The sequence below is a fragment of the Phyllopteryx taeniolatus genome, chromosome 17 (genome assembly GCF_024500385.1).
Source record: "Phyllopteryx taeniolatus isolate TA_2022b chromosome 17, UOR_Ptae_1.2, whole genome shotgun sequence".
Taxonomy (NCBI): Eukaryota; Metazoa; Chordata; class Actinopteri; order Syngnathiformes; family Syngnathidae; genus Phyllopteryx; species Phyllopteryx taeniolatus.
Genome location: NC_084518.1, coordinates 14,826,767 through 15,392,346, shown reverse-complemented (window position 1 = coordinate 15,392,346; position 565,580 = coordinate 14,826,767). Strand labels below are relative to the sequence as shown.

The 565,580-nt window shown below is 40.7% G+C and overlaps 46 protein-coding genes, 3 long non-coding RNA genes and 2 other non-coding genes across 95 annotated transcripts in view; 26 read left to right on the top strand and 25 right to left on the bottom strand.

Moving 5' to 3' along the window:
- Window positions 1-1,505, top strand: part of cct8 (chaperonin containing TCP1, subunit 8 (theta)) — a 9,204-nt gene extending 7,699 nt beyond the window's left edge. Inside the window, exons 14-16 of one of the 2 annotated variants that reach the window (XM_061752410.1) lie at window positions 159-278; window positions 376-495; window positions 1,260-1,505. In XM_061752410.1, coding sequence (XP_061608394.1) covers window positions 159-278; window positions 376-483 — 228 coding nt within the window. In that variant the 3' untranslated portion in view covers window positions 484-495; window positions 1,260-1,505. The remainder of the gene's footprint in view (window positions 1-158; window positions 279-375; window positions 496-1,259) is intronic. The other variant, XM_061752411.1, reaches the window with a different exon arrangement.
- A 277-nt stretch (window positions 1,506-1,782) lies between these two features.
- rskrb (ribosomal protein S6 kinase related b) lies at window positions 1,783-10,984 on the top strand. The gene is made up of 13 exons (XM_061751618.1): window positions 1,783-1,995; window positions 4,358-4,648; window positions 4,727-4,810; window positions 5,085-5,153; window positions 5,271-5,340; window positions 7,147-7,254; window positions 7,380-7,420; window positions 7,918-7,945; window positions 8,129-8,218; window positions 8,305-8,393; window positions 8,511-8,621; window positions 8,698-8,811; window positions 9,576-10,984. The coding sequence occupies exons 1-13, from the start codon at window positions 1,972-1,974 to the stop codon at window positions 9,744-9,746; spliced, it is 1,290 nt and encodes a 429-aa protein (XP_061607602.1). The 5' UTR covers window positions 1,783-1,971; the 3' UTR covers window positions 9,747-10,984.
- A 1,482-nt stretch (window positions 10,985-12,466) lies between these two features.
- aldocb (aldolase C, fructose-bisphosphate, b) lies at window positions 12,467-22,345 on the top strand. Its single transcript, XM_061751619.1, has 9 exons — window positions 12,467-12,627; window positions 17,520-17,636; window positions 17,970-18,181; window positions 19,474-19,528; window positions 19,614-19,774; window positions 20,590-20,673; window positions 20,757-20,931; window positions 21,005-21,204; window positions 21,626-22,345. The coding sequence occupies exons 2-9, from the start codon at window positions 17,525-17,527 to the stop codon at window positions 21,716-21,718; spliced, it is 1,092 nt and encodes a 363-aa protein (XP_061607603.1). The 5' UTR covers window positions 12,467-12,627; window positions 17,520-17,524; the 3' UTR covers window positions 21,719-22,345.
- A 720-nt stretch (window positions 22,346-23,065) lies between these two features.
- pigs (phosphatidylinositol glycan anchor biosynthesis, class S) lies at window positions 23,066-34,433 on the top strand. The gene is made up of 12 exons (XM_061752313.1): window positions 23,066-23,120; window positions 24,975-25,114; window positions 25,206-25,317; window positions 26,509-26,598; window positions 26,735-26,826; window positions 27,541-27,781; window positions 27,922-28,064; window positions 30,492-30,606; window positions 30,690-30,835; window positions 32,442-32,542; window positions 32,616-32,826; window positions 33,869-34,433. The coding sequence occupies exons 1-12, from the start codon at window positions 23,102-23,104 to the stop codon at window positions 34,145-34,147; spliced, it is 1,689 nt and encodes a 562-aa protein (XP_061608297.1). The 5' UTR covers window positions 23,066-23,101; the 3' UTR covers window positions 34,148-34,433.
- Window positions 34,434-34,461: 28 nt separating this feature from the next.
- tlcd5b (TLC domain containing 5b) lies at window positions 34,462-37,391 on the bottom strand. The gene is made up of 3 exons (XM_061752314.1): window positions 37,104-37,391; window positions 36,098-36,303; window positions 34,462-35,739 (listed from the first exon to the last, which is right to left on the bottom strand). The coding sequence occupies exons 2-3, from the start codon at window positions 36,291-36,293 to the stop codon at window positions 35,195-35,197; spliced, it is 741 nt and encodes a 246-aa protein (XP_061608298.1). The 5' UTR covers window positions 36,294-36,303; window positions 37,104-37,391; the 3' UTR covers window positions 34,462-35,194.
- Window positions 37,392-38,424: 1,033 nt separating this feature from the next.
- Window positions 38,425-43,927, top strand: rcc1l (RCC1 like). The gene is made up of 11 exons (XM_061752442.1): window positions 38,425-38,564; window positions 39,216-39,505; window positions 39,572-39,701; window positions 40,794-40,922; window positions 41,360-41,426; window positions 41,510-41,646; window positions 41,720-41,901; window positions 42,529-42,616; window positions 42,873-43,046; window positions 43,122-43,207; window positions 43,638-43,927. The coding sequence occupies exons 2-11, from the start codon at window positions 39,221-39,223 to the stop codon at window positions 43,713-43,715; spliced, it is 1,356 nt and encodes a 451-aa protein (XP_061608426.1). The 5' UTR covers window positions 38,425-38,564; window positions 39,216-39,220; the 3' UTR covers window positions 43,716-43,927.
- A 127-nt stretch (window positions 43,928-44,054) lies between these two features.
- Window positions 44,055-63,816, top strand: pou2f3 (POU class 2 homeobox 3). 8 transcript variants are annotated; one of them, XM_061752447.1, is made up of 14 exons: window positions 44,055-45,891; window positions 46,107-46,164; window positions 48,082-48,256; window positions 53,296-53,324; window positions 54,768-54,869; window positions 56,126-56,234; window positions 56,315-56,403; window positions 57,242-57,418; window positions 57,495-57,636; window positions 58,283-58,416; window positions 59,392-59,556; window positions 60,655-60,700; window positions 60,776-60,890; window positions 62,659-63,816. In XM_061752447.1, the coding sequence occupies exons 3-14, from the start codon at window positions 48,199-48,201 to the stop codon at window positions 62,699-62,701; spliced, it is 1,209 nt and encodes a 402-aa protein (XP_061608431.1). In that variant the 5' UTR covers window positions 44,055-45,891; window positions 46,107-46,164; window positions 48,082-48,198; the 3' UTR covers window positions 62,702-63,816. The 8 variants fall into 8 exon arrangements, with proteins under 8 accessions (XP_061608431.1, XP_061608434.1, XP_061608432.1 ...); XM_061752450.1 differs by having other exon boundaries at window positions 54,768-54,886; XM_061752448.1 differs by lacking the exon at window positions 48,082-48,256.
- Window positions 63,817-64,701: 885 nt separating this feature from the next.
- On the bottom strand, window positions 64,702-77,869 carry slc37a2 (solute carrier family 37 member 2). Of its 5 annotated transcripts, none has more exons than XM_061752438.1 (18): window positions 77,244-77,865; window positions 75,773-75,854; window positions 75,579-75,669; window positions 73,272-73,350; window positions 73,049-73,184; window positions 71,653-71,729; window positions 69,986-70,152; window positions 69,869-69,906; window positions 69,655-69,756; window positions 68,455-68,545; window positions 68,317-68,379; window positions 68,131-68,216; window positions 67,264-67,312; window positions 67,102-67,175; window positions 66,692-66,770; window positions 66,514-66,611; window positions 66,096-66,160; window positions 64,702-64,967 (listed from the first exon to the last, which is right to left on the bottom strand). In XM_061752438.1, exons 1-18 carry the CDS (start codon window positions 77,300-77,302, stop codon window positions 64,952-64,954), a joined length of 1,452 nt encoding a protein of 483 aa, XP_061608422.1. In that variant the 5' UTR covers window positions 77,303-77,865; the 3' UTR covers window positions 64,702-64,951. The 5 variants fall into 5 exon arrangements, 4 of the variants coding, with proteins under 4 accessions (XP_061608422.1, XP_061608421.1, XP_061608424.1 ...); XM_061752437.1 differs by having other exon boundaries at window positions 69,655-69,795; window positions 77,244-77,864; XR_009785236.1 differs by lacking the exons at window positions 64,702-64,967; window positions 66,096-66,160; window positions 68,317-68,379 and having other exon boundaries at window positions 68,131-68,272; window positions 69,655-69,795; window positions 77,244-77,869.
- A 513-nt stretch (window positions 77,870-78,382) lies between these two features.
- On the bottom strand, window positions 78,383-85,746 carry ccdc15 (coiled-coil domain containing 15). 3 transcript variants are annotated; one of them, XM_061752444.1, is made up of 10 exons: window positions 85,369-85,746; window positions 85,090-85,224; window positions 84,930-84,995; window positions 84,654-84,770; window positions 84,434-84,565; window positions 83,486-83,584; window positions 83,309-83,412; window positions 80,506-80,703; window positions 79,749-79,897; window positions 78,383-79,666 (listed from the first exon to the last, which is right to left on the bottom strand). In XM_061752444.1, the coding sequence occupies exons 1-10, from the start codon at window positions 85,531-85,533 to the stop codon at window positions 79,617-79,619; spliced, it is 1,215 nt and encodes a 404-aa protein (XP_061608428.1). In that variant the 5' UTR covers window positions 85,534-85,746; the 3' UTR covers window positions 78,383-79,616. The 3 variants fall into 3 exon arrangements, with proteins under 3 accessions (XP_061608428.1, XP_061608427.1, XP_061608430.1); XM_061752443.1 differs by having other exon boundaries at window positions 85,087-85,224; window positions 85,369-85,745; XM_061752446.1 differs by having other exon boundaries at window positions 84,479-84,565; window positions 85,087-85,224; window positions 85,369-85,744.
- A 101-nt stretch (window positions 85,747-85,847) lies between these two features.
- On the bottom strand, window positions 85,848-89,946 carry psmg1 (proteasome (prosome, macropain) assembly chaperone 1). Its single transcript, XM_061752455.1, has 7 exons — window positions 89,725-89,946; window positions 88,796-88,899; window positions 88,563-88,699; window positions 88,290-88,352; window positions 87,508-87,706; window positions 87,247-87,377; window positions 85,848-86,003 (listed from the first exon to the last, which is right to left on the bottom strand). Exons 1-7 carry the CDS (start codon window positions 89,844-89,846, stop codon window positions 85,926-85,928), a joined length of 834 nt encoding a protein of 277 aa, XP_061608439.1. The 5' UTR covers window positions 89,847-89,946; the 3' UTR covers window positions 85,848-85,925.
- Window positions 89,947-90,234: 288 nt separating this feature from the next.
- Window positions 90,235-93,366, bottom strand: nhp2 (NHP2 ribonucleoprotein homolog (yeast)). Its single transcript, XM_061752460.1, has 4 exons — window positions 93,019-93,366; window positions 92,729-92,798; window positions 91,214-91,319; window positions 90,235-91,102 (listed from the first exon to the last, which is right to left on the bottom strand). Exons 1-4 carry the CDS (start codon window positions 93,182-93,184, stop codon window positions 90,977-90,979), a joined length of 468 nt encoding a protein of 155 aa, XP_061608444.1. The 5' UTR covers window positions 93,185-93,366; the 3' UTR covers window positions 90,235-90,976.
- A 741-nt stretch (window positions 93,367-94,107) lies between these two features.
- On the bottom strand, window positions 94,108-102,297 carry LOC133467515 (T-cell immunoglobulin and mucin domain-containing protein 4-like). Of its 2 annotated transcripts, none has more exons than XM_061752457.1 (7): window positions 101,340-102,297; window positions 99,952-100,290; window positions 98,929-98,994; window positions 98,664-98,680; window positions 97,569-97,659; window positions 96,385-96,412; window positions 94,108-94,465 (listed from the first exon to the last, which is right to left on the bottom strand). In XM_061752457.1, exons 1-7 carry the CDS (start codon window positions 101,392-101,394, stop codon window positions 94,333-94,335), a joined length of 729 nt encoding a protein of 242 aa, XP_061608441.1. In that variant the 5' UTR covers window positions 101,395-102,297; the 3' UTR covers window positions 94,108-94,332. The 2 variants fall into 2 exon arrangements, with proteins under 2 accessions (XP_061608441.1, XP_061608440.1); XM_061752456.1 differs by having other exon boundaries at window positions 98,616-98,680; window positions 101,340-102,093.
- A 368-nt stretch (window positions 102,298-102,665) lies between these two features.
- On the bottom strand, window positions 102,666-106,125 carry LOC133467196 (hepatitis A virus cellular receptor 1 homolog). Its single transcript, XM_061751783.1, has 6 exons — window positions 105,992-106,125; window positions 104,945-105,134; window positions 104,028-104,176; window positions 103,786-103,925; window positions 103,607-103,715; window positions 102,666-103,009 (listed from the first exon to the last, which is right to left on the bottom strand). The coding sequence occupies exons 1-6, from the start codon at window positions 106,041-106,043 to the stop codon at window positions 102,927-102,929; spliced, it is 723 nt and encodes a 240-aa protein (XP_061607767.1). The 5' UTR covers window positions 106,044-106,125; the 3' UTR covers window positions 102,666-102,926.
- A 17,960-nt stretch (window positions 106,126-124,085) lies between these two features.
- adra1ba (adrenoceptor alpha 1Ba) lies at window positions 124,086-136,691 on the top strand. Its single transcript, XM_061752441.1, has 5 exons — window positions 124,086-124,723; window positions 127,819-128,070; window positions 129,349-129,745; window positions 134,104-134,225; window positions 135,026-136,691. The coding sequence occupies exons 1-5, from the start codon at window positions 124,421-124,423 to the stop codon at window positions 135,329-135,331; spliced, it is 1,380 nt and encodes a 459-aa protein (XP_061608425.1). The 5' UTR covers window positions 124,086-124,420; the 3' UTR covers window positions 135,332-136,691.
- Window positions 136,692-136,798: 107 nt separating this feature from the next.
- Window positions 136,799-138,124, top strand: LOC133467516 (histone H1-like). The gene has a single exon (XM_061752458.1). It carries the CDS (start codon window positions 137,484-137,486, stop codon window positions 138,114-138,116), a length of 633 nt encoding a protein of 210 aa, XP_061608442.1. The 5' UTR covers window positions 136,799-137,483; the 3' UTR covers window positions 138,117-138,124.
- A 930-nt stretch (window positions 138,125-139,054) lies between these two features.
- On the top strand, window positions 139,055-139,838 carry LOC133467518 (histone H3-like). Its single transcript, XM_061752461.1, has one exon. The coding sequence runs from the start codon at window positions 139,055-139,057 to the stop codon at window positions 139,463-139,465; it is 411 nt and encodes a 136-aa protein (XP_061608445.1). The 3' UTR covers window positions 139,466-139,838.
- Window positions 139,839-140,630: 792 nt separating this feature from the next.
- On the top strand, window positions 140,631-140,703 carry trnav-aac (transfer RNA valine (anticodon AAC)). Its single transcript has one exon. It is a non-coding gene; the product is annotated as a tRNA-Val (tRNA).
- Window positions 140,704-140,909: 206 nt separating this feature from the next.
- Window positions 140,910-141,568, bottom strand: LOC133467486 (histone H3-like). Its single transcript, XM_061752409.1, has one exon. The coding sequence runs from the start codon at window positions 141,549-141,551 to the stop codon at window positions 141,141-141,143; it is 411 nt and encodes a 136-aa protein (XP_061608393.1). The 5' UTR covers window positions 141,552-141,568; the 3' UTR covers window positions 140,910-141,140.
- A 49-nt stretch (window positions 141,569-141,617) lies between these two features.
- On the bottom strand, window positions 141,618-142,912 carry LOC133467485 (histone H1-like). The gene has a single exon (XM_061752408.1). It carries the CDS (start codon window positions 142,891-142,893, stop codon window positions 142,282-142,284), a length of 612 nt encoding a protein of 203 aa, XP_061608392.1. The 5' UTR covers window positions 142,894-142,912; the 3' UTR covers window positions 141,618-142,281.
- Window positions 142,913-144,471: 1,559 nt separating this feature from the next.
- On the bottom strand, window positions 144,472-144,971 carry LOC133467258 (histone H4). The gene has a single exon (XM_061751925.1). The coding sequence runs from the start codon at window positions 144,875-144,877 to the stop codon at window positions 144,566-144,568; it is 312 nt and encodes a 103-aa protein (XP_061607909.1). The 5' UTR covers window positions 144,878-144,971; the 3' UTR covers window positions 144,472-144,565.
- Window positions 144,972-147,064: 2,093 nt separating this feature from the next.
- On the top strand, window positions 147,065-152,826 carry ncf1 (neutrophil cytosolic factor 1). The gene is made up of 11 exons (XM_061751541.1): window positions 147,065-147,215; window positions 147,323-147,403; window positions 147,499-147,574; window positions 148,641-148,806; window positions 149,245-149,297; window positions 149,808-149,930; window positions 150,211-150,318; window positions 150,385-150,502; window positions 150,591-150,704; window positions 151,198-151,373; window positions 152,289-152,826. The coding sequence occupies exons 1-11, from the start codon at window positions 147,144-147,146 to the stop codon at window positions 152,435-152,437; spliced, it is 1,236 nt and encodes a 411-aa protein (XP_061607525.1). The 5' UTR covers window positions 147,065-147,143; the 3' UTR covers window positions 152,438-152,826.
- Window positions 152,827-153,238: 412 nt separating this feature from the next.
- Window positions 153,239-153,310, bottom strand: trnaw-cca (transfer RNA tryptophan (anticodon CCA)). Its single transcript has one exon. It is a non-coding gene; the product is annotated as a tRNA-Trp (tRNA).
- A 647-nt stretch (window positions 153,311-153,957) lies between these two features.
- On the top strand, window positions 153,958-172,278 carry st6gal1 (ST6 beta-galactosamide alpha-2,6-sialyltranferase 1). Of its 2 annotated transcripts, none has more exons than XM_061751539.1 (9): window positions 153,958-154,192; window positions 157,192-157,263; window positions 163,690-163,896; window positions 164,077-164,433; window positions 164,830-165,094; window positions 165,925-166,022; window positions 166,091-166,192; window positions 166,279-166,453; window positions 167,767-172,278. In XM_061751539.1, exons 2-9 carry the CDS (start codon window positions 157,252-157,254, stop codon window positions 168,024-168,026), a joined length of 1,476 nt encoding a protein of 491 aa, XP_061607523.1. In that variant the 5' UTR covers window positions 153,958-154,192; window positions 157,192-157,251; the 3' UTR covers window positions 168,027-172,278. The 2 variants fall into 2 exon arrangements, with proteins under 2 accessions (XP_061607523.1, XP_061607524.1); XM_061751540.1 differs by lacking the exon at window positions 153,958-154,192 and adding an exon at window positions 163,311-163,461.
- A 6,622-nt stretch (window positions 172,279-178,900) lies between these two features.
- timd4 (T cell immunoglobulin and mucin domain containing 4) lies at window positions 178,901-183,469 on the bottom strand. Its single transcript, XM_061752187.1, has 8 exons — window positions 183,160-183,469; window positions 182,551-182,726; window positions 181,572-181,734; window positions 181,390-181,476; window positions 180,311-180,384; window positions 179,559-179,670; window positions 179,440-179,473; window positions 178,901-179,147 (listed from the first exon to the last, which is right to left on the bottom strand). The coding sequence occupies exons 1-8, from the start codon at window positions 183,230-183,232 to the stop codon at window positions 179,063-179,065; spliced, it is 804 nt and encodes a 267-aa protein (XP_061608171.1). The 5' UTR covers window positions 183,233-183,469; the 3' UTR covers window positions 178,901-179,062.
- A 2,880-nt stretch (window positions 183,470-186,349) lies between these two features.
- Window positions 186,350-191,644, top strand: pgap2 (post-GPI attachment to proteins 2). Its single transcript, XM_061751242.1, has 6 exons — window positions 186,350-186,643; window positions 188,265-188,445; window positions 188,739-188,988; window positions 189,131-189,237; window positions 189,379-189,487; window positions 190,629-191,644. Exons 2-6 carry the CDS (start codon window positions 188,278-188,280, stop codon window positions 190,757-190,759), a joined length of 765 nt encoding a protein of 254 aa, XP_061607226.1. The 5' UTR covers window positions 186,350-186,643; window positions 188,265-188,277; the 3' UTR covers window positions 190,760-191,644.
- Window positions 191,645-191,646: 2 nt separating this feature from the next.
- On the bottom strand, window positions 191,647-211,064 carry rhogb (ras homolog family member Gb). 2 transcript variants are annotated; one of them, XM_061751244.1, is made up of 5 exons: window positions 210,924-211,046; window positions 206,187-206,248; window positions 204,748-204,888; window positions 192,890-193,060; window positions 191,647-192,799 (listed from the first exon to the last, which is right to left on the bottom strand). In XM_061751244.1, exons 3-5 carry the CDS (start codon window positions 204,874-204,876, stop codon window positions 192,524-192,526), a joined length of 576 nt encoding a protein of 191 aa, XP_061607228.1. In that variant the 5' UTR covers window positions 204,877-204,888; window positions 206,187-206,248; window positions 210,924-211,046; the 3' UTR covers window positions 191,647-192,523. The 2 variants fall into 2 exon arrangements, with proteins under 2 accessions (XP_061607228.1, XP_061607227.1); XM_061751243.1 differs by lacking the exon at window positions 206,187-206,248 and having other exon boundaries at window positions 210,924-211,064.
- A 2,406-nt stretch (window positions 211,065-213,470) lies between these two features.
- Window positions 213,471-229,267, top strand: stim1b (stromal interaction molecule 1b). 3 transcript variants are annotated; one of them, XM_061751628.1, is made up of 14 exons: window positions 213,471-213,607; window positions 213,940-214,047; window positions 219,900-220,030; window positions 220,117-220,231; window positions 220,446-220,557; window positions 220,663-220,778; window positions 221,577-221,751; window positions 222,886-223,063; window positions 223,148-223,315; window positions 224,131-224,231; window positions 224,341-224,576; window positions 225,431-225,517; window positions 226,305-226,368; window positions 228,373-229,267. In XM_061751628.1, the coding sequence occupies exons 2-14, from the start codon at window positions 213,942-213,944 to the stop codon at window positions 228,764-228,766; spliced, it is 1,983 nt and encodes a 660-aa protein (XP_061607612.1). In that variant the 5' UTR covers window positions 213,471-213,607; window positions 213,940-213,941; the 3' UTR covers window positions 228,767-229,267. The 3 variants fall into 3 exon arrangements, with proteins under 3 accessions (XP_061607612.1, XP_061607613.1, XP_061607614.1); XM_061751629.1 differs by lacking the exons at window positions 225,431-225,517; window positions 226,305-226,368; window positions 228,373-229,267 and adding an exon at window positions 224,705-224,874; XM_061751630.1 differs by lacking the exons at window positions 225,431-225,517; window positions 226,305-226,368; window positions 228,373-229,267 and having other exon boundaries at window positions 224,328-224,488.
- Window positions 229,268-231,235: 1,968 nt separating this feature from the next.
- Window positions 231,236-236,195, top strand: dub (duboraya). Its single transcript, XM_061750964.1, has 8 exons — window positions 231,236-231,297; window positions 232,588-232,691; window positions 233,710-233,790; window positions 234,687-234,755; window positions 234,987-235,052; window positions 235,127-235,354; window positions 235,472-235,849; window positions 235,932-236,195. The coding sequence occupies exons 2-8, from the start codon at window positions 232,662-232,664 to the stop codon at window positions 235,950-235,952; spliced, it is 873 nt and encodes a 290-aa protein (XP_061606948.1). The 5' UTR covers window positions 231,236-231,297; window positions 232,588-232,661; the 3' UTR covers window positions 235,953-236,195.
- A 138-nt stretch (window positions 236,196-236,333) lies between these two features.
- guca1d (guanylate cyclase activator 1d) lies at window positions 236,334-242,439 on the top strand. The gene is made up of 5 exons (XM_061750968.1): window positions 236,334-237,684; window positions 237,797-238,264; window positions 238,676-238,825; window positions 239,582-239,669; window positions 239,757-242,439. The coding sequence occupies exons 2-5, from the start codon at window positions 238,067-238,069 to the stop codon at window positions 239,876-239,878; spliced, it is 558 nt and encodes a 185-aa protein (XP_061606952.1). The 5' UTR covers window positions 236,334-237,684; window positions 237,797-238,066; the 3' UTR covers window positions 239,879-242,439.
- An 884-nt stretch (window positions 242,440-243,323) lies between these two features.
- alg8 (ALG8 alpha-1,3-glucosyltransferase) lies at window positions 243,324-254,109 on the bottom strand. 2 transcript variants are annotated; one of them, XM_061750961.1, is made up of 13 exons: window positions 254,001-254,109; window positions 253,211-253,289; window positions 252,910-253,103; window positions 252,707-252,816; window positions 248,580-248,647; window positions 248,379-248,505; window positions 247,728-247,831; window positions 247,525-247,645; window positions 246,901-247,040; window positions 245,910-246,049; window positions 245,723-245,820; window positions 244,744-244,816; window positions 243,324-243,788 (listed from the first exon to the last, which is right to left on the bottom strand). In XM_061750961.1, exons 1-13 carry the CDS (start codon window positions 254,087-254,089, stop codon window positions 243,557-243,559), a joined length of 1,575 nt encoding a protein of 524 aa, XP_061606945.1. In that variant the 5' UTR covers window positions 254,090-254,109; the 3' UTR covers window positions 243,324-243,556. The 2 variants fall into 2 exon arrangements, with proteins under 2 accessions (XP_061606945.1, XP_061606947.1); XM_061750963.1 differs by having other exon boundaries at window positions 253,986-254,083.
- A 419-nt stretch (window positions 254,110-254,528) lies between these two features.
- On the top strand, window positions 254,529-257,630 carry ccdc90b (coiled-coil domain containing 90B). Of its 3 annotated transcripts, none has more exons than XM_061750967.1 (9): window positions 254,529-254,669; window positions 254,760-254,905; window positions 256,160-256,263; window positions 256,371-256,472; window positions 256,546-256,587; window positions 256,741-256,812; window positions 256,872-256,925; window positions 257,071-257,185; window positions 257,323-257,630. In XM_061750967.1, the coding sequence occupies exons 2-9, from the start codon at window positions 254,881-254,883 to the stop codon at window positions 257,376-257,378; spliced, it is 570 nt and encodes a 189-aa protein (XP_061606951.1). In that variant the 5' UTR covers window positions 254,529-254,669; window positions 254,760-254,880; the 3' UTR covers window positions 257,379-257,630. The 3 variants fall into 3 exon arrangements, with proteins under 3 accessions (XP_061606951.1, XP_061606950.1, XP_061606949.1); XM_061750966.1 differs by having other exon boundaries at window positions 254,533-254,669; window positions 254,786-254,905; window positions 256,549-256,587; XM_061750965.1 differs by having other exon boundaries at window positions 254,533-254,669; window positions 254,786-254,905.
- A 1,427-nt stretch (window positions 257,631-259,057) lies between these two features.
- Window positions 259,058-271,300, bottom strand: pcf11 (PCF11 cleavage and polyadenylation factor subunit). Its single transcript, XM_061750960.1, has 17 exons — window positions 270,931-271,300; window positions 268,362-268,487; window positions 267,940-268,122; window positions 267,634-267,810; window positions 266,291-267,231; window positions 265,979-266,150; window positions 265,486-265,795; window positions 265,259-265,402; window positions 263,243-264,414; window positions 262,251-262,314; window positions 262,020-262,142; window positions 261,817-261,928; window positions 260,829-261,012; window positions 260,580-260,735; window positions 260,168-260,260; window positions 259,767-259,802; window positions 259,058-259,678 (listed from the first exon to the last, which is right to left on the bottom strand). Exons 1-17 carry the CDS (start codon window positions 271,162-271,164, stop codon window positions 259,451-259,453), a joined length of 4,455 nt encoding a protein of 1,484 aa, XP_061606944.1. The 5' UTR covers window positions 271,165-271,300; the 3' UTR covers window positions 259,058-259,450.
- A 1,097-nt stretch (window positions 271,301-272,397) lies between these two features.
- ncbp3 (nuclear cap binding subunit 3) lies at window positions 272,398-286,779 on the bottom strand. The gene is made up of 13 exons (XM_061751963.1): window positions 286,513-286,779; window positions 285,048-285,113; window positions 284,847-284,952; window positions 283,404-283,529; window positions 283,122-283,247; window positions 282,907-283,052; window positions 278,649-278,757; window positions 278,460-278,559; window positions 277,355-277,461; window positions 276,917-277,232; window positions 276,400-276,569; window positions 273,628-273,810; window positions 272,398-273,235 (listed from the first exon to the last, which is right to left on the bottom strand). Exons 1-13 carry the CDS (start codon window positions 286,690-286,692, stop codon window positions 272,931-272,933), a joined length of 2,040 nt encoding a protein of 679 aa, XP_061607947.1. The 5' UTR covers window positions 286,693-286,779; the 3' UTR covers window positions 272,398-272,930.
- A 2,076-nt stretch (window positions 286,780-288,855) lies between these two features.
- Window positions 288,856-323,064, bottom strand: LOC133467436 (rap1 GTPase-activating protein 2-like). 7 transcript variants are annotated; one of them, XM_061752298.1, is made up of 25 exons: window positions 322,834-323,064; window positions 315,777-315,812; window positions 305,294-305,378; window positions 305,068-305,103; window positions 303,506-303,553; window positions 302,720-302,752; window positions 301,150-301,377; window positions 299,508-299,611; window positions 299,054-299,132; window positions 298,883-298,936; window positions 298,718-298,801; window positions 298,383-298,483; window positions 297,304-297,433; window positions 296,171-296,326; window positions 296,003-296,074; window positions 295,448-295,534; window positions 295,165-295,311; window positions 294,568-294,672; window positions 294,357-294,448; window positions 294,169-294,273; window positions 293,479-293,566; window positions 293,159-293,225; window positions 292,943-293,013; window positions 292,831-292,862; window positions 288,856-290,704 (listed from the first exon to the last, which is right to left on the bottom strand). In XM_061752298.1, exons 1-24 carry the CDS (start codon window positions 322,875-322,877, stop codon window positions 292,851-292,853), a joined length of 2,064 nt encoding a protein of 687 aa, XP_061608282.1. In that variant the 5' UTR covers window positions 322,878-323,064; the 3' UTR covers window positions 288,856-290,704; window positions 292,831-292,850. The 7 variants fall into 7 exon arrangements, with proteins under 7 accessions (XP_061608282.1, XP_061608283.1, XP_061608284.1 ...); XM_061752299.1 differs by having other exon boundaries at window positions 288,856-289,580; XM_061752300.1 differs by lacking the exon at window positions 303,506-303,553.
- Window positions 323,065-326,520: 3,456 nt separating this feature from the next.
- dpp3 (dipeptidyl-peptidase 3) lies at window positions 326,521-340,445 on the top strand. Its single transcript, XM_061751916.1, has 19 exons — window positions 326,521-326,593; window positions 327,309-327,474; window positions 327,729-327,873; window positions 327,957-328,046; window positions 329,271-329,408; window positions 329,522-329,596; window positions 329,906-329,996; window positions 330,098-330,228; window positions 330,313-330,443; window positions 333,487-333,545; window positions 333,626-333,820; window positions 333,903-334,015; window positions 334,118-334,210; window positions 335,947-336,009; window positions 336,524-336,648; window positions 336,724-336,844; window positions 338,537-338,716; window positions 338,916-339,078; window positions 339,893-340,445. Exons 2-19 carry the CDS (start codon window positions 327,350-327,352, stop codon window positions 340,030-340,032), a joined length of 2,178 nt encoding a protein of 725 aa, XP_061607900.1. The 5' UTR covers window positions 326,521-326,593; window positions 327,309-327,349; the 3' UTR covers window positions 340,033-340,445.
- Window positions 340,446-341,675: 1,230 nt separating this feature from the next.
- LOC133467254 (ras and Rab interactor 1-like) lies at window positions 341,676-345,837 on the bottom strand. Its single transcript, XM_061751918.1, has 7 exons — window positions 345,652-345,837; window positions 345,381-345,476; window positions 344,913-345,116; window positions 344,700-344,814; window positions 344,173-344,245; window positions 343,958-344,049; window positions 341,676-342,889 (listed from the first exon to the last, which is right to left on the bottom strand). The coding sequence occupies exons 3-7, from the start codon at window positions 345,114-345,116 to the stop codon at window positions 341,829-341,831; spliced, it is 1,545 nt and encodes a 514-aa protein (XP_061607902.1). The 5' UTR covers window positions 345,381-345,476; window positions 345,652-345,837; the 3' UTR covers window positions 341,676-341,828.
- Window positions 345,838-346,181: 344 nt separating this feature from the next.
- On the top strand, window positions 346,182-357,592 carry LOC133466945 (RNA-binding protein 4-like). Of its 4 annotated transcripts, none has more exons than XR_009785081.1 (9): window positions 346,182-346,267; window positions 347,577-347,756; window positions 347,982-348,166; window positions 348,464-348,637; window positions 348,751-348,860; window positions 349,791-350,069; window positions 350,149-350,408; window positions 354,835-356,966; window positions 357,076-357,592. XR_009785081.1 is itself a non-coding variant. In XM_061751198.1 (9 exons), exons 1-9 carry the CDS (start codon window positions 346,230-346,232, stop codon window positions 356,827-356,829), a joined length of 1,605 nt encoding a protein of 534 aa, XP_061607182.1. In that variant the 5' UTR covers window positions 346,182-346,229; the 3' UTR covers window positions 356,830-357,592. The 4 variants fall into 4 exon arrangements, 2 of the variants coding, with proteins under 2 accessions (XP_061607182.1, XP_061607180.1); XR_009785080.1 differs by having other exon boundaries at window positions 354,835-357,250; window positions 357,332-357,592; XM_061751198.1 differs by having other exon boundaries at window positions 354,835-355,209; window positions 356,826-357,592.
- A 735-nt stretch (window positions 357,593-358,327) lies between these two features.
- Window positions 358,328-400,557, top strand: LOC133466948 (uncharacterized). Its single transcript, XR_009785082.1, has 5 exons — window positions 358,328-358,376; window positions 372,162-372,254; window positions 388,221-388,386; window positions 390,203-390,376; window positions 399,669-400,557. It is a non-coding gene; the product is annotated as an uncharacterized LOC133466948 (long non-coding RNA).
- Window positions 358,818-389,027, bottom strand: LOC133466946 (phosphatidylinositol-binding clathrin assembly protein-like). Its single transcript, XM_061751199.1, has 18 exons — window positions 388,219-389,027; window positions 377,768-377,910; window positions 376,095-376,170; window positions 375,130-375,232; window positions 374,529-374,622; window positions 374,316-374,427; window positions 373,963-374,069; window positions 370,203-370,288; window positions 368,092-368,194; window positions 367,876-368,009; window positions 367,372-367,466; window positions 367,188-367,301; window positions 367,089-367,119; window positions 366,867-367,008; window positions 366,354-366,377; window positions 366,155-366,211; window positions 365,945-366,064; window positions 358,818-364,430 (listed from the first exon to the last, which is right to left on the bottom strand). Exons 1-18 carry the CDS (start codon window positions 388,346-388,348, stop codon window positions 364,416-364,418), a joined length of 1,686 nt encoding a protein of 561 aa, XP_061607183.1. The 5' UTR covers window positions 388,349-389,027; the 3' UTR covers window positions 358,818-364,415.
- rab38c (RAB38c, member of RAS oncogene family) lies at window positions 390,144-399,847 on the bottom strand. The gene is made up of 4 exons (XM_061751200.1): window positions 399,655-399,847; window positions 394,330-394,460; window positions 392,849-392,986; window positions 390,144-390,371 (listed from the first exon to the last, which is right to left on the bottom strand). Exons 1-4 carry the CDS (start codon window positions 399,845-399,847, stop codon window positions 390,213-390,215), a joined length of 621 nt encoding a protein of 206 aa, XP_061607184.1. The 3' UTR covers window positions 390,144-390,212.
- A 546-nt stretch (window positions 400,558-401,103) lies between the features above and the next one.
- On the top strand, window positions 401,104-409,407 carry LOC133466919 (ras-related protein Rab-39B-like). Of its 2 annotated transcripts, XM_061751107.1 has the most exons (4): window positions 401,104-401,771; window positions 403,996-404,217; window positions 405,217-405,487; window positions 406,858-409,407. In XM_061751107.1, the coding sequence occupies exons 2-4, from the start codon at window positions 404,003-404,005 to the stop codon at window positions 407,011-407,013; spliced, it is 642 nt and encodes a 213-aa protein (XP_061607091.1). In that variant the 5' UTR covers window positions 401,104-401,771; window positions 403,996-404,002; the 3' UTR covers window positions 407,014-409,407. The 2 variants fall into 2 exon arrangements, with proteins under 2 accessions (XP_061607091.1, XP_061607090.1); XM_061751106.1 differs by lacking the exon at window positions 401,104-401,771 and having other exon boundaries at window positions 402,812-404,217.
- Window positions 409,408-410,329: 922 nt separating this feature from the next.
- slc7a3a (solute carrier family 7 member 3a) lies at window positions 410,330-434,366 on the bottom strand. 4 transcript variants are annotated; one of them, XM_061751105.1, is made up of 12 exons: window positions 432,906-433,879; window positions 421,657-422,217; window positions 421,331-421,492; window positions 419,430-419,604; window positions 419,233-419,348; window positions 417,666-417,888; window positions 417,444-417,583; window positions 417,247-417,349; window positions 416,021-416,247; window positions 415,766-415,932; window positions 414,595-414,703; window positions 410,330-413,911 (listed from the first exon to the last, which is right to left on the bottom strand). In XM_061751105.1, exons 2-12 carry the CDS (start codon window positions 422,021-422,023, stop codon window positions 413,763-413,765), a joined length of 1,938 nt encoding a protein of 645 aa, XP_061607089.1. In that variant the 5' UTR covers window positions 422,024-422,217; window positions 432,906-433,879; the 3' UTR covers window positions 410,330-413,762. The 4 variants fall into 4 exon arrangements, with proteins under 4 accessions (XP_061607089.1, XP_061607087.1, XP_061607085.1 ...); XM_061751103.1 differs by lacking the exon at window positions 432,906-433,879 and adding an exon at window positions 434,257-434,366 and having other exon boundaries at window positions 419,233-419,604; XM_061751101.1 differs by having other exon boundaries at window positions 419,233-419,604; window positions 432,906-434,205.
- A 12,679-nt stretch (window positions 434,367-447,045) lies between these two features.
- snx12 (sorting nexin 12) lies at window positions 447,046-453,540 on the bottom strand. Its single transcript, XM_061751596.1, has 5 exons — window positions 453,181-453,540; window positions 452,290-452,385; window positions 452,078-452,202; window positions 450,560-451,029; window positions 447,046-447,682 (listed from the first exon to the last, which is right to left on the bottom strand). Exons 1-4 carry the CDS (start codon window positions 453,343-453,345, stop codon window positions 450,927-450,929), a joined length of 489 nt encoding a protein of 162 aa, XP_061607580.1. The 5' UTR covers window positions 453,346-453,540; the 3' UTR covers window positions 447,046-447,682; window positions 450,560-450,926.
- LOC133467111 (uncharacterized) lies at window positions 453,521-458,836 on the top strand. The gene is made up of 4 exons (XR_009785141.1): window positions 453,521-453,661; window positions 457,379-457,543; window positions 457,622-457,794; window positions 458,307-458,836. It is a non-coding gene; the product is annotated as an uncharacterized LOC133467111 (long non-coding RNA).
- LOC133467109 (cytokine receptor common subunit gamma-like) lies at window positions 454,995-465,628 on the bottom strand. The gene is given in 9 exon segments (XM_061751595.1): window positions 454,995-455,470; window positions 455,472-455,567; window positions 455,681-455,744; window positions 457,423-457,522; window positions 457,599-457,761; window positions 457,855-457,988; window positions 459,744-459,913; window positions 460,083-460,173; window positions 465,248-465,628. Coding segments are annotated over 9 exon segments (1,086 nt in total). The 5' UTR covers window positions 465,312-465,628; the 3' UTR covers window positions 454,995-455,266.
- A 1,925-nt stretch (window positions 465,629-467,553) lies between these two features.
- LOC133467211 (sodium/hydrogen exchanger 6-like) lies at window positions 467,554-483,186 on the top strand. Of its 2 annotated transcripts, XM_061751817.1 has the most exons (17): window positions 467,554-467,911; window positions 468,655-468,854; window positions 469,354-469,431; window positions 469,849-469,925; window positions 470,005-470,117; window positions 470,791-470,896; window positions 471,066-471,167; window positions 472,537-472,678; window positions 473,806-473,911; window positions 473,995-474,083; window positions 474,229-474,342; window positions 474,889-475,000; window positions 475,960-476,113; window positions 476,209-476,239; window positions 476,323-476,411; window positions 477,100-477,205; window positions 478,509-483,186. In XM_061751817.1, exons 1-17 carry the CDS (start codon window positions 467,632-467,634, stop codon window positions 478,803-478,805), a joined length of 2,196 nt encoding a protein of 731 aa, XP_061607801.1. In that variant the 5' UTR covers window positions 467,554-467,631; the 3' UTR covers window positions 478,806-483,186. The 2 variants fall into 2 exon arrangements, with proteins under 2 accessions (XP_061607801.1, XP_061607802.1); XM_061751818.1 differs by lacking the exon at window positions 471,066-471,167.
- Window positions 483,187-484,120: 934 nt separating this feature from the next.
- On the top strand, window positions 484,121-496,184 carry LOC133467083 (four and a half LIM domains protein 1-like). Of its 2 annotated transcripts, XM_061751561.1 has the most exons (7): window positions 484,121-484,250; window positions 484,529-484,604; window positions 491,457-491,621; window positions 491,689-491,863; window positions 493,052-493,221; window positions 493,287-493,473; window positions 494,664-496,184. In XM_061751561.1, the coding sequence occupies exons 3-7, from the start codon at window positions 491,466-491,468 to the stop codon at window positions 494,813-494,815; spliced, it is 840 nt and encodes a 279-aa protein (XP_061607545.1). In that variant the 5' UTR covers window positions 484,121-484,250; window positions 484,529-484,604; window positions 491,457-491,465; the 3' UTR covers window positions 494,816-496,184. The 2 variants fall into 2 exon arrangements, with proteins under 2 accessions (XP_061607545.1, XP_061607546.1); XM_061751562.1 differs by lacking the exon at window positions 484,529-484,604 and having other exon boundaries at window positions 484,130-484,250.
- Window positions 496,185-496,589: 405 nt separating this feature from the next.
- LOC133467081 (adhesion G-protein coupled receptor G4) lies at window positions 496,590-512,235 on the top strand. 2 transcript variants are annotated; one of them, XM_061751555.1, is made up of 32 exons: window positions 496,608-496,721; window positions 496,899-496,984; window positions 498,005-498,132; window positions 498,525-498,762; window positions 499,296-499,583; window positions 500,539-500,636; window positions 500,831-500,892; window positions 500,974-501,025; window positions 501,180-501,208; window positions 501,282-501,436; window positions 501,507-501,593; window positions 502,337-502,410; window positions 502,506-502,573; window positions 502,646-502,688; window positions 503,136-503,158; window positions 503,792-503,937; window positions 504,020-504,149; window positions 505,878-505,978; window positions 506,058-506,262; window positions 506,330-506,495; window positions 506,787-506,924; window positions 507,163-507,288; window positions 507,357-507,402; window positions 507,467-507,570; window positions 508,306-508,427; window positions 508,503-508,771; window positions 509,916-510,030; window positions 510,099-510,177; window positions 510,327-510,528; window positions 510,991-511,092; window positions 511,164-511,331; window positions 511,800-512,235. In XM_061751555.1, the coding sequence occupies exons 2-32, from the start codon at window positions 496,906-496,908 to the stop codon at window positions 511,946-511,948; spliced, it is 3,792 nt and encodes a 1,263-aa protein (XP_061607539.1). In that variant the 5' UTR covers window positions 496,608-496,721; window positions 496,899-496,905; the 3' UTR covers window positions 511,949-512,235. The 2 variants fall into 2 exon arrangements, 1 of the variants encoding a protein (XP_061607539.1); XR_009785132.1 differs by lacking the exons at window positions 510,327-510,528; window positions 510,991-511,092; window positions 511,164-511,331; window positions 511,800-512,235 and having other exon boundaries at window positions 496,590-496,721; window positions 508,503-508,716.
- LOC133467084 (uncharacterized) lies at window positions 507,577-510,982 on the bottom strand. The gene is made up of 5 exons (XR_009785135.1): window positions 510,317-510,982; window positions 510,076-510,175; window positions 508,748-508,783; window positions 508,492-508,670; window positions 507,577-507,713 (listed from the first exon to the last, which is right to left on the bottom strand). It is a non-coding gene; the product is annotated as an uncharacterized LOC133467084 (long non-coding RNA).
- Window positions 512,200-538,010, bottom strand: adad2 (adenosine deaminase domain containing 2). 5 transcript variants are annotated; one of them, XM_061751556.1, is made up of 14 exons: window positions 537,576-538,010; window positions 535,687-535,854; window positions 517,891-517,937; window positions 517,471-517,557; window positions 517,016-517,121; window positions 516,808-516,919; window positions 516,595-516,675; window positions 515,851-515,979; window positions 515,562-515,712; window positions 515,310-515,480; window positions 513,988-514,202; window positions 513,676-513,910; window positions 512,908-513,040; window positions 512,201-512,844 (listed from the first exon to the last, which is right to left on the bottom strand). In XM_061751556.1, the coding sequence occupies exons 4-14, from the start codon at window positions 517,551-517,553 to the stop codon at window positions 512,734-512,736; spliced, it is 1,527 nt and encodes a 508-aa protein (XP_061607540.1). In that variant the 5' UTR covers window positions 517,554-517,557; window positions 517,891-517,937; window positions 535,687-535,854; window positions 537,576-538,010; the 3' UTR covers window positions 512,201-512,733. The 5 variants fall into 5 exon arrangements, with proteins under 5 accessions (XP_061607544.1, XP_061607540.1, XP_061607542.1 ...); XM_061751558.1 differs by lacking the exons at window positions 535,687-535,854; window positions 537,576-538,010 and adding an exon at window positions 521,214-521,353; XM_061751557.1 differs by lacking the exons at window positions 535,687-535,854; window positions 537,576-538,010 and adding an exon at window positions 521,047-521,160.
- A 19,102-nt stretch (window positions 538,011-557,112) lies between these two features.
- Window positions 557,113-565,580, top strand: part of cpeb4b (cytoplasmic polyadenylation element binding protein 4b) — a 45,166-nt gene continuing 36,698 nt past the window's right edge. For all 3 annotated transcript variants that reach the window (XM_061751325.1, XM_061751322.1, XM_061751321.1), the window contains exons 1-2: window positions 557,113-557,549; window positions 558,371-559,601. In XM_061751325.1, coding sequence (XP_061607309.1) covers window positions 558,420-559,601 — 1,182 coding nt within the window. In that variant the 5' untranslated portion in view covers window positions 557,113-557,549; window positions 558,371-558,419. The remainder of the gene's footprint in view (window positions 557,550-558,370; window positions 559,602-565,580) is intronic.

The window sequence follows — 565,580 nt, the reverse complement described above, 5'->3', positions numbered from 1 at the left end:
CTTCCAACACTTTTTTTTATTTTGTATTATTATTATTAATTTAAAGACAACAATAAAAAAGTCTGAAATGTTCCTGCATGCTTTGATTTGGGGTGTGGGGTGGTAAAGCCATCTGACTACTGCTCCTGACTGTACATACATAATGTGTCATTTTCCAGGGAGACGGCCCCTCAGTGAAGGACGTGGCCGAGGCCGGCATCCTGGATCCTTACCTGGTCAAATACTGGGGCATCAAACTGGCCACCAACGCCGCCATCACAGTACTGCGAGTGGATCAGGTACGACAAAGGACACAGACGTTGGTCACTTGCGTCAGGTCCACAGGGTTTTTGTTTAGCAGGTTAGCTTAGATGTGTGTGTACATGTGCGACCCAGATCATCATGGCTAAGGCCGCAGGGGGACCCAAGGCTCCCAAGCAGAGGGGCCACTGGGACAAGGACGACTGGGACGAGGAGCCCGATAAATTTGAAACTCGCCACTAAAGCGCGTAGTCAGTAGGTCCTGGAACGTGTTTGTGGTTTCATTTTGTTGCTCACGGGTGAAATGTTTCCCGTCTCTACTAACTTTTGTAAATGTGTTTAAAAAAAATAATAATTAAATAAATAAAAAACAGGCAAGTCACAGGTTTGTTGCGGAATGGATTCACTCAAAACAAATGCGATGGTGTGATTGCATGCGCATGTTTCTTTTAAGGTTACCTCGTTTGTTCAAATTGTGTTCAATAACGTTTGTTGCACATCACCAGCAAGTTTCGTTCTTTTTATGCCATACTTTGATGAATCCTCCTTAATTAACATCTGTGAATTTATCTACGCTACATGGTAACGTTTACAGGCACTGTGTGTGTGTGTGTGTGTGTATTTCCTCAAGTAGTAGTGGCCTCCACTGTAATAGATCCCTTCACCCAATCAAATATTTCCTTGATTCATGAAATGTCTCCTTTTCTGCCTCAAAAGGGATTCACAATGACACCCCTGACACAGATGACGTTTACAGGTGGCTGTCAAAGGGAAACTGCTGCCGTCAAATGTTCAACCTAAGAATTTTTTTTTTTTTTAAAAGCGTGATTTATATTTGTCTAAGCACTTGGCACTCTTTGCAGTTGAGTAAATTACCATTTCTGCTTAATATTTCACAAATTGTCTTGGCAAGAGTGAGCAAAGCAATACGTCAAACGAATCATCAGACTTCCTTCAAGGCACTTCCTCTTGGCCCATTCGTCGCTGATTTGTGGTTCTGTTTGCTTTCCTTTTCCCAGATCATCATGGCCAAACCAGCGGGGGGGCCCAAACCTCCACAGGGCAAGAAGGACTTTGACGAGGATGACTGATCTAGCCAGCTCCCACTTTTTTTTTCCTTTTTTTTTATTTTTTAAAACGTGTTTATTTAAGCTAGGCAGTTTGGTTTATTTTGTAGAAAGTCCTTATAACAACAGTCGACAATGTGGAGGGATGGCAGTGTTTTATGTTCTTCCTTGCAAATAAAAGGCACTTGCGCTGTCAAATCTGGCTATATTGTGACTTTATTACACGCTGTTCGTGTACTGGGATATTTTTAGAACGGCACATAATGCATTATTTGTCGTTTCTTTTGAATAATGTATCCCTTCCGGCATTCAAAATCGACGATAATCGAAATTGACTTTGCCTCGACATCCAATGCCCTGATTTGGTAGGCGGTGCTTAAAACCAGTTTTACGGTTTCCGCGCTCCCAATGGCTAACGAGCTTGTAGGCGGATGTAGCGCACAGGATTAACCCCCCCCCCCCCCCCCCCGTTTTATTTTTAATGTGGTGTCATTACGGCGGTTCGCTCCATTTTTATTTTTTTTCCCCCGAGTAGATTATCGAGACAAAGTGACGTTTGTTCCCCAACCTCGCGAGGTTTACGGAAACTGTTTGGTTCGAGAAGGTTCCGGAGGCGGGCGACGGTCGGCACCGATGAGGCGCGTGCGCGCGTCCTGTCACGCAGATGGGGGCCGACGGCAGCAAGAAGGTAAGCGGAGGGTGTGTGAGGGTGGGTGGTTGGGGGGGTCGGGGGGCATTTCGGTACGGGGGTATGACGCTGGTGATTTGAGTGGCTTCCCGTTTCCATGGTGATCATTCGGCCCGCGAATACTTGTTTTCGACGGTAGTTTGCGGTACTTTCCTCATTGGAAAGGCGATAGTTTGTGATATGTGACTACAGGAGGCACGATAATGTCATCCTACACGCTCCGTTACACGCACACACACAGCCGCACGTCTGTATGGCCCAAAGGCATGTAGCAGTCACGTGACAAACCACTTGATTAGTTCTTTCGAATCTTCTTACCCCTCAACCAGTTCTCACTATGATGTGTGATAGTGATCAAAACCTTGTCATATCGTAAGTGAGCCTTAGTGTCGTTGTAAAGGCAGTTTTTATGCAACTGTAGCATTGGAGAAGTACCAGCATCATGAAAGTAGAGTAGCGTAGTAAGGGCTGTTATGTGTTCCTCAAAAATGAAACCGATTTTATTCCTGAAAAGTATATCACAGCTCAACTTTATTATAACAAAAAAAAACAAAAAACGGCGGCACGGTGGCCGACTGGTTAGAGCGTCAGCCTCACAGCTCTGAGGTGCGGGGTTCAATCCCCGTCCCCGCCTGTGTGGAGTTTGCATGTTCTCCCCGTGCCTGCGTGGGTTTTCTCCGGGCACTCCGGTTTCCTCCCACATCCCAAAAACATGCATTAATTGGAGACTCTAAATTGCCCGTAGGCATGACTGTGAGTGCGAATGGTTGTTAGTTTCTATGTGCCCTGCGATTGGCTGGCAACCAGTTCAGGGTGTACCCCGCCTCCTGCCCGATGACAGCTGGGATAGGCTCCAGCACGCCCGCAACCCTAGTGAGGAGAAGCGGCTCAGAAAATGGATGGATGGAAAAACAAAAAACGTTTTTCTCACTTTTTTTCTGTTTTTCTGACTATTTTTTTCGGAGTTATCGGGACACATTGAACTCACGCGAGAACCTGCGAACTGCAAGTGACTGTGCGGACTCCGTAGTAAGAAACATGACCGGCTTAATTAGTTTGATCAAGTTTTATTTTTGATATGGGTTTAAGACACTGGGAGACACTCCTGTCTTTGAGTCCCATAGATGGTATTGTTATTAGTCATTAGAAAAAAAAACTAGTCAGAAAAACGGGGGGAATTACTCAGAAAAAAATTGCTCAGAACAACAGGAGTTTTTTTTTTTAATCCAAGTGAATACAATACACTTCCGCAGCGTTGCACTAAAAAGTTAAATACAACTGAACTATACTTCTTAGGCAGTGACTCTTTCACATACCACTAGAGGGAGCCCATGTATCACTAGTGCAGTGGTCTGCCTGCCACCTGCGGCTCCAAAGCCACGTCTTCTGCCGTGGTTCTGTGAAACTTATTCATTTTTAAAATGTAATTATAAATTACTATCAATCTAAATTTTAAGATTATGGCTCTCTTGTAACATTAAACGAAACGTTTTTTTTGGTCGCTCAAAATATCCATTACAACAGCCGATGTGCACCACCTGGCACTGAGATTTTATTGAGCTATTCGACCCTCAGTAGGTAAACCATGGATAATTCCAAGAAAAGAACAGAACATTCAATGCTATGCATGCTTCATAAACCATATTAAAAACAAACATTGCTCATATAGCCTTACAGATAAAAGCATTCGATTGTGCGTTAAAATGAAGGGGGCGTGTACAGCCCTAATGTGTCGATTTAAAATGGTAGTTTCATTTAAATTCGCCCAAATTTTTGTGCAGTCACAATGTTTGTATATACATAGCTGGGGCCATCAAGTGTGAATTCAAACAACCAAGTAAATCTGGAATTGTCTGAATAATTCTGAAAATGTGTCTGTGAACGAGCCCTCCACTGTTATAGTTGGGCTAATTTACATAATCCAGCCCCCACACTGAGTTTCTCCACCAAGGTTGCAATGTGATGCACTATTATGTTAAAACCAAAAGGCAAGCAGAGCTGCAGTGTTCACACAGATAAGCATCATCATTATTGTTAGCTATGTTGTCGATGTGGGGATGGGCAGATATTTGTGTATGCAGATTCATCTGCCACACTGCTACATTAATTGACAGTGTAATTCTGTGGCTTGGTGATGAAATACTGCATCCACCAGTGATGATGCAATGTGCTTGGTGCACTACATGAGACAGATTGGCCCCTAAAATGAGTCAATTTTAAGAAATATGATGTAAAATATGTCTGTAATTCTTAATCCATGTGGTATTTTGATGTAAGCATGTCACAGACATGCTGGGAACTGTTGATAATTGTGGGGAAAACGACATAAGTCTTCCTTTAATGACTTCCCAAACTCCACCAGAGGCCGGTTGATGGGCGGAAGGATCAGCCCCTGTCGTCAGGCTGGCGTGGCTTCTTGTCCAGCATGAGCCTGTCACTGCCAGCCACCCTGTGCCGCCTGGCGCCGCCCGCCCTGCGTCTGGGTCGGCAGCGCATGCTGCAAGGGAGGGCGCCTGACATCCCCGAGCACGTCCTGAGGCTGGCGGGCGTGGGCCCCGACAAGCTGAGATCCGAGTGGAGTCTGCCCGGCTTCGTCACCATGTTCCTACCAGAGTTCCCTCACAGGACCGTGCCGGGACAAGAACACTTTCAGGTAAATACCTTTTTCAACTCGGACCTCTGCCTGATGTGTGCTTGTGTTGATGTTTCTGATGGTGTCTTGCTATGTCAGGTGTTAGGTTACATTGCCAAAGGCTCTTTTGGACCCATCCTGAAAGTGAAGGACAAGACCAAACAGAGAACATACGCCGTCAAGGTGGGTCTCACAATAATAGGGCTGCAACAATTGTTTGAATAACTGAAATAATTCTTTTACAGAAATAGGTCAAAGCAAAATCTCTGCCTCAAAGCTTCGCAGAAATAAATTTTACACACACGCATGTTAACTTTCTAAGCTGTCACACAAGTCAAACGTCAAAACAGAAGAATCTTGCTCAACTTTAATATAACAAAAAAAGCAAGATACACTTAAAATCAAATGATGTAACATGATGATCAATGTTTTGTGACAACATTGTGCTGGTCCCTAGGTGATACCCAAGTCTGAGATCCTCCGACTGGGCGTCCTGGAGCAATCTAAAGAAGAGGTTATAGTTCAGGTTTGTACTTCTCTAGTGAGTACTCATTGCAGAAAAACGTTTGAATTTCCCGCCACTTTTCGCGTCTACTCCACCTGGAGCCAATCCGTGGCACAACTCTTTGAATTTTGCCCGCAGCGTCAGATTCGCCACCCGTTTGTCCATGACCTGCAGGACTGTTGGCAGACGCAACGTCACCTCTACATTAGTGAGTCAACCACAGAGCAGTGAACCCCCTGAGCCCACACCCAAAGACCCCCACTCCAACCTCACTGAACACATCCTCTCCTCTAAACCGAAAATCCCCCCCCAATCCCGAGGCTCAGAAAATTGTGCTGTGTTGCCTCCTCTTCTTCCGGTTATACCCTTTTTACCCTCCTATCCAATCATTCAGTTACTCAGAAAGTGTGACCTACTTTGTTTTGCTGCCTGCCCCAGTCTGTGAAAAAGAGCACACACTAGCCCTCTGGACTTCAGAGAACCCCCCTACCCCCCACTCCACTCTCCTACTCCCTACACTTTTGTGCTTGACATCACATCCATAATGCACACACGAGCTGAGTGTATGCAGCTGATCACGATAATGTGCCAGTTATTCATGATAACTGGCACCTTGCACAACAGAAATGAGTACAAATCGAACTAAAGTAGAGAAAAGTCTGCGTCACGCTCTGTCATACATGGGGTATGATGTAGGTGGTCCCATATTTTGGCTATTTAGACCTCCATAGAGTGACTCTCTAACATGGACTTGGTATGAAAGTGTCAATTTCATTGAAAAAACTTGTCATACGAGTTTCCAAAAAAGGCCCCTCTGACAGCTACTTCTGTTTGACCCAGTTTTGTATCCGCTTTGTCCATATTTGGCTAAGACCGCCCCCTTTGCTCTGATTGGTTGCCTCCGTCTAGAAGACCCACTTGTGAGAGCACACATGAATGTTATGTTGACAGCTCTGGAGTGGAGAGGTAGGCGGAACCATATAGCCAATATAACATCCCAAATAGCAGAAAAAGTTGAATTGGTAAAATACGGGACCTTTATAAACACGAGTTAGATATGATAACCACCACCTTTATTTATTTTTTTTTATTTGCTTTGACTTGCGAGCAAAAATTTTAGATACGGGCGCTGTATGGTGGCAATGATCAACTCAACTCACTTTATAAGAAGCAATAGTTTGGTAGACAGTGAACAATTCTTCCAAAAAAGAAGCTTTTAAGCTGTTTATTGCCACTTTCTGTTGAAGTTTACTGTCAAACTAAACCTAAAACAAAGACAATTGTACGTTGTGTATTCAAAAACTTTAACTTTGCCTTAAAATAACAATGCTAACACATAATCAGAAAGCCCATAGATGGGCTAATGAATAGCATCAGTGTCACAGTGTTATAACCCTTCAAGGGTTAAAGTTTAAGCAACGGGTATTTGAACACAAATGGCAACACATAGACAGATAATATAACAATAGTCAAAGGGCATATTATCTTTATCCTCTGCGAAGAATGACTAATATTCTTGGGGCTTACTTTGTGAAGTGACCGTCTCCATGGTTATGTCTGTCTTTATTATGCTGCCCCTAGGTGGCCAAGGCGCGCACACCAGAACGGGCAGCAAAATGTCCATTGAATTAAAGCAAAAAAATGTGGCAAAAACGGTTTAATTTTTAACATTCTATTTAATTATGTCACAGCTGTATATTTTTATACAGTAAAATATTTTTGAGTACAATTTTCCTTGGTAAACAACACTTGCTAAAAAATATATATATATTTTTTTAACGGATTAAAGGCATTTCAATAAGGAAAGATCATTTGAGTTATGAGTGTAGTTACGGAATGAATTTAAACTTAACATAACTTAAATCTATAGAGTCACAAAAAAAGTTTTGTCAAACTTTATTCAAGTAAGAGGATGATCAGTGTTGCGAAGGCTGGCTGGTATTTCACCCAGTGCATCATAAAGTAGCGACATTTAACGTGTGCGTCTACTGACTGTACGTCTTTTCCCTTGTAGTGTGCGACTACTGCGGCACCGGCGACCTGTACACCTACTGGCAGATGATCGGACTCTTCTCAGAGGACACGGTGCGGGTGTTTGCCGCCGAGCTGGGCTGCGCGCTGGGTGAGCTCACGAGTCACGTTTGCAATAATTAAAGACACGAGTCTAATTACGATAAAGGGCAGTTCCCATGGCGAGATAGCAAATCTGGAGCAAGTTTGTTCATATGTGCTCTTTTTTCCCTGTAGGATTTCTTCACGACTTTGGTATCATCCACAGAGATGTGAAGGTACGAAAGGGAGATGGTTTGTTCTGTTCTTTTTGCCGCATTTGTAGTGCTATCGTCCAGTTTCACGTCACAATCACGAAGTTAGTGGCGTAACTTGGTGTCCACACATAAGGATTTGCGAGCGTCAATATCAAGCAAGTTTACGATTGTCGGCTCTGACCATTTTCCGAGCAGATCTGGGAGAAAAATCACACTCAGCACACCACAGGATAATCGATTAGGATAATATTTTAGAGAAATCAGAGAATCTGGCTTTAGCTGACTTTGGAGGGAAAAATGCTTAAAATTTGGCCTGATTGTCGGTTTGTGTGTATCTGCCTTCCTTGCAGCGGTGTACAGCTGTGTCATATTGAGAGCTGTTTGTAATGTTTTGACCACCTCGTTTAGTTGCAATAATGGGCAAAAATATTAGAAATGTCTCTCAGCATGCTACAGTTCAGACTATAAGATTAATAGTTAAATACTGTGCGTTATAGAGAAGTCTTATTTCGTTCCAGATGGAGAACATCCTGCTGACAGACAACGGTGAGTCAACACGTTTGTCCAGCAGAGGGCAGAAAAGTGCCAATTTGTACAGTTCCAGAACCTTCCAGAGGACATCCTGACATTCCCGCAATACTCGTCGTCAATACAAATGACAGCGATGGAGCGTGAAAAAAATATTTTTGTATGCTTAAATGATTCATAAGAATTAATGGTGCGTTCCAGGACACCTCCGCCTGGCCGACTTTGGTTTGTCCCGCCGCCTGGAGCGAGGAGGGCGGGCTTTTACCATCTGCGGTACTATCCAGTACATGGGTGAGGAACATTCCAGCGCATCATATAACCACATGAATTACGAATTTAAGGGCATTGTTGTGACCACACTCTGTCCGCCCCCGCAGCCCCCGAGGTGCTGAGCGGTGGTCCCTACAACCACTCTGCTGATTGGTGGTCACTGGGAATCCTGCTCTTCTCATTGGCTACCGGCAAGGTGACGTTGTCATGGAAACTCCCAACTAGAGAATGAGTTTCCATGCTGGACATCACATACTGTAAAGTTATTCAGCATGGCGCTGACGCTTGACGCACAGTATGAATTTCTCCTCAGTTTCCCCTGCCTCCAGAGCCGGACCACTGCGGCATGCTGAGGAGGGTGCGGTCTTTCCCCTACGAAATGCCCCTCAGCCTGAGCCCCCCTCTGGCTATGCTCATCACAGAGGTGAGCGCACCGTGACAGTTAAAGCACAGTGCCTCCTTGTGGATAATTTGCACAATAATGTAATTTGTCTGTCCAGCTGCTGTGCAAAATGCCTGCCCGCCGACTTCGCACCCTGGATCGCTTCCAACGCCAGACCTTCTTCCGTGGGCTCAGTTTTGACCAAAACCTGCTGCAGCGCCACCCTGTGGAGGTAAATAAACCAGAGACACAGGATTTAAGTGTCTCACTGCACAGTTGGGGTGGGGATCGCTCATGGGATTATCGCAATATTTTGCCCAGGATCATGTTGCGCGACAGTTGATATATTGCGGGAAAAAAATCATCAGCGATAGCCTATGTCATATCATTTTGGCTTAATGATCGTATCGCGATTGTGTGGTAATTGAAATACTGGAGTAAAAACATGTATGATGTCAGAATATCAATGTCGGCAAATAGTCGTGTCACACACAGATTTCGTGATACGAGATATATTGTAAGAAAAGCATCTAAGCTACATGGTGATATCAGTGTCAACATGTGACATGCGCAAACAAAAGCACTTTACACAAACTGTATAAATCAGTAAACTTAGCTTTTGGCATTTTCACACAATAATAAATGGTAGAGAAATTAGGCACAATGACTCAACAAAACAGGACATCTCAAACATGGACAAAAAAACAAACACACAACATCAGTGAATGAAACCGGACAACACCACCAAGATTTCACCAAATGGCGCCCAAGTAATACCTTAATTGCTTTGGCCTGAGCACAAAAACGGTGAACGGCAGAGATTTTCACCGAATCACGGAGGCTAGGTAGAAAAAAAATTGTGAATGTGCAAATTTGTGAATGCTGAACAGTGAATATCACGATACACGTATATATTGTGACAACAATATTTTAAGCTTCTTTATGGATTTTGCAAAGTGTTCCAATACATTGCGATTTGGCCTCTCTTTTCCGTAGGTGATTCTGGAGCTAAGGGAGCGACCCGACCGCGCCGCCAAAGCCCGCCGAGGCCTCACACTGTCACTGCAGCCGCTCAAAGGCTTTGAATACGACTCATTACTTAGCCCGCCATACACACCCGACGTGCAGCAGCAGGAAGCGGGCCCACGCAGGGAGGTGTTTGTTTAACGTCTAAACGCCACCAAACAGGACAGCTTGTGTCAGTACGGTACAGATTTTCCAAAGTTTCCATTGACTAAATGGCTGGTCCACACCTAAAATAGCCACATGTCAAGAAGAAACATGTTGTTGTTTACTGTGGCCTTACACTACACACACTGTCAGGTTTACCCTTTCACACTGTACTGTGCTGAATGGGATCGAGGACCTGATCACCAAAAAAAATCATAAGGACCTCCAGGACTCATGCCTAAAATTGAACAGTTAGTTGGACATTTTGGAGTAAATTCCAAGGCTCTTATTTTGATAAACCCTAGTAGGGAATTGGCCCAAATGAGCCGTAAATTAATCTTCTTTTTGGAGGCCTCAACATGCCTGAAAACTTACAAATTCTTGCAAATGCGTGAATCCTTGTGAAAAAAATATATTGGGGGTTCCGAATACAAAACGCGGAAAGTCACTCAGTGTTGCACTAGTGGAACCAATCAACATGCACGTATACAGTCGTTGCGCTATTGTAACAGGACACACGAAAAGATTAACTAGGAATTTAACAATTTTGGTCAGAAAACTCCATTTTTGTGTGAATTTAAGGGTCATGCTTTGACGAAATGTTGCTTGGGAATTCGCCTAATTGATCTTAACACGGAAGTACATACCCTTGATGAACGGGCAACACTAAATTGTGAAGTTTTCCATCTACGCCATCAAGTATGGCTGAAGTGTGGACTGACAGATATATTTTATAGTCTTTCTATACCGTATGTACTGAGCACTACATTTTTTACCCCGAAAGAGCACCATTCTACACCTTTTGTGTTTGCATACCAAGAAATGTTATCATTTATGGACTTGAACATTGCCTGCCAATCTGCCACAACTGTTATCGTGCACAGAAAGGTCAATCTAGCTAAAGACAATGCGCCCTGTTCCATTTTTTTGTGTAATCGCTTGTGCAAAGAAACCCTTTTTCCTGAATGACATTGACTTTACATGTACTGGTACCACTGTAGAAACATTACAACTTCAACTCAGCGTTTTGATGGATACAGAGCTTTTTCTATTGTCGCCATACAGTATGTTCCAATGTACCCAAATGCCTCACGAGTGATCCTGACTTTTGTCGTTAGTTATGGGAATGCTTATTTATACATATATTTATATATATGTAAATCCTATTTATACAATTTATAAGAATGATTTGGATGTTTACATGTCTTTTTGAATATTAAATGGTCTTAATGTGCTGCTTTGGTCACGTTGGCGCACATTTCAACACGCAGGTTGACTCACCAAAACAGTCATTGCCTAATTCGGTAACAGTTATGACACATTGGCTGAGAGATTACATACAGTTCTGCACAATGACATCCAATACAAACATTCTGTCTCTTACAAACAAAATAATGCTATTTTTCGTCCTTTTGTACCTTATGCATCAATTCAGTTTTATTTATATACAGTATTGCCAGTTCACAAGTTATCTCAAGGCACCTTTCATATGGAGCAGGTTCAGATTGGAAGCATGCTCCTCACACATTGAGACCAACTGAACCACACGTGAGCAAGATGTTAAACGTTAAGTACATGCGATATATGTAAATATGAACAAAGCCGAAACATCGGATATTGTCATGTTTGGTAGCGCCTGAAGAGCTTACTTAAACTTACTGTATGTAGCGCTAAAGCGCTTTAAGATCACATACACCCGTTCAGCCCCACATTCATACACTAATGGGCGGCCGCTGCCATCCAAGGCGCTGCCAGGCCCACTGGCAGCAATTTGGGGCTCAGTGTTCACAGCTACCATACTGTTTATGACTAAAGATGGTGCTTCGACCTGTTTTGTCGCATGTGGAAGTTGGTTGTGCCTGTGCATAACCCCTATTATCTTCAATCAGAATCATCTTTATTTACCAAGTATGTCCAAAACACACAAGGAATTTGTCTCCGGTAGTGCCGCTCTAGTACAACAGACAGTCAATTTACAGAACACTTTGGAGACATAAAGACATTGACAAAAAACAATTGTGCAAAAAGATGCAGAGTCCTCTAGCACTTAGAGCAGTTCGAATGACTAATATTGCAATAGTCCGGTGCAATGACCATTGTGCAAAGGGAGCGGAGACTTCAAGGAGAGTGTGCGGTTTGGGACAATGTTGGTTGTGCAAAAGTTACAGATACTCCTCAATCAGTGTGCAAATGGAGCAGATGCTCCTCTGGCATGAGTGGCCATGTATAAACAAACAAACATGTATGAGGCATTTAGAAACGCATCTCTGAATTTACTTTACAGGGGTTTTTAATTGTATTGGCAATAATAATGCTATGGCAAAGATAAGCAATATTAATGTTATTAGTATGACTAAATGAATTGTTGCAAATGTAAAAAAGTGTTGTACTGCTGCAAGTACAGGCAACAACTCGACTCATGAGCCAAATAATTAGGAAGGAATAGTTTTCCGTGCGGATTAAGCGATGCAGTTCTACGCCACTAACCATAACACACGTCTACACGTTTTGAGTGTCAGTAAAACCTGCGCATTGTTTTGACAAAACTTTAATTTTTCAGGTGTACATAATGAATTGGTCTGAAGATCATTTCAATTATAATTTTTGTTCCATTATTTGAAAAGGTCTAATTTCCACAGCTTCCACAACTCCACCTCTCGCCTCTATTGATTGACGATGCTGTAGTGCGCATGCGCAATGTACCCTGCCTCCCGCCGGTATGACTCAATGCTCTCTCAATGCCCCTCCTCTCCTCGGCTCCCTGAGGGTTTTGTAAAGCGTCACGTTGCTCTGCAGCACACTCGGTCTCTCCACTGAAGCTCGGGATCCTGCTCCTTCGACTTCCTCTCTTCTATTCGCACGTCCTCACCCAAGACAGGTAAGGAGACGACATTTTTTCTCAGAGCACAGCTTTCACCGCCATTTTGTTCCCCTCCCGCCGTGATGCTGCGCCTTCATCTTGCCTAGCTTAGTTTTTTAACCGTGAGCTAACCGTGAATTCTCCCCTGACAGATTCCGAGAAAAAATGTCTTGCCCGTATGTCAATACAATTCAATACATGATTATAAAGCATACGGTGTGGTATACGCCATCGAACTAGGGCGAAAATGGGACGACCTTCAAGGATGACAAGGTAGTCTGTTGCGTCGTCGTAAATAAGCGGCGGCGCGTGTTGTTCAAGCTTGACGAACGCTAAGTGTATACGTGCGCGTACACGCGTAATGCATATGACGGATGAGAAGGGCTGGTGTGCGCGTGAGCGAGTAGCTGTTCCCGAGCACGTAGACGTCCTCGGTGAAAGGGGGCGGGGCCAACTCTACATCCTGTATTTCCCCACACTGAGGATCAGCGCGACAGAAAATGGATGGGAAAAAGGGCATTTCATGATTAATAATGGGCATGAGATACATAATTGTCAAATAGGTTACAAATAATTATATTTGCCGTTTAATTTAGGTTAGAAAATGTAGTTTTTTTTCACCTTTTGATTTTTAAGTTCTTCAAATGTTTTTCCTTGTCAATTTTTGGCGCAGACGGCCATTTTGAAACATTTGCTCGCTTTTTTAGTGTGGCTTTGCTTCTGAAAACAAGGCCCCAAAACACAATTGAACAACACTTCCATGTTCAGCTTCTTTAGGCAGCAAACAAGTGGATTGGTGACTCAGCAAAACCTCCCTTGGTCGTGACCAAGCATTGCACTACATTTTGCCTCAATTGCTCTAAAATATGATGAATCAATTGTCACAAAATCAATAAATTCTGAACAATGAATCCACCATTCCATGTGAATGGTACATCTACCTCTTTGTTGGCTTGATTTTTAACATTTTCCTTCATTTCTAAGCAAATAATACATCTTAAAAGGCATATTGATAAAGTGTGCATGATTGTTGAGTCTTGGCGGAGATTTTCTAGTTATTGCAAGTATTACTGACTGTTAAGATGATGTCACAGAGGGGGGAGGGGGTGGACCACTCTCAATGTCGCACTGCAGAAATGGCGACTGAGCCAGGGATGCCCCCCCCCCTGCGCTCGACTTGTATTATCATCAGGTTGCTTGATAATATCATGACAGTGATCCGTTTGCTGAAGGTCTTTAGGGGACCTCTCAACATGCCTGGAAACGCATACATTCTTGGAATTTGTGTATCCCGGTGGAAAATGTACATATATACGAAGTGTAAGCATTTCAGGTGTCCCTTTTTAAAAGTTAAAAAAAAAAAAAAAAAAAAAAAAAAAAAAAAGAGCCCCAGACACCAGTTTTCACCTCTCAACTTGAAATTGGGTGCATGAGTCTATCATTACTGGATGCGCGGACCAATGCCTGAAATTGAACAGGAAGTCAGCCGTTTGGTTGTGAGGCAGCCATTTTGGACAAATTCCAAGGTTTGTTCTTGAATGAACTTCATCTAAGGAATTGAGCCAAATGAGCCCCAATAATAACACTGCAAAAACTCAAATCTTACTCATTTCCAGTGAAAACATCTTGCCGCACTTATTTTAAGACTGATTTGACTTCAAAATTTTCAGCAAGCTGTTTTGTCCCTAAAATAGGTGAAAAAAGCTCCCAGTGGAACTGGTATGGATTGACTTGATAATATTTTCAAAATAAGATTTATCTTAAAACAAGCCTGACTGAAAAGTTTGTTTAAAAAAAAAAAAAAAAAAGTCAAAACTGTGTGTAGCTCTTAAATAAAGGAAGATGTTTTCACTAAAATAAGAAATTTACTAGGTAAGATTTTGTTTTTGCAGTGAATAGAATAGAAAGCCTTTACTGTCATTGTCAACGAAATCTGAGTATACTAAACAGATGAGTAAGCATAATTGCCAAAGTCAGTTTTGAACGTTCTCTGAAAACAAGAAAAAACCCACTACAAATTCAACAAACAAGAAAAGCCCCATTGCCTCGGTTCAACCTTTCAGATTACGGTGACCTGAATGACTGACAGCTACACAGACATAAAGAAAAAACAAAAAATTTTTTGAGCAAACACATTGGTATTTTGTATTGATATTGTAACAGTAATTTAAAAATGACCTAGCTTAATGATTTTGAGCAAAATTGAAAATATCATATTAGCCTTCTATTTTTAGTTATGTTAATTTATATCGTGCAAAGTTGTCTTATTGATTTCTAACATGCAAGGTGCGCACCATTTAAATAATTGTTTTTTGGTCATTTTCAGCAAATTCGTCACTACCGCGATAGCACTGCTGACTGATACTGGCCGCTGTAGTCGTGATGTGAAATGTTCACACAGTTAACATTGTCTCAATTGTATTTGGAATTGCAGAACATCTTCGTAACATTTTTGAGCCTGTACATTAGTCTGTGCCTGACAAAAGATGGCTGCTATTTGCTGAGCGTGCTTTTCCTCCAGGCAAACGCTGTCTTTTGTCAGCCTTTTATCGAGTGTAAACACACGGTCCGACCTCTTCACATTCACCTGCATGTGTTGTTACCTCACAACACTCCCTAAGCTTAGGATTAGCACGTAGAACGCGCAGGGCCTGTTGGCTGGCCTCCAGACCCAACTCCTTTTGTCTGCGCGTACAATTCTTTTTGTGTGGCCCGGCCTTGTTGTCTTCACATGAATGCACCCCACAGTGTGGAACTGTGTGGAAGTTTCCGGGACAGCAAGATAATCCAAACTGGAACACAAATGTTAGCATTGTTACCAGTCAGGCAAGCGTAAAGAGAAGTTAACTACTGTATAATAAATTCAATAGAATAAATTAAAACTACTCATCCTTTGAAGATTCCTGGCAGAGATGAAATAATAGTAAAAAGCAAACAAAATAGAGTTTTAAAATGGACTTTTACTCTGTGGACTGTTTTTGGGTGTTCTATTTCTATTGTGCCAGGATAACTGACAAGAGGCACACTCAATTGCATTAATTATAGGACACATGGATCATGTAGCCCACAGCGGACTTATTCTACAGTGGTACCTTGACTTACGACTTTAATTTGTTCTGTCACCACACTCGTATTTCAAGTCAACTTTCCCCATTGAAATTAATTGAAATGTCATTAATCCGTTTCAGCCCCCTTAAAAAACACCCTCCAAGTTTTGTGTTTTTCAATAAGAAAAATAGCAGTCTACAGTATTGTAGTTTATAAAAACATAAAGCACTAACAAAATTAAATACAATGTAAAAACTAAACCGTTTCTGCATCATGATTTCATGCTTCAATTCAGTGGGCATTGCGCCGCTCCTTGATGTGCGTGCCTTCACCAATATGGGGCAGTATAATGCAAATATACATATATACAGGTGCATCTCAATAAATTAGAATACTGTCGGAGAGTTCATTTAGGTCAGTATTGCAATTCCAGATATAATACTGTAAATTAGACAGATTCATGCAACACAAGAAAATAATTTCCAGAAGGCTAATTCCAACCTCATTTCATTATTAAAATCTTTTTGAGTGTTTCTTATTTTTTTGTAGGTGGTAAAATGTGAGTTTTCATCAGCTGTAAGCTGAAATCATCAAAATAATACCAAATAAAATCATAAAATAGTTTACTCTGTGTAGTGAATCTGTTTTTGAATTGAACTACAGAAATTAATGAATTTTTCTAATTCTAATTTATTGAAATGCACCAGTAGTACTGTACTCTAAGATTAGATGATGAAGCGTGAGGACTCTTGCAACTAAACTGCAGTAATACTAGTCATTTTTGGTATCTCATAAACGTATGCCTGTGGTTATGTGCTCTGTATGTGTTGATGCACCATTTGTGTTCAAATATAATTATTTTTTTTTTTTATACAACGTTGCGATATCAATGCTGGTTTTGTTAGCCTGTCTGTGGCGTTTCACATTGTGTTTTAGCATTAAGCTAATAAACTTTCGTCAGACAGTTATTTGGTTTAATTGTTTTACGTTAAATTTTTAAATAAACTTTAACTGGGAGTGATAAACAGCAGTAATTTCGAGGTGGAGTGCCAGAAGTTAAATTTTACGTAAAATTTTTGATCGCATGACAAAGCAAAAAATATCTGCGCAACAGCTTGTCACTAAAAAAAACTCCTCGTAAGTCAAAGCACCACAGTACTTTATTTTGAGTGGTTAAATAAAATTTCTGCTTTGTCATCAATAGTTTCCTCCTGTGGTGGTGTCGCAAAAAAGGCAAAGAATAAGCGCCTGAAAGAAAGAAAGAGAGCAACTCAAGACTGAATGAATGGGGGTGTAAAAACGACATAGTCAATTGCGTTGCTGAGGATAGCGCGGCGAGCCCAGCAAGCATCTCGTTACATAATGGCTCCACCTCTGTCTGCTTGTGCAGCAGAGCGCTTACGTAATCAATTATTTACGGCGGAGAAAGCGGTGGGAGGGAGGGAGGGTTGAAGGGATGGAAAGCGTGCTCGCCAGCACGTCCTGACTGCTTGCCGGTTCCCTTCATTCTCTGACCGGACGATGTGTCAGTTGCATTTTAAGGAACATTCAATCCCACATAAAGTGAAATGTGTCTTAAATGGCTTCATTTGGATGCCAGAACATTCCATTCAATCTACTTGAACAACAAAGCCCCTGCTGCTTTTCTGTTAATCTCTATTGTGCAATGTGGCAGTCAAGTTGTTTAACTTGGAGTTGTTGATTCAATTTCTATTGTGCAAGTTGCCAGTTATCACAAATATATGCTGTAGTGTGAGTACGCCGGTAGAGCATCAGCTGGGATTGCCATGTTGGAGCAGTTAGATAAAGCTGTTGTGGATGAAGCAGAACATGACCTCCCCCTGTGTCTGTGTGTTTTTCAGCCACCATGACTCACCAATTCCCTGCGCTGACTCCAGCCCAGAAGAAGGAGCTGCAGGACATCGCCCTGAGGATCGTAGCCCCCGGCAAGGGCATCCTCGCCGCTGATGAGTCCACCGGTATGCTTCGGTTAGTTTATGTTGTCATAATACCAAAATTATGACAACATGACTATACCTACATAGATACTGAAAAGATACCATGGCCAAAATCTTTTTCCCACTGACTTTTTGTTTGGACAGTTCATATGTGCTTAAACAAAAGAGAATACTGTACTGAGTCATTTTTATGAAGTCTACTTTAGTGCGCTGTAGTGCAATAATGAGCATCCTCAATTTAGGATCTTAATTCGATTAAGTGCATCACATTTGCTAATGTGCTCCTCTTTGAAGTGTCAGAAGTGTTCCCTCCTCTGGTCTGTGCGGTTTAATAACAGTGTGTGCTGCTTCTAGGCAGCATGGCGAAGCGCTTCACCCCCATCGGCGTGGACAACACAGAGGAGAACCGTCGGCGCTACCGCCAGCTGCTGTTCACGGCCGACCAGCGCATCGACAGCTGCATCGGTGGTGTCATCTTTTTTCACGAGACGCTGTACCAGAGCACAGACGACGGCACACCCTTCTCTAAGCTCATCAAGGACCGCGGCATTGTCGTTGGCATTAAGGTGCATGTTCAAACAACCAGCACTATTTTTGTCCAGTTTGTGTTTCTGTGGGTCGATTCTGTTAAGAAAAAACTTACACTCATGATGGGGGACACACCCGGAGCCTTCCACAGTGTTGTGTAAACACAAGATCAGATTTCGATAGCAGTCAGGTCATTACATCGATCTAAAACAATATGGCCTGCTCTGTTATTTAAGCCAGGCCACCAAACATTTCCATTATCAAATTATTAAGCGTCCTGTAATATTTGGTGCATTAATTTAACTTTATCATATTTAATAATTAAAGGTACCCTTCCATTAATTTTTTTTCCATAATATTTGATATCCTTTTATCGGGTTTGCAAGGTAATTTGGGTTGGAAATGCCCAGAATGTCCTTTTTCAAGCTTTTCTGGTTGGTCTTTTACGCCTGGCAGTTGAAACGAGCAAATTTCTCATTAATATGTGAGATCTAAATACGGTTTGCTCTGATTGGATTGCTCATCTTCCCCAATTTAAATATGGAAAGCAGCTTGGCTCTGGATTGGTCTATATTACGGCATTGACTAACATAGAGAATAATGGAGCAGCCAAGAATTCATAGCGACGCCATGTTCTTCGATTTAGGTTTATTTATTTATGAGTTGAGTGAGTGGGTATCAGTAACAAAGTGAGCAAGTACTTGAATATTAATTTACTAAACTATGCAAGCCATATGCCGTTTATTACCTTTTGCATTCAATTAACAAACCGCATCGATGTCAAACTTAAACCTCGTTTTGAACTATTTTATGCATAAAACAGTAGGAAAGAAAAGGATTTTGATGTAAGAGGACAATTTCAGTTTTTTTCAAAATGGTATTTATTAACCCTATTTGGTGAAAGAAAATTGGTGCGGAGGAACGGAAGATGAATGAATATATGAATTTGTTTTATTTGACTGCTGTTCTTTATTTGATTAAAATAAATCAGCTATCCAGATAATTATTGAGGAATGTAAAAATATTCATGAAATAAATAAAAACGACAATGACAACGATTGAATATATAAAATAAGTGAAATTAACAAATAACTAAGTTATTAATTTAACAAATTCATTAACATAATAAAAAATAATTAATGCAACAGCTAATATGCATTAATTCTAAATAACACATTTAAATTTTATTATTATTAAAAAAATAAACGGTTTTACATACATATTTGAACTTTTTTTTCCCCCCAATGCTGTCCATTTTGAAAAATCGAATGTGGCCCGAGAATACAACAAAGTTTGCCCACCCCTGACCTAAACTGACTTTTTGTTGCAGGTGGACAAAGGTGTTGTGTCCCTGGCTGGAACCAATGGAGAGACTACCACTCAAGGTAACACACAGCACATAAAACCGAGCAGACTGTGATATCAAGCGTCATCCGGTCCTTGACTTCCGGATGCTTCTCTGCACCGCAGGTCTGGATGGACTGTCTGAGCGCTGTGCCCAATACAAGAAGGATGGTGCTGACTTCGCCAAGTGGCGCTGCGTACTTAAGATTAGCGAGACCACGCCCTCCGAACTGGCCATTTTTGAGAACGCCAATGTGCTAGCTCGCTACGCTAGCATTTGCCAGCAGGTTAGTTTTTATTTATTTATTTTCTATTTTTTATTTTTAAACCAACACCCCAATGTGCTAGCGTGGTATGCAATATGCAATCACCAGTATTTTGGTGCTTTTTTAAAATTATTTTTATTTTTTTATTTTTTACATTTATGCACCTGTGCCTTTCAGAACTTCCTAGCAAGTAAATTTTAAATGTTTTAGGGAAAACAAAGGAAAAGTAATTCAACAAACAAGAGTCCAGTTGCCTTGATACAACCTTTGTAGATTGCTTAGAATCTACACAGATATAAAGAAAAAAAAACTTTTAGCAAGCACATTGTTTTTTTTAAAATAAATATTGTGAAGGCGGACGACTGGTTAGCACATCTGCCTCACAGTTCTGAGGACCGAGGTTCAAATCCCGGCTCCGCCTGTGTGGAGTTTGAATGTTCTCCCGTGCCTGCGTGGGTTTTCCCCGGGCACTCCGGTTTCCTCCCACATCCCAAAAACATGCATGGTAGCTTGATTGAAGACTCTAAATTGTCTTAGGTGTGAATGTGTGCGCGAATGGTTGTTTGTTTATATGTGCCCTGCGATTGGCTGGCGACCAGTTCAGGGCGTACCCGGCCTCTCGCCCGAAGATTGCTGGGTTAGGCTCTGCACGCCAGCGACCCTAATGAGGATAAGGGGAACGGAAGATGAATGAATGAATGAAATTGTGACAATAAGTTAAAATGACTTTGGCAATTATGCTATTAGGCTAATCATCTGCGTGGTATCTGGTATTTGATGACTTCATCTCTCTGTATTTGTAGTTGCAATTTCCAGTAACGTGCTTTTAATTTCAGAACGGCATTGTTCCCATTGTGGAGCCAGAAATCCTCCCTGATGGAGACCATGACCTGAAGCGCTGTCAGTATGTCACAGAGAAGGTAATCTAAAAAAATATATATTTTTTTAAAAAGTATCAATAATTTTGATTTGCGTTAACAAATGGATACCTGTTGGACACTAGGTCCTCGCCGCAGTGTACAAGGCTCTGTCAGACCACCACGTCTATCTGGAAGGCACCCTGCTCAAGCCTAACATGGTGACCGCCGGACATGCCTGCCCCAGCAAGTACAGCAACGAGGAGATCGCCATGGCGACCGTCACTGCCCTGCGTCGCACCGTGCCTCCCGCCGTCACAGGTGAGAAAGCCAATGTTATAATCATCCCAGCATGCAGCCCTCGCTGATAACTATTATTTGTCGTCCATTTTAGGCGTCACCTTCCTGTCGGGCGGCCAGTCCGAGGAGGAGGCCAGCGTCAACCTCAATGCCATTAACACCTGCTCCCTGGCCAAGCCCTGGGCGCTCACCTTCTCCTATGGCCGCGCCCTGCAGGCCTCTGCCCTGCAGGCGTGGCAAGGGGAACTGAGCAACGAGAAGGCCGCCACTGAGGAGTTCATCAAGCGCGCTGAGGTCAGTCACAGGCCTACAAAATACAATTACAGCGTTTCGATAGTCTCTTTTGGAACATATTTTCCGAAATTGGCGTAAAACATTTACTTGGTTGTTTAACCATCAAGGCTGTATGCTGGCTGTAAATTTCAATCCCGCTTCCTCTTTTTACTCATTTTAGCTGTGTTAATGCAAATGTAATGAAACTTCCCAAGGGTGTTGATTTTTGTCCTTTCCACGCTGCGACAACGAGTCGCTGTAAAGCTTCATGCCAGCGCGAAATCCCTGTCAACAAGCTGGCTGGCTGGCAGGCAGTTTTTAAATTTATCTGCGCGCGCACCCACGCCCGACATCGAGGCGCTCTAAACCTGGTCTGCAATTTGGAGTATTTGTGTATTCACTTTCCGGGTTCTTTAAACGTGTTTTATTTCTTGTTTTTCAGGCAAACGGCTTGGCAGCCCTGGGCAAGTATGAGTCCTCTGGCAGTGCCGGCGCGACAGGACAGTCCCTCTATGTGGCCAATCATGCCTACTAAAAGCAACCATGTGACCGAGTTAGTCTTCTATCTGCTCTGCTATTAAACCTTAACCCATTCCTCCCCACACACTTCCTCCATCCATGCATCACTGGCCTGCGCTGTCTAGTGAACTTAGAGTGATTAGAACATTAGGTGTTTAAAAGCAGAAAGGAGCACACTGAAAGGGAACATCTATATTTTTCTGATCGAACAAATTAACAGTTTAAAACTATTTTGGAGGTAGGACCCAAAAAAAGAAATAGGCTTCTTGTCTCCTAGTTTAGCATGTGTGTGGGACCAAGCAGTCATTATGGTGACATCGAGGAGTTTGGGAGGTGACGGTTCGTCGGAAAAGACCCAAGAGACTCAACTTCCAAGCTGCCACTAATCAATCAACTTTGTGTGCGTGTGTCCACGTTAGCTTTAAATTGCACAGTTTTAATGTATACGGTTGTGTGAAGCTGTCAATATTGTGTCATTTCCCTCCCCCCAAAGGAAGTAGAAAGAAGATGAGGATGATTGGTTTGCGGGGAGTCACTCACTGCTGTATCGGATCAACTGTGACGTATGTGTTGTTAATATTGTTCTTGAAGCACTCGCTGTGTCAAATAGTGAAGACAAATAAACTATATTAAAACAATGAAAGTTTGTGTGCTTGCATGTTTACAATGTATTCATTTTTTAAAATTGTTTATGCATTTTCTCTACATTATACGCTAAAAGACACTATCTGGCTGACTAAAGTACATTGCTATTTTTTTAGTAAAATGGGGGCAAGCATTGCAGTACTTACAAATTTAGATGTTGTAGTGCAAAAGATGAAGCAAATATTTTACTATCTGGAATTAAATGTGTAATTTTTGCAAGTAAAATTGCTGAATAGGCAAAAATCGATGAAGGGTTAATCATTAAAAAGTACTCTGACTTAATTTTTTTACTGTGAAATAAAAGTGTATTTCTCACAAATACTGAAAATGCTCAATAGTAAATAGTATATTTTATCCTTTTTTAAATTTTGAAGTATTACCATGTACAATTAAAATGTGTAGTAGTAGTTATTAAACCAACTGTTTATTATAATTTCGTAACTGAAAATGCCAATTTAAATTAAAAGATCACAAATTATAGGATAATAATGAGTAAACAAAAAATGCTTAATTTTATTTGTTCAAATACATAGGAGGTAAATGCAGGGATTGCAAAATCTAATGAAAACATTTCCAAATAAAAAAATAATAGCACAAAAATGAGAGGTTAAAAAAAACTGAAGAAAATAATGCCGATTTCTGCTTTTTGTCGGCGGAGCATTTTGTTTTCTGCTGAAAAGTGTGGCGTGAGTAGGCGGTGACATCACATATTTGGTCATGTGACCTGTGACGTCGCGCTCATTGCGTTGCAGAAATGGCTATCGCGGAAGTGGGTGAGTAGTAATACAAGCAGAGCAGTGCGTTTTTCGCTTTCATATTATTCTTCCATGTTCAGACGACATTGCCACTTTGTGACATTTTAATAGTTTATTTTATTTTTAATTGAATGTGCTGCCGGTGATTTTAAACGCTTTGTTTGGCGGTCGCACTATGGAGACACTCTGCTTGGCTACCGTTAGCTATAGCTCGCCGAAGACCTCCTCCGCTTTAATAACACAAAAACTGGCTTTTTATGTCATATGCCACAATGAATAAATCATTGACAATAGGGCTGTGCAACGTAACCTTAAAATAAAAGCACCGGTTGCTTTCACAAAAATTTGGTTCTCAATTTTAACGGCTTTCCCCTCTTTTCAATAAACTATAAAGCAACTCACAATATCATCATTCAAAGCATCCCATCCTTTCTGGAATTTCTTATTAACTTGTATCAACTTCCACGTAATTTTTTAGGTTTTTTTTGGTTTTGTTTTTAAACAGATATGAAAATAAGTGTTTCCTCTTGGAAAATGGAAAATGTTTACACTTTGGTCAAAACATGTAAACAAGATCTTTAGTAAATTAAAATTTTGCTAACTGGCCACGTGATTGCCTTCCTTCCACCAGGCTTGTTTCTCCATCCATCTTCTCCTCACGAGTGTTACGGGCGTGCTGGAGCCTTTCCCAGCTATCATCGGGCAGGAGGCGGGGTACACCCTGAACTGGTTGCCAGCCAATCGCAGGGCACATACAAACAAACAACCATTCGCACTCACAGTCACACCTACGGGCAATTTAGAGTCTTCAATTAACCTACCATGCATGTTTTTGGGATGTGGGAGGAAACCAGAGTGCCTGGAGAAAACCCACGCAGGCACAGGGAGAACATGCAAACTCCACACAGGCGGGGCCGGGGATTGAACCCTGCTCCTCAGAACTGTGAGGCTGACGCTCTAACCAGTCGTCCACCGTGCCGCCAGGCTTGTTTCTCGTCATACGCAAAACAAAGTGAAAATGATTCCACTCATAAAGCGGATTAAACCTGCTCATCTGAAAAGTCTCTAAATGTAGGAACAAAGTCACAAATTTTAACACTGACTAGCTTTTATCAACTAGCTCCACTAGTTTATGTTGTGAGTGCAAGCAGGGCATCAAATTTGATTTATGGAAGCCGCTTAAAAAAAATAAATTAAATCTTCCTGGTAAATTAATTCAAATAATAATAAACTCTAGAGTGAACCCCTGCATATTAACGGTTCAGCATTAACGAATGTGCATATTTGCAGATTATTTTTGTTGTCTGCTGAAATCTCATTTTATTTGCTGTTTTTCTGCTCAGGCCATAAATTATATCTGGTGGAATCTTGGTGTGGTTGTAATGTTTAATTCATTGATCGTGTGTGTCCCCCCCCCCCATCTGCGCTTGATACTTTGTTTTGTTGGCAGTCCCTGAATGCACCTCGTGCACTGAAAAAAGTGAAAGTATGTTTCTGCTTCTGCCCATGTAGTATACTTTGCCGTTGCTTAGATTACCTAGCATTTATTATTGTGTGAAAATGCCAAAAGGTGAGTTTAATGACTTAATACCATTTGCTAGCCAATACTGTTGATCTTGTGGCTTCTATACACAATTACAACTTTTTAGCAGGGGCCTTAATTAGCAGATTTTTGCTATTCACAGAGGGGCTTGGTCCCTATCCTTCACAAATAGCGGGAGCTCACCGTAATAGCCCAGCCCTAATTGAACTTTAGAAATGTCAGCATTTGTTAGTTAATAGTTGGGCTTGTTACATCCAATTAGCTTTCTTTCAACCATCCCTGAAAAGTAGTCTTAAAACTATGTACACATATTTTTGTCAATTTTTCAGAGAAAAGGCGCGCCCAGCATGCCGTCCTGTCCATCGCGGCTGTGGTTATCCTTCTGGGAATCCCCATGTGGTGGCGGACCACCGCCACATACCGTGCCTGGTTGCCTGTGGCTCAGATTCAAGAGCTGGCTAAGCTGCAGGTCGGCCTTTGTGGTTCAATTCTTCCTCTTCCTATGCTTCATTTACACCTTTAAAAACATCCCTTCTTCTTCTCCTCCGGCATGGTCGCAGCTCCTTCTGAGCGCTGACATCGAGGTGGTGTTTGCACGTGGGACGCTGACGCCGGAACAGCAGAAGAAGATCCCTGTGACGCACACACGTGATGAGGAGCATGCTATTGACGGTGAGTTGTTAATGCATCTTTACCACTTATCCTTCAACAGCAATAATAATGCCTTTGATTTAAAAATGGCTCTTTTATTATCCATCATGATAATGATCAGTTTATTCATATCCCACCAGTCTTAAAAATATTTAAATATTTATTCCATTAAAATGCAATTAATTGCAAAGCCTCTAATATTTTCCAACACATAAAAATATTTTAAAAGTATGTTTTACTCTTTTTATTTATTTATTTATTTATTTTTTCCCCACCCTAACAAATGTTGAGTTAATATTATATTAATTCTTTGCAGTTGATTAATTACTGTACCTCTTATTACATTTTGTAATCAACACTAGGTAAAACAGTTTATCATTTGTTCTATTTTTTTAGTTCATTGTGTTAAATATGTGATTGCCCCACCACTAGTTCATGTTCGTTTTCTCCCCTTTTTTTACTTAAATTTTAAATATTGTATATTTTTTTTTCAAATGTAAATTTTTCTCAAAATAATTAGAAAAAAAGTAACACAAAAAACCCAAAACTAATATAGTCGTGATTTGACTTAAGAGTTTGCTTTGTGCCATGACCACTACCGTAACACAAAGCATCTTTCCCCATTGAAATGAATGGAAATGGCATTATTTCATTCCAGCCCCGAAAAAACACCAACAATAAATTTTGTATCATGTTTTTAATAATAAAATTAGCACTTTGCAGTATTGTACTTTATAAAACATACAGCAATAATATAATGTATAGAATTAAACAGTCTGGTCATCATGATTTCGTGCTTTAATTGAATGGGCCTCCTGGTGTGCGCACGGACGTAGTTATAATACACTTTGATTGGATGATGTAACACCACGAAGACTGCAGTTTATTAGTTGTTTTTTTGCAGAGGATGAAGAATACATTGTCTGTCTAGATATTTTGCGGCACTGTTAAGTGTTTAAATAAATTGTTGAAATGATTATAACTACTGGAACATCGGTGCTAGTTTTGTTAGCCCATGTACGCTGTTTTGCATTGCTTGTGGTAAAGTGCACTGCTATCATCTAGCGATGGCAACGCAAATCTCTGCTCACAATTCAAGACAAAGAATCGGAAAACTCAAGTTGGTTCACTCGTAAGTCGAGGTGTCAATGTGTTTAAAAATGTTGACAGTCAAATTTTTTTTATAATCTTTTTTTTTTCACGATTTCCCAGGAGGCACTTCTTTGACATACAGATATGAGACGCGTTACCGCACAGCGACCATCATGGAGGAGGACGCCATGAACCAGCCCACTGCTGCTGGTCCGTCTCACAGTTTGGTTGCCTCGCCCGCTCACATCAGTTTTGATGCCTCTGCGACCCGACCTCGGATAAGTGAAAGAAAATGAATGGATTTTTTTCTAATGTTGTCTTTTCTTTTCATCTCCACTCCTTTTAGCGACCGATCTTTCCTTGAACACACTCAGCGAGAGTCCGTGTGGTTCTTTGGTGGTCTATGTGATCCCAAAATCCTCTTCGCTGCTGCCTCAGGTAGTGTTCATGTTAAATGCGTTAAGTAAACAATTTAAAAAAAAAAAATGCAATTAGTTACATTGACTTTGTCGTTAATGTCAGTCAGAAAGTTGTCTTTTTCTTGATTTGTTTTGACAGTCAGCAAAAAAGGGAAGTGTTGAAAAAAATGTTTTTCAAATAAAGTCATACATTTTCTAGAAAAAAAAAATTTTTGAGGAAAAAGTTGCACATGTTCAAGAAAAAAATGTTATATTCTTCGGGCAATATTTTTATACTTGGGAGGAAAAAAAGCCATATATTTGAACAAATGTTTTCTTCAGAGGAAATTTGTTTTATATTTTTGCAAAAAAAAAGCTTATATTTTGGGCCCCCCAAAAATATTTCTGGAGTCACATTAAAAAAAAAAAAAAAAAAAAAGTTGTACATATTTCGAAAAATGTTGTATATTTTAGACAAAAACATGATACATTTTGGAGAAATCGTATCTTCCAGAGAAAAATGTTGTACATGTTCAAGAAAAAAAAAAGTTTAATACTATTGTGAAAAGCCATTTTCTTTTTGAAGAAGTATATTTTTGACCAAAAAGTATTTTGGGGGGAAAAGTCAAGAGAAGTCAAGAGTTTTTGAGAGAAAAGAAATTCTTGAGAAAATAGTTGTTTACGTTCAAGAAAAAAAATCATATATATTAAAGAAAAAAACATGACAAATGGGGCTAATCTCATCTGCTAACAGGATGTGGACGTCTACGTGGGTCGACGGCGGACGGCCTTGCTGCGAGTGGACGTTGAAACGAAGGCGGGCAAGACACTGGATCAAGTGCTGGCTGGCGTGGAATCGCGGGTGAAGAAGGTACTGCAGGTGATGTCGTTCAACCACGGCGACATCATGGCCGCCCTCAGCGACAGAGTGCGACTGAGCCCGGGAAGCACACAGATCAAAACTGACAGCGTGAGAGCCTTCAAGTCCAGCCCGGGTTTGTAGCACGGCACGCTTTGTACACATGACACATACAATTATAAAATACCGATAGAATTCCCTGGTCACGTGATGTTTGCCATCACTTGTTGCAAGGCAGAATTAATGGGACTCATTCCTGTTTGCCTCCTACTGTAGGTTACGAGATCACCTTCAGCCTGCTGAATCCTGACCCAAAGTCACACCGCCTGTACTGGGACATAGAGGGCGCCGTGCGCACCTACATCCAGCCCCTGCTCTCCAAACTGAGCCCCGTGGCCAACTTTAGCGTCGACTCTCAGGTACCTAATTAAAACAATTTAATGTAATACAATGTAAAACATTCAGGATTTAATTTCCTTTTATATATATATATATATATGATAGATGTACATTACTAATCCAGTGAGAGGAAAGTAAGAATTGTATTTGGTTAAATTAACTTAATTAATTATCTCTTAAAATGCTACTAAGCAGCCCCAAAAAATGGCATGTAAATTCAACACACCACAGAGAAGAGTAATGTTAACAAGCCTGCCAAATGTGAATGAATAAAAAAAAAATTGCTACATATATAAAATCAGGTTTTAAAACTTGAATAATAAGGGCCACCTCACAGCTCTCAGACACGATGGGTGTGTTGAATGGATGGGCCAAAAGGAATCAAATGTACTGAGAGGGTGATAGCTTTATACAATGTAAAAACATGTTAGGAGATCTCAACTTCAAAACTGAATGGTTATTGTGGACTATAAAGATAAATATTAGCAGACAAGTCAACTTACCCTCGTCGGTGACATAATGTCACAGCTGAACCCGGCACCTGACAACAGCGGGACGGTAGGAGGAAGCCCAGGTAGTTAAGACAGTCGGCGCTCCCCCATTCACGAGTATCAAGTTACCCACGAAGCCATGTAGCCAACAGTCGATTCGTGGGTTGATGTTCAGCTCGCCATCCGCGTCTGTCTTTAAGGAGTCAATCCATTGCTTTTTTAATTTCCTCATTTTTTGGGAAGCTGAGAAAAATGTCACCGAGCTTTTCTGTAAATTGAGGCATCCAGCGAAGATGCATTTTTGGAATGTAGCCATCGTTGGTTTGCTCACTGCACGCTGGAGTGGTAAATGGGGCTTGTTATCGAAGCTCAGCACAGCTAACACTCAACTGAGCAGCCAAATGAAATTACATCACTTTATCCTTATATAGTGGGGGAGGGAACTCCGCCTCGAAAGCATACGCTGGGGCTGTGTTTTAGCCCCGCCCACAAAATCAGGAAAATTCGAACGGTAAAAAAAATCCTTAAGCTATATCTCAACAATTTAGCACTCTATTGTTATATGTTTGCATATGTTTTCAGCACTTCTCTTCAAACATATTTAATGCATTTAGAAACAAAAGACTAATATCTGCTTAGAGCCTCTTTAAACTTTATTGTATTTGATTTCGATAGATGTAAAGGACATTATTATTACTGTGAAAGAAATTGAGGATTTGATTTCATTCAATTTTATTAATAGGTTTATTCAGTTTGATTGATAATAATTATGTTTTCATTTTATTAGGTTTTATTTAATCCAGTTATATTTATATAGTAATTTAATATTCTTTTATTTCACAATATATTATTTTGATAGATACTTTATTTTTCCCATGAGGGAAATTAAGGATTTTATTTAAATGTATTTATTTCTATTTAAATATTTTGTTCTATGTATCATTCTTTTTATTTATGTTTTGATAGATAAACTTATATATATATATATATATACACACATATATATATATATATATATATATACACACACATATATATATGTATATACATATATATATACATATATACATATATATATATATATATATATATGTGTATATATATGTATATATGTATATATATATATATATATATATATATATATATATACACACATATATATCCATCCATCCATTTTCTGAGCCGCTTCTCCTCACTAGGGTCGCGGGCGTGCTGGAGCCTATCCCAGCTGTCATCGGGCAGGAGGCGGGGTACACCCTGAACTGGTTGCCAGCCAATCGCAGGGCACATAGGAACAAACAACCATTCGCACTCACAGTCATGCCTACGGGCAATTTAGAGTCTCCAATTCATGCATGTTTTTGGGATGTGGGAGGAAACCGGAGTACCCGGAGAAAACCCACGCAGGCACGGGGAGAACATGCAAACTCCACACAGGTGGGGCCGGGGATTGAACCCGGGTCCTCAGAACTGTGAGGCTGACGCTCTAACCAGTCGGCCACCGTGCCGCCCACACATATATATATATATATATATATATATATATGTGTGTGTGTGTATATATATATATATATATATATATATGTGTGTATATATATATATATATATATATATATGTGTGTATATATATATATATGTGTGTGTGTGTATGTAAATTTTTTGTTCTTTTTTTGATAGCTAAATGTACTTAATCCTGTGATTAAATATTATTCATTTACTTTAGTGGTAGTTTTAGATTTTATTATTACAATAATACATTATTATATATTTAATAACGCCGTGCGATTATTACCAGTTCCGGGTGTACCCCGCCTCCTGCCCGATGATAGCTGGGATCGGCTCCAGCACTCCCGCGACCCTTGTGAGGATAAGCGGCTCAGAAAATGGATGGATGGATATATTTAATAATAACTTGTTTGTCAGTACAAATGTATAAGAAATTTGTTGTGTTGGCAGATACTGCACTACGCCATGCTGGGTGTCACCTCGCACTTCGACGGCGGCTACGGTGCCTACACGCTGAGCGCCGACAGCCTGACGCACGTCATCAACCTCGTGGAGGCTCGACTGGGTAACTCAACCACTGGTCGGTTGCAATATTTCCTTCGGGGTGCGTCCTAATGAGCGTTTTGGGTTGTTTTGTTTGGTGTCCAGTCTCCAATGCCGCCTCATCCAACCCGCTACTCAACTTCCTGCTCTACGTGCCCGACGCGCAACACTCGCCGCTGCGTATCCTCGATCACCAGAAGCGACAGGTTGCCTCCAACGCCTTTCACTCACCGCGCTGGGGCGGAATCATGGTGAGAGAGGGTCTGGGATGTCAAAGTCTACACCCGTTGCTCAGTAAAACAGATACGGGATTAATTTGTTGCGTCCAGTCTGCCTAGCTGCTTTCGTTTTGGAGGTTTTCTCCAAAATAGTCAATTACCTGAATAGTTTCTTGAAAATACTGTCTACAACTTTAAATATACCAGACTTTTCCCCCCCCTTAAACTATGCAACCTTTTTAACTTTGAAGTGTCAGACATTTTACCTTTAACGTATACCCGTTTTCTGGATATATTTCAGACTTTTTAACCTCGAAAATACACAATGTTTTACAAACTTTTTTTCTCAAATTATCCAATGTTTTAACCTCAGAATTTACAACTTTATTCTTTGAAGTATATTCCCTTCTCCTCAAAATGTACAACTTTTTATCTTGAAAAGTTTTTTTACTCAAAAGCAGCCTTTTTTCCTCTAAATTGTAAAATGTTTAATCTAAAAAATTACACATTATCTCTAATTTCTGGCCTTTTTCTCGACTATATTGTATATATATATATATATATATATATATATTTTTTTTTAGAAATGACTTTTTTTTCCCGCTATATCCGAAGTATACAATCTTTTTAACTTTATATCAGACTTTTTACCTTTAACATACAACTTTCTTTCTCAAAACAATACTTTATAGGACCTTGAAAATATACCTTTTTACAAAGAAATTTTTTTTCCTTGAAATTGTGCAACTTTTGTCTCGAAAATATAATTCTTTTGACTTCTTTTGACTCTTTTCCCCAAAATATACAACGGTTTATATTGAAAATGTACTGTTTTTACTCAAATGTGCAACTTTTTTCTCTTTTGCAGGTTTTTATCTTGAAAATATTTGAGTTGTCTTTTCAAATATCAAAATCTTTTCTCCAAAATATTCAGTTTTTCTCAAGAAATATATGACTGTTTTCTTTGTAATAGTAAGCAACCTTTTTTGTTTTCTTCATAATTTCAGACTTTTCACCTTGGAAATATATATTGTATTTCTCGAAAAATTTTATCAAAAAAAAAGTGATCTGAGTTTTATATAAAATATTCAGAGCTTTATTCTTATTGTATGCCCTTGTCCTCCAAATATATCAGTGAGATAATATATACCTTTTTTTTTTGCTCAAATAGACACAAAATATCAAATACATTTCCTCTGAAAAATGACTTGTTTAACTTTTATCAAGAAAAGTGTCACACTTTCTAACTTGAAAATTTACAACTTTATTGTAATTGTATGCCCTTTCCCCCCTAATGTACAACTTCTTAGATCAAAACTATGCAGCTTTTTATCTCGAAAATGTATGTTTTTTTTTTTTTTTTTTTTTTCAAATATCCCAGTTTTTACTCTAAAATACTATTTATTGAGAAATACATGGCTTTTTTTCTCTCCATATTCTTACAATATGCAAACTTTTAAATTGTAAAGTATTAGACTTTTTACCTTAAACTTTTTTCAAGATAAAAAAAATATTAGTTTTTTGAGAAATACCTATATGGCCTTTTTTTCCTCCAAAAAGGACTTTTTAATGCCTGTAGAATCTGACATGTGGTCACCCTACAGTGTTGTGTGCGGTGATAAATATCGTGTTTTCTTAGGTGTACAATGTAAATGGCTTCTATGGACCGCATGCTACGTTCCCTGTTGACGTTGACATCAACATGGCCGAAGTGATGGGCGTCTTCCTCGCACAGCTACGGTAACATCTGGCGTCTTAAAAAGAATGACTCCGCATGTGTGTGACATCATCAAATAATCCCCGCCCACCGCAGTCTGTTGCTGGGCGTGCAGCCCTCTGCGCCTCCTGAGGGCTTCCTGATGGCGCCGCCCGGCAGCTCGGGGCTGTCCGACTGGGAGCTGGACCGCCTCATGTGGAGTCGCAGTGTGGAGAACATCGCCACGGCGACCACCTCCATCACGTCGCTGGCGCAGTTGCTGGACCAGATTGACAACATTGTGATCAACGATAATATCGCCCAGCAGGTAAGGCCATGGGAGTAGTGCCTGCGTGTGTTTGTGTGCGTGGCAAGTGCCATATTTATGAGAAAAAAAGTTTCATATTTTCAGGAAAAGCCTAATATTTTTTTATTTATGAAAAAAAATTATAGTTTTGATCAAATGTGAATATTCCTCCCCTAAAAAAAAATTGTTTTGGGGAGAAAATAGGGTATTATTAGGAAAACTATAGGATATTTTAATGAGGAAAAACAATTATATATTTTTGAGGGTAAGAGTTGTATATATTTTTTTTAAATAACGGAGAAAGACATATAATATACGTATTTCCATATATAGAACAAGTTTGATCTCTTTCAAGAAAAAGTGGGATATTTTCTAGAGTAAAAATCTTTGACAAAATATTTTTTGATGAAAAAGTCATTTAAAAAAATTTAAAACAGATTTGAGAAAGTTGTGTATTCAGAAAAAAAGTTGGATATTTTTGGAGAAAGATCTGATATATTTTTAGAAGTTATAGATATGGATATATATTTGATTAATTTTATTTAAGTCAGATATTTTTGAGGAAAAAATATACTTTGTGTATATTCCAGAAAAAAAGTTTTTTTGCAAAGAAAATCTGATCTTTATGAGAAAATGTATTTGTAAGAACAGTTCAAGAAAAAACGTCAGATATTTATGATTTTTTTTTTTCGGGAGTAGGATATTTTAAAAAAAGTTATTTATTTTCCAGAATAAAGTACTGTTAATATGTTTTCAAGTAAAAAAAAATCGATATAATTGAGAAAAGCCTCAGATTTTTTTTTTAATAAGAAAATTGTGTTTTTGAGAAAAGGCAAACCTTTTCTAGTAGACTGTCAAGAAAAGTTGCATGTTTTCGAGGAAAATGTTTTTTATGTTAACATTCTTTCCTTACTTAAGTATCCAACTATTTTTCCTCAAATTTAAGCAACTTTATTCTCATAAGATTACAACTTTTTCCCAAAATATCTTGACTTTTTTTCCCCCTCTAAAGTAGACACCTCTTTTCTAACAGTTATCTACCTTTCTGTGGTGTCCCGGGCAGGTGTCGAGCGCCGTGGCGTCGCTGCAGCTGGCAGCGGCCGAGCTGGAGTCGGGCAACCTGGCCTTCGCCCTGCAGTACAGCAAGGAGGCCATCCTGGCGTCGGAGCAAGCCTTCTTCGACCCTTCGCTGCTGCACCTTCTCTACTTCCCCAATGACCAGAAGTTCGCCATCTACATCCCACTCTTCGTGCCCATCACCATGCCCATCCTGCTGTCGCTGCTCAAAATAGCATCAGATGCGAGGCAGAGACGCAGAGACAAGCAGGCCAAGAAGGACTAAAGCGGTGAGAATTTTTTTTTTTTTTTTACTTTCATCCCCACCAAAACAAGCAAAAATCACTTTCTTTGTTCTTTAGATTTTAAGAAAAATTATGGATGGACTGTACATGCTTTTTATTGGACAGCAAAGCATTGCTATTTTGTGTGTCTGGGATTTTAAAATGATTTTAATGGGTGCCCACTGTGACTGTTCAACACTACTACTGGAAGCTTGTTAATAATGCCGTTTTTTAATATTTGAATTTGTCCTGTAAGTTATTGAAAAATAAAAAAAAAAGCTACTTTCACGTCCTTATTTTATTTGTATTTAATAAATATATATATATATATATATATATATATATATAGAGAGCAGTGCCTTTAGATTGCGAGCTCAATTCATTCCGTGACTACGCTCGTAACTCAAAACACTCTTTCAAATCATCTTTCCCCCATGAATGAATGAAAATGCAATTAATCCAAAAATCTTGAAATTCCATAGTTTTGAATATTCTGCCCCCAATTTTTCTCAACAACATGAAATTTGGTAGGCATGCCAATCATGAGTCGACCCACAAAAATGTCTCAAGAAGCTATGCCTGAAAGGACTCAGGATCTTGGCCATTTTGTTATGAAGTAGCCATTTTAGGGTCATTGGCAGGGGTTGTTTAAAAACGCAAGGTTCTGCCCCACAATTTTGAAAATTCGGCCCGCAAAGCCAGGTCTTCTCAGGAACATTAAATTTAGCCGGCATGTCAATAAGGAGTAGACACAGAAAAGTCTGAAGAAGCCATGCCAGAAAAGTCACAGGGAGTCAGCCATTTTGCTATGAAGCAGACATTTTAGGGACATTTCCAGGGGTTCTTTAAAATCCACAATTTGGAAATGTCAACCCGTGTAGCTGGTTTTACTAAGTAACATGTAAGTTGGCAGGCATGTTTGCCATGAGTAGACCTACAAAAAAGTCTCAAGAAACCATGCTGTAAAACAAACATTTTGGTTTGAAGTGGCCATGTTCAGGTCATTTTGTCCATTTCCAGGGCTCCTTCAAAGGGGAAACCCTGAGAAGTCAACTTCGTTGATCTTTACTGTCTAAATGATATCCGTCCACTTTGGAATTTTTGCGCTTCTCTTGCCACTGTCTGTAGCGCATCTGACTTTTCTTGTACCCGAACCTGCCGATGTCCACCATGAACACCCACGCCAGCCCGTACATGACCACGCCGCCCAGCTTCATCACCAGACTGGTCCTGGGCGAGGTCAGCTCGCAATAGAACATGGCGGCGCCTACGCCCACCCGCACAGTGGCGAAGAGGAAGATGAAGAGCAGGTCGACGGCGTCGCCCAGCGGGCTGTCGTAGCGGCCCAGCCGACGCAGGAACCAGCGGGCCTGCAGCAGAGGGTTGGTGAGCTCGCTGCCGAAGATGACGGCGCACGTCTCGCATGCCGACACGCCCGTCAGCAGCGGGAGCAGGATGCCGACGATGCTGGCGGCGTGGTGGCCCAGCATGACGGCGCCCTCGCTGCCGAAGCGTACGCACCAGGCCATGTCGAACAGGAAGTAGCCCAGGCAGACACAGAGCGCAGAGGTCTGCAGAGCCGTGTTCTCGCTACCTGGGAATGACAACCACCCATGACTGTTTAATGTGGCTTAGTTACTCCCATTTATATACAGAGTAGCGATTCAGCTCAATGAATGAAGTCTCATTCATTCATTCATTTTGTTGATTTAAAAAAAAATATATATATATATTTTTTTAACTGCTTACTGGTATGCTAAATTAAAAAAAGTAAAATTTCGATTACTTTGCATGCATATCTGCCTTTATTAAATGCAAAATAATTTATGTTTACTTTCTTACAGATTGTCAATGACTCCAAATTTCCATTTCATATATAAAACAGAATGTACACCAATATTTCCCATTAATGACCATGGACAATTTGAATAAAAATGTCAACCCAGACTAACCTGCATGTGTGAGGGGCCAGGGTCCGTCCACGAAGACCACGTACGCCGTCAGCATCACCATAGCGAAGCCGTGTGTTAGCGTGACCAGTCGACAGTTCCACTCGGGCCCGCGCTGAGGCGAGACCCGGCACAGCAACTTGTACATAGCGAACCAGCCCGCCAGGCTGCACAGAACCTCCAGCAGTGCCGGCGCCATCTTATACTCGCTGTAATGTATTTTCATGTTAACTTTTGAAATTTCTTCTCAACATAGAGCAATCTCCTGACTGTGAATCTCAGTGTGGTACAAGTACCACATGTATGTAGGTGAACAAAATCACTACCCACGTACAGTTCAATTGTATTTAACTTTTAAGGTCGTTACATTTGCATTTAATCTATAAGAACTGTTTGATAGGCAACATTTATTCAGCTACAATTGTCATTTAACTTTTGTGTGTAATACATTTTAACTGAATAAAATAGATTTTTAGTTTTCCTATATTTAAGTGCAGTGTTAATGTTCAAACTGTATGTTCAGTGACTTAAAATAATATTTAATATACTTTTTAGAAATAAAACCTTTATCTTAATGTTGGTCATTATGCTGGTACTAGTGTAAAAATTACCCCTAGTGGCCTGGATGACATTGGAGCAATCTGATTGGATGGTAAGCTGTCTGTGTTGCAAGCCATTGTATATATAAAAAATCTAAATAAATATTTTACCAAAATAACAGTTAAAAGATACAGTTCTTAAAGGTTAAATAAATGCTCATGTATTGAACTTAAAAGTTAAATACAACGGAACTGTACTTGGGCAGTGATTCATTCGAATACCACTAGAGGGAAATAAATCACCTAGTGGTACTCGTACCACACTTGGAGAATCACTGTACTAGTGCATTTTAGTCTCATCCTGGAATTTCAGCTGAAAGCCCACTATCCCTAACTTTCTGTGAGCCGTGTGTAATTTGGAAGCAGAATAACATTGAAGGTTGTCACATTCGTGTCAAAAGACATCTTACCTTAACTCCCTCTCTTACGTTCCATCATAAAGTTGCATGAAGAACTAAAGGTTCTAAACTAAAGGTGATTATATATTTGACAGGAAGGACCTTGTACTCCTCTTGTGTTCCATGCATCTCCTTGTTCACCTTCTTCTTTCAAAGGTGATCCTCTTAAAGGATTACTGTCTCTGCTTGTCTGCTTGCAGACACACACAGTGCATGGAGCCCAGCTCAGACCACCTGACAACGTACGACCTCCCACCTTGACCCCCTCATGGGCTGTGCCCCTGATTATAGTTCAAAATATCCCTTATGTCAAAGCATTAAGCGGGTCCTATCCTTCAAAAGTGCACCTAAAGTTGCATTAAGGCTGTAGCTTCATAGACTTTTTAAACAGTCAAAATAAAGCATGCATATTCACTCAAACACTTCATTGGTAAAGAATATTTAACGATTACATTAACATTGTTTAATTTTAAGTTTTTTTCCCCCACTATTCTCTGCTTTTAAATAAAATAAAAATTAAAAGGTTTTAAAATTGAATTAATGCTGTACATTGTTTTTCTTAAATATGAGATAACTCCTATATGTTAAAATATTTCATAAATTAATATTTCAATGTTTGTCTTTTTTATCTATTTAATATTTTTTATCTATTTTTAATTGAAATCAAACTTGAACTATTTCTATCAAATACAAAATGAAGCGAAAACAATAAATACTCTACCTTATTTTAAATGGTTTCTCTGTATAAAATGTAAACTTGAATAATTCAATAAATATATATATTTTCCTTTTTACTTTGTATTTAAAATAGAAAATTAAAGATATAAATACTATCCTTTTTCATGTATTTCTTGTTATAGAATAAAGAAATCTTTAAAAAAAATTCTAATTATTTGAATTTGAATAAATGTAATGTTAAACTACGAGGATAAAAATAGAGAAATAAATCTTACATTTGACCCCAAGCAGTCCAAACTAAAAAAATGGTATAATGCTAATATCATAATATTTGATTGACTAATATGTAGCGCTATTCCCTTGACATAATTCCGTATTAATAGTTTTTTTTTCATGAAAAATTAATATATTAGGCTATTTTGTAACAGTACCTTATTGAACTACAGTACTGTTTGCATAAAAATATTTGAATGTACACTATGATACTTTGACAATATAAACTATGTTCAACTACTAGAGAAAATAAAACGAATGGAAAAAATAATAAAGGCTACCATTTATGTGAATCTGATATGACAGGGAATGGTTTGTGTAATTACGTTATACTGCGTAAGATGGCGCACAAGTGTTCTATCCTGAAGCTTTCAAAATGAGAACAAAGAAGAAGCACAAAAGTGGAAGTAAAAATATTTCATTTCCGGGTTGGAAATGTCCTGCATGTAAATAAACACGCAAGAATGACATTGGGACCTTTTACTTTTTACGTTTATTCGCCCTAAAACACACAAAACAAAGGTAAGTTTATCGCGTTACTAGTGCATACTTGTGTGTCAAAGAAACTCAATAAGTTGAAGCTTAGCTGAACACATACCAGGTGGGACAACAGCAGCATCTAATTTAAAGCAATGAAGACCTAAAAAAGATTTACTAGCCCCTCACCGGGTCAATTCAAACACTACAGCAATAAAGAGACATGAGAAGTCTGTCTTTCTATTAAGCTTTAGTGTGTGCATATGGGCTCTTAGTGTATGTCTGTGTGTGGCCTGTGTCTTGAGTGTATAAATGTATTTTTACATTGCGTACACGCGTGTGATTTTGTATGTGACTCCTCAGTGTGTCTGTGTGAGAGTCTTTAATGCACGTGTATTGTGTGAGTCGTTGTTGTGTACCTGGGTTCTTAGTGTTACTGTTTATGAGTGTGGGCCCTTATTGTGTATTTTGTGTATGTGTGTGTCGTTAGTGTGTGTTCTTGTGAGTGTATATGGCTTTATTGTGTATGTATGTGTGTTTAAATGTGTTATCAAATAGATTTATTAGGATTTCTTCTATTTATTTTTCCTTGGAAAAATAATTTCAAAAAAGGATATTCTTTTTTTCTTTAATTCTGATTAAATGTCAAGCATATCAGATTGCTCCGTAAATGTTAATAAATGTTTTGTCGTTTAGGCATCATGTCTCTTCCATGCGCTCGACGGCGCCTCCTCTCTATGCTCAAAGTCCACTGCTGCGGCCACCTGAAGTTCAGCAGCGCCTCGAACCCGTGGGAGAAACCCGACGGCGGTGCGCCGGTGTTCCAGTACCTGGGCCGGCACAAGAAGCCCAGCCAGAAAGTGTTCGTGTGGGGCTTCAGCTTCACGGGAGCGCTGGGCATTCCCAGCTTCGTGGTGCCCGACAGCGGCAGGAAGAAGCCCCGCAAGTACCAAGTCACGCCTTACCGGCTGGAGACGGAGGATCAGGTAGGAAGCATCGCATGCCTCCCGCCCCATCTGCGGTTAAGTAAATCATGGCCCCGTATGCGTTAGATCTCGTCGGCCGCCTGCGGTTACGGCTTTACCCTCCTCGCCTCCTCCACCAGAGACGTGACCAAGCTGTGGGGCGCCGGCCTCAACAAAGACTCGCAGCTTGGGTTTCAGCGCACGCAGCGCAGCCGACGTAAGATTATAAATGATTAATTTTAATAATTAATAAATAAATAATCATTTCACACTCCAACAAAAATGTATTTTGTTGATTTGCCAGCATAGAAAATCTTAATTTTAGTGGTATTTGTAGTACTAGTAATAAGCTTTTTTTGTATTGTTAGTAGTATTATTAATTTGTGTATTGTTAAGTTATTAATTTTTTTTAAATATAACATAAAAAATATGCAACATTTTTTTCTTTAATAATACAGAAATAATGATGGTATAATGATTTTTTAAAAATCCCAAATAAAAATATGTAATATTGCTATTTTTCATTTTGTGTATACTATAAAGATTTCTTTGTTGTATTATGTATTTTTAAATGACCATTTAATTATGTATATTTCATTGAATGTATTTTTGATTCATTATAAAATTATATTTGTTTTTATTTATTTTTAATTGCTGTATAATAGTTATTTCTGGTTTTAGATTTATTTAATTTTAGATTTTAAAATATTTGATAATGTTTTGTTAATATTAAACGAATTGTAATTTGAACACTATTTCTACAGCAGCCCGTTTAGGAGGTATCATGATTAGGCAGATTAATTATCTATTAATTCTTGTATTTTTGATTTTTAAATTAATTAGAATTAAAAAAAATAATAGTTCTAAATTGAAAAGGTACCGGTAGATACAAAAATAAATAATTACTCCTATATTTGTAGCATATTATTTTGTAATATTAATTCATTTTTAAAATTATTAATCTATCGTAATTCTGTATTTTTTTAATTTATAAATGTTTCTGTAACGATCGCAATTTTCTTGGGCCTGAAGTATTTCTCCCTCTGCTGGCCCATGGGAGGCGCTGTTGATTCACGCTCACTGAGTTTGCTATTTAAAGAAGTACAACAGCATGAATGAAGTGGGCAATGATAAGTTAGTCTGCTCAGTACATCTGTGGCATGGATACAGGAGTTCAAAACATTCAGTTAGAGCGATTCTCCCCAGTCCATGAACATTTTACATTAAAAAAAACAAATAAATTGATGATTGTTCAAAATCCCTCAAATTGTGCAGCTGATTGACAGCGGTGTCCACTTTAAATGTCCAGTTCACAGTTACGATTACGTGCTGGAGCCGTCACCTGTAGCGCTGCCTCTCCGGGAACCGCAGAAAACACGTGTGACACAGGTGTCGTGTGGACGAGCGCACGCACTCGTGCTCACTGATCGCGAGGGAGGTCAGTCACGACCACCTGTGTGTGTGCGAGTCATCAAAGTGTATGTGCGTAGGTGTGTGTGAGTGAGTCTTTGGACTGTGTGTGTGTCTGTGTGTGTGTGTGTACGTGTAGTGTTAGATATTACCGCGTAGAGCCATTAGTGTGTATGTGAGTCCTTGGTTTGTGCACGTGTATGTGAGCGTGTGTGTGCATTTGTCCTCTCCGTGTCTGCGTGTATCTGCCCTGTCTTTGTGTGTATGTGCCTGTGTGAGTACTCAGTGTGTGTCTATGTTTTTGTGGGTGTTTGAGTTCATGGTTTTTGTGTGTGTATAATATCAAATGACTATTACACTCGAAATAAAATGAGTTTTTTACTAAAAGAGAATAAGGACATTTAAAGAATCTCTTATAGGTTTAAATTGTCCTCGTTGTCTTAAATGTGACGTGTCGCTCTCAAGTGTTCAGCATGGGCAACAACGCGTACGGCCAGTGCGGACGACGCATTGTGGAAGATGAAGTGTACAGGTGTGTACTCGTTCACGTAGGACGTTCAACACCCGATAACAACGTAGCTATGTTTCGAAGCTGACGTTTAGTCGATTTAATAGTGGCAGTCACGTGGTTCACAAAATGGAGGGCCTGGATGGACGCGTGGTGCAGGTGGCGTGCGGGCAGGACCACAGCCTCTTCCTGACGGAGGCGGGCCGGGTGTACGCCTGTGGATGGGGAGCGGACGGACAGACGGGTCAGTTTGTCTTAAATATATATTATTGCGCATTGTCTCATATTGAAGATGATGAAGAGGTTGCTGCTTGCAGGTCTGGGGCACCACAAGGTGTGCCCCACACCCACCCAGGTCCTCGGGGAGTTGTCAGGCGTGAAAGTCCAGCAGGTCAGCTCGTATGCAGACTGCAGCCTGGCCGTGTCCGCGGACGGACAGCTGTACGGATGGGGAAACTCTGAATACCTCCAGCTGGCCTCCGTCACAGACACCACTCAGGTGACGACAACCGTATTGCAGGAAGTATTTCATATCATATTGTGTTATGATCATATATTACATTTATTACACAGGTATATTAGCAGTATTTATTTATTTTTTCCTGCTCACAGCACACTTTTGTCACTTTTTGCTAGGCAAAATTTTTCTGCCTCATTTCATGCTAGCCTCAAACCAGATTAAATTTGTAAAAAGGATGAACAAAAGGATCCACCGCTATATATAATCACATTCACTTTGTTGCTATCACTTGTTGCTAGGTAGAATTCATGGGGCACATAAAATCTTTGTCAAGACCTAATTTATTCTCTTATTTCTGTTTCTCTGCGCATGTCACACTTTTGTCACTTGTTGCTAGGCAGAATTTGTGTGGCACATAGGTTCTGCCCTCAAACCCGATAAAATAAATATCCACCACTATTTGATGTTGCACTCACTTTGAGCTGTCACTTGTTGCTAGGCAGAATTCATGGAGCACAATTAGTTCTGCCCTGAAACCCCCTTTTTTTATGGTAATTCGACAAAGATCAGCGCTATCCATTTTTACAATTCTGTGCCATCACGGGCTGTATCAAGCGTGGCACTATGCCACCTGCCACTCACGCTTGCTTCTCTTGTGGATTCCAGATCAACTCCCCTCGTCAGCTGCCTCTGCCAGGCTGCGGTATGGTAGTGCAGGCAGCATGTGGGGGCACGCAGGTCGCCGTCCTCAATGGTCAGTCAGTCCACACAGTAAAAAAAAAAAAAAAAAATCACTTTCATTTTTCATTTATACTTTTTTGACGCACTACATTTCTCGGCTGATTTAAACTATTACAACTTTGACGCTTACATTTCTGCATTTCATCGAATTGAATTAATCTACACAACTTTTCAGTTCTTTGTCAGCTCTTCACAAATAGCATTCCCTCGTTTTTTTTTTTTTTTTTGTCATTTTGGTGACTACTAACCGCGCAAGGCGCTTTTTCCAGAGCAAGGCGAGGTGTTTGTTTGGGGCTACGGGATTCTGGGAAAAGGCCCCTCGCTGTCGGAGTCCTGCTCCCCCGAGAAGATCCCCCCGTCCCTGTTCGGACGTTCCGACTTTAATCCCTCCGTTTCCGTCACCAAGATCCGATGCGGCCTCGCTCACTTTGCGGCTATCACGGGTAAATCGTAGTCCCCTTACGAATTGACGCTTCACCCAGGATAAACGCCTTACTGTATGTTTTTGGTCCTGGCAGATCGTGGCGAGCTCTTTGTGTGGGGGAAGAACATCCGAGGGTGTTTGGGTATCGGGAAGCGGGACGACCAGTTCTTCCCGTGGCGAGTAAGGAGTGGGTGTGGGAGATATTGCTGAGTTGGTTGAGTCCTTTGGTGGGAAATGTGGGGGTATGATATGTGTGACACAGGTGTCATCCCCGCCTGTGTGCAGTTTGCATGTTCTCCCCTTGCCCGTGTGGGTTTTCTCCGGGCACTCCGATTTCCTCCCACATCCAAAAACATGCATGGTAGGTTAATTGAAGACTCTAAATTGCCCGTAGGTGTGAATGTGAGTGCGAATGGTTGTTTGTTTATGTGCCCTGCGATTGGCTGGCAACCAGTTCAGGGTGTACCCCGCCTCCTGCCCGATGATAGCTGGGATAGGCTTATCCCTTGTGAGGATAAGCGGCTCAGAAAATGGATGGATGGATGGAATTTTAAGGGGGAAACCCCCCACAAAATAGTATGTTTAATATAAGTATATATGTTATGTTCAGGTGACTGTCCCTGGTCAAGTGGTGGACGTAGCGTGTGGCGTAGACCACATGGTGGCGCTGGTCAAGTCCCTTCTGTGAGTTTGGATGAACTGTCTTTGAGCTCCAAAGGGGACAAAAGCAGCCAAGCCAGCTGCTCTCCACCGGATGGGAGCCTTTGGTCACCCCACCCAGCAGCATGTGGAGCTTGAAAGTGGAAAGGATGTATATGAACACTCAATATGTCTTCGGACATTTTACATGTAACATATGTAAACCAAAAACATATTTTTAATAAATCATGTGGCTCATGATTAGTTTTGTCCTCATACCCGATTTATTCACTTTGTCGCTAGGCGGAATTCATGAGTGCAAATGGTTCTGCCCTCACAAAGCAGATTATTATTATTATTTAAAAAAAAAAAGGTATCATAATTCAAAATAATGCAACATAAATACATACAGTAGTTCAAAAAGTAATGGAGGAAAAGCAACTAAAAAAAACTAACAAGAAATTGTGCAGGAAATAATAAAATAGTTAAAATAAAATAAAGGATAACTAAAAAGTATAGTAAAAGAAATAATGGAATAAAGGAGACAACCAAAAATTATGAAAAAAACAAATGAAAAAAGTGACAAAAATAAGGAAAAATAGTTCAAAATAAAAAGAACAAAAAAATTAAGTAGTAAAAAGTTTTGCCGAAAGTATCCCAAAAATGTGAAAAAATACAAAAAGAGAAAACAATTACAACAGAAATTTCAAAAAAAAAGAACGAACCAATCACAAATATGAAAGCACCAACAAGAAACAGTGATGAAAATAAAAAAGAAATAACATAAAAAATAAAGAGTCAAAAAATAATTGTGAAAAAGAAATACCCAATCCACAGTAGTTCACTGATTGCCTATTAGCAGTTTTTGGATATTCTAAAAGGAATTCAACACTGTAGTTTTCCTGAGTTTCAAAGTGGCTATGATAGAGCCAAAGGGTACAATTTGATGTAAACAGTATACAATTCATGGTTATAAAGAGCTGAAGTTGGAAATGACAAAAATTACCCACCCTTGGGTCGTTCCATTACATTTGTATTAACACAGTAAACTGGTTAAAAAAAAATAATAATAAGGAAGCGAGGTGGACACAAATGGCCATCCTAGAGGTCAGAGGGTTTAAATACTTACACATTAAGGAACAATCCAAAAATATTTGAGAAAAAATGTACAAGTGTTTTAAAACAGGGAGTTACTTTTTAATCACCTTGTAGAATTAATTCAACTGTCACCAGTAGTGGGAGGTTAATGAGATATGAATAAAAGCTCAAAGTCAGTTGGGATAGGTGCTAGCTCACCTGCGACCCAAATGAGGACAAGCGGTATAGAAAATGGATGGCTGGATGGATGGTATTGTAGATACTTGAGTCACTGAAAATTAGTGTGGGACATCTCCGTTTCGGTCATTTTTAAGTTTATGGTGTAAAAGAATAGGAAAAAACGAATATGTTTCAAATGAATGCTGGGTTACATCAAGTTTATTTCCAATGTTGGTATAGGGGGCAGTCCATTATTGCATTCAGCACTTATCCTGATTCATTAGCGCAACAGTGAGCCAGCATCCCAGAAAGAGATGTTCAGAGATTGAGAGAAGACACTAAAAGTAAGTAGTGCTTTAGCTTGGGTGCCAGTGTATGTTATGTATAATCTTTCATGAAAGATGCAATATATTTGATGGATGTCTGGACTTAAACCGCTATCACACTAAGCAGCACTTTGTTTCTTTTTTTCTAATCCCACTTTGATGACCGAGACCGCCATTGCACTTCATTAATTTATTTCAATCCCAGTTTGTTACTTTTGTGTGTTTGTATCAGTGAAAGTTCCGTGTTATCTTTAATGAAATCTGAATAGTTTTGACAGATGTTTGGACTCAGACCACTATTGCACTAAACTTGTTTTACAGTCCAACCTATGAAATGAATTCTCCAGGATGCTAAGTAATGTGTTATACACAATTCATTGTCTTATTTTCCCCGCACAGAAGACGCTTGGAGTGAGACTTTCAATGTGTGCTTTCGCAGTAGGCCTCATTGTTGTCTTATGCAAAGCGTGCGGAGCGGGATAGGGTGCGCAGCGATGTATGCAAATGAGCCTCTCGGGCTGCCGGAGTACAGCGCTGCACAGGTGAGCCTTCCTCCACTCTGGAAAATGCCAAAGTAAGTCATACAAGTAGCAGTGGTAGTGACGGATTCATCATTCTTTCATCACAAAACATCCACTTGAGGTAAGTTTACCCCCCCCCCCCCAAAAAAAACCCAAAAAAAACTCCCTACTATTGTGCTTTGCTGGGAGTCTCATTCTATGAATATTATAACCAGCACATTATGTGGTGGTGGTGGTGGTGAGGGCTCATTAGAATAAAGTGGAGGTGATTTTCCTGAGCGTTGTCCTGCTTAAATGGTGTAGGAAAATCAGCTGAACTGTGTTTTATCATCACAGGTCAGGAAGATGAGCGCAGACACTCTGGAGCAGTCGGACACTCAGGCGGAGCAGACAAGTGAGGTCATGTTATACTCTCGATGCTAACCACCTTGTTTGTTATTTATCTGCATGATTCATGAGGTGAATTAGCACTTGGTTATTTATCCAGATGAATCATGAGATTAATTAAGTCTTGGTTATTTATCTGCCTGATTCATCCATTCTGGGTTGTGTAAAACTGACTTAAATGACACCAGAGATTCCATTAGACTCCTTTATAGGTAAGGAAAAAAGAAATGACAAGAACCTTTTGTGAACAGTTGTGCATTACATTATTATAAATTATAATACATTTATTAAACAGAATACAAAGAGTAGATCACCTAAAATGGTAGCTCACGCCATGCAGGAAATGAACCGTGCTGTTGTGGAAACTGTGATTTATTTTAATGGTCATTTTTGCATGCTGTTTAACAGTTTTATTTATTAGGGCAATTTTCATTTTAAATAGGTTGGGAAGGTGTTGGTTTGTAGACACCTCACAGGCACGTTCAATTAAAAGTAATGCTATTATAATGAGGATTTATGGAAGGAAAGGTTGTTAGTCGTTCATTGGTGTGTCTAATAAAATGATACAAGTGTTTATCGGGAGGAGTTATATTCTCCGTACCCACCCACGGTAAGTGAAAATCCGTAACATAGAGAGACCATATAACAACTTTATTTTTTAATTTTTTTCATTTTTTTTTTTTTTTTTTTTTAGTATACTTGTACCTTCCCCACACACTTTAAACACCTTTAAACATATTCAAATATTCTCCTTTTAAAGTGTTCCTTAGTGCCTGTTTTTGCTGTCAAGAAATGAATGATTATCGCATAACATCACTTCGCCAAAACGAAAAGAAGAATTTTCAAATAGGAGGCAAACCACGCTTGCTTCAAATTATTTATTTGGCACGCCTGGTTAAAGTTTACTGTAAAACTGAAACAAAAACAAACAAAAAAAATAATGCTAACCTATAGTTCGAAATGCCATTGACTGACAGGCTAATGGAAATGAGGAAGAAGTTTTAATATTTCAGGAATAGTCGTAATTTTAATAGTTAATAGTTGAACTATTATGACAATAAAGGCATAATTTTAGTAAAACTAAACAAATAATAGTTTTACGACAATTTTTTTGAATTATTAGGAAAATTAAATAAAATCGTATCATAAGATGGAATTTTAGTAGAAAAAAGTAGTTGCTTTGCAATACTAAAAAAGTTTAATTATAATGAAAAATGAAGTCGTAATATCATGTGAGAAGTTGTAATTTTCCCCAAAAAATGTTTTTAATTATGAGAATAATGGTGTATTTTTCTCAGTTTTTTATTTTTTTATGACAGTCAGTATAGCTTAAGACTAACTTCTAATGTGTAATACCATGCAAATTAGTGTAGAAGTTACTCCCAGTCACCCCCAGTTGAAGTTTACTGTTAACTATCACATCAAACAAAATTAAACAGTATATATTTCAGCACCAAAATGTTCAACCAAACCATATCATTTCATTTAATGAAATTCAGTTAGCTTAATGCTAACTTATTATGAGAAATAGACGGGCTAAAGATATTAGCATCGATATTGCGGTAATTAAAAACCTTCAAACGACTGCTACTTTAATACACAGAGCAGCAACGCATACAAAGAGAGCAGACAACAAAAGATAATTGAACATTGTCTCTTTTCATATCAAAATATTCAACCAAACTGTGTCACATTTGCTAATGAGTCTGCTAGCTTAATGAGAACATGCAATGCTAAACATTATAGTGGAAATTAGCCTTCCTGCATGTTGCCGCACTACATTGAATGCGTGGAACACTAAATTCTTACTTTCCTGTATACTTTAAAAATTAAATTTTGCATTTCATTGATTAAGTCGAGCTTTATTGGGAAAGTAAGTAACCATGCGTTTGTGTGTGTGTGTGCGTGCGTTGTATGTGTACAGTGGCAGTTGGCCGCCATGCCAGGATGGCCCTGGGGCTTATTTGCTGAGAAATGCTGGCGGCCCCGCGGCTGAGGACGGCAACAAAAACAAAACAATAAATGGGAACTGTCAACAGAAATGCAGAACTTCCTTTCAAACAATGGCCTAGTGTGTGTGCGCGCGCATGTGTGCCTGCGTGAGCAAAAACATTGTTTTATTTATTACGTTAAAGTGAGTAAACTTGCAGCTCCGTCTGACAAAGAGAGTAGATGTGGAATCAACACATTAATATACTTTGAATACATATTGCATATCTATATATTGTATGGGCGAGGTCATTTGTAGTGTAGTGGTTCACGTAGTTGACTTTCATGCAGCTGCCATGGGATCCATTTCCAATCAGTGCTTCATTTCCAGTCACTCTGTTATTGTCTGGCCACCAATCCACTTGCTCTATGGAAACCCCCTTTGAGCATGTATCCTCCATCCTTGAACACCAGCTTAATGTCCATGTACTAGTACGTCCTTTGTCCTCACTTGTAAGACAGTACGAGGCACTAGTAGAACGACAACTACATGTTACCACTGAGGCAACTGTGCTGTAATTGACATCTGTGCGCTAATTGTATTACTAGTGAATTGCGAGATGTTACTGGTAGAATTTTTATTATGTCACGAGTAGTACTAGTGCAGAGTTTTGCCTCACTAGTAAGATGTAGTTATCCTATTAGTTTGCCAAAGTTTCCTACTAGTGTGCAGATACGTCATACAGTAGTGGCAAAAACTTTACCAGTAAGACTCAGTTGTTCTAGTAGTTCTACCAGAGCCCTAGAAGGATATCACTCAACTTGTTTCAAATTACTATGAAAAGTCGTGTGAGCATTTATTTGATGTCAAGGATATTTCAGCTGTTTAAGCATTTATTTGATATCCTCGATATGAAAAAACGATTTGAGCAGTTTTATTTTTGTATTTATTTTTATTTTTTTAGATACTCTTGACATCAAAGCAATTTCAGCATTTCCTCGATATCCTTGATATGGAAGGCCGTTGGAGCATTTATTTGAGATCAAGGATATCTAAACCGTTTGAGCACGTATTCAGTGTCGAAGATTTTGAAGCCATTTGAACGTTTATTCGATATCAAGGATGTCAAAGCCATTCGAGAATTAATTCAATATCCTTGATATTGAAGCGATTTCAGCATTTATTCCATATCCTTGGTATGGAAAGCCGTTTGAGCATTTATTTGTTATGAAGAATATAAAACTGTTAGCGTTTAGGTTCGATATCAAGGATACGAAAGCCATTCGAACATTTATTTTTTCTCGATATCTAAGGTGCTTAAGCAGTTATTTGATATCCTTGATAAGGAAAGCCGTTTGAGCATTTATTCAGTATCAAAGATAAAAATCTGTTTGAGCATTTATTGATGTGAAGGATATTCAGCATTTGTTGATATCAAGGATTTCAAATCCATTTGAGCATTTACTTCATATCAAGGATATCAAAGTTGTTTGAGTATTTATTCCATACCTTAGATATCCATCTTAAGGTTGTACTAGTATCCTAAATCTGGCAGTATGTACTGAATGGTCTTACTAGTGAGTAGACAAGATGAGTACATGGATCTTAAACTTGATATCGAGGATTGAATAAATGCTCGAACGGCTTGTTTTAGTAGGTTGATTAGGGGGCTTCATACAAACTGTGTCAAATTGTGGCAGTGTCGTCCTCTGGTCTTTTGGAGGACCCACTGACCCCATTGGAGGGCCTGACCGAGGTGCGAGTAGAGCGCTCCCCTCCTAAAGCTGTTTGGAAGAACAAATATGTAATCTTCTTCTCCCCACTTGGTATAATTACAGAATACCAAAGAGGTGCCAGCCCTCGCCTGGAGTGAAGGCTGCATTTGATTGATGTTTTTCAAATATTTTCTTTTCAGGGTAATTTAGTTCTCGTCTTTGATCCGAATGTTTGCGTTTTTTTTTAAATATTTTATCTTAGTTGGAGCCCTCCCAGCGTAGGCGGGTTGTTATTCAGAGAGATATATACATGGATAAATACATATTTAGATATACCGCCGCACCCAATGGGAGCTGAAGCTTTAAAATCTTTAAAATAAGCAGTAGTTGAATGTAGTCTTTTACGTGCGTTTCAGTGGAAATAAATAATTAGAATAATAAATAATTGGAAATATTTCACTTTACCAATATTTAATATCAAATTAGGAATGTCCATCCATCCATCCATTTTCTTTACCGCTTCTCCTCACTAGGGTCACGGGCTGCTGTAGCCTATCCCAGCTATCTTCGGGCGGGAGGCTGGGTACACCCTGAACCGGTCGCCAGCCAATCGCAGGGCAGATAGAAACAAACAACCATTCTCACTCACATTCACAACTACGGGCAATTTAGAGTCTTCACTCAACCTACCACGCATGTTTTGGGGATGTGGGAGGAAACCGGAGTACCCGGAGAAAACCCACGCAGGCACGGGGAGAACATGCAAACTCCACACAGGCGGGGCCGGGATTTGAACCCCGGTCACCAGAACTGTGAGGCAGATGTGCTAACCAGTCGGCCAGTCAGTGTGCCGGCCAAATTAGGAATATTTAAAAAAGAAAAAAAATGTTTTTAAACATTTTTATTGCCATTGTGTCATTTGTTGTGTGTGTAGGAAATGTCACATGAATACATATTTTAGACTCACCCACAGCAGTATTCATATTTATGTCATTTATTATACTAATTTAAATGTGGTTCTTCCTTGTAACCCAAACATTAAAATATGTCATGCCTCTACAAGCAATAAATACAAGTATTTTTCTTTCTGGTTTTTATAACCAAATCATTTAAAAGGCTCATCATAAGTGTATTTTAAAAATAGTTATCTAAAATTATTTAACATATTTTTTCCCTGTCCTTTTTTTTTTTTTTTTTTTTTTTTTTTTTTTATTATTATAAGTTTTATGGAATTGAAATTTATTTTATGTAATTTATTGGACTGATTTTAAATGTGTTTCTTCCTCTATCATACTAAATTACAATCAATAAAATAATAGCATTTTCCTGTCATGTTTTTATAAGTCCTTCAAGGACCATAATGAATTCATTATAAAAAGTAATAAAAATATTTTTCAAATTGTAGTTTTGTAAAGTTACCATTTACTATATCCTTATGCCCTTATCCTTTATTAATAAGAGTTTCATGAAAGTTAAATTTATTTTATGTAATTTATTATACTGATTTAACTCCTTTAAAGTTCTTCCTCAGGACCCAATCATAATGAATAAAATAATAATGAAATCAATAAAATAATAGCATATTCCTGTTCATTTTAATTATGTATTAAAAATGTATTTAAAAGAAATAATGAAATTTAACAAAATTCGATCTAAATAAAATGCATTTATTTTTCATTATATTATTCTCTTCCCCACATTTGTGAAACTCGTGGAACCCACAAAGGAATATGATACATTTTTCAAAAACTTTTTCCCAAATCGTTGCATCATATTTTTAAAAATACATTTAGTGAGGCCCTTAGATGACCCTATTGAAAAATGAATGGGAAAATTCTATGATTTTATTGATATTTTACCATACTTGTGTCCTGAGGAAGAGCCACATTTAAATGAGTACAATAAATGACAAATTAAAAGAAATATATATTAAGATGAGTTTGGGAAATGCTGATTTGAATAAATATATACTTTCACAATATATGTAATTGTACTTTGTAAATAGTTTTTGCAGGCCTGCTTTAAATGACTCGGGACTCTTGATGTAAATGAATGAGACTTGCCAGGCGAAGTATACTAACAAGAGTCTAGTATATTTGTGTTTTGATCTTAGTTCTGCTCAGAGCTAAATTTGCATGTCACGGTCATTTTCATACTGGAACTTTGCCACTCAGGCTGCTTGTCCTCGGGGTGGGTGGGGGCGTAAGAGAGAGGGTGGGGGCCCGTGGTCGGGTGTTTGGGTTGCAAGTGGATTTGCATGATCTCTCTCTTTCTCTCTCTCTCTCTCTCTCTCTCTCTGTCTCTCTCTCTCTCTCTCTCTCTCTCTCTCTCTCTCTCTCTCTCTCTCCCTCACACACACACACACACGCATGCACGCACACATATACAGAGCCCCATTTGATATTCAAATGGCGACACACCCTTGAACTCTTCTCCTCTGTCGGCGTCCTCACACACTGTGTACTGTGTAAAACGTCCATGTATTTACACTTGTGTGTGTGTGTGAGGTCAAGTTTGCCTTATAATTATGCAAAATCAGTCTTTACTCAGTTGTATTTCAAGCAATGGTCACAGCATCGGGTTCAACTGTACAATCCCATCGGGATCCAATAGAGTCAAACCCTGTGAAAAGCCACGATATTGAGAGACCACGTGAATAACTTGTAGTTTTACCAATCCCACATGCTTTAACTTATTAAAACACCCTTTTTAAAGTATCCCTTATTGCCTGTTGACGCTCTTCAGAAATGGGAGACTATCGTATGACAACACTTTGAGTTGACGAAAAGAAGACTCTCTCGTTCGCACCGTTCTCCGAACCACCTACAAGCTGTTTATTTGTCACTCACTCCCCGCTGAAGTTTAGTGTAAAACTAACACAAAAAAAACAAGAAAATTAAACATTGTACTGTGTATCTAAACATCAAAATGTTTAACCAAGCCAATGAAAGTCCGCTATCTTAATCCTAACATATAATACAAAATGCCATTGAGGCGCAAACACTAATTACCATTGATATTATGGTAGGTAATTAGATATATATATTTCATATATATATATATATATATACAATTAAGTAATGTATCTATCAGATATTTTTGTATTATTATATATTTGATATTTACTAAACAAAAGGCCACTACCTTAATGTTAACATATAATGCAAACCGCAGTAGATGTTATGGTCATAACAAACTTTCAAACAACTGCTGCTTTAACACACATGGAGCAACAACACATACAAACAGAGCATACGATACAACAGTACTCAGGGGCATATATTCTCTCTGCTATGTGGGAACAAAAGCTATTACTGCAACTTAGTAGGGGACCTTCTTTGCCTCTTCTGTTGGCCAGTGTCAATCAAAGTTGTTGTCTTTTGTAAAGGCACCATTTATTTCTCGTATGAGCTAATGTTTTGGTTAAAAGTTGAAAGTTTGCAGTGAGATTAAATACATTTTAATCATCTTTACTCTCTTTTTGTCCTTTTAGAGCAAAAAGGAATTGTATTCCATCGACAAGTAAGTGGTTGATATTTCATATGTATTCTTTTATACGGCTTTTGACGATCTGGCAAAAAAATGATAATAATAAATGACTATCTTAATGTCGAGATTTTTTTTAACTATATTGCAACATGCGCACTGGTTTGTACTGGTGATTATTTAGTTAAGCTTTTGTCATTTACAACCAAATATAATTAAAATTAAAATGATTACAGTTAATAATATTAATTAAAATAAAGCAATGCTAACACAAGCCAATAGACGGGCTAACCAAACCAGCATTGATGTTGCGGCAGCTGTAACCCTTTAAGCGACAAATATTTAAGCGCAAACGGTGCAGCAACACATGTAGACTGACAATATATCAATCACAGGAATGCATTCTTTATCCTATGCGAAAAACAACATTACTGCACCTTCGTCACTTAGTTGTGGAACACTTCTTATTGTATTATGTACAGTAGGGCTGTATTACACTGCCCTCTGGTGGCCAAACATGGAGCTCAATGTTAATGGGCATTGAAGCATGAAATGATGATGCACAACACTGTTAAACTCTTTACATTGTTTTAAATTATGTTAATACTGTATAGTTTTATAAAGTATAACACTGTAGTATGCTATTCATCTTATTTGAAAAACATCTTCTGAAATATTTTGGGGGGTGCTTTTATTTTGGTTTTGTTTTTTTTAAGGCTGGAGCATATGGACGGTATATGCATTCATTTCAATAGGGAAAGATGATTTGAGTTGCGAGCGTGGTCAAGGAATGAATTAAACTCGTGATTCGAGGCACCACTGTGTAAGGATACGCAATCACTTCTCCAAGCGAGCTTTTGGTGAAACGGCGTATTGAAATTCAACCTTAACTTTACTGTACAGTCTCAGACAATCATGCAAGCCAAGCTTCCATTTGATTGACTGCGCCTCCGACCAATAGTTCTTCTAAAATAGACTTCTTTGGACAGCTAACATCCTCAGGACAAACCCCCCTCTCCCACCCCTAAAACATCATCACTATAACCCGCCAACCACACCTCCCATGTCAATAATGACTCTCTCTTCCTCTTCTCAGCACTCCTGAATCACCTCAAATAGTTTGCAGCTATTTGGATACTTCACCAAACACTTTTTTTTTTTTTTTTTTTTTTTTGGCAGCGGGGACTTTTTGTTCCCATGAGTTTTTTTGTTTTTTTTTTTTTCCAGGAAGTGCCACGGCTTTCTGAGGGTGTTTTGGGTTGTGAGCGGCGGTGGAGGTGGGGATGTTTTTTTTTTTTTTTTTGGGAGGGGGGGGGGGGGGGTGTATTTGCATAGTTGCCAGCCCAAGGGGAGGGAGTCTATCTCTCGTTTTATCTTGTTTAGCGACCAAACTGGTCCTGGAGCGAGCGAGTACACACACATACACGTACCCAAACACACTTCTTCTTCTTTTTTTTCCTTTTTTTGGCGTCGCTGCAGATAAAGACTGAGGACATCATCGACTCTTCCCACCTGAGCGCCTCGCTGAAGACATGTCACATGACGCAGAGCCCTCCCATGCACAGCGCTCACATGCCTGGGGTAAAAGGAAACAAAATGTATTCAAAATAACAAAACGTCCAAACAGCTAAACTTGATGGATGGATGTATGTCTGAAAAGCGATGATACCTAGTTGAATGTATAATTTATGGGCAGTGAATGAATGTGTATGGATATATTGTGTGTGTGTGTGTGTGTTTATACTGGGAAGGGTGGCAGTGAATGAGTTAACTTTGTTTTACAAAAGTTCACTGGCTTAATTCTTTTCGATAATGCAAAGTGCCATAGACCAGCTAGCGAAATTAGCATAGATGTTACGGTAATTGTGAACCTTTGAACAACTTATATTTGAGCACAAGCAGTAGCAACACATGCAGACAGACAATACTCACAGGCATATATTCCTTATCTGCTGCAAAAACAAAAAAACGATGAATGTTATTGTAGCTTAGTTGCGACGGTCTTCTGTGTTTCATCATCGAATCTACTTGTAGTATGTATATGTATTATACTGCCCCCCTGGTGGCCAAAGAAAACACACCAGAAGGAACAGCACAATGTCCATTGGATTATCACGATGCACAAACTGTTTAATTCTTTACAATGTATTTAATTTAGCTATTTCTGTATGTTTTTATAAAGTTCAATACTGTAGAGTTCTATTTTTCTTATTTAAAAAGACCAAAAATGTTCGGTGTTTTTTTTTTTTTTTTTTTAGTGGTATTTCCATTCATTTCAATGGGGAAATGAGCGCAGTCACGGAACAAATTAAACTCTTAAGTCAAGGCACCACTCTACGAACTATTTAGACGAGTGAGTGCATTTCGATCTGTCGCCCTTCACACAAACATGTCACACTGCGGTCTGCCATGACGTCGCCGTCTTCTTCAGGTGCTTCCTGTGCTGGTTGTTCTCTTTGACGCGCTGCTGCTCGTCTCATCTGCAAACTACAGGAAACATTTGGGGTTATTGCTGCCCAAGGAGTTTCTACTTGTTATTAAATCCAAGGGTTTACTTACTTTTTTCCTCCCTGTCCTGTGAATGTTTACATGTTATGATAAAACAAAAAAATAGGAAAACATACAATTGTTTGTGTGGTGTTAGTTGAAGCAGACTCTGCTGGTTTATTCCTGTGATTAAGATGAAGATGAGACTACATTATATGACCTATCTATGTAGAAATTTAAGAAATTCCAAAGTGTTCACATACTTTTTCCTCCAACTGTACAGTATATACTGTATGTATGGATTGTCGCCTAGCCACTTCCCAAGTCCTGACTGTTTCTGTGCTCCTCAGGACCTGACGTCCCTGCACAGCATGCAGCAGTTGGTCCTGATGCCGCCGTCTCACCTGTCGTCTTCGTCCCCCTTCCTGCTCTCCCAGAACCCCCCCAGCCACCACCAAGGTGACCACCATCACTGTAAATGTCGCCACATGCGAAGTTCATCCGACTCACCGAAATGTGGTGCTTGTGTTCCGCTGCAGCTCTTCTGCAACAGAACCTGATGTCACTACCCGGGCAGAATCAGAGCGGTCTCATGCAACATCAGCCCGGCCTGGCTTTGACCCCGCAGGTAAATCAGCCTCTCTATGTCATATGTACATCTGTACAAATAAAGCTCGACATACAGTGCATAGATCTCGGTCTATGAAAAGCTGGTGGTGACTACCAATTAACAAATACGATGAGCATTTGTGTAATCAAATATGACTAAGGTATGGATCCAGCAGCGTTTGGTGAGCGCAGATTGAGGCAGCTTTAAGGCTTGGTGCAGCACGCTCAACATCAGATTGAGGAAGGTTTCTGACAGGAATTCCGAGCAAAACGCTGCAGTGAAAGCAGTGGTGGGCGCATCGATCCAGATATCGAGAATAACCATACCAACGTTGGCATTTTTCATCTCTGTTGTTTTCGGGTTGTTTAGTTATTCGCACTTTTTAATTTTATTTTGACAATTTTTTTTCCAAAGACAGGTATTGTATTGTATTTCCTAATAACACCCCCAAAAAATGTTGTAATGTTTTTATATTTGTTGTGGGGTTATTGTTGTGTACAAATTATAATTATTATTATTGTTATTATTATTATTATTATTAACAAAGCACTACTTCTGTCTAAATGAAGTGCTTCAACTTAACTACAGCATAGTTCCTTGGCAACAAGTTGCCACAAAATCCATAAATTGCGAATATGTGGGGGCACACTGTACAGCCTGGCTCTGTGAACGACTAGCTACCGGTTCATGGTGTACATCAATTCTCTCACACAAAAACAGTTCTGCCCTGCAATTGACTAGCAAACCAGTCCAAGGTGTACCCCGCTCCTCTCACCAAAAGTCAGCTAATTCATGGAAAAACTGAGCACTATCATACAGTATATGGAAATCTGACCCTATTGTGTTTGCAATCCAGGGGATGAGTCGCTCCGGCCTGGTGGGCCCGTCGATGGACAACCACATGGACATGTCTCACCCGCAGTTGCTCAAACACATGGCGGTGCCACCCCAAGAAGAACCCAGCGACCTGGAGGAGCTGGAGCAGTTTGCCAAAGCCTTCAAACAAAGACGCATCAAACTGGGCTTCACACAGGTGCCCAATGCTGCCCTTCACCAAAAAATGCGGAGCCGCTTCTTCAGCTCTGACACACACGTGTGATCGGTTCCAGGGCGACGTGGGCATGGCCATGGGCAAACTGTACGGCAACGACTTCAGCCAAACCACCATCTCTCGCTTCGAGGCTCTCAACTTGAGCTTCAAGAACATGTGCAAGCTCAAACCCCTGCTTGAGAAGTGGCTGAGTGACGCAGGTAGAGCATACGCAGTAGCCATTCACCGACAGTGATCATATATATAAAAGGTCCACACACCCCTCTTCAAATGCTGGGTTTTTGTGATATACATAAAAAATTAGACCAAAAATAAATAATTTCAAAACTTTTTCCACCATTAATTTGACCTGTAACCTTAATTTAAATGAAAAACTAACATCTTTTCGAGACGGGAATGAAAAAATATGGCTGGGGATGTGGCTGTGTTCAACATTAACCAAGATTAACCTCAAATAAAGTTGAGTTGTTCTAGTGGATTTTTTTTCTGACATTTTTTACTTACTTTATATTTGCTTTATTAAGTTAGTCAGTTCCACTTCCTTACTAACTGTAATGTTACTTAGTTACAATAATTGTTGATTCTGATTCTGAAATGTTGCTGTATTCGGAATTAACCAATCACATTCAAACTCATGTTAAATGAGTCAACACACACCGGCTACCATTTAAAGTGCCTCTGATTAACCCTAAATAAAGTTCAGATGTTCTAGTTGGCTTTTCCTGACGTTTTTGTACTCACACCAGATTATAGGTCACATTAATGGTGGGAAAAGTGTCGAACTGATTTATCTTTGTGCCATTTGTTCATATCCCAAAAATTTTGCATGTCCATTTGAACGTGCAGAAAACTCCCCTTCGGACTGCATGAGCAGCGCGGGCTCCCTGCCGCCGCTGATGGAGGGCTATGGACGCAAGCGCAAAAAGAGGACCAGCATTGAGACCAACATCAAGCTCACGCTGGAGAAGCGCTTCCTCGACGTGAGTCGGGCCATCTTTAAAGCTGACGCACAGTGTCTATAGTATATAGGACACTGTATATATATATATATATAAAACTCATGAATATGCAAATCGTCCTGTAGACTTACAATTTACATAATGAATGCCACCATACTTCAGTTGTACAGTCGGGTTCACGACCCTTGTCCTGCATGCGTCTTCTCCTGTCCTTAACCTGTTCTATCTTGTCCTGTCCTTCCCTCACTGGGTGTAGCACTACACCCCCACGCAACACTCATATTTAATGTTTCATTGTTGTAGATAATGTAATGATTTACTTCTCTCGTCCTGTTTACAATTAGTGCTTTGTCTTGTGTCTTTGTTTCTCTCTCCCTTCTAGAAACTTTGTTCTGTTTGACTGATCAAGTCTGATTCTCAATAACAGCGGAAGCTTAAAAACTCCACTGGAAGCTTACAAACTCCACTGTGACACAGTAAAACTGTTCCGGCATAAAAGGGATACAGATTTTCCATTCTGCTTGACCTAACAGCCGAACAGGACAAAAAAAAAAAAAAAAAAAAGATTGGCATCAGCGCGCACCTGCCACCATTTACAGGGCCTCTGATTAACCCTAAATGAAGTTTTGATGTTCCAATAGGCTTTCCCTGACATTCTTTTTTGCTGGGATTACTTTGCTTTGGTCACTTAGTTACAGTTACTTAGTTAAAATTAATTAGTTAGTAACCGAGTTACCATTAGCGGCACTTTTACGTGATATAAATTGTAAAATGCTGTGAAAACTGTTTCGTATTATTACTAAATGCTGCCTCCATTTGCAGTTGAGTATTTCATACTTAACTCATTCACTGACAGTCTTCCCAGTTAACATGGATATTTGACTTCTAAAGCCGTCAATGGCAGTGAATGTGTTAATATTGTTAAGAGATCTACAAACGTGCCTTAACTTGTTCCCATGAAGGCAACTAAATTGTAAGATGATTGTGACTTTCCAGAACCCCAAACCCAACTCGGAGGAAATCACGCTGATCTCGGAGCAGCTGGCCATGGAGAAGGAGGTGGTCCGGGTTTGGTTCTGCAATCGGCGCCAGAAGGAGAAGAGGATCTACTGCCCGGTGACTAGTTTGCCTGTCAAGACGCAGAGCTACAACTCTAGAATGGTCAGTCATGACCAGTGTCACATTTGGTGCATTTATTTAGGCCTTTTTGGCTTCATTCATCCACTATTTCATTGAGTTATTGTAAATAAATATTAGCCAAATAAACAATTTTAGATTTTCATTAAATAATTGGTTCATTAAATAAAATCAAGTGAATTATGAATAATAAAATATAAAATGAGCTTGAATTATTACTGTGGTATTAAAAGAAATTCATATATTCATGTTTATATTCATATTCATACAGTATTTAAATCATTTGTGAATTACAATTAAAGTAAAACAAAAAATATGAAATAACATTTTTATTAAATTGGTTCATTTATTATAATTAAAGGTACTATAAATAAAATGAAGAAATTATAATTTATTATCTTATTGAACTAAAATTTTAACATTATTAACATTATTAACTAATTGGTCAATTAATTAAAATTGATTAATTTTGAATAATGAAAGATAATGAATATTTATTGTACTATTAGAATAAACTATTTTTAGTTAAACAATTGTTTATCCATTTGTAATTAAATTGACTATAAAGAAAAAAAAGGAAAATGAATGAATGAAAATTTTGAATTAAAAATGAGAATTATTAAAATATTAAGTCATTTTCATACACATTTAATTCCTTTAACCTACTTTATGAAACAGTTTTTTAAGCAAAGCAACTGATTTGTCAAATAATAATAGTTAAGTAAAATAATTAAATTAATTCTGATGAATAGAAATGATGGATTTTTATTCCATGATTTCGGTAAAACATTTTATAATTCTGTAAATAAACATTTGTATAATTAAAATAATTTAAAGAATGTGATTTATAGAATTACATTTATTCTAAATGTAACTTTAATGTATTGTAATTAATGTAATTAATTTATGTCAAAATGACATTAATTATAACATAAGAGCATTTTTAAAATGACACTGAATTATTTTTTGAAATATTTTATTCATTTATTTTTTTTGTACGTAATCTACAAATCGCCATCTGTCTGTTTTAAAACTCAAGATGTGGCCCAACCGTGGTCTAAAATGTTCATATTTGACAGGTTGTCACTATACTAATGAATTATTATTTTTTTGCTGGTCTAGGCCGCCGCAGTGTCCAGATCATACAGTCCGCTGGCTTCAGGAGGAGGTGAGGACTTACAGTCTGTGTTACATTATTGTTGTATGTTCACATTCTCTGAGGATGTTTTTATTTCCTCACCAGTTTTATCAAGTTCGTCTCCAAACTGCGTGAGTCGGGAAGTTTCACCCGACAGCATGTCCATGTCCGCGGCATCTTTAACGTCTCTGGTCAACCCAGCGTCTTACAGCAGTCCAGGGTGAGGAAAACTGCAAACATCTTACATCATAGTGTGTTACAGTTTCCGTTCATTTTGCCAACCAAGTGTATTATTTGCTGAACACATATTTACGACTAAACAAAAGCAGAACGAAAAGGAGTAAGAGATGAGTTTGTTAGTAAAGATTTGTTGAACAAGTTACCTGCTGCTCTGTGTGAATTGTAAGACTTTTATACATTTTTTATAATTTATATATTTTTTTATAAATTATGAATTATAAGACTTTTATAAATGCATTTTTACTTAGCAGTGAAATGATTTGACATTTCTTTGTCCCATGTGTGTCTGATTGGGCTAGTGCGTTTTTCAGCCTTGCATGCGAACGAGTAATATTGATGCGCCTTATGTGAAGGTGGTTTGTTTGTCTAGAATACATTTTTAGCGAACGCAGTGGTTTATGTAACATCGGTTCAATGATTGTGTGCATGCTAAATGCATGGTGTTGGTGCTTTATGATCCTCCATGTTTAAAGAGGAGGCCATTGACCAGGCCGCCACAAACCAAGAGCATGTTTGTCGCCATCTTGTGGCACCTATACAGAGTAACAAACCACATTTGGGTTGTTTGTGTGTTTTCGCTATATGCAGCAGGAGTTGGTCAAATGAGAAAGTAAGCATAACAGTGCCACCTGGTGACACTCAATCTTTATGATGTATAATAATAATATTGAATGTCTTTTTATCTTAACAATAACAATATTATTTCATTACATTATTTAGTATTAGTTATCTCTTTATTTAGTCACTCATATTTATGGATATTCTTTTTAAAATGATTTGTAATAGTCAGTCATAATGACTGACTTAAGAATATCAATGATTGCGTTTCCAACTGCTTTTTATGTTATTAAATATTAATAATATAATAAAGAAGATATTTCATTCATTTAATCATTTCATTCAAAAAATATGAATGATTAATGAGTTAATAATACAAATATAATTGACTGTTTACTGCTTTTTAAAATCATAATTAAATATTAATAATTATACATAAATATAACCAATAAACAAAAATTGCTTGTTTATTACTTTTTATTGTAAAAAAAATGCAAATTTAAAATTTAAAAGAATCAATAAAATACAGCATAAGTGATTATGTTTACTGCTGCTTTTTTATTACAGTAGAAATTTGAAATAATTCTATAAAATAAATAAATAAATAAAATGACTTCACTAATGCTTTTAATATAATAAAATAAGATGAATACATCAGTTCATGTTTTGCTATTATTTTTTAAAGGATTTTAAATACTGAGTCAAATGACCGATTTAATACTATAATTAACTATGATCTACTGCTGCTTTTATATCTTAACAAGAAAAGGGTAAGTTATAACAAATACAATTATTAAATACAATTCAAATGACTTTTACGACAGTTTTTATTATATAATTATTTTTTAATAATAATATCAATCAATAAGATTTACTGTATTGACTCCTTGTTTTTGTTTTGTATGATAAAATACATTTAAACAATGATAAAATGAATAAATCAAATATAAAACTGTCTACTTAATGACTGATTTGTTTTAAATCAACACATTTTTATCTTGATCTGATTAAATTAAATATGACAAATCATCATGCTAATCTACTTCCCAGTAATCAAATCACCCAATCACAAAATTCAGTCAATGAGTGAATGCAGTAATTGGATTATTTGAATTAACACAGTGTTCTTTGTGTGTGTGTGTGTGTGTGTGTGTGTGTGTGTATGCGTGCGTGTTTGTGGTGTGTTTCAGGTCCTGGTACCGTACTTGGAATTCTAGCGTGTATCCCCACTGAAGCACTGCTACACCCACTTTTTAAAAAAATGTCGTTTATTTTAGAAGGATGTACGATGAAGATCTCGCGAAGAAGATGAACTTCGACATTGAAACGTATACGGAGGAAACATCGGGCGATGAAGATGAAGTCCCCTTTGACTGCTGTTAAGGAAATTTTTACAGTCCAGCCTATAAACTTATAGATGTGAGACTGTTGGGGGGAAAAAAAAGTCCAAATATTTCAGTTAGTAGGAATGTACATATTGAGTAAGAAGTAAGAAAATTTAGTTTCCCCCCCACATTTGAGCATTTTGCCAAATCTGACTCTGGACTTGGATTATATTGGATATTCATATTTGATCATATTGCTTTCACTTTTATCTACAACTGAGATACTGTCATCATCTACAATATCATCTAGGTAGCATGAAAGAAAAGAAACAAACCAGGATTACAAAATGCAATAGTGGTCTACATCCAAACATCCATCAAATGTTTCAAGAAGGATGATATATACCATTCACTTATACTAACATACAAAAGAAACAAACTGGGATTAGAGAAACATCAATAGGAGTTGGCACAGTGTTGCACTGATGAATTAGGAACATTGCAGTAAAGGACTACCCCCTATATGTCAAAATTGGAACGAAACTTTGATTTCGACCAGTATTTGTCTGAAACATGCCTTCTCTTTAGTCCTTTTTCCACTGCAAAATGACAACAATGGAGTTTGCTCGCTCTATTTCTAAGTGGCTCATTTCAGACAGTCAGGTTCAAATGTGTCTTTTCCCCTCTGTTTTAAAATCTTTGGGATTTTTTTTTTTTTTTTAATTTACAGCGGTGGGGAACCTACAGTTTGTGGGCCATCTAAAAAAAAACAAAACACGTTTACCCACTAATGCTCATAATATGTAAAAATAGATATTTTCCTAAATTTAGGGAGGACTTTATTTCCTTTGTTTCCCCCAACCACTGTTGTATACTTTGTGCACACAATTGTAATAATAAGCATTTGTAAATCATGCAAGTGAAAATAAAAGTCAAAAACTAGATGTCACTGACAAGGGACTAATCACAAACTGTACATGTAAACACATTGAGATCCAATAAAAGAGTTGTATTAAAAATGTTGCTCTGCCCTGCGATTGGCTCAGGATGTACCCCGCCTCCCGCCCGAAGATAGCTGGGATAGGCTCCACCAGCCCGCGACCCTAATGAGGATAACCGGTAAAGAAAATGAATGGATGGTGGTTGCAGTTTGCTGAATTTTACTTTTTTTTTTTTTTTTGCTTAACCATTTAGCTTTGTGGAAGGGGCAAAACGTTAGAAACATGATTGATTGCAATTCAACACAGTGCAAATTATATAACAAGGTATGGAAAATGTTTTCACGCGTACTAAACAGAGTTTAGCTTGCCAGAGTTTCCTGGAGGTCCTTCAATGTTGCTGTCAGCCTCTATGACCAGTTTTCTTCACGTCTTTTTCATTAGTTTTGTAAAATTATTTATTGCCTTAGAAATTCTTTTGCACCTGTCTCCTGACTGACACATCTGATGGGGTGGAAGCTCGTTGCGGACCATGACTTGTGCTCTATGATGTGATCACAAAAATCTCAGGAAAAGCCTTCTAGAACAGAAGTAGTTTATTTGGGGCTCATCAGAGCCAGTTTAAATGGTAGCAGATGTGTCTGACTCGCATTTAACATGAGATTAAATGTGAGTGGTGAATTCTGAACACAGCCATGTACATCCCCAGTTACAAGAGGGTGTGTACACTTGTGCAACCACATTTATTTTTACTTTACCTCTGGAAAATGTATTTTTTTCCCCAGTTGAGTTGAACAGGTTACAGGTCACATTAATAGTTGAAAAAGTTTTGAAATTATTGAGCTTGCTCTCATTTTTTCATGTCACAAAAACCTGACATTTGACAGGGGTGTGTAGACATTTTATTCCCACTGTATTATTGGCTGGCAATCCCCAGATAGCATTCAATAGAGACGACAGTGCACCCAAATGTAATGTATGTACACTTTAATGATAAAAGGATATTCAAATAAGCACGGCAGAGTGTGTCGTTGGTCATTTAAAAAGAGAAGCGTCTCGACAGAGACGCTGCAGTTCTCCGCTTTACGATAAATCGAAAGGCTCGGGTGATCACTTGAGTGCTTCGATTGCGCTGCAGTCAGTCAAAGATGGTGAAGGTGTCACGTGTTGAGGCGTGGTGGCGGTTGTCTTCATCGTCGTCATCATCGCGGTGCCTCCTTTCAAGTTTCCTTGTACCTGCGACACAATTAGCAGCCGTGAGCAGTTAGAATTCCAACAATGTCGTGATGATAATATTTAATGAGGAAAGGCTTTACTTTACGTGCATTTTTTAAAGTATTTTTTAATAATCAGCATTTTTTTTGAAAATGTGCTATTTTTATATTAATATTTAAGACTAATTATTATTGCATTTTAATGATATCAATGTCAAAATAACTGTCACGGTACTAATATGCAGTAATGTTTCTAATTGATGTATAAACTAATATATAATTATGATATATCAAAGATTTATATTCATTTTATATACGGGTAATTTATACATTACATTCATTTTAGATAATACATATTTAAAAAGTTATTGTTTCAGTTAATCCCAATATTTAGTTTAAAAAGAATAAAGTAAAATGAATTAAAGATTTTTAATACTGAGTCAAATGAGTGATTTAATAATATAATTGACTGTGTTAACGTTACTAGTTTTTATTATAGTAACAAAATTTAATTGTGAAAAAAATAAAACCAACAAATGACTGTTTATGACAGTTTTTATTAAAATAACACTATTTGAAAAATAAATATATAAAATGCAATTGACTATTTAATATTACTTTTTATTATTTAAGTATAATAACAAACTTAATAAATGACTAACACAAAAAATAGGGCCTTTTTAATTACTGAGTCAATGGAGTGATTTAATAATAATTGTGTGTAAACGTCACTACTGCTTTTTATTATAGTAAAAAAAACAGGAGATAAAAAATCAAATGAATAAATAAAATATAAAAGACAGTTTACTTCAGTTTTTATTACAGTACAATAAAGGTATTTTGAAAATAAATATATAAAATTCAATTCTGTCAAATACTACTTTCTATTACAACAAATCTTTAAAAAACATTGACATTAAAATGTATAAATAAAATAAAAACAATAAAATTGTAATAACAAATAAAATAAAAAATCAAAAGCTAAATAATACAATTTTCCAAGATCCATTAAGTAATTCCCTTTGAATGAATCGGAAAGGTGTTTCATTTCAGTATTTGACCCAACTATAGTATTGTACCATACATTAATAATAATTTGTGGCCTCCCTACAAAAACCTTCCGGCTTCTTGACGGTTTGGCGATGCTCACCCTCTGACTCGGGGGATTCGTCCACACCAACCTTGAGCTTCCTTGTAAACCAGCCTGGACAAAAACTGCAGAAAACAAACAAACATGAAGTCATTGAAGGACACATACCATCATCAACCAAAACTGTTGTACGCCACGCTGTTTGGTTGCTGCTCCGTGTGTGTCAAAGTAGCAATTTGAAGCTTTGTAATTACCTTTTGTATAAGACGAAATGGGTTGGTTAAACATTTTGCTGTTTAAATATACAATTTCAGTTTTTGTTTCATGCTCTGTATGTGTGAAAATGGGCTTTTACTTGTAATGCGCTTTTTGTGATTTTTATATGGTATGTCTAAATTGTAGATGTTTACCTATTGCGAACGGGTCTGGAACGTAATCCCGCGCACTCAACAGGGGTTGACTGTATGTTGTTCCTTACCAGACAGGCAAGCACGTCGGCAGAGATGAGCATGTAGAAGACGTTGTTCCAGCCCGATGGCGAAATCACCCCGGCGAAGAGAGGGCCCAACGCAGCCCCTACACACGGCCCCAACTCCCAAGTTAGCAACAATTTGATGCCAAGACGCTAACATGGGGGGAAGACGCCGACCTCTTACCCACTGATCCTGTCCCGTCGATGATGGCCGTCACTGTGGACAACGCCCTGGAGTTTCCTCTCAGACTCTCGTGTGTGCCCTTAACAAAAAAAAAAAAAAGACGTTTATTTATGTGCATTGTATCATATTGTTTCTAATATTTTTTGATTGATAGTTGATGTCGAACATGCAGTACAAAATGCCCTGAGATGCCACGAGATGCCGCCAAAGCTCTGTCTAAATAGGAATTGATTGCAAGTTGGTTCCTTGACATACAAGTGTCCCAACTTGTGAGTTTTTTCAAGTTACAAGTCGTCGCTTAGTCGATTTTTTTGCTTTGTATTGCGAGCTAAAATGTATAGATAGGTATCTATACATTTTAGTTATTAGTTATTCAGCAACACGAGAAGGTGGAAATATGAGACACTTACCAGGTCGGCAGAAACTGCAGTGGTGATGAGGGCGTAGGGCCCATTGACCAGGCCGCCACAAACCAAGAGCATGCCTAGGACAATACCAATTTACTTAATATACATGTATTTATGAACTGATATTAGAGGTGAGGCATAGAAATGTATCGAATATGATCTTACCAATTGTTGTGCCAATGCTGCGTTGTCCGATGTGGTTGTAGAGGAAAAGCTGCAGCAGGACAAAAAAATAAAAATTTAATAAAATCTCAGACATTTAACTTTATGTTCCCGTGGAGGACAAACTTGGGAAGGCGCGACATACAGTGAACCCTCGCTATATCGCGGATTTTTAAGCGATAGTACCACAACATCCCAAGCAGCACTGAGCTCTACTGGAAGATGCAGCGTAATGAAGAACACGAAGAAGAGGCAGAGAAGGTCATCTACTATGCGCCAGTACGAGTTGTCATTCCCATTGAGCAGAGAAAATATACATACATGCCCTTGAGTTTTGTTGTATGCTCTGTTTGTATGTGCTGCTCCTCCGAGTGTGTTAAAGTCGCAGTTTTTTGAAGGTCTATGATCACTGTAACATTTATGCTAATTTCCATCAGCGTCTATGTCATTTTAAATTAAATGTTAGCATTACGCTAGCGGACATTTGTTAGTTTGGTTGAACATTTTGATGATTAATTACACATTTTATTCTTTTTTTGCTTTTCTGTTCATTTTAAAGTAAACTTTAACTGGGAGTGACAAATAAACAGCGTGAAGCAAGCACGCTGTGCCTCTTTTTAGAGATTCTTCTTTTCTTATCGTCAAAGGGATTTTATATGATAGTCTCCCATTTATTGCCATACAGAGAGTGAGAACTGGTGCCAAGGAATACTGTAAAAAGTTTAATTGTGTTTGAAGCCGTATAAACGTGTTAAAATTGTGCGAGAGGGGTAAAGCTATTTAACATTTTTTTTTACTCTGGTCCCTTTTTATCACGGATTTTCATTTATCGTAGGTGGCTCTGGATCCTATCTCCCCGGCAACACTCACCATGGGCGCGGCGGCGAGCAGCATGACACAACACGTGGTGGCTCTCCCACCCGTGTAGTCGGACACGAGGCCCGCCATGATGCCGCCTGATGTAGGTCAAACACACACAATACGATGGCTGACATGCTGCAACACTGTAACCCTAAAATTAGGGATTAAAAAAGCAAACAAAAAAACACATCTTACCCACAATTCCCCCCACATCAAAAAGCGTGGATATATCACCGGCTTCTTTGGCCTCAAAATGTGCTGAAAGATGAACACGCATATTGATCATCATACGAGAGTACTTTTAAGCATTTAAACGTGAGCGTCGACACTGACCGACGTTGGAGATGTAGAGCGGAAGCCAGTAGAGGAACGTGTAGCTGACCAGCTTGGCAAAGAGCAAACACAGCGAAAACTCCACCACTCCCTGTGGGACACCGGCATACTGTGTATCTCACACTGATGACTTGTCACTTTGAATCTGACATTTTCATCACCTTAGGATGCAGATTTTTCCCAAAATTGGTATTGAATTTTGTTAGAAAAACATGTGCCTTTCCACTTAACCTCGTTTAATCTTTTCTTTTAGTGGACCTTGCTCCTCTCTCTCGGTCAGATATTGTATTATCACTCACATGAGGCAAACGATAACCGCCCGATCATGTGTGCATACTGTATGACCTCTCCTCAGGCGAAACAGGCGGACACTTCTTAGAAAGCAGCCATCAGGTTGAATTTGAACTGTCCTCCTAGTTTAGTATAATTAGAATTTAAAAAAAAAAGCAGATACATTTAACAGTATTTTATTTATTCGAATAAATTATTGTTGAATTATAATGTATTTACAAATATGACATTAACATGAGTTGAATTAATGAATTATTTCATTAGCAATATAATTCATATTTTACACATTTTACATGATTTATTAATTTTATTTAGTTTTTATTCATTTATCGAATTAAAATGACTGGTTAATTGATTTATCATATATAATAAATAATGTATAATAATAAAATCCTTTTACATGTACCATTTAGGTTTTAAAAATAAAAAAATAGCTTAATTAAAACTAAATACATTTTCAATATTGTCATACAAAATGAGAATAAACAATAAATACATAATTTTATTATTAAAATAAATTGAACAAATGTTATTTTACATCAAGTAGTTTTAAAAATCCAATGTGGCACAAAAACTAATGAGCTCATCAGTGATGCTCAAATTGGAGTGTGCGGGGTCCCTCTAGAAATACCACTAAATACAATTCAGTTGTATTTAACATTTAAGTTAAATAAATTAGCATTTCATTTGTAAGTACTGTTTGTTTTTAAACATTTATTTGTGTATTTTTAAGAAAATTTCATCTTAACAGAATCATTATTTGAGTACAGGTTTTTTACAATAATATTAAATAAACTTCACTGTAAATAATGATATGAAAAATATCAGTAAAAGAAACAATTTTACATTTGCATTTTTTAAAATGTGAAATTAAATAGAAGAAGAAAATAAAAGGTAAAAAGCACTCACGGGTATACTGAGCGCTCCCCAGAAGCTGATGGCCTCCGAGTGCCCAGCGGCGATCTCCGGCGTCTCGGCGTCGATGGAACCGTTGACCACATGGGAAGGACTCTGCAGGAGAGGCTCTGTCTCACCACTTTCCAAGTCATTCTAATACACAACACACGCTCATACGGTTGTTCTCGTGCATGCCGGCAGTGAAAGTAGCTAGGTGCATTCTCACATGATGCTGAGGAGGACTGCAGTTGACGTCTTCGGGTTCTGAACACAGTGGAACACGCAACGAGGTGTCAGACGCGAGTGGCACGACGCCACCCCGGTTAGCAACTCAAAAACTCACTCTCGACCAGGAAGAAGAAGCACAGGACGCCCGTGGCGGCGATGATGAGGCCCGGCACGATGAAGGACAGGCCCCACGCCGACGAGACGAACACGCCGGCGATGAGCGAGCCCAGGATGTTGCCAACCGACGTGTGTGAGTTCCACACGCCCATGATGAAGCCGCGCCTGGCGACAGCGACAATATATCTGTCAAGTATGTTTTCAACGGGTAGGTGTGGAAGAGCGTCTCGCTCAGCTTGTCTGTGAAATTCAAGCTTCCACGTAACTGTAATGATAAACAGATGCCAGTAGATGGCGACATTGGTTTGGATTTGAGATCAGCACAGCTTTTGAGTTGAAGATAACGATTAAGTGGTGAATCTCGGCCTGTCATGTCGATTATGAGGAAAGTTAATTCCAATACATTGGAATTTGAACAGGTTTTGGCACCTCACACACGAACAGAGTACGTATATGTATGGTATAAACAGGGTATGTGTGTGTGTCACAATTGTGGGGAAAAAATGTTTATGGAGTGAAAGCTACAATGAAGTCATGTACGTAATTGGTAATTACAAAAAATGCAATCAGTGAAATTGGTGCAAAGGAAACAATTTGAGGTGGGTTGAGGAGCCTCACGGAGACGAATCTAGTCCTTTGCCGCCATTTTGCGGCAGCTACAGGCAATTACAAACTCTTTTACAGGGGGCGTCAATGACTCACAGATGTTCGCCGTTTGGCAGCAGAGCTTGAGGGCTAGTCGACAGGAACGCCAGCGGTTCACTCTGCTCCGTCAACATCGCAGCCATGCGGCAACACACTCATGGTCGCAAACGTGGTCGACGTGCGGTAACGCACTCGACAAACACGCTGCAACACATCCCGCAAACAAGGCTAGCATGCGGCAACACAATTATTTTTAAATGAATGATGTATTTGTAATTATTAATTAATGCAACTAATTAGTGAGCATTATCATCTTTGTAAAGGCACAATCGTTGCGCTTGCTGGTGTACCTAATAATGTGACCGCTGATGTGTCTTCTTTCAGTATTGTGTCTGTAACATTTTTTAAAAAAAATATTTATATTATATTTTTAGGATGAAATATGAGCAGAGTGAGCTCAAATAGTGTACTTTCATTAGCGGTGTGAATGCGCTTTGTCTTAGCTGAGCATAAATAAAGTTACGTTTGGGACTCTTTAGCCTTAAAGTTTGACTTTGGGGCCACAAAAACAAACAAACAAATAAATTATAATAATGTGCTCCAATCCAACTGTCGCCAGAGCGATTCAATTAAAAATCAACGCCTTGAGGGTGTGTGCCTTTTGGACGTTTGGACAGACTTGGACTTCCTCTCTGGCTTTGAGCCACCAGAACGCTGACTAAGTTGAACATTAACTTCCCCACCCAGTTTACATCTTGTGAGGTTGATATTTCCACTAATTCGAGCAAGGTGTTCCCTCAAGGTGACCACGAATAAGTGTGTGTTGACTGACGAGAAAACGAAGTGTGTTCCTTCTGATGCGCAGTGTGGCGTGACCCTGCGTTTGCTCGGCTGCACTTCTGAGAAGAAGCGCTTTTGCATTCGGGGTGGGAATTTGTCAAGTACGGTCGCACCGATGTGTCGTAATGCGACCCACGAGAAGGAGACAATGCGGAGTCATCAGAACGGGGGGGTACTCACTTCCCTTTTCCGAACCAGTTGCCGACGCAGGCCACCACTGCGGGCCAGCCGGTGGTCTGCATCAACCCGTTGAACACCTGCGGAGGATGGGGGGGGGGGGGGGGGGGGGCATAAGTGGACACATAAAAAACAGCCTCGTGACACAGAGCCAGCCGTGGCCTGTGCGTGTGTATCAGTGGAATCCCTGACTTGTGACTGCAGTCATGTGACTCAGCAGCCACAAGTCAGCTGATAAAGAGCTCCTTGACTGAGCCATCTTACAGAGTGAATAATGTTTCCCTTATCAGTAGTGGTTAAAGGGGGGAAGCGATGCGGCTGTTATTGATTACGTACAGGATGTATGTAGCATCTACATGCTAATATGATGGGAAACTAGTACTGCGGTCCTTCGGCTTACGAGTGACCCGACTTACGGGTTTTTCAAGATTCAAGTTGCTGCTCGGCCTTTTCAGTCTCGAGCAAAAATTTGAGTTATGAGCACCAGCTGCGGTGACAGCGGACTTCACAACAAGCAGCAGTTTAGCAGATCAATTCTTCGAAAAAGATGCCAAGTGCTTGCTTCAAGCTGTTTTTTTGCCACTTCCACTTGAAGTTTACTTTAAAACTAAACATAAAGCATCAAATAATTACACAACGTGTATTTGACCAAACCTCATAACTTTGTCTTACGGAAGTCCACTTGCGTAATGCTAATACACAATGCAAAACTCCATAGACATGCTAACAAATTAGCATCAATGTCGCAGTAACGATAAAGCTTTAAAAAAATACTATATTTGAACACAAGCAGTAGCAAAACATGTAGACAGAGCATACAACACCTCAAGGCATATATTCTTTATCCTCTGTGAAAAATGACTAACAATGCACCTTACCTTACCTTATCCATGGCATTCTTGGTGTTTCATCATCAAATCTACAGTACGTGTAGTATGTGTCTGTATGCATTACACTGCATCTGGTGGCCAAGGCGCGCACACCAGAAGGAGCAGCACAAAGCCCATTGAATTATCATGATGCACCATTTAATGTTTTACATTCAATTTGATGACCTGAATGCTGTATGTTTTTATATATAATGTACAATACTGTAGAGTGACATTTTTCATATTAAAAAACATATTACAAACATTTTTTGCTGGTGTTTTTTTTTTGGGGGGGGGGGGGGGGCACGCACTGGAACTGATTAATAGCATTTCCATTCATTGAAATGCGTTGCAGCCTATCCCAGCTGACTTTAGGTGAAAGGCAGACCACACCCTGCCCCCGTCGCCAGCCAATCCCAGAGCACGTGTAGACAGACGACCATTTACATTCACACAGAGCCTGAGTGGGAGCTCATTCAGAAGTGTACCTAAAGTTACGGTGCCAACTGGTTGTGTGTGTGCGTGCGTACCTGGATGACGGCGTAGTACCCCAACGAGTGGATCTTCCAGTAGAACCCTAAGCCGAACAGACAGGTGAACAATCCGCTCATCAGCATGCCAAAACTCAGGTAGTAACGTAGCGGCAGGCGCTCTCCGAATATCCCACTGCGGACACAAGTGACACATATTTGTAGTTCACATGGTTCCCACTCGGATGGAATCGACCGTAAGCTGAAAGCGCCGGCTACGCACCTGAAAAACATGCCGATTGCGTAGGCCACCAGGAAGGAGTTGTCCAACACCCCGAAGAGCGTCTTGTAGTTGTCCTGGTCTGAACAGAGAACACATTTATTCATTGAACGTTTCTATCCAGTGCAGCGATTCACAACCACTGTGTTGTGACATGATAATATTTCACTTAATTGGTCAGAAAATTATTATTTATTCACGGCAAATAATGTATATTTGTTCATCTATCTGTGTCAGTGATGTACAGTACAGTGAGTGACAGTTAGAACAATTGTGTGCTCTTCCACTCGATGGGAGAAGGTACATAGTTAACTTCAATTACTAAGCAAATTGAGACGAGCTCATCATTATTTCAGTATACCGTAATCCCGCTATATCGTGATTCTCCTGTCGAGATCCCACTATGTGGTGGATAAAAAAACTCGGCTTTACACGATCAGGATTTCTGGGGCCGATCACCGATCAGCGGGTTTAAAAAAAACGATAACCGATCACAAGATGGAGGAATGTCTCTATTTAAATGACCTGTTCATTTACTGTATATACTTGTGTACTTAATTGCTCAAAAAATGATATTTACAATAAATAACGTATCTTTGTTCCTCTATTTATGCCAGTGAGGCATAGTGACAGACAGAACAAATGAATGGTCTTCTATTAATTAGATGGTGGGAAGTACATACAGTAATTATATATCCACTTTTTGTGACATTTTTATTTGTTTGTGTTCCGTGAGATTTTTCAATTGTAAAATATGTTCCTTGCCTCCATAAAGTTCGGAAAGCACTGCTCTAGTCAGATCGTGGATTCTAATCAGTCAGGTCAAACCAGCATTACAACATGACAGAAATAATGGGTGCTAACTTACTCTAATTCAATTACTTTATTTGTAATTAAATTACTTCACCCACACCGAATCTTTAGAGCATGATTCGACAGAACGGCGGCATGTTTACGTCCAACCGTTCGTGCTAGCAGTAGCTTGCTAGGCTACATAACGTTTTTGTTGCCTGCTTGCGAGCCGTATTAAAAGTATGTGAACATACCTCAAGCAAGCCATAAACGAACGTCCTCCCCTGTCCTGAGCACCGGTGACAACCAACACACGTTTTCCCCCATGTTGTCCTTATAGTACCATCGGCGCGCTCCATTCGTGTTGTCGTCACCATGGTAACGAGTGTATCCGGTCGCATTTGAGTTGACAAGATAAAGCCCAATGATCGTAAAAAAACGGGATGCGGTGGTATCGGAGTACAAGATTTTATTGCAGTTGTCTGACAGTGCAATCGTGAAAGAGCAAATTTGTCTTGTAGTCTGATCTGGGCATTACGTGTTGTCTGTCTCCAACATGTTGTCTGTCTCACACTGCTGACTTTTTTTTTTTTTTTTTTAAATAACTTTATTGGCCGTCAGATATTACCAATACTACGTCAAAAGACACGCGACAAGGTTAAAAATAAACTAGCGTTTGGATTCAAATATACTGTGCAAGCGGCGACGCGGAGTAAATGTCTTTTGCGGAGCCGATCAATGACGTCGTTGATCGGATCGGCGAATTATGACATTAACGCCGATCAGCATAAAATGCTAAATATCGGCCGATACCGATCAACCCGATAAAATCGGTCTAAATTCTAAAAAAATAAACGTGTTGAAATATGTTTACATTGTTTTAAAATAAGTTTCAATGTTACTATAGCGTAAATAACACTCGTATACAAATGCCCGAGTATTGTTGTCTGCTCTGTTTGTAGCTGTTGCTGCTCTGTTTGTGTTAAAGAAGTAGCTGTTTGAAAGTTTATGATTACTGCAACATCTATGCCAATCTCACTCAGCAATTAAATGGGGTTTCGCATTATATGTTAGAATTAAGATAACTCGTTAGACCAAATTCCATAGTTTGGACAAACATTTTGGTGTTTGAATATCCAATTTTTACTTACCTCTTTTGTTTTATGAGTCAGTCTTACAGTAAACTTCAACTGGGAGCGTCAAACAAACAGTTGCAATCAAGCACGCTGTGCCTCTTATTTGGAGAACGAAGTGAGCGAGTGAGAACAGGTGCTAAGGAATACTTAAAAAAATTTTTTTGTAACTAAGTGTGTTTGAATGAGTTTAAATGTGTTTAAAGGGTGTCATGTGGTCTTGCTATATTGCAGATTTTCATCTATTGCGGGTGGGTCCGGAATGTATCCCCCGCGATAAACAGGAGTTCACTGTATATACTTTTTCTGACATTTTCGTTTGGTGGTAAAATATGTGCCTTGGCGCAATAAAAGGGGGAAAAGTCTAATTGAGTGGAGCACTTACCAAAGGGAGACCAGTCACACCACGTGACATTGTTGGTGATGTTCAAGTCGGCCGGGCGGATGACGCCGCTGCAGTTTCGGTGGAGTTCGCTCTGGGAAAACACGGAGGGGCGGAACGTTTGTCCACAAACGAGGCCGGCGCGCAGCAACGCGCTTCGCAAACGTGGCCCGCGTGTGATCGGTTGTCATAGCTACCTTCACGATGCTGATGGGCTTCCGGGACAGGTGGTAGGCCGTGTAGAAGAGGAAAGTCAGCAGCAGAATGAAACCGCGATACCTGCGGAGGAAACGTGGATTGAATTAGGTGGCAAAAGTACTCACCCTCTGTACATAAATTGAACTACAGGCACTTGTGATTGTTTTTTTCTTTTGCATGAAATTCAATAGGATTTCTTGCAGAAATGTTTTTTTTTTTTAGCACTTTTTTTGTTCCGCAGGCTCAAAGTATCTCAATTAACGCGAGTTGTTTATCACTAACATGAAGGAACTGTTCGCTGAACGAGTGACAGCTCCATATTTTACGAACGCCTTCGACAGAAACTGCCTTGTTCCCATTTTTCTTTCATTTCTACTGTCCTGTGTTCAAAACAACGAGACAATGCACTTAGTGGGCCGATTTGTGCAGCCTCTCATATGACACATCAATCGTCTCTTCATGAATCATTATGCTATAAACAGAACATGATTGTTAGAATGTCACTTGCTACAAGAGCTGTGGTTACACGACGAATACATCTAAATTTAGAAAATGCTTATTATAGTCAGCTGTAAGGTAATTATGTTGTTATTTATGGTTCAATATGCACAAAATATTCACAAAAATGCTTCCAGCGCTGCAGTAAAATGCTAAAAAAAAAATTTAAATGCTTATTACATTTAACTGTATAACTATGCAATTATATAGTGCTTAATGATAATAACACATTAAACGACGACTTAATTTGAGGGACATTGCTCCCACAGTTGCAAAACCCTGCCAAATAAGGCCAACTTAACTGCTGAAACGCTTAATAATAAAATATTCTCCTGTATGGTGACTAAGTTGTTACACAGGTTGAATTGTCACAAGACAGCAACTAAATTCAAGAAGCGAAATAGGGGGGGATGAACGCTCCAATTGTCTCCGGTCCTGGCTTAAAATGAAACTGCATTACAAAAAGTGATGCTTTATCAGAGTTTTGTCATTCATTAACGCACCGGGCTACCGCGCAAGTAGGGTAAAACGAGATGTTTTTCGTGCTATTAAAGCCACCGGTCGCGGCCGGATTCTTTAAACACCACATATCTCGCGTGCTATCTGAGCGTATCGATTCGGTAAAGGTCAAATCTGAGCCAGTAAGGGAGGAAGATGTAAAATGGGCAATTTCTTAAGGGAGTCTGGTGCGGTGGCGTTCTCGCGACGGCAAGAGGCAACAACCCCGTTGGCGAGCACGAGGTATGAGTTTATTAATTAAATAGAAATGACGCATTGTGTTTACCGGCGTGTGTTGATTGACTATATTGATGTGGTTAGGCAAATCATTCAGCGCCCCCGGGGGACAGTCGCTGATAAGCAACAAGGCCAACTCGCCTTTTCCGCTCAACACGGTGGCAGCGAGTGCGACGTTCACCGACACCCTGAAAAAGTGCGGAAAACCATGTCATGCGTCATTGTTTTGGAACTCACCAGCTATCCCGAGAGAAGGACGTGATGAGCCGAATACCGGGGGCCAGGGACGCCTTCATGGTCGATGAAAAATGTCGTCGGACGTAGGAAAAGAAACACTCAAATGCTTCTTCCAGTCATTGTGAAAAGCGTAGATGCGACGGCGAAGGCACCACCGTGGTCGATGGGCTGCTTATTAGCGTGTAGTGACGGCGATTTTTACGCTCATAAAAGATGAAGTATTTGGTAAAATATATTTTACGCTCATAAAAGATGAATTATTCGGTAAAAATTAAGAAACGTGCTTACTTGTTGAGCTATCCTGTAAAAAAAAACGACATTTAAAGTACTGGTTTAAGAGGAAAATAGATGCTAACTGCTGCCGGACGACAGCAGCGGCCACTGGGTTTCCTGGTGGGATTCAAGGTCCGTAAACATCCAGCCGTCCTCCATAGTGGCTGATCTTAAATACGAGTCAGCCCGACCTCCAGAAGACCTCGAACGGGTGCGGGGGGAAAAAACTCAAAAGCCCCGAATGGATGTACAGTAGGGAAGAGTAGTTATTAATAGCGACAACTGGGTAATTATTCCACCAGATTTTCCAGGCGGAACGTCCCGGAGGACACGTGTTCAGAAGGCGGTGACGTCACGACCAAGGCAGGAAGTAGCAGTAAGAAATGCAAAAAAATAAAAATCTTCAAAAACACTTAACAGTTAAAAAGTGATTATTAAAAACAAAGAAAGCCCATTTCTAATTAATAATAACAACAAATCCTACATTTTACATAAGATGTTTATATGGAAATTTTACCTTTTTTTAACAGGCGTACTTCAACTTACTTTTGCCATCTCTTGATCATTTTATTTAGCTCAATATTAAAACAAGAGGAAAGCTTATTTGTAATGATTAATAACTGATAAAAGACAACACACATCTCCATATAGTGCATCCACGAATGTATTCACAATGCTTCACTATTTCCACATTTTGTAATAGTATAGCCTTAGTACAAATTTCTTTCCCCCTCAAAATTCTACACACAAGACCCGGTAATAAATTGTTTTTTTTGGTTGCTATTTTTTTTTGATAAGGCTGTAACATAATATGAAAATGCTGAGAATAATTTCCAGATGTACTGTAAAGGACTATAACAGCAATATGTAAGGAATATTTTAATCAAGAAGTGGGTTTTAATAAGAGTGTAATAACATTATTTTATAATTACACACACAAAGATATGAACATGAAAAAATAAACAATCACAAAATGCAAGCCACTGTTTAAAACACATTAAAACGATTACACAGGTAACTTCTCCTCTGTAGATTATTCAAGTATTGTATTGTACTGTTTATCAATTTTATACTTCAAGTAAATGTCACTGGTCAGACTTCTTATCCTGGTGTCGCCCCCTATTGACCATTACACAAAATGCGGGTTAAAAGCCCATGGTCACCTTCACATAAGTTATTTCGATCAAGGGTGGGAAAAACATGGCCCAGGGACCACTTCTGATAATAGCTTAGCAGTGATGGGACATTGTGATTTTCTTGGAATGCTGTAGAAATGTCATCATTTAAAAAATAAAAAAAATCCGTGCATATTGATATTTTTTTTCTACCTTGTTAAATCATTGCTTACAATTATTGTGAAAAATCGATAGCATGATCTGTGTTTTGAGATAGATGAATATCATCTATTATTAATAACATAATGTAAGGTAATTTGAGAACATTTCTAATTTGAAAAGTGTGTATCAAACTGGTACTTCACATTAGTCACTCCCAAGTCATCAGGAATCTAGTAATATTTGTTGCATTATTGCATATTCTTGCTGTTCCCCCCCATAATTGGTTACTTAAAAGTGATTCATGATTTTTTTCCCATCTCATATTGTAATTGATGATGAAATAAAATACAATAGTAAAATTTTACATAAAGATTTTTTATTGTATTACGGTAGAACTATAAATTGTAAGTACAATTCAAAATGTGAATTACTGTACTATTTTATGATTAAAATCACTTCATTGTTGCATTTAGCCATTTTTTCAATAAATATGAAATTTTTTTTTCTTAATTACGTTTCCAAATTGATACAAAAATGAGAAAATAAAAATTTCAAAAACGCATTGAACATTTCTATTTACATTATTAATCAAATTAGTTAATTTGACTGAATTAACTATAATTCATTTTTAAAATGAAACTGAATTATCGTTATTAAAATGATTTTTTTTAATGTATTTTATAAACACTTAAAAGAAAAATCGAATCTTCGAGTGACCTGTACCAAATTCCCACGTGGCCATTGAGCCCCAAAGTTTTCCCACCCCTGGTTTAGATGTATTTGATGTCCATTTGATTGTTGGTCAGCATCTCCTCAACATCCTTTACTTTAAATCCAAACTTAGCACGGCTGCATGTAGTGCCTGCGCGTACTCTGCGAAGAGAGAAATGTCTGTTATCAGAGTTTTGTTTCTTTACCACCAAGTTGGGTTAGTGACGCAGGCGGCCGGAATTACCTTTCGGATTGTTGTGGAAGACGCAGTTGTTGGCGCAAGTGTCGGGGTGCGACTCCCAGAAGGACGAAGCACAGCAGCACATCGGTGGGAGGTCCAACTTCTTGTTGGCCATTCGGTCCCTCACCTGGGATCTCAGAGCGTCGATGTACCTGTATACAATTTAACGGAGATCACACTTCTGAAAAATCTTCATGTTGTGAGATATTGGGAAGCTTTTCTATTAGGCTTTTCCTGACATTTTTGTTGAATGAACAGTTCCACAAAACCTCCAGTCTTCTGCGAGAACGCAAAAAAAATGTGAAGTCGAATAGAACATCTGAACTATATTTGGGTTACTCCAAGGCAGTTTAAATGGTGGCAGGTGTATGCTGACTCCAAGTTAGCATGAATTTGAATGTGCTGTGTTTTCTGAACACAGTCAAATCCAGTTATTAAGAGGGTGTGCACACTTTGTAACCATATCTGAGTTGTATATTTTTACTTCAGGTACAGGTTACAGGTCACAAATGGTAGAATGAAATTTGAAATGATTGCTTGACCAAATTTTTTTAATACTGCAAAATAACTAGCATTTGAACAGGGATGTGTAGACTTTTAATATCCAGTGTAGCTACACCTTTTGTATCGTTCCATTAATCCCTCACTGAAAGGGTCAATCAATAAAGGGAGCATTATCATCTTTCAAAATGCAGATTATGTGTATTGGATCGCATTCGACTGTAAACGTGATGGGCCACATTGCCGCCTCTTTAACTACCTGGTCGCCACAATCCCTTTTTCGGTTTCACGTCTCCTCCTCTCCAGCTCGGCCGCTTTCTCCTCCCCCTCCAGTTTGAGGCGCTCCAGGACGAGCATCTCCCGCTCCTCCAGTCGCTGCCGGACGTGCGTGAGCTGCCGTGCTCGCTCCAGCTGCCGCTCCTCCTCCAGGCGAGCCTTTTCCTTGTCCGCTTTGATCCTTCGAGGTGCGGAGAAAGAGGCAAAGGGCCAAAAACTAATCAACAATAGGGACATTTAAGTAATAATATGATTGGTTTATTTGGTTTCACAGTTACAACCAGCCCCTCTATTGGTCTCTGGTTTATTACATAGGGCTTACACTCCGCAGAGACTCCATTAGGTATACCTGCAGTCTAATCAGTGCCAGCAGCAGCTTGGCAGAGTGAACAGCTCTTAAAAAATAAATAAAATAAAAATTAGGTTAAGTACTTGCTTCAAGCTGTTTATTGCCACTTCCAGCTGAAGTTGACTGTAGAACTTGAAATAAGGCAAAGAGAATTACACGTTGTCTATTTAATCAAACCACAATTACTTTTGTCACACGGAAGTCCGCTAGCTTAATGTTAACACACAACGCAAACCGCCGTAGACGGGCATACAAAACTAGCACCCATGTTGTGGTAATTATCAACCTTACTGATAATTGAAGACAAAATAGTGGCAACACATGCAGACATACAACACAATACTCTGAGGCATATATTCTTTTGCCCCTGCCAAAATGACAAATATTGCAGCTCAGTTGCAACTAGACTTTACACCGATTTGATCGGGCTGATCGGTATCGGCCGATATTTAGCATTTTATGCTGATCGGCTTTAATGTCATAATTCGCCGAGCCGATCAATGCTCCGCAAAATACATTAACTCCGCGTCGCTGCGTGCACAGTATATTTGAATGCAAAAGCTAGTTTATTTTTAGCCTTGTTGCGTGTCTTTTGATGTAGTACTGTAAATATCTGACGGCCAATTAAGTTATTTATAAAAAAAAACACGTCGGCGGTGTGAGACAGACAACACATCGGAGACAGGCAACACGTAATGCCCGGCCGGATCAGACTACAAGAAAAATTTGCTCTTTCACGATTGCAGTTCAGACTACTGCAATAAAATCTTGTATTCCGATACCACCGCATCCCGTTTTGTTACGATCTTTGGGCTTTATCGTGTCAACTCAAATGCGACCGGATACACTTGTCGTGACGACGACAAGAGTGGAGCGAGCTGATGGTATTATAAGGACAAAATGGGGAAAAACGTGTTTTGGTGGTCACCGGTGCTCAGGACAGGAGAGGACGTTCGTTTAAGGCTTGCTTGAGGTATGTTCACGTACTTTTAATACGATACGGCTCGCAAGCAGGCAACAAAAACGTTATGTGGCCTAGCAAGCTAGCGGTAGCACGAACGGTTTGACGTAAACATGCCGCCGTTCTGTCGAATCATGCTATAAGGTTTCGGTGTGGGTGAAGTAATTTAATTAAAAATAAAGTAATTTAATTACAGTAAGTTAGCACCCATTATTTCTGTCATGTTGTAATGTTGGTTTGACCTGACTGATTAGAATACACGATCTGACCAGAGCAGTGATTTCCAACCTTTATGGAGCCAAGGAACATATTTTACAATTGAAAAATCTCACGGCACACCAACAAACAAAAATGTCACAAAAAGTGGATACATTAATGACTGTATTTACTTCCTGCCATCTATTGGAAGACCATTCATTTGTTCTGTCTGTCACTATGCCTCACTGGCATAAATAAAAAGAGGAACATAAATAAATAAAAAGACATAAATAAAATAAATGGCATAAAATAAATGGCATAAATAAAAAGAGGAACAAAGATACGTTATTTATTGTAAATATCATTTTTTGAGCAATTAAGTACACAAGTATATACAGTAAATGAACAGGTCATTTAAATAGATTCCTCCATCTTGTGATCAGATCGGTAATCGGTTATCGTTTTTTTAAACTCGCTGATTGGCCCCAAAAATCGTGTTCGTGTAAAGCGTAGTTGCAACAGTCTTATTCCGTTTTATCATATTTGTACTATCCATCCATTTTCTGAGCCGCTTCTCCTCACTAGGGTCGCGAGAGTGCTGGAGCCTATCCCAGCTGTCATCGGGCAGGAGGCGGGGTACACCCTGAACTGGTTGCCAGCCAATCGCAGAGCACATACAAACAAACAGCCATTCGCACTCACAGTCACACCTACGGGCAATTTAGAGTCTCCAATTTATGCATGTTTTTGGGATGTGGGAGGAAACCGGAGTGCCCGGAGAAAACCCACGCAGGCACGGGGAGAACATGCAAACTCCACACAGTCGGGGCCGGGGATTGAACCCTGGTCCTCAGAACTGTGAGGCTGACGCTCTAACCAGTCGGCCACCGTGCCGCCCTATTTGTACTATGTTGAGGTATTATACTGTCGCCTGATGCCCAAGGCGCACACCAGAAGGAGCAGCACAGTGCCCATTGAATTATCATGATGTACAAACTGTTCAATTCTTTACATTATATTTATTTATTTATGTTTTTTTTTTTTTTAATAAAGTAAAACACTGGTGCTATTTTTCCTTTTAAAAATAAATTTCAAAAATGTTGGTTTTTTAAATTTTATTTATGTTTTAAGACATTTCCATTGATTTGATCGCAGTCCCGGAACAAATTCAACAAACTCATTAGTTAAGCCACCACTGTACAAACTTATTTAGACGAGTGAATGTATTACGAGCTGTCGTGCTGCACACAAGCTTGTCACATTGCGGTCTGTCATCACCTCGCCGTCTTCTTCAGGTGCTTCCTGTGCTGGTTGTTCTCTTTCACGCGCTGCCGCTCCACGCTCATGAAGTGGCGGCGGTGCATCAGGAACTGCAACTGGCGCTGTAAAGGAGACGCACCCTGTTACTTCTATGTTTTTGTTTGTTTAATGAGATGAGTCACTATTGACTGATACCTGTCTTTTTAACTCCTCCTTGTCCTGTATAGGCCAAAGGACCTTCGGGATTCTCAGCTCAGACCTGGAAATGTCTACTCCCCACCCACGAACACTTGTCTGAAACATGTAAACATGCGATTGGAATCCTGGACTGTGAGGCAGACGAACCACTAGTCAACCATGCTCAGCTAGAGGGTTAGCGATGACTATTTTTCCACCCGTCACATCTATTACTCACAGCTTGTCATTGCCTTTGAATAACTTTGCTCTTCCACCATATCGCAGCTTGTTAGAAAATTATATGCCTATGCACATCTGAAAAGTTTTCTGTTAAACTGCATTACAAAAACATACAATCTTTACTGCAAAGAAAAAGTAGACCTTGTTGAGGGGGCACCAGTTGCATGAGGAAGATGATAACTGCCTGATCATGTGTGTTTATACAGTATATGACCTCACCTAAGGAGAAACAAACACTTATTTAAAAGCAACCATCGGGTTTTATTTTTAACTCTCTCCTTGCTTTCAAGTTTTTAGCTCTCCTTTCAGGGTTAACATTTTTCCCTTGACACGTTGGTGTTGATCTCAGGCAACTGTTAAAATGGTGGACAGTGGGCCACGGGAAACTTTTAGCTCCTGGAACTTCAAGCACAGCAAGAACTAGAACCCTTAGGCGGAAATGCAACATAAGACTTCTGCACAGTACTTTGAAAACAAATAAATTGCTATAATGGGAACTTCCTTAAAAAGTGGGTGTAGAATAAACGGGGATAAACACGACAGTCTCTTCGCCTGACCTGATTGGAGTTATTTAAGGAAAAGTGAAGTTACAGGGTGATATTTAATGCTGTCATAAGTCTCGAGATAAAGCGGAAATGTTTGTGTCACAAAGACTATATTTTGTGATCATGTGATTAATGGCAGCCATTTCGATGTTAAAATTGGGGTTTTAATGACGTTGCACACCAAAACATGTTGTGTGGGTCTAATACTGCTTGCCGGGTGTCTAACCAGGTGGCATCTGTGTTCATCTTCCTCTTCCTCTTCCTCCTCCTCCTCCTCCTCCTCCTCCTCCCTCAAGACGTCACATTCAGTCATCTATTGAGGACAATGACCACCTTAGACATCACATGATTACCATTTAAAAGGAAGTGCTGGAAGTGCGGTGGCAACACTTAACGCTCACATGTCTGGTGAGCGATATCTTCCAGTTGTCTGCAGAAGGCTCTGACGTCTCGTCGACGGACAGGGTGGTCTGGCACGCCGCCAGTTTGAGTCGGACTTGCCTGGTGCTGTCACGGAGCTGGGAAGGAAAAGAAAAGAACAAAAGAAACGATAAAGAGCCCCATTCTAATGCTATTCCAATGCAAAAATGCAGGCAACATAACGATGGTGTCTTTATGTATTTGTATGTATGTTTTTTGATAGATATTATGCAAAAAAAAAAAAACTCTTGCTGTACCTCATTGATGTTTGTCTTTTCTGGCACACTTTGATGCTGTTTTGGGATTCTTCCGTCAACATTCAGCTGTACGGTTTTAGAAGATCCCGTTAGTGCTGAAGGTGTACAGACACCGCATTTCTTACCACTTCCAAATAATGTCACGGTGCGGTATTACCACTGAATGCGCTTCCTGAAGCCTCCTCTTGCTCATGACAGCCACACGATGACGCACTTGCGCTTGGAATCTTCGCAGGCTCTCTTCATTCTCCCTTCGCTTCTCTGCTTGAAGCTCATCAGTGAAAGAAGCCACGTCCTAACAACGTTATAAGGTCATATATATATATATATGCTGTGTTTTAATTCAGTCTACCATCACAAAAATGTAAAACGAATAAAAGAAAGAAAGCACGGCTAAGTAAAGCCCGAACTTGACAACAAGCTAGCTTTAGGCACTCACACACGGATGCTCCTCGAATTCTTGGCCGTCCTCCACCCAGGCTCCCACGGCCACCACCGCCTGGTTCCTCTCGGCCAACACTTTGTTGGACCGGTGCTCCTTTCCCCGCTTGTTGGGAACTTTCCCCCGGGTCTCTTTTGCCGTCGTCGCCCGCTTAGCGAGCATGGTTGCTAAGAGGTCGATAACGCACGCTCGGGGAACTCCCGGGTTTCGAGTTAAGTTTTAGTTCAGCTTGCGCGAACGTCGTTTTGTTAGTCACAGGGTAAACATTTGTTTTATCTGTAAACTTAAATTTGTATTATATTCATGTTAGCGACGTTAAAGAAATGTTTCGCTTGCCTGTCGGTTCGTCTGTTAATTATGGCCCCGGTTCACTGCTGCCCCCTAAAGCACTGGAAGTGCAATTTATTTTCCACCCTCTCCTACGACTACAATCATATAGCGAGGTTACATATCGCTTTATGACGGAAATGGCGACACACACAAACAATCAAAGGCGTTTTGTTCACGTTTTTTATTTATTTAAAAAATAGGCCAGTATTTTGGCACAAAATCTTTCAGATGTAAAGGTTACTCTGAGGGTCTCTGGTTCTGCCAATCTTGCGGAGGGCGTCTGAGCTTGGGCATGGATCCAACTGAGGGGAGAAAGAAGATTATCCATTATCCATCCATTTTCTGTACCGCTTATCCTCACTAGGGTTGCGAGTATGCTGCAACCTATCCCAGCTAATTGCGGGCGAGAGGCCGGGTACACCCTGAAGTGGTCGCCAGCCAATCGCAGGGCACATATAAACAAACAAACATTCGTGCACACATTCGCACCTTCAATCAACCTACCATGCATGTTTTGGGGAATTGGGAGGAAACCAGAGTACCCGGAGAAAACCCACCCAGGCACGGGGAGAACATGCAGACTCCACACAGGCGAGGCCGGGATTTGAACCCGGGTCCTCAGAACTGTGAGGCGGACGTGCTAACCACTCGAGGTTTTCTCCTTAAAAATTACATATACTATTCTAAAAAGCCTTTCAATATTCTTTTAAGCCACTTCCACCATTTACACAGTTTGAACGATAACACTCTTTTTAACTGTAGGGAAATTGAACATTTTTAACTGTAGGGAAATTGAACATTTAGTTAAGTGATTCTTTCATGTACTATGAGTGGAAGCCCACGTACCACTAATAGTACACGTATCACACTTGGAGAATAACTGACGTAGCTTGAAAAAATACCTCTCACAAATCTTTGCACCATAAAGTAAAAAAAGGGAGTAACGCCAGTGTAATTAAACGCTGCAAGCAGCAACAAACGGGGTAATCACGCCCCTCTTTTAACAAAACTCAAAATGATAAACTTTGATGCCATCCTCCACCAACATAAGACAGCATAGGAAATAAAAAATAATTTTTGCATCGCCCATCTGTGTAGTATACGTGGAACTCATTTGGGCCAATTCCCCAGGAGGATTGCGTCGAAGTACGAATACTGGAGTTCGCCCGAAATGGCCGCTTCAAACAAAATGCTGAAATGTTTTCCCCCTTTCCACAGGTCAGTACTGAGCAAATTTGCACAAAATGGATGCTTCAAACCAAAATTGCGGACTTCCTGTTTCATTTCGCAAATGGGTCCCTTGAGTCTTGTTATTATAGACATGTATATCCAATTTTGTGTATGCTTTTTTTGTTTCAACTTTCTAAGAGAAGTTACCAAGAGTGCCACAAAAATGCATACATTTTCACCAGGATACACATGCTTGCAAAATGTGGTGCTTTTTCGGGGATTTTGAGACCCCCAAAAGGCGATAAATTCGGCAAAATCGTTAACTGTGAGCAGCATCAAAGGCTTGTAAACCATAAACATAAAAGCACAACTAACCTTTATGGACTTTCCAAGCTTGGCGAGTGCCGGCTTGTAGGCCTCCATGGTGACCGAGTCGGCGCCAATGACGTCGCTGAAGCACTGGTAGACGACGGCGGATATGCGGTGGACTTGGCAGTGGTTCAGCACTAATTAAAGAGCCAGGAGGACATACTGTAAAGCAGTCATTCCCAACCACTTGGCCGTGGCTCAATAAAGGTTGAGGAAACACTGCCAGGAGCATCACTATGAGAAGGTATGGTTGTTTGATGGTAATACCTGCAGCTGGAAGTCCAGTGAGTATGTTAGGCTGCTCCAGAGCCGGGCACACAGACGGCCCGCTGAAGGTGCCGGTGTGGAGGGAGCGCAAGAAGGGCGCTGAGCTGCCGCAAAGGTAGTCGGCGCTCTTGTAGTCGGCCACGGAGCTGTCAGACAGGACTGTCACGTCCAGGTCTCTGTGCTGCAGGCAGTCCAACACCTGCAAGGGGTCAGACACCACACAAAAATTCAAGCTTTTCCACCGTGCGACAATGAGGCGCGCTAAAGCGGCCACACCAGCGCGAAGCCCGTGTTCACACACTGGCCGTCACATTGAACTTTTTTTTTTTTTTTTAACCTCGCTCCTTCGCCTTCTCTTGGTGACGTGCAAACACTCACGGACAACAACGAGGCGCTCTAAAGTGGCCAAGCCAACCCGAAGCCCTGGTCCACATGCTGGCTGTAGGTCAGACTTAAAGAAAAAAAAAAAAAAAAACATTACGCGCTCCTTGCTCTTTTGCCTTTCTCTGCGTGATGTGAGCACACACACAGCCGACAATGAGGCACTCTAACGTCCACGCCAGACAGCTAGCTAGCTTTTGTAGGCTTCTGATTTCAAAACTGGCTATTCATCAATGTGTTGTGTATACTGTATGTAATTACAGTATATGAGGTAATCTTTCATTTATATGGGTTCACAGTTGTAGCGGCCCTCCGAGGGAAGTCATAACTATGGTGTACCCCGTGACAAAAATGAGTTTGACACGCCCGAGTTAGACTATTGTAAAAATAAATAAAAATACCTTTTCTGCCCACTGGAACTGCTGATCTTCTGCGACGTAGCATGTCAACTGGCAGATTAGAACCTAGAGAAGGAATGACACCCTAAATGTGATACCACTTTGCTAATCTGAAGTGTGAAAAACCTCATCCATCCATTGATTTTTATTTTTTTGTATATCATCTGTAGGAAATATGTGAAAATGTAGATTTTATTTATTTATTTTTTTGCAAAGGAAAGTCCAACAAGCATAGAAGATATTACGTCACGGTCATACTTTGGATTTTAAACTTACAGACGGCTCGTCCCTGTTTCGGTAGAAGAGGCACGCCGACTGCTCACCGCGTCCCGCCCTGCTCCTCTCGTTCCACACGGACGCGCGTCCCACGGCGTCCCACTTTTCCGAGGAGAGAACGTACACGGACAGAAACCCTGGCGGAGACGAGACGTCAGTGTTCAAGTCTGCGTGGAAGGGGTGTGTGTGTGGGGGGGGGGGTTCTTCTTTGTGTTGTTCGTGGTTTTGCTTACGGGAAGCGTTGTGTCCCACAGCGAGGATGAAAAGAGAGCACGGCAGCTTGTCTCCAGACTTGAGGTCATCACACACCTCAGGACCCCAATGGAGATGAACCTTCCTGATTAAAAAAAGGAATTGATTTAAAAAAAAAAAAAACAACTGTACAAAATGTCACAAACTCAACATGAAGTAATATGGAAAATGTACTTTTTAATTACTTGTAAACAAAAAGTTGTGCGTCTGTCTGAACAACCATGTGAATCCTTTGTTATCTGTCCATTTATGAAAATGTGTCTCCTTGACACCCCCAAAAAATGTTTAGAATTGCCTATTTTAATAGTTTAAAAACACATACTACCACAAACTATGATCCCAAAACCCTTTAATATCACTTCAAACTCATTTTACAAAATAAATGACTCACAGATGATTGAATTTAGAAAAAAATGCAGTGGACGTATATCGCCGTCAAGAGGTATCACTCCAACATACTTCCTTGACACCAATTGCTACGTTATCAACCAGGGAAAATAGTTTTTTTTTTTGTCAACGAATGGTTAAGGATAGTTTCCACAGAAAACTATGTAAATTGTTGAATAGTGAAACGTGAATATTTAGGGGTTCACAGTCAACTTGGTGATAAAATGTTGCCTCCACAAGTAAAAATGTAATTAAACCTCTCTGGGAGTGTGCGGCTTCACGCAAGGTACGCAGAGTTGCATTGTGAGTGTTGTAGGACGGAGATGATGAGCGACATTTACTTGATTGCTGGTTTAATCAGTGCTATAATTCCCGATCCTTGGGGTATTTTGATGAAAGTAAGGAACCTGGAAACTATTTTCAATTCGTGAAAAAAAAAACATTTCTCTTGTCTGTGTTAATTGCGCTTACTCATACCACCATCTCTCCCCTCGCCGGTTGAGGTAAATCGCCTCATGTTTACCTCTTTTCCTCGAGTTCTTTGCGGATTTGGGCGTCTTCGTCGTCCTCGTCAAAATCCTCTTCGTCGTCTTCTTCCACAGCCCGAGAGTAAACAGACAAAACCTCGCCGAAAAACGTGGCCATTATCCAAGCGAAAGTTCGCTTAAAAAGAAAAAGATTACTGATATAGCGATGGTGCGGCGGACAGGAGGTACTTCCGGTTGTCTTCCGCAATTCGCGATCTTTTCAAAATAAGACTGCATTGGCTACCGTTACTATCACAATCATGTATCTGTCCAATTTTAATTTTCAATACATTATTTTACGAGTTAGTTTTAATGACGAGTCGCTTTATGCAATATAAGCATGCTAATTGAATTTTAAATTGATGATCACGAAATACCCTTAAAAAAATAAAAATTTAAAAAAGTCCTTTCGGTTACGTTCCACAATGTTACAAGTACCACTTGTGGTACAAGAATCACTGAATTAAATGCAAATAACATGTACAGCATTTGTAGGTATGCATACATCCAGTTTAAAGATTGTTTTAATCCAGCAAAGTACATTGTTTACTTTTCGTGCAGAGTACTTGTTTTACTTTTCAAATACAGTTCATTTTTTAAAGTTCAGTTGCATTTAACTTAAGTACTGTACAATACATTTGGATTTAAGCTTTAAAAACCACAAACATTTATTCAACTAAGATTTTTAATTTATGCACAATACCGAATCATTTAACTACACTTTTTTCTTTAACATTGACACTGCACTTAAATATAGGAAAACAACAACAAAAAACACTTCTCTTAAATGATTTGATTAAAATGTAAACAATTTGGGAATGAGTGAATGACTCCAAATGTTGCTGCGTTCAGAATCATTCATCATTACTTACTCCCTTATCACAATTTTTAAAATGTTGTCTTAAAATGATTGTATTTTACATAATCAATACAATGCACTTAATGTTCATTCATGTTCTCATGCGTAGCTTTTTATTACTCTTATGTAGAACATGCATTTGTATTAAATGTAAAACAAAAGCTTGACATGCTTGTATACATTATGTTATTTTTAAAAGAATAACAGTAAAAGTAATTCACTTTACATAAATGTTACACATAAGCAGAAATAAAAATGAAAAAGCTCCACTATCAACTGCAAAATTAAATGTCCCATCACATTCAAACTCATTTCTCCAGCATCTGAACATTGAGGGGATGCGTCCTGCAAAGTGTCATTATCCTGTTGGATGGATCTTGTGTGTGAGCTCATAGCAGTCTGGGCATGTTGGTCACCTCCTCCAGACACTCGTCGTACGCCTCCTGATAGTTTTCGTGAGGTTTGATCATGATCACGCAGGTGGGCCTCTTGGAGCCGGCGGACGCGCCCAAGTCCTGCAGAGATGGCGAAACATTAGCCACGAAGACTCTTGATTGACTGGGGGTCGCTCGAGTGGCAGGTCTAAAACAGAAGACCCCCATACAGCATTGCGAGGAGCGACTCACCAATTTGGAGGGGATGTAGGCGTACGGTAGGTTTCTGTCCTCGCACATGACCGGAAGGTGGCAGTAGACTTCGATGGGTAGCGTGTCGCCGGCTAAGAGCACGATGCTGCACACAAGATGCACCGCATAAACCACGAGTGATGAGTAATATTTCAAACTGACATTTTTACATTTCATACAAAATGAATGAAATGAAGATGTTGAGGTTCGCTCTCGGAGTGACCAGGTTGGATAAAATTAGAAATGAGCTCATCAGAGGGACAGCCAAGGTTCGATGTTTTGGAGACAAAGTTGGAGAGAGCAGACTTCAATGGTTTGGACACGTCCAGAGGAGAGAGAGTGAGTATATTGGTAGAAGGATGATGAGGATGGAGCTGCCAGGCAAGAGAGCTAGAGGAAGACCAAAGAGAAGGTTGATGGATGTCATGAGGGAAGACATTTTGTTGGCAGTTGGTGTTCGAGAGGAGGATGCAGGAGATAGGCTCTCATGGAAAAGGATGACGCGCTGTGGCGACCCCTAAGGGGACAAGCCGAAAGGAAAAGAAGAAGATACAAAATGAATGAATACAGTCGTACTTCTATACTCACGAGAATTAAGAGTTTTGCAATATGAGCCTGTGCCGATTTTCTGTCTTGAGTTGCAAACAAAAATTGGAGTGCTAAATGGTGCCATGGAACTTCACAACAAGCAACAGAAAGCAAACAATTCTTTAAAAAAAAAAAGGCAAAGTGCTTGCTTCAAGCTGTTTATTGTCATTCCCAGTTTACATTTAAGCAAAAACAAACAATTACACGCTGAATGTTTAATCAAACCACAAATTGTGAACGTTTGCTAGGTTAATGCTAACACACAATCCAAAACGCCATAGACGTGCTGATGAAACTAGAATTAATGTTGTGGTCGTTATATAGCTTTTAAGCAATGGATAATTGATCACAAACGTCCAGGAACAGATGTAGACAGATAATATAACAATATCCACATGCATTTATTCTCTATCCTCTGTGGAAAAGGACTAATATTAACTAACTAACTTTGAGTAACTTATTTGTAAATTTGTATCTACTGCCATTTGGTGACCAAGGCACACACATTGAAGCATGAAATTAATTCTTTACATTCAATTTAATTATGTTGTTACTGTATGTTTTTATAAAGTAAAATACAGCGCTATTTTTCTTATTCACACTTAACGGCACACATACAACACTACAGGTGCTGTGACTCAGCTTGTCCTAATAAACAGGAATTACATCACCAAAAACTATTTCAATACACTCTTTTACAATGTTTTTATGTAATACAGTGCGATTTTTCTTTATTTAAAAACAAAAAAAAAGTGGTGGTGTGTTTGGGGGGCTGGAACAGATTAATGGCATTTTCAAATGCAGAAAATAAATGTATTTGATTACTTGAGTTGGAAGCTTGGTAACGGAATAATTTAAACTCAAAAGTCAAAGTAGGACTGCATTTTATGTCTACATTGCATGGGAATAAAATCATGGAGGACTCACCCTTTCTCACCCTTTCCAATAAACTTTTGAACTTCTTTCACTCCTCGGCGGATGTTCTTTAATTTGGTCGCTGAAAAGACAGCCACCATTTTAAAACACATTTTTTAAAATATGATATTTTAATCATCCATTTGGCTAAACAGTCGAGCTAAAAAAAAAAAAAACAATTAAAAAAAAAAAAAAAGATTATTATGAGACGAAGTCGCAGCGTTAAATGCATTAAAGCGCCAAGAAGAGAGTCAAACTATGCCGGAAATGAACAATGTGGCACGTTAAGTGGTTAAATATACCCTTTTTGACGCATTTGTAGAGTTTCTTGCTGAGCTTTCTCGTGGCTAGCGGCTGCGCGATGGCGTTCATGTTGGCCACCAACTCCTGGTAAGACCTCCCGTTACCACCGCCAGCCGCTGCGGCGTCCTCGACGGCGGCCACCTTTTCCTTCTTTACCTTAGTCATGTCTGAGCTCCAAAATCAACAATGGATTGTTTTTGGTTTTAAACCAATGGACTCAGGTCTTATTGGTGAGTAGGAGGAAGCTTTGCTCGCTAACTGTTAGCAAAAGCCAAAACACAACATGTGCTCATTTTAGGAGTCTTCTTCTAAAACGGGTCTCGACGTGGATAACAACAGCGCTCCCACTGGATCGGAGAGTCACAACAGTTGGATTCAAAAAATCAGTTTAAGTAAAAAATAAAATAAATAAAAATGAAGCAAAAAGTAAAAGCAATAATGATCATTCATTAATTTAAAAAAATATATATATATATATTGACGATGGAGGACAGTCCTGCAGTTGTTGTTAACTTGGTTATTACATATATTTTTGATTGATTACCCCTTGTCATGTTTGCTATATAATACTGTGTACCTTTATATTGTGCTTAAAGTTGTACTAAAATAGAGACTTTTGTCAAGGCTACAACCCATTATTCATGTTCACATTAGTTTTTATGGGAACATTATGTGCGAGTAACAAACTATTCAATTTATAAACCCCGTTCAATAACGAATTAAGTTCGTAAATTGAGCTACCACTGTGCAATATAATACAAATGTAAACAATTAAATAAAAAATAAAAAAATGTCATTATGGACACGCACTTTCCACAAAAAAACCCAAAGTAAAAATGCGATAAAAAAATACGTAATACTTATGATCATTTAAAATAAAAATACATTTTTGGGGGAAAATGTATAACATTTGTAATATAAAATAAAACAAAAACATGGAAAAATAATAGTTGTTGGCGAACCTTACAGCAATTTATGAAACACCAGGAGAAACATAAAGACAGACAAGCCGACATCACATGCCATCCCACCAGGCCCCGCCTCTAAAAGGGTCATGTATGTACAGTAAACAGACACTTCAATGTGTAGAGTATTTTCTATACATTTTATACATTTGCTTGTAATTATTTTTTTTCTGTGTTCAAATACATTAACACTGTATTTAAAAAATATGTTTTAATGCGTTTCAATCTGTTTAAAGTGTGTGGGAGGTGTAAAAACTGCTTTTTAAAAAATGAAATGAAATGTTTTGATGAACCCTGTCAGTCGAACCAGGACGCCCCGTGGCGGTAATGGCGAGGCCGCGGAATGCGTCAGGGTAAATAGTCGTATTCGTCTCCCGCCATCTGGTAGATGTTCTCCACGACTGCAGCTTGGTGCTGGAGGTGCAGAGCCGACGACAAGGAGCTGAAGCGCACCGAAGGGACAGACGGTTGCTGCTGATGACTGGAACACAAATTCATCACTGTCAAATGATCTTATTTGACAACTAAGTTGAAGAAAGTTGGTGTTTTACGATTCACAAAAGGTGTCGTGGAAAGCGGCAGGCGGTGGTGCCATTTCACATTCTTGAAAAGAAAAGAAAAAACGAACAATACACGATGAGATTAAAAGTTATCATTTGAGTAAAGTTGTAGATTTTCAAAATTATAGTCATATTTTTACAAAGATACATTTGAATATTTTCAAGAAGAAAATCCCATTATTTTGAGATTAATGTTGTAATTTTCCGTGAACAGAGTTGATTTTCAATATTTAAGTGCCGATTTGATGAAAATAAAGTTGTATTTTTTTGAGAAAACATTTGGAATTTAATGAGAATCCATTTGTATATATTTTCAAGAAAAACGTTGTGTATGCTTTGGATTAAAGTCGGCATTCTACGAGGATAAAGTCGTGTATTTTCAAGAAATAAAGTTGTGATTTTGTGGGAAAAAAAATTTTGAGATAACATTTTTAATTTTTTTTTAGATAACCACGATAATTTAAGATGTATATTTTCAAGATTAAAGTCGGAATTCCACGAGAATAAAGCTTTTTGAGAGAAAAAGTTTTTTTTTTTTTAGAATAAAGTTGTTGTTTTTTTGAGATAGAAAGTCACGATTTTCTGAGATTGTGCATTGTCAAGAGAAAAAGTTGTATATTTTTAAATTTACAGTCGTAATTTCGAGAATAAAATCATACATTTTGAGATATAAATATAGAGAAATAATACATAGAATATTTAGAGAAAAAGTAACATATTTCCTCGAACAAAACCTTTAATTTTATGAGAATAAAGTTGTATATTTTCAAACATTTCTTTGTGATTAAAGTCTCAATTTTAACAGGAATATGTTATACATTTTCAAGGTAAAAGTCATACCCTCATGAGAATAAAGTAGGGACATTTCGAGAAAAAACTGAAACTTTTTAGATAAGTTGATGTATTGTGACAATAAACTCGAATTTTCAAGGATAAAAAGCTTTTATTTAAAGATTCTTGTGACTTCTGTATTCGACTAAACAGAACAAAACAATTCCTTCCGGTTTCGCCTCTGAAGGTTGGCCAGTTTTGTTTTTACGTAGCTAGTAAACGTTGATTCACAAAAAAAAGACACAATAAGAAGACACACGTACCTTCAATGGTCTCCGCCAGTCACCTGAACCAGAAGCAATTGCAACATTTTGTTTTGCCGAATGCGAAACTGAAACTTATCACGTTATAACTTCATAAGTTATCAATTTGAAGAAAAACGAAACCAGTTGTAGCTTGTTTATATTAAAGTCATATTTTATGAGAATAAAGTTACTACATGTATACTGGCCAATAGAGACGTGTGCGATTGAGCCTTGTGTGCTCTGTTGACTCTTGCCTTTGGGACAATTGGCCTTGACCTTATGACTTGACCTTTACGTGGCTGTGCGTAGCCTATAGCTAGAATTTAAATTTGGTTTTGTAGTTCAAGTCATACATAGTAGGAGTTTAACAAGAAATGACACAGACTGACATTCTTGAAAAAAAAAACAACAACATTTTCTTTTGCTGATATCTATCCAAGTATTTACTTTCATGTTGACTCTAGCGCTTATTTTTCAACCTTCAGTGATGCCGATTGAACCAGATATCTCGAACCTACTTGTACTTCCAACGAGTCAGAGCCAAGAGATGTGTGAGAAAAGGTTTAACATCCTCTTTTTGACACAATCTGCTGAGTGATTTGCGCTTTTTTGCTGTCTCTGGTTTTCCAATAGCTGTTATATACACGACGTGACTCATCTCTGTGTCTGAGTCGCACCAGTCAATGTGTCATGATGATATGTCACGCAAGAGATGCAGCACATACAAAAACAGAAATGTGGCCAAGCCACAGGGTGAAACCTACATTTTGGTGAGTCGCCGCCGTCGTTTACCTGAAGAACAAAAGCAAAAAGAAGTTCAGTTAATGTTTTGTAGCACACAATTTTGGGTACCATTTTATTTCTAATGGCCTTATTTTAACACAAAATTCTGCAATGCAATGTTCAAAGGTTTAGTTTTAAGAGAAGATATTTTTGTGATATAAAATCCGATTTTTTGGGGGGAAAATTGTCTATTTATGAGGATAACAAGTAGGATATTTAAAAAAAAAAAGTATAATTTTAAAACAATGAAATGGTCTATTTTCAAGAAAAAAAGTGAGAATTTTCTTAGAATAAAGTCACATATTTTTAAGATGTATGTAATTTTAAGAGAAAAAGGTTGCCTATTTTCGGAATAATAGGTCGTAATCTTATGAGAATAAAATTGCAAGTTGTCCCCCTAAAAGTTGGATATTTCTTAGATTAAAGTCATAATTTTATAAGTATAAAGTCACATAATAATAATAATAATAATAATAATGATAATAATATTATTACGAGAATGCATTTGCATATTTTGAGATCATTTTAATAATTTGATGTGAATGAAGTCATATACTGTATTTTCAAAAAGTTGTATATTTTTTAGATTAAAGTTGGAATTTTACAAGAATAAAGTGAGATATTAAAAAAAGGATGCCTATATCGAGATTAAAATAATAATTTTATCAGAATAAAGTCAGATATTTTCAAGATGTAAAGTCATAATTTACAAGAGAAAAAAATGCATTTTCACGTGATAAAAAAAATTATATTTTTGGGATTAAAGTCATAATTTTACAAGCATAAAACTGTATATTTTTCCCAAAAAGTTGTATAAGTAAAACGTTGTAATTTTACAAGAAGAAACCTATATATTTTGAAGAGTAAAATGTAGAGATTAAAATCGTATGATCGCCAACGTATAAAGATCGTAATTTTACAATAATAAAATTGCATGTTTTCAAGAAAAAGTTGTATTCTTTCAAGATTAAAGTCGTAATTTTTCAAGAACAAAATAAAATATTTTAAAGATACAAAATAGTCATTTTATGAGGAAAAAAGTTACAACCGAGATAAAAGCATACCTTAAAAACGTCGCAAGGATGCAGAGACAAACAAACACGGGCAAACTAAACTCGTAATTCTAAGGATTTAAGGTGATCTTAGGGCGGCTGGAGCGACCTACTGATGACGCCGATGACGACAGCGATCGTGACGAAGAGGATGAACCCAAAGAGAACGCCCATCACAACCATAGACATCGGGACGCTGCCATGCTGTATAGGAAGACAAAATGCAAAATTTCATGGGAGCACCATCACAAGATATAGATGCAATAAAACATACCTTAATCATGTTTTACTTATTCAAAAAGTCTTCAGATGGAACATAATGAGGAAACAAATATGTTTTTAATGCTTATATTGAAAGAGTTTGAAGCAAATGATTCAGGTTATGTGATTCATCGTTTCAGCCTTGGAGTGAAATTAAGCAGCCAAGTCAATCTTTTGTCAGCTCCCTATATTTGAAAATGTGTCTGTGTGTATGCCGTTCAAAGTTTGTAATAACCGCCCCTACGTTGAGTTTCTTCACCCATGACATGATCAGCTAGGCTGGGTGAAGATCCAGAGTCACTTTCAAGCATCCGCCATCCTACACTGTCTGAAATGGGATCATGGAGAAACACCCACATCCCCGACAGGTGCGACACCCCTGCTCTCAAGTCATATCCAAAAGGAATGTTTGGTTGGATGCGCAGAGTAGCGTTGGTAACAACGCACGACTCGATTTGTCGACGCATTGGCGGTATTTGTGTTCGGACGTGTCCATGCACCACATACACACAGTGCAATGTAATGACTGCTGCCCCCACAAGTTGAAATGTTTTTTCCCCACACTGGGGGCTCTGTTTCTTGACAGCGAAAGCCGGACTCGCCATTGGTCCAGCGGCGCATGAGCTGGCTCATTTGCATGAGACAGGAACAATGAAACGGGGTGATTTCAGCAAGAAATAGGGTATAAATTGTCCTATTTTGTCGTGATCCTTGGGGTATTTTGATAATAATGTGTCACTGACATGTTATTAAGAGAACTGGGAAGTGTTTTAAATTGCGCAAAATGCATAATACGTCTTGTTTAAAATGTGTTCCTCAAGCTGCTGTTGTTTGCCTCCCTATAGTTATATACATTCAGAAGTTCTGAGGACTGCATATGGCACACAGAAATGTCTGACCTCATTTTTAGTTTTGATGTTGCTTGAGGAGGAATTTTGGAGGCCTACCGAGGAGGTCCTCTGAGCTGCAAAAAAAAAAAAAAAAAAAAAAATGAAGTGAAAGTGGACCATTACAGCCCAACTGCATCCGCTTTTCATATTTATATTTACATACAAGTGTTACATTTTCACATACTTACATTTTCTGCTAGCAGCAGTTATTAGACAACCTTCACCACCCATCCAGAGGGGTTTTCAATTAAAGCTTATTCCGACCGACTGGCATCGTTATTTGTTTAAAAGTGAAGCTGCGATTTCATGTGTTATGTCGCACCTGCTGTGCTGCCGGCGGCAACGCGGTCCGTAGACATGTCTGTCTTTAAAGTGGTGGTTTGAGGAGCTGAAACAGAAAGAAATCTTTATATAAAGTGTTTAACAAATGTATTAGGCCCGTACACAATGTAAGGCTTCTGCCTCACCTGCCCCAAATGAACATCATTGGCAATTTTTATGTTTCTGTAATGGTTATTACACCATTATGTAAAACATCGTTAACCAATTATTATTGTTATCCATGAATTATCCCATTTTACAAGAATAACAGAATGAAATATTAAAACACGTTATTTCTTGAGTTTGAGTTTGTTTGACTTCGTGAAAAAAAACAACTCACCAGTCAATGATAAAACTACATGAAAATAAAAACAGACCTTAAAAGTCTCTATCACAAAATAATAATAACGAAAGAGTTTCTATGTTTGCGTTGTACTATTGCTCGGCAGAATTTGTGGATTTCTAACTTGAAGGCCAGTATAAAATGAGATACATTTGAGAGCGCAAAACAATACCAACAGGCATATATTCTTTATATATTTATATAATTTTGTTGTTACAGTTTATTTACAGCCCCCTGGTAGCCAAAAGAAGAAGCACCACAATGCCCATTGAATAACTACGATGCACAAACTGTTTAATTATTTGCATCCCATTTTTACTGTTTGTTTTTATAAAATACAATACTGAAGAGTATGAATACACAAACGTTTTGTTAGTATTTTATTGGGGGATGGGGGGGGGGCTGGAACGCATTAATCGCATTTCCATTAATTTCAGTGGGGAAAGATGATTTGAGATACAAGTGTTTAGAGTTACAAGCGTGGTCTAGGAATGAACAAAACCTGTACGACAAGGAACCACTGGATGTGCGTTTTAAAATGATACAACATAATTTATTGCGAATTATTTTGCGCATCCCTAAGCAACGGCTTGCGTACCTCTGGCGGTCTGGGTACACGACACTGGTGTAGTGGTTCACATGAGGATAAATGTTAGAAAATGGATGGAATAACTTTCTCACCGTCCTTTATGATCAGCTTGATGTGATATTTCTTATCATTGAAAATACCATTGATCATCACCCGGCAGCCGTACTCCCCGGCGTCCTCCTTCTTCGCGTCCAGGATAGTCAACGAAATGTTCCCGGCCTCCAGCCGACCCAGCAGTTTATACCTTCTGCTGTTTGCCCTCACGCTGGACCCGTTGGTGGAGATGATCTGGTTACCGCAGCCCAGCAACGGCAAATATCCCCGGCTCCAACAGGCCGACAGAGGCCCGTGTTTAACGACGTCGTACGTACATGTCAGCGTGACGTGCTGACCCATGATGCCAACCACGGGCGAGGCGCCAGACTCACAGACTTAAGCACAGAAAAACAGATTTTACTTATTATGAATATCACATCTCCGGGTACTCTGGTTTCCTCTCACATCCCCAAAACATACATGGTAGGTTAATTGAAGACTCTAAATTGCCCGTAGGTGTGAATGTGAGTATGAATGGTTGTTTGTTTATATGTGCACAGCAATTGTCTGGGGACCAGTTCAGGCTGTACCCCACCTTTAGCCCGAAGATAGCTGGAATAGGTGCTAGCACGCCTGCGACCCTAGTGAGGATAAGTGGTACAGAAAATGGATGGATGGATGAATATCACAGTCACTCAACTATTTACTGTTTTTGTGCTCAATAACAGTATTGCTTTGGCGACAGCTGGTGGCATTTTGGAATTGAGGTGAGTTGAGGAGTTTCATTTAGGCAAAAGTAGTCCTTTGCCACCATCTTGTGGCACCTATAGGCAAATACAGTGCAGTATAGAGACATTTTGAGGGGTGCGTCAATCACGCTATTCACGGGAGTTCACTTATTTATCTAATGACAACAAACAAAAACATAAAACAAAATCCTTCAGTCACCAGAGATGCTGAGTAATAAATGCATCAATGTGTGCAGATCGCTACAAACGTATTTTGGTTGTCGAAGTTAGCTGTAACAAGTTTTGCTCTAACCAACACACGAGAGGACAGAAAAATGCGACGTCGTCGAGGGAGGGCGAATGTGAAAATCTGATTGGTTAAAGAAGCAGTCCTATTGCTAATATAGTTTTAATTAAATGGGCCAGCACTACTGATTCTGAAGGCTCTTATGCAGATTAGACATGAAATAGCAACTCATAGAGGCTGAAACCTGATTGGACGAAACCAATCCAACATCCACATACATGTACTGGAAGAAACGCAGCAGAGAGAAATGCTATGAAATGAAGAGAATAGACTGTTTGGACTAAATGAAAACAATTTCATTGAACAAATATTAGAATTTAGGTTTGAATGTAGGTCAGTGCTTGTGATAGTGTTTAGGCCAGCAAAGACCTTTTAATAAAATAATGTTCACAATATAAAAGCACGATACCTGTAAGAAGGAGGCAACAAAGGAGCAATGTGCTAAAGCGGGTCGTCATCTTCATGAGGCACCAGCGAGAATCGTCATCTTCATCGGCCAAGTCACGACCACAAACACGACGCCTGTGCAAATGAGATGTCCTGATATTTTTTTTACCAGCATGACTTCATTTCAGTGGCTCAATCGACTTCCTGTATAACAAAGGCCCCCGGGTTTCACTTCTTGAAGGTCGTGAGCGCTGTGTCACTTAAAATCTTTTTTTTTTTTTTAAGTAAAAAAAAAAACAGTTGTCCTCATGACTAATTTAAAAAAACAGCAAAAAAAGAATCTAATTTAAAAAAAGACGTGTCCTTTCTGTTGGTTAAAATGAGAAAAAAGTCAACAAAACAAAAATATCTGTTGTCCTGACTGCTAAAAACAGAAGAAGAAAAAATGAAAGTAAAACATAAAAAAGAATTGTCCTCCTTATTGGGGGGAAAAAGAAAACAAAACCCAACTTAAACAAGCTAACAAAAAGGCCGGTCCTCCCATTTGATGAAAAAATAGAAATAAAGTCATTGTTTTATATACAAAAAGGAAAAAGACTTGTCCTGCGTACTGGTAAAAAAAAGAAGAAAGAAAAATGTACCGGAAACTAAACTGAAAAAAAAAATCCTCACACCAAATAGAAAATAGAAAAAAAAAAACTGAAAAAAAGCTTGGTCCACCCAATAGTAAAAAAAAAGTGACTTGTTAGACTTACTGGTAAAAAAGGAAAAAGAAAAAGAAAAAACTAAGAAACAATTATTTGTACTAGTAAGAGAAGGGTGAAAAAATAAATAAATGAAAGAACAAAAATTAACTTAAGCATAAAATAATAAGGTGTAGTGGTACACTCGTCTGACTTTGGTGCGGGCAGCGTGGGTTCAGTTCCCACTCAGTGACGGTGTGCATGTGAGTGCGAATGGTTGTCCGTGTCTATATGTGCCCTGCGACTGACTGGCGACCAGTTCAGGGTGTAGTCCACCGTTTGCCCGAAGTCAGCTGGGATAGGCTCCAGCGCCCCGTGACCCTAACCCGGATAAGCGGTGTTGAAAATGGATGGATGGATAAAATACAAAACCCACAGTTAAAAAACGAAAAAAAAACAGTAAATGAATAAAAAAAAGTCTTGTCTTCCCAACTGTTAAAATGTAATTAATGTTGGTGTCAATGGGTTGCAGAATATCAATATTCTTATCTATGCCATCATCAGTACTATAGTAAATATACTTGAAAATGATTCCTATCCTGGCCAAAGTTTGTGAACTTTTTATTGTGAAAAAAATAAAATAAAAAAATATGATTTCATCCTGGATACAGTAACGTCCTGCGGTATGTAGACAATGATAGCGAGTTTTACAAAATGTGTAAACACTGATTTAATTCATTAGAACATTGTCAAAATACATACCATATGTATATACTCAAAATAAAGCAATATTGAAAAATCAATATGGATACAAATTAAGCTTTTTTTAAAATTGAGATTTAATATTTGAGGCTGGTTTCACCGCATATCTCCTTTGACTCTAAAACAAAAACAAAAAAATGGAGGAAATAACATTGTATCTGAGTCTACAGATACACATCGTCCACCGCCTCTTCTGATTGGCTGCCGCTGCTGTCTGTCACTGCTTTCTGAGTAGACCTCCAGATTCCTGCAGCCAACAATAAATAAGTAAGACTAGAAAATGAAATTTCTGTAGGAATTGCACGTGAATTTGTTGCTGAAAAAAAAAACGTGGAATTAAGTGAATTGTTGAAATGAAGAAAGTCAGTCTTCAGGTTGTATTTGCTTGAATCGGTCGAGAAATGTGGAAGGATAAAGTATACATACAAATGTTTCTTGATTTGGGATTTTTTGTGTGAAAAAGTGGGAATTCGGGGAATGTGGTAAGTAGTTCCCAAGATATTCCAAATGAGACCAATATTTTGACGTTGGAATGTTTTGAATCAGTCAAGAAATGTGGAAGGAGGAGGGAGACATGTAAAAATGGCAATTTGTGCATTTTATTGTAAAAAATATGGAACTTTTTTGTTAACCGTCACATTCACTTGATCATTCAAGTGAACGTGACGTTAAACAAAAAAAGTTCCACATTTTTCCCATTTCAAATCCTGTTTATAGGAATTGTGGGAAAAGTTGAAATTTTTGGAATGTGGTAAACAATGCAATGCATTTCCTGAATTTGTTTGTCGTTGTTTTTTTTTTCCTAAGTGTGCGTGCGTGCGTGCATGTGTTTGTGTGTACGCACTGTAAGCCGCAGTGAGTATCACTGCAGGTATGAAGACGATGAAGGCAATTCTGAGTGTGTTTCCGAGGAACAACCACAGATTGTTGCCGTCTTGCTGCCGGACAGGCGTCTGTTGCGAGAGACAACCGTTAGAAAAACACCAAATTGGGCCATCTGCCACCCAGTTCTGTTGTCCATACCTGAACCCGCGCCACCACCGGTCCGGTTGTGTCGTCTACTGTGCTATCCCACAAGATCATGCTCTCTGTGACATCACTTCCTGTCCCTGGTTTGATATTACCACCTGGTGTAGTCGGCGGTGCGTTCAGGTTCCTGCCGCCTGAAGGAGTGTGTATGGAAAGCCGTTCTGAACATTTATTCTCCTTTACATAAATCAGTTCGAGCATTTGTTTCAATCGTAAATGGCGTATGATGAACCGACCTTTGATGACGATGAGGAGTACGGAGGAGGTTTTGTCGTTGAAGGGTCCCGGCAGCTGAACCCGGCAGTGGTAAAAGCCAGAGTCCGAAGAGCGCACGTCAAAGATGGAGAGATAGGGCGCTTCGCCTGGGCCTGAGAACACTGAATACCTGCAGAAGAGGGCGAGGAGAAGGTTAACCATGGAAACCACATGGAACAATAAGTTACTTTTCCGTCAAAAGTAAATAAAAGTCCGGGTTAACCCTTATGGAGGGAAATTTTGTAAGATTATTTGTAAGAAGGTGGCACGGTGGTGACTGGTTAGAGCGTCAGCCTCACAGTTCTGTGGACCCGGGTTCAATCCCCGGCCCCGCCTGTGTGGAGTTTGCATGTTCTCCCCGTGCCTGCGTGGGTTTTCTCCGGGCACTCCGGTTTCCTCCCACATCCCAAAAACATGCATTAATTGGTGACTCTAAATTGCCCGTAGGTGTGACTGTGAGTGTGAATGGTTGTTTGTTTGTATGTGCCCTGCGATTGGCTGGCAACCAGTCTGGGTGTACCCCGCCTCCTGCCCGATGACAGCTGGGATAGGCTCCAGCACGCCCGCGACCCTAGTGAGGAGAAGCGGCTCAGAAAATGGATGGATGGATGGATTATTTGTAAGAAATATCACAGATGCCATTTTGTGTTGTGAGGGGCGTCAATTAGGTTGTTGTAGTATGGTCTGCTGCCTCATTTTTGTAAGAACACAGTTTCCTGAAGTCACATATGGCTGCTTGTCACCATACTATAAATTACACAAGCAGGTAATATAACCGAACAAATTCATCAGTCATGTTGGTGACTGAATCAGTCTTGAATAGTTTTAGTTTCAAATGGAGTCTATTTGTTGTAACAAAGCATTCTGGGACTTGTAGTCCTGGTGCGGAGCGGCGTACCTGTACGAGCTCTTGTACAGGAGGCGCTTGCCGGCTACGTTGATCAGCATGTTGTGGCAGGAGAACACGGCTGGCTCACCTCTGCCCCAGCACACGTGCACGCCTCTCCGCTCGGCCACCGCCGACCGACACGGCAGTGCCACTCTACGCCCGGCCACACCCACCACCGTCTCTGCGGGACCCGCCCACACTGAAGCGGCCGCCAAAAAAAAAAAAAAAAAAAAAAAAAAAAAGAAGAAAAAAAAAGATCATTGCCAATGCGTGAGTGACTATTGCAACATTGTCCAATAAAATCTTGTACCTGCGTATCTCTAAATATTGTAAGAATTTATCTTTAGATTAGACAAAAACAGACAAGAACAAAGTGGAGGGAATTATGAAGTCCCAAATAGCAGTCAGTGTTAGCATAAAACCTTCAAGCTTCTGCTAAAAAGCTAAAAAAAATTTAAAAAAAAATGTCGTGAAAAGCCTGTTAGAAGATCTGAACTTTATTTGGGGTTAATAAGAGGCACTTTAAATCGTGGAAAGGTTAAAGACTTTTAATGTGATTGCCTAAGTCTGAGCACAGCCCCATCCCCGCTTCACAGAGCGTCTGCGCACATGTGCAACCAGATGATCTCACTTGTTTATTTTCAATTCCCCTCTGAGAGACAGATGTATTTTTGTTCAATTGAGTTGTACAGGTTATAGGTCATATTAGGGATGGAAAATGGCTTGAATTGATTTATCTTGGCACATTTTCTACATCACAAAAACCTGGCATTTGAACAGGGGGGGGGGGGGGGGGGTCAAGACTTTTTTTTTTTTGTAAATCACCACTACATTTGTCATTTAAACAGCATTTTAAGTGTCTTGGGTCTTACAAAGAAACTGTGAGTAAAACTGGGTTTCTTTTATAGAAAAAAGGATGTTTTTCCTTTCGTGTTAGAAAAATACTTTTCTTTCGCTAATGGACTACGGTGACATCTCCTTTTTCTTATTCAGTACATTTTCAACCAATCACATGCCTCCAACACAAAGAGGGGATCTTTTTGTGTGTGCACTCACCTGTGACTCCGGCGACACAGGTGACGAGGTAGAGTCGGAGCAGCGGCAGCATGCTTACCGTCGTGTTCCCATGAGATCCACGCCAGACGGACGGACAGACGCAGGAAAAAATAAGCAGACGACTCAGTTTTGTCACTTCCCTTTTCCTTTGGATGGTACATATTTTTAGAAACCCTTTCTGTAGCCCAAAAAAAAAAAAAAAAAACGGAAAATGAAACACACACAAAAACATCTATTGCTTTTATTTCTTAAACATCTGCCTGGCTAATTATCAACATCAGCGAAAACAGTTAGAGGTGACAGGTCATCCATTCTCATGTTGGGCTTCATTCCTGTCTCATTAGATTTCTTAAATTGGAAAGACAAACATGGCTTTATTGACGCAACGGCCTGCGTTGGACATATAGATGATAGTCACATTGGCTTCGGACCAACAAGACTGCAAGTGTAAACTAATAAGTCCCATGATTGCATTATTATTTATTTTCTTATAATTATCCTCGTGTAAGGAAGAGCGATCGGCAAAAAATAAACCCAGTTTCTTGTCTTGTAGAAATTGGCTGTGCCATATACTGCTGGGCCAATGGCACGTACAGATTTTGTTACCAATGCGACCAGAGTTGGATTTAAGGATTGAACAGGCGAAGCAAGTGCCGGATCCCAGAGTGCGGAGAAAAAAATGTCACTCCTGGAAGCAGGAGTTCATAAAATACACTGTGTGTATGTGACGGTTTTGGTGTGTTTTAATATTTCTTGTGTTTTCATATTTCTTTATGCTCAAGAACAACAGAGAAATCGGCTGCATGCATTTCATGAGACGAACAAACACCACCACCCTTTTAGACCTCCCTTTTAGGCCACATTCTCTTTCTTTCTTTCTTTCTTTCTTTCTTTCTTTCTTTGACCAACTGACTATCTGTCTGTATTATATCTTCGCACCCAGACACATTTTTAGAAATAAACAGATAACGAAAGATTGCTGTTTAATTTCACACTTGATGGTTGGGCTGGTACTCTGGAAACCCAACTATTTGTTTCGAAACAATAAAAGGTCAATTTACCATAATATCTCCTCTTTAAAAGTGAGTGCATCGACAACTTAGCAACTTTGTCACTTTATATTTAACAAGTAGACCGTTTTTCCAAACAGCAGCTTGCGAGAATTCCTGCAACTTTTATGCTGGCGCATTATTGGAGACTTTGGGTGACTCTGATACTCCCTCCCAACTGCAGTCAGAGAAGGAGTCATTCACACACGATGGAACTCACAAAAGATACACTTGTTTAATTTTACACTTCAGAGACCCAACTATTTGGAGATAAGCTTTAAAAAAAAAAGTTAATTAACCCTAATAATATGAAGCAGCTGAGATTTGATTTAGTCCACTATTTGACTGCAACTAGCAGAGGTGCTGTTGAGTCAATAGTTTATCTAAAGAATGGGAAGTTGAGAGAAATTCACGTACACTTTCGCTACGGCACCATTTCAGAACATTCAGAGAGCGATTCTTTCACCCAATTAAAAATAATAGTGTTCTTATTTCCCCCTGATTTTTTTGTGTGGAATGTACCTACTTGTCTATTGTGGAAATCCATGGTTCATAGTGACAACGTTTGAAACTTATTGTAATCCCCTTGTATGTAGGAAAGGAGAACTACAGTTGACAATGCATTTTTCGGCTGTTAATTGACCACCGTTTGCATGTTCTCCCCGTGCCTGCGTGTGTTTTCTCCGGGTACTCCAATTTCCTCCCACATCCCAAAAACATGCGTGGTCGGTTGATTGAAGACTCTAAATTGCCTGTAGGTGTGAATGTGAGTAAGAATTGTTGTTGTATGTGTGCCCTGTGATTGGCTGGAGACCAGTTCAGTGTGTAATGTATATGGTCTCTCTTCATCGCAGATTTTCATCTACTGTGCAGAGGTGTGCAAGGGGCGTTCGCTGTGTTTTTTTTTTTTTTTAAAAAAACAACAACAAAGAATCAACTGATTGTAAATGGCAATCAATGAAATGTTGTCAAATGCCCATCTCTGGTCAGGACCATGTCATAACAAAATGAGGTGAGTGACACACATCCTCACAATTTAGGTTAAAGACTCAGATGAGGTTAAAGCCTCCGGGAAATCAGTGTGCGTCAATGTGTGTGTATGTGTGTGTACGCGTGTGTCCGTGAATACAAAACAACACTCCGGCTAATTTGTGTCAGGGAACATTATGTCACCTTCAGAAAAACACCACTGAGCAGGGAACAAAGTGCCTGCTGAGGAAGAGGAGATGGATTGTAAAGCCACGCCGTCACATCATCATTACCATCGCCATCATTATCGAGGTGAAACTCTGACCTCTGAGAGCTTCATCCGACAGGTTGTCGCCCAGGCGACAGACATTGTGACGAAAGGCTCAACTATTTATTATTCTTTGAAGTGTACACTGTACACTTGCTCGATCTAATGAGATCCAATACAAAAGCTGTAACCTCAACCGTCGGCCTTTAAAAAGTTTATAATGCTCAGTTTTGATGGACACTGTCAGAGAAACAAAGTTTGAGAGGGGAAGAGTCGACAGCAGTGTCGACGGATCCAAAAGTACATGTTGAGAATCTTTTTCATATTTTTCGTGACATTGCTGCTTATCCAGTGCAAATGAAGGTGACGATTGAGTTTTCATGTCAAAGGGCGAGCACTCTCGGTGCTCACTTCTGGTAGCCGGCGTGCGTTTGAGTGTCTGGCATCATGTTGATGAGCTGATTACTGATCAGTTTGTCGGGAAACACTCGGTGCTGACAAATGCTCTGCTCTTTTGTCCAGGCGCACGCCACCCCCGCCACGTCATTAGCATTTACACCGGTGCGCGCGGCTGCCATGTTTGTTAGCGGGACGCTAATTTGGCCCGCAGTGGATCTGACATGGACGCTGTAATAAAAAAGACAAGAAGGGGCAGACGGTGGAAGAGGAACAACAGGAGGCAAGAGGACAGAAGACTGAACAGAAGGACAGAAGGGTTTTATTTCAATGGCTACCATGGCGACAGGCATGTGTGAATGGCGCCTGAAGACAGTTTTACTGTTGCATGAAATAGACTTTTTGATGATGTGTAATAAAAAGCATGCTTCCTCATGCCTCCTCATCCTCAAACATGTCAATTGGCTGCCGTGCGAACACATTTCATGTGAAATCACCCAAAGAACGTCACATTCAATTCCATGCATGGGAACCTGAAAGCTGAAAGCCCTAATAGATCACACAAGACTTTTCCTAAGTGAACATGTTAAAATGGATTAATGTGTCTAGCTTTTTCTTTTAGTATTGTTATTGTATGTGGATGGCGTCATCGCTATTGAAGCCAATCACAAGCCCATATGTATTTACGTCATTGCAAACTCGTCTTCAAACATGTCTGCGTGCATTATTTCTCGTTAACTCACAGCTGATAAAGCTTTGACTGTGCTTGAAAATGAACGAGAAGTCGGATAATTACGTGAAACAGTTCAAGAGAGATGACGTCATTAAACCCATCGGTCTGTGGGTGGACAGGATCTTGAGGAGAGCAGCAACGTATTAGATGACGGACTCTGTGCACTTAATTGGACTTTTCTCTCCTTTTGAAGGGCTAGGATTAAGAGCTAATTTAATTTACGGTAAATGGTTGGTTCAAGAGACTCATTTTAGTCCACTCATCTGTTCTTCTTCTTTTTTTTAATTCGCAAAGCACAATACTTTTGATAATATCATTTCAGAGTCATTTTATAGTTTTGGGAACATTTGGGACTTTTCTGTTTTTGAAGAAAATGTTCTTGCAGTTGTCTGGTGTTGCGATAAAATGACATTAAAGAGAGATCTTTCTAAGACATTTTCAATATAAGATATTTTTCTCAAATTGTCTTCTTAATCACCTAATTTATATTAACTTAGAATACTCTAAATAAACATTATTAGCTTTACTCCGAAACCTGAAATTAAAATAATAATTAAAAAAAAGAAATTCACCAAATTGCTCAATTCACTCAAAAACGGAAATATCTGCTTTAGCATTGGGATTTTTCAAGTGGTTCTTACATGAAAAAGAATTGTCCAATCTTGGTTGACTTTGGAACTTCCTCTTTATTTTGGGAAAATAAAATCCCAAAAGACAACAAATATATAGAAAATAATGTTTTTGTTTTGGGCGGGGTGGGCGTGGTTTTCAAATAGCTGATAAAACCCTTGTCGATGACAAATGGCTGTCATAAAAAGACCGGCAATTGTTCTGGTTCATTAAAAGGTTTCGAGTATTTCATCTCCTCAACGATTTGTAAACAAAGTCGGGCGCTTTAAGTTCAGACTGGAGGGAGGAAAACGTGGAGCTCCTTCACATCAAAGTAGACATGGCGAAACAACCGCATGATTGAGTTCATGTTTAAGCGGATTTTCTTCATAAATGACGGAAATGTAACAAGTTAAGAGAAAACGTCAACTTTTCATCAGTTTGGAAAGCGTTCTGAGGACTCTGGCTGGTCTTCAACTACCTGTATGTAATTTTCACCAGAGATGACTGATGAAGTTGGTCAAATGTAAATTCACCAAACGTCAGAAACTCAGAGCATGGCGAATCACATTCGAGAAAGTGCATTAAGCCAACCCGACTTTAAGAATAAAACTAAATCCTAACTTCCTGTACTCACAGTTATTCCCATCATTACATTTTTTTGCTTTAGTTCTTGCAGTAAACTGGACTTATTGTAAGCTGCAGATCAAATTCTTTACAGCGCTTCTAATGGTTTTACAGCAGGGATTTTCAACCACTTCACATCAAAGTTGAGGTAAAAGCTGGAGTCCAAACATCTGAATATTTGTCAGGATCGGCCAAGAGAAAATTAACATGGGAGATCCAGGTCTTAAGAGCAATAGACTTAATGTGATCCATGTGTGTTGTGTTTCTGCAGCGACATCTATTCACAAGCTGGGTTGCTTTTCACTGTCTGATAGCTTTCCATTTTTATATTTAAAAGAGAAATTCTATTATGGAAATCTAATTGCTTGGAAATCTATTTGCTTGGACAGTTAACCCCTGTTTATCGTGGGGGATACATTCCAGACCCACCAGCAATAGGTGAAAATCTGTAATATAGAGAGACGCCGTTATTTTTGAAATAGTTTTACCTATCCCACACACTTGAAACATATTTCAACTTATTCGAACACACTTTTTAAAGTATTCCTTAGCACCTGTTCTCACTGTTGCTGTCAAGAAACGGGAAAATGTTGGATAACATCACTTTGAGGAAACAAAAAGAAGACTGTCTCGCTCACAGTCCTCCAAATACGTAAGAGGTAAAGCGTGCTTGTGTATTTGTCACTCCCAGTTGAAGTGTACTGTAAAATTGACACATAAAACTAAGAGAAATATGTAAACACTAAAATCGTCAACCAAACCGTATAAATTCATTGAATGAAAGTCTGCTAGCTTAATGCTAACCTACAATGTGAAACCACATAGATGGGCTAACAGAAATTAGCATCACTGCAACAGTAATTATAAACCTTCAAACAACTGCTACTTTAACACACAGAACAGCAACACGTGCAAACAGATTGGACAACAGCACTTTAAATATCTCTCTGCTTTCTGGGAACAAAAGACTATTACTGGATATTAGTTGGGGACCTTCTCTGCCTCGTCTTCCAGCTCTGCATGTCTTCCATTGGAGCTCAGTGCCAGCATTTTGTGGCTCAACCTGGTAATTACACTGACGGCGTGGGAGCCCAGGTCCGGACTTGCCCGTGTACAGTAAAAACACATAAAAAAAACGATCGCTTAAAAATTAATAAGATACAAATGAATGCAGCTGAAAAGTTCTCAGTGGGGATTAAAAATAGTTGAGGCCCGCTGTGTGTGCGTGTGTGTGTGTGTGTGTGTGTGTGCCAGAATGCCATTTTTTTAAGGCAAAAAAACAAGCCCACAGCTTCAGGCTGTTATTCAAGGCTCCAGCTGGACTTCACTTCATCATCTCCACGCTGACCTCCACCTGCCGCTCATCAACATCATTATCATCATTATAATCATCTCAACAGCTCAGCTATGCGCTCAAAAATAATAATCTTCCATCTAAATGTACCAGTTTCCTGCCTGTTTTATTGTGTTGCCGCTAAGTTCCAAATGAGCGTGGTGCCAAGTCAGATCACGTAGTGGACCCGCGGGGTTGCTGGTGGGCAGGTGAAGGGTAGCCAAATTCCTCACAAGTGTCGCATTTATATAATCAGCGGCTAAAAAATTAATAAATAAAAATACATACCTAAAAAGATATACCATTGTATTGCAACTGGAGATAGGACCTCTGTTACATGTTTACTGTCGTGAATACATTTGCAAAGTGTGAGCAATGCGGTGGCTACGCAGTGAGCACTGTTGCCTCACAGCAAGAAGGTTCAGGGTCTAAGAGGTGCAGCAGCTTGAGAAAAATAAAGAAAAAAATATATTTGAAAAGAAAAAAATTCCAACCTTTTAAACTCATAAAATGAGTTAGTGTAATACTCAAGGCCACACGACCCCAGACCAAGACTTGCCCGAGACCAAAATTTACCGAATTTTGACGGTCGAGACCGAGTCTAGATGAAGACCGAGATCTCAAATATTAACAATAGTTTTAAACTAAATTCTTGCAAAAAAAAAAAAAAATCATTGTATGTATTTCAAAATGAAGACTTAAAGAAGAGCTTGATTGCATTTAAGAAACATAAGAGAATGCAGCATTTTGTGACCTAAACATGGACGGTGGGGTCTCATAATAATACCCCTCTACTAAAAAGCCTCTCAACTGGTGCAGAGGCGGCAGGAACTGAAAGTGCTGTCCATGTAAATTTGTGGTGTTGTGGGAGTCTGTCATGGTTTTTGTCCCAAAATACAAGTGCATTGCCTGCGAGAATCCTGGATGGCATCGAAGTATTCGCTTGTCTGAGTTCTAATGCTTGAGTCCTGTCTTGAGCTGCAGTTTTTGTGAGCAAAGTGCTTCTCCATATTATCAAATTAATGAAGAACAGCAGATCAGCGCTGGTCTCGAAGGAAAAGCTCGAGTCCGAGACTGAGACAAGACCAAGCCGTTTGGGAGTCGAGTCTGAGACAAGACCAAGACCTTCAAAATGTGGTATTGAGACCAATCTGCTGCCTGCTAAGCTCACTGAAATCTTGGACTGAGAACAACTTAGATTTTACGAGAGAGTATAACAAAAATAAGGAAAAATATTTTCAAGACCTGCTAATTTAACTTAGATATTAGACAGAGAAGAACTTAGAAGTCTTTAGCAGAAGCACAGCAGCTGAAGAAAAATAACGAACTGATTTTGAAAACCTGCTCAGATTTAGAACAGGCAAAATGGAGTGGATGTTAAGTTCTGCAGAAAACACGACGCCAGAAGAATTCAACAGAGCTGCATCAGCTGAAAAAGAATTAAGGAAAATAAATATAATTGTTTTTATTCATGCTCAAACCACAAATAGATGATATACAATATACAGTATACAGTATATATAAATATACAAAAATACTGTACATCAAAACCTGCGAAGCTAACTTTGGCTTTTAGGGCAAAAATGTTTAGTTCCTCAAATAAGAAAACTCCACAAAATGGGCTCCTTCAGCAGCTCGAGAAAAAATAAAAAATGAGTTGTCAAATAAAGCATCAAAAATTTATTCCAAATACAGTATAACTCTATAAAAGAATAAAATGTATTTCACCCGTCACAGTGAACACAGCATGCAGATGGAAACAAATCCAATTGCTAATTCCTGTCATATATTTAAACCTAATTCTAATACTGAAGTTTCCTGAGTTGTTGTCTGCCCAAGAGTGGCGGGCTATTTATGTGCCATCTCATGACATGACCTGACAGGCCAAAAATAACATTTTCCTCTCACAGAGAGAAGAATTTTGGTGATTAGAGAACTTTTTTGGATGTGTGTTTTTTTGTTTTTGTTTTTGAGGTGTGTGAGGGTTTTGTGGTGTCAGCAAGAGATTTTGTGTGTTTGAGTGAGAGTGTTTTTCGGTGTACATGAGAGATTGTTTTAAAATATTTTTATTGGTGAGTGTGAGCGGTATTTGAGTGAGCGAGAGGTTTTCTGGTGGGTGTGAGAACTTTTTTGATGCAGGAGTGTGGTTTTCTAGAGAGGTGTGAGTGAAAGAGGTGTTTGGGTATGTGAGATAGTTTTTTTGGTCATTGTCTGTGTGAGAGTTACAGTATACTGGTGTGTGAGATTTAAAAAAAAAATGTTTTTGTTTTTTCAATTGAGAGGTTTTTGCGTGTGAGAGTTTTTTATGAGTGCGATTGTTATTGGAAATAAAAGTTTTCTTTGTGTGCGCATGTGTTCATGTGAGAGTTTTTTTTTGGTGTGCCTGTGAGAGGTTTTAGGTGTGCGTGAAAGGTGTTTTGGTGAGTGTGAGAGATTCTTCATTTGGGGTGAGCGGTTCTCTGTGGTGTGAGACTTTTTACCTGTGAGAGAGATGTTTTTGTGTGAGACCATTTTTTGGGTGCGTGGGATTTTTGTGTGTGAGAGGTTTTCTGAGTGAGAGAGGTTTTTTTGGTGTGTGTGATTTTTGTTGGGGTGTGTATTAGAGTTTTTTAGTGACTGTGAGTATTTTTGGTGTGTGAGAGACAGTTAGGCGTCCTCCAATAACAATTATTATTATTTTTTTCTTTTTACAGGTTCACTGCTCTTTTTCTCCTCGTCATCCTCAACCTCTTCCATCCATCAGCAGTCAAACTCCCACATGCTGCCCGAGCAACCGCTCCCTGCCGCCATAACTCAGCCCCAGCTGGGACGGCGGAAGACAAACTGCACCCGAGAGGGAAACACAACAAATAACTTTCGCGGCGGAGAGTTTATCCAAGAATTGAGACTCGCGTCTCTGTCGGGTGAGCGCAAATAGTGTGAGAGGCTAAAATTGGAGCTTGATCCAGCAGGTATCTCCAAATTTGGTGGTATTTTTTCTTTTTTTCATTTGGGACGGCACGAGGAGGTCGTGGTTAGCACATCTGCCTTATCAGAATCATATAAGAATCAGAATCTTATAAGAGTTTGAATCACTGTTGGTGCATCTGTGTGTGGAGTTTTTATATTTTCCCTGTGTTGCTGTGGATTTTCTCTGGGTACTCTGGCTTGTTCCCACATTCCCCCCAAAATTATTTGGTTCACTGAAGACTCAAAATTGTCCATAGGTGTGAATCGTTGTTTGTCTATGTGTCCTGAGATTGACTGGCAACCAGTACAGGGTGTACATTGCTTAACTCATCCAAAGTCAGCCAGGATAGTGTCCAGCTCATTTCGGGCTCAGGGTTCTCAACAAAACATCACATATGTAACCATAGAAAAAGACAAACAAATCTCCTCTCGCAAGCTAATAAAAGAGGAATTTCCTGATGAATGCGTCTTGCCGAGTTTCCAGGAAGGTGGCGCAAAATTCTAGGAATGCGCAGTTGAAATTGTGGGGTCATGCTGCAATGTTTAGCCTGACAGTCAATAAGTTAAGGTCACAGCAAGGAGGGGAGGAAGTCGGCCCCCCGAATGACGACATTTTCATGTTCATTCAAAATTACGCCAGAGAATCCACTTTGTACGGAGACGTAAATGAGACTATCATGATGATTTATTATTTTTATTTTTTTTACAGAGTGTATGTAATGAGATATGGGATTGCCATGTGGTTCAGCAAGCCAACAATTAAAAAATCTGATCTTTGTATCAATAAAATAGCGGGAAAGGTCATGGGTATGCTCAAACCTCGGAACACACCTCAGGTAAAGAAAAAGGAAAAGTTCTTATCTGAGTCCATGCCTGTACTAAGTGTGAGTATCAAGTATTAAAATCTGGCTGAAGATACAAAGTAACACTACGCAAATAGTACAACAGATATCCAGTATTAAAAATATGTAAATTATTTTCGCAAGCCACTGTAACAATATCCACAATTTGAACATTAACACACCGTGCTTAAACAGGAAAATAAAAAACTGTACTAGAATGACTTGCTTCAAATTTGTTGCATATAAAATTGAAATAAAAATCATACCTTTGTTAAAAAAAAAAATATTTTAAAAACAAACAGTTCTTCAAAATTAAATGCAAATGTAATTAACTTAAAGTTAAATACAATGATACCTTGTGATCTCAGTTTAATTTGTTCACTCGGGAAACACTCGTACTACAAATAATCTTTTCCCTTTGAAATGAATAGAAATGGCGATAACCCATTCCAGCCCCCCCCCCCCAAGAAAATACATATAAATGTTGTAATGTGTAAAATAACACTCCATAATATTTTACTTTATAAAATCTTACAGTAATGACTTAATTAAACAGAATTAAAAATAATTAAACATTTTTGTCACACCGCAGCAATTGTAGTGCTGCTCTTTATGGTGTGCCTGCCTTGGCCACCTGTAGGCAGTGTAAGACAGAAATACAGAAATACTGTTCATTGAGATGTCTCAACTCCTCCCAGCTCATCACGAACATTAGTTGTTCTTCACAGAGGATAAAGACTATATGACTGTGAGTACTATTGTCTTTCTACATATGTAATTGCACTGTTTTTCTGTTGCTTAAAGGGTTATATCAATCCAGCCATCCATCCATCCATTTTCTACCGCTTATCCAAGGTCGGGTCGTGGGGGCAGTAGCTTTAGCAGGGACGCCCAGACTTCCCTCTCCCCAGCCACTTCATCCAGCTCTTCCGGGGATATCCCGAGGCGTTCCCAGGCCAGCCGAATGACGTAGTCTCTCCAACATGTACTGGGTGGTCCCGGGGGTCTCTGAATCAGATGCCCCAGCCACCTCATCTGGTTCCTCTCGATGTGAAGGAGCAGCGGCTCTACTCTGAGATCCTCCCGGATGACCGAGCTTCTCACCTTATCTCTAAGGGAGAGCCCGGACACCCTGCGTAGGAAACTCATTTCGGCCGCTTGTATCCGGGATCTTGTTCTTTCGGTCACGACCCACAGCTCGTGACCATAGGTGAGGGTAGGAACGTAGATCGACCGGTAAATCGAGCGCTTCGCCTTTCGGCTTATCTCCTTCTTCACCACAATGGACCGACACAAAGTCTACATCACTGCAGACGCTGCACCGAACCGCCTGTCGATCTCCCGTTACATTCTTCCCTCACTCGTGAACAAGACCCCAAGATACTTGAACTCCTCCACTTGGGGCAGGATCTCATCCCCGACCTGGAGAGGGCACGCCACCCTTTTCCGACTGAGGACCATGCTCTCAGATTTGGAGGTGCTGATTCTCACGACTGGTTCGAGCGTCAGCCTCACAGTTCTGAGGACCCGGGTTCAATCCCCACCCCCGCCTGTGTGGAGTATGCATGTTCTCCCCGTGCCTGCATGGGTTTTCTCCGGGCAATCCGGTTTCCTCCCACATCCCAAAAACATGCATGAATTGGAGACTCTAAATTGCCGTAGGTGTGAATGTGAGTGCCCTGCGATTGGTTGGCAACCAGTTCAGGGTGTACCCCACCTCCTGCCCAATGATAGCTGGGATAGGCTCCAGCACGCCTGTGACCCCAGTGAGGAGAAGCGGCTCAGAAAATGGATGGATGGATGGATACTCATCCCAGCCGCTTCACACTCGGCTGCGAACTGCTCCAGTGCGAGTTGGGGGTCACGGCTTGATGAAGTGAACAGAACCAAATCATCTGCAAAAAGCACAGATGCAATTCTGAGGCCACCAAATCGGACCCACTCTACGCCTCGGCTGCGCCTAGAAATTCTGTCCATAAAAGTTATGAACAAAATCGGGGACAAAGGGCAGCCTTGGCGGAGTCCAACCCTCACCGGAAAGGGGTTATACCACCACAAAATAAAATCTTATATTAGCTTCTATGTTGTGGTGCTAGCATTAAGCTGGCGGACTGAAAGGCTAAGCCATGGGGTTGTTTCAAATACACAAGGTGTAAATCTCTTTATGTTTAGTTTGACAGCAAATTCCAAGTGGGCGTGGCAATAAACAGCTTGAAGCTTCTTTGTTGATGAATTGTTTACAGGTATGTGGTGTTTATATTTTGTATCATTAGATTACTCTTTGTATTTGTGTATGCAGATGTTCCTGGGACCAAGACACATTTCTCCTAAGCGAGACAAATAAAGAGTAATCTTGATTCCCCTTAAAAAGTTTTCCTCACGTGAGCGCCCTCATCCCCAGCAAACATTCCCCAAAACCAAAATGATTTAATCTCAATCAAAACTTGAGCTGATGTTCGCACAGGAATGTTCCACTGCTCCTTCTATGGAGGCGAGTTTGAGCTTCGGTCGAAGTTCTCCGCAGAGACACGCATATCCGACGCGTCACCTCTGACAGACCGCCTGACATCTGATGCATTTATGCTCACTTGCGACAGTAACAAACGTCCGTTAATGGCTTCAGACATAAACAGAGTAAAACAGTAAAAGCTCCATTCGACCTACTTGTGTGTGTGCGTGCGTGTGTATGATTGTCTACGAGACAGTCGGTGCTCTCAGGTTGCTCTGCTTTAACTTCAGAAATAAACAAACAAATAAATACATAAATAAATATGTAACCGAACTCGCTGTTCCTCCAGAAGCTGGAAGCCAACTCACAAGGTCCATAAACACAATTTCACCTAATTCACCTAACACCCTCCTGTAACAGTGAAAATATACTGTAGGGTGTGCTAGAACGATAAGATGAAGACAAGCGGTGGTCAATTGATAACCTCTTTATTGTTCAAATGAATGGTTGTGTTGCCTGTGAATATTCTCATTCAGCCAGGTTATTTCCTTCTCAGGGCATTGAATCGATCGCAACTGGACTGTGCTGGTTGTCTTAGAAGACCTGTCATCCGAGCAGGCCTCATCAGTTCATGCAACGAGGCTTAGGGCAGCACTAGCCAGGCTAGCCACGCTTCTAAGACAATCACAACAGTCCAGTTGAAATCCATCCAATGCCTTGAGAACGGTAGTTTTTCCGCTCAAAGCCTTCGTCCCAGCGACACACGGCAAGCTCTTCTTCATCCTTCCAGTCTTCCCACACATCCAATCACAAAATACACGCAGACACCTTCATGGTTTCACAGTGAGTCTTCTTATCTTCTTATAAGACTGTGGTAACAATCCATGTAACGCAATTGCAGGTTTGCTAAAATACATTGCAAAGCATTGCCTCCTCCAGTACTTTTTAAAATAATATATGTAGTACTATTATATACTGTAGCAGCCTTGCAGTTGTGTTACATGAATTGGTGTGAGAGTTTTACAAGTTCCGACTGTCTGCGAGGCCATGAAGTCATCTATCTGAATGTTACTGCATTGGATGAGTGAGAGTCTGAGTATGATCGATGAGTCGAGGGTAGGGCCGCAGTACGTTTTAGGACGGCGGGGTGAGCGGGTGAGCTTGTGTTTGGAGGCGAAAAAGCACCTGAAACTGGAAATGGAGCCTATGCCAGCTAACTTTTGGTGAGAGAATGGAGGGTACACCCTGGACTGGTCGCCAGCCAATCACAGGGCACATATAGACAACCATTCACGCTCACATTCACACCTATGTGCAATTTAGAGGTTTCATTTAACCCAACATGCATTTTTTTGTCATTTATTTGAGCAAGTGATTAATTCTAAATCTGCTGTAGTCAAACATCAAAACAGCAATTAGATGGCTAAATAATTGTGTTAATTCCAGCGCGTTGAAACACTTGGATGACAGACACCTTGGTACCCACGGCAATGCTGTGGGTCGTGGGAACACGCCGCTTCCAAGTGGATCCGGATCTCCTCGACAAAAAATGCAGATCATCTTAAGTATTCATATTTTTGATTAATGAGATGATTCACATGCTTGTTCATCCGCCAAAAGCAGCTCCAATATACACTCTCCGGCCACAACATTAGGTACACCGGGGTATCTACTGTATCAACAAAAAACAAGAGCTGTATCCACAATGTTTTCCTTTAATAAGAGGTGGTAAAAGTACTAGTAATACTTATATTATTATTATTATATATTTGTAGACTTACAGGAGTAAAAGTAAAAAGTCGTCTGAAAAATGAAGACTCAAGTAGAAAAAATCTAGTTAAGTATCCTACAGACCCACCAGTAAAATATCTGCTACATAGAGAGACCATATAAAAACCTTTTTTTATCAATAGTTTTACCCCTCCAACATGCTTTAAACATATCTAAAAGCATTAAAACACACTTTTTAAAGTATTCCTTAGTGTCTTACGATGCCAAGAAAAGGGAGGCTTGTCGTATAACATCCCTTTAAGGAAATAAAAAGAAGAATATCTCACTTACACAGTTAGTTGAAGTTTACGGACACATAAAACAAAAGACAATGAAATATTGTAAATGTAAACATCCCAAATGTTCAACCAAATCATAACATTTCATCTAACGAGAGTCCTTAGCTTAATGCTAACATATAAGGCCATAGAGGGGCTAATGTACATTAGGGGTTACGGTCATTACAAAAAAAGTGCTACAGGACTTTAACATAACACACATACAAACAGAGCATACAACGACATTCACAGGCATGCATTCTCTTCTATTGTCATCTCTTTTTTTGTGCTCAAGGCGCACAACTCAAAATTTGGATTTGCCTGTAAATTGTAAAAACCCATTAAAACGATTGCTTAAAAATTCACGATATAGCGGGAGGCGGGAACAATAAACTGTGAAATAGCGGGGGTTCACTGTATTGTGAAATAAATACTATCCTTCCCTGACAGCATCAAACAAACACAATCATCAGTATCTTATGTTCCGATACAACTCTTGTGTTGGCTCTCATTAGAATGTGAAGGTGCACCTACAGTGAAGCAGGAGACAAGTGCCAAGGAATATATATGAATATCTTCAATTATGATGATGCAGATAGCTCTGTCATATAACTGCGACAGAATATTGAGCCGCATCCAAGATCGTTCAAGCGTTGGCAGGCGGAGAGCTGGCTTTTTGTGGCCCATGGCTGATTGAATAGGTAAACACACACACATATACACACACACACACACACACACACAGTAAGTTCTCTCAGTCTTCTGTGCATTTTGGTGTTTTATCAAAGAAGCGCCTCGAGCTTGTTCATGACACGTTTGAGAAATGAGCAGCGGGCTGCTATGAGTGGAGCACACTCTAGGATGGCATTAAACACCACCAGTGGGTGACAATTAGCCAACTGGCCATACAGTCACACTGGCTGAGGCTTCAGTACATCTCAACCTGCTGTGACTTCACTCCAAGAGATTAGGTGCCTGTGACCATTGTTGCATGCTCTGCTTGTATACGTTGCTGCTCAGAGTGTGTTAAATTAGCAGTTGTTTGAAGGCTTATAATTACCGTAACATCACTGTTCATTTCCATTCGCCCGTCTATGGCCTTTTTGCATTGTATGCTAGCGTGGACTTTCGTTGGACAAAATGATATGGTTTGGTTGAACATTTAAAGGATTCAAGGATCTTTAATTTTCATACCACATTTACACATGATATGGCACAAAATTTTATACCCAAGGTCCCAGATTAGCCCAATAAGTAGCAAGACTTGTGAAATATAAATAGAAGAAGAAAATAAGATAAAAAAGATAAAAATACTTATTTGCAGTTGTGAATGTGTGTTGTAATTATGGTGCGCAATGATTACTACTGGATACTTGCGTTGACAGAAATTGGGGTTTTCCTCAGATTTTGGATTGATTTTGGCATTGGATCCATTTAGACATTCAAATTGAATCATATTGCTTGCACTTTTATCCACAACTAAAATAGTGTCATCATTTTCATTTTCATAGGTTGGATCCTGGTCAGTAAACAAACTGGAATTAGGAAAAAAACAATTTCCTGCAATAGTCGTCTAAGTCCAACCATCTGTCAAATCTATCAATATTCCATGAGATGATACGTACAATTTACTTACACTAGCATACCTAAGAAAGAAACTGGGATTATAAAATAAATTTAGTGCAGTAGTGGTCGAAGTCCAAAGAGCTGTCAAATCTATCAATATTCCATGAAAAATGATACAGTACATACCATTTACACTAAAATACAAAAGAAAGAAACTGGGGTTAGAAAAGGTTAGAAAATGTGTCAAATCTATCAATATTTCATTAAAGATGATGAATAACTTTCACACTACTATGCAGATGCACTGCCACCCAAGCTGAATCACGACCTACTTTCTGAGTCTTCTATCAATCTCTGAACCTTTTGGAAATTGAAGTTGGTCCAGTGTTGCACTGATAGACCAGGAAAAGTGTTGAGTGCAATCATGAAACACCCCCATTCATCAAAATCGCAACTCAACCTCGATTTCGACCAGCATTCATTTTCTTTATTAATTCCTACCCTAAACTTAAAATGTGTTTTTTACCGAGTTAGCCCACTCTAGTTCTCAGTGGCTCAATTGTACAGCTTCCAAGGTTCCACTGCATTGTCACGATAACTGGATAAAGGTGAGTATTTTTGTGTTTAGAATGCAAAGACAGTGGAGCGTGGCGGCCTGATGCGGAAAACACTTTACAGTACGCTACGTTATCTGACAAACGATGACAGCAGCCTTGTTGTTAAGCTGCCTGAGCGGATGGATGGCTGCTGCAGCCAAAGCGGCTAAATCCGCCTCCTCCTCCACCTCCTCCTCCATCTCCTCCTCCTCTCTGTTATAATTTAACAGTGTTTGAATGCAGCTGCATTCTTCAGGGAAAAAAACAGCTCGTGAATGTCGCCGTGATGAAGGAATGCAGTGTCATGATGGCCACACGGTACACATATACACGTATACACATGTACTCGGCCAGGCTGCTCAGTCCAACAAGCAATGTGACCTGCTTTTGGGGTTGAGTGAGATTGTTTTACAATGTTTTTTCATTGCTTACTATGAACAGAATTCAATTTCTTTTTGGACTGCAAATCAGGAGCGGAAAATGTTAAAGGGTCACATTTAATTTAGAAAACAGACAGATGGGTCAGGTCATTCATAAATGAAAAAAAATATATATAACAATACAAAAAACAAAATATATATATATATAATTGATTAAAATATGTTAATTTTTCAAACATTTGTAATTGTTTTATTTCAAATAAACCAATGAAGCAATTGTTTAATTTGATAAATTAACACAACCTTATTTTTTAATGTATTTATCAATTTGTTTATATAACCAATAGCTGTTTTTCATTATATACAATCATTTAATTAACCATTTTTAATAAGTGACTTAAAACAATTCTGAATATCTACAAAATGTGTTTGTTACTGTTTGTTTTATTAGTTATGATAAATTAGTTAACCAATTGTTTAATTAGATAAATGAATAGAAAATAAATATTTTAATTATTTATCAATTCGTTTTTTTTCTTATTACTATTTTATTCTCAATTCATCAGTTATTTAATGAGATAAATAAAAAATCTTATACATCTACAAATGTATTTACTTGACTCTTTTTTCCTTTATTTTGAATAAATCAATGAACCAATTACTTGACAAATTAATAGAAAATAAATCATTTGTATGTATTTATCTTTTTTTGCTGTTTTTTCTCAATCATTTATTAAAAGATATACTGTACATTGATTAAAAAAATCTAATGTATATGCATACATTTATTTTCCAAATATTTTATGATTATATTACTTACAGTAAATAAATTAACAATCAATTAAAAAAATGAATTTTAATTAAACTATTATAAGGAAAAAAACGGCTAAATTAATGTAACAAATATAATAATGTAATGTAAAAGCTGCGAGGGATATTTAAAGAAGTGAGTGCTGCACCCGTTTTTTAATGCCATACTTTCATCTTTTGTTCTGTTTTTTTTTTTTTTAAAAGAACATAGCTTGGCTTTCAACTCTTTTCGTTACATCATCTCATATGGGAAATTTGAAATATGACCAAATCGGAGGTCTAACGACCACTGTTAAGGTGATTTGCAGTGCATAATGGATTTTTATGACTTGATTATGCGAGAATAGATGCATTGCACTGTTAAGCCAAAAGGGTTAATGATGCAAACGGAGCAGACATGCACAGTGCAGGTTGACTGGTTGCACTGTGGAGATGTCCACTTAAGTGAAGGATGCTTGCTGCAGGTTTTTTTCTCTCTCTCTCTCTTTCTCTCTCTTGTCCTATCTCCTCCTCTCGTCGGAACTTTCCCACATTAAAACACTTGGACCATAAAAGGACACAAGGCTCCGTGACCCGCCACTGAATCAGCACTTTGGTGCCGAGGTGGAGCTCGCGTAGCCCGGCCGCGAGAGTGACTGATTGCCCGCGGGGGGGGAGCAGACCGGAACATCCACCACCAGTCTCACTTTTTGGGGGCTATTACACCAAAACAACCGGATTCCTCAATTACTACGGAGCTTTAAACACAACTATATTTGATATTTGATTTTTTTTCCACCTTCCCTCCCTCAGTTTGTCTGGCACCATGAGTGTGTGGATGAACGACTCGTCCTTGGACCCGTTCACCGGCTCGCAGGCGCCTCCGCCGGACACCAACGCCACGGCGAACCGGACCAAGCACGACCCGCCGGACCTGAGCCGGGCGGTGCCGGTGGGCATGGTGCTGGCCTCGTTCATCGGCTTCGCCATCGTGGGCAACCTGCTGGTCATCTTGTCGGTGGTGTGCAACCGCCACCTGCGCACGCCCACCAACTACTTCATCATCAACCTGGCCATCGCCGACCTGCTGCTCAGCACCACGGTGCTGCCCGTGTCCGCCACGCTGGAGGTGTGTTATTATACGACCGTCTTTTACATAAAAAAAAACAAAAAAAAAAACAATTAAATCAAAAACAAGCCAGAGGTCTTATTCTTAAAAGCAATCTTTTATATTATTGTGAGCCACTGTAGCATTTTGAAATATAGGAAAATGTAAAAAAAAAAATTAAAATAAAAAAATGAAAAAGACTATACTTAAATAATGATTCCATTAAAATGTATTGCACATAAAATTACAAAGTTAACCTGAATAAATGTTTCAAAACAAAATTTAAACACAACTGAAATGTACTCAACAAACGTACTGTAGTGGATTTAAAAATAAGTTTAAGCCACTGTGACATTCATTATCTAGTAATGAAATACTGGGGGGGGGGATACTTAATGATTCAATTAAAATATATATCATATAAAGTTAAAAAAATGCACCTAAATAAATGTTTGAAAAGAAACACTTCTAAAAGATAGCATGTAAATGTGTTGTACTTAAGTTAAACACAACTGACCTGTACAGAACAAATGCACTGTACTGAATTGAAAAATAAAGTTCAAGCAAATACATAACACATTCTGAACAATTTGAACATTGAATTAAGTGATTTCCACTAACCACTCGGGTGAGCCTGCATGTAGTGCGTACCACTTGTGGCACTCGTACCACACTTTGAAAATCCCTGCCCAATAAAAAACATTTTGCACTTAATTTCATACAACAGAAGTTGGTTGTCTTTTCAAATAGTGGGAGAGAGAACCCTGCAAACATTGCTTGGACAGTGAAAAAAAACTAGAAAAATATATCTAAGCAAACAACAAAAGGAAAATAGTTTTTCTTTAAAACTTCCAAATTACTACATCCATCCATCCATCCATTTTCTGAGCCGCTTCTCCACACCGTGCCGCCTTACTACATCCAATTATTATGTTTTATCCATTCATCCATTTTCTGAGCCGCTTCTCCTCACTAGGGTCGCGGGCGTGCTGGAGCCTATCCCAGCTGTCATCGGGCAGGAGGCGGGGTACACCCTGAACTGGTTGCCAGCCAATCGCAGGGCACATAGGAAAAAACAACCATTCACACTCACAGTCATGCCTACGGGCAATTTAGAGTCTCCAATTCATGCATGTTTTTGGGATGTGGGAGGAAACCGGAGTACCCGGGGAAAACCCACGCAGGCACAGGGAGAACATGCAAACTCCACACAGGCGGGGCCGGGGATTGAACCCCGGTCCTCAGAACTGTGAGGCTGACGCTCTAACCAGTCGGCACCGTGCTGCCTTATTATGTTTTATTTATTTCAAATTTTTAGTTCAGAATGTTTCTGTAATTTTACCCCCCCCCCCCTTAAATTTCTACAGCAGCCTGTCTAAGGAGTAGCGCAACTAATTAGGCCTGATTTTAATTATTTTGTACTTTATTTATTACATTATTTATTTAAAAATATTATATCATTATTTTAGTTTTTATAATATTATATTTTGAAATCCCGATTTAAATTTTTTTTTTAATTTTAAAAATATTATTACTACAGCAAGCAGACTGTTGAGGCAGTCGGGCAGCTAATTGGGCCTGAATTTATTGCGCCCTCTTGTGGCCTATTGGAGCCGTTGTTGAGTCACTCTTTACAAGTTTGCTCTCAATTTTCGTCTTCAATGAACTAAAATACATGTTTTTGGAATGTGGAAGGGTGTGAGAGTACCCAGATAAATATCAAACAAGCATGGGAAGAACATACAAACTCCACACAGGAAGGCCCTAAGATTTCAACCTGTTGCCCTTACAGATAAAAATGTAGGATTCTTTTTGCAGTGTCTGGAAGGGAACTTCGGTGATCCTCCACGGCTGGGCCACAATATTTCCACACCCCCACACTCTTGCCTCTTAGTATGTCGCAGTGCAGTTGCAAACCACGGCCAACTGCAAACCACACTAACTGAAGCCGCCAGTAGCAATGAATAAGCCCATGCACTCCATTTTTGATGTCGTAGCCTCGTAATGATCATCACACTTTGATGCCATACGCCACCCAGATTACATGACGTAGGCGAAAAAAAAATCTTTGCAATTATAGAGTCAACCATCTGTCTAGGATACCTTCTTCATATTGGGGCTCATTTGGGCCGCTTTGCATGTAGGAGTCCGTCGAGCCTAGGAATTCAACCAAAATGGCTACTTTAAAACAAAATGGTTGACTTTCTGTTCAATATCAAGCGTGTCTCCTTGAGACTTTTGCATGTGTCCTGTTATGATTGATATGTTCACCCAATTTTGTTTTAGTCAGTGAAACTGCTGTCAAGGTCTTATTTTTTTATTTTTATTTTTTTTAACTTTCCAGGGGCACTATTGAGTGATTTTGGGAGGGTTGTTTGGGACCCCTAAAATGCATGATTTTTCACCAGGATACATATGTTTACAAAAATTGGCTGGTTTTTGGGGAATGTTCAGCCCCCTGTACGGGTATTAGCCGAACCACATAACTTTGCCTGACGTAAATCCGCTAGATTAATGCTAACACACAATGTTAAAAACCATAGACGGGCTACGAAACTAGCATCAATGTTGCAGTACGTCTAAACCTTTAAATAACTTATTTTAACACAAGCGGTAGTCACACTTGCAGAAAGACAATATAACAATACTTCCAGGCATATATTCTTTATAGTATGCGATAAACAACTTTGCAGCTTTGTTGCAACAGTCGTCTTATATGTTTCATCATCAAATGTACTTGTAGTATGTCTGTATGTATGATGCTGCCCCCTAGTGGACAAGACATGCACACTGACATAATATGGCCATTGAATTAATGCATGAAATAATGATGCACAAACTGTTTTAATGCTTTACATTTTACTTGATTGTTGTTACTACAAGTTTTTGTAATGTAAAATAATATATAGTGCTGTTATTAACAAACATTACAAAACATTTTGTTGGTGTTTTTTGGGCAACTGGAAGGTATCAATGCCATTTCCATTAATTTCAACGGGGAAAAGATGACTTGACATACGAGTGTTTTGAGATACAAGTGTGATCACAGAATGAATTAAACTTGTCAATGTACCGCTGCAATAGTTAAAAAACTTTCCACCGTCCTATGTATGCAGATTCTGGACTACTGGGTGTTCGGCCGCATCTTCTGCGACATTTGGGCCGCGGTGGACGTCCTGTGCTGCACGGCGTCCATCATGTCGCTGTGCGTCATTTCCATTGACCGCTACATCGGCGTCCGTTACCCACTGCAGTACCCGGTCATTGTGACGGAGAAGCGCGCACTGCTCGCCATGCTGGGCGTCTGGATCCTGGCCATTGTCATCTCCATCGGACCGCTGCTCGGATGGAAGCAGCCGCCGTCGCAGGTGAGTATATCCCTCCCAAACACAACTCTTGTGAGTTTTTCACAATACGAGCCGTTGTTCGGCTGATGTTCTTAATTTGACCTGTGAGTATGTTTTTTTTTTTGACTATGAGCGGTGTAGTTTATTTCGTTCGGTGGCCATGCTCGTAACGCAAAACGCTCATATGGAAATGTCATGAATGTGTTCCAGCCCCACATTATCCTGCAGCTGGTGTGCACGGCTTGGCCACCAGGGGGCAGTATAATACAGACATGCACACACAAACAAAAGAAGAGTTGTACAACTAAGTTACTCAACGAGCTGCAGTAATATTTGTCATTTTTCACAAAGGAAAAAAATTGATATCTGTGAGTATTGTTATACTGTCTGTCTAGATGTATTGCACCAAAATGGTTATGACACCATAACATACTATCTATCATCCTTGTCGTCTATGGTGTTTTGCACGGTGACAGTCAACTTCACCTGGGAGTGGCAATAAACAGCTTGAAGCCTCTTTTTTGAAGCAATGTTCGCTATCTGCCAAACTGCTGCTTGTTGTGAAGTGAGTCGATTCGAGTGCAGAGCCGCCATACAGTGCGCAGATTTTACATTTTTGCTTCAGAGGCAAAGTAAAGAGTCGGCTAAGCAACAGCTAATATCTCGAAACGGGTCACTTGTAAGTCAAGGTACCATTGTAGAAAAAAAGGTGGTACTGAGACCGTATAACAAATTCATTTTTTGAGGTTGTTTTCTAACCTGCAAAGCAAAAAACAATACTGATTCATGAATGTCTGTACAAGCTGAATGGGTAGTAAAATCGAATAGGGTCTGAGGGTTAACCATTGTGAAATTCAGCACAATAATGTGCAGTTGTAATCCTTTGGTAAACACTTTTTAATAGGTTCAATAATTTTAATCGAGGTGGAGTTCAGATGATAAAGCTCATTTTTAACACACAAAAAAAGATGACTTGAAACAAAGAAGTATTTTACCATACAATACTCACAGAAAGATGAGGATATTGGGCTTTCTGGTGAAATTTCTGGATGAACCTAAATTCCACTTTAACTTCTTTATAGATTAATTTAAATTTGAGCCTTTGAACTTTGTTTTTAAGACCAACTGTTCCATGTTACAGTACAACTTCTCTAACAAGGAGCTGAACAACAAAATTCACAACAGGTTTTTTTTTTGTTTGTTTTTTTGTTTTTTTAAAATCCATGAATGAACCAAGGCATTCCGGACACAACTATTTGTACACAGCATTGAGTCTAACCTTCTCAATCCCTCCCGCAGGATGACATGGAGTGCGTGATCACACAGGAGCCGTTCTACGCCCTCTTCTCGTCGCTGGGCTCCTTCTACATCCCGCTGGCCGTCATCCTCGCCATGTACTGTCGCGTCTACGTGGTGGCAAAGCGCACCACCAAGAACCTGGAGGCAGGCGTGATGAAGGAGCGGCAGCAGGACTCCAACGAGCTCACCCTCAGGATCCACTGCCGGAACCAGCAGATCCAGGACCTGTGCGCCACCTCCAAGACCGGAGGCGGCGGGGCGACCTCGGCCGGACGCAGCACGTTGACCGTCAAACTGCTCAAGTTCTCCAGGGAGAAGAAAGCAGCCAAGACGCTGGGCGTGGTGGTGGGCATGTTCATCCTGTGCTGGTTGCCCTTCTTCCTGGCTCTTCCGATCAGTACGTACCTCTCATCTTCAATACTGACCATCCCAATGTTAAACAGTGAAGCCCTGTTAATAGTGAAAAAATGCAGGGAATTGAAGCCTTCCGAAAATGGTTTGAAATTAACTATAGATACCACTAGATAGCTGCAAAGGACTACTTTTGTCTAAATGAAGCTCCTCAAGGCACTTCATATTGTTTCCCTGGCATCAAGATGCCACCCTATGCCACTAGAGCAATACCGGCATTGCATTGTGACTTTTTCAGTAAATAACAGATTACAGGTTAAAAATTAAATCTGCGAATAGGCGCATTCGAGAATGCCAAACCGTGAATATGCGGTAATTCACTCTAATAATGTAGTTTTTTTTATTAGGTTTTAATTAGTTTTTAGTAGTTTTTATTTTCGGAAAATGCTTAGTTTTAGTTTAGATTTTATTAGTTTTAGTGTTACATTTTTGTAATATTGGGTATTTGTCAGGTGCGAGATAAAAAAAGATCACTTACATACTGTCTAATAAAAACTCACCAAAAGAGTTAAGAAACCAAAAACCTTCAGTGCCAAAATAAGCAATTCTTAAAGCATATGATATAAATAGGTTATTAGAAAAACAAAGGACATTTTTGCTATAATATAGTTCATTTAAATTAGTTTCAGGAACAGTCAATGCAGTTTCAGTTGTTATCATGTTATTTTAAACTCTCGTTTTCAATTTTTATTTTATTTGAGAATGTTTTTTCAGTTCTTTGTTATTTCGTTCATTTTCGTTAACTCTATTATACTGTAACCCTGGTCCATCAATCTGATAAATTGTTGGAGTTACACACCACGCAATGCAATTTGATGGGCCGAGCGGAAACAAAACACCAGCTAAATAGTAGCGATGTTATTTCTTCGATCATATTTTGGTCCTAAATGCAAACAACAACTATAATAACTCTAGAAATGTCCCTCACACTCGGATGATGTGCTGAAATGACACTCCAACAGTTTATGACAAAATACATTATCATACTGTATGTCATATTCATATTTATTCAACGCTCGGACGCTTAAAATTGGTTTATAGCTGCGCTCTGACCTCTGCAGCGGTTTAAGTGCTGAGTCGGTCTGCTGGTGCCTCGTTTCTGCTGAGTCGTGAACTGCACTTCAGGCCCAATAAAATTGCACTCTGGATTTAAAAAAAAAAAAAAAAAAAAAAAAAAAAAGACAAAAAAGTTTCCACTATCAAGAAAAAAACTGTCATTTTAATTTATAGCAGCATTAACAAAGCATCTTTGGCATGGCTGTTTTTACGACTTGAAGTCAACTGGAGTTTCAGGCAGATCTCTGTGATGCTAATTTTGAGATGCAGTAAACATCCATCGATCCATTTCCTGAGCCGCTTCTCCTCACTAGGGTCGCGAGAGTGGTGGAGCCTATCCCAGCTATCATAGTGCAGGAGGCGGGGTACACCCTGAACTGGTTGCCAGCCAATCGCAGGGCACATGCAAACAAACAACCATTCACACCTACGGGCAATTTAAAGTCTCCAATTCATGCATATTTTTGGGATGAGGGAGGAAACCGGAGTGCCCGGAGAAATCCTACGCAGGCATACCCTAAATATCCATCCATCCATCCATTTTCTGAGCCGCTTCTCCTCACTAGGGTCGCGGGCATGCTGGAGGCTATCCCAGCTGTCATCGGGCAGGAGGCAGGGTACACCCTGAACTGGTTGCCAGCCAATCGCAGGGCACATAGAAACAAACAACCATTCGCACTCACATTCACACCTACGGGCAATTTAGAGTCCCCAATTAATGCATGTTTTTGGGATGTGGGAGGAAACCGGAGTGCCCGGAGAAAACCCACGCAGGCACGGGGAGAACATGCAAACTCCACACAGGCGGGGACGGGGATTGAACCCCGCACCTCAGAACTGTGAGGCTGACGCTCTAACCAGTCGCCCACCGTGCCGCCTACCCTAAATATATCCAAATAAATGTTTACTACTAAATGTTTCCGACTAGTTAGAGCGTCAGCCTCACAGTTCTGAGGAGCGGGGTTCAATCTCTGGCCCAGCCTGTGTGGAGTTTGCATGTTCTCCCCGTGCCTGCGTGGGTTTACTCCGGGCACTCCGGTTTCTGCCCACATCCCAAAAACATGCGTGGTAGGTTAATTGACAACTCTAAATTGCCCATAGGTGTGAATGTGGGTGCGAATGGTTGTTTGTTTCTATGTGCCCTGCGATTGGCTGGCAACCAGTTCAGGGTGTACCCCGCCTCCTGCCCGATGACAGCTGGGATAGGCTCCAGCACGCCCGCGACCCTAGTGAGGAGAAGCGGCTCAGAAAATGGATGATTATCTAGGGCAGGCAGAATAGTGTGTAGTGGTTACCACGTCTGCCTCACAGTCCAGAGGTTCTGCGATCGAAGCTCGGCCTCCCTGTGTAGAATTTGTATGCTCCCGAGTGCTTGTGTGGCTTTTCTCTGGGCACACCCTCCCACATAAAAAAAAAACCATACTTGTTAGGTTCACTGAAGATGCTCAACTGATCATGGGTGTGAATACTCATTTGTCTATATGGGTATCCCGCTTCTCTCACCAAAATTTTGCTAGAATATGCTCCAGCTCAGCCATTATCCTAATGAGGACAAGTGGTACACAAAATGGATGGACATATAATATATTTAAGGGCACTGTTAACATTGTACAGTACATTTCCAAATAGCCCTTTGTGTAGAGTGGTCACAGACAGTGTTTACATGGAAGATAAGGCTGGAACCCCAAACTGAAGCGAAAATAGAACTTCCTGTGTGAGAGGAAAGAAATGGCCAAACTTGGGTTAGTATGACAGTGATGCATCATGGGAAGATGATGCCACAACACTTGTTATGGTGGCGGACAGCTGGTTTTCGCACCGGCGATCGTCATATATAGTCACAGATAGCAGGCGGAGCTACAGGATGGCCTTACAAGTCCATTTTGGAGGAGAATTCATCTCACAGGAGATCTGTTATCTAGGAAAAATAAAATGGCGATCCGCGGCAAATCCCGGCCGATCCTTGGAAATCCCACGAGAGCCTCTGACATGAGGAGGACCTGCCTCACGTGGGGGTCATGAAGAGATTTAGACCTGACTATTAACATCCAAACTGGATGAAGCTGAGAAGCTCCTCAGGGATGATGATGATGATGATGATGATGATGATGATGATGATGATGATGATGATGATGATGATGATGGCAAATGCTGCCCCTTGGTGGCGAGCACTCTTTCTTGCAGCACTTTCCAGTTTTCCATGCTTCTCAAGGTACCGGTACTGGAACACATTGCGTTGCATAGCATATGGCAGCTAGCCAGTTGGCTAACATTATAGTCTACATCTTCCCTCAGTGCTCCTTCTTGTTTAACAGATGGACTCAAATGTGACATCAATCTCAGGGGATCCAAATAGATCCAAATATTTTATTCACAAAAATCAGCTTAATACCAACTCCGGCTGAGAGTCCTATCAAGACAACCAACCGAAATGGGATCTGTTGGGGAAAAAAATAAATACAAAAACTTGTTCTGTTAAAGAATACCTGAACCAAATTACTTGAAGACAACGTTGTTGGCGCAGTCCATTATATTTGCAAAAAGGACAGACAATTTCACATGGAGACACAGAGCATCTCGAAGGTCTAGCCAAAAGGGGCTATCGAAGTTGGATTTTTATACCTTCCTACATGCAAATGATCCGATCAATATACAACCTAGCTTTTTTGGAACGTGTTGCAGCCATAAAATTCTAAGTTAATGATTATTTGCTAAAAACAATCAACTTTATCAGTTTGAACATTAAATATCTTGTCTTTGTAGTGTATTCAATTAAATATAGGTTGAACATGATTGATATGCAAATTATTGTATTCTGTTTTTATTTATGTTTAACACAACGTCTCAACTTCATTGGAATTGGGGTTGTACTTACTAAATACAGACAGGCGGTCAAAGAAATAAATAACAGGGCAGTCTCAAAGCCGGGTTGAGGGGTTCCTTTCTCTTGTGAGAATGCATGCAGTCCGCTTCGCACCGGGACCTTTCGCAGTCGTTCTTGAGCAGACGGACTGTAATCACTTCCTGTGTGACATTGCAGAACAAAATAAAAAAGTGCACTGTAGAAATCTTACCAAGCCAAAGGGGAAAAAAATCTGTATGTGGTGAGCTAACTAGTGTAAGAAGCTAATGTAGCAGTTGAAATCTTTACTCACTCTTAAACTTGCTGAGCTTTAAGGTACTCAACCTTTAATGTACCACCCAAAGTCCAGAGAAGGCGGCATTTACCGGAATGTTATTTCATGTTCATATAACACCTCTCCATAACTTGATTCATGTTTGTTTTAGGCTCTTTTAACAGAAACCTGCGCCCTCCCGAAACCTTCTTTAGGGTCATTTTCTGGCTGGGCTACTTCAACAGCTGCCTGAACCCCATCATCTATCCCTGCTACAGCCGCGAGTTTAAGCAGGTATGAAGCCAATTTGGGTGTTTTTTTTTCTTTTCTGTGCACCAAATTATCCATCTACTGGTCTGAAAACTAATGATTGGGCATCCCTTTTGTAGAAAACTATCAATATGGACATACTGTATGATGCCTTGAAATTGGAATGACCCGACTTACGAGTTATTTGAGATATGAGCCGTCTTCCCGATGATTTTTTTGATTTGACTTGTGAACGCAAACTTAAGATACGAGTGGTGTACGGTGGCGGCAAACTGAAATTAACTCACTTTACATTAAGCAGCAGTTTGGCAGATAGTGAACAATTAAAAAAAATAATAATAAAGAAGCTTCAAGCTGTTTAATGCCACCCCCTGTTGAAGTTTACTGTGAAACTAAACATAAAACAAAGAATCAATAAGTCTATTTTAAACAACCACGTAGCCTCCGCTGCGAAAACATAATGGGAAATTCCAGCGACACGGGCTAATGAATAGTGTATATGTGGCGGTGCTTTAACCCCTTTGAGCAATAGATATTTAAACATAAATAGTGAAGCAACAGAAGTACACAGAAAATATAACAATAGTCACAGGAATATATTCTTTATCCTATGCGAAGAATGAATGATTAAGCTTTTTTATGGTCTCACTATAAAAATTGCAGATTTTCATCTATTGAGGGTCGGTCTGAAATCCATATCTCCCGCGATAAAAGGATGTTTACTGTATTTGATGCTGGTGTATTGACCAATAGTACTGTTCATTGTGTTACTAGTAGTCCTTCAACTTAAACATAGATACAGACATCCTCCTCCGTGCCTGCAGGCCTTCATCCGGATCCTCCGCTGCCGTTGGAAGCGGAAGCGCCAGGGCTGGCAGGCGTACTACAACTACCGCTGCCAGCAGGGCTCCAACAACTCGTCCTACCTGAACGGCAGCCAACAGACGCTGTCCTCCATCGGCCACAGCCCCCGATGCGTCGCCCCCAAGGCCCACCCGCCGCCTTGGTCGTCCTCTTCCAACAACCGTAACCTCCTCCCGGGATCGGATGCACGAGGACGGCAGCTCGGCCCGGCGTCACCGCTCGCCAAGGAAGCTGGCGGGCGAGACAGGGGTGTGAAAAAGCCGTAAAATACAGAGAATGCACAGTTCAGTATTAGTATTCAGACTCAGATGGATAGACCTGTAGCCACTGTGGATGTTAAACACCTACACAGAGGGAAAAAAAACTGTTTACATCCTTGGACATCACATTGGCTGCTTTGAAACTGTTTCGATTGACCTTCCATCGCACAAGTGTAGTGTATTTTGTTGTGACCATATTTATTAACAGGCAGGCGGTGGAGTGGTCGCCCTGCAAACCTGAAGGCCGTGGGTTCGATCACCAGTCAACGTTTTCTTCTGTGCCTCTGTCAATGATTGGGTGAATGGTTTAAAAGGCAGCATGGTGCCTAGTGGTTACAGCATCTGCCTCGCAATTACGAGTTTGACTCTGGCCTTCCCGTGTGGAGTTGGCTTGAGTCGTTGGCTTTTTTTTTTTTTTTGCCTAAGCGTGGCCCGGAATTGACTGGCGACCAGTCCAGGATGTACCCTGCTTCTCTCACCAAAAGTCAGCTAGTACAAGTACCAACTCACCCCTTATGAGAACAAGTGTTATAGACAGGTATGGAAGAGTGGATTTTACATTGTAAAAGCATCTACCTTGGAGGGTAGGAGGTGAAGCACATTTGCCATTTATTACACTTCCTGTTTTATGGACGCCCTTGAGTATTAAACAAAAAGATTGATGAAAAAAAAAATGATCGCCATGAAACACTGTACAGCCAGTTTTCTGCTGACCTCCTTGGCTTATCTCCCACAGTCCAAAAACTATTGTTTTTTTTCTTAAAGAGCACTGTGATTGACTGGTGATCTGCGCCGAGGTGACCTCGCCCCAGCTGCACATGGCATAAGTGAAGTGAATAATAGCTGGATGAGCCACTCAAAGTATTATTGAAATATACAGGGGAAGGCGGGTTGCGATATGGACTAAAAGCTCACGCTTGCATAAAAACTATTTTTTTCTGAAGAGCAAGCCACTGGATCTCTGATGACAACATAGAGACACGTATACTATATAGTTTGGGTTGTCTTAAAACTGTGAAACAGATTTCATTTATCAGTTTTTCTTCTTGTATATGAAATCACTTATATTTTAATCACTTGAATGTCGGTTTTCTTCCTTGCCCGTTTTCCTTCATACACATTAAAACTGTCCACTTTCATTTTCCAATGTGCTGCGCGCAAAAATCAGTTCATTTGCAAAAATAACGACATACACATTTCAGTTATGCCATTGGATCTGATTTAAACTGGTAGTATAGAAGCAAAACTCATTTTCCCTGGAAGACATTGTTAATCTTTTGAATCAATATTTTTGCAGTGGTTGTGAAACATAGTCTATATTTGTCCTCCTGTCATATTTAATAAAGTCATTGACGCTTGCAACGCTTGTTAGACCATGATTATTTTTTTTATTAATATTATGTGATTCGAAATAAACAGTACATAAAATCAATTGACCTAAGGTGCTAAATCAAAATAACAAAAGCACATTGCAGTAAAGAGGAATTCGACGTTATTGTAGCTTTAGCGTTGGTGAATTGTGCTCCTGAAAAGAAAGCAGATGATCATTACAAGATTAGATTGTAAATAAATGATTCCAACATGTATTCCGATGAACAATATTTTACAAGTATTCTTAAATGCACCTCTGGTAACCGACCAGGATCACCCCGAGAAACGCTGTGTTTGCTCCCGTCCCAATTTTTGCCGTTTAACGACAAAATCAAGCAGTTATTAACGTGGATTTGATTTTAATCCTCGCTCGGATGTCCCTTCTTTTGTGCGAAGTTGTATAGCGACGATCGCGACAAACTTTTACACGTTTTGAGGACAAAATGGGACGAAAAGAGGCCGCGGACGTCGCCAAATGACGGACTACCGGAGAGGTTTCAAAGCTCTAGTATTAAAAACAGCTTGTCTTCGCCAAAAAATATAAACTGAATAAAGGTAAGAGGGTTATGTCTCCTCTGGTGTAAAAAGTGTGGTGGGAGATGTTTATTTACGGCGTAGTTAGGGGCTAAAAAGTGGAAGAGAAAACACAAAAAGTGCGTCCACATTTCTCCCGGATAGCAGAGCGGAGGCTGGGTTGAGTCTCTACGGTTCTCATGTGCCTTATAAGTCCCGCCTCCTGCTCGCCTGCTGACAACTTGTCTGGTAAGAGACAAAGCAAATATCAGAAATGGCAGAGACAGCACCAGCCGCTGTTGGACCGTCCAAGTCCCCGGGAAAAGCAAAGAAGAAGCCGGCGAGCAAAGCTCAGAGGAGCGATGGGCCAAGCATCCCCAAGATGATCCTCGAGGTGATGGCTGAGTCCAAGGACCGAAAAGGCACCTCGGCGGCCGCGCTCAAGAAGGCTCTGGGGGTTAAAGGCTTGGACGTGGCCAAGTGCAACAAACGTATCAACACCGCCCTCGTTCGAGTGGTGGAAAAAGGAGCTCTGGTACAAACAAAGGGATCCGGCGCTTCTGGTTCCTTCAAACTGGCTAAGAAGGAAGCGGCTGCCAAGCCCAAGGCAGACAAGAAGAAGAAGACATCCGCCGGCCAGAAGCCTGCCAAGAAAGTCATAAAGCCTAAAAAGGCTGGAGCAGCAGCGTCACCCGCCAAGAAAAAGAACCCTAAGAATTTTAAGAGGGCTGCGAACAAGTCTACTCCGAAGAAGTCCAAACCAGCAAGCAGTCCCAGCAAGACCGCAGCAAAAGCAAAACCAAAAGCTAAACCTGCCAAGATAGTGGCTAAGAAGACGAATAAAACTACCAATACGACCAAGGCAAAAGTGACCAAGAAGCCAGCGCCCAAGAAGACAAAGAAGTGAGCCAGTGGACTTTTACAAACCCTCAACCAACCAAAGGCTCTTTTAAGAGCCAATACTTACACTCAAGAGTAATTCCTTAGTTCTTTATCTTATTACTATTATGGTAAAAATATGGTTGCAAATACAGATGTGGTTCTCACTTGCAGCAGTTGCTGTTGTCGATATCTGTTAAATGGAATTCTGGCGAGTCAGAATGAAATTGTAGATCTCAAACAGGAGATGCAGATAGTGGATATTGGCAGCTGAATAGTGGATATCTGTAATTACGAACCCCATACACATGAAGGGCAAAAAGTGAAGTCACGTGTCCTAGGAGAAATTAAGTCGCAGATGTCTAATTCAGTTTTGACTGGACAAAAAACTCAATTATTTCGATTTGTCAGCTCGACTACAATTACATCACAGAGATTGTGAATGTGAATTTCAACGATTCAAAATATAAGTAGAACGAGTCAGATAGGAGTTGATATCTATCATGTTAATTCGTGAGTGTCAAGCCTACCGTTTAAATGTTAAGGAGGTAATCAAACACTCGCATTTCTTTAAAAACGTCACAATTAGCACACGTACACTAACTTCTACTCCTAACGTTATTACCCACTTAAGAAACATGCTTATTAATACATTTAGATTCAAGTTTGCATGAACGCTTCAATTTCCCTCTCACGCCCCAAAGACCCACTTGTGAGAAAAACAGCGGCCGTTTGAACGGCTGCGTTTTCCCGCCCACGCTTTCATTGCCTTATTTCAAATTCCTGTCGTCCAATCGTCCGTGAGTTCTCATTTCAAATTCAAATTCCTGTCGTCCAATCGTCTGTCAGCTAAGAACCGCGAGAGTCTCTCCGTTGGACCAATCAGAGTCGCCGTTGCGCTGCCGCTCTACTATAAAATCTGCCGCTCGCTAGCATACTCATAATGCAACGTCGCATCTCGACGAAATGGCAAGAACGAAGCAGACAGCCCGTAAATCCACCGGCGGAAAGGCTCCCAGGAAGCAGCTGGCCACCAAGGCCGCTCGTAAGAGCGCCCCGGCCACCGGCGGAGTCAAGAAACCTCACCGTTACAGGCCCGGCACCGTGGCTCTCAGGGAGATCCGCCGCTACCAGAAGTCCACTGAGCTCCTTATCCGCAAGTTGCCCTTCCAGCGTCTGGTTCGGGAGATCGCGCAGGACTTCAAGACCGACTTGCGCTTCCAGAGCTCCGCCGTGATGGCTTTGCAGGAGTCCAGCGAGGCTTACTTGGTCGGTCTGTTCGAAGATACCAACCTGTGTGCCATCCACGCCAAGCGGGTCACCATCATGCCCAAAGACATCCAGCTGGCTCGCCGCATTCGTGGAGAGAGGGCTTAAGTCACCACAGTCACGCCATCCAAACAACGGCTCTTTTAAGAGCCACCAATTCAGTCTAAAAGAGATCTATGCCGTTACGATAGTTTTGCTTTCCGGTTATTTGGGTTATTTCTTGCTTAATCGTGATTGAGTCTTGCATCGTCAAGTAACATTCAAGCAGTGTCCCATGCTATAAAATGTTTCATACATGCATTTTTCTCTCATTTTCCTTCATATAGAACCATTTGACTCAGCTCTTTTTAAGTACACGATAGCTCGATTACTTTACGTGGGTGTGTGTTTTTATTTTTTTTCTCCTACTCCTAGTGGGTAAAACTACCGTTGAAAGTGTTGTGCTTTAATATGCTTTCCCAATAAAGGTTTCCACTGTCAATGTTTATTTGCATTCCACCTCGCACCATTAAATGGTATTTAGACGTGCTGTTTTGATACCTTTAGATTCAAAATTCCATACTTCTCGCGGTATCCAGCAGATAGGCTCTACGTTTCAAATGGAAAAGAGCGCGATCATTTCCTTACACTATTGGCTAAACTGTTTTCCGTGTACGTCAAATCACCAGGATTACGTCACTTCAAATTTACCAATCCCGTGGAAGCAACGGCGCATGAAAATTTGCATACGCACGAATACCAAAACTCCATTGTACTCTTCAAAGTTCACTCAACGTTTGTAAGAGAGAAACTCTATACCTGAGCGGGTCAAAGAGGCCAAGAAAGTCTTAAAAAAGGTGTCTCCAAATCCACTAAACCTGGCAAACAAGAAAAGGCGAAAGCCCAGGGGAGAAAGCTACTCCATATACGTCTACAAGGTTCTCAAGCAGGTTCACCGGGATCTTATCCAAGACCATGAGTATCATGCACTCCTTCGTGTCAGACATCTTTGAGTGCATAGCCGCAGAGGCTTCCCGGCTGGCGCAATACAAACAGGCGTTCCACCATTACCATTGTTCTCGTCTGCCTGTGTAGTACTGATAGAGGTAAAATAAATAAAGGCGACATAGTTGTAGAAGAGGGAGTTTCTCATTTTTTTAAATGGTAGTACTAATCAATCAACCTTTACAGTAATATAAGGTTATAATTGTGTGTAATGTTTATCAAAAACAAATTTCATGAAAACTGTTCATATTGAGCCTATATAAAAGCTACAGTGGAACTTACTGTCAAGGTTTCCGTAGTGTAGTGGTTATCACGTTCGCCTAACACGCGAAAGGTCCCCGGTTCGAGACCGGGCGGAAACAAATTATTTTTTTTTTAAACGTCTTTAAATCTGGTTGATCAAAATTTAACACATGCAGGCTCATCTGGATAGAAAAAAAATGTGTATAGTAGCTGAATACAGAAGTGGTAAAAGCGCTCAGCAAGCCATACAAAAATGGAAAAAAAAAAAAATATATATATATTAGCTGCTGATGCGCATAACAGTGACAAGTACACTGGGTTAACTTTAACCAAATGTATTTATTGCGTATAAAGATGAGCATCATATTGAAGACTACAAACACTTGACTAATGAATACTGAATGTATTTTTGTTAAAACAATTGAATAATATTCTAGAAAAAAAAAAAAAAACGAAAAAAAAAAAGTCTAAAAGAACGCATCATGGTAGATCACTCTTTGAGACAGAGTCGGTGGCTCTTAAAAGAGCCGTTGTTTGGATAGAGTAAACTTGTGACTTAAGCTCTCTCTCCACGAATGCGGCGGGCGAGCTGGATGTCTTTGGGCATGATGGTGACCCGCTTGGCGTGGATGGCACACAGGTTGGTATCTTCGAACAGACCGACCAAGTAAGCCTCGCTGGACTCCTGCAAAGCCATCACGGCGGAGCTCTGGAAGCGCAAGTCGGTTTTGAAGTCCTGCGCGATCTCCCGAACCAGACGCTGGAAAGGCAGCTTGCGGATAAGTAGCTCGGTGGACTTCTGGTAGCGGCGGATCTCCCTGAGAGCCACGGTGCCGGGCCTGTAACGGTGAGGTTTCTTGACTCCGCCGGTGGCCGGGGCGCTCTTACGAGCGGCCTTGGTGGCCAGCTGCTTCCTGGGAGCCTTCCCGCCGGTGGACTTACGGGCTGTCTGCTTCGTTCTTGCCATTTGGTCGAGATGCGACGCTGCACTAAGAGTGTGCGAGCGAGGGGCAGATTTTATAGTAGAGCGCCAGCGCCACGGCGACGCTGATTGGTCCAACGGAGATACTCTCGCGGTCCTTAGCTGACGGACGATTGGACGACAGGAATTTGAAATGAGACAATCCAAGTGTGGGCGGGAAACTATTGAAACGACCCAACGTCCACGCAACTGTTCTAAGGACTTCATTATTATTATTATTATTTTTTTTTACGAGTGCTTCGTGAGTGAATGGGAGAAAGCACTTATGGAAAGCGTTTGTCAGAAATGTATGAAATTTGTGGTCTTTTGTTATGTTTATATAAATTTCTCTATCCTTTCATTATGTTCGTTGTGTTAATGTGAATGACTATTTGGAAATGTGCAATTTCTTCTTTGGAAATACATGACTTTTAAAACAAAGGAGTGTGACTTAGTGGGTTATTACGTTAAGAGTAAAACACAAAGTATTTACAGTGTAATTTTTTTGAGGGGGGGGTTATTGCTTCTGCAACGTTCAGCAAATGCTGCATTCTGATTTGGCAAACAGAGAGTATGATTTTCAAAATACCCATATTTTTTAAATGCATTAAGATTTGTCAATTGACATATTTGTTGTAATCAGGTGAAATAATTATGGAATTGCTCTTAAGTTGATGTTGTGGTGGCTCTTAAAAGAGCCGTTGGTTGGTTTTAAGATCTTAAAGTGTCAACTGTTTCACTTCTTGGCCTTTTTAGCTGCTGGCTTTTTTGCTGGTTTCTTGGCAGCCTTCTTTAACGCAGGTTTTTTTCCTTTCTTGGGGGTCTTGGCCTGAGGCTTTTTGGCCTTCGGTGCCGTCTTCCTTGGGCTACTTACAGGCTTGGATTTCTTACCCGCGGGCTTCTTTGATTTCTTTGATGACCTCTTAGCCACACCCTTCTTTGAGAGTGACTTCAACCTCTTGGCGGCGGCCGGTTGCTTCTTGACAGCTGGTTTCTTCTTCTCAGGTTTGGGCTTAGGTTTAGGCTTAGACGCGTTCCTCTTGGCCAATTTGAAGGAGCCAGACGCACCTACTCCGCTGGTTTGGAGCAGAACACCTTTATCCACCAGACCGACCAAGGTGGCGTTGATGCGCTTATTCGTTTTCACCACGTCCAAACCTTTGCCTGCCAGAACCTTCTTGATCGCGGCCACCGACAAGCCTTTGCGGTCCTGGGACTCGGCAATCACCTCGGTGATCTGCTGAGGGAGAGTCGGCCCATCTCTCCTCGTCGATCTGGTCCCGGGCTTCTTCTTTGCTTTCCCCGCGGACTTGGACGGTCCGGCTGCAGCTGGAGCTTCTTCTGCCATAGTGCTCTCTAGAACGTCTCGTCGAGGACAAATTGTCAAGCGTAGAGCAGGAGGCGGGACTTATAAGGCACATGAGAACCGTAGAGACTCAACCCAGCCGCCGCTCTGCAACTCGGACGGAATGTGGAGGCACTTTTTGTGTTTTCTCTTCCACTTTTCATGCCCAAGCTACGCCGTAAATAAACATTTCCCACCACACTTTTTACCCCAGAGGAGAGCTAACCCTCTTACCTTTAGACTCAGTTTATATTTGTCGGCACAGACAAGCTGTTTTTGATACTAGAGCTCTCAAACCTCTCCGGTAGTCCGTCATTTGGCGACGTCCGCGGCCACTTTTCGTCACATTTTGTCCTCAAAACGTGTAAAATTGTGTCGTGATCGTCGCGATACAGCTTCGCACATTAGCAGAGACATCTGAGCGTGGATTAATATCAAATATACGTCACTAGCTACTTGATTTCTTCGGTTATCGGCGAAAATTGGGACTGACGTAAACACAAGAGTTTCTTGCGGTGACCCGGGGCGTTTACAGACGACAAGTCCAAGATGAGACGCGAAGGATTTTACGTTTATCAGTCGTTTGGATGCATTAAAAAAATGGACAACTTTAAAATTGTTTTGCTCTTTTGTGACACGTAACCAGTCTAATGTATTGTATTTCATCACGGGGTTCATTTGCAGTTTTCCTCTGAGATTTCTACACAATGGGTAGCTGTGTTTTCGTGAACATACAAATATACTGTCCAGTATAATGTGGTGGTTGTGCATTACAAGTGTGTTGATTGAATTTGATTGACCTTTCATTTGTGTCATTTTTTGCAACGTTAATTACATTTTAAAAGAAATGTTGAAAGACACAAATTATTAAATTACCATTATCGCCTGTATCAAGACACAACTATTGGTGACAAGAGCCTTACAGTCCATGGCCCCCAAATTGTGAAATGCACTCTTCAATGAAGATTTTCCATATTGAAGTATCAGATCATTTTTGTAAATTTCTGTATTTTATAGGTTTGACTCAGTGAGACCAAAGATCACTGGATTAGTTAATTATCCTCACACAATCCTTCACATCCTCCCCATGACAGAGGAAACGTACTTCTGTACGCTGTACACATCAAATGATGTATAATTTTTTGCAAATTAACATGCTATACAAATATCCATAGTCATGACGCAATTTGTACACATTGACTTGCAATGGTCATTATTAAGCATAGATTCTATATTAAGATTTTCACATAGTCCATGATTGTTTTATAATTGACTGTCAACATTTTTCATTCTGCAGTAACTACAAATATTGGGTGTCACATTGGACTATTACCACGTTAAATCTTTGGTTTCCTGCTTAGATTTGATTGAGATTATTTTACCCTAAACGCTGCACTTGTGATTGTCATTTGCTTTGTTGGGTAATACAAGTGCACATTGATAGTTTAAGTATCAGTTCGGTGTAAAGCACTTTGAGTACTCTGTGAAAAGTGCAATTGAAATGTAATTCTTTCAAAAAGCTTCCATTTGATGTACCACAATCTAGTACCGTGCGTAGTTTTAATGCACGCCTGTGTAGCTGAATTGGATGCAGGAACTAGTTTGCTCTGTAAGACAAAGTGTGTGGCTCTTAGAAGAGCCGTTTTGTAGTTGGTTGGTTGCAGCCGTGTGCTGTTTAACCGCCGAAGCCGTACAGGGTGCGGCCCTGCCTCTTGAGAGCATACACTACATCCATGGCGGTGACAGTCTTCCTCTTAGCGTGCTCGGTGTACGTGACGGCGTCGCGAATAACATTCTCCAGAAAGACTTTCAGAACACCTCTGGTCTCTTCGTAGATTAGGCCGGAGATACGCTTGACTCCGCCTCGGCGAGCCAAACGCCTAATTGCAGGTTTGGTGATTCCCTGGATGTTGTCACGGAGAACTTTACGATGACGCTTAGCGCCACCCTTTCCGAGACCTTTGCCGCCTTTGCCTCTTCCGCTCATCTTCGCTTTAAGTATGCAAACAACTGTTTTTAAAACGTGTGACTCAACCGCCGGACTGACTTCATTTTATTCTCAAACTGCGGACGTGTTAGAGCAACACGCTGTCGATTTGTCACTCCTCCCCCTCGTTCGTCTTACAGCTGTACGGCAACGTCATTAGGACAAACTAATGGAGACCGCGGCATTAAACCAGACGGCTTTAAATAACACTACACAGTCAGTACATAAAAAATGTTTACAAACAGTTTCACTCATTCATACACACGAAAGAAATCGTCAATTCCACTTTGGAGCTGAAAATGTGTTTTAAAAAAAATGGTTGAAAATATCTTTTATGGCTCTCAACTTTGTGGTGGACAGTAAGGCAGTGTTCTCTACTGTCCTAAACACAATCAGAAGCATTGAACTACATTTCTAACCTAAATGCTAACCGTTTCATGAATTGTAATGAATTTATTCCAGTGGTGGGAAGTAATGAAGTACAGTACAAGACTATGTGGCTGTACGTACTTCAGTCAATTATTCAGGTGCCTGTACTTTACTGGAGTATTTATTTTTCTGTCAACTTTGATGTTTTTCTTTTTTTCTCAGTTCAAGCCCTAAGTTAATAAAAGAGGGGAAAATTTTTATTTATTTTATTTATTTATTTTACATTGTGGCAAGTTATCAAAAGAGCTAGCGTATATAATTGACACAAAAAAAAATTTGACGTTTTACTTTTGCACTTGTACAAATGTTTTTGTTGTCCCAAGGTTCTATTGCATTGAGAAGAAGCTAATGTGCATGTGAAACGTTTAATGAGAGTCAATGGGTAAAAATTTGTGCACCACAGATCGGAAGCACGTCACAAAATCAGACAACAGAAATGAATGAAACAACCTCATTCATTATTAACTATGTCCTAATTATCCCGCTCATCCAAGAATAGATATATTGGTGCGTATATTTTGAAATATTTGTATTTATCAATATTTTTATTACATTTTTTTGGGGGGGGGGGGGGGGGGGTTCTTCAGTGAAATTAACGTGCGTGGTTGGGTGTGGACCAGCCGCCACTGGTTGGGATATTTCCTTGGTTCTGGCCCATATTGGCACATGTGCTTATATGGCCTGTTGCTAGATCTGGTTCTGTATCAGTTTTTGGATTACCCAAGTGAGAACTCTTAACTGCTCACACCAGAAATCAACACCCGTCTTAAAAGTTTCACTTTTGACTTTTTTTTGTTTTTGTTTCAAGATTTGTGGCGGTAACAAAGGGAAGTTTCCCTGTGGTGTATTTCTTTCTTCCTCTTTATTCCTGTTGCGAAAACTTTGTATAAAACGCATTTCAGTCCCTTGGAAGTCCCTTTTAAAGTTCACATGGGTGACACAAAAACGAAGGACATTCATGTGTGTGTGTGAGCAGTCCCAACTGGTGCGTGTAAGATGGACTCCACAGCCACAAAGGTGACCCTATAGTCTCGTTAGTGCAGTTCATTTTACAAGTGAAAGCAGTGTTTCGGTCAGAAGGAGTGGTTAGCTCATCTGCCTCACAGTCGAGAGGTTCTAGGTTCGAATCTCAGGTCAGGGCCTCCTGTGTGGAGTCTGTGGAGGCCCTGCTTCTCCTGCCAAAATTCAGTTGTGTCCTGCGATTGATTAGTGACCCATCCAGGGTGTACCCCTCATCTCTCACCAAAAGTCTTCTCTGTACCCTACGACTGACAGGCGGAAAGTCCAGGGTGTACCCTACTTCGGTCACTAAAAGTCAACTGTGCTCTGCAACAGATTGTCTGCCAGTCCAGATTCTACCCCACTTTTCCCGCTAATAGTTAGCCGTACCGTACCATTGATTGGTATTTGGTTCGGATTGTACCCCGCTTCTCTCGCTAATAGTTAGCCGTACCCTCTGAATAACTTGCAGACAGTCCAGTTTGTACCCTGCTTCTCTCCCCAAAAGTCAGCTGTACCCTGCGATTGACTGGCAGACAGTCAAGGTTGTATCCAACTTCTCTCACCAAAAGTAAGCTTGGATAGGCTCCAGCTCTCCTATGACCCTAATGACAGATTAGCACTATTTAAAAAAAAAAAAATAAAAAATGACAGTGGAAAAGCATGGGTTTCATTATCTTTTTGACAAGGTAAATAAAATAAAGAGGAACTAACATTTGCAGTGTTGATGACACAACAGACACATACACGCACACACACGAACACACACACACACATACACTCGAATACATATAAGGTCTCAGCAGCCTCACATCAGTTGGTCTTCATCCATCCCAACATGGAGGAAGTCTACATCCGACACGTGAAGTTGCTCGGCTTCGAGAAACGCTTTTACCCAAGTCAGCACTATGTGAGGCTCCAAAAATTGCTTGACATTATTTTTTTTTTTTCATCATAAGCAACTTCAGTTCGCTTTAATATTGTTTCTATGTTTGATTAGATTTTTTTATTTTTTAGGTCTACATGCTGATGGTGAAGTGGACCGACCTCTCGGAGAAACTGATTTTCAGGACATACCCTGAAATCTACACTTTCCATGTGAGTGTCTTTTTTTGAATTTTTTTTTTTCTAAGTTTGGATGAAATGCTTTTGCTTTTCCTGGACATTCAGTAAAGCAGATCTCTCGTTCCCAGAGATCCCTGAAAGATATGTTTCCTATCGAAGCCGGCCAAATAGAAAGGAGGGATCGAATCATTCCATCGTTGCCAGGTAAAACGTGATTCGTCACATTACTTAGATATTTATCTTTTTCATCTGTTATACAACGTGTATGTTTTAAGATGAGTGGGTGCTCATGGCCACATTATTTCAAGTGAAGGATTTTATATCAGGAAGCACCTGTGTGTCAACACATTGACTTCTCTTTTTTTTTTTTTTTTTTTTTTTTTTTTTTTTGCTGTTTATTGAGGCAAGGCACCAGAAGAGGGGAAATATAATTGAAATCATACCAAAACCACGCTTTTCACCAACTTGCGCACAAATTGATTGCAGCGCTTCCTCTCGCAAAAGGTTGTGCAATAAAAGACAATAACCTTGTTGTACATTCTGTTTTAATTCTTACCAATAGTATCTACACAGTCGAACTGGTTGACTTCCAATTTGTTTTTGATTAAAACTTAAATTAAAAACGAGCTAAAGTAAAACTACTTCCCTTTTGCACGGGAGTTACATTTACATTCTTTAAGTGAAAAAAATAAGGTTAAGCACTGTATCATTTAAAAAAAATAAATAAATAAAGCCAAAATGAAATCAAACTAGTTTCAAAAAAATAGTAGACGAGACAGGACAAGCACTTTAAGAATATTGAGAGATACAATTGAATACTTAAATGTAAAGAGACAGTTCAAATACAAGCTGATGGCTCTTCGAAGTGTCTGCCGATTTCTCCTCAGGCGAGGTCATATGTACACACATGAACAGGCAGTTAGTGATAATACAATATCAGAGCGAGGAACAAGGTGTATTTTATTATCCACATCCTCCATTGTATAAGTGCAACGGCATACAGTATATTTTCTAACCCTAGTGTAAAAAGAAGTTGCACACTGTATAATTAAAAAAATATATATATATTAAAGCTAAAATTAAGTAAACCTACTCAACCATTTTCATAGGCAATGTTTGGAGTTGTAACATTGTTAATTGTCATTAAATGTAGAAATAATTCAAGGACTGTATAATAAAACAAAATTAAAGCTAAAACAAAGTAAAAGTACTCACCCTTTGTCCAGGCGATGGTTTTGAATAACATTTGAACATCCATTGTGTCTCCCAGCACCGCGGTGGGTGGAGAGCCAAAGGTCTCGGGAAAGCAAGCAGAGCACGTTGACCGAGTACTGCCTGTCGCTCATCGCGCTGCCGCCGCACATCTCACGCTGTGCGCACCTCAACGTCTTCTTCAAAGTGCGACAAGAGGACGAAAATCCACCGGCTCCAAACACGTCAGTGGCCGCATTCAACGCTCGCCTTCATGTCATAGGCCCTGAAACTGTATTGTACTCAGATTAGTTCAAATGTTAGTAAAAAAAAAAAAAAAAAAAAAAAAAGCAACTAACTAACTGTGATTAAACCATGACATTTAGCCTTGCATTAGTTACACTTTGAGGGCATCAGTTTTTGTGTGATCGTGCTCACTCACTCACTCACTCACTCAACTAATTAACTAATTAACCATTATGTATTGAGATAAACTTGTACAGTAGAGTTAATTCTCACAGAGCTATATTTTCCCCAAGAATCGAGTTCATCTCGACTTACTTCATCCCAATTAAATGCCACATTGTGGGTTTCAAATAAGTCAACCGACAGATGACATATGACTAACACACACGCAACGTTAAAAAAGAAGTAATTTTTTTGTTCCCCTCTTTTCTGTTCAGAGGGAAAAAAAGTGAAATCTTCTTGGAGACCAAAGTCAGCAACAACATATCTGGTAAGAGTCTTCAAATGTTGAGTAAAAGCTACAAAGGAAGAGTTTTTTTTTGTTTGTTTGTTCATTTGTTTGTTAATTAGTTTCTTTCTTTCTTTCTTTTCTGTGGCATTTGGATTGTTGTGATGTGTTTTGTGCAGCTTTATGTTTGCATTATAAAATATTATGCAAAAGGGGCACATTTTTTCTTTTGGTTCAAGGACATTAAATTTGAAAGCTTTTTCAGTTGTAGTCATATTTTTTTAATAATATAAACGAAATCAAAGTAAAAAGTGTTTGGTTTTGCATTATTTCCATATTTACAGATTTAATGGAGTTGAAGTCTTAACGTCACAGTCTTTATTGTACCCGTTTATTACATAATAAAATCATTTGTTATTATATAATACTTATTAGTAATAATGTGAACAATATGAATAATGTTTGCTTGATTTTAAGCAAAGTAAATATGAATACAGTGATTATTTGACATGTATCAACTTCTTTAAACATGGTGCCTACCCCCCTCCTCAGAGATTTCTGGGCCCATCATACTGGACTCGTACAGAGTGATCGCAGACTTCACCAAGACGTCCAAACACGAGCTTAACCTGCGCACAGGAGACTTGGTGGAAATCGTGGAGAAAAAACAGAATGGTAAGAATCTCGAAAGCTCAAAAACAAAACATGGACTTTCACCGCATTTGTCCCCAAAAGATGTTGCTACAGTTATACCTGCATGCCTTTGACTGATTGAGGAAGATTTTCCATTGCTAACTAACCGTTTCAGCTGAACGTCAGCATAGATCGGAAGCATCATTTTTGCATTATATTAGACAGGTAGCTAGCTAACTAACTAACCAACCAGAGGTGAACATGAACAAGTAGAACATATCGTTAACCTTTACGAACTAAAACCATTGTTTTTTGCATTCAGGCTGGTGGTTCTGCCAGTGTGAGACTAAACGAGGTTGGGCTCCTGCCACCTACCTGGAACCCCTTGACGGACCTGAGGAGGCAGAGGATGTGGAGCCAAATTATGAAGGTTAGGAAAAAGGGAGTCCTTTTGTCTTAAGATATGACTTTGTTTGATAACATTTTGTCCCTGAAGGAGAATTGCACGTAACAGTCCGAGCCTATAAGGCGGAGACGGACGATGAGATCTCACTGGAAATGGGAGAAACCATTGAGGTCATTCACAAGCTTTTGGACGGCTGGTGGGTTGTCAGGTATATAAGTCGCTGCTTCACTTGTAAAAATAATTATACTCTTTGAGTCGTTTTCCTGGAAGTATCTTCTTTTTCTTGTTTTGCTCAGGAAAGGCGAGGAAACCGGTCACTTCCCCTCCATGTTCCTGCACAAAGCAGGCAAAGGAGCCAAATATGAATATGACGCCAAGCAACCGCAGGGACAGAAACCTCCTCCTCGCAGGTCCATTATAAAGATGATCGTTCTTATACTGTGAAGAGCACGGACACGAATTGGGTTACAACGTTTCGGGAATTTTCGAAGTTGCAAACTTTCCATGCATGAGAATAAATGTTACTAAACCAGGAATTTACAACATCCACGGTTGGATAGGTCGCTGCTAGAGTGAGGTGAAAAAAAAAAAAGAAACAATTAAGGGACTGTAATGCCCTCGCATCTGGGGTAGGAGATTACATGGATGTCTGCTTATGAGAAAACAAAAATGTTTATTTTTATGCTTGAATATGTTATCTTTACATTTGATTATCCTCAATTCCCATAGAAATTTACTGGAAGCCTTCCTCAAATTTACCCATAATTTCCCACACCTTTGGAACTCCAGGCGTGAATAGTGAAAATGAGTACTGGAAAGAAAAATTAAGAGCTCACAAATGGGGCGAGGGGTGTATCCCATATTTAAAGCACAAAAACAATCAATTGTTTATTTTCTCTCCAGGTCCACCATTAAGAATGTCAAGAGCATCCACCAGCGAGCCCGACAGAGCCTCAGCCAGGAATCCTACCGCAGGAACAGCCGCCGATACCTGCAGCAGAAGGGCGGACGCCCCACCGCCTCACCCCGGAAATCCAAGATCCCGGAAAATTCGCCCTTGAGGGAGCGGAAAAATCAAGGTAGGAGCAATACGATTACTTTTTTCCCAGTTGGAAATAAGGGAAACAGAAATACAGTGTTATACTGTATAGGGACAGAGTCCTCCCGTGAAAACGTGAAACGAGAAACTGACACTTTCCCGCCCCGAAAAAAGGTTTACAATTGCCTATCGGTGCAAAATGCTGGCAGCAAAGTACTACTTTTGGCTATGGCCTGGCAAAATGGAGCTCCTCCCCTCCAATAAACATACATCATTGGGATCAAAATGCTACAAGATGGCGCCAAAGCAAGATTTAAATATGATAGAGCGCTATACAGTGGTGTCTTGACATACAAGTGACTCGACTTGCATTATTATTACTTTTTTTAATTGTTGTTTGGATGTGACTCAACTCACTTCAAAATACGCAGCAGTTTGGGGCGATAGAAATTGTGAACAATTCTTCAAAAAACAGTCTTCAAGTTTACATCGAAGAAAGAGAATTATACATTGTCTCTAAAAGGCCGCTGTATTAATGCTAACACAATGAGAAACTCTAGTGATGGGCTAACGAATAGCATCTATGTTGCGGTGTTATAACCCTTCAAGCAACTGGTATTGGAAAAGAAATGGTACAGCAACACACATAGAAGGACACTATAACAGTACTAACGGTCATCGTTTTTATCCTCTGCTAAGAACAACATTAGTTGTTCTTCACAAGGAACAAATTAAACACATCTCAAGGCACAACTGCATAGTACTAAGGAATATTTTTCAAAATGTGTGTTTTAATAAGTGTGTTTAAATACGTTTAAGCATGTGGGAGAGGTAAAACAATGTTTCCCCTGTCGCAGGTAGGTTTGGAACGTATACTGTATACTGTATGTGTGATTTTCCTGAAAGTATTGTTCTTATCAATTTTGTGGTGATGATTCGCGTCCATGTCCCACAGGGAACATTCCTGAGCAACGGAGCTTCAGTTCCGGGAGCAAGCTGAAGCCAGAGCCCCCGGTGATCCCGCCGCGACCAAGCCCCGAGCTCATCCTGGAACGCTGCACCGACAACACCCGCAAAAAAGTCAGCATCCGCAACAGCAGCTAGTGTGGAACCGCAGCTGGCGTCCCCCAAGGTTCCCCCATGCGCCTCCCACCACTCCTACAAGTTATCTCTTCTTGAGCTAATTTATTTAATGCTCCCTCAGTTGTGGTGAAGCATTCATTGATTGTTAAGTTATTGGTGAATCCTCCCATTTTATCATTTTTTTGTTTAAAAAACTACATGAAAATTGTAAATAAATTACAGTTCACAGTGATTCCCAAACTTGCGCAAGATTCTTAGCAATTATCCAACTTCATTGATTTGGACCCAATATTATTAACAATGTATCTTTTTTCAACTATATACTATGCCAGCAATGTATAGTGACAGGCAGAACGACTGAATGCTCTTCCACTAAATGGCAAAAGGTACAATAAACCTAACCGAACTGGTATTTTTGTGGTACTTTTGGTGTGCTAAGGCATTTTTCCCCATGTAAAAAATGTGCCCTTGCAAAGCAAAGGTTGGCAAACACAGTGGATGACACCATATTATTGCGAAAAGCTTTGCCCTTTAAGCTGCAGTCTGAGCCGCACCTTTCTCAGTTGCTCCTGTTGCAAAATATCGTCAATAAAGTCGCCATTGTTCCTTAAAACGTGTTCAAGCATGAATATACACTACTCACAAAAACAAGTTCCAGATATTCAGATGAAATTTCTGGCTGAACCTAAAATGATCTTATAACCATTACAGGTGAACTTAATTTGAACTCATATTGAAATTTCACCGAAAAGACCAATACCCCTAACTTGTTGTTAGAGGTGTAAGAGGGAGAGAAAAAACAAATAGGGAGAATAAAACACTTGACCCCGACGTGATTTGAACACGCAACCTTCTGATCTGGAGTCAGACGCGCTACCGTTGCGCCACGAGGTCCGCGAAGCAGATGGTACACACGGACATATATATGGTATGAACCGAACTGTTCCCTAAAAATGATTTAATATTGTTATATCCACTTAATGTCATGTCTTTACTGGCAGACTGCGCCGCTGCCAAAACAAAGGGGAAATAAACAGCAAGTGGCAAGCTGTGTATTTTCTCAAGTCATCACCTATCGTTACCATTTCATTCCAAACTGCGAAATATTTTTCCCTACGTCGTGTATCTATCGTTTCTATTCGGCGTGTACGTGTGTGAATGTCTTAGCAGTGTTTGTGGTCCTCATAGTAAGGTTTAAAGATGGTCTCTTTTACAAATGGCGATGGATGCGTTCGTCTTTTCCCTCCTTTTCCCCACTGCAGCGAAATTGCGTGTCTTGTCTTGACTGCAGTAAAGTGAAGTCCATTTTATTAAAGCCAGGAAAACCGGATTTTGGCTCAGAAGCGTTTCAAAGTAAACTAAATGCGTTTGATACTTGTGACCTCAATAATCCTAAAACGCGATTCTGACATGTATTTATCAATTAATACTTTATATCACCATCTATGTCTCTACGTCATCGAGAGCGACTGGTGTTGATCGGGAAAAAAGATATCAATCGATGCTTGATTTTGAAAACAGGCGGAAGTGTATGTATAAGGTCTTTGCTAGCTTGGCGGCCAGCCTCTCGCGACCGAATCGGAGCTGCTCTTCTTTCTCCAAATGCGACTCGGTGCCCACTGGCAGGCTTCGACGGGACCATGGCGGCACAAGCGACGGCCTGCTCGGGGCCCTAGTGTCGCCTTACAGTGGGAGGGAACCGAGAAAAAGGAGGGGGAACCAAGTAGGTGCGGTGCGATGCTGAAGGACCATCAGGAGCATCATTACCTCACACAGGTCAGTCTATCTATCTATCTATCTATCTATCTATCTATCTATCTATCTATCTATCTATCTATCTATCTATCTATCTATCTATCTATCTATCTATCTATCTATCTATCTATCTATCTATCTATCTATCTATCTATCTATCTATCTAATCTATCGATCTAATCTATCTATCAGGCTTTACACGATCAGGATTTTTGGGGCCGATCAGCAAGTTTAAAAAACCGATCCGATCACAAGATGGAGGAATGTTCATTCACTGTATATAGTTGTGTCCTTAATTGCTCCCAAAAATATATTTATAATAAATAATGTATCTTTTTTCCTCAATTTATGCCAGTGAGGCATAGCGACAGACAGAACCAATGAATGGTCTTCTATGAGATGGCAGGAAGTAAATACAGTAATTAATTTATCCACTTTTTATGACATTTTTGTTTATTTTGTGTCCCGTGAGATTTTTCAATTGTAGAATATGTTCCTTGGCTCCATAAAGGTTGTAAATCACTGCTCTATTCAGATCGTGGATTCTAATTAGTCAGGTCAAACCAACATTACACGACAGAAATAATGGGTGCTAACTTACAGTAATTAAATTACTTTATTGTAATTAAATTACTTCACACAGGCGGCATGGCGCACGACTGGTTAGAGCGTCAGCCTCACAGTTCTGAGGACCAGGGTTCAATCCCCGGCCCCACCTGTGTGGAGTTTGCATGTTCTCCCCGTGCCTGCGTGGGTTTTCTGCGGGCACTCCGGTTTCCTCCCACATCCCAAAAACATGCATTAATTGGGGACTCTAAATTGCCCGTAGGTGTGAATGTGAGTGCGAATGGTTGTTTGTTTGTATGTGCCTTGCGATTGGCTGGCAACCTGTTCAGGGTGTACCCCGCCTCCTGTCCGATGATAGCTGGGATAGGCTACAGCACGCCCGCGACCCTGGTGAGGAGAAGCGGCTCAAAAAATGGATGGATGGATGGATTACTTCACACACAGATAAAAAGACTTTATACTTTAAACTTTATAGAGCATGATTCGACAGAACGGCAGCATGTTTACGTACAACCGTTCGTGCTACCACTAGCTTGCTAGTAAAATTTTATTGCCTGCTTGCGAGCCGTATCGTATTAAAAGTACGTGAACATACCTCAAGCAAGCCTTAAACGAACATCCTCTCCTGTCCTGAGCACCGGTGACCACCAACACACTTTTTTCCCCATTTTGTCCTTATAATACAGTCGGCTCCCTCCACTCTTGTTGTCGTTGCCACGGTAACGAGTGTATCCGGTCGCATTTGAGTTGACATCGTAAAGCCCAATGATCGTAAAAAACAGGATGCGGTGGTATCGGATTGCAAGATTTTATTGCAGTTGTCTGACAGTGCAATCGTGAAAGAGCAAATTTGTCTTGTAGTTACATGTTGTCTGTCTCAGACATGTTGTCTGTCTCACACCGCTGACATTTTTTTTCTTTTAACTAACTTTATTGGCCGTCAGATATTTCCAATACTACGTCAAAAGACACGCGACAAGGCTAGAAATAAACTAGCGTTTGGAATCAAATATACTGTGCACGCGGCGACACGGAGTAAATGTCTTTTGCGGACCCGATCAATGACGTTATTGATCGTATCGGCGAATTACGACATTAAAGCCGATCAGCCGATCAGAATAAAATGCTAAATATCGGCCGATACCGATCAGCCCGATAAAATCGGTGTAAAGTCTACTATCTATCTATCTATCTATCTATCTATCTATCTATCTATCTATCTATCTATCTATCTATCTATCTATCTATCTATCTATCTATCTATCTAAAAAGTGACTCACATGCAGCCCTTGTAACAGGGCTAGAGAGCTATTTCTCGGCTATGTTATGTTAAAACAATGTGAAAATGATTCGGGGTGTCTAATTCCTTTTTGTCACGGGCCATTTTGAAGTTACGGTTTCCGTCAGAGGGCCATTATGACTCTGACTGATATTATTATCTATACACAACAGGTTGATGGATTACTAGTTTTTACAGTAAATCAGAAGACAAGGACAATAGTTTGTCCAAGTATTGTTCACGAACTGTAAAAAAAGGTTTTGGTAACAAACAAAAAAAAATTCTTACAATATCTCAGTGTTATTATTTATTACATATGACAAGTTGAAATTTTGGTACAGATTTTAGCAAGAATCATGGAAATTGACGCGGGTGATTGGCTTTCATAGGCCACATAAAAATGATGTGATGGGCTGGATCTGGCCCCCGGGCCTTGAGTTTGACACCAGTGCACTAGGGTTTCTGTTTTGTAGCGCAGTGATCTTCAAAGTGTGGTAGTTTTACACCGGCTTTCTAAAATGGTACGTAAAAAAACAGTGCCTTAGTACAGTTAGGTTTTATTTCACTTAAAGGGGAACAAAACCTAGATGTCAAAACTTCCTGTTATATTGTAAATGTGCATATCTTCTTTATCTGATGCTGTTTATTTAAATCTAACAATTATTTATTCTAAAATTTAAAACACTGCATCTACTCGCTTATGAGGGCTGTCATTGTTATGTCATTACATGTGCAAAGTCGCGACAATATGATTTGTATCAGTCCTTCCTTCTGGTGTTTGGGGGCTAGGCTAGTGGCTCATTGCGAAATCATCCAAACTCCACATAGAAAGGTTGGAGCCTAGATTTGAACCCACAAACCTTTGAACTGCGAGGCAGAACTGTGCTTATTGCTCATCCATTGTTCCACCTTCAATCGGTTAATAGTGTGTTGAAATAACAGATGACGTGGCAGACCAACCAGTACCGATGTGTGAAAATATATCAAATTGACCACATTCGGAAGTACCAGGTTTCTGCCGGACAGCGATGACACACGTTTTATGAAAAAATAATAATCTTGTTTTTGATTAACTCTTACTCACTGTCAAATGTCAATACGGATCAAAGGAGACCCGAAAAAAATGTACACTTAAAAAGCGCATCATAGCCTGTGTAAATCTTTGTGTCTGCAGGAGGGATGAAAGGAGACCAAAAGGGAGCAGAGCGTTTCTAAGCAACAGCGACAACTCACAATGGGCTACAAGGTACGAGTCATGCACTAAATCACACGGCTGGATGAATGAGGGAGTTAGTCATTCAAATGACCAGTATTTGATGCACTGTTGTAACAGCTGACAGTGACTCTTCCTCCACATCACGACTCCTAACAGTCAATATTTTACCAAGCTATTAGTAACACCCATGTAGGACAACAATCAGTACTCAAAATGATCATGCCTTTTGAATCTTAATTTAAAAAATTATTTATTTCATATTATTGTGACACATTTTACACATTTTTTTTCTTTTATTACATATTTTTCATTACTATTATTTACAATTTTCAAAGTATTCTTATAATATTTAATTTTTTCTAGTGTTGACTTTTAATTTTAATTTTCATGATTTTCTATTTTTATGCTGGTAAAATATGTAAAACTTGTAAGAAAATAATTTCTATGAATGTATTTTATTTTATTGTAAACCTTTCATTTATTTGTATTTTTTATTTTTGAAAAAAGATGTATTATTATTGTTAGTATTATTATTATTATCTAATGTTGTCATATTAGTGTGATTATATTTGATTACTGTTATCTTTACATTTCAATTTCCACCCAAAAATATTCATGATTTTAGAGTTACTATTAGGATTTGTAAAATTATTGAGAAAAAAAAAATAAGCACTTGAAATGTTTCCCACACAAATATTTTTATTATTAAGTTTTTTATTATTTTCTAAAATTTTGGAACATTTTAAAATCATGCATATTTTCGATTTTTATGAAAATGTTTGATTTTTATTTTAAGCTTCGATTTTAAAAGCATGCATTACTTTTCAGTTATTTTTAAGTCGTGTTTATTTAAATAGCACTTCATCACAAGTCTCAAATATTTTTACTTACTAATACGTCTATCGTTCATTATAATTTAAACCACATTAAATATAAAATATGATATTTTTTTGTGGTGTCAGAGCTGATCCTGACAATCTAGCTAGTCTTTATGGTAGCTAGGTATGTAATCAAAAGTAATGTTTTTTTTGTTTTTTTTTACAGCTCACTGTGTATCACCTTACTTGTATTCACTAAAATTGTTCCAACATACTGCAAGTTCTTCTTTGAAGAGCTATTAATAAGGGCATTTATCAATCTTTCAATGTCTCTATTGCTGCCACATTTATTCCGCAATTGGTCGCAATATAAATTTCACATTGCAGCCTGCAATAACCGGGCAATGCGCTTTGGTGCTTACATTCAGAGCTGGGTCACGTAACCGTCATTTAGCTGTGGAAAGCGAACACAGGGATTCAGGCCGACATCTTTAAGCAGATATTGAGTAATGCTGCCATCTGTCACTGTGTCCTCCGGCAACCATGATTTTTTAAATTTTATTTCACTGTAGAAAATGAACACGTTGGTTACACACGCACACACACGGAGACACACGTTTTCGCTTTATTCAAACTTTCCAGTGGATCATCTTCATCACCTGTGATTTTATGCTGATTTGTAAGTTTAATAAACGCTGGTGACAAATTAACTACAGCTACAGTATGTAAAGCCCACATTAGGACCTGTAATTTGCAAATATATTTTCGTCTTTCTGACTGAGGAACTTTGACCTTCTAACATCAGAGTCAATCCTCACCAAAAAGTAATCAACTGAGTGGCTACCTGTCTATTTGTCCACCAAGATTGGAAACTATCAGATTAAAATTGCACAGAATAGCAGATGAAGGTGATTTATATTTTTGATTTTTTTCTAACCTTGAACTTTGATCTCCACCTTGAACCTTTGACATGCAGAAAGTACTAAAGCAAAAGAACATACATTATAGGGTGAAAATTACATTTTTATGTGCTTCTTTGTCAGTGTGAGCGAGGATGGAGGGGACAAAGCAGCATTGTGTGCCAAGGGGCCAAAATGCAAGTGAAGCACAATATTGACAGTAAAGCGATCGTATAACTTGGTCACTTATTATGAGGATTATTGTCTATGTGCTCCACATAGGATGTCACAATACAGCTTTTACAGTTCTGATACGATACCAATATTGCAGCCTTGAATACTGGCCAAGACCGATGTTGATCCGATACGATAGCAGCACAAATCATACATACGTTTACTTATTTTGTAGTATGGAATGTTATAAATGGCCACAATCAAGTGATATTACTCAAACAGAGAACAATAATCAGCAACAGTAGGTATATATGAGATATAAGTGCCGCAAGTTCGTTGCAAATGTTTGTTAGCTCGTCAATGGTGTTTTTCATTGTGTTAACTTTGAGCTAGCGAAGTCTATGATGTATTTGAACATACAATAGGCAGAGGTGTGTAGTAACGCGCTACATCTACTCCGTTACATTTACTCAAGTAACATTTTGGATAAATTGTACTTGTCAGAGTAGTTTAAATGCATCATACTTCTTTACTTTTACTTGAGTATTTATGTTAACAATAGATTTTACGCCGATCTGATCGGCTTGATCGGTATCAGCCGAAAATTAGCATTTTATGCTGATCGGCTTCAATGTCATTTTTCGCCGATCTGATCAATGGCTGTCCAAAAGACATTTACTCCGCGTCGCCATCGTGTACAGCATAGGTGTCAAACTCAAGGCCCGGGGGGCAGATGCAGCACGCCACATCATTTTATGTGGCCCGCAAAAGCAAATCATGCTCGTCAACTTCCGTGACTTGTGCTAAAATCTGTACCCAAATTCCAAATTGTCATAATAATAAATAATAATGTTGAGATATTGCATTTTTCTATTACCAAACCCTTCTTCTACAGTAACTTAAACAATACTTGAACAAACTATTATCCTTGTCTTCTGATTTCAAAGCTAGTTATCCCTCAATTTGTTGTGTAATGGTAATAATATGATTTGGTGATTAAGCATTCTATGGTTTCACTGTTCTAACCGCCCTCTGAGGGAAATCATAACTATAATCCGGCCCGAGACAAAAATGAGTTTGAAAGCTCTGCTGTACAGTATATTTGAATCCAAAAGCTAGTTTATTTTTAGCCTTGTCGTGTGTCTTTTGACGTAGTACTGTGAATATCTGACAACCAATAAAGTTATTTAAAAAACAAACATGTCAGCAGTGTGGGACAGACAACACGTTTGAGACAGCCAACACGTAATGCGTGGATCAGACTATAGGACAAATTTGGTCTTTCACGATTGTACCATGGCAGACTACTGCAATAAAATCTTGTATTCCGATACCACTACATCCCCTCTTTTACGATCACAGAGCTTTATCTTGTCAACTCAAACGCGACCGGATACACTCGTTACCGTGGTGACACGTGTATTAGAAAAACAAAATGGGGGGGAAAAGTGTGCAAGTGGTAACCGGTGCTCGGGAGATTACGTTCATTTAAGGCTTGCTTGAAGTATGTTCACGTACTTTTAATACGATACGGCTCGTAAGCAGGAAACAAAACGTTATGTAGCCTAGCAAGCTAGTGCTAGCGGTTGTACGTAAACATGCCGCCGTTATGTTGAATCATGCTCTAAGCTTTTACTGTAATAAAATTACAGTAAGTTAGCTCCCATTATTTCTGTCATGTTGTAATGTTGGTTTGACCTGACTGATTAGAATACACGATCTGACTAGAGCAGTGATTTCCAACCGTTATGGAGCAAAGGCACATATTTTACAATTGAAAAATCTCACAGCACACCAACAAACAAAAATGTGACAAAAAGTACATACACAGTAATTACTGTACTTCCTGCCATCTAATAGAAGAGAATTTATTTGTTCTGTCTGTCACTATGCCTCACTGACATAAATAGAGGAACAAAGACACATTATTTCTTGTAAATGAATAATTTTTTGAGCAGTTAAGTAAAATTTGATAATTTCCCACGGCACACCTTGCTCATGGCAGACTAAAGTGCCACGGCTCACTGGTTAGGAATCACTGGACTAGAGAATACTTTTGAAGATACTCCGTATACATCCATCCATCCATTTTCTGAGCCGCTTCTCCTCACTAGGGTCGCGGGCGTGCTGGATTCTATCCCAGCTATCATCGGGCAGGAGGCGGGGTACACCCTGAACTGGTTGCCAGCCAATCGCAGGGCACATACAAACAAACAACCATTGGCACTCACAGTCACACCTACGGGCAATTTAGAGTCTCCAATTCATGCATGTTTTTGGGATGTGGGAGGAAACCGGAGTGCCCGGAGAAAACCCACTCAGGCACCGGGAGAACATGCAAACTCCACACAGGCGGTGCCGGGGATTGAAACCCGGGTCCTCAGAACTGTGAGGCTGACCCTCTAACCAGTCGTCCACCGTGCCGCCACTCTGTATACAGTACACAATTATATACAGTAAATGAACAAGTCATTTAAGTAGACACATTGCTCCATCTTGTGATCGGATCGGTGATCGGTTATCGTTTTTTTAAACTCGCTGATCGGTGATCAGCCCCAATAATCCTGATTGTGTAAAGCCTACTTTTTAGTTTTACTTGAGTCATATTATTCTAAAGTAATAGTACTCTTACTTGAGTACAACATTTGACTACTCTTCCCAGCTCTGACAATAGATGTAATTCTTTTGTTATCTGTGTTTAGTTTTACAGTGAATTTCAACTAGAGTAACAATAAAGGATTTTAAGCATGCAACATTGACTCTTACGCCTTGCTACTTTGTTAGCACATTAGCAACCTGTAGTTGTGATTACGTGGGCAGTGCATCGCGTGGTTCGGGCGCTGCTGGATAGAAGTGCTGGAGCGGTGCCTGGAATGAACTGCTTGTGTAAGAGTGCTTATATCGGAGATTTTGGATCCAGTCCAATACAAACCAATTCTCTTTTTTTTAATACAGTATATCGGACCGATCGGACACCCCTGTCAATAATCCACTGTGATACTCTTGACCGCCACACAGCAAAAGATAAACATGATGCTCCAGTCAAAGTTATGACTCGTGATGTGACGATTAATTACGTTTTTAAGACAAATAAAATCATGTTATTGGGTCATTCTCTCAACATATGAGGGCATATGAACAAAATTATTACATATTTGTAAAAGCCTCATTTGGGACTTTAATCAGATGTGGATTGTCACAAATATGTTTTTGACCTTCTGATTTACTTTGACCTTTAATATCTCTTTAAGGTCACTTACTGTTGTCCCCACCAAAAAATAATCAACTGATTGGCTACCTAGCTTCTCCACGTCCATTAAATGTGGAGACAATAGTTTAGTCGGAGCAGAGAATTTATTTTTTTTGCAGTTTACAGATTTACCTTGTAGCTTTGACCTGCAGATATCCCTGAATCCAACAAACACAAATGGCGACTATTACATGTTTATGTGTTGATTTGTGAGCATGAGAGATTGCGATACGGACGGAGCGACATATGTTCAAAGTCAGACACAATAAATTGTTGACGAACGCTCAAGCCTGTTCACTTAATATGAGGACTACTGTCTTTGAGACCAGCAAGTACTTCATTAGGCTTCAGTGATACCCATGACCTTCATACAGGAAAATATTAATAGAACGCTCCAGTCAAAGCAAAATGGAGCAGCAGCTTCCCGACAGGCCTCTTTGCATTTTTTTATTTCCCCGAGGTCAGTCGTAAAAAAAGAAAATCTCCCTTCGTCGTCATCTGAAAAGAGCGGATTTATTCTCAGTAAGCTCTAGCACACCGTCAATCATCATCCGGATCCACAAAAAGTGTGAATGACAACGAGATCAAGTGTGTGTAATGAATGGAATAAAAATATTTCATTTAATACAGTTTCATATTAAGATATTTTATTTGATCCATCCATCTAATCATTCCTATAGTGTTGCCCACAGGACTGGAATCTCAAAGGGATGTGTCATATCTACTTATTCATATCTATGGTTTTGCCTTATTAATTGGTGGGGGGAGTCTACGTACTTGGCTGCAGTCAGCCTCGTTGGCATTGGGTAAGCCTCCAGTGGAAGGCTTGGTTTTATTTGGTTTTATTTTTAAATGTACATTTTATTTTTGAAATGTTTCATTTTATCTATCTATCCATTTTCTATAGCACTTATCTATCTATCTATCTATCTATAGCGGCACGGTGGACTACTGGTTTGATCGTCTGCCTCACAGTTCTGAGGATCAGGGTTCAATCCCGCCTGTGTGGAGTTTCATGTTCTCCCCGTACCTGCGTGGGTTTTCTCCGGGCATTCCGGATTCCTTCCACATCCCAAAAACATAGGTGGTAGGTTGATTGAAGATTCTAAATTGCCCGTAGGTGTGAATGTGTGCGCGAATGGTTGTTTGTTTATATGTGCCCTGCAATTGGCTGGCGACCAGTTCGGGGTGTACCCCGCCTCTCGCCCGAAGATAGCTGGGATAGGCTCCAGCACGGCCGCGATCCTTGTGAGGATGAAGCGGCATAGCGAATGGTGGATGGATGTATACTTACAGGTGTCCCAATATGTTCCAGATTCCCGGGGCAGCGATGGACCGCGTGAGCCTGCTATGGCGTCTGCGGCGTCGTGCCCGCCGCGGTGCCCTCTGCATGGCGTTCTTCTGCATTTCCATGGCGCTGCTCTACGCCCTCTGCGCCGAGAACAGCGTGCCCGTCACCGACGCCATTTTCGGCGTGCGGGCGCGGACCCGGGCCCAGCCTCGCACGCACACCGTCGTCAAGGTACACGTCGCCGTGTTTGCCCATGGGTCAAGTCAATAATTTTATCGATTAATTCCTGTTTATTTGTTGAAATTGAAGTTGTTTTTTGTGCAAAAAAATTATATTTTATTTTAAGGGCATAGTGGCCAGCCCTAGCTGCTAATAGGTAATTTTAATTCCAACCTGCGCCCTCCCAATCAGGTGCTGCGAGGTGGTGCCAAGCCCGCGTACGTGGATCCCCAGAAGCTCCCGGGCGTTGTCCCCGGCGACCCCCGCCGCCCCATACCCGTACTCTCCTCGCCCAACCGCACTTCTGAGCACCAGACCACCAAGCCAAAGCCCAGGGAGGTCGAGAGTTTCTTTGCGCGCATGTTTCCGCAACCCTTCCTGCGGGCGCTGGACACCCTCTTCGGGGGCCGCCGGCGAGGCCAGCTGAGCGGCAAGGGCGGCGATGCCGAGCTCTTTGGGCCCAACAGCCTTCTCGGGAAGGTGTGGAATGAGCACATGTCAAGTAGCATGCTGGGAAACAGGCTGAAGAAGGTGGTGAACAACTATCAGGTGAGGACAACGACAGTAATAGAATCAGAATCAGATGACACTGATTCGGCATTCACACGAATGGGTAGCAGAGGCTTTAAGTAGCCAAATATTATTATTAGAAGAACTGAAGGTTAGATCAGGGTCTAAATATTGTTACTGTATGTTTGTACAAAATATCGCACTGATGAGTGCAAGTTTTCCTACTAAAAGTTATGTAAAACAAAGGTTTTTGGAATGTAACCACTGGCGAGAGACGCAGAGCCTTCCTCCAGCATGATGGATCCACAAGAGGGAGGGAGGCGGGGGGTGAAGCGAATGTGGGAAAGAGAGACAGCGCATTCAAGGGCACAGCACGTGAATGTATTACAGTGCGTGTGTGCGAGACTTTTGGCTTGATTACACTTCTAAAACCAGGCGATGAACAAATATGGCGTCAAGCTCCCCGACGCGGCGGCCATGGCCGGCAGGCCCACGTTGAGCGGGCCGGAGCTCCTGTGCCAGCTCCACGAGAAGGTGGCGTTGTCCACGCTGACGGCTGACCTGCCGCCTTTTTCCTCTCTGCCGTGGGCCTCGCAGCTGCCGTCTAAGCCGCTCACCTCCGACGTGGGGCCGTTCAAGAGCTGCGCCGTGGTGTCGTCCGCTGGCTCGCTCCGCGACTCGGGCCTCGGCAAAGAGATAGGTGAGATATGCTGTCCAAGACACAAAAGATCCTAGACCTGCACTTTTTTCTACCTTTTTCCTTTCCTTTTTCTCTCTTTTTTACTTTTTTGCCCTTTTCTTCTTTCTTTTTTCCTTTTGTTTTTTTTCTTTTCTCCTATTCTTTACCATTTTTCCTGGTTTCCATTTTTTGCTTTCTTTTCATTTTTGTCTCTTCTTATGCTTTTATTATTTTCCCCATTGTACAATTTTCTTTTCTTTTCCTTTTTTCCTGTTATTTTTTCCTCTCCTTTTTGTCATTTTACCCTTTTTCTTTTTACCTTTTGTATCTTTTTACTCTTTTTTTCTTTTGTCAAATCTTTATTGTCTCCCTTTCTTCTTCCTTTTACCCTTTTCCCTTTTGTCTTTATTCTCTTTTTTCACTTTTCATTTTGCCGTTTTGATCCTTCTTTTTTCCCCCTTTTTATTTTCTCCCCTTTTCATTTGTCTTTTTCTCTTTTTTCTGCTTTTTCCTTTTTCTCCTTTTTCTTTTTTGCTTTTCTCTAACTTTCTCTCCTTTTTTCTTATTTTATTTTTTCAGTGTTTCTTTTATCTCTACCTTTTTATTGTTTTTATTTTGTTCCTCTTTTTCCCATTTTTCTTTCCTTTCCTTTATTCATTATTATATTTCATTTTTTTCTTCCCGTTTTCTCCCTCTCCTTTTCATCTTTCTCTCTATTCTTTTAATCATTTTTCAGTTTTAACCCTCTTTTCTATTTTATCTCCTTTTGTCTCAAATTTCCCTTCCCCCCCCCCTTTGTCCTTTTTTCTTTCCCCCCCATTCCTCTTCTTGACATTATGCTTAAATGACAGATGCCCACGATGCCGTGCTGCGCTTCAACAGCGCCCCCACCGCCCGCTACGAGAAGGACGTCGGTTCCAAAACCACCATCCGCCTCATCAACTCACAAGTAAAGCCGTAGTAATAACAGCAGTAACTAACTTTACCCCTTTAGATTATAACTTGGATGTCTTGTAGGTGATGGCGTCTGATGACCACCACTTCCTGTCCAGCTCGCTGTACAGCTCGGGTGTATTGGTGGCCTGGGACCCCGCTCCCTTTTCCGCTGACCTCACACAGGTGTTGCTTACTGTATATATATCCACATTAAATAATAAATTAAACAGTAAGCAGCCAACATTTTGCTGACAACGTCCATTTTGCAGTGGTTCAACCACACCGACTACCCCATCTTCACCCAGTACCAGCGCTACAGGCGGCTGCACCCTCAGCAGCCCTTCTACATCCTACAGCCGCGCTTCATCTGGCAGGTGTGGCAGCGAATACAGGACAACATGCCAGAGCCCATCCAGAAGAACCCGCCCTCCTCTGGCATGCTGGGTAATGTGCACTTTGATTGAGTTTCACTGTTGATCCCTCAAGCTTATCTAGACATTGTTATTGGTTTTTTTGTCATTGTGTCATTACATGGTAGCATATTGACAAATTAATTACATTAGTTCATCAATAATACATTAGGACATTTAATTGGAGGTATGATTTGATGAGCTTTTCTGCAAATTATTTTCTTGACCCCCTTACTAGTGAACTCTGACCTTGGGTGATCCCCTTAATGCTAACACCAATCACGAAAAATGAACCACCAGAGCTACTATCTACCTACTATGTAACCACCAAGTTTAAAGGGAATTGGATAAAAATTGCATACATTTTCAGTTTTGAGGGGTTTGACGTGTTTGACGGACATTAACGGTGACCGTTTGACTTGTGAAAAGGTCTCAAGCCAGAGAGCCAATATGGTAGATGTGCTGATTTGTCAGTTTAGTATGTGGTAGACAATGGCAGTGGTGGCTGGTCAACGACGCAACACAATAACAATATCAAAACAGCTTGAGTGACAAATGAGGACCGTCAGACTCTGAAGACACTGAGATCTATTTGTGTTAGTTTTCATGGAAAGGCATATTAAGCAATAGGAGAAAAATCCTACATATCAAAAAATTCAATTAGCATCTTCTGAAAACATGGTGCAAATCATGAAACCTTTATTTCGGACACCTAACGGTCAAGACATTTTGGCATTCAAAGTTTGAAAAATATTACTTTAGAGTGATTTTTTTTTCCTTAAAACAATTATGACCTTTTGATTGTAACAACTGCCAATAATTCAAATACTCATATCAGTAATATTAATTGATTTTGAAAAGGAAATTCAGTGGGCCATGTCTTTACTGTTATTGATCAAATTATATGAAAATGACTCATATCTACTTTTAGATGAGCAGGACAAATAGTGTATAGGTAATGAGTTGTTTCCTTTATCTCTGTTATCTTTTTTCGTGATGTACATCTGCGCTGCGGTGCAAAAATCTTTACCCAATGACTCGTTAAAAGTTTGATCTGCGAAAGCCAAGTTTAGGCGCAACTTTCCAGCGCCCATGCTGGTGACATCACATCCGATTGTCGCAGCTCGATCTCCATAGATGTCTATTGATGACAGCATAGGCTCGATTCTTGGATGTTTATGAAAGGTTATCCTGAGCGATTGTCCTGTAATGTGGGGTTTGTTGAGAGTGATGGTTCCGCCCAGGGATGACAATTTTAAATGTGAAACCTGTTAATCCAAGCAAATGAGGAGAAGCTTTAACTGTGATCCTTTTCCTGACGGCTTTCGTTCTCTTTCCCCCGTTCAGGTACAGTGCTGATGATGTCCATATGCGACGTGGTCCACGTGTACGAGTTCCTGCCGTCGCGCCGCAAGACGGAGCTGTGCCACTACTACCAGCGCTTCTACGACGCCGCCTGCACGCTGGGCGCCTACCACCCGCTGCTCTATGAGAAGAACCTGGTCAAGCGTATGAATCAGGGACTCGACCGCGACATTTACACACACGGGCGCGTCACGCTGCCTGGATTCAGCAGTCTCAACTGCAAAACAACGCATGCAGGTTGACGAGCAAACGAGAACAGACGCCGCGCTGGAACACACACTGGAGTTCAATCCTATATAATAGATGTGCCTGCTGAAAACATGTGTAATATACACTATATCCTTAATAGGGTTGCAAAATTCGGGAAATTTTCAGTTGGAAACTTTCCATTGGAATAAAAGGGACTAAACCAGGAATTTATACAATTGAAAGTTGGCCCTTCATAGGGAACTTAAATATAAATAAAAATATTAGAAATGAATATGAGTATATCATATAATACGTACATATATACGTCGCAGATCGAGTCAAGTGGGCAAAAAATAAGATAAAATGAAGCAATTACCTAACTCATTCACTGCCAGCCATTTTTAAAGCAGAACGCCCTATATTGCTAGCAGTTTGAGAGCATTCTTACTGATCTTTCAAGACCCACAGATTATTGGGCTCTGTGACAATATTAGCACAAAACCCACCCCAAAAAAGAGTAGACGCTTCTTTCAAGAAGAAAAAAAAGTTTGTTTCTAGCGTTTTCTGTTCTTTAGTAATCAGCAGTCCAACATTTCTGATTTCTGACCAAAAAGCAGGGAGCTTTTTGTGAATCGAAACGTGTCAAGCAGAACAGTGACTATGACGCTAATATTTTTTTGCTTTTGTGAGGCCTCAAACTTTTAAACAACAAAAACAAGACTGAAAAAGGGCTTTTGATGGGGAAATCATTATTTACAGATGGTACAGAAATGCACCTTGTGTGTCGCTGACTCACCGGAGGGCTTTTTTAAAGCGAGTTTGTTATTCACTCCATTAACTGTCATCTTTTCGCCAGATCGTGACACACACTTTCTAGTACTTACTGCGACTTATACTCTGTTTATACGATTTACTGTATATACATACTCTGTTCGAGTGTGAGGTACCTGAACTTGTTTGACTTTCGTGTTGGGATTTCTCTCCCTCGTTAACCAACGTGGCAAGCCGAGATTCACGCCCTGATCTATCTTCAACTCAAAAGCCGTGCTGATCTCAAATCCGAAGCGAATCTTCCGAATCTTCAAATCTGTTAGTAATTACAGTGGTTTACAAACCTTAATTTCACAGACAAGCTGGGTCTTCTATGCCAACTCTTTGAAAAAACGTACTTGACAAATAGCAGAAACAGTTGGATTGACAAATATAAATGTCCTCGCATGTGGGCAAGGACAGCTTTCTATTTTGCATGGATGTCTGTTTATGATGAAACTGTTTCTATTTATGCTTGCATGTAATACCTTATCATTGAATTACTGTCAATTCCCAGTTATCCTCATGGAAAGTTTCCACTTTGCAATATCTCCAAAACCAGAAAGTTTCCGTCCCTTTGTAACTAATCCTTAATGGAAAAGAAACTTTAGACAAAATAGTACACATCATCTCAAGGAAAGAAAAAGGCAAAACGGGCAGTTTGCTACGTCCAGTTGTAGCATACTTGATAACTGATCATTTTGGCGGGCTGAATGTCTTCAATTTGCACAACTCGACGTATTTTTTTAATGGGCACTAATTGCATCTCATATTAATTATTTGAATAGTTACATCAAGTTCAGTTAGGAGTGAGCACAGGTCTTAAAAGGAGATGTTTTTTCAGTTTTTTTTCCTCCCCACAATTTAAAGGATTTCCCAGGAGTTAGTAACTTGAAACATGAAATACATTTCTTTTTTAAAAAATTTTCCACGAAACTTTACACACTCACTGAATTTGTCTCATGCAAGTGAGGCACTACTCACCTTGTATACTACTCAGTCAAAGATGAGTCCTGCTTTTATTACCATGACGATCAGGGGCGGGGCCAGGGTTTGCGATGAACCAAACGGCTTGCATGTGCCAAAGTGTTATCCTGAGTGTGAAAAAAATTGAGCGCCCATAAATAAAACAGATTTTCATTTTCACTTGTGGAGGCAGCACTTCATACACTACACATTATACACGTGTCAATTCCTGTGCTGATCTGTACATGTGTCGCATGCGGCAGACATACCGCCAAACGAAAATTACCCCCCCACGTCACCGAACCATCAAGTATGTGCCACTTATCAGAAGCAAATGCTGTTTAATGCTAATCTGTGCAACCTACAAAAAACTCAATGCAGCTCTACTTCCCTACACTTGCAGGACATTTTCAGAAAACAAAAGATTGACTTGGTTGTTTAACTGCACACTTGATAGTAGGCAGGCACCCCAGAGACCCAGCTGTTTGTATACGAGCTATCAAAAAGTCAGTTTCTCATAATGTGTCCGCTTTACGTCCCAAGCATATCCGTATCCACTACAGACTTAAGTAAGCATGAATATTGATTGTTTTGTCAAGTTCACTTTGAGGCAATTCCGGGTTGTCACTTTTACTTTGGAAGTCTTTCGTGTTTGAAAGGCAACTGAGGTTGTTTTGTCACCAGGCCTGAATATATGGTTCGGTTCTGTTTACAGCCTCATTTATGAGGGCTTGAAAAGCACTTCTGATGTCAGCAGTGTTAGGAACAGTTAGTCATAGTGTCCATACATTCATTTTCTATAGTAGGGCTGTGGCTGAGTTGGAGCCTATCCCAGCTGACTTTTGATGAGAGAAGTACGGTACAGTAAGATGGCGCCAAAAGCAATAGTTTTATATTAGACTTTTAAAATATTATATTGAATAACGGAGGATCAGTTCCAATAGGTGAATCAGCGAGTCGCAAGGTACATATAGAAAAACTCCCATTTACATTTAAACTTATTTAGAGTTGTCCATGAACCCAACGTGTCTTTGGAATGTGGGGGGAAATCAGTTCCCCAGAGAACCCACTTAAGAACGGGAAGATTCAAACTCAGAACTTTACAAGTGCGAGGCAGACGCGCAATCCACTGTCTACAGTGCTGTCTGAGAGAGTAGTAACTGCTATAGGAAATTTCCCATTCAAATTTTCAGCTTGGAAAGCTCATTAAAAATTACTTTTAAATTTAAATTTTTATGACAATCTAACCGTAGATGATGCACCAAGGAGGAAACACTCAGTGTATTTTTTTTAATTTGAAAGTGAACGCTCTTAAAGACAATAGAAGCATTTTCACTTGAGGAGGCAGCCCTTCATACACACCATGCACTTGTCAGTTCGCAACGCAAAACACAAATACTCCCCAACTTCCCCAACCAATCAAGTATGTACCGCTCATAAAAAGCTACTACTGTTCGCTAATGCTAATCTGTGCAGCCAACAAAACAATGCAGGTCTGCTTACCAAGTGGACATTTACATGATAGTGTCAACCCCAGCACATTGATGCCAGATGTTAACTAGTAGAAATTCAAAGTAGTCCTACGAGTGAGGACAAAAAGTACATGGGGCTGAAGCTGGATATCGAGGCTATTGACAAAATTTTCAAACAGCTTTACATAATGCTGTCACCTTTGTGGCGTGTTCAAGTGCAGCCTTTTTTTTTTTTTTCCAGGAAGAAACACAAAAGTCAATGTCGGCCTGATGTGACAAAGCTAAGCCAAAATGGAGCTCAGTAGCAACTTTCAGTGACGGTTATGAAATGTGGATTTTTATGTATTATTCAGAGGAAATCAGAGCGTAAAACAATGTTTGTTTTTTGTTTTTTTGTCGATTTCTATGCTTGAGGCAAACAGCTGAATAACTGATGTCAGTGCATTTCTGAGGGCAGCATTTTATCTCTCTCTATGCAGCCACTCACCGCACCTTGCATGCTTCATTTCTGCTGCACTTTGCGGGGAGCCTCTTAGCTTTCTTTTACCTCAGAGTCGCACGTCCTCTAGTTTTGCCTTCCTAGTCCTCTAGAGGATTCATTGTTGCTTATGTCAGGGGTGGGGAACCTGCGGCCCTGAAAAAAAAAAACATTCCATCCAACCCTCATTCAATTCTCCTATGAAAGCACCAAAACATTGAACCCAGATATCTTCATATTATACAATAATGAACTTTTTTAAATTTTATTTTATTTTTTTAATCATTGTATCATATTTTTCATAGATTTAGTGTGGCCCTTGGGTGACTTCCCAGAAATCCCCCACCCCTGGCTTATGTTGTATCATGGTGTTTTGTTTGTTTTTTGAGAATCGCTTTTACTTCCTTATAAGAAACCCCACAGACTTTTGTTAAATGGCAAAAATTCTTGATGTCCGTTTGGGTGTTTTCCAGGGGTTCGAATCCCACGTATGTGTTACGTTACGTTCTGTCTTTCAATGTAGGAAACATCAAGAATAAACGTCACTGCGTAAATAATAAAGTAGAATGTGGTAAAGGACTCTGCTTCACTTTCTCTTAAAATGATATACAGTGTTATAAATACTCAACTATTATCTGTCCACAATTTGAAGTTAGGATTAAAATTGGAGCAGGTATGGAAAGCCATTTGAGCATTTATTTGCTGTCAAGGATATCAAAGCTGAGTATTTATTCGATAGCTTTGATTCCATCTTAAGAGGGACTTAAAATATATATATCAGCATGTTGGTTGTGAGTCATGGTTGACAAATCTGTCCATATTTTACAGTTTTGAAGGTATGGGGCTGGAATAGAAAAATCATGCCTCATTTTTGCGATTAACCCCTTCCCTGTGGAGCTGGCCACGCCCATTTTTGGGGTTTATACACTTGTATTTTTGGGCTTGGACATTGTGAAAGCATACATTTGTGTGGAGTTACAAATAGTTGATCTCAAATCTAAAATGGTGCATTGCTGCCATCTGTTGGCGGTTGTGCCAATAAACACACTTTTACTTTATCATTTGTTTATTCTTTTCAGTTTTCCATTCATCCATTTTCTGAGGCACTTATTCTCACGAGGGTCGCGGGAGTGCTGGAGCCTATCCGAGCTATCATTGGGCAGGAGGCGGGGTACACCCTGAACTGGTTGCCAGCCAATCGCAGGGCACATACAAACAATTAATTAACCTACCATGCATGTTTTTGGGACGTGGGAGGAAACCAGAGTGCCTGGAGAAAAGCCACGCAGGTACAGGGAGAACATGCAAACTCCACACAGGCGGGGCCGGGGATTGAACCCCGGTCCTCAGAACTGTGAGGCAGACGCTCTAACCAGTCGTTCACCATGCCACCTCTTTTCAATTTTGAAATGTGTAATTCCTATAAATCATTTAGACTCGTAACGACCACCAATGAATGAACTCTAACCCCCGAAAACCATAAGTGAGGTAATGTACATCCCGCCTCAAGCGAACACGAACGCCGCACTGCTAACGCTCGCCAAACAAGTCAACGAAATTGAAAAAAAACACCCGGACTCACCCCTCATTATTCTCGGGGACTTTAACAAAGCTAAACTCAACCACGAACTCCCTAAATACAAGCAGCACATCGACTGTCCTACCAGGGAAAATAATACTTTAGACCACTGCTACACTACGGTAAAAAACGCATACCGCGCTATTCCTCGTGCAGCCCTGGGCTCGTCTGATCACTGCTTAATTCATTTAATACCGATGTACAGGCAAGAACTTAAATGCGCGAAGCCTACAGTGAAAACAGTCAAAAAGTGGACAAATGAAGCCAAGATGGAACTTCAAAGCTGTTTAGACTGCACAGACTGGAGTGTCTTTGAAAATTCACCTGGCAGCCTGGATGAATATACGGACACTGTCACATCCTATATCAGTTTCTGTGAAGAGGTTTGTGTACCAACAAAATCTTTTCGCACATTCAACAACAACAAGCCGTGGTTCACTGCTAAACTTAAGCAGCTTCGCCAAGCTAAGGAGGACGCATATCAGAGCGGGGACAGGGCCCTGTATAATCGAGCTAGAAACCAGCTTACTAAAGTAATTAACATTGCAAAAAGAAACTATGCAGCAAAGTTGGAAAAACAGTTTAGCGCAAACGACTCTAAATCAGTCTGGCATGCATTCCAATCGCTGACTAATTACAAGCGACGATCCCCCCAAGCTGAGAACAATAGCACACTAGCCAACGACTTGAATACCTTCTACTGCAGATTTGAAAAGGACAGTTTCACACCACACACCCACCCGGCCGCACCCGCGACCACAATCACACCTCTGACTTCTGCGTTAACCATTCATGAACAGGATGTGAGACGCATCTTCAACCAACAAAAGATTAACAAAGCGGCAGGCCCGGACCATGTGTCCCCATCCTGCCTCAAAGTCTGCGCGGACCAGCTCGCTCCAATCTTCACTCAGATCTTCAATAGATCTCTGAGGATGTACTTCCTGCGGCTTCTGAGAAAGCACGGCCTGCCACCGGAGCTGCTGAGACAGTTCTACACAGCGGTCATCGAATCAGTCCTGTGTTCTTCCATCACAGTCTGGTTCGGTGCTGCTACAAAAAAGGACAAACTCCGACTGCAACGGACAATCAAAACTGCTGAAAGGATTGTCGGTACCCCCCCTACCCACCATTGAGGACTTGCACACTGCCAGAACTAAGACAAGGGCGTGCAAAATCCTCTCGGACCCTCCGCACCCAGGTCACCAGCTCTTCCAGCTCCTTCCCTCAGGTAGGCGCTACCGATCAATGCAAACTAGAACTAGTAGACATTCCAACAGCTTCTTCCCTCTTGCGATCAACTTCTTAAACACCTGACCTACAATTCCATTACAACATGCTGGCAATTTTTTGACTTGAGTTCGTTGTCACATTTCTGTGGGGCCAATTATGTATTACTCGTGCACTCACTGTAGTTGTCTCGCCATGCTGCACTATTTGCATATACTGGCCACTCATGCCAGATTAGCATCTGCTCCATTGCACACTGTTTGAGGAGTATCTGTAACATTTGCACAACCAACATTGTCCCAGATTATCGCACTACTCGTCACTTTAAACCGCATACACTCCTTGAAGTCTCAGCGCCCCTTGCACAATGGTCATTGCACCGGTCTATTGCAATATTAGTCATTCGAACTGTTCTAAGTGCTAGAGGACTCTGCATCTTTTTGCACAATTGTTTTTTGTCAATGTCTTTATGTCTCCAAAGTGTTCTGTAAATTGACTGTCTGTTGTACTAGAGCGGCTCCAACTACCGGAGACAAATTCCTTGTGTGTTTTGGTCATACTTGGCAAATAAAGATGATTCTGATTCTGATTCTGATTCTGTTTGTATTCCAGCTCTTTCACAAATGCACAGTACATATTTTTGGGAGCTGCAATGTGAAATGGAAAGATGGAAGTGGGAAAGAGTTTTTTTTTTTTTTTTTTTTATGAAGAACAAACTCATCATGTTGGAGCCACATGTGATTCTGTAAAACAGAAATAGAGCAACACTGTCAAACAGAGCCACATCCATGATGTAGATTACGAGTGATTTCAACAGCACAAGGTTCATTCAATTGAATAACAGTTATGGAAAACAAAAACAGATGTTTAATTTAAAATGGTTTATAGTCAGATGAAATCAACTTGTCAAGAAAAGTTAGGGTGATCCTAATTACTTTAAAAAAAAAATGGTGTACCCCATGGCTATATGTTGGGTCCCATTTTATTAAGAATCTTTGACAGATAAAATCTTTCCTCAAATAGTGACTGTCCCTCTGATGAACAATTTTGTCGCCTCTGATAGACACATTTGTCACCAGGTGTGTCATCAATTTAAGAGAAATAAATGCATCCCTTTTCCTGAACCGGTAACTGTAACTGTAATTACCTCAGTTTGTCGTCGCTATCGGTTCAACACATGGACATTAAACAGTAAACGTCTGAGCCCAGTTAAACTAGGTTGTTTACCAAAACAGCAGCACCTATGGATGCACCTAAAAGCATAGTGTGGCTTTTTAAATTTCCGTATGCAGTGCTGAAGATGATCTTGCGTATGTGAAGCACTCCAGTAGACTCTCATGTGATCGCTCCACAATGTTGTGTCCAAGTTTATGTTCATTTGTTCTTCTTGTCTGTCTGCATTTTCACATAACAGTCTTTTTTAATTTTCTATTTAACTTCAGTTTCTATTGACCTAAGTCGTACAAATGCATACAAATAAAGTTCACCCTGAATAGATGTCTCCTCTCATCTGCAGTTGAGCAAATAATTACCCCTCTAGACTATTTATGCAAATACTGTATTTTTCCCCTCTCGGTTATACGAGTGACCTGACATGAGTTTTCGAGATATGGGCTGTAATTCAGCTGATTTTTTATTTTATTTTTTTGCTTCGACTGGCAGGCAAAAATTTGAGATACAGACGCTGCACGGTGGAAGTGAACTCAAGTCTTCACAAAAAACAGCAGTTTGGCAGATAGTGAAAAATCTTTCAAAAAAGAGGCTTCAATGTCTTCATTGCCACTCTCAGTAGAAGTTTACTTTCAAACTTAACATAAAACAAAGAGAATTACAGGTGGTGTATTTGAAACAACCACATAGTGTTGTCTGAGGAAACTCTTCTCAGTTAATTGTTAACAAACAATGCAAAATGGAACAGACGGGCTAACATATAGCATCAGTGTCGTGGTATTATAACTCTTTAAGTAATGGATATTTGAACAGGGAAAATGGAGCAACGCGTAGCTAGATAATAATAATACACACATTTATTATCCACTGCAAAGAGCGACTAATATTACTGCAGCTTTCTCAGGAGCTGTGACTGTCTCCATGTATATGCGTATGTTTGTATTATACTTTCCCCAGGTGGCCAAGGCGCGCACACCAGAAGGAGCAGCAAAATGTCCATTGAATTGAAGCAAAAAAAAATGTCAAAAGCTGTTTATTTCCAATTATGTCCAGGTGTGTATAAAATAAAATAAATATTTTTAAAAATGAATTTAAAGTAAGCCTATTAAGATTATAGTCATTGCCAAATAGAGTGGGCTAACTAAATTTTTGTCATTTTGCACAAGGGTGATTAAAGGTTTAGTGTAATCGTGGTCAAGGTCCGAACATCCGTCAACTCTATCAATATTTCACGAAAGATGATAAATAACGTTCACTTATACTAAGATTGAGATGTAAAAAATAAATAAATAAATAAAAATAAGGTGCTGAGTGCAATAATAGACTGCCCCAAGATGTCAAAATTGGAACTAAACCTTGATTCAGACCAGTATTCATCTGTAGAATTCAGTGGCATGGAGTTGCATTGTATTAGGAATTAAATGTAATATATTTCATTTTGGAGGTAATTTTTGCTCAGTAATGCCTTTAATCGATAAAAGACCCACTTTAAAGAGGTTGCATTTACCTGACTATAAGAGTGTGAAGGCCAGCACTGAAACACGAATACACACATTTTCTTTAACAACTTTGACAAGTTAAAGACACACCGCATCATTATTACATGATTATATTATAGTTTACTCACAAACCACCAGTGTCAATTTGAGTGAAGCCATGTTGCCAATCAGGTCCTCCTTTGAATGACGACTTGATGCAAAGCTGAAGTTAACTTAAACAGCATTGATGACGTTTGTTCGTCGCTTTATTTGACTTACAGCTAAAAGCGCATCGATTTAAAGAGGACACGCGACTCTAACGCCTGGTGGGTATTTGCCCTCAACAGTCGTTTCAGAGTTTGGGGGCGAATTGATCCCTGTCGGAAATGAGTCATGTGTCAAGATACAGTTACGATGTAGCTTCTACTGAGCGAGAACACATTATTCAGCAAGTGCAACAGACAACAACACTGCTACTACATTCATTGTTCTACTTTCCCCTGTAATTGGTGCCTGTGCTTCCTGTGGTGTAGCCAGTAACAGCAAAGACTCTCTGCTACACTCTGCTACGATTACTATACCAGTACAGTAGTAGTAGTAATAGCATTAATATTGCTAATTTACACAGTATTACTATTGTTAATACAATTATAGTGGTGCCTGAGATACAAGTTTAATTTGTTCCATGACCAGGCTCGTAACTCAGAACATTTCAAATCATCTTTCCACATTGAAATCAATGGAAATGCCATGAATCCATTGCAGCCTCTCCCCCAAAAAGCAAAAAAAAAAAAAAGTTTAATGTTTTTAATGACAAAACTAGCACTGTGTAATATTGTACTTCATAAAAGCATACATGACATAATTAAATACAATAATAATAATTAGTTTTTGTCACACATCCTCGTTCAATGGACATTGTGCTTCTCAATGTGGTGCATGAGTATTAGCCACCATGGGACAGTATAAAAGAGAAATCACCTACATTGAAGTTTGTTCTCTTGAGGCAAATGACAATATACAGAACGCACAAGAGATGAGTGTGTGCGCTGACTTCCGGACATTTCTGAACCGCAGGCTATCATCTCCATGAACAAGCTTGTGAGAATACAAGCTGAACAAGTAGGCTGCACATCATCAAATTTACAGCAAACTTTTTTCCTTTACGTTAAGGCATTGTAGGTTTTCTCTTGTTGTTTAATTTCCATTGTATATACAGAAAAGTACAAACAAAAAAGATTAATTACCTCGTTATATTGCCGATTACAGAGATGCTTGAGAACCGAGTCAAGTAACACTTTTTTTTATAAATTTGACAAACTATAATGTTGAACTTTGTCTAAAAAAGATATGACGTTAATTTTGTAATACAACAAATTTATAGCCTGACATAGTTTTTTTGATAAAATTACAATGTTATGTACAACTTTCTTCAACTTCATTTTCATAACATTTTGACGCATCACCTTTTTGTTGTTACATTAAATCTTTTTAAAATGATTATTGCACACAAATTGTGTTTTGTATCTTACATTTTTTCTCTCGCTCAACTTAATTGTCGTAACATTGTGGCTGTATTCTCGTAACGTCACTTTCCAGTGTGACCCTCATATTTGTGAGTTTGAAGCTGCAGTTGTTTAGCAAGTTGTATCCTAGAATTATTATTCTCTTTAAAAATTCATTTATTGTTCACTCCTGACCTGATGTATAACGTGAAAGGTATGCATGTATAACCAACAACAGCTGACCAAAAGTACGTTTATTCACAGTTTAAGAGCAAGAAAACATCATTTGGTTAAATGTGTAAAAACAAGTACAGTATTAAAACAGATAGCCTAGATAATGGGCATCGTGGAGGATGTAGATGTAATTCAAATTCATTCCAGTTGACATTACGTGACTGAATCTAGTCAAGAGTATAGATGTTCTCCTGAACTGGTCTTCTCATCCTGATCTCGTAGATAATATGAGGAGGTTCCTCGTCGGAAAAACTGGAAGAAAGAATTCTACTGTCAACTTGCCCTTTCAATCTATCGAACATATACACCAGGGGTGTCCAAACTATTGCCATTTTGTGCCCCGTCGTCCGTTTTTTAGCAGCCCACGTCATACACTAAAATTACCAATTGACAGAAGAATGTCAAAGTGGCCCTTGCATCCATCCATTTTTCTGTCTGCGGCCCTTGGAAGAAAAAGTTTGAACACCCCTGATCTAAGTTATGCTACATCTTTGTTTGCCATCAAAATACACTAGAGTGAGTTTAAAAAGAACTGTGTGCTCACCAGCTACTCCTTAAACCTGGTCTGTATAACCCCCCTGCATGAGAAACCACAATGACAACATTTCAGTTCACAGTCTTCATTATATTATCAGGCTGATGATGAGGAAGATGAAAACGCACGTTTGAAGGCCAGAGAGAAGATAACAGCAGCAAGTGTTATCAGCACGGCGAGGGAGAGCGACAGGACAGGAACATTGATGTGAAGGGAGAGCGACGCTGGAGGGTTGATCACCTGAAAGACAGCGAGCTTTAGCAGCTAGCTACTTGCGCTAACGAGCTATCACAGCTAGCTACTTCCATTTATCTATTTTAGCAAACTTGTTTTCGAAACAACCGGTATACCTACTCGGTCTCTCGAGCTACTATCTCACCTAGCTACTTATCTATCTGTCTGTCTGTCTGTCAACTAATTCAACCTCAGATTAAGCAGAAATATCTATCTATCTATCTATCTATCTATCTATCTATCTATCTATCTATCTATCTATCTATCTATCTATCTATCTATCTATCTATCTATCTATCTATCTATCTGTCTATCTATCTATCTGTCTGTCTGTCTGTCTGTCTGTCAACTAATTAAACCTCAGATTAAGCAGAAATAAGGCTTTGCGTGCTTGAGTCAAGTTTGTATGTGACATTTTGCCCCACTCAAACGTGTTTATCAATCAATCACTTTCAATCACTTTATTTGTAAGTGTTTTTCATACAAAAATATGTACTAACTCAAAGCACTTAAAACAAAAAATGCGCTTCTTTTCCCAAACTCATCCTAGTGCAGATAACAAGTCACAAATCTAGGGGGAGGTGAGTCTACAGTACGTAAAGGTTTGAAATAAAACATTTCAGATCAGCAGAGTAATATTTCTTACAGTGATGATGGTGGAGTGCAGCATTGTTGAGTTCCTCTTGTCCAGCTGAGGCAACTGCTGTGTTTTCCTGTTAACTGCAAAAACACAGAGAAGGAAAAAAAAGTGATTAAGAGTGATAAAAGAGATTTAAAACACATTTAAATGATGAGCTATGTGAATTGGGAAAACATTCAAGTGATGTTAATTTGCTATAATTAAGTGAAACATAGAGGGGGAAAAAACATGGAAAGCTAGACAGCGACCTCACATGCAAGTTAACTTACTAGCCAATTAGATATACTGTGTAAGTGAAACATAAAATGCAAATGTATCAGTACAGATATTTTCGAGAACAATTATTGCACACAACAAACATTTTGACATATCTGCATTTCCTTAAACATGACCATAGATGATTATAATACAATAGTGTGGAATGCTTGAAATTGTTTACCCATGACAGATTCACAGTCAAATTTAGATTCTGTAATAACCTATAGCATTTGAAATAAAATATTTATACCTGAAATAAGACAAATGAAAAGTGTATTTGACATATTTTAACAGGCTCGCTTCGAGGATCAGCCATACGGTTGACATTGAAGACCACACTAGTATCCCCTAAAGTTCTGTACTAGGTCTATTGCAGGAGCTTCTCGGTTTAATATGATCCCATTATATGGCGTTTCAAGGTTACGAACGGGCCGCAATGAACCAGTCTATACCGCCATACTTACTGTTTTTCATTTGATTGTTTAATATTCAAGTCCAAGACCAATTTTTCATACAAATACAGTATTTATTGTATTTATGACTTTACGACTGTGTTAGCGTACGTTAGCGATATTACTACGGCACATTGCGACGTAACCCAAATATGCCGCAGGAAGGGAACTCCGTCGTAAACCAAGGAACCCCTAAAGTTTGACCTGACTAATTTCAATGGCCAGCCATAGAGATTACATCAACGACCACACGGGTGTCCCGCAAGGTTTTGTACTAGGCCCATTATTTTTTCTTAGCATTGAGTGAAACAAGTTCTCTAATGTAATTTAAATGATTTTACTTATCAGTAGATCTGTTGTTGGAAATTGTCTCACCCCCGGAAGTCGACCCGTCTGTTACTTTTGCTGTCGTCGTAGACGTTGTTGAAGATGACAACGTTGTTGTAGGACTGTTGATTGAAGCTGACAGAGAAAAAAATGAGACAACCCTTTAAATAAACCTCTAAATGAATGAGTAAGTAGATGCATTTGTTTACGTTTACCCAGTGACGACGCACCTTTGACCACCCGCAGGTTCATGATCACCTTCTTGTCGTTGAAGAGCCCGTCAATGTCCACCCTGCAGCAGTAGGGCCCGCTGTCGCTTCTCCTCACGTCCGCGATGTCCAGGTCCATCTGTCCTTCCAGTACGTCGCCTGTCAGCCGGTAGCGGTCCTCCGCCTGCAGCAGGATCACAGTCAGCTTTAGCTCTGTATTTTTCTATCTCGTCTTTTTACAAATTGATGATGAACCAGTGACAGAATGGAAAATAACCAAAGCAAATTATCTTCACTGCTTTAATACATTAGGTCGAATACACACTGCACAGTGGCGACTCATCAAATCCAACATTTAACTTTTATATTTAATACAGGGTAATGATTCAATTGCAAATATCATACCTATAATCAAGCTTGTCTCACCTTCTTGTTCTTGGTTGCTGCTTGTTCTAGCCATTTTGGCTGACATAGTTATGTAATTTTTTAGAATCAGATTTTTTGGTTGGTAGCATTTTGGATAGTGGTTCACACGTCTGACTCACAGTTCTGAGGTTCTGTGTTGCAATCTCGAATGTCACATTTGTGGGAGCTTTTTATGGGTTTTCTGCAGGTACTCCGGCTTCATCCCAGATTTTAAAAAATGCATGCTAGGTACATTGAAGACAAAATTGTCCGCTGGTGTGAATGTGAGTGTGAATGGTTGTTTGTCTATATGTGTCCTGTGATTGGCTGACTACCAGCGCTATAGAAATTGCTGGCCTTGACAGTTTTTTTGCATTACGAGCCGTTACTTGGTCAATTATTTAGCTTTTTTGCAAGCCAAAATTTGAGGTACGCCACCATGTCCACGAAACTGGCCCATTTTTTGAAATATGGGTAAATTGAGTTACAAGGTCAGACACGCAACAAACTAAATTCTAAATCTGATTGTGGGATGCTGGTTCTGTGTAAAAGGGAGAGGTATCGTATTACACCAGACATTCTGTCAAGACTTCACCTTGGAGATGACACCATTCTCGTCGGTCTGGATCAGGATGTTGCTGCACCAGAGGGTCCCGCAGCCGCGGCCCCAGCACACCCGACTCAGGCCATAACGCTGCACAGAGTACTGACAAGACAGGGATGCCACGCCACCTTCGGTCACTTTAAAACAGGAAACGGGAACTCCGCCGCCTGGAGTGAGATGCAAACATTCTTTACATGACTTCCGATTCAATACAGTTAGATTATATATGCACAGAATTATCCATCCATTTTCCAGTCATTTTAGAGTCATTAATGAACCTATCATGCGTGTTTTTGGAATGTGAGAGGAAGACGAGTAGTATTAAAAAATTCACGCAAGCATGGGGAGAACATGCAAAGTCCACACAGGAAGACCGAAGCTACGATTTGAACCCTGAACCATGGAATTGTATCGCAAACGTGCTAACCACTCAATCACCGTGTTGCCACATGCAATACAATGACATGCAAAAAAGGTTCAACCGCAACAAGTCAACATCGTGATGTAGACAAAGAGCTTCTTTAAGCCTTCTCGTTGCATGCATTTGTTTATTGATGTCGGCAGTGATGTATGTTGTGATGTCATCAGTCAGCGGCTCACCTGACATGAGGAGGAACACAGCGGCGAAGGTCTGCGGCGTGAGACGGCGGCGAGGCGACGCAGAGGCCATCATGGTGTGTGTGTGTGTGTGTGTGTGTGTGTGTGTGTGTGTGTGTGCTAATTGTCGGAGGACTCACTGACACACACTGACCCTATGACGGAGCTCTTAGTGTGTGTGTGTGTGTGTGTGTGTGTGTGTGTGTGTGTGTGTGTGTGCACGCGTGGGTGGGTGGGTGTTACAGACAATGATAAAGACTTCATTGATTCGTGCTGAATGTTGGCTGTGTGTTTTGTACCCTCACAACTCTATATTAATGATAAAGATGGCAAATGTTTTTTGCAAGCTCAAATTAAGTGGATGACCAAGAGAAGTGTAACTTTGATATAATATGTACAGTACTTCATTACTTTAATGGGTCCATATTTTGGCTATTTAGACCTCCATAGAATGACTCTCTAACATTGACTGAGTATAAAAAGGTCTATTTGATTTTTAAAAAAAACAAACACCTTGGTTTTGTCATACGAGTATTCAGAAAAGTTCCAATTGACAGCTACAGTACTTCTGTTTGACCCAGTTTTGCATCCTCCTTGTACATACATGGCTAAGACCGCCCCCTTTCGTCTGATTCGTTGCCTCCGTGTAGAAGACCCACTTGTGAGAGCAAACGTTTGTTATGCTGACAGCACTGGCTCAGAGTGGAGAGGTAGGTGGAGATCTTCGCTCGTGACATAGATAAGATCGAGAAATTCAAATGACCTGATTTTAGGCCTGATGGCAGAAAAATGTCTGGAACTCAGGAAAGCGTGGATGATTTTAATTCATATTTCACATGTTTACTGAGGCACTATAGAGCCAATATAACATCCCAAATACTAGAAAAGGTTGGTTTGTTAAAATATGGCACCTTTAAAGCAGATGCTGTTTGGAGACTTTAATTTTATAAAGGAGAGTACTTATAAAATAAAATAAAAACTTAAAATAAAACAATTTAAATACCAAGATGGGCTGATTGATTTTCATTCTTTACAGGGGTACCTTGAGATATGAGATTAATTCATGCTGTGACAATGCTCATAATTCAAAACACTGGTATCTCAAATTATCTTTTCCCCACTGAAATGAATAGAAATGCCATTAATCTGTTTCAGCCTGCAAAAAAAATAAAAAAATAAAAATTACAATGTGTTTTTCAATTAGGAAAAAAAACACCATATAATATTTTACTTCATAAAAACAGAAATAATATAATTAAATAGAATGTAAAGAATTAAATAATTTATGCATCATAATTCATTGTGACTGTTCTGCTCCTTGTGGTGTGCGCACCTTAGCCACAAGGGGGCAGTATACTACAACATACGGCTATAAATGGAGACAGAAAGCTATGCCTATGAGTATTGTGATTGTCTGTCTGCATGTGTTGCTCCACTGTTTGTGTTTAAATAGCTGTTGATTAAACAGTTATAACACCACAACCCTGATGTCATTCGTTAGCCCATGTATGGCTTTTTCCATTGTTTGTTAGCATTATAGGGAGTTTCCTAAAGCAAAGCTTTGTGGTTATTTCAAATACAACATGTATAATTCTCTTTGTTGTATGTTTTGTTTTATGTTTGGTTTGACAGTAAACTTCAACTGGGAGCAGCAGTAAACAGCTTGAAGATTTTTTGGGGGAAGAATTTTTCTGTCACTGCACAAAAATAAAGTGAAATGACGACGAGTAACTGAATATTAAAATTGATTTCCTCATTCTTATTGTTTTCGTTTCCTCCATTCAGAATTTACTGAATCCCCCAAAAGTGTTACTGCCGATGAAAGAAAACTGCCGATGTTACTGCCGATGAAAGAAAACAAGAAATTAAGGAATTAAGTGATGGAAGGAAATCAGGCCTACAAAAGGACTTTGTGTTTCTCTCACACACACACAAACATGCACTCACACACGCATAAACACTCACACACTCAATGGCCAACTGTGTGGCCACGTCAGAGACGTACAAACTACCCCATTATTTGCGTCACATATTCCCCCTTTCATTTCTTGTTTCTTTCTCTCTTTTATGACACTGACAGGCATTTTAATTTGACAGAACCAGAGGACACTCCAGATGATTTTACGAAATGTAAGATTTTAGAAAAGTGGTCATGGAGCAGCCAAGATAAAGCCCTCTAATGTTTTAAAATTCTGAATTATAGAGAAATTAAAACTGGGCCAAGGTAACAAATGTTATATTTACGTTTTATCTACTAACCAGAATAAAATGTTCGAGCCCACAATAGACCCTTGGGTCACCCCACAGGACGATCTTTTTTTTTTTAACTCCATTCAGATTTAGTGGATTATGGTAATTTATAGATTTAACTCGCCTGTTTATTCGGAACGTTTAGTCCACTCGAATGCACTGCAATTTCAACACTGTTGAAGTATCACACAGCAGACTCTATAAATTACGAATACATACAATGAAATCATGGGTTGTGTCTTCTAGTTTTGAGGGATATTTTTGCCTCTCTTCTTGCCAAAAAAGCAATTTTGAACAGCATCATCAAAATAAGGGAAAACACACAAGTAGAACAACAACAAAAATACAAAGAATAATTAATACGGTACATAATCCAGTAGTCAGACTTCATACAGTGGGTACAGAATCATATGAAGTGATTATCTAGATGCTCTGTGTCTCCCCTTTAACTCAGTTTGGCTGATGCTTAATCAGCAAGACATGAAAAATGCCAACAGATGATAGTTTCGCTTGTTGTTGTATTTTTCATTTGTAATCCATTATTATGATAATGTTACAGAACTCGCCGGCACGACTGTTGAGCTCATCTGCCTCACAGTTCTGAGGACTGGGGTTCAAATTCCAGACCCGCCTGGGTGGAGTTTGCATGTTCTCCCCGTCCCTGCGTGGGTTTTTAAGCATGTATTTGGGGTACAATTTGTATTTTACGTTTCATTTTAATTGAATCATTCAGGTTTTTTCTTTCTATATTCAATCACAGTTTTAATGTTCAAACTGAACATAATGTTACTGTGTTTTCTTAAAGTTTTACTTAAAAAGTTTGAGAACCACTGGTCTAATGTAAAGCCTACTCGAACTTTTAAGACTGTCTTTATTGAGAAAGTAATTTAACACTTCCGTCGTTGTGTCAACTGTGCTTTTATTTTTAAGTCCGCTACCGGAAGTAGTTCCTGTCCCTTATCGGTTATGGACACTGGATGTAAGGGTAAACTTTGCCCGTAGCAGAGTAAAGATGTTTTTAATGGGTCGTTCATATTGAAGTCACCACAACAGTTGAGAAGAAAGGCAAACAAATGGAGTTAATGTTTTTAATTTGATATCACAACTACATTTTGTGTAGTAGATAGCTCTACTTCGAAGCTCCGTTTAGCCGCGGAGCTAGACCGAGCTAACTGGACTCTTCGGAGGCTGAACGCGGTGGAATGTCTCGGGATAACACGCACGGAGAGCAGTAAACGTGAGTTTTTGACGTAGAAGGGATTTAATTACACACAATAGTGATGCGGAGCGACGTCACGGGAAATGTTTTTACACGCTTGACTGGATTACACACCTTAAGACGAAATGGAACACTGAGATAATGTAGCACTTTGTTCCGCTGGCTGTCGTTGTCAGCTTCGATTAATGAGCATCCAATTTATAACAAAAAACAACAACAACAAAAAAAAATTATTTCAAGGCCGTATAAACATGAGGTTTGCGTATGTTGCAGATATTAGAGTGAAGTGGAGGCCCAAAGCAAATAAAGAAGACATACTGTGCTTTTTTCCATTATTTAACACCTACCATATATTTTTAATAATCGAATGGCAATGACCTATGGGATCCCTCAAGGGTCAGTTCTTGGACCCCTCCTGTTCAGCGTGTATATGCTACCCTTGGGTCAAATTCTTCAGAGCTTTAATTTTGACTATCATAGCTATGCAAATGAAACACATTTATATCTGGCAGTGTCTCCACGTGACTACAGTACAATTGAGGTGTTGTGTCACTGTCTAAAACATAAATAACTGGATGAGCCAAAATTTTCTTCAATTAAACCACAACAAAACTGAGATAATTGTTTTTGGCAATACAGAAAAGAGAATTGCTGTTAGTAAATACCTGGAGTCAGTCTCTTTAAAAACCAAAGACCAAGTCCGAAACCTTGGTGTTCTGAGAGATTCCGACCTGACTTTCAACAGTCATATCAAATCAATTACTAAAACTGCCTTCTACCATCTGAAGAACATATCCAGAGTGAAGGCTTGCATGTGTCAAGCAGACCAGGAGAAGGTCATCCATGCTTTTATCTCAAGTAGACTTGACTATTGTAATGGTCTTCTGACTGGACTCCCTAAAAAGAGCATTAAACAGCTGCAGCTCATTCAGAATGCTGCAGCGACAGACTCGGGTCAAATAGTGGAGCACAGAGTCCAAAGCAAACATGGTGAAGCAGCATTTAGCTATTATGCTGCACACAAATGGAATAAATTGCAGAAGTGACATCAGCCCCAAGTGTGAATGTTTTTAAAATCTAGGTTACAAACTCATTTTCTTTTTTTCTCATGCTTTTTAGAGTATTTCCATTTTTAAATAATATTTCTTGCACTGTATGCTGTTTTAATTGTACTTTTATTTATTTGCTTCTTTTCTTCTCTGTTTTAAATGTTTATGAGCTTTTATTTGTTTTTAAATGCTTTTAATCATGTAAAGCACATTTGGTTACCTTGTGTATGAAATGCGCTATATAAATAAATTTGCTTTGCTTTAACATTTCTGTGCCATGCTTTCATGAAAATATCCTAAGGATCAAGAATTAAAATACACTTTCTACACCCTGTTGCTTGAATGTGACTCGAGTATGGAGCTTTGTCCAACCTAGCTGATCATGTCAGAAATACTGTGCAGACCGGCTGGCTCTCTGACAGACGTATTTTCAGAAATGGACCCATTACAAAAGATTTTCTTGACTGCTTAATTTCATATTATGCTTGAACAGGCATTCCAGAGATCCTATTGTATACAAGCCATTAAAAAGTTTATTTTTCCATAATGTTCCCACTTAAACCCCTGACCTGGTTTCTATTTTCTGCTAGTACCCAGGCCAGGATGCTCCACCTCCCATACAGCAGTCTGGAACGGGATCGGCCCCTAATCCGGCTTTCCTACACCATCTTCGTCATAGGGATGGTTCTTCTCCCTGTGGCTGGCCTACTTTTGTCCCTGTTCATTTCTATCATATACCACTTTGAAGATGTCAACTACACGCACTGTCATGTAAGTTCTGACCAGAGGTGGCAAAAGTACTCACACTCTGTACTTAATTAGAAGTACAGATACCTGCATAAAAATAAACTGGTAAAGGCAGACGTGTTGATTCGAATCCTTATGCAAGAGTTTAAAAAGTACAGACTCTGAAATATACGTACTCTTAGCCAATTTTTTGCTGACATGCGCAGAAGTCCCAGTACTAAAAACATGGTATCGTTTCATTTTTGATGGTGAGGTATCGCGGTACTTATGTAATATCGGTATACTATGAAACTCTGTGCGTGTGTCCCTTCTACCAGGTGTCCAACTACCTCCCGTCCATCAGTGCTGCCATCAGCCACGTGCCGGAGCTCTACATCTGGCGCTTCTGCATCGGGCTGCACTCAGCGCCACGGTTCCTGTTGGCTGCCACGTATTTCAGTTTCTACCGAAATCGCTTTGCCGCCAGGCTTCCGGAGCTGCTCCTGAGCTGGCTGGCGTTCGTGTGCAACCTGTCTGAAAACTGTGCCCTGCTGCTCCTCACCTACGTAGCGTCCACAGAGATCTACAGTGAGTAAGCCGGTTCATAGATTACAGGACGTTTTTTTATATATTTTTTTGCCAATCAGTTTCTACACAGACTTAAAAAAGAATGTATTTATTGTGAACAGTATACAATATGTGTAATAGTATCTCGTTTTTCTCTCTGCAGCTGTTCACAAAGGCGGCTTCCTGACGTTCATTGTGAGCTCACAACTGTACATGCTTATTACATGCAGATTGTGGTATTTGATCAAGACACACTATGTGAACCAAGAGGTAAATTCAACTCATGTTTGTGTGTTTTGCTTTTCTTGTTCGATAGATTTGTCTTGACACCACTGTGTTATGATGATTTAGAGTTACATTTGGAGGGGACGCAGTGCCTTAAATCGATTAAACATATTTTGTCCGGGTCAGGAGCTGAGGTCGTACAGGTGGAAGGTGCGCCTGCTCCTCTTCAACTTGAGCTGCTGTGTGGCTGCCGCGTACTTCTTCAGACGCCACAACATACACTGTGAGGCCGGAGGTGAGCCTATTTATGACTTGATGTCTTTAAAGACTCAGACTAAGTATGCATGTATTTTAATGAATGTACAGTATGCGTAGCCTTCTTAAAACTCTCTTTTTAAACAAAATTCTCTCCATATCCTTGATAAAATGAGTAGAACCTCCGAAGTAGAGCACAATCTGTTCTGTGATGCTTGTTGACTTTATAGCTCAATAGCTCAACTTTTAAAACATTTTTTTCCTATCTGAAATTGTCTGTTGCCGCAGAGTGTACTAATTTATGATGATACTCAAGGAGACTAGAGGCAATATTTTAAGTGATATTTTAACATTCTTAACATTTGACTGCCATACAAGTGACAAGAGATGTTAACAACTGTTGAATAAACACAAATAAAACTAAAACAGGGAGGTCCCGATCACATTTTTTTGCACCCAAATCTACGTCACACCAATCTGATACCACTATGTGATATAAAACTACGCTATTATAGTTCCATTTGGAAATATGATACCTCAGTAGTATTTTGTCACTTTATGACCTTTGGGGAAAAAAATAATCAATATTCACCGTTCAGTTGAAAGTTTCATGATCAGCCCCAATTTCAGATGACGTGATCAGATCGCACGGGTCTAAAAGTAAAGTTACAGTACTCACATTGACATTGAGAGTGTCACCTAGTGGCGTTTTATAAGTAGTGCTGGAATTCACAAGTATTGTGTAGTGTATAATCACTGTATTTGTTTGTTATTGTATTGTTCCTATTGTATTAAGCAATCAGACCTTTTCCTATGTCATGTTAAGTGTCATTGTTGGCTCTTTAAATTGTACCACTTTTGGGGGATTCAACTTTGGAGGTTCTACTGTACGTTTATGCATACATGTGCTAAACGTCCTTAAAATCAGCACTCGTATGGCTGTCGTTTTGTAATTGCAAAAAAAATCAATAGTGAGGAGGAAAAACATGGTTGTATACATACTCTTCTGGGAAATACCACATACAATTGGACAATTGATGGAATTTTGGAAAGTCTACAGCCTGCCCCATGTTTTCTGAAATGTTGATTTTCAATGACAACCACGCCAAAATGCAGAGGAGAAAGAAATACTTGGTCTCATTGTGCCTACTTATTGACGCTGCTTGCTCTGCTGTCCTCAGTCTACACGCTGTTTGCTTTCTTCGAGTACCTGGTGGTCTTCTCCAACATGGCCTTCCACACCACGTCGATCTTGGACTTTGGGAAAGAATTTGTGGTGGTGGCCATACTGCCTGAAGACAAAAAATACTGAAAACCACAGGACGCAGTTTAAATTCTGTTTAAGTTTACTGTAGTTGTCGGGTGTGCTAAAAGTGATTGTTCCTCCCCTCAATATTTAAGATCGCCAATTTTTATGTGAGTGGTCAACACTGAGTTGGACCTGGGAAGAATTTGCCACCACAATGTAGTTACCAGTTAAGCTAACTGTTAGCCTAGCTTCTTCAGTTTTTTTTTCTTCTACTACCACTTGTTTTTCTTTGTATTTTCTGGAAGTCTGGATGTCCTGTGGCACTGTGCTGCCTCTCACAGGCCAGTCTTGGTACTACGGCAGACATCAATGTATGTGTGGCGTGCCGTTGAACGTGTTAGTTTCTATGATGTCTAATTTTTTGAAAACGGTTAGGATGATGTTTTGTAATCTGCTTAAAGAGCCCATAAAAAGTCTAGAACCACAGTGATGTGGTCAGTCAGTGCCACGTTAAAATCTGATCAAATGTTTTTTACAGTTACAACGAGAAACTATGAAATCCAACCCCTGGTTCCCTTGCTGACTCAGACAACTTATATAAACATCAAAAAGAACTGTCATTGAGGGAGTTAGGATGTTACTCAAGTTATATGACCACAGATCAGGTATGCGAGAGCTTTTCCCCATCAGGCGCCACTTCAGTTTTTATTGTCATCCTAGGGCCTTTATAAACGTGTGTGTACACACACACACAGCTTGTGCATGAAGTCTTTTTACACTTTACAGTGGATGTCTTTCGGAGTCTGTAATCATTTATATTTTTTTTAATAAACCACAATACATTGTGCCTTTTGATAAGGAACAACCATTTATAGCGGTTTATTGAACATATCTTTTCAATTGCTTTTGTAATACGTTTTAAATATTAAAGACACTCTGGACACCCTGTATCACGCAAAGATCAAACAAATATTTATTCTGATATATTATCGACATTTTTGGTCATTTTGTAACAGCAGTTAGTTTTATAACTACATGGCGGGCCTTAGGTTCCTCTGACAGCTCGACGACGGCTTGAAAGAAAGGGAAAGAGTCTACAGACAGGAAGAGGAAACGGCTTCCCGCCTCCAAGGAGTCGCCGCGGCGGAAAAGGTGACATCCGTAAACGTAGGAGAATTCATGCCATCTCCGGTCGGCTCTTCCTCCCCAAAGGCCTCTGCAGGAACTCTTGTTGTTTGTCATTTTTCACAATCAAAGAGATTCTGAGACAATGTTTCACCGGGAACATTTCATTTCAACTTCAAACGTGTACGTATATGTATTTCATCTCAGGAAATAAATTTTAGGGCACTATTGAAAGACTTTCGTAACTTGTGATTCCCCCCCCCCCCCCCCCCAATCTATTATTACTGTATAGTCTTTATTTCCATAGAAAAAATATACAAAAGATTGGATTTTGTGAAAATTTTCATACATTTCTCAAAATGTACTGATAGGAGAAAATCATACAGTTCTGCTGGCTCATTTTGAGGTGGGTGGGGTCAATTTTGAAGACCCACTTAAATTACCTGATATAGAATGAATATTTTTATTTCCAGTCATTATTTATAATTCCATCCATCCATTTTGTATTGCGCTTGTCGTGGTGAGCTGGAGGCTAAATCAGTATACTAAGGTCGAAAGGCGGGGTACACCATGGACTGGTCGCCAGCCAATCTCAGGCTCAGACAAATAACACAAAAAAAATCCTAATCACATTTTTAAAAGATAAAAACAAGTCTCTTAAGCACAAATGAGCCCTGTTCAGTCCACTCGGTGTTTTGGTTCTTAGAGCAGCACGCAATGCCTCTTGGTGACGATGGGCTCTGGGTTGAGGAAGGCCCTGACGGCCTCGGTGAACACGTCCTTGATGCCGTCCTGATTGAGGGCGGAACACTCCAGGTAGCGCACGGCTTGGATCTGGCGGGCGAGCGCCACGCCCTGGTGATGAGTGACAGGCGCCTGGTTCTGCTCCTTCAGCTTCCTCTGGGTGTCTATGTCGTTTCGGAGGTCGCTCTTGGTGCCCACCAAGAGAATGGGGACGCCAGGGCAGTGGTGTGACACCTAAAGGGATGAGGCAATGTAAGAAAACCCCGAATACTCACCAAGAACTGTCAATCAAAGATGTCCGACTTGTTTTTTTTTTTTTTTAACCTCAGGGTGCCATTTGTGTTTGACATTCTCGTAGGATGCTGGGCTTGAGATGGAGAAACAAATGATGAAGACGTTGGTCTGCGGATACGACAGTGTCCTCAGGCGGTCGTACTCCTCCTGGCCCGCCGTATCCCAGAGGTTCAGGCTGATGATTCTGCTGTCCACTGTCACCTGAATGCACCATGAGCACAAAGTAAGTACAGTGGTGCCCTGAGAAAGGAGTTTTATTGGTTCTGTGACCAGGCTGGGAACTCAAAACGCAAGTATCTCAAATCGTCTTTTCCCAATTAAATAAATAAATGGAAATACCATTAATCTATTACAGCCCTACCCCGCAACATGTATGTTTTTAATAAGGTCAACTCGCACGCTATAATATTGTACTTTATAAAAAACAGAGCAATAACAAAATTAAATAGAATGTAAAGAATTAAACAGTACGTGCATCATGATCTAATGCTGCAATTCAATTCATTGTGGTGCTCCTTATGTGCCCGCCATGACCATGAGGATGCAGTACAATAAAATTATGCAGACACAAATGAAGAACAGTATTACTTCTGCTTCTACTGTGACTCAAATGCTGTAATATTAGTCATTTTTCATATGGATAAAAAATATATGCCAAGAAGTATTTTCTGTCTGCATGTGTTGCTCCAACATCAGTGTTCAAATATCCATTGCTTAAGGGTTCTAAAAGTACGACTATCGACTCTCACAGTTAAGTGTTTTCGATGGCAATTTCTATTATACAACCTCAATTCCAATGAAGTTGGGATGTTGTGTTAAACATAAATAAAAACAGTACAATGATTTGGAAATCATGTTCAACCTATATTTAATTGAATACACTACAAAGACAAGATATTTAATGTTCAAACTGATAAACTTGATTTTTTTTAGCAAATAATCATTAACTTAGAATTTTATGGCTGCAACACATTCTCAAAAAGCTGTGACAGGTGGCAAAAAAGACTGAGAAAGTTGAGGAATGCTCATCAAACACCTGTTTGGAACATCCCACAGGTGAACAGGCTAATTGGGAACAGGTGGGTGCCATGATTGGGTATAAAAGGAGCTTCCCTGAATTGCTCAGTCATTCACAAGCAAAGATGGGGGCGAGGTTCACCTCTTTGTGAACAAGTGCGTGAGAAAATAGTCGAACAGTTTAAGGACAATGTTCCTCAACGTACAATTGCAAGGAATTTAGGGATTTCATCATCTACGGTCCATAATATCATCAAAAGGTTCAGAGAATCTGGAGAAATCACTGCATGTAAGCAGCAAGGCCGAAAACCAACATTGAATGCCCGTGACCTTTTGTTAAATATATTATAGAAGTTATCATTTATTTGCTTAGCTTGCATTAGTATGATGGACAATTTTAGATGTTTCGCCTTCAAAAAGAAGACTCAGCATCATCCATGGAAGGACGCTTGGACCAAGGACGTGATCGGATGTGGTCGGGTCGGGACAGGTGTTGATCCAATATTATGTGTTGTGTCTTATTGCTTAAAATACTATGTCTGGGAAAAAACCCTCTTATTATCAAATATTCTGTGTTGTGTCTTATTGCTTAGAACATTATGATTGTAAATCCCTCCTATTTCAAATAAATGCAGGAGCGAGGGGGGGGATTGTTTAGAGCGTGTTGAGAGACTGTGATCTGAACAATCTCCCATACGCCCTCCTCATGAGAAAAAGTAACAAGCGTCTTCATTCCTTTTGTGTCTATTATAATGTTGGGTAAGATTAATCCAACATAAATTGGTCCTTCGAGCCGGATGTCAACACACCCGAAGATTCCAGTTGTGGAGCTGACATCCAGTTAAGAGACCGTGGCCACGGCATTTGAGACCCTTTCCGGGACTGGTCTTCGGACTTCTCAACTGGGATCTGGAGGTTGACGACAATCCAAGGATTGAAGACGACTTTGGTGAGTTAAATTTTAAAAAATTTTTTTAGGAAAAAGGAATAAAAGAGTGAATGAATTGCGCGACGAAGAAGTCTGCGGCAGAATAAACCTTGTGTAATACTAGTCCCTGGCAAGTTGATGGAGGACGGAATCCGATAAAATCCGTGGGGACGGCGGAGTCCTGTACGTACTTAAATTCCGTGTTTCTGTATTTCTGTATTTCTGTGTTTCTGTGTTTCCGTGTTTTCGTGTGTTTATAAAAACGTTATTAATATCGTGTGTATGTGTAAAAGTATGAATTTATAAGACAGGATTGTAAGTGACAACTGAGTTTGGAAGCAAAGGCAAGAATTCTCCGCCCCAATTAGGGTAGAAGCTTGAGAATTACCAAAACTCAGACATTAATTGTCACCCTGTCATTTTTGAATAAAGTCAGTATTTAGGTCACTCTAGGTGCAAATGAACTGACTTCCAAATTCACAAAAATGGGAAATAACAACAATAAACCGGATCCAAAAATAGGCCTAACATGTAAAGATTGGAAATATGTTCAACTCCAAAACCCTTCCAAAATAGAACATTTAAACACGTGGATAACCAAATACGGTTTTGCTGGCCAGCTAAATTCGCAAAAAATAGTGAAACTTCAAAACGAAATAAAGTGTCGACACAAAAATGATATATCACAAATACAAAAAGATGGATTTGACGACTTACTCTTCTGGTTAAACATGGCGTCAAAAAGAGAAAAAGGAAGGGAGAATAAGAAACACTTAACAAATGAACAAAAAGAGCAGGAAGGTAGACATAAAAATATGTTGTTTCAAAGACAGGAAGATGACGAGACAGGACCAATAATAAGAACAAGCGAGAAAAAGATAATTGAAGAAAGTTGTAAAAAAAGTAAGGAAACAAAAGCATCAGCACCATTGTACCCGGTTTTGCCACCTCATGAAAATCCTCCAACTCAAGAGGCACAAACACAACGAATTTTACGATCGGGAGGGGTACAAATGAATTGGTCTAGAAATTTGGGAGAAACATTTTCTCCCACTCCCAAAATAACAAATATAACCTCAGACGAGGGAGATATGGATTTATTTCCGATGATTGAAGTGGCAAATCCGAATGTACAACAAGATCGCAGAGAAACTCTTTTGGTCTATAGGACCTGGACAAATGAGGATGTGAAAAAGGCCGTAGCCGGCATCACACCTTACAAAGTAGACATTGTCCAGTTTGTTGAGGAAATAGAAAATCTTAGACAATCTTATCATTTAAATGGGACTGAGACTCAACAAGTTTGGATGACGGCAATGGGACCTGATTGGCATCTTTGCCGAGGGGATTGGGACCCAAAGCAACATGGTGTTATAATGCCACATGATGACAAAGAATTACAATATAGAGTTAGGGGTTTGATAGAGAGAACCACAGCCAGGTTCCGCAAAAGAGCAAATTACACGGAAATTAATAGGGTGAAACAAAAGGATGACGAACTTTTTGAAGAATATAGAGTTAGAATGACTGCTTGTTTTAAAGCAAACAGCGGCTTGAATGAGGATGCTAGTCCTCAGGGCCCTTACCAACAGCAGTTAAAAAATGCTTTACATGCGAATTCAAAAGAACACATTAACAGATGGGTAGATAAACATTGGATAAACCTAGCAACTGGCCCACTGGAGGAATATGTTAATCATGCCCTCCACGCAGAGAGAATGTTAGAGAAAAAGAAGAAAAAAAAAATTGATGCCTTCCTCGACGAAAGAGCAGAAATATACTATCAAGGCAGAGAAAGAGATAATTTTAGGGGACGCGGCAGAGGCCGTTGGAGAGTAAGAAATGATAGAAATCGAAATTATTGTGATAAGAACATCTGTTGGTGCTGTGGAAACAAAGGTCACATTGCGCGTGATTGTCCTAATAAAAATAAGAGAGAATACGGACAAACTACTGCATGACTAAGCCAGCCTGCTTCCCAACTCAACAAATCCTCCTGTGTAAAAATTACAGAGAATGAGGAGGTGGATTTCAATTTACAGGACATTCTGAGTTTGGACACTGAAAAACCTGAAATAACTTTATCAGTAAATGGTAAACAAATGACATTTCTTTGCGATACAGGGGCATGTAGGACTGCATGTCGGGAAAAGATTCCAGGTTCCAGATTATCGGGACATAAGGCACTAGTGAGATCTGCAAATGGACAAATTACTTTTGCCATGGAACTTGAGCCTGTGTGGATTAGAGACCCACAGGGAAAAACTTGTAGAATGCCCATTTTCGAGGTCCCGGAGTGCCCTGTGAATTTGTTGGGAAGAGATGGCTTATTCCAATTAGGACTTGTACTCATTCCATCATCAAATGGAAATATTGTAGTGAAACGAAAACATGAATTAAAGAGAGAGGACCTCTATTTAACACTGGAAAACAAAGAAAATACATTCTATTACACAATCGATATCACAAACAAACCACCGTTAAACATGGGGAAGGCCCTAGTGTCTGCAGCCTTGCAGCTTATCACAGAATTTGAAGATAAAAAACAATGTGATCAGCTGCATATAATTCTGTGGTACAATAACACACAAGGGCCAGACCTCGAATATGAAAACAAGTTACGACATGCGACACCTAATGAGATTACTGTAGATTATCTATACTCAGATAATGAAGCTAAAGTCGCGGCAGGAATTATTTTACCAGACAAATTAAAGGAACTGTATAAAAATACAAGTGTCCCACATGTTTCGTTGTGCAAAGATTATGAGTCACAATGGAAACATATGGGAACATTAGTAAAACAAGGACAAGAGATAGATGATTGGCAGCAAATAGAAAACAAACTGGAATACAGTGCATCAACTGGTCTAATTAGAAAGGCGGTGTTTTGGACAATACAGGTTGATGAAGGGAAACACATGCAACCTGTTTGATTAGACCAAATGATTCTCACTGAAATTGATGAAGAAACATTGAAAAAAGTACCCAAAGAATTATGGTCCACGGGACCATTTGATATAGGCCTTATTAAAGGGGCTTTACCAGTACAAATTAAACCCAAAACAGAATATAGACCAGGGATTCGTCAATATCCGTTAAAACCAGATGCACATGAAGGAATAAAACCAGTAATTGAAGCACTAATTAAGGCAGGAGTTATAGTGGATTGTCCAGATTCACCATGTAACACACCCATTTTTCCAGTAAAAAAGGCCCCACCTTCAATTGGTTGGCGAATGGTGCAAGATTTACAGGCAGTAAATTCTGCAGTAATTCAGAGAGCAGCATGCGTACCAGATCCACACACATTGTTAAATTCATTGAAACCAAGCGCTAAAGTGTTTACAGTGGTAGACATAAGTAATGCTTTCTTTTCTATACCAGTAGAAAAGAAAAGTCAATTTTGGTTTGCATTCACATTTGAAGGGAAAAAATACACATTTACTAGATTGCCACAAGGTTACTGTGAAAGTCCAACCATTTATTCACAAATAATGAAAACAAGCATGTCGAAATTCACTCCCCCAGGAGGGAGCCAAATTTTACTTTATGTGGATGACGTGCTGCTGGCATCTCTAGATAAAGACACATGCATCAAAGATTCATTGGCCTTATTGCATCATCTAGCAGGAGAGGGACATAAAGTTAACAAAAATAAATTACAATGGTGTAAAAAACAAGTCAAATATCTAGGCCATAATTTAAGTGAAGGAGGAAGGACTATATTAGAGGACAGAAAAGCTATAGTTTTAAAAGCCCCTAAACCACAGACAAAGAAACATATGATGTCATTTTTAGGTCTGACAAATTATTGTAGAGCATGGATTCCAAACTATGCAGAAATTGTTGCACCATTGTCAAAATTGATGTATGAAACAAACCTTAAAATGACATCACCTATTCAATGGAATACAGAGGCAGAAAAGGCCTTCTGTGACATTAAACAACATTTGGTGTCCAGCACTGCACTGGCCCTTCCAAATTATGATAAACCATTCATTCAAATGGTAGATTGTAAAAACTATTACATGACCTCCGTACTTACACAACAATACGGTGATAAGCTAAGACCAATAGCTTATTTTTCGACTAAATTAGACAACGTGACATGTGCATTACCTCATTGTGTCAGAGCAGTTGTGGCAGCTTCAATGGCAATAGAAAGCAGTTCCATAATAGTGTTATTTCATCCATTAACTCTTAAAGTGCCGCATACAGTGTCTGCTCTACTATTGCAAACCAATATGGCATTTTTATCACCTGCAAGGCATTTATCTTGCATGGCCATTTTGCTGTCACAACCACATTTGACTGTTGAGCGATGCACAACCTTAAATCCAGCAACACTAATACCATTGCCTGATGAAGGCACACAGCATGATTGTCAGGAATTGGCTGAACAAACTGCTAAATGTAGATGTGATTTGAAAGATCAACCATTAAGTAATGGACAGGTTCTATATGTAGATGGTTCTTCGAAAAAAGATGAACTAGGTAAGACAAAAACAGGATACGCGGTGGTAACTGATACCATTATACTAAAAGCTGAGTCACTACCATCACATTACTCTGCCCAAGCTGCTGAATTAGTAGCATTAACCGAAGCATGCAAACTAATGATAAATAAAGATGTTACAATCTATACTGATAGCCAATATGCTTATTCCACAGTTCATGTGTTTGCGCAATATTGGGATAACAGAGGAATGATTACGTCAACAGGGAAGCCAGTAACTCATGCTGAATTACTTAAACAATTATTACAGGCAGTGCAACATCCGCGAAAAGTGGCAATTTGTAAATGTGTTGCGCATACATCAGGCACAGACAAGGTTTCTAAAGGAAACGCATTCGCTGACAGAACCGCGAGAGAAGCAGCCTTTAAACCATTTTTAGGTTTAAAACAACAGATTGAACAACAAACATTAGATGACCAAACATTAAAAGATATGCAACAACAAAGTCCACAACAAGAACGCAATAATTGGGAAAAACAAGGTGCAAAACTACAAAATGAGATTTACATTAGCACAGAAGGGAAACAAATACTTCCAAAAAACCTATTTAAATGGGCTGCGATATTGAGCCATGGAATATCACATGTCTCAACTGGAGGGATGGTGGCACAGATAAATCGACACTTTACAACCTATGGTTTCAATTTATATTCAAAGAATTATTGTAGAGCATGCATGATCTGTGCACGACATAACCCGCAAGGGCAATTGCGACCTACTCGAGGTACATTCCCAGTGCCTACATACCCTTTTCAACGCATTCACATGGATTACATAGAATTAAGTCAAAGTGAAGGAAAGAAGTACTGCTTGGTTATCATAGATGCATTTTCTAAATGGATCGAATTATTCCCAACAAAATCACCTGATGCTCTGACGGTGGCAAAAGCACTATGTAAAGACATTATTCCAAGATATGGCATACCTGAAACCATTTACAGTGACAATGGGACTCATTTTGTAAACCAAATAATTAATAAAATAGGAACCATGTTCCACATCAATTTAAAAAACCATTGTGCTTACCACCCTCAGAGTGCAGGTCTAGTGGAAAGAATGAATGGGACAATAAAAAATAGACTGAAAAAATGTATGGAAGAGACAGGAAGGTCATGGACACAGTGTCTTGACCTCGTTAAAATGTACATCAACATTACAAGCACCACAGGTTTAACACCTTACGAAGCGTTGTTTGGAAGACCTTATAGACTTCCGTTATTTAAACAAAAATGGGAACTTGATGACGAAACAAACTTAGCTGATTACATGAGAAAGTTGTTAGAGAAACAAAATGTTTTAAAAGAATCTGCTAAAAGTAAATATGTTTCCCAGCAGGAAACCAAGTTGGTTGGACCGGGAGACTGGGTCCTAATTCGAAGCATCAAAAAGAAGCACTGGCATTCACCAAAGTGGGAAGGACCGTATCAAGTGTTATTGACAACACCAACAGCCCTAAAAATAGCAGAAAGAAATACGTGGGTTCATTTAACACACTGTAAAAGAGTCATTTCAGCTGAGTACTCAAATAAGGAAGGTGATCTAAAGTCTGATAACGGAGCGGGAGCAGATGTGTAGATTCTGAAAACGCTTGCTGGTCAGTGAAGAAAAAAGACACTAACCCGTTTAGTGAGAACTCAGCAGAATGGCACACCCACATTGGTTACGACATTTGATAAGTGGATACGTAGTAATTTCGGCTACTATGGTGTTGGTTTTGTTTTTGTGGTACATGGGACGTCCCACCCTAAATGATAGAACCCATTTTTTTGATGAAAAATCACCTACCAACTGGACCAATATGACAAACCCAATAATAACAAAAATTGGATCATTAACTCGTGTCAAAAGGGGTACAACTGATGATCAAGTTTGTGGGCATGGCCTCCAAACACGGCAAAAGGGTTTAATATTTTGTGCCCCCCAAAATCAAGCTGCTTTAATCATAATTCCATATGCGGCTCTCACAAATGACGCTCAAGAGAATGGGCAAAATTGGGGATATAGATATGACTGGTATGCAACTATAGGCTTTAAATGGGAAGACCTTATTGGTGAAACAGGTTATGATTGGTCCAGTTGGTCAAAAAGAACAGCAAAAGAACATAGAAAGAAATTTAATTTAAGCAAAACGGTCCATAGTTTAATATTGAAATACGAATCAAATCAACCAATGTGTTTGACGGTGAGCTTGTGGGCATATACTGGCGGAAAAGATCCCCACTTCCAAGTATCATTGTGTTATGGGAACCATGTCGAACCAGAAATGCCATCAGAAACTTCAAATAAAGGTGGATACATTTTAACGATTAACGAAATAACTACTGATGATTGGTTTCTTGTTGTCACAGGAGTTTCAGGACAAAATAATAATTGGTTATTATTGGTGGAACAAGCAGCAAATGTAACGAGAAAAGATTGTGTAGTTTGCATGGGTCCCAGGCCTTTGTTGCGCATAGTTCCGGCACAAATATCACAAGATTGTATTATTCCATTAATGAACGCTACTGTACCAACAAAGAGGTGTAAATCATGGGATCCTATATATCCCGTAACAGAAGCAGATAAACACAAACCAATGTTTTCTACTTTAGTAGCACCAAATAATTTCACTTGTATAAACATGATTAATAAAGGAAAAAAATTAGGACCACTGAACGACACACAGTGTAAAGTAATCTTAAAAGTCAAACCAAATTTTGTGCCAATATCACGGAGCGACATCTGGTGGTGGTGCGGAGATGATAGACTGTTTGATAGATTACCTAAAGATAAATCTGGATTATGCGCTATTATTACTTTGATATTGCATGTGTCAGTATACCCTATTCCTGTTCAAAATTTAATGGAAAGGACACCAATGTTTTTGTCCAATCTAGAACATAGACAAAAAAGAGATTTGTCCTGGCAGGGGCAAAATAATCCAACATACATAGACGCCATAGGAGTTCCTCGTGGGGTGCCAAATCAATACAAATTGGCTGACCAAGTTGCAGGAGGATTTGAGTCTTTCATATGCTGGTGGTGTACGATTAATAAAAATGTTGATAGGATAAACTACATCCACTTCAATGTACAGAGATTAGGTAATTGGACTCAGAGTGGGTTGGAAGCTGTGCATGAGCAGCTCAAGGCTACCTCTTTAATGACGTTCCAGAACCGCATAGCTGTCGACATGCTCCTCGCAAGAGAGGGAGGTGTTTGCGGTATGTTTGGAGAACAATGTTGTACATACATTCCAAACAATACTGCTTCGGATGGGAGCTTGACCAGAGCCATCGATGGTCTACGGACCCTCAATCACAAGATGAAGAACCACTCTGGGGTGGACACTTCTTTGTGGGACAGCTGGATGGACGTTTTTGGTAGATATAAAACCCTAATTTCACCAATATTGATATCAATTGCTGTTTTTGCAGCCATTCTGACATTATGTGGATGTTGTTGTATCCCATGCATTCGGTCATTAATCAGTAAATTAATCACCACAGCCATAACCCCCATGGAGAATCGTCTGGAGCTTATGTATCCCTTACTGTATGATGATAATGATGATAATGATGAAAATGATGATAATGATGATTTTGCTTTAACTGATTTGTTTCCTGATACAGATGATTACGATATTTAAACTACAACATTCATATATGACAGGTTTACTCTGAGTGTAAATGTATTTGTTTCATAAAAATGATTCTACAGTTAAAAATCGAAATGAAGTGACTGTAAGATGATATGAGAATTTGTGCAAATACATGATAAACAGGAGGGAAATGTTAAATATATTATAGAAGTTATCATTTATTTGCTTAGCTTGCATTAGTATGATGGACAATTTTAGATGTTTCGCCTTCAAAAAGAAGACTCAGCATCATCCATGGAAGGACGCTTGGACCAAGGACGTGATCGGATGTGGTCGGGTCGGGACAGGTGTTGATCCAATATTATGTGTTGTGTCTTATTGCTTAGAATACTATGTCTGGGGAAAAACCCTCTTATTATCAAATATTTTGTGTTGTGTCTTATTACTTAGAATAATATCAAATATTATGTGTTGTGTCTTATTGCTTAAAATACTATGTCTGGGAAAAAACCCTCTTATTATCAAATATTCTGTGTTGTGTCTTATTGCTTAGAACATTATGATTGTAAATCCCTCCTATTTCAAATAAATGCAGGAGCGAGGGGGGGGGATTGTTTAGAGCGTGTTGAGAGACTGTGATCTGAACAATCTCCCATACGCCCTCCTCATGAGAAAAAGTAACAAGCGTCTTCATTCCTTTTGTGTCTATTATAATGTTGGGTAAGATTAATCCAACACCTTTGATCCCTTCACTGCATCAAAAACTGACATCAATGTGTAAAGGATATGACCACATGGTTTCAGGAACACTTCAGAAAACCAATGTCAGTAAATACAGTTCGGCGCTACATCCGTAAGTGCAACTTGAAACTCTACTATGCAAAGCAAAAGCCATTTATCAACAACACCAAGAAACGACGCCGGCTTCTCTGGGCCCGAGCACATCTATGATGGACTGATGCAAAGTGGAAAAGTGTTCTGTGGGAGTCCACATTTCAAATTGTTTTGGGAAATTGTGGACGTTGTGTCCTCTGTGCCAAAGAGGAAAATTTATTTTCAAAAGGCAGCGTCTGTGATGGTATGGGGCTTTGTTAGTGCCAATGGCATGGGTAACTTACACATCTGTGATGGCACCAATAATGCTGAAAGGTACATACAGGTTTTGGAGAAACATATGCTGCCATCCGAGCAACGTCTTTTTCATGGACGCCCCTGCTTATTTCGGCAAGACAATGCCAAACCACATTCTGCACGTGTTACAACAATGTGGCTTCGTAGTAAAAGAGTGCGGGTACTAGACTGGCCTGCCTGCAGTCCCGACCTGCCTCCCATTGAAAATGTGTGGCGCATTATGAAGACCGGAGACCCCGAACTGTTGAACAGCTGAGGCAACGTTGTTTGATTCTTTTGAATACACATGTAATTCTCTTTGTTTTATGTTTAGTTTGACAGTAACTTAAACTGGGAGGAGCATTCAACATTGTGAAGCCTCTTTTTTGATGAATTGTTCACTATTTGCCAAACTGCTGCTTATTGTGATTGAGCTCACAGCCACCATGCATCGCTGGTATCGCAAGCTTGCACTCGCAAGTCAATGCAAAAAAAATCAGACGAATGATGGCTCCTATCTTGAAAATCTTGTGAGTTACATCACTCATATCTCAAGGCCCCACTGAATATACAGTAGGTTGGTCTTGGACTGACTGGTCTGTATTTATTTGATCACAACTCAATTGTTTAATCCAAGATTTAAGAGAATACATTTAAATTTCATGTATATCTATTGAATAATAATAGTAATTATTTAAAAAAATAAACAAATAAATGTAAAGATGAGAAGCACCTGGCTGCTGTAGTTGTCAAACACAGTGGGGATGTACTCTTTGGGAAAGGCTCCAGTAGTGTAGGAGATGAGGAGGCAGGTCTTCCCCACGGCGCCGTCGCCCACCACAACACACTTGATTGTCTGCATGATCACGCCAACCTGCGACAGACACACACATATATAATTTATCTGATCGGCCCGCATATCCTAGCTAACTTTAGACAAGAGACAGACAATTGCCGATAATAACAGTTAAAACTGTAAATATATAACAAACTATCCCAAAACAGTTTATTATCATTTCAGATTCATCTTTCAACATTACCCTTAAAAAAAAAGGAAAAAAAAGACTTACAGATGATTTTCATTTGAAAAATGCAAGAGCAAGGAAGTGTGTGTATACATGGACACATGGCGAAGACTCTCCTAACTTTTACCAACAACCCAGGCTAAACTTTGCTCTCCCCCTCGACAAAGGTTGCCTCTCACTCGAGATGTGTCACTTCAATAAACTTCGTTGACGCCGACTCGATTTAGACTGGCCTTTGGACAACGCAAATAGGTGAATTTGAATAGGTGAACTGACTAAGCATAAGATTACTGTACCACCTTTTACATGACAATTCAATTCACACTTACCAAATGTGTGTACAGTTTTCTGAGATGGATGTGAACCTAGTCAAAGGCTCTTACGAACACAAAATAACAAAATTAAATCCCGATTGGGAACATTAAGTCAAACGAAGGGATGTTTAACACTTAAAGGGGACATTGTTTTCACAATTAAAAACAATTCCCGGGTGTCTTAACAACATGCCTGTGACATGCTTTTGTCAAAAGGATCAAGTATTATAGAATACTTACACCCCATTATTCAAGCCTAGCAAAGCTTAGCCTATTTTGAGGGGGCGGTCCTATCTGTGTCATGACAGTGAGTGGAGGCTCACCCTGTCTGATACACTACTGAACCTATGCCGAGTACAGCTTGCGACTGGGGATGGGGCTAGAGGCCTGCGACGAGGTAAGCAGCGACTACTTGGGTAAAAGAAGTCCAGGGTGGAGTGTGGGGGTCATTTTGCACACATGGAGACAGCACTACATACACTTTGCTTTCAATTTCTGATCACTTCTATGCATGTGCCACATGCGGCGGAGCTCAAAGATCAGCAAACACAATAACCGATCCCCCACCCAAACCATGTTGACCACTGCACAGAGGAATCGAGTATGAGCTACTTATCAGAAGGTAACATTCATTGCCATATAACAAAAGGTTTACTTGGATGTTTAATTTCATGCATGGTAGGTAGGCAGGCACTCTCGAGACCCAAATATTTTCCAAATTATGTCCTCATTAATGCATCTTTTTTTTTTTTTTTTTTTTTTGAGGAAACTGAATTAGAGAAGTGCACACAAATGCAGTATTTTTTGGGAGACACACAGTATTCTGCCTTTACCTGTCCGTCTTATTGGATTCAATTAATTATTTAGAGACTCGTTACATCCCATCGTCTGGCTCCTGAGAAGAGAAGAGAGGAGAGTTTGTCCGTGTCAGTGTTTGAAGATCTGCAAATGCTACATTTTCAGTTACGAACATGGCCACAGAACAAATTAAACGAATATCTCAAGGCACTTCTGTATTACAAATTGTCTCTATTGTAGCTGGAGTCTTATATGATCACAATTGATTGATGTGACAAGTCAACTTGATTCAATGAATTACTGTCGGTGAGAGTAAAATCAAATCATTCACGTGATAATCACCTCTTCACCAGTAAATTCTACACAGACCTGGAGTATTAACTCAATTGGAGGCCAGTGTATCTTTGGAAATAGTATTGAGATCCTTGACGTTAGTTATGCGCATAGTTGCCGTGCAGAAAAAGTGATCGTATTATTCCAGTGGACATGGCGCCAAAGAATGAAATACAAACTGTGAGAATGCAGCTCAGCCCAGACTCCTGGGATATGACCCCACCCTCATCTCACTCTGGGTGGAGGTCTGCTCAGTTCACTCATTCGACAAACTTCAACCTCTACACTTGCACTTTGTTTTTAACAAAAACATTATCTTCTGTTGTTATTTGACATCATTTTCATAAGGTTTGCTCACATCTCCCAAATCCCATTAGCTTAGCCACACAAAACACAACCTCCTCAGCCTGTTGAGAGAGAAGATGCTAGAACCTACCAGTGGCCTACTCCCAGCTGGAGTAGCTTCATCCATGAGGCTGCCAAGATGCCCTCCCACCCACTCTCTAAGTCTTACTCTTACTCACCCCAAAAATGTTGGAATGCAGTTAGTCGAGAGATATGGAGTAGAATAGAGCAGGAAATCATGTGCACAAAGGAAAAATTGTAAAATACATCCAGGAATTGTTACTATATCTACTGTGACATTCTAACTAGCCGCTACCTATTATCACTATTACTATCAAACTGCAAGTGACTCTTTGCGGACTCCGTAGTAAGCAACATGACCGACTTATTTAATCAAGTTTTATTTTGATATTGGTTTAAGACACTGGGAGATACTCCTGTCTTTGAGTCACATAGATGGTATTGTTTTTAGTTTGTCGACATTGCGCCGGCACCTGCGGACTTTGCGTTTGTTCAGGAGGAAAGCCCATTCAGATCTGCTAGATACAGCAATGTTTGTCCAGAATCCGTTGGACAGATATGGTATGCTCCATGGATACAAGATGATGCATTTAAAATGCATTCAGGCTGGCTACGTGGTGACTCAAGAGACGATCAGGAGACTGATGAAAATACTGGACCCGCATGGTGTGCAACTGAGGCGCCGGAATCGGCTTCGCCGGCGTATGTACCACAATCCTGGCCCAGCAGTAATCCGTCATTAGTGAGTCCGCAAAGAGTCACTTGCAGTTTGCAGGTTCTCGCGTGAGTTCGATGTGTCCTGATAACTCAGAAAAAAATGGGTCAGAAAAACTGAAAATAAATAGTCAGAAAAGCAGGTGGAAAAAAATTGTCAGAAAAGCAGGTGGAAAAAAAATTGTCAGAAAAACTGAAAAAAATATTTTAAAAAAACAAAAACAAAGCCCTCAAAAAAATTACTCAGAAAAACAGGAGGTTTTTTTTATCCAAGTGAATGCAATACGCTTCCGAAATTAGGCACTACTAAAACTACTACTATTATTACTAGGACTAGTATTCCTGTATTTAAAGTAGACATGCATTTTTCGCTACACTTTGAAAGAGTCCTTTAGGTTTCTGAACCTGCCTGTGACGTGTTTGTCAAAATACCCCAAGGATCAAGATTACAGTTCACCTGTTTTGGCTCATACAAATGAGCCATTGCTGACCCCGCCCCATCTACTGCAGGGCCAATGTTGATCAACTACAACATCCCTCCATTTCCTAGAGCACTTGTCCTCATAAGGGTCACAGATGAGCTGGAGCCTATCCCAGCTGACTTTGGTCCAGAGGCAGGGTACACACACCTATGGGCAATTTCCCGTCAAGACGTAGAGGACTGTGAAAGAAATGTGTTGCAATGTTGGAATGTGGAAACTGAAACGTTAAACAAAAAAAAAAGGAAGCTTTTCTTAAGCAAAAAGTCATTGTGGTCTCATGTTGAAATGAAAACGACACGTTTCGAATGTCACACTTTGAGAAATTCTTCAGTTTCTTAGTAATAAAAAGCCTGAAAACATTTAGCTCGTAATATATGACGGGAAAAAAATCTATCATCAGATTATATTGTTTCACGGAATGACTGAAATGGCCTATGTTACGAAAAGGTTCCTATTACTATTACAATTTTTAAAAATCCTGTTATTTAATGCTAATGCTAATGCTATTAAAATGACAAGAACACTTGTGTATACCGAGCAAGTCACAGTATGTTAATGTAAAAACTGCAAGCTGTAAACTGGCCGGACAGAAGAAATGATTGAGTGGAAGAAAGGGGAAGTATTGTGAACAGGGAAAAAAGAGGAAGAAGAATGAATATCAGTCAAGTGCAGCAGCTACAAGTGACTGATGAACATGTTCATTGTGTAAAAACACAACTCCAAAGTCATGTTAAATGCTGATAGTGATGTCTTAGAATGTTGATAACCATGCTCTCAGGTTTCACAATATTGTTTTATAGCGTCATACACTGAGGGAAATTAATCAGCAAACAATTTAGGATTATAATAACATTAAGCTATTATGTTTATTGAAAGTTTAATGGGACCGTAACAAACGAACGAGTCCTCTTTATGTGAGCATTATAAGGAAGTAACAAAATGCTTCATTTCCTTCTGGTCAGCTGAGCTCTCTATTTTTACTTAATCTCGCTCGTTTTTGTGTCTGCTGACCTGTTGAGGAACTGCCTCATCCCACGGATGAAGACTTGACGGGAACATTTCTCATAATAGCTCAACGTTGGCGTTCTTGCAGCTGCATCATCTTATTTTTGTTATTTGGTGTGTGTGAGTGGGGGTGGGCGGTTCTTGCAAAAAAGCAGAAATCCCAAATTTGTCGGGTGAGAAGTTCCCTCTCTCCAAAATGGCAGCTGACCTTTGGTGTCAATTGTGTCTGGTAGTGTACTTTTTTTTAAAAACAAAGATAAGCAAAAGATGGTTTTGGGACATGTTATGAACAAAAAGTATACCGTATTTGTCTTTTTGACTCACATAAGATTTTGCAAAAAAGCAAAAATCCCAAATTTGTCGGGTGAGAAGTTCCCTCTCTCCAAAATGGCAGCTGACCTTTGGTGTCAATTGTGTGTGGTAGTGTATTTTTTTTTTTTTAAAACAAAGATAAGCAAAAGATGATTTTGGGACATGTTATGAACAAAAACTATACCGTATTTGTCTTTTTGACTCACATAAGATTTTGAAATGCAACAATACCAATAGCTTTATGCTAAATATGTATGCCAACAATCTCTTAGCTTCTATGATAGATAGATAAATAGACAGATAAGAAGAAGAAAGAAGTTATATTGCTAGCCCAGATATTGAATAAACTATCCATCCATTTTCTGAGCCGCTTATCTTTACAAGGGTCGCGGTTGAATAAACTAGTTTAATAAAATATATAAGCTATGTAGCTAGATAAAACAGAGCGATAGAAGAAAACTCACTTGTTAAACTATACATCAATAGCATCTTTGTAATTCAAAAATGAGCTTGCTTAAATTGATAAGTTAAGTAGCTAGCCAAGATAGATCAATATTATGAGTAAACTAGTTTGCATAAATGGTTAAGTAGCCAGATTGGACAGATAGGCTAACTAGCTAGCTAAGAAAACTAGCTTGCTATAATAGAAAAGCTAAGCAGCTAGTCAAGATAAATAGATGCACTTCATTAATGAAAATGTAAAGGATGTGAATCCAGTTTTTATTTCTATGTTGCTGTGGTTTCATGTTATAGTTATACCGTACCAAGTAATACTGTACTACAGAGAGATGTGCAGATAGGTGAACCTGTCTTTCCACTGATTTCACATTCCGACTGGAGTTCATGCGAGTGTGCGAAAGACATCCATGTTTACAGTATGCCATCTTGCTGACAATCGTGCCTCTCATAGTCTCTCTGACTGACAATAGAGGAACTGTGTGTGTGTGTGTGCGCGTGCGCGCTCGCGTGTGTGTGTTGAAAGTCAAGCAGGAAAGGTTTGTCACTGCTACTCCAGTAGCAGCAGCATCCAGAATGAAGTATGACCAACTATAATAACGTAACCAAAATCAGACTACCATCAAAACATATCATGGAATATAATAACAGTAATTTAAAAATCTAAAATATTCAAATTAAAAAAAAGAATAAACCGCTATATTGATTGTCAGTATTATTGAAGTACTTTATTGTTAATGTGTTCCAATGAGACAATTTTCTGTTTTTTTCTCATAACAGTTGAATTACCCTTTAAATTTACATTTTACTGTTTTATAGTGGTATCCATTTGTCTTCTGCGGTTAAATCACCAGGGCAACCAATGCATACATGTACTTGTAATTCAATATTGTTTAATAATAGCTGTCATTTCCATAATTACCAGTGATGTTAACATAACTGTATCATGGTTAATATGTGTTATGTCAACTTCTACAAACATGGTCCTGTGTTGGGCTACTTGGAATATCCTATCATTGCTTGACTCAAGTTACTGTTTTTTCTGTTTGCTATTATTAAAATATGTATTCAGACACACTCACAAAGAGTCAAAAAGCTACTTACCGTCATCAGTCCTGCCCGATCACACCCGCTCCGTTCACTTCTGCTCAGTGAGTCTGTGCATGGTTGTGGTGTGTGGATGGGTGGAGCATGAAAGCAGCAGCAGCAGGAGGAGGAAGAGGAAGTTTACTGGCGTCCGCTCTGTGGATGTGTGTGCGTGTGTACTGGTATTCCTATCTTTTGTGAGGAGTTTAAGCAGTCCAGTGGAGGCCTCGGGACTCGTGTCGGTTGTGACTTAGTGGAAGCAGTTTGACTGTATCAGTGGTTCTCAACCTTTTTTTTTTTTTTTTTTTTTTTAGATCTAATACTACCAAAAAAAAAATTCTTAGCTCTCCAGGTACTTCATGACCAATAATAATTGCAGCAGGGTAATAAGCCTAAGTCCTCATCAAAAAGAACACAGAAGTGAGAAGTGAAGAGTGAGCCGACGTGTTTTTCAAGATACAAGCCGTTGTTTAGCCGACTTTTTAATTTTTATTTATTTTTGCTTTGACTTACAAGCTAAAACTTTGAGATAGGAGCACTGTATGGTGGCAGGGAATTCAACTCACTTCATGACAGGCAACGGTTTGGCATAGTGAATAAATATTCAAAGAAAGAGGCTTCAAGTGGTTTAATGCACCTCCCAGTTTACTGTCAAACTAAACTATATCTTTATCCTTTGTGAAAAACACTAATATTACTTACAGTGGTTGAGTGAAACTCTTCTTCGTTTGTTTACATGACTGTATTATACTTCCTCCCGGTGGTCAAGTCGCACACCACCACTTTACATTCTATTTAATGATGTTATTATTTTATATTTTTATCATGTACAATATTATAGATTGCTATTTTTCTTATTAAAAACATTACTACAATTTTTATGGGGCAGGCTTGAACGGATGAATGGCATTTCCATTTATTTCAATGGGGAAAGATGATTTGAGACATGAGAGTTTTGCGTAACAAATGTGGCCATGGAACAAATTCAACTCATATCTCAAGGCACAACAGTTTCATATTATTGTAAGCCACTAACATTATGCGCAGTTTGAACATTACCACTGTGTAAATATAGGGACATTAAAAACAGTTCTTAAATAAGTGGTCAATTAAAATGTACCACTAATAAAAGTTTTTAAAAAAATATCCTAAATAAAAGTTTACAAACAAACAGTACTTAAAGATGAAAGTCAAATGCATTGTACTAAAAAGTTAAATAAAGCTGAACTATACTTAGGATTGTTTTGTATTCAGTTAGAATGGAGCCTGTGTGCCACTAGTTGTACACGAACCACACTTTGAGAATCTGGACTATATCATTGCATATTATTGTCCTCATAGGGGACTTCTTATACTGTACATTGTTGTCTTTGTCAGGGTAGTATTTCTGTAAAAATAGTAGTATTTTGTTTGTTTGTTAACGGTTTACTTGTACTGTAGTTGGTTTCCCTCCTATGGCAGCATTTGCACGTCCTGTCTTTGACCGTTAGGGGGCAAACCCTGACTGCGGAATTATAGGAATGATGCCTTCCAGTCTCAATTGCTGTCGGAAATTAGAGAATCCTGAAACAAGCTGGGCAGATCAGAGCAGCATTTAGCTGTCAATTAAAAAATAAAATAAAATAAAAATAAAAAATACAGCTAAATTTGAGTAGGATTGCTGTTGTTGTTGTTTAATCTTAGGACACAAGGGTCATGTAGTTTGGAAATGAGTTTAGGCTGAAAAAGCTGTCATATTTACAAAGGAGTATTAAGGCCACGCTAAAAAGGGAAAGAAAATGCAGACAAAATGGTCAGATTTGGGGGATGGTTGTTCTGGAAATAAAATTCACAATTGTATGAAACAAAATTTCAAAAAGTTTTCCAAGGAAGAAAGTTGCATATTTTTTATTTTAAAAAGTCCTTTAATTTTGAATGAGAAATTTATTTTAGAGGGTTAAACTGTTTTTTGTAGGGAGAAAAAATATTTTTAAGAAAAAAAATTATCTTAAGAGAAGAAAATCGTATAGTTTTGAACAAAATAATTTCTGAGGAAAAAAAGTTTCAAAACATGCATGCAGGTTGATTGAAGACTCTAAATTGCCCGTAGGTGTGAATGTGTGCGCGAATGGTTGTTTGTTTCTATGTGCCCTGCGATTGGCTGGCGACCAGTTCAGGGTGTACCTCGCCTCTCGCCCGAGGATAGCTGAGATAGGCACCAGCACGCCCTAGTGAGGATAAAGCGGTACAGGAAATGGATGGATGGATGAAAGTAAATTAAGGATATTAGAGAAGCAGTCAGATTAAATTCCCGTAAAATAACTTTTTACATTTAAAAAAACTACAGCTTTACACTTCATTTTTATAAACGTGAATACAGTGTTTCAAATTCCTAATGCTGTGCGCCAGGCAACCTCTAAAATTCAATCGCAGCATTAAGAATAAAGATACAGTTCACATAAGAATATAACGAGCATTACAGGAAATCATGAAGTAACATCTTTAGGTGAGGGTTCCTGAAGGCAGCAGAGGCGGATCGCTGCATGCCCCCCCCCCCCCCCCACACACACACCCCTTCTCAGCAGCTGTTCCAGTTTGACTCTGCCGAAGAAGTAGGAGTGTCATCATCAGCGCTGCTTTTTTAATGATTGCCCCTTCTCGTCCGCTCATTCGGACCTGATCGGACGGCCCCGATGGATTAGAGAAGAGGCCACGCTGCACATGTGAGTGATGATATGAGTTTGAAGGCGTTTGTGGACACATTTCACAAGGAATGTTGATGTTAAGCTGAATAGCTTCCTGACTTCTGACCTCCAGCACAAACTCTTATGAGGAAATGGAAGATGTTGATGTTTGGGGAGGGGTTCTCTTCCTCTAACTCAGTTTAAATACGTATTGTGATTTGCATAAGTCTTAGAGTTTAGTATAGATCTTTTTTTTGTATCCTTTCGTTCCTTTTGTATGACAGTGTGATTGTATGTGTTGAGGTGTCACATTTCTTTTCATAAGCAGATCTTTTAACCATGTCCTGGTCTGTCCTGTCTGTCATCCCCAGTAATGGCGCATGTGTGTTTGTGGCTGGTGTGCTTCCTGAGCGTCAGTGTAGGCAAAGGTGATCATGCCAACCCAGACCACCAACATCACCGTTACGACACAGTTTCAGGTAGGGGACAAAGCTCTGTACGTGCGTGTGTGTGTATTGGATTAATTTCATTTTCAGTCATTCATTTGTTTTCCGTACCGCTTATCCTCACTAGGGTCCCGGGTGATTTCATTTTTGGCTACCAATTTTTACATATAACACCCTATAATGACAACATGAAAACGCTGCCGCTTGAGTGCTAACTCGATCTAGGAGAATAAGTATTCACAGCTTTTGCGCAATACTTTGTTGATGCACCTTTGCCAGCATGTAAAACCTAAAGTTATTTTGAATAGGATGCCACAAAGTTGGCACACCTATCTTTGGACAGCTTTGCCCGTTCCTCATTGCATTGTACACATATCTACAATATGAATGACCATCCCCATCTGTCCCTTTTCAAAGAATCATATGAGCACAAAAGTTTGCCCACCCCATCCCAAGACTGTACTAACTACAATTACTCTATACCAGGGGTCACCAATGTGGTGCCCGTGGGCACCAGGTAGCTCTCAAGAACCAGATAAGTAGCCAACGGGCCTGTTCTAAAAATAGCTCACCACTGATGGGTCATAGTGATTTTCTAGAAATACTGTAGGAGTGATCATTTGAAAATATAAACACTGGAAGAGATTTATAGAACTAGTTTATTTAAAATATATCCATTTCATAATTATAGTGAGAACTTATTAACATGATCAGTATCTTCACAGAAATGATTATCATTAATTATTAAGAATAACATAACGATAACATTATTAATGGTAATTTGAGCAAATTTGTTATTTCACAAGTGTGTACCAAACAGGTAGCCCTTTGCATTAATCAGTGTCCAAGAAGTAGGTCTTCGTTTGAAAAAGATCGGTGACTGCTGCGCCTATAACATGATGCTAAAGGTAAGGTAAGAAAGTCAAAAGTTCAATTTTGCACAAACATCCAGTGCAGCTCCATGCAAAGGTCAACATGGCATTTTAAGGGAAATAATTTACATATGACGACGACTTTACATGAGTGTGCATCAGCGAGAGTTAGCGGTTAGCAGCTCACCACAGCTTCCGTACAACGTCACAGGCAGGAAACGTGACAGAAATAGATCCTTCCTTAAGTTAAGTCTATGTGCTAACAGTGTTTTGTTTGTTTTTCTAATTGTAGTAGGGAGATTTAAAATGAACATTACTGGTTAACATCCCATTGATGCTATTGAGGGAGAGTAATTTGATAGTCGTTTAAGCATTACTTACTAAATAAATGATTAATTTTTTGGGGTTTGATAAATTTGACTTCTGTATGGTGACCGAGGGATTAGCATGTCTGCCTCACAGTTTTCTGTCTGAAGGAACGAGCCAAAATTCCTGCTAACTATTGTGAGACACTTGAGGAAGGATATCCAAATCATTTGACCCAAGTCAGTTTAAAGGAAATAGTACCACTGCTAATGAAATGTATGTTAACTTCAGACTTTGAAGAAATAATGAAAAACTGCCTCAAAAAAAAGTATCCTCTCATTTAGCAAATAGAAATCATCTTGGTAATCCTAATTGACCTAAAAAGTGAAACGTTTAGTCTGATTTCATGTCAGACAGTGAGGAAAATGTGGCTTTGTATATATAGCATGTAAACATTTGGTTTCAATTATATATATAGTTTTACAATAATACCTAACTATATTTATAATATGTACCTGTGGCTAAGTTGTTTGTGGTTAAATTAAAAAAATATTACAGTAATATAGGTGGTGCCTCAAAACATTGTTTCCCGATAATTACATCAGGGGTTGCAGTTTTTCCGTTGTAATGAATTGGTTATGTGTGCGATGAGGGTCAATCATCATGTGCAGGTGTGCTGATTATATTTTTTTCGGAATTGTCGAGTTCAGTAGCATTCGGTCACTTTATGTATACTACAAAAAATGGATTGATGTAAATTTTCAGATTTAGTTAAATCAAACTAAAATCGAAACTGAACAAAATGGTAATTTTCGGAGAAAAATGTTATCAAAAGTCGTCAGTGTTACGCGAACGCTGACTTTGACTTGACCTTCCGGCTGTTTCTTTATTTTTACCCTCCCAGCTGTTGACTTTAATCCTATAATTCAACGGTGGTGTCACTTCATCTGTCTCTCTTTACCTCAGGGTATCCCCACTTTATATTTTTTTATTTTTTATTTTATTTTATTTTGTATTTTTTTTGGTGATGTACAAGCGCCCAAACTGACCGAGGGCCAGTTTGATGGACAGGGTTGATGACCGCAGAGAGCTTTTCCACTTCCCAAACAAAACAATGGCCACTAAGTTTCCACTGATCTCTTGAGGCCCTGATCTTTTACTTCCTTTTTGACACGTATCAGTCCCTTTAATAGACTAGTCTACGAGACACTGTGCCCCAATTAGATGCTGATCCACGAAAGAAAAATAAATTCCTCCCTCAAATAGATGCCATTTCATAGACGCTAATGTTCACATTCAGCCTTTAACGATTAAACTACAGAGCACATTTGAACACTTTTTCAAAACAGTAGCACATAGTCTTTCCATTGATAAGATTTCCATTTTACTATCTTGACTATCATAGCTATGCAGATGACACGCAGTTATATCTAGCAGTGTCTCCAGATGACTACAGTTCAATTGAGGTGTTGTGTCACTGTCTAAAACAGATAAATATCTGGATGAGCCAAAATTTTCTTCAATTAAACCACAACAAAACTGATATTGTTTTTGGAAATAAAGAAAAAAAGAATTGCTGTTGGTAAATACCTGGAGTCACTCTCTTTAAAAACCAAAGACCAAGTCCGAAACCTTGGTGTTCTGATAGATTCCGACCTGACTTTCAACAGTCATATCAAATCAATTACTAAAACTGCCTTCTACCATCTGAAGAACATATCCAGAGTGAAGGCTTGCATGTGTCAAGCAGACAAGGAGAAGCTCATCCATGCTTTTATCTCAAGTAGACTTGACTATTGTAATGGTCTTCTGAGTGGACTCCCTAAAAAGAGCATTAAACAGCTGCAGTTCATTCAGAATGCTGCAGCTCGGGTTCAGACCAAAACAAAGAGGTCAGAGCATATTACTCCAATTCTAAAGTCTTTACACTGGCATCCAGTCAGCTTGAGAATAGATTTTAAAGTTCTGCTACTGGTCTATAAATCACTAAACGGTTTAAGTCCTGAATACATGAATGAAATGCTAATGGTATATAAACCAAGTAGCTCTGAGATCGACAGACTCAGGTCAAATAGTGGAACACAGAGTCCTAAGCAAACATGGTGAAGCAGCATTTTGCTAGCTGTGGCCCAATGGTTAAGATCATCGCCTGCCACCGTGGGGGACCTAGTTTCAAGACCCCGACTGGACCATCCGCCAACATCCCCCAGACTCACGGCTGTGGTGTCCTTGAGCAAGACACTGATACCCAGAAATGCTCCCCAGGCACTTCAGCTGCCCCCTGCTCCAGTGTGTTCCACTAATGTGTATGTGTTCATTGTGATGGGTTAAATGCAGAGAACAAATTTCATGTACATGCATGCATGTTCATGACAATTAAAGATTCTTCTTCTTCTTCTTCTTCTTCTATTATGCTGCACACAAATGGAATAAGTTGCCAACAGAAGTGACGTCAGCCCCAAGTGTGCATGTTTTTAAGTCCAGATTAAAAACTCTTCTTTTTTACCATGCTTTTTAGAGCATTTCCACTTTTAAATGATATTTATTGCACTCTATGCTGTTTTAATTGTATTTTTTTTTTTTTTTTTTATTATTACTTTATTTTATTTTTTGTTTTGTTTATAAGCTGTTTTTTTTTCTTTGTTTTTAAATGCTTTTAATCATGTAAAGCACATTGAGTTACCTTGTGTATGAAATGTGCTACATAAATAAATTTGCTTTGCTTTACAATGTTACCCTTAAAAATAATTGGTTTACAGAATTTTTTTTTCCAATGCACCAGAAGTCGCATGTACAATAACATTTGTACATCTGGCGAAGACTCTCCGTAACTTCCACTGACAACCCAGGCTAAACTTAGCCCCTCCACGGCATACAAAGATTTTGTCTCTTAGTCGAGATGCATCACTTGCACAATACAGTGGTACCTTGACTTTTAAGTTAAATGTGTCCATAACCAATATATGATATATTAAATCAATTTTACTCATTGAAATGAATTGAAGTGCCATCAATCCGTTCCAACCTCTCCCCGCCCCCAAAAAATTGTTACGCATAATTGTCGGCTCATAACTTGAAAAAACTCCTAACTCGTAACTCAGGGAACTCGTAAGTCAAGGTACCACTGTACTTCCTTGACACCAATTACTACTTTCCGATTAGCCAGGGCTTTGGTGCCATCTTGTGCCTAGGTTTTACAGATAACAATGCAAATAGGTGAATTTGTGAATTGCAAACCCCTAATAGATGTTGGTTCACTGTACTTGTTCATACATGTAGTTCCACAGTGAGCAGCAAAAGTAATTTATATACTATATAAATAAATGGACACATGCAAGATTAGCTAGTGTGTGTGTGCGTGCGCGAGCGCACGTTTAACTTGTAAAGGTATCTGATAATTTACAGTCTGTTTAAGTTTGTCGTCCACTGCTTCCCAGACGATGAATCCTAAAGACTTCAAACCTGCACAAAGTGTGTTTGCCTTGTCGCTTCTATTATGGTACGCACGCATGTACGCGCGCACACACACACACACACACACTCGCACACGCACAGCCGAGCGATCATCCTGAGATTCTCTCAAGAGGCTCGAATGACCAAATGTAGGCATAACGTCCCTGCTGTGATGTGTGCAACTCAACTCAGTTGTCATGGCGACCAAGCCAGCGGAAGGCATCAGGTGATAGCTCAATGCTAACTGCTAACTGTGCCTAACGGGAACTGGTTAGACCATTGCTGCAAACAAGACAATAACTTTTTTTTTTTTCTCAACACAAACAACTTTATTAGGTACACTGAACTATCCATCCATCCATCCATCCATCCATTTTCTGAGGCGCTTCTCCTCACTCGGGTCGCGGGCGTGCTGGAGCCTATCCCAGCTATCATCGGGCAGGAGGCGGGGTACACCCTGAACTGGTTGCTAACTAATGGGATTATCATGGGCACAGGGAGTATATAAACAAATTACACATTCACACTCACATTCTTTAATAAACCTAATATCCATGTTTTTGAAATGTTGCAGTACAAAACAAACGCAATCCTGAGCTGAGATTAAAATCCAGAACCTCTCGACAGTGAGGCAAATGTTCTAGCCACTAGCCCATAAGTCAAAATAGTTATTTTAACACTACTCAAAATTGAGCATTTTTATCTGTATAAAGGTAAAATTTTTAACACAGCTCTTGTATAGGACATCAATAGATTGTACTTTATATTTCGACAAACGCTATTCAGGATGGGGCAAAACTTATACTTATTTATTACAATTATATTTATTAAACACTGTTCAATCTCATAGCTGCTGAAAAAGACATCCTTCAACACCGCAATTTACCATGGCTTGTGCTGGAAGATGAGACAACAAAAATGTCATGTAAAGCTTTTTAGAACATCTGAACTTTATTTGATGTTTATCAGAGGCACTTTAAACGGTGGCAGCTGTGTGCTGACTCCCATTTGACGAGTATGAACGTCTTTAGTTAATTCTGAACACAGCCACATCACCAGTTATAAGAGCGTGTGCACACTTGTGTCACCACAGTATCCCAGTTTCTATCTCAGTCATGGCATTTGAACAGGGGTGCGTGTAAACTTTCTGTATCCACCATACATACAGTATCTGCATATATAGGGTATTCAAATCTAAAACTGCCATAGATTTGAGCAAGTTTCATTGTGTGCTGTACACATGGTCTGTTGCAGGTCTGTGTGCGATGGATCAGCAGCTGTGTGAGGACGAGAACGCCCTGTTGAGTTTCGAGGCCATTTGCAGCATCCACAAACAGATGGACGACGACGCCGACGGCACGGTGGACGCGGCTGAGACGGACGAGGTGAGGACCCACCCCCCCCCCCTCCCTCCACAAAAAAAGAAAAGTCTCTTGGCTTAAGCCTGACTCGTATCTCAACTTTTTGTCAGTTCCTGCGGGAGGATCTCAAGTATCACGACCCGAAAGCCAAGCACAGCAGCTTCCACCGTGCAGACCTGCACATTAGCGTGGGGGACATGTGGGACGCCTGGAAGAACTCAGAAGGTGAGTTCATTAAAAAGGACAGAGGGAGAGAAGGTGGGTGTGCTTACTGGAAAGTTCAAATCTATGGTACTTTACAGCTTTTTTGTAAAAACACACAGAGGAAGTGTGATTACATTTACTACAGTTATTGCTGTTAATTCAGAGCAGCGATGGCAAAAATATGACTTTGAATATAATACATTTGTTAAGCAATTGTAATACTGTATGTTTTCAGTATATAACTGGACAGGCGAACAGGTAGAAGAGTGGCTGCTGCTGAGCGTGGAGCTTCCCCAATACGCCGAAACCTTCCGGAAACACGGGCTGGACGGCAAGGCGTTACCAAGGTAACGCTCAACTGTACGTGTCACACTCGGCCTGTGAGGACACGTTTATCGAGCTTGAGGGCTCGTTCTTGCCTCTGTGACCTCATCCCTCTCTTTTCCCATCAGGCTGGCGGTGAAGAACACCACCCTCACCGGCTCGGTATTGAAAATTTTAGAGCGTAGTCACGCTCAAAAGCTGCAGCTAAAGGCTCTGGATACTGTGCTGTTTGGACCACCGCCAGGTATGCTTAACACTTCCTGTTTAGCCAAATATCACACTAGAATAGCACTTGGTAGATAGAGCGCATACCTCAGCTAAGGCCAAACAATTCTTAAAATGATGTGCCTGGTGGGACTGCTCCACTCCAGGCCTGTAGGTGGTGATCTTGTGTACAAAGTTGTAAGAAGTGGTCTGCAGTAAACCCCAGCGAATAGCATAAAGTACATTCCAGTGGCAACCCGTGAAGCTTTAGGATTTTGGCGTTTTCATCATTGCTGTTAGCAGCAGGCCTTTGACTGCATGATTTACCAAGAACAGATCCTGTTTCGAGAGACGTGCCATGGATGGCAAATTTTGCAACACTCCTCCAATGTCAATTCACTAACCAAGGGCAAAGGAATGACTCGCTTAGAAACATTTCAAAGCCTAAGCTGTCAAATGCTGATGACCTCACATCTGTCCAAATGATCCCTAATAAATGAACTAGAAATATTAAGTGTAGACTAGAGTGACTTTTGGGACACCATGTATAGTATTTAATGTCATTATGACTTTACTACAGCATTAGTGATAATGGAACTCACCGTAAACTACCCCCTTTATGTATTATTTTCCTAGTCCTAAATAACGAACAAACTAATAAACCCACGAGTAGAGGTTCATATAAAACGAAAGATCAGGCTTATAGTACGTTTGGAGTTCAAACTAAAAGTCCTTTTTAGCAGACACTCCATCACTCAATGACACCCTCCCCGTCCATCTATTACTGTCTGTTTATATAACCCTGTGTGTGTCTGTGTGTTTTCGTGCGTGAGACTAGGCCGACAGAACCGGTGGAAGGACCTTGTTCTGGGCGTGTCTATCCTCGCGGCGCTGGGCGGCTGCTGGTTTGCGTACGTCCAGACGAGGAGGTCCAGGGACGACCTGAGCAGGCTGATGAAGGACCTGGAGGGTCTTCAGCGGGCTGAGCAGAGCCTGCTGGACATGCAGGAGAAGTGAGTTGAAAAATCGACTGTAGGAACTGACTCAAGGGTGCTCACAAATCTGAGTGTGTGTGTGTGTGTGTGTGTGGATACGAGCAGTGAAGAATACTCCAGTTTAAACTCCTTTTAAGGACAAAGGGAGACGAGGAGCTCCCTTTACAGTCTGTCCTATGCCTGCTTGAGCTCTTACACATGCACGCACGCACACACACACACACACACACACACACACACACACACACACACACACACACACATTTGGATTAATGCTACAGACTCCTTCTATTTGTTCCATCACAATGACGTTCTATTGTCCTATACTCAGCTGCGCAACTGATCCAGTGTCAGTCAATTCAACTCAAACAGGTGGTAATGTACCCATGACACAGTTTCCTCTCCCGAGTGTGTGTGTGGCATGTTTTCACACACTCTTGAATTTCTTCTCCATTCGCACATAGTGAGGCCACAGCGCCACCTGCTGACAGCAAGGTCTGACAGCGTTAAAATAAAATAAGTAATGTAAAAAAAGAATTGGTAATGTAGTCTAGGTGGAGCCGTGACACCTCACTAAGAACGTAAAATCATATGAAACATAAGCACAGTACTACTAGCGGTTAGCAGGTCTGCCTCACATTCGAGAAGTTCTAGGTTTGAACCTCGTGGAGTTTGCATGTTCTCCCCCGTGCTTGCGTGGGTTTTCTCCGGGTAGTCCGGCTTCCCCCCACATTACAGAAACATGCTTGTTAGGTTTATTGAAGACTCCATATTGTATGTGGCGCCTCAAAACCAGACAGGGTTCTAATATTTCCTCTGCAGTCAGTGTGCCAGTGCATGTACGGTGCTCAATCCCTTGGTGTCTGGCGAAGTGTCGTCAACTGTATTTTTTTCACAATTGCCCAGTACAGTCGCTTTGCGGCCGTGTCGCTCGTTGTGCGGCGGCCAAAATATGCTACAAGATGGCGACGAAGCCCTAGCTAATAGGAAAGAATATAGGCAAGTATCAACATTTTTGGGGTGCTGACAGTTACTTGTGATTTTTCGCTATTCGTTGTACGGCTCTAACCGCAGAAAATACTTTTTACTGTACTTCAATGCCGTGTTAATCTGATTTACGAAAGTGGCCGTTGTTGTTGTTGTTGTTGTGAGGCTGCAAAAGGCCCAGGAGGATCAGCGCTGCGTTCAGGTGGAGAAGGTGAAGGTTGAGGAGGAGCTGAAGAATGAGATCAACACGGCCAAGCAGGAAGCCCAGCGGCTCCGGCAGCTCCGTGAGGGAACCGAGAACGAGAGGAGTCGCCAGAAGTATGCAGAGGAGGAACTGGAGCAGGTCGAGGACAGCGAATGCACCGCAGCTCGAGTCTTAGACATAGGTCTAGCGAGGAAGCTTTTACTTCCGAAGACCTGATTGCAGGTGAGGATGGCGCTGAAGAAGGCCGAGAGGGAGCTGGAGTCGCGAGCTCGCTGGTCGCCGCCGGACACGCTGCAGATGTGGCTGCAGCTTACGCACGAGATAGAAGTTCAGTACTACAACATCAAGAAGCAGAGCGCCGAGAGGCAGCTGCTGCAAGCAAGGGAGGGGGTGAGTAGATGACTACTCAAAGTCACGCAGTGCAGCTTTACATTTGTTCTTTTACACTAAGGTCACGTTTACACGACAACAGCTTAGTAAAAACACATTGCATGCCAAGCCACTGGTTGGCGATGTTTGTGAAGAAGCACTACACGCATGCACATCTGCTAGAATTTACTCTCATACAGAAATGAAATGTATTAAGGTTACCGCATCTGGATATACATAAATTAGTGATAAAGATTAGAAGTATAGTTAGCGAAAACACATGCATTTGAAGTAAGAATAATAATAATAATCGTTGCCAACAGCCTCTTAAAATATCTACACTCTCTCCTTTATTGTCACCTGTTTCCTCTTCTTTGTGGCCATCCAATTCTTCCTTGACAATTGCATGTTTTTGTTTTTCAATAAAAAAAAATAGTACAATACAATATTTTACGTGTGGCCTCAAAGCCTGATGCAGGGTCACAATTTTTCCATAGCAACTCACTGGTAGTTTGCTTGGTGTGGTGTGGAAGAGCTGCAATTTCTTTTTTTTTTTTTTTTTGCAAATGTTCAATTCAGTCACTTTCGGCCACGTTGTTCAGTGCGCGGCATGCTTTAGGTTTAGGTTAGTTGAAGATGCCAAATTGTCCATAGGTGTGAATGTGAGTGTGAGTGGTTGTTTGTACCCTGGCTGGTGACCAGTACAAGGTGTACCCAGCCTCCTGCTCGGTCAGCTGGGATTGGCTCCAACTCACCCACGACCCTAATGAGGCCAAGCACTGTGGAAAATGGATGATATTATGACTATAATGATGATGATATTGCTGATATTTCAGGCCGAGAAGATCAAGAAGAAGAGAAGTTCTCTATTTGGGACATTCCATGTGGCTCACAGCTCCTCGTTAGATGACGTGGACCACAAGATCCTCTCTGCCAAGTTAGTGCTCTTTGACCCATGGTTCCATATATATTGTCAAAATGTCTGTAAAAATGTTAAAAAGTCATGCATACTGTACCTCAAATCAATATCCAGATGTCTCCTCCAGACAGGCCTTGGCTGATGTGACAGCCGCTCTGCGAGAGAAGCTGCACCGCTGGCAGAATATCGAGTCCCTGACGGGTTTCTGTCTGGTCACCAACCCTGGCCTGGGTGCGCTGGCTGCCGCCCTCAATTTGGACCCGTCCTTCCTAGGCCTGCGACCGGCGACGCCGCAGCACCTCCTCCTGTCCGATGACCTGGACGACATGGACGAGGACATCCTGTCACCCGGGACGCTAAAATGTGAGTTGTTTTCACTTGAACTACATTGATTTCAGAAAATTTGTGAGCCCTGCAATTTGTAACTACTGACTTATTTATAAATTATTTTTCATTAATTATTATTAATTATCAATATCTGTCATTTCTAGGTCTAAACAGACACTATAGGAGCCCAACGGTGAAGTTTATAAGCATGTTACTAATTGTTTTGACATTAAGGTCATCAAAAGTTACAAATGTAATGAGAAATTGTGGTCTGTTTTTTTTTTGTTTTTTTGGGGAAAGAGAACCACATTATCGCTGAAATTGAAAGAGTTCTCATTAAAGCACTTCACCATGATTGGTGGTCTTTTCTCGAGCACTGAAATGGAAAGCGGCCGCATTCAGCACATCATAATGCTGGATGCTCTCTTCACTGAAATTTAGGCAGCTGCATTAAATTCACTATTCTAGACAGTCTCTCTGCAATCACTGAACTTGAAAGAATCTGCATTAAAATACTTTGTGATGCTAGACTGTCTCTATCACCGAAATTGAAAGAATCTGCATTAAAACACTTCACCATGGTGGATTGTCTATTCCTGATTACAGAAATGACAGTATAAGACTCCATATTCTGCACCTAATAATGGTGGAAGGTCTCTCCTCGATCACTGAAATTTAAATAGTCGGCATAAAAGAACTTCACAATGCTGGACGGTCTCTTTTCCATCACAATGTGCCTCCTTTGCTGTCTCAGCTCAAATTCTTCTTTTCCACTGCTCAGTATCGTTTGGGCTCAACTCTACTCGCTTCGGTTTGGGGTTGTTGGTTTTCCAACGGTCAATCCGAGTAGGTCTCCTCTTAGCATTTCTCTCCTGATCGGCTCCATTTAGATGCAGCCTGGCAGATGGACCGTCGAGTGAGCGACCTCTGGCCACTGAGCGGCATCACAGACAACCAATCGCCGTGGAAGCTCTCTGGTTAGTCCCTCCCTATCCACTATGAACAGTTTTTATATTTGTTGTTCTCAATATGCCTTTTTAATGGGGAAAGTTGGGGATATTGGGCTTCTGGGTGACATCCCAGAATGAACCTAAAATGCACTCTAAAACCATTACAGGTGAACTGGTTTTAAAAAAAATCACACATCCTCCCAGCTTTCCCCTCTCCTCAGGAACTACTGGGGGAATGCTAGGCGCTAAGTTTAGGCTACTTGCTCCACACCAGCTAAGTTATCGCTGCTAAACACTGTCCTATCACGACTCTATTAAGTCACCAATACTGACTTCTGTGGCAGCAAATAAGCTACACTTCTGACAGGTATCATTGAGAAGCTCATTAAGATGGAGAAGGCACGCTAACCGCTAAGCTAACGTGAAATATAAAGCCGCGAAACACCTTGAATAAGTGCTCAAGTGGTACAGTACACTTTTAACATAGCATTACCCAGCGGAGAGTAACCAACTATGAACAGCAAATTAACATGTTAATGATTTGTTTCGGGAGAAAATAATACAGCAGCTACACAGTAGGCAGTAGGTAATATATATAGTAGATTAAATATTTATATCAGCAATGTTACTTGTGTTCGTTTGCACTATTGTGACCCATAGAGTGTTGAGTTTATATTGTGATATTTTAGGTTACCATGAAGGTATTTACTTTCTACCCTGATATGAATTTTAGGCCGTAGCGCCCAGCCTTAGCTTTGGAAACGTATCCCTAACTTTTTGTGACTAGTATGTAACCTTTTTCTATCACCCACAGCTCAGAGTCTGACGCCCCTGCAGCAAAGGATGGGAGACTCCGCTATGATGTTCAGCTCTCAGAGGTTGGTTGACGGAAATGTCCCACATGAACAGGAAGGGTGTGGCCCAAGTACCTGCCCTATGGGGGGCCACGCACGGCAGAAATGCAGCCGCTCCATCGGCCAGCTGGAATTCTTCCACGTACCCGCCCCGCCTCTCTCATCTCCCTCTCTTACCATTCTGTCTACCCGGCCTCGCTTCCTCACTCCACTCTTCTCTCACTCTGTCGCAAACTCCCTTCCCCCTCCTCCTCTATGCAAACCGTCCACTTCCTACAGTGAGGGAACGCCTTACTTTTCTTCTCTCCTCCTCCAATCTGCAGCGGTGGCGAGCCGGAGGCAGCGCTGTCGCTCCGACAGCTCGGGGTACTTCGCTCTGCTCGGCCCTTTTTCCAAACTTACTGTTGTGCGTGTGTGTGTGTTTTTGTTTTGTTGTTTTACTTGGTTTGTTTGGGGTTTTTTTGTTTGTTTTTATGTTGCACCAAAGTAGCATTGACATGTGCTATTGACCGAGTACCGACTACAATGGATTTTGTCTTTTGTAATACAGTACATAATTATAGAAATGGATGACTAGGAAAATTATTATTTGTATCAATATGCTTTTGTTAAAACACCGTATGATCACACTGTGATAATATGGAATTTATTTATTTATTATTTGATTTGTACTATAAGAGTAGATAAATTACTTTGTTAATACAGTAAGCCAGACCTGCAAGGAATGCAACGTTATCATGTTGGTAAGATTAGCATTTCCAGCGTTGCTTACTGGGGCTGCTTTTACAGTGCACAATTCCGAATTACTTGGTAGAAATTCAGGTCATGGTCATTTGCAGAGGTTGAATCGAGGCAACTGAACTCTTCTTGTTTTTTGAATTTGTTGTTTTTTTTCTTGTATTCCGAAAACGTTCAAATATGACTGAGGCAACATTGCTGTTAGGTTAGCCAATATGGCTGTGTTAATACTGATGGAACACAAGTAAACAGTAATCCATAAATAATACAAATATTAAACTTTACATAGCGTTTACTTGGCCTGGGCTGATTCTTCCCTCCATTATTTAAAAGGAGGGCAAACCTAGGTAATTATTTACCTTATTTAATAATTAACACACCTTTATTGTTGCATATTTGATGGTCTATGCTTTCGCTCTAAAGGCTTGATTTACTGTGCTCCCACAGCGGGTTCCAAATTGCAAGTGTTACCCTCTAACAGATTGTGGGCGCTACTGGCAACAGATGTAAAAGTGGTGGAGGCCGCTGCATTTACAAAAGAGTTTAGCGCTTTGATTGTTTTCACCATGGAACATTTGGGAGAGCACCGCAAGAACAAAATGAAGTTTGCAGTGATGGAATTGGAAGTGTTAGTACAAGAGGCAAACAAATAAATTACTGAGTTACAGAAAATAAATCAATCGCTCCGATCATTTTGGGGAAGCCAGCAACCACATAAACTCGCCCCAACTGCATGGCGATCGGATGCATGTGCGAGTCTTTTATAACAATGCGTTTAAAACATGGTCCAGCATGTGAGAGGCCAGCACCAATTGTCACAGTGCACTGACATGTTGCACAAGAAATTAACAATTTAAAGTTTTGTCATATATGGCATGACGCCTTCTTGTGACTGGCTTCAAGTCAGCCTGCTCTAAAATTGCATTGCTGAATAGAAATACGTTGCAATAATTTTTGTTCCTGGCATTTCAATAACTATTTCCTGAGTGGAATAGTTCGCTCCGCCGCCTCTCACTTTGCGTGTTGTTTTGCACCTGCCTTTTCAATGCCACATTTAAAGACGCAAAACCAGCCATCTTAATTCATCTCAGTTTTGATGAATCACATTGCGCATAAATGTTTCCATATGTTTTTTCAAGCTACGTTCCGATGATGCATATTCCAATTGTTCCACTTGAGGGCAAAAAGTCTGAATTGTGTCTTTTGAACTATCCAGAGTAAATCCAGCCTCTGATATCAGACGAGTAAATTGAAGTCTTAATTATCCAAACGATTCCTTTTCACCCTCAGGGACATTATGGATCGCTCCAACTCGGACTCCCCGCTCCTGCTCTCTCACAGTGAATCAAGAAGCCCGTACGGTTCCAAGACTCTCCTCTTGCCCACTCGACTCCAGCAGACTCAGAGCCCCAGAATCAGAGGAGGAGGAGTAGGAGTAGGAGGGCTAGAAAAGAGCTCAAGCCTCGGGGAGCTGAGGGGTACTTCCGCCGCCGTGCTCTCCTCCTCCTGCTCCACTCGCTCTCTGTGCATCACGGCCGACACCGCCGACAGTCCCGTCCTCTTTTCGGCGGTTCAGACACCCCTTAGGTGGAGTCCTGTGGAGGACGGACGCGAAGAGGGCGACGTGTCGGGTGGCGGGCGTCGCAGAAACGCCTTTAATAAAATCTTCAAAAAGAAGAAATGACATCGCTGAAGAAAGACTTCAGAAACTCTCACTCTCTAATAACCAGTGACAAAACAATACCATCTAAAAAAAAAAAAAACACACACACACACACAACACCAAAAAAAAAAACAAATATCATCAACACAATTGCTTTTCTTGAAAAGGGGGACATGTTCTGTTTAGTCCGCCAGGTAAAAAGACCAGTGAGATAAATCATTCAGCTCAAGTTTTCACAATTTAGTGCTGACACTTGAAGGCAGCATGCAGAGTTACACGCAGGCACGTGCACACACACACACACACACATATTAATTCATAAATCAGGTTGTGTGTTAAAGTGTCATGTCCGAGGCAGGATGTTAAGTCAACTGTATTTACTCTGAACAAAGTGAAAAGTATATTTATGTAAAGAAAACAGCTTGTCAAAAATATTCATTCCTCACATGTCCAGTTTTTGTAGAAGTTCCAAAAATAGAATATTATTTTAAATGTATTAATAAATAACTGCAATAACGGTGATGACGTCAGTGTTCTTGAGTCTTGTTAACACAGTCAGCAGTAGTTTTTTTTTTAATTATTATTTTACAATTAAATTAATGTGCTGCAACAGTGGTTCGGCAACGTTTTACACCAGGTACCACCTCAAAAAATACTTGGCTCTCCAAGTAGCATCATCATGACCAATATTAAAATTTTGTCGTAACAGCAAGTGTTCATCAAAAATGATAAAGTGAATCACAAATAAAAAATTAACTTGTAATATAATTGTAAGCTACTGTAACATTATACACCCTTTGAACATTAATACCGTGCTAAAATGTAGGAAAATAACTACTTGCCGATTAATTAAAATGTATTGCACATAAAAGTTCAATCAAAATTGTGCCCAAATAAAGTTGTAAAGGATTAAACGCAAACATATTGCACTTTAAAGTTAAATACAACTGAACTAGGTTGAAAATAGTTTAAGCCACTGTAACACTACGCACAGTTTGGAAATTTAATTCAGTGATTGTTTCGTGTACCACTTAAGGTGCACGTGATGTACCAAACTTTGAGAATCACTGTGCTCCATGGTTCAAGTAAGAAGTGTGTTTTATGGGCGGAAGTAAAGGAACACAAAAAGAGAAGTGAAAGCCGTTTGCTCGGCTGTTGTGACTCCATTTCCTTTAAAGGTGGAGACATCTTTCAGCGCTGCGGGTTCCTCTTGAAAAACTGTTCCCATCCTCTGAGAAGCACGCCTTAAATCATGTTTTTATTTTCCTGTCCCATGAATCACTGACACTGGCTGGCCACGTACTGTACAGGTAGTTTAAATTAGCGAACTGCATTTGTATAAAAGATCAAAGTACAGCGGTGCCTCAAGATACGAGTGACCCGACTTACGAATTTTCCAAGATGCGAGCCGTCATACCGATTCCTTTGTGTTGACTCACGAGCAAAAATTTGACATACAAGCACTGTATGGTGGCAGTGAACTCAACTAACCTCGAAACAGGCAGATGTTTGGCAGATGAGAAGTGAATAATTCTTTTAAAAAGAGGCTAAAAGCTGTTTAATGCCACTCCCATTTGAACTAACCATAAAACAAAGAATTACACGTCTATTTACAACAACCACATTGATTTGCCTTTGGAATTTCTGATTAGCTTAATGTTAACAAACAATCCAAAACCCCATTGACATGACAATGGTTAGCATCAATCGTCGCAGATTTAAAACCCTTTAAGTGACGATTATTTGAACACAAATGGTAGAGCAACACATGTAGACATTAGATAGACAATATCACAATACTCAGAGAGAATAGTGGCAATGTGGAAAAATACTGCAATTGGGTGTTTTCGAGTATAACGGGATGGGTTCCCCTCAAAATGTCCTTGCACAGGTGAATCTGCGAATGCCGAATCGTGAATATGTGGGTGCCACTGTAGTTAGATAAAAGAATGGTATATAAAATATTTCAATCTATTAAGTCGCTCACTGTAAGTAAAGTAGTTAAAAGTAATTAATAACTATACAAAATAGACTACTTCAATTTATATAAAATAGTTGGTTCAAAATAATCGTATATAAAGTACAGTATCTCAATCTATAAAGTAGCTAACTATATTAAGTAGTGTAAAATGGTTAACACAATGGTTAAAGAGTAGTTAACAGAACTCATCAAACCCTACTTTATATAAAATAACATCATGTAGTTCATATTAAGTGCTTCAAAATAGTTAAGGGTATATTAAGTGTTCTTTATACATTGCTAACCATTAAAAGTACTTCAATAGCTAACTGCATACACAAGTCGTTTCCATTTTGGAACATATTCAAAGGAACACACCTCATAGGGGAGCCGATATTCGTGGGATTGAGCTTTTTGTTTTTTAATTAAAGAATGCAGAAGGTGCGTGGTCTGCATCCGAGAAATGATAAACATGTGACTGAACATGAGCTGCTGTGTATCTGTAGTGTTCTATATTTAACCCGCGGGCCTGCTCGGTCTCTCTCGCACATACTCGACATAAAGCAGCCCAGACGCCACCAGCGGGATGGAGGTAAAACTCTTCTAATGTTACGTCTGCCTGCTTTTGTGTCTTTTGTTTTTGTTGCAAAGTTTGGATTTGAGCGGCCAGACAGACATGCAGCAGCTGCTTTTATATCGCTTTTTTATATTGCTTTATTCTGACTTATTTTGGACTAAATATGCCAATGACTGACACGGTTCATATTTGCCTTTTGCATTATTTTGAGCATATAATTTTCAATTATTAAGCAAAACCTATTTTTTTTCTCTGTTGCATACAGTATTAGTTGTTTCGATGCACAATATGCTTCTGCTTTTTAAACAACATTAAAGCATGCAATACACATGTAACACGACCATCAGACTATAATCTCTCGACAAATAAAATGGACATTTCATACATGCAGTGCTTTGTTAAACCACCTGTCCTTCCTCAAAATACAAGAAGAGACAACCTTTCCTTTCCAGTGATCGGGAAGAGACCATCCAATGTTGTGAAGTGCTTTAATGCGGACTTTTTCAATTGAATTGATCGGAAAGAGGCCATCCAGCACTGTGAAGTGCTCTAATGCAGATTCTTTCAATTTTAGTGATTGGTAAGAAACCATCCAGCGTCCTGAAGTGCTTTAATGTGGCCTGTTTCCCTTCTTGTGATCGAGAAAGGATCATCAGGCAACTGTGAAGTGCTTTAATGTGGACTCTTTCAATTTCAGTGATCAGGAAGAAACCATCCAGTGTGGTGAAGTCAGTGTCGTGAATTACTTTGATCTGGACGCTTTCATTTCATTACTCAAGAAGAGACCATCCAGCTTTGTGAAGTTGCAGACTCTTTCCATTCCGGTGATCAAGAAGAGACCATCCAGCATTGTGAAGTGCTTTCATGCAGACTCTTTTAATTCGGAGGATCTTGACACTGGCCGGTGGTCTACTAAAAGTCTTGGGCATTTTGTTTTCTAATCCTTTCAAAAATAGAATGATTAGTTCTCAAATGTAATCAACAGCTTTCGTTGCAGTCGTCGGCTTTAATTCTTATGTTGATTGGTGGCACAGGAGAGTTCCAAGTGAACTGAATCTCTCACTGAATGAATCAATCAGAACAACAGCAGATTACTGTCAAGCTTGTCAGTAATTTGTGTATTGGACTGATGTTATTTTGAGTTGTGCTGTGCTGCGTTGTGATGAAATAGAAAGCTGCAGAGCTGTCTGACTTCCTGCAAGCTCTACATGAGACACACGCCTCGTGTTTGCCACAGCGATAGAAAAGATATTCTTTTAAAGTAGTTGCTCAAATATTGCCAATTTTGTTTATTTTTGTAAACAGACGATGCAACGGCGTACAAATCAGTGATTGGGTGAAGTGGCTGCTGGAATTGCAGTTTTTACAAGGGGAAAAAAATGCAGGAAGAACGGGAACAAGAAACTGAAGTAAGTAAAGATTTTTTACCATATACTCTTTTCTTCAAAGTCTAATAAATCTTTTACAATCTGTTTCTTCATTTACTAATATATGAGTGAAAAGCCAAAGCTAATCAGCGATCATCGCTGTATGTGTCAATGGCTTCAGTGATGATCATTTTGATATGAGGGCCATGTTAGTATTTGTATTTTTAAAAAAAAGTCTCTTAATATTATGTGCAGTTGACCACTTGCCACAATAACTAACCTCTTCCCCAATCTGATTTTCTTGGTGTAATATTGCTTGCAGCCACTACAGGGCGCCTGTAAGGCTCAAGTGGGTTCCTGTACACTTTTAACTTCAACACTATGTGAAATAATAATTGGTTGAAATATGAGTTAGGACAGCACAAGGTCTTAGGTCTTTAAAATGTACATTTTTAGTCATCAAAGTTGGAAACTACAATCATTCCGAGTAGCACTCACGCACACGGACATGCAAAGAGAAACACGTCGAAAGAGGAAGTGGTGTAACAGTTGGGTGTTTGTCTTTTTTTTTTTCTGTCAAATTACAAATTAACTGCATGTGGTGCGCACGCCCATGACCCTAGTGAGGATAAGCGGTCCAGAAAATGGATGGATGGATGTTCTCAATGTACAAGTTGGTCAAAATGACCCCAGAAAACTTGAACATGTCGGTGTATTTGTATGTGTGAATAATCTTCCAGGCTGCGTGATGAATTCATTATCTGTTGAATGTGAGCAATGTGTGCCCTTCGACTGAAATGGACATGGATCAACCGCACATTAACAGCTGTGTGTGTGTGTGTGTGTGTGTGTCTGTGTGCGTGTGTGTGTGTGTGAGGGAGAGAAAGAGATAGAGAGATAGTGGGAGAACGAGTATGGGAGTGAGTAAGCGAGCGAGACTGTGTGAGTCAGTTAGCAAATGATGTGTGTGTGTGTGTGTGTGTGTGTGTGCGTGCGTCTACAAAATGTTGTGTAGAGGTGTCACCTGATTCTAACTGAACTCCCTTCCATCCTCCCTCAGGAGAGGACGGCGTCCCGGCCCACTGTGGCTGAACTTGCCGGAAGGTTCAAAGGTGCATCTCCACCCCCTGCCAGCGAGACAGTGAGTTTGTTAACCATACATCGTAGTGACACTGATATAATAGCAGGGAATATACAATTCACCACTTTCACTAATGCAACAGTCGGGTTGCGCTCTAGAGTGGGATACACCAATCTACAATCAATCTGCTCCTAAAACTGTCAGGCATTGGTCGACATTCGACAATTGCAAATGTTAAACCTGTTCAATATTTGCGTTTGCTAATCTTTGCAATTTGTTCTTCATTAGATATTGTGGTCATTTTGATGTTTTCTGGTGCTGTAGAAATAATCACTGTCAGTGCGAAATATTCAGGATATACACTATCTATATCAAAATACGGTGATGGTCAAAGTGTGGTAGGAATACCGCTACTGGTACGCAGGCTCTCTCTAGTGGCATGCGAAATAATTATGAAATTAAAAACACAAAATGTATAACATTTACAAGATGCAATAATAACAAACATTAAAATAAAGCTTGCAGCTATTTCTCCAGCCTGTTTAAACTTTTTAATAATCCAGCAAAGTACAGTTCAGTTGTATTTAACTTTTAAGTAGAGTGCAATACATTTGCATTTAATATTTGCGTTTCATTTGCATTTTATACTGTATTTAAGCACACTTAGTTTTCAAATATTGAAGTGGAATTTTTTAAACGCTTTTAAAACTTTTTTAAAACTAACCCTTATCGCAATATATTTTAATTAAATCATCATTTAATGTGTTAACGTTACAGCTGTGGATAATGTTAAACGTCTTTTTTAGGGAAAAAAACTATCTTGTTTTTGTGAACATATAGGCCTACTACATTATTTTAATATTGGTCAGCAAGGTCATTACTTTTTGAGGAAGTACTTGGTGTAAAAAGTTTGAGAACCACTGTCTAGTATATTATGATTCAATGTATGTTTTCAGGAAAAGCCAGCCAGACGTCGACCTCCTCACTCCTTACAACTGCCCAAAACCCACGGAGACGAGCATGAGGTGAGAAATGAGTCCACTGATCTGAATTCTGGTGGTTAGAATTCATAGCTCCACCTCCATGTGCCTGAATTTTATTTAGATTCAAGCATTACCTGCTGAGAAATCCCATAGTTGAGAATCCCTGATATAAAGCGAAAATACCTGTACATGTAAACAAAAACGTAAAAAGAAAAACAAACGTGGCCACAGTTCAAAACATTTACCTGATTGAGCAAAACCAATGTTTATCAGAGGCCGACAGGTGTGACTTCCCCTGTCAAAGCCAAGAGGAACTCTGCCCTGATTGAGAAGCTTCAGGTGAGTCCACGCTGCTCATCCTTCACTCCACCATCACCATCACCACTATGACATCATCATGCTTCCTCTTCCAGGCCAACCTGGCTCTGTCCCCCGCTGCCCTGCTGCCCTCACCCAAAAGCCCCGGTTTCAGGCTGCTGCCACACTTTAGCCCGCCGTCCTCGCCCAGCCCCACCACGGGGAGCCCCTCCTCCACGCTGACATCTCCCAGTCCCGTTTCCACATCTCTGGAGGAGGGGGCGGTGTCGTTTGAAGCCCCTCCCACTGCGGCGGAAGGATCCCTCTTGATAAACGTGAACAAGGTCGCTCAGATAGTCACTGTTTTTTCTCCCTTAATTGATTAGCAAGAATTCTGATTGCAATAGTTCAAGCATTGTTGATCAAGGTCATTTACTAAGTTCTGATTGGCTGTCCTCTAGAGCCGAGCTCGCCACTCCCTCAGGCGACGCCCTCCGTCCCGCCGCCACAGGAAATCCAGTAGTGGAGAGGAAGTGGGTGTGGCCACCGAGGAGACGGACACCCCCGCGAGTCAATTGGACCATAAAACAACACAAGGAGAAGGAGGAGATGTCTTCAGTAATATGAATGGAGATCATATGAAAGAGGATAAATCAGACCAAACCCCAGAAGAAGGCCAGACCAATGGGGACATCCATCTCCGAGGAGAAGAAGAAGATGAGAAGCAGGACGACGGAGAGGAGAAGGAGGGTCAAGATGGAGTCAGTGTTGAGGAAGACAACCAGGAGAAAACCTCAGGAGAAAATCCAAACAATAACCAAGAAGAAGAAAAAAGTCTTGTGAGTGTTTGTCATGAAAAGTTTTAGGGTATCTCTGTTTCTTTTGCCCATGAAGGATTTTTTTTCTTTGTCTGCCCTATAGGGCTCCGCGTATCAGAGTTGATGAGAAGTTGAACAAGGTCGTGGTTTCTGAGCCACTCCAAGGGGTTCTTAGTTCGGAAGCACTGTGGGACCAAAGACTTCCAAAAGAGAGCGGAAACAAACTCTTTTCCACAGAGATCCCACAACATTGGCACATCAGCGCTGTAACAGAATACCTGGCATCAATCCGCCTTTGTTTTTGAAAGACAGCATGAGACAATGAGACTGAGACTCTTACATAAAAAACACTTTTTTCCCCTTTTTACACTGATATCTGTGTTTCATTTTTAGGTGTCAGGTTTTGCACACTCTGATCCTTGTCGCTACTTCTCCAAGAGTTTTCATGACATAAAACTACCAGTTTACAACACATTGACTTTGTGTTAGCTCATCTTGCTCACACACAGATAACAGCACTAGTAGTACTGTTTATCAAGGTCACTGAAGGGTCTGCGTCTCGAACTAGTCATCTCCTGATTACCCAACAGCCGCTTTCACACCAGTACAATGCGCTGTTAAGAAATATTGCGGGAATCAGACTCACAAAGGCAGAGAAATACAGTATAATTAAAAGTGTAGTAGTAGTGTGAACAGTTCCGCAGTCAAACAATTCAGAATTTGACCAAAGAATCACGTCTGAAATGCCCTCCATTCCAAATGCCATGACCGAAAGGTGTTATTTAACTACTTAAATCATGGTCATTCAGCAGCGCTGATGTCTCACATCCTTGATCATGTTGAGATGACAAGAGGATTTCCCTAATGTTGGCCTCCTTCCACACTGTTCAGCCACCCTTAATTCTCACGAAAGTTAATTTAGGAAAGGACCAGAAGGTAAAACTTGCCCTTTCGCTGTGGGTTTAATCTAATTTTGATAAGCGTTCTGATCTGATATTCAATCGCACTGTTGCCACAAATAAACACACAGGTGGAAAGTGAACACTCACTGACCAGGGAGGTCAAAGGCAAACTGGAAGGGTATTTGGTGGTCTTGGTGGGTAATGACCTCTTTCAAAGTGAAGACAAGGTTTTCAAGGTGTCTTTTGTGGCTTCAGTTGAGGTAATCCTAGATCATGACAATTCAGACAGATCCGGATCACAACACAATAAAGACTATTAGACAGACTATATATACTGTACACTCCCCTCTAAATTGCTTTAAATTCCTTCAGTTCGACATCCAAAGATGAGACGAGATAAACATTTTATCCTTGATTTCCAGGTATTTACATCTGGATCAAATGCCTATTTTTGAAGATAGTAACTTTTGTCTAAATTCACTCGTTTTTCATGAGAGAAATGTATTGGACGGACAGGAGTGTTTTGTTGCCGTGATTATTCGAACAATAAATTGTGCCTAATGTCAACACTCCATTTCTGATTTGGGTTTTGTCTGTGAAGACGACGTTTTTACTAGTTTAGAGAGCTGTCAACGAGTTAAAAACAAGTAATTGTGAAGCTGAGAGAAGATTATTTTAGAGTGGGCTTAAGCTCCGTATCAATTGGTCTTGGACACACTGTATGTCATACAGTCTACATTTCTAGTGGAGAGTCTCTTGTGTGGTCACCTTTGAATTAAAGGTGACAAGGTGCTGAAACAAGATGCAGTTGCCTTCTATCAACCTTTGTGGATGACCACGACCTAAAGAACTGAGATCTTTCTTGGCATGTTGCATTGTGATGACAAACTGCCGACTCATGATGAGGGCATGCTGTTTGGGCCGCCCAGTGGCGAACCTCTCCGTATGACCAAGGTATGTTATGTAACCAGGACCGGGGCAGGTAAAGCAACAGGACACAGCGGCATGGCTGCCTGATCCCATTAGAGGTTTTATTTCAGGATCTTCTTCTTCTTTCTCGTTCCAGGACCTAATAGGGTTAGAGTGTCCTGAAGTTTGCGCTCTGCCTGCACTGTCAATGATGTGGGGCCGTTCGATCATCCTGGAGCTTGCTGGCCACACTGCCATGGGGTTTTAGCCTCTTTGGCATTTTCCTCCAAAAACGGACTGAATCCTCACAGCTAAATTTGTAGCTAGAGTCTTTGAATGTAGCCCTAAGCCCCCTAAAAGCATCAATCTTGACCACCACCGACAAGACTCTTCCAGACGAAGACTCTTCTTCCTTGGTCCGAGTCGGATGATGGGCAACCACGGTTCCAGCCTGGACGACATCCTCGCTGAGGACATGCACCACTGGTACAACAAGTTCATGCGCGAGTCGCCGTCGGGTCTCATCACGCTGTTCGAGCTGAAGACCATCCTGGGCCTGAAGGGCATGACCGAGGATGCCAACAGCTACGTGGACCAGGTCTTCCTCACCTTCGACATGGATGGGGTGAGCCAATCCTGATTTAACTTGGAAAGGTCCAGTCTAGCCGTGTAAGGCTGGATTAAATTGGAAAGGACATTGTGGTTGCCTCAAAACGGACAGACATCTTCAGTACAGTATAGTGTCTCACTTGCTAAAAATACAAAATACTTTTTCCGTCACAAATCAAAGTGTTTAAAATAATCTCTTTAGTGAAGCAGAATCTTTGTCAGATCACTGTCTAATTGGCTTAGGAGCAACAGCGTGCAGAGCCATGATCCCGGCAGTGAATTTATTGGATTCAGAGTCATGATGAGGGGGATTTAGGAAGTTCAGTAAACAACAAAAGCGATCACCAGTTTTATGTCATTTGGCGTTTTTGGTGGGGTATCAGGATACTTTCACGACAAATAACAATGACATCCTCTCTCTATACAGGATGGTTATATCGACTTTGTGGAATACATCGCCGCCATCAGTCTAATGCTGAAGGGGGAAATCAACCAGAAGCTGAAGTGGTACTTCAAACTCTTTGACCAGGATGGAAACGGAAAGATCGACAAGGAGGAGTTGGAGACTATCTTCTCGGTAACTAGGATGCATATACAATAATACAAGACAATACAAAGGCTTAACCTATGATTCTGTTTTACATTCCGTATTTCTTTTTTGGTTCTTTACATACTTTTTGTCAGACAGACTGGACAGATTCAGGCCAGATGCTTAGTCATAAAAATCACCTATTTCCAAATGTTGTGAGGTTGTTTTTTTTGTTTTTTTGTAATTACTGAAAAACCTGGGGGAAAAAAAGACAAAAACTAAAAACTAGAGACAAAAGCTTCTTGTTGGAAATAGTCAAATGCTGTTAAAAGAAGAAAAACCATTTATTTTGAGATGTGGTATTTGCATTTGGCAAAAATCTGACTTCCTGTCCATACACTTTTACCAAATTTAAATTCAGGATTAAGGAGACGGACACCCCCGGAGGATTAAGTGTGAAATCAGTCAAGTGCTAATCTGCTGAATCAGATCAATGCATCAACCACCAGCAAGCGGCAGGAACAGGGACTGCCGACCCTGACCTAATTTTGTTGCTCAGCAGTTAACCCTCATAGCACCACCCCTCCGACGGGGATTCCTGTTTGCGTTGGAACATTTAACCATTTACTTATAAATATGCACAATAACCAATAATGTGATGTTATTTATGTCGATAAACACGAAAAAGCTGGGTGTTTACGTGAAAAGTTGGACTGATAAGAAACCTTATGTGACCTAACGGAAAACAGAAACGTGACTTGCGATAGGTAACATTAGCTACGACGTCTTTGTCTCCTCTTACAGGCCATCCAGGACATCACACGAAACAGAGATATCGACCCTGAAGAGATCGTCACTCTCATATTCGAAAGAATCGACGTGAAAGGAGACGGTAAAGCACACTACAAAAATAGACTGATGCTTGTCCTGCTGTTATGCTAAGCTAATGCTAAGGTACCTCCCTAACGTATTTGCGCAGGTGAGCTGACCCTGGAGGAGTTCATCGAGGGTGCCAAAGACCACGACGACATCATGGACATGCTTAAGAATCTGATGGACTTGACGCCGGTGTTGGTCATTATTGTGGAGGGTCGCAGGTAATGAGGGTCAAGCTGACCGGAAAACAAAACAAAAACTGTTTAAAAAAAAAAAAAAAGAACCTGCTTCAACCCCCAGAGATTAGTCAGTGACGGATCGTCGTCTCCGGCGATCAGGTGGGCAGAAAAACTCCAAACCAGAAAAATTGGGACTTGCCTGTATACTGTAAAAGTATAACACATAGCTTTGATTATGCATCTTTGACTAAATTCAATATTATAAAAAAGTTAATGGCAAAGTGTATTACTTTGTCTTATATAGTTAACTATTGTGCCTAACACTATAAGCTCTGTTCATAATATTAACATAGGCTACTTTAGGTCGTCAATAATCTATCAAATCTAAATTAATTTGGTCATTTATGCTGACTCACAACATTTTTATCTCTGCTGTCATGTATATTTAGTGACACTATTCCGCAGTGCATGTTGTGGTACTGCTGTGGCTCCGCTGGTTTTTGCTCTGATCCTCTAGAGCAGATTGGCTTGTAATGGAGAACCACATGAAGCTCCTTTCAACAAAGACCAGTAGTCCTGTCCAATGGGAATCATTTTCAATGAAAGCTTAAGCCAACAAGTGTCTAGATGTTTGATGTGAAAACAAAATGTTTAAAGGAGGGACTAGTTTGAAAACTTTGTATTTTTATACTGTGTTTGTAATAAGATCAAGAGCCTAACGTACATTAAATTCTAAACTTACTATTGTGCTCCAGAGGAAATGAGTAGAAATTAATAATTACCTGCTAGCTGACAGCTGAGCTTGCTAGCAATAGTGCTAACGTTATTGTTCATTTGATTAGAAATCACTGCTCAACTTGTAACTAACAGTTGGATTCAGTTCAAAATGTGTTAAATTGGTTACAATGACTGCTAAATGACAGGTGAGCTGGTTATAATTCATGCTAAACTAGACTACCTAAATCATACTACCTAAACCTGTGCTAACCTAGTAACTGATACCCAAACTTGTTAGCATCGGTGCTAAAATGCTACTTGCTTGGTTAGTGATTACTTACAGTATAAACTTATGATAGTTTAAATGGTTCAAATAACTTCTGACAATTTATCTGGTTTTAACTAATTCTATTTCATTATCTAAGTGGGAAAACCCTGTGGTAAACCCAGTAACTGATGGCCTAACTTGTTAGCATCAGCACTAAGATTCAAATTCATTGCTTAAAAGATGAGAAATCACTGATAAACTTATGATAGTTGAACTGCTTAAAATCACTGCTAACTGACAATTTAACTGGTTTCAACCAATGCTAACCTGCGATCCAAGTGGGAAAACTGCTCACCTGGTAACTTATAGCTGAACTCTGAATACAGAGTCCTCTAGCACTTAAAGCAGTTTGAATGACTAATATAGCAATAGTCCGGTGCAATGACCATTGTGCAAAGGGCGCCGAGACTTCAAGGAGTGTATGCAAGTTTAAAGTGACTAGTAGCGCGATAATCTGGGACAATGTTGATTGTGCAAATGTTGCAGATACTCCTCAGTCAGTGTGCAAGTGGTGCAGATGCTACTCTGGCATGAGTGGCCAGTATTGGTCAACAGATATGCAAATAGTGCAGCATGGCGAGACTACTACAGTGAGTGCACGAGTAGTATATAATTGGCCCGACAGAAATGTGAGAACAAACTCAAGACAAAAAAAATGGCAGCATGTTGCAATGGAAAGAGGGAAGAAGCTGTTGGAATGTCTGCTAGTTCTAGTTTGCATTGATCAGTAGCACCTACCTGAGGGAAGGAGCTGGAAGAGCTGGTTACCGGGATGCGGAGGCTCCAAGAGGATTTTGCATGCTCTTGTCTTAGTTCTGGCAGCGTGGGTAGGGGGTACTTGCTTACACTGTTTAGAATCAGTGCTAAACTTGTATCGCATAGTTGAACTGGTTAAAATCACTGATAACTTACAGTTGAAGTGGTTATAACCAATACTAACTCACTATCAAAGTGGGAAAAATGACTAATCTGGTAACTGACCGCCACACGTTTTAGCATCAGTGCTAAACTAGGTAGCTGCAAGTGGTAATGTAAGCGCTAATCTGTTAAGTAGTTACTTAAATTGGTTAGAATCAGTGCTAAACATCTAACCTAAAGTATAACTGGTTACACTCACTGCTAACTGACAATTGAACTGATTATAACCAATGGTAACCTACAAAGTGTGGAAAAATCTGTGCTAAACTGATGACTGACAGTCAAACGTTTTAGCATCAGTGCTAAGATACTAATCAATAACAAATTTGGTTAAAATCGCAATTCTAACAAATAGTTTACTGATTGAAATAAGTGTATACTTGGGAATTAATCTCTGACCTGGTTGAATTCAGTGCAAACCGGCTCACTAATAGCTGAAGTGGTTTGCAATGAGTACTAACGTGGACAGCCGAACTTGTTAGCATCTGTGCTCAGCTGGTAACATGCTTAGTTACTGATTATCAAACAGGCTAGTGTCTGCGCTAACATTTTTGTGCAATAGATTTTTTACAGTGAGTCCCCTTAAGTTCATTGTAACTAATCAAGTTGTGTGTTGCCTTATCAATAAAAAAAAGTGTTTTCAATGTTTGTTGTTTAACTCCCTTAATTAAGAACTGAAAGTTGTTGAGCGTCATTATGCTCTATATCTTATATATATATATATACATAGAATTTAATCACAACTATGCAAACAGAAAATTGTTGAATTAAAAATGGTATATAGTTGGTTGAAATCCCAAAGTACTCCCAATGAATCCTGCATGGAGCTTACGGTATTGATTGAAGGATAAATTATTTTCTCAAATCAATTTCGCACCAGGTGTCCAATTTATTTAGATTCCTCCTTAATGACGGACAGTACTGCCCCATACAATTCTGGAATCTAATGTGACAAGAGGGATAGCCTCCACACCCGCGACCCTAGTGAGGATAAGCCGTTCAGAAAATGGATGGATGGATCTTTCCTACAGCTAGTATCCTGTCTTTTGTTGTCTTCTCTTCCTGTATTATTTAGCTATCTTTTCACTGTCATTTCCTTTTCTTTCTGTCACTCCACTTTAAAACTTCGTTCTGTCCGACTGAAATTTTCAACAAACCACAGTGGCCGTATCATGAACTCCACCATGACACAGTGAAACTCTTCCAGCATAAAAGGGATACAGATTCTCCAATCTGCTTGACTAACAGCCGAACAGGTTATGTAAAAAATAAAAATAAAAATGACAAGACCATAACTGCAATTTGATATAGTTTGGTACTGTGCTGTATTCATCCCCTGCCCAAAATTAAATTGTAATAATACAGTATTTTGATTTGTTATTTAGAATGGTCATACAGTTAAGGGTGTCACTATTAACTCAAAATCGTTAGTTGTTAATTAAATTAAACATATGATAGCCTAAAAAAATATATGCACACACTAATTAAATACAGTTTAAAAAATGTAAAGATTAAAAAACACAATAAGTTTTGGTCCGATTGTCTTTAATTAAAAATGGGAAATAAAAATACATATCTATTCATGATAATAAACAATGGGACACAAACACGCTAACAGGCTAACACACGCTGAAGCACTGTTATCATTAAAGCAGAAACTTTACTGATCCCTTGTGGGAAACAGTCCAGTTGCCTCCCTGCTTGTTGCCCGACCGACTGACTTCACATTCAGTGCAGGAATCAAATCCGCAACCTGCCGTTTCACAGCTGTTTGGATTTTCTGCCACCGCCCCGCCGCAGTATTGTGATGTAGAGACGCACGAAGGAGTAGCAGACGCCCAGCGAGGCATACACGGATGTCGCCAGCAGCGGGAGGAATGGTAGCTTCTGTTGCCACCGCGACAGAGGAAAGACTAGCTCGCAGGCGACGGCCACCACAACCAGGCCCGACAGGTAGACCGCCTCCAGTGGACCCAGCAAAGACCCCTGCGCACTGAAATGAGGCAACAGTTCAGCAACATAATCTACACAAAGCATTGTGCATTCTATAATATAATATTGTGCATTCTATAATATAATACTATATATTTCTGTACTGTCTTCTAGTTATACTTGTACGGAGAAAACAAAGAAAAAAGTCATAATTCAATGAGAATAAAAGTGGAATCTTGTGAGGAAAAAAGGTCCATTATATATGTAAATGAAGTTGGAATGTTATGAGAAAAGAATAAAGTCCTAGTTGGAGACTAATGCATTACACAGAGAAACGCAATAAAAGTAGTTTAATTTAAGAATAAATTCTAATTTAAAAAGTTTTAATTTTATGAGAATAAAGTAATTTATGAGAAAAAAGTAATTTTACTCGACTTAAATCTTAATATTAGACCTATAATTTACGAAAGACGTTACGTTCAAGTCAAAAATTGAGAAAAAGGTATTTTGATAATTGTATGATAGTAATAAAAGAAAGGTCCTAATAGAATAACGTAAAAGGAAAGGCAATTTAATGAGAATAATATTGTGATTGAATGGGAATAATGTCGGAATTTGAAGACGATTAAGTCATTGTAATAAGTCATAAGTAATATTGTAATCATAAAAGTATACTTCCATTAAGATGACTGTTGAAGATTTGGTGATGATAGACTACGATAAAATTGATAAACACTAAAATAGAAAACATCTATTTAAATCCATTTTATGCTGGTAACATTACAACTTTTTCCTCACAATATTTAAGAACATCATCATCATCATTGTAGTTGTTTCTCGTACTCTTTTCAGTGTGGTCCTAATGCAATACAAAGGTACTGTAATTCATAGTTATGATGTGAAAACATGGTTTACTTCCCACCATCGTATGACGATACTTCCAAACAATATTAACTCATGTTGTTCTTATTTATGGAAACGCTCAGAGATAAGGGAGTGGGCCATGTTTCTCACACCTGTGGAGTTTTCCCAGGGCATCGAACGAGAAGATGGTGAACATCAGCATCAGCGCAAATTTGATGGGCAGCTCTGCGAAAGAAACAGTTGTTTGCATCACCTCACGATCACAACACATGCGGTACGATTACTACAGAAAGATTTGAAGTCTAAATACAGCGGTGCCTTGACTTACAAGTTTACGTTCCGTGACCACGCTCACACCTCAAAACACTCTTCTCTCAAATCATCTTTCCCTATTGAAATGAATGGAAATGCCATTAATCTGTTCCAACCCCCCAAAAACAACAAAAATTTTGTAATGTGTTTTTAATAAGAAAAATAGCCCTCTATAGCATTGTACTTTATAAAAGCATACAGTAATAACATCGTTAAATAGAATGTGAGGAATTACACAGTTTGACATACTACACAGATTTGATGATGAAACTTGGAAGATCGTCACAACTAAGCTGCAGAGAATAAAGAATATACAGTTGAATTAAAGAATATACAGTTGAATTGTCATACTGTCTGTGTGTATGTGTTCCTCTCGTTAGTGTTGAAATATAAGTTGTTTATAAAGTTTATAATTACCGCAACATCGGTGCCGTTTTGTTAGCCCATCTATGGCGTTTCCATTATATGTTAGGTTAATGCTAGTGGATTTTTGTAAAGCAAAGTTATGCAGCAATTTATTTTGTTCCATCTTAAGTTGACAATAAACTTCAACTGGGAATGACAATAAACTGCTTGAATCAAGCACTTGGCGTCTTTTTTGAAGAATTATTCACTATCTGCCAAACTGCTGCTTTATGTGAAGTGCGCTGCCACCAGCTAGCGCGCTATCGCAAATTTTTGCTCACAAGTAAAAAAAAAAAAAAGCCAAGGAACAAAACCTTGTAAGTTGGGTCACTCGTAAATCAAGGTACCGCTGTACAGAGTGAGTTTACAGATGGTGGAATGACACCTAAGACGGTCAGACTTCATAACATCTACCTGCTGGAGTGAAGAGCAGCGGGAATAGTGAGTAATGACCCGTGGTGCTCAGAAGCAAGAAGATCCCAGCATCCTCTTTGCTCTCCACTGCCAGCAGACTACGTCGGGGGGAGAAAAAAAAAATACACATCTTAAAATGACCAACTTGTATTCTACATAGGAATAACAAAATGAATCAGTGGTGGACCTGAGAGGAAGAATAACGATGAGGATGGCTTTCTCGTGGACGTGCCAGCCGAACGCGAAAGAGGCGAGCGCGCACAGCAGCAGGCAGCGCAGGAACCCGCGAGGGCCACGAGGACGGCACCAGATGGACGACAACGCCGGCTATCAAGTCACACACAAATGTCGAAGGACGTCAAGCATACGTGCTTCAAATTTGGTAGCAATTGCACAAAAATAGTCTTTTGAAAGAAATGGCCAAAGAGCCAAAAATGGCTGCTTTAAACAAAAACTGCAGACTCCTGTGTTGTTTCCGGCATGGCTTTTTCACGGTTTGTGGATTTACTTCACAGCTGTTGAGTTGTGGCCCATGAAAGGTTGTCTCAATTTTTCCTGGACTTCTGTTTAAAAGTAATTTCCCGTCATAAAAATCATAATACAGTGGTGCCTTGAGATACGAGTTTAATTCATTCCGTGACCAAAATACTCGTACCTCAAATTACCTTTCCTTACTGAAATGAATGGAAATGCAAAAAATTGGTTCCGATCTCCCCCCCCCAAAACAAATGTTGTTTGTGGTTTTTTAATCAGGAAAAATAGCACTCTATATTTTAACATAAAACATAGAGTCAAAACGCAATTAAATAGAATGTAAAGAATTATACAGTTTCTGCATCATGATTTATTTAATGCCGCAATCAAATTCTCTGTAATGCTCCTTCTGGTGTGCCTACCTTGGTCCAACCAATACAGACCAGTAGAACACAGTCATGTCATGCAGACACAAATGAAGAAGAACAGTATTTCTTCTACTTATACCCTGAGTGACTCAGTAAGATATTGTAATTTTAATTATTTTTCATAGAGAATAAACAATTTACCGGTACACCTGCGATTATTGTTATATTACATATACATGTGTTGCTCCACTGTTTGTGTTCAAATACCCATTGCTTGCTTTGATGCGAAGTGAGTGCTCTGGCGAAAAAAGCAACAATAATAATAATAGGACTGACCAGAATGGACAGCAGAGTGCAGACGAGTGTGACGGACGGAGTTACAGAGGGAAGGACCGAGTGCTGGAACTCCTGAACCAAACCGCCCGTCATGGAGGCCTGAGGGAGCGTTGTCTCATTCAGAAGCTTCAAACGAACACCTGGAAAACACTAGTCATTATTTGTAAGTCTTCACTGTGGATTCCAAGTAAATTGACGCAACAGTAGAATTGGGATTGGTTTTTTTCCCGCTTTTGCGTTATGGACAGAACTCACCAAAGCAGGACATACAGTATGTGTGCTCAGACTACACTTGCAGCTTGTCTCATCATGATAATTAGATGCATAGTTTTAAGGGAAATGTTGTAAGATGAGTTTGAGTTGATATCAAACTGTTTTGGGATCATAGTTTGTGGTACAGTTTAAACTATTAGTATGGGCAATTATAAACACTTTTAAGGGGTTCTAGCTATTAGTGGCAGGGCTCGGTCCATATCCCACCGCGACAGTGGCGTATTACTGTTTTACTGTTTCATATATTAAAAAAAAAAAAAAAAAAAAAAGTATCACCGAATAGATGCCTCCTGCCATCTGCAGTTGAGAAACTACATTATTTTCAAGAATATGTTCCGTTTACATTCTTACCCAGAATGGCCATGCTTTTATCCAGGACGTTGTAGAGGGCCCACACGTTTGGCGCCCAGTAGGCGTGACAGAGGCCTCGCTTGAAGGGGAAGAGGCGGGACAGCACCTGAGGAAGTTGACCCTGCAATACACACAAAACACGGTGATTCTTGAGTCCAGCCATCCATTTTCCATAGCGCTTGTCCTCATTAGGGTCACCTCACCATGGCAACAAACGGGCCGAAGGAAAGCGCGCAGACGGCCACCACGATGCTGCAGAGGGCGAGCAGGCGAAGCGGACTGAAGCTCCTCCATTTTATGGAGCCGCCTGCAGACAAAAACACAAAAAGTGATTCTGATTATTGATACAGGTAACATGTTTGCCCACTTAGAGCATAGGGTTGCTATAAGCACTGGGATCTTATTTTTAAGCATTGGAGGTGGAGAATCTTTTTCTTAACGAGGCCCATTTCAGTTTTAATAAAACTGAAATCTTGCATTGCCCACATGTTCAAAAAGGCACATGCACAAGCCCGCCTTACGTTTGTACAAGGACATCTAAATGACTCAGAGGAGGCTTAGGAGAAAGTGATGTGTTTTATAACTTTTAGTCTTTTTTCAACATATTTTAACTGATATTCTGTCTATTACCATAATCAATAAGCAACCATAAAAATTTGAGACTGCTAATTTCACTGTAAATGAGCAAACTTACAAATTCAGCAAGGGTTCAAATTAATACTGAATTTCTTCACCGCGTACACATTTTAGACTCATCCTGGAATTTTACCCCGAAAGCCGAATACAACCCCTAAATTTGTGTGAGTGAGGTGTGAGCATTTGAGGATCGAATGTTTTAGGTCTTTGTGTCATACCAATGTCGTCCTCCGTAAAGCAGTAGCTCCTCAGAAGGAAGATGCCGTACGCCGGAGCAACGTACAGGTAGATGTGCTTCAGGTTGAGCAGGATGGCAAAGAGCAGCGCCCCCTGCAGGTGCTGAGACTGCTCAAGACATAAAAGACTAGGTTCACGTATGGATTTGACAAAGCAAGAAGGCCTTTTCGAGTCATCTTAACCTGCAGGTGTTTGGCGACAGACAGCAGCAGGAAACCAAAGAGGAAGCCGTTGTACTGAAAATGAATGTCTGAGGAAGGACATCAAGGAACCATGATGGCATCAATGAATTACACACGATAGTGATAGTTTGAACTGAATGCAGCCCTATGGGGGGCACAAGTCAGTGCAAACTGTAGGCCGGTCCCAAGCCCGGATAAATGCAGAGGGTTGCGTCAGGAAGGGCATCCGGCTTAAAACCTTGCCAAACAAATATGAGCGTTCATCCAAAGAATTCCATACCGGATCGGTCGTGGCCCGGGTTAACAACGTCCGCCACCGGCGCCGTCAACCTGCAGGGCGCTGTTGGAAATTCAGCTACTGTGGGTCGAAGTCAAAGAAGAAGAAGAAGAGGTGGAAAGCGGGTTCTTCGGCAGAAAGAGAAGAGGAAAACACAGAGCCTAGAACTGAATGTGGGGACTTTGAATGTTGGGACTATGACAGGAAAATCTCGGGAGTTGGTTGACATGATGATTAGGAGAAAGGTTGATATATTGTGTGTCCAGGAGACCAGGTGGAAAGGCAGTAAGGCTAGAAGTTTAGGGGCAGGGTTTAAATTATTTTATAATGGTGTAGATGGGAAGAGAAATGGAGTCGGGGTTATTTTAAAAGAAGAGTTGGCTAAGAATGTCTTGGAGGTGAAAAGAGTATCAGATCGAGTGATGAGGCTGAAATTTGAAATTGAGGGTGTTATGTGTAATGTGATTAGTGGCTATGCCCCACAGGTAGGATGTGACCTAGAGGTGAAAGAGAAATTCTGGAAGGAGCTAGATGATGTAGTTCTGAGCATCCCAGACAGAGAGAGAGTCGTAATTGGTGCAGATTGTAATGGACATGTTGGTGAAGGTAATAGGGGTGATGAAGAAGTGATGGGTAAGTACGGCATCCAGGAAAGGAACTTGGAGGGACAGATGGTGGTAGACTTTGCAACAAGGATGCAAATGGCTGTAGTGAACACTTTTTTCCAGAAGAGGCACGAACATAGGGTGACCTACAAGAGCGGAGGTAGAAGCACACAGGTGGATTACATCTTGTGCAGACGATGTAATCTGAAGGAGGTTACCAACTGTAAGGTAGTGGTAGGGGAGAGTGTGGCTAGACAGCATAGGATGGTGGTGTGTAAGATGACTCTGGTGGTGGGGAGGAAAATTAGGAAGACAAAGGCAGAGAAGAGAACCATGTGGTGGAAGCTGAGACAGGACGAGTGTTGTGCAGCTTTTCGGGAAGAGGTGATACAGGCTCTCGGTGGACGGGAAGAGCTTCCAGAAGACTGGACCACTGCAGCCAAGGTGATCAGAGAAGCAGGCAGGAGAGTACTTGGTGTATCTTCTGGCAGGAAAGGAGAGAAGGAGACTTGGTGGTGGAACCTCACAGTACAGGAAATCATACAAGGAAAACGGTTAGCTAAGAAGAAGTGGGACACTGAGAGGACCGAGGAGAGGCGAAAGGAATACATTGAGATGCGACACAGGGCAAAGGTAGAGGTGGCAAAGGCAAAACAAGAGGCACATGATGACATGTATGGCAGGTTGGACACTAAAGAAGGAGAAAAGGATCTATACAGGCTGGCCAGACAGAGGGATAGAGATGGGAAGGATGTGCAGCAGGTTAGGGTGATTAAGGATAGAGATGGAAATATGTTGACTGGTACCAGCAGTGTGCTAGGTAGATGGAAAGAATACTTCGAGGAGTTGATGAATGAGGAAAATGATAGAGAAGGGAGAGTAGAAGAGGCAAGTGTGGTGGACCAGGAAGTGGCAATGATTAGTAAGGGGGAAGTTAGAAAGGCATTAAAGAGAATGAAAAATGGAAAGGCAGTTGGTCCTGATGACATTCCTGTGGAGGTATGGAAGCATCTAGGAGAGGTGGCTGTGGAGTTTTTGACCAGCTTGTTCAATAGAATTCTAGTGCGTGAGAAGATGCCTGAGGAATGGAGGAAAAGTGTACTGGTGCCCATTTTTAAGAACAAAGGTGATGTGCAGAGCTGTGGCAACTATAGAGGAATAAAGTTGATGAGCCACACAATGAAGTTATGGGAAAGAGTAGTGGAGGCTAGACTCAGGACAGAAGTGAGTATTTGCGAGCAACAGTATGGTTTCATGCCTAGAAAGAGTACCACAGATGCATTATTTGCCTTGAGGATGTTGATGGAAAAGTACAGAGAAGGTCAGAAGGAGCTACATTGTGTCTTTGTAGATCTAGAGAAAGCCTATGACAGAGTACCCAGAGAGGAACTGTGGTACTGCATGCGGAAGTCTGGAGTGGCAGAGAAGTATGTTAGAATAATACAGGACATGTACAAGGGCAGCAGAACAGCGGTGAGGTGTGCTGTCGGTGTGACAGAAGAATTTAAGGTGGACGTGGGACTGCATCAGGGATCAGCCCTGAGCCCCTTCCTTTTTGCAGTGGTGATGGATAGGCTGACAGATGAGGTTAGACTGGAATCCCCGTGGACCATGATGTTTGCAGATGACATTGTGATCTGCAGTGAAAGCAGGGAGCAGCTGGAGGAACAGTTAGAAAGATGGAGGCATGCACTGGAAAGAAGAGGAATGAAGATTAGCCGAAGTAAAACAGAATATATGTGCATGAATGAGAGGGGTGGTGGGGGAAGAATGAGGCTACAGGGAGAAGAGATGGCAAGGGTAGAGGACTTTAAATACTTGGGGTCAACCGTCCAGAGCAATGGTGAGTGTGGTCAGGAAGTGAAGAAACGGGTCCAAGCAGGTTGGAACGGGTGGAGGAAGGTGTCAGGTGTGTTATGTGACAGAAGAGTCTCTGCTAGGATGAAGGGCAAAGTTTATAAAACAGTGGTGAGGCCAGCCATGATGTATGGATTAGAGACAGTGGCACTGAAGAGAAAACAGGAAGCAGAGCTGGAGGTGGCGGAAATGAAGATGTTGAGGTTCGCTCTCGGAGTGACCAGGTTGGATAAAATTTGAAATGAGCTCATCAGAGGGACAGCCAAGGTTCGATGTTTTGGAGACAAAGTTAGAGAGAGCAGACTTCAATGGTTTGGACATGTCCAGAGGAGAGAGAGTGAGTATATTGGTAGAAGGATGATGAGGATGGAGCTGCCAGGCAAGAGAGCTAGAGGAAGACCAAAGAGAAGGTTGATGGATGTCGTGAGGGAAGACATGATGGCAGTTGGTGTTCGAGAGGAGGATGCAGGAGATAGGCTCTCATGGAAAAGGATGACGCGCTGTGGCGACCCCTAACGGGACAAGCCGAAAGGAAAAGAAGAAGAAGAAGTGATAGTTTGAACTGAGGCCTGACCGATTTAATCGGTCGATATTCATCCATCCATCCATCCATCCATTTTCTGTAGCGCTTATCCTCACTAGGGTCGCGGGCGTGCTGGAGCCTATCCCAGCTATCTTCAGGCGAGAGGCGAGGTACATCCTGAACTGGTCGCCAGCCATTCACCCGATTCAAATTGCCAATAATCGGCCGATTTTTTCTTTTTTTTAAAAACATATTACAATATAAGACAAACATCATTACATTAAAAAACAGCAAAAAAATATCAGGTTTTTTGCCAATTTTTTTTCTCTGTTGTCAAGTTAAACAAATATTAATACAATACTATCTACCAAATATCAAAATCTGCATCCACCTCAATAAATTCGTATCGGTATCGCTCCCTAGTTTGAACTGCCATCATGCTTGACTTCAGATGAGACCTCAGCAGCAGCAAAGAAGGAGCAGCCTCGACAATGCATCTTAAGGGAAGACGTTATATCAAGTAACCTGATACCAGTGTCAGCATTTTGTTGTTTTTATGCCTTATAGCGGTTAATTAAAGACTTATTACCACACTTCTCCCATTTAGTTAAACCACACCTAGTATGCAACTTGTATCGCGCCGTGTTTCACCCCCTTACATCTGGATTTTGGCCTGTTTTACTGCCACTTCTGCTCTCTCCTTTATCACTCCTCTCCTGCTCGGAAAATTGGCTGTCAAACAGTATTGGCCCTGCCTCTCGCCCAAAACTCATCTGGGATAGACTTCATCTCACTCACTAGGACAAGCACAGCAGGTTTCGAAAATGAATGACTGGAGACGTTCAACTTGAGAACTGAAGGATACGATCAACAATTAGAAGGCCAAAGTTCCAGAGCAGCAGGACGGCAAGGACAAAAGACGGACGATTAAATATGTCCCGGGCACCTCTCCGATTCCGAACACACCTGCAGCACCTGCACACAAGATAAATAAAAGAATATCACTATGACGGCCAAATAAATACACAAACACTTACACAGATTTACACTAGTGGTGGCCACACTCACTCTCTGGCCGCGTAGATAAAAAGCAAGTCGGAGAAGATAACAGAGAGTCTCTGAAAGAGGACGGTGGCCGGACTGGCGTAGTTCAGGTTGTCCACGGCCAACATCTTGTTGTCAAAGTGCCGAGCGACATGGGAAAGGCCGAACTCAAACCAGGCGAATAGCGGCGGATAGTCCAGCGTCCACTTGGATGTGTTCTGCAAGGAAGACAAAGAGAAAAAAAGACAACATCTTGTACAAATGAACTCCCCAAATCAACACTGAAAAGGAAAAATAGGGAAAAAAAGCAGTGTTTTAAACTTACCTCGTGATACCACCTCGACACTGGCAAGCTGTGTGTGATGGCCAACCAGTTCCTGTGGACCTCAAAGTCTGTGGAGTGACTATAGAGACGCAAGTAAAAAGTCAGCAACATAAAAATCAAACACGACAATCGTTGTAATGTTTTTATTTTATTATTGGTTTATGCTGCCATAATATCCTTCCACTCATCCACAGTGCTACTCATGCCATAATAGTCAAAACAAAATGAAATAACCTGTTGTTGTTATTTTATGTACAGTATTCTTAAAATGTATATGATGACACTAAGGGAAGGATGCTGTCATATTTATACATACTTATGCCAGATTTGGTACCTTCATGGAACGTATTAAGGATACGAACAGTTGTTTTCTATTTATTTGTATTAATGGCCACGACTAGAGATTTTCATTCAAATATTTATTGTAATTAATAAGACTCTACTACGAGATTACGCGAACTAAAATTCAGCCTCAAAAGGTGAAACAGCGAAATCTTGTGACTATGAGGCTAAATACAACCCATTTAAACAGACGTCATGAATTAGTGTGAGATTTTATCGGTGCGTATACTGTACAAGTGGCAGTATTTAATGTTTTTTTTTTTTTTAAACTCCACACTCAGCATAAATTCGTTATTTTAAAAAACTAAACCATATTGTTGTGGCGTTATTATCATCTTGAGCCATTCAGCCTGTGTTAGCCGGATTCTAACAGGGTTGTTCTAAACGACCGTCTGGCTCAAATGGACTTAAAAGAACACATGTCTCACTTAACATATATTCGACTCACTAGGCGTTGATAAACAGAGCTTTGAGCAGGGAAACCCCCAAAGCTAACGCTGGAAACCAACTCCCTCTGTCCACCGTGGCGGACGCCATGACGGCTCTTCCTTGATTGTTTGAATTCAAAACTTTATTGACAACAAGAGTAAATGTACAATGTTGGGAAGATTACGTTGGAAATGTAGATACAATTATAAGTTAGACTGTTGTAAATGCAAGACGTAGTAGTTTTACTATTTCAATTATTTTATCAAGTTAATATAATTAATTACATTTGATTACTTTTATAATTTTGAATATATGCATTAACAGGATCCTTGGAAGTGTCCTCCAAAAAGTGGATTAAAACCATAAGCATAACTACATTACACATGGCCACAAGTTAGCATTTTGTAAGCGTCATGCCCGTGCTTTAGAGATGTATGTAAATCCGTGGATTTAATTCCAAACTATGTTTTGTTTTGTTTTGTTTGTATTAGCAGATCAAAATTCCGAGAGTCCAGGAAGGCAGCACTTGCGCTCTGTTGCTTACATCCGGGTCGTCATCCAACAAGGAAGTGTCGCAGTTCATCACATTTCCATACCTAAGTTTTACTTCACTTTTAAAGTCAAAACGGGGGCCGAATGAACACATTGTTGCGGCGCTGGACGCTGCGGCGGCTCTCAAACTTGAGAGGTAAATAGCTGTGGAACATATAAACAATGAAAATGATTGTGCAGACCTTATAAAGCCCCCTCCATCTTGTTCTTGTCCCCTCAACTCAAGCTGGTGAAGTTGTATTTGTGTGACAGATCTCCATGTCGGCGCCCCGGTGGCGACTTTTGACGTGAGGAAAGTTGAATTAACTCCTCTGGAGCACCGAAAGCTCACGTTCGACTCCCATGCCATGGTGACGGAGTTGGCGAGCAGTGGTGAGGCAACTACTTAGCAGCTTTGGGACAAGGCGACAGTCACAACGACAATTGGCACTTTTCTGGACCCTCGAGTGCCCCCCTCCCCAAAAAAAGAGCAATAAGCAACAAATAATGTACAGACAAACAGAAAACAAATGGTACATGCCAGCCATTGCTTGAAAGTGAGTCTGGATCTTCCCCCAGTATAGCTGATCAAGGCATGGGTGGAGGAGTTTTAAAAAAAGGGTGTTTTAAAAAAAAAAAAAAAATGTAAATTCGCTAATTTGCATGTTTATGTCACGGTCAATTATCCACAATTTATCCCATCCATCCATCCATCCATTTTCTGAGCCGCTTCTCCTCACCAGGGTCGCGGGCGTGCTGGAGCCTATCCCAGCTGTCATCGGGCAGGAGGCGGGGTACACCCTGAACTGGTTGCCAGCCAATCGCAGGGCACATAGAAACAAACAACCATTCACACTCACAGTCATGCCCACAGGCAATTTAGAGTCTCCAATTAATGCATGTTTTTGGAATGTGGGAGGAAACCGGAGTGCCCGGAGAAAACCCACGCAGGCACGGGGAGAACATGCAAACTCCACACAGGCGGGGACGGGGATTGAACCCCGCACCTCAGAACTGTGAGGCTGACGCTCTAACCAGTCGTCCACCGTGCCGCCCAATTTATCCCATTTAAAAAAAAAATAAAAAATGTTTCTGACATTTGGTCAAAAAACAAAAGATAAACATTTACAACACTTAGTATTCACATGTCACATGCTGGTTCAAATCACTCAGTTTCTGTAATTAAAAATAAATAAGTGTTGCCAACTTAGCGACTTTTTCGAGACCGCTAACGGCTATTTATTTATTTTATTTTTTAATAAGTAACAACAAATCTATTGACTTTTTTGTGGGCGACTTCTCACTCTGAGACTCCCACCAGAGAAGTTTCCAGACTGCAGATGAATGGTGCATGCGCAAAGCCACCACTGACTAATTCATTTATTCTTTTCCTTTTTATTAATTCCACATAGATGGAAAAACAGTAAGATGTACAAAAAAAATCACACCCATCTCAGTTTACAGTTTACTTACAACCAGTATTCAAATGCAGATACTGTACATATATTTTCCAAATACAGAGGGAAAAGTAATACAACCCAGGTTTGCATCTCTTAACAACACAATTTAAAAAGCAAGGAAACGAAAGACAACAGTAAGAAATAAGGCACCACTGTAAGTAAGTTCCTGTTCCTGTTCACACCCCAGGTTTGGACAAACGCCAGGCCGAGCTGATCGTCTCCGCCCTGGTGACGTTGACGACGGCCAACATGGACATCGTCTACAAGGACATGGTGACCAAGTCGCATCAGGTAAGGAAAAGGGCGACGCCATCGGCGAGAAGGTGTCGCATTCACTGTGCTTGTAGCTCTGTGGATGACTATCGAGAAAAAAAAAAAAAAAAACATTCTCGTCACAGGAAATCGGCCTCCAGCAGATCATGGCCCACCTGGACGCCATCAGGAAGGACATGGTGATCCTGGAGAAGAGCGACTTTGCCAACCTGCGCTCTGAGAACACGGTGTGATTCACAACCAGATAGATACCGCGAGCGGTCGACTTAGCTTGAAACTCTCTCGCTCTCTGTCTTTCAGAAGATGAGGCGAGAACTGGAGCAGCTGCAAAACCGACTAACTGTGAGTGAGAGGATGGGTGTGGGTGTGGTGTGAGAGGGAATGAGAGTGTGTGTGAGAGAGGGTGAGTGTGTCTGTGTGAGAGTGAGCTCGACAGAGAGAGAGTGGGTGAGTGACTCAGTAAGCAAGTAAGTAAACAAACTGTCTTGTGTTTAGGAGGAGAGTCAGAAAGTCAGAGCGGAAACCAAACTGGACATCAACCTGGAGAGAAGCCGTGTTTCTGACATGGTGAGAATGTGTACGTGCGTGTGTGTACTGAACTAAACTGTTCTCCTTTGTTCTATCAGTTCACAGAACAGGAGAGGAAACTAATGGAGGCGAGCACAGAGTTCCATCAAAAGGTAAATGCAAATTAAAACTACTACTACTATCCACGGGCAGCACGTCGCACTAGTGCCGAGCACGTCTGCCTCACAGTTGTGAAGTTCTGGGTTCTAATTTGTTGTAGTCTAATATGTCTTTGTTGTATGTTGACGTGCGCTGTAGCGAGCCGAGCTAGAACATGACAACATGGAGACCAGCAAGAAGATGGACCTGCGCGTGGCTTCGCTCAAAACTGTCCTGGAGTCACTCAAGCTGGAGACCATTCGATACCTCGCAGGTACCAATTCTGATCACCACACGTCATTTTAATTCAATCATATATTGTCTGTATGATCATTTTTAGGATTTATTTTTCAACATATTATAAACTGTGTCATTATAAATGAATGCATAATGTGTTTTGTGTCGCCATAGCGACAGTGTTCTCCTGCCTGGCCATCGCTCTGGGGGTTTACCGGCTGTGGAAGTGAAGCGTTGTAAAGCGTGTCGTCTTCATACGCCTCACAAAGTAGTGCCAGCCAGAACCGCTGCTTTTAAACTCCCTGCTTATTTGTTTTTATGTTAGAGTGGAAGCTTCAGTTATAGAATCTGTTTTAAAATTGACATCAGGACTGTTTAGTGATGTGTAACACAGGTTTACATACTCGTTTGTTTTTTTAAGGAAAATATGAAGTTCATAAGTTGCCAATCATGATGTTTTGAAGTAAAATTCAATAACAATTGGTTTTTGATCAGCAGTCATCCACCCCACCCCCAACCCCCTCCCCCCCACACACACCCCTCGTAAATCTGGGCATGCCACAGACAATTGGGCTGAATTTGCATATTTTTCCAACCCCATGAGATAAAAGTCCATTAACACCCGATGATCGTATGATCTTAAGGATTATCTTGTGGTGTGGGTGTGTTAAGTGTGATTATTTCCTCCCGAGCTTCCTCTGCCTCCACTTTGAAATTGAGCAAATCCTGAGGTACGTTTCCTTTCCATCTCTTTTTTGGCCTTCCTCTTGGTCTTTCCTTCCATCCTCATTACATGCCTGTCCCACTTCATTCTGATCTCCTTCACCTTCTCATTGATATAATTTTCCTCTAGCACCATCCTGATGTGCTCACTTCTCCTTTTATCCTTCAGTTTCACTCCCTTGATTCTTCTTAGCATCCTCATTTCTATTGCCTCTAAAATCCTACCCTCCTTTTCCCACTGTCCATTTTCTGCCCCATACAACAGCACCATATACCTGTGTTGTAATAGTTTTACTTCTAGTCTTCTGACATTTTCCTGTCTCAAATAACACCTGACTGTGTGCATCCAGGCAGAGTGGGGAGGTCATGTGTGAGGTTAGTAAAGGGCTGCGGCCTTTTATGTTTTGGATGACCAAAGGCTAGGCTCACCACTGAAACTGGTTAGTGTCGGGAATGGCATCGGACCAGAAAATATTTGCTACAATTATAAATTATTTCCTCCCCGATCTTACTTGGAAAATGGTTTTAAATTGTAACAGAACAGTCCAGGTGTGTTGCCCTGAGAATGACATGACCTGCATGAAAGAGAACATTAACAGGTAACCTATTCAGTGTTAACTATTACAAATCCTTGGTCTGGGTACTGTAAAATCAGAAGGGCTGACACAGGTCCGTGTCATCCAATCATGACCCCTGTGCCTGGTCAGTTTTCAGATTCACCTTTTGATTTTTTTCCCCAACTAAAATAACCACAAACATAAGTTATGATAAAAGTTCCAAAGACAGGCTCTTGAGAACCAATTCTGCAGCTGGGTCAGCTCTTGACAATCATTGTACTCTTCATCTAAGTGTATTGTAACTACATACAGTACATGGATTACATTTAACTTAAGCAAATCAAGTGGAAACAAAACAAACGCTCACACAGTGAGACATCTGGTTTGGGGAGGAGACGTGATTGAGGAGTCATCAAGTACACCAAATTAAGAGCAGCAAGCAAACACTTGGCTGATTTCTTTCCCTAATTATATGGGTGGGTTCATCAAAAAAAAGGGGTGCTAAAATGTTAAATCAGTTTTACCCTACTTTAGTCAAATCGTACAAGCATGAGACAAAAACGTTTAAATTCACCAAACCTTTATTTTGAACTTCAAAAGCAGAACAATTAAACCAAAGATCACACCAAAAATTTTCTGAACCTTTATTGAAACGACACCAAAAAGGAAAAAAAAACAAAAAACAACACCCCCCAAATTTCCAATGAGCATGTGATCTTCCACAGGCCAATGGAATTGATGCTTACCTTCATCATGGCCGCAAACAACTCAACGCCTCCAACTGCCCATCAACAAATCAACTACAGCAGTTTCATTCAAATCACTGGTACGCCAGAGATTCCAAAAATACTTTAATGTATAAATTAAATCATTTACACGTTGAGCCCGAAAAGGAAAGGTTTCATTTATCGAAGCAGCAGTGTGTTGAAGCACTCGGCACAAATACCAAAATGTATTCAAATCGCCGACCAACCAAAGACTTTTTCCTTCAAAACAAAGAAAAAGTGCAGCAGAGAAGCTGCTCACAGTCTCTCTTCTGATTGCACGTCTGTTAAAAGTGCCTCCTCCTCTTCCTCCTTCTTCACCACACACTCGCCTTCGTCCTCGTCAGAATCAGCTTCCTGCTTGACTGATGCAGCGAAGGCACAGGACTGAGAATCCTCGTCTTCCTCGGCCTTCATGAAAACGCTCAGTGGATGTTCGCTCAGCACTTTGTTGGGCGATGGCGTTATGTCCAGGTATGAAGATGTCTGCGGGGAAGGGCAACGGCAGGCAGGTCAGACAACACCAAATGGCTCAAAACATTTTTCAGGTGACATCTTTGCTTTTGATACTCACATTTTTATAATCCTCAAAACAGGAAGGATGGAAGTTCTGTGGTGAGAGAGAAAATGTGACCAAGTGCTGAGTCAGCAAGTACTTTGATACCACATGTTAAAAATGTGAAAGTAGAGGAAGGGGGGGGGGAGAGTCCTCCAATTTCTGAAATGACTTTTAGATAAAATCAACTTCAACTAAAATCAGAATAATGTGAATAGAAACACAGAAGGAAAGGGGAAAAACATAAGTCATGTCAAGCACTGAAACACTTAAAAATAATATTACTATTAGAAATTTAATCGAATGAAACAAAGTTTAACTTGTCTCAGAATGATGGGAGGAGAATGTATGGCGAAGGAATGAACAACTCGATGATCCAAAGCATAGCACATGTGTCAAAAAACCAAAGTCCTACACACCTTATCATCAACCCTGATGGCATTCTTGAGGAACCAGTCCTCCTCTTCTTCCACCCAGTACGTCTCGAACGGTTCCTGGCAGATTTCGCACAACTGTAGACACAAACAAATTTCAGCATTAGGACTCAAAACTGTTTTTTTCCCCCTCTACAGGGGGTCGTCTGTTTATTTAAATACAAGATTTCCAATAAGGTGCAATGAATTAGTTTGTGCAGCGGTGTGAGAATACAAAGGCACACTCAAGTTACCGCTGTACTTGTTGTATATTGATGGCCTCGTAGTGTTTTTCATTCAAATATGATTTTACAATTGCGTTAAGGGTAGGTTAGCAACAAACTTCACCACCGCTGGAACGGAACTCTGCCGTAAACCAGGGACCCCAACTGTACCAAAGAAGAGTTCTGGCGCTCACTTCTGCGACTTGGTCTTTGGCAGCCTTCACGCTCTGAAACTCCTTTTCTTTGGCCGCCGCCTGGTTCTTCTGAACCTCCACCTCGTTCTCCTTCTCGAAGAAGAGGCTCTTGGCTCGCTCCTCCAGGTCAGCGATCTCCTCGAACTCGATCCAGTCCTGGCAGAGGAGAAAAAAAAAACCAAGTAATCAATATGATAGCCTCACACTTTGAGACTGAAAGCCTAATAAAGAAAGTGCCTGGTTTCTTACCCTAAGGCCGTAATACCAGCGGCGGTGCGTGATCTTTTTGCCAGCTACCTTGCCGGCGTGGTTCTGCCTGAAGTGCCAATCCAGGTGGTCGGCGTACAGGTCTGTCTGCGCGATGGTGAACCTCATGCTGCAAAGGCAGCACTGGTTCCCCGAATACAGCTTGGTCACCACACTCTCGTAACGTCTGATGGACGGGGGTGGGGTTGGGACAATGAAAGCGTGACTGAGTTAAGCTACTGAACCACAACTAGAGATGATGAATGTGAACGCTACATTATTTTATTTACTCAATTGCAAATAGGGGAGAACGCATCACACATTTTTGGATTAATAATCTATATCAGTAATTCCTTATCGGGTGTGCACTGGGATAGAACCCCATTTTACCAACTTGGTCCAAAAATTATTTTCTACAAATATATTTTTGTTCATCTATCCATCCATCTATTCCAGTGACCTGTAGTGACAGACAGAAAAATTAATTCTCTTCCACGACTTGGTACAATTAACTTGTGTATCGAACTGTTTATTCATACAAAAAAATAGCTTTGTGTTCAACTAAACAGGTTCATACATATTCCACACAGAAAAAAAAAGGCACATTTGTTGCTCACTGCTTTTTTGGGGGGGGGGGGGGGGGGGGGGCATTACGCAAGCTGGAAAAGTTGCTCAATATAGTGACAGTTGCTATTTTGCCAAATGCTTTTTGAGCCATCACAGTAATCTAAAACCTTATTCTGCATTTGCATGAGACAGGACTGCGTCATAAAACAGTGATTTGAGAAAGAAAGTGCCAAATAGATCAAGTATTGTGTAATTTTTTTATCCTTTGTGTAATTTGACAGGAAGAACATAAAAACTTAAAATACCTGGAATCCGTTGTAAACTGAAAAGATTGTGTAACCGAGGACTACTAGATCACTGTGTCTGTCACATTTTGGGAAACTAGCAAATATTATTCTTTGAGAACAACTGTCAATAAGCTCACTGTTTCATGTCGTCAATCTTGAAGTTGGTGAGGTCAGGGAAATCGTCCTCCAACTCCTCATCTTCTTCCTCCTCTGCAGGAGGCATGTCTGGTGCTGATGAAGGAGGTAACTCTGGACCAAAAAAAGACACGCTCAAGTTAAATAAACTGGCATTCCTCACTGGGAGCACTCATCAACATGTGACACAAAGAGACAGACTGACCGTTGGTGGGGGCTGTGGTGTCCGGCTGTGACCCTTTGATGATGCCAGTGGAGATGAGTTTGGAGAGCAAGTCGTTGACGTCAACCTGACTGAAGTGGTTATCTGCGGGGGGCATTTGGGGAGCTACGGGGAAACAAAAACGTCACCGTTTAGATACATCATGAGATGTTATTCATGACTATTTTGACCAACTCAACACGACGACTGTGACGAGCAGCAGCATGATCTTACCTTGATGTCCAAAAGGCGCTGGGTTCTGAGGCAGGAATGGCTGGTTCACGTTCAACACGTTGACCTGAGAACACGAACAAGCGACATGAACATGACATAAGTAAAAATAAAGTACAAATGTGAAATAAGTACGGTGAAGCCCTGCCTATTCACAATTCCCAATTTTCTCTGAAACTTATCCTCAGCTATTCACTGAAAAACATGTATTTGTATTTTTGGGTGCCGAATGTTGGCCTGAGATGTCACAAGATGGCACCAAACATGGCTAAAACGAAAGTAGTAACTGTTTCAGGAATTATGGCCAAGTGATACATACAATCTTTTCATGTCAGGAAGACACTAAATTTGAACGAGTAGGAGTTAGTAAGAGTCTTTGTCGCAAGGTAACTGAAATTTCGTCGTTTGTTGAAAACGGGTAACGAGTAGGAGTTAGGAAGTCTTTGTCGCAAGGTAACGGAAATTTCGTTATTTGTTGAAAATGGGTATTTTTACAGGTTGTGAAGGAAACACGGGAACTTTCAGTGCATTTTTTTTCAAAGTCAATTAATCTGTAAGTCATTTATTTTTCAGGTAAATTCAGGGCAATGTTGTAAAAAGAGTTTGAAAACGTGTGTAGGGATCATAGTTTGTGGTATACAGTATAGGGACTACGCCCTGCCTCTGCGAGCAGCGAAAATGTTTGAGTGATCGACAGCCCCCCCAGCCCCAAAAAAAGCTTTGTATTGAGTATAAATACCACAAGATGGTGAAAATGTACTACTTTGGCCAAAACTAAACTCAGTTCACAGTTTCCTGGCACCAAGATGCCAGCAAATCACTACTTTTGTCTAAATTAAACTTCAACTCACTTCCACATAGTTGCCTGGTACCAAGATGCCAGCAAAGCACTACTTTTGTCTAAACAAAGCTACTCACCAAATTTACTTCTACATAGCTCCTGGGTACCAGCATGCCACAGTATGTTGCCAAAGTAATACGCTTATTGCACTCACCGACTGCTGCATGTTGATGGAAGCCACTGTGCTGTTGAAAAAGGGGGTGGCACCCGCCTGGTTGAATGGAGGGCCGGGCAGGATGTTGAAGTTGGCCGCGGGCTGAATGTTCGGCGGCGCGGGGAACGCCATTGGCCCCGGGTGGAACTGAGGGTTGATGGGCTCCGGGAACGGCTGCGGGGCCATAGTGAAGTTTTGCGGTGGCTGAAGGGCATTGTCGTACATGGGAGGGGGCATCGGCCGCATAGGTATGTTGAGTTGAGGCGCAAACCTGGGGTGACCCTGCTGGCCAGGTGGACCATCAAAGCGTGGGCCCTGAGAAGGTATATCAAACCGGGGTCCCTGCTGGCCAGGCCCCTCAAAACATATTGGACCAGCAGACCCTTCCAGATGCAATGCGGGGTTCTCAAAGGGAATCGGTTGCTGCTGCTGGAAGCCCATTGGTGCAGGACCGGGCCCCTGGTTGTTGTTAAAGCATGGGACTGGATTCTCAAAGTGCCCAGGACCCGGTCCGTCAAACCTTGGGGCAACCTGTGGGACCGAAGGACCGTCAAAACAACCCATATTGTCTGCGCCTCTCAATGGTCCCTGAGGCATGTGTGGTCCATTAAACCTCTCTGGCATGTTGTGATGAGGGGGTCTGCCTTGAGGACCCTCAAAGTGGGACAGCTCATTGTACCAGCCTGGAGGGTTTGGCCTAGATGGGCCCATGTGTCCGGGAGCGTCAAACCGGGACGGTGTGGGGCCTCCGTCGTGCGGAGGGGTGTGTCCTGGGGAATTACTTGGCTGATGAATATTAGACAATAGTGCCCCGAGCACAGGCCCCTGGAGGATGGATTGAGGAGTAAGGGGAGCGACGGAGGGGAGCGGCCCGTCATCAGAGTGTACGCTGTTGGGACTCTCGAAGCGCGGAATGGGGCTCATGTCAGCCATTTCCTTCTGGTGGAGCGGCGATAGGCGTTCACGCTCAAACATGGGGATGGGAGTTTCCAGAGCGGTCGGGCTTGGACAGTTCCTGAGAACCGGGGCGCCGGAAGGGGGGAGCCCCTCCAGACGCCGAGGGTCGGGGTGTCTTGAGTCTGCCGACGGGACGTACCGCCGCGGCGCGTCGTAGCCGCTCTTCTGCTCCTCACGTTGACGCTCAGTCAAGGGGGAGTTCCACTCTCTCTCACCTGGAAATAAAAAAATATAAATCATGAGTTGTTGCATCAGATGTTACTGTTTTTTTGTCATTTCTCTGCCATTCCCCCCCGCTTTTTTTTAATGATTCCAACCTTTCCACCGTCAAATTCTGCTTGTTCAGGTCATCTAGGTAACCATTTCTCACATTCCCCCAAATTCTCGCAAATCTGCATTTTCCATGAAAAAAAATATATCAATGGAATGAATGGAGGAATTATTATATATATATATATATTTATTATAAATGCAAATCATCCCTTACATATTTCTCATATCACTCAACCAATTCAAAGCATTCAAACTTTCTATGCGTTTATCTCATTCAGGACATCTTGGAAACTATTTTCAGATTTTCAAAAACCCTACATTTTTCAGCATTATGCATTTTCAGAGATAAATCAAGACATTTTACAATTGTAACCAATCGTTTCACATTTCAAACAATTCTAAATTCCAAATAACTCATTCAGGACATCTGTGAACTTTTTTCCACATTCCCACTTCTCAGAATGGCCAAATCAAGAGATATTTTACACATTTAGGTGTTCCTTCCACAGTTGTCAACTGATTCAAACCATTCTAAATTGTTCAGCTCATGAGGAAAATTTGCAGTTTCCATACAGTGGTTACTATTTTGCTATACATTAACAGGTCAACTGCTTTCATTTCACCATGGTAAAAATTGTATTATATAAGAAAAAAAAATAATCCAAGTCTTATGTACTACATTTCAATTAAATTCTACAGCATTTCAGTTCAGGGCTAAAGTTTAGGTTTGCAACTAAAACACCAGTTCGCCAATACAATGTGATGCAATCCATGTTGTATACTCACTGGTCTCTCTGGGGTCTGCCCTCCTCCTGAAGCGAAGGCCTGGCAAAGATTTGAGTGCGGGGAACTCTTTGCCATGGTTGTACTCCTCTACCATGGGAGCGAGCGGAGGTCTGGATTCTTCACGTTCTATACTTCTCCCCTCGCCTGTCAACAAAAAAAAAAAACAATTTAAAGATTAACACATCCAAAATATTATGCCTGCTGGCTTCTTAAGATCAGTTCCTCACCCAGCTCACGTGGCGCCCGGCCTGGCCCCTCACATTCTTCCAAACTTTCCCAGCCTTCTCCAGTGGAACGGTGTGCCACTTGTGTCTTCTTCAGCTTGGACTTGTGCTCAAAGTATGTCAATTGAGCCGCATCCATGGGCTCTGGAGGCGTGGCCAGCAACGTCTTCTTGGGAGGGAAATTGGCGGCAGGGCTCCAACTCTCTGGGCGCTGTTGCTTCTCCTCCTGATACTGGAAGAAGTTCTTGATCTTGTGGGCCATGTTCAGGAAGTCCTCCTGCGAAATCTCACCGCTCTCCAAGCTCTTGCTTGCCTGTATATATAAAAATACTAGTCATGAATTAAGTCAACAAATAACTACAATGAACCCATTTTTGTATGTTGGTAACTTAAGATAATTTTGAAATGATCCACGGTTTTATGGCTGTATCTTTATGTCCTAGTTTACTGTTCTTGGATGTAAAAAGTTCATATATGTTAGGCAGCCTAGACATACCCTTCTGAGCAGGTCTTTCTTTGATGCAGAGTTGAGGGCTTCAGGTATCTGGAGGTTGGCATCCACGCTTAGACGGTGTTTCGGGGTACGGGGGGTGGTGGGACGTGTTGGCGTGTTGTAGGGTTTATGCCTCTGGGGTCCAAGCTTTGCGTGAGAGTCCCCTGGCTTAAGACTGAAAGTGCAAAGATACAACTTTTTATCAGAGTAAAATAAGAGTACATCTATTAGGGCCACCTAAACTGTTCACAGCATAACAGCAGAGCTGACAATGCAAGAGATGATTATGAAGCCTTAAGAACATGAGTGACTCACTGTTTGTTCTCATCCCAGCCACTTCTCCAGCGGGGAGGAGCATCTTTGGCTTGGTTGCTCCCTCCATCGTGGCTCCGTGGAGAGTCTCTGGACTTGGAGCGGCGGTCGTCTGCTGGAGTCTTTGAGCGCCTGTTCTCCGCTTGGTTCTTCTTGGATGCCAGACGGTCGTCCCGGGCGGTCTTACTGTGCGGCGGCTCATCACCCCTGGCCCTCCTGGGTTTCGCCACTTTGCGCGAAGGGGATGGTGACAGGGAGCAGCTCCTGGTTCTGCTCTTGGGCGACCGCCTGTCTTTCCTCTTTGGCGAGGTGGGAGACCGGGATCTGGACCGAGAGCGTTTCCTGGCGTGCGTCCGGGCGTTACCGCCGACCTTCTCTGCAGACTCGCCGCGCTCGTGTTTGGTCACCAAGCCGTTCTGCAGCCTTCCTCTGTAGGCTTTTGGCAGTTCGGCTCCCCGCGCAGACTCATCTCGCTTGTTGTTGCTTCTTTTCTTCTCCTTCTGCTCATCATCTTTGTCATCTGCAGCCTTGTCCAGGCCACGTTTCTTCAACTGGGGATCTTTCTTTGTGTTGTCTGCAGACTTCTGGTTCTCAACCTCAGCTTGCTTGTTCTTACTCTGGATGTTTTTAATCATTGGAGACTTAATGTTGGGCTTGTCATCCTTTCTCGGGATCCGCACCTTCGCTGACACCCGTTTCTCTGGTGTAATAACAGGGGTTACTATTGTGGGAGGGGCTTCCTTTTTCCCAGTAGGGTGCTCTTTGCCTTTGGACGGTCCTGGAGGCCCAATGCGGTTCAGACGCGGGTCTCTAGTGGGTAGCTTGGGCTCAGTCTGAGGCTGAGGAGTAATCACGTGTCGGACCACGGGAGTGGGCTGGCCAACCGGTTTCGGGGTTGCCATGGGAGGTACTGGAGTTGGCATTAGTAATGAAAATCCTCCTGCCTGGAAGAAAATAACCTTCTGTTGGAACTAATTCAGATTGATCCCAAGTAAAAAGGTGGTAAAGACCCTTAGCAAACACTTCCTGGAAACGTGTTTAATTTCAAATACTAAAAATTTCACTCTCTAAATAAGGCCTGGGAACCTACAGCCAGCCCATAAATCCCTGCATTTTTCTTCATAAATTTAGAACTTAATAAAAAAATTACCTAATTTACAATGTCTATACTTAAAGAAACGCTTGTTTGCTTTAAAGATATACCGGTCAAACACTACATTTTCTACTCAGGCCAACTTGGCGTTCAACAAATGAACAAAATACCGAGTACTGAATACTAATACTACAGTGCGCGAACACAAAACAGCAAAATTAAAACTTTTTGGAATCCAACTTGTTTGCCCTACCAGCTGTGCTTTCGTCTGCTCCAGTTCCAGCTCAATTTTCTTCTGCTGAAGCTCAAGAAGCTGCTTCTGTTTGGCCAGCAGCTGCTGTCGGATGAGCTGCTCTTGGTTCAGGCTGGACTGAATTACCTGCGGCGGCGGTTGCGAGGGGGTAGGCCGTGGAGAAGGTGCCTCCTCAGACTAAAGTCCAGGAACCGGGCATAGAACGGACAGAAATGACACTTTTAGAGACCACAATGATGACTCCCTTCCAGGTACGATGGTGCCTTTAGTTTTCCAAAAGATCAATCAAATTATCTTACTACACACCTGTTTTAAAAACTTTGGGTTGACATGGATGCTGGCATTGACTGTTGGCGGCAGAGGCTTGATGGGCCACGCCGGGTCCACAGAATTGACTCGTACGTCTAGTGCGTACAGTTTCTTCAGAGGGAACACTTCGTCCCATGTCGATCGCAACTTGAACAAACTCTTTCTAGTGTTCTCATCCACCTACAAACAAAGGACATTGCTTGGTCCAAAGCTACTCGCAGAGCAAATGTGAGCTCATTAACATCGCAATGATTTGTCATTTAAAATTGTTTATAGCTTAATCCCACCAATAACTTTCAATAGCACAACACTTAAAACACAATATGCAAGAGACTACAAATTAAAGCAAGCAACAAGTGTGGCCGCTACGAGTGATTCGGTTTTTAAAAAATGCAAAAATGCATCAAGAAGAACTTTACCTTTTCAAACACACATATAAATGAAGTGATTAGGTTTTTAGCAAACACTGCGAGGTACTCTCCTCCGACATTCTTCACTATGGAATCCACTAAGTACAAAACTGGAAGCTTCTCGGCTGCTGGGGCCTAGAGCGAGAGAACTCGACAAGTTTAGAACACAACAGGGGTTAAAAACATTTCAGAACAAATGCAGATAAATGTTCAACAGAAGCAAAAAGAGCCCCCAAAGTCTTTAGTAGGTGAGTAACACAGAGGTCCGTGTGAAAAAAACTGAAGACTCAAGTTGGACAATCCTTTAAAAAAAAAAAAAAAAAAATTAAGAAAAAGCATCCTCCAACAATCAGCAAAAAAATGTCCAGGATTTATATTTATAAAAAAAAAAAAGTATATGGAGTCCTTGAGAGCCAGTTTACCTCCAGAGAGGGTTTTTTCCCCCACTCTCTGTACTTTACCCTGGCGACACGTCAGTCTTCAGCTCTGCGCCCAATGGTTTCTTGTCACTTTGTTTTGCAGTCATTTTAAAAATGTGGGGAACAATTACCCTTTAAAAACAGTTCAATTTATTTTGGGAGGCATTTTAAAGCAACTGCTTTTAAACTGCTGTGACTCAAGTCTGTGACTTAACCATGCAGCATCTGTGGAATGTTTTTTTAACAGCCAACCGGATCAGGCTCAACTTTGTCAGTAAAAGAAACCAGACTTGTACCAATAAATTACACTGGGAAATAAAAAGACAAAAAGCACATTTCACATTTTTTATTATTAAACATTTTAGCCAGTCAAGAACAGTTTCAAATTTCACTCCCGGATAAAAGCAGAGGAAACGAGATCGAAATCAGACTTGTTTCGTCATGCATCAAAATGCAAACAATGAGCACTAAGGCACACTGCTGACTGGAATTTACGTAACTAGAAGCCCACATCTGTTGTCCAGCTACCCTTTCAACTCCATTTATCACTTTGGAACTGATGGGAGGAAAAAAAATATCACTGTTGTCTCAGTGGGCAGGTTTTTATTGAACTCCAAGAACATAGGGAATGGCCCAACAACTGCACAGGTAAAGCAGAAATCCACCATGAAAAAAAAAAAAAATCAAAAATTACAGCTACTGAAACACTATTTAACTTCTTTGGTAATCATTACTTGTACTGTGCTCAAGGTCGAAACTGTGTATTCCAACTGGAGGTCGCATGCTGGACCAAATGGACCCCAACTCTTCCGTTAGAAATACCCTGTAACTCGCCAGTACTAAATTAAGTAGCAAATAGATACAGTACATGATACTCATTGTTAGTAACATTTTATTAATGTTTACTAATGTTAACAAATGGCACTAACTTTATGCTTCATGACACAATTGAGGCCGCTTAACCTTAGAAATGACTTACCCTGAAATTATCCCAAAATACATGCCATGAAAATATACACTATATTGCCAAAAGTATTCAGTGATGTGCTTTGAGTTGCATTTAAAATTAAGTGACATTCCTTTTATAAGTCAACAGTTTTTTCAATATGATGTCCATCCACCCTTTACAGGCCTTAACTCCTTTGGGAAGGCATTCCCACAAGCTTTCGGTGTGTTTATGGAGAACTTTGACCACTCTTCCAGAAGCACATTTGTGTGGTCACACACACTGATGTTGAAAGAGAGGGCCTGGCTCTGTCGCTGCATCCAAAAGGTGTTATATGACTTCTATCGGGTTGAGGTCATGTCAAGAAGAACTGTCAAAAATTCCCATAAACACACCCCTAAACCTTGTTGAAAGCCTTCACAAAAGAGTTGAAGCTTTTAAAGCTGCAAAGTGGGGACTGACGTCATATTAAATCCCAAATAGGTTGTCACGCAAGTTCATGAGTGTAAAGGTAGGTAATTAATTCATTTGGCAATTAAGTGAATATATTTTACGATTTAAAATGGGTACTCTTACCAACTTCCTTCTTGATGTAATGGAGGCCTCTAAAAATTAGTACTGACCATTAAAATCGGCCCAAACTACACGCCAGGTATAAAATCGGGTATCAACAGAATAAATGTCTTAAAACGGGGCTTATCCCTCTTTGCTTACTATTACATAAAAGCACACTAACTTCCTGCTCGACGGCGTTTTTTTAGAGACCTCTAAATGTTAAAACAACGACGGTTAAAAATGGGCCTAGACTGCTAAGTGACCGAACACAACGGCGCTAAATGTCACTGTAGACAGTAGTGGATAAAATTACTGTCGCAAATTTACAAAAAGTTTTTTTTTTTTTTTTTTTTTTAATGGTGGACTTTGCGTCACTTTCGGAGCACGAAGGAATTCCGAGTTAAGCGACCTTCGATTAACTTCATGTAACAAACAATGTATGACTAAAATTTCACATTTAAAATTAACTAAACTACAGATGAAATAAATGAATTCCACTTTCGCGTTGTTAACAGGAACGTAACCAAGCTACGGTGAGGCGACATGTTGTAGGTAACTAACGCCCGCCGCCATGTTATAGCTAGCAAGCCGCTACCACACATCGACGAAAACAATCGGAAATCATTTGAAACAAAAAGAATATTCTTATCATAAAAACCTTGCTTATTTGTGCTTCAATTATCGAGACGATATCCTTGGCGAAGTTGACGTTTTCCTCGGCCAGAATGGTCAGCATGTTGATGTGCGGCTTGCTGTTGAACGTCAGGTCTTCCAGCGAGGACTGATACTCTTGGCAGGCATCTTCCCTCGCCGCGCTGTCGTCCATCTTCGAGGGGGGGGAAGCTACACCAAATTTATCGCCAGCGTATGCATTGAGCAGCAGGCAGTCCATAAACTCGTATGGCGAGCCGATTTCGTCGCGTAATCTCTCGCTGTTTGGTTTCGACTCGTTTACGTTGTCGAGCAGCGTCCGTTGGACCCTCTTCACCCCGCTTACGCCGACAACAAAATGGCGATTCAGACCAAAGGCCTTTATACGTCACCAAACACGAAACGCATCCGCGCGTTACCATTGGCTCGTTTCATTTAAACGGAAGCGAATGTTTGATTATCATTGGCTCCTCCTCATTAACAGACAGGACGACTAGTCAATCAGAGTTGGGAAAAGTGGTGCCAGTTCAATAATTACGTAACGTGTGTCGACGCAACGTTTAAGTAAAACATATTTTACTACACAAAAAAAGGAGAAAAAAACCCCATCGAAATACTTTATATTATTGCTGAAAGAAAACCACGTAGTATTGTCTTCCTCTGCGTTCATTGTGAAGACTACACTTTTTGCGCTAACTAGTTTGGTCATGTATTATTGGCTACGATGTTTGAAACACTAACGGCTATTTGCTAACGTTGGACAGCAACCACTTGCTTTTCCATTAAAAAAACGGCACATTGTACTAAGATGCCCCCAAGTGACTGGAAGAGTGAAAATTTAGTCACGCGACACGCTCAGTTACCGACGTACCGGTACAGTACTTAACATTTTTTTAATTTGTTTTATATTCATGGCCTACAAGGGTTGTTTTTTCAGACAAACATTTTATATATAATCAGTTTACTTTGTCGCCTCAAATTGAAATGTCTCTTGCCAATCTCATATCAACTGATTGAGAACATAAAACGGGGGAAAAACCCCAACAAAAATATTTAAAATAATTTGAATCACAACCTCTTTATGCTCACAATTTGAACGAGTTCTATTGGAAGTGAGCCTCCTTTTAACTAAAACACAATTGAGTCTTGGAATAAAAATAAATTAAAAAAGGACCATGTTTTATTTTAGATGGAAGCTCTCTTCATGATCCATTCATGCTCATCAAAAGTAGAATCAGTCCATTACTGCTATCTGCAGTTTCACCAGTTTTTTTTTAGCAAGCTACTTAATTTTTTGGTGAGCCCATTACGAACAAATGTCTTGCCTGCAATTTGTAGGAAAGGGGGGGGGACCGCTTACACTGATGTCTTGTGATGCCAATTTTTCCTCAAGAGGGCCATGTGCATATTAAAAAACATGACATGGCAACGACAACGAAGCATTTAGAACATGTACAAACCAAATTTCGAGCTCTCAGAGGTGGGGAACTTTATTATGATACAAAATTAGTATTGTGAGTTAAATGTTTTTTCCCTCTGCGGTTTATTTGTTTCTTTAATTGCATGGCAGGCCTCGTGTGTATTAGACAGGTCAACAACTGTTCCACACACAAATATTCGGTGATGAAATAAAACATTAGGTCCCGTTTGAGAAGCTTCCCATGACGCTAAAAACGATTACCTTATCAAAATATTTGCTCATTAACTTCCTGTCATCAAACAACATCATGGGGTAATGGTCCTTTCATAAAAAACGGCATTGTTCTGTTACTTGTACAAAGTTCTTCAAAAAGGAAATTGAATTCAAAATATAAAAAGTAAAGTTGAATGCCACCCAAAGCAAATATTGGATGTTCTGTATTAAAAGAAAATGTGACACAGGAGGGCCAGGGGGACCAGTTGGAGGGTCCAGAGAATGTGCCAAGCAGATCCTCTCAGTGATCCATCCATGAACAGGATTGACTATGCGCCACAATGAAATCCAGACGATATTGAATTGTTTTAGTCTCAAGCGTCAGAGTCCTCGCTGCTATCTCGACTGATCTCAATCTGGAGTGACGGCAGGTTGTCCAGCCGGCTCTTTTTCAATTTGTGGCTGAGGCGCTCTTGCTTCTTCTTGATCATGGCGCCCCACACCTTCTGCAGCGTTGAGTCGTCCTCTTCCTCGCCTTCTTCCTCCCTGCCCTCCTCTGCTCTCTTCCCTCGGCGTCTCCTGCTGCGCCGTGACGACGAGAACAGTCCCGACGACCCGCTGCTCGGTTCGCGCTCTCCTGTCTTTTCCTCTTTGTCACCCAGTCGGCTCCATAGGCTGCCTGCGCACAATAGTCGGAATTAAAAATTATGTCCCTAAAGTAAATTCCCACCTAAACTTAAGACCAGGCAAGACTGTACATCATTTGTTTTCATCATTAAAATGCAAATGGGTGGAAACTTCCATCGTTCACCCGTTTATTTCCACTCAATTTTCAAAATTCCATCCATTTTCTATACATGCATTCCAAAAACATGCAGGTTAGGTTCATTGAATACTCTAAATTGTCCTTAGGTGTGAATGTTTGTTTGTCCTGCAATGGGCTGACAACCAGTCAAGGGTGTATCCCGCCTCTCGACCCCAAAATCAGCTGAGATAGGCTCCAGCTCACCCATGTACCGAATAAGGACAAGTGATACAGAAAATAGATGGATGGACGTAGGATGTACTCACTCGTCTTTCTGTCTTTGGATGACTTGGATGAGCCGCCTCTGTCCCGGCTGACAACACCCAGTCGGCGGTGCACATCACTGATTGGCTCTCTGGTGGGGTGAGGCGAGTCTCTCGGGGAGACGGGGGAGGGAGAGTGCCTTCTTTCAGGGGAGTAGCGCCTCTTCCCAAGTCGCTGTCGGACATCTTTAAAAACATCAACAGCGAAACATCTGCCAGCGTACCATTTGAAATGACTCGCATTACAGTGAAACCCCATTTATGGTGGGGGGATATGTTCCCAACTGCTGGGGAAATTTCTCTTTTACCTCTCTTCTACCCACGTATAATACACACCATCGATTTGCTGGTATCCATTCTTAAAACAAGTATATTGGAAACAGGTGAGTGTCATGAGTATAAAAGAAGCATCCCCGAAAGGCTCAGTTGTTCACAAGCAAGGATGGGATGAGGTTCCTCACTTTGTGAACAACTGTGAGCAAGTAGTCCAACAGTTTCTCCATGTACAATTGCAAGGAATGTAGGGATTTCATCATAAGGTCCATAATACCAAAAGATGCAGAGAATCTGGAGAAATCTCGGCACGTAAGTGGCAAGGCCGAAAACAAACATTGAATTCCTGTGACCTTCGATGCCTCAGGCGGCACTGCATTAAAAAACGGCATCATTGTGTAAAGGATATTGCCACGTGGGCTCAGGAACACTTCAGAAAAGCATTCTCAGTTAACAAAGTTTGTCGTTACATCTACAAATGCAATTTAAAACTGTCATGCAAAGCCAAATCCATACTGTATATCAACAACACCCAGAAATGCCACCGGCTTCACTGGGCCCGAGCTCATTTGAGATGGATTGACACAAAGTGGAAAAGTGTGCTGGGGTCTGACGAGTCCACATTTCAAATTGTTTTTGGAAGTTATGGATGTCCTGTCCTCTGGGCCAAAGAGGAAAAGGACCATCCGGATTGTTATCAGCTCAAAGTTAAAAAAACTACCATCTATGATGCTATGGGGGTATGTTAGTGCCCATGGCATGGGTAAGTTGCACATCTGTAAAGGCACCATTAATGCTGAAAGGTACGTACAGGTTTTGGAGCAACTTATGTTGCCTTCCAGGCAAAGTCTTTTTTGGGGACATCCTCCTTATTTCAGCAAGACAATGCCAAGCCATATTTTAAATGTGTTACAACAGTGTGGCAAAATAATTTAAAAAAAAAATAAAAATCCTCTTTTCGATTCTCTGACACATCTTGATTTGAGAGGGGGCTGCCCACCTCCCCCGAAATATCAGAAGAGTACAATCATAGGGAAAAGAAAAAACCTTAGTCTTTTTAAAAGTGAAGACATGTAACAATTTTGGCATTTTAGCAAGAAACGAAGTCGATGCACATGATTTGCATTTGCGGGCCACATAAAATGAAGTCGCGGGCCGGATCTGGCCCTCAGCCCTCGAGTTTGACACCTGTCCTCTAGAACATGCCCTACTGCTTCCAGACGAAAAAAGTATCATGTGACTTAAGTGTGGCGGCGTTAATGTTTCCCACTAACCCTAACCCACCCTAATCCTAACCTTAACCCATTGGAAACCGCATGATAAACCACGATATAGCGGAGAAACACTGTAAATTGAACCCCCGCATATTTGTGGTTCGGTATTTTCTTTAACCTAACTTCCAAAAACACCTATTTACTGTTATTGTGCAAAGAAATAAAAGCATTGGTTATGTTGAAGTGAATTAAGGGGCTTAATTTCTACAAAAGTAGTGTTTTGCCACCATTTTGTGTCATCTTTGTACCAAAGGACTATGTTGAAGTGAGGGGAGGGGTTTCTTTTAGACAAATCTAGTGCTTTGCCCCCACCTTGCGGCATCTATCGGAAATTATAAACATTAGCGTCAATAACTGGCAGATTTTTGCTATTCGCAGCAGGGCTGTGTCCCTTTACTCCAGAGGTGTCAAACTCATTTTTGTGGTGGGCCCCATCGTAGGTATGGTTTACCTCGGAGGGCCGTTATGACTGAACTAGGATGGGCGAGTACCGATACCAGGTGTCGGCATTGGGGCGATACCGGCCTCATTTCAAGGTAGAGGGTACTTCCGAAAGCTGCCGATACCAGCCACAGATACTTAAGGCAAAAAAAAATATATTTATTTATTTATTTATTTATTTATTTAATTAATTTTATTTTATTTATTTTTATTTTTTTTTAAATCTGACAAAAATCTGAAAAAGTCCTAATCGGCAGTAGTTGGCACTACCTGCGACCTTTGACACATCGGTGAATTATTATGTTGGTCAGAAAGAAAGATCTTTGTTCACAATTATCTGTCATTGTGTGAATTGAAATTTTATATATTAAAAGTACTAGTCATATTGGTATCAGTGAGTACTTAGGAGTGAATACTTGAACTAGTATCAGTCCAAAAACAAGTCATATTGAACATCCTTACTATGAACCCATACAAATGTATGATCCCCAAATATTATTGCATAGTCACAACAAATTAACGGATAACTAGTTTAAAAAACTAAAAAATTTTATACATTTTCAGTAATACTTTTTAAATTTATTTTAAAGGGGGATTGGTAAAAAAAAACTGAACTAAATGCTTGCAAAATCTAAATCTGCAGTTTTTGTATTTTAGCAAGAGATGAAGTCGACGCATACGATTTGCTTTCGCGGGCCACATGAAACGATGCAGCGGGCCGGATTTGGCCCCCGGGCCATGGGTTTGACACCAGTGCTTTACATTGTAAACCAGTAATGGGGCTCACCTGTCTTCCCGCTGTTCACCGCCGGGGGCTGCTGTCTGTGCTGAGACAGCTCCTGTCGCTGCTGAGACAGCCCCTGTCGCTTCTCCTCGAGCAGCTGCCGCACGTCGGTCACCTTGCTGGGTGACGGGGACTTTGCCCTGCTTTGTGATGCGGACTCTCCAACCCTGTTTCTGCTCAGGACAAGACACTGGATCAGCACTGGCTGACATCACATCACATAGACTACAGTGCCACTATTGGTGTCCATCAAGATATCTCACTATACAGGGAATGCATGGGTGATCCCTTCCAGACCTTACTTGGAATCTAACTTACCGTATTTTCACGACCATAAGGCGCACTTAAAAGTCTTAAATTTTCTCCAAAATGGACGGGACGCCTTATAATACTTTTGAAATCAAGTAATCATTAAAGTTCCAATGTTACTTTTAAATAATTTGATTATTTTTTTAAAGGCAACTGTGGCAACCTCTAACATCAAAGCATAACAGCTACATAGTGATGATGCAGGTCTGACCTAATGCTCTTCAGCTGGCCCTCCAGCTCATCAGCGTACATCGTCATCTTCTTGCTCTTCTTCGGGGACGGCGTGGAGATCATCTTCAGCTCCAGGTCGTAGTCCATCTCATCCGACTCGGACCAGGGGGGCGGCGACCGCTCCAGGCTGCTACGGGGCCCCACCGGCAGGGGTCGAGAGGACAGGGCACCTTTGTCTCCTTTGTCTTTGAACTCTACCACCCGGTCGTCCGAGTCCATGTCCTCATCGGCGTAGTCTTCCTCCTCCTCTTCCTCCTCCTCCTTGATGGGCTCCTCAGGCAGGTTGACCAGGTCGGCTGAGGTGGAGAGAAGTCTGTCAGTCGTGGTGTCTTTCCTGGTTGTTTTCTTTACACGGATGAGTCACAACTTAAATGTTTTGTTTGCTGTGCATGTTTTTTTGTTTTTTTCTTTTAAATACCAGAGTGTCGATGTGTGTACGGTGGAGTGTGTCCCATGCTGTCGCCAATGAGAGGCTTCTTGCTCTTGACGTCTCGCTGGATCCGTCGGTTGTGGAACCTCCTCTTCCTGGGGAAAAACACAAGATGACAATCACACCATAGGTATTACAACTCTCTATTAAGCTTGATTGTGTAAAGTGTTCCCCCACCAATCACGGTTGGCTACTGGCGAAATCACCTACAATATTTGATAGATTAGGCAATAGTTTAGGCAAAGGATATGTTAACAAACGGTGCAGCAAAAAATGTAGACAGACATTCTAACAATACTCAGTCATATATTCTTTATCTTCTGCCAAAAACGACTAATATTACTGCATCTTGTGGGCCAGTGTGGTGCAGAGGGTAAGTGTAATTCCTGCAACCAGGAGGTTCGTATCCCCTCCTAAGCGCATGTCCTCATCATGTCTCTGGGCAAGACACTTAACCCACAATGACTATGAATGAATGTGGTTGGATGTTATAATTACTATATGTTATATAATACTGTAGAGTGCTATTTTTCTCATTAAAAAAACAAAAAAGATACTTTGTGTTTTTGGTGGGGCTGGAAGGGAGTAAACTAATTTCAATGGGGAAAGATTTGAGAGTGTTTTGAGTTATAAGCATGGGCACGGAAAGAATTAAACTGATAAGTTAAAAGAACTACTGTACTACTATTAGACACAGCTTTGATGCCATGCCATGGAATTTGTGACACATTTCAACTGGAGACAAGCTTTGTATTTCATAGGAGGGGCTAAATTCAACCGAGGAGGCGGAGAAGTTACCAGAGACTTGTCGCCATATTCACACGTGCAATTTGGGTTAATTTTTTCAAAATCAAAGATCTGAAGGCTATTGATTTTTAAGGATAAGGTTGTAAGATTAGTTTTAGATGATATTTAACCGTTTTGGGATCATATTCTGTGATTAACTTACAGTTTAAACTATTAATATAGGCAATAATAAACCTTTTTTTGGGGGGGCGGGGTCAGGCATCAATTACTTGTGGTTTTTCCACTATTAGCGGCATGGCTCGATTCCGACTGAAATTCTAAATGGTGACAAGGTGTTTGGACCCACCAGGAGTTGCTGAGGATTCCCTTCATGCCTCCATAATTCGGGTTTCCATACTTCATGTAGTAACGACTGCGGCGGGAAGCACCCAGCTCCTTTTTGTCATCTGAAGTCGAACATAAAAAAAATTCTCGTTTAGTTCAGACATCCGCTCTTTCTCACGTGGTAGGGCAGAGATGCATCTCTAAGAGAGACCTTCAGTGGCAAAGCGCAGAAGGATCTGGTTTCCTTTGAAGGGTTTGATGGCAGGACGCAGGTCGTTCCTCAGCAGAGATTGTGTCTCGGCCTGCGACAGGTCGTCCCCCTGAGATCATATCAACAAAAATATTAATGATAAACATTATCTATTAGCATCTATTATTTATGTTCATGTACAATTTATATCCTATCTATCAATGTTCTTATTTCATACTGTATATTGCCTGATATCGGGTATCGGCCAACAGTGTTAGGGAGTAACTAATTACATGTAACGACATTACATAATTACAAAATGTATGTACAGTAATCCCCCCGCCATCGTTGGCGTTAGCTTCCGGACCCCCCGTGATAAGTAAAAATCTGTGATATATAAATACCATTTTAAATACACTAACCACGTTTTTATATTATATATTTATTCTGCCGTATCCTCAAACATGACATTTTTCCCCAAATATGACCTTTAAATAGGACCTTGGTGCAATCTATTAGATTGTGTGAGATTCTGAAAAGATTCATAGTTACACTTTTGAACACAAAAGAACATTGACTTTTGAACATTATATCAACTTTATATTTATTTTATATGGAACATTCACTTATCTGGGTTGTCATATGAAGGAACAGTCTAAACTGCACATTTGTCATTAGGTCAACATGTTACGGTATGCTGATTTTCCACATGCTGTACACATACAACCCCAATTCCAGTGAAGTTGGGACGTTGTGTTAAACATAAATAAAAACAGAATACAATGATTCCAAATTGTATTAAATTGAATACACTACAAAGACAAGATATTTAATGTTCAAACTGATAAACTATTGTTTTTAGCAAATAATCATTAAGTTAGACTTTTATGGCTGCAACACGTTGCAAAAAAGCTGGGACAGGTGGCAAAAAAGACTGAAAATGTTGAGGAATGCTCATCAAACACCTGTATGGAACATCCCACAGGTGAACAGGCTAATTGGGAACAGGTGGGTGCCATGATTGGGTATAAAAGGAGCTTCCCTGAATTGCTCAGTCATTCACAAGCAAAGATGGGGCGAGGTTCACCTCTTTGTGAACAAGTGCGTGAGAAAATAGTCAAACAGTTTAAGGACAAACAGTTTAAGGACAATGTTAACATCATCAAAAGGTTCAGAGAATCTGGAGAAATGACTGCATGTAAGCGGCAAGGACGAAAACCAACATTGAATCGTAACCTTCGATCCCTCAGGCGGCACTGCGTCAAAAACCGACATCAATGTGAAAAGGATATCTCCACATGGGCTCAGGAAGACTTCAGAAAACCAATGCCAGTTAAGTAGGAATAATAATAATACAGTTCAACGCTACATCCGTAAGTGCAACTTGAAATTATACTATGCAAAGCAAAAGCCATTTATCAACAACACCCAGAAACACTGCCGGCTTCTCTGAGCCTGAGCTCATCTAAAATGGACTGATGCGAAGTGGAAAAGTGTTCTGTGGTCCACATTTCAAATTGTTTTTGGAAATTGTGGACGTCGTTTCCTTTGGGCCAAAGAGGAAAAGAACCATCCAGACTGTTATGGACGCAAAGTTCAAAAGCCAGCATCTGTGATGGTATGGGGCTGGGTTAGTGCCAATGGCATGGGTAACTTGAAGATGGGTAACATCTGTGAAGGCACCATTGATGCTGAAAGGTACATACAGCTTTTGGAGAACCATATGCTGCCATCCAAGCAAAGTATTTTTCATGGACGCCCCTGCTTATTTCAGCAAGACAATGCTAAACCACATTCTGCAGGTGTTACAACAGCGTGGCTTCGTAGTAAAAGAGTGCGGGTACTAGACTGGCCTGCTGCAGTCCAGACCTGTCTCCCATTGAAAATGTGTGACGCATTATGAAGCGTAAAATACGACAATGGAGACCTCGGACTGTTGAAGAGCTTAAGCTGTACATCAAGCAAGAAGGAAATAATTCCACCTACAAAGCTTCAACAATTAGTGTCCTCAGTTCCCAAAGAGTTATTGAATGTTGTTAAAAGAAAAGGTGATGCAACACAGTGGTAAACATGACCCTGTCCCAGCTTTTTTGGAACGTGTTGCAGCCATAAAATTCCAAGTTAATGATTATTTGCTAAAAACAATAACTTTATCTGTTTGAACATTAAATATCTTTGTAGTGTATTCCATTAACTATAGGTTGAACATGACTTGCAGCAAATTGTATTCTGTTTTTATTGCATTGGAATTGGGGTTGTATAATGCAACAAATAAATCTTTTAAAATGTATTTCAGAATCAGTATCATCTTTATTTGTCAAGTATGTCCAAAAAACACACAAGGAATTTGTCTCCGGTAGTTGGAGCCGCTGTAGTACGACAACAGACAATCAATTGACAGAACACTTTTGAGACATAAAGACATTAACAAATAAATAAATAAAAACAGTCACTGAGCAGTAAAGGGTTGATAGTTATCTGGTAATGCCGGTACATTGTTTTTTTTGGACAATTTTGCAAAAAGATGCAGAGTCCTCTAGCACTTAGAGCAGTTTGAATGACTCATATTGCAATAGTCCGGTGCAATGACCATTGTGCAAAGGGCGCATTTACATTTCATCATGTTGTTGTTAGTTTATTATTTGTATAAAGAACAAATGTTTTCTCTTTTCCAGGGTCAAATTTAAGGTCTTCCAGCATATTGATAGTACATCGTTCAAATGACTGCTTCACATAATCACATTTCATATACCATGCAACAAATAAAATAAAAACTGCAATAGGAGAAGGAAATGTGTCACAATGTCAGGATATACACTTCGACAGATACAATCTTTAGCACTTTTAAACTTTGAATATGCCAAATTATGATCATAATGAATATTGTGGCTCAGAAGGTCAGTTTGGTGATTGTTGTCCCAAGTCATTTTATCCCAATTCCATGTAATGGTGGGCCTGGATTTACAACCCAATTCCTTTCTTACAGCGGTAACATGACCAGAATTTGTACACAAGACAGAACACACTATTATCACTAACCTACACTAGCACAGTAGTTAAGTATTAATGTCACAATAATCATGATATTGCGGTATCAAAAGTGCCTTAACACCATTGCTTTCTTGTGTCGATATAAAATAATGAGTCGATGTGCTTAAAATGTAGTTTTGGGTATACATAGGCACGTTGCATAGCAGGGTTGCTAGAGCGCTCACTTCACTTCCTCGTTACCATATATTAGCACCTGATTGGCCGTGTAACCCACGTGACATCACAGAAAATACACTGATTAGCTGAGTGGCTCACATAACTGAAATTATGCGTTGAATGTGAAACTTATGCCTATAAAACAGTGGATGTGCCAGCTGTAACCAGGTTACATAAGGGGCATACATTCATCCCCTGATAAAAGAAATAGTGGTGACAACTAATGTGAATTGCAGGACACATTGATCATCGTCACTTCGAAAGCACCTTGCCTGTTTGAGCGTCACTTCATAATCAATCAGGCAAGAGGTGAGTTGGGCAGTTCACGACGGGGGCGCGTCAGAGCTAGAAACGGCCGCTGGCGGACCGGCGCTTTGCACAGCCTATGTCCCGGTCACTTTGTAAAGCAGAGGTCCATCGGTCCCTCGCCTCTGACCTCAGATCAGACGACCCACCGAATTTAAGAATATCACTAAGCGGAGAAAAAGAAACTAACAAGGATTCCCATGATTATTTTATTTATTGTTACTTGGCTGTTTCTGTATTTCTATACCCGTGTTGCCATTACGAGTGTTCCTGTTATTTTTACTTGACTTGAATTTTGGACTTATGCAAAGGAATCACTGTGAGCTGGCAGTATAAAATTTCTATATAAATAAAAATGATGACACTGTCAAACTGGTGACCAGAATTTCTCAATGGACAGTTTTGTTATTATGAGCATAGCATGATTACTGTTGCAGCATTAATAGTATTTTCAATGTATATGAATGTAAACATTGGATAGACGTGTAAAGTAATATATGGTTTGAAGTCTTTCACAAAAACCTGCAGGTAAACTACTAAAGCCCTTCAAGAAGCAATCGGCCGGCAAGAAAAAGAGAGGTCTTTCGGATCTCCTGCATGCGCCACCGTGAGTCTTCCTGCGATACTGTGAGCTTCCACACGATATTGCTATAATTTTCGTACCGAAAGACCGTGACACAACCGAACCGTGAGATATAGGTATCGTTACATCCCTATAGTCAAGTCAGAATTTCTGTAAATATTCTTGTAAAAAAAACACAGTTACCTGAGCAGCCTGCACCTTCGCCGTGTGCTCCGCTTCCCCGTCGCTGTCTTTCGCGCTTTCCTCACTGCTCTTCTTCACCTCCTCATCCACCTCACCCTCTTCGTCGTCATCATCAACATCATCGTCCGACCCTCGACTCCGACAACCTGCGATCAAACCTCCCGTCAAGACATTTGTCCAGACCCTGTTGGGTAATCGTTTGCTTCTCTACTGACTTTTGCTGGGCTTGCCCGTCTGGTGGACACATCCCGTATCCGTGGCGACAGCGTGAGGCTCAGGCATGTGGCTGGTGTTGATGAATGCTCTGATGGCCGTGTTGTCATCCAGCCAAACCACATTGCCTAGGGAAACCAACAGGTATTAATTTAAAGGGTTCATATTATGAAAAATGCACTTTTTATTGCTTGTATACCAATAGTTAGTCTCTGGAGTGCTTGCCCCCCCATCATGTGTGAGATTACACAACCAAGTAAATATTTGGTTAATCGCATGCTCACAGGAAGTGTCGTCGATCCACTCAATGTGCGCGGGGGGATATTCCTTAAAGTACCCAAAGACGTCCTGGGTGCTCATGTCATCGACGCCCGTGACGTGGACGGCCTCCATGCGAATTTTGGGGATGGCTGAAGGCATTTACAACAGACAAAAGATTCATTAACCTCAGGAGTTCACCATCCATTTTCATAGCGCTTATATGGCAAAAACAAAAAAAAAGCAATGAAAGAAGGAATAGGCTACAAACTTCTTTTTGTGATGTAAAAAAATTAGACCAAGATCAATCATTTCAAAACTTTTTTCACCCTTGTGCCCTCTAACCTGTGCAACCCATTTGAAAAAAATAAATATTTTACCGAAGCAAAGTAAAAATTAACAACTGAGATAGTGGTTGCACAAGTGTCCCACCCTCTTATAACAGGATGTCGCTGTGTTCAGAATTAACCAATCACATTCAAACTCATGTTGATCAAAGTCAGCACACGTGCCACCATTTAAAGTGCCTCTTATTAATCCCAAAATAAATTCAGCTGTTCTAATAGGCTTTTCCTGACATGGTTTTTGTTTTCTAGCACAAAACCAGAAGGTTTAACACTAACACTGACTGGTATTTGGAACATAATTCTCTCCACCTTGACTATATCCCCATTTCCAGCCAAGAAAAACAGCCCCAAAGCATGATGCCGCCACCACCATCATCCTTCAACTCTTGGTATGGTGTTCTTCTAGTGATGAGCACTGTTGTGTTTGCACCAAACATACCTTATGGGAATTATGATCAAAAAGGTTAAACTTCCCCACAAGCATTAGGGAAACTTTGTGTATTATTTTTTTCTTTGGAAGATAAGGCTTCCGTCTTGCCACCCTACCCCAGGCATATGAAAAAGATGGGTGATTGTAATGTAATGTAATGTAATCAACTGGCAGGACTTGCTAGAAATTCCTGCACTGCCTTCAAGGTTGCCGTCGGCCTCCTGGCAGCCTCCCGTACCAGTTTTCTTCTTGTCTTTTCATAGATTTTGGAGAAACGTCCAAATCTTGCTATTCTCTCCACTTGATGATGACTGTCTTCACTGTGCTCCATGGTACATTTATATCCTTGGATATGCTTTTGTAACCCTTCTCCTGACTCCTAACTTTTGATGCTGTGGAAGCTTTCTGCAGACCACGGCTTGAGTTCTAAGATGTGACTACAAAAATGTCAGGAAATGTCTACTAGAACATCTGAACTTTATTTGGTGGTAATCGGGAACTTTAATTGGTAGCAGGTGTGTGCTGACTTCCATTGAACATGAGTTTGAATCTAAGTGGTTAATTCTGAACACAGCCACACCCCGTCATAATGAGAAAGAGGAAATATCTTGGCAAATAAGTATATTCTGCCTTGATTTGAGATATTTAAGATTGGTTAGATTATACTTTTTGCAGTGTACGTGACTTCTTACCTTTCTTTACAGCATCTTTATCCAGGAAAATGTTGCGCTGAGTGGCGCTCACCTCCCCCTGGAAGTGGAAACGCCTCGCTCGCTTCTCTTTCCTCTCGATGGCCTCCTAGTGGAAACACAATCAACACGTCACTCAACGTATAACCGCAGAGAATGTGCATCCATGTGGAGCGGTCTTCTTTTTTTTTTTTCCCCCCCAACCTTTGAATTGACATCAATCCCGGTGATGAAGGCTCCAGCTTTGTTCTCATAGCGCCTGCTGGTATCCTGCAAAGAGAGCAAATCACCACTTGTGACAAACACGCGACCTCGGGGATCTGACCTGGATGGGAACTTGATCTTCAATCAATAAGAGCCAGAAGAGTGAACTCAAACAATGCAGTAGAAACAAGGACAAGCCTCCGCCAAGGCTTCAATTTTAATAAGCAGCTAAATCAATGAGTGACCAAATACAGCAGTACATTGTAATTCCAGGTACTGTTTAATTTGGGCAACAGTAAATCGAAACTTTAGATTTTAAGTGTCTGAACACGGGTTGCAAGTAATGATTTTAATAATCAATTAATCTGTCAATTTTTTGGGATTAATCGATGAATCTGATAAAAAAAATTTAATACCCATCCCTTTGTTAAAACAAAACATTGAAAATGCACAAACAAATTATGATTCAGTTGCTTGTTTGTGCATGTAGGAAAATAGCCAACATTGTTTACCATCATCATCATGGATCATTGTTTTCCAAAGTAAACGCACGTCAGTCTGCTTTCATGGAGAACTACAGAAACTGAGAATTGCTATCATTGAGAGGTTGAAATTCCAAGGATTTAGACAATTTTGAGTTAAACAAGGTCTCTATACGATTAATCAATTATCAAAATAGCTGTCAGTTAAATTGATAATCGATTAGTTGTTGATTAATGAATTAACTGTTGGCCTCGCGTCTGAACGTTATAAATTGGGTTTAGGCAGATGTGCTCACCACTTGCCATTGTATGATGCCACAAATGTGTGGATGCCTGAATTTAAGGGAACATCTTGAGAAGACTTCGAACTTTAAAAACAAATCCTAATTCATCCCAGTGTAAACACTCGTCGCACACAAATCACTAAACTCAATCCGTACGAATAGTAACCCTTCAACTCAAACGTTTAAATTCGCTATGTCACTAACGCCGCAAGTAGCGGAGAAATTAAAACTGTTTATACCAAAGCCCACGCGAGTGAAGGGAAGCAACGACACAGAAATAGCCTTAAAACCCGATAAATAATAATACATATACTAATTGTGAATGAGCCGAATTAATGGGTGTTAGACAGCACAACGGAATTATCTAATAGTGTCAAGAACAATCAAGCGCTTGAGCTCTTAAACATGCGAAGAACGTTGAAAGAGCACTTTCCTGAAGGGAGTTTGGAGGCAACGCCACAGGATGATGCTAGTAGGCAACAAGTGGCAGAAACGCGTGACTTTATTTTGCCAGCCGCGTCCCAACGTGACTCAAATAACCCATAATAAATGCAGTAAACTGATGTTTACAACAGGCACCGATTGTTTCTCGGGCTGAGGGAAGGTCGTTGCTAACGCAGGCCGGCTAACCCGCACATTTCCTCGGGACGCAGAAGACGCCAGCGCCGTGTCTGGTGAGGCCCAACTGCGGACACCTACCGTCAGCAGCTCCTTCAAGGACCGGTTGACGGAGATGTCTTCCGCCTCCAGCTCCCCTTCCTCCACCTCCATGGGTTCGGCCTCGCGGGCACCTCTGTCGGACTCGGAGTCGGAGGAGTCGGAGCGGTCGGAGCCGCTGTCCGATTTCACCAATACCCCTAAGCCGCGCACCGCCGCCATGACACTGCTGCGAAAAACCACAACGGCCTGATGCTTCTGCGGTTGGCTGCTTCCTTCTTCTTCGTTGGTGTGACATGCCGCGTTCACGAACAGTGGGACCACTATGCGACGCATCCAGCGAGAGGGAGGTGAACTCCTGTTTTTGAGCAAGGGGTCAATCATATGTTTTTTTCTAGAAGTGCAAAATGTACAAACTGTTGTTCCTTTAATGCTGAAATAATGCCAATAGTGTTTCAGTGTGAAATGAAAAGCCAGTGACAGTTCTCGGGTGGGCAGTAACACTGGGCTTGCCCCCCCCCCCCTCCCAGTGCCCCCACCTAGGCGCCCTTTCGCCGCCCCCCCTTTGACAAAATGGAGAGGATGTGATCTGACTAGTCAATCAAACATTTTCTATCTGAGTATCCCTGGTGAGTATGATGAATTTATTAAATGTATGTTTTTCTCTTGCTATTAGATGAATATTGATTCTGAACTGCTCTAGATATACGTGGCACAGATGCATGCTGTTAGATTGCATTTTTGTATTGTATTTACTGCATCTATAATTGCGATGTGGTAGTGGTGTAAGAGGTGGATTAAGTTGGGTAAATACTCACTAAAGGCCGACGTACCAAATGCATGTTCTGCCACTGCTGTGGACTAAAGTACAGAAACCTGAGTAAAGAATACTCAGGTAAAAGCAGAGGTAATAATTCAACTCCTTTACTTAGTAAGTAAAAGTAAAAAAGTACAATCAAAATGTACTTAAATACAAATGTAAAGTATATATATATATATATCCATCCATTTTCTGAGCTGCTTCTCCTCACTCGGGTCGCGGGCGTGCTGGAGCTTATCCCAGCTGTCATCGGGCAGGAGGCGGGGTACACCCTGAACTGGTTGCCAGCCAATTGCAGGGCATACAAACAAACAACCGCACTCACGTTCACACCTACGGGCAATTTAGAGTCTCCAATTAATGCATGTTTTTGGGATGTGGGAGGAAACCGGAGTACCCGGAGAAAACCTATATATACATATTATAATTAAAAATAGGCGGCACGGTGGACGACTGGTTAGAGCGTCAGCCTCACAGTTCTGAGGTGTGGGGTTCAATCCCCGTCCCCGCCTGTGTGGAGTTTGCATGTCCTCCCCGTGCCTGCGTGGGTTTTCTCCGGGCACTCCGGTTTCCTCCCACATCCCAAAAACATGCATTTAATTGGAGACTCTAAATTGCCCATAGGCATGACTGTGAGTGCGAATGGTCGTTTGTTTCTATGTGTCCTTCGATTGGCTGGCAACCAGTTCAGGGTGTACCCCGCCTCCTGCCCTATCCGATGATAGCTGGGATGGGCTCCAGCACGCCCGCGACCCTAGTGAGGAGAAGCAGCTCAGAAAATGGATGGATGGATAATTAAAAATAAATATAATATATATATATATATATATATATATATATATATATATTGTAATTATACACAATACTTGTTTTAAAAATTACGGAATAAGAGTTTACCTCTCTTATTAACATGTAGTACTTGTACTGAGAAGAAAAAGTGGGTGGCATAGCGTAGAGGCGAAGTCTATGCCTTGCAACTGGAGTGTCATAGTTTTTTATCCCCGCTCGAGCTCAGGTCGTCGTCATTTGCCAGCGTTCATTTTGGAGCCAACAACATTAAAAAAATAAAATAAATCTCTTAAATAAGGCCATGGATGGGGAATATCTTGGTTCTCCGACTCTGCTGCATCATGATCGTCAATGCTCCCGGTTTTCATGTTCCGCCATGCCGCTCCTGTCCCAGTTTTTTTTTCTCCAGATCTCAATCAATTAATCAATCAATTATGGTTGACTTTACCTCTACTTTTAGTCTATTAATTTTTATGTCGTGTCGTCATCCATGAAGGTTGAAAAGATTAAAAAGCTTATTTTGATTTAGGAGTAGAAAGTACAGATATCAGTTCTCAAATGCAAGGTGCAGAAGTAGTCAGAAAAATAAATATTCACGTATTACTTTACTATGTATCTATACTACATTACTTCTTACTCACCACTGGAAGTGCTCAATGCATAAATACAACAATTTTATCCCCCAAAATGTCCTTACATGGAACTTTAATAGGTGAATGCTACAATCTTACAATTAATATTCCACCGTATTTATTGCCATTGAACGACCATAAAAACACATTTCAAAGGAACTTTATTGAAGGTTTTTGCCTTGAAGTGTAGCTATTTTACATTTTACTTTTTACAGTGCATTTCGGATTCATGGAAACAAACGAAGATTTTCCTTGAAAGAAACACAAATGATAATCTCGATCAGCTTGAAGGGACACGGGACAGAAACAAACATGCTACATTTGATCATCCTCTTGATACACAGGAATGCATGGGCGAGGATGCAGGAAAGTAATATATAAGGAATGTTGTGCTTTCAGTGCAAAAACAGTGCAGTTTTGTAAAATGTTTATGTTTAAATCAGTGGTTGTCAAACTGGGGTACTCTGTTCTCCATGCTGTGTGGTCAGGGTACCCCAAAAAGTATTTAGCAATACATTTATGTCGTGTCATTTTAAGACGTGGATACCTCTACCTATGGGGACTGGTATGCCAATAAAACAAATATCCTAAACAATTACCACTTCCTACCAATTAAAAGCTCCGATATGATTGTAATCCCTGTATGTGTGCACTTTATTTAGCTCTCTCACACTATTTTCTTATGTAGAGTTTTACAGGTGAAGCAAGACGAGCTCGGAAAAGTATTTGCGGCATGGCAGCACATACCTCGGGTCAAATGTTGCGTCAGTCACTGCTTTTGCAATCTATAAATGGGTAGCATGTCTTTGGCAATTTTCAACGTGATTGACTCTTTGAGTGACTTCCACCAGGCTCCGTTCTTGTCATACCTAAACACAGGGAATTGAATTCAATCTAATTTGGTTAAATTCCTTTCTTTTAAACGTCTTATGAATATTGAGGTTGAAATGTTCCTTATGGCATTTAGGGATGCACGTTTGTTGAATTTCATTTGAGTCAGCATTATGTGGGGGTTCTTGGCGGGAAAAAATTAATCCCCTGTAAGGGATCCCTGGACCCAAAAAGTTTGAGAAGCCCTGGTATATACTGTACACCTTTGAAAATAATCAGACTCGTTCTTGTAGTGCGACATTTTCTATCACTTTTTGGGTTTTTGCTTCAAATGGTAGTTCAACTTGCACAAGGTGCAACAAAGTGTCAAACAAGCCAATTCAAAATAAATGGATACATGTTGAATGTAACTATGTAACTCTAGGTAGGTGTGGAAATGTATTTTGTTAAAATGTGTGATTACAACTCTTGTTCCAGGAATTACTGTATATTTCATTTATGAGTGACAAAAATATGGAATATTATTGCAGGGGAAAGTGCTGCATATCATTTTTAGTCAATTATATTCCACACAAAAATACATTTTTCAGTGTACACCCTCATTCGGTTGTATCCCTGATTATTTAATTGAATGCATAGAGTACATCTATGGCAGTTTTACTGCTCTCGCCGATTTAAGTGTTAGAACAGACTTTTCACTTAAACTGATCACATCAGATTCTAAGGTGCTGACACTGCAGAAATTGGGGAATACTGTAAGATTTATTTGAAAACCAAATGGGAAAGACCTTAACGAAGAGCAAAAAGATGGAATTAGCTCATCTTGGCATCAAAATCTTCTACATTTCCCATGATTCAGTTGGATGGTGTCCTTGCATGAGCCTCTCCCCTTGGTAAACAGTTACTCGCCTTCCAGCCAGTGTTGCTAAATCGCTGGTGGCGCTGTGACATCATTGGAGTTATTTTCACTTAACTGACACATTCATTCGCCATTCTCATGGGGCGGAATTACAATGTGCGAACCGATCATAATCATAAGTCATGGAGAGACCAGTTGGGAATGACGGAAGCCACGTTGCACAAGTCTCGGTGCTGACTCTTCATCCTCATCAGTGACACCGGCTGGTGTTCTGGCAGATGAACACACTCGAGACTCTGACAACTGAACAAACGGAACCAATCTTCAACCAATCAATCAATCAATTTATTGTAAGATGGCCTGTAAACTACAACCCGAATTCCAATGAAGTTGGGACTTTGTGTTAAACATAAATCAAAACAGAATACAATGATTTGCAAATCATGTTCACCCTATATTTAATTGAATACACTATAAAGACAAGATATTTAATGTTCAAACTGGTCAACTTTATTGTTTTTAGCAAATAATCATTAACTTAGAATTTTATGGCTGCAACAGGTTCCAAAAAAGCTGGGACAGGTGGCAAAAAAGACTGAGAAAGTTGAGGAATGCTCATCAAACACATGTTTGGAACATCCCACAGGTGAACAGGCTAATTGGGAACAGGTGCTTCCCTGAATTGCTCAGTCATTCACAAACAAAGATGGGGTGAGGTTCACCGGTTTATGAACAAGTGCGTGAGAAAATAGTCGAACAGTTTAAGGACAATGTTCCTCAATGTACAATTGCAAGGAATTTAGGGATTTCATCATCTACGGTCCATATCATCATCAAAAGGTTCAGAGAATCTGGAGAAATCACTGCATGTAAGCGGCAAGGCCGAAAACCAACATTGAATGCCCGTGACCTTCGATCCCTCAGGCGGCACTGCATCAAAAACCGACATCAATGTCTAAAGCATATGACCACATGGGCTCAGGAACACTTCAGAAAACCGATGTCAGTAAAGTACCGTTCAGCGCTACATCCGTAAGTGCAACTTGAAACTCTTTTATGCAAAGGAAAAGCCATTTATCAACAACACCCAGAAACGCCGCCGGCTTCTCTGGGCCCGAGCTCATCTAAGATGGACTGATGCAAAGTTCAAATTGTTTTTGGAAATTGTGGATGTCGTGTCCTCCGGGCCAAAGAGGCAAAGAACCATCCAGACCTTTATGGACGCAAAGTTCAAAAGCCAGCATCTGTGATGGTATGGGGCTGTGTTATTGCCAATGGCATGCGTAACTTACACATCTGTGAAGGCACCATTAATGCTGAAAGGTACATACATGTTTTGGAGAACCATATGCTGCCATCCAAGCAACGTCTTTTTCATGGAGCCCCTGCTTATTTCAGCAAGACAATGCTAAACCACATTCTGCATGTGTTACAACAGCGTGGCTTCGTAGTAAAAGAGTATGGGTACTAGACTGGCCAGCCTGCAGTCCAGACCTGTCTCCCATTGAAAATGTGTGGCGCATTATGAAGCGTAAAATACAACAACGGAGACCCCGGACTGTTGAACAGCTGAAGCTGTACATCAAGCAAGAATGAGAAAGAATTCCACCTACAAAGCTTCAACAATTAGTGTCCTCACTCCCTAAACGTTTATTGAATGTTGTTAAAAGAAAAGGTGACACAGTGGTAAACGTGAACGTGTTGCAGCCATAAAATTCTAAGTTAATGATTATTTGCTAAAAACAATAAAGTTTATCAGTTTGAACATTAAATATCTTGTCTTTGTAGTATATTCAATTAAATATAGGTTGAACATGATTTGAAAATCATTGTATTCTGTTTTCATTTATGTTTAACACAACGTCCCAACTTCATTGGAATTGGGGTTGTATAACAATGAGTTTTATACATGTTAACATGTTTATTGAGCCACTGAGAACTAGAGTAGACTTGACTCACTTTTTGTCATTTTGCAGAAGAGTGGTTTGAAATTTTATGGCTGCAATACAATCTGGGCCATTTACATCTTGCACTTGTACTAACATGCAGATGCACTGGCACCCAAGTTAAAGCATGAGTAACTTTCTGAGTTTTCCACCTTTGAACCTCACTTTCTCTGACATTTTTGTGGGAAGTGAAGCCTGGTTTCATGGGCTCGGAAATGGGTGTTGGCCCAATTGTTGTGCTGATTAATCGGGAAAAGGGCTGAGTGCAATTATGGACTGCCCTCTATAGGTCCAAATTGGAACTAAACCTTAATTTAGGCTGGACAGATGTGACTTTTATCTATTCATTTTTGCACTTAACTTAAAAAAGAAAAAAAATTGAGTTAGCCCACTATAGTTCTCAGTGGCCTAATTCAGACACTGTCTTTGGAAACATTAGATTTAAAAAAAAAAAAACACTTACAGTTCAAATTTAGCACATACCTTTTCCTTGTCTTTGCAGTCTAGTGTCCCAGCTAACAACACAGATGAGGAGGTAACAGTTAACCAAATAAAACACAAGCGAGCAGTAGATGACCACAAAAGTGAAACTTACTGCGGCAGAGTGACTCAACTTGTCGAAACGAAACTTGAGGTTGGATCGTGGGGAGTTTTTGTTTTTCGTTTCTGAAAGGTGCAAAAATGACAAAACAAAAGCACAGTAACATATAGATGAGAAGGAATACAAAGTCACTGTAAGAGATTAAATGCAAGAATGCACATTGAATCAGAGACAGAGCAGAAAATCTTGTTAGTTTGTCAAGCTGTTAACCTGTGGGGCTTCGACAGACGGTGAGCGGACTTGAACCTTGACTCTCTCGTGTCACAGCAGGGACAAGCTGCAGAAACAGAGGAGAAAAAAAAGTGATGCATAAATTGCTTGCTTTCTTTGTATATTCAAAGGCAAGGTTATCCATTCCAGACTGCAGCAGAATACTCAGTATGAGTCAAGCCTGTAAAATGATACGATTTATGTGTCAATTCATTTATTCTTCCTGCTGGCTTCCACATTGTGTTATGTGTTATGCATGAGAAGAAAACACATCTTTGAGGAACTGCTTCAATACGTTTGTGTGCGTGCGTGTGTCTCACCAGGTGCGTATCATCTGCAGGGAGACTGAAGCTGCACGTGCTGGAAGTGGATCTGGAAATTTTACTGCTGTCCTTCTTCATGCAAATTCTGCAGATAGATGAGCAAAAGTCAGTGAAAACCATCATCTCAGGAGGAAGCGCATGGTTGACATATTTTGGGAAGTTGACTTTTTATTGGCTTGTAAACAAATAGTTGGGTCTCTGGGGTGCCTGGCCACCCGTTAAGTGGGAAATGAAACAAAGTAAATGTTTTGCTATATGCGACTATTTCTAAAAATGTGCCTGTGAGTGTGATGCTTTACACTTCTGTCCCACTGTTAATGTGGCTAATTTAAATGATTACCACTACCACACCGAGTTTCCCGCCTGTGATTTGATCAATTAACCGGTATTGGTAAAGGGGCTGCTATACACACACACACACACACACACACACACACACACACGTACGCACGCACCCACCCACCTAGGGGCGTAGCACCATATCTCCCTTCACGGAGAGCCCCCTACAGAAATATTTGTAGATGGGAGTGTGGGGGACGCGTGGCATACGATGGTTGAACATGTCCGAAAATTATTTGTCAATGTGGGTGAGGTTTTGGGCCCCGGACAGCCAAGGGCCCTAAACATGCTTGGGTTCCTGGGGCAGTTATCCCCCTTTTGCCCCCAGTTCAATGCCCCTGCACACACCTGTCTCGTTGCCCCACCTCCGGAGAGCCAGGATTGGATGGCAACTCTGACTTCACCTCCAACATCGGCTGGGAACTGTCAAAGCTCCTCTGGTCACCAAGGAAACTGACGCAACCAAAATATACACAGGAAAGACTTCAGTGACATTTTTGTAGGCTTATGGAAACACTGTCCAAGTCAGCAGTTACCTTCTCTGGCTGTGCTTCTCTGTTTGGCTGTCAATACTCAACAATCGAGGGAAGAGACCCGATCGTCGTTTCACTGGAGATTTTACATTACACTTGGGAATAAATGTAGTAAATTAACATGATTATGCAGCAATTATTAATATTATTCAATACAAGACGCAGCAAATCAAGAAACCATCACGACACTGCCAAAAGTATAACCTGTGCTCACCTCAGCACTGATATGTGCCAATCCCCCACCACTCAAACTGGTGGGCAGCCCCCCGCCACCCCTTGACATTGTCTCCATGGAGACGCTTCGTCCTCGCATGGCCCTCTGAAACAGACAGAAGTGAGCGATAAACACTGAAGGAGAAGTAACCTAGCTCGGTCTGGCAGGCAACTTTTCTCTGTTACTCGTCCTTCTGAGTCTCGAACTTAATGTTTAGTTTAATAGTATTAGTCATCTCATTAAAGCAGTGATGATTGCTGTGGCATAATACAGATCATCAGGTGCCCAGTGGAAAATTATCCAATTTCACTTAATTAGGCCAGAAATTATTTATTTGCTCTAAATAATATAGTAACAGGAATAACAAATAAATGCTCTTCCACTAGATGGCAGAAATTACATTATTAACCTGTGTATCCACTTTTTGTGGCATTTGGTGGTGTGCCGCATGATTTTTTTTCTGATGAAAATATGTTCCTTGGCTCAATAAAGGTGGAGATTGTATTAGAGAATGGGTAACTACTGAAGGATATACTGTATTGTGAATTTACTCAATTGTTAAAACAGAAGATTTATAGAATCCATGTTTCGAGTTACCTTGATGGATTCGAGCAGACCTCCATGAGCATGTCCATTTTCAGCCCGCGGCTCCTCATCGAGAGTCGACGTCAATCCCAGCATTCTCTGGGAGCCACTCTGCAACTCGTCCTGGAGGGTGTCCAGCAGGGCAGCCCTGGTCCGCTCCTACGAGAACAAAACAGCGAATACATGGAAATCAAGTGAGGATCTAGAAAGGAGCCTTGTAGAACATGATGGGTGCACCGAAACTGACCGTATTCCTTTGATTATTCATTTTATACTATTGCAAAGGCAGGATTACCTCCAGTCGGGCAAAGCGGATGCTCTTGTAACAGGCCAGCTCTGCATTGATGATCTTAGTGAGGAGAAACTCCCGAAACTCTGGACCCTGAATCAAAGCAAACTTGTTACCGGTTCAAATCATCCATCCTCAGGACATTCGATTGCAACTGGACTGTTTTGGTTGTTTTAGAAATACTAAGAAAACCAGAACAGTCCAGTTGCAATCGAGTCATTGCCTTGAGAATGAAATGGCCTGGATGAATGAGAATTCATACATCGATCCATCCATCAATTTTCTACAGGGATTACACCCTGGGCTAGTTGGCAGTCAATCATAGGGCACATATAGACAAACGAGCATTCACAAACCCATTCATACCTATGGACAATTTAGAGTCTTCAGTGACCCTAACATGCATGTTTTTGGAATGTGGGAGAAAGCAGGAGTACCCAGAGAAACCCCACACAAAAACACAGGCAATTCAGAACTGTGAGACAAACATACGAACCACTAGGACATGGTGCTGCCCCACTAAAAATAACTAGTGCCAAAATGACATCCGCATCTTCTCACCTTCTTAAAAACAGCTGGATTTGGAAGAGGCGGGCCAAACGGCGGTACGTCCTCTCGCGCTGTAACAGACACCTGTCAATCACATATTGTCAAAGAGTACATTCAGTTTTATGTCGTAGAAAAACCTGTGTACAAGCAACTAACAGATGATGTGGAACTCAGCTGTACCTTGTAGATGGTGCTCTCCGAGCAGGGATCCTCCACCTGCACTAGAACAAAGGCGTGTAAAAAGTTGGAGGCGATCATATCTGGTACAAAGGGGGTGGCCTCCTCCTGGAACACCACGGCTACGATGTCGTTCCCTATGTGACGCTTCCTTTGGAGCTGAAGACGGAGCAAATACAGTCAAACAGATTAAAATTCAGATGTGGGGCACTTGAGTCAAATGCTGGACTCGAGTCAGACTTAAGTCACTAATTTTAGGAGTTGGGAAAGACTCGATTTGACGCGGTATTCATGAGACTCAACTTAGACTTGAAACACGTCTTGACAAGTGTTGCCCATTTATATTTGAAAATCGACATTTTCAAAATAGTTTGTCAAATGTTTTGTTTTTGAAAGAAAAGTAATTTCTAGCAACCCAACAGAAATGATGCAGATCACCCCATGAAGTAAGTATCTTGGAAGGAGGGAGACCTGGAGATTACTACATTTGGATTCAAGGATTATTATTTAGATAAAATCGGGAAAAAGAGATGGAAAAATCCAAGTTTTGCAACTCAAAGATAAGAGACATAATAACTGTGTAATCCAACTTCATCCGTTTTAGTAAAACCCACAAAGACAGGTAAGATAACAGTAATGCTTAGCAGTATAGTTTACTGATAGTTGGTCAAACATTAACTAAGCTTCATGTTTCTTATGGGTTGAATTTAGAAGAAAATAAATTAACAGACAATATAGAGAGTGGTTTGAGACCATTAAAAAAATCTGAACGTGTTAGTACAGCTAATTGCCACAATTTCTGCCACTGAGAGCAAAATGGCTAATGAGTGAATATATGTTTTAACTGAGCTAGACGGTATGACTTGATTGATGATTTATTTAATCCAAGTAATGACTGGCTCAACTTGCTTGAAATTTAGTGAGGAGTCTAATTGGCTTTGGTATATTTTTGCCACAGTAAATTGGGACTTGCTTTCAAGTTGAAGGTTCAGACTTATGACTTGCATATACTTGACTTACTCCCACCACTCCCAGCAAGGCTGACTTGAGTTTTTGCTCACAATATTCAGTTGTGATGATATTTGGCCCTGTTACTATGGAGGGTGAGTGCACATCAGTTGTTATAGAATGCCTACCTGCTGGGTGTCTCCCTCAGTGAAGGGCAGCTTGGTTGAGACGTGGAACATTATTTCCTGCTGTCTATGGACCGTGTATACAGATTGAGAACCAGTCTGGCCATGGGACACGTCCAGACCTCCCCGAAACCTGCGGCGGGAGCAGTCTGTCAGAAACTTCCTCTCAATTTAAAGAGGACATAGTATGGAAAAATTACTTTGGAAGTGCTTGGATAGTTAGTCGGGTCTCAGTAGTACCTGCCCACCCATCAAGTGTGAAATTAAACAACCAAGTTAAACTTACATTAAAAAAAACATACAAACATATTGCGCCCACGCCAAATTTGTACTGTATATCAATGATTTGGAAGCTAGCTTGGGCCAAAATCCAAAGCGAAAGAACGCTTTTCAAGCGGCGGCCCAAGCACTATCATGTCAAAGCCAAAAAAACTAAGCAGAGTAGCAGTTTTAGCACATATTCGTGTTAGCTGACAGGGGTGCGGAGGTTGTATGGTTAAATTAGCCAGTAGTGGCTTTCCGCAAGCACCGTTCGCCGATGTGAAGGGGCGAATATCTCCTCTGCTGACACTGCTACTGAAACTGGCAAGAAGCGCCTGGCTCTTGCTGCTGTCGCTGTCAGTGACGCATATTAGGAGTCAGAATTAAATAGGTTGAAACCTTGGGGAGTTTTGATAAAATGGCTTTCCTCTTGCCTCTTCTCTTTTCAACCAGGATAACTCCACCTCATTTTCCTAACAATGCGCCAACAAGTTTATTTTCCTACCCTATTCCTGAAGCAAGTCTTCACAGTAAGAAGATGGAAGAGTCCATTGCATGAGAAGGGGCAGGACACTTGAAACAATCATGAAAGATTAAGCATTTGGATGTGTTTTTAAGCGTGTAAATGAAGACTTAAACAACAATGCTTAATGCATTTGCTTTTAATCAAAGAAGACTTTATAAATAATTTTTTATGAGATGTTTTGGGGGCCCCTAGAAATCTCCGGGCCCCAGGCAAATGCCTGTGTTTACCTAATGGTAAATCCGCTCCTGCTAATTATACTCTATACTAAATAGTAGAAGATGAGTGCTTCACTGACCCTTTAAAGTCCTGCAGCTCCACAGTGTCGCCAAGCAGCTGCAGGAACTCTTGGAACGCCGGCGTTTCCTCATTGTTCCTGAACAGCTCCTCCTCGGATACCTGACCGACATCCACACAAGACAAGATATTGATTCCTGCGTATCTATCAGGGGTGCTGCTATAATGATCGATTGTCTAATTTGTCAAGCAGTCGCTAAAAACCCAGCCAATGGTGATACAGTAAGACCGTGCAGGAAGACGGGACTTAATGAGAAACCTAAATCAGAGCGGGAGGAGTAATGTGTGCTAGATCAGGGAAGGGAAGCTAATGTATGAAGTATCGGCTATTTTTACCTGGCCAAAGTGCTGAAAAATGACTCCAAACTTGAACGTGCTGTTCACTTCATGCTCGTCGTAGTTGACAATCAGCTGAGATGCCTTGAGAGATGCACACAATACAAAATGAATCAATGCCTCAGTCCTGTTAATCAATAACCGATATTGTTGAGCAAGCTTCACCTTCGGGTAGAGGACGGGACTGAAACGGAGACCGGCTGCGTCGTCACACAGCAGCTGCAGGAGAAAGAAAAGAAGAAGAAAAAACACATGGAGGCACAAGTGATCACCAAAGAAAAGAATCAGAAGCGTGACAGGCTAAACGTGCAAGTGTGTGTGTGTGTGTATGTGTACCTTTGCCAGCTCTTGTACACTTGGAATATCAGGCAGTTCCGTCACTGACAGTCGCTGATAGATTGTCTTCACTCGGGACCTGAAGGTGCAGAAAAGCACAATCATGCACTCACTAGTCACCATCAAGTGTCAGATGATGAACTCTTAGACAATATATGGGCAAAAGTACTGTTGATCAATTAAATAATCAATCAAGACGTCTCCTAGACTCATTAAATTCCCCCTAAATCATAATTCTAAAGCATTTAAGGACATTTTGGACAACTGTATAGAGGAAGTTTGGGAAAAGCCCACAAGTAAGGGCTGTTTAAATCCATGTTGGGATGACCTTGGGATGAGGTTGAACAAGGCTTCCTGTCAGTGTAATGGCCAGATGTCCTAATACTTTTGTCCCTGTAGTCCCTATGTATCCTGTATTCACACAATAGGATCATTGATTGATTGCTGGATGTACCTGATGATGACGTGGATGTGTTCCTGCTGATTCACCTCTTCATGCCTTACAGACAACAGCACATTTCCTACACTGCTGGATGGGCAAAAGAAGTTTAAATGCTCCTGGGAGAGGGAAAGCGACAGAGAGGGGGGGGGGGGGGGGGGTGTGGAGAGAGAGAGAGAGAGAGAGAGAGAGAGCGCGAATCAGAATCATCTTTATTTGCCAAGAATGTCAAAAACAAGAGAGAGAGAGCGAGAGAGAGAGAGAGAGAGAGAGATGACAAAACAATTCCTTCCAATATGAAAACAAAAATGTTCAGACCTGAGTGGGCATAAATGTAGCATTTTAAGTGAAGTCTAACAGTATATGGTTTCTATATGATTGAATGTTGATACATTAATTTTATGTAGTTTTCTGTACAAAATCCACGAAACTAAGAGAAGAAAAATATTACATTTTTATGTATTTATGTATTTATTTATTTTAGTAACATTGACAAAAGTAATTATTTTATTAAATAAATAAAATATCCAAAAAAGTAATAAAATAAATTCCAAAAATCTTAAGAGAAAATATATATGTGTTGATGCAGGGAAGATGAGCAAAAGAGACGACAGCATGTTGGGATATTTCTGCAACTGAAAAAAAGAAAGTTACAATAAAATGATTTTTCTTCAGCTGACAGGTTGTACTCCAAATAATTTTAACTAATATAAATTTAAATCTAGCATCATGGCCTCACCGAACTCCTCCCACATCCGGCAATAAGTCGGACTTGTTTCCGGTGAGGGTTGGACTCCGCCAAGGCTGCCCTTTGTCACAGATTCTGTTCATAACTTTTATGGTGGCCTCAGTATTGCATCTCTGCTTTTTGCAGATGATGTGGTTATGTTGGCTTCATCAAGCCGTGACCTCCAACTCTCACTGGAGCAGTTCGCAGCTGAGTGTGAAGCGGCTGGGATGAGAATCAGCACCTCCAAATCTGAGACCATGGTCCTCAGTCGGAAAAGGGTGGCGTGCCCTCTCCAGGTCGGGGATGAGATCCTGCCCCAAGTGGAGGAGTTCAAGTATCTTGGGGTCTTGTTCACGAGTAAGGGAAGAGTAGAACAGGAGATCAACAGGAGGATCGGTGCAGCCTCTGCAGTAATGCAGACGCCTTCCTGGTCAGGTGTTCCGGGCACGTCCCACCGGGAGGAGACCCCGGGGACGACCCAGGACATGCTGGAGAGACTACATCCTTCAGCTGGCCTGGGAACGCTTTGGGATCCCCCCGGAAGAGCTGGATGAAGTGGTTGGGGAGAGGGAACTCTGGGCGTCGCTGCTAAAGCTGCTGCCGCCGCGACCCGACCTCGGATAAGCGGTAGAAAATGGATGGATGGATGGATGGATGGATCTTGCATCATACAATAATCATACAGACATTAACTTGACAGTAAAAATCATGTTACTCCTGTCAACATGTATACTTGTAAACATTTTCACAGCTGCTGACGGTACAGCTGAATGTGCCACAAGAAAGTGCACAAACTGGAACATACTTTAATGTATTTTTTTTACCTATTTATAGCTCTGTATATATTATATAATTCATATATATATATAAAGTATGTATTATTTCCTGCAACTAGAACCACATCATGCACCTGATGTTGCAGCTCACCTTGCCCAAGAAGTACTTCCTGTACGCCCGAGCAGTCTCGTTGGTCTCCTCCAGGCGATATCCACAGTCTGCATTATCCTGGGCCTCTCTTCCTCCTCCTCCTCGTTCTTCAACCCCGCTGGCCTCCTGGGTGACGGGAGGAGGCGCAGGGGGGGGAGGTTCCTCGATCCAGTAACCTCCAAACTGGGGGAGGATGACCTGGGGGTACGGCCCTCCCTTCTCCAATACCTTCATATACATCCACACATGCACGCACACAAGCACACACCAGTGATTGATAGCATGCAACTACAGTCATTTGTCTAAGAGGGGTGGGCAAAGTATGGCCGGGGTGGCACACACGGCCCAAGCCATTCTTTAATTGGGCCTACTGAACATTTACTTTATCAAGACTCCTATCAAGATTTGCATTTTTTCCCTAAAATTAAAATGTGTTTTTAAAACATTTATTTTTTTAAGCATTTGTCTGATTAAATGATTATTTAGGTGATTTATTTTGAAGAAATATAATTAAATAAAAAATAGTAAATTAACAATTTTAGATCAAACAATTGGTTAATCGATTATAATGGAATTTATTATACTGTATATTAAATACTAAAATAAAATTACATTTCTATTTCATCTATTTAAATAATGTATTATTTAATAATATGTATAATAGCTATTTAAGGATGTGACAAAATTGGATTGCTGATTTTAGGTGTGGCGGCACTTGACTTGTTAGAGCGTCAGCCTCACAGTTTTGAGGACCGGGGTTCAATCCCCGGCCCCGCCTGTGTGGAGTTTGCATGTTCTCCCCGTGCCTGCGTGGGTTTTCTCCGGGCACTCCAGTTTCCTCCCACATCCCAAAAACATGCATTAATTGGAGACTCTAAATTGCCCGTAGGTGTGAATGTGAGTGCGAATGGTTGTTCGTTTGTATGTGCCCTGCGATTGGCTGGCAACCAGTTCAGGGTGTACCCCGCCTCCTGCCCGATGATAGCTGGGATAGGCTCCAGCACGCCCGCGACCCTAGTGAGGAGAAGCGGCTCAGAAAATGGATGGATGGATGGATTTTAGGTGTTTTTCTAATCTATATTAGTATTTTCTATAATATTAGATTTTTTGCATTACACTGATATGCACTTTTAAAAAACAACAACATTCCAGACACTTAAGGATGATCAACTTTTGTTAATCAACTATGGGGAAAATCGACGATTATTAGAAATCGATTCTTATTATATATGATTATTTGTATGTATGTATTTTTTTCCATTATTTATTATTATTTATCCATCCATTATCTACACCACTTATCCTGTTCAGGATATTATCATTATTGATTTTTGTTAAACAATATTTATTTTAGAGGGCATAAAATAGTGAGGAAAATGCATTTTTGAAATATTGACTATTTATAATAGTTAACTGTTGAATAATAGAAAAACAACAGCAGACATAAATAATCCCTGAATGTTTTGATTTTAACAGCCTCAAATAATTTTTTTTATTGAAAAAAATGGCCTTGAGCACAAAAGTTTACCCACCCTTGTTCTACAATGTTATTAATGAGAGAGGGTCTCACCTCCTCAATCCTTGGATAAGGGATGTAGTCATCCTGTTTAAAGAGAAACCTGTCACACACACTCATCCACACAAATGATCCACTGAGAACTAGAGTGGGCTAAATCCATTTTTGTCATTTTGCAGGAGAATAATGATTATATTGTGGCAATAAAATCTGCTGCATTCTTTGGGGTATTCTTCTTGTGGATACTTTTTTTTACACACATTGTGTTCTTCCTCAAATTTTAGTTTGATCGAAACATATATTGAATCTATCAATATTTCATGAAAAATTATAAATAATATTCACTTCTACTAACATGCAGATGCACTGGTACCCAAGCTAAAGCACTATGTTCTTTGTGAGTCCTTTATCGATCTCTGAAACACACTTTATGGGATTTTTTTTTTTATCCTGGTTTTGTGGGTGCTGCCATCTTGGAAATGGGAGTTAGCCCAGTTGTTGCACTGATGATTCACGAAAAGTACTGAGTGCAATAACGGACTCCCCCTATAATGTAGGTCAGAATTGGAACTAAACCTAGATTGAAGATGTGCCTTTTCTTTATTGACTTTTAAAAATGGCGAAAATTTAGTTAGCTCACTCGAGTTCTCCGGGGCTCCAATAGTGTCTGACTTCTTAAAAGTCACGTGATGATATGAGACATTGGGTGAAACACACTGTTTATCCACTGTTGTTGTCCTAAAAACACACACACTATCCTATTGTTGATGACAATTTGCGACAAATGGGCAAATGAAAAGATGGCGACGGACGTGAGGACACATAGACTGACTGACGTGCCTTCCGCCTCGGAGGGACGGCCTTCATCTCAGCAGCTTCCGGAACCTGCTGCATCACAGACGACAGCTTTTTTTAGTCAAATCTTGCTGCTGTTTATCGCTTTCTTTCTTTTTTTTTTTTTTTACAATGGTGAGCTAATTAGAATTAAAAAATAAAAACTGACACTGTTTTTTGTTTGGCCATGGTAGACTATTCACCGAAAACGGCAAAGGGTGACATATTTATCCACTACAAAGTGTGTGTATGTGTGTGTTAAAATATTTTGTCACTAAGCCAAAGGCCCAAACAAATTAATATATTGAGGCATATGGTTTATATAGAAATAAGCCCAGTTCGAATTTAGAGCAATATGATTGAACACTTAAGTACGTGCTTAAAGACGATGCCATGACATTATTGCTTATTGGTCCTTAAGATCACATTTGATCTACCGTATATTTTATTAAAGTGTGGGATGTGTTGGAAATTATTTCTCTCATGGGATTGGAAAAGTAAAGTCATCGAGCTCTCCCGCAAACAGTGAAACACTCCGAGTAATTAATACCCCCCTAAAAAAAATTTAAATTGTCTATATATGCCAAAGGATGGTGGCAAAGCACTACTTTTGTTGAAATGAAACTCTTCAACTCACTTCCACATACTTTCTTGGCACCAAGACGCCACAAGAAAAGTGAAAAATGGCAAGTAATTGATACCCCCATAAAATCATTTGTAATTGTCTTCATATGCCACAAGATGACAGCAAAGCTTTTGCTGAAATTAAACTCTTCAACTCACTTCAACATAGTTCCTTGGTACCAAGATGCCACAACAAAAGTGCCCCCACAAAATGTTTATAATTGTCTTTATATGCCACAAGATGGTGGCAAAGTACTACTCTTGTATAAATGAACCTATTCAACTCATTTCAACATAGTTCCTTGGTACCAAAATGCCACAAGAATAACAAAGAACGCCAGTAATTGATGCCCCCCAGTAGTTTACAATTGCCTATATTAATTATTTTTAAACGTGAATATATCGCAAACTAGGATTCTAAAAGACTTCAAAATAATTTTAAATTCATTTAACAACATCACTCTTAAAATCAAATGGTTTAAAGATTATTTGATTTTGGAAAAAATGCATGTGTACATGCAAATGTGGCAAAGACTCTCCCTATCTTTCAGTAACAACCCAGGCTAAACTTAGCCCCTAACTGACATACAAAGCTTGTCTCTAAGTTGAGACGTACCAATTCAACGTACTTCCTTGATACCAATTCCTATTTACACAGGGCTTTGGCACCATATCTTAGAGTGTTACAAAAAAAACAAAAACAAAAACAACAACACAAAAAATGCTGATAGGGTAGTTTTCCAGTAAATAACAGGATACATTAAAAAAAAAAAACAATAGGTGAATTTGTGAACAGCAAACAATGAATGGGGAGAATTACTGTTCAGCGATCTGTCGAGTTTATATTCAATAAAGAATCAATTGTGGACATGATTGTGCTCCAAAAATTCTGCCTAACAACAAAGAGCCAGGAAATCGTGTCACATGACTAAAATTCCACTTACCTCCATCTTGTCCATCATGTCAAAGAAATGGGCTGACTGCGGAAACACACAAAGGAATCAATATTATTGCCGTTATTTTATTTTAGTGTCACATAGTTATCTGTGGCCGGTAACCTTGGTAACTGGTGCTAAAAAGACTGATGGGCCTCATACTGTCCAACTCTTTGGTTCGATGCTTGATTTTTTAGAGGACATTTGTAATGATAGGACATGAGGGAACATTTACCTTGGTGGTGGGCGGTGCCGTGCGGGGAGGCGAGGGGGGGCAGTCGGCGTCGGCACCATTGGAGGCGGCCTGGAGCTCCTGTTTGCTGGAACAACCATCAGCAGGTTATTTAGGTTAGGTTGCCCCTTTAATGATTCCATTAGAACATAGGTGTCAAACTCAATGCCCGGGGGCCAAATGCGGCCCACCACATCATTTTATGTGGCCCGCGAAAGCAAATCATGCTCGTCAACTTCCGTGATTTTTGCTCAAATCTGTACCCAAATTCCAAATTGTCATAATAATGAACAATAATGTTGAGATATTGCATTTTTCTGTTACCAAACCCTTTTTCTACAGTAACTTAAACAATACTTGAACAAACTATTATCCTTGTCTTCTGAGTTCAAAACTATCCATCCATCCATCCATTTCAGCACCGCTTATCCTGGTTAGGGTCGCGGGACACTGGAGCCTATCCCAGCTGCCTTCGGGCGAAAGGCGGACTACACCCTGAACTGGTCGGAGTTCAAAACTAGTTATCCCTCAATTTGTTGTGTCGTGGTAATAATGTTTTGGTGATGATTCAACATGTATATGGTTTCACTGTTCTAACGGCCCTCTGAGGGAAATCATAACTACAATGCGGCCCGAGACAAAAAAGAGTTTGACGCCCCTGCCTTAGAAGTTAATATATTTTTACAATCAACAAACACAATTCAAATAAATAATTATTACATGTATTAATACATTTGAATGTAGATATGATAACTTGATAGATGAACAGGTACATAGATGACAGCTAGACAGACAGACCGACAGATAGGAAGATAGACAGACAGACAGACAGACAGATAGATAGATAGATAGATAGATTAAAAAATATATAAAATAACGCATTTAAATGTAATACACATGCAGTAAATAGTCACATATTAATTGTCCATTTACAAGTTGGTCAAAATTGGACTAAGTAACCCCCCCAAGTCACATGAACAAGTGCAAAAGTCCACTTTAATACAAGACCGACAAAAGAAAAACACAATGAAGTTTTAAATTGTGTGAGAGTGTTTGTCCTGATTTATCCGAGCGTCACACATCATCGTTACACTTGTCACAGTGGAGCGATGAGTGTGCCTCTAAAGATAGAGCTTCAATCTGCCCAGAGCCTCCTGAGAGTCAACTGTGGATGACTTCATAGCACACACACACACACACGCACACACACACACACACACACACACACACACACGCACAGAAAGCGTAATCAACTCGTCCAACCAGCCAGAAGGACCATCCATTTCGTCAGCCTTTGTCAGATGAGACCACTCCGAATTGTGCTTTCCTGGGATTAAAAACTTTTCAATTCATCTGACTTGTCTGATCAATCAGATAGAAAAACATAGATTGCATTCTATGCAACAACTAAAAAAATATTTGGGTAAATAATTGCTGTATATATGGGACTCATATTTTTTTTTTTTGTACAGTGGTACCTTGAGATACAAGTGAATTAATTGAATTGCGATTCTAATGAGAGCCGAGTCGTCGCTTAGCCGATTTTTTTTTGTCTTGTGAAAGGAGCAAAAATTTTAGATATGAGTCACCCACCGTTCGATAATGCCAGAACACTTCACAACACCCCGCCACCATCCATTTACACTAGTTTACTTGCAGTGGAATTGCAATATCAGTTGTAGGCGGTCATGCAGGATTGAGCTGGTTTGCCAACCACCAATAAAATCCACAGGAGAAGAAGAACAACAACAAAGAGAAGAAGAACACATTAGGTACAGTGGTGTTTTGTGCTTGCATTTTCTGTGTTTGCAGGTTATATGGAGACAACATTTTATCAGTGTTTTTATACAGTAAAATACCGTTGAGCGCAATGGTTTTCGTTTTTCTTTTAAGAATTTTTTTTTAAAAATAAATTAATTTTGGTGAGTTTTTTTGTGGGGGGTGAACTCGAAAGGATTAATCGAATTCCCATACATTTCAATGGGGAAAGATGATTGGCGACACGAGAGTTTTGAGATGAGTGTGGTCACTGAACAAAATAATCTTGTATCTCAAGGCACTGCTGTTCAGTTTTTATTTTATTTACTTCCATCCATCCATTTTCTGAGCCGCTTCTCCTCACTATGGTCGTGGGCGTGCTGGAGCCTATCCCAGCTGTCATCGGGCAGGACACCCTGAACTGGTTGCAAGCCAATCGCAGGGCACATATAAACAAACAACCATTCGCACTCACATTTATACCTACGGGCAATTTAGAGTTGTCAATTAACCTGCCATGCATGTTTTTGGGATGTGGGAGGAAACCGGAGTGCCCGGAGAAAACCCACGCCGGCACGGGGAGAACATGGAAACGCCACACAGGTGGGATTGAACCCAGGTCCTCAGAACTGTGAGGCAGACGCTCTAGCCAGTCGCCCACCATGCCGCCTTATTTACGTTTTGGGTGAATTTAGAAGTAACTTCATCCATCCATTTTCTGAGCCGCTTCTCCTCACTAGGGTCGCGGGCGTGCTGGAGCCTATCCCAGCTATCATCGGGCAGGAGGCAGGATACACCTTGAACTGGTTGCCAGCCAATCGCAGGGCACATACAAACAAACAACATTCCCACTCACATTCACACCTACGGGCAATTTAGAGTCCCCAATTAATGCATGTTTTTGGGATGTGGGAGGAAACCGGAGTGCCCGGAGAAAACCCACGCAGGCACGGTGAGAACATGCAAACTCCACACAGGCGGGACCGGGGATTGATCCTCCCTCCTCAGAACTGTGAGGCTGACGCTCTAACCAGTCGGCCACCGTGCCGCCGAAGTAACTTTATATATTTTAATATTTTTCATTTCAATTATTTGCATTATTTTTATATTCTGTGTGTTTTATTTACAACTCCAATTCCAATGAAGTTGGGACGTTGTGTTAAACATAAATAAAAACAGAATACAATGATTTACAAATCATGTTCAACCTATATTTAATTGAATACACTACAAAGACAAGATATTTAATGTTCAAACTGATAAACTGATAAATTGTTTTTAGCAAATAATCATTATCTTATCAATTTTATGGCTGCAACACGTTCCAAAAAAGCTGGGGCAGGGTCATGTTTACCACTGTGTTACATCACCTTTTCTTTTAACAACATTCAATAAACGTTTGGGAACTGAGGACACTAATTGTTGAAGCTTTGTAGGTGGAATTCTTTCCCATTCTTGCTTGATGTACAGCTTCAGTCTCCATTGTCGTATTTTACGCTTCATAATGCGCCACACATTTTCAACAGGAGACAGGTCTGGACTGCAGGCAGGACAGTCTAGTACCCGCACTCTTTTACTACGAAGCCACGCTGTTGTAGCACATGCAGAATGTGGTTTGGCATTGTCTTGCTGAAATAAGCAGGGGCGTCCATGAAAAAGACATTTCTTGGATGGCAACATATGTTTCTCCAAAACTTGTATGTACCTTTCAGCATTAATGGTGCCTTCACAGATGTGTAAGTTACCCATGCCATTGGCACTAACCCAGCCCCATACCATCACAGAAGCTGGCTTTTGAACTTTGCGTCCATAACAGTCCAGAGGGTTCTTTTCCTCTTTGGCCCGGATGACACGACGTCCAAAATTTCCAAAAACAATTGGAAATGTGGACTCGTCTGACCACAGAACACTTTTCCACTTTGCATCAGTCCATCTTAGATGTGCTCGGGCCCAGAGAAGCCGGCGGCGTTTCTGGGTGTTGTTGATAAATGGCTTTTGCTTTGCATAGTAGAGTTTCAAATTGCACTTACGGATGTCGCGCTGAACTGTATTTACTGACATTGTTTTTCTGAAGTGTTCCTGAGCCCATGTGGGGATATCCTTTACACATTGATGTTGGTTTTTGATGCAGTGCCGCCTGAGGGATCGAAGGTCACGGGCATTCAATGTTGGTTTTCGGCCTTGCCGCTTACATGCAGTGATTTCTCCAGATTCTCTGAACCTTTTGATGATATTATGGACCGTAGATGATGAAATCCCTAAATTCATTGCAATTGTACGTTGAAGAACATTGTCGTGAAACTGTTCGACTATGTTCTCACAAACTTGTTCACAAAGAGGTGAACCTCGCCCTATCTTTGCTTGTGAATTACTGAGCAATTCAGGGAAGCTCCTTTTATACCCAATCATGGCCCCCACCTGTTCGAAATTAGCCTGTTCACCTGTGGGATGTTCCAAACAGGTGTTTGATGAGTCTTTTTTGCCACCTGTCACAGCTTTTTTGGAATGTGTTGCAGCCATAAAATTCTACGTTAATGATTATTTGCTAAAAACAATCTCGTTTACCAGTTTGAACATTAAATATCTTGTCTTTGTAGTGTGTTCAATTAAATATAGGTTGAACGTGATTTGCAAATCATTGTATTCTGTTTTTATTTATGTTTAACACAACGTCCCAACTTCATTGGAATTGGGGTTGTATATCTCATTGTTGTCAATATCCTTTGTTAACATAATATTTATTTATTTGATGTGACTGTTGGAGCACAAGTGGCCCCACCATGCATGTGGCAGGTTTGCGTGCAGATTTAAAAAATAATAATATTAAAAAGTTCGAGTAGGCTTTTCCTGATTTTTCTTTTTAAAAATTATTATTTTTATTTATTTTTTGCTTTCTAGCAAGCCTGAAGGTTTTGTGTTAACACTCACTGGCATTTGGAACTGTTTATAATTCTCTCCAACCTTAAAGCATGACGCTGCTACCACCAGGCTTCAATGTAGACACCTACGGTATGAGCAATTTAGAGTGTTCATTGAACCTAACATGCATGTTTATGGAATGTGAGAGGGAGCCTGAAGACCCAGAGAAAAACCCATGCAAACACAGGAAGAACATGCAAATTCCACACAGGAAGGCTGGAGGTGGGATTCAAAACCAGAACCTCAGTACTGTGAGGCAGACGTACTACCCACTTGCACACCGTGCTACACCGTGTTACAGTATGTCGACATGGATGTGTGCATGGATGGAGCTCAACGCCGTTACTACTATGTAGCATATTTTTGATTATTTAATGCATTTAGTGTGTTCCTCCTCTCTGTGGTGTCAGGAAAAGTGAAATTTCCAGGAATTAAAAAAAAAAAGAAAAAAAGTGGAGCAGCTGGTGGCCGTGCAGAGAGAGGTCAACCGCCTTGAGTGGGTTCAGACAAGGGACGCAATCTAAATTAAGTATGATTTAAAAGACAAAAGCCGGATACAGATAATGTAAGATAATGTCCAAAAATGTGATACTGTGTATCGATTTTGAAATTTGAGTTGTTGGCAAAACATGACAGAAACATAATGAATTTTGTCATGGAAGCGACTTAAAAAAAATGAGGAGGCGAACAGACAAAAAGGACTTTAAAAAAATGAGGAGGCGAACAGACAAAAAGGACTTAAAAAAAATGAGTAGGCGAACAGACAAAAAGGACTTAAAAAAATGAGTAGGCGAACAGACAAAAAGGTCACCGGGATGACCGTGGAGACATGAGACCTGCTGAGAGAGAAAAGGTCACGCATTATGAGGGACTTTGTGTACGTGTGCGTGTGTGCGTGTGTGTGTGTGTGTGTGTGTGTGTGTGTGTGCGTGCGTGTGTGTCTTGTGTAATAGGGAGAGAGAGCCGACAGGTTGGTATTTGTCTGAAACGATATTTTGACATTTTGGACTTTGCTAAGGTGAGAGTTGAGTTTTTGACCGTTTTTGTGTCACTCGCACACCAGGCATTTCATTGGGTACACTTCCACACTCTAATGAGATCCAGTACAAGAACTGCATCGACAGTTCTGCCTCTTCAAAGATGAATGTGTTTATTTACCTAATAAAGTGTGTGTGCGGCGTATTTTGTTATGAGTGGACGTGTTTTGTCACACGCACGTATCCCCTAAATGCAACCAATGGATGATGGTCTGTTATATTTAAGATCTGTATGTGCGTATGGGGTACACCCTGGACTGGTTGCCAACCAATCGCAGACACGTATCTAAAATCGTCTTTCTCCATTGAAATGAATCGAAATGCCATTAATCTGTTTCAACTTTCCCCCAAAACAACTTGTGTTTTTAAGATTTAAGATTAAGAAAAATAGCACGCTATAATATTGTACACTATAAAAACATACAGTAATGACATAATGTAACAGAATGTAACAAAAATTATACAGTTTTTGCGACATTTTTTTCAATTCAATTGACATTGTACTGCTCCTTCTGGTGTGCATGCCTTAACCGCCTGGGGGAAGTACAATACAGACATATGGATACACATGCAGCAGACAGTCGCAATTAGTCGGTAAGCTGCAGTAACATGAGTCGTTCTTTGCAGAGGAAAAGAATATATGCTTGTGAGGATTGTTATGTTAGCTGTCTACATGTGTTACCCCACCATTTCTGTTTAAATATCGCTGCCGCTTGTTGTGAAATTAGTTTCGTTCACTGCTACCAGAGCAGAGAAAAAAAAATTGTCCGAATGACGATTCGTATCGCAACAATTTGTAAGTCACTGGTATCTCAAGGAACCACTGTAGTTTTTAGGAATAAAACCTCGGGATTTTTTTTTTGATGAGCACTTAGGCCTACAATGCTACTGTATTTTTTGTTAAATTAATACTTCTTCGGGGCATTTTTCTCAATTAGAGCTCTTCTATTGGATCTCGCTCCTGGCGGCTTTTGTGTGATAGATATGACGATTGGATTTATGTTGACGTCATCTCTCATTAACTCTGCTGACAGCTGCGTGTCACAGCTGATCCTGTCAAGTCTGACCAAGTTAACACTTTAACGCTGATGTCAAACTGGCCCCGTAGGCCACCTAATGTAGATCACGACCTTTTTAAAAACATCTTAAACAACAACATGTCCAGGACTGAAACCACAAAACCGTTCACGTGAGCTTTAGTGTTGATTGTTAAGACCCAGTATCAAACTGCCTATCTATACATCTGTTTCCCATAGCGCTTGTCCTCATTAGGGTCAAAGGTGAACTGGAGCCTATCCCAGCTGACTTTGACTGGTCACCAGCCAATCACAGGGCACATATAAACAAACTAATATTCACACTCACATTCACACCGACTGTCATGACTAAAAACATTGGCACGCGAGTCCAGTCCACTGTGCTGCCCATCTTATGTAACTGTTTTTCATATGTTTTCAGTTTTTGGGAGTATGGAATTTGGTCAAGAAATAAGACTTGTATAAGACAAATTGTGGCTAAAAAGTCAGATTTTAATTTTGCTATAAAGCTCTTGAATTGGATCTCATTAGATTGTGTGTACCTAATGAAGTCCCAGCTGATGGTTTAATCTACCTTGTAAATAATGCTTCATCTTTTTTAGCATCTATGCGATAGTTCCGGTGTACCTGAATTTCTCACGATGATGACAACTGACTTAGAGCTAAATGTACAAATGTGACATTTGTCAATTTACTATAGCTCTTGTCTTAATTAAGGCTGCGGGTCCACCCTGGATTGGTCGCTAATTAGTCACAGGGCATATATAAACAAACAACCTTTCACACTCACATAAACCACATATGAAAAATTTAGAGACTTTAACGAACCTAACTCGGATGGATTTGGAACATAGAAGAAAGCAGGAGTACCGAGAGAAAATGTTTCAAATTATCTGTGGAGTTTTCAAGTTCTCCCCGTGCCTGCGTGGGTTTTCTCCGGGCACTCCGGTTTCCTCCCACATGCATTAATTGGAGACTCCAAATTGCCCGTAAGTGTGAATGTGAGTGTGAATGGTTGTTTGTTTGTATGTGCCCTGCGATTGGCTGGCAACCAGTTCAGGGTGTACCCCGCCTCCTGCCCGATGATAGCTGGGATAGGCTCCAGCACGCCCGCGACCCTAGTGAGGAGAAGCGGCTCAGAAAATGGATGCATGGATGGATGGACGTATTCGATTACGGTAATTGTTAATTTTCATCATACGCTTACCCCTACATGTTATGGTCTCCTCTGTGTTTTGGAAGAATTCATTTTGTCACAATAGATTGATACGTCATGCAAAATGTGGCATTAAAGGCAGATTTCTATTTTATTATGCAGCTTTTGTATTGGATTTCAATCGATTGTGCAGCTGAACCTAATAAATTGATCACGTAAATGACGCATTATTTCTTTGGACATCCATGAAATGTCCCTGAAGGTCTCACTGTCATTCAAATAGACTTATTGCCAAATTTGCAAATGTGACCTTTTTTAAGTAATAATATAGGAGGATGAAATGTCAGCATTGTGATAATATACATTATTATAGCATATAAAAAAGGCTGTACATTCAAGGACAGGTGCATTTGGTGCATCACCCATATTCCATCCCGTTTTAACTGCAACAATAAAAATAGTTTTACGTCCAATGTTTTGCTCTTTATGATGCATTTTGCTCCTCAAATTAGTCTAACATCTCATGTGCTTGTACACGTGCACACAGACTTATGTCACTTTTGGAGCACAGCCACACACACACACACACACACACACACACACACACGCGTACGCACACACACACATAGTAAATCTGCTCCACCTGCAGGGGCGTCCTCTACAGACATGCCTTTGGTGTTTATCTTTCGGGATGTTGATTGTTCTCATCGGGTACATTATTATTTACTGCGGTCAACAACAGCATGTAGAAGAAGACTAAGAAGAAAACAAGAAATACATCAAATCCAAAATAACAACAACAGCAGGGAGAAAACACACTGCTTTGTAGACGAGTAGGCGGTGGGTCAGGCGGTTTGCCCTTTAGCAACACACACACACTCCCACAGATTCTCGAGTTTTTATGTTTGATCTTACCAAGATCATATTACTGTCGTAGGATGATGGTAATTTTTATGTCCAGAGCGTTAAGATGATCTAAGCTGCAACTGTTTTAGTGGGTTTTTTTTAGTACGCGCGCTTTGGACACACTCAAATACAGCACACACAAAAAAACCTCCAAGCATTTAAACATGAACTAATTTGTGATGCGCTTCCGTCAAATGTAAGAAAGAACACACACGCGCACAGATGGGAGATAAGGACGAATGCCAGACTCACCAGTGGTCATGTAGCATTGTTCCGTTGCCGTCGGTAACTGAGCATCCCACTCTGATGAGATGCAGCCTCTCTTGCTCTCTCTCTCCCTCCTTCTCTCTCCCCTACTCTCTCTCTATTGCTTTCTCTGAGTGATTGTTTAGTTTAAAATTTATGACATCAAATCACTCATTTACAAGTTGATAGAGATTTTCTTTTTTAAAATCTGCTAGCATGAGAGGAAATAACTCTCCATACCTGCAGCGGCCATACCAAATGTAGAAAAAAATGCGATGCAATGATGTTTGTGAATGTCCCAACGATTTTTCGAGTTACGAGCCGTCACTTAGTCGATTTTTTTTTTTGCTTTGTTTTATAAGCCAAAATCTGACTCTTGAGTGAAGTGAAAAGAAAAATTGAGCAATTAAGGGACTGTAATGCCCTCGCATGTGGGCAAGGCGAGCCACAGTCACCGATGCAGTTTCAGTCGTTTTTTGAATGAGGCAAACATTCAAACACTCGCAAAGAGCTTGAGTTGCGAGCAAATTAAACTCGAAAGTCAAGGTAACACTGTATTGTGAGCATTTGTTAGATTCAACATTATTTTTTTAATAACAGTTCCTCTGAGTTTGTATTTATATTACAATTACATGGCGGGCTGGATGAAATGCTCCTTTGAGCCATATATGGCCCACGGGCCGTGTGTTGCTCACACCTTCTTGATCCCAAATCTGTTAAGGTGACCTACAGCGATCTATCTGTCTGAGTTTACGTTCCCTTCTTCCCTGTGGCATTTTTTACCCTCACACCTCTTCATCGCGATCATATTTCATCAAATCACTTCTTGTTCTGCATTAAAGCGTGTCCTGGGTTTACGGCGGTGTTCCAAAGTCGGAACGTGCAGTCTATCACTACTCTATTGTAGTACTTAATTCGTAATTACGGTAAATATTTGTATGAAAAACAACCACATACCTTTGCCTAAAAGTCCACTAGCTTAATGTGAACACATATTGGGAAACGCCATAGACAATTTAAGCAACAGATTTGTGAACCCATTTGAAGAGTGGAGCAACACATGTAGACAGATAATGTAACAGTACTCGCAGGCATATATTCTTTATCCTTCACGAAAACTGATTAATATTACAGCATCTTACTGAGTCCATCTTTATTAGTACAGTAGTTGGCGATTTTGTTTAGAATGTTACGGCTTCTCGAGTACAGTTAAGTAAATCGACAAGAAAAGACACACTGACCCCTATTGTTTGGGGGTTGAATTGCGAAGAGCTCAAATAAAGGGAAGAGTGATGCCTACCTGCCAGCAAATGTATTTTATTGCAGTAAATTACTTCTTCATGGATACATGACAGGTAAAAAACACTTTATAGACACCAACTTATGTTGTGTTTACAGTATTTCTTGTTATATAACATGTCACTCACCGAGCTCTCAGGGCGCTGACGGAAGACTTGTCAATCCTGCGGAGAGAAAGAGACATGCATTGAAGTTAAACTACTCTCGGACACTCGGAAGGAGGTGCGAGGGGGCAGTGCATTAAGACAAGTCGGAGGTGTGAAGCACATATTAACGTCCACACATACTCGATTAACCTTAGCAGCCGAGTGGAGGAAAGGTGTGATTGCGGAGGCACACTGCAATAAAAGGCGCTATTTATTAAAGTGCTGCCCCCCCCCCCCTCCCCCGTTCAATCACATCGCGATGTAGAGGTTAAAAGCGTGCAATAAAACGACACAACACAAAAAGTAAGTCATATTAAGATGTCTGTTCTTTCTTCCATTGCTCGGTTTCATTTTCATATTCACACATTGGGTCTTAAAATATGACAAAATCGTAGCCAAAGAGAGCCAAGGTGATGAGGAAAAATAATGTGGAAATAAATTGTGTTTACAGGCAATACAAAAAATAATTCTGTGAATCTCACAAGCATCCTGAACAGTGGCAGTTCCTGGCATGTGCGAAATGTGCACATGTGTATGAGATGAAAAATTGCTGCAGTATGTGAAATCGCATGACGTGTCTGTCCTATGCTCACTCGGCACCAATGTACTACTTTCCTATTAGACAGGGCTCTGGCACCAAATAAGGGCATCTTAAGGTGTTTCAAAAAGAATGCAAAAAACACAAATAGGTGGATTTTTCAGCAAATAGCTAGGTATAGGCTCCACAGGGGAAAAAAAGTGTATTGTGGAGTTTGTGAATAGTGAACTGAGAATACACTGGTGCCTTAAGATATAAGTTAATTTCTTTCTGTGAGCACAAACGTAACTCCCCCCCCCCCCCCCCCCACACACAAAAAGTTTTATGGTCTTTAAATACAAAAAATAGCACTCTTATATTCTTCTTTATCAAAACATACAGCCATGACGTAAATAAAATGTAAAGAATTAAACAATTTCTGCTATCTATTTTAAGGCAACGTTATGTGGTTGTTTTAAATATACAATGTGTAATTCTTTCTTTTATGATTAGTTTGGCAATAAACCTCAACGGGGAATGGCAATAAACAGCTTGAAGCTTCTTCTTTTGAAAAGTAGTTCACTATCTGCCAAACTGCTACTTCTTGTGAAGTGAGTTAAGTAGCGTTCACTGCCAGCATACAGCGATCATATCACAAATTTTTGCTCTCAATTCAAAGCAAAAAAATAAAAAATCAGACAAGCAAGTAGCTAGTACCTCGAAAAACTCATAAGGGGGATTACTGTACTTCGGACTTCTCATGGAGCTGGATGAGGAAACCAAAATATTAGAAATAGCTATATTATATAGGTGAACCTAATCTGGTAAGTTATTTTTATAGTGGTTGTGTGGGCCTTTGCGATAGGGTAGACTGAGTTAGACTGAGGCAAACCTTATAGAATCGACAAAAACAAAAAATCCCTCACCACTTTAAGTGGATTGATGGTAATAAATATATGTGCTTTGGGAGTCCAGAGCTGGACTGTGATTAAAATTAACTTCTCACAGAAATAGCAATAAAACTGTGCGTGACACTCAACGTGTTTCCATAGGGAGTCAAAATCTCACAACCTGTCTTTGGCGTTGGATGTTTAACTCAGCTGTACACATGAACACTTTAGTTTCACATTGACAAGACACAAGCGCTTTGGCCCGGTGACCAGTCTGGGTGTACATCGCCTCTTGACCAAAGTCGGATGCTAGCCTCCAGCTCTCCAGCGCACCCTAATGAGTAAAAGCGCAGTAGAACGGGTTCCCAAACGTTTGGGGTACAAGAATATATTTTTCCATGTACTCCCACCCAATGTTTTAAACAATAACTACAGTGGTGCTTTGAAATACGAGTGATCTGGCTTCCAAGTTTTTGGGGATATGAAGCCTTGTTCGGCCCATTTTTTTGTGAATGCAAACTTGAGATACAGGTGCTGTATAATAAGCATCAGTTTGGCAGAAAATGAAGCTGTGGATGTGGAAATGCTGGGACCTGCCCACTGTCCTCTTATGTGATGGTCAGATGAAGTTTAAACAATTTGTTTACAACCCCAATTCCAATGAAGTTGGGACGTTGTGTTAAACATAAATAAAAACAGAATACAATGATTTGCAAATCATGTTCAACCTATATTTAATTGAATACACTACAAATACAATATATTTCATGTTCAAACCGATAAACTTTATTGTTTTTAGTAAATAATCATTAACTTAGAATTTTATGGCTGCAACACATTCCAAAAAAGCTGGGACAGGTGGCAAAAAAGACTGAGAAAGTTGAGGAATGCTCATCAAACACCTGTTTGGAACATCCCACAGGTGAACAGGCTAATTGGGAACAGGTGGGTGCCATGATTGGGTATAAAAGGAGCTTCCCTGAATTGCTCAGTCATTCACAAGCAAAGATGGGGGGGAGGTTCACCTCTTTGTGAACAAGTGCATGAGAAAATAGTTGAACAGTTTCAGGACAATGTTCTTCAACGTACAATTGCAAGGAATTTAGGGATTTCATCATCTACGGTCCATAACATCATCAAAAGGTTCAGAAAATCTGGAGAAATCACTGCATGTAAGCGGCAAGGCTGAAAACCATCATTGAATTCCTGTGACCTTCGATCCCTCAGGCGGCACTGCATCAAAAACCGACATCAATGTGTAAAGGATATCACCACATGGCCTCAGGAACACTTCAGAAAACCAATGTCAGTAAATACAGTTCGGGACTACATCCGTAAGTGCAACTTGAAACTCTACTATGCAAAGAAAAAGCCATTTATCAACAACACCCAGAAACGCCGCCGGCTTCTCTGGGCCCGAGTTCATCTAAGATGGACTGATGCAAAGTGAAAAAGTGTTCTGTGGTCCGACGAGTCCACATTTCAAATTGTTTTGGGAAATTGTGGACGTCCTGTCCTCCGGGCCAAAGAGGAAAAGAACCATCAGTACTGTTATGGACGCAAAGTACAAAAACCAGCATCTGTGATGGTATGGGGCTGTGTTAGTGCCAATGGCATGGGTAACTTATACATCTGTGAAGTCACCATTAATGCTGAAAGGTACATACAGGTTTTGGAGAAACATATGCTGCCATCCAAGCAACGTCTTTTTCATGGAGGCCCCTGCTTATTTCAGCAAGACAATGCCAAACCACACTCTGCACGTGTTACAACAGCGTGGCTTCGTAGTAAAAGAGTGCGGGTACGAGACTGGCCTGCCTGCAGTCCAGACTTGTCTTCCATTGAAAATGTGTGGTGCATTATGAAGCGTAAAATACGGCAACGGAGACCCCAAACTGTTGAACAGCTGAAGCTGTACATCAAGCAAGAATGGGAAATAATTCACCGACAAAGCTTCAACAACTAGTGACATCAGTTCCCAAACGTTTATTGAATGTTGTCAAAAGAAAAGGTGACGTAACACAGTGGTAAACATGACCCTGTCCCAGCTTTTTTGGAATGTGTTGCAGCCATAAAATTCTTAGTTAATGATTATTTTCTAAAAACAATAAAGTTTATCAGTTTGAACATTAATTACCTTGTCTTTGTAGTGTAGTCAATTAACTATAGGTCGAACATGATTTGCAAATCATTGTATTCTGTTTTTATTTATGTTTAACACAACGTCCCAACTTCATTGGAATTGGAGTTGTACATTACATTCGCAAAGACAATATTTACATGCTATTTAAATATTCTTACGAAATGAACTTTTTGTTTTATCGCTTTCAATTGCAGTTTACTTGGAAATAAAGCTTCATTAGGGCTAGGAATATATTTTTAAGTGATAGGTGAATTCACGAATGCCAAACCACAAATATAGTACACAGGGCTTCATTCATTGTATGGTAAAGCATGTACAACACTTTCCACTAGATAATTACAATCCGAGTTGTCCAGAGATTTAAAATCCAGAAAGTAGCATCGAAGATTTTAAAGTTGAGCTGGATTGTTGTTGCAAATGGACGATTTCATGTGAGTAGTTTCCCCGAAGCCGGTGCTGCATTATTCAGTAATGCAACTCTATTACCTCTGTCTGAGCGTAAGGGACGAGGTGCACTGAGGGGAAACGATGGAGGGAGAGGAGCATATGTGGAGTAAGCGATAAGGTGGTATGGACAGAAGGAATGGTAGAAGGAACTGTAGAAGGGAAGGAAGACTGGTTAGAAGTCTTGCGTAACAGTTTCCACACTCCGCCGCTTGTTCTCTGAGATGTAGTCAAGTGACAATGGGACGTACTGTAACTGCTACTGTACACTCATTTGTCAGGATTTTGCTTCGGCTCTGGAGTTTCTTTTTTTTATACAGCTGCGAGTATTGCCGTAATAAGGACATTCACTTCTTCTTTTTAATCATGGCAGACAATTTGCACTGTGGTTGCATTTTTTCCTTCACTTTCAACTCAAGACTCTGACACTGAACTCATGATAGCTGCAAATAAGATATTACAAGCATGTCTATGTGTCTGTGTTTTATTTTGCCAAACCCTTTTTAAATAAAATGTACAATAACTGTTCTAGCCTTGCCACTATTTATATTCCTTGATTTGTGTGTTTTGGGTAAAGATGCTTAAAAAAATTCAATACTTTGTCAATTATCAGTCAGTCGATAAGGTCTATTTAGAAAGCACTTTAAAAACAACAGCCATCAAACAAAGTGTACAGAAGGAATTAAAGATGTTACATAAAAGATGAAGAGCAAAAGCATCCAAAAACAAGTAAGAATTCAAGAAATAAAAGAACAGACAGGATGATAAAAAAATAAAGTTGAAAGCCAAGGAATAACAATGCGTTTTTAAACGAAATTTTAAAATATTTATCGAAAGAGCCTGTTTGGTGTAAAGCGGCAGTTCATTCTAAAGTGTATCATTATGTAATGCAGTATGAGGAAAAGTGTACATTTCCACGGTTTCCGTTATTAGTGGCCATCTGAGCACACAAGGAAAGCTCGAGTGTGACGAGTATCGAATATCTTTTCTCCGCAAAAAATGGCAAAAAGTGTGTTTTCAGATTTGTTTTATTTTTCTATTTCTATCCACAAAACAACCAAAATGAATTTAAAACAAAAAAATTAATAAAAATTACACGCATAAGTGTTGTTCTTAATACAACATAACTTCACTTCAAATATGTTGCATTTGAAAAGTGAAAAATGTACTGTACTGGAGTTTTTTTTTAAAAAAGGCTCTATGCACAGATACAGCACAAGCTTTATTCTAATATGTTTGATTGTATTTCATGTTTTAAACATTGTAAAAAAAATTGTCAGTGATCTGAAGATGATATCCAGCACATTGTCTCCATTTGATTTGACACTTACTACACACAAAATATTTTCCTTTCATTAAATAACAGGCACTGGTGACAAATAGGTGCAAAATGTCAGTCAGAACAAAACAGGCATAAAATAATGGATGCAGTATAGCACTTTTGGGACACTGAAAACTAGCTGGGCTAACTCGATTTTTTTGGACATTTTGCAAGAGAGCGATTTAAAGCTTTATAGCTGGGGCCCAATGGTCGTGACTAAAAGTTGAGTGCAATAGTGGTGCAAGTCCAAATATATGTCAAATCTATCAATATTTTAACAAAGATTATAAATAACATGCACTGCAGTGCAGAGTGCAAGAATAAGTCAAATTTGGAACTCAACCTTCATTTAGAAAAGTCTTTTTCATACAGATATGCATTTTCCCCATAAATGTTCGCATTTCAAGGGAGTTTGCAGTTTTAAAACTGCTATCAAGATTTGAATGTAGCCTAATTTCACATTTTTTCATTAATTAAAAGCTCAAAAGGTATTTAAACCATTTTTAGAAAACGTGACCGACCTCGACAGCCATCCCAAAGCTGGACTTTGTATGGAGAAATGAGAAGCAACATTCATTCATTTCCATCCCAAAGAACACTGCAAGTTGCTCATTAACTGCAGCAGCTTTTTTTTCCCATGTGCAAAGCTGTCAATGGAACACTTTAGTAAACACACCAATTATTTCTCAAAACTGTAAATTTACACTTTGCTCTACTTGTAAATGCAAAGTTGCCCACAAACCAGCTGCAGCTAACATTTGCAGCACATCGCTGCAACTGGCAGGGAAATAGTTCCGCCCACGTTTGTTAAAATGGCTTCATGATCATCTATATACAGGTAACACATTTGTTTGTTAATCTGGACGGGACAAGGATGAGATTGTTTTAGTGTTTTTGCATTAATATTGCTATTGTAGAACAGTGAACCCCCACCGATTCGCTATTCACAGCTCACACATTTTTGTGGTCTTTCTGTAACATCCTAAGATGCCACAAGATGGTGCCAAAGCCCTAGCTGGTAAAAAAGTAGTAATTGGTGTTAAGGAGAGATGTTGAAGAGATTATGTTGCATTCTTTTTTTTAAATTAAAACATAAAAGTTTAGGGTTTTTTTTTTTTTTTTTTTTTTTACTCACATTCTCCAACAGAAAGAAAAACTGGTAAATAATGTACATTGCCCTGTTTACTTTTCCTCGTTTATGTTTTTGTTTTCTGACTGACGGAAATGGGCTTCCATATGATTCATTTCTAAATTCCTCATTCCTGTTTTAAGCGGGAAAACGTCAACAGCTTGCTGAAATCGAAAGTCTGCATTAGAGCACTTCACGACGCTGGATGCTCTCATTATGACAGGTGGGCTAATAAATGAGTTGACCCCTGTGTATGAATTAATGATAAGGAACAAAACAAACATGGAACCAAAAAAATAAAAACATTTAAAAAAGCTCTATCTCCAACAAATTAATGAAAAAAATGACCCAGGACACATTTTGGGTTCTGAGTCCAAGTTTAGGAAGCACTACAAATGGGGCATCGTTGACATAGCAATTGGGATGGATGTGAGGCGTACCCATCCCAAGAGCAGCCGCTTCCATGCTAGTGTTGTGATGTGATGTCACAGTGATGTCACTGCAGCACAACCCAGCCTGGAAATAAACTCAAAGACCCTGACACATGAGTGATAGAAGTGGCCAATTACAAAACTGGTCGAAGGGCTTCACTCACCAGCCGAAGCCTCCGAACGACACGCTTCTCTTCCTCCTCAGCATTGTCTCTTTGTCCTCCTCTTCCTCTTCTTCTCTTATTGTGTCTGGCTGCTCCTTCCCTACCTCCTCTCGTCCTATCTCCTCATCCCGCCAGCTATAAATACTGTGCGAGACACCGTCCTTCACACCACCTCCTTTTCCCCTCCCGCAGAGTCTCCTCCCGCTGTTAATGTTTCTTTCTTTCACTTCAATTCACTGCACGCAGCCCCGCGAGAGACAGAGAGAGACGGGGAGGGACGAGGGGGAGGGAGGGAGAGACACAAAGAGACAAGTGGAAGAAGCATTTCCTCTCTCTCCCGACCCGCCCTGACGAAGCAGAATAGCAGCAGGGATGCTGCGAAAACTTTTCATGCAGACATAAATAAGTCAAGTTTTTATAAAATGGTGGTTCAGGTCTTCTTGTGCTTTAGTGTAAAGCGGGGTAGAGTAATTCCGCACAAAATCGCACTTCACTATATTCACAAATTCACCTATTCATGTTTTTTTTTTCTCGGGAACCTATCCCCAGATCTTTGCACACACACAAAAAAAAAAACCCAGCTGTTCGCATTTTTTCGTGGGCTTTCTGAAATGGCCTAAGATGCCACAAGATGCTGCCAAACCACTGGCTACAGTGGATATAAAAAGTCTACACACCCCTGTTCAAACACCTGTTTTTTGCAATATAAAGAAATGAGACAAAGATAAATATTTTCAAGGCTTCTCCGATCATTAATGTGGCCTATGACAGGTACAACTCAATTGCTTTTAAAAATATATAAATTTTTTCGGCTGAGTTAGTAAACATAAACAACTGACAATGTGGTTGCGCAACTGTGCACACCCTCTTATAACTCGGTTGTGGCTGTGTTCAGACTTAACCAACCACATTTAAACTCGTGTAAAATGGGAGTCAGCACACACATGCCACCATTTAAAGTGCATCTTAACCCCAAATAAACGTCTTTTTTTCCAGTGGGATTTTCATTTTATTATTATTATTATTATTGGTTGTTCTTTCTTGGAGAAGCCTGAAGGTTTTGTACTAATACTGACTGCTATTTCAAACTATACATAATTAGATTTTCCTACATGTGTGTAGTAGAGTTCGTTGAAACCAAGAACAACACTGCTCATCACCAAAAGGAACACCCCCATCCTCACAGTGACCTATAGCGGTGGCAGCATAATGCTTTGGTCCTGTTTTTCTTCAGCTGGAACTGAGGGAATTATGAACAGTTCGGAATAGCAGTCACTGTTAGCGCAAAACCTTCAGGGTTCTGGCAGAGAGCAGAAAAATGTCAGGGAAAGCCTAATATAACATCTGAAATGTATTTGAAGTTAATCAGACACTTTACATACACCAGTCTGCTGCATTAAATGTAGTGTAATGAAGTGTACTGTTTTTGTCATCTCGACTACACCAGATACAAGTGCTGTAAGAACACACTTGCTGATTTTTTTTCGGCATCATGTGTGGTGTCACTTACATTTTGAAAATCAGTTCAGATGTTACATATTAGTATGTGTTTACCCAGCTTATGGTCCGGCAACTGGGCAAGCTTCCGTGAGCTTCCTGATTGGCTATCGTTCCACTTCACGTCACAAACATGGGGTCGTGGCTCAGGCCAACACAGTGTAATGGCCATGTGTCCCGATAGTTTTGTCCATATACCATAACGCTTAAAATGAATTTAAATGATCATTCAAGTTATATTAGGAGAAGATGTGAATTCGGACGTATTTTTAGTACTAGTAGATATTGATACACATGAAATTGAATGGAGGACATCTTCAATCCGGACAGAGAGAGCTGGAGGCAACGACATGTATCCCTCCACAGGAACAGGGGGCTGCAGTCCGTAACAACTAGAACTGCATGTTCAGACGAAATACTGTTAAATCTGAATTTATTTGATTTATTTTATTTAGTTTGTTGATCAGACTGATCAAGGTGGGCACAATTTACAATTTCAAAAGATTGGGGAATTTAAGGCGGCACGGTGGGCGACAGGTTAGAGCGTCTGCCTCACAGTTCTGAGGACCGGGGTTCAATCCCCGGCCCCACCTGTGAGGAGTTTGCATGTTCTCTCCGTGCCTGCGTGGGTTTTCTCCGGGTACTCCGGTTTTCTCCAACATCCCAAAAACATGCGTGGTAGGTTAATTGACAACTCTAAATTGCCCGTAGGTGTGAATGTGAGTGCGAATGGTTGTTTGTTTGTATGTGCCCTGCGATTGGCTGGCAACCAGTTCAGGGTCTACCTAGCCTCCTGCCCGATGATAGCTGGGATAGGCTCCAGCACGCCTGCGACCCTAGTGAGGAGAAGCGGCTCCGAAAATGGATGGATGGATGGATGGATGGGGAATTTAAACTACTTTTGTAGGTTTTCGGCTAAGACGAAAAAAAAAGCCCTTGCAACAGAGTATTTCCTTTCATCACTTATTCTGTTTTAGGTTTAAACTTCCTACAACTAAGAACAAATTACATCTGTGTCCCTGTCAATACAGCCAAAACAGTATTTTTCAGTACAATGGAAGGCAATGCATGACAGTATTAAAAAGAACAAAAAGAATGATGATTCCGTGCATGTGTTCTCTGTGGAAAACCTCCAGCGGCTGAATACATTTACATTCATTGGCATTGGTTTGAAGAACAATGGAAACAGAACACACAGTGTAACGAGTGGGGGAGGACAGCGTGTTTATCCAAAACATGAATTAATAGCAGTCATAGCATTGCTTATACATGTGTGCTACTTATATATGGCTGTGTATTTAATTTTTAACAGGGGGTATGCTAATGTGTTAATGATAATAATATTAGCGCCTTTCCTAACATCTTGCTGTGAAATGTGTGAAACAGGCCTGTCGTGCCGTGATGGGTCATTTTAGCTGCCAATTACAATTTTTGAACTATGATAGGTAGGCCATGCTAATGTTTATCAGCCAAAGCGTTGATTGTGATGATGTGTTCCACTTTAGGAATATTTATAATCTAATATGGCTGTGATTTTTGAATTTTGAATTGGGGTCATGCTAATGTGTTGTAATGCCCTCGTATGCGGTCAAGGATGACAGTCGCTTTATTCCCATGCAGTAACAGACTGCACACTCGCACAAGATCTGCTTGCAACTCCCAACCAGGCACTCCACACGCGGACTCTTTGACTCGAGCCCACGATCAACCGTAAATGTCCCTCTTGTACTTTGATCTTTAATGTTCTTTTGTTCATTTCCGCTATCATATTTGATGACGTCACAACGGCCAATCAACAGGCCAGCCCTTCACGGCCCACGATCAGAGCCACAGATATTATATATTACGCTATTATTAATAGTAGCACGTAATATTAACTCCTTCCCTAGCCTCTTGTTATGGAACTTTAAATAAATAAATAAATAAATATATATATATATATATATATATATATATATTTTTTTTTTTTTTTTTTTTTTTTAGAAGCTGGTATCGGTAATCCGTGACTGGGCTTTTTTGCTGTCGATCATAATATACACGCTGTGATAGGTTGGGAGGCGGGTCATATTTATGCGTAAATTATGTAAAATGCCTTCCCAAAACCCAGTACTGACTCGTTGTGATTGGTCCTTTTTACTGCCAATCACAATATACGAGCTGTGATAGGTCAAAAGGCGGGGCTAAATCAGGACATACCAGGAAGTGTGGAGCGTGAGCGTGAGACTGCACTTTGACGTGAGCTGGAGCTATCGAGCTTTACAAGGTAACATGCTGTTGCTGACGATAATTCGTCTTTAATTCCTCACAGGAGTGAATTAAACATACAACATAGTTTTACAAGTTATGAAATACAGGTTGTGACTTGAGTTCCTGCTCGTAGAAGTCGTAGTTCTATGTTTTCTTTATAACAAAAAAATATTAATGCACATAAGCAATCGGCAATGAATGCTAATTCTTCTTTTGTCCTGGCGATTAAATTTACATCATTACACCAAATGTATATAATCTTGATATTTAATTTAGTTGACTAAGGATGGAATTAGTTGCTTTCAGTTTCGAGGTGCCCCCCCCCCCTCATGGCGTCAAATGAAAGTGAAAAGAGCGATCTAAAATAATATCTCTGTGCTCTTGTCCTTTCTGCTTCCTTACCTTGGTTTTCTCCACTAATAAGCAACCATTTTTCCTGTAGTGTAGAAAGGGTGCTATAAACACCATGCATATGTGTTGCTTTTAAGTGGGGAAAATTGTAACTATATATAGTATTCTTTGTAGAACGTGCTCCTGCTACAATTGCTCAAATCTTCATGGCAGTCATCTGTTTAGAAACATCATAATGGATAGAGACTAGTTTTTATGTAGTGTATCATACATGTTATTTTTTTTTTTTGCATGCACACAATCATTTCCATAGCTCAAGAAAAGAAAAAGGAACAATCATCATCTATATGTCTGTTCTCCCCCCCCAAACTTCCTGCCAGAGTTTAGCTACTTCCCATCGGTGACAACCTCACAATCAAAGATGGTGGACTCCCAGTACTTCCTACCAAATGACATCGGCATCTCTGCTCTCGACTGCGCCGAGGCTTTTCGCTTGCTCTCCCCGCAGGAGAAGATGTATGCCCACTACCTGTCACGCGCTTCCTGGTATGTCATTGACCTCACTGTCCTCACTTATTTTACAACCCTGCCCAGATTGAGGCTAAATTGGAACCATTCTGACCATTCACATGTATGCAAATGCTATGCTCGCTCAAACAAACACTTTCTGTGTTTACATATATTTTTAGTTTTACATTCTTTTTCTGGAATCATAATTTGTTTGTGTGTGTGTGTGTGTGTGTGTGTGTGTGTGTGTGTATTAAATGTCATCTAACTGAAACCACTGCTCCTTGTCTTAGGTATGGAGGCCTCGCTGTGCTCCTGCAAACATCCCCGGAGTCGCCAGTCATCTTCGTCCTGCTGCAGAGGATCTTCCGAAAGCAGTCACCTGCGCAGCTGGAAGCTGTAGCGACAGCAGCCGGACTGAGCTCAGAGGAGTACCAAGTATGTCGTCCTTATTCTTTTTGTTTCAATGCACACATTTGTTGTGCTTCAAGAACTACTTTTTGTGTCCTGTTCGTCTTCAGGCCTTCTTGGTGTATGCAGCAGGTCTCTATGCCAACATGGGAAACTACAAGTCTTTCGGAGACTCCAAGTTTGTCCCAAATTTGCCAAAGGTACAAAGCGGTTTTGTGCATTTTACAGTTGGTTATGATGCCATTTCTACTGTCTCTGAATTGTAATGCATTGCACAATATCTGTTACTTCCGCCAAAGTATCAGCGGAATTGAATGAATCGCTGCAGCCCTTTCACAAGACAATGCCAAAATCAAATTGCAAATGGAACAATAATGTATTATATTTATAGGTCTACTTTGCTTTAAACATTTGTTCTTTTTGACTAAATCAAACCTCAACTAATTGTTGTTCAGAGACACAGAAAAGTTTATCAATAAAAACCTTTCACTATCAGTCCTTCTGATATGTTGTTGGGCATGGCCTATTTCGCTGCTGACAAATTTGAATTCTGTCTGTTCAACATACAGCCCTTTATAAAGAACAAACAAACAAAAACAATAACTTATTTGTAAATTATTACATGCTTATAGGGGACATATTTTGCCAAACCAACTTTTTCTAGTATTTTAGATGTAATAGTGTCTCTCTTGTGCCTCAGTAAACATGTGAAATATGAATTAAAATTGTCCACGCATTCCTGAGTCCCAGACGTTTTTCTGCCGAAAAGCCTGAAATCAGGTCATTCGAATTTCTCAAGCTTATTTACGTCACAAGTGAAGATCTCTGACTTCCCTTTCCGCTACCGCTCAAAAGTGCGTTGTCGACACAGAGGCAATCAATCAGAGGAAAGCTAACAGTTTTAGCTTAATATGGACAAAGTGAATACAAAACTGGGTCAAACAGAAAGTAGCTGTCAGTTGGACCTTTTGACAAAACTCAAATGACAAAACAAAGGTGTTTTTTTAAAATGAAATTGACACGTTTATGCTAAGTCCATGTTAGGGAGTCACTCTATGGAGGTCTAAATACCAAAATATGGGACCTTTAACATGTCATCATGCTAAGTGACATCATGACCAATCAGCGATGCTGCTACAATGATTGATGTAAATTCCTTCCTATGATGCTTCAATTATCAAAAATATGTCACGCCCCCTAGGAAGGTGGGACTTCAATAGAAATCTAAGTCACAGCGAAATCAATGCCGACAGAGTGAATGGATGATTTAAACTTTGTAAAAATTATATAACTGAGTTACATCAAAAGGGGAGAAGTACTGGTACTGCTCACAAATGCTGTTTTTTAATGTAATTTTTAATTTTATTTTTTGTTACTGTAATCCATAGATGTATTTTTCATCATATTTGATTATACCTACACAGGACAAGTTGGATGCACTGGTGAGGGCCAGCCAGGCATTTCAGGAGGACCCCACTGAGACGGGTGCTCTCTGGGACAGTTGCTCATGTCTCATCTACTCCCTGAAGGACAAACAGAAACAACTGGGCCTCGGTGACAAAGTGGGAGCTTGTAACCTTTAAAATACAGACTACTTAAAATTATATGCGTGTTGTTTAGGATAGTTATTGGTCATACTTCAGCTCATGTTTTGTCACGCTGTGCTTTTCTTCAGGGGATTACCACCTACTTCTCTGGAAACTGCTGTATGGAAGATGCTGAGCTGGCTCAAAAGTTCCTTGACTCGAAGGTAAGCCTGACTCGCTTCGAGGTTTGATTGGGGCTGTCGCTATCGAATATTTGGATTGTTTCATCGATTAATCAAGTACAGTAATTAGATTAAAAAAAAAAACACATTTTGCATTTTTAAACGGTACCGAAAACCGCTAAATGAATACAACAAATATAACAAGACTCTTGATTGTACAAATGCAATGGTGGGTTGGATTAAAGATCGGAGTGGGCCGTATGAGGCCCAATGGCCATACTTTGTATAAACTATTTCAAAACTAATCATATTTTCTATGAGATATGCTGAACTGTCACTTGTGTTCTTCAGAAACTGTCTGCTTACAACACCCGGCTGTTTAAAAGGGAAAATGGCGAGAAAACCTGCTACGAGGTGCGCTTGGCCTCAGCTGTGAAGAAAGGTCAGTCGTCAAATGAAGTAACCAAGATAGCATGAATGCGGGTCGCCGGATTAACAAGGTACATGCTAGAAAATGTATTAACGCACACGACTGCTGCACAGACACCACAGTGGATGGCGAGTGTGAATCCTGCTGCGGGTGCTTTGACTTTGAGGGAAAAGAGTTCTCAGTGAAAAGGGGGGACTATGCTCCACTTATGGAGAGGGTCTGTTATTATCTTCAGAAGGCTCAGGTGGGTGAGAGAATTTATCATTTTTCAAGTAATTCGCCACTCTTAATCCTAATTTGAAATTGGTTGTTGTTTCAAACAAAACAGGCCCACGGTGCCAATGAGAATCAGAAGAAGATGCTTGAAGAGTACAGGCAAAGCTTCACCTTGGGCTCGGTGGAAGCCCACAAGGAGGCCTCACGCTACTGGATCAAAGACAAGGGACCAATTGTGGAGAGGTGAGGACACTTAAACATAGCTATATTAACCAATGTAAACAACAAAAGTCAAAATAAAGATGTATACCAAATTTTATTTGGTATTTTTAAACTGGATGACTTTTTAACACGGTTGGATAGCATGTCTGGATCACAGTCATCTCTGTTTGGATGTTTGCGGGTTTTTTTCCGGGTACTCTGGCTTCCTCCCACATTACTAAAACATACAAGTTAGCTCCATTGTAGATGCTAAAATTGTCCATAGGTGCGAATCGGAGTGTGATGTTCGTCTTCATAGTACTAGGCTGTGATATTATTCAAAATAATTTTTTGAAAAAGGCACAATTTTAATAGCATATACAGGTGGATCTCAATAAATTCTAATATTTATGTAAAGTTTACCGGCACGGTGGCCGACTGGTTAGAGCGTCAGCCTCACAGTTCTGAGGACCCGGGTTCAATCCCCGGCCCCGCCTGTGTGGAGTTTGCATGTTCTGCCCGTGCCTGCGTGGGTTTTCTCCGGGCACTCCGGTTTCCTCCCACATCCCAAAAACATGCATTAATTGGACACTCTAAATTGCCCGTAGGCATGACTGTGAGTGCGAATGGTTGTTTGTTTCTATGTGCCCTGCGATTGGCTGGCAACCAGTTCAAGGTGTACCCCGCCTCCTGCCCAATGACAGCTGGAATAGGCTCCAGCACGCCCGCGACCCTAGTGAGGAGAAGCGGCTCAGAAAATGGATGGATGGATGTAAAGTTTATTTAGTAGTTCAATTTTAAAGTTATAATTTCTCGATTTAAAAAAGACAGTTCCTTATGTTATACTGTTTTAATTTCTCTGGTGAATTTTGGGTTGTTGTGAGAAATGATTAAAAAAAAACAAAAAACATTTGATTCTACATACTATTTAATTCTCTGTGTGTAGTGAATGTATATCATATAAATATTGTTTTATTGAGATGGACCTCTACATGTAGCATTCCTCTGGAATATCAAACTAAAAGTGTTGGGAGGGTGTGGGGGGGATCTTATAACATCAAACTGTTGTGCCAAGCCAAAAACAATCCTTTTTTACATCTACAAAGCTGGGAAATAGTTTTCAAAAGTCAATTTTCACTAGGCTTTACACGATCAGGATTTTTGGGGCCGATCAACCAATCAGCGAGTTTAAATCACTGATCCAATCACAAGATGGAGGAATGTGTCTATTTAAATGACCTGTTCATTTGCTGTATATACTTGTGTACTTAATTGCTCAAAAAATATATTTACAATAATGTATCTTTGTTCCTCTATTTATGCCAGTGAGGCATAGTGACAGACTATGCCTCATTAATCTAATAGAAGACCAAATGAATGGTCTTCTATTAGATTAATATATCCACTTTTTGTGACATTTTTGTTTGTTGGTGTGCCGTGAGATTTTTCAATTGTAAAATATGTTCCTTGGCTCCATAAAGGTTGGAAATCACTGCTCTAGTAAGATCGTGTATTCTAATCAGTCAGGTCAAACCAACATTACATGACAGAAATAATGGGTGCTAACTTACTGTAATTAAATTACTTTATTTTTATTTAAATTACTTCACCCACACTGAAACTTTAGAGCACGATTCAACAGAACAGCGGCATGTTTCCGTCCAACTGTTCGTGGTACCACTAGCTTGCTAGGCTACATAACATGTTATTGCCTGCTTGTGAGCCGTATCGTATTAAAAGTATGTGAACATACCTCAAGCAAGCCTTAAACGAACGCCCTCTCCTGTCCTGAGCACCGGTTACCACCAACACACGTTTTGGCCCAGTTTGTCCTTCTAATGCAGATGATGTAATCTGAAGGAGGTTACTGACTGTAGGTAGTGGTAGGGCAGAGTGTGGCTAGACAGCATAGGATGGTGGTGTGCAAGATGACTGGTGGTGGGGAGGAAGATTAGGAAGTCAAAGGCAGAGCAGAGAACCATGTGGTGGAAGCTGAGACAGGACGAGTGTTGTGCAGCTTTTCGGGAAGAGGTGAGACAGGTTCTCGGCGGACAGGAGGAGCTTCCAGAAGACTGGACCACTACAGCCAAGGTGATCAGAGAGGCAGGCAGTAGAGTATCCTATCTTCTGGCAGGAAAGGAGAGAAGGGGACTTTGTGGTGGAACCTCACAGTACAGGAAATCATATAAGGAAAAAGGTTAGCTAAGAAGTGGGACACTGAGAGGACCGAGGAGAGGCGAAAGGAATACATTGAGATGCGACTGGCAAAGGCCAAACAAGAGGCATATGATGACATGTATGTCAGGTTGGACACTAAAGAAGGCGAAAAGAATCTATACAGGTTGACCAGACAGAGGGCTAGAGATGGGAAGGATGTGCAGCAGGTTAGGGTGATTAAGGATTGAGATGGAAATATGTTGACTGGTGCGTGAAAGAGCAAATTTGTCTTGTAGTTTGATCCCGGCATTACGTATTGTCTCTCAGACGTGTTGCCTGTTCCACACCGCCGTTTTTTTTTTTTTTTAATTAAATTAACTTTATTGGCCGTCAAATATTTCCAATACTACATCAAAAGACGCGACAAGGCAACAAATAAACTAGCTATTGGATTCAAATATACTGTGTACGCGGCGACGTGGAGTAAATGTCTTTCCCGGAGCCGATCAATGACGTCATTGAGCGGATCGGCGAATTATGACATTAAAGGCGATCAGAATAAAATGCTAACTATCCCCCTGATACCGATAAAATCGTTGTAAAGTCTAATTTTCACTGACCCATAATGCTGTTTTTGTGTGGATAAAAGATGACACTGTAGATAAAATGCCATTTCAACAAGTAACACTTTAGTCATCTGATGGCCATACAAAAAAATAAAAAATATAAAGCAATGATCACAAAAATTTATAATATATCAAGTTGTTTTCTTTTCTGTTACTCCGAGGCTTCATTTGTTTTTACAGTTACATGGCAGGCCTGATCATCCTTGCCCTAGTCCAATATACTGCATGACTTGATGACCCAAGCATTCCTTCAGGTTCTGGTATAAATCTATGAAACATTTTTCACCCCACCCTCCTCTCAGCTACATCGGCTTCATTGAGAGCTACAGGGACCCCTTTGGCTCCAGAGGAGAGTTTGAAGGTAGCTTTGATCCTGACAGGTTTTCTACCTTTTTGCTGCACTTCTTCTCCTTAGCAACCTACTTGTGGTGTCCACTTTAGGATTCGTGGCAGTCGTGAACAAGGCGATGAGCGAGCGCTTTGCCAAACTCGTGAGCTCGGCAGAAGTGCTGCTCCCCGAGCTTCCCTGGCCAAGGGAGTTTGAGAAAGACACTTTCCTTAAACCGGACTTCACTTCGCTCGACGTCCTCACCTTCGCTGGCAGCGGCATTCCAGCTGGCATTAACATTCCCAACTGTATGTACGCTAACTTGAAGCTTTTTTTATTTATGTTTGTGAACATTATTCCACTCAAACCCATGTGTGTTTCTTTAACCAGATGATGACATCAGACAGTCGGAGGGCTTTAAAAATGTTTCCCTAGGAAATGTGCTGGCCGTGGCTTACTCTACAAACAAAGAAAAACTTACATTCTTGGAGGAAGATGACAAGGTGAGGCACCCAAGATGATCGTTCGATCTCAATCCACTGCTACCTGTATAACACGCACTCATCCCATTCCCCAATTTGCATTTGTGTGTCCGTTTGTGCCAGGATTTGTTTGTCAAGTGGAAGAGTCCATCATTTGAAGTGCAAGTCGGCCTGCATGAACTGTTGGGACATGGAAGCGGCAAGTTGTTCGTCCAGGTCTGTCAAACAAGAATATCTGTATTTCTGTATTAGCAAATCATCGCTCCAAAACCACTTGTTTTCAGGAAATCCAAAAAAGGCAGAGGGCGGCACGGTGGTTGATTGGTTAGCACATCCGCCTCACAGTTCTGAGGACAGGGGTTCAAATCCCGGCCCCGTCTGTGTGGAGTTTGCATGTTCTCCCCGTGCCTGCGTGGGGTTTCTCCGGGTACTCCGGTTTCCTCCCACATCCCAAAAACATGCAGGGTATTGAAGACTCTAAATTGTCCGTAGGTGTGAATGTGAGTGTGAATGGTTGTTTGTTTGTATGTGCCCTGCGATTGGCTGGCAACCAGTTCAGGGTGTACCCCGCCTCTCACCCGAAGATAGGTGGGATAGGCTCCAGCATGCCCGCGACCCTCGTGAGGTTAAGCGGAATGGAAGATGAATGAATGAAAAAAAACGGCAGTTACCAAACACCCTATTGTTAAAGTTGGTATTACACGTTTCATTGCTATTGTATACTATTGCGCACTATCAACACAACACCTTCCCAAAATCATGATTAATCGCTAATTTAATATGCTATAATTTATTTACGTAGTCATTGATTTAGAATTGTGCAGACACAGCATGTCGCTGCTGCCAGCAGTGCTCATCAAAGTTTGTCGACTCAATGAGCCCTTGGACAAGAGCGAGGCTTTAATAGTTAACCAACGCTAACGAGTGGTTACATCATATTCCCAAACTGTTTCAAAGGTCTAAGAGTCATAAGTGTACTCAAATCCATCTAACCTAACAATTTTCACTCATTATTATCAATGAAGTATTTCTTACACATTGCGACTTTCATTCTTGTTGAGATAAAACACAGCAAGGCTCTCACAGAGTGAGGAAGAGGTGGCGTTATGAGACTCTTCACACAGTTGAAGTGTCCAATAGTTAAGAGATTAGCTCTCAAGCTATTTTCAACACTATAGATTGGCTAATAATTTGTAAAAGGAAAAAAACAAATTCTGACCAATAATATCGAAATGTATCACCTTTACTGCGATTGGCTGTCTGTGGTGTCCCCTGCTATAAGGTATATTTCTATGCTGCTGCTTACAGGACACTAGGACACACACACGCTAGCTTTTTTTTTTTTTTTTTTTTTTTTTTCCCCCCCTTTGGTTATAGCTGACCACACTGTTATGCGCACGCGCGCGCGCACACACACACTACAGGCATAGTGATTACAGTCAGGCTGAGAACAGGCAAGAACTGGTTTGATAAACTGCCGCTGAGGGGACTGACTGTTATCTGAAAAGTGTACTCTGTTTCCGCATCCCACGAGAGAAGGAAGAGAGTCCCAACGCGCTGTTGTCGTCCGCTGGACCATAGCCTTGTAAACTTGTATTTCTGATTTTGTTGTATTAAATACTCAAAAGACAAGATCAGAATTCTTATTTGGAAATAAGATCACCAACCAAACATTAAAAGAACCAGGAAGAAGGAATTCCATCAGGACTTTTCCCTTAAGAGGCCAGCTGGGCAACTCCCGTGCCTCGTTAATTCCTTACACTGCCTCTCATACAGTCAACTGGGATAGGCTTTAGCTCACCGGCTACCCTAAAAAGGATAAACAGTGTAGAAAATGGTTGAATGGAGGGATGACTGTTTTTGGACACAAAAAAAAATCCCCTGACCGTGAGGAAATGCAACATTTTGAAAATTACATAGTTGACTGTGTGTATGTGTGGCTCCCTCTACAGGACAACAAGGGAAACTTCAACTTTGAACAGAGCAAAGTGATCAACCCAGAAACTGGCGAGCTGGTGAGTTTCTATACTCAGGCCTCTTCCAAATGTGGATGAAAATCAGATGCGTATCTGATATTTGTCAGTGCATATCAGATACGTGTCACTTGAAATGTACATGAAAATAAAATAAAATAATCATAGGCATTAAATCAGAAATGGCCACTTGGACCTCCAGTGTGAATACAGCCTTTATGTGGCATGTACAATTTACCATTTTTCCACAAATTCACACTTCACAGTTGTCTTGATAACATGCGTGTGACATGTTTCAGTCAAAATACCCTTAGAATCATGAACACAGGTTTGTGCTACCTTGACGACCAGCAAGTTGTTTTAAAAAAAAAAAAAAAAAAAAAAAAGTCCAATTCACACTTGAGTGGGGAGGCACTCCAGAGACTCAACTATTTGTATGCAAGTAATTGAAAAGTCACTTTTCCGTAATACGAGCTGTGTTCTCAAATAATATGGCGCTTTAAAAGTAACTTCAGATGCAGAGCTGCAGTTCCTCATGATGTGCGTGTATTTCTAGGTTTCCAGTTGGTACCAAGACAACGAGACTTGGGATAGTAAATTCTCCACCCTCGCCTCCTCTTATGAAGAATGCAGGGCAGAGTGTGTGGGACTCTATCTGTCTCTGAACAAGAAAGTAATCAGGTAAGTAATGATCATTGAGATTTTGGCCAAGACAAAAGATATTTAATCTTAGTCACTGCTGTTTTTGTGCTGCAGTATTTTTGGTCATGAGGGCCAGGATGCAGAGGATGTGGTCTACGTGAACTGGCTGAGCATGGTGCGAGGGGGTCTGCTGGGCCTGGAGTTTTACACGCCTAAGAGCAAGACATGGAGACAGGTGAGCTGTCATTAAAACTTGTGGTCCTGCAACATTACTGTTGTTAGTAAGTGCTTTTGGTGTCATTATTCAGGTATTTTGGTGGAAACTGCTTTCACTGTGATGCAGTGCAGTTGTACACCACTGCAAATTGCAATCTCAATAATAAACATACAGGTGCATCTCATTAAATTTGAATATGATAGAAAAGTTAATTCATCTCAGTAGTTCAAGTCAAAATGTGAAACTCCAAAATACAGTGGTGTCTTGAGATATATGAGTGACCGGACTGAGTTTTTCAAGATAGCTGTTTTTCGGCCAAGCTTGTGTTGTTTTTTTGACTACTGAGCAAAAACTTGAAATACGAGCGCTGTGAAGTGAACTCAACTCACTTCACAAAGAGCAACAGTTTGGCAGATGGTGAATAGTTCTTCAAAAAAGAGGCTTTAAGTTTTTGAATGCTTCTCCTAGGTAAAGTTTACTGTCAAACTGAACAAAACAAATATAATTTCACTTTGTATATTTAAGACGACAAAAAATGCAAAACACCATAGATGGGCAACTGAACATCTATATGGTGGTGTTATAACGCTTTAAATGGCAGCTATTTGAACACAAATGCGGCATCAACACATGTAAACACACAATGTAACACTTAAAGGCACATATTCTTTACACTCGACAAAAAAAAAATAATAATTACTGCAGCTTACTGAGCCACTGACAGTACTGGCAATTGTGAGACTCATCATGTCTCTGCATGACTGCATTATACTGCCCCCAGGTGGTCAAGTCGTGCACACCAGAAGGAGCCGCAATGAATGAATCTTTATGCATAATTCTGTATATTCTATTTAATTATGTTATTGCTATGTTTTTATAATATACATTATAAAATGCTATTTCCCATAGTTTAGGAGTGGGGGGGCTGTAACGGATTTTCATTTCCAGTCATTTTAATGTGGAAAGATTTTAGATATCAGTTTTTCGATTTACAGGCGTGGTCTCAGAACAAATTAAACTTTGCAAGGTACCGCAGTATATAGATTTATTAAATACAGAGGAAAATACTTTTCAGAAGGTGACTTCCTACCTAATTTGTATATTAAAATAATTTTGTTTCGGTACTTAATTTAATATTCACATCTTTGGGGTTTTTGTTAGCAGAAAAATAACATTGTGGCATATTTGAGTTTTACTTTTTGAATTTAACTACTGTCATTAAATTATTTTCCACAATATTCTATTTTAATGAAATGCACCTCCATCAATTTTCTGAGCCGCTTCTCCTCACTAGGGTCGTGGGCGTGCTGGAGCCTATCCCAGCTGTCATCGGGCAGGAGGCAGGGTACACCCTGAACTGGTTGCCAGCCATTCGCAGGGCACATTCAAACAAACAACCATTCGCACTCACAGTCACACCTATGGGCAATTTAGAGTCTCCAATTAATGCATGTTTTTGGGATGTGGGAGGAAACCGGAGTGCCCGGAGAAAACCCACGCAGGCACGGGGAGAACATGCAAACTCCACACAGGCGGGGCCGGGGATTGAACCCGCGTCCTCAGAACTGTGAGGCTGACGCTCTAACCAGTCGTTCACCGTGCCGCTGAAATGCACCTATAGTGTTAAATTAATACCTATCTGAAGGTGTCAGTCAAAACTGAGTTATCTGTTGAGTATATCTTACATGAAACATTTCTCCCTTTTTCCAGGCTCACATGCAGGCTCGTTTCGTGATCCTGTGCGTGCTGCTGGAGGCTGGTGAGGACCTGGTCGGCCTGAAGGAGGTCACGGGAGCCGACGGCAAACCCGACGCTCGCATCACACTTGACAGGAGCAAGATCCACACTGTCGGAAAAGAAGCCATCCACAGGTTCCTTTGTAAATTGCAGGTATTTTTCCCCAGCATCTCACTAAAAATTTATCAGTTAGCAAAATCTGCCACCACTTTGGACTGGTATGGTGATTAAGAAAGGATATTGCATTGAAGCTTGTAAGCATAATGGATTATTTTTTTTTTTTAAGTTTGGTTGTTGGAAAATTACACCTCCCAAACCTTTTTTTTTTTAAACCGCGTCCTCCATTTTGTAGGTCTTCAAGTCGACAGCAGATGTAGAAAAAGGCCGAGCCCTCTATGAGGGCTACTCTACCGTGAATGAGGGCGGGGCACACAATTTCCTGCGACTTCGTGATACGGTGCTGCTGCGGAAGGAGGATCGCAAGATGTTTGTCCAAGCCAACACCAAAATCAGTGGTACTGTATGTTTTTACCCTTCACCAGAGGACCACGCCCATTTTGGGTGTATACAGTAAACCTCAGCTATTCGTGGGGATAGTGAACGAGCCCTGCCGCAAATAGCAAAAAAACACCAGTAAATGAATCCTCCTTTTTAAAAAATAAATAAATAATAATAATTTCAATTGCCTGTATTAATACAGTGGTACCTTGCCTTACTAGTGCACCATTTTTAGTTTTGAGTTAAATTCTATTGCTCAGTTTTTTTGAGGGGGGGAAAAAAATAAATAAATCTGCAAGCTAAAATTTTATGTACGAGCGTGCTTCAGATACACCATCGCAAGATGGCAGCAGCGAAAGGCGTGACATCTGCCCAGCATCTCTCGTTTTAAAATTTAAGATTGAGCCACACGCTCAATATTAAACTCATAAGTCGAGGTACCACTGTAGTTTAACATAGATCCCACAACACTTTAATATCATTTCAATCTCATTATACAACATTAGCTTTAATGACAAATGATGATTTGATTGTGAAAAAAATGCACCGGAAGTGTGGGTGTGCTTTTACATGTGGCTAAGACTGACTTCCACTAACAACCCAGGCTAAACTTAGTTCGTCCCCGACATCCAAAGATGTTAGGCTCTGTCGAGATGTATCATGTCAACGTACTTCCTTGACACCAATTATTATTTTCCTATTAGCCAGGGCTTTTGAGCCCCCAAAAAACCTAAACGGGTGAATAAGTGCAAAGTGGAAATGTATATATGCGTGTATACTGCCATTTACACATTTCTTGAACTTATTTGGTTCTCTTTTGTGCTTTTCCAGAAGAGAGTGTTGAGCTAGTGGAGTACGAAAGCAGCACATCAGGCTTGATTCAGTCCTTCGTCGAGCGCTTCCAAGACAACGACAAACTTGAGGCCGACCTCTTGGAGTTGAGCAGAGTGGATTCTTCCTGTTGGTGTTGATGGAAGGACGGGGCGGTTTCCCCCTCAATTTTACTTTTGTGGCGTCTTAACTGGTCTTCATTACTGACTTAACCATTCACCACATCGTAGAGAGTCACATAACTAGAACAGATCTACTGTAGACAAAACAACAGCACTGGTCCAGAGTTGGCATTACACACAAAACCTGTATTTCAGATTTGCTGACTTACAACAAAACACGATTCTATGTGAATGACTGGGTCAAAAACATGTATTGATGTAAGTTGTCTATCTTGGTGGTTAATTTTACATTTAGACTGTTAAAACACTGCCATAGCTTCTAATTATAGACTGAAGTCAAAACAATGAAATGCATTTCCGCCTCATTGGCGTATTATTTACTAAGGATCTGAAACAGAAAATAGTGAAAATAAAATGTTTGATAAAACTTGTCTTTTTCTTTTCTTCCTTTGAACCATTGGGCATTAGCGGGCCATTTTGTAAAATCTTGTTTTTCCATTCAGAACCAAAGGACATTTTAAATACAAATTTTCAGTACAGCTGTATTGTTAAAGTTATGCAGCTGCATATGACCCACCCATCCATTTTATAAAAGCACTTTTCCTCATTGGAATCGTGGGTGTGCTGGAACCTATCGCAGCGAGAGGTGCACCCTGGACTGATCACCATACTGTATAGACGCCTAACCATTCTCACCTACGGACAAAATAGTCTTCCAACATATTTTTGGAACGTAGGAGAACACCACAGTACTCAGTTACAATCCACAAACATGGGGAGAACGTGCAAACTTGTTAGTTTGATCATGTATATTTCCATTATCATATTTAACATTTTTCATGTGTGTCTGAAACTGCTGTCCACCCTGGGATTGTGTGGTAACTTCTCTGTCTTGGGTGACATTACTACCAGCATTTGTCTTTCAGTGGAGGCCAAAACAACAGCTAGTTGCACAGTAAATATTTACACTTGTTCAATTGTATTTTATGTAGTATGTTGTCAAGCTTAACATGTCCACTCTGTCATAGTGTAATAATGGATATAAAACATTACTACCAGCATTTTGTCTTTCAGTGGAGGCCAGAACAACAGCTAGTTTTAGAGTAAATATTTACACTTGTTCAATTTTATGTAGTATGTTGTCAAGCTTAACATGTCCACTCTGTCATAGTGTAATAATGGATATAAAAGCCTTTCAGAAATTTAAAGTACTTGTTTGCAAGCTGACTGTGTACTGTTTAACAGTAGCATGTTGCTAAATGGTCTAAGCTCCCATATTTTGCTGCTTACAGTTAAGTGTAGGGCACTTTTTCAATATGCATTCCTAACAACTTGAATTCTAATACGATAAATATGAAGTTCAATGGAAAATGTGTGATTTTTGGGGGTGAAATTGTCATCTCAAATGTACCTTATGGGGATATAGACTATAAATTCATTTAGTTTATTCAGAGAAAAACATAATGTAGTCAGTCCGAAACATTTGTATTTTATCCTCCATTCACTTGACTATTCATAATAGACTGTACACACAATGGCATGATGAGATTTCTGCTTTTTTTGGGTGTTCATATTATATGCATTATATATTCAAATCTAAAAACTCACCATACTGCTAAAATGTGAATCATTGTGTATAAGAAAAAAGTATTTTTCCCATACACAAAAAAAAGAATTTTTATTAGAAACAGTTTACATTATATTGTATCCTGAATTATTTATTTTTTAACTCAGATACCAAAACTGATACCTTAATTTAATTAGATGTTCAACACAAAGGGAGAATGTTGAATACTGTCACATTTATAAATTTACTAAGATGCTGTTTGCTGGACAGTGTCATTACCTTCTTGTGGGGTCTCTGCCTCCCCCTCAAAACTACTGAAGGAACTACAGCTATCTGTGCCATCCAGAGAGGCAGCTTCCATTTCTTTGTGTAATTCCTCCACTCCCTTATCCTCATTTACTCCCTCTTCCTCCCTGGCTTCCATTTCCGGTATTTGACTGGCCTCCACCAGCTGAGCCAAGGAAGGCGAGAAGAAGGGCGAGAGAGAGAAGGGCACCTCAGGGGAGGAAGATGGGGACTGATAGGGGGAGGCAGAGAGGGAAAGGGGAGCCCTGGGTGAAAGAGATGGAAATTGATATTGCAAGGGGCTGGATTGGGAAGCAGTAGAAGGGTTGCAAGCACTGCGAGACAGTTTGGGGGGAAGTGGTGGAACCGATTTGGCTGGATAAGGAGAGAGTGAGGGAGAGACGGTGGGTGTGCTGGCTAAGGACGGCTGCAGGTAGTCTGAGTCATCGGTAGGATGCTCCACCAATGACGGGAGTTTGACCTCCACTTGTTCCTCCATTGCAGATGAGGGGTGGACATCTTGTGATGACTGGGAGTCCAGGGGTGCGAGTGTAGTCTCTTTCCGGGCTTTACACTTTCTTGTAGTTTTGGGCATAAGAGGGGGCGGGGGCGGTGGAGCGAGCGGGGGCAACATCAGGCTGGACGTCTCGGTGGATACCCGCACCTTGATGCTACGTTTCAAGAGGCGGCGTTTGGACAAGATTTTGTGAGACTGCAAGAAAAGGGGATTGATGAAGCAGAGCGCCCCCAGGCCTGAGCCGCAGTCCAGCTCCCTGGGGCTGCGCGTCTCAATTGGACAGAACTCGCGAAACAGGGCGGAATTCGGGTCAGATTTTTGGTCACATTCAGCGATAGTCGTCTGGTTGTCCGATTCGGGCTGCGTAACAGGTGGCGCTGAAGAGGCTGTTTGCAGGGTAGCAGTGGGTGCCGCTGAGACTGAAGAGTCTGGTGTCTTCTCCTTGCTTGTCTGGGTCTTCGGGGGCTCCCGCGGCCCTCGGACGTTGAGCTGTGAGCTCCAGAATTCTAGAAAAACAAATTGATGTGTGTTTAACATTTTAAAAAATTAAATTAAATTAAAAAAACACAACGTTATAACAGAAATCCATCCATCCATCCATTTTCTGAGCCGCTTCTCCTCACTAGGGTCGCGGGCGTGCTGGAGCCTATCCCAGCTGTCATCGGGCAGGAGGCGGGGTACACCCTGAACTGGTTGCCAGCCAATCACAGGGCACATCGAAACAAACAACCATTCGCACTCACAGTCATCCCTACGGGCAATTTAGAGTCTCCAATTAATGCATGTTTTTGGGATGTGGGAGGAAACCGGAGTGCCCGGAGAAAACCCACGCAGGCACGGGGAGAACATGCAAACTCCACACAGGCGGGGACGGGGATTGAACCCCGCACCTCAGAACTGTGAGGCTGACGCTCTAACCAGACGGCCACCGTGCCGGTTATAACAGAAATGTCCACCAAATTTCCCCCTTTAAACTGGTGTTGGGGCAATTTTTTTGTATAATACTTTCCAAGCCCCTTTATCATGGAATTTGCCTCCAAAAATGGCTGCTATTGGGCATGGCTCGTTGAGACTTTTGTGCATTCTATGATAGACGTGTTCACCAAATTTCATGTCAATCAAACTGGTGTCACAGGCAATTTTTTTCTAACTTTCCCAGCCCCTTTTTCATAAAATTTGCCCCCAAAATTAGACCTTGAGACTTTTTCGTGCATCCTGTTATGAAAGATATATGTCCGCCCAATATAATGTTGATGTTGAAACTGGTGAAATCTTTTCTAACTTCCAAGGGGGCGCTACTAAATGAGTTTTGGGAGGTTGTGTTGGGGATCCGTAAGAAAACCCATACATTTTCATGAGGATACGCATGCTTGCAAAGTCATATTGGGGCAAATTGTGCCCCCGAAAAAGGAAATTAATTCATCGAAAGAATAATAAACACAACGATACCAAGACGACCCATATAAAACCTCAGAGGAGCTGTTTATAAAAAGCCCCTAAATATTTAATCCACAAATCTATATCTATAATAGACATTTGTTTTCTCATTGCATCATGTTTTTAAAGAAACCAACCTATTCCCATGTGAGAGATGGACTCAAGCTCTTTGTGGGAGGTTGCTTTAGCGATGGCCTCAGGAAGCTCCAGAGGGAAGGGCAATACATCTCTGGTACACAAGTATCATGAGTTAATATTAATTCTTTTAAAAGCATACACTGTATATTATGTAGAACATAAAACAACAGGACACAGCATGGTAGATAGAATAAGTGTAAAATGATCTTTTTACCTGCTGACACAATAGAATGAAACGAGTCTCGGGAGGTCTGGAAAGCTGATCGCTGACGTCTCCAGAGACAGAGCTGACAAGGAAACATTCGTTCAACATCACGTGCCCATAAAAGTAGTACAATTCTGGAAAAATGTGCCCCAAAAGTCAAAACAAAACCCATAGAGCCCGAATTTGAACTTATTTTGACAAAGGAAAGGGTCCGACAATTACCACAGCACATTCATTTTACCACATAAATACAGTGGTGCCTTGAGATACGAACAACCCGACTTACGAGTTTTTCGAGATACACGCTATTGTTCAGACAATTTTTTGCTTTGACTTGCAACCAAACACTTAAGATACGAGTGCTGTAAACCAGTTGAAATTTACTGGAGAACTAAACATAAAACAAAGAGAATTACATGTGTATTTTTAACAACTACGCATTAGGAAAGTCCACAAGCGTGGAAATCAACCAGCAACATAGAATGAATTGTGTCAAATGATATAATTCTTAATTGTCACTAATTGTCATGACTTACTCGAATGCTCCTCCCTGATGCCAAACTGTTGTACAAAGGATGGCACGCTGTCATCCACCAGGCGCACACACAGCACATTTCTCTGGGATGTGCGAGACCTTCGCACCAGGAACGTCTGTAAGGCAAGACATGGAACTGTCCAGTGCAGAAAGGGAGGCTAGAAAAGCCAAAAAAGGTGTTTTTTTTGTTTTGTTTGTTTTTTATGTGTCTGACCCCACGAGGTTCCCTCTGCAGAATGTGCAGGGCAGTGGCAGGGTTGATTGACAACTGCAGCCAGACAGGCACGGTCAACAAGATCCGGTCCAGGACGCTGACGCTTCTCAGAGACCCGCCTACTCGCTGGTGGCCCTGGAACTTGCGCTCTGACGCCTGGGTGGGCTCCGGGAAATCATACAGGGGCTCCTCTTGCTGTGCCATCTACAGAAACGAACGTATACTGTATACATATATATATATATACACTGTATACACGCACACACATACACATATATATATATATATATATATATATATATACACACACAGACACATATATATACACACATATACACATACATATACATATATATATATATATATATATATATATATATATATATACACAGTACAGTTGTATATGAATTGAATCCATTGCAGCAAGTGTGGTTCGTACAAACTCAACAAGCAGCAACACTGACTTACAGCAGGAAGCGTTGCACACACTTGCGTGATCAATCCTGGACCGTGCCAGCAAGTTCAGACTTGGTTCAAGACAGTGCAGACGGAGCTTCTAGGGAGCTGTGGAAACAAATGTGGAAAATACAGTGCACACTTACACAAGGACATTGAATCCACAACAGCATTATAATGCATTATGTAACATGAATGAAGCATGGCTGTACTTCATATTTCAACATCAGCAGCTACGGTCCTATTCAAATTTATATTAAAAATAAATAAAAAATGTTTTTACCTGCTTTCCCCTTCCACACTTTTTAGTCGTTTTGGGTAACACAACATGTTCCAATTATTGTTGATATCAATTATTATCATAAATTCCCACAGAAAATAACTGTTTGGCCTGTCATGACGTGCTTTCAACTCCAGAGCTGTCTCCTTCTTCTCTTCCTTTTCAACTTCATTTCCTTCTTCTTTTTCGGTGGCTCCTCCCTCTCACCTGATATCACCTGGAAATATTTGTAAAGTAACAAAATTAAAATAAAATAACTAATAAGAATAATATAGAGAGCTACTACACCAAAGCATGCTGCGGTTTAAAATATTTTTAAGAGAAATTTGTCAAAGAAAAATGTTTTCGTACTCTAGTTGTGACGTCACAGTCTTGTGTTTCAGACTCAGCTATTAATTTAGTGTTAAACGTTTATTTTATTTTATTTTGGGGGCGGCGGAAGAGAAAACCAATTAAAGATACATTATTGTTAATAATATTATTTAAAAATATATATATTATTAAGAAATACAGTACGCAACGACGGTCCTGTTTTGTGGCGAAAGTGCGCCCCCTGTCGCCCCTGTCGAATCGCGAGCCGGATGTGCAATTTGAAATCCAGCTCCGGGGACCGCGTTGGGTAAGGACTCCGTTGGCTAAATGCTAAGCTAAAATCGTTGCTATCCACGCTTTGTTTGTGTGAAATAGCGGCACCGTGGGGTTTACGTCCGGAAACCAGAGTTGTCATTACACTTCTATGGTTCCAATTCGGGCAAAACACACGAAATAAGCTAATAAAGTCCTCTTGATGTTGCGATATCGCTAGCAGATCTAAGCTAGTTAAGCTAACGTTAGACAGCTATACAAGATGTCGTTTCCAGCCGTCGGGTCGCCGGCCTTACTTTTGTTGACGCGTCTACTTTTATTATGTAGTTTGCCAGTAAAGTCATATCGGTGTGCTCACCCGCTCCCTGATATATTTGGTCCACAATTGTGTCGGTGACGTGAAGCTAGCTGGTTGATTTGCTTAGCTATTGGACCTGTTAGCCCAAGTCAGCTCGCTCCGATTCAACTTTGTTTTGAAATAATTCGATGTAGCAGTGATACGTATAATTTCTGTAGTAGCCGAATGAAACTGATTGTCATCAGCTTTAATCTAATGCAGTCGTTCTCAAACTTTTTATTTTATTTTATTTTTTTAAGTCAAGTACCAGCTAAGAAAATGCAGTTCCCCAAGTACCACCATCAACAACCTTAAAATATAGTAGTGTAGTAGGCCTAAGTATTCATAAAGAGAGGAGTTATTTCTGTTAAGTATATTCAATGTTACCTTAAAACCTTAAAGAAAATTAGTAAAAAGCCATTCACTGCCAGTCGTCCATGTTAACATGGATACTTGAATTTAACAGCTGTAAATGGCAGTGAATTTAAGGAGGAAATGCAACTGAACTGCATCTAAAAATGTGCTGTACTACTTGAAAAGTAAAACATTTACTGTTCATTAAAATAAAAAAAAATGTCCTGGCACTGAACTGGATAAAATGTTGGAGTCTAACATTATATATACAGTTTGAACATTAACACTGCACTTAAAATAGGAAAATAAAGAAAAACGGCACTTGAATGATTCATTTAAAATTGCATGTAGAAGTTAAGTACAACTGAAAGGTTTCAAGAAAAACAATCCTAGTAGAATTAAACTAGGCTAACTGGGCAACTCAGTAGCTTCCTTGAATTTTGCAGCTGTTGGCACTGTTGAACATACATACATGCGTGCTTGTCTGTCTGTCCGAAAATACGTTTGGTTGGTTTTCCTGTTTGTCTATCAAGCGGCAAATGTTATCGCGATTTACTCACACTGCCCTAGCGATCGACATAACGGGGCAAGCCTGGTGTAAATTCTTAATCCACCATTTTCACAATTCTGACACGTGCCATGTTTTTTGCAGATGCCTGGTTGTTACAGAGATGAGCGGAGACAACGTCAAGTTGTTTGTGGGCAACCTTCCTCTAGATGCAACCCAAGATGAGATCAACAAGCTCTTTGCTCCCTATGGGGAGATCAACACCTGCTCCTTGCTCAGACAGTATGCCTTCGTTACCCTGAAGGGAGACGGAGCCGCCGACAGGTATTATGACAGTGAAATATTCCCTCAAACACTGTAAATTTAAAGGACTTCTCAGACACATTTTCAGAAGTAGGGTGCTGACTAATGGTTTACGCTCTTAATTTCAAACTTTAAAGTTGGGAACTTCAGACAACCAACTATTTGTATGCAAGCATAAAAAAGTAATTTTTCCATTATATGTCCCATTTAGATGAGGAATTAATAGCATTCTTCCCCCCCCCCCAGGGCCATACGGCATCTGGACGGCAAGGAGTACCGAGGCAGACCACTTGTGGTGGAGGAGTCACGTGCCCGTCCCCCCAACTCCACCAAAGTTTTTGTGGGGAACCTGAGCGCAACATGCTCTGCAGATGACCTGCACAGCCTCTTCTCAACATTCGGGAGAGTTTTAGATTGTGATAAAGTCAAAGGTGACCCCCACAATACCCAAGTACAAAGAATACTAATAAATTTAGTAAATATGCCATGTATCCATTAGTATTTTATTTATTTATTTTATGTATAGAAAATGTTCGTCTGGATTTACACTGCATTTTTCAAGTAACACAATTACGATTAAAGGAAATAGTAAAAAAAATAAAAAAATAAAAAACTAAACGGGTATAGGCCTTTAATCAGAATTCAGCACTTGAACATGCAGCGTAAATCATCACGATTGATCTGTTCTCTTCTGTTCACTAACAGCATTCTTTCTATGTCTGCTACAGCTCGGTTATGTTCAAATGTTGGCTATGCATTTGTGCATATGGAAAGGAAAGAGGAGGCTATGGCAGCCATCGACTCGCTCAACGGGACCATTTTCAAGGGCCGTCAGCTGGCTGTAGAGCTCTCCAAAGCTCAACCTTTGGTCAACCAGCTCATGTCTTCTGGGAATTCAGTCGGTATGTTTTTTTGTTTTGTTTTTTATAAATAAAGGTTTTGAAACAATGCTGGAAATAAAAACGGACACTTTTGACGTCATCATGTTTCATGTTGCTCCCTTTTTACCCTTCAGGTGGTAGAGAGGGTCTGCTTCCTCGACCAGCTGGCTCCATGGAGCATCACCAGAGTCACGCTGCTGTGCTTGCGGCAGCCGCAGCAGCTGCTGCCGGACTGCCAATACAAGTAAGCGAATATTAGTTGGGATGCCCGATAAGTATCGGCCCAATATTGGGAAAAAATTTGACGTCAGACTCATCGGTTTAATACAACAACACAAAGCTGTAACAATAACAAGAGCCGCATCATTCCAATATTATCCGACTGCACGTTGGTCGCCACTCGCCAACCTTTTGCATTGGCTCCTTACAGTCATGGATTTTCTGACCAAAATTCTTCGCCTATGACACCAAAAATAGTCAATATCTGCAGTAAATTAGTTTATGATCACCAGCACTTGCTGAAATTACGACCATCCAGTGACTGAGTTCGTAAATGCGATGCTCGCAGCGAGACCAAGTGGGCTACGAAGCAGCAGACTTTTAGCATCAAGCAGACAGGGGAGCAGCGGGGGCGGCATGGCTGCATGCGGAAGCAATGTTGTAGGGGTGGGAATTGAAAACCAGTTCCGACTTAGAACTTGGTCCAATTGACCAATTCCATTGGAATTGTACACCTCCAACAATGCAAGTTCACCTTAACAATGCTTTAATTTGCCAACACAAAGTCACTTTGCGGTATGTTGCGTTTGCAGCGCATATTTGCAACACTTTCAGCCACAACAGGGTCGGACATAAAAATAAAGTTATGTTATGTACATATGATAGATGATATGCTATGATAATAAATGGTATGAAAGTAGTGTAATACGATTTTAATTTTAAATATATAAATATAATTATATTTTATATGAATTAAAAGACATTCTATTATCTAATACCATAATACAAATAATCGTGGCCACGATAATAGTGATGATTTTCATACCCTTTCAACACTAATGAATATACAGTGTAATAGAACAACCATAAAGGCACATATTTATCGGTTTTCTGGTAAAAAGGGTAAAAACAAACTGTGTTCACCTGTTTTACATTCTCACGTCTCTCTTTGCAGGTTCAACAAAGTGTCCACAACTCCTTCTACAACACCACATCATTTGATCCCACCTATGCTGCCCTGAAAGGCATTACAAGTTCAAAAGGCGCCGATGGGGTCATATACGGCGCTCTTGCCAGCCAGGTATACGGATCTGTCGCTGACCAGGTGTACCAGGATATTGCCAATCACACCATTGCGCCCTCCGCCACTGAGGAGTACGAGGCTCAGAACACGCCGGATCCAACAACACTTTTTGAGGCCGCAAGAGCCAAGTTCTTCCAGGAGGGACAGAAGGTTTCTAGATTTAGCAACTTGAGAACAGCACATCAGGTATATTATTGGTGTCTTCAGAGTGGGATTTGTTTTGGTTCAGGTTCTGGCTGAGCAGCAGGCGGGGAGAAAAACAACAGGAGCATCAAATACAACTACCACGACGACATCATCCACGGCAACTTCAGAAACGGAGCGGGACCGCAGCCCGATCAGAGGGAACCGGACACCCTTGCTTCCGGACCCATCTCCAGGTTCCTTCACTCAGAATCGCACCAAACGCCGTGCTCTGCTTCCAACGCCACCTGGGGTACCTGAAGACTCCACCACTGCAACTGCTGAAGCAGCTGATCCTGTTGCCAGGTACACAACCATACACCCATTGCTGCATCAGAGCGCAACCTTAGACCCAACAGCTGTCCGTCTTTTTACACAAAACCCAACAAAGCCCTTTCACACAGCAACGCGACATCCCAAATTCAGAATATTAGAGCCGTGATGACGTTAGCATCAGCGTCTGTTTTCATAGTGATAATAGCTTTCAACGTAACAGGAGCAAGTATTAAACTTACCACCCTGGTCCTGGCGTTGTGGAATACACTTTCATCAGCATCCTGACTGTTGTGACTTTGATCAGTGTTGTTTGATTTAATTCACCCCCCCACTCAAAAAAAAATAATACAAATTCCAATCAATCCCAATAAAAAATTATGTAGTTCACTTCAAAACTCAAAATTCCAATCCACGACAGCGAAGTCCGACTGTGAGTAATAATGGAATAGCCGTTCCTGTAGGGCTACAGCAATTAATCGAATAATTTTACCAAAATAAATGAGCAACCAAAATCTATGCCTCAAAGCTTTGCAGGGATAATTTTTCCACACGGGCTAATGTTACTGCAGTCACACGCTCTCCTCCGTATAGAAATAAGTTGAACTGGCAAGCAAGGAGGAAAGACTCCGTAAAAGACAGAGAGTGTCCAATGTTTGGGATCATTTCACACTTAACAAGGAAGATAAAGTGCAATGTATACCACAACAGCATGTGAACCTTCGCCATCACAAGGTAATGTATTGATGTTAGCTAATATGTATAGCTGTAATGCCCCCACAAGTGGTCAAGGATAGACACGTGCACTTTCAATTGCTTTATTGTAAAAGTAAGAAAAAAAATTTAATAAGGCAGATTCATACATGAGCTGCTGATGACCACAACTAATGCCGAGTCACTCAATACGCACACTGGTTTACAGGTTAGCCAGTTAGTAGCTAGCCAACTCTACGTTCTCATTCGCTGATGCCCTCGTCACTCACCAGGGCAGGCCCTACCGTTTGAAGCCATTCAGACTCAGTCACAGATGCTACAGGAGAACGTCAGGATGCTGACCCCAAGTGAACAAAAATAGTACCTACACCTGTGTGGTATTGTTTTTAATGATGCAAAATGTTTTTTTTCTCTCCAATTAATCAGTAGATTACGTGATTTAAGAAAAAATAATTTAATGGCTGCATCCCGAGTTTCCTTGCTAATTGGGCAGTGATCCTTTATACCACAGATGTATGAGACATCAAAGAAGCCTATGTCCACTATTTCACCTAATTTAAATTCAATTTAATCCAAAAATTGGTCCATCCATCCATTTTCTGAGCCGCTTCTCCTCACTAGGGTCGCGGGCATGCTGGAGCCTATCCCAGCTGTCATCGGGCAGGAGGCAGGGTACACCCTGAACTGGTTGCCAGCCAATCGCAGGGCACATAGAAACAAACAACCATTCGCACTCACAGTCATGCCTACGGGCAATTTAGAGTCTCCAATTAATGCATGTTTTTGGGATGTGGGAGGAAACCGGAGTGCCCGGAGAAAACCCACGCAGGCACGTCCATAAAACACAAATCATGAACAACCTGTAATCTAATGGTTGTTATATCACTGAACAGGCTGCAATGAATTTACCACTGACAAATAATCACGTACTGTACATGCCTACAGTCTCAAACAGTGGCCGGACACTATCTGTAAGGAGCGTGATTTTCATGATCAGAATTACATGTGTGGATATGAACAACTAGCTATGAAGTTTAAAAAACTTTTATTAAAATTATTATAAAGGTTCTCATTTTTTCAAATTTTTAACTTTTCCAGGAAATGTTCCACCTTCTGAGGTAGTATCAAGAGCCCAAGCTGTGTACAAATACATCGATTAAAATAAGAGAATAGAAAAAAGATTTTAAATGTTAAAAAAAACAAAAAACTATCTTTTTAAAATCACACACACACACACACACACATATCTATATATATAAAAACTTGGGCTCTGATACTACTGCCTCAGAAGGTGGAACATTTCCTGGGCAACTAAAAAATTAGAAAAAACAACAACCTTTACAGCCACTGTCAAACTGAATATATTTTAATAAAAATTAAATTGATTAAAATAAGACAATAGCAATGAAAAGATCTAACTGAAAAAAGATTTTAAATGGAAAAAACAAAAACAAAAAACTTTTAAAATCTTTCATATATATATATATATATATATATATTAGACTTTACACTGATTTTATTGGGCTGATCGGTATCGGCCGATATTTAGCATTTTAGGCTGATCGGCTTTAATGTCATAATTCGCCGATCAGCTCAACAACGTTATTGATCGGTTCCGCAAAAGACATTTACTCCGCGTCGCCATCGTGCACAGTATATTTGAATCCAAAAGCTTGTTTATTTTTAACCTTGCCGTGTGTCTTTTGACGTAGTATTGGAAATATCTGACGGCCAATAAAGTTGTTAAAAAAAAAAAAGTCGGGTGTGTGGAACAGACAACACGTCGGAGAAAGACAACACGTAATGCCCAGATCAGACTACAAGACAAATTTGCTCTTTCATGATTGCACTGTCAGACTACTGCAAAAAAATTGTGTATTCCGATACCACTGCATCCGTTTTTTTTACGATCCCTGGGCTTTATCTTGTCAACTCAAATGCGACTGGATACACTCGTTACCGTGGCGATGACAACAAGAGTGGCTGTATTCTGTATTCTGTATTCTAAAGACAAAATGGGGGGAAAACGTGTGTTGGTGGTCCCCGGTGCTCAGGACAGGAGGCGACGTTTGTTTAAGGCTTGCTTGAGGTATGTTCACATACTTTTAATACGATACGGCTCGCAAGCAGGCAACAAAACGTTATGTAGCCTAGCAAGCTACTGGTAGCATGAATGGTTGTATGTAAACATGCCGCCGTTCTGTCGAATCATGCGCTAAGGTTTCGGTGTGGGTGAATTAATTTAATTAAAAATAATTTAATTACAGTAAGTTAGCACCAATTATTTCCGTCATGTTGTAATGAATACACGATCTGACTAAAGTGATTTCCACCCGGAGTCAGTCTCGTTGCCGGGTGGCTGTTCAGAAATGATGCCGGCTTTCGCGAAAGGTCGGACAACAGTCAAAGCAGATACCTTAGCCCAGGCATCCACAATCCATTTACATATGGTGGCGTAACTCGCCCCGCGCTGCCTCACAGTCTTAGTAAAGGTGTGTTCGCCATCTCTAATCCATCGCTCCCATGCCGCTCGCAACGTCACTTTGAATTCCCTGTTTACATCAATGTCCAGTGGTTGGAGTTCGCTGGCAGTTGATGCGCCACGGTAGTCCTTGCGCGGATGGCGAGATGTCGCCTTTTCATAAAACAAAAGCACCAAGACGGACCTCCTTGAAAGTGTTCTTGCGCTATCGTTATTGCCTTCAGTCGAATGGTAACTGTAGAGACGCTTCTCCCGGCTGTTCTTGTGCTTGCACACTGATTGAGGTATCTGCAACATTTGCACAATCAACATTGTCCCAGATTATTGCACTACTCGCTTGAAGTCTCGGCGCCCTTTGCACAATGGTCATTGCACCGGACTATTGCAATATTAGTCTTTCGAACTACTCTAAGTGCTAGAGGACTCTGCATCTTTTTGCACAATTGTAAAAAAAAAAAATGTATCGGCATTACCAGATAACTAGCAACCCATTATTGCTCAGTGACTGTTTTTTGTCAATGTCTTTATGTCTCAAAAGTATTCTCTGTCAATTGACTGTCTGTTGTCGTACTCGAGCGGCTCCAACTACCGGAGACAAATTCCTTGTGTGTTTTTTGGACATACTTGGCAAAGATGATTCTGATTCTGAATTTTGAATTATCTCGCAGCTGCTCTATTCCCATATACAACCGCTGATAGCCTGTAGTTTGAATTGTGCCTCGTAAGCATGTCTCTTCGCTGGTGCCATTTTCGGGGGTCCTTAGCCAAACAAATGTTGTTTTGAAGCATACCGGTAGGACAGTATACCTACTGGAGGCGTGGGGGAGGTAAGCGTACGTACTGTACATAGCTTTACGTAATGTTCTCTAATTGGTTTATCGCTGCAAGCGTAAGTAGTGTACATATCATGTACCTATGTCGCCGGGAAATGGTCCGACAGTCAATCAAGCGCAGCACTTAGCAAAATCGCACAACAACATTTTTACAGATTTTGGAACTCAGCGCACACATAAGGCGCACAGGGTTAAAAGGCGCACCGTCGATTTTTGAGAAAATTATAGGCTTTTAATTGCACCTTATAGTGCGGAAAATACGTATATACACACACACACACCAGCTTGGGCTCGTGATACTACCTCAGAAGGTGGAACATTTCCTGGGCAAGTTAAAATTTAGAAAAAATGGCAAGCTTTACAGCCACCGTCAAACTGAATGATTTTATTTTCTTATTTCTAATGCATCCATCATGAATTGTAACTGCAGGTCCTACACAGAATATTACCAGCAGATGCATCAGTACCAACAGTACCAGCAGCAGTACCAGCAGCAGTACCATTACCTCCAGTATGCCTACACCAACCCTCCTCCACCCCCTCCTCCACCGGCCACCACAGATTCCGCCAGCTCGGTCCCGCCGCCCCCTGGGACATACACGGCGCCTCCAGCTTACTCTGCCACCCAAGACTACGGACCCCCGGGTACCTACGACCCCCCTGCAAGTTACGTGTCGTCGCAGAGCTACTCCGGCAACTACGACGCCTCGGCTGCCTATGACGCATCGGGAGGCTACGGGGCTGCGGGAGCGTATGATACATCCGGAGCTTACGCAGCAGCGGGAAGCTACTCCGCATCCACACCGTATGAGCAGACACCCGCACACGGGCAACCCACGCCCCAGCGCAATGATTACCCTTACAACACGCCAGAGCCCCCTTACCGATAGTCCCACCTCCTACACACACACACACACTCCCTCCACACTGCAGATGTGTGTGTACATGAGTACTTGGTTAAGGGGTAGTAGAAAGGGAGAACTAATGTAGGCAAGAAGGTTGTAATTTGAGTGAAGCATTTTGGCTAACCGCGTCTCCAATTGGCTAGAATTCATTTCACACGACAATGAGTACTATCACAAATAAAATAATAAAATACAATCAGGAAGTTGTTGAACAGTTGCTTTGGTGAGGACGAAAGTCAGTTTTTTTTTTTGCCTTACATTGAATCAGTTTTGTTTGGCAGTTATGTAATCTCGCGGTTAGAAACGTAAGGCACAGATTCAGTCTGTGTTTGATCCCATATTGACAGGAAACCAGCCATTTTGTAAGTAAGTTGGTTAAACATGCATCATTATGAAATGACATACTCAACCCAGCGTTGTTTTTTTTCATCCCACCCTAAGGCGTACCCATATGGCCCCTCTGTGGAGAACGTATAATTGGCATCATTTCAGCAGCATTTACTGATGATAATCCAACCATTTTAATGGCCCTGTGCTGCCTTGGTTTGACAAAATTCAAGGAGGAGGACGTTATTATAGTCAAAGCTGTTGTCGTGAGGAGTTACTCTAGAATTGTGACGTTAACCAAAGTTGGTGTGGCTGAGTCAGGTTGGAAATGGTGGCTATCTGCCTTGTTATCGCTCTAGCTTAGTCTAGTCATGGAAAGTTTTCTTTCCATTTTCACTGTTGCATAATCCCAGCATCAGGTGTCAAAAGGTCTTTGTTACTTCTCAAGTCAATATTTAACCACATTTTGGATATTTTCTCAGGCTGTACACACATTGGTTTTTGTTTTTGTTTTTTGTTTAGACAATTCTTAAAATCAGTAAGCTCGGTTTGGTCTGTTGTGTTCCAACAATCTAATGTCTCAGCTACTTTTCATACCTGATATTGTTTTTGTTTGAGACTCGCATAAATACTTGGTCTTCTGTTTTTTAATCGAACAAGTTGTCTGCCAACATTGGATTCCACGTTAACATTGACATTTAAGAAGTATTGGAGATTAGAGGGGGATGTTGAGTTGAAGAGTTTGTATGGTATCAGATGAATGTTTATAGGTAGCAAATGGTGTAGGTTCACAGATTAAATTAGAGCAGGGTTTCCCAAACTTTACAATTGGAAAGCTTGTGTTTGGTTGGGGTGTTTAGTTGTAGAACAGTGGTGAAGAAAGCTTAGGACCCTTTGAATGTTTTCCCTTCAAATCTGAGCAGAACCATGCAAGAATCAACGGTTTTTGGCCCCTTTTGCCCTCTGGGAAAGCACACTAACTAACACCTGGATGTATTTTCATAGTTGGCATCATTACCTTTCACACATAAGTAATCACAATCCACATATTAACTTCAGTCATTGGTCACTACTCGAGCTATAGCCTCACACGCTACAATATTCCAGCTTCTCCATGTGAACTTGATAGTTGCATGCCATGTTGTTGCTGCTGCTCCAGCCACCTTCTTCCTCTTGCTGATTATTGCAGCTAGAGTGGGAGGGAGCCAAACTCTGAGCCCTTGCCCTGGACGTACGCCATGCGCCGCTGTAGCGCGGGATGGGGGAAAACAGCAGCGTTAGGCCCCCCCGAAAACTGCTGTGGACGATGGGGGGTGGCCCCCCCGCTAAGGTAAACACTCAGACCACACACTCCTGCCCTGGCCCTCCCGAAAAAACACGCGTCACACAGTTTGCAGACATTCTGACGCACACATGCCAATGTCCAAACCTTTTTTCAGGAAACACCTGACCACTGTTTTCACCTCTTTGGACATTTTTCCAATGTTTTTTTACCCCCCTTCCACTTCCGCCAAAAGTCATGCTCATACATTCCTGCCCCTGAATACCATATGTGTGTGATCTTTGATGATGGCATCGAAGCAGGCGTATTCGTGCCGTTCCCAGAGCCCAGGGGTAGGTCACATCGTTAGGACGATCCCTTGTTTGGTTTTTTTTTTTTGTTTTGATTTCTTTCCTACACTATGGCCCCTTTAGGGTTAAGTGCCTTGCTTTGAAGATAACACCGCTAGGCCCTCCATTTCAGAGGCCAACACAAAGCTGGCACAGGATCAGTTGCTGGTTCAACGCTCGACTCACCCGCAGTGCCCCTCTTAATCTCCCACCACAACGATTTTCAGTGCGACTCTCAACCTGTACGACACAAATTCTCATTTTTGTTTCAAATGACATTTTGTCCAATGTTCTTTTGAAATGTTTAATTATCAATAAATAAAAAAAGAAATTACAGCAGTCTCATTACTGTGTGAATGTTTCTTTCTTTAGTGTGACTTGTGTTAAGAGTCATAAAAAAAAATTGACAATTTAAGCATTAGATGACGTTTTATTCCATTACCTTCCAAATACATCAGCTTTTGTTTCGAACCAGCCAAGTCCATTACTTATTATGCAAATGAGAATGGAGTAAAATTGTTTCATGCCCTTACAAACAGAAGTGTCAATGGAGACAGTCAAAGCAGTCTACAGAGATGGTTATATATACTGAGGTAATAATTCTAGGGACATCGATGTTTTTCAATAGACAAAGGAGCATGAAATAGCATGGATGTGTTATGACATTTCTTCCTTTCCATGCTGGTTTTGGTAGACTTTCATTATGTAAAAATGAACCATTACCAACTAAATGATTGAGTTTCAAACTGAAACCTCTCTAAAACTCAAAATTTGCCAAATTTGTCATTTTATTTGTGGCAATGCTATATTAATAATGAACCATTATTCCTGCGTCACAATTTTGTCTGTCTGTGAAGTTCAAAGCTGCTGAAACATTTTATTGAGTGTAGTTGCATTTGTCAGACACTGGATAACCTCTCTGCAAATTGCCATTGAATCTGGGTTACTCGGGTTATATGGAGTCAAATATTTGCCATTTCTTAACGTTCACACTCAATTTTTGAGGGAATTACAATTTGTAAAACCTTGAATACCTGCTGTGTGCTCCAACTAACGAACTTGTAGCTCTTGTATCTCTTGCAGGAAACCGCTGAGCAGAGGAAAGGAACGAGGGCATCAACCTGATAAGGTAATCTGTGTGTTACAAAAATAAAGTTTATAGAGGCCATTAAGATCTGTACACTTTGATGACCTGCTGTGTTTGAACTGTGTGCAAAGGATCTGTTCACTTGTATGACCTGCTATGTTTGAATTGTGTGCAAATATTTTGCACACTTGTATGACCTGCGTGACCTATGCTTTTAACGAGTGAACGTAACAGTTGAGGCTTCTCGTGCATCTCGCCCTGGTTTGACGTAATCGGGGCCAAGAGGGACAGGGAACATTTTAATATCAGCAGATGGGCAAACAGACAGGACGAGACTGGGCAAAACACGTTAGATACACAGCACAATGTGGACCAGACTCAAAACACGTATTGTTACAGTACTTTGACTTTCATCCGCAAAACCTCCACATGCTGCTGCTGGCATTAGTATGAAGAAGGAGCGAGCGTTCAAACACACAAACATTGGAAAATAGCAAGGCTTTAATAAAGACTGCAATGTCCGGCTAGCTACAATGGAAAAAAAACTGACATTCATGGCGTTTTACAAAGACTGTAACTGGGTTTGAAGTTCTTCATTGGCTGTCTTGCACGGTTTGCATTTCGGCATGCAAGACGACCTTCAAACCGTTACAGACCCCCTTACGTTGTAAAACAGTTGATTTATGAATGTCAATTAATGGAAAGTTTAAAAAAAATCTTGTTCAAACACACACACTTAAGAAAAGTTCACGCCATGGTCATGCTTTTACCGGGCACACAAGCCAATAAAAAGACAACACTTAAATCATGCAAAACAACCCAAAAACTTTCATCTAAAAAAAAAAAAAAACAAAACAAAAAAAAACACAAATGTTTAGAGTTCTGATCATCCATTGACTTAGAAGAAGCTGCGCTTTTGATGATGACTTTGGTGCAAAAAATGTTCCTGTTTCGGAGAGGACAGACCCTGTCCTGCCCTCTTCCTTGATGAAGACACTCTTGGTGTATAGACCAGTTGTGATAATTGAACGTAGACACCCCCCTCTTCCCCTTTTCCTCTGGACAGAAACAAACATGACTTAATATCGATCCCTAAATCCCACCAGCCCCCTGGACTATGACACCTTGAAAAACACCACCATTCAAACACAGACACAGCAATACATTGGTCTCACACACATTACATCATCCAAACACGTCTAAAAACACATGAACAGCATCGGCTATATACAGAGGACACTAACAATCAGTCGGCGCTCGACTGAGAAAGCCGAGCCCCTGGAACACAGTGATGAAATAGAGAGAAAATTAACATTTGTCCAAATGTCAGGCCGGAGCCTCTTTTTCAGTCTCACTCTGTTGGGAAGGTAATTGCACTCGTAAGGATGTTGACTTCAAGAACTTTTGTTGTTATTGAAGAGCTCCTGCACACACGTTTACACCGTAATGCCTGTGACCACGGTGTGTTCAGAGTGCATGAATAGAAAAACAACCGTCGATCGATTATTGCCCCGTTCGACTGTACTGTACATCCCAACAATGAGTTTTCATTGTTGTTTTTTTGTGCAGTCAAATGGTTTTGTGCTATAAAGATGGTCACTCGTGACTTCGTTCACATTTAACGTATCATTAAAACCTCTCGTTTTAGGCTGTCCAATCTCATCTACCAGTAAGGGCCCTGATCGACAGACGTTAGACGCGTCTCACTGACCTTTACGTGTCCTGTGAATAACTGTTAACACTACACTAACAAGCCTGTCTTTGACACAACGGTAATTTCCCTTGTCTAATTTTTCTGCCGTGTTCAAAGGCATTTTTTTTCTTCCTCAGTATCAGAAAGGACATCATTATATACCCTTGGGGGCCTTTGACATTATCGGATGGGAGACGGTCTAACTGGCTCCCAGTGCATTAGTCTATATAAAAAGACCATTACTGTATATAATCCTGATGCGGATATGAGGGGTAGGATACCACCACATCCAAAAAGACAGGTTTTTGCATGATATTGCACAGCCGTAGAGAAGAAGAAAAACGAATACTAAAAGTGCTTAGATTACATCCAAATTTTACGATTCCTGGGTGTGGCTCAGCGCTTTTTTTGTCAGTAGGTCCAGTGCAGTTGGCAAACACGGTCCTGACATCAGACATACCAAAAGAGAAATATATGAGGTATGTCAAGAGAAGTTCAAGGACTAGTGTCACAAAAGATATGTTTAAAACCCTATACGTGGATGATTTGTCAAAGGAACTCAGAAGTACTTTCTCCAAACATACTGGAACTCCCAAAGCATGTCAAACCCATCAGCACCCCCAGACAGCTATTTCAAGAACAAAAGTCCAAGAAACAAACTCAGCAATGTTGTTTGTGGGGGGCGAGGCGCAAAGGATAAAAGTGCGCCCGAGAACTGGAGAGTCACTGGTTCGTGTCCCCGCCCGAGCGCACGTTGTTGCTGTACCTGGGCAAGACACTTAATCCACATTAAACATGAATGGATGTTGAATGTTTGGTGGTGGTTCGAAGAGCTCTAGGTGCAGAATGGCAGCCACACCTCTGTCAGACCACCACTAGGTGTAAATGAATAATGTGTGCAATTGTAAAACATCTTTGAGTGTCTAGAAAAATGCTATGTAAGTGTAATGCATTATTATTATTATGCACTTCAATGATCGCTATATTGGAAAAACTAAGCAGCTGTTGCGCAGACGCATGGCGCAACATTGGCGGGTGACTTCTCATGTCCAAAGTTAGCGGTTCATTTGCATCTCAAGAAGTGCAATTCGTGGACAATGACATCCAAATTCTGGATAGGAATGATCGCTACTTGAAAGAGATGTAAAATAAGCCATCTATGTTGAACTAAAAAAGCCGTCCCTTCGCAGAGGAGGAAGTTTGAGGCATTAACTCTCCTCTGCCTAAAACAATGTCCTGACATTCCTCTCCCCAAAGATTGCCTCATTTTATAGGAAGACTGGCCCTACGAGCTTGCTTTGACGCAGTGCATGAACGACTGATTAATATGCAGGATGGTTTTTTCATTAAAGCCGGGCAACAACAACAACACCCTATTGTTGACCACCCACAGGGGAGACATCCACCAAGGCATAAATAGGGAAACTACAACTATAAAATTTGGAACTGAAGAATCCTTTCAGATTAAAGGTGAAAAGTCTTCAACGAACTAGACCAGTCCAGTTGCCTCGACTATCATGACCTGGATGACAGAGAATGAGCAGACATTTTAAATCCAAACTATGAGTTTTCCCCTTCAGTGTGGGAGAGGTGATCAACCAAAATCTACGAAAAGATGCTGCAGTGTTTGCTTCGTTCAGTGCGTGAGAAGCGGCCAGTTGTAGCAGGACAACTTGTGGCTGCTTCACCATGAAAACCTGCCTGCTCACAATGCCCTCCTGGCCAAAACGAAAATCACCTATCAGGAGCAAACTCCTTGCTCACCCGACCTGGCTCCCTGTGATTCCCCCACCCCCTCTTTACCAAGCTTAAGGGTGTCATCGCGGCGACCTGTTATGAAGATGTGGACGTCATCAAGACAACAGAGCTGTGGAGGATCCTGGAAGAATCCTTCCACGAGTGCATGAATTTGTGGCAGAGAAAGCTGGGAAACTGCGTTAGACCCCAGGGGGATTACTTCAAAGGGGAAAACTTTGTAATTTGGATTTGAATTGCAGGGACAGTGGTATGAAAAAGTGTTTGCCCCTTCCTGATTTCTTTATTTTGTCACTTAAATGTCTCCCACCATCAAACAAATTTAATTAGTCAAAGACAACACAAAATGCAGTTTTTAAATGAAGGTTCTCAAAATTAAGGGATGGGTAAAAAATCCAGACCGACATGGCCCTGCGTGAAAAAGTGATTGCCCCCCTGTTAACTGGGTACTTACAACTATAACTGGTTTGTCAGACCTGAGTTAAATTTTCTAGCCACACCCAGGCCTGATACTGCTACACCATTTCTCTATCAAGAAATCACTTAAATAGGACCTGCCAGACAAAGTTAAGTGGACCAAAAGATCCTCAAAAGCTAGACATCATGCATAGATCTAAATAAATTCAGGAACAAATGAGAAAGTAATTGAGATCTATCAGTGTAGAAAAGGTTATAAAGCCATTTGTGAAGATTTGGGACTCCAGCAAACCACAGTGAGAGCCATTAACCACAAATGGCGAAAACAGTGGTGACGGAAAGAACCCTAAGAGCGCAGTGACGACTAATCCAAGGGGTCACAAAAGACCCCACAACAACATCCAAAGAACGGCAGGCCTCACTTGCCTCAGTTAAGGTCAGTATTCATGACTCCACCATAAGAAACTGGGCAAAAATGGCTTGTATGGGAGAGTTCCAAGACGAAAACCACTGCTGAGCAAAAGGAACATCACGGCTCGTCTCTGTTTCTGCAGCAGGACAATGATCCAACACACCAGCAAGTCCACCTCTGAATGGCTGAAGAAAAACAAAATGAAGACTTTGGAGTGGCCTCATCTAAGCCCTGACCTGAATCCCATTGAGATGCTGTGGCATGACTTAAAAAAAGGCAGCTCATGTTAAAAAATCCTCCAATGTGACTGAATTACAACAATTCTCCAAAGACGAGTGGGCCAAAATTCCTCCACTGCGCTGTAAGAGACTCATTGTATTGTATTGTTATTTTGCTTGGGGTGACCCAACCAGTTATTAGGTTTAGGGGGCAATCACTTTTTCCACACAGAGCCATGTAGGTTTGGATTGTTTTTCTCCCATAACAATAAAAACCTTCATTTAAAAACTGCAATGTCTTTAATTGTGTTGTCTTTGACTAATATTTAAATTTGTTTGATGATGGAAAACATTTAAGTGTGACAAACTTGCAAAAAAAATAAAAAATAAATCAGGAGCTGGGCAAACAGTTTTTCACACCACTGTATATCTTTCATGACACCACTCCTGGAACTCAAAACATCTTGTATTAGTGAGGGCCCTGATCAAGAGGCCTTAGACATGTGTCACTGACCTTTAGATGTCCTATGCATAAATGTTAACACTAATAAGTCTGTCTTCAACAATACGGTAATTACCCTTTTCTAATTTTTATGCTGTGTTGAAAGGCCTTTTTTTTTTATTCCTCAGTGTCAGAAAGGACTTCATGACATACCCTTGGGGGTCTTTGACTATTTCGCATGGGAGACTGTTTCACTGGCTCTCAGTGTATTGTGTCTGTATAAAAAGAACATTATTATACATAATCCTGATGCGGACATGAGTGTACGACAACAGAACACTCCAAAAAGACATGGTTTTTGCATGATATTGCACAGCCGTAGAGGAGAAAATGAAAAGCGAATAGTAAAAGCACTTCAATTACCTCTAAATTTTGCAATTCCTCTGTGTGTCTCGGAGTGCTTTTGTCTGTAGTTCCAGTGCAGTTGGCAAACACGGTCCTGACCTCAGGTACCAAAAGAGAAACACACAAGCATGCCCAACCGCCCCAAGCCCCCACACTCCCAAGTTAGTCTAATGTGAAGTTGGCAAACGAGAACAAATTTGGCTACAAAACAATGATGCGGAACACCACATGTAAAACGCTTACAAAAATTTGACTACCCGACATCAGGTTGATGGTTTAACCAATCGATAAAAATCTCCTGCACGGGACACACACACATATGCACGCACACCCTTGGCAAAGTTCACATGGAGTAAAGTGCCAGCAACCGATTCAGTTTCTTTGACTCCAGGACAGGGAGGACTGAATTGGAGGTCTAACTGGGGGAGAAAATTGGGTCAGGAGGTGGCGATGGAGCAGCTTTAGTGTTCGTAGCTTCATCACAGTTTGTTTTCAGCAAAACAAACAGTGTGATGTGTGAGTGGAATATCTGTTCTGAGCTTCTGGTGCCTCTAGGCGTTTTTATTTTTTGGGGACCGGTTGGCACACGGATGGGAAGCGAGTATATCTGGGGAGGGCCGAGCGTTGGTTCTTTCTCCTCCCTCTGCGTCCCCTCTTTACTTCCTCTGTCGTCCTTCTGTTGTCTTCACTCTTCCTCTGTGGCACTCTCAGCTCTGCTGCCATGGTTACAGCATCATCTCTACATGAAGTGCATCTGCAGACAAAGGACAGAGATAGATGGAGGGTGAGCCGGTTTATCTTAACAGCTCATCTAATGTTCAGGTGTTTGTCAGCACTGTTGTTGTTTTTTGCAATGGTTGAATATAGCAGCCTTTTAAGCTTATTTACTGATGTTATTGTATTGCTGTTGATTTGTTAGTTGAATGAGCAAAAATGATCAAACCAATTAGCACGAAATTTTGTGAAGTCGATTTTTTTTTCTTTTTTTTTTTTTTTCTTTTTTTCTTTTTTTCCCCCCAAAATCCACAAAATACCCAGTTTGGAATTTCTCTTTTTTTGCTGTTTCCAGTGCGAGGGAACCCATCCCCCCACTCCAGAATGCAAATGGTAGCCTCCTATCTAAAAGGTGGGCAATAACAATGCGTGCATGTTATTTAATATAATTTTTTTAGGTCACTCAGTCCATACGCAGGAAAAATATATTTCTAGCGTCATTGTTCATGAACCAGGAAGTAGCCTAGAGGGCTAACTAACAGACTGAAGGACAAAAAAAATATAGATCTTAAATATTTCTTGGTGTATTTTATTGGCTGCCATTTGAGTTCCAGAATTTAACAAAATTGTAGAATTTTATCATTTGACATGTGAACCAGGAACTGGCCTGCTAGCAGATGGTAACTGTCATGCCACAATTTGCCCCCCTGTGGTATTCAGACTAGAGGATGACACGGAAGTAGATTTTGATTCCCGCTTCATCCCACTCCCACAGAGATTGATCCAACTCCCTCCTAATTCTGCATGTTAAGGAAAAAATAAATAAAAATCAGACTCCCACAGAGACTGATCCCACTCCTTCACAATCCTAAGTGAGTTAAAAAAATAAATAAATTCAGCTCCCTCCCATTCCCACAGATATTGATCCCATTCCTTCCCAATCACGAGCCACAGTTTTACAGAATCCCGCGTAAGCCATGGTTTCTACTCCCGTCATGGTTTCCGCTCCCGGTGACTTTGTTGTCATAGTTCTGCTCCCGTTGACTTTTGTTCCCGCTTCTGCCTAATTCTGTGATTAATAGTGAAATTTGCTCCCATCCCGCTGGAATCCCAAAAAAACGACTCGACACTGTTTCTGGAGACTCTGAGACTTCCTCCCAGCTGCAGTCAGAGCAGGGGATGGTCACCCTTCAAACACGATTGGGCTTGTGTGGAGCCACCGCTGGCTGATTCTCACTCATGGAGTCAGCACTTCATCACCATGGACGTAACGGCAAGAAATCATTCACAATCACAACTGTAGACAATTTAGAGTCCTAAGATGGATGTTTTTGAAATGCAAGAGGAAGCCAGACTACTTGGAGAGGAAGCCAGACTATTTGGAGAAAAACCCCATGCAAGCACAGGGAGATTCAAAGCCAAAACCTTTTTATCGTGAGGCACACTGCTGCCTCATCTGTAATCAATTAAATATTTTTCCTCAATTCTTGAAGCATCTGCCGATTAGCTTCTATGTAATTAGAATAAATGGATGGATGTGTCTGTATTCAATACCTGCGTCCCCGGGATGGGTCCGAATGGATTGGTGGGTCTCAGGACCGGCTGGTTGTACATGACGGGCTGCTGGGGCATCATGGGAACACTCCCCATCTGATGGCTCATCTGAGGGGGGAGCTGGACAGGGTAAAAAAAGAAATTAAAAAAAGGTTAAAAGTAAATACTGTACTGTAATAATGTCTGATAATAGTTGATTCATTCCTTTACCATTCCATAGACAGGCACTTGGGGGGTTGTCATAGGAAAAGCTACTGGAGCTGGAGCCTGTAGGGAAAGACAAGAGTCCTCATAACAGAGCTTGTATATCGATAAATATATATAATGACTGTATATCTAGAACACCTCTAAATCTCAATATAAAGGCAGATACATAAACATGAAATGGTAAAGTGTGTTGGGTACTTACATAGCCAGTGTAGATAACCCCATTCTTTGGAGAGAAAAACACAAAATACATTTTTATTCTGACTCCACAGTATTAAGTGCTCATTAAGCATTCTAATTGACAGACACAAACCAACTCTTTACCCCATTTCTCGCTGTGTCAGATTGCATAAGCACTTCAGCAGGAACCGAAAATCAAGCCTCATTTGAGAACGTTTCCTTTCTTGCAATCAAAATCAACAAAGGCCCGATTGTCGGATGTTTCTGAAAGACTAGCCGGACCGCTTCTCCTTTGGTGTAGGGTGAGTTGAGAGGTATTTTTCCTTCCCTAGTCATAAATCTTAAATCCTTATGTGTGTCAAGTCCACTCTGATTTCGACATGAAATGGAACAATAGCCACTTTAGAAGCAACCAGTGAGTCCGTGAAGAGTCCAAAAAGAACTGTCAATTAGTAGTGAATTCATGAAACTAGCTGCTGGAAAGTGACTCTAAGGTTGGTCTAAACATCACACTTATGTGGCTTTTCATTGTTACCATCTGAGGGACGGGCATGGGCGCTGGGGCCATGGGATGGGCCGAGTGAGTCCAGTTTGTGCTATGGCACACGGTTTTTGTCTGCCAGCCACTCCCCCCTGTCGGCTTCTTCTCCACCAGCTGACTCCACTGCAGCTCAGGCCTGATGCACAAAAACATGCACTTAAGAATCCTACCAATGATTAAAAACAATCAGTTGCCCCATTTTTAACACCACCTCACCGTTTGGCTGGCGGTCCCCCAAACTGCAAGTCTAAGAGGAGTAAAGCAAATTAGCTCCAAGTAAGCAACCTCCATGCAAAGTCATCATCTAATACTCACTCCCGACGAGGTTGGCTAATGAAGAGTCCAAATCGCTGGAAAGCATCTTCCCAGAGTGCAGTGGGGCACCGGAGCTGTGAATCTGAGTGTGCGGGGCCGGCTTGAGCAAATCACCTAAGAAGATCACCACTGTTATTATAAGGAGACGCTGTTGTTGTTGTTGCGCTGTATATCTGTACTGTACCTCCCCAGGCGTTGTTGTTGGGCACAGTGTGTGTGGTCTGAAGGGGTGTGAAATGGGGTTGCAGGGTGAACAGCTCACTGGTCAAGTTTGGCACACTGCAGGAAGGAACACAGAGAAAGTGATCACAATGCACAAACTGTGCTTTGATGCCTATACAGGAGGTGTTTAGTTTACATTTTGTGTTTTTGGCTTAGTTCCGCATTCAAAGATATCCGACAGAACTACAGTTGAACTAGGTTGAACTACTGCTCGAGTCATGGAACGCTACAGGTTGTGGGGTTGGGGGCACTGGCCACCCATGCTACATTGTTAAAGGTGTGTACAAAAAAATATGAGACTAATTCACTTCTTTTTACACTTGTATGGCAGTTAACATTGAAGGTTTTATTATTATTTCCGTTCATTCCAATGGGGAAATTTCTAAAGCCGAACAAGTGGGAGGTTGAGCGACATCCTGGATCGGATTGTGCATACGTGGACTATGTTGTTCTTATAGGGACTCACTGGTTGTTGACAGCTACAAGGGGTGAGCTGGAGAACAGGTCCATAGCTCCTCCACTGCTGTTGGCACTGCCCACGGACTGGGTGCTGGGCGACACGTTGGGCGTCTGGATATCGATCGCCTTATGACCGGCGTCCTGCACGTACGAAATGGCGATCATGCTACCGCGTGCATGCTGAGTTAAAGGGCTACACTGTAAATGTTTAAACATGTCTCGCCTTGTGTTGCTGCACTCTATTGTTCTCCGTCTTGTCGTCCATTCGGCTGAGGGAGATCCCAGTGCTGGAGCGGGATGACACTGTGCTGGACAGAGTGCTGGACCTTATGGTGACACACACATAAAACACGTTACAGAGGTACATAGGTACCTTGACTTATGAGTTTAATTTGTCCTATAACTGAGCTTGTAACTTAATTTACTCATGTGAAATTGTCAGTGGGACTCGGGATATTATTGTTGTTGAACCTGTCAAGATAGTATACGGCAAAAAGATGAAGGCAGCAAATGAAGCTGAGCCGTTCCATCCGTCCATCCATTTTCTTTACCAGTTCCTAATTAGGAACAGTTTAGAATCTCCAATGCAGAGTCGGCCCCACCCAATGCTATTTACATACACAGAAAGTGTATGGCATTGTTTTTACCATTGTCCTTAAAGGTCCCATATTTTGGCTATTTAGAGTGACTCTCTTAACATGGCCTTGGTTATAAAAGTGTCAATTTCAATTCAAAAATCACCTTAGTTTACTGAGGCACCATAGAGCCAATATCACATCCCAAGTACTCGAAAAAGTTGGTTTGGTAAAATATGGCACCTTCAATTTATAGATTATGTCACTGAATTTAAAATCTAAAATATAATTTCAAATCCATCCATCCATCCATTTTCTGAGCCGCTTCTCCTCACTAGGGTCGTGGGCGTGCTGGAGCCTATCCCAGCTATCATCGGGCAGGAGGTGGGGTACACCCTGAACTGATTGCCAGCCAATCGCAGGGCACATACAAACAAACAACCATTCGCACTCACAGTCACACCTACGGGCAATTTAGAGTCTCCAGTGAATGCATGTTTTTGGGATGTGGGAGGAAACCGGAGAGCCCGGAGAAAACCCACGCAGGCACGGGGAGAACATGCAAACTCCACACAGGCGGGGCCGGGGATTGAACCCCGCTCCTCTGAACTGTGAGGCTGACGCACATCAAAATGAAAACCCTAATACATGTTATCTACCATACATGTACAGGTATAATATAAAACATTTTTTTAAATAATATACATATTAAATCTTATTTATATAGCGCCAAATCACAAAATAAGTTGTCTCAGGGCACTTTATACATGGAGAAGGTCAAACCCCACATTCCTCACTCATCAAAGAAAAAACCCCCAAGCTGTGAAATGTTGAATAGAAGATGTAAATAAACAGTAAACTACAGTTTAATATGGCATATGGGAATGGTAAATTATGTAATATATCCATCCATCCATCCATTTTCTGAGCCGCTCCTCCTCACTAGGGTCGCGGGCGTGCTGGAGCCTATCCCAGCTGTCATCGGGCAGGAGGCGGGGTACACCCTGAACTGGTTGCCAGCCAATCGCAGGGCACATACAAACAAACAACCATTCGCACTCACAGTCATGCCTAGAGGCAATTTAGAGTCTCCAATTAATGCATGTTTTTGGGATGTGGGAGGAAACCGGCGTGCCAGGAGAAAACCCACGCAGGCACGGGGAGAACATGCAAACTCCACACAGGCGGGGACGGGGATTGAACCCCGGTCCTCAGAACTGTGAGGCTGACGCTCTAACCAGTCGGCCACCGTGCCGCTATGTAATATAACTTAAAATAATAATAATAATGTGTACTTAAAGATAAACACAACGTGCACTTGACAATCCTATTCCGCTTTTACCGTATTACAGTAGGATAAAAGTGGAGCAGTATTTTGATTGACTATTAAAAGCAAGAAAAAGGTTAGCTAGCCAGCTGTAAATCCAACAAATAAAAGCATAAAATACTACTACATCATTTGTATTCACATTAATTGAGCATTGCTTTATATTTGAATCTATCTTGGATTTTCCAATTTAAGAGTTACTAATAATATCTAGTTTTAATATTATTATACTGAAGGTGAATTTCTCCTGGAGGCTTGAGCATTTGCCCATAACGGGCGAGCCGGATCTGCTTCAATGAACCTAACGTGCATATTTCTGGAATATTTAGATTAGGATTTGAACCCACAACCACTCGACTGCGAGGCAGACAAGCTTACTGTGCTGTCCCAATTGTAGACGCTTGACTCTCAGCATTCTTTCCATGAGCGTACCTGCTGGCAGTGGAGAGGTCTTTGAGCTTCCGGCCCTCCAGGGAGGCTAAATGTTGCTCCAGAGCCTCCAGGAGCGAGCTGGGGGCCTGAAGAGGAGGAGGGAGGTTGAAAGTAGGGAAGCAAGACATATTAGAATTCGCAGCCAAGCGGTTTCAAAATGGGACACTTTCACTCCTTTTTGTCTGTCCTGCTCATCACGCACACAAAGCAGCAGATCACCCTGAAATTTAAAACGTATCTACTCTAAGACAGCTGGTTTTTGTTTTGTTGTTGTTGGTTTCATCAGGTTTGGTTGACCGGCATGCACAGATCAGCTCCATCATGCAGAGTCCACAACAATCACACCTCTGATTCATGCAGACTGCCAGCACCAATGTCCTAATCAACACAAGCACCGCACAAATCACAGTCCAGAACATCAAGAGTTACCCCTTGGATTCCACTGATAAATAAAATTAAATCAACATGGAGTTTGTTATTTTGTTGGGAAACCACAACAATTTGACATCACCGGAAACCAAGGAAGTTAACTCTGAAATGAAAACGTCTGGTGAAAAAACAGGTATCCACATTGAGCAATTGGCCAGCACAAGAACAAGGATGGCTGCTTTTTTGGACTTCGTGATACCTGTGATCTTTTCATCCAGGCTTATTTTTGCATTTCATCACGAGAGAACACAGTGCACACACACACACTCACACACACATATACACGCACACACAACAACAGGCAAAGAAAAGATGTCTTGTATACTTATTTTTAAAGGGGAAGGGGGAAAAGATAGTAATGTGAATTCTGGATGTCCTTCTCCAGAGAATATGCTATAGAAGTTTCAAAATAAAAACAGACACAAACAGTTTCTAGTGCTCAGTAGAGGCGCGTTGTTGAATAGGCGTGTATAAGGTCTTCATAAGCACTGCAAACACGGCAATGTGCTTCAAAACTCAAAAACCAAGTGACTTGATCACATCCCAATTTGTTGAAACGATAAATAAATCCAAAGGCAGTGATATGTAGTGCTGATGACGACATTATGTGCGCCTGTCCAAGGCATATTTGCAGAAACCTACGTCATTAAACCATTCGCTGCTCTCCCCACAGCTAATGCAAAGGGACCTGTTTCTCTATTGGACTGAGTTGTGCTCTTTGTTTGTGTGTTCCGTCAAAAAAAAAAAAAAAAGCATGTCATCTTTTAATCCTGACATATCATAAACCCTGCTGATGGAGAAATACACCATATGGCCACAAGTACTGTATTGACGCACATACTGTACACACTTACTATAAAACACAAATTTTCAAGTTAGGAAATGGCTGGAATTACTTTTTTTTTAATTTAATCTATAGCATTGAATATCATTTATAATACTGATATACCAGTATATTTTTTCTGAAGTAATGTTTTGGTATAGCTGGTAGCTCCAATATTATTATTATTACATCTTCGTTGATTGGTTGGCAAATGTCACAGGGTTGGACTCCCTTATAGTAAGGTGTCCATTTTGAATTAATAAATGACGCTTATTTAGTCAGACGTACAAAATTGTACATTTCATCCTGTTAAAATAATTCATAATGGAGTTTCGACAATAGAATGGCATGGCAAGACTTTTTTTCTTTTTTGACATTCAGCAATATCAATACTATTTTGAGGTCCTGTCTCATGCAAGTGACCCAGTGCTCGCCCCGCCTCCTCTACTGCAGGGCTAATGGCAACTAAGTACGCCTTTCGTTTCCAGGACAACTGGAGGTAGCGCCACTTGGCCAGAGTGTACCCCTGTATGACCAGGGGTTTCAATACTTTTGTCCATATGGTGTATCTGGAAGCCTACAAAAAATAATCAAATGTAACCTTCAGAAATGTTTCTTCTGACCACAAAGTGAATGTAATTTGAAATTATTTGTCCCTTTTAGTGTAAATTGTGTTGTGCCTTTTTTGTATTTTCTCTTCTCTCTAGAAGTGAGTTGAAACGTTAAAGCGGGAGAAAAAGGAGACGTGAAAGGAGAAGTGAAGAAGAGAGGGCCAGCTGCAGTGTGGGCAGGTCTGTAGGGTGAGTAGGGAACGGGAGCGCTTGAGAATGAAGCGTTATGGATTTTTCGACGCTGCTCGATTGGCGGCTTGAGATGAGATGCGGACTGACCTGTGTGAGATCGGGGCTGTCGCCCTGATCTATCCCAACTCGCTGTGTCACAAAAAAAAGGAAGGAGGAAGGGAAGAGGAGGAAGGAGGGAGGCAAAATAAAAATGAACCAAATATAACAAAACAAGGAGTAAAGCAAACAGACTATAGAGTTTTGGAAGAAAAAAAAGAGAAGGCGGGGAGGGATAAGGTGTGCGGAGGCAGAGGAGGAGGAGGGAGAAAGAAGAATCAAACCTGAGCATTCATTACTCCATGCAGAGCCTGACACAAATAAAAAGACAACACGGGAGGAAGGGAGGAGGGCGCATGCACACGCCTACAAACACCTATATACACACATACACAATAATACATGTGCACATACACACTGTTTAAAATGAATGCTGCAAGGCGAGACGACAGGTCACGTGACAACTAATGTTGACTTTGAACGCAAAAAAAAAGAGGAGGGAAGGATCACATACACACATACACACATTGAAGTTAAGACATGAATGGCTCCTTCAAGTCAACGTTAGTCTGCTTCCCAAACCTTCTTCCGAAATGGGAGCAAAAAGCAAGTGGTGAGGATGCCTTGTAAGTGCGAGTACTAACTAACTGGGTCGTTACCAAAGAGAAGGAAGACAGAAGGATAGAAAGGGCAAAGAGGCATGGGCATGCAGCGCAGGCCTTTTAAACAGGCAGCGTTCCAGAGCTTCCTCCAGTGGACGCTCTGTGTTAGTGTTCTTCTGACTCAGCTGTTAATATCGGACCCAATCCCTCCTCTCGCTCCGGAGAGCAGGGGGCAATTTATTATTAGGCAAACACAGGCACTTCCCTTGGTCCCCCGAGATTTCCGGCCCCACAACCCTCCAAAACATCTCATAAAAATGGATTCATAGAAGTATTCTTCGATTTAAAGCAATTATTGTTTTGGGTTTAATTCACGTGTTAAAAAATGCTTAATCTATCATGATCGTTTGGAGTGCTCCCCCGACCCATTTCTAACTGCTCATGTGAAAACTTGATTCAGGAAGAGGGTAGCAAAACAAATTGTTTGGTGCGTAGTGATGAAAATAAAGCGGAGTTATCCCAGTGCAGCAGAGGAGAAGGCAAGAGAAAAACATACAGATTTTTTGTTGTTTGTTTTTTTGTTTTTATCAAAACTTCTCCACGACGAATCAATTAGCAGAATTCCCAGGAGAGCAAACACACTATTGTTAGGAATCGATTCCCATCCGTAGACATGAGTGACACTTTTCATCACCAAGAGTATTAAAGCGAGCGAAACTAAACTATATTAAAAGTTGATTAATGTTCTTATTATGGTTTGTGTTGAGATGATTCACTTGTTAGATAATAATCCTCAAGTGGCGGAGGAAATACGATCATTTTCTCAAATTCACACTTTTTAGTTGATGATTAACATCAGTTGTCAAAAGGAGGGCCCAATGACTGTGTTTGCCTTGGGCCCACAAATAACGAGATATGCCCCCGCAGGACAATCAAGAAAGTTCGAAGAGAAAGCCCAGAGCAAATCTAAACTGGCTTTCAGCCGACATTCCCGCCCTCTCCTCCTCTTCCATTCCCGCGCTCTTTAACTCCTTCCTCAGAGGACCCCGGCCCGTCCCAAACGTTACCTCGGCCACTTTGAGAAACTCGGACAGTTTAGTCATCCTGTTGAGGAAGGTCTTGTAGAGCTCCAGTGCCTCTTTGCACTGATTCTTCTTCATGTCAAAGTACTTCTCTGTGTAGGGAGGAGCACAATATGAGAACTGTCACACGATGTTGTCATTAAAGGAGTCATAGTGTGCATTTCCCCCCCCCCCCCCCCCCCCACACACACACACAATTTAAAGGAGTTTCCAAGTGTCTGTAACATGCTTTCATCAAAATACCCCAAGGATCAGATGACAGATTTGGCTGCGGTCTGTCACAAGCTTGTGCATGGTGTACCTAATGAAGTGGCCAATGACTGTACAGTAGTTTTTACCCAGCATGTTGATGACACCCTCGTTGTATGCGGCGAACAACCGTATGGAATCTTTGAAGAGCAGCATGAAGGCCGTGTTAATGACTCCGTTGCTCAGCTCGTTGGAGTTAGGCTGCGGGTCGGCGTGTACACGCACACACAAACACACACACAAAGTGAGGTCGTATGGCATCATCGCACCCAATGATGGCGCTGTTTTGTATCAAGTGGTACCTGGAAATCCAGCAACGCATCCAGCTGGTTCTGAATGATTGGCAGCGTTTTAATCAGCTTGTCTGTGTTCATAGTGCGCATTACGCCGTCGGCCCTGGTAACACATGCACACACACACACGTTGTTAGCTTGCATCTCCTTTACACGCTTAATACATATTTAATGTAATGTCATCATTAACGGTGACATACAATAGCCTATTTTAAGGGGGTGGTCCTGTCTCATGCAAATGAGCTCCTGTTCATCCCGCTCTCCTAAATTCCGAGTACAACTTTGGTTACCATGACAACTCGGGGGCAGAGCAAGGCGCCGCGACTATGCGAGCCTGCGACCACTAGCCCGGAGTGAGGAGAACAAGGCCAGGGCCCGTAAAGAGAGTCAAAACATCACATTGTATTTTCACTCGTGGAGGCAGCACTTCGTCACCAAGCAGCCGGATGACAGTGTCAATTACTATCCGTAACTAGATATAGGATTACTGATGATCCAAAACTAGACAGGAAGTAGCACACAAAAAAATTCCACGTAGTCTCCTTGTTGGAGGTACTGCAAACAGTATGTTTGTGATTGTGGTGGTATGTAATGTATGTAAGTGTATTACCCTCGCTTCATCTTGGTGAAGTCCACTGCTGCTAACCGGAACGACATGGCTTTTTCGTTCAGGTAGCGACTGTAGCGTCTGATGAAGGTGGACATGTTGTATCCTGAAGGGAGTGGTAGGTGGGTGTGGGGGTGTTAGTGTTAGAAAATGAACACCAAACTCATCCAAGCACACCATTATTGACCTTGTTTAATAGAGTTCGGAGCATGCAGTCGACCAAATATGTCAGAAAATGTCTGGGTAAGATGACAAATTCTAAAATGTGACAAAAGATTTCAGGGATAACTAAAGCTGCATATGCACATACCCGATCAAATTCAGCAACGGCCCGCTTGTCAGATTACACATAGAGTACTTTTAACAAACCTGAGCATTCCCCCCCACCCTTCCGATCAAAGTCGGCAAAGGCCCGATTATCAGAGGTCTCTAAAAGATTCCCGTGATGGTTATACTATGGTGTGAGTTATGTTGAAATTGGTTATTCTGCTACGATATGATCGGACAATGGTTGAAGCCAAAGTTGGCAAAGGCGCAATTATCCTGATGATTATCCTGGACTGTGTGGTGTGTTTCCTCCTCGATCTGCTCAGAAAACAGTGGAGCCCGACAATCGTACCACGATATATGCCTTTTTTGTGCGAGGAGACTCACGATTTTCAGTGGCGATATCGTTATGTGTGCGCTGTGCTGTATTGGTCATCTCCAATATACCACCCACGGAGAGCAGTAAGGACACAAGGCAATTTTTTTCGTCGTCATGTGTGGGGTCTGTCACATTTTAAATCCCAACCCATTAAGATGTTAAAAATCAGTTTGTGTTTACCCCTCTCAAGTCTACCCAAATATCCCTGATTGATTAGGTGTTTCCCAATCTTTTTGCCCACATGCTACAGACGTATCGACAGCGTTACAGTGCTGGGAAGGGCCGAGACAGCTCTGCTGAGTCACAGGGGGTCATAAATCACCTTGTAGCGCGGCCTTATCTAGAAAGTTGTTGAGGTTGAAGAGCGTGTTTCTGGAGGCGACGTACTGCATCAGTCTCTGAGGGAAGAGAGAGAAGAGAAGAGAGGGAGGAGTCTGCGACGTGCTGGTGTTCCACGTCGTTTGGGCTATTGCAGACAGGAGTTTATGAGCGAGAGGTATCATTTGTCCACATTAAGACCTCAACTCTTCTGAATGACTTTTAAGGATGTAGACCTAATAAAAGACTCTGTATGTAAAATTGGCCCCAATGCACTAAAAGTATTACACCAGCAGACACAATATCTGCATTTGTTAATCCTGCAATGTCATATTATTTGGAATAGCATAGCTGTTATATAAATGTGGAAGTATCTACAGTAATGTCCGGAGCGTAGGGGGCGAGCCCTGCCGCGAATAGCGAAAATCCGCGAGTAATCGATGCCCACCTTTAAAAAGTTTTGCACTTTAAGAAAGGTAAAGCATTTTGAAAACAACCACAGCTGGAACAGAGTGTTGTACACCAATAAAAAATAAACATAAGATATCAAACAGTTGAAACAAAATAGTGCAAACAATAAAATGTTCAAAACAATGACAAACTAAAACAGATAGTCTTGTGTCGAGTTAAAAGCCAAAGAATAAAAATGGGTTTTAAGACGAGTTTTAAAAATGAGCAGTGAGGTGGCTTCTCATATGTACAGAAGGGAGGTCATTCCACAACATGGGATCAGCAGCAGATTAAGTTTGATCCCCTCTCAGTTTCCGCTTAGACCTCGGTACCTCCAGAAGCAGCTGGTCCATCGACCTGAGCCACCTTCGAGTAGCGTAGGGATGGAGTAGCTCAGACACTTAAGGCGGAGCGGGGCGGGGCTAAGTGTTTAGAGATTTGAAAACAAATAAAGAATCCTAAAATGCAAAGGCAGTCAGTGGAGGGAGGCCAGAATTCTGTGCTCCCTCTTATGTACTCCAGTTAAGTGGTGAGCTGCAGTATTTAGAGCCAACGTTTAAGGAAGAGCTTGTTGACTTATAATTGCCTCAAGATGGCGACAGACCACTACTTTTCTATTCCGGGCTTTGACCTATCTCATAGAAGTTCCTCCTCTCACTCCAACATAGTTGCTTGGCACTACAAGATGATGCCAAAGCTCTACTTTTCTATTAGACAGGGCTTTGGTGACATCTTGTAGCATTTTAGGGCATTTCAGAAACAATGCATTTCAGAAACAGCACAAAATCAGCGAATTACGATAATCCACTAATAGGTGAATTTCTATGTAGTTTACAGGCAGGGGGACACTGTAGTTTGTTTACTTAAGTGGAAACCTCGCTGCCTAAAACATGCCAGATTAGGATTGATTATGAAATTCCATTCCTATGGTGGCGACCTAATTTGTAATCAATTCGGAATGTAATCTATCACTATCCTACACTAATGCAGTAGTTGTCGTAATGACTATAAATATTTGTATGAAAAATAGCATTCACATACAAAATCACCATTGCTGGACATTTTCAAACAAAATGTCTGTCCACACGCTTAAAGCCGCCTTGGGTTCCATGAAAGGCGCTATGTAATTCTAAGTTATTTTTATTATGATTATAGAAAGAGTGTATAAAGCACAGAACTAACTATTGATAGGTGTGTGTCGTCCCGTGGTCCGTTCCGTGCCCTCACCTCGTTGCCGTACATCATGAGGTGATGCGTGGCGATGAGCGCCTTGAAGACCACGATCCAGCTGTTGCTGGCCGTGCGCTCCAGTAGCGTGTCCGCCAGGTGAGGGATGCTGACATTCAGCTCGTTGGTGCAGTGGATTAGATCTGCATTATAGAATAGAATACAATAAGCATTGATTAATCCCACAGTGGGGCAATTGTGATTTCACAACAGTAAAGTGGACAGTAGAAGCGCACAAGGAAAATAAAGATGCAAACGTATCTATGTACATATTTACAACATCAAGCAATGTATGTGGCAACTTCATGAATAATAAGTACTTTAAATTCAGATATGAATGGCAATAATGGTCTGCAATATTGTTCTGTATGTACCATAAAAATATATACATGTATCAATAACTATTCTATTACCTATATACTGATAACTGCTTTTACAGTATTTAGGATAACTAACACAAAACATGCGTAAATGTGAACAACAGCAAGAATAGTCAGCAACTTTGTAGCATCAAAAAATACTTGTACAATTAAGTAGTCTACTGATTATAACTGCTTATATAGTATATAGATAACTAATGCAATGAACATGTTTGAATGTGAAAAGCAGCAAAAATTGTCAGTAGCATTCTATGTAGCATAAAACATACTTGTCAACAACTGGTTTACTGCTTATCTTTAGATAATTGCTTATAGATACAGTAAATAAATCAAACAATATAAAGACCTATCAATAAGTAGTCCACTGCTTATGTATACAGATAACTAATACAAAATAGCGACATGAATGTGAACAGCAGCAACAACAGTCAGCAGTATTGTATGTCACATAAAAATACATGTGTAAATAACTAGTTTATTGCTTATATATGCAGTAGATAACATATACGATATAATAACGTGAACAGCAGTGAGAATATTCAGCAGCATTGTATATATTATACAAAAAACTAAATATGTGTCAATACTTAGTCTAATGCTTGGGTACTGTATATCAGATAACTAATACAAAACAACAAACTAAATGTGAACAGCAGCAAGAATAGTCAGCAGCATTGTATCTCGCATAAAAATACATGTATCAATAACTAGTTTCCTGCTTGTGCTGTATATAGTAGATAAGTAATTACTGTGTATCTAGCTAACTAATACAATTTATGGAGATGTGAATGTGAACAACAGCAAGAATAGTCAGCAGCATTGTAATGTCACATGAGAATTCATGTATCAATAATTAGTTTACTGCTTACATTGTATATAGATAATTGCATACATATACCGTAGATAACTACAGTACAAAGACATTAATCTGGACAGTGGCAAGGATAGTCAGCAGCATCGTATACAAGTCCGCAGTATTGTCTGCAACGACAACAAACAAGCATTGCGTGTGGGGGGGGGGGCATGCCGAGATCAACGAGTACTGGAAATGAGCACGGCTGACATTTACGAGCCTTTAAGATCCACCTCTGTACTTACTGTTAGCCACTATGGAGGAAATAAATGGGTCGCATGCCAAAGTCATCATTTATGAGGAGAGTGCGGTGAAGTATACATCCATACGGGTTCAATACGAGAAAAAGATTGATGAGCAAATGATTGTTTAACGATAGCTGAGGTACAGGAAGGGAATCGCAGCTGCGTGGACAAATCCATTGGCTGGCAGTAACTCCAAGGCTCTCTTTCACCAAGCACGTCAATAGATAATCCCGGCAGAAGATGGAGAGTTACATTATAAAGTCAATCCAGCGGTGGCACTCAATCGACATGCCTCGACGCATAATGTGAGGAAAATGAATAGGCCTGCGATGAATAATTAACCTCATTTTTTTCCCCCCTCCCGTTGAGATGAAAAGGAACAAAACCCGAGTTGACTCGACGTTTCGCCCTCCCGAGACGTCCATCCGGCGTGTCTACACAAAGGCAAAATGGTGGAACGTGTGGAAACGTGTGCTTCAAACATGCTTATTCTAATGGTAGCCCTCATAGAAAAGCACTGGTGCAGACACTTTATCGGGGTACATGCACGCTGACAATTGCGATCAAAGTCAGCAAACGCCCAATCGTTTTTTTAAAAGATTATCTTGAGCAATTAATCGACAATCAATTTCACACAGTCGACAATCTATTATGCCCATCCTTAGTTTTCCACTTTACACTACAAATGTGACAGTGGTGTGAAAGTAATTGATTCATTTATAAACAGTTTTCGAGCAAAACACTAAAGCAAGGTAGCATTTTCCTTCTCTTACATTTTAAATCAACAAAGACCAGCTTGCCAGATGTCTGAACGATTATGCTGAGAGGGTATCCTGTGGTGTGTGTTGTTTTGTAATGTAGTGCTGCTTCAAGACACGATTAATCAATAATCAGTTTCATAGTGTACAATCAATTATTGTGCCCATCCCTAGTTTTTAATATTATTTACACTCGAATTGTGGTGACGATGCCGCTAGGGTAATTGATTCAAGTGAAAACTGGCCTTTTTAGCGCAAAACACTAGTGTGGGGTGTGTTAAGAGAGAAGTTTCCCTCCTATGCTCAGTCAGGCCGATAATCATAAATATTAAACCTGTTTAATAGTCACCCACATCTTATGTATGTGATCATCACCAAGTTGTAGTTGTTAAAAATCACCGACAACCACACATCTCGTCGCCCGAACCAGATGTCTGTCGTCGCACCAAGGCTGACCTGTGAGAGGCAGCATTGTGCCACAGTGCATCCAGAGTGACGGAAAATTCAAAGAAGAAATAGAGCAGCTAGGCTAACTGTTAGTTTATCTGGTAACTACATTATGGTTGGTTATGGATCTATCTATGTGTCTGTCTATCTGAGTGAGTGAGTGAGTGAGTGAGTGAGTGAGTATCGGAGTAAAGCATAAACTCCACAAGTGTTTTGTTACCAATGGAAATGATGGAAATTATTTCGGTGTTGGAGAGTGGCACAATGTGTCTCCGTTCTGGCTGCTCAGCTAAAAGTTGAGGCTGAGTACACAAGTTCAACATTTTACCGTTCACCGTGACTAACTTCTTTTTTACACTTGTATGACAAGAATGTTGCGAGATGACCCATACATATTCCTCACATGCCATCGAAGTCAAGGGTGAGCCCACTTTTTTATTTTTTTAACAATTTTAGCAACAGGTGACCTATGTATATACTCATATGGCATTAATTTTGTTGGAAACAGTGCCTGTACTGTGAAATATAAAAGTTAATTAATCAAATTTTCATTATTTCCTATGAGGAAAAAATGTCAAAAGTGAGCTTAAATATATTATAATAAATTGGAGGACGGGTCCCGATAAAGGACTAAAATCGACTGCCCTCATCTGTGTGCTTTTTTTTGTCTGGTAATGCTGTGTTACTCACTGGTGCGTGGAAGTGTGGATAACCGGAGGGTCATAATAAAGCATCTACTGCATGGTTGTGGCCGCTGATTTTTGGGAGAGGAAACACACAGGAAGGGCACAATACAGTTTAAATGAGACATGCATTTTTTTTCATAACTTCAAGACGTTCGCGGGTGTCATGCCTGTGACTGCTTTTGTCAAAAGAATAAAGGTTATTGTACGCTAACTTAACACATCATATTGCTTTAAAGTGAGCCACCCTATATACTGCAAGGGCAATGGTGAGTCTGGCTTTTGTTACCATGACGACTGAGGGTGGAGCCTGAGCTTTGAGATTACAGCAGAGCTTGGAATGTGGAGAAGAAACGTGAGCACCCGTATGGACAATAAAAGTATTTTCACTCATGGAAGTAGCAATGCACTAACTGGAAGCAATTTTTGTGCTCAAGGTCCACATTTGATTTCTAAAACATACATTAGTATAGTACACTGTATATTACTGTACAAGAAGTGTAAAATAGTTTATATTAATATTTAAAGCCCAGGTTCACATCCTGGCTGTCATTCCTCCGTCTTGCTCTGTGTGACTCACAGCCGACAACGAGGCACTCTAAAGCGGCCACACCAGTGTTGCTCTCCAGTCTACATGCTGGGTGTCAAGTACAACCACCATTTAATTCTTTTACGTTCTATTTAAATATCCATCCATCCATTTTCTGAGCCGCTTATCCTCACAAGGGTCGCGGAAGCGCTGAAGCCTATCCCAGCTATCATCGGGCAGGAGGCGGGGTACACCCTGAACTGGTCGCCAGCCAATCGCAGGGCACACATAAACAAACAACCATTCGCACTCAAATTCACACCTATGGGCAATTTAGAGACGTCAATTAACCTACCATGCATGCTTTTGGGATGCGGGAGGAAACCGGAGTGCCCGGAGAAAACCCACACAGGCACAGGGAGAACATGCAAACTCCACACAGGCGGGGCCGGGGATCGAACCCCGGTCCTCAGCACTGTGAGACAGACGCTCTAACCAGTCGTCCACCGTGCCACCTATATAAATATTTTGTTGCTTTATTTTCTTATAAAGTGAAATTTTATAGAGTACTATTTTCCTTATTACAAAATACATTCCAAATTTTGTGGTTGTTTTTCGAGTTGGGAGGGTGGAACAGATTAACGGCATTTCCATTCATTTCACTGGTATAGATAATTAGAGATATGAGTGTTTTGAGTTACACGGTCTCAGAATGAATTACACTAGTATCTCAAGGCACCACCGTATTCCGTTGTGTATACATGCCATAAAAAAGTCAATTTTCCATAACGTCTCTACTTTATCTTTTTTTTTAATCCTTCATTTACATGGAAATCGAGACGATGTTTGATTAAGCCTTGTATTCAAACGACAACATCAAGCTGTATGTGCGATATCACGCTGTGCAGTGAGTGGTCACTCTGGGCCCAATGACACGTTCCACCGGATCTCCTCCGAGCGGCCGCGGCTTAATGAAATCCCACTTACTCGGTGTGACGTGCTCATCATTCGCCACGCTTTGTAAATAGTTGTGAGGGTTTAAATAGTCACAGAGTCCGCCCCTCCTCCCCCAGCCTCTATCTCTCTTTGTCAAGGTCACGATACCAAGACGGTGCTGATGAGAGCCCGCTCCGACCGGGTTAATGAGCAGCAAAGCTTGGAGAGACAACAATGAATCACGGCTTTAGTGCAAAGTGCCACCGGGCTTGGTGAGGCGGGATCCATAACATCTGAACATCTGGACTGTATAAAAAAAATATTTCCCCTGGACATCAATGTTGAATTTCTTATCGCACTGCAACACTGCAAAATATGAATGCAACAAAACTCTGATTTCGAAACAGTTCAGCAAGTTGCAAATAATTAACTCTTGTTTTTGGACACTTCTTATTATTTTTATAAAATATTTTTTTCATTTTTATTATTTTATCCTGTTTGTTTGCACAACTGTGCAAGTTGTAAATCAACCTAAAACAATTATGTTTATATAGCCTAACCACCACTTCTTAAATTAAAATATTTGTTTTCTCCATGGTCAGATGAGGGTATCTCCACTTTAAAAAAAAAAAAGTGTCATAAATTTGCTCCATTGTCGTGCAGAAAGCCATTAACCCCCTCTTATGGAAATTAAGAATATTACATGGAATTCCTTCCTTGTCTCCAAAATTGATAAAATTATGTAATCTTCAATTTTCAAGTGTTGAGTCTTAAAGAAAACTAATGATACATTTGTTGAAAACAGCTAAAATGGTTCAAGAAAGGAAGCGGAGTGGACACAAATGTTCATAATAGAGGCCAGAGGGTCAAAATCATCGCTTTAATAAGGACTCTTAAAAGAAGAATATACACTGGAAGTTACACGACTACAGTGAAATCCAGCTCTGTAGCCGGAAACTGCTAACGTTACCCGCCGGTAGCGCTGTGACACTTTTTTTCAAAATCTGAGCTTCAACAGGGGTGTTCAAACAAGAATACAAGCTAGAATTCAGGGATGATTGTGAGGCTAAAAGAAAGTCCTACAGTGTCGTCAACTGCTGCAAACTAGTTATTTTTGTGAGGCAGAAGAGATTGGCGGTGTTGCTTAATGCTAACCTTAGCTGCTAGTGCTAGCCACTAGCTTTTTCCGTTGCCATTTGTTATCCATAGTTATCACATTTTACACTTTTAAAAAATGAGAGACAAGACTTTTATGAGGCCATTAGCATTCAGCATTAATGGATAAGATGTCTTTTGCGTTTTTAGAGCTTGTTTATTTATTTATTGCAAAAATCTTTGTCCCCAAAAGCTACCTGAAAGTAGCATTGAATTGAATTAGTGCAATGTTTTTGAAATGTGGAAGGAATACGCGGAGAAACTCCACACAAGCACCACACAAGAAGGCCTCAGAACTGTGGGGCAGACATGCTCACCACTAGAAGCTGCTTAGAATAGTGTTTTATTATTTCAATATTACATCGCCGACTGATTTTTACCCTTGTATGTCCATTAAGAACATTAAAATGTTACTCAGAACATTGCTTGTACAGTTGATAAAAAAAAAGGTTCCGCTGCATTGTTTGCACTCGTCTGCAGACAAGGGATGTGTGTGTTTTAATCCCCCTCGACAAGAAGAACGCGTCTCATTATTTTCATCCCCATTGATTCCGTTCCATTTGCAGGCGACCGATTCTTTAGCAGAAGCAAGTACGCGTCTCCTCTTTATGATCCCGTTTAACGAGGCGAGCTGAGCGGGAGCAGACTCGTCTCATGAATTGTTGCTCAAACACACAAAGACTGCCTCGTCGGGGGGGCCTCCTTTACATTCTCGCTGATCTACAGCGGCCTGTCGAGGGGCTCGAACCCACGCAATCGGCTCATCGCAAACACACCTCTTCCCCGTGTCCTTGCCTGACCTTAAAAGCGCATCTAGATGGCCCAAATGGAAACGTGGAAACAAAAGAGAATGCGTCGAGCTGAGCGCGCCGTCTCTACTTCAAGCTTCTAAACCCACTAATGGTCAGAATTAGTCAGATCACAAGCAAAAACCTCATGTAGCCTCGTACCGGCTCATTTAATCAGAAAATCGCCCTGTTTCCAAACGTTTGGTCGCCGCCCCAGTGATGAAACGTCCTCTGAAAACCTTGTGGCTGCAGTGACATTTATGGTATTAGGGTGGATCGCTTTGTGTTGTTTAGTAACTGTAGGGCCACTATGCCAGCGGCCAGAACAACAATAAAGGACTGAATCCAATCAGAATGCTGCACATTAGCACTTCATCTCATTACGCATTGAATAGAAACATTAGTATATACTCGATATTTCTATGCATTCACTAGACACAAATTAGTTACACCTTTAGGTCTATCTGCTCTCTATTTCAAATCATTATTGCACAGTACAGGTTCTGTTTACCTCAAATAGTGTCCGTCCCTCAAATAGACACGTTTCAATTATAGTGACCGGGTGCAACATCCAGGTATGACAAATAAACTCCTCCCTCAAGTAAATACTCCCACTCAGCCAAATAGGCAATAACTCCAATTACAGTATTGAAGTATTGTTGACACACAGTGCAGTTAACTAGTGACCAAAACAGCAGCACCGATCACATCACATCTCTCAGAATAATAAACGCCTCCCTCAAATAGACGCCTCCCTTTTCCAATCCATAAAACTATCGGAAGTAATTGTAATTATCACAGTTCATAGCCACTATTGTTGACTCACAAAATAGTTAAAGGTTTAGCCCATTTCAACTCAATTGATAAACAAAACAGCAGAACAAATGCCTGCCTCAGACAAAGAAACGTCTCCCTATCATGGATGCCTCCCTTTTCCAATCACTGTACTGTATAATAATCTCAGTTCATAGATGCTATTGTTCACACACACTGAGCCCATTTAAACTCAATTGCTAACCAAAACAGCAGTGCCTACCAATGTACATCTCTCAGACAAATAAGCAGTCCTCTAAAATAGATGCCTCCCTTTTTACATCAAGAAAAACAAACACGTTGTAACTGTAAATATGAAAGCATTGGTGACATATCAAGTAATTAACCACGGAGCCTATTTGAACTCTGTTGCTAACCAAAACAGCAACACAGAAGCACGTCTATCAGAAAAATAAAGGGCTCCCTTTTACCATTAGGAAAAAATAAGTAGTAGTTGTAGATTTTTATGATCTTTAATTATCTTGACTCATACTGGATAGTTTGCGGTTGATCCCATTTTACTGTATACTTCGTTTCTAACCAAAACAGCAGTACCTACCAAAGCACGTCAAAAAAATACCTCCCTCAAATAGACACCACCCTTTTCCAATCAAGCAAAAAAAAAACAGATATATATTATTGAAGTTCATAGACAATATTGAGCCCATTTGAACTCTGTTGCTAACCAAAACGGAAGAGACAAGACTAACAAATCACATCTCTCGGACAAGTAAATGCCTCCCTCAAATAGACGTCTCTATTTTCTCATCAAGACAAAAAGGAAGTTGTGTTTGATACCATGGTTCACACACAAAGTACTTCACAGCTGAGTGTATTTGAACTCTGTTGCTGCCAAAAACAGCAGCACAGGTCTTTCAGACAAATAAATGCCTCCCTCAAATAGAACCCTCCTTTTTCCCATCAGGAAAATATAAACAGGTACTAATCGTAATTGGCGGCACGGTGGACGACTGGTTAGAGCATCAGCCTCACAGTTCTGAGGAGCGGGGTTCAATCCCCAGCCCCGCCTGTGTGGAGTTTGCATGTTCTCCCCGTGCCTGCGTGGGTTTTCTCCGGGCACTCCGGTTTCCCCCCACATCCCAGAAACATGCATTAATTGGGGACTCTAAATTGCCCCGTAGGTGTGAATGTGAGTGCAAATGGTTGTTTGTTTGTATGTGTCCTGCGATTGGCTGGCAATCAGTTCAGGGTGTACCCCGCCTCCTTGCCCGATGATAGCTGGGATAGGCTCCAGCACGCCTGCGACCCTGGTGAGGAGAAGCGGCTCGGAAAATGGATGGATGGAGTAATCGTAATTATCATAGTATCATAGACACTATTGTTGACACACAATATAGTTAACTACTGAGCCCATTTGAAACCTGTTGTTAACCAAAACAGCAACACTCAAGCGTTTCTCACTCAAATAGACACCTCCCTTTTGAATTAGAGAAAAACAGTTAGCAGTTGTGATCATCTCCATTCATACACACTATTGCTCACACATGGACATCAAAGATGTCACCGCTGAACCCTTTGGAACTATGTTGCTAACCAAAACAGCAGTACATAACAAAGTACATCTCCCAGATGAATTAAAGTGAGCAGACTTAACGAGTTCCCCTGCGTAGTTGTACATATACATTCAGACATCTGGACAAATTGTAGTCTTTATTGAACCTTATATAAGGTGGGAGGTTCAAACCCAGATCTCCTGACTGTGAGGCAGTTGTGCTATCCACCGCCTGAAAATAACAGAAAACGTAACATCCTGCAAATGACAAAATCGCAGTGCATAATATTAAACGGGGTCGAGGATAAAGAATTATGCCTGTGAGTATTGTGCTATTGTCTCGCTACATGTGTTGCTCCACCGTTTGTGTTCAAATATCCGTTCCTTAAAGGGTTATAACACCGCAGTTATTGCTGCTAATCATTAGCCCATCCATGATATTTTCCATTAGGTGTTAGCATTAAGATAGTGAGGAACAGCATAGCATAGCTAGCATTTCAATTCATGTCAATGGGGCAAATTGATTTGACATACGCGTAAATTGAGTTACGAGCTTGGTCACGGAACAAAATCATCTCGTAAATCAAGGATCCGCTTTATGTGCATCGCCGAGGGTCTGCCATCTTTTCTTCATTTTTTGGGGAGGAGTGTGATTTATTATATGTAGGGATGTTCAATAGCACTGTTTTCCAGACCAATACCAGTACGAGTATTCACACTTGTGTACTCACCGATAGCAAGTACGATACCACCACTACTTTTGATCCAGAAAATTTCAATTAACCCAAAGACAGATCATTGTGAATAAAGTATTTTCTTACTTTTTTCCTGACGCACCTGATGTTTCGCCAATGTGTGTTTATTTATTTATTTTTTGCATTAAGTATTGGTGGCTGGTATGGACAGCCTTCAGAAGTACCCCATACATGCCCTAATTGTACACTCCATCCATCACATGCTGTTGTTTATTACGGGACAACAACAAAAATGCTCCCTAATATAATAATCCCTACATAGTGCCAGGAATACACACACACACACACACCTACACACACGAATGCATGCACTGGCAATTAGTAGTGTGCAGATTAGGACACTGCACACACACACACACACACACATACATGCATAAATGATAGTAATGCACCAGTGGACAGATGCTGCAGGACTTCATGATAATGCATTTAGGCCTCACTGTGTGTAAATCCGTTGAATGACACCCATAGATCACATTTAGTGGGTGGATGACTCCTAATTAAAGGAGAAATAAGGAGGGTGAAAGACCGTCTTTTTGTGTGTGGAGCTCGCATGACTGATGGCATTTTGTGTGTGTGTGTGTGTTTTCACCTACAGTCAAGGTGTTTCTTCTTGGGTCCGCTCACTTCGTGCGTCGTGGCCTTGCACACGGCTTTGCTGATGGCCGAGCCGCTCATGCTGTGCTGCGCGGCGGCGATCCGGTCCGTCAGAGTCGGCCCGGACATGGTGGAGGAGGAGCGGCTTCGGCTGGAGCCCGGAGGAGGTGACGGGGGACGGGATGGGGGTAGGGGGTAGGGGGTGGGGGGTGGAGTAGTAGTAGAGGACGATCAAAATGTCTTTAGCGGAGGGGAGGAGGACGAAGGGGATAATGCCCTCTGCGAGGATCGCCCGTCTCAGCTAGGGGAGGAAGACGAAGAGGAGGAGGAGAGCGAGCACCCTGGATTCATACGCTAGCCTAAAAAATATTTTTTTTTTTTTAAATAGAAAAAAAAAAAAAAAAAAACCTACATTCGCCTTAATAGTAAAGCATTCGAATGCGGAAATGAAACAAAGCTGATCGCCCAAACGTCCCGAGTGTCCCTGAACGCACCTCGGCCGATGCTGATGAGAGTGCGAATAAAGCAAAGGGAAGAAAAAGAAATCACCAAATCGACACAAAATCAACCATGATTCAATTCTCCTCCGTCAAAATACGACAAAGGGGACATTCTTAGACTGCCTCCTCTTCTTCGCGTGTCGTCTCAGTATCTTCCTGCATGCACAACCTTCGCTTTCTGCAGCCGGTCTTCTTACAAAAGCCCGAATTCCTCTATAGAGGTCGCCCCAGAGGCTTGTGATGCGCGTGCTTGCGCGCGTGTGCGTGTGCCAGTCAAACTTGTGTGCAAAATGGCAGTGCAATGAATCAGGTGACTAAAGAAGGAGTCTGAGATTGGGCCACTTATTGACTCAGGGGAGGGAATTTTAAAGCAGAAGGCTTTTTTTAAAAATTATTTTTAATTATTTTTCAGGCATCAGCTGTTTCACCATCATCTCAGTGCACACTACCAATGAAACAGGGACACATTAAGGAGCAAATGCATAATGTGTTTTTATATGATGCGTCTGATTGGGGCCATTTTATTGTATTGTTGTTGTATACAATGACTGCAGTAATGTTTTATTATTTATTTAAAAAATATTTAAAAATCCACAATTACATGGAAATGTGTGGTCGTTGTCTGTAAATGCCAGACTGCAAATGGATGGTGCACGTGCATGTGCAAAGCCACCACTGCCTAATGTAACCATACATAACTGTTACGTAACAGTAAGAGGGCTAATATCTCTAACATATTTTCAGAAATAATCAGATAAGAGAGTTACTTGGTTGTGTAATTTCACACTTGACTTTAAGCAATTGCAAAGTCAATTTTGCATAATGTGTCCCTTTTAAACATGTAGTCATTTTTAAATAACATTTAATAAGTTACAGTTAAATAACAGTTAATAAGTTATGGTACACCATTGGGTATTTTGACGAAAGCATGTCAGAGATATGTTACGGGGAGCGTTTTGAATTCTGAAAAAAAAAAAATAATAATAATAATACATATGATGTCTCCTTTAATTCATCTTAGGGTCTGTTTAGGTTGCTGCTGTTTTGGCCAGCAACAGGGTCCAAATGTGCTCAGTTTTGCCACTAACAGGGTGTACCTATTGAAGTGTCCAATGGGTGTGCCTTCACAGTCGTCATCAATGAAAAGAAAAAACAATGGTGGCAGCATAAGTAGAGCAGCATAAGTAGATTGGATTGCATGTGCAGTGTGGCGCATAGACTGAACCGTTACCAGTGTGTTGCATCACAATGCTTACCACACGTTCATATGAGTCAATAGAAGCAGCTTGCCATTAATACAGTATATGTTTAATAGAGTTAATTCATCTCATTATAAAATATCACTTTGATACAACACTAAAGCTGACACATTCTATATTAAAAAGCATTCATTTGAATGATAAATAAATAATTTGTTTAGACCTATCTACTGTCGTCCCTGATCGGCGTCCACTTCCTGGTTGTCTGTGATTGCCCGGGGCAGGCGGGAGTTGTCACTTGGGACACGACGAGCAGCCGTGGTGCTCCTTGGTGGCGTTGGCGTACCCCGACAGGACCAGGGTGGCGGGCTCCCGCTCCATCGGGGGGCTCTCCTCGTTGCTCAGAATGTGCTCCACCAGGCATTGAGCGGCCTCCTCGATGTTGCTGTTTTCCTAAAGTAAGGAAAACAATCAATCCATTGCTCCATTTTCTATAGCGCTTGTCCTTATTTGGGTCAAGATGATCAAGAAGATTCAAATTTGGATCTCTTGACTGTGACAGACGTGTTAACCATTACTTTAATGAGCTACCTGAAAATAAAATTTAAAATGGAATAGAACACAAAAGAAAAATACACCTTAAACATAGCAAAGCCTCATCCATTGGCGACATTAAGGGTACACGTGTGTGGGAGGGTTAGGGTTCACGCAGTCAACAAATTACACTCCTCAGCCACTTTATTAGGCACACCTGCACTGTTTAATGGGTGGGAAACCCTTTCCAATCCGAAGCTACACAAAAACGTCGAAAAAATATGCAACGTATTATCGCTGTCAGGTGTAAACCAAATAAGGTTAATTTCATATTTTTTCACAAATCCATTCTACTGGTCCGTCTCCACGTCATCTGTTATTTTTACGCATTATTAACCGATTGAAAGTGTTGAGGCGGCACGGTGGTTTTCTCCAGGCACTCCGGTTTCCTCCCACATCCCAAAAACATGCATGGTAGGTTAGTTGAAGTCTCTAAATTGCCCCTAGGTGTGAATGTGAGTGCGAATGGTTGTTTGTTTGTATGTGCCCTGCGATTGGCTGGCAACCAGTTCAGGGTGTGCCCCGCCTCCTGCCCGATGATAGCTAGGATAGGCTCCAGCACTCCCGTGACCCTTGTGAGGATAAGCGGCTCAGAAAATGGATGGATGAAAGTGTTGAAAATAGCTTGAGAACAAATCTATTAACTCTCTTGGATACTTGGTCTGAGAAGCGTTGTTAAACTCCGCCTCTTCCTCTCTCTGCAGGAGCCGTGTGGTATTATATCACATCAAGATGGAAATGTTGAATGTTTTTTAGACAGTAATGAGAGAAAATAGTTAGGTTAGACAAATTTGAGTAAAACTGTTTTGATCAAAACGAGAGGACTGGTACCAGAGCCCAAGCTGTGCGTGGAGGCGAGTCTGACTATATCTCGTCGGAACTTCTCGACCTCACACACCAGCTCAGGCTCCTTCCCTGCCAAGGAGGTGACATTCCACGTCCCTAGCTAGCTTCTGTAGCCGGGGATCGGATCGCCATGGTCCCCGCCTTCGGCCACTGCCCAGCTCGCACTGCACCCGACCCTTATGGCCCCTCCTACAGGTGGTGAGCCCATGGGAAGGGGGACCCACGTCACCCTTTCGGGCTGTGCCCGGCCGGGCACCATGGGTGCAGGCCTGGACACCAGGCGCTCGTCTTCGAGCCCCACCTCCAGGCCTGGCTCCAGAGGGGTGCCAGGCAAGGGAAACCTGAGTCAATTTTTTGTCTTCGTCATAAGGGGTCTTTGAGCCGTGCTTTGTCTGGTCCCTCACCTAGGACCTGTTTGCCATGGGTGACCCTACCAGGGGCGTGAAGCCCCAGACAACTTTGGTCCTAGGATCATCGGGACACACAAACCCCTCCACCACGATAAGGTGACGGCTCAAGGTCGGGGATGAGATCCTGCCCCAAGTGGAGGAGTTCAATTATCTTGGGGTCTTGTTCACGAGTGAGGGAAGAATGGAACGAGAGATCGACAGGCGGATCGGTGCAGCGTCTGCAGTGATGCAGACTTTGTATCGATCCATTGTGGTAAAGAAGGAGCTAAGCCGGAAGGCGAAGCTCTCGATTTATCGGTCGATCTACCCTCACCTATGGTCACGAGCTGTGGGTCGTGACCGAAAGAACAAGATCCCGGATACAAGCGGCCGAAATGCGTTTCCTCCGCAGGGTATCCGGGCTCTCCCTTAGAGATACGGTGAGAAGCTCGGTCATCTGGGAGGATCTCAAAGTAGAGCCGCTGCTCCTCCACATCGAGAGGAGCCAGATGAGGTGGCTGGGGCATCTGATTCGGATGCCTGCCGGACGCCTCCCTGGTGAGGTGTTCTGGGCACGTCCCACCGGAAGGAGACCCCGGGGATGACCCAGGACACGCTGGAGAGACTACATCCTTCGGCTGGCCTGGAAACGCCACGGGATCCCCCCGGAAGAGCTGGTTGGGGAGAGGCTAGTCTGGGTGTTCCTGCGAAAGCTACTGCCCCCGCAACCCGACCTCGGATAAGCGGTAGAAAATGGATGGATGGATGGATGTTTTGATCAAAATGGATAGCTGTTTTGCTTCGGTTTATTGCGTACACTAGATTAATTTCTGCCTATTAGACCGCTTAGTCAGTTTCTTGTGTTGCATCACTCATGGCTAAAAGACCTTTGAAAAAGGGTTTGGAAAGAAAATGTAACTACAGTCGTAATTACTTGGCACCAACTTGGTACCATGTTACTGGAAAGGCATAGGGATGATGATCTGTTGAGTTATTTGGGAATAACAACGGTTTGTCTTGTTGGAGTGTCCCTCTGTGTGATTTAACCCAAGTGAAGCACTCGATGTTAAACATGGTAACACAACGCACTGTACAGTATACCTTGGCCGAGGTCAGGAACCAGCCAACGAAGCCGTTGTCTCTGCAGAAGGCGTCCAGTCTGGGCTGCTGGCACGTCGCTTGGTCGGCCTTGTTGGCTAAGAGGACCGCGGGAACGGGCCTCCCGTGGTTCAGTGTCACCTGCGGACAAAAAATGGGATTGAAGTGTACCAAATATATCCTCATGTCACATTTGGATAATATTGGACTTGACGAGTGACTGTCTATCATCCAAGCCATGCTAATGGATCACAGAGTGCAATGCGGGAAAATGAACTAAAACAAGCAGCTAGCCAGATAGATAGATAGATAGATAGATAGATAGATAGATAGATAGATAGATAGATAGCTAGACAGATAGACAGATAGACAGATAGACAGATAGATAGATAGATAGATAGATAGATAGATAGATAGATAGATAGATAGATAGATAGATAGATAGATAGACAGATAGACAGATAGATAGATAGATAGATAGATAGATAGATAGATAGATAGATAGATAGATAGATAGATAGATAGACAGATAGATAGATAGACAGATAGATAGATAGATAGATAGATAGATAGATAGATAGATAGATAGATAGATAGATAGATAGATAGACAGATAGACAGATAGATAGATAGATAGATAGATAGATAGATAGATAGATAGATAGATAGGTAGATAGATAGATAGATAGATAGATAGATAGATAGATAGATAGATAGACAGATAGATAGATAGACAGATAGACAGATAGACAGATAGATAGATAGATAGATAGATAGATAGATAGATAGACAGATAGACAGATAGATAGATAGATAGATAGATAGATAGATAGATAGGTAGATAGATAGACAGATAGATAGATAGATAGATAGATAGATAGATAGATAGATAGATAGATAGATAGATAGATAGATAGATAGATAGATACATAGATAGACAGACAGATAGATAGATAGATAGATAGATAGATAGATAGATAGATAGATAGATAGATAGATAGATAGATAGATAGACAGATAGATAGATAGATAGACAGATAGACAGATAGACAGATAGACAGATAGATAGACAGATAGATAGATAGATAGATAGATAGATAGATAGATAGATAGATAGATAGATAGATAGACAGACAGATAGATAGATAGATAGATAGATAGATAGATAGATAGATAGATAGATAGATAGATAGATAGATAGATAGATAGATAGATAGATAGATAGATAGATAGATAGATAGATAGATAGATTGATAGATTGATTGATTCAAAAAAATGTCCAAGTGGTGTATATGTGTAGATTTATAGGACAGTGGGGGTGATATTCACGGGAGGTATTTGAAACTGTCCCATCTATCTGTCTGTTGATCTTTGAAGGGACAAGGGGGAATTCCGAAACAGCGAAAAAGTAAAACAGCATAAGAATGATCATAACATAAGGAACAGAAGTCAGTTTATGAGAAATGTCTGCTGAATGTTCTGACCTTGGAGTCCAGGTCGTCCTTCCACTTGAGCACAGCGTCAAATGTGGACGCTCGCGTGCTGTCGAAGACCACCAGCGCGCCCACTGCCTCCCGGTAGTAGACGCGCGTCATGTTGCCATAGCGCTCTTGTCCTAGGACACAATATACTGTATATCGTCGCTGTTGGGCAAAATCGTCGCATTTCCAAAACAATTCCTTTTCAGGTAATGCAATAAACGCTATCTTGCTTGAGTGACCAAACGCTGCATCATTCAAGTTGGAATTATACCTTATATTGCCATCATATACCTGTATCATTGTGCAACAACATCAACACAACACCACCCCAAAATTATCCTCAATCGCTCATTGAATACATTAAAAAAAGTGATGCAATAAATAAAACAATAAGTTGACTAAGCAGTAAACTAAGCGGGAATTAAGCTGCATGCAAACTTAGCTTCGTTGCTGGTGTGTCTTTCTACACTGAAGCATTACAGCCACCCATTTTTAACAAAACAGGCTTACTCAAATGTATCTAATGTAAACGTCTAAAAACATTCAGATTTTCAGTCTTGAGGCAACAAGATGCCTCCGCAGCTCCCACGGAGCGAGCGAAGAGGCAGAGTTTTACAACCAGACAGTTGAAGTGTCCAAGAGGGTTGAGAGATTTGTTCTCAAGCTATTCTATATATATATTATATATAAAAATAACAGAGGATGCGGGGACAAACAAATTTGTAAAAAAATAAATAAATAAATACCAAATTGACCATATATGGAGATACGAGGTTTCCACCCGACGGAAACGATACACTCCCTTTGTGTAGCTCATTAGTGACATATATGGTGCAGAAATGTCACGTAAAGCCTACAAGAACATCTGAAATTGATTTGGGCTTGTTGTGTGCTGACTTGCATTTCACATAAATTTGAATGTGATTGGTTCATTATGAACACAGCCACACCCCCAGTTAGGTGTGCAACCACATCATCTCAGTTGTTTATTTTGGCTTCTCTCAAAAAGTTTTTTTTTGATTTGTACAGGTTGTAGCTCACATTAAGGGTGGAAAAGGGTATGAAATGACTTACAGTATCTTGGTCTCATTTAAAAACTTTTTTTTTTTATATTACAAAAACCTGGCATTTGAAGATGGATATGGAGACTTTTTATATCCATTGTATACAGTGGAACCTGAACATTACAACACCCCGAAAGTGGTACAGAAGGCTTTCTCGAGTGGTACAGGAAAGAACCACTACCTAAATACAGTTCAGTTGTACAAGTGGAATCTCGATAAAATTGATATAATGGATATCGGATAAAACGGACCGTCGGGACTGAACGATGTGTCGAAATTTTTTTTGCATTTGTCACTTAAACTGCCGTTGACAAAGTTTGTTAGTTCCAGAATTGGCCACTGTTGTTTACTGGCGCTGAGGCGCAATGCAGACAGAGAATGGGACTGACGTATTTCCGGATCACATGTATACAACAACAACAAAAAATAGCTCAAGTTCCAAAAGACATGCCTACATGGCAGTCATGCTGAATGTAGGGCATTGACGTGACGGCCATGTGATGATGGTTATATCCAGAGGTGGGTAGTAACGCTCTACATTTACTCCGTTACGTTTACTCAAGTAACATTTTCCATAAACTGTACTTGTCAGAGTACTTTAAATGCACCGTACTTGTTACTTTTACTGGAGTATTTGTGAAGGATCGATACTTTTACTTCGTTACCATGATCGACATGCCGTTCGCTACATATTCATTCTTGCGTGTCGGTTGCATGTCCGTTGCGCCAATCAAACGGGATCACTAATGTCATTTGACTCCAATTCACCAATCAGACGACGCAAGGCAGTCACATGACCGCACACGTAGCCTTCACAAGCCAATCAAAATGACTCATTTTTCACCAATCAGACAACACAAGGCAGTCACATGACCGCGCACGTAGCCTTCGCAAGCCAATCAAAATCCATGCGACTGTGTTTATTTTACAGACTCCAAAAAAAACAACAGCTTCATCATGCAGCTCTTAAATTGTGACTGCCCAAACTTGGATATTTCAGCCCACTTCTAACTTGAGAAAACACCTTGCGGTAAGTTGCAGATGTTTCTATTGTTGTTTTGGCAGTGGATATGGCAAAATTAGCACTACCCCTATGGTCAGCAAACAGCTTCTTCGTGAAGTCATTTAAGCGAATAAAGCAAATAGCGTTTCTGTTGGGCCCCATGCATGTGTTGTTGGTTTTTGGGCAGTTAAAAATTGAAATTGTGGCAGGTGTGTGTCGACTCCCATATATTATTTTTTTTTTCTTATTTTATTTGATGTTCATGCTCTGACTTAAAACAAAATTTAAATCAGAAGTTACTCACAAGTTATTCTTTACTTGAGTAGTTTTTTCATTGAGTACTTTCTTACTCTTACTCAAGTAAATATTTGGATGACAATTTTTTAAATTTACTTGAGTCATATTATTCTAAAGTAACAGTACTCTTACTTGAGTACAATATTTGTCTACTCTACCCATCTCTGGTTATATCTATTGTCTATTGTGCGGTAGAGTGCACGCAGACAGACAGGGAGAGAGAGAGAGAGAGAGAGAGAGAGAGAGAGAGAGAGAGAGAGAGAGAGAGAGGGAGGCCGGCAATGTTAACTCTGAGGAATACAAAACCTAAGTCTCTGGAGTATGGAACATGCTATTTTGGTACAGTAAAAAAAAAAATTCGCCTATGGCAACAGATTTGGAACTAGGAAGCACCGTAATTCCTTGCGGCTCATGAAAGTGCCTCGCCTATGATGAGTACTGTACGTCAACAATGTCACCATGACCAAGCACACCAGCGTGGTAAGTTTGGATAAAATGTGAAACTTTAAAACATTTTCAAGCTTTTTTAAAAAAAATATTTATTTACAATAACTTTGTACTGTACTGGGCATTTTAGGCCACGAAAAAACCTACAAAACTATAATTTTGTACTGTTCTGTAATCTGGGTGCATGTGACCTAAAAAAAAGTCCCTCAATGTAACGGTTATATCGGACGACCCCTCTCCCCTTTTAGTACATTCTATCGAGGTTCCACTGTATTTAACTTTTTTGTACAACACATTTTATCTTTAACAACTGTTTGTTTTTAAACGATGTATATTTACACTACAACTGTTTAGAACATTAATTAAATCCTGGCCTGTAACCTTTCACGACGGCAACAGTTTGACACAGAACCAGACCAATCTCCATTATTTCCGCTGGGAGCAGGAGGGAAAAAACACTTGTTAGCTTTTGCATGTTTTGATTCCACGGTGGCCGCCATGTGACTGACGTTTTCCACATGGGAGTCGCTGGCCACATTCCACAAGCAGGCAACAAATGACTGGCATGGGGAGGGGTTGTGGAACACACACACACAAACAACACACACAGTCTCTTATTAATTTACCTGGATGTTTCCATAGAGACGGTGTTGCCATAACATCTGTAGAAAATATATGGGATTTTTTTTGTGTAATAATATGCTTCAAGTTCACTCAATTCAGAGATGTCCTTGTGTTCATAAAACATTCTAAAACCAATTCTGTGTTTTGTAGGTCAACGTGCTAAGCAGTTAAACGTTAAATAAAAAAAAAAATAATAAAAAAAGCTTGGTCTGACACAGCAAAAAATTTTGAATATTATTAAAACATTCTGAAAAATACATTCAAAAAAAGTTTTTTTTAAAATGTGATATAACATTTAACTTTTAAATGTGTTATATTCCAAATAAAATGTAGTGGAATAATTATTAATTTACTTTTATAATTTTAATTTAAAAAATATGTGATGAGCATTCATTACCATATTTTTTCACATTTAGAAAAAACAATTTATTTATATACCGGTATTTAATTAATATAAATATAAAATATTTTTAAAATTAATTAATAGTCAAGCTCATTAAAAATATATTATTCAAAAATCATGTAATTATAATAATTAACCAAATGGTTGATTTAAATAAATGTAAAATTGTTTTTTGATAATAGTTCATTTGAAATCTTAAATGAAGAAAAACATTTTTTAATTTTCATTAAACTAAAAATATATATAAAAAACTTCTTAGATTTAATTTAATAAATAATAATAATAATAGGCGGCACGGTGGACGACTGGTTAGAATCCCCGGCCCCGCCTGTGTGGAGTTTGCATGTTCTCCCCGTGCCTGCGTGGGTTTTCTCCGGGCTCTCCGGTTTCCTCCCACATCCCAAAAACATGCATGGTAGGTTAATTGACAGCTCTAAATTGCCCGTAGGTGTGAATGTGAGTGCGAATGGTTGTTTGTTTGTATGTGCCCTGCGATTGGCTGGCAACCAGTTCAGAGTGTACCCCGCCTCCTGCCCGATGATAGCTGGTATAGGCTCCAGCATGCCTGCGAAGCTAGTGACGAGAAGCGGCTCAGAAAATGGATGGATGGATAATAATAATAATATTAATTCATATTCATTTACAGATATTGGTATAATGTAATAAATGAGAATTAATCAACAATTATTTGATTTAAATTCATTTAAGGTAATAAATTAAAAAGATCACATGACAAATTTTCCTTAAACGTTTTTTAATGTGCTTTATTTTTTTTTGTAATTTCCTGAATTTAAAAAAGAATAGTGTAATATCTTTTAGTGTTTAACATTTTGTAACCTTCTCAAGCAGGCCATGTTTTTGTGTGTTTGGCAGACAAAAATTGGAGTCAAGACGTTTATTGCCACTCCTAGTTGGTTTACTGTCAAACTAAACATCAAACAAAGAGAATTACAACTTGTGTATTTAAAACAACCACATTGCTTTGCCTTTGTTCCATGTCGCTTCATGCTAACAAACAATGCCAAACGGCTTAAATGAATAGGATGAGTGTTGCAGTGTCATAACACTTTCAACAACACACACAGTGCAGCAATACAGACAATATAACAATGCTCACATGCATATATTCATTTTCCTCTGGGCAGAATGGCTAATATTACTGTGGCCTACTGAGCAGTTGCGACCATCTCCTTCACATATGTCGGTGTGTCCGTCTCATACTGAGCCCATTTGGCCAAGGGACGCACACCAGAAGGAATGGCACAATTCCATTGAATTGGAGTAAGGCTGGGACGGATTAATAGCATTTCCATTCATTTTGATGGGGAAAGATAATTAGAGTGTTTTGAATTACGAGTGTGGTCACATATTAAATTTGTATCTCGATGCATCACTTTACAGATAACTTTTGTCAAATACTCTGGTAAAGTAGGTATATGTGAAAAATGGACTTAACAAGAGTCATGTAAATATTTGTAGTGTGTCCTCACCTGCTATGTCCCAGAGCTGCAGGCGGACGACGGTGTCCGGGTCCCACTGGAGCACCTTGAGGGCGAAGTCGACACCGATGGTGGCGCGGTAGTGCTGCGAGAAGATATGGTGCACGTAGCGCTTGATGATGGACGTCTTGCCCACGCCCAGGTCCCCGATCACCAACACTTTGAACAGGAGCTCCCGCTGCATGGCTCAAAAGCAAAAGTCCCTCAACAACTAGAACTTAGTTACAAGTGGAGGTTGCAAAACCGAGAGTTTGGAGTGGTCATTTACTCGCAATGTGTTTGCTTTCCATGTCGTATTGGAGAGGACCGCTTGAAAATGAGGAGTTCTGACCTCTGCGGACCTCCCACTCCTACGTGACTCCTGGCTGGGAGCGACTCCCATGGGAGATGCTGCTGTGTTCATGTGCTTGACTGAAATGTGGGATTTCGGAGTATCTCCCAACAGAAACCTGAAATCGCAATGAATGTCGTATTCATTCATTCATTCATGCAAACCTTTCTTTCAATGTCGAGATCATTTCCAATGATGTCGAGAGGACATAAAACAGAAACAAAACAACAACAGAGCAAACATGATCAAAAACAGGTTCATTCAAAAGCAAACACTTGTAAAAAGTTCAAATGTTTATCTGAAATAAAATGCAGTTGGTAAAATTGTTTTGATAAAAAAACGAATCAATCCACTCAATTCATGCAATTTCTTTCATTTTGTTATTTATAATTAATTGGATTATAATAAATTTGCCAATGTAGAAAAACGTTTATTTTAATTAGAAAACATTTGTTACAATTAACTTCATTATAATTATTAATTTTTTATTTCTGTTTTATTAAAAATAATGTTAAGTAATTATTTGTATTTAATTATAATTATTTAACCAATTATGGAATGTGAAAAATGGGGAATTATTTAATTTAACAACAAAAAATTCTGGTTCTTTTAAATTTTATTGTTTAAATTCATTATTATTAATTAACCAATTATTTATTTTAAAGAAATGCAAAACTGATTTTTAAAATAAAATGTGATTAATACTAATTTATAGTATTTATTCAAAATTAATTGAATTACAATCAATAAAAATATTTCTAAATAGAAACATTTATTCTCATTTTTATTCTCGTCGGTAATCAACCAATTGTTTAATTTTTAAAAATGTAAAACTAATTGTTTAATCATTCATGCTATTTTGTATTTTTTTATTTATAATTAATTACAATTATAGTTAATTTACAAATTATTTAATATGTATTTTAATTATATATATATATATATATATATATATATATATATATATATATATATATATATATATATATATATATATATATATATATTACAGTTAAACTAATTACAATGAATTAGGCAATAGTTTAATTAAAAATGAAATTGTTAATTTCAGTAATATTTATGTTGTTTACAATATTTCAATTAAATAAAATATTGAAAAATAATTTTGGTATAAAGTATGATTAGTTTTAGAAGTACAATAATAATCCACACTCATTGTTGAATTTTATTTTTCATCATTATATATGACACGTAAAATAGCTTTGTGAAATAATACTGCATTGTAAATGCTCGGCATAAGTACAGTGAATATTTGCATTCAAACAACTGGTGGTTGCTGTTTTAGCTAATCACAGCATAATGCCATATCAAGTGCTGCATTGTTTGAGTTTAGATGGTGCTCCGAAATCTCCGACGACCGCGAAGGCGTCACGGCTGACGGCCGATTTGCGCTGCGCCTCTTGCGCGTGCATTTACGGTAAATGCAAACGTGAACAACGGTGCTGATGAGGGCGAGCGGATGTGTGTGTGTGATGCCGTCGTGTTTCTCGTCCTCCTGGCTGCCATTTCATCGCAAATAGCAACGCAAATACGCGCGTCTTTGTGCTTAAGACGCCATTTAATGATCCATTTCATAGTTTGTTTTTAAAGCGATGCACAGCTGGTAAACAACAACAGTGTTTTGTTTTGTTTCTCTCTCTCTCTCTCTCTCTCTCGCTCTCTCTCTCTCTCTCCTATGCGGAGGTTTGTTTTTGAAGGCATCGCCGTCGATATGGGGCTTATTGTGTTTTACACATATTGAGCTCTCAGCTTCAAGGTAAGTAAGCATCTGCTCATATTGACTGGATTGATGATGGATGTATTATGTATCGTATATTAGTGCAGTAGCTGGATGCTAACTGGTAAGGCCTACAGCAGGGATGCGGAACCTGCGGCTCGCGGGCCACAAGGGGCCAGCAAAAGCATTGGATGCGGACTCCCATGCAATATTAAAAATAAATAAATGAATCAAAATCAAAACTGGCCCAAACGGGGCAAATATTTGTTTCACAAGTGTTGATCATTCGGAATCATTTGTCGCTCAATTTTGTGTTCATTAATTTAGTTTCGGTCCCTGGACGACTTTGTAAAGACTGAAATTGGACCAAATACAGTAATAATAATAATAATATCCATCCATCCATCCATTTTCTGAGCCGCTTCTCCTCACTAGTGTCGGGGGCATGCTGGAGCCTATTCCAGCTGTCATCAGGCAGGAGGCGGGGTACACCCTGAACTGGTTGCCAGCCAATCGCAGGGCACATAGAAACAAACAACCATTCGCACTCACAGTCATGCCTAGGGGCAATTTAGAGTCTCCAATTAATGCATGTTTTTGGGATGTGGGAGGAAACCGGAGTGCCCGGAGAAAACCCACGCAGGCACGGGGAGAACATGCAAACTCCACACAGGCGGGCACGGGGATTGAACCCCGCACCTCAGAACTGTGAGGCTGACGCTGTAACCAGTCGTCCACCGTGCCGCCAATAATAATAATAGTAGTTCTACGAAATGTAATTACCCTAAATTTTTCGATTTAATTGTTTTTATTTATTTGGCTATTTATTTTTTTCGGCGTGTATGAATTAATGTTTTAAATGAGATGAATGCATTTTAAATGACTAAATATATCCTAACTAACCAATTATATAATAAAATATAATTTTAAAAAATGTTGCAAAAATCTTATTTTTAAAGAAAGAAGTTAACCAATTACTTAATCATATACATGAATGAATAAATACATTTTATCTAACCAATTATTTAATAAAATACAACACAAATGTTGAATGTATATGAACTTTTTTTTTTTTTACAATTTATTATTATTTATCATAAATAAATAAATCAGAAAATAATTAATTTCAAGAATGAATAAATACAGGCACTCATAACGAAATACTTTTGTCACCCACTTTATTAGGTACAACTACACTGTTTAAGAGATGGGGGCGTTTTTCCTCCATAAAAGAAATTATGAAAAAAAAAAAGAAAACGTGTGTTATTAGGGCAGCACAGTGCCTTAGCACATCTGCCTCAAAGTGGAGAAGTCCATTGAAGACTCTAGAATGTCCATAGGTGTGAGTGTTTGTTTGTCTATACTGTATGTGCCCTGCGATTGACTGGCGACCAGTCCGGGGTGTACCCCGCCTCTTGCCCAAGGTCCGATGGGATAGGCTACAGCACACCTGTAACCCTAATGAGGATGGACGTATGTTTACTTGTAAAATTGAGACACCAAGAACTAGTAGGCTAACTCCACCTTTGTTATTTTGCGGGACAGTGATTTCATATTTTATGGCTGCATTAAAATCTGGGGGATTTATATCGTTATATGGCCATGATTGCTTCTTCTGGATACTTGTTTTTACAGAAATTGTGGTTTTCCTCAGATTTTGGCATTTTGTCAAATATTGTATAATGATTTAGGACTTTGATCTTATTGGATAGTCATTCATTTAATCCGAGGTACTGCTATGATTTTCAGTTTCATGGGTTGGATTCCGGTCGATGTCATCGAGGTTGGCTAAAATAAAAGGAACAGAGATTACAAAAAAAAAAAAAAGCTTAGCGCAATAGTGGTCTAAGTCAAATCATTCGTCAAATCTATCAATATTTCATGAAAGACCATTAACGTTCACTAACAGTAAAACAGTAAAATCTCTTAACCTCACTTTCTAGGATGTTTTGGCTGGAGGTGAAGGTGGAGGTTTCATGGGTGCGGCCATCTTGCAAATGGGAGTTGTCACAGTTGCAAAGCATGACTTAACTTTCTGAGTGTTTTTTGAATCTGTGAATCTCACTTACTGGGATGTTTATGCAGAAGATGAAGCCTGGTTTCATCTTGTAAATGGGAGTTGGCCCAGTGTTGCACTGATGAATCAGGAAAAGTAAAGACATGCCTGTATTAATTTCTGCACTTAATTTAACAATGACAAAATGGAATTAGCCCACTGTGTTCTTCTAGTCAATTGTGACTGTAAATTGTGCTTTCTCGACAGACTTGACATGGACACGATCTGGCTCTACCAGTTCCGTCTGATCGTGATCGGAGACTCCACGGTGGGCAAGTCTTGTTTGATCCGCAGGTTCACCGAGGGTCATTTCGCCCATGTGTCGGACCCCACCGTTGGCGTGGACTTCTTCTCGCGTCTGCTGGAGATCGAGCCGGGCAAGAGGGTCAAGCTCCAGATCTGGGACACTGCTGGCCAGGAGAGGTTCAGGTGACATTTACCACTGTAATACAAAACAAAAATACGGTGCTGCCTTGATTTGTGGGTGTACTACATTCCGTGACCAACCTCGTAACTCAAATCATCTTTCCCAATTGAAATGAATAGAAATGCCATTAAGTGGTTCCAGAACCCCAAAAACCAGCAAAATTTGTTTTGAATAAGAAAAATACCACACTACAGTTTTGTACTCTGTAAAAACATAAAGAAGACCGTTGCAACTAAGATAACTATTGTCTATTTACCTAAGCAACATTAACTTGTCTTACTTTCGTAAGACAAGTTAATGTTTAACTTGATGCTAACCTGCTAACCTGCTAACCTGATGCTAAAACACAATGTAAAACGCCGTAGACACGTTAACGAAGCCAGCATCAATTGTGCGGTAATTATAAACCTTTAACATCTAATATTTCAAGAAACACAATAACAACAGCTGCAGACAGATATAACAATACTCAGGCATATATTCTTTATCATCTGCAAAAAAAAAAAACTGATATTACTGCAGCTTATTTGTGAAGGTCTTCTTCTGTGTTTCATCATCAAACCTATATGTAGTGAATCTGTATGTATTATACTGCCCCTAGTGGCCAATATACACACAGCAGAATGAGCAGAACAATACCCATTGAATTACCATGATATTTAATGCCTTTACAATATTGTAGAGTGCTATTTTTCTTATTAAAAAAATGACAAAAGTGTTTGTGGATGTTTTTTGGGACGCTGGAACAGAAGAATGGCATTTCCATTCATTTCAATGGCCAAACATAATTTGAGATACGAGTGTTTTGAGTTACGAGTGTGATCAACTCCTAAGTCAAAGCACAACTGCACTTTTATAAAAGACAGCGCTTGACTGTAAATGAATGGGAGTCCCACAAGGGTCAATTCTTAGTCCACTTTTGTTAATTTTTCATGTTTATGCCTTTGTTGCATCTTTTTGTTGAAATAGCTCATCCTAAATACTAGTTATTACCTCCCCAGGTCTATCACCAGAGCCTACTACCGTAACTCTGTTGGCGGGCTCCTGCTCTTTGACATTACCAACCGCCGCTCGTTCCAGAACGTGCACAGCTGGCTGGAGGAGGCGCAGAGTCATGTTCAGCCGCAGAGTATCGTCTTCCTGCTAGTGGGCCACAAGTGCGACCTGGAGGCCCAGCGGCAGGTGAGCCGGCAGGAGGCAGAGAAGCTGGCGGCGGCCTTCGGGATGAACTACGTGGAGACGTCTGCACGAGACGCCATCAACGTGGAGATGGTTTGTTCAGCTTTTTACAATACTCCCACTAAAAAGTTGGAATACCAAGGGGAAAATGCAGCATTCAAGGAATAAATGATACAACCTTACAGGATTAGTTTTATGCCGGCTGCACAACGAGCAATGCAGCAGAACCCGACTGAACTCTCGCACAGTGTGGTCGGAATCACTGTTGCACGATGTAGCAACATCACAGATTACAGCCGATCAAAATGCACATAAACTTTCCCACATGCTAAAAATATAGTTCTGCGTTTTAAACTAGCAAGACCCAGTCAGCCGCCACGCTGCCGCCAAGCCATACAAACACAGTATATAAAGTTACATACATGTATATTTTGTTTTAGAACAATACTTAACTATATTTATAGTTTCATATACCTGTGGAGGAAATAGCGTAGCTTGCAGTCTCTATTGGGAAAATTCACGCAAGCTATCTACATACTCCGCTGGTAACATTCAAGTGAATGGCGGCAAGAAAGCCCTCAATACAGTATATCCCTTCTTCTCTTTTACACTCGCCCACGTTCTCTCTCTGTAGCCACCCACTTCTTCCTTGACTGTCATGCTATCTTTTTATGGTTTAATAAAAGTGTAAAAGTACATACTGTATGTGGAACCTCAAAAGCCCACACAAGCTCGCCGTTTAACGCCGCAGGGCATCCGTAGACCACATCACTCAATGTGCGGGTGTGACTCGCCAACTGTCTTTTTTTTTTGCAATGGTCCAGTCCAGGCAGCACGGCCCCGCCTGTGTGGAGTTTGCATGTTCTCCCCGTACTCGCGTGGGTTTTCTCCGGGAACTCCGGTTTCCTCCCACATCCCAAAAACATGCATTAATTGGAGACTCTAAATTGCCCGTAGGTGTGAATGTGAGTGCAAATGGTTGTTTGTTTGTATGTGCCCTGCAATTGGCTGGCAACCAGTTCCGGGTGTACCCCGCCTCCTGCCCGATGATAGCTGGTATAGGCTCCAGCACGCCCGCGACCCTTGTGAGGAGAAGCGGTTCAGAAAATGGATGGATGGATGGTCCAGTCCAAGTTGGGTTTGGCCACTTTGCACGGGGTGCGGCGGGCCCAAGCTAAAGCACTAAAAAGTACTTTCTGAGTCTTATATCAATCTCTGAACCTCGCTTTCTATTCTAGGGTGTTTTAGCGGGTAGTGAAGCCTGTTTTTATGGGCGAAATGTTAGTTGGCCCAGTCTTACACTGATGACTCAGGAAACGGGCAGTCATGGACTGCCCCTTAAATGTCAAAATTGGAACTAACCTTTGGTTTTGAGCAATATTGATCTGAAAGAATTCTGCACTTAACTTGATAGAGTTAGCCCGCTCTCAGTGGCTCATTTGAGTGTATTTTGTCTCCTGAAGGCTTTCATGGACCTGACGAGGCAGATCTTCGAGCTGGTGCGCGGCGGCGACATCAAAATCCAGGACGGCTGGGAGGGCGTCAAGAGTGGACTGGTCCCGAACACCGTGCACTCCTCGGAGGAGGTCACCAAGGCGGGTCGCCAGTGCCTCTGCTGAGCACATTTCTTTTGGACTCCATCTGTTGGAGATGGGCCCTCACTTCGTCTATGACTACACTGCGGGCCCCGCTCTTTCTTAAACTATTTCCAAGTTGCAGTAACACGCTTTACTTGTCATGTGTTGACTACTTGCTCGGTGCAAATCACACGTTGGTCTCTCGATTAAAAGCACAAGAAGCCCCCTCGTGTCGTTCAACATGGTAGCTTTGCTGCTTTTTTGACATGCGCACTTACACTTAAACACAATTTGTAATGACTATTGACACTCATGTGGATACACAACTCAACAGAAATTAGACAGCCTCTTCACCTCAATGTGGACATACAAATACAAGAAACTTTATGTACAGTACATGTATATAGTCAGAAAGAGGCGATACTCTCACTTCACAACCCAACAATAAATAGTACCAAGGAGTATTAGGGCCACAACTAAAAATCACAAAAATAAAAAGTAGGCAAATTCCTAACCAAAAAATAATTACCAGAAAAAAAGTCTTAACATTGACAGAAAAAAAACATAATTTTCAGAGAAATTTGTAATATACATTTTTTAAGAATAAAGTATTATGAAAAAGCTATTAAGTGAGAATAAAGTCATAAGCATACCAGAAAAGGTCGTAAATTCACAGAAAAAACTTCCGAGTTATAAGGATTTTTTTTTCAAGAATGATAATGATAATGTTACATGGATAAAGTTGAAGTAATGTGGGAAAGAAATTGCAATTAATACAAATTTATTGGTACGACAAAAATCCTTTATGACTAAAAAATAGCAACGTGACAAGAAAAAAAAGTCATGGTATTTCATCCATCAATCCATCCATCCATCCATTTTCTGAGCCGCTTCTCCTCACTAGGGTCGCGGGCGTGCTGGAGCCTATTCCAGCTAACTTTGGGCAGGAGGCGGGGTACACCCTGAATTGGTTGCCAGCCAATAAAAAAAAAGAAATTCTGAAGAAAAAAGACACTTTTTTAACAAGAAATTGGTCATAGTTTTACAAAAACAGTCATGCTTTTACATACTTTTACTAATATGTGAAATAAATTGCTTTTAATAAAGTAGTAATTGTCCCATAAAAAATATTTCATGATAAAAAAATTGTTTCATTACAGTCATGATATTAAGACAAAAGCAATTCCAAAGAAAAATAAAATTTTTGAGGATAGGTCATAATTTTACAAAAAATAGTCATCACATGAAAAGTTAAGTTGCTATTTGTTAACATTACGAGACAAAAAAACATGCCATTTTACAAGAAAATGGCCATAATATTACAAGTAAAAAGTAACAATCTTAAAAGAATAAAGTTGTGATTTTACGAGAAAAAAAATCATCATTTTAGAGAAACAAACACTTAATTTTAGATCTTCCAATATTGAAAGAATCAAATTTTTGATTTTTTTAATAAATTTTATTTAGTTAATTTTTCACGACGAAAGAGAAATTTTTTTTAAATTTTACAATCATTTTGTAAAATTATGAGAAAAAAGCCTTGTCTTTTCACAGGGAAAAAAAATCACAATGTCGCAACAATAAAGTTGTGACGTTATAAGAAAAAAAGTAATACAACATGAAAAAGACAAACAGAGTGGTATTGTGTGTTACAAAGCCCCATACATGACATGCGGAAAAAATAATAATTTGTGCACACAAAATACTAACTTGTGTGCACATATTATTTTCTTTTTTTTCCAATGTCATGTCTGAGGCTCTGTAGTGTGCTGCTGAGGATCTTTTCAAGTCCCTCAATTGACTATTTTCCATGTGGCCCAAATACTCCTTAATAATCCCGAATACTCCTTAATACTCCTTTTTGGCTTCATAGGGACAGTCAAACATGCATCCACTTTGACTCAATGCTTTTAAATTTTAATTGCTGATGTGAGTCTCTTTTGAGTGCCTTTTGGAGGAAGGAAACCTGTGTCCATGTGTGTTTTATTATTCATGTACCTGCACAGTGGATATAGAAGGTCTACACACCCCTGAAAAGCCTGGTAGAACAGTTGAACTTTATTGAGGGTGAATAAGAGGCACCTTAAATGGAAGCAGCTGTGTTGCGGACTCCTGTTGAACATGACTTTGAATGTGATTGATTCTGATCACAGTCACCTTTAGGAGGGTGTGCACACTTGTGCAACTACATTGCATCAGTTGTTTATTTTTACTACCCCTCTTGAAAATATGTCTTTTATTGGTAAAGGTTATTTTATATATATACATATACATCACAACAACCTGGCATTTCAACAGGGGTGTGTAGACTTTTGATATCCACTGAAGGTAACAAATGTGTAACATGATTCATTTGAACGCTGGCTTTGTCTTATGGGGATTAATTAATAACCTAGCACGTGTGTCATCAGTAAAAAATAAACTGTGGAAATATCAGTGAGGCTTTGGAGGTGTCATTCAGGGCGTGTGACCAGTAGAGGGCGCACTCATTAAAAAAAAAGTCCCAAACATCAAGTGGTTTGCATTCAGATGTTGGCAGTTTTTTTTTTTTTTTGTCCTGTTCGGCTGTTAGGTCACGCAGAATGGAAAATCTGTATCCCTTTTATGCCGTAACAGTTTCACTGTGTCACAGTGGGGTTTTTAAGCTTCCGCTGTGGTTTGTTTTATTATTGACATAAATTAACATCACATTATGTAGCCAATTTGTTTCAGGTATTACTAGGACTAACAAGCCAAAGGCGACGCTTCAATGTTGTGATCATGTCAACCAAACGTCACTTTTTTTAATTTGGCCTTTTAATTCACTGCCAGCCTTCCCAGTTAACATGGATACTGTATTTGACTTCTAAAGCAGTCAATGGCAGTGAATGTGTTAAACATCACAATTTTTGTTTTCAACTAATAAGAAACATCCGGGCATTTTTCTACCAAAGAGTCAAGCTTTTGGTCACATTTTTCCTAATGATTTACTTTGATTTGTGGGCAAGACAATTTGGGCAGAATTAACACACAAAATGGCATGAAATCCTTAATCCTTATCCAATGCTTACAAACGAGGTCTCATTTTATGGGTGTATCACTCCTCCATCCAATGATAGTCGAGTTCAAACCGTAGTTATGCGCGTTAGCGTAGCATACACAGTCATCTGCAGTAATATTAGTGGCTTTTCGCAGAGGATAAAGAATATAAACTCGTGGGCATTGTTTTATTGTCTGTCAAGGTTTCTCCCCCGTTTGTGGTCAAAAAGGTGTTCCTTAAAGCGTTATTATAACAGTCACAAACAGGAGAGGAAAAATGCTCAAATTAGGCCTGCTTATTGTATGTGGATGCTGATTAACATGAAAGACAATGCTGGAGTTCATTCATTTCTTTTATTAAAAAAAGAAGTACAGCCTGGTTTATTTATACATGACAGCTATATGTACACATTATAAAACAAAAGACAAAAAAAAAATAAAACATCGCTATTGATATCAAAGCTTCGATAAAGAGGGATTCTTTTAAAAGGCACAAGGGCTGGATGTAACGTTATGATAAGCGGGCTCATACACCTTGTTATATGATTTACAATTTTTTTTCTTTAAAAAAATTCCCAACCAGCCTTGGTGCTTTCCCGCCCAAGAGATGATGATTCTTTTGAGGCACTGCTTATTGATTCACATCGAACAAAAACATAAAACATTTTTGTCCTCCACATTAATTCAGCAGCATCAAGTTTACTCATGGTGGATGGGTTGGGATTCTAATTTACAGAATTTTACAAATACACTTTTACACAAATACTGTACAATATACAGTAAAGCACATAAATTATACATTGGGGACACTTTCAAAATGGCATGACATTATAGATTAACTCTTAGGGGTCATTCTTTATTTCAGAAGGTGATCAGAAGTAGTTCATTTTGGTCAGAAAGGACGATTACCTCATTTGCAAAACAGAACAAAACATCAACAACAAAAAATGTCGCTAAAATCTGTACATGCTAAAATACATCACTGTCTAAAACAGCAGGGATGGGCAAACTTGTTACTATCAGGGGAAGTTTTACTTATGAAGGCCTACCTTCATGATGTATGATGCAACGATCACATAAAATGTTTAAATTTACCAGTAGAAAATTGCAATTTTATGGGAAAAAATGTGTTATGAAGGGGGGGGGGGAAAAACCTCAATTTTATGAGAACAGGCCCAGAATATTTACCAGCATTTTTTTACCATAACAACAAACGATTGAACACAAAAAAAGTTAGCAACAGAAAAGGTAATGACAATTACCCAAATTCTGAGTCAGTCATGTTTTAAATATGAGATAAGTCATAATTACATCAGGAATAAAGTCATAGCATTACAAGAATAAAGTCCTATCAGGAAAAAAAAATCTTAATTTTACAAGCATGAAGTCATATCAGAATGTCTTAATGTCACAGTCATATTCTAAGTAATATTACCAGTCATAAGTTAATAACACCAAAAAACGTGTGAAAAAAGTCCGTTTTACAAGAATTGTTGTACTAAAAGTTATATTAAAAAAATTCAACAATAAGTCGTAATCTTATAATATCTTCATATTATTTTATAATAAAGGTGTAAAGGTACCCCAAAAAGTACTAATCTGATGAGAATCAAGTACAAGAATAACAATGATGTAATATTACGAGAAAAAGCTGCAATTTTAGGACAAAATAAGTCTTAATATTACAAGATTGTTTTAATTTAATGAGACTAAAGATGTAACATGAGTACATGTTGAAGTTACACCAAAAAAATATAACTCTGTTCCTCTCCAAGTATTATTTTCCCCTAGTAATATTACCAGTATTAGAGAAAATGCCCCCCTACAAAAAAAAAATTTTAAATAAAAATCTGCACATAAAATGACATTATTCTTGCAACTTTGTGACTCTATTTTCCTCATACAATTAAAACTTTTCTCCGGTAATGTTACGAATTGACTCCTAACATTCTAACTTGCTCGTAAAAGTACTTTCTCTTTCCCAATATTACAACTTGTGCTTGCTGTTACATATTTGAGTCCATTTTGTGGATTTCTCAATGGTTTACTAATGCATGGCAGGCCCACCCCTAGTGTAAAAAACACATCGCTATCAAGTGATTGAGAAAGAATGAATTTCAAGCCAATCATCGCAAACACCACTAATGTACACATTTAAATAAGGACAGCTCTACTGCAGATAGGAGACCTCATCTTAACAGACAAAGCTGCCAAGTTTCAATTGAAACTAAAACGTGGATGACAACAAAACGTCTCCCACGCTAATAAGTCAAGAAGTGCTATCTTTAGAAATGGCAGCCTGTACACATCATCGATTAATCAATGAGCACATCGAGTGCCCCTCTCACCTGCATGGACTTCATTTAGTGTGGAGGAACGATGCGTTTTGTAGAAAAAAAAAAAATGTGACAACCACAGTGGAACCTCCCAAGTCTATTGACCGAGACTTCAGGTGAGGTTTTGCTTTTTCTTTGGCTTTTGGGGACACAAAAGCCACCACAGAAGGGTACCAATGATGGCAAAGAGGGAAAACGTTGATTACCACAATTCATGAAATATCAATTACATCTATAATTCATTGTACAGTTCTTAATACAGCAATACCAATAAAATTCCCATTCCCTCACATTACGTGTCTTGTCAGGCATCTTAGGGTAAATTGGACTTTTTTTTTTTTAATCATTTATTTTTTTACACTTGTGCACTCGTGAGCCCAGAGCAAATAAATTTGCGTGCCATTAGAAAGTATTAACCAGAAATGAACCAACATCACAACTTCGGAGGCTCCACTGAAACTTGAAAGTCAACTTATGTCACAACTTCAACGAGAAGTTCAAGTTTTGTTGTGGATACTCGATTTGACGTTAGAACAATTTCAAAGGCAACCGGCGTCAGAACTTCAGCGGTTCCACTGGACACTGAAAGTCGATGCAAAGTTAAAATTTTGTTGTTGGTAACAATTAAAACTTGAAAGTCATCCAGCGTCACAACTTTGGAAGTTCCACCGTACACTGAAAGCGAGTGAGAATTGAAAGTGAAATTTTTGTTGTCGGTAACAACTGATTTGATGTTAGAACTTAAAACTGAAAGTCAATCGAAGTCACAACTTCAGAGAGTCCACTGCACACTGTCAACGAGAAGTTGAAGTTTGGTTGTAACGAGTGTTAGTGTTGACAAGTGTGTGAGGGTAAGAGGTTTGTTATGGAAAAATTCAACAATTCAAAAGTTAATAAGAGCAACTTGTGAGGTGTCGTGTAAGTGACATCAACATGGATAGTGTGCCATTATTGACCTTCCAGCATTTGAGTCCATGACAAAGACGTGAAGCCCGTTTAGCTTCGGCACTACCCTGTTTACAAACACACACGCACACATAAACAGCAGACACAAAGCAACAGGCTGGTGCAATCAATCCAGTGGACGCAGACAGGAAGTTGATGTTTCCCTGTGCAGCGTCACAAGCTCTAGTCGACATCCCCACTAACGGAGACGAGGAAGGTGGAGGATCACGTTAAGATCACAAAAAGAGCCATGTGACGACTGCTCGCGTGGCGAGGGCGGGCTACGATGCTAACTACACGCACAGACTACAACAAAAAAAGAGAAGATGCGCCACAGTGTCCCAAGCATCAAGTTATTACCAGCCTACATGTCAAAAGAGGTAAAAGATGTGTGGCCTCATCTCCCTTTCGAGCAGCGTTGCAAAGTCGGCGTGCTCCCACCAAACCGCCTCACCCACTCTCCCCCTGTCTCCGGGACCACGTGAGCGGCTATCAGGGGCTGTTGGCCCCCTCCACATCACTGTCGTCGGGGGTGCCCTTGTAAATCGGGCTCTTGGACTGCAGCGCCGGTGCGTACTTGCGCGGGGATGAGCGGTTAGCGCTGCTGTTCGTCATGCCGTAGAAGAAGTAGATGGCGAAACCTGCGGGAGACATTACGAGATATGAGGCCTGTATGTTGTCACTTCACAAGATAGTGAACAATTTTTCAAAAATAGAGGCTTGCCACTCGCACGCGCGCTCGACTGCACAGGTGTCAAACTGGTGGCCCGGGGGCCAGATCCGGCCCGCCACATAATTTTTGTGGCCCGCGAAATCAAATCAAAATTGTTCATTGTGTTCTGGTGTAATACCATTGAGATATTTGCAAGCATTTTTTTGTTACCAATCCCCCTTTGAAAAGAAATTTAAACGTTTAAAAACATGTTTTATAGGCTTCTGATTTCAAAACCCCCTGTTCATCAATGTGTTGTGTATACTGTATGTAATTACAGTATAGGAGGTAATCTTTCATTTATATGGGTTCACAGTTGTAGCAGCCCTCCGAGGGAAGTCATAACTACGATGTGGCCCGTGACAAAAATGAGTTGGACACCCCTGGTCTACTGTCAAACTAAAAAACAATTGCATGTTGTGCATTTAAAACTACATACTGTAGGTTTTCAGAAGATAAGTCCGCTAGCTTAATGCTAACACATAATGGGAAAAGGCCAGAAACAGGCTAACAAATAGCATCAGTGTTGCAGTATACTACTTCTACTTTTACGAGTCTTTCTACAGTGTGGATGAGCGAGAGTAAGACAAGGTGGGAGGTCTTCAAACATACCAATGACCATCCAGACGGTGAAGCGACACCACGTGCTGTTGTCCAGCTGCATCATGAGGTAGATGTTGACGAAGACGCTGAAGAGAGGCAACCAAGGAAGCAGAGGAACCTAAAAAGGAGACCAAAGTAATACAGTTACATTGTTATAAAGTGCCGCAATGCGGAATTCATCACAAAGGTTCTGGAGAAACTACACTACTCACAAGAAGTTAGGCATATTCAACTTATGGGTCAAATTTCAGAATGAACCTAAAATGCACTATTCTTGATAGAGACTGAGCCCTGTCGCAAATAGCTAAAACTACAGTGGTGCCTTAAGATACAAGTTTAATTTGTTCTCTGACCATGCTTATGACTCAAACACATAGCCGACATATTTAAATAGAATTAAACAAACAAAAAAAAGAATTAAACCCGTTTTTGTCAAATCGCATCAATTCAATGGACATTGTGCTCCTTCTTCTGTTGTGCCCGCCTCGGTCACATGGGGGCAGTATAAGACAGACATATACCTCCTGTGTTATTATGGATCATATATTGCAGCACGCCGTGTCCTTCCTACAAATCAATCAGCTCATCAGTATGACACTAATATAAATTGTTCTACGCAAAGGATTAAATATATATGAATGTGAGTACTCCTATAATGTCAGTCCAAGTTGTTCCTGCATCCTTTGTTTTCAATATGTTGCTTCAAGGGTTAAGCGCTGCACCATAGATGCTAATTAGCGTTAGCATTAAGCTAGTGAACTGAAAGGCTATGCTATAGCTGTTTTAAATACACAAAGTGTAGTTCGTTTTTGTTTCGTTTAAACTTCCACTGGGAGTGGCATGAAACAGCTTTTTTGAAATATTGTTCACTATTTGCCAAACTGCTGCTATTGTAAAGTGAGTTGAGTAGAGGTCACTGCCACCATACAGCGCTCGCATCTCAAGGCACCACTGTATTGTTTTGTATACACTTAACTGCCATACTGAGATTGCTTTTAAATCCACTGTTGTGGACAGAAAGTTTCATGACCTAGAAAAACTGTTTTGGAAAATACCCACATATGATGTGGACATGGACCTGACACTTTGTTGCAGTGACAGATTTGTGCATGTTGCTCACTGAGGTGTAGGACAAAACAAAAGGGAGGAGTGTTTTGTAAGATGAGCGGCTGTATTTTACCTTGAAGGTCAGAGCCTCCTTGCTCTCAGGCTGCCTGCAGATGACGATAAGGCAGCTGGCGCACAGCAGAGCCAAAATAATACAAGGTGCCACCACGACACCGTGGCCGGCCAGCAGCTTCGGCAAAGAGTTGGCAAGGATGATGCACAAGATGGTGATAAGGACGGCTGTGCGCACGTACACACAGAGCAGCACGGTTAAGATAATAAATGTCTTGTCATTCTTGTGTCATCTTGCTCACTGTACTGTACTTACAGATGATGGCGGTGGTCACATAGACGATTTTCCCTGAGGTGTGTGTGGGGGTCTTTGCGCTGGGGAAGAAGAGGAGCTTGTAGGTGAAAGCCTCACTGAGGGGCTTCGCCTCGCTCTCTGTGTACTCGTCGCCGCTGTCCCCGCTGCTCACGGCCACCTTCTCGCCTTCCACTAGCTCCACCAGCTTCTGCGTCTGGCTGGATGAGGGCAATGTGCCTGGCTGGTATCTTTTGACATTAAGGAAGAGGATTTATTTAGGGAAGGGGTGGGCGAAATGTGGCCCACTTCGTTCTATAATACAGCCTGATCAAAAATCCTCTTTTTTTTTTTTTTGCATTCATTTAGCAATTTTGCCCTATACATTTAGTTAATTCAAATATATTTATTTTTTGTATTAATTTACCTTATTAAATTATTTGTTGATTGATTTATTGTAAAAATATAAAGTAAAATAAAGAATTGCACATACACATTTACATTCATGGTATAAAAATATTTGGTTTGTAAATTATAATTAGTAATATTAATTCAATCGTGAGGACATTTCAGAATAGCACAATTATTAAACAAATCATAAATAATGAGATGGTCCCTATAAAGTCATGTCATTTTCCTCAAAATTGCCAATATTTCACAAATTTTGCCAGTATTTGTAAACTTATGACACATTTGTTATTGATTTATTGTAAATGACATAAGTCTGCTATTTTAAGGCTAACACATAATGGGGAAATAACAGACAAGCTAATGAAACTAGCATCAAAATTGCACGCGATTAAACCTTTAAACAACATATATTGAACACAAAACAGTTGCAACAGATGTAGACAAAGCCTACAACAATACTCAAGATATCTTTATCCTCGGCAAAAAAATGACTAATATTGCTGTTGCTTAGTTGTGACGGTATTCTTCTTTGTTTCATCACCAAATCTACGTGTGGTATGACTATAATTGTACTTAATACTACTGGCCAAGGCGCACACAACAGAAGTTTTATCTACGCCATCACAGTGCCCAAAGCACTTTACAAAGCCTCACGTTCAGCCATTTACGCACAGTCATACACCAATAGGTGGCTGCTGCCATGCAAGGCGCTGCCAGGTACAGAAGGATCAACACCATGAATTAAAGCATGAAATCATGATGCACAAATAGTTTTAATTCTTTACATTGTACTTAATTATATTATTACTGTATTTTTTTATCGAGTATGAGGTTTTTACCTGAGGATGAGGACACAGATGGCTACCAGCGAATACGCCAACAGGGTTCCGATGGACATGAGGTCGACCAGAGCTCCGAGGTCAAACAGGAAGGCCATCAGAGCTGCGGAGGAAGAGAAATTTTAGAGGAGATCTCAACTTGAACCATAAAAATGAGAAAAGCTTTTGCTGTCATTGATCATTGTGAGGCAGTTTACCTGCGACAATGCCAGAAGCAATGGTGGCCAGCAAAGGCGTCTTGGTGCGATTGTTCATCCTGGACAGCGCACGGAACAAGAGCCCGTCCTCCGCCATGGCGTAGATGACGCGGGGCATGGGGAACATGGAGCCGAGGAGGCTGGGAGAAGACGGCCAAACAGGTCGGCGCCATTCACATGCTATACAAACACGGCCGGCACGCGAGCTGTCGTCGTCCTCACCTGGTGGAGAGCGCGCAGAGCGAGCCCACGGCCACGATGTAGCGGGCTGGGGCCCAGCCCACGTGGGTGAACGCCTCGGGCAGAGGGCTCTGGGTGTTCAGCTGGTAGTAGGGCATCATCAGGGTGAGCGCGGCGGACACGCCGAAGTAGGCAAAGAAGCAGATGAGCAGGGAGGCCACGATGCCGACAGGGATGGAACGCATGGGATTCTTGGCCTCCTCGCCTACGGAAGATGAAACAAAAGAATGTTGAGAATGAGGCCTTAAAATTAAAACCAGCATATCTTTAGCCTAATAGCATAATTGCTTCAGTCATTTTTTTTTTTTTTACTTTTAGCCAGGACATTGGTATTTTCTATTAATATTGTGACTGTAAGTTAAAAATGACTCAGGCAGTTGTGCTATTTGGCACTTTTTCTCAGTGATGAATGGCTATAAAACCAACATTCCGCTAACACGAAACTCAACTTTGTTTTGGTTCACGCCCTTCAACCCTTGATTGGGTTGAGTGCAATAAAACAGCCATATACATTTTTTTGTGTCGTTTATTTTTCATTTATTTATTTTATAAATACATTTACTTCAGGTAATTTTCAAATGTATATATATTTTTCAATTTACAATGTTTTTATTTAAAGTTTACAATGTTATTTTTCATATCTGTTTTTTTTATTACCAACAGATGTTTTATTTTTAATTTTGTAACAGCTGTATGAATTCTTATTTTTTTTGCTTTTATTTGTTTTAATTTATTTTAAAGCTTTATTCATGAATTTGCAGGCAGACATGTTAGCATTGTTTATTTTTGTATTATACAATTTTATTGATTAGCTGAATTTATTATTTTATTTCCCATTTAGCTTTATTTTTAATTTATTTGTTACAGGTATTTGTTCTGGGTTTATTCAGCATTTTATGTTGCGTAAATCCATCCATCCATTTTCTGAGCCACTTCTCCTCACTAGGGTCGCGGGCGTGCTGTGCTGGAGCCTATTCTTGCTAACATCGTGCAGGAGGCGGGGTACACCCTGAACCGGTTGCCAGCCAATAGCAGGGCAAATACAAACAAACAACCATTCACACTCACATTCACACCTACGGGCAATTTAGAGTCGTCAATTAACCTACCATGCATGTTTTTGGGATGTGGGAGGAAAACGGAGTGCCCGGAGAAAACCCACGCAGGAACGGGGAGAACATGCAAACTCCACACAGGCGGGGCCGTGGATTGAACCCCGGTCCTCAGAACTGTGAGGCAGACGCTCTAACCAGTCGTCCACCGTGCCGCTTTATGTTGAGTATTTTTTTTTTTAACTATCTTTACTTTTTTCAATATATAGTACATTTAGTTAACAACTTCTTCTTTCTTCTTCTTCTTTTGTTCTTTGTTTTTTTTCTTTACTGCGCTTAAAATGCATTCATCTGAAAGCCTGGTTAAGTGCTGTTGTGTTGCTGTTTTGGTTAGTAACAGGGGTTAAATGGGCTCAGCAGTTACAGCGTGCAGTTTAGTACCCGTTCCTTAGGGTTGGTGGAAAACGGTGGCGTTTAAGTGAATGAAACACACGTACTTGTGGTGGCGATGCAGTCAAAGCCCACAAAGGCGTAGAAGCAGGTGGCCGCACCAGACAGGACGCCGGCAAGGCCAAACGGAGCAAAACCCCCTGTCCCAAATGCTTTCTCAACGCTAAAGGACATAGAGAAAAGCACAGTTGGCATCACAATCAAAGGCTGGAAACAAGACAATTTAAGACCGTAAACTACTGACTTGCTGCTGTTGCTGTGGTTCAGGAAACTGGTGTAGTTGTCCAGCGTGAGGTTCCAGTTGGCCGTGTCGCCCTTCACGAAACCCGAGATGATAACGAAGCCCAGGACCACCAAATTGATGCCGGTGAAGATCTTGTTGACCAGCGCCGACTCGCTCACGCCGAAGGCCAGGAGTCCTGAGGGCACAGAGCAGACGAGGGCGTTCACACCTCAGCTCTAATACATCATTTGCGGTGAGTAGGCCGAAATGTGCGAATGTCATCAAACCACCAACATTCTTCCATGTTTTCACCAATCTGCTCCTGCATGACATCCCACACTAGGTGCAATACAGTAGCACAGTGTCTTGACTGCTAGATGAATTCAACACCCAAACTACAACAGCAAACCTCTGCCAAGGCCAAACTGTTAAATGTGGGTGGGTTGTAATGATTCATTACAATGTATTTCACATAAAACTTATAAAAGTTAAATAGAATTGTACATCAAATGTTTAAAAACACACAGTTCCTAATTAAATTCAAATGTGTTGAACATTAAAATTAAATACAACTGAACTGTACTGGGCGGCACGGTGGCCGACTGGTTAGAGCGTCAGCCTCACAGTTCTGAGGTGCGGGGTTCAATCCCCGTCCCCGCCTGTGTGGAGTTTGCATGTTCTCCCCGTGCCTGTGTGGGTTTTCTCCGGGCACTCCGGTTTCCTCCCACATCCCAAAAACATGCATTAATTGGAGACTCTAAATTGCCTGTAGGCATGACTGTGAATGTGAATGGTTGTTTGTTTCTATGTGCCCTGCGATTGGCTGGCAACCAGTTCAGGGTGTACCCCGCCTCCTGCCCGATGACAGGAGTATAGCGGTGATTCCCAACCAGGGTGCCCGCAAGAGATCATCAGGGGTTTCATGGGAAATAATTCCATTTCATTTAATCTGTCTGAAAGTTGTAATTTATTAATATCAATATATCTTTGTTCATCTATCTATGCCAGCGATGTATAGTGACAGGCAGAAGAATTAAATGCTCTTCCATTAGATGGCATAAGATAAAAAAAAAAAAACTGTTGTTATTCATATAACAGAATAGGTCATGGCTTCCTGCAAATGTCAGCTTTGTTTTTAATTAAACAGGCCCAGATTTTACACAGTGTAATTTGTGAGTAAATTGACACAAGATCATCAATTTAGTGTTAATACGCTTAGAAACATTTTTGGTGGTATGCTATGAGATTTTTCTATGTAAAAGGGGTTCCGTGGCTCAACAAATTGGGAAACACTGCCGTTTAGGATAAAAACTAAAGACATTTTTAACTGCTGTTATTTATATTTGCACTGTACACTGTAAACATGCCACTTAATCATTTTTTAAGAGTCAATTTTTATACATTTGTACAATCTACATTTAAGGAGCTGATAATGGTGTAGTTTGGGAGAGTTGCTCAACTCCATTTTGCTGATGAATGTTGGTTTTGTTGAACAATGTTAGTGGAGATAAAGGATTTTTATCTTTCTTTCTTTCAGATGCTATATAATCAAGTTTATTCAGTGCAGCTTTTGCGAGTGGAGCAAGTGTATGTGTGTGCGAGGCAGGCAAGCGATGTGAAAGAAAGTCGATTTTAAACAAAGTTGCATTGCAAACAAGATCTAAAAAAAGGACGGAACGTTGTTGATATTAGTTCACACTGATTATCCAGGACGTAAAATACTGTTGCAATTGTAGTTAATCAAAAACGAATGCAGCAAGTCATTTGTATAGCCGTTAATCACAAAGGAGTCTCAAAGGGCTTCACAGGCCCACAGTTGGAAATGATTGACAGCCTGACCAACTGACGGCCATCAAAAGATATCACTCCAAGTGTGATCCGTGGCCTAGATCATTTAGTTTTTCCACCCAGGACTGACTCACCGGTGAGCAGGAGCACCAGAATGAGGGCAAACAGGTCAGGGTACTCTGCCAACACTTTGCCAGGCACCTTCATTGTCATGGAGGCTTTGAAGAAGACCGAGATCTTCTGCTCCACGAGGTTGTCGAAAGTGGAGCTCCATGCACGAGCCACACTTGCAGTGCCTGCAACAAAATGGAGTAGGGGAGAAAAACTCAGTACTGTGGACAAAAATTGCATTACAGTAAACCATACAGCCATATAGCTGAGCCATCAACAATGACCCGCAATATAACGGGGTAAACACAGTACATAGATAAGGTTGAAGGACCTTTTGTCGAAGACTCACCAATCACGTACGAAAGGATGAGGTTCCAGCCCGTGATGAAGGCCCAGATCTCTCCCACCGTCACGTAGCTGTAGAGGTACGCAGAGCCCGTCTTGGGCACGCGGGCTCCGAACTCGGCATAGCAAAGGCCCGCCAACATGGAGGACAGCGCGGCTATAAGGAAGCAGAGGATGATGGCGGGTCCAGCTTTCTCGCGGGCCACCTCGCCGGCGAGGACGTAGACACCGGCGCCCAGCGTGGAGCCCACCCCCAAGGCGATGAGGTCCAGGGTGGACAGGCAGCGGGCGAATCGCGTCTCCTCCCCGGAGAAGTCCAGCGTGCGGCGACGCAGCAGCTTGTTGCCGAATTGGGACAGCTTGCTAGCCATGTTTGCTGTGAAAACACGTGGGTGCTATGTGCCTTGATCCCTCTCGAGTGCGGGATGTGATTGACGTGAGGCGTGGAACCGAAGAAACTTTGCGCAGATGGCGAAGGTGAGGTCGTCGATGATTGGTCCGTCGGCGTGGGCGTTTTTGCTTGGGCGGACAGAACAGGATAAGGCAGGTCACAGTATTTTGCAGCCTGTGAAGAGGCAAGAAGAAAACAAAAGTTCACTATTCAGAAACTGCCAAATGTTCTGTGTGCTTAGCAACGGGCAGCACAGATTATTGCATCCTTTCCATTCCAGCTGAAAGCTGTTGCCGCGGCTACTTGCACTCGGCTTCTTGCACTTTATTAACAACATTCCGTCCCAAAAATGCTCTCACCCTCACCAACAATTTGCCAAGTTTCCCACATAAATTACACACTGGTACCTTGACTTATAGTTGAGTGCCCAAACTTAATTTTATTTTTTTTACAAGCTGTCGCTTGCTTGATTTTGCGAGACAAAAGTTGACTTGGGAGCGAGGTTCAGCTACACCGACGCTCGAGTGAAGTGAAATAAAAATAAAAATGGAGCAATTAAGGTTCTGTTATGCCCTTGCATGTGAGCAAGGAGAGCCACAGTTACCAATGCATTTTCAGCCATTTATTGAACGGGACAAACACGTCAAAAACACAAATACAAAATGAGAACAGCACTCGCAAGGAGCAGCTGTAGGCCACGACTAACACACTGAGTCTGAGCCTGATTGAAACGGCCACCTGAACCTGAGTACAATGCACCTTGTATTTTTGTTTTTATTTTGAAAATTGGATGTAGGACTGGAGGGAAAAAAATGACATTATATATATATATATATATATATATATATATATATATATATATATATCTCTCTCTCTCTCGAATAACTCGGCCAAGTCGACGTCAAAAATAGGTCGAACCAAAATTTCTGCCTCGAAAGTCCGCTGGGACCAAAAGAAAAAATCGTTCCATCTGGAACCATGTTTGCTCTACGGGAACTGATATTTCATACGGACATTTATTGTGTTGGGCCAATGAAAAACGACAAAGGAGCGTCTGTAAGGGATTTTTAAGACACTGTATTATGTACATATAACATGAGTGAGCTGAATGGTCGTGTTTTTTTTTACCTAAAATGGTAATCGCTACTGCGCAAATACTAATTGCAATTGCTAACTGTTTAGCATTTAGCTGTCTCAGATTACGTACTGTACACCAAATTTATACCATACAGTCAGTACCAACATATGCAGTTTAAGGAATTCGATTGATAGATGCCGGTCACTTGTCACGTTGATACCTAAAGGCAAATCTCAAACATGAATGTACAGTAATTATGCTTTACACAACAACTTTATTTCTTTACATTCTCTTTTACTGCAGTTAAATTTTTTGTATTGTGTTTTTGGGGTGTGAGAGGGTGAAAGGGACTAATGGCAAGTTTGGAAAGGATTAAGAATGCGTTTCACCACACCACAAAGCCACGTCGGTGGTGGCAACTCTTGTCGGCACAGCGAGACCTCCTGGCAGTACAGGTCAACCCGGTACTCGTCTTTAAATTAAATTATGCTTTGACAAATAAACCTAGCGTAGTACGTTTTGGTTAATAAAACAAAAAAAAGAAGGTAGGGGCCCTAAAATGGGAGAGTTTTGTTGTCTCAGTAGCTAGAGATACACATGAAGAGATCTGGGAACGCCACAGGCTCTGCAGGGAACACATAGTTTAATATCTGCAAACTAATATCAACATCGGACAAAAAAACAGCAGCTGGTGGACGCAAAGTAGCGGCCTGGGAAGGTGGATAAATACACAAAGCGCGTATTAAAACATACCCTCACATAAACTCCCGGAACCGGTGATAGTATTGCAGGTGAGTATTGAATTTGGCCAACTAGGTCAGGTTTTTCTTGCTACTTACAAAAAAAATGTCCTTGGATTGTGTTCCTAGAATCAAGTGTCTCAGAAAAGTGTCAAGGACGACAAAAGGACGCCTGCATAAAAATAACCCCAAAACAGGCATGCCCAACAGAGCGGTTCATAACAACACGCGACCATGCCGGATGCTGCGTCCTTCGGTTTATCATACGGGGGCTCGCCGATCACCTGATGGGTCAACACAGCGTTGACGTGGACTGACGTGGGGGCCCGGCCCACTTATGTGTGCAATGAGCAGATGGCAAGTTAATGACCACTCTGGTATTTTTCCAGCTGCGTTCAACAACACAAGCTCACAGCAGTATGTAATTTGAGGCCTTCGCGTATGCATTCCCCCCCCCCCCCCCCCCGGCCGTGCAATTTAGGAGCGGATCTGTAAAGATGTCCTCTGAGGCCCATTCATGAAAATGACAGCACACTATTCACAAATACACCTATTGGCTATTTATTTTTTTATTTTTTGGGGGGTGGAACCAATACCCAGCAATTTTGAAGTTTTTGTGCTCTTTCTGAAACGCCAAAGCCCTGTCTAAATAAGAATATACAATAGTACAGTTCAGTGTCAAAGAAGTATGTCGAAATGATACACCTCAACTGAAAAGATCTTTGTATGTCGGCGAGGAGCTAAGTTTATCCTGGGTTGTTAATGGAGGTTACAAGACAGGATAATGTAAGATGAGTTTGAAATAATATTGAACTCTTTTGGGATCATAGTTTGTGGCAAATTTACAGCGTACAACATGCAGTAAGTATCCACATTTTACCTGGGACCGTTGTTTACTGCTCTTTTGGTTAGCAACCGAGTTCCAATGGGTGCCTCTATCTAATGTTGCAGGTGTGAACAAGAGATTGGAAAATGTGTTACTACCCATTTTTGAAGACTTTTACTTGAGGGAGGGGGTATTTGTCTGAACTAGATGACGAACCCGGCGACTAATCAGAGCACTATTTGCAAAAATACGGCATAATATATTATAGCGTACAGTCTGAAACTTTGTTTTTACAATTCAGGACAGATCAGCTCAAAAGTAGGCTGGCTGCCACTGCCATCGATCCTTTAAGTATTTGCTCAGGATTTAGTACATAGGAGTGCGGTTCTGAAAAAGGTTACTAAGGTATGGTCGCTACACCTCTCCACTTAAGAGATTGTTACAGGTGTGGCCAATTTTAATTTTAATGGTAAGAGGATTAATGACAATAACTTTAACCACAATTAAAGGAGCAAGAATAATAAAAAGCCATAATAAATTATATCACCTTTATTTAATCGTTGGTTACAGTGAAGTAGTGCAGTCCATTTTATCTGTTGTTTCAAAAATGTGCTCAATCATCAATTCGCATCACTTGCGCATATTTTATATGCAGAGTTTTTACAACGCTAACACTTATTTCTAATTTTCAAAAAAAAAAGAAACGTCACACCTTAGAATAAAGATGACACTGAGTCAAGGATCACTTTGACCCACAAGTTAATGGTTACTCAAAACAGTTTGAAATGTTGTCGTAAAAGTAGTGTAGTATTGTGCAGATAAGATCACTTGTGCTGCTCATCTCAAGTTTAACCTGAAGGCAAAATGGAGTGTATGTGAAAAAAATAATTAAATAAATAAATAAAACATTTTAAAAAATCAAAAAAAATAAAGCTAACAGTCTGTTAGCTAGTCAAATGTTCAATTTGATAATCACATTCTGTTTTGAAAATGTACTACAGTTCGCCTCCAAGTCAGGGGTGTTGCTACGGCTGGTATTGGCTAGGACAGCACAGGGTGGAGTTTCCTCTGCATTTTTTTGACCATTTCCATTAGCCGTTTTTACTTTCCTTTCCGTAACAAGGAACAGTGTCTGCTAGAACAAATGGACCTAGATGACCAGATGATACATTTAATTATGCTGCAAAATCGATCGAGAAGGCGGCGGCGTAGATAGTATGTAGAACCAAGGGGCACGCTGGTACATCATCACAGCATGTGAATAAAACGGACCAATCACGAGAGATGATCTCTGCGGCATTCGACGCGCAGCAACAATTTTTGACGCGTGCGCATCAAGCTACGCAGACGGGCCATGCGCGGCAATTCGTCGGTCACGTGATGCAATGCGGGCGTTGTCGGCTGCACGACCGCGGGAGTATAAAAAGGCCGTTAGGTGTGGCTAAACTCCCTTGTTTGTGCTTAGAGCAATTTACTGTCAACTGTACTGTACTCACTGGTCAATTGACCTGCTCTTCACTCACGCCAACAAATTCACTGGACCGTGTTCATCTATAAGACCCCACCTTATCCTCGCTCTCTGCTCACCATGCATACCACAACCCGCACTCTCCCTTCCAGCAGCTTTATTAACCTCTTCGTTCCCAAAGTCCACACTACTTTTGGTTGATCTTCAATTCAATTTACTGCCCAAAACAACTGGAGCACTCTGCAATTAAGAATACAACTCAGCTCATTCATCCCAGTAGCTTTGCTTTAAAAAAGTTACAAATGGCTAATGTATATGATCACGGCACCTGTTTTTAACATTTTATTCACCATGGGCTATGATGTAATGTAATGTATTACTCAACTACAGTATATCACATTGTACAGTTTGTTGTCAATGTGCTTCGCTTTTAATATTGCTTTGTTTTACTCTGCTGTCGGCTGCCAGGTTGGCATTGCAAATAAGAATCTGTTCTCAATTTACTAACCTGGTTAAACAAATGAATAAATAAGCAAGCTTGTAAAAAGCCACAAAGGGATCACAAATCCCTCTCTTTTTCAGCATCATACTGGACACAAGTCATCACAAATGTTTCTATACAAAGGCAACAGTCTATTTAAAGTTTTAAAACAATATACCAGACTAATCAAAGAGCGCCCAGGCTCTTGCTTTCAAAGACGATATCCTGTCAAGCACGGTTAGTGTCAAACAATGGAATCAAAGCACAAAAGAACTACAAGATAATAAACACGAGACACACACATACCAGGACAATAACCTGCCCATGCTAGATTATGATGGAAATCAACATAGGCAAGGGAAGGAAAATGTATTTATATAATGTATTTCATGCACAAGGTAATTCAATGTGCTTCACGTGATTAAAAGCATTTAAAGCGCTAAAAACAAAGTACAGAAATGTAGAAGCTAACATAAATTCTAAAAATGTACAGTGCAAGAAATACTTTTTTTTTTAAACATGACAATGCTCTAAAAATGCCGAATTGTAAGCATGAGAAAAAAAGAATATTTTTTAATCTGGATTAGACATTGACACTTGGCGCTGCCTTCACTTCTGTTGTCAATTTATTCCATTTGTGTGAAGCGTAACAGCTAAATACTGCTTCACCATGTTCGCTTTGAACTAGGGCTGCAACTGACCATTATTTTAATAATTGATGAATCTGTTAATTATTTTTTCGATTAATTAGATTTTTTAAATTTCCATCCCTTTATTCAAAAACAGGAAATTTTTCATATTGACAGTGCAGAAAATGCACAAACATAAATTGATTATGATTCAGTTACATGTTTAGCCCATATGTCAGAAAGTAGGCCAAAATATCAATTGTTTTCCAAAGTAAAAGATGTTTGCAAATGTCTTATTTTGAGGAAACACAAAGATAAACAGTCTTCTTTATTATTCTAATAAATATATTTATTAATATTTACTGCTTTATTATTATAATGTAATTATTATTATTTACTAGTCGGGATTTGGACAAATCTTAAGTTAAATAAGGTCCATAAACAATGAATCAACTTTCAAAAATCGTTTGATTAATTTGATAATTGATTAGTTGTTGATTAATCGTCGCACCTCTAGTTTGGACTCTGTGCTCCACTATCTGATCTGAGTCTGTAGATCTCAGAGCCCTACAGGTTCACCTCTTTGTGAACAAGTGCGTGAGAAAATAGTCAAACAGTTTAAGGACAATGTTCCTCAACGTACAATTGCAAGGAATTTAGGGATTTCATCATCTACGGTCCATAATATCATCAAAAGGTTCAGAGAATCTGGAGAAATCACTGCATGTCAGCGGCAAGGCCGAAAACCAACGTTGAATGCCCGTGACCTTCGATCCCTCAGGCGGCACTGCATCAAAAACCGACATCAATGTGTAAAGGATATCACCACATGGGCTCAGGAACGCTTCAGAAAACCAATGTCAGTAAATACAGTTAGGCGCTACATCCGTAAATGCAACTTGAAACTCTACTATGCAAAGCAAAAGCCATTTATCAACAACACCCAGAAACTCATCTATGATGGACTGATGCAAAGTGGAAAAGTGTTCTGTGGTCCGATGAGTCCACATTTCAAATTGTTTTTGGAAATTGTGGACGTCATGTCCTCTGGACCAAAAAGGAAAAGAACCATCCGGACTGTCATGGACGCAAAGTTCAAAAGCCAGCATCTGTGATGGTATGGGGCGGTGTTAGTGCCAATGGCATGGGTAACTTACACATCTGTGAAGGCACCATTAATGCTGAAAGGTACATACAAGTTTTGGAGAAACATATGCTCGCATACAAGCAACGTCTTTTTTATGGACGCCCCGCTTATTTCAGCAAGACAATGCCAAACCACATTCTGCACGTGTTACAACAGCGTGGCTTCGTAGTAAAAGAGTGCGGGTACTAGACTGGCCTGCCTCCAGTCCAGACCTGTCTCCTATTGAAAATGTGTGGCGCATTATGAAGCGTAAAATACGACGACGGAGACTCCGGACTGTTGAACAGCTGAAGCTGTACATCAAGCAAGAACCTGAATTCCACCTACAAAGCTTCAACAATTAACGTCCTCAGTTCCCAAACGTTTATTGAATGTTGTTAAAAGAAAAGGTGATGTAACACAGTGGAAAAACATGACCCTGTCCCAGCTTTTTTGGAACGTGTTTCAGCAATCAAATTCTAAGTTAATGATTATTTGCTAAAAGTTTATCAGTTTGAACATTAGATATCTTGTCTTTGTAGTGTATTCATTAAATATGATTTGCAAATCATTGTATTCAAATTGATTTGCAAATCACTGTATTCTGTGGCGGCACGGTGGGCGACTGGTTAGAGCGTCAGCCTCACAGTACTGAGGACCCGGGTTCAATCCCCGGCCCCGCCTGTGTGAAGTTTGCATGTTCTCTCCGTGCCTGCGTGGGTTTTCTCCGGGCACTCCGGTGTCCTCCCACATCCCAAAAACATGCATAAATTGGAGACTCTAAATTGCCCGTAGGTGTGAATGCTAGTGCAAATGGTTGTTTGTTTGTATGTGCCCTGCAATTGGCTGGCAACCAGTTCAGGGTGTACCCCGCCTCCCGCCCGATGATAGCCGTGACCCTAGTGAGGAGAAGTGGCTCAGAAAATGAATGGATGGATTGTATTCTGTTTTTATTTATGTTTAACACAACGTCCCAACTTCATTGGAATTGGGGTTGTAATTTGGTGCGGGCCTCGTGTAAAGCAGAGCAAGTTGCGCCGAGGTGTGGCTTTAGGAATGTCCCGCCTTGCCAACATTTACGACGCCGACACCTTCCGCCTTTTAGCAAGGAAAACGACGCGCAATACCCACAGCCGAGCGGTGTTTTCCTCATATTAATAATCTCAAGCATTAAGGAACCAAAACTTTCTTCCCCATAAATGACACCTTTTTACAATGTAGCAACAGCTGCTACTATGGACTCTAAGAGGATTAGCTGAAAAAGCAACAACAAACAACTTAACCTAATTATATAGCAGGAACGCACTTCCACAATCAACCTGCATTGTGTGCATGCGTCTTGTCATCAACCACAACATACGTACATGTTTCACTCACAAATCAGCAACTGGATTTCTACTTCGATGCATGTAATTCCGCTCTTTAATGAATTAACATTTGTATGTTCAACAATTCAAAATCCTAAAATGAGCTATCTAACTGCATGTCTCGGCTGCTCTATGTCAGTTCCCAGATCTCTCGAGTTTTTTTTTTTTTTCCCTCTTGAAGAGTTGTACTGGGGAGAGGTGAGGCAATGTGAACTCTGCAAAATATTTGCAGCTTGAAAGTACATACCTCGGGTGAAAAGTTTCCAACGTGGATAAATCACAAATTTTGCAATTTTCTAACGAATGACTTTGTGATTGCCTTCTGTGAGGGTTAATTTTTTGTTGACATACACAAAATAGGAAAATTATTCCCCTCATGTTGTCTGGTTCTTGACTTAAACACGCTAGTCGCTAAAAGGGTCCGCTAAATATGGCGACCAAATGGCTAAGTTGGATCCACTGACTGCTTTTGTAAACGAGCGCCGCTCTGTGCACAGCCGTTTTAGTGAAAGCAAAGCATGTCCGCTAGGATACGCTTTGAACTACGGTAGCCTTAAAAAAAAAAAAAAATCTAAAATCTTCGATAAAATCAATTCATTGCCTAACTCTAAGTTAGGCCTCGACTATAGCCATGTTCCATCTTGCGTACAAATTTGTTTTACTTGGTCGCCACAGAACTTGAACTCAGTCATAAACCGAGGAACAACTTCATACATTTGTGATGCTTCCTCTATGTAGGGTTTCCCCGAAGTTAGGGTTGTGACACAAAATGGGGTGCAGGCTAATTTTCAGACGCGAGTAAAATTTTATTGCTCAAGCCAGGCCCACAAGGGCTTTTTTAAAATTTATTATTCACATTTGTCGTAAATGAAAGTTCTTCAACCAGGGTGTCGTGGCGCATTAATGTGCCGTGAGAGATCTTCAGGAGAGCTGCAGCAAATGATCAAATTTGACTTAATTTCTTCATATAATTGGTTGATTACAAATATACCTTTGTTCATCTATCTATGCCAGCGATGTATCGTGATGGCAGAAGGTACAAAGAACCTGTGTATCCACTTGCAACAGACTAAGTCATGGCTTCCTGTGAGTATATCAGCTTGGTGGTCAATTAAACAAACCGATATTTCACACTGAAGTCAATTTGTGAGACGAGATCATTATTATTTCAGTATTTATACTTTTTGTGACATTTTTGTTTGGTGTTGTGCTGTGACATTTTTCTTTACTATAAAATGTGCTCAATAAAGGTCGGGAATCAGCGTTCTAGCCAATGACTGGGTGACGCCGTTTTTTTGGTACTACGGCATTGGTCTAATCCAAATGTAAGCACAAAAAGAACACCGTGTTCAGTAGCCCACAAGACATAAACAAACAATGAAAAGTGCCAAGGTGACCTTGCATAACCCTGGAAGGAGGATTAGTACATGGCCGGGTGTGCGCACACACACACACAAACACACATATGCTACTCCCAGCACACCCTTTGAGCCACAATGTATGTTTGTATGTGTAAGGGACACTATGCCTTATCATAAAGGCTCTCTCACTGTTTGCTTAAGGGCATGCTCGGCTTTGAACTTGCGTACGTGTGGACCGCTTGACCCCCAAGCTCGAACCGGGCGACCCTTTAATTCAACTGGTTGGACGCAAGTGCTGCTGCCAAAAAGGAGAAAAGAAAACTGTGCACTCGCCGGGGGATGGAATGTGACAAAAGCGAGAATTTGTTCATTTTTCCCACGAGCAATGACCCAGAAAGAAAGAGTGGAAACAAAGTGTGAAAAAAGAAAGTTACTTCTTTTGGCAAAACTGTCAATGGAGGATCCAATCATTGTTTAAAAATCCTTCTATCTCCACTTTTTGACTATTTTCACTGTTCACATGAGATTTTCAAAGTTTTTCTGGATGTACTGTTAAATGTGTAGCCAAAACACCAATGAAATTGGGTTTTCTAATGAAATATGTTTAAGGTGCATCTCCATAACCACAACTTCCCATACACACTGCATCGACTCCTTTCATTTTGAAGACGAGACGATCTGCCTTTGGTTGTTTTAATGAGCCAGTGAATGTACTGTTTTGAGTGGACAAAGCAAACCAAAATCAGATACTTAACTCTATAAATACAACCGCAATGAACAACATTAAATGTAATTACGGAGCTGGCCTAATTATTGTTCATCAAAAATGATGCACAGGCTTTATTCCTAAAAAGTATATTTATTATTCTAAGCCATTGTCACAGTATGCAGAGTTTGAACAGTATTAACACTGCACTTAAAAATAGGAAAATAAATAAAAAAAACTGTTCAAATGTATTGCACATAAAAGTTACATTAAAATCATACTTTGTTTAAAAACAAACAGTTCTTAAGGATTAAATGTAAATGTATTATACTGTACTCAAAAGTGAAATACAACTGTGAGTGTACGTTTAGCAACTGCTTGAACTGTCCTTTTCTCAAAGAGGAAGTAAAAGTAACAAAACTTCCACTTTAAATTCAGCTGCAATGCAATCTCATCTGCAAAATACTACACTACTACAAGAGCTTAACTCGCCTCACAAACCATTAACTCTTGAGGCAAGTGTGCGTCATCAACGAATAGTGAGTAAGTGAGAAACGATTTCAAAAAGCAAAATGTCTGCTGGCTGATCATCAAAAATAATTTCCCCGACACTCAATGAGGTGTGGTGCGCATTCTTCTGTTGCAAAAAAAAAACAACCAAAAAAAAAAGAGTTCCCTTACAACTTCACCTCGAATTACATCAATCATACACGACAAGCCATACACTATTTATTATGCAAGTATAGACATGCTTCATAGCCGAGGAACATTAAAAAAAATGCACTCAATCAACAAACTCAAATCATTACAACTTTAAACCATATATGACATTTGTTAGGGTTATGGTCATAAAGCTTTGGACTGTGTGCTCAAAACACACTTTGTTCAAACCACCCTCAGTGCATTCCAACACAATGAATCATCATTGCCAAATGTGCCTTACTTTCCCACACAACTACCAAATGTGCCTTACTTTCCCGAAGTGTACGTTGTAACACAATTCAAAATCATATAACATACACAGTAAAACATTGACTGGCCGCGTCATAACTGTTGATTGGTAGATGTATTGGTTCCTACTTGGCTCCCAGTAATTCATCAGTTGGCTTTCACATCAACGAAGGCAAGTCCCACACCCTTCACTTGACCACGTCGAGACACCTGACTGAGTGGTGGCAATTGTTACTAACGATGAAACAGCCATTCTGATCTTCATCCATCCATCCATCCATTCTCTGAGCCGCTTATCCTCACAAGGGTCGCGGGGGTGCTGGCGCCTATCCCAGCTATCAACGGGCAGGAGGCAGGGTACACCCTGAACTGGTTGCCAGCCAATCGCAGGGCACCATTCTGATCTTTTCTACTCCAATTGCCCAATAATTTGCTCGTTATAAGTCCAAATATCGTGGCTGATGCAACACACGCGTGGTACCGACCGACTCTCCGACATGGCAATATTCACCGGAAGGATGAGTCACTTTTATGCCATGGAAATGCTTCCGAAAAACGAAGGAATGTCAAATTAAATTGTTCGAGTCTTTAAACAAATGGGGAAAAAAAGCTATACTTACGCTATTTAACAAGCCACTGGGCTAGTTTGAAGCGTCTGTCACCGACAGAATAAATAGCAGCTAGCTACGTGGCTCGCTCCGACGACGGTTGCCAATGTTGCTTTCACTGTTTACATGAAGCGTCGTAATTTTCTAAACTAATATAAGGGAGTTGTAACAGAAAACGCCCCAAATTTTCTAACAAAAAGATTGTTTGATTTTAAGTTCAATATTCATGAACATGCAAAACCCCTGTTTGATTTTAAGTTTAGTACTCATGAACATGAAATGTTCGTGGTAACTGTCTGTTACGCCAATGGTGTTTCACAAAACTGCACGATTTAGTACGTCAATCCTGTTAGAGAAGTGTGGAATCCTACAGTCGAGGGTGTCTGTTAAGGTTCATTTACTCGTAACTGTGTGTCGTACGAAAATAATGAATGAAAACACAAGACTAAAATTACGCACACGAGCTGCGCTGTGCATTTAAACACACAAGAATGCTTAATATATATATATATATATATATATAAAACGCGTTTCTTGTATGTCCTTTTCAAAAGGCTTATCGCTCTCTGACGTCAACCGTATGCCCGCTCAAATTGGTAAATAAAGCAGCGAGGCGGAAAAAGAAATATTGGAAAACGCCCGAAAACTTGCAAAAAAAGTAAACAATTACATTTATTGCTGTATTTTAATTACCATTACAATGACGTTAGTCTATTTCAAACAATTAGATCGCCAGTTATGGGAGAGAAACGCGAGTAGGAGGATTGCATCAGTCGACTCGGTTGACCACCATAATAAGTAGTGAGTTTCCAAAATGTTTTTACATTTTTTTTTTTCAAAACAGAACATTTATTACATTGAACGCCGTTTACCTTGAAAGCGCAGAGGAGAAAAAGAAAAAAAACAGAAGGTCACGCTTGCTTGCTGATGAAATATTTCGGTCGGCAGCTCCGTGCATGTGCTTTTGATGTACTTGTGGGGGTGTGTGTAAACAAAGTGACGTCACGGGGGGCGTCCCTTTCCATTCATCGAAGGAACACAGAAGGCAAAACGTATAAAAGAGACGTTACGGTTCACACTTTAAAAAAAAGGCCAGAACTGACACTTGAGTGATATGATTAACGATATCATGAATTTAAAACGATATAAAAAAAGAGGTTTTTTAAAGTGTGCGCGCTTTATACCGTAGTAGCGATGCCCATATAAGGAAATGAGCAGCAAGCCCAGCTTCCTTCTTTCAAAGCTATCTTTAGTAGAGGCTGCAGTCACTTATTAATGCTACTGTTGTTAATTAGATGAAAATAAAACAAAAAGCAAGCAAAGCGTTTTTTTTAATATAATGCATTCATCACTTTTTCAAAATATAGATTCAAAGGGGAACTTAACCCACCGTCAAACCTTTCATGTATTTTAAATGTGCATATCTTTATCAGCTGCTGTTTACTTAAATCTACAATGTAGGACTGCAATTAACGCTTACTTTAACAATAGATTAATCTGTTGATTTCTCCCCCCCCCCCCCTAATAATCAATGAATCGGATAAAAAACATTTCCAATTCCTATTCCAATTAAATTTACAACTTCTGCTTCTTTTCCTTTCGGCTTGTCCCATTAGGGGTCGCCACAGCGCGTCATCCTTTTCCACGAAGCCTATCTCCTGCATCCTCCTCTCGAACATCAACTGCCCTCATGTCTTCCCTCACGACATCCATCAACCTTCTCTTTGGTCTTCCTCTAGCTCTCTTGCCTGACAGCTCCATCCTCATCATCCGTCTACCAATATACTCACTATTTCTCCTCTGGATCTGTCCAAACCATCAAAGTCTGCTCTCTCTAACTTTGTCTCCAAAACATCGAACATTGGCTGTCCCTCTGATGAGCTCAATTCTAATTTTATCCAACCTGGTCACTCCGAGAGAGAACCTCAACATCTTCATTTCCGCCACCTCCAGCTCTGCTTCCTGTTGTCTCTTCAGTGCCACTGTCTCTAATCTTTACATCACGGTTGGCCTCACTACTGTTTTATAAACTTTGCCCTTCATCCGAGCAGAGACTCTTCTGTCACATAACACACCTGACACCTTCCTCCACCCGTTCCAACCTGCTTGGACTCCTTTCTTCACTTCCTGACCACACTCACCATTCCTCTGGACTGTTGACCGCAAGTATTTAAAGTCCTCCACCTTTGCTATCTCTTCTCCCTGTAGCCTCACTCTTTCCCCACCACTCCCCTCATTCATGCACATATATTATGTCTTACTTCGGCGAATCTTCATTCCTCTGCTTTCCAGTGCATTCCTCCATCTTTCTAACTGTTCGTCCACCTACTTCCTGCTTTCACTGCAGATCACAATGTCATCTGCAAACATCATGGTCCACGGGGATTCCAGTCTAACCTCATCTGTCAGTCTATCCATCACCACTGCAAACAGGAAGGGGCTCAGGGCTGATCCCTGATGCAGTCCCACCTCCACCTTAAATTCGTCTGTCACACCTATAGCACACCTCACCATTGTTCTGCTGCCCTCGTACATGTCCTGTATTATTCTAACATACTTCTCTGCCACTCCAGACTTCCGCATGCAGTACCACAGTTCCTCTATGAGTACTCTGTCATAGGCTATCTCTAGATCCACAAAGACACAATGTAGCTCCTTCTGACCTTCTCTGTACTTTTCAATCAACATCCTTAAGGCAAATAATGCACCTGTGGTACACTTTCTAGGCATGGAACTGTTGCTCGCAAATACTCACTTCTGTCCAGAGTCTAGCCTCCACTACTCTTTCCCATAACTTCATTCTGTGGCTCATCAACTTTATTCCTCTATAGTTCCCACAGCTCTGCACATCACCCTTGTTCTTAAAAATGGGCACCAGCACACTTTTCCTCCATTCCTCAGGCATCTTCTCACCCGCTAGAATTCTATTGAACAAGCTGGTCAAAAACTCCACAGCCACCTCTCCTAGATGCTTCCATACCTCCACAGGAATGTCATCTGGACCAACTGGCTTTCCATTTTTCATCCTCTTTAATGCCTTTCTAACTTCCCCCTTACTAATCATTGCCACTTCCTGGTCCACCACACTTGCCTCTTCTTCTCTCCCTTCTCTCTCATTTTCCTCATTCATCAACTCCTCGAAGGATTCTTTCCATCTATCTAGCACACTACTGGCACCAGTCAACATATTTCCATCTCCTTAATCACCCTAACCTGCTGCACATCCTTCCCATCTCTATCCCTCTGCCTGGCCAACCTGTATAGATCCTTTTCTCCTTCTTTAGTGTCCAACCTGGCATACATGTCATCATATGCCTCTTGTTTGGCCTTTGCCACCTCTACCTTTGCCCTATGTCGCATCTCAATGTATTCCTATCGCCTCTCCTCAGTCCTCTCAGTGTCCCACTTCTTCTTAGCTAACCTTTTTCCTTGTATGATTTCCTGTACTGTGAGGTTCTACCAACAAGTCTCCTTCTCTCCTTTCCTGCCAGAAGATACACCAAGTACTCTCCTCCCTGCCTCTCTGATCACCTTGGCTGTAGTGGTCCAGTCTTCTGGAAGCTCCTCCTGTCCACCAAGAGCCTGTCTCACATCTTCCCGAAAAGCTGCACAACACTCGTCCTGTCTCAGCTTCCATCACATGGTTCTCTGCTCTGCCTTTGTTTTCCTAATCTTTCTCCCCACCACCAGAGTCATTTTACACACCACCATCCTATGCTGTCTAGCAACACTCTCCTCTACCACCACCTTGCAGTTGGTAACCTCCTTCAGATTACATCGTCTGCACAAGATGTAATCCACCTGCATGCGTCTACCTCCGCTCTTGTAGGTCACCCTGTGTTCCTGCCTCTTCTGGAAAAAAGTGTTCACTACAGCCATTTGCATCCGTTTTGCGAAGTCTACCACCATCTGTCCCTCCAAGTTCCTTTCCTGGATGCCGTACTTACCCATCACTTCTTCATCACCACTGTTTCTTTCACCAACATGTCCCTTACAATCTGCACCAATCACGACTTTCTGTCTGTCTGGGATGCTCAGAACTACTTCGTCTAGTTCCTTCCAGAATTTCTCTTTCACCTCTAGGTCACATCCTACCTGTGGGGCATAGCCACTAATCACATTATACATAACACCCTCAATTTCAAGTTTCAGCCTCATCACTCGATCTGATACTCTTTTCACCTCCAAGAAATTCTTAGCCAACTCTTCTTTTAAAATAACCCCGACTCCATTTCTCTTCCCATCTACACCATGGTAAAATAATTTAAACCCTGCCCCTAAACCTCTAGCCTAACTGCCTTGCCACCTGGTCTCCTGGACACACAATATATCAACCTTTCTCCTAATCATCATGTCAACCAACTCCCCAGATTTTCCTGTCATAGTCCCAACATTCAAAGTCCCCACATTCAGTTCTCGGCTCTGTGCTTTCCTGTTCTCTTTCTGCTGAAGAACCCACTTTCCACCTCTTCGTCTTCGATCCACAATAACTGAATTTCCACCGGCGCCCCGCAGGTTGACGGCGCCGGTGGCGGACGTTGTTAACCCGGGCCACGACCGATCCGGTATGGAATTCTTTGGATGACCAATTAAATTTACAACACTTTATTAAAAAACAACATTATTTCAAATTGACAGTACAGAAAATAAACAAACACATTTATTATGATTCAGTTCCTGGTTTGGTTTGGTCTGGTTTGGTAATATGTCAGAAAATTTTGATCGTTGTTTTCCAAAGTAGAAGCAGATGTTTCCACATGTCTTATATTGATCAAACACCAAGATAATCTGTCTTCTTTCATGGAGGACGACAGAAATCTGAGATTATTTACGGTTGAGAGGCTGAAATGATGACGATTTGGACAATTTAAAGTTGAACATTGTCTCTAAACAGTTAAGCGTATCAAAATAATTTTTGTTTAATTTGACAATATATTAGTTGTTGACTAATTGCTTAATTCTTTCACTTCTACTACAAAGTCCAATTGCACACAGCTCTGTGGCTGACACAGCTCAGTGCACCCGAACCATTGCAGCGATCCATTGAAAAAAAAAAAAAAAAAAACAGGCTTACTCAAATGTATCTAACCTATTTTCATTCATTGTTGTCTAAAAAAAAACATCCAGATTCTTAATCTTGAGGCGACAATTATGCCATAAATCTCCGCAGAGTGAGGGAGGCGGTGGAGTTTAGCATCATTTCTCAGACAGTGGAGTGTTCAAGAGCATTAATAGTTTTGTTCTCAAGCTATTTTTGACACTTTAAAATGATTAATAACGTGTTAAGATAACAGATGATGTGGGGGCAGACCCATTCAGCATCTGCAAAATCCATCGCTTCCTGCAATTTGTCATCTGACACAATTCAATGGCAATCATGTAATCCAAGAATTATGTATGGAATCTTTAAACATCTATTCTTCGAAACTGATAAGAGCAAACTCTCCCGGGTCTTGCAGGTGAGGTCATAACGTTGTCTGAAGATGTTCGTCAAAACTTCAAGATAGCAAGGCTCTTTGTGAATGCCTTGCTTGTTAGGGTTTGCAGTAGAATCCATGGTTTCGGTATTTTGAATTTAGGGGGGCGGAAGCTATGATAATGTTACTGCCATGCTTTTGAGTCAAAGAGCAAAGAGAGGAAAGGAAGATACTTTGTCGACCGTGCATTCTTTTTCTGTTTCTCTCTCCATATTGAAGTAATAAATGTTCTTACAAGTGTTTGTCTTAATTGAGATACTTATTTCCTCATCGCACACCGACAAAGACAAAGTTCTACAACACTCCGGTTTCCTCCCACATTCCAAAAACATGCATGTTAGGTTCACTGACGACTCTAAATTCTCCATAGGTTTGAAGGTGAGTGTAAATGATTTTTTGATTCTATAAGTGCTATGCGATTGGCTAGCAACCAGTCGAGGGAGAAGCTTGTCTCTCACCCCCAAAGTCAGCTGGGATAGGCACCAGCTCACTGGTGACCCTAATGAGGACAAGCACTATAATGGCTCTTAATGACACCTTAAAAATTTACCCATTTTTCACACAATTGCAGAAATTCACATTTCCATTTGTCTGATCATTGAGGTCTAACCTAGCCTTGCATAAGAAAAACAGTATCAGTAAATGCTCGTGGAACAATTTTGATGTATTACTGTAGGACAAAATCCATAGACAGACATACACATTCGTACACTGTCCAGCCTGGTATTTAACCATTTTTTCAAATGTAAATGACTGCTTCACAGTCCTGTAATCATCTGCAGTCAATTTATTACAAGGGACATGTATTGTGGGTTAGCATGGTGGTCAAAATCAATTAAAGCTACAGTTTCACTTGTGAATATTTGAATTGAAGGCAACAAGATGATTAGGCACAACTTGATGGCGCAATAAAAAGAGAAAGTGAGGCTAGTTGTGACAACGGTATGTGTGTCAGTGCATGAGTCACAAATGTGCACACCCACATGTTGAGAATGTGAATTCATTTGGTGGTGAAGCTTTTTTCCCCAACACTGCTTTTTCTTTTTTTGTTTTGCAGCGTCTACGAGACTAATTTACCGTAGTTGACTTTCAGGATAAGCTAAATTGACATCCAAAAGATTCCTATATAGAAATGTTCTCACTCTCTATACGGTCATTTGAGCAACGCCCCTTTTGTCCTTGCCCGGCCTCGCTGCTCTTTCGATTTATTTCCACTTTATCAAGCTAACCCCCCAATAGGTGTCTCTACAAACACCGACATCTTTGCAGAGCGCTGGAACCGCTAACCAAACACGACCTAATCTCTGCCTTGGACCGCTGTGGCCATCAGGCGTGTCCACTTTCATTTCTCAGGACAAGGCCAGCACATCAAAGCTGCTTTGTGTTGCAGGTCACCGTCCTAATTGACCGGGAAGGTTGGCCCAGTATCATTACTGGGACTTTCAAGATAGAAGACGTTTTTAGTAAATGCATCAAAGCACAAGCTGAATAAGGAATAGAGAGGAACGTCTGATGTTGAATGCCGCAGAAGGGCTACAACTTGGAGTTAAATCAACATTTTCAAAAAGTCCAAAGAAAACTGAGAGAGCAGCCATCATCGTCTGTGGGTCTAATATTTTTATATTTATACGTAATTGACTTTACTCATACATAATACTGTATATTTGATTTCTCCCATTGTAAACAATACTCACTCATGTGCACTCACATGTGCACTCACTCAGTTGCCAGCCAGTGCTGTTTTTCATTGCGTACGGAGCCACGGCACTCGAAAAGTGGACCTTTTGGTTCTACTTGGATACTAAGTGGTTTTCCTTTTGCACTCGGGCAGATTTTTATTCTTCTCAAACTCTCCAACGACAAGTGGAAGCCTGTATGTAGGACCGCTCCAAGCTGGGGTTCCGTGCGGCCTGCAACCTTTCTGTGTCGTTCCATGCTATCGGTCTTATCGATCGCCTGCTGCTAACACTGACACTCGTGTGCACTGAATGCCGAGTTTTCCTAACAGGACAGGAAATTCCACTGAATAGAACACTGAATTTGCTCACAGAGCCTCATGGGCTACGGACTCTGAGGTTACGCTCCATGCACGCAGCACTTCCGCATTCAGTGTTCAGCGGCATGTGAACTTCTTGTCTTGAGCGACGGACATTGGCAGAGTGAAGCTCATCAAACTTCACTCGCTGTCTGTTGAAATTACCGAAGGTTACTGTGAATGATGTACGAAGAATTGTCACAGTGCCGAGACTAACGTGAGAGAAAGAAAAATCATCCTTAATGCACGCCACGTAACGATGATCAGTCTCTTGTTTGTTCGGTTATGAATGTTGATTTAAAAAGAAGCAGTGGGAAAAGCCACATCTGGCCTTCTCTGTTCCTTATTCAGGCCCACAAAGCATTTACAGTTTTCATTTCTTGTTTAAAAACAACAACATTTATCTCATTAAACAATTTGTTAATTGCTTGAAATAATAAAATACAATAATTAGTAAATTAATAATTTTACATATACTGTTCATAAATGTGTTGAATATGCTTACTTATTATAAATAATAATTAAGAATATAAATAAATTAAGTATTTTATTATTTTTGTTTTAGTGTTTATCCTTAAAAACTGTTTTACATGCACTTTTTTATTTATTTAAATAATTTAATAATTGGTAAATCTATTTCAAATAATCAAATACATATACATAAATAAATATGCAATTGGTTAATTATAATTAATGATTGTAAATAATAAAATAAAAAACAAAATAAATTACATATATTATCAAATATTTTTTTTAATCATAAATTTACAGAAACATTTTAAACTCATCTCATGTTCTAGCCCCTTTGTTTATTTGAAAAATCTAATGTGGCCTTTGAGCACAAAAGCTTGCCCAACGCTGAATTAAAGTTGTTATGTCACTGGAACACTGTAATACACTTTCAGTTATTTTCAATGTTTTGAAATTATAGCAATTTGGAAATCAACCAGCACCACAGAACGGATTGCTTTCCACTGTATGTATGCTTATGACTGGTAGTTAAAATGTGTCCTCTCTTGTGAATGGAGAGGATACAACTGTATCAAAGACAATGCAATGCATGTGCAGTATAAACAAATAGAACCAAGTCGCAGCATTTACACAGAACCATGAATCAAGGAGAAGCCAGACTTAGCTCTAATGTTTAGAATTCCTATATTCCAAACACAATTGTGTCCAATTATAGTCATATCAAAGTCTACATCACAAGATCACTATTTCTGGGAGGACTTTAATCCACCTGCGGCCAGCCAGAATGCCCCCTTTGCCGCATAATCCCCTACTGCGAGAGAGCAACAACAGGAAAAAGGGCTTTAGGATTCGTGTGTAATGAAACAAAAAGGCCCACTGTTGCACATCAAGTAAAGCCCGAGCTTGTACTTACTGTGACACTTCCTGCTTGCCACATACACTTTATTCTTTTGATTGGCCAAACATGAAAGTGAGATGCATTGTTTTGAGCGTTTATTAGGATTAACCTGTCTAAAATGATGTCACACACATCGTAACTCAAAACACATGTATCTCAAATCATCTTCCTCCACTGAAATGAATGAAAATTGAATAAGGAAAAATAGCACACTATAATATTGTGCTTTATAAAAACATAGCGTCATAAGATACTTAAATAGAATGTAAAGAATTAAAAATTTTGTGCATAATGATTTAATGCTGCAATTCATTTCATTGTGCTGCTGCTTCTGGTTGCCTGTCTTGGCCACTGGGGGGCAGTCTAAGGCAGTCATGCAGACACAAATGCAGAAAAGTACTTCTTCTACTACTACTGTAAGTGATTGGTAAGATTCTGTAATTAGTAATTTGTCATAGAGGATAAAGAATATATGCCTGTGAGTATTGATATATTATCTGTCTACATGTCCACTGTTTATTTTCAAATAACCGTTCTAAGACCGCGACTATAGTTGCTAACCATTAGCACGTAAATTAAATTTTCCATTGTACAGCACAGCCCAAAAGGGTAACGTGGGTCCCCCTTCCCATGGGCTCACCACCTGTGGGAGGGGCCATAGGGGTGCAGTGCGAGCTGGGCGGTGGCCACAGGCAGGGACCTTGGCGATCCGATCCCCGGCTACAGAAGCTGGTTCTAGGGTGGAATGTCACCTCCCTGGCAGGGAAGGAGCCTGAGCTGGTGTTTGAGGTCGAGAAGATCCGACTAGATATAGTCAGACTCGCCTCCACACACAGCTTGGGCTCTGGTACCAATCCTCTCAAGAGGGGTTGGACTCTCTTCCACTCTGCCCCCGGTGAGAGGCGCCGAGCAGGTGTGGGTACACTTATTGTCCCCCAGCTCGGCGCCTGTACGTTGGGGTTCAACCCGGTGGACGAGAGGGTAGCCTCCCTCCGCCTTCAGGTGGGGGGACGGATCCTGACTGTTGTTTGTGCCTATGCACCAAGCAGCAGTTCAGAGTACCCATCCTTTTTGGAGGCCTTGGAGGGGGTTCTGGAGAGCGCTCCCGCTGGGGACTCCATCATTCTGTTGGGGGACTTCAATGCTCACGTGGGCAATGACAGTGAGACCTGGAAGGGCGTGATTGGGAGGAACGGCCCCCCCGATCAGAACCCGAACGGTGTTCTGTTATTGGACTTCTGTGCTCATCACGGATTGTCCATAACGAACACCATGTTCAAGCACAAGGGTGTCCACACGTGCACTTGGCACCAGAACACCCTAGATCGCAGTTTGATGATCGACTTTGTGGTCGTGTCATCGGACTTGTGGCCGCATGTCTTGGACACTCGGGTGAAGAGAGAGGCGCAGCTGTCAACTGATCACCACCTGGCGGTAAGTTGGCGCCGATGGTGGGGGAAGATGCTGGTCCGACGTGGCAGGCCCAAACGTATTGTGAGGGTCTGCTGGGAACGTCTGGCAGAATCCCCTGTCAGAAGGAGTTTCAACTCCCACCTCCGACAAAACTTTGCTCATGTTCCGGGCACGTCCCACCGGGAGGAGACCCAGAGGATGACCCAGGACACGCTGGAGAGACTACGTCCTTCGACTGGCCTGGGAACGCCTCGGGATCCCCCCAGAAGAGCTGGATGAAGTGGCTGGGGAGAGGGAAGTCTGGGCGTCCCTACAAAAGCTACTGCCCCCGCAACCCGACCTCGGATAAGTGGTGGATAATGGATGGATGGACCGCCTCCTTTACTGTGATTGGTTGCCTTCGTGTGGAAGACCCACTTGTGAGAGCACACGTTTGTTATGTTGACAGCACTGGCTCAGGAGCAGAGAGGTAGATGGAGATCTTCGCTAGTGATGTTGATAACCCCGAGAAATCCGAATGACCTGATTTCAGGCATCGCAGCATGAAAACATCTGGAACTCAGGAATAATTGGACGATTTTAATTCATATTTCACATCTTTACTGAGGCACCATGGAGCCAATATTACATCCCAAATACCTGAAAAAGTTGGTTTGGTAAAATATGGCACCTTTAAGGCAACATTGTTTGGTTGTTTTAAATATACAATGTGTAAATCTCTTTATGTTTAGTTTGACAGTAAACCTCAACTGTAAGTGGCATTGTGCGAAGTTCCATCCTGTTTCAAACGCTCCACCATCATTCCAGTCCCCAAGAAACCTGCAATCTCGGGTCTGAATGACTACAGGCCTGTCGCTTTGACATCTGTGGTCATGAAGTCCTTTGAACGTCTCATGCTGGACCACCTCAAGAGTGTCACAGGTCCCCTGCTGGACCCCCTGCAGTTTGCCTACCAAGCGAACAGGTCTGCGGATGATGCAGTCAACATGGGACTGCACTTCATCCTAGAACACCTCGACAGTGCAGGGACCTACGCGAGGATCCTGTTCGTGGACTTCAGCTCAGCGTTCAACACTATCATCCCTGAACTCCTTTCATCCAAGCTTCGCCAGCTCAGCGTCTCACCTGCCATCTGCCAGTGGATTTACAGCTTTCTGACGGGCAGGACACAGCAGGTGAGGCTGGGGGAGACCATCTCATCCACACGCAGCATCAGCACTGGGGCGCCCCAAGGTTGTGTCCTCTCTCCGCTGCTCTTCTCTCTCTACACGAACGACTGCACCTCAGCGAACCCGACTGTCAAACTCCTGAAGTTTACAGATGACACCACTGTCATCGGCCTCATCAAGGACGGTGACGAGTCTGCATATCGACAGGAAGCGGAGCGGCTGGAGCTGTGGTGCGGCCGACACAACCTGGAGCTGAACACGCTCAAGACTGTAGAGATGATCGTGGACTTCAGGAGGCATCCTTCGCCACAGCTGCCCCTCACGTTGTCCAGCCGCCTTGTGTCAACCGTCGAGACCTTCAAGTTCCTGGGAATTACAATCTCTCAGGACCTGAAGTGGGCGACTAACATCAACTCCGTCCTCAAAAAGGCCCAGCAGAGGATGTACTACCTGCGGCTTCTGAGAAAGCACGGCCTGCCACCGGAGCTGCTGAAACAGTTCTACACAGCGGTCATCGAATCAGTCCTGTGTTCTTCCATCACAGTCTGGTTCGGTGCTGCTACAAAAAAGGACAAACTCCGACTGCAACGGACAATCAAAACTGCTGAAAGGATTGTCGGTACCCCCCTACCCACCATTGAGGACTTGCACGCTGCCAGAACTAAGACAAGGGTGTGCAAAATCCTCTCGGACCCTCCGCACCCAGGTCACCAGCTCTTCCAGCTCCTTCCCTCAGGTAGGCGCTACCGATCAATGCAAACTAGAACTAGTAGACATTCCAACAGCTTCTTCCCTCTTGCAATCAACTTCTTAAACAGCTAACCTATAATTCCATTACAACAAGCTGGCAATTTTTTGACTTGAGTTCGTTGTCACATTTCTGTGGGGCCAATTATGTATTACTCGTGCACTCACTGTAGTTGTCTCGCCATGCTGCACTATTTGCATATACTGGCCACTCATGCCAGAGTAGCATCTGCTCCATTTGCACACTGATTGAGGAGTATTTGTAACATTTGCACAACCAACATTGTCCCAGATTATCGCACTACTCGTCACTTTAAACCACATACACTCCTTGAAGTCTCAGCGCCCCTTGCACAATGGTCATTGCACCGGTCTATTGCAATATTAGTCATTCAAACTGGTCTAAGTGCTAGAGGACTCTGCATCTTTTTGCACAATTGTTTTTTGTCAATGTCTTTATGTCTCCAAAGTGTTCTGTAAATTGACTGTCTGTTGTACTAGAGCGGCTCCAACTACCGGAGACAAATTCCTTGTGTGTTTTGGACATACTTGGCAAATAAAGATGATTCTGATTCTGAACAGTCTGAAGCCCCTTTTTTTGATGAAATTTTCACCATTTGATTTCATAATTTTTTATGCTAACACACAATGCAAAACAAATTGGACGGGCTAACAAAGCTAGCATGAATGTTGCAGTAGTCATAAACTTTAACTTAATAGATAAACACAAATTTAAAAATAACACAATACTCACAGGCATATATTTTTATTCTCTGTGAAAAACTGGTTTACTGGTGTTCGATGTGACCCACTTCTTTGCGTAAGCCTATGTTTTATACAGCACAATGCACACCAGAAGGAGCAGCACAATGTCCATTGAATTAAAGAATGAAATCATGATGCAAAAACTGTTTAATTATTTACATTCTATTTAAGTTACTGTATGTTTTTATATATTCCAATACTGTAGCATTATATTTTACCTATGAAAAAACATGTTTTGTGTTGGTGTTTTTGGGGGGCTGAAACAGATTAATGGCATTTCTACTCATTTCAATGCGGAAGGTTTGAGATACAAGGGATTTGCTTTTCGACCGTGGTCACGGAATGAATTAAATTCATGGGTCGAGGTACTGCTGTATTTAATATTGGGAGAGGTTTAGGTGACATTCTTAAATTTATTGCTGTTACCAATACGAACGCTGAGTTTTCTTTTTTACATTGAAGTGTCACACAAACTATGACGACACATGTAATTAACTTAAGTAAAATAACACTTTCTGGGTAGATGTTCCATTTCAGTGGTTCCCATTGAACGAACTAGGTCATCCGCCACCGTGGGGCCTCTCATCACGCGGCTCCTACGACACATTTCCAACTCAAAGTGGAGCTTTGCGGGATTCACTGACTTATTTTCCCCCTCCAGACTGAATGGATTCATAGACGTGACACAGCGGGCAGCAGGAAATTTAATAGTTGAACAGAAAAATATCAGCGAGATTCCTCAGTACTGAGAGTGGAACTGGAATGATAACATGTACAGTATTGATACACTTCACAATCATCTTTATGGAACTTTAAAAAAGGAGGAAAATAAGCAGAGATTCCTTACTTGAGATCCGGACTATTTCCAACTATGAAAATGTGTTCATATTTCATGTTCATAACATAACATTTGCATTAGCTGCTGATGTGACAACTTAGTTGGAGGTGTAATGATGACATAACTATGAACGATCCTGTCTAAAAGCAAATGCAGACTGAAGAGAACAGAAGTCAGCGTTTTCTTTACGATGCTACATGTTGCTTCACTTTGAGAGGTTATCGTTGTCATCACATTCTAGCAACCAAAAGCCAACAGTAAGCAAACTTGTCCAATGTTTGTCTGACGGACTTTGAGGTGAAAAATAATCAACAGATGGGGCGGGGGGGACAGACATTCTCATTCACCGCCAATAATGCACATACATGTAAGAGGAATAACAAAAAGACAACAAATGATTTATACATGGGAGCAATAATTGTGTTGTTTCCTCCACCGGCTTGAAACTGACAAGGTGTAGAAATGAATGGGGCAGGTGCAGGCGTCTGTTTTGGCAGTGGAGAGAGAAGACACAACATAAGTCATACAAAAGAAGTGCTTTAGGCTGGATTGACACTGCAGGTCCAAGTGCCCAGTTCTGATTTAAAGCCGAAACAGTAATGCCTTGAGCGACTCGCCTTACCAATTTTTTTTATAGATACGAGTTGTCGTTGCATGGTTGCAATGAACTCAACTCACTTCACAACAGACAGATGTTTGGCAGAAACAATTAGTGAACACTTCTACAGAAAAGGGACTTCAAACTGTTTATTGACACTCCCGCATGAAGTTTAATGTCAAACTAAACATTAAACAGAGAATTACATTGTGCGTATTTAAAACAACCGCATAGCTTCCCCTTTCAGTCCAGTAGCTTAATGCTAACGCTTAACAGCCTCTATGTTGCGGTGTTTTAACCCGTTAAGCAATGCATTAAAGACAAACAGTGCACCAACACATGGAGACATAAGATATAACAGTACTCAGTCATATATTCTGTATCTTCAGCATAGAATGATTAATATTAGTGCTACACTGATGAGCTGAGAAAAGAGTTGAGACTAGAGGTGCAACAATTAATCGACAACTATTCTGACAATCGATTAATCGTTTCCGGACCTAGTTTAACTTGAAATTGTCCAAATCCTTGGATTTCAGCCTCTCAAAGTTAAAAATTTCAGATTTCTGTAGTCCTCCATGAAAGCAAACCTTTGTGTTTAACCAAAATAAGACATTTGCAAACATCTGATTTTACTTTGGAAAACGATGATCAACATTTTTGCCTATTTTCTGACGTTACGGACCAAACAAGTAACTGTATCATAATCAATTTCTGTTTGCGCATTATCTGCACTGTCAATTTGAAATAATAGTCTGTTTTAACAAAGGGATGAAATTGGATTTTTAATTCCAATTGATTAATCCCAAAAATAATCATTGGATTAATTGATTAGTAAAATAATGGTTAGTTGCAGAGAAATCTCAATAAACAGTACATCCATCTGTCTGTATTATACTGCCCCTAGGTAGCCAAGGCGGGCACACCAAAAGGAGCAGCACAGTGGCCATTCAATTGATGCAGTGTGACAAAATGTTTTAATTATTGTTAATTCTATTTAATTAAGTCATCTATGCATTTAGGTGGCATTCACATTGGCACCATATGAAACATATTGGAGTTTCATCCACATTTGGAAGAGGCCTGACTCCGATCTGATATCCGATTTCATTTTTTTTCCCTACTTACTCTGACATGAGTTCCGAATTGGGTCACTTGAACCTTGCAGTGTAAATTAAGCCTTTAGTTTTGACTTTTTAAACACAATGCATTGACAAACATCCTGTTATTAAAACATACTGTTAGAGCTCTATTTAAATTTAAACATTCTTTTGATTGCCAATATTAAAAGTTGAACAAAATGTTAATTGATTGTAATCACATTTGGCAACCACATGACAGTGTCAAACAACTAATCACCATCATCTTTAGTTGGCAACCATTTAGCGTAATTTTTAAGTCTCCGAGGTACAAAAAATAAATAAAAGACGGTAGCTGAACATTTGAACTTAAGTTGCAGACTGATTGGAAAGGATTGCACAAGTCTATCATTAACTCCCAAAAGATGGTGAAATGTAAGCGATGACTCGAGATGAAATGTTGACCTCTCTGAATGTGCTGACAGTAATTGACGTCTAAGTAGCCAGTGGATTCCATTAATTATTAAAATCGCTGTAATAGAAGTGTGAAAACATGCTAAGTTAGACAGTGGAACCTCCAAAGTCAAAAGCAGTTTGTGGGTTGACTTCCAAGTGGTTTTAACGGCCCCCAAAATGTTGACATAAGAAATAATGTGCAGTGAATTACTTCCTTGCTATATTTATATTTAAAAAAAAAAAAAAAACTCATACAAGCATGAAGACAACTTACAGTATAACAACGTTAAAACAGTAAAACTATTTATCCTATGAAAACAGAGGGAAGTGTTTACTTTTCTGGTCTTTTCCACTTGCCACTTTGCTTCCAACTAGATGCTAATTAGAATTGCAGTTGCTTGGAAAGTTTTATCAATTAAATGTAAGGATAATATTGTACTGAAACATTACACATTCCTTCTTTGCTATCATTGGTAGCCTTGTGTAGTCGCCCCACAAAAAAGTCAAAGAAGCAAAACACTCGTGGAGTTCATCCTTCAGATGCTCACAGTGCTTGGATACTTTAACTCTGAATTGTACCCACTTTTGGAGTAGTGAAAGTTCCACTGTAGACTTGCTATTAGGGAAAATTAAGGAATCAAAGCCACATCATGCAGTAGTTCTAGTGTTGCCAATAAATGTGATACTAATGAACGCTCCAGTGGTGTAAAGACACCTCATGAATGACATACGCCGTAGAAAATCATTTTATTGCTATAGTTTAAACAAGGAGACTGATGACTTTGCTCATTGTTAAATGCAAATGCAGCATGTTTCAATATTTCTCCATCATCAAAAGCATGTGTTATCATTAGCATGATGAAACATCTACTGTAAAATATAAGCGTGCAGGTTTGGCATGCAGCTGGCAATTATTAGTGCAGTTAAGTTTGTCAAAATTGGTTAGGAGAGATTTCTGTTAATGACGTACAATACACCGCCAACACTTAACAATAGTTCACATAAGTTCAAACAATAGTATTGCAAGTCCTCTGTAATGCTTGCAGATTGATCTTCCATTTGCAGTGTTTTCCTTTTTTCTAACTGGTTATCAATTGCAAAAACCAGAGACTATGTGCAGCATGTTTACAAGCTATAATTTGTGTTTCCCATTTGTGAACTATCGCTTTTAGCCTTTAAAAAGCTCATGCAGCTGAATAACTTGAGAATTATAAATATATCAAACTTACTTCACTCACACCTAAAACAAAACAAAAAGAGAACAAAACAGGATCAGAAATAGCATGACACACTTCATCATTAATCTAGTTTATTCACAGTATAGTACAATCATGATTATATGACAAGGGAAAAGAGTGCATGTAGCATGTGGTATTTGGTAATAAAAGCCATAAGCTTACTGTACAATGACAAACTACTGTCGGCTGGTTGTTATAAAACAAAAGCGCACGCAAGAGTCACACAGATGCACAGTGGAAGAACATGCTCCAAAATCAAGTGCTTTTTGACTTTATAATGTGAGAGAAGAAGTCCATTGTACATCCCAGAGGAAATTAATTAAAGCCCCACCTCCCGCCGCCCAACCCCTTGGTAAGCCTAGTGTCGTACTTTTCCGGGAATGTAGTTCCGGTCAATCTCTGCCTCCTGCAGGAACATATGCAGACAGCGCTCATTCTGGGCCAAAGGGTGACCTGCAATTCTAGAGAAACATACGCACAGCATGCAAAAATTTAGCTTAAATTTAACAACAACTGTGTTATTGGCTTTGCACAAACATTTAATATAGCATGACCATATTACAGTATAATATCTATGGACCTATGTGATATGCTTCTGGATACAATGGAATCTTAAAAGGTTGGACATCAATTAATCGAGTAATTGTTTAAATTTGATTTTGCATTATTAAACAACGAAATGTGCAGAAAATGGATGATGTATGGAAATGTGCGAGTGAGGTGCAGGTATCATTACTGTCCACTCAAGGTCGCTACCCTTACATTCTACACTTTACTATCTGTAACTGAGTGTGTGTGGCTTCACAAAGTGGGTGGGGCCTGGCCTGGTGAGTGATGTGAGAGTCAGCAAATGAGAATGGAGATTTGGTTGTTGTGAGTTCAGGTTAGCGCCTGGCTGTTAACCTGCTAACCGTTATCCTGTAATATTAATATTTTACAACACACTTTGAACACCCTCTTAACATTACTAAGAAATGAGGGTTTAATTAAATATATGGTCACACAATTATAAAAATAAGACAACCATTGATATAACAATGAATGAATAATATGATAAAGCAAAAGTAAACAGAATTTGTCTGTTCTTGGCTCAAACTGTTGCCATCGTAAAAAGCTGTAACTGCGCTGGCAATGTTTTTAAGTAACATTTGAACTCTGCAGTGAAGTGCCAAAATAAGTTAACTACTGTAACAATAATACACTCTTTAAACAACAAATACGAGTGTAATAAAAGTTGTGTAGCTGGAGAACACCAGACAGTATAAGAGCAATAGGCACAGACATGTCTATTTATTTCCTCCTCACGTGGAGTCACTCACATTTTAAAAAGCGGTACGTGTGTAGCCCGCTTAACGTGATGTCATGCATGACAGAGGATGGAACTACTAGTCTTTGTGTGACTTTTTCAGCTAGAGTTCTACAACTTTTGGGCCCTTTTAATTTCAAGGTACCACTGTTAACATTTGTTAGAGAACTACATTGAGTGCAGGAATAGACTAATTTATTGACCTGTTGATGAACTGCTCCAAACCCGACCGCCGCTCCTCAATGAACGACTCCTCGAAAAGCCCTTCGTCGGTGCGGAACGGCAACTGTCTCTTCAGGGCTTTACCCGGGAGAGGAGGTACTACAATCTGACGGAAAATTAGGAAAAATGTATTTAAAAAAAAAAAAGTAAACCGCAAATGCATATGAGGTGAGATTCATTACCCTCAACTCACCTTGCTGTCTCTCTCCAACTCATTTTTTAACCACTCAAAGTCACTATATCGTCTTGTCACGCAGGAGTCCTTTAGTTTGAAAATGGGAAGGTTTGTCTACATACGATGAAGGACAGAACAGAACAGTCAGTGACTTGCAAGGAGACGTGACCTAGTAAATATTCTACAACGCAAGGGCAGCAAAAATTGCTTCCTATTCGTTGAACAGCATTAATTCGGTTGATGTTGAAACTCTACTTGGAGAAGGCCATATAACTAAGCAGGAACACCATGAAATACTTGACCAAGTAACAGTGTAAATAAAATAATTGACTAAATAACAGTGTCCATATATAAATCAAGTGTCGTTGCTATCGTTAGCTGAAGTCATCGCCGTCAATTGCTATGACAGCCAAACAAGCTAAACTTTATTAGCATGCTTTGCTTGAGTAATGCAGCGTAAATGGGATAGTTTATGTACTTGGATATTTCCACATTACAATTAGTTATGCAACGTACTAATAAAAGTTGACTGTTATAAATCCATGTTAATTTGTCGGTGTTTCACAGTGTTAGCTGAAACTGTTAGCATAGAGTAGCAGTGTTTGCTATTAGACGCATTTTCCTACCGTTGGAATTAGTTTCTATAATTCAAATGCTGCTTAAGGATCTTCTTGTCATGGCTTAGGTCAATATAGTCGTTTCAGAAAGTGTACTTTAAATTTAACTTTAATACACTTTTCATACGACAACAGCACATTCCTTCGCCTCAACTACAAACTAGGCCGCGAACAATCTCCGGCCCTTGAATTTTGCTCTCGTCCCATTACAACGTCACAGCACGGATAACCCCAGTCGGTGACGTTAGCACATAGGCTAAAGTGGTTTTCAGCCGTTTTATCGAACACCTACCCGCATCCGAACTGCATAAGTTGTGTATCGGTGCCGCCCGACTCCAACAATCTGTGGATCGTAAACGTCTATCTCCAGAAAATTGCTGGGAGGACCGTATGCGTCCGTCAGGTCCTGAGGCTTGGAATTCAGCCGGCGAGTGTCAGCAACCGAAGGATCTGTCATTTTGTCGGGCTGCAAGTGTTTTTCTCACGCTCGAAAAAGCGTCAGACTGAAAATAATCAAAAGTGGATGCGCCGAAAATGTGCAAATATCACGCGGAGACATTAATTAACTGCGGTAGCTGACGGGTTCAGCTAAGGAACTAGCGGACTTGAGAGTCTCCTCGAGCCCGGGCCAGCCGCCCTGCGCCCCACCCTTCTTGAATCAGGAAAATGTGTTGGATTAGTTCCGTGCTGCGCGGGACACCCTGGACTCCCTCAATGAAGAGAATTGGATTGGACCTGGACTTCCTGGACCCGAATGGTCACAGCTATAAAAGGTAAAAATAAAAAAAAATCCCCCCAGATTAACAATTACTAGAGTAACGGCGTATCGGTATATTTTCCAGGAAAAAAAGTCTTTATATTACGAGAATGAATTTGAATATTTGAGATAAAATGTAGATTTTCAAGATTAGAGTCGTAATATTTATACAAAAAAGGAATGAAAATAGATAACAAAATATACAGTGTAGTAGTAGTTTTTCTTCTTTTCAGCGAGGCTTTAATACTCCTTAGTACAAGTTAAATGCAAGCTCATAAGGTTGTTGTTAATGACCAGTTGTAAAAACAACAACAAAAAACATATCAATGACTTATGCCCCGTAATTAAGGAATCACAGCGTATTATTATTATTATTATTATTATTTTGCCAGCAATATTACCCCAATAACTCAACGTAATACAACCCAAATTACAATGAAGTTGTGACGTTGTGTTAAACATAAATAAAAAATAAAAATTCCAAGTTAATGATTATTTGCTAAAAACAAACAAGTTTATCAGTTTGAACATTAAATATCGTGTCTTTGTAGTGTATTCAATTAAATATAGGTTGAACATGATTTGCAAATCATTGTATTCTGTTTTTATTTATGTTTAACATAACGTCCCAACTTCATTGGAATTGGGGTTGTAATTGTTATATTGGGTATGGTTTCATCTGCGTTTGTCTGACAACCAGTCCAGGGTGTCCCCGGCCTCTCATCCAAAGTCAGCTGGAATAGGTTCCAGCTCACACGCGACCCTGTGGGAATAAGCGATATAGAGAATGAATGGATGATCTGTTTACATATGTTGACAGCACATGAAGGAGAGTAGCAAGATTCCCATTTTAAAGTAAAACTTTGGACCATGTAGAACTGCACGTTGGCCATTTGATGTATTGACAGTATCAATAAATGGTGTTGTTGTCAATACTAAGATAATAATTTTGCAATACAGGTGGTCCTCGGTTTATGATGGTGGTCAACCAAGGAAATTCTGAGGTTACGAGAGGTCTTCAATGAGCTAGTTTGCACAGCGGTGTAAGAATACGTCCTCAAGCGGCACAAGAAGGCACGCTCAGTGATCGCCAGACTTACCGTTTTTCTTCTGATTGTTTTATATTTATGGCCTTGAAGTGTTTCTCATACAAATATGTACTGTAATTTTGCCTTTATCACTGTGTTAGCGTAGGTTAATGATAGACTACGCCGCATTCTGACTAATCTACAAATTTGTGTTACGGCGCCGCCATATGAACGTCAAAGGAACATTGTAAGAACGGGGACCCCTCTGAATATACTGATATTGATATTTTGCTCATATACCATCAGAAAAACAATAGCACATTTTGTGAAATTTAATGTATATTTTATTAAGACGGTTGAAAATCTAAACTGATACATATAGGTTATCCAGTTGCAAGGTATAGTTACTTCCAGTCTGTCAATAGCAAAATAACAGGAGATAAGTGCATTTACTGACAGACACAAGCAAGCGGTGTCTGTATATGGTTAGCGATTTCACTTCTGTTTTATCCTGATCTGAACCTAATATTTTGTTTGATACACGTTTTACTGACCAAACTGATGAGGCACTTCCAATCGGGCGTGGTGAAACCCTAACCCAAAAAGATGGTGATGAAAACACAGCTCCTGAACAGAAAGGTGCTGCTCCTCAAGATTAGGCAGGAGTGTAGGTCTAAGAGGAACAGGGAGTTTCCCACTCCTCCAAGTTTGCCTCTTGGGATGGAGATGGAGTGGCCTGTATGGTTTGTGTTGCGGGAGGAGGTCGAACTGCTGGAGCTCTGGCTTTCAGAGTGGTCACTGGGACACCTGGCGATACTCTCGAACAGGACAGGCATGCTCGTGGTAGCTTGCCTTGAAGCCTTCTTTAAGGCCTTTGGGGATTCCAAGCCAAGGCTATAGCAAGAAACATATATATAAGCCATCTAATGAAACATTCATTCCATGGTATTGATGGTAAAAATAGGTCTGAACTTTAACTTGGAACCTTCTACCGAGATGCTCCTTACCTCAATCTTCTCTTGAGGAATCAGGGATTGCTCTGGTACCACACGAATGAAGATGATTCTGAACCTATGTGAGGGAGTCAGGGACAATTTTGAAAGTAATCACATAAAAAAACAATCAACGATATTCAGTACTATGTAGTAAGGATGTATGGGACAGAAAGTGTAACTGCCCCATGCTCTAACCATATTTTACTCCTTGTAAACAAACATAGTGCCACTAGGCGTCTGGCGTCATGGCAGCCGATATGCTTTATTTAGGCAGTACGTCAAATTTGTTCATTCATTTGAAACATCACACAAACGTGAATATCTTCATATCAAGATACAGTATAATGTAGCAATAGAAAATGCAATTGCTGTTTTTGTACTGTAGCCTAATTTAAACTGTTCAAACTGTTACTGTTGCACTTGTCTGCATTGTTCATTTTCTAAAAGTAAGACAAACTAATGTTATTAAACATGCATTTTTTTTGTTTATTTTAGAATCTTTTATTAATTGGAAAATGTACTGCTAGCAGTTTGCATTTTTTTGCAGTTTCATTTAAGATATTGTGTACCTACTGTATTTACACAGAAGATACGCAGTTCTATATTTTGCATAGTGATGGGTGGTGTTCTCTCCTGAGAAGTACTGGCCAACATTTACAACCTAAATTAAAATATTCGTTCCATTAAATTGTATCAATGTAGTCCCAACAGTCGATTATCTTCATTTTATAGCGTTTCTCTTGGTTACACCGCTTCATGTGCATGTAAGATTTCTTTTTGTACAATTACTGTAGATTTCGGTTAAAACTGGCTGAGACAAATTGAAGGTATTTGTTCCCCCTAAAATATGAATAAATGAATAAATAAATAAAATATGTATTTATTTAGGCAGCACGGTGAACGACTGGTTAGAGCGTCTGCCTCACAGTTCTGAGGACCGGGGTTCAATCCCTGGCCCCGCCTGTGTGGAGTTTGCATGTTCTCCCCGTGCCTGAATGGGTTTTCTCCGGGCACTCCGGTTTCCGCCCACATCCCAAAAAACATGCACGGTAGGTTAATTGACAACTTTAAATTGCCCGTAAGTGTGAATGTGAGTGCGAATGGTTGTTTGTTTGTATGTGCCCTGCGATTGGCTGGCAACCAGTTCAGGGTGTACCCCGCCTCCTGCCCGATGATAGCTGGGATAGGCTCCAGCACGCCCGCGACCCTAGTGAGGAGAAGCGGCTCAGAAAATGGATGGATGGATGGATGGATACTGTAGATTTCAGCCTCTCCATGTACCGTAATCTGCCCAGGGCCTTCATAGTGGTGGCCAATGTAACTTAAACTACTGGATATTAATGATGGGACTGTTGCTTTAACCAATCATATTTCAAAGCAGCAGCAATCTGCACACATTGATACATTTAATAAACAGCATCTCTGGTGATGATGTATTGATTTTGAACTGCTCCAGTTGCGTTCTGTTATATTCCTATTTTGTAAAGTGTTGATAATTTTCATTATTGCAATGTGATCATGGTGGTATTAAGAGCTACATGAAGTCCCTATCAAGGCACAAGTACCAAATGCATAGCCCGCTACTGGTTTTACATTTTGTACCGTACCCAATATAAACCAAACTATGACCTTAAAACCAAGGTATGTACCGACCTATGATTTTTGGCATGTCGCTGTACCTCAGTGTGTTCCATTCCTTTTGTTATACAGAACCTTGTTGTTGGCGGGGAGTGCACAGACACGATCTGACTCACCTCTCGTAACTCAGCAACAGCACGACCATCAGAATGAGTATGACAGGAGCCAAAACGTACACAATTATCACAAACATGGAACCACTGACTTGGTCACATTCTGTGATACAGAGAAAAAGAGGTTTGTAAAGTGGATTAATTGACTCTCCCCAAAATGGTTTATGGAACATTTTTACCTGTGCCGTTGTTTGATCGCCAGATCACAGGATCACTCCAGTCACTCCAGTCAGAAGCCCCGCACGTTTCATCCAATCTGCTTCTCACCTGAAGCTCATACCGGGAACAATTGGATGGCCAGTTGATGCAGTAATTTTTCTTCCCAGAATAGACTTTGTATGTCTGCGGAAAGTCCAATGTATTTCAAATGGAAAGGTAATGCAAATCTCAAAGAAAATATACCAAGAATGACACTGTAGACATCTGGTTACTCACGTCCCACTTCTTGTAATTGGTCCTGTAGCGAACCTCATTTTCAACACAATTTCCCGAAATCTGATTCCAGTAGAACCACAGATTCCAGTCTGGTCCTTTCTGAACAGTCAGATTGGTCGGCGGATTTAACTTAACTGCAGGTGACACATACATTTAAACCCAAAATGTTATTTGGGGTGAAGTGATTATTTAACTTGTTGAATGGGTGTCCTATAGCTGGAAATTATAAAAGAAAGTGAACATATAGTGATAACGCCTATTAAATAAAAGCATCAATATTTGGATTATTATACAAGAATTTGTAAAAACAAAAATTATTCATACTCTCTCAATACAGGCGAATCAAATGTTCTAAATGTATAGGTTATTAGTATGATCTCGAGCAGGGGTCCTCAATTAAGAGTTAAAAATGGTCCTGTATCCACTCTGAGTTGTTTTATTTGTATTTTCAGTTGGCTCGTCCCTGTTTATTTCCCTGAGGTGGTGCAAAAGGGAGTTCAGCAAGGAGGCATGCACATGTAATCCAGTCATCAGCTCCCAGTCATTAGCTCTACGGCCACATCAGGAAGGCGCCAGATCGTTTCTTTGTCTTTGTTGTGCTGCATTCTGTCTTGCACTCATATTAGATTTCTGCTCCTCGTTGGTTTTCTGTGCTCTTTGTTTCTCCCAGTAAGTTCAGGCATTTTCCTCCTACTACTCCTTGCTCTGCTTCTTCTTAGTTTAGTCACTGCTTGTTCCAACTTTTGTATTTTTTTTTCTCTGCTATTTCTCCCTACTTGTTAGTAGTGCTTCATTAATTAGTATGTTCTTGTATACTTTTATATACTATTTTTTTTCTACTCATCTGTAGCACTTTTTTAGTCTTTTCATTTATACTTTGTATATGACAATTTTATCAACTCAATAGTAGCGCTTTATGTTACCAATTTTTTCTGACTTTGTACTTCATTAGAATAAAGACTATTTATTTTTACTGCTTCAATGCTCTGTGTCTGCTTTGGGTCCAATCAGTAACACATCGTTACAGGTCTAGGTCAAGAAGGTCTGGAACGTCATAATACAGGTATACATAACATCCATCCATTTTCCGTACCGCTCTATCCTCACAAGGGTCGCGGGAGTGCTGGAGCCCATCCCAGCCACCTCCGGGCGAGAGGCGGGGCACACCCCTGAACTGGTTGCCAGCCAATCGCAGGGCATATATAAACAAACAACCATTCACGCACACATTTACACTTAAGGGCAATTTAGAGTCTTCAATCAACCTACCATGCATGTTCTTGGGATGTGGGAGGAAACCGGAGTGCCCGGAGAAAAGCCACGCAGGCACCGGGAAAACATGCAAACTCCACACAGGCGGGCCCGGGATTTGAACCCCGGTCCTCAGAACTGTGAGGCAGATGTGTAACCAGTCGTTCACCGTGCCGCCGTATACATAACAACAATCTTTTATCATTACCAACTAGTTGTCAAATAAGATAAGAAAAAGATTGTACTATATTCCAATAATTGTTAGTGTTGATTTTCAAACTGAATTGAAGGTACTGAACATTTATTTGATTAATATGAAATAAGTTTTATTTTACTAGAAAGTGCTGAATATGGGAAAAAACAAACTACAAGGGGTTAGGTTAGTAAGGCTTGACTTCTGAACTAAATGCCTTATCAGTTGATAAAGTACATTTGTAAAAATATTTTATATACAGTTTTATGTTAGATGTTTGTGTACAGCACTTCGTTTAAGCTGAGGTTGTCAGTGCTGTTGAGCTAAGCGTACTAATTTAAAACAAACAATATTATCACAAGGTAAAATACAATATATGAATCTCCCTTCTTAGAAGGAATTAAAGATTTGCCGCAACAATGTGGAACAATTACAATACACCTACCTTTGTTTTTAAGATCATGCTTTTTCAGAGAAGTTCTGTTGTCATGCAACAGTTGTGTGTAAAACATTGTGAACCTGTTGAGTATGTCACCATAGGGCTGAATGCAGCCATTTCTTATACTGTTGTTTGTCAGGTACATCTCACACGCGCTGGCCTTTTCATTATGAAACCTGTGTAAGAAAAATCCCCATTGAATCAGTCATCCAAAAAGCAATGTCTTATCTAGGTTATAGAGTTTATTTTTGTATTAAAACAATGCATTGCAATGTTTTTCAAGCACACCCTTGATTAGATGAAAGAGTAATTTTGTTTATTTCAAATCATTTTATTTCAACTAACCAGCTGTGGAAGGTGTAATTGACTGTTAGATTGCCATGTCCGTTCCAGGTACATTTAACAGTTTCCAGATGCAACACGACACAATCGACATCTGTCAAAGACAAATAGAACCTTGTTATTACAGTTGACCCTCCAAAGTGGAATGTCCCAAATCTGGTACGATTTGGTGTTCAATGAACATTTTCAGGACAAATTGCTACAGAAGTCAAAACAAAACTGAGTTCAAAGCATGTTTTTTTTTTTTTTTGTGATACACAGAAGGGTACCCGTGATAACAGAACAGTCATTCCACAAATACTGGTAAATTACCACTAGTTAACAATATTGCTTTGGAAACACTTTACTCTTCCCACCCTCTGGTTTTACTTTAAGTCTAATTTTACAGCAATTAACTTCTCTCCACTTATGACAGTTGAGAATTTTATCATGCTTCTTGAAATATTGCCTGTGCCGCTGATAAAAGGTTTTATGATGACAGTTTTAGTCTGCAACAAATGTATTCACTTAATTTTTATTTGAAAGTTAAAACTTTAAAGCCAACCGTTATCCAAAACAATTTATTAAATAGAGGTAGTTGAGTCAGAGTTGACCTACAACCACTGTCACCAAATAGAAGATCTGTCATGAACAGAACAGAGGATAGGACCCAAAAATGCACGACTCCAAAACAAATTGACAGTATCAAAAAAAGAGGTTTAATATACGGGCATAGTTCGGTACACAGGCAGGCAATCCAAACAAGGCAACAGTATCCAAAAACATGAGGCAAGAAGGCGAGGTCGATAATCGGAACAGGGTCAAGTCTTACTGCGAGTCTGTGACGTGGAAACAAGGAATGCTGGAACGCGACGACAAGGTACAACGAACTGGCGACGAGAAAGAATGAGACACGAGGTTAAATGCACGGGGTAATTATGGTGAACGAGGAACAGGTGGTGAAGATGCTCTCAGGAGCAGGTGTGTGTGAAACAGGTTGAAGACAAAAACCGGAACACACACCCATGACACTACCCCCCCCTTAACGGCCGGCCCCAGACGGCCCCGGGGCCCCTGGATGCGCAACGTGGAAGTCCCGAATGAGCGAGTCATCCATGATAAACGCAGACAGCACCCATGAATGTTCCTCAGGCCCGTAGCCCTCCCAGGCCACCAGATATTGAAACCCCCTCAGACGAGACGACAACATCTGCTTCACAGAGAAGACAGGGCCCCCATCCACAAACCGGGGGGGAGGAGGGGGCCTGGAAGGCGGGACCAGAGGGGACTCCCGGGCTGGCTTGAGTAGGCTGACGTGAAAAGCAGGGTGGACCTGCATTGACCTTGGGAGCCTCAGCTTCACTGTGATAGGGTTGATGATCTTTGTGATGGGGAAGGGCCCAACGAACCTGGGAGCGAGCTTCTTGGAAAATGTTTGGTCGAGAGCCAAACTCGCTGACCCACTTTGTAGTTCGGGGCCGGTGTCCTCCGACGGTCAGCAGCGCCTTTCTAGGACCGTCCCTGGTGCAGCAGCATCTGGCGGGCTCGCTCCCAGGTCCTCCTGCAGCGTCTCACCAAGGTCAATGCCGCTGGAACTGTGGACTCTGGGGTTATGGCAGGAAACAGATGGTTGGTAACCATGCACAACATGAAAAGGCGATAGACCAGTGGATGCAGAAGGGAGGGAATTGTGGGAGAATTCGACCCAAACCAGTTTCTGAGACCAGGATCGCGGCTCCTGTGAAGCGAGACATCGGAGCCCAGTCTCCAGGTCCTGGTTCAGCCTCTCGGTTTCAGGGTGAAACCCAGATGACAGACTGACGGTAGCACCTATGAGACTGCGTAACTCCTTCCAAAATTGCGAAATGAATTGGGGACCCCCATCAGACACCACATTCTTGGGGAAACCATGGAACTTGAATACCTGATTAATCATTAACTCTGCAATATCTTTAGCTGAGGGGAGTTTCGGGAGTGCACTGAAGTGAGCCATTTTAGAGAACCTGTCAACCACTGAGAATTGTGGTATTTCCTTTCGAGGCCGGTAATCCTGTCACAAAGTCTACGGAAATGTCTGACCAAGGACGTTGTGGTATTGGCAGGAGTTGCAACTCCCCAGAAGGACGTTGACGAGAGGGCTTGTTAGCAGCACATACCTGGCAAGCATTGACGTAATCGATAACATCCCTCCTAACATTAGGCCACCAAAAGCGCTGTTCGACCACTGATTGCGTTTTGGCAATGCCTGGGTGACATACAGTACGGTTCGTGTGAGCCCAGTGGATGACTCTTCCCCTTAAGGTCGGAACCACATAAAGCCTGTTTTCAGGGCAATCTTCAGGGCTAAGAGTTTTCAGAGCCTCTTTAACTGCAGTTTCAACGTCCCAAACAAAAGCAGAAATGCAACATGACTTGGGCAAAATAGTCTTAGGGTCGGACAAAGAATTCTCTTTGCAGAAAATACACGACAAAGCATCTGGCTTACCATTTTTAGAACCAGGTCGGTAGGATAACATGAAATTAAATCTAGTGAAGAACAGAGCCCATCTAGCTTGCATCGCATTTAGTCTTTTAGCAGATTTAATATACTCAAGGTTCTTGTGATCTGTCCGTACTAAAAATAGAGTCTGTGCCCCCTCTAGCCAGTGCCTCCACTCCATCAAAGCCACCTTGACTGCCAGCAGTTCACGTCACCAATGTCATAATTTCTCTCAGCTGGTCAGTTTTTTGGAGAGAAAAGCACAAGGATGTAATTTACCATCCTTGAGAGATTCCTGGGAGAGCACTGCTCCTATTCCGGCATCGACTTCTACCACAAACTGCTGTTTGAGATCTGGCAAAGTAAGGATGGGAGCGGAGGTAAAGCTCGATTTAAGTTTCTGAAAAGCTGCCTGACAAAGCGGGTTCCATACAAAAGTTCTGTGTGGCGAGGTAAGATCATGCAAAGGAGAGGCTATAGAACTGAAATTTATGATAAATTTTCTGTAGAAGTTAGCGAACCCTAAGAACCTTTGTACATCTTTGCGTGACGTGGGAGTAGGCCAATTAATAACTGCATCGACTTTGCAAGGGTCCATTTTGACTTCACCTTGAGCCAGGACGAACCCAGAAAAGAAACTGATGCCTTGTGGAACTCACATTTCTCAGCCTTGACATATAGTTGATTCTGCAGTAACCGCTGCAATACAGAGCGGACATAAATAATGTGAGTCTCCTCATCTGGGGAGAATATTAAAATGTCGTCCAAATAAACAAAAACATACACATTGAACATGTCACGCAGGACGTCATTGACAAGGTTTTGGAAAACAGCTGGAGCGTTAATAAGTCCAAAAGGCATTACCAAATACTCATAATGCCCCGTTGGTGTGTTGAATGCTGTTTTCCCATTCATCCCCCCTCCCTTATCCTGACGAGATGATACGCATTTCTTAAGTCTAGTTTGGTGAAAATCTTGGCTCCCTCCAGGAACTCAAAGGCGGTGGAGATGAGAGGAAGAGGGTACCTGTTTTTTACAGTTATCTCGTTGAGACACCGGTAATCGATACAGGGTCGCAGGGTCTTGTCCTTTTTGTCCACAAAGAAAAATCCTGCTCCCGCAGGGGATGAAGATGGGCGAATGATCCCGGCTGCCAGTGATTCTTCCACGTACTCCTTCATGGCCTTGTGTTCCGGCCCTGAAAGTAGAGAACAACCTCCCTCGTGGGGGTGTGGTTCCAGGCAGCAAGTCAACAGCACAGTCATAAGGTCTGTGGGGTGGAAGGGATTTGGCCTTGGAAAAAAAAAATCTTTAATGTCATGGTAACAGGTGGGCACTTGAGACAAGTCAGGTTCAGAGTCAATAAATACAGGTGTATGAATCTCTTGATCTGGAGAGCATAGTGTCACTTTAGGAAGAACCCGTAATCTGACACCCTGCGCTTGCTTTGTTGTAAGGGGACAAGGGAGTGAGATGCCTCACGATCTGTTGTGGAAAATTAAAAAAATTTGCTCCATAGTCTTTACGAAAAAAGCCCACGAATGACACATGGCGGAATTGCGGCTCCATTCAGCAGTAGCCCACGCACGACCAGTCAGGTGGGAAATGACGAAAGAGACTTTTGCCCGCTCGGTGGGGAATGCAGCTGCCTGCAGCTCAAAGTGGAGTTCGCACTGCGTGATGAACGGCTTAATGTTCCCAGAATCTCAAGAGAACCTCTGCGGTTGAGAGAGCTGTGGGCAGACAGCAGCGGAGGTGGCAGGTGGCTGCATGGTGACTGCTTCACATGGAAATGTTTGTACCGTGGCAGTATCGGGTGTTGTGCCAACTGGTTCCTTCTCTTGCATCATTTTCATAAGAAGTTCAAACTGTGAGGCCACTTGTCTCATCATATTGTCCTGATGCCTTGACAGTCCCTCGAGATGAAGGTGGAGGGCAACAAGCTGCTCATCCTGCTTCGAGAGGCGTTGACCCTGCGCTTGAAGGACTTTGCGCACCGGGTCTGAGTCTGCTGGGTCCATGTTATGGCCAGTTCGTTCTGTCATGAACGGAACAGAGGATAGGACCAAAAAATGCACGACTCCAAAACAAATGGACAGTATCAAAAAGAGAGGTTTAATATACAGGCATAGGTCAGTATACAGGCAGGCAATCCAAACAAGGCAACAGTATCCAAAAACATGAGTCAAGAAGGCGAGGTCGATAATCGGAACAGGGTCAAGTCTTACTGTGAGTTTGTGACGTGAAAACAAGGAATGCTGGAACGCGACGACAAGGTACAACGAACTTGCGACGAGAAAGAATGAGACACGAGGTTAAATGCACGCGGTCATTAGGGTGAACGAGGAACAGGTGGTGAAGATGCTCTCAGGAGCAGGTGTGTGTGAAACAGGGGAAAAAAACCGGAACACACACCCATGACAGAACACTCATATCATTTTACTGGATTTTGCTGTAAAATCTATCAATTTATTACAAGTGACTGATTACATTTAGTTTCATGTCTGCTGTCCTTCCTTCTTAACAATTTGTGGTTCAGGAAAATGTGCAATGTAGATGAAATGTTAAATTACTCTGATATAAAAACTTCACATTATAATCTCCATCAATTGTGAAACAACTTTTATCTTTAAGGAAATTACAATGAAACAAACAGGCGGCAGACTAATTCAATTCACCCTTAACTGAATAAAACATCAAATGTTCTTACCTGGAAGTTCTTTGGCAAAGCCGGGTCCTGCCAGACAGAGAAGTAAGAGCAATTTATTCAGCATCGCGGACCAAAAGAATATGGATGCTTTTCAGCGATGGTACAGGTTCTACTTCTGAGTGGAATGTGTCACATTTGTTCTTTTGTTTTTTTTCTGCTCTCGACTTTTGTGGCTTTTACTTCCTTTTAGCGGAAACTGTCGAGCTATTGCTGTATCTACATTAGTACGATGTAAAAGATAACAAAATTATGATGTACCGGACATGTTTATGCTGCTCGTTTTAATAATACTAGGCTTGTAGGCCAAATTTTAATGACTACTCCTGACAACACTGATGATACATTTGATTTAGCATTCAAATATCTTCCACGATCAATCCCACAGATCAAATGTTTTGCTATTTGAGTTTGGTTACAGAGGTTCAGCCCTTATGAGGAAGTCATAACAGAATAGTCACATCATGTCTGGTAACACTTTCCATCATGTGTGCGACTGCACTTTTGGCTTTTGTTTCCTGTCAGAGGAAACTCCTTTGACGATACTGTATTAACAACATGCACTCAATTTTACCTGTGTATGTAAAACACACATTTTAGGACATGTTACAAATGAAGATCTTGTTTGCAAAAGAAGATAAAAGCGCAATTAAGAAAAGAGTGATCTTGCCATACCTTTCATTGTGTACAGATTCTATTACCTTTATTGAACATGTTCAGTTTTAGCCACTGAACAGTTTTAAATCAAACTGGAGTTATAATGTTTTTGAAAATATATACCCATCCTTTATATACACACATATAAGTGTATACATGTATGTGTATATACAGTATATACTGTAAGTAAATTGTCACATTTCCTCAGTGTCATGACATGCACCTGTTTTGACACAAAAAAAACAGGAAGCAGTTAAAACTGGCTGAGACAAATTGAAGGTATTTGTTCCCCCTAAAATATGAATGAATGAATAAATAAATAAAACATGTATTTATTTAGGCGGCACGGTGAACGACTGGTTAGAGCGTCTGCCTCACAGTTCTGAGGGCCGAGGTTCAAACCCCAGCCCCGCCTGTGTGGAGTTTGCATGTTCTCCCCGTGCCTGCGTGGGTTTTCTCCGGGCACTCCGGTTTCCGCCCACATCCCAAAAAACATGCATGGTAGGTGAATTGACAACTCTAAATTGCCCGTAGGTGTGAATGTGAGTGCGAATGATTGTTTGTTTGTATGTGCCCTGCGATTGGCTGGCAACCAGTTCAGGGTGTACCCCACCTCCTGCCCGATGATAGCTGGGATAGGCTCCAGCACGCCCGCGACCCTAGTGAGGAGAAGCGGCTCAGAAAATGGATGGATGGATGGATGGATGGATGTTAAATCAATTATTTATCCCTGTAATTGGCTGGTGACCAGTCCAGGGCGTAACCTATCGCCGAAAGTCGTATTGGATGGACAAGTGAGTATAGTGAGGACAAGCAGTGTTGAAAATGGATAGATGGGTGCATGGTTTATTTTTTTTGTATTTCTAATTAGATTTTTTATTTAATGAAGACCTAATCCCTTCAAGATTTGATTTGTACTACTACTTTTGAATGTCAAACCAGGTGCATCTGCATGGAAATTCAATTATTTCATTGTATTTAACTATTTGGCATTTTTGTCATTGGTTGTATGTGCTTTAGTTTTACAGGTCATATTTATTTACATTTAAGCCATTGTTTCAATAGTGCCATATAACATGCACCTGTTTGGACACAAAAAAAAGTTAGTACAAATAGAAGGGATTAGTTCCGCCTGAAATATGAATCATTGAATAAGGTACTAACAAGTGAAATACAATTTTATTCAAAATGAAATACAATTTTATCTATTTACTAAAATCTAAAATAATATAAAAAACAAATTATACAAGTTATTTCCCCCTTAAATAATAAAACAATACAAAAAAAGTATTATTATGAATTAATTTTGTTCCTCATTATATTACCATATTATTTATTTATTGTATTTCTTTTATTCATTAAAGAAGGTACAGACCCCTTCAATTTGTCTAATGAAATGTAACTGTTATGGGATTTTGCTGATTGGGTGGCTCGGGACTCTTGATAGGTTTGACAAATCATGTTGGCATGAATTCTTTGCGTTTGTGAAAATAAATTTGGAATACAGACAGCAATAATAACTACATTAATTTGTAACCAACCTGACCACCACCGTCAAACGGCTTTCCAGGCTCCATTATTACTTTTTAGACTCTTATTTTGAATAGCTGGAAGTAATTTTATTTTGACGCCAACCCGGAAATAAATGTAGTTTGTTGTGATCCATAAACGGGAGCAGGCAGGGCGCTCGGCTCGATTCTACTACTGCTACTACAAACGGTAGCACCACAATGGCGTCTACACAAATAATTCCCCTTCTTCACGGCAAATCCCCGACGACACCGTGGTGGCTACCCTTGGCGTTGCTGTCCCTCGTCCTCGTCGGGAGAGGCGAGGGCAACGCGATGGACAACGTCGCAACAGAGAGGCTGGCTGAGGAAAGCCACCGCCAAGACAGTGCCAACCTGCTCATATTCATCATGCTGCTAACGCTCACCATTCTCACCATATGGCTCTTCAAGCACAGGCGCTTTAGGTTCCTGCACGAAACAGGGCTCGCCATGATCTATGGTAAGAGCACCAGCCTCGAGCTAACCAGTCACTGACACCGTTTAGCGTCCGTGCTAACTAGCTAACTGGCTGCCTGGCGTTAGCGCCGCCTAAGAAGCAATAAGATCATTTGACAGCTGTAAGTAGAGGGGCGTCTTGACTTACGAGTTTTTGTTTTGTTTTTGTTTTTTAAATTCGTTCCGTGACCTCGTTCGTAATTCGCTCAAGACACTCGTATCACAAATCATCTTCCCTGTTGAGATGTATGTAAACACCACTAATCCGTTCCAGCAGTCACATACATGACAACAACAACGTGTATTTCAATACGAAACATGGAACTCGTCAGTATTGTACTTAATAAAAACATACAATAATAACAAACGTTTAATCAGTATGTGCATCATGATTTCATGCATACATTCTGTTCGTTCCTGGCCTTTAAGCACTTGGCCACAAAAAGATGAGAGAGACATCCATACGATTCATATATACACAAACAAGACAGTCACAACTGCTCATTATGTTGCAGTAATATTAGTCATTTTTCACAGATGATAAAGTTGACATTCATATGAAAAGCCAAGCCACCAAATGCCAGCAGTGGTGGGTAAAACCTCCACTCCCACGAGCCACTTTGGTGGGTTGTATTTTTATTGAGGGAAATGTTCTGTCAAACGCGAATGAAGACAAGTGCTATAGAAAATTGATGGATGAGTTCTTATATAAACTTTGACCATCACGCTCTCTTTCCTCCCTGAAAGGCCTTCTGGTGGGTGTAATCTTGCGATTCGGTGTCCACGTGCCCCCGAGCATGAGCGAGGTGGTGCAGGGCTGTGCGGTGAACGCCAGTCCCGCCACCCTGCTGGTCAACGTCAGCGGGCGATTCTACGAGTACACCCTGAAGGGCGAAGTTAGCCGCAGCAAAGGCCACCAAGTGCAGGATGACGAGATGCTTAGAAAGGCAAGACCAGACCATGTCATTATTATTTATTTTTATCTATGTATTTGTATATAATTATTGTTTCTATAAATATATTCTCAATTTTTTATTATCATTATGATGACTATTATTTCATTAGTACATTTGTCAATGTTATAGTTATTTCTATCTATGTATTATTATTTTTGTATTAATGATGTTTCTATATATTATTATACAGTATAAGAACTACATGTTGAACCAATTAGTCGACGCTTCAACTTTAACACCCAGCGATGATGGTTAGAGCTCGAAGTCGATTAATTGACAATCACGTTTTGGCATTAACAATACGGACGCCTCTCCGAAAGCAGCAGGGGGTGGCGTCCTTCATTATTTGAAGTTGGCTCGAATATTACCTTAGCTTAGACTATGTAAAAAAAAATTTTTTTAAAAATCAGAAGTTGTTAAACTCCAAGCAGTAACTTCAGAAGGACTGCACAAAATTAAACACCATTTATTATCTGCTGCATTTCCTTAGGTTACATTTGACCCAGAAGTCTTTTTCAACATTTTGCTGCCCCCAATCATCTTCCATGCTGGCTACAGTCTAAAACGGGTAAGGTGATCTAAAGGAAAGTTTATAATTAAAAGTTAACTGTACTAGAGACCCTGTGTGGACAGAAGTGTTGGGACATATCAATAGTATAGAAAATGGGGGAAAATTCCTCTAGGGCCAGACATACTAAATTTATGGTGGGGAATGGCGGCAACAATTAAAAACAAATGTTTAGAATGATGTATTATGAAAATTTGTGAGTTACTTGTTTTTAGGGCTTTTTTTTTTTTTTGATAACAGTTCCTTTATTTGTAATTGATGTCAGGCTAGGGCAAGCGCTACGGGCCAAATATGGCCCAGGAGCTGTATGTTGCCCACAAACAGTGTGTTGTTTTTGTACTCTTAATGTGACTTCAGAATGACTTCTAGTGCAATAGTTGACACATTTTAACAAATGTTTGTCCTCGTTTGTTTCAGAGACATTTTTTCCGCAACATTGGCTCCATTCTGGCCTATGCTTTCATGGGAACTGTTGTATCCTGCTTTATCATCGGGTACGTGGTCTGTTCATATTCATATACTGTAACTACACTGAGTCTCCCAGTGTTGATGGCTTGCTCTAATGTCATCCAGGCTCATCATGTATGGATTTGTGTCCTTCATGAAAGTGGTGGGCCAGCTTGGGGGAGATTTTTATTTCACTGACTGCCTCTTCTTCGGGGCCATTGTATCAGCGACAGACCCAGGTACAACACTGATGTTATTAAAAAAATGGTGTTAAATGTGAGACTGTGAATCAGGCATCATTCAGGTTAATGATTTTTCTTATTGAACCTCAGGGTCAATCAAGGTTTTGGTTGACTTCTGAATTGTTCTCATTTAAAAACACATTTGTCCCATAGGAAATTAGCTGAATTAATTCATTCCAGGCTAAAACCGTCACCATCATAACACCTTTATTAGCAGTACAAATGTCAAAATATTATATATTATTTTAATATTCCTAATTGTCATTGTAGTAAGTAGAAGAATTGTGTACAGTTAACCCTCGCACATTCGCGGTTCGGCATTCGGAAATTCACTGTTAAAAAATGTTTTTTCCCACTTAAATATTTGCACCTTTTCTGCTCAGGCCAAAGCAAAAAAAAAAAAGTGTTTTATGTTGAATTGAATTGACGAGCTTCATGTAGACAAAGGTAGTGCTTTGCGTCCATCTTGTGGCATCATGGTGCCAAGGAACTGTATAGACATGAGTTTATTTTATTATTAAAAGAAACTATTTTTCATATTTTACATACATAAGCTTTTTTTAAACCTCATCGACAAATGACCTTTTTAAAAATCAAATGTGGCCCCTGAGCACAAACGTTTGCATTCAGGGTACATAAAACATTGTTTCCCTTTCGTTTTGTGTTGCAGTGACAGTGCTGGCTATTTTTAATGAGCTGAAGGTAGACGTGGACCTGTATGCTTTACTTTTTGGAGAGAGCGTGCTCAATGACGCCGTGGCCATCGTCCTCTCGTCGTAAGTTTTCGCGACACCCCTCTGAAAAATCAACTCACTCATTTGCGCTACGCATCTGCAAATCCTCTACTACAACTCATCGTACTAACACAAGTCCCTGTCATTCCACTGCTGGCCTTCCATTCATCCATCTGTGTCGTTCATCACCTACCCGTACGTATGCATGCAGTGTTCTTCTCCGCTTGGAGAAGCAGGCTAGGCGGGGAGCTCGATCTGTGCGGCCCGAGGGCACAGAGGAATGGCTGGGGAAGAACCAGACAGTCATTCCTCGGTGGGTGGTTGGGCTGTGTGTTTGGTTGTGGTGGCGTCTTGGGGATCCACAAACTGAGTCTTAACATATTTCCTCAAAAAGTGCCCATGGGCGTTTGTATACCAGAGTGTACCAGGCGTTTATTTTTGAATGCAGCGTCTATTTGAGAGGAGACCTTTATTTGGACAGAGAATTGTGTCAACTGTAACAGGAGAAGTCTATATTTGTGTCCTTTTATTCATGGTTCTTATCAATAATGCAGTGCAGTTGTACGCAGAGCTAATTGTTCTACACGTCACATAATATAGACGCACATGCATAAACAGTGTGGTCGAAGTTATGTCTATACACATTTTTTTTCATATTCTTTTTTTAAAATCAGCTCTTATTGTTTAGCTTATGGGGGGGAAAAACACACAAAAAAAACAAAGCCCCCTTTTTTATTGGCATCCCAGCGACACATGCGGAAACGGTAACCAAATTTTGGTGTACAGTTTAGATTATACTGTAGCTAATCCCAGCAGTGCAGAAAAAAGTGTCTAATTGAGGTGAGGATCTTATTTGTTTAAATCAGGGATGGAGAATCAATTTTTTTCTCATGGGGCATATACATTTTCACATAATCCTCTGAAGGTCATACTAAATTTATAAAGAAATATGATGCTTTTGTGTTGTAAATGTTTTTAGGCTTTTTATAATACTTCCTTTGAGGTTTGATTTGTTATTAGAATAGCATTTCAGGGCCGTACATGGCTATTGTACCCCTGGACGGCATATCAGCAATTAAGTGGGATATGTCCATTTGAGCGGAGGCCACTATTTGAGGAAATATCAAACATTTTAAACGATCTGCTTTTCCTTTTAGATCACTGTTGGGTCAAAACTCCTGTTAATCCAAGTGATTTTTTAATTTTTATTTTACAATACAGGGGGTCCTCCTCCTCCCGACAAATGACATTTCGAGGATACATCCAGCATGCGGTGTAAGAGTACGTCTAATGCGGCTCAAGAAGAATTGGATTGTTTAAAATTTATTGTCTAAAAGTCTTTTTCATACAAATATTTAGTGTAGTTAATTATGACAATTGGCTTGGAAGTGTTTTCAGGCATATTCACTGTAATTACAGTATGACTTCACTACTACGTTAGCAGTAGGCTAACCCCATTCTGACTTGCGTAGAAATTTGTGTTACGTTGCCACTATAGGACAGGAACTCCATCATAAATCAAAGACTCTCTACTTGCCCTACTGTTAAAATCACAGGTTATCAAAACATTCACGGATTCAGGTTAATTTGATGTCGATCTGTCTCGGTGTCATCATGTGGGTCCTGTCTCGCTGTGTTGTTTCTAATGGTGTGCACCTTTATGCCGTCTATCTGGCCCTCAGCTCCATTGTGGCCTACCAGCCGGCAGGTGACAACAGCCACAGCTTTGAGGCCATGGCCTTGCTCAAGTCCTTTGGCATCTTCCTGGGCGTCTTCAGCGGATCGTTTGCTCTCGGCGTGGCCACTGGCGTGGTGACGGCACTCATATCCTCCACCAATGCTTCTTGTTGGTGTCTCCGCAGCTAGATAGCTATGTTGCTCACTCAATTCATTTTTGCTTTGTTATTGAGAGCAAAACTTTTACTTCCGTCTGAGCTTCAGAGACTGCAGTTGTGATTTGTCCTCGCATTTTTTGTTTTTTTTTAACAAGGTAGGAAACAGCTCAATAACAATATGCAACACTATATTTCTGTAATTCTCTGCAACCATTTACATTTTCACTTTGACATAATTCTTAGGAATTTGTCAATGTCAAATTTCTGGTGAGCTATTTTAAGAACATGCTCGCGGGTACCAATGTTTGCCAACCCTGTTCAACAGGATAGCCCTTATCCTCACGAGGGTCTCAGGTGAGCTAGATCTTATCGCAGCTATCTTTGGGCAAGAGGCAGTGTACACCCTGGACTTGGTCGCCAGCCAATCACAGGGCACATAAAGACAAACAAGCATTTGCACCTAAGACCAATTTTGAGTCTTCAAATTACCAAGCACATTTTGGAATGTAGGATGTAGTGGGGAGAACATCCAAATGCTACACAGGCCGGAATTGAGATTCGAACCTCGAACACTGTGAGGCAGATGTGCCACTCCATCACCTGCCCAAATGCTAAAAATTAGTGGCAATAATTTTAAAATGTCATTCAAATTTTGGTTTTGTTGTTAAATATTGAATTTTCTAGAAGACATATTTGTATTAAATCGTTTCATTGTGTGAAAGTAACATATATATGTTTGTACCATGTAATGATCATACTTGCCTGATAATTTTAACAAGTTTTATTTTTAATTAGAGTGAGCTATTCTTCAACGGGTGCTCATTACATTTTGTTAAGAATCATCACATTGGTAAGAATTTTTTTTTAACAGGCAATTCTAAAAAAAAAAAAAAGTTCACATCTCTGTCAAATCGGAGCCAGTGTAAAGAAATCATGCAGCGTTAAAAGCTGTCAAACCAAGGTTCAATTCATATTACACAGTTGGCCATATAAAATCCTGTCAGAGACTTGTGTGTCAGATTTGTCATATTAGAAGGTGACTTGCTGTTGAGAGCCACATAATCACAGAGCTTGCATGTTACCTTTTATTGCTGGTTTCTCTTAACGTTGCATCACGTGACCAAATTCACCAAGCTCAGGGACTTCCCCTTGCTGGAGACGGCACTGTTTTTCCTCATGTCCTGGAGCACCTTCCTGTTGGCTGAGGCCTGTGGCTTTACCGGTGCTGCATTTGCATCATTATATTTTTAACCATTTTCATCTTGAGGTAAACTGTCACGTGATGTTCTGAATGTCTCATTCCAGGCGTGGTTGCCGTACTGTTCTGCGGGATCACTCAGGCTCACTACACCTACAACAATCTCTCTCGTGACTCACAGGATCGAACCAAACAGGTTAGTGCTGTACACGTTTGTCTCCAGTGTTATTTTATGGAGGCCAACTGGAGCATATCATTCAACAAAAAATTACAACAAAGGCATTCCCATGAAGGCAGAGCCGTTTCTCATCATGTGTTTGTTTGTCTGCCTGTCATGTCAGTTGTTTGAGCTGCTCAACTTTCTGGCAGAGAACTTCATCTTCTCCTACATGGGCCTGACGCTCTTCTCCTTTCAGTCGCATGTCTTCAACCCCTTGTTCATCATCGGGGCCTTTGTATCCTTTACTCAGCTCAATCCTGAAGAGGTCTTCTTGACTTTCTATTTGGGATGTGCATTTCCATCACACAAATGAATCCCCAAAGTCAAATGGCCAAAAAGGGATTTAAATTAATCTGGATTTTAAGAGTGTAATATGAGCACTGAGCAATACAGTTGGTTAAATACCAGTTGCTTTTACATTGTAAATAGCATGTAGCTGAACGCATGATGGCTAATGACTATCGTGGAACCAACCAGAATAGCTTGCCAACAAACTGTTGGCAACTGTTGCCAACAAACTGTTGGCAAACTTCAAGTGAGGAGTAGTTTTATTTTTAGTTCATTTTTATGTAACAGTGCATGCTTTTTCTGTAGTTTAGATTTAGTATAGATTTTTATCCATGTCTGATCAAAAGATATCCGATTCTATGCATTTTTTTTCTTGTTATGCTGCCATGACGAATACAGCAGTGACTATTTGTTCCCAATCATTAATTCCTTTTGCATACCTCCCTCACTGTTCAACCATGGCGCTTTGCCCTTGACCCAATTACTACTTTAGGTGGCGGTGTTCTTGGGCAGGGCGGCAAACATTTACCCATTGTCCTTCCTGCTCAACCTGGGCCGCAAGAACAAGATCGGATCCAATTTTCAACACGTCATGATGTTTGCAGGTACGTTTTACTAGATGCTGATGTGAAGTCTCTTAGGTTCACCCTCATAGCTGTCATTTAGTTATTTCTTTAAAAAATAAAAAAAAAAAGGCAAATGTCAGAAAGCAAGTAGAAGTGGGCTCTTTGTCCTCACTAGTCATGACTTTTCAGTGCATTAGTAGAACAAGCCTGATGATTTGCCTCGTTACTCCAGTAGAGGGAAGTGTTGTTTAAGGTATTGTATAACAGGGTCCTCTGCATCTCAACTGTGTACTGCACACAAATTCTGAATGGTCTCTAGTGCTTAAATATTGTATGGTCATTTACATATAGCACACAAATTCCTATACTTTAATGTACTTCATATGTTAATAAAGCATATGTCAACCCAGTCGCAAAATCACTTTACCCGGATCAAAATTTAACCTCTCCAATCCCCTCGTGAATGTTTGTCATTCATTATCAGCATTTGTGGCTTATATGTTTTTGACTTTTTTATAACAGCTCTTCCGAGGTTTTATGTGTTTTTCGAGTGGCATGGTGGTTTGGATCAAATGCTCTCTCGTTCCATGCGTCTACATAAATTTGAATATGGCAGAAACGTGTATTTCAGTAGGTTGGTTCAAAAAGTTTAACTCCTAAAGATTAATTGAACATACAGCAAAATACTTTTCAGATGGCAAATTCCTACCTAATTTTTGTACTAAAAATCATATTTGTTTGTTTCTTGTGTAATTTAATTCCTCAAGATGCCGAGTTGTGCGTTTTTGTTAGCACTAAGCTATAATCATCAGAATGACAAAAAAAATCAAGCAGTCTTTTACTTTTCACTTTCACTTTTTGAAATAAACTACTGAAATAAATTAAGTTTAGCATGATAATTACAATATTGAGCTTATTGTGATGCGCGACAACTCATATTATCCTTAGGTCGTAGGTTCCCGACCCCTGGTCTATTTCTACACTTCTGTCTTTTATAGGTCTGCGTGGGGCGATGACATTCGCCCTGTCCATCCGAGACACTGCCACTTACGCCCGTCAGATGATGTTCTCGACCACCTTGCTGATCGTCTTCTTCACCGTGTGGATCTGCGGAGGCGGCACCATGCCAATGCTGTCCTTCATGAGCATTCCGTAAGGGCCACACCTGAGTTCATCTCGTTATCTATGATTTAAAAAAATAATAATATTCCAAAGTCACCGTCCTGTGTCCTCCCCCCCCCCCTCAGCGTGGGTGTAGACTCTGATCAAGATCACTCAGTAAGTAACCCAGGTTGGAATCTGTTGTTTTTTCTTTGTAAAATTGAAAAAAAGAAAACATGACGGAATGTTCTGCCTGACAGAGTTCAGGAATGTTAGACGGCTCTCAGAGGAGGAACACCAAGCATGAGAGCGCCTGGCCCTTCAGGATCTGGTACAACTTTGATCACAAGTATCCTTTGATGTGGAGCAATACTGAATTTAATTTTCATTTTTTAATACTGAGTTAATCCCTCAAGGGGAAATTCTATTTCCAGTGCTATGTACAGTTTTTGTGGGAGACAGTACACAGAGAGCCAGATTACGCACAATTTATACACACAATTAATCAATCAATCAATCAAACAATCAATCAATCAGTCAATCAAACTATAAAGTGTTTTTCATACATAAATTGCAACACAAAGTTATTTACATGGGTAAATTCAAGCCTGTCTCGCCACTGGTCCATATACACGCACACACAACACACTCACACATGACGTACAGACAGGTTAGAAATAATGACACAATGACCTATGGCTTTTACCGTGTATGGCTGGGTCCAGAAGATCCAGCTGAAATACAAGTTCAAAAGAGCATCCATTGGACCAGTGTCATCAGAAGCTGTGGAGATACAGCTGTGTTGCATCAGCATAACAGGAAGTTCACTCCATGTCTTCTAATGACACTGCCAAGAGGGAACATAAAAGTTACACAGTACAGGGCCTAAATTTAATCCCTGTGGCACACCACGTTTTTTTCATGGACTTTCGAGGAGCATGCATTCAAGCATATAAACTTTTTTAGGCACTTGTATCATTATACGGATTTTTGCACCTTTTTCAAAATGCTCAAGGTCCTTTACAGCTTTCGCACAGCTACCTAAAACCCCTCCTGACCCACAGCGGCCCCCCTCTTACCGCCACTCTGCCAGCCTGTTGCGGACCACTGGCACGGTGCCTCACCAGCCCACAAGCATATGAGGTTTGAACGCCAACTACATTGTTTAACATGTTTGAATAGGCGCGTCATTAAAAGGTTGGAATGTTTAATAGTTGGACACGTGCTTGAATTTTGATTGCTTTTGCGTGAAATTATAACATGGACAATTTGTGTATACTCTTTCCTTAAATAGGGCCAACCCTCTAGTAGGCGCTGTGCCACAATTAGTCAGTGAGTGTATCATGCACTTAAGACAAACCAATACCTGCCTTAATTAGAGACCTCCCTTTTCCCATTAGGAAACTAATAGACAGGTAATAACTAAACTAATTTCATTGACATTATTGTTCACACGCACAGATGTAATAGTTAACTGCTGACCCCATTTTGACCTCTGTTGCTAGCCAAAAGAGCAGCACCTACGAAGACAGTGAATTAAAGTGTGGCGTCTTATTGCATGTTTTAAATGAGTTCGCCGCACAGTATTTACAATGGTCTTACTGATGAGATGGCATCTTCGTCCTAGTAGACACTGACGTGTGAGTGCGCTACAGCATGTGTTTCCATGTTGAGGCTGTGGGGAGCTACATGACCTTGATTCTTACTTTAAGATCCCCTTTCACTTAGCATCTGTTGTAATACCCAGGTTTTATTTTTTTATTTTTATTTTTATCTTTCCCACAAGGCCACCCCCTAATATGCGCCACCCAAACCCAATTCTCAGTAAAAACAAAACCATGATGGCTAACCAATCCTATTCTGCTAAAATGCCACATGATGGCGCCATCTCTTGGTAATAGGACAACCGTAATTGCTGTCAATAAAGTATTGTTGAAGTGATATATCTCCACCGAGAGACAATGGTCTTTTTATGTCAGGGACAAGCTAAATTTAGGCTGGGTTGTTGGTGGAAATAACGGTGTCTTCGCTGCATGTGCTCTTTTTCGATGCATAATTAAAAAAATCCAATAATCTGTAAGTCATTTGCTTTTAAGGGTAATGTCGTAAAATGAGTTTGGAATGTTATTAAACTGGTTATGGGTCAATTTAGACAAATGTAAACATTTTGCGGTGGGTGCGGCAGGGCTGGAACTATCTGTTTACTGTACAGTAGTTTTTTCCCCCATACATATATAAAAATAATACACATTACACCCAGTACGAATAGTGGATACATCTTTGTTGTATTTTGACATTCAGGTAATGTAAATATATAATTTGTGGCATTATGCACGTTGTAAGAAAATGGTATGATGCCTGTAGGAAATGCAAAAATGTTTTACCTGTATCTCATTTAATATACATTATTTTGGGGTCTCGTCCACTCTTTATTTTCACACAATAGAACGAAGGGCCTCTCCACGACGAAGACTTCATCCTGAACGACGCCAGCGTGAGCTCCATGTACGCCGACGTCACCGTCAGTACGGACAGCTCGGGCTCCAGCGGGGTCAAGCACCACCGCCCGGCCTCCGTCGACGAGAGCCTGGACCACGAACTGGCACTGGCTGAGCATGAGGTGGCCATCCGGGGCACCCGCCTGGTCCTGCCCATGAACGATCCGACCGATCCCCCGACAACCGTGACTCTGCCTCCGCCGCCCTCCCCGCCCCGCTCAGACCCCCGTAGGCACAGACTATGAGAAAAGGTTTGCACTGGCGGGATGCGGCTTCTCATCCAAGTTCATTTTGTTTCGAAACCCTCCATTGTTGGGACAGTGGATTGCACTGTATGTTCTGCAGGCTATTTATACGGCAATTCACGACGACAGTATACCAATCTAGTTCCACGAGATCGTACTGTACATTTAATTGTTAGATTTTCAAGGCTTGTTAGAACAGTGGCTATTTTTATGTGACTGTAATTCTTTTGGGGTTCCCCTGCGGGCTATTTTTACAGTGGTTCTCATTAGACAGATTGTTTTTTTTGTTTGTTTTTTTTCACAGCTCTGCTATGTTGCTAGAGTGAGGAAGTCATTCCAATGCTTGAAAAGAAGTTGAGATTTGCAGACAGCCTTGTGGCTATTTTTATGTGACCGTTTTATTTGTTTACTCCTGCAAGCTAGTTTTGCGGTAATTCTCCACTAGACTTATCAGTCTTTTTCCTAGCTCAGCCATGTTGCTAGTGTACGCCAGTCATTCTTATTAGTGCGAAGAATTTTGAGACAGGGGCCCTGGCTATTTTTACGTGACTAGTGTATTTTTCTACAGGTTAATTTTTGGTAGTTCACAACCATGCCCATTTAAGCACTTTTTCCAACGTAGCCATTTAGCTAGTGTTAGCCAGTCATTCATGTTAGTGCAAAGAATTTGAGACTTGGCTATGGCTATTTTTACATGACTGAAGGAAGACTGACTGACTGACTATTTTTCTGCTGGCTTTTTTTTCCCCTCATTAGTTCCTGACCATGCATATTCAGCATTTTTTCCCCAACTCGGCCATGTTGCTGGTGTTAGCCATTCATGCTTATTGGCGCAAAGGAGGTGCAGCGGTCGGTTTAGTATAAGTTGATTTTCTCAAGAAATTTGACGCAGACTGTTGGGACTTTTTACGGCCGTGGCTACTCTTACGTATCTTTCGGTAGTTCCCAACACTGCCTATTCAGCCTTTGCCCCCCCAACTCTGACACTTTGCTAGTATAAACTAATCATTTTTATTGGTGCAAAGGATTTGACACTTTATTCAGCTCAGCCATGTTGCTAGTGTTAGCCAATCGTTCTTGTTGGTGCAAAGGAGGTTTAGACAAGCGAGTGGCTATTTTTCCCTGATTGTACAGTAATATATCTTTTGGTACTCCCGGATTGTTCTTATTGGCGCAAAGGAGATTCAGCAATGCAATCCAAAGTTATTTTGACAAGTATTGATGCTTGTTTAGGCAGTGGCTATTGTGACATGATTGTACTTGTAAAGCTGTTTTTACCGTAGTTCCTCACTAGTTCAAAATTTTACAGCTCTGCTGTATTCCTAATACAAACAAACACATTTTATTTGTTTTGGAGAGCAAAGGAAATGGAGAAATGCAATTGAAGTTCATTTTGTCAAGACATTTCTCAGGTTGTTGAGGAATGCTTATACAGTGGCTATTTTTACATGACTGATTTATTTTTATTTATATTTCTATGGTTTTCAATTAGACTAATTAGGCACTTTTAAAAACAATTTTTTACAGCTCTGCCGTTTTGGTAGTTGTAATTCATCATGCTTTTTGGCAGCGTCTATTCTAACAGTAATTCCTGTCCTGCCTGAGAAGTGAATGTGGTCTTCTACTAGGCTGCTAAATCATTTCCCACTGTACAGGACCCAAGTTTTGGGTTTTTTACTCTTTCACTTTTTTGTGCTTCACTGACTCAACATCTGTCTCGCTGCTATTAAGACCGCATAACTAACATACTTAGTAATGCAACTGATAAAAAGGGTTAGAAAAAAATTGTCTCCACAAACCATTACAGTCACATCATTCTAGCCACTGTATTAACTTTTAACAAATGAAAGAATCCTCTGTTTTCACTGTTTCTCGTCGCTTAAAATCTTTACATGGACAGGTCCGCCTCAGCTACATTAGGAGCTTTGCGAGGAGAGCTCCGTGACTGTAGGCTTGAACATGAGCGCGCTACATGCGAGGTCAGGTACTGTTAATCGAACTACACTTAAGGATGTGCACATTGAGTCACCGGTTAGAGAGGCTAAGCTACATGAGAACTGACTACTTCCACACTCCTGTAAAGACATTTTAGCACTACCTGTGTTTTTCATTCATGTGTGGATTTATTTATTTATTTGTTGTTTTATGGTATGAAATGTCTTTATTATGGTGTGTTTGTAGAGGTAGGACAGCTTGGTGGCGAGACACATCTTTTTGTCCCTTCAAAGGCACCGTGACAGAGTTATCCCACGGGAGGTACGCTGTATGAATGTAGAGAGGTTGTCGATTGTCATTCCGGAGGTTTCTTAATTATGTGCGTGTGAAAAGAAATTCTTTGTGTAATGTAGCAAGATGCTTCTTACGGCGAGATGTGCACTTCCCCTGTGAACGTCATTTACAAGCTTGTGACTGAAAAAAAAAACCGAAAGTCTGCTAATCTGACTGACACACACGCCCGTGTGCGCTATGTCTTTGGGAGGAAGGCAGGTTCAATTGTTGTGAATTCAAGTGCCTCAATTGTAAATTGAACTTCTCAATGTAGATTTGTACATTTGATTTGTCATTTTGACTGGTACTAAATGTGCTGATTGATGTTGAATGTGAACAGTACAGTTGGTCTAATAGTCATTTTTAGATTTAACTAGGATTAACAATATGTCATCAGAACTAATCGCATTGTGGAAGAGTTCAAGGTTTACTGACTCGTTGAGTACACAGTTCTTGGACTTCTAAATGGTGGAACCTCCAAAGTTGAACGCCCCTAAAGCAGGAAAATGAAAGCTCTGTTGTGCTTTTTTTTTTTTTTTTGTGACTGTAAAAAAAGAATAGGTGTAATGATAACCATAGAACATGAAGTCGAACTGACTACAACATAGTAAAACATGTGGCATCACAGTACAATACAAGCAATAAATGAATGAGTAATTATTAATTAATTATGAATTAATTTGTCCATGAAAAATGAATTACATGGACAAATTAATTTCAACAACATGCTTATATAAATAGCATGTAGTTAGTGACTTCCATGACAGTGATCAAAAAAGAATTGAAAGAAAGAAAAAAGACACTTCTGTCAGTGTGCATGCGAAACGGTCTCAGTTCACTTGCATATGTCTCCAGGCACACACGCCTGAGACTCTTTCGCTGGGTGTAACTCATGAATATGCGAAATGCTTGGGTATCCCCTCACTCACACTCTCGTCCTACAGACTTTTATCATTTACATAGGCAATCCCACCACATTTCAGTTGTACAGCCGGGTTCACGACCCTGGTCCTGCATGCTCCTTCTCCTGTCCTTGTCCTGTCCTATCTTGTCCTGTCCTTCCCTCACAGGGTGTAGCACTACAGCCCAATACAACACTCATATCTAATGTTTCATTGTTGTAGATATGTAATGATTTACTTTTCTCATCAATTACAATTAGTGCTTTGTCTTTTGCCTTCGTTTCTCTCTCCCCTCTAGAAACTTTATTCTGATCGACTCTGATTCTCAATAATCATCAATTATAATACTAAGAAACCACAGCGGCAGCTTAAAAACTCCACTGTGACACAGTAAAAGTGTTCCAGCATTAAAGGGATACAGATCCTCCATTCTGCTTGACCTAACAGCTGAACAGGACAAAAAAAAAAAAAAAAGGCTGAGTCGTTTTAGTTTTATTAGACATTGTTTCATGTCTCTATTCTTGTTTGGCATTCGGGAACGGTAAAAGGTTACTTAAAGCATTACTTGTACAGTTGAGGTTTCATGTGCCAGAGGAGCCTGGAACAAATTATTGAGTAAAACTTAGAATTTAGTCAACGGAGCTTATTACGTTGGACTTTGGAGGTTCCACTGTAGCAATACAAAAGGATCTCACCCACTCGTCTGCTTTTTGCACTTAAGCATCTCTGTAGTTTGGTGGACTGAAACTCGCCCTTTTGTCTTTGTACCGAGCAGGCTGGTCAACACCCTAAGAGTGTCTTTTGTCTTTAATATACCCAGATAAATAATTATTCCCTCAATGTGTTTTTGTCTTGATTTCGTATTCAGAATTAAGCTTTTCAGCAAACTCGTCCACAGAATTTGGATTGCGTGTTAATTTCATGTGTGAATGAAACAAAGATTTAATTTATATGGTACTTTTGTCTTAGCTATCACACTTCAAACTAAATATATTTGGAAAAAAATGTCTGGTTCTGCTCTTTGTAGAGATTGAACACTGGAGTATGTGAGCATGAAAGTAATGTATTTGTGTGAGCATTTTTAAGAAAAAGAAATGTGATCTAATGTTCAGGAAATATTTGACTTATTCCCTCCTGTTCTGTCATTCTATATTTTTGGTCTCCTGTTTGGCAACTTGCAAATATATTAGAAATAAATGTCAAGAACAGCACATTGTTTCTTCTCATCCTGTGAGTGTATTTTGATGGAGTAAGGTAATCATTTAACAGGATGTTTATTTTTGCAGATGTGTTTTTTTTACTGATTAGGGGGTCTGCATCATACAGAGAACTGTGTGCGTATACCTCTCTTGAAGCTGAATCACCAAATATGACCAAATAGCTCACTATGATGCAGTGCAGTTCACTACAACCGCACTACAGGTTGGTCCTCGGTTTACGACGGAGTACCGCGTTTGCTGGAATGCGCTTCATTCACAAGCGGTGAATACGCACAAATGTGTGCTTAAATCGTGCGTACGAACATCCATCCATCCTTTTCCCTCACCGCTTATCCTCAGTAGGGTCGCGGGCTGCTGGAGCCTATCCCAGCTATCTTCAAGCGGGAGGCAGGGTACACCCCGAACCGATCGCCAGCCAATCACGTACGAACATTTGACACACAAATCTTTGATTCTTCACTTCATGTTCAATACAAAGTATGAGCGTGTAAGTTAAAATACTCATCTTCACTCGTTTATTGCAAGTTATTAAGAACTCCAAATAGGAACAAACGATTTTAAGTTAACACTAATTGTAAATCTTTCCTTCATAAGATTAATTAGTGTTTTTTCCCCCCAATTTATACACACTAGGTCGTTTGGAAAAAATGCATTTTAAACATTCATAAATTATAAGACAGGAAAGACACCCCCACCCCCCATGTAATTAATTAATTTTTTCTTTATTAGCATATTTTGTATTTGAATAATCCAAAAGTAATTGGAAGTAATCAAGTTCCATTAATATTATGGTACTTGCACTAACATGACTGACCACATTTTCAAATGATTCCTTTTATTTGTATTCTTTTGAAAGTGCTTTTCAAGGAAGTCCCCATTGTAGTTTTATTTTGAAGTCGGACGCCAAACATCCGGTCTCGGCTTGGTTATTTATGTCTAACAGACGACGCCAGCCACCACCAGACTTGTTTACGCAGAGGTCGGAGGTCCCGTCGCTTCTCGACGCCCACGGCGAGACGCGCATCTGTCGCCACGCGACTCGCGACCTTCACCCGGTAAGATGGAGGACCACAAAAAATATGTTCACGTCTACGTGACTAAACCAAGGACGTGTGTTTTGTTGGAAAAGTTGGTGCGCTACTTTGCGTACGCGTGTGATGGAACATACTCGTGTGTGCTTTATTTTTGATACGTGACATTATTCATATTTTAAACGGATAAGAGCAATTCTCTACATGTACTTCTGTCGGTAATAATCTACTGTTCTCTGATGATGATGATCATCATCATCATGATGACGTCATTGTCTCACGCATCTTGTGATTTCTTACAGACTTGCCGGGCAAAAAACCCTCCGAAATCTAAAGAGGAAACAAGCCTTAAAAGTTGTTGCATGGGGCGTTGTCTCTGTAAGTAATTCTGTGTGCGTGTGTGTGTGACTTTTGGAAGCCTTGCAATCTGTTTCCAGTTAGCAAGTTTCCTCTTTTCCTCACTCACTGATCGAAGTGTTAAGGCCAAGAAAATGCACAGAAAGTTCAATTAACATTCCTCTACAGCAATTTATTGTTTTGTGTGTGTGTGTGTGTGTGTGTGTGTGCGCGCTCATGGGTACTGTACACAAGGGAAGTTCTTCAGACTTGTTGCAATCCAAAATAACCCTATATAAAAAAAATAAAAAGTCAAAACCGTAAAAAAGCGTTACAAGTACCCTAGAAAAACGTATATCGAATAAAGGGTATTCCACAGCCAGTGGTCATATTCTTATAATAGCAGAAACATGAATGACTTTCAGTGTGTCGAAGCAGCAGTGATAGTGATCCTCTTTGAGCCTGTTTGAAAGGTTAAATCCCAGCGTTGTAAAACTTTATCCACTTTCTGCGGCTTCACGTCGAGCTCCATGTCAGCGAATGTAGTTAAGTGAGTGCATCGCTTTTTATGGGACTTCTATTGAAACGTGATCGGACAACGTCTACTAAAATTGAAGTTACATTGGCCAGGCCTGGCACTACTAATTCTGAAGGCCCTGCGCAGCTTATATTGACATGGCAACACAAAGAGGCTGGAATCTGATTGGACAAAAAAATAAAAATAATAATAAATAAACATTTACATATACTGGAAGCAGTTCAAGCTAAGATAAACTGTAGTGGATAAATTAATACAATTTCATGGAACTTGGATTGATTTCAGTTCTGGAATTTACAGCCACGGTTATTAAAAAAACAAAACAAAACAAAACATTTTTTTATTCTTTAGTCAAGATTTTTGGGCTCAAACTGCTGTCAAAAATAGAGTTCAGGATCAATTACAGTCCTGTTATATGAAACCCTCTTTTATTTCATTTTGTATTGCTAAGATTATATACCGGAGCCATTAATTATACAGTGGTGTCTTGACTAACAAGTTTAATCTGTTCTATGACCACGCTTGTAACTCAAAACCTTTGTATCTCAAATCATCAATGCCATTATTCCATTCCAGCCACCAAAAAAACCACCAACATTTTTTTTTATGTTTTAATAATAGTACGCTACAGTATTGTACTTTATAAAAACATCACATAATGACATAATTAAATATAACAAAGAATTAAACAGTGACACAATAGGCATTGTGTCACTCTTTCTGGTGTGCAGACCTTGGCCTCAAAAAGCAGTGCAGAAGAGCGGCACTATTCACAGGGGATAGGGACCAGGCCGGACAGTGAATAGCGAAAATCCGTTGATAGTTGACGGGCGTTGGAATTGCATTTTAAAAAAAAATCTAATAAACTCCCCCAAAATTCTTGAATAAGTGGTGGGGTTGGGATTCCCCCCCCCCCCCCCAAAAAAAATAAAATAAAATAAAAATTAAAGAAAGAAAGAATTGGGGGAAAGAAATTGCTATTTGGTGAATCCGCGGGTGCTGAACCGCGAGTATGCAGGGGTCCACTCTATAAATACATGCAGGCATACTACATGTACAGTATATTTTATGATGAAAACACAATAAGACAGTCACCACTAAGCTGTAATAATATTGTTAATTTTTTTTGCGGAGGATAAAGAATATATGCCTGTGAGTATTTTTATATCCTCTGTCTGCATGTGTTGCAATTGTTTGTGTTCAAATATAACCACCGTAATATCAATGCTAGTTTCGTTAGCCCAGCAATGGTTTTTTACATTATGTGTTGACATTAAGCTAGCAGACTTTCGCCAGAGTTATGTGGTTTGGTTGAATACTTCATGGGTAATTCTTTGTTTCATGTTTACTTTTTCAATAAACTTCAACTGGCAATGGCAAAAAAAACAGATTGATACACTCGCAAGTCAAGGTACCACTGTTCCAGTGTTCAGAAAGCTCTTTCAAACGCTCCAAAAATCAAGCATTCTTCAAGTAAATATAGCCAAGCTTTTCCACAGACTGTAAAAATTGTTGCCTCGGATCACTTAAGTTGTTTTGCAGCCCTCACAAACATCCCTTCCAAGACTTGTGGAAGCGCACCCAGCTTTCTGCTGTAACACTTAAATCATCTGCTGCTTAAAGAGTACATTTTGTTTTTCTATTTGCGGCTTTTTGTTTGGCAGGAGTGTTTAACACGTAGATTCTGGACTGGGGCACTGAGATTTATGTCGAATAGTTTGTACAGTTCGAAATCCCTCAAGACAGTAGTTTATGTCGCATGCAGTCGCTCATCTTGTAATGTTTTAAAGGCCTTTCTTTTATGTTATAGTAGTGGCTGGTTTGCACACACCGATAATGTGGTGGATATTAACATGAAAGGAAATTGGTAATAGACAGCTGGTAAAATCTTTGCCGCTATGTTGCTTTCTTTCGTTTCTGCATTATTCCACTTGCTGGAATTGGTCTTGTTGGTGCCAAATACAGAAACAAAAACAGTTTGAGAAGCAGAAATGTTGAGTCAACCGTACGATCAAATATTGTCCAGTAGTTGTTGGTTTTGTACGACGATGAAGTACGATTGCACGGGATGCCAATACTACAAAAGTATTGCAGTACCTCGCCATCAAAAATTAAACGATACTATGTATTTTTAGTACCAGTGCTTCTGTGGCGTTCAGCAGATAGTGAACACTTCTCCATCATCTATGATTGCACTGTTTTTCGTGATATTTTACTTTTTACTGTGGTATTATTCCAGTACGACTATTGGGGTACTCTATGCAGGTATCGTATCAAAGTCAAAATGTTGGTATTGTGACAACCAACTACAGTAGTGTCAGAAAATGTTCAGTGTTCAGAAAATGGGTGGATGGCATTTGAAAAAAGAAAGGCCTCCCCTCTAATAGATGTCCATCTGCAGTTGGGTAAATAAAAAATAGGGAGTTATTAAGAAAAACAATACATATAAACCCATTTGTGCAGATTTTGTCCTCCCTCTAATACCTGCCTGATTCTGTCAGCAGTTGAAGAAATAAACTCCCCTTTGGCCGCTATTTAAGGAAATACGGTAATTGTATTTGAATTAGTTTTTATTATTTAATATCATTGTAAAAAATGCATTTGTACTAATAAAAGCCTACCCTTGGTAATAGATGCCCTCCTGCCACTATTTCACCACTGTATGGAAATATTATTTTCATATTTTTTTATTAATTTAATATGAATATAGAAAAGAGTGTGTAAAAATAAAGGCCTCCCCACTAATAGATGCCTGGTACTCTCTGCAGTTGCGTAAATAAACGTCAAAGCCCACTATTTGCTTCATTATGGTAAAATTATTTAATATCATTATAAAATTGCATTGGTAACAGCGCGTGTGTGTGTGTGTGTGTGTGTGTGTGTTAGCGTGTACCATGCCAACACTCTTGCAACGGAGACTTCCTGTTTCTGTGTTCCAGCACATTCTTGGCCGATAAGCTCATGCCAACACGTGGGCACGACGCAGATGTCGTGCCGACAAATGTAAAAAACCCGTACGGTGTCAGATGGCTCGAGGTCGGGTGTGGATTTAATGGAGTTGAACTGCATGAGAAAGGGCACCCTGATTGATCAGACTTGAGGACAAATTTCCTTCCAAATCCAACATGTATCTTGTATCAATATTTAGAACCATTACATGCCCAAGTAGGAAAATACAGAGCAGTCAGCTGCATCATTTTCTTCCCACTTAACGCGCTTTACCCTCCTTAATACAAGCCAGGACCACACACACTGGCACACTAGTAGTTTTTCATTAACACTTAGCAGTGCATGATAATGATCGGTATCTGCTATAAAAACAAGCTTTATTATGACAAGGGGCGAGGAAAAAAAAAAGTTGAGACTTGTTGGCTGACATCCCCAAACGTGATTTATTTTTCCCTCCGACCTGCGTGGAATTCCCGGCTGGCTTCCTGTCAGCGAATAGTTCCCACACCAGATTGGCGTCTCTTTATCACGCTGGTGGCGCTATTGTTATTATGTCAACCTGCGTGGCTCTCTATGTGGCTGCAACCTGTGCATTGCTTTTGCTCTACACAGTTTAATGGGAGAAGAAAACAACAGGTAGAGGGTTGAAAATCAGGAAGTTTATTTACGAACCGTACAGTCAAGTTTAAAGAAGACTGTCAACTGTGGGCCCGTGAAGCCCTTTGAGACTCTTTTGTGATTAAAAGTCTTTCCCGCACCCCGGTCACCAGCTCTTCCAGCTCCTTCCCTCAGGTAGGCGCTACCGATCAATGCAAACTAGAACTAGTAGACATTCCAACAGCTTCTTCCCTCTTGCGATCAACTTCTTAAACAGCTAACCTATAATTCCATTACAACAAGCTGGCAATTTTTTGACTTGAGTTCGTTGTCACATTTCTGTGGGGCCAATTATGTATTACTCGTGCACTCACTGTAGTTGTCTCGCCATGCTGCACTATTTGCATATACTGGCCACTCATGCCAGAGTAGCATCTGTTCCATTTGCACACTGATTGAGGAGTATCCGTAACATTTGCACAACCTTTGTCCCAGATTATCGCACTACTCGTCACTTTAAACCGCATACACTCCTTGAAGTCTCAGCGCCCTTTGCACAATGGTCATTGCACCGGACTATTGAGATATTAGTCATTCGAACTGCTCTAAGTGCTAGAGGACTCTGCATCTTTTTGCACAATTGTTTTTTGTCAATGTCTTTATGTCTCCAAAGTGTTCTGTAAATTGACTGTCTGTTGTACTAGAGCGGCTCCAACTACCGGAGACAAATTCCTTGTGTGTTTTGGACATACTTGGCAAATAAAGATGATTCTGATTCTGATTCTGAATAGACGTGACTTGACTTGCAATGCAATCTATTTTGCAATTTAAAAGACTTCCCAGGTGTCTTAATAAAAGGTCTCTGACATTCTTCAGCGGAAATACAAAAATGATTAAGAATCACAGCACACTATGTATTTAAAATAACCACATAGGTTTACCTAAAAATAACCTCTCATTCACTGCCAGGCCTCCATGTTAACATGGATATTTGAATTCATCATCCGTCAATGGCACTGAATGAGTTTTAAAAGTGTTTTTTTAGTTTGTTAACAAGTGGTGTTATAACACTTTAAGCCTTTGACCCATTCTTCGAAAAAGCTAAAAAAAAAAAAAAAAAATGCCTATGAGTACTTTCATATTGCCAGTCTGACATGTGTTACTCCATTGTTTGTGTTCAAATATTGTACTGTTGCTTAAAGGTTTATAAGCAACAGGTTCCTTGTGAGTGTGTGCTGGCATGCAGCTGTAACCATGAGGTTTGTGGGTTTTCTTTTCTCGGGAGTGGCCCTGTCTGTCTGTCTGTGTGTGTGTGCGCGCCCGCGTGCGTGAGAGACTGGTTTGTCTACATAGTCCAGATCTGACCACATGTGCCATACCAAGCATTCTTTCATGCATTCACCTCTCTATGTGATCACACAGTATATTCACACAAATGCATGTACACTCTTACACATTACTGTACTTTTGGAGAATTTCTCACGATAGGCCAATGGGAACCTGATGTGGGTGATATTTGAGTAAACGCAGAATGAGAAATCCTTTTTTTTGTCAGTGACAGGTATACATACACAACTCAGATTTTTTTCTCTCCATCATGATGGCGCAAGATGAAAAATAGAGGGTAATTATATATATATAATAATATTCAAATATAACTAGAATTAGAAGGAGGAAAATAAAGTGTGCAATAAGCATTTGGTATAGGAGTGAAGTTTTAATTGGTGACAAAGAACCAGGTTATTCAGTGTTCATGCGTCCAATGGCCGAAGGGAAGAAGCTGTTCATGTGGCGGGAGGCTCTGGTCCAAATGGACAGAAGCGATTGAACCAGAGGATAAAAACTTTTATATTTTTTTAAATGATCTGTTTTTTATAAGTTTTAATAATATTTCATAATGTTTAAGACTTTTTAATCATTTTAAATAAATCAATAAGGGAAGGAGGGAAGAAAAAGAGAGAAACGTCTGTTTTCAATGGTATGGGGTGTACACTGCTCTCTGTTGGCTGCTGCTGGTATATCATACAACACTGGATGAGAAACATGTCATTTACTTTGGAGCAGAAATTGCACCACCCGTCATAAAGTTAAAATAAGCACGCGACATTCCATCACTTTTCCTGCACTTGGAATGAGCTGGTTGGAAGCGTGCTACATTCCATTCTACACCCACTTTTTATCCATTCAGTGTGTAGCGATTATGTATGAAATAAGAATTGTAATTAGTGTTTCCGGCTCACCAGTCGCACCCAACAGCATTCCTGTGCTTCACAATTTAATTGGTGACTCACCTTTAATATCACAGAGTGGCTCATTATGTGTTTTCTTGTAATGTTGTCAACCAAAATAGCGGAAATACTACAAATTGTTAAACAGCAAAATGCATACACAGTCTGGTGTGTGAGGTGCGATCACTCCTCGTGTTCGGTGTAAATATCTGCGGCATACTCTCGTGGCATTACTCAGGATGATTGATTAATCAATAATTAAATCGGTTCCCAGATGTCTTAGTAAAATGTCTGACATGCTTTTTGTAAATATACCCAAAGGATCAAGAAGTTAGTTAAGGTGGTGGACCTGTCTCATGCAAATGAGCCACCCTTGTGCAGGTGAAGGTGGTGTACCAATGCAAGAACCGCTTTTGTTACCATGAGAACAAGGAGCTGGCTATTTATCCAGACCCCAAATCCCTTTTGTAGGGCACTAATTGAAGAAAATAATATGGAACTTCTGTACTTGTATAAGTCAAACTTGTGACTGAAATCCGGATCTGACTGAAGCTTGTTTCTTGTGTTTTGTTGTTGCTTCAGAGATGAAAAATGGCAGCTAGCGTGCATTGTTTCTACTGTCGCGAGGACCTCGGCGGCAGGAGGTTTGTGCGCAATGAGGGCCGGCCAGTGTGCGTACGCTGCCACACCAAGTTCTGCGCCAACAGCTGCGCCGAGTGCCACCGACCCATCTCTGTGGAATCCAAGGTGTCTACACGCACATGCAATCATGCAGTATTATTTGGCACCTGGATGTGACACTCACACCCATCAGGAGCTGAGCCACAAGGGCCGCTACTGGCACGAGGACTGCTTCCGATGCGCCAAGTGCTACAAAGCGCTGGCCAAGGAGCCATTCACCACCAAGGATGAGCGCATCCTGTGTGGCAAGTGCTGCTCCAGAGAAGAGGCTCCACGCTGCCACGCCTGCTACAAACCCATACTCGCTGGTAAGAATCAATACATGTACAGTAGACATTTGGTACAAGAAAACCTAGGCAAACTAGCAAATGCTCCATTTGTTTTCAAATTTCCGTTGTTGAAAAGTTTATAACTCCGGGACACTAACGCTATTCAATAGCCCGCCAATGGCATTTTGCATTGCTTTTTTGCATTAAGATAAGCTAATTTAAGTACACAGTGTGTAGCTCTCTTAGTTGTATGCTTAGTTTGACAGTAAACTTCAACTGGGAGTGGCAATAAACAACGTATATACTCATATAATACTTTTTTAAAATAAAGTACAATATTCTACAGTGCTATTTTTCTTATTAATGAACACATTACAAACATTTTGGTTGTATTTTTGGGAGGCTGCAACGAATTGTTATTTTCATTCATTTCATTGGGGAAATATGATTTGAAATACTGTGTGTTTTTAGTTACAAGTGTGGTCAAGGAACAAATTAAACTCATATCTTATGGTGTCTCTGTATTAATGGTCCCTTATTTTACCAAGTCAACTTTTTCTACTATTTGGGATGTTATATTAGCTATATGGTGCCTCAATAAACATGTGAAATGTGAATTAAAATTGCCCACGGATTCCTGAGTTACAGACGTTGAAATCGGGGAATTTTAATTTCCGTAACTAGCAGAGATCTCCACCTAACTCTCCGCTCGCGAGCCAGCGCTGTCAACATAACAAACACGTGTGCTCTCACAAGTTGGTCTTCTACACTGAGGCCACCAATCAGAGGAAAGGGGACGGTCTTAGCCAAGTATGAACAAAGTGGATACAAAACTGGGTCAAACAGAAGTAGCTGTCAGAGGGGCCTTTTCTGGGCACTCGTATGACAGTACCAAGGTTTTTTTGTTTTGTTTATTTTAAAATGAAATTGACACCTTTCTACTAAGTCCATGTTAGAGAGTCACTCTATAGAGGTCTAAATAGCCAAAATATGGGACCTTTTATATACTTGTAAATTCAAAATTGGGATTGAAATCGTCTGACCGGTTTGTTTTGCTTTGTTTTGTCATCGTACATATTGTACTTCAAAGTTAAATAGAGTATAAATCAACTGTACTTAAAAAATGTATTGTACTGGATTAAACAAAGTTCAAGCCAGGTTGGTACCCATACCACACTTGGAGAATCATTGTTCTAATCCATTTGTATGTGTCATCTCCATTTACAGGCACGGAGAGTGTGGAGTATAAAGGCAATTCGTTCCACGACGAGTGCTTCATCTGCTGCCACTGCAAGCGACCGATGGCGTCGCAGAGCTTCATCGCCAAAGAAAGTGACGTCTTTTGCAGTCCCTGCTACGACAACAAGTTTGCAAAGATCTGCGTCTCCTGCAAAAAAGTAATCAATGAAAACATGAGAAGTTGGAATCAAAACTGAGCGTGAATATGTTGATTCCTTTGTAGCCAATAATGTCCGGAGGAGTCAACTACCAGGAGCAGCCTTGGCACGGTCACTGTTTCGTGTGCAGCTCCTGCTCCAAGCCTCTGGCCGGGTCCAGCTTCACCACCCACCAGGACCAGGTCTTCTGCGTGGACTGCTACAAGACCACCGTGGCTAAGAAATGCAGCGGCTGCCGTATGGCCATCACAGGTTCCTTTTTTTCCCCTCCATTCATATTTGAGTGTGTTTAATAGATCAGTTTTTTTAACTTTTATGGAGCAAGGCAAATATTTTAAATTAGAAAAAATCTCACCACGGCACACCATAAAAATGTCACAATAAGTATGTACAATTGAATCTTGACCTACAAGTGACCCAATTTAACAAGTTTTTCGAGATACAAGCCGTCGTTCGGGCAATTTGTTTTGTCTTGAATTGAATGCAACAATGTAGCTTGAAGCAGTTTATTGCCACTCCCAGTTGGAGTTTATTGGAAATCTAAACATAGCACAAAGACAATGGCACGATGTGTATTTAACCAAACAGCATATACCTTTGTTTGACAAAAGTCTGCTAGCTTAATGCTAACACACAAGAAAAAAAAAAAACCATTGATGGGCTAACAAAATTAGCATTGATGTCGTTGTTATAACCCTTCAATCAACGGATATTTGAACACAAACATGAGACATACGGTATAACAATACTCACAGGCATATATTCGTTATTCTCTGCGAACAATGACTTATGGTACTTTGTGTATATACATCAGGCGGAATCCACACAAACACGTTTGTTGAGCCATTAACACTGCATCGTAAAAGAGAACAAGCCATTTTCAACACTTAACATTACGTGGGGACTCACCAACAGTTCTAGATGTATGAAAAAATATTAAATTAACCAAATTCGAATGTTTGCATGTATTCTTTGCATTCAGATTAATCATCTTATTAACTGTTTGGGTTTATAAAGTTCAATACTGTAGAGTGCTGATTTTTTAGTTAAAACACATTACAACATTTTGTTGTTTTTTATGGGGTGCTGGAATGGATTAATGGCATTTCCATTCATTTCAATGGGGAAAGATGATTAGAATAATGAGTGTTTTGAGTTACGAGTGTGGTCAAAGAATGAATTAAACTCAATGGTCAAGGCACCACTGTACAGTTGAAACCCTACTTACAATATCATGGTTCATCAGTCGCACCCCCATTATGAAATCGCAGATTTTTTTTTTTTAATGGAATGTGTACAGTATCTGTCTTTCGTGGAAATCATTCACACTAACATTCCCACCTATTTTGACTATAGAGTCTTAATCGAAGCTGACATGAATGTTTCTAAATGTGGGTCGTTGCAAAAGTTTCTCTTTTGTGATGGTTTTCCTCTCCGCCCAGGTTTTGGCAAAGGGGTGAACGTGGTGAGCTATGACGGAGGCTCCTGGCACGAATACTGCTTCAACTGTAAGCAATGCTCCCTCAGTCTGGCCAACACGCCCTTTGTGGCCAAAGGCCGCGACATCCTGTGCTCCGACTGCGGCGGCAAGTAGATAACGAAAACCTCTCGGTTCTACAGACCTGCTTTTGTCAATGGGCTGTGCTTAAACGATGGCGTTAAAGATGTCCTTATTTCAATGACTGCCCCTTTTACACATTAACCAGGTTTTAGAGATGCAATTCTCCCTCATAATCGACTTGACAATCCAAGTTTCACCCCCTGATCTTTATCTCCTACTCAAAAGCTGTGCTGGTCTCAAAAACAAATTATTCGACGAATAGATTCGTCGTTGGCAATAAACGGTTGGATTCCAGTTAACGAATAAAGACGTCCTCCTTTGGAAAAACAACAAGAGAACTTTTAAGTCTTGACCTCATATTCCTCTGATACAGATGAAAGAATATACCATATTTCCTCAAATAAAAGCCACCATATATATACACACACAACTTTATTCTTGAGGAAAAAGGTAGATTGCTCAAGATTCATCTCTTGAGTATTTTCAAGAAAAGTCACACTTTTACTTGAAAATATGCAATTTTATTATCGTTATAATACGAAATTAATCTCTGAAATATCTGACTTATTTCTTATGTTGACTATATAGGACTATTTTAGCAGCCCCCCACCGAAGCATGTAAACTGTTTCTCAGATGACTTGAAGTGTCTTAAATTCCAAGCGCAGTATTCAAAATAATCTTCCATTATGAGGACGGAATTCCAGTTGCGACACGAGGGTGCGCCAAAATGTTGTGTGCATCCATAGTTATGCCTTTCTTCATTATAGTCTGTATTAGACCGGTCTTCAATATAGAACTGATGACACCTGCTCGGATGAGAGGTCTTCTAAGACAGCCAAAACAGTCCAGTTGCAATTGATTCAGTGCTCTGATCATGAAATTACCTCGATGAATGCGAATATTCACAGGCATTTTCATGATAGTTCGGTTTCACTTGGCAAATATTTTAATATAGCGGTAGCATTTGTCAAAAATAAGGCTCCGTTGAAGTAAGATGCCTCCCCCATCTGTGGCTGTGTAACTAAACTTGGCCATTATTTGAGGAAATATGCAGTACAGTACTAAAACAAACTCAATGTGGAAAAAAAAAAACATCTGGTCCTATTTTCGTACAACCTGATTATCGATTTGTCGATTTCTGTGAACATGAAAATGGAAAAATGAACAAATGAAAGTGATAAATTATGTGATCTAAGTCCACTTGTGTTTATCATAATAATGGTGCATGCTAATTGCTTGTTGTCTCTTTCATTCATTGAGTGTTAGCATGAAGCTAAAGATAAGCTTTTATTTTATGCAATTAAGGTTTTTATACTGCAGCTGGTTCTCATGTATTTGTAATATGAACTGTTATAATTACGATCCTGAAAAAAAATAAATAAATGTCATACATTCTTAAAACCAGTGTTTTTCTTACATTTGTATACCTATTTACCTACCTACCTCCCTCTAGTGGTACATGAATGAATCACTGCATTAAATATTAATACTGCATAATGCCACAGTGGCTAAAACATTTTTTTTAATCCAGCACAGTCCATTTGTTAAGTAGAGTTCATTTGAATTTGATTACTGGTAAATTCAATTCATTTGCATTCAACCTTTTAGAATAGATTGTTTTAACAAAATGTGTTAAGTTAAAAAACAAACAAAAGTGAAATACAAGTCAATTGAATCATAAAATAAGTAGATATAACAAGATGATTGATTCTGATATTATAAAAAAAACTATGGTAATGATTGATGTCTGCTATAAAGTGTGCAAACAGTATGTGTATAGGTCCTATATCTCTCTCTCTGCTTCACTGCTGTCTGACGTTGTCATCCAAGCACACACACACTCACAGACACAGTAAAACCCAGTGGGGTCACAGTGGCAAAGCTTGCAGTTTGTTTCTATTTTTTTTTTTTTAGCTTGAAGCAGAACTCTTTAACCAGGTAAGTGGCTATTTTTGTTTTTGCAATGCTCTCTCTATGTCACACTGTAATCAAGATAAGTGCGCTTCTATATAAACTGGTTAAATATAAAATTTTATAGCAGTTTATAATTAAAAAGTTGTTTTCTTACTATGGTGAAAAAGCTTCAAGGGGGAAACTATCACTTCTTTTCTCTAGATTTCTGATGATTTTTCAACCCAGAATAGTCAATATGGTGGTCGCTTTGACTCTGCTGAGCAGTGCTGCCTCTTCCATTATGCGAGGTATGACATTTTTGGGTATGGAGTTACGGTATGAGTTTTTTTGGGGGGTTTTTTGTATGGCAAGCTGGATCTACGAAGGAGTAAAGCCACACTAAAAAGAAAAATGACAAGATTGTCATTGTATATTTTTGCGATTAATGTCCAAATATTTTCAAGACAAAAGTTGTGTATTTGCGTGATAAAAAGTTGTCATTTTTCTCAAAAATATACATCTTGAAATTTTTGAGAAAAAAAGTTGGATATGTTTGAGAGTAAAATTTGTCTTTTTCTTTATAACGTTTTTCTAAATGAAAATGTTGGATATTTTCGTGGAAAAAAAAGTCATATATTTTTTATTAGACAAAAAGTCATCTGTTCCCAAAAATATGACAATTCTCAAGAAAAATGTAATAATTTTGAGGGGAAAAAAAGTCTGCTTTTCCTCTACAAATAATAGTCGACTTTATTCTTGAGTTCAAAGTTGGCTAGTCTGGGAGATTAATGTTGAAATATGTTTGAAAAAAAGCTGTATATTTATTAGAAGTCTTTTTTTCTCAAAAAATGTATGAAATGTATATTTAATTTTCTCAATTAATGTAATGTTTCCAAGAAAAAGTGGCATATTGTCGATAGTCATTTCCCCACAACTATGCAACTTTATTCTTGTAGTATTACAACAAATGTCTAAAAAGCATACAACTTTTTAATTAATCTAGTTTTATAACTTTAAAAAAGTATATTGTTTTAAGGTAAATTCTTGATTGTCGAGTTAGCATGCACTTTGTAAATGAATTAAATCTCTAATGTAGAGCAAACAGTGCATACAGAGAACCACTATTCTCACTGGCCTCACATTGAAGGTCACCAGCCACGTTAAATATAATCAAATGTCTGCATGATAAATCAGATTTGAATAATAAAAGTGGCCTCAAGGAGAGAGAGTGTTTATTTGTTGTACTTCCTACTCGGTTATCGTGTCACACTGATGATGTTACAGTATATCACAGTATATTATATCTTGTGTACTTTGTGGTCGGTCAGCGCCTCTGCCCAGCCTGTGGGGCAATGTGGCCCAATTCACTGTCGGCTGCAGATACTGGAGACTGGAACCTCACGTCTTCGTCCCGGCTTTGGACCACCTCACCGCCTGCCTCCACATCAACTTCAAGGTCATTGTCCATTTTAAATTTAAAAAATCTTTTTTTAAAAAAGAATCCAGAAGCGGCATTCCCAACTACTGCGTGTGAGAATTCAAAACAAATCTCCTCCAATGACATCCATTCTTCTTCTTGAATTATTAATTCATTCATTGTAACGTATTATAGATCTGTCAATGGAGATGCCCCTGAGAAGTCTTTAGTTGACACTCTAGGGCGGCCACTCCTAGGGAGAGTAGCAACAGTGCATTTGAGAGAGAATTTTTTTTTTTTACCATTTCCAGCTTTATGCAAGTTAACAAATTCTTAATCGGTGCTTTTACTGGTTTTCAAAACGCTTAATGGTCTCAGTCCCACCTACAGTCGTGGATGTCGTAATGAATACAATGTTCTTTCTGGTCTAGAGCAAGGCAAGCGCGCCATGGACGGCCTTCATGTACCGCCACCCAGAGATCCGGTGTGCCAGTTTTGGTTTGGGGGGCCAGGAGGATGCTCTGGTGGTCTGGTTGTTTGGCACAAAATGGACTACGGCCCCCGTTGGCCTGGCGCCGACAGAGTGGCACTCGCTATGTCTGACCTGGTCGCACAATAAAGACAGACCCATGCTGTACGTCAACGGGACCCTGACAGAGCTCACAGCAAGTAACTACAGCGTGTTTAGAAAGTAGTCACAGTAGTCAATTCCGCCCCCCCCCCCCCCAACCCCACACATTATGTTACGTTACAGTCTTATTCTAAAATGGCATAAATGCATTTTTGTCCGCTAAATTCTACACACGACATCCCACAGTTATACATAAGAGGGTGTGCACCCTCGTACCACCACATTGTGTCAGTTGTTTATTTTTATTTCCCCTCTCGAAAAGATAAACAAAAACTGTACAGGTTATCGGTAACACGGATGGTGGAAAAGGTTTTGACATCATTTCTCTTGGTCTCGTTAAAAAACCTGCCGTTTGAACAGGGGTGTGTAAAGTTTTTCTGTCTAACCCACCGTAACTGCACGTTTGCAAAAAAATGTCCTTTTGTCATTATTGGGTGTTGTATGTGGAATGTCGAGCAGAAAAAGTAAAAATAAAAATAATTTATTTTGAAACTAGGCTGTTCCAGAACAAAATGTGTTATTAATACTTCTGGATAAGCTGAAAATGTCCTAATGTTGTTGTGTGCTCTAGTTGAGGATAGCATCACCTCTTCGCCCAGCTCCACCTCCTGCTGCAAGCTAGCCCCCAACGGGACGCTCACCCTGGGCGCGGCCCACCATCTGGTGGACGGCGCCGTCCGTATCCATCCGACCGGTGACTTTTTGGGGAGCTTGTCTCTCTTCCGCTTGTGGGGGCGACAACGCAGCAGCCAGGAAGTGAGCACGCGCCAATGCACCGAGGGAGATGTGGTGCACTGGCGCAGGGAGCAGTGGGACACCCACGTGTGTGCCCCCATACCAGATGCCACCCTCACCTGTGGTCGGTACCACTCCCACCAGCATGCTATCGTTTTACCATTATACACTTCGATTTAACATCTGTCCATCCAACCATCCATTCGTTTTATATCCCTCATCCATCCATCTCGCTACTGTCCATCCATCCAGTTAACATCCATCCATCCTAATGAGAAGTCTGCAGTGTAACATTCATCCATCCGTCCAACATCTGTCCATATTTAACAATTATCCATCCACCTACCACTCGTCCCCAATCCATTTATCCGTCCATGATCCACCCATTCATCCATCTGTCCGTCTATTCGTCCATCCAGCCGCCCTGCCGTCTGGTCTGGAATTCAGTCACAATGCCTCCATCCACCTATCGACTTTTCATCCATCCATCCCTCATCTATCTACAATGAAAACACACCATATGACAAAATATTATAGTTTCACAGCCAATTACTGTATGGTGCTTTCAGCAGAAGCTTTAGTTTTTGTTTGCAATGCAGCTCTTGTGTCGAAGCTCGTGAGATTGTGAAGTTGTACCACATGTAACCTGGCCTGAATCAAATCAACGTTTGATGAGATTAGATTCAATGTGTGCCGTCTTCTTCCTTGCTCGTTGTTCCACGCGTGCGCTTTACAGCCATCTCGGCGCTTTGTTCTTACCATCGACCAGCTGATTAAATATTGACCAACTCTGTAATGGTTCAGCAAATATAGAAGCTTTCCTGTGATCAATGAAACACCAAACGCATAGCTGTCATACATCAGCTTCGGTTTAGCATCACCTTTTCATCTTTACAGGTGACTAACCTTAAATCGGGCTCATCCGGGATTTGACCACGGGACCTCTCACACCCGACACGAGAATCATACCCCTAAACCAACGAGCCAAAATAAAGAGTCAAAGCTTGTTGTTCAGACTCCAAATTCTCACCAAAGACGTGGCAATATGATTTTCTTGTTTTTGTTTTGCACAATGGCAGAATGGTCCATTTACACAGTGAGCCTGAACTTCAACATCATTCGCTACGACGGGAACAACACAGAGCTCTACACAGCCAGAGACATCGCACACCGCTGGGTATCGTTGTTTTATTCCGGAATATAAGTTTATCATTTTGAACATGAAATATCTTGTCTTTGTAGTGTATTCATTTCAATATAGGTTGGACATGATTTGCAAATCATTGTATTCTGTTTTTATTTATGTTTAACACAACGTCCCAACTTCATTGGAATTGGGGTTGTACATAAGCGCGATTGTGTCCATTTCAGCTCAGAGCTGTGTTGCCTTCAGTCATCTATTTACACCGAGTATCTGTGTTAGAAGCAACCAGGTGGGTCAACATTCTGCCTTTTGAAGCACCTTTCAATGTCAAATTAACATTATTTTAACATGTGACTGCTGTTTCGATCAGATCCAGTGCAGAAGATGATAACATGATGAAAACATCGAGTGGAGGCAAACTGGTGAGCAGGAATGTTCTGGCCCAAATACTCATCATGTCAATCACTTCACTTTGTCTAAGGCCCCAGTTCCAGCTGAAGCAAAACAGCAAGCATACTATAATATATAATATAGTGCGCATTGAGCAAATGTTTGAATGTGTCCTTCATCCCTCAGGTGCGCTGCGCCTCTTTCAATATTAACAGGTGAGCTTTTTGACCTCAGCCTAAACAGAATGTAATACAGGAAATCCTAAATGCCAATGGCTGTGTGGTGTAGGTTTGACGGCCTGGTGTACGTGAACGTCATCCCCAGTGAGGACGTGGCAGTGGTGCAGCACAAGATTCACGTAGAACTCGGGACCCCCTACCGGGACCCCATCGGTCTGGTCCAGGTGCTCGCCGACGAAGCGAGTATACAAACCACGCCCGTCGGTAGGAAAGCATATCGAGGTGTTACTTGGTTAACACGGCAACAGGTACTAATTGTCTTCTGCGCCCTAAGACAGTTTCCCCTCCCATCCGACGCATCCTCCTGTCACAACATCAATGCTTACTTCCTCTCCCACGCAAACATCCCCCAACATATCAGGTCAGTGCATCATGATGATGGTCTTTTCATGTTTTTTCAATATATTCTTTTGAGTAGAGCTTTCTACCAATATTTAGATGTTCTCTCAATGTTTTGGTGGTATTTTCTAGAAAGACCACAAAAGTAGGATTATTTCTTTTTAATATGCGTAGATTTTTTTCTACAAAATATAGAGATGTTCTAAGGAGACTAGTATATTTTTCTATATAAAAGGATGTTCTCACAAGGCAATAGTAGCATTTTTGTTTATACAAAATATATCCATTTTAGTAGATTTCATGCACGATATATAGACCAGTACGATTTTGTACAAAGCTAATCGATGGTAAACTTTTAGAAGGATTTCATCCAAAGATAATAGGTTACTGTTCTCACAAGCATTTGTAAAAAAAAAAAAAAAAAAAAAAAAAAAAAATACAGTCGATGTTCTCATGAGACTTTAGTAGGATTTTGTACAGAATAAATTGTTATAACAAGAATTTTATAAGAATTTCCACAAAACAGATCAAATAAGACTTTAGTAAGATTGATTTATTGAATATTTAGAAGGATTTTGTATACAATTGATCAATGTTTTCACTTTAGTGAGATTGTGTGCAAAATCATTAGATAGTAGTTGTCACAAGACTTCGGTAGGATTTTGTACATGTTTATCAGATGGATGTCACTTGGGAGAATTTTCTTCAAAATAAATATTATAGCAAGACTGTAGTAGAATCTTTCCTCTGTTTTTTATCAATCAGAGCTGTACTATGAGGTGCGGGTTAACGTGTCCATAATGGGAGAGTGTGACGCCCATCATCTTCTCACCACATGGGTGAGCCCCTCACTATTTCCAAATTGACGCTCCATTATTATTGCCTGGATGAAATACATACAGTACTTCACGGGAGTATGTCTGGCTCTATACAGCTCGACGACACTCTGTCTGATCACATGATGGTGATGCCGGGCCTTCAGCTGCTCCCCAAAGATCTCGGGTATGCTCAGATGCTTCCATTTAGACCAAAATGAGCCGCCAACAAGTTCACTTCCTTCCATTCCCCCCGCAGACGTAAAAACACCCTCACGTCCATCTTGTCATCTTCTGATGGGGTAAGACAACATTCCTCAAATAGAAGGTGATATAACATCTAACATAATCTAATCGTATGAAGTGTACTATACTGTAATATGATCAAATTTAACCACAACTAGATGTCTCTACAACTATTCTAATTAATTCAAATCAAATCAGGCCACACATCTTAATGTTTGATTACATTGTGCCAAAAAAAACAAGCACATTTTACGAAGTTTTTTTTTTTTTTTATAAATATGTGAATATTTTAAAGGCTGTTTCCTCATAATCCAAGTAAAGAAAATTAATTGACAAACAAATGTATTTTATTGAGACTTTGATTTAATAAATTGTGTCACATGATTATTCCAGTAACTCAACAACAAGAAGTACCTAAGAGCACATGAAAACTACTACTGAATTAAATTGAAAATGGCTGGTTCTCAATCTCTGTCAATATTTTGTTCTTCTTTTGTTCCCAGGTGTCTGCAAACATTGCGTCCAGGTACGCGTCTTGGAGCTGAGATAAATTCCAATTCTAACTAAATTATTACTCAATTTATTTATTTTTTTGTCTGAGTTTGTACAAAATTAATAGATGTCACAACACCTTATTTTGTTAAAAATTAATACTGCTCTAATTGCTAATTAACTACTAACTGAATTCAATGTAGAAAAATTATTGTAGTAGGATTTAAAAAAATTATTTTATTTTTTTAACCAAATATAAAGATGTTCTAAGAATTTTGTAGGATTATAACTAAATGTATCGATTTTCACTGAATTTTCTACATTTTATAATGAGACAAGTGAGATTTTGTGAAAAGTCAGTACGTATTTTTTGTACAATTTTAAAAAAATTAATAGGCCGCTGTTGTGAGATTGTAGCAATTTTTGTACAGTACATAGATACAGATACATTCATACAAAACATACAGATGTGACAACAAGAATTTAGTAGGATTTAAAAAAAAAATATATATATTGATTTTAGTAGGATTTTCTACAAAATAGATGTTATAATGAGATGTTTGCGAAATTTTGAATTTCTTACAAACTGAATAAATGTAAAAACTTAAAGGGATTTTCTTTTTTTTAACACACTAGTGATAGATTTTGTCACAACACTTTATTGCAGAGCGGACCTGGTCTTCCAAGTTCAGGTGATGACATCGCTCGAACATTCGCAGGAAACGGAAATGCGCATACAAGAGCTGCTCCTGATGCCTTACTCCCAAGGCTCCGCCTCCATAGCAACCCAGGATGTACAAATAAGCCGCATACGTAAGCGAACGGAGCTCGACGAACGGTTGAAGAAGGATGCGATTGCCTGACTTTGTTTTTTCTTTTGTTCGACTCACCTCAGTGTTTGTGACGTGCCAAGCGGAGAGTCAGCAGACGAGAAAAGGCCTCTTTGAGTGGCCTGTCACCCCCGGGGGCAAAAACGCCACTTGGCCGTGCCCCAAAAACACTCAGCAATACGCCACCAGACACTGGTCAGAACCACAGATCAATGGATTTTTCTTTTTTCTTTTTGTTGGATGTTCTACAAAATATATACTGTAGATGTTCTCACAGGACTTTAGTTGGAATTTGTTGAAAAAACATAAATGACGTTTGCACAACATTTCAGGAGGATTTTTTTTTAAAATAGTTACTGCTGTGTATAGTTTTTTTTCTTTTATTTATTTTAATTTTTTTGACAAAATTAATGGATGTTCTCCCAAGATTTTTTGAAAGTCTGCAAAAAATGTTTTCCCAAGACTTAATTAGGATTTTCTACCAAATGGATAACGTAATACTTTATTTACTTTATTAGGATTTTGTTCAAAATTAATAGTTATCCCCAGATTTTAGAGTGATTTTGTAAAAAATGAATACATTGCCGTTCTCAAAAGATTTTGCACAAAAAAAAAAAAAGAAATTCTCACATGACCTCAAATAGTATATGTCGATAGATGTCCTCGTGAGACTTTAAGAAGGATTCTGTACAAAATTAATATTCTCACCAAACTTTATGATGGCAAAATATTATACCAGTAAAGCATGTTTGCCACATTTGTTTGTGTTAAGGTGCAGAACCTTTTGTTTGATTTCCTAGGATATTCTCATGAGAACACACTATGAAGAGAATTGACATGACCTGGAGGAGGCTCATTAAATACTCGTGTCAATATGAAAGCTTCAATAAATGTGCTCCTGTGAGTTCTGATTACTTCCGCTGTTACATATTGACATGGCTGCTTCTCTGTGCATGTTGACACAGTTTGTGCTGTAAAAGCATTAATCAGAAGCTTAGCATGTCTTGCACACAGTGCTCTTAATCAGAAAGTTGAACTAAATAAGTAGGATGATTATTCTTCTGATTCTTTCGGTAGAATTTTGTACAAAAATGGATGTCTCAATACTTTGTCTACACAATATACAATATGATGTAGATATTCTTACAAGATTCATCAGCATTTTGTAGTATTCAGTAGGATTTTAGACAAAATGAATGGATGGATGAGGTCAAAAAAACATTTTTGGGTACAAAGTGAATAGATAGAGGTTATCTCAATACTTAAGTAGGATTTTAATAGGTTTTGGGGAGAACATTAATAATAGCTACACATACTCACAAAATGTTAGAATCTTGTATAAAACTATCATGTGGCTGTTATCACAAGATTTTAGTGGGGTAAGAACAAAAGATAACTACTTTTTTCTTGATTTATTATGACAAAATTAATAGGTTGATTTTTGGACAATCTTGTGCAACATCGATGGATGTTCTCAAAATACTTCTGTTGGATTTTGTACTAGATTAAAAATGTTGAAACACTTAAAATTATATTTTATAGGAAATTGATTATTGTGCACAACTACTATGTGGATGATATCACAATATTTTAGTGGGATGTCTACAAGAGACAACTACATTCTTTGAAAACAAAACCAAATAATAACATGTTACTCGGAAGATTTTTGGTAACATTTAGTGGGATTTTGTACAAAATAGACGTTACAAAACTATTGAGTAGATCACAAGATTTTAGTCAGGAATGTACAAAATGAAAACTGTTATACAGACCTTTCAATTAACAATCCAAAAATATATGTAGGCTACAATCCATTAAAAAAAGTTCATAACATTTTATTTGGGGGGGGGTTGCATCACTATAGTGATGTGCCTTTGGTGTTCTCATCCGAGGTGATAGTGACTTGTAAATGTCTTCGTCTAGTAAACTGTGCCACAGCACCCAGTGGATGGCCCCAAACCTACAAGACTGCCTTCTAGTGGTGGAAACTATCTGTGATCTGGATTTTGTGGAAGTCACCCCCGGTTTGTCACAACACTAAGTTGAACATTGGGTCCTATCAATGAACGACTTAACATGTAAAAACATGAATTTTCTCTTCAGAGAACACCTTGGAGGTGGTGGAGATGATCGAAAGTTTACTGAGCAACCGCTCCGAGCTCAACTACCAGGAGTTGGTGACGGTGGTCGACAAGCTGAAGGACGTAGTGGGCGTCAGGGTGGTGACTGCCGACCTGGGCCAAGCTCTCATCGATACCATCTCGGACATCCTGGAGTCTCACAGCTACCTATTGCCCTTCACAAACACGTAAAGCCACATTAGGCGTTTAGATAATGGAATGAAATTATATTCTAATCCGTGTGTTCTCCTCCAGGATTCTGAACATCACGGAGGCAGTGGGAGATTTCATGGTGGGCTTCCAGGGCTCGTTCACTATGGTGGCTCCGGCTGTGGCAGTCTCAATGGTGGACGTGGTTCCGGGCCAGTTTGCGGGCTTGACTTTTGGAGTGTCGTCTCATGGGATCGGCTTCAAACCTGAGGTTGGTTCAGTCGCAATCACCAGCAAAGGCCAATAGAAGGCTATCTAATAAAGCAGTGTACATGCCTACAGACTAATGGGGCCACTGTTAGAAAAATAGATGCCTTTGCACTTATAAATTGTGTTCCATGTTAATTATAAGCGTGGGGTGGGATTTGCATGTCTCCTTTAAATTTCTTGCCAATTAATTAGGGCATCACACGAAATGAGGAAATATGGTCCACTTTTTATACAGTCTTTATTGACGCCTTCTAAAGAACCTTGCAGCTCATAAAGTTTCCTTATGTTCCAGATTTTCCTCAACAAAGTCCCCCTTGAAGGCATCGTAGCTTTGGTCGTTTTGCCCTCCATCCTGCAGCACAGTTTCCCGGACACCCAGAGTCCACCGAGGGTCCAGTTTCAGTTCTATGGCATTCCGGAGCTTTTCAAGGTACTCATTTTAGTGTGTTTTTGTTTTGTTTTGTTTGTTTGCAATTAGTAGATTGGATAGTGGAATTGGGGGTGGGGCATCTTCAGTAGATATAAAACCACACACACCCCATGTTTGGTGGGGTTAATGTCCTAGCGTGAACAATAGCTTCTATGAACTGAGATAATTACACTTTATCCACTTTGAACCAGTTTATTATTGAAATTAGTGACCAATGATGTTTTTTTCCCATTTTCAGAACAAGCAGAAGAATCTGGTCCTCAACAGCTTTGTAGTGTCCGCCAGCGTGAGCAACAACACCTCCCCGATCCAGGACCTCCGAGAAGACGTCCGCGTTACGCTCCATCACCTCCGACCCAAATACGTACGACCCACAATCGTCATCAGAGCAAATCGGTGAATGATGCTTTAACGCCCTTTCGTTTCTTTCAGCCCCATATGGACACACACTGTGTGTATTGGAACTTCAATGAGAACAGTAAGCAGTCAACACTTAACTTCCTCACTTTTTGCTGTGACTTTGAAGTATATGTGTGTGTCAGACGGACATGGAGGCTGGGACCCTCGTGGCTGCAACAAACACAACAGTAGCATCGACTTCACCACGTGCCTGTGTGATCATCTCACACACTTTGGAGTTCTTCTGGTAAGCCTCATTTTGTGTACTCTTGACTGCCCGCCAGCTGATCACAGGAGACCCGGGCCGGTTTCTGATATGGGCAGCATTCAGTGGGGGCCACTTTATCTTGGGTAGTTGGAGCCAGACTAGTACTACAGCCAAACAAGCCACTATAACAAATATACATAAACATAAACACATACTGTAAGTACAGAGTCATTAAGCAATGTAAGGTAGTATGTAAAGTGGTACAATGACAAATGTGCAAATGATGCACTTGTCAAGCAATATAAAGTGTCTTTGGAACGGCTGAAATTCATAGCATTATTTTGAGGCACTTTAAATATTAGTGCGTGTGCGATGACTCATTTAACATGAGTTTGAAAGTGAACAGTCACATCCCAGTGTTAAGAGTGTGTGCACACTTGTGCAACCAAATGATCTCAGTAGTTTATTTTTACTTCCACTATCGAAAGGATTTTTTTTCCCTTTTTTTTACTAATTGAGTTGTACAGGTAAAAGGTCACATTAATTGTGGAAAAAGTTTTGAAATAATTTATCTTGGTCTTATTTTTTTATATCACAAAATTAAAAAAATTAAAATTGGCCTTTGAACAGGGGTGTTTAGACTTTTTATATCCACTCTGATTACTTGTTTTGACAAAACTTACGGAGTCAAATTTTCCCGTTTTATTGACAGTTTTGCTTAAATTAAGTAATATATGAGTATTTAATTTTTGCAATGTGTGTTTTTGTGTCCAGGATGTCTCTCGAGCGCCAGTGGATGAAGCCAATGAGCATTTGCTGACAGTCATCACCTACGTTGGGTGTGGCGTCTCCTCACTGTTTTTGGGGCTCACCGTCCTCACTTACACAGCTTTTGAGTAAGACTCCAAAATCTAGAAACGACGCGGGTCGTTCGTCCCCTTCACAATGTCGCCATCTTACCTTTCCTTCAGGAAGCTGCGTCGAGACTACCCGTCGCAGATCCTCATCCACCTCTCTGTGGCCCTGCTGGGCCTCAACTTGGCGTTGCTGCTTGACTCGTGGCTCTCGTCGTGGGGCGTGGAGGGCCTCTGCGTGGCCGCCGCCGCCACACTCCACTACTTCCTCCTGGCGTCCTTCACCTGGATGGGACTCGAGGGCGTCAACATGTACTTCGCCCTCGTCAAGGTCTTCAACGTCTATGTGCCAGCGTACATACTCAAGTTTTGTGCATTGGGGTGGGGTGAGTACCAGGCTAAGAAAAGAGAATGCAAAAATACGGGAAACTTTCAATGGATGTTTAGGAGAATGTTGGGGAATTACGATGGGAATATACAGTACACACCATCTGTTCAAACTTTGGACTGGTACAGTATATGGGAATTTACAGGAATTAATATGGAAATATGTAAGATTGTAGACTACTTTATTAGAGTGTACGCATTGATGTGATATGATATAGTTTATTATACACAGTTCATGATATTGTATTTTATACTGTCATTATTGTAATAAATATTTAGAACATTTTATTAATCATTTCACTAATAAGTAGAAGTAAAACAAGTTCCTAGTTAATTCTCATGAATTCTTATTTCTGAAATTTCAAGTAAAAATATTTTTTTTGGTTTAATAATTAGAAATATGTTTTGTATATTTATAAATATATAAAAAATATATTTTGTATACATTAGCATGCATTTCCTTGTTCATTCCAGTGGATACTGTCCAACTCAATAGTTCCAAAATTATTCAAACTCGCTCTCTCGCTATAAATATATATATAATTATATATACACACACTCGCATACTAATGTGTGTATAGTTTAGAAGTAAAATACATATTTTGTTTAAATTAATTCCTAATGCATTCTCATAATTTTCCACTATTTTATATTTGCTTGCGTCTTTTTAGTCATTCAATTGTAAATATTGTATCCCTAATAGTTCATTTAAGTGTAAACAAACAAACAAAAATACAGTAAATGTAGTTTTTATAAATCATGCCCAAATTTCCAGTCAGTTCCTTTGGAAACTATCTAACTTGATTACTTTTCACAAATTAAATAACACAGTTAATGTTTATAGTGCATTATTTTGCATGCATCTTTTCTAATGACACAAAAATATGTACTTTATATATATATTTCTTATTTAAGATGAAAAAAAATGGTGTACATATTTTGTGTATGAGATTTAATTGAAAATAGAATAAACAATATATAACATATGGTGCGTAAAAAATATTTTGCCCCTTTGGACCCCTAGTTATGGAACATTGAAAAACACCCACTGACCAATGTATGCAGTACACCTGCACAATCTAAATGAGATGCAGTGATAATGATGTGGATATTTGATCAACACTGTATTCATGGCGCTTGCAGGCATTCCGTTGGGGATTTGCGTGCTGGTGCTCATTGTGAACAGAGACGCTTACGGCGGCCACCTTTACACTGACACACAGAGCAGCCTGGAGCCACTCGACAACACTGACAACTTGTACGTTCAAGTTTGAGAGCTGACCAAATCCATATTGATACTGACTTTATTCCCGTTTATGTCTCCAGCTGCTGGTTGCAGGATGACGTGACGTTCTACGTATCTGTGGTTGCCTACGCCTTGCTGGTGTTCCTCTTTAATATCGCTGTAAGTTCAGACATTGTGCAAAATTAAGATTTTTAAATTTACACTATTGAATAAAGTTTTAATTTGTCTGAAATGAAATTACACCCACACAGTTAACCATATCCTAAAATTCTGCCTTTACCAAGTAATTCAATCTTACCTTCTGTCAGGTTTTTGTGGTGGTTCTGATTCAACTTCACCACATGCGGGCCAACAGTCCCTCTGGGACCCGCGGGGGACTGATGCAATACTTGAAGAGGGTCGCCACTCTGACTTTTTTACTCGGACTCACCTGGACCACCGGATTTTTTACCTGGGGGCCGGCCCGGTTGGTCCTACTCTACATCTTCTCTCTGCTCAACAGCCTGCAAGGTAAGCAACGTTACTGAAGGAAAGGTCATGTTCAATCTGATGATCTGTTATTACTGCCACCGAGCATAAGGTTAAAAGGCAACATCAACACCTGCTAGTATGAGGTTTGACGGGATAAGCAGAGAAAAAGAGATATCCAAAAGCACCAACAACACCTGATAATGTGTGACTTGGTAGAGGGTGGTGGAAAAGGAAAAAAGTACTAAAAGACAGCAACGATCATTTAGGTTGACGGGGGTGGGGTGAGGAGAGTGGCAACCTCGGGGGATGACAGGGGGACAAGGCCTGTGCTGCGTGGCAATGACCCCCCCCCAGAACCACCACTGGACATGACACATTTATATTTGTTTTGATAAGGGACAGGCAGACAGAGAAGACAACAATGAGCAACAAGATGTAGTCTATTTCCATATTTCAGCCTTGTGGTCTACTAAATGCTACTTTCCTTTGATGTTTTTCCAGGTATTTTCATCTTTCTCTTCCACTGTCTGATGAAGGAAAATGTCCGACGACAATGGAGGGTCCACCTGTGCTTTGGAAGATTTCGACTGGAGGACCACTCTGGTACGCTTGCCACTATGTAATACGACCGTAGACTCGCTAAAGACGCTGACGTCCGTCTCGCTGTCGCGTAGAGTGGAGCCACTCCGCGTCCATCGCCGCCCTCGCCAAACCGAAACCGCCGTGCCCTCTAAACGCAGGCGTGCCGTCGGTGCGCTCCGTGGAGTCCGGCTCCACAGAAAGCACTTCGACCTCCTCTGAGTCCGGCCAACTGGGCTTGTCCTGTAAGAGGCCTGACCTGGGTCAGTACAAAAGCACCAGCACACAATTGGTCCCTTCTTTTCAAATGCGCCTTCCATGAAAATAGACGAGCATTGACCACTTTCACAGAGCTGTTGCTGCTTTTTGTTCTCCATTCTCTGTCTGCTCTCAAACCACTCACAAGCAGGTGTTGTTGCTTTTTTGTTTTTTTCCCTCTACTCTCAAAAGACATTACCAAATGCTGTTGCCTTCTGTTCTCTATTCTAATCTTAAACATACCAGCACGTTGTTGCTTTTTGCTACCCTTTCTTTGTCTCCTCTAAAACGACATGCGTGTTGTTGTTCCTTTTTCTTCTCTTTTCTGTCTGTCCCCTCCAAAAAGCTTTATCTTGTTTTTAAGCACAAGATAAGCTCTCTCCTAGTTGTTAACTCATTGATTTTACAAGCTATAATATCGTTGGTGGACACCTGTGCCCTTGCTCTTCATGAGATGTTTGATGACCCCACAGGTATTTTTGTGAAGTCGCTGGTTTTCCCCCGTGCCCAGACAAGCTATCGAGGCACTCAGCCGGTTCCCCCGCACCAGGCCGGAGGACCACACACCAGACATCAAGCGCTCAGCCCGGCCGGCGTCATTGAAACCGGTTACGGAAATTAATCGCTCCTCGTCCTCGGTAATTGTATCATGCACCACTACTGCTCTTTGTTTCTGCCAAGTACCACAAAAGACCCTGCAATTATGAACACATGAGCATCGGGACCAGGGAGGAGTCTGTTGCCAAGCAACTGATGAGCAGGCATTGTGCCTATGAAGCATGGAAACAAAGTTGTAATGGAAACCCTTCATTTTACATTGAGAATTGACTTCTTTTGCTAATTTTCTTCCATTTAATCACTGTATCAACTGCATGTGTGTTAAGTGTGCAATTAGATTTTTCCAACACAGTGGTACCTTGACTCGTTTAATACTGTGACCACACTCATCTACAATCATCATTTGTCATTAAAATGAATGAAAATGCCATTAATCCATCCCTGTTTCCTCCCAAATTGTAACCTGTTTTTGATGGAGAAAATGGCACGCTACAGTATTGTACTTTATATTTGTAGTTCAATGGACGTTGTGCCGCTCCTTCTGGTGTATGCACTCTGGCCACTAAAGGACTGTATAATACATAAAAACATACTTAAGTAGATTTGAAGATTTGAATAAAGTGCAACACGATGAATTGTATGTTGTCACAACACTTTTATATGGATGTTTAACCATTTTCTCCCAAACTATAACCACATACAATGCACTGCATGAGTGCCGTGTTAACCATAAGACTGTTAATTTAAGAATAAATAAAAAAAATACAATTCGGATTATTTTTTTCCCAAACAAAACCGAACTTGAATGACTAACTGCAGAGAACAAACTAAATGTGAAGGAGAAACCGTTCAGACACTAAAGGAGTCCACCAGTTTTTTGGCGTTCCACGGACCGGCGTGGATGCTGAGGAAGTGCTGCTTGACCAGCTCCTTGACGGTCTGGTAGACGCCCGCTTCCACCTGCCACATACACATACACATGAAGGCCTGTGTTGAGCTCAGCAGACGAAGTTTGAGACGCACCTTAACGCTGTGATAGGTGGGCAGTTCCAGCAAGTAGCGGTCTCCGCCCAGTTGAGCCGCTCGATGGAAGCAACTGTAGAGCGCTCTCTTGCACAGCCTGCTGGAGAAGCCGGGCCCGGTCATCCAGGGAGAACTGCAAAGGTGACAACGCTTGTATCGTTTCGCCACTCTCGTCTCTCGAAACATTCTTGCAAATGTTGTGGTCTTTTGTTATCATTCTTCCTCCCTATTTTGTGTCTGCTTCCTCTTCAAACGCATTAGTAGGTGATTTTGCTCTTTTCTTTTGTTATAATTTTTCTCCCCCGCTCAAATCTCACACACGCTAGCATGTGTTGATGCTTTTTGATCTCTTCTCTCTCTGTTCTTGACTGAGTTTGGTTGTCATGCTAATTTTGTAAATTTTCTTGTGTGCTTTTCGAAAAAATCATAGCAGCTGATTCTTTTTATTGGGTTTTTTTTTGTTCTTTTTTTTCTCCTCATCTATCCCCCTCAAGTAACATACTAGCAGATGATATTGCTTTTTGTTCTCATTTCTCTTCCCGTCTCAAAGTACTTAATAGCAGGTTTGGTGCTGCTTTTCTTCATACTGTTGTCAGTTTGTCCCCTCTCATACCACACCTTAGCAGTTGTTGTTTTTTGTCCTGTTTTCCTTCTCTGTCCCCTCTCAAAGCACATACTAGCAGGTGTTGTTGCATTTTGTTCTCCATTTGTCCCCTCCAAAATGCTTGAGAGCTGCCCCTGACACAGAACAATACATCGGCGCACTACCTGTGGTCGATGAAGCCTTTGCTGCTGTCCACTACTTCGATGTCTTTGTCTCCGAGGCACCAGTTGATGCTGAGGACGTCGTGCTCCGGTGACACCTGGATGGCCTCAATGTCTTCGCAGCACAGAAAGACTGTGTCATATTTCTTGTAGAACGGCGGCAATATTTCCTCCCAGCCCTCGCCCAGACACTCGTTGGCGATATCCGACAAGTGGCGAGCATACAGCTTCTCGCCTCCTGCGTCGACACGACAACCTCAGAACTTAGCCCCTACTAGACTTTATCGCTACGTATCAGCGTGACGACAGCGTTACCGAGCACCATGCTTGTGATGTAGAGCGGCTGGATGAAGTGAGTCAGCAGAGCGCCCTGCACGCCCACCAAGGTCCACAGATACAGTTTGTCGCTGCCCGACATGCAGCACACTTTGGCCGCCCAGTGGCTCGGGTCGAGGTGGGCGGCAGGCACCAGCAAACTCTTGGCGTGATACTGCAGCTTCACAAAGGTCAAAGTGTTGTGGGTGTAGCCCCTAAAGATGGTGACAAATGGGGCTGTCATTTACTTTGCAGTATTCAATAGGGATGGATATGGGTTAGCGGTATCTAAATTAATCGATTAATCAACAATTTATCGATCATTAAATTAATTGACATTGAGTATTTGATAATCCAGTAATTGTTTTAGATCCATTGTTTAACTTAAAATGTCCAAAACCTCTGATTTCAGCCTCTCAACCATAATTATGGTTTTGTATTTGCAAATGTCTGCTTTTACTGTGGAAAACAACAATCAACATTTTCCCCATTTCCACACCAGTAACTAAATCAATCAATTTATGGAATAGTCAGTTTCATCCATTATAAAAATAATCGTTATTTGTAGCCATAGTTTGAAACACCTAAAGAAGTAGTTCTCAATTTCAAACAGTTTGGTGAGTATATCACGCCCTCTCGTGTAACATTGCTTGTGAATGTGAGCGTGAACGGTTGTTTCTTTCTATCTGCCCTGCAATTGGCTGGCGACCGGTTCAGGGTGTACCCCGCCTCCCGCCCGAAGATAGCTGGGATAGGCTCCAGAAGCACGCGACCCTTGTGAGGATAAGCGGTAAAGAAAATGGATGGATGTTAATGCAAAATACATTATCTTCTTAATCAATGAAATAATCGATAGAATAATCGATTCTAAAAATATTTGAGTGACAGCTAGGGCTGCCACTAACAATTATTGTAATTGTTTAATCTGTTGATTATTTTTTCAATTAATCGATTAAATAAATACACATTTCCATCCCTTAAAACACATTTATTATGAATTAGTAACTGGTTTGGTCTGTAATGTGACAAAATGGGCAAAAATGTTGATTTCCGAAGTAAAATCAGATGTTTTCAAATGTGTTATTTTGATTAAACACAGATATAATAGTCAACTTTCAGTGAGCATTACAGGAATCTGAGAATATTTCCTTGTGTGGCTGAAATTCAAGGATTTGGACAAATTTAAGTTAAACAAGGTCTCTAAATGATTAATCAATTATCAAAATAGTTGTCGATTAATATAATCTATTAGCTGTTGATTAATTGTTTCACCTCTACTGATAGCACTAGTATGCTTCCATTGTCTGAACACACAGTAGTACCTCAAGTTGAAGTTCTTGGCGCATCCTTCAGGACACTGATTGGTATAGAGGTGCAGGCTGGTCTTGGCTTTGAGCTGAAGCTGCGGCCCGGCTGCGCTCCTCTCGTATATGCACGCCTCCTTGGCCTGAAGGTCGGTGTCAAAGAAGAGCAGAAGCTGTTTGTAGAGGAACCTGAAGACAAAGACAACAATGGAGTCGCCTGCATGGAAGTACGACTGACGAGCGGGGTGGCTTGTGATGATGTCAGTGTACCTCTGGAGTGCCCGCTTGGCAATAACCATGGCGTGACAGTCGTGCAGCATGGTCCCGTTGAAGCAAAGCCAACTTGTGCAGCTGAAGCGGCCGGCTCCTAATGCCACCACCTGGTAGCGATCGCATGCACGTCCCGATGTGTCCGTCACTTCTATGGAAAGAAGCACATAAACGTATTGCAGTGGAACTGCCAAAGTTTGGTTTTGGAGGTTCCACTTCCAATCTCTGTTGCAGTTCATCCCAAAGTTGTTTTTTACAAGCTTCACAGACAGTGTGAAATCCAATGTACCTCTCACGAGGACAAACGCTGCCATGTGGCTCTTGCAGCCGTGGAAATCCGGAGTCATTTTCAAGAGGCTGTCGAATTTGTCACTGCTTATTGCCGTCACGTGCTTTTTGTGGAAGTCTGTGTCCCAAACTAAACCACAGGATCTATGAACACTCACTAGTCACAATATTAGGTACATCAACACAAGCTACAGTCATTAAAAAATTCTGCCTATAGAGACATGATAGTGCTCAGTTTTGATTGACAATGTCAGAGAGAGATTCATTTAACACTTCCTTTGGTGAGTGGTGCAGTATTACTGCACTGCGTCAATCTGAGAGTAGTTATTAGTTGTAACTGCTTTTATTTTGGTAGGTGTTTACTTCCTGTTTTTGCACACAATCTGCTTTATAAGCCACTCAGATGGAATGGAGCAACTTTTCGTGACTAAAGGACTTTGAGTTGGATAATCCCCGAGTGATGCTCTGCATGTAAGTGTCAATACTTAAAAAATGAGATATGTGAGGATGTTATTAAGTGCAGAGAGTGTTTGAAGAGTGTTGATTAATAATTGTGGGACAGTCAATGTTAAAATGTTACTTAAACATTGCCTGTACAACTGTCCATTTTTTATTATGGCAGCGACAGTTTGAACTCTGGACTAAATGATTAAAAAAAATACTCTATTTCGGCAGGAAAACATCTCAGTATGATGCAGAACATAACTTCAGAAGGTAATAAGTCAATTTTGAACAGGCACTGAACCTGACTCTGGTGAGGATGACGAAGACGATGGAGTTTCTGTTGCTGTTTTAGTGAAATCATTGTCCAGGTCAGCAGTATTGGCTTCAAAAAAGTACACAGAGTGTGATGATTAATCAGGAAATTACTAAATAGGATCTGAGGCCTGTCCTGATAAATGTTTGAGATACAAGGTTAAGTAACCCAGCTTGACAACAACTGTAAGTATGTATGCACCTTCGACAATCCCTAAATCCTTGGTTTGCTCGACAGTGAGCTCTTCATCCAAACTGTCACCATGGGACATATCGGAGTGACAGAAGAATGCTGGCTGGTCTTTGATGTGATTCTCAGAGAAGCGCATGAGAAGTTAGTTTTGACATTGAAAAATTGCAGAGAACTTAAAGCAGTATACAAAACTTTATGTGTATAACTCTATATTTACCTCAACTTCAAAGTTATTAGACTCAAGCACATTGGCATGTATGGGGCTGGACATCATCTCCAGTGGTAGTGTGCCAGCCGCTCCAGTCACAAGGTCATCATCATCTCTGTCATTAGGTATACAGGTACATCTCAATATATTAGAATATGATAGAAGTACTTTTATTTCAGTATTCATACATTATATTGATTCATTAAACACTTGGGGAAAATACTTGGAGGGCAAATTCCTGCCAAATTTCTACATGAAAATTCATTTTCATTGATTCTTGATTGTTTGTTTCTGGAGATGGTGAATTTTGGGTTTTCGTTTGCTATGAGCTATACTACATACATGCATACATACACCCACCAGTTCAGGTTTTACCCCACCTCTTGTCCAAAGTCAGCTGGAACTCTGGTTCAAATGATATCTAACTACATCTGCCAGGGCTATCTTGTAAACTTGAAACATACCCTTCAACATCATCACAGTGCACCCTCGGGGGTTGGCGGATCCACTTAGCGCCTCTCCTGGGACTGCATGCTGCTTCACTCATTTTGCTGTTGACAAGGTAAATGAAAATTTGTTTAATTTCCTATCTGATGTGCATTTTCTGCTCCATACCCTTTGCTTATCTGAACTGGTATTTTTCAACTATTATATTCACGACAAACATTGCTGGCACATGCAATACAACAATACTGTACCACCAGACAATAACACGACGCTGACTATTTTATTTAACCAGCTTCTGGCGTCCATTTTTTTTTACATCACAAAACTACCATTGTATTTATTTCATTTTATTTCATTACTTCAACGCCGCATTAGCTTTCAGTCAAATTTAGTTAAATAAGATGAACAATATCGCAAAGAATAATCATATAACTCACCACAGAAAGTTTGTCGCGCTTTACTCGCAAAATGTGGCGCCAATTTGCTAACAGCAAGAGAAAAGAAAGACAGGAACATAATTAGACATCCGCGAGTAAACTGCTCTTTGATTGGCTAAGAGTTAACCTGTGGTCTCCAGGAACCAATCAGGCAGCGCTTTATTTCAGGAAAGGAAATTAGTTTACAAAGTTAAACTTTCGTTATTGTTGTTAGCAGTATTTTCTTGGAGTCTACAACCTCCAATAATGCAGTAATCCACATAGAGTTAAATTAACTGAAATAGATGTTGTTTCTGTCTTTTAAAATGCAGAATTGGATACAGTGCTTCATTACAAATAACGTATTGCTGGTGTATTCATGTTTTGTCCGTGGAACTCACGAACTCTGGCGCCATCTTGTGTACGCTGACCTGTATTGTATTCTGTACAAGCGCAAAAGCTAACCTTGATAGCGTTTGTGGACATTTTTCTTTTTTTAATGTTCTCTTATTTCCTTTGCAGATTTCTGTTGGTCTAATCAAATTTCAACAGTAAATTTACTCAATGTGCATTTAAATGGGCCGTCTGTTTTGACTGTTTATTGATACTATTCCTGTAGTTGAATGAATAATACACAACAACAGGTTGATTTACCTGCTCAATCCATGATTCCATGCTTGTATTATATGAAAACTATATTGTATTGGTATGCAACATCAGGGGCACTCATTAAATATTTTGCAGCATATTCTGCCAATTGAAGATTATGCACAAGCTACCATCCACCTCCACTTAATTATGAATAGCCCTTAAAGTTAATAAAGGATTTATAATCGCTGGAACAAATTATTCCAAATACTATTTATCTCAGTGGCAAATTCTGGTTCAAAAGAAGACTAAGTTGTCGTACAAAAAGATACTTCTGAAGAATCTGGATGTTGATTTGGCATCCGTTGATGTTTCTTAATTGCGGGTCACGTACATTATAAACAACCATTCACACTCACTTTCTAGTTTTCGGTAAACCCGACATGAATGTTTTCTTGAAATGTGGGAGGAAGCCGGAGGACCTGGAGAAAGCCCGCACGAGCACAGGGAGAACATGCACGGAGAACATGCAAATTCCACACAGTAAGGCCGGAGCTGAGACTCGAACCCAGAATCTCAGAACTGTGAGGCAGACGTACTCACCATGTGGGACATCGATATCAAATCTGTATTGGTGCGCCAATGAATTGAGAGTAAAAAGACAGCGCTTCTGGCGGCACGGTGGGCGACTGGTTAGAGCGTCTGCCTCACAGTTCTGAGGACCGGGTTCAATCCCCGGCCCCGCCTGCGTGGATTTTCTCCGGGCACTCTGGTTTCCTCCCACATCCCAAAAACATGCATGGTATGTTAATTGAATACTCTAAATTGCCCGTAGGTGTGAATGTGAGTGCGAATGGTTGTTTGTTTATATGTGCCCTGCGATTGGCTGGCAACCAGTTCAGAGGGTACCCTGCCTCCTGCCCGTTGATAGCTGGGAGAGGCTCCAGCACTTCCGCGAACCCTTGTGAAGATAAGCGGCTCGGAAAATGGATGGATGGATGGAAGACGGCGCTTGTCATGTTTTATGTATAGATGCCGTAAGCAAGCAAATAGATACAGAATGGTTTGTGGAATTTTATGAATATCAAATTGTGAAGATGAATCCTTCACACACGAGGACACATGAACAAACACACACTTACTGTCTCTGCCGCATAAACGAGAGCGAGAGGCCCTTTTTGCACTGTTGATATATTCCCTTGATCAATGTGAAATTCAACACTATTTCCCTTCCGAGAACCAAATGGGGCCTTCTAGTGTGTGTAAGTGTCTGTGTGTGTGAAATCACTCCTGCTGAGGCACAATAGAAAACCTCCCCAGTGTCGTCCTCACCTTCTCCTGTCTCTCTGTCGTCTCTGTTTCTACCCACTCTGCCCCCTTTTTTCCTTCCCTGTCTATTTTATGATTTCACACCCACGCAGCCGTTTTAGAGCTCGCAGATTTATTTCTTAAAAAAAAAAAAAAATTATGTGATGAGGGCACAGAGGACAGCTCCGTTTATCGTCACAGCTTTTTGTGTCGGAAGATAGCAGATGGAAAACTGTGATAGTGTTTTATTTCAGCATATGTTGTGTGTGAGAGGCTGCGGTTTCACGTGTGAAAGTAAACACCGCTAGCATGGATAGAATTTTCCCCGGCACTTGTCTGACAAATCACAGTATTAATTGATGTTACAGGGAAAAAAAATATTTTTGTTAATCTCTCTGTGCTGTTACTATAATATCTGTGTGAAGGTGTGTGGAAGGTTATATTTTCTTATCACAGCAAAAACAACATAGCTATTTTCCACAAGCACTTTTCCTTAAGTCTTATTTTAGGGTCTGAAAAAAGTCAGGACCGACAATCTTAAATAATGAACGTTTAATATTTAAACCAGCCAATCAATCAATCAATCAATCAATCAATCAATCAATCAATCAATCAATCAATCAATCAATCAATCAATCAATCAATCAATCAGTCAGTCAGTCAGTCAACACAAACAATGTAGTAAAACATACACAATAAAACAGTATTCAGTCATATAATCTTTATCCTCTGCAAAGAAGAACTAATATTGGTGCTGTACTGATAAGCTGATACCCTGAACTGGTCGCCAGCCAATTGCAGGACACAATTTAAAGTCTTCAATCAACCTACCATGGATTTTTTTGGAATGTGGGAGGAAACCCACGCAAGCACGGTGAGAACATGCAAACTGCACAGGCGAGCCCGAATTTGAACGCGGGTCCTCAGAACTGTGAGGCAGATGTGCTAACCAATCATCACCGTGCTGCAAAAACTGTTTAATTCTTTTTAATTATATTTAATCAGTATAATATTATGAGTGCTATTTTTCTCGTGAAAAAACGCTCTCCACATTTTTGTTGTTTATTTTTTCCTGAGAGCCTGGAACAGATTAATGCCATTTCTATTCATGTTAATTAGGAAAGTATTTGTTTTGAGTTACAAATGTGGTCAAGGAACGAATTAAACTTGTATCTCAAGGCACCACTGTATAATGCCCATTATCATCTACTTTTTATTTTCGCCTCCGCTACGGTTTTCAGACAGTAGGCTGAAGAACACCATGGCCGCTTCCGTCTTTACCTCCTCCATTGAATGGATGCAGCTTCATGCATGTTTAAAGACGAGAGAGAGAGGCTCCACTTTCTCACGCCTTGTAGGACGGCGAAGGAGAGAGAACGAGAGAGCACACGAGGACGTGCCCAACCCACGTATCGAGTCGTGAAGAAAAGAATCACCCTTTGTCTCACTTTTTTCCTCCCCTCCTCTCCCGCGTCGTGAGGTACTCCCCGAATATCGTGACGCTCTGGTCGACTCTCATCAGGATAATAATTATTCACACGCGAGCATCTGCCTCTCCTTCTGTTGACCTCCGCTCGTTCCTCTCCTCCTCGTGACGTGATGTGTGAAAAGATGGCGGTCAGAACAAAAAGAATGAATCCGGTTTTTTTAGCATCTTTTGAGCCATATTACAGACACGAAACAATGGTCTGCTTTAAATGCTTAGTTGCTCATTTGACTCAATTTCCTTAGATTTGTAAGGGACGAAGGAAAAAAAAAAAAAAATAATAATATATATATATATATATATATATATATATATATAAAATAGTGTGTGTGCATTGGGCCTTCGGTAAAAAAATTGCTCATAGGCTTGAATATAAATTGTTCGTCTATAGGTACATTAAGATTAATGCTAATGCTAACACGGTATCCAAATGAAATGCTTACCACCAAGCTCTTTTTTCTTCATTAACATCGTCAGCACCAACTGTGCCATTCACGCCTATCCTGTAACATCAGCGTCTTCGCCTCCATGCTCGATGAAGCTCATATACCGTCCTCTGACACGTGCTAAGCTATAATTAGCCTTTGGCCTTTGCAGTAAACATGTTCTCTTCCACGAAAAGTACAACAAAGTTTACATGAACCACCACGTCGGTCCTTGCAACGACTGGCTCTCACTAACGTCAGAATAAGAAATACTGATCGATTTAGGCAACATGGCGAACTAGTGGTTAGCACGTTAGCCTCACAGTTCTGAGGTTAGGCGTTTGAATGTCATCTGCAGCTTTCCTGTGTGGAGTTTACACGTTTTCCCCGTGCTTTTGTGGTTTTGCGCCTGGTACTCCAGCTATATCCCACATTCCAAGAACATGCATGTTGGGGTCATTGAAGACTCTAAATTGTTTGTAGGTGAAGCTAATTCTTCAGAGCCCAGAGTGTGGAAATTAAGCGCACGCCCATAAAGACAACAAAATGGTGCCTTGAGATACGTACGAGTCTAATTGGTTCAGTGACCATGATTGTAACTCAAAACACATATCTCAAATCATCTTTTACGCCCCCCCCCCCCAAATTTTCTTTTTTAAATAAAAAATACAGTAATTACATAATTTAACAAAGGTAAAAGAAATTACAGTTTTTCCCACTGACTCCTCCTTCTGGTGTGCCCGCCATGGCCACCAGGGAACAGTATACGGCCGAGAGACGGATATACAGTAGTCTTCTGTGCATAAGTCTCAGCTGCTAATAGTAGTCGTTCTTTGCAGAAGATAAAGAATATATGACGGATGAAATTTTATATTGTCTGTTTACATGTGTTGCTGCACTGTTTATGTTCAAACATCTGTTGCAAAGGGTTGTGACACCGCAACATGCTAATTAGCGCTAGCATTAGCACATCAATGGAGTTTCTCATTATTTGTTAGCATTAGCGTTAAACTAGTGGCTAAACTATGGTTTTGTTTTAAATACACAAAGTGTAATTCACTGTAAAAGCATTGTCACACATGGAGTTCATAGACTCCACTGTGTGTATGTGGCACATGGACACCTCATCGTGTTCTGGAATATGCCCCCTTTACGGTGTTTGACTTTGGAGGCACCGCTGGATTTAATCTCGTCAAGGGGGAAATAAAAGTATCATGATGCATTACAGAATGGTAGAAATCTCTCATGCGAATGCAGAACAGATTCGCATTGCATGGGAAAACGTGAGTAAAAAATAGACGTTTCGAGGGAAATGTCTCAATTGACACAGTGGGTGAATCATGGGAAGCAGGGGCTTATGTTAATTAAACATTCAAAAGTTGCATGCTTCATGATAGATGGAAATGGAAAGAAAAAAGACTCCCATGGCCCAAAATAGAGATGCATCAATGAAACATACATGAATGTGTCTTAGTTTTATAGATACACAGTCTATATGTGTGTGTGTGTGTGTGTGCGTGCGCGCGCGCGCGCTGATGCACACGGGGTCTTTCCCCACAGCGGTGCTATTCCTCTCTGAGGTGCCACTAGTTACCATGGCAGCAACATCCGCTCTCCTTCCTTTTTCCTCCCTCTTGCCTTCTGTTTCTCTCCTCTCCCTTTCTCTTTCTTTTCCTCGCCATCTTCCGTCGACCTCATTCTCTCACGCCGTACCAAGAAGCAGGCCAACAACCTTTTTTTCTATCATTTCTTTTCTTTTCTTTTTTCGTTACGTGACACATCAACCAGGGTTTCCCTCCTCCGGTGGGAGGACTCATGACAGGCAGCTATAAAAATGTCAAACGCAGTGACCGAGTGGAATTGTTATAATAATGAGGCATATTTGTCATGCAATTGAAAACGTTAAAGAGCAAGCTACACTACACACTGTGTTCCATATTTAAATGCATGTAGGATTTATGTCAAACATTTGAGTTTTTATGTTGTTTTGCCTGTCTACCTGTATTTAGAACTCTCATATCAATCTTTCACTCCTTTGATAAATTGTTTCCCAGGATGCCCAATTACAGGAAATTAGGTTGTCCCACATTATTATGCCAGTCACAGCTTTTATGAAGAATTGTGCCATGATAAATCATTACGAAGTAAGAAAAATCTATGGATTATAACATGTTCAATTCAATAAAAAAAGAAACAACTCTCTCTTCGGGAGAAATATTAAAACAAAATACAATAAGCCTCTACCTTTTACTTCAATAACAGCATGTACAATCTTGACTTATTGCAGTATTAAATATTACTACTACTACTACTACTACTATTAATAATAAAATTCCCTTGTAAGAGCGCCACAAATATGTAAGATAGCACACGGCACCCTCTGTTTTGGATTTAGGTCTGGGCTCTGGACTCCTGGAAAAGCTATTGTTTGTTTATCTCGATGTAATTTAATTTAAAATGAGAGCTTGGCCTCAAGTGATCTCTAGAGAGTTAAATCAGAGTTGAAATTAAATTTGAATAGTTCAAGAACAGAAGGACACATTGGAGGACATTCTGGGTGACCTTTACTCCTCACAAAGAGCAATTTGAAGGTTTAAGTTTTTTTTTCTTAGGAGAATGGACGGTTAGTGTATGTCCTTACAAAGCCAGAAGTACTAACATGACTACTATACTGTATGTGTGTGTGGCCCAAGATGGTGGGGCCCAGCCAGTGGGTGATCAATACGGACTGTAAATGACGACCATAATGGGACTGTGTCTGTCATGGGACGTCGAAAAAGTGATGCGGCCTGTGTGAGGGAGATATAGTGCTATATGATCTCACGTGTGTATGTGTGTGTGTGTGATTGTCGGTTTCATTGCACTGCCGCACGTATAGGGTGTGGATGGTGGGCAGACTCCTCAGTCTCCGCCCTGGGTGTTCGATAACGATAATTCGATTGAACTGGCGGGCCCTGGCCCGTGGGATTCACTGCTTGTGGGGAAGCGTGTTTGGATATGTGTGTAACCTGATCGCCTCAGGTCTGAATGAAAAACAGATCGAGGTTTGGACCATTGTGTGTGTATTGGTAAGTGTGTTAGTATTTACTTTTGCACTTCCTTTTCTTACTGTTGCTCTTTTAGTTTGTACGTAAATTATTTAAATACTGTCGTCTTTTGGGGGTGGGGGGGTGTAAATCTGTCAGCGCTGCCTCATGAATGCTAAACTGTTCTTTGTGACTAAATGCCACCAAATGACTATTTGAATTGGATAACTTTAGATCGGAATCAGGCCTCTTCCAAATGTGGATGCAAATCGGATGTATTTTGGATATCTGCCAATGCGAAACGTGAATGCGCAGATTGGATATACAGTAAACCATCGCTATTCACAGGACGAGGAAATAAACAGTCAACATTTTTTTTAAATTTGGAATTGGGCACTTGGACATGCAGTGTTAATCCAGTTTTATGATGAACAAATGGAAGATTATGGAAAAAAAAATCATCCTTCTCTTCCTCTGCTATGTTTCTATTCGCTCACGCTCTCCCTCACCCGGCGTGGTGGGTCCTTGGCAGGCGGCACTTCTCTCTGGGCCAAGCACAAACAAATGGCAGCCTCCCTCAGTGTGGTGCTGTGACACACACACACTCACACACACGCACACACACACGCACTACCCATTTGCTTAGCCTGGTCGCACACTGTACCGACGTGCACCAATGCTCATTTGAGCAGTTACCCATACATACTGTATGTATGAAGAATTCATGACCAAACACACAGATGGAAGTACTGCAAACTGCACTCCTCAAACTGCATGACATTATTACCATAACCCTTTTGCAATATGAATTCAGACCCGTGCTCTTGCCTGTTCTCCCAGCGGAGATCGCGCCATGGCCTGCTTTCACTCAAACACGGTGGAATCAGGCTGCATTCAAGCCAACTAGTCCCAGATTGGGCGCACGTGGTGACAATGTAATGAGCTGAGAGCAATATGTCGCCTGCCTCCCTGCCTCCTCGTTTTGCATCCCGGAGCGAAGCACGACTGCGCTCATTCATGTTGCTCCCTTAAGTCTACAAAGCCTGCTCGTCACAAACCTCACTCACATCTCCACGGAGTTTGATTAATGATCCCCTGCGGTACGCTGCCAACTAAATATGACACACAACTATTTGTACTAGTTGGAGATTTTGCATGAAAAGGAGGAGAGAGAGGTCAAATCAGGAGGGGGTTTCGCTCCACAGAAGGTTGGATGAAGGAGCATGTGATTATGAACTGGGGAGTGTGATAATTTGAATATGCAAATATAGCAAGCAAACAATATTTGCATGCCAGTTTATGTTGTAATGTGGCATCACATTCCTTCTGCACACATTCACTTAGTTGGCCTGGACTGACTCTTCCCCCGCATTGCTATAAGTCCAGGTAACCTTATTACCAGTGGTTTTCTACATTTAATGGTTCATACATCTCTAATGTACAATACAGTGGTACCATGTGGTAGGAATGGACCGAGGTTTTTTAAGACCAGTCAGTCATTTGACCAGTTTTTTGCTTTAATTTGCAAGCGCAAACTTGAGATACGAGCCTGGAATGGTGCCTGTGAACTCAACTCAACTCACTTCGCAATAACCAGCAGTTTGGCAGAACAAAAGTCTAAAACAAAAGAGGCTTTAAGCTGTTTAATGCCACTCCCAGTTGAAGTTTACTGTCATATAAACATAAAACAAAGAGAATTACACGTATTTTTTTGATTGTTGCGGCCAGGCCTTGACATTAACTTTTTATTTTCATTTTTATTTTTTGTCACCAGCCACTGTGACTACTACTTTCCCCAGAGTTATTAGCCACTCAGCATTTTAACAAGCCACAATTTTATATTTTATTCCAAATGAAATACATTCTTCAACAGGTGGGGTGATTAAACTATCTATGATTTAAATACATTTGTCAACGGGGGTGTGTGCTGGGCGGGCTTTTTCCCGATCTAAATAAATTGGTCAAAAGGGGGCGGGGTTGTGACATTGATTAATCCTGATAGACAAAATCCTGCCGAAGTGGGAGTACTGAAATTCATCTCCATTTGGCGGGTTGGCAGGTGTTATTGTCAAGCCCTGGTTGCTGTGTTATAGCACTTTAAGCAACAGATATTTGAACACAAACAGTGGAGAAACACATGTAGATGGACAATATCACAATACTCAGAGGCATATATTCTTTATTGTCTGCAAAAAAGGACTAATTTGCAAAAAAGGACTAATTTTACCCCCCCCCCCCCCCCGTGGCCAAGGCGGCCACACCAGTTACACAGCACGATAGAGGAGTGCTTTGCACGACTGCCTCACAGTTCTGAGGTTCTGGGTTTTAATCTGGCCCCTGACTTTCCTGTGTGGAGTTTGCATGTTCTCCCTGTGCTTGTCTTAGTTTTCTCCCAGTATTCTGGCTCCCTCCTACATTTCAAAAACATGCATGTGTTAAGTTCATTGAAGACTTTAAATTGTCACTCAAGATTAATGGATGTTTGTCTATGTAATCCTTTTAGACCCAATGCAAAAACTTTATCAAAACTCAACTCTTTAGATTAGATTAGAAACACACTTTGCAGTATGATGCAATCCAGTGGTACACCAAGTTATCACGTAGGCCCGCACAATGACTTTTGATAGAGAAGAAATATTGACTGGTATCACTTCTCTGCTCCTTTTCACTTTATTCCTGCATTTATCCTGTGTGCTTTTCCTCAGTTGATTGCTTTTCAGCAAATTCCAGAGACATGTCAGGCGTAAGTCAGAAAAAGGATTTGAGGAGAGAAATCTACTATAGTGTATTGATGATGAAATATCAGTGTAATATTAAGAGAGATACTTGTTGGGAAAATCTCACCAGAATTTGAATAGATATGTAATGGAGCATTTCTAATCCGATGTTGCCCTGGTCATCTGTCCCAGCACCTTGTTTTCCTTTCCTTGCTTGCAGCACATGTTGCGACCCGAGCATATTAAGTTTGGCCAGTATGCTGCAGCAAGGCAGTTGCAATATTGGGCTTCCACGCGCCTCCTCCGTAGAGCTTTCGCCGCATCCTCACAAAGCTATTTATGGTGCACACGCTCACACTCGCGACAGTGTGGGGCTCAGACTGAGGCTGGGATTGAACGATGGTGGGGGGTATCTAGAAGAGGAGGGGGTGCAGGGATTGCCTTCAAAGGAAGACGCTTCCATTGCCGTTGATCAATCCGGACAATGGTGAGATTTGATCAGATTGAATGATCTCAGGTGGTGCCAGGCAATTTTGACCAAAGAATATCAGAGACATTTTATTCAGACTCCTGGGAACTGTTTTAAATTGTGAAAAAAAGCACAATACCGCCAATATAATTGCAGGGACGGCTGTAGAACTCCGACTGTTTGGCAGAGGTATGGACTCGAGTCACATGACTTGACTTGAGTCAGACTCAAGTCATGAGTTTGATGACTTTGGACTCGACTCGACCAAATGTCAGACTTAGAACTCGACTTGACTTGAACAGCAACGACTCATGACTTCTCTTGGACTCGAGCCCATTGACTTGAAAAGACTTAGAAAGTATTGAGAAATAAACACTGCGGCTCTCTCTCAATATCCATCCATCCATCTGTACCGCTTATCCTCACTAGCCTATCCCAGCTATCTTCGGGCGAGAGGCGGGGTACACCCTTAGCTGGTCGCCAGCCAATCGCAGGGCACATAGAAACAAACAACCATTTGCAGTCACATTCACACCTACGGCCAATTTTAGAGTTTTCAATTAACCTAGCATGCATGTTTTTGGGATGTAGGAGGAAACCGGAGTGCCCGGAGAAAAGCCACGCAGGCACAGGGAGAACATGCGTTTAAACTCCACACAGGCGGGGCTGGCATTTGAACCCCGGTCCTCAGGACTGTGAGGCAGATGTGCTACCGTGCAACCACAGCTCTCCATCCATCCATCCATCAATTTTCTGAGCCACTTCTCCTCAGTAGGGTCGCGGGCGCGCTGGAGCCTATCCCAGCTATCAACGGGCAGGAGGCGGGGTACACCCTGAACTGGTTGCCAGCCAATCGCAGAACACATACAAACAAACAACCATTCGCACACACATTCACACCTACGGGCAATTTAGAGTCTCCAATTTGTGCATGTTTTTTGGGATGTGGGAGGAAACCGGAGTGCCCGGAGAAAACCCACGCAGTCACGGGAAGAACATGCAAACTCCACACATGCTGGGCCGGGGATTGAACCCCGGTCCTCAGAACTGTGAGGCTGACGCTCTAACCAGTTGGTCACCGTGCCGCCACAGCTCAACATGTCAATGTTAATTTTATTACAGGAATTTCATAATGATGTAACCATTAAGTTGATGTTCTCAATGGATACCACTGAGGTGGAAGTATGCCGACATATTAAAGCTTAATTAGAATTTATTGCTTTCGACAGTTAACGCCATGTTGGGACCAGAATGTCACTCTTTCGGACACTACCTAAGGTAATGGTTTTATTTAAAAAAAAAAAAAAAAAAACACACACAAAAAAACAGTCCAATATAACTTTAAGACCTTTATAGTTGTGAGGGTCAGCTGTAAAACTGACCTTTCATTTTCTATAGGATCAACTATGAATCGCACGCTTTCGCCTTTAATGTCGCCCGTGTCCTCTCTTTGTGGCAATCCACCTTCTTGACAAACACACCAAAAAAATAAAAAAATAAAAAATAGAGTACAGTACTAAACTGTACCTGGAGCCTCAAAATCCAATATAGGTTCACAATTTTTCCGTTGCAGCACGTCGGTAGTTGTGCAGTGCTGAATTCACGATGGTTTGCTTCAGTCATGTTCGGCAGTATCGCTCGGTGTGTGTCAGGCCTTAAAGATTGGAAGGTTACTTGTTGAACAGATTCTTTATGAATCCAACTTTTTTTCCTTTTCCTGAATCTGGATTATTTTGGGAATTTTCCACCATATCAGCCATAAGAGTTTAGGCCGAATTCCAAGTTATATGACCTTTGAAGGTCAGTGTTTATTTTGCATACGAACAACTATACATCCCTGGTGGGATACAAATCTACATATAGTCAGGGTCAGACAACATTCCTCTTCATCACCAGTCGGCGTTGTCTACTGACTAGCATGTCATGTTAGCGTCACCGCTCCAGCCAGCCATGCATTTGCCTTGGCCTGCCCTCCAATGGGAACAGCACTATCAGCACTTTGTCTCCTGTCACTTGTTTGGTGGGTGATGGTGGCAATGTGTGTGTGTACGTGTATTTGGGGTGGGTGACTGTGGGCTCAAACGTTAACAAAACACACCCTCCTCCTCTATCTTGGGTTCTCTGCTCTGCTGGCCTGATGGTGAGTTTGTGTGCAGCCAGCAGTTCTGAAAAGCTTCATCAGCTAAATTACTGGGAGTTAGCTGTCTCTGTCAATTAAGTCTTCACATAGCTAACGCTGTGGAGTGTACTTCCTTTGTATCGCCGCCATTTTGTCATCTTTCATTTAGCCTATTTGTCTCGTCTCCCCGGGCACGACATCCCTCCCCTTAATCTACGTACATATGTGGCTAATTACATTATCTTTACATCTTTCTACACTCCCGCCACTGCTATTCGCAGGGAAGGCCTTTGGTGCAATTCCCTTTAGTCACCCGGCAGAGGTTGGGGGGGAAATAAGGGTCACAGGACAAGGAGACCCCCGGGTTCTGTAATGAGCAATCGTGCCTCTCTGTGCTTCTTTCAAAATTAAAGCACAGTAATCTCATCCGCACCATCAGGCATAGTCATCCTAGCCTCCACTTCCTCACTCGGTCAGACTGTTTTCTGTGATTGCACTGCATCATACTGAGAACGGTTTCTAAAATGTTGGTCCTCTTTCTATCACCAACAGCCAACAGTTCATTGTGCTCGTGACACGGAATATACAATGTGTCAGTAAAAATCCCAGACCGATGTCACAAAAGCTATGCAGCAGTACCATGAGATACGAGTGACTCGACTTCCTATTACTTAGTATTTTGGAGATATGAGTCGTCATTTTGACAATTTTTTTTTTCTTTGCTCTGACTTGCAAATACAAACTTGAGACACAAGCGCTTTATGGTGGCAGCGAACTCAAGCCAGCTCAACTTCACAATAAGCAGCACTTTGGCAAATGGTGAATAATCCTTCCAAAAAAGAGGCTTCGAGCTATTGCCACTCCCAGTTGACGTTTACTGTCAAACTAAATGTAAAACTAATTTAAAACTAAAAACTAAAACAAATCTACTAATTTAGCCCTAAGAATGTCCCTGCTAGCTCAATGCTAACATATAATGGAAAACACCATTGGCATGCTAGCGATTACCGTTGATAGTCGCGGTGTTATAATCTTTCAACTAACTAACTCACGAACTGGCTGACTGTTTTGAAGAGGAAAATCCAAAGACCAAAGAAGAGCCACTTAGAACTGACCTTGCTTTGAGGTGATAATATAATGTGATAGCTGCGTCATTATTTTTCTGAGTGGGTTCGGTTGAGTTCACTGATTGTATCTCGAAAGTCGGGTCACTCGTATCACAAGGCACTACGCTACTGAGTGTGCCAGAAGTGGGTATCTGTTTGATAAATACAATATAATGTTAATAATATGACATATTATATATACATTTCCTTTTAGAAACAAGTCTAGTTTAGGGTTGAAATAAAACTAACACTGAGTTTGTCTGTGGACAGTGCTATTGCTAGTGTCGCTATTAAACATGATTTAAAAACAAGCAGCAGAAGATGAAACTTTTTATTTTTAGTTTTTCACAGCATCAGTGTGAAAGCTCGTCACCTGAAAGCAGCTCCATCATGTATTTTTACAGACGGTGAATCACACATGAGCTGCTTTCGGAGGGCACTTACTTGATCAAATCAGGGTTGCAGATGGCTTTGTTTCCAAGACAACGGCATGCTCATTATCAGTCGTCATTATTGAGTTAACCCACTCTGCTGGACGTTTTTTTTATAAATTGTTTGTTAATAATGCGCTGCAAGACGACACCGGCTTCACGCCATCAGTCACCCGCGTGTTTACAAGACAACGTTCATTTCGTGTGAGTCGTGTCTTTTAGGCTTACTTCTCATTTGCCAACCACGTTTGCCTCCTTGCATGTGCTGCATGTGTTGTGTGTTACACGCTTATCTCTGTGTCCATGCAGATGTGACCCAGAGAGAGAGTGAGTCACATTGATAAGGTCACGTGGGCTCACAATCTGCTGCTGTTTGAGACCTGACACACTGGTTTCACATAGCAATCCTCTCACATTGTGTGCATGTATGCAGGCTTAAGAAATTATGTATTGCCTCATATGCACTATTATTGTGTGAATGCTGATTATTTTTATCTTTATTTTTCTTCTTTTTATTATTCCACCACGTTTTTTGACGGGCTTCTCCTTCGCCATTTCTGAAAAATTCACGCGTCGTGTGCTATTACTCATCTAAGCCGCAACATTTTCACATTACCCACAATTCCACATTCTACACCTAAATAATTCCCATTCATTCTCAATGACACTTTCAACAAAATAGTTTCACATCATTCTCTTTCACTTTTAAAACATTCGGTTCATTCAGAACTACTTCAACACACATTCCCGTATTCCCCACATTCCCATATTACCCACATTCCACATTTTCACCCACATTTTACTGTTAAAACACCCACATTCTCCCCCATTCCACTCTACTCTGCCTTCCCCCCCCCAGCTTTCACACTTCTTCACCAATTCAAACCATTCCACTTACTACATGTTTTCCACATTCCCCACATTCCCACATTACCCACATTCTGCACTGTGCAACACTAAAATACCCACATTTTAGCCACAATAAGACAAATTCTACATTTTTAGCTACAGTTTCCTTATTTCTCCACCGATTCCCACCGTTCCAACTTCTACGTGTTCAGCTCATTCAAGCATTGGAGCATTCAGACGCAATTTCTCAGGGAATTGCACCTTCTAGTTCAAAAGTATTGTACGGCCCTCAGACCATTACTTAATATGTTCCAAATGGAAACTCCATATGGACAGCATGAAAATGACACAACGTGAAAGGACAGGACGTGCAAACATGACAGGCGGTTATTGTTGTGGATGCCTGGCCAAATTTGAAAACTGTCAAAAAGTTTTCCACTGCATTCACGGTGCAGATGAGATGCTGTACCTAGTTCGCTGTTGTAAAATGGGGTGAACACAACTAAACCTGACAGTACATAACTTTGTACACATTGTGTCACACTCTGTCACGTTTGGTGTGCTTTCCCCTCCCCCCCACGTTTATTTACTGTTCTCATAGCAAAAGCCTGTCGCGTAAAGAAAAGGGCAGACACTCGCTTCCTACAACTCCTCTAAAGCTCAGCCATGTGTTTACTGTATTTACCTTACAATGCCTGACGTTATCTTCCTGTTTCTAACGCTTAAAGTTTAATATGTGTATATGTGAGCGTGTGAAAGCGAGCGTGCAGGGTGCAGTGCAGGCTGTTTCGCATGTTTTGGTGTAAGAGATGAATTAGTGATTAGACAGAAAAATAATAGTATCAAACATTTATTGAGCTACAGTATGCACCCCCCTATGTTGACTTAATGACCCCTGGTTAGATGTACCGACTTTGGAGGGGGTAATGCCGGACCCTGAAGGGGATTTTCATTCAAGTCACCCGTGTCCACCAATCCTGCCATTCCACGTTTCATTTGTTGAAAGCCTTGATCGCAACGTGATGAACCCCATCAGAACATCACAGCCCGGGAGGGACTTTCTAGTATCCGTGGATGACTGCGGGCCAAACCGTAATGCACCTTTGATCCGGACCGGGACTGGGACCGTTACTTAAAACGCTGCCTGTACGGTTAACAAAGGTTTTATTATAGTGACAGTTTGAGTCTGGACAAATTCACTTGTACTTTAACCATAAATATTATTGCCTGCATTATGGTGAGGGTTCAATTACTATTTATTGTTCCTTTCCCTGTAAATGGTTTTAAAATTATTTCCACCACTACAAACAGAAATAATGCAGATATTGTTGAATACCGTTCTGACAGTGTCAATTATCCATCCATCCATCCATTTTCTGAGCCGCTTCTCCACACAAGGGTCGCGGGCGTGCTGGAGCCTATCCCAGCTATCATCGGGCAGGAGGCGGGGTACACGCTGAACTGGTTGCCAGCCAATTGCAGGGCACATACAAACAAACAACCATTCACACTCACATTCACACCTACGGGCAATTTAGAGTTATCAATTAACCTACCATGCATGTTTTTGGGATGTGGGAGGAAACCGGAGTGCCCGGAGAAAACCCACGCAGGCACGGGGAGAACATGCAAACTCCACACAGGCGGGACCGGGGATTGAAACCCGCTCCTCAGAACTGTGAGGCAGACGCTCTAACCAGCCGTCCACCGTGCCGAGTGTCAATTATACTGAACATTATTTCTTTGTTCTGGCTGATGAGTGTATATTGCCATTCATCCATCTTTAATGGGAACTGTTTATATTATTGCATGTGTGTGTGTACATGCCTTTGTTGCTGCCCTCAGCTGCTCTCATGCATTCCCAATGGGGCAACAGTAACAACAGGGGGACCATAAACAGCAGCTGTGCCTGTTAGGCCACGCTACCAGGCCGCTGAACTCATACAACATGCTCCAAGCTAACTTGAGAGAAATTCTTTACTCATATGTACAACCCCAATTCCAATGAAGTTGGGACGTTGTGTTAAACATAAATAAAAACAGAATACAATGATTTGCAAATCATGTTCAACCTATATTTAATTGAATACACTACAAAGACAAGGTATTTAATGTTCAAACTGATAAACTTTAATAATCAAATAAATAAATAAATCATTAACTTAGAATTTTATGGCTGCAACACGTTCCAAAAAAGCTGGGACATGTGGCAAAAAAGACTGAGAAAGTTGAGAAATCCTCATCAAACACCTGTTTGGAAAATCCCACAGGTGAACAGACTAATTGGGAACAGGTAGGTGCCATGATTGGGTATAAAAGGAGCTTCCCTGAATTGCTCAGTCATTCACAAGCAAAGATGGGGCGAGGTTCACGTCTTTGTGAACAAGTGCATGAGAAAATAGTCGAACAGTTTAAGGACAATGTTCCTCAACGTACAATTGCAACGAATTTAGGGATTTCTTATCATCTACGGTCCATAATATCATCAAAAGGTTCAGAGAATCTGGAGAAATCACTGCAAGGCCGAAAACCAGCATTGTGCATTCTTTTCGTCTGCCCACATTCAAAATACAGGACAGCATACCATCATCATGTCCGTTAGGGATGGGAATATGACTCCATTTCTTGGAATAGGAAAAACACACTCTGAATTTTCTGAACTCCTGTTTCAATGTTGTATTGTGCATCGTAATTGCCTGGAGGAGTTGTGCCACAGCGTAGGTCTACTGTATGTTAATGTGGACTTTGGCAGCCATCCCTTTGGTCTTCCTTAGGCAGCAGGCTGAGTGTTTAACAATCAATTACTCTGTCTTTCTGTGAAGAGAAAAAATAAGTATCTACAACTATGGCAATCCACCTAATGACACAGTAAACACACTAGAAATGAAAAATAATTAAATGGAAAACAGAAAGGTAAGTTGCATTGATAGGATGGTATTAACTGTCCTATGCTCTCAAACCGTTCTGTACATGCAGGTTTAATGTTTGTTCCTGTGGTAACCGTAACCAGAGACACCATGTTGGTGTTCAATCACATAGGGAGGTCAGCCATTGTTATTCAGCAATCAGATCATCTATCACACCCACTCGGTGACCCGAAATTTCGTACAAGTCCCACTGGGCGGCCAAACACCAGATCACAGTTTAGCTTAACGTTCTTAAAGTGGGTTACAACGTCCTCATTTGTTAAAGCTAAAGACAAACAGATGTTCGTATTTACTGGTACTGGTAATAGTACACGCAACAATTACATCACTGATTGTTGTAACACACAAGCCTGGATATTCAATTACCTCCAATACAGTCAGTAGAGTGACATATCAGCCTCTTGAGAGTTCAGTGGGAATGGGGTTAAACTTAACCCTCCATCCATTTTGTATACCGCTTACTCTCTTCAGTGTTGCGGTTGAGCTCAAGTGTATCCCAGCTGACTCTGGGCGAAAGGCACACTAAACCCTGCACTGGTCGCACAGAAAGAAAAAGTGTTAGACATTATACTTTGTTGAAATTGGTAACTGTGTCTCAGACAAAATGGCTAAGACTTGTGGGGTTCCACACGGGTCAATCCTCGGACCCCTATTGTTCAATATGTACATGCTTCCATTAAGCCAGCCAATAAGCAGCTATAGAGTGTCCTACAACTATGCAGATGATACTCAGATTTGTGTCATTGGTGGCAGGTGAACATGGGCCTGTAGATTCACTCTGTCACTGCATCGAACAGATCAGTGTGTGGATGCAAAAAAAAGCTCTCGCTAAACTCAGACAAAAGTGAAACCATTCTCTGTGGCCTAAAGAAACAAAAATAAAGTGTTTCAGGCTCTTTCAGACTCTCTCTCAAATTAGAAAAATCGGGGTAATATTGGACTTGAATGTGAATTTTAAATCCAAAACATTTTCAGTTTTTTATCATCTAAAACATAGCCAAAATCAAAGGAAAAGTGTCTAAACCTGACTTAGCGAGACTAATCCATGTATTTTTCTGCAGCAGGCTAGTCTACGTTAATGGCCTGCTTACTGGGCTTTCTAAACGAGTTATAAGACAGCTGCAGTACATCAATAATGCTGCTGCTCGAGTCCTGACTAAAACCAGGAAATAGGACCAAATTAGCCCAATGCTCAGGTCTCTGCTCTGGCTTGCTGTTGCTCAGAGAATAGACTTCAAAACAGTTCTGCTTGTGTACAAGTCTCTTCATGGTCAAGTGCCAAACTACAAACCTCTGACATTTTAGAGCCATATGAATCTTCTCAGGGAGTGGTGTCCTGCTGGTGGCCAAAGTCAGAACTAAACATGGCTAGGTTGTGTTTCTGTTTTGTGGTGTAAAAATCTAGGAACAATATTCCAGAAGATGTGTGCAATTAAGAAAACAGCTTATAAGACAGTGGTCAGAACAAGCACCTGGTGCTAGATGGGCGAGAAATGTTGTCATCATATCTGATCATTTGTAACAGTAATTGGAAAGTGATGGATTTAAAGCTGTGTTTCCACGATCAAAAATTTCAAAGAGACCCGAAATATCAAACACTAATCTTGCCACTTGTAATAATAACCCTTTCATTTGGGTATTTTAATGAAGCAAACTAGCTCGCCATAATATTTCACTTTATAAAAACATACAGTAATGACTTCATTAAATAAAATGAAAAAAAACAACTGTTTTATCACACTGCATCAATTGAATGGCCTACCCATTGTTTAAAAGGTTATAACTGCAACTTCGATGCGATTTAGCGTTACCATTTTTAATGACTTGTATCGCGAAAAACTCGTAAGCCAAGTCACTCGTATTTCAAGGCACCACTGTATTGCTCAATGCTAAAGACCTCAGTTCATTTTGGGGGGTTTCCTGCTTTGTGATATTGCATTAGCTGGTCATATTCATATTGATATTCAATCACAAAGAGAATTGGGATGGAAAGGGAATGAGCAGACAGAAGGAGAAGTAATTCAAATAAAGTAACATTGCTGTGTTTCTAAGGATTGATTCAGGCTCTGATTCCCAATGCATCCTCTTCTAATTGTTACCAACAAACTGGTACTCTGATTACATTTATCTGTATTCCTGCACCATAGTGAGCTTTCCACCTTGAGGCTATTTTTACTTTGAAGCAGGCTGCATTATTTATTCATAAAAACCCAACCCCAGATTACAACTGACCTATTTGTATTTTTATTGCGTACCAAAATCTCTCAAAGTCATTATTTTTGCCCGAATCAGACAACTTCTTCCATCCCGTGTCTCTTTCTCCTCATCTCGCCTGTCCTCATTTCCCCTCCTTGACATCCATGCACCGTTGGTTGCTATGGTGAGGGTGTGGGTGCAAAAATGGAGGACAGCGATTGTAAAAGTACTGCAGAAAACAGAAGGATGTGGGCTAGCCAAAATAAATTAATAGACTTAAAAAATATACAGAAGAAAGGTAGCTGCAACTCAAGTGAAGATATTGAAGGTCAGGGTTCTGTTGGCTAATTAGCGGATCGCCAATAATCTAATACATGACCTGGGCAGGAAAACAGCAGGAGTGTCACATGTTCTGGTTCCGTCTCTTCTGATGATTCACCGGTGCCATCAAGTTTGTCTCCATGGAGCGTGACACCTCCGATGTAACCTCCACGTCACTGCTTCACGTTGTCATGGTAATCCCATCATTTAGTTTTGCCTTCAGAGAGAGAGAGAGAGAGAGAAAGAGAGAGAGGGAGAGAGAGAGAGAGAGAGAGAGACAGAGAGAGAGAGAGAGAGAGAAAGAGAGACAAGTCCCTTTTGCTTTCATGGGACATTTTGGTTTTTATTAAGTCCTCAGAGGGCAATACTAAACTGTACAAGGAAACCTAACGTAACAATTTATTGATATAAACAGTATAAATCGGACCTTCCAAAGTAGAACATAACCGTGATGTTGGTTGGCTTCCAAGTAACAATTTTCCCCTATAGTGGTTCTCAAACGTTTTGTACTACCTAAAATACTCAGCTCTCCAAGTACCACCATAATGACCACCATGGTAGTAGGCCCAAGTGTTCATCAAAAATCAGGCATAGGTTTTATTCCTTTATTATTTTCATTATTGTAAGCCATTGTAATACAACCCCAATTCCAATGAAGTTGGGACGTTGTGTTAAACATAAATAAAAACAGAATACAATGATTTGCAAATCATGTTCAACCTATATTTAATTGAATACAATACAGAGACAATATATTTAATGTTCAAACTGATAAACTTTATTGTTTTTAGCAAATAATCATTAACTTCGAATTTTATAGCCACAACACGTTCGCAAAAAGCTGGGACAGGGTCGTGTTTACCACTCTGTTACATCACCTTGTCTTTTAACAACATTCAATAAACGTTTGGGAACTGAGGACACTAATTGTTGAAGGTGGAATTCTTTCCGATTCTTGCTTGATGTACAGCTTCATCTGTTCGACAGTCCGGGGTCTCCGTTGCCGTATTTTACGCTTCATAATGCGCCACACATTTTCAATGGGAGACAGGTCTGGACTGCAGGCAGGCCAGTCTAGTACCCGCACTCTTTTACTACAAAGCCACGCTGTTGTAACACGTGCAGAATGTGGTTTGGCATTGTCTTGCTGAAATAAGCAGGGCGTCCATGAAAAAGACGTTGCTCGGATGGCAGCATATGTTTCTCCAAAACCTGTATGTACCTTTCAGCATTAATGGTGCCTTCACAGATGTGTAAGTTACCCATGCCATTGGCACTAACACAGCCACATACCATCACAGATGCTGGCTTTTGAACTTTGCGTCCATAACAGTCCGGATGGTTCTTTTCCTGTTTTCCTGACACGACGTCCACAATTTCCAAAAAACAATTTGAAATATGGACTCGTCAGACCACAGAACACTTTTCCACTTTGCATCAGTCCATCTTAGATGAGGTCGGGCCCAGAGAAGCCGGCGACGTTTCTGGGTGTTGTTGATAAATGGCTTTTGCTTTGCATAGTAGAGTTTCAAGTTGTACTTACGGATGTCGCGCTGAATTGTATTAACTGACATTGGTTTTCCCAAAGAGATGAACCCCACCCCCATCTTTGCTTGTGAATGACTGAGCAATTCAGGGAATTTTATACCCAATCACGGCACCCACCTGTTCCCAATTAGCCTGTTCACCTGTGGGATGTTCCAAACAGGTGTTTGATGAGCATTCCTCAACTTTCTCAGTCTTTTTTGCCACCTCTCCCAGCTTTTTTGGAACGTGTTGCAGCCATAAAATTCTAAGTTAATGACTATTTGCAAAAAACAATCAGCTTTATCAGTTTGAACATTAAATATCTCATCTGTGTATCAGAATCAGAATTATCTTTATTTGCCAAGTATGTCCAAAAAAAAACACACAAGGAATTTGTCTCCGGTAGTTGGAGCCGCTCTAGTACGACAACTTTTGAGACATAAAGACATTGACAAAAAAAAAAAAACAGTCACTGAGCAATAAAGGGTTGCTAGTTGTCTGGTAATTATTATTTTTTTTGGACAATTGTGCAAAAGATGCAGAGTCCTCTAGCACTTGGAGCAGTTCGAATGACTAATATTGCAATCGTCCGGTGCAATGACCATTGTGCAAAGGGCGCGGAGACTTCAAGGACTTCAAGGTGTATTCAATTAAATATAGGTTGAACATGATTTGCAAATCATTGTATTCTGTTTTTATTTATGTTTAACACAATGTCCCAACTTCATTGGAATTGAGGTTGTAGTTTGAACATTAACACTGTGCTTACATACAGGAAAATAAGGAAAATGTACTTAATAATGATTCAATTAAAATCAATTGCACATAAAAGGTAAGAAATGTACTTATATAGATGTTGAAAATCAAACAGTTCTTAAAGATTAGATGCAAACGTGTTGAACTTTAAAGTTGAGTACAACTGAACTGTACTTATACAGTGATTCTTTCGCATACCACGAGAGGTAACCTCCGTTCTAATACGTACCTTAAATGACTCCATAGGCAATCGTTTAAGTTTTAAGTAACATTTTAATTTGAACAAGTACATGTACTAAGACAAGTTAACCACTGTAAAACAAAACCAAAATAAAGTAAAACTACGGTACTTACCCTGTGAAGGTGCCCGACAGACATACTGTAATGGCAGAGTAATACTTTCTGTCCCCTAAATATTGATGCAAATAATCTTTGTTTTGGGGCAGCACAGTGTATTGTGGTTAGCACATCTGCCTTCCATTTCTCGGGTTCTGGGTTAGAATCTTGGCTCCAGCCTTTCTGCGTTCTTTGCATGTTCTCCCTGTGCTTCCTCTCACATTCTACAAACATCTGTGCTTGTTAATTGAAAACTCTAAATTGTCATTTTAGGGAATTTGAGTGTCAATGTTTGATTGTCTGTTTGCGCCCTATGATTGGCTGGTGTCCAGTACAAGGTGTGCCGCGCCTCTCGCACAAATTCAGCTGAGACTCCAACTCACCCGTGACCCTTCGGAGAAGCGCTACAGAAAATAGATGGATGGATGTTTGACAACTTTTTCTAACATTTCCACTGTGTTTTGATTAGGTTTTTGCAATTGTATGGCTGGGCAGATCAATCGCTGTTTTGCCGTAGGTTGTCCACCCTTGTTGTAGCCAATGATGAGTTTGGAGAATATGGAGACATGTCATACTTTCCTGCTATATCCAATGCATTTGATTGGCAGGAAGGTGACACTTGTGAGTTACCACTGACTCTTCGCCCTTCCAAAATCTCGAAATGACTGTTTATGTGGAGAATGCGGCTTCCATTCTATGTGTATGTGTCCTTGAGTTGTGTGCTGTTGTTGGGCCCCTCTGAGACTGCGCTGTCAAGTGTCGACGTGCACCAATAAACTCCTATAAGGCCTTATTTTTTTCTTTTTTAGACGTCCACGCACACAAAAGTAGCAACAAATCGTTGTGGAACAGCCAGGTTACAGCTCTTGCTTGTTCTTTCTTTCTTCTGGAGGTGCCATATAAAACCCTCGCTGGGGGTTGATAAAATCGTGGGGGAAAATGAAAAGAAAAGGATATTTAGTCATAAATTTTGTTTAAAAGAAAAATTACAAAGCCACTTTTAGATTTGCTGTTTCAGCAAGTCTTTAATGAACATATACTGTATTACGAGAATGGCATTTTGGTGTGTTTGCTAACAAGCGACTTCCTGGTTCACGAACAAACAGACGGGCAGTACCATTATAATTCTTGGCGGATGGACAATCCCAGTCATTCCATAATTCCGTAATACTGTAATTCCAAATTCCTGTATACACACCTGAGAGGCCTAGTGGTGACTTGAGATACAAGTGATGAGTTTTTCGAGATACGAACCGACTATTAGACGATTTTTTTTTTTGCTTCTAAGCACTTTATGGCCACGTTGTGTATTAGCAACAACTACATAGTTTCGCCTTTTAATCCGGTATCTGAATGCTAATGCTAACAAATAATGGAAAACTTTATTGACGTGCTAACGCTAAATAGCATCTATGTTGTGGTGTTACAACCGTTTAAGTGCCGAATATTTGAAAACAAACGGGGCAGCAACACATGGAGACAGACAATATTAGCGTACTCACAGTCATATATTCTTTATCAACTCCAAAGACTGACTAATAAAGTGCTGTATTGATGAGCTGAGATTGAGCTGCTGAGACCTCCATGAACAATATATCTGTCTGTCCTATACTGCCTCCAGGCGGCCTAGGCGGGCAGACCAGTAAAGCAGCACTATGGCCATTCAATTTATGCAGTGTGACAAAAACTGTTGAACTCTTTTTGATTATGTCATTACTGTAGGACTTTGTAAAGTACAATATTATAGAGTGCTATTTTACTCATTGGAAATACATTTCCATTTTTTGGGGTGAGGGGTCTTTTTTGGGAGAACAATGATATGGGATTCGGGTGTTTTGAGTTATGAGTGCGGTAATGGAACAAATTACACTCTTATATCAAGGCACCGTTTTTGTTTTCTGCTTATTTCCTGAAATGTGTCTGTGAGCGAGCCATTCTGCAGCCAAAGATCCAGAGCCACTTTCAAGCAACTGCTCAACACGGTCTTGAAATACGACCAGGCGGAAGCACTCACACATCACACCCATGCTGTCATGTCAAAGCCAAAGCTTTGGTTGGATGCCCAGATGCATCTATTTGATTGAGGTAATATGGGAAATATATATTGCAGGATATACCTTTACTAATTAATAACCATGCACTTTTCAACACCCCATTAATGTCCTTCTTCAAATGATCCTGGTTTGATTGTTTCTGGTACGACTTGGTGCATGTGTGAGTGCATCAATGCACGCCTGTTCGTGCTGGCTAAATGGCTGCCTCCGACTTGGCAGAATTCACTTTAGACCTAGCGGTGCATCTCAATGAGGCCTGCTGCAGTGTGAGTCAAGCATGTCAACGCCGAGGGTAGCATTCACAACACGGGGCTAAGGTGTATTTAAGAATTATTATTTATCAGCTCAGAGGTCATTCAAGGTGGTGCGTATTAAAAAAAAAAAAAGAGCATTTTGGCATAACCAATGTCATTATGTGTAATTACCAGGCTAAAAAAATGGCCATGGTGGCTCAGTGTTTGTATGTGAGATGTGGCAGTGAAAGGGTGTGTGCGCGTGTAGCTATGTGTGATGGAAACTAGAATATTCCACAGCACTGCGGTTTGTGTGTCGATGTCACATATGCTCAAAGCACTCCATAATATTGTCCATCCATTTTCTGAGCCGCTTCTCCTCACTAAGGTCGCGGGCGTGCTGGAGCCTATCCTAGCTATCATCGGGCAGGAGGCGGGGCACACCCTGAACTGGTTGCCAGCCAATCACAGGGCACATAGAAACAAACAACCATTCGCACTAACATTCACACCTACGGGCAATTTGGAGTCTTCAATTAACCTAGCATGCATGTTTTTGGGATGTGGGAGGAAACCGGAGTGCCCGGAGAAAACCCACGCAGGCACGGGGAGAACATGCAAACTCCACACAGGCGGGGCCGGGGATTGAACCCCGTTCCTCAGAACTTTGAGGCGGATGCTCTAACTAGTCGCCCGCCGTGCCGCCTCCATAATATTGTATTTTATAAAAATATACAGTAAAAAAAAAAATCATTAAATTTGTCACTGCATCAATTGAATGGCCATTGTGCTGCTCTTTCTGATGTGCCCACCTTGGCGACCTGGGGCCAGGTGAAGACAGACAGATATACTGTTCATTGAGACATCCAACTCCCCTCAACTAATCAGTGGGGCACTAATATCAGTCGTTGCAGAGGATAAAGAATATATGACTGTGAGTCGTTTTATATTGTCTGTCTACATGGGTTGCTACACTGTATGTGTATAATCTGATGCTTAAAGGGTTAAAGCGCCGCCAATAGATGCTATTTAGGGTCAGCATTATGCTCGCGGATAGAAAGGCCAAGTATGTGATTGTTTTAAATACACAAAGTGTATGTTTTGATGAATTGTTAACTAATTGTATCTGCTTGTTATGAAGTGAGTTGAGTCACTGCCACCATATAGCGGTCGTATCTCAAGTCAAAGCAAAAACAAAATCGGTCGAACGATGGCTTGTGTCTCGAAAAACTCATTAGTCGAGTCACTCGTATATCAAGGCACAACTGTAGTTAATTAATAATGACGTATGACTGAAATGAATCCAATTTTCGCTCTTGTCCCATATAAGCATACACGCATGCCTTATCTATTATTTATTACCACAGCAAACGATGGCTATGTCAAACAAAATGGAATCGAGTGGTGTGCCAAAGCGCAACACTGAGCGGCGTCTCCTCAAAGGCACAAAAGGCACATTAACAGCAAACGCCACATGCTCCATACACACTACACTGATCCCCTTGCAAACAATATCCAAATGGATGAAGACGAGCGCAGGATTCAATTGAATATAGAATAGAGGTGAAGATGAGGCGGCTGCTGCGTCGAGGTGGCCGCGGTTGACTTGGCAACCGAATCTCTGGGGTTGCTGAGCTCGGAACACACAGATCACATATTCAATTTTGGGGGGGAACGTGTTTTTTTTTTTGCTGTGTTCACGCAATTATGTGTGACTGTTTGTTTGTCAGTGTAAAGAGGTCACTTCAAGACTACTGGCACTGGTTAAACAGCATTACTCAGCATATGTGAAATGAATGGGGTCTATGAAGGTGCACCTGTGTTTCAACTACACCATTATTATTATTCATAACTCGGGGACGAAGGACTTTCTTGTAAGATGCAGCTTTTCGCTCTGTTGCCTCTTCCTCTTCTTCCTCCACCTTTCCTCCTTGTCTTCCTCCTCTTCTTTCTCCCCTGTTTGCTAATCATTCCTTTCTTTCACACCGGCATCCTCCTTCTCCTCCTTTCCATTCGTGATCTTTCCCTTCTTTCTTTCGTCTGCATTTTGTTGCAGATACACGACCCGGGGGACCCGGCGATGCAGTAGAACAAATCTGATGGATTCGATATGTCCTGAAATTTCAAGGAAAACTGCAGCCGTTTGGCCTTCGTGCTAGCCATCAGAATGGAGATAGTGAGCAATTGTGCAGCAGGAGGAAAAGACATCAAACCTATCACACTTCCAGCGCGACTCCATCAAACTCCTCATTTGAACACTGTTAGAGCCTAGCTTCCAGCTGCAGGTGTGTGTGTGTGTGTCTTTGTGTGTGCACGCAGGCCTCTCTGATATCAGCTGCCGTGTGTGCGTGTGTGTGTGTGTGTGTGTGTGTGTGTGTGTGTGTGCCTGTGAGAGCTTGTAAATGTTTGATGGGTTTTGATCCAACCATCTGTCCACGACCGCTGCATGGCTGAGACAAAAGGGAGAGATGCACAGAGGTCCGGTTACACGAAGGCCTGCCAATGATTGAGAAAGAATATCACATGGTAACATGTTCCCATATGAGCATCATCTTTAACAGATGATTACGTACGATTTCTGCTATGGGTCCTAAGTAGATGGAGGCTGAAGCAAATACAGGACTGTATGTCCTTAAATGGCGACTTGTATTGTAATGGACGTCACTTGAAACAAATGTGATTTTTCCTCATATAGTGACAGGTGGCGTTTATTTAGTCAACTGTATATTAGGGTGTAGGCCTTTATTTCTATGCATTTTTTGGACATATCTTCCATCCATCCATTTTCCGAGCCGCTTCTCCTCACTAGGGTCGCGGGCGTGCTGGAGCCTATCCCAGCTGTCATCGGGCAGGAGGCGGGTTACACCTTGAACTGGTTGCCAGCCAATCGCAGGGCACATAGGAACAAACAACCATTTGCACTCACAGTCATGCCTACGGGCAATTTAGAGTCTCCAATTCATGCATGTTTTTGGGATGTGGGAGGAAACCGGAGTGCCCGTAGAAAACCCACGCAGGCACGGGGAGAACATGCAAACTCCACACAGGCGGGGCCGGGGATTGAACCCAGGTCCTCAGAACTGTGAGGCTGACGCTCTAACCAGTCGTTCACCGTGCCGCCTGGACTTATCTTAAGAGATGTAAATTTAATCTGTTCCATGGCCATGTCGTAACGCACAAGATCTTTTTTTATCAAATCATCTCTTCTTATTGAAATTAATGGAAATGCCATTAATCTGTTCCAGCCACCCCAAAAAAAAAACATTTTTGCGTTTGTGTTTTTAATAAGGATAAATAGTACTCTGTTAGTTTGTACTGTAAGATTTTCTAGCTTTACCCCCACTCCTTACAAAGATGAAGGTGCACGAGACATGCATCGTACGAATGAGAACAGTAAACAAGCCGATCTGAGCTATTGCTAGCAGTTTGAAGTATTATTTTTTGTAATGTAAAATCAGTTAAAAATATAAGAGAGATGATAAACTTACCTGTCAACCCAGTGAGCACAGTGGCGGTGCATGTTAAAATTTGAAGCGTAGCGGTGGCTGGGTCTGCGGGAGGCTGCTGGGTGTACCAACAGCTAGGCTACAGCATGTGCCCACGTCACTTCGGTCACGCCTTCTGTCCCTACAATCTCTTAAGGCAACGTGTACAGAAATCCCTCATTTATCGCGGGGGTTAGGTTCCTGATGACCCACGCAATATGTGAAATCAACAACGTAGTGTCCAAATTTTTTTTATTACCTAGATGTATTTTAAAGTTGTATGAACCTCCCCAAATTCTTATTAATCTTCCCCACACTCATATTAACCTATACTTTACTCTTATATGCACTTTATATACTCTTAAATAAATGTAAAACTCTTTAACATATAGTAACGCACAGTATTAGCGTGTGTGCATTTTATTATTAATGTTTTAGGCTCGGAAGCGTTTATTACTGAATTACAACCTACACTCAAAATCCCGTGATATGGCAAATTATGCATGGTATGAATATGAAAATAAATCCGCAATGCACTGAATCCACAATAGGTAAAGCATGATATAGCGAGGGAACACTGTATTCTCTTTGTTTTCTGTTTAGTTTGACAGTAAACTTCAACTGACAGTGGCAATAAACAGAATGAAGCCTCTTTTTAGATTAATTGTTCACTATTTGCCAAACAGCTGCCTATTGTGAAGTGAGTTTGCGTTCACTGCCGCCATAAATCTAGACTTTGCACTCACAAATCAAAGCAAAACATTTGCACCACTGTATTACGAGAGACTTTTTACTTTTTACGAGACCACTTTTGTCAGGCCAAGTTTTCAATCAAATGTAACAACATTTATACACACAATCAAATATTGTTTCAAACACAAACTTTCATAAAACAGGGAATACTCAAATACCACACTTCTTTATTGGTAACTGGTATCTATCGATGCATCCCTATTGTGCAGATGTACCTCATGAAGTGTCCACTGAGGTGCATCGTATATTGTACAGCTTGTTACCAAAATTCTCGAAAATGTCTAAAAGTAGGGGAATAAAAAACACCAATTATAGCTTCCCTTTTCCTCCATCATGGAAAATGACTGTGTTCCCATCACCTCATCTCTTTGCAGCATTGCGATCATCACTGTCATTAACACCGTGCTCTCCATTTACGGTTCACCTGAGCAAAGCTAGCGGATGACCCCCATATATGCTAAACAGCTTTATATGGATTTTTCGGAAGGTATTGATTGTAGGGCGTTGGGACATTTCAATGCATATAACGCCTGGCCCTTGCGCATAATTAATGTTGCGCCTGCGTGTCACGCTCCTGTTTGTTTACAGTACGCTGAGTGTGCGCAAGAAATACATGAGTGGGCATTGAGGGTTGCCCCCTGGAAGTGTGGCCCCTTGCCGATACCCCACCCCCCCATCCAAATGCGGTTTGGACTGATTGATCATCTCAGTGCTGTACTCCGATCAATAGCTCTAAATAGCAAAAAGCCCAGAATGTGAACTCTTCAAACTGAGGTCAGAAAACTCAACCGACCACGGTGTGGTCCAGAAAAGTACATGTGGGGGTTGAGGGATCAATCCTTTTCCAAAGACTCCTGCCTCTCTCCCTTTTCCTTCCTTGTCTGACATTGGAAAGGTCATTCTGCTCGACAATAACGCTAAGGCAGCTCATGAGCTATCATCACCAGCAGCATCAAATAGGATTAAAGAAATCCTGTAGCGCAGTGATGGCGAACCTGAAGCCCGTGGGCCACATATGGTGTGATACAGCTCGCCCTGCAATCTTAAAAACAAATGAAACTTCACAGTAACTGTCATGTTTATTACAAAAGAAATGCATGGTGGTAGATGACCACAATGATCACAATCCTGTCTGGATTTTGATGAGGAAATTGGATTGTAGTCAGTGATGGTGTAGTGGTACGCTCACCTGACTTCAGTGCAGGCAGTGTGGTTTCAGTTCCCACTTACTGACTGTCAGTGTGATTACAAATTGTTTGTTTTTCTCTGTGTCCAGTGATTGACTAGCGACCAAGCCAGGGTGTACCCCGCTTTTTCACTTAAAGTCAGCTGGGATAGACTCCAGCTCCCCTTGACCCTGAACAGGATAAACGCCATAGAAAATGGATTGTAGTTGCTCGAACTCGTGGCAAAGTCACGATATCATCAACTCAACTGAATTTTATTCATAGAGCCCTTTAAAAACAACCACAGCTGAAACAAACTGCTCTAGATAAATACAAATTGAGCGCAAAACATTATATACAACATAGTTTGAAAACACAAAAAAAGTTAAAAACAATAACAAACAAATAAGCCACTAAAATAAGGGCTGAAGACTCATGGTGTGTTGGAAGCCAAGGAATAAAAATCGGTAAAAATGGGTTTAAAAATGGACAGCGAAGGGGCATGTCTAAAGTGTACTGGGAGGTCAGCCCCTCTGAGCTTCTGCTTAGACTGCGGTACCTCCTGTAGCAGCGGGTCAGCTGACCTGAGGCACCAGGCAGGTGTGTAGGGATGGAGCAGCTGAAACAGGTAAGGCAGAGCGAGACCATTTCAAGATTTGAAAACAAATAGCAGAATATTAAACAAAAAGTGCACAGGAATGGGAGTTATGTGCTTCCTCTTACATATTCCAGTTAAGATGTGAGTGGCAGGATTTTGTACCAAATGGAGATGTTTGAGGGAAGGCTGGCTGACTCCAAAGTCAAGTGCATGACAGTAATCCATCATACATCAGCACAAGGTTCTGGTTTTCTTCTCCAGGGTTTTATCCGGTTTCCCCCCACATTCCAAAAACATGTTTTTGAGGTTAATTAAAGATTGGAAATTGTCAATTGGTGTGAATGGTTGTTCGACTATAGGTGCCCTGCGGCCAGTCCAGGATGTACCCTGTCTCTTGTCCAACGTCTGCTGGGTTAGCCTCCCGCTCACCTTTGAACCCTAGTGAGCATAAGTGGATGTGCTAGAATCCTTTAAGCAACTGAGATTTGAGCACAAACGGTGGAGCAACACATGTAGACAGATAATATGACAATACTCACAGGCATATATTCTTTATCCTCTATGAAAAAATACTTATACTAGAGCATCTTACTGAGTCAAAGTCATAGTAGAAGTAAAATTCTTCATTTGTGTCAGCATCAATGTATTATACAGCTCAAGGTGGCCAAGGCGAGCACACCAGAAGGAGCAATGAATTCAATTGCAATTCTTTATATTATATTTAATTATATTATTAATCTATCTTTTCATAAATTAAAATATCATGGAATGCTATTTTCCTTAATTAAAAAAGACAAACACAAATTTGTTCTTTTTTTTGGTGTGGGGAGGTTGGAACGAATTTATGGCATTTCCATTCATTTCAAAGGGGAAATGATTTAGGATACAAGTATTTTTAGTGTGTTAATGGAATGAATTAAACTTGTATCTCAAGGCATCACTTTATTTGCAAAAGTTGGTTGGTTCACCATTGAAGCAACTCAAATTGGAGCGTGACTAAAGAGCAGCCGGAGGCAGAGATGTGTATTCATGTCATGAGAGACGTCATTTCGATTGACACACGTGCGCGCGCACACACACTCAGTTCATTGTGGGAGGTGCAGCTGCACGGTCTGATAAGCGACACTAGCAGCTCCACCTGAAGGTTTACGTGGTCTTTCAACACCATTAGCCAAACCATCATCACACGTAGACATACATACATTATGCAGACATATGCATGATGTCTTGATAAACACACCGACATGACACACATTTCATCACTCTTTCACACACAGACACTTTAAGGAGGACTTTCCATTATTGATGAGACCACATGCTCCGTACATTTATTGGGGTGGGGGGCGTTCCCGGTCTGCTTGACTCAGCATTCCTCTGCCTATTGCTCTTTTTTTTTTTTTTCTTGTCTATGTCAGCATGTTGCATGTGTGTGGGTGTGCCTGTGTGTGTGTTTATCTGGACACACACAGGAAAAAGACAACAATGGCAAGACAAACACAGACACACATTGATAGATGGGTAGATAAACAGATAGATCGACGGGTGGATAGATCTTTAAAATACTATAATCACAGATTGCTTTGATCTGGAGTTGGAACAGTATGTGTAGTTTTATATTATGATATATTATAGATTATTAAAGTATTATTCTCTGATTCATTTGATTTGGTTCTAGAAAAGTGCATACGGTCCTTTATTGTATTTGATTTAGTTTTACGTATTTTAAAAACCGCAACGTGATTGGCTGGCGACCTGTCGGGTGTCCCCCCCTGGCTCTCATCCAAAATCAGGCGGGATTGGGTCCAGCTCACCCCGACCCTAACAAGGATAACATGGGAGGAAATGGATGGATAGATATTTTTTAAAATATTTTTCTATCCAGATTACTTTTATTTGGGGAAAGATAAGTGACTGTAGTTCTTTATTATTTTAGTTTATTTAATTTTATATAGTTTATATACCATATTTGCAATATATTCTCTGATGTAATATACAGCATACTCTCTGATGCTCACATTGTTCCAAAGTATGCCCACTCCATTAACGGTCCCTCTGGGAAACAACAGAAATCCCCAACTCATACATAACCTTTTGTAATCTTTATGGATTATTTTCCAATCTATATGTCAAATTCCCCAGATGGCCACCAGGAGATGGTCCAATATCAACGTCATGGGAGAAAATTGACAACATATTGACATTCAGTGGATATAAAAAGTCCAACAGCTCCAAATAGGAGTCATAGTTAGCACAAAAACTTCAGGCTTCCGCTAGAAAGAAGGAAAAAATGGCAGAAAAAAAACATACTTGAACAACCGAACTTTATTTGAGGTTAATCAGAGGCAATTTAAATTGTGGTATTTGCTAACCCTTTAACATGAGTTTTAATGTGATTGTTCAATTGAACACAGCCACAACCGCAGTTTATAAGAGTGTGCTCACACTTGTGCAACCACATTATCTCAGTTGAGAGTTCCTCTCTCAAAAAGATTCCTTTTTTTTTTTTAAATCTTGGTGTTATTTTTTTATTACTATTTTTATATTTTTTTTTACATCATGTCAACCTGCCATTTGAACAGGGGTGTGTAGACTTTTTATATCCACTATGCATAGTAATGGATTTATGTCACTTTCCAAATGCAGTGAGCCACTCATCAAAAACCCAAATAGGACACGACCAAATTTGGAAATGTTGACCTGGAGCTGCCCATCCAGCTGCTGTGGCTCCTTCTAGTCTGCCAGCCAGACTCATCAACCGTGGACAAGTGCCCACGAGGTAAATGAAACCACTCCTGTTTCTCAGGCACAATACCTTGATTGATTTCACACACACACACACACACACACAAACACGGGCACACACACCCACACACACACACACACACAAATCTGAGCACAGTGTTGAATTATAAACACACGCATACTTTCCCACGTATGCCAATCAAGTGTCTTTCTCACCCAAAATAGTCTGGATGCTACTACTTGAAAACATGAAGTCGCCTCCATTTTTTTTTAACATAAGCCATCATAAACAATGAATGAATGAACTAGTAGGCCAAATTAGAATCACCATGGCAACAAGAAATCCTCACATTGCAGAGTGACACATCTATAGCACAAGATTCCGCAGCAATGTGGCAAAAAGACACAGCTCGAGACAAGCCTACATTTTTGGGGGGGATCCCTAGCATACCCTTGACCCAATTTCTACACATCAGACAAAAAAAAAAACATTTTGTGCAGTTCTTTGAGAGAAAATGATCGGTAAATCCAATCAATGCTAATTTTCCTGTGCAGTTCATACATTTCCATTCCTTTCAATGGGGAAAGATGATTTGAGATATACAGTAAGTGTTTTGAGTTACGAGTGTGGTCAAAGACCAATTTAAACTTGTATCTCAAGGCACCACTGTTCTTAGTTATTATTACTAGGCCCAAGCCTTTTAGCTTACGAGCTAGCTGGTGGTTAGTGCCTCTCGTTGTGGCGTGGAAAGCCCTGTGATTGACATTTTTGATTGTCAGTTGACTTTCGAGCAGGGCGTGGTTTCATTGAATTCACCAGACACGCACACAGCATTTGACAGCGGCCACTACCACCTCGTTTTATACACTTAGCAATTTGTTTTCTCAAATCATTGAAATTTGGCAGGGTTGTGAACGCCACTGTTCTTGGTGGTGTGTCAAATTTAAAAGACGTGTATTTTCACTTCACAGGGACTTTAAGCACCTACAGTATTTCTTTCACATGACCTTTTACACGCTGTCAGAGCTGCTAACTGACAAATGCATCTGTCATTTTTTTTTTCCAGCCCAAATCCAAACATGGTATTTGGAAATATTTGTTTAGCACGTGCACACGCACACACACACACACACACACACACACACAGACCCCCAGCTGCTACGTTCATGTAATTTATTACCCCGCCTGAACCCAGTGGAGTCATGAAATCACCCTGGCCTTTGTAACACACACACAGACACACACACACGCACACACACACACACACACACACAAGTCCACTTTCTCAAACAGTGGTCCCGGCCCGCTACACTAGACTCGAAACCTCTTGGGTTAATTAGAATGGCGTCCCGAGGGAGAGCACACCAGGTTGGAATAATGCTCTGGAAGGATGAAGGCGTGTAAAAGATGTTCTTGTCTGGTAGGAAAATGGAACACACAAGAGTGTGTTTGATAGGAATCCTGACCAAACTCAATGGTTCAACTGATGATGACAAATGTCACTTTCTGGACAATAGTCATAATTCTAAGTAGAAAAATACATTATATTACATCTTTATTATTGTAAAAGAAAAAGAAAAGCAGTAAAAGAAAAAAGTCCTAATTTTATGAGACTAAAACTGGAATATTATAAGAAAAAGAATGGTAATGTAAAGAGAATAAGTCATAATGTCACATAAAAAATTCATTTTTTATTAGGATGAAATCAAAATATGTAAGCAATTTTTTTATTTTACAGGAATAAGTCACAGTATTACATTAATAAAATCACGGTATAAGCAAAAAAAATAAATGTTTGTTGAATAAACTGTAACAACTCAAGTCACAATTTTAATAGTCGTTATCAGGAAAACAGAATAAAGATGTAAATGTGATGACAATGCAAGCATAACAGATGAAAAAGAATTTATGATACATAAGCTATGAAGCCAATTATGAGTTCATTAAAAGAATAAAGTCTTAATTTTAAGACAAAGTCATAATAAAGGAAGAAAAAAGTCAAAATTTTAAGGGAATACATTTATAATTTTAAGACAATAGTTATTTTACAAGAAGAAAAATTTAGCAATTTGACATAAACCTGGAGGTTTGCGGTAACTATAATCTCCCGGCTTCTCTCCTCATCTTATGACCATTAATACTTGACCATTAATACTCAAATTTTATATCTGGAAATACTGTATGTCCATCTTTGTTCTAACAACCCACAGTAAATGTAGTTTTTTTTTTCATTGCAGCGCGTCGGTAGATGTGCGGTGCTCAATTGCTTGGTGTGTGGATGAGAGTCGCCAACTGTAATTTTTTTTCCAGTGGTCCACTTCGCTCGGGGGCGGTGTGCCTTAGTCTATTAACGACACGTCATTCAGCTCACCAACCATGAAAACAACACAACACTTACAGTCAAACAATTGCTGTCAGGTGAAGAGGTCCCACATGTCAATTTAGCTCTTCTGGATGGATTTCTCCGATCATGTGAATGAGGTTCACAATCACTAGGGAAACATCCTAACCTACGAAAATAATTAAAATTCAAATGTCGTTGTGCTTACTTATACAATACATGTGCAAATAGTGATGAACGCTTGTCGTCGCACGCACTGGGAGCAATCGTGCCATAATGATGCCTAAGGTAGAGGCGATTAATTTTTTAATGGATTCAATGTTTTATTCATAACACCTATCCAATCCTGGATATGGCAGAATGCACGAGGGGCTGCGGTCAAGAAGAGAACGCCTTCCGAAATCTGTCACGCACACGAATGTAAATGTTTTTATAGCTCGCTTTCACCCTAGCTGCATAGACATTGTGTGTCAGCGTGTTTGTTTTGAGTGAAAGTGAAAGCAGGGATTGGTGTCGTTCCCTGACAGAGGCTAGTAAAACCAGTTCTACTGTCCTAGAAATCCACCTCCTGTAGACACAGTGAGAGCAATACCCTGCCAAATGTTTGCAATTAAATCCATTAAAAAATTAATCGCCTCTACCTCATGGCAGAGGTGGGTAGCAATGAGCTACATGCACTCTGTTGCATTTACTCAAGTAACTTTTTGGATGAATTGTGCTTGTCACAGTAGTTTTAATGCAACATACGTTTTATATTACTTTTACTCCATTACATTGAGTTACATTCCTCTCGCTACTTATATTTTAAGATACACGTATTTATAATTGCTTGTGGGTGCTATTTTGGTCTGTCAGCGAGAGTTGTTTCACATGACTCCATTTGACCAATCAAACAGAGCCAGGCAGTCACATGACCACTGTGTCACCGCGGGGCACAGCCTCACATAAAAGCAAAATTTTCAAAGTGACTCATTTACCTGAAACATGGCAAAAATCTATATTCACTTTACAGGTAGGCTCTGGCTCACCTATGACTAGAGTGAAGATAAGAAAATGAACATGGAAAAAGAACATGAGGATAAGCAAATGAACATGGAAAAAGAACAGCTTTGTCATGCACATAAAATGTTAGTATTTCAGCTTCATTCAGGTCAAGTTCCCTCTTTTTTTCTCATAAATTTATGACATTTTTCCTCGTGATTTGACTATTTTGTTCCCTTCATTGTGGCCCGAATACTCCCTATTCCTTAATCCTTGTGCTCATTCATTTTTTTTGTGTTAAAAATGAGCCACTTAAATGTCTAGTAATATTCCATGTGCTGGCATTTGAAGAGTTGAATGGTCTCACAATCAGACATCTGTAATGTTTTTTAATCTGATTACTTTAATCTGGTCACTGACTGACCCTGCCAATACACGCTCATCCTTTCTGTACACATTTATCAATGCAGTACTCGACGCATCGCCCTAATTTATCACCCTCTCCCAGCTGGACCAGAGGTGATGTGATTTATTAGATAGCCATTTTCGGCATAGGGTCGGCGAGACTGACACGAGTCAAAGCTTCGCGATGACCTCCAGGTGATAATGACCACACAATGGGGAAGGACACACGGGGTTGGGGACAAGGGGGTAGATAAAAGGATGTTGGAGATGGTGTGGGTGGACGTGTGGGGAAGGGTTGGGGGCTTACAGAAAGACTACATCTTAGTTAACCCACCTCTTGTGTTAGAGAATAAATATCCAGCAAAATTTTAGATATGAAAGGAAACATTATGCATTTTCTTTCCCCCACAGTTTAAAACAGTGTGTTAATAACATGTTTATGACATGATTTCATTGAAATACCCCAAGGATTTGGAGTATTTCAATTGCCCCAAATTTTATTTTAGTTGATACCCCGGGCCCCAATTATAGTACACTTTACAGGTTTTTAGGGTCCAGCCGTGTCTCTTGCAAGTGAGCGACTGTATAACCCGCCCCAAAAACTGCTGGGCCAATGGGGAGTATGGCTTTTTGTTACCATGACGACCTGGGGCGGAGCCTGTGCCTTGCAACTAGACTGCTGGCTTCTACTTGCGGTACTGGAGCCCAGAATCTAGGGGGGGGAGATCAAGCACCCATCAAGACAATGAAAAGAAATATTCATGGGGATAGCGCTTCACATACTAGAAAAGTAGTGAGTGACTCGATTGAAATGTTTTTCAAAATATGACCTGTCATCCGCAGCACTTTGGCAAAAAGTGAACGATTCTTCAACAACGAGGCTTCAAACTGTTTAACGCCACTCCCAGTTGAAGTTTACTGTCATACTAAACATCAAACAAATTGTGTATTCAAAACAACAAAAATGTCGCCTTAAGAACGGCCAGCTAGCTTAATGCCAACATCTCATATAAAATGATGTTGACATGCTAACAGTTAGCCTCGATAGTCACAGTTTTAAAAGCCTTTAGTGAACACAAGCAAGCGAGCAACATATTTGGATAGGTAATATAGGGTATATGGGGCAGCAACTTCTGCATTCGGCAAACCAGGTGACAGCACTTCCTTCTTGCACATATAAATGGTGGTACCCCACAGCAGGAGACTGCGCCAAAGCACCCGTAGGAACTTAAAACATCTACATTGTGTTTTGTTTAACACAAGATGTCACCACAGAGCCATCAACGATGACAATATTTGATGTTTAGGCATCGTTCCTTTATGTATACCGGGGGTCAAGTAGGTCAATAAATCTTGGCGCAACTGCATCGGTGGTTGTGACGCATATTTTGAGCGACCTTATCCCCCCCACAAAATTTTATTTTTATTTTACTTTTATTATTATTTTATATATTTTTCTTTTTATTGTTGTAGTTATTGTTATTGTTATAGTTTTATTGCATGTTACATGAGCACCATAATCTTCAAACTTAGAACTACATTTGAAAAACAAACTAACGAAAATAGAAACACATTTAAATTAAATACTCATTATTTTCCAAAGTCACAGAGAGCCACAGCAGAAGAATGAAAGAGCAGACCCCTGGTCAGTTGTCAAATATATAATATCTTTTAGTAGAAGACAGGTCACGTTGGGAAAAGAAGACTTCCATCTGATCATTTGCGGCCTCCTGTCGAGCATCTTGGCTGTATTGTTCCTGTGTGAAGCTAATGGCTTGGTGGGCGTGGACAGAGCACGGCTGCCGGTTTTCCGGCCAATCAAACGCCGAGGTGTGGCTCCGGAGGGCGTGATCTTGAAGCAAGGGGCGGAGCTAGAAGCGGAAGTGTGCGCTCGGCTGATCCCTCACTGTCATTCGGCCACGGTCGGCTTCAGGAGAAGGGGGGCAAGCCAAAGCTCACTCACTCACTCACACAAGGACTCAGGCTGGATAAAAATACTGAAGCCAAGCTTAAAATGAAACCGACCGAATAAGGCTTGCGACGCATCCCGCACCCGAGCGCTTTTGACGCGTTGCCAAGCCTTTAGCGAAGCCACTTCGTTCGGATGACACGGTCCACATTCGAGGCAAAGCGGTGTCATTGAGCAGGCAGGACACGTCAAGAGAAGGGAGGAGGAGGAGGAAAAAAAAAAAAAAAAAGCTGACCGACCACTGTACGACTCAGCTATTAAATCGCCTCCGCCGGCCTTAAGACATCCTTTCAAGGACACCAGCCTGCTGTCAAGCCGACGCAAGACGGAAGACGTTGCCGAGGTCGGAGGTGGTGATCAAAAAGGTGAAAAAAAAAAAAAGGGAGACGTTTTATACTCGCCAGCTAGCGGCTCGTGCTAACAGTTACAGGCTAGCTCGCTAGGGCTAGTAACCCATCTTAGCTACTTGGCTAACTAGTTTTTACCGGTTACTTTTAGCCTCGGTCTTTTCTTTTTGGTGGTCGTCAAAAAGCTCAATACACATCTTTATGGTGCGTATTTCGTGAAACGATCGTGTATTGCACTTCGCCGATGAAACAGCACAGACTCTTGACAGCTGTCAAACAAGGTCGTGCGTTTGTGTGTGTGTGTGTGTGTGTGTGTTTTTTTTTCTGGAACATTTCCCCACACGTCGATTAGTGTTTAAAACGTCTCTTCTTCTTTTTTGGGCTCCACGCCGTGCACAAATCCATGGCGTGTCAGTCGCTTTTTTTTGCGTCAAGTCAAAACGATTGTGTCCCCCGGGCCTCGTCACCTGAAAGCTCGTATGGCTTACACACATTTAAGTGTGTGTGTGTGTATGTATATGTGTGTGTGGCGGGGGGGGGATGCCGGCGACTCAGCTGTCCGTGGACAAGTTGGGTAACGTCACGCGGTTATAATTAGCCCGGTGGACATGTCGAACGTTAACCGTGTGCTTTGCCCACTGCTCTAACTAACGCAAGATTGTTCGTCATTGGGGAGGGTGTTGATTAACATGTTTATAAATTCTGTGAATGGATAAAGCAGATCCAATAGAAAAAAAAAATAGATCACTTATGCTCTTTAAATGTCCGTTTATAAATCTGCTGGTGTGTAGTGGTTGCTAACCGTGACACACCATCCTGTCTGTGTGTTCTTTCAACAGGAAAAATCGATCACGGGATACTATTTGTGTGTGTGGGGGGAGCAAACAAATGGGGGATTACGGGTTCGGAGTCCTAGTTCAAAACAACACTGGCAACAAGTCTGCGTTCCCGGTCCGAATCCACCCGCATCTGCAACCCCCGCACCACCACCAAAATGTGTCGCAGAGCCCCGCTGCGTTCATAAACAGTACCACCGCCGCAGGGAATGGCACCACGGCGGGCTCTCCCTGGCTCTTCCCTGCCTCGGCCACCCACAGCAGTGTGCAAGACGAAATCCTGGGCGCGTCCGAGAAGCCCAAAGCGCAGCAGCAACAAGAAATGCAAGAAACGCAAGAAAAGCAGCTGTCCCCTGGGAGTCACCAGGAGGGTGTTGGCGGCGGGGGCGGGATCATTTCAGAACTGGAAAAAGCCCGGTCGGAGGATGGCAAGACGGACAACGGCTCGCCTGAAGGCAGTACCGGGAAAGAGAAGCAGATCCGCCTCGAGTCCCCGGTTCTGACAGGCTTCGATTACCAGGAGACATCCGCTTTGGGAGGCCCGGTCCAGTCCAGCGCCACCTCTTCATCTCTCACCGGCTTCAACAACTGGTCGGCGGCCATCCCGCCGGCGCCGTCGACCATCATCAATGAGGATGTCAGCTTCTTTAACCCGGCCTCTGCCAACAACGGCACGCTGCTGTTCCAGAACTTCTCCCATCACGTCAGCCCGGGCTTCGGCGGCAACTTCTCCCCTCAGATAGGACCGGCCGCAGCCCTTTCGCAGCACCACCCGGCTCCCCCGCCGCACCCCCACTTCCAGCACCCCCACAACCAGCACCAGCAGCACCGGCGCTCACCCGCCTCCCCGCACCCTCCTCCGCCCTTTCCGCACAGGAATCCGCCCTTCAACCAGTTGCCGCATTTGTCCAACAGCCTGAGCAAGCCCCCGTCCCCCTGGGGCCCAGCCAACTACCAGAGCCCCTCTCCCTCCCCAGGCTCCTCAACCTCCTGGAGTCCAGGAGGCGGCTACGGAAGCGGCGGCGGTGGCTGGGGAGGATCTCAGGGCCGAGACTATCGCCGAGGTCTCAATGGTGGCATGACGCCCATCAACTCCATCTCGCCACTGAAGAAGACCTTCCTGAATAACCACGTGGCATCCCAGAAGTACCCTCGCAACAGTCCTGCCGGCTTCAACCCCAAGTCCTGGATGGATGACTGCGTCGGCCGCAGTGATAACATCTTCCCTTTCCAGGTATGTGATACTATTATTACAGAGGCGTCCTGGGTTTACGAGGGTCCTGACATACGACATTTAGAGTTTTCGAACATCACGCAATGAACTAGTTTGAAATTACGTCAATTGACTGGACAAGAAGGCACGCTCAGTCACGCCGTAGTTACTATTTTTCATTGGATTCACGGATCTCAGGTTTTCCACCCAAATAGTTGCTGTAATTGTGACATTTTGAATGGCACGCAGTGAACTAGTTTGTGCAGTGACGTAAGAATACATTGTCACATGGCACAAGGAGGCACACTCAGTTACTGCCGTACTTGATTGTTTTATGCTCATGGTTAATGGGTTTTCATACAAATATTTACTGTATTTATGACTAATGTAGGTTAGTAGTTGGTTCCGATTTGTATACAAATTTGGGTTTTGTAAAAATGTAACTCCATAAACCGAGAACCTCCTGTACATATTGTATGTTCTATACAACCGCTTTCCTTGGCCGGAGGCTAATCCTAGCTGTTTTAGGGTCAGCTATGTGAACTGCTACACTACCAATACATGAATATGCTGATGTCTTTTAATTCACATTTATCGCCAATGTTTGTGCGAAATATGATAAAACAGTATCCCGCCCTTTCCCGTTAATTCATTAGTGTAAAGGTAATATAGCCACTATTTTTAGACAGGGGGGCGGGTGGTGGGCACGGATTAACAAGGCAGTCCTCTTGACGCGTGAGTTTATAAATCAACGTTGCCGCATGCCACATATGCGAGCCGAGGGGGTTTGGGTGGGGTATGGGGCTGGTATCAAGGATGGAGAGAAGGTTGTAAAATAAGATGGAGAGAGATTTGAATAGAAAAACATAGCAGTTGATGATTTGCATCAAAGACAAGGCATCAGTGTGGGTGGGAGAACTCTGCTTTGTGCCACATCAAAAGGTATCAATATCTTATTCCCTGAAATGGAGCCTAATGATTTTCTTCGATTGCGTCTTTATTAATAAACCAGGATGTGTGTGCTATTAAGCTACTGACAAAATGGGCTCATGACGCATTCAATGTGATTTGTAATAGTTGACATCAGAGGGAAAAAATAATTGTGTTACCACATGAAGAAAAAGGCCTGACAGGATTGATAGGAAAGGGGTAAAGGGTGCATCAAGATAAATTCATTGTATTGATCCGGCTCGAGATTGATTGCATAGGTCATCACAAGGAGGTGGGGGGCTGCGTGATGACGTTTGCCATAGGCTTAGCTTGACCTCATGACCTCTCTAAGTACTGTACGCAGCCCTTTTTTTTTTTTCCTCCATGCATGCAAATAAACATGTCAGTCACGTATTTGGATGTATTCAAATCAATATCCTCATTAGATGTTCTTAAAATGTGTGCAGTGTCTTCCTTTGTTGTCTTTGCTGCCAGCAGCCTACACTAATTGGTCTTAAAGACCACCATCTGGTGAAAGTCAAATTGTATTCAAATGTAATTATACATGTATACAGTAAATCTCCAGCGATTTGTGAATTAACTCGTAGCAAATTTTTCTGTAGTAAGACTAAGAACTGCTTGCTAAAAAACACATCTATTCGTACATAATACAATATTTTTATGCTCTATCTGTAACGCCCTAATATGCTGCCCAAGCGGCCTCCCCCTTCTCAGGCGCCATGTTAGCTGTGTAGTACCTAGTGTCGACCGGCTTTACAGTGAACAGCAACGTGATGAATGATTCCTGTAGAGGTCCAACAGGCAAGGTGGTAAATCTCAAGATGGTGCAGAGAAAGGTCAGGATAACTATTGGCAGTAGTGAAATCTACTAATGGCTAGCTGCTGAACGTAAGGTACAGTAAGTTCCCAACTAAATATTTGTTTTCAACATGTATAAAAAAAATGAGAATATCTATGTATCACTCAGTAAACAATAATAAAATGGCTAATGGGGAAGTATTAATTGGTATGTTTACATTTTGCAAAATGGTGTCGGTGCATGTTTTTTTTTTTTTCTTTCCAAAACCATGTATTTTGAAGGGTAATGTTGTAAGGTGAGTTTGAAATAATATTAGTGTTTTTGGATCATCGTTTTGGATATATTTAGGGTTTATTCGCAAATTCTTGCTATTCACTTCAGGCATTGGTCCCTAACCCCGGCAAATAGCGAGTGTTCACTGTATATACAGTGGAAATTTACAATGTAAATGCTTTTAATAAGAGACTTTATAGCGGTGAGCATGAAAAGGACTAATCCCAGGTATGTTTTTATTTGCGATGCCACCATGGAAGGGCACCAGTGATGGCAAAGAGCAGAAATGCGATGATATGGGTCACATGTTGTTCTGGCTGCTCAAAGCAATATAGCTAAAACGACAAAAGTCTACATCCGTATTTTGTAATAAAGGAAAATACATGTACAGGGGGTCTGTATTACTTTAGTTAAAATTACAGGAAATATTTGTGTGAAAAACAGTTGTAGGCCATGAACATAAAACAATTAAATGACAAACTCTATGTACAGTGTGATAACTGAGTGTCACTTGTCACAGCGTGTGACAAAAAAGTAGTTCTTTGCACGCCGTTTGTAACCTCGAAACCTAATATATTGTTACTGTCGTAAACTGGAGACTCCCTTTTATATATGCGTATCGCAACTTCAGCGGTACTGCTAATGTAAATAAACTTGCCTCACAATGGTTTCTAAATGCAATGCATAGAATGAACTGCACTCCTCAAACGTTACGTGACATTACGTGTCAGTCAACAACGGATGAGTAGTTTTATGTGTATTGTACAATGGTTGAATGTTTTTGGCAATTCAGAATCTTAAAATGTTAAGTGTGCTGGTGTGATAAATTTGACTGATTGAATAATTGAATTATTTTATTCGATTGTGTCCCATGGATATTTTTTTTAAATGAGGATAAATCGTAGCTTGGAAACAGATTGTATTCGACCTTTGAGATTCCACTGTATTTGTTACATACTTCTCCTTCAGTGATGAGTAATGACTCACTGTGTACCTTGGGCCAAACAGTCAGGAGATTGTTCTGACATGTCTCGACATGCCCTTGGCCCATCTTATTTATTGTATTTTTACACTCAAAACTGTGTAACTAAGAAGTACGACAAGGGGCAGGTTTTGGGGACGCTACCGCATCCATCTTGATGCCACGAACAATCTCTAGTCAGTCTTCCTGGTTAGGTTTAATCTACAACTCGTGTAGGGGCTCGGAGCCGTATGTCTGTCTTTCTGTTGTTGAATCGGATCAAGCAAAGTAGCATTGTCCTTCTGGCCTCGTCATACAGCAAGTACACATGGAGGGACGCTGGCCCTACAATGACCTTCCTCCGACTGTGTGCGTTTACAAAAGTACCAGAAATTATACAAGTATAACCCACTTACGAAGAACACACAATGCAGAGGTTGTGTCTGAAGGAGAAACCATTTTTTCCAGGCGGACTAAAGCATGAATGTGCATTATTCTTGACTTAAATATGGCGGGTAATACGCGCACCCCCCACCCGACCCCCAATATTTGAATTAGAAATTACGTTGTTTTGGTGTGCTACATTATGATTGTTTGCAGTGTGGCAGCTGTCAATGTTGAAGCCATTGCAGTGGATTACCACACAAGTGTCAGGTTGCCTCTATTAGTTCAATTTACATGGTATTAAGTGCCACTGTTGTTGAAAATTGCATACATTTTCCTTGTTATCCAGTGGAACCTCCAAGTCGAAGGCAATCCGTTCCGTGATACTGGTTGACTCTTAAATTATTCAGATCACTGACCATCGATGGAGGATTTTTTTCCCCCATAGGAAATAATCTGATGTGAATTAATTGCAGTGGTGCCCTGACTTCCGAGTTTTATTTTTTTCAGTTACCACGATTGTAACTCAAAATTTTCTTATTTCAAATCATCTTCCTCCATAGAAATGAATGGAAATGCCATTAATGGTAAAGATTTTCATTTCCATGCTTAGCCATTATGCTTTTCAGCTACATGCCATTTAAGTTGGTATTTGTTTGTTTAATTAAGTGTTTCATTAATTGTACTGAGCAGCCAGACACTTCCCCATGTTCCTGTCGTAAGTACCATTTCCAGTTGTATGGTTGTTTTCATACCTTCCTCTTTGTCATTACTGGTACCCTTTTTGTGTGGCATCGCAAAAAATTCCCCCCCAATAAACGGTTTTGTAACTCCTTTAGATGCTCACTGAGTTTTAAGTCTCATACTGTGAACTTCTTCCACACAAGTGTTTGAAATCAAATTGTACCACTTTTGAGGCAAGTGACTTTTGATGTTCCACTCTGTTGAATTGCCGAGGTTTCAGCACTTAGCAAGCCAGTTTTGTTTCTTTTAAATGTTGCATTGCAGAGATGATGCAGCATTCACATGACTGATGACATATGTTGCACAAGGCAGCCGCAGGTTTGCTAACCGCTCTAACTTTTGTCCGTGTACGGTGGACATTGTCTACACTCCCCTGTTCAAATGCCAGGTTTTTGTGATGTAAAGAAATGAGACCAAAAATTTTTTATTTCAAAACTTTTTCTGCCGTAAATGTGATGTATAATCTGTACAACTGAATCTTTTAAAGGGGGGGGGGGGGGGAAGAGTAACCTGTTTGCAAATATTCACACTAATATTTTATTACTAGGCTTTACACGATCCGGATTTTTGTGGCCGATCAGCGATTTATAAAAATAAAAAAAAATAAAAAAAAAGATAACCGATCCGATCACAAGATGGAGGAATGTGTCTATTTAAATGACCTGTTCATTTAATGTATATACTTGCATACTTAATTGCTCCAAAAATTATATTTACACTAAATAATGTAAGTTTGTTCCTCTATTTATGCCAGTGAGGCATAGTGACAGACAGAACAAATGAATGGTCTTCTATTAAGGGCAGGAAGAATATACAGTAATTATGTATGATTGTAAAAAACGGGATGGGGTGGTATTGGAATACAAGATTTTATTGCAGTAGTCTGACATAGTGCAATCGTGAAACAGCAAATTTTTCTTGTAGTCTGATCCGGGCATTACGTGTTGTCTGTGTCAGACGTGTTGTCTGTTCCACAATGCCGACATGTTTTTTTTAATAAATAAAAAAAAAAAAAAAAACTTTTGGCCGTCAGATATTTCCAATACTATGACAAAAGACACGCGACAAGGCTAAAAATAAACTAGATTTTAGACGCGGAGTAAATGTCTTTTGCGGAGCTGATCAATGACGTCATTGATTGGATTGTCGAATTATGACATTAAAGTCGATCAGCCGATCAGCATAAAATGCTAAATATCGGCCGATACCGATCAGCCCGATAAAATCAGTGTAGTCTATTTATTACAGCACAATTGTCATTTATTCCAGGACTGAATCTTTTTTGGTAGGAGTCTACCAGTGCAGCAAGATTTGGCCCACTCTTCTTTGCAAAAAGTCCTCAAATCTTTCAGAGTGCAAGGGCCTCGCTTATACACAGTCCTATTCAGGTCACTCCTCAGATGTCTGGTGGAATTCAGGTCTGGCCTCTGGCTGGGGCATTCCAAAACCTTAACAGTTTTCCATGTTTAGTTAATTTGGATGTGTGCTTCGAGTTGTTGTCATGCTGAAAGATCCTTTTCATCTTCAGCTGTCTTGCAGAAGCCTGAATGTTTTGTGATACCACTGACTTATTTGGAACTGTTCATAATTCACTCCACCTTGACTAAGGTCCCTGTTTCAGCTGACGAAGAACAGCCCCAAACCATCAGGCCACCACCACCATGCTTAACTGTAGGCATGTTGTTCTTTTAATGGTGAGCAGTGTTGTGTTTGCGTCAAACATACCTTTTTGGAGTTGTGCCATAAAGTTCAACCTTGGTTTTGTTGAACCATAACACATTTTCCCACATGCATTCAGATTTCAATTGTGTTTTTCCTAAAAGTAACCAGGCTTGTGTGTTACTTTTACATAAACCTTTCATCTTGACACCCCACCTCTTAACCCAGA

What these genes read in the sequence shown, in the direction of transcription:
- rskrb (XM_061751618.1), top strand. Translation starts at nt 1,972, where the DNA reads ATGGGGGCCGACGGCAGCAAGAAG. An exon ending in GGGCCGACGGCAGCAAGAAG is followed by an intron (nt 1,996 to 4,357) that starts GTAAGCGGAGGG and finishes AAACTCCACCAG; the next exon opens with AGGCCGGTTGATGGGCGGAA. An exon ending in TGCAGCGCCACCCTGTGGAG is followed by an intron (nt 8,812 to 9,575) that starts GTAAATAAACCA and finishes TCTTTTCCGTAG; the next exon opens with GTGATTCTGGAGCTAAGGGA.
- aldocb (XM_061751619.1), top strand. Translation starts at nt 17,525, where the DNA reads ATGACTCACCAATTCCCTGCGCTGACTCCAGCCCAGAAGAAGGAGCTG. An exon ending in GTCAGTATGTCACAGAGAAG is followed by an intron (nt 20,674 to 20,756) that starts GTAATCTAAAAA and finishes GTTGGACACTAG; the next exon opens with GTCCTCGCCGCAGTGTACAA. An exon ending in AGTTCATCAAGCGCGCTGAG is followed by an intron (nt 21,205 to 21,625) that starts GTCAGTCACAGG and finishes CTTGTTTTTCAG; the next exon opens with GCAAACGGCTTGGCAGCCCT.
- pigs (XM_061752313.1), top strand. An exon ending in ACTTTAGCGTCGACTCTCAG is followed by an intron (nt 28,065 to 30,491) that starts GTACCTAATTAA and finishes TTGTGTTGGCAG; the next exon opens with ATACTGCACTACGCCATGCT. An exon ending in GTCTTCCTCGCACAGCTACG is followed by an intron (nt 32,543 to 32,615) that starts GTAACATCTGGC and finishes CGCCCACCGCAG; the next exon opens with TCTGTTGCTGGGCGTGCAGC.
- tlcd5b (XM_061752314.1), bottom strand. Translation starts at nt 36,293, where the DNA reads ATGGCGCCGGCACTGCTGGAGGTTCTGTGCAGCCTGGCGGGCTGGTTC. An exon ending in CTGGCCCCTCACACATGCAG is followed by an intron (nt 35,740 to 36,097) that starts GTTAGTCTGGGT and finishes TGTCATTCCCAG; the next exon opens with GTAGCGAGAACACGGCTCTG.
- rcc1l (XM_061752442.1), top strand. Translation starts at nt 39,221, where the DNA reads ATGTCTCTTCCATGCGCTCGACGGCGCCTCCTCTCTATGCTCAAAGTC. An exon ending in GGCTGGAGACGGAGGATCAG is followed by an intron (nt 39,506 to 39,571) that starts GTAGGAAGCATC and finishes CGTATGCGTTAG; the next exon opens with ATCTCGTCGGCCGCCTGCGG. An exon ending in GCAGGTCGCCGTCCTCAATG is followed by an intron (nt 42,617 to 42,872) that starts GTCAGTCAGTCC and finishes CGCTTTTTCCAG; the next exon opens with AGCAAGGCGAGGTGTTTGTT.
- pou2f3 (XM_061752447.1), top strand. Translation starts at nt 48,199, where the DNA reads ATGCAGAACTTCCTTTCAAACAATGGCCTAGTGTGTGTGCGCGCGCAT. An exon ending in GAATTGTATTCCATCGACAA is followed by an intron (nt 53,325 to 54,767) that starts GTAAGTGGTTGA and finishes GCGTCGCTGCAG; the next exon opens with ATAAAGACTGAGGACATCAT. An exon ending in GCGTCTTACAGCAGTCCAGG is followed by an intron (nt 60,891 to 62,658) that starts GTGAGGAAAACT and finishes GGTGTGTTTCAG; the next exon opens with GTCCTGGTACCGTACTTGGA.
- slc37a2 (XM_061752437.1), bottom strand. Translation starts at nt 77,302, where the DNA reads ATGAAGGCGTCCCTGGCCCCCGGTATTCGGCTCATCACGTCCTTCTCT. An exon ending in GCTCTACATCTCCAACGTCG is followed by an intron (nt 68,380 to 68,454) that starts GTCAGTGTCGAC and finishes TTCATCTTTCAG; the next exon opens with CACATTTTGAGGCCAAAGAA. An exon ending in CTGCAGTTTCTGCCGACCTG is followed by an intron (nt 66,771 to 67,101) that starts GTAAGTGTCTCA and finishes TTTTTTGTTAAG; the next exon opens with GGCACACACGAGAGTCTGAG.
- ccdc15 (XM_061752443.1), bottom strand. Translation starts at nt 85,533, where the DNA reads ATGCTCGCTAAGCGGGCGACGACGGCAAAAGAGACCCGGGGGAAAGTT. An exon ending in AGGAGGAGTTAAAAAGACAG is followed by an intron (nt 83,413 to 83,485) that starts GTATCAGTCAAT and finishes TCTCCTTTACAG; the next exon opens with CGCCAGTTGCAGTTCCTGAT. An exon ending in CTTCCACAACAATCCGAAAG is followed by an intron (nt 79,667 to 79,748) that starts GTAATTCCGGCC and finishes CTCTCTTCGCAG; the next exon opens with AGTACGCGCAGGCACTACAT.
- psmg1 (XM_061752455.1), bottom strand. Translation starts at nt 89,846, where the DNA reads ATGGCCACGTTTTTCGGCGAGGTTTTGTCTGTTTACTCTCGGGCTGTG. An exon ending in AAAGAACTCGAGGAAAAGAG is followed by an intron (nt 88,900 to 89,724) that starts GTAAACATGAGG and finishes TTTTTTAATCAG; the next exon opens with GAAGGTTCATCTCCATTGGG. An exon ending in TGTGGGACACAACGCTTCCC is followed by an intron (nt 88,700 to 88,795) that starts GTAAGCAAAACC and finishes CGTCTCCGCCAG; the next exon opens with GGTTTCTGTCCGTGTACGTT.
- nhp2 (XM_061752460.1), bottom strand. Translation starts at nt 93,184, where the DNA reads ATGACTAAGGTAAAGAAGGAAAAGGTGGCCGCCGTCGAGGACGCCGCA. An exon ending in ATTGGAAAGGGTGAGAAAGG is followed by an intron (nt 91,320 to 92,728) that starts GTGAGTCCTCCA and finishes TCTTGTGTGCAG; the next exon opens with CATCGTGCTCTTAGCCGGCG. An exon ending in CCTACATCCCCTCCAAATTG is followed by an intron (nt 91,103 to 91,213) that starts GTGAGTCGCTCC and finishes CCATCTCTGCAG; the next exon opens with GACTTGGGCGCGTCCGCCGG.
- LOC133467515 (XM_061752456.1), bottom strand. Translation starts at nt 101,394, where the DNA reads ATGAAGATGACGACCCGCTTTAGCACATTGCTCCTTTGTTGCCTCCTT. An exon ending in TTGTTGCCTCCTTCTTACAG is followed by an intron (nt 100,291 to 101,339) that starts GTATCGTGCTTT and finishes TCTGTGCTTAAG; the next exon opens with TCTGTGAGTCTGGCGCCTCG. An exon ending in CGGCGGCGACTCACCAAAAT is followed by an intron (nt 94,466 to 96,384) that starts GTAGGTTTCACC and finishes TTTGTGTTCCAG; the next exon opens with TCATCAGCAGCAACCGTCTG.
- LOC133467196 (XM_061751783.1), bottom strand. Translation starts at nt 106,043, where the DNA reads ATGCTGCCGCTGCTCCGACTCTACCTCGTCACCTGTGTCGCCGGAGTC. An exon ending in CTGTGTCGCCGGAGTCACAG is followed by an intron (nt 105,135 to 105,991) that starts GTGAGTGCACAC and finishes CGGCCGCTTCAG; the next exon opens with TGTGGGCGGGTCCCGCAGAG. An exon ending in CTGTACAAGAGCTCGTACAG is followed by an intron (nt 104,177 to 104,944) that starts GTACGCCGCTCC and finishes CCTCTTCTGCAG; the next exon opens with GTATTCAGTGTTCTCAGGCC.
- adra1ba (XM_061752441.1), top strand. Translation starts at nt 124,421, where the DNA reads ATGAGTGTGTGGATGAACGACTCGTCCTTGGACCCGTTCACCGGCTCG. An exon ending in CCGTGTCCGCCACGCTGGAG is followed by an intron (nt 124,724 to 127,818) that starts GTGTGTTATTAT and finishes CTATGTATGCAG; the next exon opens with ATTCTGGACTACTGGGTGTT. An exon ending in GGAAGCAGCCGCCGTCGCAG is followed by an intron (nt 128,071 to 129,348) that starts GTGAGTATATCC and finishes TCCCTCCCGCAG; the next exon opens with GATGACATGGAGTGCGTGAT.
- LOC133467516 (XM_061752458.1), top strand. Translation starts at nt 137,484, where the DNA reads ATGGCAGAGACAGCACCAGCCGCTGTTGGACCGTCCAAGTCCCCGGGA.
- LOC133467518 (XM_061752461.1), top strand. Translation starts at nt 139,055, where the DNA reads ATGGCAAGAACGAAGCAGACAGCCCGTAAATCCACCGGCGGAAAGGCT.
- LOC133467486 (XM_061752409.1), bottom strand. Translation starts at nt 141,551, where the DNA reads ATGGCAAGAACGAAGCAGACAGCCCGTAAGTCCACCGGCGGGAAGGCT.
- LOC133467485 (XM_061752408.1), bottom strand. Translation starts at nt 142,893, where the DNA reads ATGGCAGAAGAAGCTCCAGCTGCAGCCGGACCGTCCAAGTCCGCGGGG.
- LOC133467258 (XM_061751925.1), bottom strand. Translation starts at nt 144,877, where the DNA reads ATGAGCGGAAGAGGCAAAGGCGGCAAAGGTCTCGGAAAGGGTGGCGCT.
- ncf1 (XM_061751541.1), top strand. Translation starts at nt 147,144, where the DNA reads ATGGAGGAAGTCTACATCCGACACGTGAAGTTGCTCGGCTTCGAGAAA. An exon ending in TTTACCCAAGTCAGCACTAT is followed by an intron (nt 147,216 to 147,322) that starts GTGAGGCTCCAA and finishes TTTATTTTTTAG; the next exon opens with GTCTACATGCTGATGGTGAA. An exon ending in CTGAAATCTACACTTTCCAT is followed by an intron (nt 147,404 to 147,498) that starts GTGAGTGTCTTT and finishes TCTCGTTCCCAG; the next exon opens with AGATCCCTGAAAGATATGTT.
- st6gal1 (XM_061751539.1), top strand. An exon ending in TTTCCGCTGACCTCACACAG is followed by an intron (nt 166,193 to 166,278) that starts GTGTTGCTTACT and finishes TCCATTTTGCAG; the next exon opens with TGGTTCAACCACACCGACTA. An exon ending in GCCCTCCTCTGGCATGCTGG is followed by an intron (nt 166,454 to 167,766) that starts GTAATGTGCACT and finishes TCCCCCGTTCAG; the next exon opens with GTACAGTGCTGATGATGTCC.
- timd4 (XM_061752187.1), bottom strand. Translation starts at nt 183,232, where the DNA reads ATGATGGCCTCTGCGTCGCCTCGCCGCCGTCTCACGCCGCAGACCTTC. An exon ending in TGTGTTCCTCCTCATGTCAG is followed by an intron (nt 182,727 to 183,159) that starts GTGAGCCGCTGA and finishes ATCTCACTCCAG; the next exon opens with GCGGCGGAGTTCCCGTTTCC. An exon ending in CCAGGTTTAAGGAGTAGCTG is followed by an intron (nt 179,148 to 179,439) that starts GTGAGCACACAG and finishes TCTTTCTTCCAG; the next exon opens with TTTTTCCGACGAGGAACCTC.
- pgap2 (XM_061751242.1), top strand. Translation starts at nt 188,278, where the DNA reads ATGCTCCACCTCCCATACAGCAGTCTGGAACGGGATCGGCCCCTAATC. An exon ending in TCAACTACACGCACTGTCAT is followed by an intron (nt 188,446 to 188,738) that starts GTAAGTTCTGAC and finishes CCCTTCTACCAG; the next exon opens with GTGTCCAACTACCTCCCGTC. An exon ending in AGCGTCCACAGAGATCTACA is followed by an intron (nt 188,989 to 189,130) that starts GTGAGTAAGCCG and finishes TTCTCTCTGCAG; the next exon opens with CTGTTCACAAAGGCGGCTTC.
- rhogb (XM_061751243.1), bottom strand. An exon ending in TTGACAACTACAGCAGCCAG is followed by an intron (nt 193,061 to 204,747) that starts GTGCTTCTCATC and finishes TGGTGCATTCAG; the next exon opens with GTGACAGTGGACAGCAGAAT. An exon ending in AACACAAATGGCACCCTGAG is followed by an intron (nt 192,800 to 192,889) that starts GTTAAAAAAAAA and finishes TCATCCCTTTAG; the next exon opens with GTGTCACACCACTGCCCTGG.
- stim1b (XM_061751628.1), top strand. Translation starts at nt 213,942, where the DNA reads ATGGCGCATGTGTGTTTGTGGCTGGTGTGCTTCCTGAGCGTCAGTGTA. An exon ending in ATCGCCGTGGAAGCTCTCTG is followed by an intron (nt 225,518 to 226,304) that starts GTTAGTCCCTCC and finishes TATCACCCACAG; the next exon opens with CTCAGAGTCTGACGCCCCTG. An exon ending in ATGATGTTCAGCTCTCAGAG is followed by an intron (nt 226,369 to 228,372) that starts GTTGGTTGACGG and finishes TTTCACCCTCAG; the next exon opens with GGACATTATGGATCGCTCCA.
- dub (XM_061750964.1), top strand. Translation starts at nt 232,662, where the DNA reads ATGCAGGAAGAACGGGAACAAGAAACTGAA. An exon ending in TCTTGATAAACGTGAACAAG is followed by an intron (nt 235,355 to 235,471) that starts GTCGCTCAGATA and finishes GCTGTCCTCTAG; the next exon opens with AGCCGAGCTCGCCACTCCCT. An exon ending in AAGAAGAAGAAAAAAGTCTT is followed by an intron (nt 235,850 to 235,931) that starts GTGAGTGTTTGT and finishes TCTGCCCTATAG; the next exon opens with GGCTCCGCGTATCAGAGTTG.
- guca1d (XM_061750968.1), top strand. Translation starts at nt 238,067, where the DNA reads ATGATGGGCAACCACGGTTCCAGCCTGGACGACATCCTCGCTGAGGAC. An exon ending in TCACCTTCGACATGGATGGG is followed by an intron (nt 238,265 to 238,675) that starts GTGAGCCAATCC and finishes CTCTCTATACAG; the next exon opens with GATGGTTATATCGACTTTGT. An exon ending in AGTTGGAGACTATCTTCTCG is followed by an intron (nt 238,826 to 239,581) that starts GTAACTAGGATG and finishes CTCCTCTTACAG; the next exon opens with GCCATCCAGGACATCACACG.
- alg8 (XM_061750961.1), bottom strand. Translation starts at nt 254,089, where the DNA reads ATGGCGTCCGCCACGGTGGACAGAGGGAGTTGGTTTCCAGCGTTAGCT. An exon ending in TTTATCTACGCGGCCAGAGA is followed by an intron (nt 252,817 to 252,909) that starts GTGAGTGTGGCC and finishes TCTTGTGTGCAG; the next exon opens with GTGCTGCAGGTGTGTTCGGA. An exon ending in GCTGCTCTTCACTCCAGCAG is followed by an intron (nt 244,817 to 245,722) that starts GTAGATGTTATG and finishes TTTCTTTCGCAG; the next exon opens with AGCTGCCCATCAAATTTGCG.
- ccdc90b (XM_061750965.1), top strand. Translation starts at nt 254,618, where the DNA reads ATGAACACATTGTTGCGGCGCTGGACGCTGCGGCGGCTCTCAAACTTG. An exon ending in TGGTGACCAAGTCGCATCAG is followed by an intron (nt 256,264 to 256,370) that starts GTAAGGAAAAGG and finishes TTCTCGTCACAG; the next exon opens with GAAATCGGCCTCCAGCAGAT. An exon ending in ACCTGCGCTCTGAGAACACG is followed by an intron (nt 256,473 to 256,545) that starts GTGTGATTCACA and finishes TCTGTCTTTCAG; the next exon opens with AAGATGAGGCGAGAACTGGA.
- pcf11 (XM_061750960.1), bottom strand. Translation starts at nt 271,164, where the DNA reads ATGGACTGCCTGCTGCTCAATGCATACGCTGGCGATAAATTTGGTGTA. An exon ending in CCAAAGACCAAGTCGCAGAA is followed by an intron (nt 260,261 to 260,579) that starts GTGAGCGCCAGA and finishes TTGTGTCTACAG; the next exon opens with TTGTGCGAAATCTGCCAGGA. An exon ending in GTTTTGAGGATTATAAAAAT is followed by an intron (nt 259,679 to 259,766) that starts GTGAGTATCAAA and finishes CCTTCCCCGCAG; the next exon opens with ACATCTTCATACCTGGACAT.
- ncbp3 (XM_061751963.1), bottom strand. Translation starts at nt 286,692, where the DNA reads ATGGCGGCGGTGCGCGGCTTAGGGGTATTGGTGAAATCGGACAGCGGC. An exon ending in CCTTGAAGGAGCTGCTGACG is followed by an intron (nt 285,114 to 286,512) that starts GTAGGTGTCCGC and finishes CTCTCTTTGCAG; the next exon opens with GATACCAGCAGGCGCTATGA. An exon ending in TCTGCGCTTTGCCACTGAAG is followed by an intron (nt 278,560 to 278,648) that starts GTCTCTCTTAGA and finishes GTTCGACTTCAG; the next exon opens with ATGACAAAAAGGAGCTGGGT.
- LOC133467436 (XM_061752298.1), bottom strand. Translation starts at nt 322,877, where the DNA reads ATGCTGAGGAGGAAGAGAAGCGTGTCGTTCGGAGGCTTCGGCTG. An exon ending in TCGTTCGGAGGCTTCGGCTG is followed by an intron (nt 315,813 to 322,833) that starts GTGAGTGAAGCC and finishes TTCTCTCCGCAG; the next exon opens with GATTGACAAGTCTTCCGTCA. An exon ending in CGGCACCGCCCACCACCAAG is followed by an intron (nt 305,104 to 305,293) that starts GTAAATGTTCCC and finishes GTGTTTCCGCAG; the next exon opens with TCAGCCCATTTCTTTGACAT.
- dpp3 (XM_061751916.1), top strand. Translation starts at nt 327,350, where the DNA reads ATGGTGGACTCCCAGTACTTCCTACCAAATGACATCGGCATCTCTGCT. An exon ending in TACCTGTCACGCGCTTCCTG is followed by an intron (nt 327,475 to 327,728) that starts GTATGTCATTGA and finishes TCCTTGTCTTAG; the next exon opens with GTATGGAGGCCTCGCTGTGC. An exon ending in CTGAACAAGAAAGTAATCAG is followed by an intron (nt 336,649 to 336,723) that starts GTAAGTAATGAT and finishes TTTGTGCTGCAG; the next exon opens with TATTTTTGGTCATGAGGGCC.
- LOC133467254 (XM_061751918.1), bottom strand. Translation starts at nt 345,116, where the DNA reads ATGGCACAGCAAGAGGAGCCCCTGTATGATTTCCCGGAGCCCACCCAG. An exon ending in TGCAGAGGGAACCTCGTGGG is followed by an intron (nt 344,815 to 344,912) that starts GTCAGACACATA and finishes CTTGCCTTACAG; the next exon opens with ACGTTCCTGGTGCGAAGGTC. An exon ending in CATCAGGGAGGAGCATTCGA is followed by an intron (nt 344,246 to 344,699) that starts GTAAGTCATGAC and finishes TTTCCTTGTCAG; the next exon opens with CTCTGTCTCTGGAGACGTCA.
- LOC133466945 (XM_061751196.1), top strand. Translation starts at nt 346,230, where the DNA reads ATGTGCAATTTGAAATCCAGCTCCGGGGACCGCGTTGG. An exon ending in AGATTGTGATAAAGTCAAAG is followed by an intron (nt 348,167 to 348,463) that starts GTGACCCCCACA and finishes TGTCTGCTACAG; the next exon opens with CTCGGTTATGTTCAAATGTT. An exon ending in GCAGCTGATCCTGTTGCCAG is followed by an intron (nt 350,409 to 354,834) that starts GTACACAACCAT and finishes TTGTAACTGCAG; the next exon opens with GTCCTACACAGAATATTACC.
- LOC133466946 (XM_061751199.1), bottom strand. Translation starts at nt 388,348, where the DNA reads ATGTCCGGGCCGACTCTGACGGACCGGATCGCCGCCGCGCAGCACAGC. An exon ending in TCATGATGTACGGCAACGAG is followed by an intron (nt 376,171 to 377,767) that starts GTGAGGGCACGG and finishes CTCTTCCCTCAG; the next exon opens with AGACTGATGCAGTACGTCGC. An exon ending in GACCTCTCCACTGCCAGCAG is followed by an intron (nt 368,195 to 370,202) that starts GTACGCTCATGG and finishes TGTCACCATAAG; the next exon opens with GTCCAGCACTCTGTCCAGCA.
- rab38c (XM_061751200.1), bottom strand. Translation starts at nt 399,847, where the DNA reads ATGCAGCGGGAGCTCCTGTTCAAAGTGTTGGTGATCGGGGACCTGGGC. An exon ending in AGGACGACCTGGACTCCAAG is followed by an intron (nt 392,987 to 394,329) that starts GTCAGAACATTC and finishes TTTTGTCCGCAG; the next exon opens with GTGACACTGAACCACGGGAG. An exon ending in GGTTCCTGACCTCGGCCAAG is followed by an intron (nt 390,372 to 392,848) that starts GTATACTGTACA and finishes TCCTTACTTTAG; the next exon opens with GAAAACAGCAACATCGAGGA.
- LOC133466919 (XM_061751106.1), top strand. Translation starts at nt 403,934, where the DNA reads ATGGAATTAGCCCACTGTGTTCTTCTAGTCAATTGTGACTGTAAATTG. An exon ending in GCTGGCCAGGAGAGGTTCAG is followed by an intron (nt 404,218 to 405,216) that starts GTGACATTTACC and finishes TTACCTCCCCAG; the next exon opens with GTCTATCACCAGAGCCTACT. An exon ending in ACGCCATCAACGTGGAGATG is followed by an intron (nt 405,488 to 406,857) that starts GTTTGTTCAGCT and finishes TGTCTCCTGAAG; the next exon opens with GCTTTCATGGACCTGACGAG.
- slc7a3a (XM_061751103.1), bottom strand. Translation starts at nt 422,023, where the DNA reads ATGGCTAGCAAGCTGTCCCAATTCGGCAACAAGCTGCTGCGTCGCCGC. An exon ending in CTCTGCGCGCTCTCCACCAG is followed by an intron (nt 417,584 to 417,665) that starts GTGAGGACGACG and finishes GTCTTCTCCCAG; the next exon opens with CCTCCTCGGCTCCATGTTCC. An exon ending in AGGAGGCTCTGACCTTCAAG is followed by an intron (nt 414,704 to 415,765) that starts GTAAAATACAGC and finishes TCTCCTTTTTAG; the next exon opens with GTTCCTCTGCTTCCTTGGTT.
- snx12 (XM_061751596.1), bottom strand. Translation starts at nt 453,345, where the DNA reads ATGACAGATCCTTCGGTTGCTGACACTCGCCGGCTGAATTCCAAGCCT. An exon ending in CTTATGCAGTTCGGATGCGG is followed by an intron (nt 452,386 to 453,180) that starts GTAGGTGTTCGA and finishes CATCGTATGTAG; the next exon opens with ACAAACCTTCCCATTTTCAA. An exon ending in TTGGAGCAGTTCATCAACAG is followed by an intron (nt 451,030 to 452,077) that starts GTCAATAAATTA and finishes ATGTTTCTCTAG; the next exon opens with AATTGCAGGTCACCCTTTGG.
- LOC133467211 (XM_061751817.1), top strand. Translation starts at nt 467,632, where the DNA reads ATGGCGTCTACACAAATAATTCCCCTTCTTCACGGCAAATCCCCGACG. An exon ending in GTGGCCATCGTCCTCTCGTC is followed by an intron (nt 470,897 to 471,065) that starts GTAAGTTTTCGC and finishes GTATGCATGCAG; the next exon opens with TGTTCTTCTCCGCTTGGAGA. An exon ending in TGAGGCCTGTGGCTTTACCG is followed by an intron (nt 473,912 to 473,994) that starts GTGCTGCATTTG and finishes GTCTCATTCCAG; the next exon opens with GCGTGGTTGCCGTACTGTTC.
- LOC133467083 (XM_061751561.1), top strand. Translation starts at nt 491,466, where the DNA reads ATGGCAGCTAGCGTGCATTGTTTCTACTGTCGCGAGGACCTCGGCGGC. An exon ending in CTACAAACCCATACTCGCTG is followed by an intron (nt 491,864 to 493,051) that starts GTAAGAATCAAT and finishes CTCCATTTACAG; the next exon opens with GCACGGAGAGTGTGGAGTAT. An exon ending in TCTGCGTCTCCTGCAAAAAA is followed by an intron (nt 493,222 to 493,286) that starts GTAATCAATGAA and finishes ATTCCTTTGTAG; the next exon opens with CCAATAATGTCCGGAGGAGT.
- LOC133467081 (XM_061751555.1), top strand. Translation starts at nt 496,906, where the DNA reads ATGATTTTTCAACCCAGAATAGTCAATATGGTGGTCGCTTTGACTCTG. An exon ending in TGTACAAATAAGCCGCATAC is followed by an intron (nt 503,938 to 504,019) that starts GTAAGCGAACGG and finishes GACTCACCTCAG; the next exon opens with TGTTTGTGACGTGCCAAGCG. An exon ending in CTCGACAACACTGACAACTT is followed by an intron (nt 510,031 to 510,098) that starts GTACGTTCAAGT and finishes TTATGTCTCCAG; the next exon opens with CTGCTGGTTGCAGGATGACG.
- adad2 (XM_061751556.1), bottom strand. Translation starts at nt 517,553, where the DNA reads ATGAGTGAAGCAGCATGCAGTCCCAGGAGAGGCGCTAAGTGGATCCGC. An exon ending in CACTGTGATGATGTTGAAGG is followed by an intron (nt 517,122 to 517,470) that starts GTATGTTTCAAG and finishes ACCTAATGACAG; the next exon opens with AGATGATGATGACCTTGTGA. An exon ending in GCCAAGAACTTCAACTTGAG is followed by an intron (nt 514,203 to 515,309) that starts GTACTACTGTGT and finishes CACCATCTTTAG; the next exon opens with GGGCTACACCCACAACACTT.